The sequence below is a fragment of the Callithrix jacchus genome, chromosome 11 (genome assembly GCF_049354715.1).
Source record: "Callithrix jacchus isolate 240 chromosome 11, calJac240_pri, whole genome shotgun sequence".
NCBI lineage: Eukaryota > Metazoa > Chordata > Mammalia > Primates > Cebidae > Callithrix > Callithrix jacchus.
Window position 1 is genome coordinate 56,042,171 of NC_133512.1, and position 560,582 is coordinate 56,602,752.

The following is a 560,582-nucleotide window of genomic DNA, read 5'->3' on the forward strand; positions in this document are numbered from 1 at the left end:
GTCACATCTAGGTGCAGTGGGATTTAGTGGCATGTTAGAAGACAATATCTATTACGGTAATAGAGTGGGATGCAACAGGATTTGTACCATGTTGTTACCATCCCTGCTTGCTTTCAGATCACATGGACATCCTCTTGTATAGTCAAATATGATATAATTTTATAGAGATGGAGAATATACTAACATTTGGTGGTATAACACAGAAGATTAGTCTGAGTCTAGTACTTTTCAAAGCACTTCACATGTACTCACTCATGGACTCATCATAATAACTCTATAAGTATATGCTGTTATTAGACCCATTTTCCAAATGGGGACATTGAGGCACAGAAAACATCAATAACTTGCCCAATAGATACAGCTAATAATGAGCAGAGCTTATTGACAGACCTGCCAGGAAATCCGACCTCACTCTGTGTCTTTACCACTTGTATTAATCTGCCTCCAAAGTTCATTGTGCAAAAAAGAAAAAAAAAGTAAGTTTTCATGAATACCTTTTTACAGCATGAATTTTGTAAGCCGACCTCCACAGAATGTTCATATAACAAGGGATCTTGCTCATTATCTGGACCAAACTTTTAAAGGATCCTGTCCTTAATACCCAGTACCTCCTCAGGATTTCCCAGCTCTTCCCTTGTTGAGCAGCTCTGGAAACTCTGACATATTGAACCAAAATCTACCTCCCTCTGATTCTCACCTTTGATGGGGCAACACAAATCAATCTACACTGTCTTCCACAGTATGACAACCAACATCTTGTCAGTGAAATATCTCCACCATGGGTGAAATTTGATGAGAAAGGAGATAGCATATTCTAAAAATAACCCATAATTGAATAAAAGGTCATTTATTTGAGAACTTTTTTCCTCTCAAGTAACACAATACATTTCAAAAGAAGAAGGTGTGAGTTCAGGTGTCCATTATGTAGCCAGACAGATGGATATGTTTGTTATTTTACTGTTGCCATAGAAACAAGTGCTGTGTTTACCTCATCCAGTGAAGAAGAATTTCTTGGGTCTTTCCCAAAAGTTGTGAGATGTGCTTACACTGAATATGGTCCACATGTCCATCTAGACAAAATAAGTCCCCTTTCTACTGGGGAGGAGTGCTACATAGGGAGAAAGGGAACTCTACTTCAGCATTTCTTCCTATGAGCTCCCTCAATTTCTTGCTATTTGAGAGTCACAAATTCTCTTTAATATAACAATCTATTAATGTGCTCTACTTATGTTTGGAGATAATGCTAATTATCAAAGAAATTAGGCTTCTAGTTATATCCTCTAGGGAGGATTGGAAAAGGCCAAAGAGAAATAATTACAGAGATGTGGTTTAATATAAAGGTTTTATATCAAATCGGATTCAGCCATACTCTAGGCCATGAAAGTGGCTTTGTAAAGACGGTGCTGAATAAAATATAGCAAATCAGTGGGTTCACAAAGATCAATCTTTGGCCTTAGTTTTGTTGAAATCATATGTGTAGGCCCATTCATTTGCGCACCAGTAAAGCTGAACCTTAGCTTTAAATGACCTAATGTAAGACCTGAAACAGTGTGGCCTTGGAAAGGCTATCACATAAACTGTCAGGACACCCGAACTCCACCTCCATCTCTGCCAACAGGTTTTGTGACTTTGGTAAGCTCATAATATTTACTGAGCAACTGTTTGAGAACTTGAGCTGGGCATTTCACCTTATTCAATTTTCATAGCCACTTTGTAAGTTAGATAATACATTTACCTTGTACAGAGGAGAAAATTAAATCTGAGGGGCTAATTAACAATGCCCAAGGTCACTCAGCTGATAAATGGCAATGCTAGAATGTGATGACTCAAGCTTTTCTCTGCATTAAACTATTTCTACCACTTCACCTCCTGAGTTTTAGTGTACATCCTTGTAGCCATGAGGTTGACATGCTCTGCACGTTGTTTGCCACTTTGACATTCTTTGATTTCAGGGTAAATATTTCAATATAATGTCCTATTCTTTTTATAATGATTATCTGTTTCACTGACTGCTAACAGACCTTTTTCTTAATTTGTGTCATCTACATTGAAAATTCATCTCAATCATATTTACCAAATTATAAAATCTCTACTTAGATGGGCTTAACACACTGTATCGTCAGGATATAATTTCACATTTGTGGCATCTGTAAAATAAAGCAGAATACTGCAGAATTTAACTCCTACAATCCAAAATACAGATACCTTTGCTAGCAGTAGAAGTCACTGGCACCTTCCTTCCCCTCGATCCAGGAGATGTTCCCCTGCAAAGGGTGGTTCTCAAATTTATTTCCCAAAGGGTCAGGAAATGGTAGATCAGAAGCGCCTACAATATTTTACCAAACTCTTCTTCACTGTTGCTGTCACTTTTGACTTGGTGCCTACAAATAAAGTTACAACTGTATTTGTAGAAATGGACCCCAAAACAGCTGGCATGAAAAACCCATGAAGTGAAGTTGTCATTATTGTTTGAACATTTAAGAATTGATTATGAGCATGTGAATTATGTCAGCAAAAAGTCCTCAGTAATAAATAGGGTCATAGCTTGCCAAATGAGTTGAAAAAGTTTTGCCTGCGTATATCCAGAGCTTCCTTCCTGACAAAGGCTCTTAGAACACTCCCTACCCTTTGCAAGTTCTTGAGTGCATTTCTCTGGAGTTGACAAGTTGTCCAGTAGGTGGCGCAGCGTTAACACTCTGTTAGCGGCTTTTTGCCTTTTTCAGAAAGAATTTTCAACTTGTTTGAAAATCTCAGGATAGTCTTGCTTTTATACATAGTGTTTATACATATACTCAGAATATTTACTCCATTTGTAGAAATATATTTTGAAATTAAGTAATTTGCAAGCTTTTATATCTTGTTTTGGGTTGGTTTTCTAATGTTAGACTCATAATGCCTTCTTCAAATATTTAAATTATACACTTCCAATTATTTTTTATTTCTCAGATATGAGTAGAAGCAGATATAAATTGAAAATGTACCTCTAAGTACTACAGATGATTTTAGCAGACTTCTTGGAAGTGAAGATTTTAAGAATCAAGATTACTAGTGTTGGATTGCTAGAAGCTGGTATCACAATTGCACTCTTTGCAGCTGAACCATAGTAGTAGCTAAGTAAACAATAAGAAGTTCACAAATACAAATTATGTAGGCGTTTTGGACAAAAATATCAATGCCTTTCAGTTATCTGAATATATCAAGTAGATGTTTTGCCATCACATTCAGATATTATTCTTATCTGATACCCTTTAGCAATTGCCACAAAACTCTCTCTCTCTCTCTCTCTCTCTCTTGCTCGTATGTGTGCGTGTGTGTGTGTGTTTCACCCAAATGAAAGTAGTTGGTTACAGTCATTGTGAATTCTAAAAATACTAAAGCTGCCAACATTAACCAAATTGATAATTTTATCTTTTGTTTTTTTGAGACAGAGTTTTGCTCTTATTGCCCAGACTAGAGTACAATGGCACAATCTCAGCTCACTGAAACCTCCACCTCCTGTGTGCAAGCAATTCTCCTGCCTCAGCCTCCTGAGTAGCTGGGATTACAGGCAGTTGCCACCATGCCTGGCTAATTTTTAGTAGAGACAGAGTTTCACCACGTTGGCCAGGCTGGTCTCCAACTCCTGACCTCAGGTGATCCACCCACCTAAGCCTCTGAAAGTGCTGGGGTTACAGGTGTGAGCCACTGCATCAGCCTAAATTGACCATTTTCTTCACTAATTTTTCTTTATAGGGAAAACAAAACCATATACATAGAATATGTAGTAAATGCTGTCTAACCAAGTCATTATTTTTAGGAACAAAGCTGATTAAATATTATATTCTAAATAAAAGATTCTACCTCACATTTTGACATATTGTTGTAGTTAGCTAAAGTGCAACAAATGATGACCTCTGTCATTTATGTTCTGAAGCAAATTATTGCATATAATTATGTTGCCAGTCTGATCTCTTCAGAAGATGAGATTTTGAGTAATTGAAACTGAATTGTCTATTTGTGCTATTTAAAGCACTACTCTACCAGCAGCATGTGGTCATTTTGGATAAGTTAGCTCCTGGATAGCCCCTCTTGAATGTACTTATCATGGTAATATTGAAACTGCTCATGGTGTTTACATCTCAGTTAGGTTACAAAGACACACCGCTGCATTGGCTTTGCATTTTCCATTAACTTTATTTAATAAGGTCTTAGTCAAGCCCTAAGACCTAATAGAGGTTTATCTAGTCAGATGGTCTGAATGAATTTAAAATCAAGGTCTCAATTTTTTACTTTGATGGTTTCATTTTTGATACTCACCTTAACCACAAATCCTGACCTAAAATTATTCTCCTAGGAAACTTTCTATGAAAAATAATGATTCACTTCATCTCTTGGTCTCCAGGGTTATTGTCTTTATGTTATCTAACAACTTTCTAAGCTGAGTATCTTAAATAGTCTACAAATTCAGAATGCTCAGGAAACTGGAAAATTCAGTATTGAGAGGACCTCATTCTGCCTTTTCTATCAGATACCCCTTTCTCTCTCTCTACCTTCCCTGGTTGAGAAAGGGGAATAGACTTGATAACTAAGATAATAAATTGGAAAAATATGTTATTGCCCTTATTATAAAAAATGGTCTAAGAATACTTACTCATCATTCAGATTTTAAGATCCCATCTGAATAAAGAGTTCAGCAGCTAAAAAAGTAACTGGTAATTATACAACCCCCCCAACTGTAAACATGAAGACACAAAGTCACAAAAAGCTAAATGATCAACTACAAATCCCTCCTTGAATAATTGGCAGAAACTTAACAATTAGAAATTCTATATCATTTATTTTTGTCATATGCTTTAACTATATTTCCATTTTTCTTCCCAAAAAATCTGGAAATAACTTAAATCCAAGATAATGGCTTTTGTACTTGAAAACTTTTTATAATCACAGCATTACAATTCTCAGGGGAAAAAAACTGCACAAAAATCTAAATCTTAATAAAAGTCCCAGGAAATAAAATTTAAATTCACACACACACACACACACACACACACACACACACACACACTTCACATATTTCCTCTGGATTGAATTATTACAATTATTATCAATCACAATTACGTAAGACAATATAAATACATTATGAATTCTAATAATTCCTAAGTATCCAAAGTAAAGCTTGTTTTCTTTTTTTTACAAATGCTTCTCTTAATGAGATGGATGAAGTGCTTTGCTTGTTTTCTGTTTTTCTTTATTTTAACTAGTTCATGTATCCATGCTCGAAGATTATATTTTGCTAGAAATACACAAAGCTCACCCTCACTTCTATTCATAATTTTGTTTTTTCTGACCTCAGTGCTGAGAAAACATGTTTATATTAAAAAATAGGTGAAACTGAAGTTTTACTATAGCTATTTCTCTCGGTTCTATAAATTCCTCCCTAGTTATATCTCAAAAATCACATGATGATTGATTATTTAGAATTATGCCTAATCATTTTCCACCTTAACAACATATTTAGATCCTCCTATAATTTTGTTGAAAGTAGAGAACTGGAAACTACCAGACTTGCAAAAAGCTTTGTTAACTGGACATTAGAGTCATTCACTTTGCTAACAAAACACTAGTATTTGGAGCCAGGAGGTTCTCTATGCCCCCAAAAGATGCACTATCCAAGATGAGTGAGAGGTGGGTTTTTGTGTTTTGTTTGTTCTTTTGTAAAGTGGGAGAAGGGTGTTTATGAACAGGAATTAGAGAAAAGAGAGCTCTGTATACCTCATACAAGTTGTAAGGAAGATCAGTCTTAGGAAAGAGAATATACAGAGATTAAGAACCCAATAATTGATACTCAAAATTACTCATGTGCCCCCCGCTTAGAAAGCATTTCCATAGACATGGTTATGTGTATACCCATTTGAAAACCACTATCTTAGGGAAGTCTCAGGGAAGCAATGTTCTGGAGCATGAGGAATGTGGCCTTGAAATAAACATCTGTTCTCATGCTTAAACAATTTATGGAAATAAGCTCCTTTTTTAGGGGCAAACTCTCCCCTGTACAATGTTCTGAGGCCTTTGAAAAGATGACACACCTGGCAGCCCATGATACAGAAGTCAAGTGGATTCAGAAACAGACCATTACATTACTGGGACATTAAGTTATTGGGACCAATTACTTGCTTTGAGTACTCAGGTGTGACTTTCCAAATGTGAGGAAACATAATTGCATGGGATTAGCTATTGCTGTGATTGAGCTGGGAGCACCTGAATTCTAATTCAAACTCCACATTGTTAATCTGTGTGGACTTCTAGTAGATCACCCATGTCTCTGCTTTACTGTCCATAAAACAGATGAGCAAATAAGTATGGCCTGCTTCAAATTGTTTGTTAAAAGAGTATTAGTACAAATGTGGTTTTCATGGACAAAGCCACCTACAAAAATTACTCAAATGAAACAGTATGCTTCTACTTTTTAAGACACTGGAAATTTTAAGTAACAAAAAAGTAAATTTGTTAACATAATAACTGACATTCCAATTTGCTAGTACTTTTCACTTATTTGTTTATATACCCCAAAGTTTTCTGCATTCAGAAATTAGAAATCAATAAACTGCAGTGCTATCTATAGCACTATGTATAACATAAACTACAAAGGAGACTGTGATCTATAAATTAACACAATGTTTTCATATGACCCTAACTGCCAGCTAGAATATGCAGTCTTTAGCTTCGATCCAGATCTGCCAAGAGTAGAGTGCCCACAAATCAGATAACTAGTCCTGAGAGGTCTGTGCCATGAGTTCAAGGGTCTTTTTCTTGCTTTGTGAAATTTGCTAAAGTCAGGTGAGATAATTTCTATCTCCATTCCGCATTCTATCTTTCATCTCGGGGGGCTAGCAAACGTGCCTTCTGAGAGCTTGTCCCTTCATATACTTACATACCTCCTTTACCCGACTGTGGATGAGAATGAAAGCATACATAGCACTTTATGTTGAGGCTAGGAGTTCAAGACCAGCCTGGGCAACATGGCAAAACCCCACCTCTACCAAAAAAATACAAAAATTAGCCAAACACGGCCATGTGTGCCTGTCGTCCCAGCTACTCAGGAGGCTGAGTTAGGAGGATCGCTTGACCCAGGAAGGTCAAGTCTGCAGTGAGCTGTGATCCCACCACTGCACTCCACCCTGTCTCAAAAAAAAAAAAAAGTCATTCATGGGCCCAGCTTCAGGACAAATGTCGGGAAGCCACCGTTTCAGGCTCTGAGGTCAGCCTTGGTTTGACTTCCAGCTTCTGCCACTTAAAAACTGTGGCTTTAAATAAATTATTTAACCTTTATGTAAATCAGTTCCTCTTTGCAAAATGGGAATCATAATAATAGTATCTTTTTCATGGTTCTCTTTAAGATAAAAGGTAATCAGTCACACAAAAATAGTATGATGATATAAATTATCACTCAAACTGGTACACTTTTGTGAGTGAATAGGGATGTTATTAATAATTACATCAGGGTAACAGGTGTGAGCCAGTACTTTCCTGGGAAATACAGGATGTAGGGGTTTGCTCTATAATAAAATACCGGGCATGATAACTGGACCTTGTTAGAGTTAAGGAGCTATTAACATCTTATTAATAAAATATTAATATTGCCCATGGGATATAGTGAAAAAAATTTTCTTAGAATATGGCATTCTCTTTCATATTAGCATTTTCTGAATTTGTTAATTTGTAGCAGTATTTTTTGTTGTTATTGTTTTTTAGTAAGGGGAGAGAGTGTGCTCAAATGTATATGTTTAGGAGAGCTTCTTACCACTGTTTCACTTGTTTAGCCTCTACTCTAATCCCTAATTAGGCTTATTTGCTAGAGAAAAGCTCACTTTGTCCAAGAGAAGCTCAAGCATGTAGTGTAAGATTCCTTGCTTTTGCTCCAATCTCCACCCTTGTCAGATGATGAAAGAAGGGTGATATGAGGTCGATCCAGTGGTAATAGCAGTACTAACGTTTAACTTCAGGAAGTTGACAGCTATTTTTGTTTAGATTTTTAAAAATTTAATACTGTGTAAAAAATCCAGCAAAAATAACTGTTAATTCAGAAGTCCCATGAAGTAATCTTTATACTTCTTGCCAGCATAGGGTCTTTTTAAAACATGTTCTCAGGGTCCTGGCCAGCCTAGCTTCAGCTGCCCCAAAGATGGAGCTTCCATCATTTTTTGGCAAAACATCATCAAAGTCCAGCAGGCAAGTTCATTTGACCTGGATTTTTTAGCTCAATATAATCCCAATATGAGGAGATATCACAATAAGTTTCTGTTAAATGCAACTTCTCAACCAAATTCACCTTGCTTAAGTGAATTTAAATTCACTTTGTTTAAGCCTGTCCAACTAAAGGCAGAATTTACATTGGATAGCTTAAATTCTTTTAATATTTATTGCCCTTCAAAGTCTAAATTTAACAAAAATAGTACTCTACAGAGAGAGGGCAGGATTTTTAATCTATGGACACAAAAAACAACAGCATACCTGAAGGTCATATTTTATTCAAGAGCCAACTAGGTTCCTTTATTCCTGATAATAATATCAACCAGAATAGCATTTGTATAGGGCCTCTCTGTTTACAAAGTAGGCCAAGATACATATCGCATGAGTACCTTCTCCTTTCCATCCCACCAACTTGACATACAGCAGGCCCAACCTTATCCATGAAGCAGCCTAAAGAGAAAGTCAAGCAGCAGTACCGTACAGCATGTTTTCTGCCCTCTCTGCAGTCTGGGGAAAGTGTGGGACAGCTCCAGAAAAGATGAGTTCATATTCAGCCTGGGAAAGCTGCACAGTGGCCTTTCCTGCTGCTCAGCATGAAATGAGCCATGAGCAGCATGAAATCACTGACCACAGGTGTAGAGATTCTCAGTGACATAAATATCTTTGCTGTTGAGCAGTTGGAGGAAAGCTGTGGGAAGATTTCCCGCAAGCTCCTCCTGGCCAAATCTGCCTTTATAAAGAAATGATCATTTAGGTCACACTGTTGCCAAGAAGCTTGGTGAGTCCCATTCCAACTTCCAATTAAAAGATCTATGAAGAATTATAAAATCATATAGGTGAGTCTATATCTCAGGCCATTCGAAGGAGAAAAGCAAAATAACTAAAATCCTTTATGTATGAAAAAAACCTTCATAAACAAAATTTGCAAAGAAAAATAAAGGCAAAATTACATAGATAAGTTATTTAAAATACATCTAAGATGCTTTAAAATTATTTCAAAAATGACAAACTAATATGAAAATCTGCAAAGCAAATAGAAATCAAATACCAAAGCGAGAAAAAAAGTCTTAACAAAATATATAAAAAATGTTTAAATTTACTAACAATGAGACATGTATATTAATGTAATTAGTACATTTGCCTACCTACCGAAAGACTTTTTAAAAAATTGTAAAAACCCAGCCTTACCTATCATATGGAGACTCTATCCCCACCTGATTTTAATTTTTAACCCATCTTCCATTTTATTAATAGTATCAGAAAAAAAATTATTTTTCTTTTATTCATTAATTTTGGCATTATTTTGTTTAGTTTCTTATCAGTGTAAGCATTATATCATTGTTTTTGTTTTTGTTGTTTGAGTGTCTCTCTGTCGGCCAGGCTGGAGTGCAGTGGTGCAATATCAGCTCACTGCTACCTCTGCCTCCCAGGTTCAAGCAATTATCCTGCCTCAGCCTCCCCAGTAGCTAAGACTACAGGTGAGTGCCACCACACCAGGCTAATTTTTTGTAGTTTTGGTAGAGGCAGGGAGTTTCACTGTGTTAGCCAGGATGGTCTTGATCTCATGACCTCGTGATCCACCCCCGCTCAGCCTCTGAAGTGCTGAGATTACAGGTGTGATGCACTGCGCCCAGCCCTATAGTTGGGTTTTTAAAAAAAATTAGAAGTTGCTATCTTTTAATGGAAGAGTGTATTGCAACTATGTTTATTTGTCATAAATATCATGATTGGTCTTAAGTTAGGCTGTAAATTTTTCAATTTCTATTCTGCTTTTTTATTTTTTGTTTGTATGTTAAGCAGTTTATGTCTTGTTGAAATTTAAAAGATAGAAGTACTGTAGCAATTATTATCACATATAAGTATGCCCTAAGTACTAATTGAAATAATTACTGAGGTCAGTAACAGAAGAAAAAATAAATAATATTAAATATGAAAGCTTTAACAATTTAATACACTGATGTGTAGTTGTTATAATTTTGGTTTTAAAAAAATTGGGCCTGGAAAAAAATCTCACTTGGCAAAAAATCTTGGCCAAAAAGAACTAGTTACAGTATGACCCCCAACTGCATGATAACTGTACATTCTTGGGTGTGTGTGTGTGTGTGTGTCTGTATAGTCATAGGCCACACAATGACATTTAAGTCAAATATGGGCTGCATATACAACAATGGTCCCATAAGATTATAATGGAGCTGAAGAATTCTTATAATCTTGTGATGCCATTGCCATGCTCACATCATAGCATTACTTTCCATGCTTGTTGTGACACTAGTGTAAACAAACCTACTGCACTGACAGTTGTATAAAAGTGTAGCATATACAGGCCAGGTGTGGTGGCTCATGCCTGTTATCCCAGCACTTTGGGAGACTGAAGAGGGCAGATCACTTGTGGTCAGGAGTTTGAGGCAAGCCTGACCAACACAGTGAAGCCCTGTCTCTACTAAAAACACAAAAATTAGCCAGGTGCCATAGTGGGCATCCATAATCTCAGCTTCTCAGAAGGCTGAGGCACGAGAATCACTTGAACCTGTGAGGCATAAGTTGCACTGAGTTGACATAGTGCCACTGCACTCTAGCCTGGGCAACAGGGCAAGACCCTGTCTCAAAACAAAAACAAAACAAAAAGTGTAGTATATATAATTATGTATACTACATAATATTTGATAATAATAAATGAATGTTACTGGTTTATATATTACTATACCATATGTTTTATTGCTATTTTAGAATGTACTTCTTCTACTTATTAAAAAAAAAAATCAGTGAACTGCAAAACCATCTCAGAAAGGTCCTTCAGGAGGTATTCCAGAGACAACATTGTTATCACGAGAGATGACAGCTCCATGTGTCTTATTGTCCCTGAAGACTTTCTAGTGGGATAAGATATGAAGGTGGAAAACAGAGTAAGGATGATCTAAACCCTGTAGGCCTAGGTTAATGTGTGTGTCTGTGTCTTAGTTTTTAACAAAAAAAGGTTTTTAAAAAATTAAAAAATCTTATAAGGAAATAAATATTTTTGTACATTGTGTACAATTTGTGTTTTAAGCTGTGTCATTACAAAAGAGACAGAAAGTTCAAAAAATTTAAAAGCTCATAATCTTTAAAATTACAGTAAATATAAATTATTGAATAAAAAAGTATTTTCTCATAAATTTTGTGTTGGCTAAGTGTACAGTGTTTATAAATAGTCTACATCATGTACAGTAATGTCCTAGGCCTTCACATTCACTCACCACTCATTCACTGACTCACCCAGAGCAACTTCCAGTCCTGAAAGCTCCATTTATAAGTGCCCTATACAGGTACATGATTTTAAAAATCTTTTATACTGTATTTCTACTGTATCTTTTCTGTGCTGAGGTATGTTTAGATGCACAAATACTTGCCATCATGTTATAGTTGGTTACAGTATCCATTATAGTAACATACTGTATAGGTTTATAGCCAAGGAGCAATAAGCTATCCCATCCAGCCTAGATGTGTAGCAGGCTATACCACCTAGGTTTGTGTAAGTACACTGTATGACCTTTGCACAATGACAAAATCGCCTAAGGATGCATTTCTCAGAACTTCTTTTCATTGTTAAGCATATATCACTGTATATATTTATATTCATAGAAAAATAGAATGAGGTAAATATATCAAAATGGCAAAAAAGATTGTTACTTATTTATTAGTTCTTGGTGACTTTTTCTCTATGTATTTTTTTCTAATTTTCCAAATTTTATGTAATCAGCTTACTGTGTTTATATACAAAGAAAAAACAGCCACAAATGTGAATTTTAATGTAATACTTAGCAATGGGATTCTTAGAAAGTAAAAACATCAGAAATTTGTCTAATGCCTTATTGCAGACTGTAGGGATTATTTAGAAGTCTGGAGATCCAGTTTACTGTGTATAGCCACAGGCCAAACTCTTTAAGAAGGGTGAATAGTTCCAGCTATTCACTTCAATAGAGATGAAACAAATACTTATTCTTTAAAAGGAATAGGAAAAGATAGTGTTTATTAGCCATTTAAAATATATTGATTACCACTGGGCACTAAAGTTGTCTCCAATTTTGCTCTAAGTAAATACAAATAAACACACTGAGTTACATAAAGATCAAAATAGTTGGAACTTGTATCAATAAAGGTAAACATTTTATTGGATCTCAATTCAAACAAAATTTTATTACATGGTACCATGTATTTAAAATGTTGAGCATCAGCACAAAATAGTTTCAACTACAATTTTACCAAAAACAAAGTGCATGTATTCAAATAAACCAATGTATTTACCTGTATCCGTACAAAAATGTAGTATCCTAACCATTGACAGCTGTCTTCCTACTTAATATACCCATGCAACTGTTTCACAGGCACCAAAAAGTCACCAGGTCCAATACTGAATTACCTGCTTTTCAAGTCCTGGTGAATTAAATGGAGTTTTTGATTGCACATAACAAAAATTAATTCACAGTCACCTTGGTAACTAGTATTTTGTTGGAAGAATCCTAGGGCGGTATAGGGAAACTGAAGCAGCTACTCTCTATCTTCTCCCCACAATTCCCCCAAGGGAATGGGACTAGGCATTGAAAGCCTAGTAGGAAACCAGGAGATTTCTTACTTTCTTTTATATTCTCATCTCTGCTGCTGTATGCTCCTCTGCATCACTCCACTGCAAACATGCAATGTGTTTGGCAGAGGACAGCGGCCTCACAAATCCCTGCTTTGAAGTGGGTTCTCCAGTTCAGGAAATACAAAGGTGTGAACTGCCTCCTTCTTACTCTCTAGAATTGCATCAGACAGAGGCTTCTTTTACTTCCTGGAGCACACTATGCTCTCTCCATCACAGGCTTTGCCATAGAATATTCTGCCTTTCCCCATTCAGTACCATCTTTTACATAGGGAAAAATCAAGCCTTTCAGAGGCATTAGGTAACTTGCACAAGAACACACAATAAATATCAGAGCTGGGATATAACCCTAGGTCATGTATATCTGTTTCCAGGGACATATATCATCTAGAAAGGATTCTTTGGTTGTCATTGACAACTCTTAGGGAGAGTCACAGATTTCAGAGGAACACTTCTATATAGAACCATGCATTCATCAACCAGCAATGATTTAAGTTTCTCAGTGTTACTAGAACACTGGGCTGAACAATTGGTTACTAAACAGACATATAATACTAAATCCTAAAAGCTCCTGATTGAAATGGCAGAAACATGATAATCATACACCTACCCTAAATGCAACCAAGATTTTGAATACATAAAACATGATATATTTGCCAAACAAGTGATAAAGTCAATAAATATAGATAATCATAGGCTAAAAAATTCAAAGAAGCTTCAGAGGAGAGATGGGCCTTTGATTTAAGTGATTGGTATTTAATAAATCCTTGCCCCAGGGATTTAAGTGAACTTTATATATAGAAAGAATGAGAGTGAGAAGAAAATTGCCCAGATAGCTATTATAACATATCAACTTGTTATAACATCATGTACTGAATAAAGCATATAAGATCTCTGAGTTGAGATTCTTCTAAGAGCTAAGAAATACAAAATCTGGAAGGAGAATAGAGTGGAAATTCTTCATCTGAGACTCTTAGACTCTAGAGGAATCTGTTTCAGAATATAATACCATTGCATACATCAGTGTCACCTAAAGTTTGTTAAATACAGATTCTAGATCCTCCTCAGTTGTGTTCAACTAATATCTCAGGAGATTGGTCTCAGGAATCCACTGTTTAAACAATAATCTGAGCAGATTATTTTATTTTGACAACCTCTATTCCAGAGGATGCATGTACAAGCTCTAGGAGGTAGAGCACTCATGAAAAGATTCATGAAGTCTTGAGCATGTACAACTATTTGTCTAGAGAAAGGTCAATGACGTTCATCAGATGCACAAAAGGAGTCTGCAATCAAAACAAAGAAACAAACAAACGAAACCAGGTTAAGTATCACCAGAATATAGGAAAGAAGGCAAAGGTATTTTAAAGTTTGAGAAACAGAATGGTGTTAATATTAAGGGAATAAAAACTAGCCCAGGATAGAAGCACTAACCTGAGGGCAGATCTGAGCATGCAGTAATGTTAAAAAGATGATAATTCCAAAAACTAAGTGTTTACCATCTCCACTGAAGGTGGAAGAATATAATAAAACTATAGCAGAAGAAATTTAGACAGAAAATAAATACTTCTTCACACTAAAAATGCTGGGGATACCCCAGAGGGTAGGAATAAACTAGATAATCATCTGTCCATGAAGTCGGACACACTAAAAGATGCGTTATCCAGGTCTACCTGCTTTTTCAGCAGAACACATACTTATGCATTCTTGGCTAATTTTTTTATTGTAATAAACACAAAGGTCCCAATAAAGAAAGAGACTTTGTGATATTTAAGGTATTTTGAGTGTGTAGCTTTGTTAACAATTTAGGTTAGTCCCTTATTATATTTTCTATGTTCTTCATTAATTATCCTTTTTTTTTTTTTTTTTTTTTAGATGGGAGTTTCGCTCTTGTTACCCAGGCTGGAGTGCAATGGCGCGATCTCGGCTCACCGGAACCTCTGCCTCCTGGGTTCAGGCAATTCTCCTGCCTCAGCCTCCCGAGTAGCTGGGATTACAGGCACGCGCCACCATGCCCAGCTAATTTTTGTATTTTTAGTAGAGACGGGGTTTCACCATGTTGACCAGGATGGTCTTGATCTGTTGACCTCGTGGTCCACCCGCCTCGGCCTCCCAAAGTGCTGGGATTACAGGCTTGAGCCACCGCGCCCGGCCCTAATTATCCATTATTATAGCAAAGTGATCACTGCTACAATTTAGTGATTTCTTTTAAAATGCACATGCTGAACACATCATTTGGCTAATTTTCTACTAGAAAAAATATGATAAATATTTTATTTAATAATGCCCATTTTAAATAAAGTAAGTTTACATTTAAGAATGGGATACTATAAAATACATTTTCCTGGGACCTGACTAAAACACTACCATATCAACTAGTCAACTTCATTAATTTAGAAAGGAAAATACAAACCTATCAAATATGTTGTTCAACTTTTTGTAAGAGATTAAAATGTTGACTTTTCATCCAGATGGCTTATATATATGTGTGTATGTTTGTGTGTGTGTGTGTGTGTGTGTGTGTGTGTGTGTGTCTGTGTGTGTGTGTGCACCCATATAGTCAAAACAAGGATAGGAAGTTTATAAAATGTGTTTCAGGGAAAGAACTGTAACAAGCCAGTTAGGTAACTGACATAAAAATTATGTTTGTTAATTTTTTTAATAAAATTGCAAAAAAAGATTATATAAGAAGCTAATTACTAAGGGCTAACCTTAAACTAATAATAACCATAAAAATGTAAATTAAAGAGTTGAAAATGTATTCTATAGAACTAAACTAATAAAGGCATTATCTAATATAACATAGTGAAGAGAAAATGACATCAGGAGACTTCTATTTTCATTTCAGCCAAAAAAAGTCAAGAATAGTAAAAATAAGTTTCATGAGAAAACACAAAAATATTCAGAAGTTAATAAATATATAAAAGAAACAAAAAGATTTTATCTTGGGGGAAAAGAAAAAGATGATGCAGTTCACTATTCTCTATAATTCTTAGAGATTATATTCTTTATATAAAGTCAAAATAATTCAGAGTTTTCTACAAAGTCTCTGGTGTTTTTCCAAAATTAGTTAATAGGACACATTAACATTTCTTAAACAGAAATGAATGGCACTATGAGACAGATTTCTCTAAGCTGATTATTAGAGCACAAATGAAATTAATGGCTAAGGCCTAGTGACAAAGTATGCCGCTCACTTCCATGAAATAGTGTGTGTCTTTCTAGGGGCAAGAGACATTTAGCATAGAAAACAGCTATCAGGATTTATTTCACACTTTAAAAATGCTCTTATACTTGTTGCACATACGACTTAAAAACCAATGACTGGAAGCAAGAAAGAACTTCTGGACAGCTTCACCAGTTAAGTTACTCCTTTTCCTCAAAGACAGTAGCCAAATATTAACCTGAATGCATTCTGCACTAATATACACATACATACAGATAAAGGCATTAAATAAATAGATAAAATTATTCAATATGATACCAGTTAGGAAGACTGAGATTTGAGTGGAGGCAAAAACCTATTTCAAATATATTTTTAATTGAAAATTCTGTTTTTAACCAGAGAACTTTATATATTAGCATTAGCTGAGACAGTTCAGTTTTGTTTGGTAATTCCAAAGGTCCCACAATATGGCTCAGTCTGCATCTAACTTCATAATGTAGTCACAGACGTCATCACCTTGTCTCTTAAGCCAAAGTCCATAAAAAGCATACACAGCCCTTGGTAAATAAGTTATTTATTTCTGGTTTTCAATAAGAAATTATTTAAATTTTGACACTCTGTTGTAATTTTCTATATATCACAAGTGAAAACTACTGGACCAAGGGAGAGATGCCCTAAGATCTCTATAAAAACATTTTTTACTCATGCATTCAAAAACTGTGAGTTTATTCATAGAAGTAATAGTGTCATAAAAATCATTATTTGCGTATCCATTTTCAGTTCATAAGACTTTAGCATACTTAATGTCATGTAATCCTCATACTTACTGGTGAAAGTTATGCTAAAGTGCTAAAGAATAAAAAGCAAGACGGGCCCACGTACTTAAGAAATTGAAGCTTACATGGAGAAATATCCAGCTCGGTAAAATTATTTTACCAGGAAGAATGAAATTTGCTCTTTGGCTTGTCTAAGATACATTATCCCATAGATTTCAGTTGTGTAATTACCTAGGTCTCATATAAAGGATGTATTATTATTAGAGGAAATGTTGATGGTACTTGGAGAACCAGAGCATAAATGTATAAACTTATAAAACAAAAAACTGTAGGTCAGCAAGATTCAATAGTAGTGAGATTTACATTCATTTCTCTGTGTATTCAAGTAAAGAATTATGGAAGGATTATTAATAGCCATAAGACAATTTGTAAATAATGTTGAGAGGCAATATAGTTTACTGAGCTAGGAAGATTAGCATCACAGTTTAATTACTGACTAATATAATGATCTCAGGCAAGTTTTAAATTCTCTAAACCTTAGTTTTCTCATCTGAAAGATGAAGGTAAGAATCAATCCCTCTAATGAATTCTAAATAGATTGAACACTATATAAAACACCTAATATAACTCAATAAATGTTCTCTTTTGTATTTGAACTGTTCCATATGGAATTATCTATATATTTCTAAATACTGTAGGCTCTCTGGGCTTGGATTAGAATAAATATTTCTTGTAACAGCTGTATGCCTCTTCAGTAAAGTCTTGTGCTGCAATGATCTGACTGGAAAATGAAGGAGGAAGAGAAAAATATAATAAAACTCTAGTTTCAGAAGAATATTTGTCCTTAGTTCTACAATCACTGTTGTATATGAATTTAACAGCCCCTCATTATCACTATGAGAAATGAATATCCTTCCCAAGAATGGCCTCTTTTGATATTGTAATTATTAAAAGTGGAATTTTGTTGGAAAGGATGCTAACATAGTTGAGATAGTGTGTACTTACATTGATATCTTTATTTACAAGAATGACAATTATTTTTGAAGGAGTCAGGATTACTCCTTGAGCAATTCCGTGCACTTGTGACCAGAGAGACCACATCTTAAAAGGCAGCATGGTGTATAGGGAAATAAATGAGCTTTGGAGCAGGCGCTCCTACTTTACAAATCTCAGCTTATCCATTCACTCTCTGTGTGATTTGGCACATGCTTCTTAAACATACTCAGCTTTACTTTCTACTCTTTAAACTGGAGATAATATATACTTAAACGGCTATTGTAAATATTAGACTGTTATGCAATCATTGTCAAACACTTGATATATGGATACTAAATTATGTTTCTTAGCTTTATATTTAGCTATTGTGATACAGAAGTTTATGACATTGACAAAACTATTATAGTCATATTTCTACTTTAGATCATTCTTTTTATAGTGGCATTTTCAAAATGATGCTTTTGTTAGATAAAGGCATTGATCCTTTATTAACCAATGGTAGTCTAATTATTTTCTATTTTAAAATGCGAGATAGAAAGGTGGTCTCTAGACAAATAAGAGTGTCTATACAACTGCTAAACATTACAAAAGTAAAAGCAGGCGGCTACCAAACTTATGAGCAGTGGCATCCAGAGTTATTTCCCAAGTAAATAACATTTATTGCAGAAGAAAACTTAAAGTTTTACTTTTTAATGTACTAGGAAAGGAGGAAAAAAGCCTGTAAAACATTGATACTTAATGTTTTAGATCTACTTACCTGCTAACCTTCATGAGCTAAGAACCCCATCTATATATTTCCTTTGAATCAGAATAAATTCAGCCTTCAGAGTGCTACCCCACCTCAATCTGCCAGTACCTGTCTAAGCATCTAACAGTGTCACGTTTTTTTAAATCTTTTCTTCAGTCTCCTCCCCATTGGAACCTTATCACAATGCTTCATTAACACAGAAACCCATAGCAGTTTAGGGCTTCATCTCTCCTACTGGTCTTTGCATTTCAACACAGGTCAAAGGCTGATAATTACATTGAAAGTATGAAGCTTAATTTGTAAAAGATGTCAGTCTTCTGAAGGAAAGAGTTCTAGAACTTTTTGCAGAAATAAAATCATACTGGATAATTGGTGCTAAGCCATTTCGAGCATTTTAGTCAATACAGAAAAAATGAAAGTATCTATCAAACATGTTTTGGCTTATTCAAAACAAAAACCATATTAACTGAGTTCCATGAAAAAGGGAGCACAGTTAGTCCCTGCCTAATATTGTCAGTAGGTTCTTGATAACTGTGACTTTAAGCAAAATGACATTATTAAGCAAAATGAAACCATTATTACATATTTCAAATACAGCAATAAATGAAGTTGAACAAAACTACACTATTATTTTTCAATTTGTATTACTAATTTCATTGAATAAAACAATGATAAAATGAGAAAATTGGCATCACTTTTATCCTCTAAAACGTTAGTCCCCAGGTTATTTTTAGAGAATTATCATCTTTAATCCCTCAAATGTGTTTCTAGGTATTTTCCTACTTCATACTCTTCACAGTCCAGGAAGGCGAGTACTATCATCATCCTCATTTTGTGAAAGCTTGTAAAAGAAAAGTAGATAAGGTTGAACAGCTAATTTTTTTTGCTTTGGACATGAGGAATCAAGGCTATATGATGTAGATTTGTACTGAATTCCTGCAGAAGTCCTCTCGGGTCTTTCGGCAAAGGATCACCTCTGCCATTTGTATTATAAAGAATTGCATCCATAGGCCGCAATCTGTCCGCTCTTCCAAAACCTAACCAGATGGCCTGTTAGCAAGTCTGTTCTAATTTAAGGAACTATTCCAGTGTCTGATATAAAGTACTTTAATAATTTTGTTTCATGTATATCAGTCATTGACTGAGCTTTTGGCACACCATGAAGAGCAATTATGTAGCTTTCTCATTACTCTCCTTATCCATCTGTAAGGAGCCCCATCAATAAACTACATTTCCTGCTGGTTAAGGTCTTTTTTAACCTAATCTCCTGAACTCTACTCTCCTCTGCCTAAGGAAAAAAGAGATGCAGCAAACATCAGCACAAATAACAGGAGGACTTATAAAGTAGTGATAGAAGAGAGTAGAGAAGACTAAATAACTGGCAAGAGTTCCCTTCCTGTCTTCAGCACTGTTACACTCTTGGAGATAAACCTTTCAACACCAGATGCACTCTCCTTGAGGCTTGTGAAGACAGGCATTTTATTATAGAGGTTGCACTTGCCTTTAGACAGACTTCATCATCTTTAGCAGTGTCTCTCCCAAAATTGAAAAAGAGGAAACTTTTGAAGCAGTGAAAACTGATTTAGTTTACTACTACATTCTTTTACTCATGTCATATTGTTATGACAATTATTTCTTCATGGCTATCAAGAGCTAGTACTTTAGGGTATTTGATAGGGTTCATACTAGCAAAACACATATTCATCTTGCATTTTAAGTTGTTTTTTAAAATATCAGAAAAATGACATTTTAAACTTTGAGTATATGTTAATTACATTCATGATCATTGTTAATGTATTTATCCAGCATATATACTAAGCATTCTTCAGATCAATGAATGTAAAACAACCTTTTTGATAATTCACTGATGATGATTTCACCATGTTAAAATTTTAGCCACACATTGAATTTTGATTAAGATTTGGTTAACTCAGTCTTTGCGTTATTTCAAGTATTCTAAACTAGAGCATTTTTCTTTTGTTTGTTTCTAAGCTTCCATTACAAGTAGCATTCACAATTGAAATGGAAACTAGTATAAGGATGAATTAAAGAAATAAGGGGTAAGAGAATGTAAATATAATTGTAAGATCATATATATCCACATTCCCATGGAATTCTAAAATTCTTTTGAGGAATACACAAAAACAAATTCAAGTAAAAGAAATATTTTCCGTGTTAACTCTCTACATTGACAATTATTGATTTCTTCATCTTCCAATATGGCATGCAATTTTCTGCTCTATTTTGTAATATGTAAAGGTTATGTGATGGAGGGATACATTCTTAAAGTCATAGGGCATGGAAGATGGACATATGAGAAACCAAAGGTAATAATATAGTAACTCAAAACCCTGCCAATATGCAAAGACTTCAATAACAACCCAGTCCAGATCCTATTCAATTAATTTCCATTCCTCCATTGCCTAAATCAAATTCTTCTCCACAGTGGCACATTTAGCATTATGCATAGTCTCAGCATAGTGTTATGCTGAGAAATTCTTAATTAAATTACATTAATTCTAATGAATTCAAAATAAAGACATTAAAAAAGAATTTAACATCCTGTCTTTGGCCAAATAATGTTTTATAATTTAAATGTAATGTAAGCTATAATAATAATTTAACTTGTACATTTCATTATAACCTCTGTAGGGAGCCTTTTCCCCAGGCACCTCCAAGTAACTCACCGCAAAGGTTCTCAAATATTTGTTTACATGGGAATCATCTGGAAGGCTCATCAAAATGCTGATTGCTAGGCCTCACTACCAAAGTTTCTGGTCCAGTAGGTCTGGAGTGAGGCCCAAGAATTTGCATTTCTGACAAGCTCTCCACTGTGATACTTGTGCTGCTGGTCCAGTGACTGCACTTGGAGAATCAGTAGCTTAAAGGACCCTCCATCCTGCTAGAACTGGATTTTCCAAGAGTCAGCCATTTTGAAAGTTTGAAAATGAGCAATTTATATAAGATGTAATAAGGCTGGAGAATTGACAGGAAATGCTTTGATTGACATCTAATATTACTGCTTGTTTCCAGAGACTTGAAACTTCTTTTCGTGCATGGTACTCTCTCCTCAGTCAAAGGAGTTAACCACCAGCACCTGTGTGACTAATTGCCATCTGTGCTCTCTGAAACCTTGCTAATAGAAGAGCATGTCAAAGATCTCTAATGAATTTTAAAATGTACCACTTGTGGATGATCTGAGATTATTTTTATGTAAATGAAATTATAGACCTCCTGTCTAATATATTTATCAAAAAAATGGGAGTGTTATGATTGAGTGATATGGGATTAAAGTCAGATTAAAAGGTGGGAATAGTCACATAACCAATGTAGCTTGTAGCATGTAAAATGAAACAAACAAAAACTGGTCCACCTGCTGAGGTCCCAAATAATATATTAATGGTAGTTGAGAAGGGATTAGGCAGTCTGAAAGTTTTTATTTAAACATCGAATAAATCATAATTTATAAATAAAAAATTACAACTCTGGCACTGACTTTCTGTGATGGTCACTTAACTTCTCAAACATTTTGACTCTGAAAATAACATCTGCTTTCCCACTAAATCAAACCTACATAATGGAGCACAGAATTCTGCTCTGATGAAATGGGCCTTCATTGAGTTGAGAGCTTCTGCTGTTTATCTTTTATAATAATAGGTTTGGACTACTGTTTTGTCTTAGAAGCTTATATGAAGGGCCATCCCTAGACAACATTTTTAAGTGGGCAAAATTTATGTTGGTTTTGCTTTTTCCACAACCAGTCAGTTATTTGTTAAAGATGGCTGCTTACTTGTAATTTGTCATCTTTATTCAGAAATCCTAAACCAAATTGAAATTTTAGAATTATTACTCAAAAATCACAAAACTAAATATAAAATAATTTAAGCAATTAAATTTCAAGCATTATTTTTATAAGCTTGTAGCATTTATAGTATGGAAGTGATTAAAGCTTAAAACTGTACTAAACATTCTGGGACAACCTGCATATAGATAAACAATATTTAGATCTACCACTGAAATATAAATTTATGCTTTTTAATGAAAAGCATATAATATATATATTAACATATAAAAAGTTATATGTCATATATACACTTGTATAAATATATTTTATGTTTATTTTAGTATAATGATATGGAAATATTTTATAAACATAAATATATAATTCCCTGAAAACCTTCCATTTGCCTAGACATGTATTAGAAAGATGTAAAAATGGAGAAAATATGTTATTGGGTGAATATGAATTTCCACTAAAAACTTTAAAGCTACTTTTTATATATAAATACATCGTATAAAAAAAATAATTTGCTTTTGGTTTTTTTTCCTGGTAGACTTTCTGAAGGTCCTTTTTTTGAATATAAATATATTTTTTATTGTACTTTAGATTCTCAAGTACGTGTGCAGATCATGCAGAACTGTTGCATAGGTACATAGATGGCAAGGTGGTTTGCTACTGCCATCTGTCTGTCACCTATATCTGGCATTTCTCCCCATTATCCCTCCCCAACCTCCCTACCCCCCACTGTCCCTCCCCTAGTCCCTCCCAACAGAACTCAGCTTGTGATGCTCCCCTCCCTGTATCCATCTGTTCCTGTTGTTCAACACCCGCCTATGAGTGAGAACATGTGGTGTTTTATTTTCTGTTCTTCTGTCTGTTTGCTGAGAATGATGGTTTCCAGATTCATCCATGTCCCTACAAAGGACACGAACTCATCATTTCTGATGGCTGCATAGTATTCCATGGTGTATATGTGCCACGTTTTCCTTGTCCAGTCTATCATCAATGGGCATTTGGGTTGGTTCCAGGTCTTTGCTATTGTAAACAGTGCCACAATGAACATACATGTGCATGTGTCTTTATAATAGAACCATTTATAATCCTTTGGATATATAACCTGTAATGGGATTGCTGGGTCAAAGGAATTTCTATTTCTAGGTCCTTAAGGAATTGCCATACTATCTTCCACAATGTTTGAACTAATTTACATTCCCACCAACAGTGTAAAAGTGTTCCTATTTTCCACATCCTCTCCAGCATCTGTTGTCTCCAGATTTTTTAACAATTGCCATTCTAACTGGCATGAGATGATATCTCAATGTGGTTTTGATTTGCATTTCTCTAATGACCAGTGATGATGAGCATTTCTTCATATGTTTGTTGGCATCATATATCTCTTCTTTTGAAAAGTGTCTGTTCATGTCCTTCACCCCCTTTTGAATGGGTTTGTTTGTTTTCTTTTCTTGTAAATCTGTTTTACTTCGTTGTAGATTCTGGATATTAGCCCTTTGTCAGATGAGTAGATTGCAAAATAGGAATGTTTAAGTGACTTCTAAAATATTATTGTGAAAAAGAAACTATTATCATTTTTTGTTTCACTGAGTCTAGGAAAAGAAAAATCTTTAAGCCTCAAAATTTGGAATTAATGTTTTTGATCATAAGACCTTCCCAGTAAGAATAATTATAATTATGAAGTATTTTGTATGCATTAGACATTTTCTAAGTATGTTACAGGCATGGATTCCTTTAATTCTCCAAACAACCCAATAAGGTAAATATTTATGAGTCTTTTATTTTTAAAGATGAAGATACTGATGCTTAGAGGTTATATGACTTGTCCTAAAGACTTTAGTTCTGTAGTAGAAACCAATAAGGACACAACATTCACTTTATAGCACATTTTACTGTAAGTATCTTAAGATTCATTTTCTGGAAAAGGTTGTGGAGTATTATTAAGGACAAAGGAGTATAGATACAGATATTAATAAAAATTACACACATATACAACATGTACATTACTTTCATTTTTTATCTGTGAGAACAATTACATATGTGAGCCCTCTGTGGAAAGAGACCACGATCAATAAGTATGAAACAACTTGGAATTACTTTTGCTTACTTAGTACTAGAAAGCATTTTCTCCTCAAGTAGAAATTAAGCTAATAAATAAAATATATGAGATATAAGCATATTGTTACAATTTGAATATAACTTGGAAAAGAAAATTGGAAATGTATGTTTCAAAAAAACCAAATAGTAAATAAATTAACCAAAACATTTGAGGCATTTGGGGGTGGTGAGACTCTAGCCAACTTTTTATTTCTTTATATATTTTTCATTTTATTTAATGAGTAACCTTACTACCAGTATGATGAAACATATTTAAGGACAGAAGTAGGAAATGTAATTACACAGTGTTATAATCAGAGTCTTAGAATTATAAATACATTATCTATAAAGTATGAACACCCATTAGTGAAATTATTAGGTAGTAATATGCACATTTGTTAGATTTTGGATCTTAGAAAGTCAATGACTTCAAAAGGAAACTTACCAACTTACCTCATTATCAAAATATTAGATGTTAGAATTAGATATCAAATGAATAATAGCAAAATATTAGAAACTTCTTTATATTGACCTGAATTTTATTTCAGAAAAAATTCCTAGATTTAAAAAAGCAATCAAAGGTGATGTTTTGCTTATTGACTAGTACTTTTGAAGTCTAATAAGAACTTATTTGAAGCTTACAGAAATCAATAGAATATGAGTTCTTTTCTCAAAGAACTCTCAGACTAGGTAAAAACATGAGACATATACCTAAATAAAAGTCGGAATAAATCATTGATTCTTTCTGCAAGCAGCATTGAATATCTAGTAGATGACAGGATACAGTGGTGAATATGACACAGTCTCTGACCTCGATAACCACACAGTCCAGGAGAGGAACTAAATAAGAAAGGTGGCTATTACAAGAACAATGTATATATAGATTCATTCCTTTATCCCTAGTCTATTTCAAGGCTTTTATTAAGCAACTTCTGAGCTTCTACCAAAAAAAGGGGAGGGGACTGTGAGGGATAAAGAAGCATGTCAAAATCAAGTCCTTATGGAAAGGAATATACTATCTAGAATAAAGTAGTCAACTGTTTCTATTTGAAACTATTGGAGAGAAAATTCAAAGCAATTCTTCTAGGTTCTAAGTGGTAAGGAGGGAAACAAATTTGCAACATGATTAATCCGGGAACACATTCATGGATGAAGTGTTCTTGAGCATTTGTTTTAGCAAATAAATTTTAATTTACCATATTCTATTCTATTTCAAAGTGATCAGTATTGTGAAGCAACATTTTTAGTAATGGTGCTTCACAATTGCTTCAAATGCTAATTTAAAACATTAACTTTAATAATGTAGCAGAATCATCTCAATTTTCTTAACCCATTTTCAACAAACTGAAAAAAGCAGAAAGTAATAAGCCAATTAACAATAAATTGATTATGCTTCATTCCTTAATTTTTGCTTCCAAAAGGTTTGCCAGTGGCATAACAGAACATGACTTTAAAAAATCATTAACTTAAATATTGCTCTTTTTTCTTAATCATATATAGCTTCATACTAACATGAGAGGAACTGTACAAAACAAGACAGGATAATGCAATCGAAAGAAGCCTGGAGTACAGAGAGCATGCTGGGCTTTTCCTGACTGTGCCTAGAATTGGCTTTGTGACCTTGTGAAAACTACTCAGCTCTTTTTGACTCAGTTCACTTAGATTCAAAACAGGAAAATTTGAAGGAAATTGTAGAAAGAATTACCCAGCAACTCTGAAATACTTCACTTTTATAACACTTCTGACACCTAAAACTTTACATGAAAAGGACATGTTAGGTAGATGGATAGGTAGACAGGTAGGTATGTGAACACATTTACATGCAAGTACACTCAGCCCCAGTTCTGAAAGCCCTCGAAGGACCCAGAGAGCCAAAAATGAAGGAGATGAAGAAATGCTTCCTTTCCACACACAGTATCTAAAGCAAACAATCACATAGTATTCAATTCAACCAATGATAATAAATATTGAAAAGAAAAGATAAATAGTTTCAAATCTCCTACAAATTGACAAATGGGTATCAGCATTGAGATATTTAAAGTCATTTTCTTTATATCTTTGCTAGATTATCACCCAAAAAATTGAATACTCAATTTTTAAGTTGATAAGGCATCTGACTTTTTTATGATGTGAGTGATATGCCTCATGCTGTGTTTAAAAAAAAAATCCCTGCTCAGACACACATGCAAACATATACAAATTGTTTCATTTACATACTTATAATTATGGATGTTATCTTGGAACTATTGTGTTTTAAAAAATGGTGGAAAGAAGAACAGAATTCACTGAAGTTGAGAACATTCAGAAATTTATTGGTAGCTTTCTGATTTCTCCAAAATGATACTATAAAGCCAGAGCTTGGTCACATAACAAAAATTAGCATTTAAAATGTTATACCCCTTGAGATTTTGATAAAGAGAATTATTTAATTCTTAATGCAGATTTGAATTATTTAATAGATATGTAATGGAATAGAATAGTATTAATAGATACATAATAGATAAGGCAATATCTATGCATCTTCATATCATTGATTATACACAGTTCTGAATGGTTCCCAGAAATGAGTTATATGGATAGAAAAAGAATGCTTTGGAATTATGTGGCTACAAAAAGAATGGTTTAGAAAAACAGAATCTAGAATCTAAGATGAAAATTAAAGGGAACTTACAGCCCTGTAATCTTTACTTGTCAGCAGCAGATTCTTCCCCTAGCTTTCTGATTAGGGGATTTACATTCTTGGTACCTTTGTTTTTTTGTGGTAAAGGAAAAATGGGAAATATGAATGCACACACTTTGATACATGGTTTATTCCTTTGTATCTATAAAAATGAGGTTGTTCCCACTTGCCAGTAGGATCTAGAGAGTATAATATTTCTCATGCATAGAAGAGATAGCCAACTGCTACTATACCAGACTTATCTTCTTACCAAGTGCCTTTGTATCCAGTGACACCTGTGGCCTGGGTCACTGAACAAAGGTATAGTCCACCCAGGCTGATCCCAACTTTAGCCTTATTGGCAACAAATCAATAAATTGGAACTCTGAAGTTCTGTAACTTATAGTCCCCACAGCTATTTACTAAATTAGAGTTTAATGTGACAAATTGTTAAATTTTTTGAATAACATTAGATGTACCAGGTGAAGGGTTTGGACCTTTCACTGGCTGTGAAACAAAGGGCAGAAAATATGCCATCTACACAGGGAGCTAACTGAGAAATACCAAATGTTTTATAGCCATGGTTTCCTCATAAAAACCCTAACTTGCAGGAAGTCATGGTGACCTTTCTCGAATTGCACCTGTTTATTGCTAATGATCTCCAACAGCATTTAAAGTGGCCAATATAAAAAGTATAAATCTAAAAATACCCACCAAAATTTGGCCCTTGTTTCTTTAAATTCAATAGAACTCAAAGTACAAGGGTTCTCCAAAAAATTGGCCCCACTTTCAGGTAGGAAGAGTACCATGTACCATTTAAAATAAATAAATGAAAATCAGGCAATTCCTATAGAAGAAACTTGCATTTCTTGTCAGAATAATCATAGCTATAGTTAGCTCTCCAAGGTAAATAAACTAATTTTTGCAAAGTTGACATATTTCTCTTTTATATAGCTATACATGGAATTATTATTAATTAAGTAGGGTGGGAGAAATGCTGTCTTTGCCAGAAATAAAATACATTTTCTAAGTTTAGAAATATTTACGTATACAAATAAAAATAGCACAATAAGGAACAATGAGGACTACAAAAAATAGTCAACAATGCTTCTTCTGACGCAACCAATGGAAAATATTCCATTTACCCTCTTAATGATTAAATAATGATATAAGTGAAATGTAGGGAAAGCAGCTGGTAAAATGCCACATATGTTGCATTTTACACCTGTCAGGATAGTAAAAATTAACTAATTGAACTAAGTTCTCATACACCAGTAATCTCATTTGCCCCCATCAGGTTGAATGGCATTTACTTCCTCTTTGTGAACTCATATGGCAATTTTGATTCAGGGTCTATCTTCATTTCACTTTTTTCATTAATATCTACCAGCTATTTTTCATCTTTTTTCAAATATTCCATTATTTCTGCTTGAGAAACTGAAGATAATATTTGAAACTCTGATATTTTTCAACAAATGGGAAATCGTTGCTTTAATGATAACAGCAATTTATTCTATATTTATGAACACATTTTGAAAAATGTTTACATTTGAAGATAGATTGTATCAGTTTATTTTCATACTGCTATAAAGAACTTCCAAAACTGGGTAATTTATAAAGGAAAGAGGTTTAATTGACTCAATTCCACTTGGCTAGGGAGGCCTCAGGAAACTTATAATCATAGCCATAAGTGAAGGGGAAACATGGACCTTCTTAGCATGGTGGCAGGAGAGAGAAGAGTGAGCAAATGCAGAGGAACTGCCTTTTAACCATCAGATCTTGTGAGACTTACTAAGTATCATGAGAACAGCATAAGGAAAATCTCCCCCATGATTTAATCACCAACCAAATCCTTCCTTCAACCTGGGGATTACAATTCAAAATGAGATTTGGGTGGGGACACAGCCTAACGATATCACAGACCATATTGTAACATAACTGAATTTGAAAATGTCTTTCAAAGATATTTTGTTAATACTATCAATAATAATAAAGCTCAACATATTTATTGACTACTATGTGCTGAGGACTGTTAAACATTTTATATATATATTTATCTAATTCCTCAACTGTCCTATAATATAAAGACAGACTATCATTCACATCATTGTACAAATCAGTTAATTGAGGCTAAGAGTGGTTAAGTAACTTTCCTAGGGTCACCCTACTAACAAATGAGAGAGCCAGTATGTAAATTTTAAGAGTTGAATTCTAGAATCATTATTCTGAAACTATCATATTGATGCCTCATATCAGTTTTCATTTAAGTTATGTTAAGCTAACCAGATAATTATGGCATATATAGAATTCTAGATATATGACAAACAAATTTAGGGAATTCAAATTCACACAACAGAAAAAAAAAAGAGGAAAACACTGGTATGTATGAGTGAAGACTAAACATCTTTAAAGTCTGTAAAAGTTTGAAAGGGTTTCATAAGAGAACTAAAAAAATAGAAGATTATGTTCAGTAGTTAATAAGCATAATTCACTACTCAGCATGGCTTAAGCTTTTTTTTTTTTGAGACAGAGTTTTGCTCTTGTTACCCAGGCTGGAGTGCAATGGCGCGATCTCGGCTCACCACAACCTCCACCTCCTGGGTTCAGGCAATTCTCCTGCCTCAGCCTCCTCAGTAGCTGGGATTACAGGCACGCGCCACTGTGCCCAGCTAATTTTTTTGTATTTTTAGTAGAGACGGGGTTTCACCATGTTGACCAGAATGGTCTCCATCTCTTGAACTCGTGATCCACCCGCCTCGGCCTCCCAAAATGCTGGGATTACAGGCTTGAGCCACCACGCCCAGCCAATGTTTCATGTTTTTACATTAACTTATTTTATCCATCTGAAATTTGTTTAGCAGTAGGGACTGAAGAAGAACGCAATTTTTCCTCCAAGGCTTTGAAGTTATTCCAGTGCCATTTATTAAATAATCCATCTTGTCCCTAATAATATAAAATGTCACCTTTTCCCTATAATAATAAATTCCTAAGAGGAGTTGGACTTATTTCTGGATTTTCTGTTTAGTTACATTGAACTAATCCCTTTCAACATTCTCCTTGTGTCAATATTTTACTCAACGAGATTTCCTTATCTTGGATTGAAAATGTATCCTCATTACAATTGTGAGATAGAAAGAAACCCTAAGAGGTCGATGAGTCTCACTGTCTTCACAGTAACTTTACACAAGGAAGGTCAGTGTGTTTTGTTTCGTTTTTATTATTCCAGATCCCTAAACTTTTGATAGCTGGAATCAAAAGTTTTTGTTTTGTTTTTCTTTCTTTCCATATAGTTCATCTGCTCCTAGTTTTCAGCTATCTAATCTTTCAGGATTCTAAAAAGATGGAAGCACTGTTGTGAATTGTAATGTTATATTTAAAAGGTCTTTTGCAAAAATAGGCATAATTTATGGAAACAAATCATTGCTAGTTTATAATATAAGATTATTTAATCTTTACAACTATCTGAAGGAGCATTATTAACATCATCTAAATTTATAGGGTGGAAGTGTGTCTCAGAAATGCAAGTCATTAGTGCAAGGCCATATGGCTAGCAAATAAAAAAAAAAGATCTCAAATCAAACTCTGATCTTTTGATAGTAATCCAAAGTTCTTTCCACTACTTCAGATTTCCTGAGGTTATAAGCATTTTCAGTATTTGGGCTTTGTGCCTGGCACTGTGATAGGTATTGGGTAGTAAAAAAGTCTTCTGTTCTCACTCCCTATATTAAGATGGAGTTACTTCTGAAGTCCATAATAGACTAGGCAGAAGCAAAAATATTGACATCCTTCTTGCAACTTCATGACACCTGCTTCTTTTACCATGAGAGTAAAAAATGCCCAGGCACTTTATGCTCTCATGGTCCTAATGTGCAAAAAACCACCCAATGTCTTACCCAAGTTTGTCTTCCTTCAACTTACTCTCATGCTCTAAATCATAATTTCTTTTCACTTTCAAAACAATAAATTTACAGCTCTGCATCTTAGTCTCCTAAAACCCTGTGATAATTTAAGAGTGATACAATATCACCCTCTCTTCTAGGCCTTTTATACTGTATAGAGGACTTCTGATACTGTATTATTACTTTTTAATTATAAAAGAAATATATAGATCATTTTGGAAAATAAGTAGTATTATGGGAAAACTTCATCATCTTATATTTAGAGATAATTATATATATACATGTAACATACTTTTAGACTCTCCTGACTTGCACATATTTATTCTTTTAAGGGTTCTACTAGTCATAATGGTTCATAGCCTCCTTTTTTTTTAGTTTAGGATATGTTTACAACATCTTTTCATGATACTGAATTCTCTTCCAACATAGTTTTTAATTGCTGCATAGCAATCCACAATGTGTACATCTCCTTGTTATGAGGCATTATCCTGTTTTCATTGTTTGGTGTAATGATACTAGTCCCAGTTAGTATTGCTGAAGCAAAAATCTTTATCCATATATGAATATTTCCTTAGAATAAATTCTGAGCAGTGAATTCCTTAATCAATGTGAAAACAAAATTTTGAAGCTTTGTGAAATAACAGTCTAACAAAACAACTTCGTAGTGTGGCATTCGAGGCCATCCTAGTGGATGCACTATAGTTTATTGGATCACATCACAACAATCAACCAACTGTGCCACCTACTAGTTTGATATTATCATTAAAACCTTTTATATGTTTAACAGAGGGTGATGTTAAACATTTTACATTGTTTTGAGGAAATTTTTAAGGTAAGACTTGTAAAAGAAAGGATAGGACTCTGGGATATGGTCACGCTGATTTTGAATAATAATGAAAATTATGCACACACATTATTTCATGTATAAGTAAAAAGAAAATAAATTCAGTTATACTATGACTCAATGCTTTCTTATTTTTAAAACTTTTATTTTATGATTATTGAAGGAATTCTTTTAATCCATTTATACATAGATGTTTATAATGTATCAGTCTTGTGGGAACATTGAAATAGAAATAGGGATAAAAGCAAAATTGTTTAATCTACCCTAAAATTTCACATTCAGATTTTGACATTCTTCAAATTACTTTTTGACTAAAAATTGTCCATGTTCATATTTTGCTACTCAGCTTTGAAGTCTGATGCTCATTCTACAAATCTGAATGTGCATTGGTAAGAAAGGACAGACACCTTTATCATGACTGCTTTCTGGGAGAGAGTAATTATAAGATCCAACTCTACTTTAGAGATACTCAGTTGTGAAAAATGTGCAAATGGTGTATGTGCATATATTTCATTAGAATCAATCAGACAAGAGTGCAGCAAAGAAAACATATATGAGCAGATATATTTGAGAAACATAAACAACAATATAAGAGCTAAAGTAATACTATTCATAATAATCACAATGATATATTTTATTTGGGCCATTCATCATTACTAATCAGATGAGATTTTCCAAGTATGCATGCATTTTTGGTCAAAATAAAACAGTAGGTCCATGCTTTGACATACCTTTGTCAAAAACAAACCGAGTCGGGGATATAGTAACTGATGGTGCCTAAGAGTTCATCTCCCATAGGGTAATAACTTCATGCCATTTGCTTTAGAATGCCTACAAATTTTCTGCTTGTAAGTATTTTTTCCACACCCAAGAATTCATATGTTAGAAATATTTTGTCTTCCTTATAGGCATCCTTGAGAATGGCTTCAAAGAAAGTGATTTACAATGATAAGAATCATTAATTGATCAGTGTGATTCAATTTGTCAAAATGTATTTATCTAGAAGAAATGAAGAAAAAGGCTTATTCTACTGATATCAGAAACACTTGAAGATGTGTTTGTATCCAGAAGAAAAGCATGTTCATGTTTTTAGAAAGGACATAGATGTTGCTGGAATCCACATGGCCTTGTAATATAAATAAGTGAGTGGTACAATTTTAAGTTGCATAAGTATGATATTATTTCTTCCATTAGATTTCTAAAAGTATTTTCAAATAACCTAGATGTACTACTTATTTGTGTTGCTACCATTCTTAATGGCTCATAATGGCAAGTTATTGCCTCTGAATAATAGAACTTTTAGGATTATCTATTGGTCAACTGGTTGCATTCTTACAGAAAGAGAAAATAAAATTTATTGGAAAACTGAAGTAGCACTTTAAGAGTTACACATGAAATCAAGTTAATGTTTTCAATAAATAATTGTTTTGAGTGCATTAATACATACACAGACATGATGCTGAATAGAAGAAATTAAATAACTAAATTTGGTAGCAGCAAGAGTGATGTCAATTTCAGTGAGCTGCCATAATTCAGATTAGATTATTATATCAACATATTATTATATTGAAGGTTTTACTTGTTTCTGATAATTATATATGATATTGATAACAACCAATTATTTATTTTATAGTATTGAAGCACTAACCAGAATTCTCCAGCACAGATCCTCTTCATATTCAGGGCTCAGTAAAGTATTACAAAAGTATTATAGCTACAAGTGTTTAAAAGACTATAAATATGTGGCTAACCTCAAATTTAAAGGGGTCAATTATTACATATTATATAGTTTTTTTTCTTTTCTGCCATAGCATATAGTAACCAAAATTGACCATGTAAAAATAAATTATTTTCTATTTCTTTGATGGTAAGCTTACCTCTTAACGGAGCATAGGAGTTACATTCAGACTATGTTGGCACATAGACTAAAATTTCACCATCTTAGCTCACCTTGTCCTTTACTTTGTGCAGAGTGTAGTAACTGCTCTGAGGATGAATAAAATTACAGATAAGCAAAGTTCTAATTACTGCTTCAAACATAGAATGTTACCCACTATGTCTAGCCTGTGATTTGAGGGAAAATGCTGCTCTGCAAGTGTTTCTCTATCAGATCTCCAAAGTACATTGACCAGAAGATTTGAAGCATTCTTCATGGTTGTTCAATGTGGCAACTATGACTGAAAGAGTTTTGGAATACTATAGAATGAGAATGAAGGGCAAGGGACTTTAATTTCCTTCTGTATTCTGTGTGGGTGAAAACCATTCCATAATTATCCTTTGTTTTGAGTGTTTATGGATATCTTTTTTGTCTTTCCTGCTCTAAGCCCTATGTTAGCAAAAAAAGGGGGAAGAAAGGAGTAAGCCATTCTATTTCCTGTTTACCCTAGTGTAAGTCTATTTATTACTAAATAATACCAAGTGTAAGTCTATTTATTACTAAAGTGTAAGTCTACTTATTACTAAAGTCACAAAAGAAAATGGTAGCCACAAACTTCCAGAAAAGAGATGGCTCTCAGGATGTCAAAAAAGGGCATAAATTCCTCTAGGCTTATATTTAAATTGACTTTTACAAATAAGGAAAAGCTAATTTGCTACATTTTTTTCCTTTGTTGATAAATAGAGTGTATTAAAGCAAATCTGACCAGACCTGACAACTTCAAAATTAGACCTGAAGGAGCCTCAAGTACATCATAGAGGCTGAATAATAGGGCAAAGAAAAGGGCCTTAAACTGGAATATCTGGGTTCTAGTCCTTACTTTAGCACTTATTAATTAGATAATAATGGCAAATTCCTTGGTTTCCTTGTCTTATATCTAGCCTGTATAGATGGCAAACCACAAGCAATTTCCTTCCATTTTTTTGAGAAGGAGTCTCTATCTGTTGCCCAGGCTGGAATTTAGTGGTGCGATCTCAGCTCACTGCAACCTCTGCCTTCTGGGTTCAAGCTATTCTCCTGCCTCAGCCATCTGAGCAACTGGGATTACAGCCATGTGACACCACACCCAGCTAATTTTTTGTATTTTTAGTAGAAACAGGGTTTCACCATGTTGGCCAGGCTGGTCTAGAACTCCTGACCTCAAGTGATCCACTTGCCTTGGCCTCCCAAAGTGCTGAGATTACAGGCATGAGCCATTTGCTGTCCCTGTTAAGGGTTGTTGTGAAGTATAATTGAGATCCTGTATATGGAAGTCAACTGCAAAATACAACATGGTATGAGATTCAAAGATGCGTAATAATTCACTCACAAGGATACTAATCTTCACACAAATCCTGCTCAGAACGTTCTGGTCTCCATTGGTATGGGCTATCTACTCGTGCTATATAAGGAGACAGACTGACACAAACAAACACTCTAATAACTCTGCAGAAACATTAGGCCTTTAAAGTTCAAATTTCATCATAACATATAGTAACCAAGAAGATTTTCATCCCTCTCCTTACATAAAGGGTTAACAGTATATTTTCACTATGTGGAAGGTGGACGTAACTCCTTCCACATAGTGAAGTAGTTCCCTTTGTCTCACCACAACTGGAACTTACTAAACTTATAAACTTTTTTAGTAGGTGAGTATCACATAAACAAATAACCCAGTCAGCAAACTGGAACAGAGTAGATCTACAGGATGTCAATATCATCTTCATTGTTTCCAAGGCAAATGAAATCTCTTGTATTTTATCTTCAATGACTAAGACAGTAAGCTAGACTTGTGCGTAGAGGTCAACTACAATTTGAAAAGGACCTAGGTATCAAAATATATTAAAGATAAGAATATTTTAACACTCCACTGTCAATATTAGACATATCAAGACAGAAAATTAATAAGAATATCCAGGACTTGAACTCAGATCTGCACCAAGCAAACCTAATAGACATACACAGAACTCTCCACCCAAAATCCACAGAATATACATTCTTCTCAGCACCATATCATGCCTACTCTAAAATTGACCACATAGTTGGAAGTAAATCACTCCTCAGCAAATGCAAAAAAAAGGAAATGATAACAAACAGTCTGTTAGACCATAGTGCAATCAAATTAGAACTCAGGATTAAGAAACTAACTCAGAACTGCATAACTTCATAGAAACTAAACAACAGGCTCTTGAAAGTTGACTGGATAAACAATGAAATGAAGGTAGAAATAAAGATGTTCTTCAAAACCAACGAGAATGAAAACACAACATACCAAAATCTCTGGGACACATTTAAAGCAGTGTCTAGAGTAAAATTTATAGCAATAAATGCCCACATGAGAAGCAAGGGAAGATCTAAAATTGACACTCTATCATCAAGATTGAAAGAGCTAGAGGAGCAAGATCTAAAAAAACTCAAAAGCTAGCAGAAGACAAGAAATAACTAAGATCAGAGCAGACCTGAAGGAGATAGAGAAAAAAACCTTCAAAAAAATCAATAAATCCAGGAGCTGTGTTTTTTAAAAGATCGACAAAATAGAAAAACTACTAGCCAGATTAACAAAAAAGAAGAGAGAGAAGAATCAAATAGATGCCAATAAAAAACAATAAAGGGGATATCACCACTGATTTTACAGAAATACAAACTACCATCAGAGATTACTACAAACAACTCTATGCACATTAACTAGTAAACCTGGAAGAAATGGATAAATTCCTGGACATTTGCACCCTCCCAAGCCTAAACCAGGAAGAAGTCAAAACCCTGAATAGACCAATAACAAGGTCTGAACTTGAGGCAGCAATTAATAGCCTACCACTCAAAAAAAGCCCAGGTCCAGCTGGGTTGACAGCCAAATTCTACCAGCCATACAAAGAGGAGCTGGTTACACGCCTTTTGAAACTATTCCAAACAATCCAAAAAGAGGGAATTCTTCCCAAATTATTTTATGAGACTATCATCATCCTGATACCAAAACCCAGCAGAAACTCAACAAAAAAAGTAAACTTCAGACCAATATCCATGATGAACATAGATGCAAAAATCTTCAATAAATATACTGGCAAACCGATTGCAACAGCACATCTAAAAACTTATCCATCACCATCAAGTAGGCTTCATCCCAGGGATGCAAGGCTGGTTCAACATACACAAGTCTATAAACATAATCTACCACATAAACAGAACCAAAGACAAAAACCATATGATCATCTCAATAGATGCAGAGAAGGCCTTTGACAAAATTCAACAGCCCTTTATGCTAAAAACTCTCAAAAAACTAGGTATTAACAGATGTATCTCAAAATAATGAAAGCCATTTACAACAAACCCACAGCCAACATCATACTTAATGGGCAAAAACTGGAAGTATTCCCTTTGAAATCTGGCACTAGACAAGGATGCCTTCTCTCACCTCTCATATTCAATACAGTATTGGAAGTTCTAACCAGAGCAATCAGGCAAGAAAAAGAAATAAAGGGTATTCAATTAGGAAAGAAGGAAGTCAAATTGTCTCTATTTGCAGATGATATGATTGTATATTTAGAAGACCCCATCTTCTCAGGCCAAAATCTTCTGAAACTGATAAGCAACTTCAGCAAAGTCTCAGGATACAAAATCAATATGCAGAAATCACAAGCATTCCCATACACCAATAACAGACTAAAAGAGAACCAAATCAAGAGCAAACTCCCATTCACAATTGCTACAAAGAGAATAAAATACCTAGGAATACAATTAACAAAGGATATAAAGGACCTCTTCAAGGAGAACTACAAACCACTGTTCAAGGAAGTAAGAGATGACACAAAAACATTCCATGCTCATGGTTAAGAAGAATCAATATTGTGAAAATGGCCATACTGCCCAAAGTAATTTACAGATTCAATGCTATCTCTATCAAGCTACCTATGACCCTCTTCACGGAACTGGAAAAAAAAATACCTTATACTTCATATGAAACCAAAAGAGAGCCTGAATAGCCAAGACAATCCTAAGCAAAAAGACAAAGCTGGAGGCATCATGCTACCTGTCTTCAAACTATACAAGACTACAGTAATCAAAACAGCATGGTAATGGTACTAAAACAGAGACATAGACCAATGGAACAAAACAGAGGCCTCAGAGGCAATGCCACACATCTACAACCAACTGATCTTTGACAAACCTGGCAAAAACAAGCAATGGGGAAAGGATTCCCTGTTTAATAAATGGTGTTGGGGTAACTGGCTAGCCATATTCAGAAAACAGAAACTGGATCCCTTCCTGACACCTTACACTAATATTAACTCCAGATGGATTAAAGACTTAAACATAAGACCTAAGACCATAAAAACCCTAGAAGAAAACCTAGACAACACCATTTAGGACATAGGCATAGGCAAGGACTTCATGACTAAAACATCAAAAGCATTGGCAACAAAAGCCAAAATAGACAAATGGGATATAATTACACTCAAGAGCTCCTGCACAGCAAAAGAAACAATCATTAGAGTGAACAGGCAACCAATATAATGCGAAAAAATTTCACAATCTACCCATCTGAAAAAGGGCTAACATCCAGAATCTACAATGAACTAAAACAGATTTACAAGAAAAAAAAACAAACAAACCCATTCAAAAGTGGGTGAAGGACATGAACAGACACTTTTCAAAAGAAGACATTCATAAGGCCAACAAACATATAAAAAAATGCTCATCATCACTGGTCATTAGAGAAATGCAAATCAAAATCACATTGAGATACCATCTCATGCCAGTTAGAATAGCAATCATTAAAAAGCTGGAGACAACAGATGCTGGAGAGGATGGGAGAAATAGGAACACTTTTATACTGTTGGTGAAGTGTAAATTAGTTCAAACATTGTGGAAGACAGTATAGCAATTCCTCAAGAAATAGAAATTCCATTTGACGTAGCAATCCCACTACAGGGTATATATCCAAAGGTTCTATTATAAAAATACATGCACAGGTATGTTCATTGTGGCACTGTTTAAAATAGTAAAGACCTGAAACCAACCCAAATGTTCATCGATGACAGACTGGACAAGGAAAATGTGGCACATATACAGCATGCAATACTATGCAAACATAACAAATGATGAGTTCATGTCCTTTGTAGGGACATGGATGAATTTGGAAACCATCATTCTCAGCAAACTGACACAACAGAAAAAGAAACACCACATGTTCTCACTCATAGGTGGGTGTTGAACAATGAGAACACATGGACACAGAGAGGGGAGCATCATACAGTGGGGTCTGTTGGGGGGGACTAGGGGATGGACAGTGGGGGATAGGGAGGTTGGGGAGGGATAACAGGGGAGAAATGCCAGATATAAGTGACAGGGGGGATGGAGGCAGCAAACCACATTGCCATGTATGTACCTATGCAACAATCCTGCATGTTTTGCACATGTAGCCCAGAACCTAAAGTGCAATCAAATATACATATATATGTATATATATGTATATATGTACATATATGTACACACACACACATACATAAAATAAAGGAATAAAAAGATAAGAATATCATATAAACGATTAGAATGAAGTTTCTTTAGCTGTTATAAAAACTAGAGGATGTCAAATTTCAAGGGACCTTAGACATTAGCTAATAAAACTTTTTCATTTTATAGATGTGAAACTAGAGTGATATATTGATTAGCCTAAGATAATATGGCTACAGTTAGCTGTAAAAGCAGGACAAGAATATGGGTCAATATGACTTGAATATTATTTGCAATTCCAGCAATTATATACAGTCTTCACAGTTCCTTCTAATTTTAGTTATAAATGTTGTTTCACAGGTACTTAGGGCATTCCCTAAAATGCTTTCCCCATCTCCTCAGGATGCAGAGCAGGTTCTATGATATACTCAAAGGAAGCTTTCACTAGAGAAGGTAGAGAAGAGAGACAGGATCTCATTCTTTCTTTAATCCAAAAGTTCTTTGCTCATTTGCATTCAGGATATCTAGGACAACATGTCTTAATATGATGCTCCCAGGACATAGCACCACAGTTACTCCACCTTCTCTTATTAATATCTCTGTGACTCATTTTTTATCTGTAAAATGGGGTGACAAAAGTACCTACCCTATCTATTACGGTGAGAATTAAATGAGATGACATATGTAAAACATTTTGAACATTGCTGATACATAGTAAGTTTTACTAATATTAGCTCTTATTGTTACTATTGTTATGGCTATTACTACACCCTATCCTCAGTGTTGGTGAGATGCAGTTTTTAAGCTATTAAGGTTAGTAACAAGACACATGAAAAAAATCTGGCCAAATAGCCTCAATATAATAGTTGAGATTATTCAAAAAGACCAGTTTCAGAGCTGAATAATTTTAAGATTCTATTGGAGATTATTCCTTATAATTATAATGAGAAGAGGTGGTGTAAAGGATAGTATGTGTATAAATAGAACACTATTTTTTTAATGTTAAATTTGGTCATGAAAGAAAAAAGTTTACTAGGAATGTGTAAAAATGACCCCATAAATGTTTGACTCTCTCCTAATAATCTTATTGTACAAGAAGATAAAGATTATCATCTTCATTCTATAAGCTTTTAAAGGACTGCCTAATTCTACCTGCCTAATTCTGGACCTTCTCTCTGACTTATTAGGCAATCTAGAGGCTACTTTATGCCGAATGAGAAATGGAGCAGGCCCAGGTCACAATAAACTAAATATCTGTACATTTATTTGTAAAAAAAAAAAAATCTATATATTTCTTTGCAAGGAAAACAAATATCTATATGTTTATTTGTAAATAAAAACAAGTATCTACGTATGTATTTATAAATAAAAATAAGTATCTACATATTAAAGAATTATTGCATGTCAACTGTTTTATGGACCTAACCACCTTGAAGAACACGTTAATGCTACAAGAGAGGCATTACAATATCCATTTTTCAAATGAAAAAATTGAGTCTCAAAAAATTAACTTTCCAAAGGTCACACAGATTGTATAGACCATGGCAGGGATTCAGTGTTAGCTTACTCATTCCACGATGCGATCTGGAAAGTTAAACTGGTTTTATTGAAAAACCAACTTTCTAGAAAACATTATCTTTTATAATACATACAGAAACATTGAGAATAAAACGTGGAACTACAACTCAAATAAATGAAAATGTAAAAAGTGAAGCAATCACTTTTTAAACCAGCTATTCTATGAGAAACATGTGGTTCTATATTATAGTATATAGATCTACTAGAAATTATAAGGTTTCCTAGTAAATAAACATATATGTACTGCATTTAGTAGATTTTATTTGAAAGAGCTTTTTCATCTAAAACATTTATTACAGAAATAATCTTCCTTCAAAATAATTTTTTTCACATACTTTGTGGAACATTTGGGGCTACCAGTTGTCATTTGGGATTACTCGTGTGTACCCCAATTTCCTTTGAAGCCAGTACTATGTTAAGACCATGCTAGACGTGCACTGAGAAGCGAAGAAGTCAGGATTCCCATGGAGGCGAGGTTTCCAGGCTTTCTCAAGTGCAGAACAGTGTGAAGGCAACAGCTCTGTGTCTGTATTTGGGCAATGGACATGTATTAGAAGAATGTTAATAGTCAGTCCTGGACTTCATGAGGTCTCTGGTTTACCTTATTTTCTTTTGTTCCCTAACAAGCTTTACTGCCTTAATTAGATGCCAGTTCCTACATATGATAAGTATTGGTTGGAAGGAAAACAGTTATCATGTCAGTATTGCCACTTATCAAGGAAAAAATTTTTTGAATGCTATTTAGAACCATACAATTTTCCTTGGAATCATATGATCGCCGCATGTGTAAGGAGCAGATGCAGCCAAACTGCATGAAGCTCTTCAAGAACTGCTGAAGAGCATCTTCCACTCTGCCAGAGAAACTGCTTTTTAATTAGACTTTTCAGATTGGATGTAAAAGTCATAATAATTCATTTCATCAAAAATATAATTATCTTAAATATTTTAGGATCCCCAGCTGTATTTAATTAAGCAAGAGGGTATCCCCATGTTTATACTCTTCAAAAGGTTGCTGATTCCATGTAAACTTTACAAAAATCTCATCTTACTTATATTTCTAAGGCCCTGAATTACTTTTATTACAAACTGTGGTGCCATGAAATAAAAGAAAGGCTTTTTCAAAAAGAAGAAACCACCCTGAGGTATTGGGAAAATGAAAACATGAGCTCTAGCATCAGAAAGACTTGGGTTTGAATTTAGATACTACCTCTTGCTAAATGAAAGACCATGAGTAAGTCTCTTAATCTCTCTGGGATGCAGTTGAGTTGCTTCCCCCAAAAAATGGAGATGTCAGTTACCACACAGGGTTGCTGGCTAAAGTAAATAGCACGATGCCTGGTCACACTGGGTCTCCAAATGTTTTGAGGTCCTTTCTGTAATAATCACCAAGCATACTCTGCCAGACATGTAGTAAGAAGATTGAACATCATTCAGCCTACCTTTCACCCACTGCTTAAGAGGCTGTAGCTAATGGGAACTAAAAGGGACTTAGAATTGGCTCCTAAGGAGGAGCATTAAGCTTGGCTGGTTCTAAGTGAAAGATGTGTTCCAAGTGGAGGAAATTAAAATTGGGCAGATTTATGGTTGGATTTAACTGTGGAATCTGATAGTGACCTCCACCTCTCTACATTTACTCGTATGCCAATAGTCCATGCCTACCCAGAAAAGAAGATTCTTTCTTTTGCTAGGTCCAATCTGCTGTTAAGCCCATCCAATGAATTTTTATTTCAGATATAGGACTTTTTTATTCCTAGAATTTTCATTTGCTTTATTAAATTTTTAAAATCTCTCCTGAAATTCCCTGCCACCTCATCCACAATGGCTATCATTCACTACAGTTTCATCCATTGTATTCATCATTTTCTGTAATTATTTAATGTATGTTTAAATAATTATTTTAAAGTGTTGGTCTGCAATGTCCAACAACTGCATTGTCTATGAGTCTACTATATTTTTTCCCTCTTCAGAAGAAATTATATTTTCCCACTTTTTCACATACTGAGTAATTTTTTATTGTGGATGATCCTCACCTCTAAGCATACACAATGTGTTCAATAAATTATTGATGAAGTGATTATTATAAAAATCTATGTAAGCCTAGATTTAGATCTCTCAACAATGGGAGATTTGTCTTAAACTCTCCCAAATATTAATTGACTAATTTATATATTACTTTTTTTAAAGACTATAAAGTATTGAGTAGATATTAAATATTTATAATATATATGATATAAAAATAATTGAATAATGAATACCCATTACCCAGTTTTAAAAGATCTGTAGCAGTACCTGTGAATCCTTCTCAAATTTTATCCACCATCCACTCCTTCCCACTCAGAGATAATGATTATTTGTTATTCTAGAATTTGTACTGTGTTCATGATTTATTTTCTTACATGTTAGTGTCATACATATATGTATATACATATACATATGTCTATATATATATACATATATGTGTGTGTGTGTGTGTGTGTATATATATATATATATATATATAGAGAGAGAGAGAGAGAGAGAGAGAGAGAGAGAGAGACAGGTTTTTTCACTTTGCATGTTTTTACACTTCTCTTTCTGCTCTCAATTCAAGGTCATCTTCTCTATAAAGGTTTCCCTAATCCCTCAGGCTCCATTTCCTGACTAGCTCTGCTTCCAGGCTTGCTCTTCTCTAACCCATTCTCCAAACAGAATCTCACTCCTAAATAATTTTTGTTTCTTTGTTTTTGTAAAGACAGGGTCCTGCTCTGTTGTCCAGGCTGGATGGAGGGGCAGTAGTCCTATCATAGCTCACTGCAGCTTTGAACTCCTGGGCTCAAACAATCCTCCTGCCTTGGCTTCTCAAGTAGCTAGGACTACAGGCACATGCCACTACGCCTGGCTAATTTTTATAAACTTTTTTCTGCAGAGACAGCATCTCTTTATGTTGCCCAGGCTGGTCTTCAACTCCTGGCCTCAAGCAGTCCTCCCACTTTAGTAGCCTCCCAAAGTACTGGAATTACAAGTATGAGCCACCATGCCACACCCTAATTACCTCTCTTTAGAGACTCATCTCTTTTTGTCCAGGCTTATCAATGAAAAATTTGGGGGATATACATGTGTAAGCTGCAGTGTTATTTGTAGTTTTAAATGTTCTCCTCATTGGAACGGAATCATTTTCTGAGTGATTTAAAAAAAAAATGTTCTCAAGTAACCAAAACTCCTTTAGGAAAGCCTTGCTATTCACTGATGGGTGCCTACCTGGACCAGCAGATCAGATAGCAGTCTTCATGGGTGTGTCACAGAGAGACTTGGAGACTTTCTGACCTCCGGTAAAAGATGAATCCGACCTTAATATTAATGAGAGAACTTTACCCCATGGATACTGGATGGGTTCTAAGGAGCTCCTGATGTTACTCTGAGCCAGAAAAATGTGGAGTAGAGAAATGCCAGCCTACTCTGATTTTTAAAAATAGCTTTTAGGAGAAGGCATAATTTTAGATAATCAATGTAAATAATAATTGAGTAGCCACCACCCTATTCTGAGTTCCACTTTTATCAGTGAAATAATAAATAAATGCCCTTGCTGATGACAAAGAAGTTTATATAAAGAAAATCCCAAAAGTCTTTATTAAGAGTTGTTTGTTCTTTATAAAATATAGGTCACTCCAAATCATCTCTGAAAACTCCCTTCTAAATTAAAAAACTATTAAAAGACTTATAAATGTAATGCCCAACTAACTTTATTGGAAGGAAGCTTTAGGTCAAACAAATGATGTAAGTTCATTGTATTTTTATGTATTAAACCTAAAAATATTCATGTTTTGGGATTCAAATTAAATATTACTAATTTTACCATAGGAATTCTTCAGTTCTATATTTAGACTTTAATAATATAATATTGTCACACATACAATTTATTTGATTCTAAGTTCTTAGGGACACAGTCTACACATGCAACATTATTCCTGGAATAAATAAGATTTACTTGAGTGAATGATTTTACTGAGCAAATAAACTGGAAACTTCTGTATTTGGCAAAAAGTTAATCTCCACATATGTGAGTATTCTAAATGTTGCTTTGGCCAAAGATTTAGAAAGAAAATAAAGCCGGTTTCTGCTTTGAAATCAGTTGGTCTCTAGGGTATTAGATTAATTCTAAATTGGAAATTTTTTGCTAAGTTGTCTTAAAAGTTTTTTCATTTTGTTTTGTTTTGTCCTGTGTGCTAAAGGGTCTAAAAGGATTTCGGGCTTCTGTTTGTTTATATGATTTGACTTAGGAAGTCTATTAGTTCTTAAATGCCCTATTAGAATCTTTTCCTTTCCAGATTTCTATACTTGAATTTTAGAGTTGCCTGCAACTCTAGGAGAAGGCAGCTCCTTAAATTAGATTTTCAGTAGTGTAAGAGATAAGACTACACCATTTCCTGTGTAAAACTCAATATTCTGGAGGGAAATTTAAAGAAATTTAGATAAGAGAATTTTGCCTGGGAATCTTATAGGATCCCTTTCCCCCTGCTTTTATCTGAGCCAATATGGTACCATGGTGCCTTGTTCTATTCAAATTCAAGAGGAGAAAATATACACTACATCTCTCAATGGAAGAGTGTCCATATCTTTTTTTTTTTTTTTTTTTGAGACAGAGTTTCTCTCTTGTTACCCAGGCTGGAGTGCAATGGCACGATCTCAGCTCACCGCAACCGCCACCTCCTGGGTTCAGGCAATTCTCCTGCCTCAGCCTCCTGAGTAGCTGGGATTACAGGCGCGCGACACCATGCCCAGCCAATTTTTTGTATTTTTAGTAGAGACGGGGTTTCACCATGTTGACCAGGATGGTCTCTATCTCTTGACCTCGTGATCCACCTGCCTCGGCCTCCCAAAGTGCTGGGATTACAGGCTTGAGCCACCGCGCCTGGCCCGCATATCATCTTATAAGCAAATCACATGAGATGAGATAGAATAGCTAGGTAATTTAGTTTTAGTGAGGAAGTAGGAAAGAGAAACCCAACTTCTCAATTTTTAACACAGTGCTATAGAAATTACTCCTCAAAATCAGGGAAACATTACTGTAGGGCTAGATTACTGCATATACCTAGGGTCAATAGGTGGACAGTAAAATCTTACATACCAGGTACTAAATTCCAAATCTTCCACTTTCTCATCTGCAAACCTCCTTTCCTCTTAGGATTTTTGAGAGTTAATTTGGGTAATGAAAGTAAAGGCCTTAGGTACCATTCTAGGCACACAGCGATTATAACAAATAGATCACTACAAGGATTTGCCAGAAATCTTAGCTCTCTACCTATAATGCTTTGACTAATCTTCATGTCAAACAGGGTTAGGTCAAAGTAATTCAATGACCCTACCCACTAGACCGTTCAACTACTTTTTAAAGTCATAACTCTGCTTATTTATTGCTATATGAGTTCAATGTTAATAAAAGCAGAATTAGGATTACAGCTTAAATTCAATAAAATGTGTATAAAAGTAATTCTATTTAATGCTTTGATTAAATTTTTTTTTAATTTTTATTGCATTTTAGGTTTTGGGGTACATGTGCAGAACATGCAAGACAGTTGCATAGGTACACACATGGCAGTGTGTTTTGCTTCCTTTCTCCTCTTCAACCACATTTGGTATTACTCCCCAGGCTATCCCTCCCCAGCTCCCGCAACCCCCGCTGGCCCTCCCCTTTTCCACCCAATAGACCCCAGTGTTTAGTACTCCCCTCCCTGTGTCCATGTGTTCTCATTTTTCATCACCTGCCTATGAGTGAGAATATGTGATATTTCATTTTCTGTTCTTGTGTCAGTTTGCTGAGAATGATGTTCTCCAGATTCATCCATGTCCCTACAAACGACACGAACTCATCATTTCTGATTGCTGCATAATATTCCATGGTGTATATGTGCCACATTTTCCCAATCCAGTCTATCATCAATGGGCATTTGGGTTGGTTCCAGGTCTTCGCTATTGTAAACAGTGCTGCAATGAACATTCATGTGCATGTGTCCTTATAGTAGAACGATTTATAGTCCTTTGGATATATACCCAGTAATGGAATTGCTGGGTCAAATAAAATTTCTATTTCTAAGGCCTTGAGGAATCGCCACACTGTCTTCCACAATGGTTGAACTAATTTACACTCCCACCAAAAGTGTAAAAGTATTCCTTTTTCTCCACATCCTCTCCAGCATCTGTTGTCTCCAGTTTTTTTAATGATTGCCATTCTAAGTGGCGTGAGATGGTATCTCAATGTGGTTTGGATTTGCATCTCTCTAATGACCAGTGATGATGAGCATTTTTTCATATGATTGCTGACCTCATATATGTCTTCTTTTGTAAAGTGTCTGTTCATATCCTTTGCCCATTTTTGAAAGGGCTTGTTTGTTTCCTGTAAATCTGTTTGAGTTCTTTGTAAATTCTGGATATCAGCCCTTTGTCAGATGGGTAAACTGCAGAAATTTTTTCCCATTCCATTGGTTGCCGATTCACTCTAGTGACTGTTTCTTTTGCCGTACAGAAGCTGTGGAGTTTGATTAGGTCCCATTTGTCTATTTTGGCTTTTGTTGCCAATGTTTTTGGTGTTTTGTTCATGAAATCCTTGCCTACTCCTATGTCCCGGATGGTTTTGCCTAGATTTTCTTCTAGGGTTTTTATGGTGCCAGGTCTTATGTTTAAGTCTTTAATCCATCTGGAGTTAATTTTAGTGTAAGGTGTCAGGAAGGGGTCCAGTTTACGCTTTCTGCACATGGCTAGCCAGTTTTCCCAACACAATTTATTAAACAGGGAATCCTTTCCCCATTGCTTGTTTTTGTCAGGTTTATCAAAGATTGTATGGTTTGTTGTGTTGCCTCCAATGCCTCTGTTTTGTTCCATTGGTCTATATCTCTGTTTTGGGACCAGTACCATGCTGTTTTGATTACTGTAGCCTTGTAGTATCGTTTGAAATCCGGTAGCGTGATGCCCCCCGCTGTGTTCTTTTTGCTTAGAATTGACTTGGCTATGTGGGCTCTCTTTTGGTTCCATATGAAGTTCATGGTGGTTTTTTCCAGTTCTGTGAAGAAAGCCAATGGTAGCTTCATGGGGATAGTGTTGATTCTGTAAATTACATTGGGTAGTATAGCCATTTTCACGATATTAATTCTTCCTCAACATGAACATGGAATGTTTCTCCATCTTCTCTTATTTCATTGAGCAGTGGTTTGTAGTTTTCCTTGAAGAGGTCCCTTAGGTTCCTTGTGAGTTGTATTCCTAGGTATTTTACTCTTTTTGTAGCAATTGTGAACGGCAGTTCGTTCTTCATTTGCTTTCTTTAAGTCTGCTATTGGTGCAGAGGAATGCTTGTGATTTTTGCACATTGATTTTATATCCTGAGACTTTGCTGAAGTTGCTTATCAGTTTCAGGAGTTTTTGGGCTGAGGCAATGGGGTCTTCTAGGTATACTATCATGTCGTCTGCAAATACAGACAATTTGGCTTCCTCCTTTCCTATTTGAATACACTTTATTTCTTTTTCTTGGCTGATTGCTCTGGCTAGAACTTCCAGTACTATATTGAATAGGAGTGGTGAGAGAGGGCATCCTTGTCTAGTGCCGGATTTCAAAGGGAATGCTTCCAGTTGTTGCCCATTCAGTATGACATTGGCTGTTGGTTTGTCGTAAATAGCTTTTATTACTTTGAGATACGTTCCATCGATACCGAGTTTATTGAGGGTTTTTAGCATAAAGGGCTGTTGAATTTTGTCAAAAGCCTTCTCTGCATCAATTGAGATAATCATGTGGTTTTTGTTTTTGGTTCTGTTTATGTGGTGAATTACGTTGATAGACTTGCGTATGTTGAACCAGCCTTGCATCCCCAGGATGAATCCTACTTGATCATGATGGATAAGTTTTCTGATTTGCTGTTGCAATCAGCTTGCCAATATTTTATTGAAGATTTTTGCATCTATGTTCATCATGGATATTGGCCGGAAGTTTTCTTTTCTTGTTGGGTCTCTGCCGGGTTTTGGTATCAGGATGATGTTGGTGTCATATAATGTTTTGGGAAGGATTCCCTCTTTTTGGATTATTTGAAATAGTTTCAGAAGGAATGGTACCAGCTCCTCTTTGTGTGTCTGGTAGAATTCAGCTGTGAACCCATCTGGACCTGGGCTTTTCTTGTGTGGTAGGCTCTTAATTGCTGCCTCGACTTCTGACCTTGTTATTGGTCTATTCATAGTTTCAGCTTCCTCCTGGTTTAGGCTTGGGAGGATACAGGAGTCCAGGAATTTATCCATTTCTTCCAGGTTTGCTAGTTTATGTGCATAGAGTTGTTTGTAATATTCTCTGATAATGGTTTGAATTTCTGTGGAATGATTTCCCCTTTATCACTTTTTATTGCATCTATTTGGTTGTCCTCTATTTTCTTTTTTATCACTCTGGCTAGTGGTTTGTCTATTTTGTTGATCTTTTCAAAAAACCAGCTCTTGGATTTATTGATTTTTTGAAGGGTTTTTCATGTCTCTATCTCCTTCAGTTCTGCTCTGATCTTCATTATTTCTTGTCTTCTGCTAGGTTTTGAGTTTTTTTGATCTTGCTCCTCTAGCTCTTTCATTTTTGATGATAGAGTGTCAATTTTGGATCTCTCCATTCTCTTCATATGGGCACTTACTGCTATATATTTTCCTCTAGAGACTGCTTTAAACATGTCCCAGAGATTCTGGTATGTTGTGTCTTCATTCTCATTGGTTTCAAAGAACTTCGTTATTTTGGCCTTCATTTCATTGTTTATCCAGTCAACATTCAAGAGCCAGTTGTTCAGCTTCCATGAAGTTTTGTGGTTCTGGGTTGGTTTCTGAATTCTGAGTTCTAACTTGATTGCACTATGGTCTGAGAGACTGTTTGTTATGATTTCAGTTGTTTTGCATTTGCTGAGGAGTGCTTTACTTCCAATTATGTGGTCAATTTTAGAGTAGGTGTGATGTGGTGCTGAGAAGAATGTGTATTCTGTGGATTTGGGGTGGAGAGGTCTGTAGATGTCTATCAGGTTTGCTTGTTCCAGGTCTGAGTTCAAGCCCTGGATATCCATATTAATTTTCTGTCTGGTTGATCTGTCTAATATTGACAGTGGAGTGTTAAAGTCTCCCATTATTATTGTGTGGGAGTCTAAGTCTCTTTGTAAGTCATTAAGAAATTGCCTATGTATCTGGGTCCTCCTGTATTGGGTCCGTATATGTTTAGGATCATTAGCTCTTCTTGTTGTATCAATCCTTTTACCATTATGTAATGGCCTTCATTGTCTCTTTTGATCTTTGTTGCTTTAACGTCTATTTTATCAGAGATGAGAATTGCAACTCCTGCTTTCTTTTGCTCTCCATTTGCGGGGTAAATCTTCCTCCATCCCTTTCTTTTGAGCCTTTGTGTATCCTTCCATGTGAGATGGGTTTCCTGGATACAGCACACTGATGGGTTTTGGTTTTTTATCCAACTTGCCAGTCTGTGTCTTTTGATTGGTGCATTTAGTCCATTTACATTTAGGGTTAATATTGTTATGTGTGAATTTGATACTGCCATTTTGATGCTAGCTGGGTGTTTTGCTTGTTAGTTGATGCAGATTCTTCATTATGTTGATGCTCTTTAGCATTTAGTGTGATTTTGGAATGGCTGGTACTGGTTGTTCCTTTCTATGTGTAGTGTCTTTTTCAGGAGCTCTTGTAAAGCAGGCCTGGTGGTGACAAAATCTCTGAGTACTTGCTTGTTCACAAAGGATTTTATTTTTCCTTCACTTATGAAGCTCATTTTGGCTGGATATGAAATTTTGGGTTGAAAGTTCTTTTCTTTAAGGATGTTGAATATTGGCCCCCACTCTCTTCTGGCTTGTAGTGTTTCTGCCGAGAGATCTGCTGTGAGTCTGATGGGCTTCCCTTTGTGGGTCACCCGACCTTTCTCTCTGGCTGCCCTTAGTATTTTCTCCTGTATTTCAACCTTGTTGAATCTGACGATTATGTGCCTTGGGGTTGCTCTTCTTGCGGAATATCTTTGTGGTGTTCTCTGTATTTCCTGCATTTGATTGTTGGTCTGCCTTGCTAGGTGGGGAAATTTTCCTGGATAATATCCTGAAGAGTATTTTCCAGCTTGGATTCATTCTCTTCGTCACATTCTGGTACGCCTATCAAACGTAGGTTAGGTCTCTTCACATATTCCCACATTTCTTGGAGACTTTGTTCATTCCTTTTTGCGCTTTTTTCTCTAATCTTGGTTTCTCATTTTATTTCATTGAGTTGATCTTCGATTTCTGATATTCTTTCTTCTGGTTGGTCAATTCGGCTGTTGAAACTTGTGCATGCTTTGCAAAGTTCTCGTATTCTGTTTTTCAGCTCCTTCAATTCATTAATATTCCTCTCTATGTTATCCATTCTTGTTATCATTTCCTCGAATCTTTTTTCAAGGTTCTTAGTTTCTTTGCATTGATATAAAACATGTTCTTTTAGCTCACAAAAGTTTCTCATTATCCATCTTCTGAAGTCTAATTCCGTCATTTCATCACAGTCATTCTCCGTCCAGCTTTGTTCCCTTGCTGGTGAGGAGTTTTGGTCCTTTGTAGGAGGCGAGGTGTTCTGGTTTTGGGTGTTTTCTTCATTTTGTGCTGGTTTCTTCCCATCTTTGTGAATTTATCCACCTGTCGTCTGAGTAGTTGCTGAATTTTCGATTGGGTCTCTGAGTGGACGCCCAGATTGTTAATGATGAAGTATTTCTGTTACTTGGTTTTCCTTCTACCAATCTAGCCCTTTCTCTGTACGACTGCTGAGGTCCACTCCAGGCCCTGCTTGTCTGAGGTGCACCTATAGCGGCTGCAGAACAGTGAGGGGTGCTACCAGTTTCTTTTTCTGCTATCTTTGTCCCAGAATGATGCCTGCCAAATGTCAGTCTTCTGGATATAGAGGGGTCAGGGAGCTGCTTGAGGAGACAGTCTGTACTTTATAGGAGCTCAAGTGCTGAGCTGTGAGCTCTGTTGTTCATTCAGGCCTGTTAGGCTGCTACGTTTAATTCTGCTGCAGCAGAACAACAACAACAACAACAAAACCCTTTTTTTCTCAGATGCTCTGTCTCGGGGGGTCGGGGCTTTCTTTATGAGTGTCCGTTGCACTGTCCTGCCCAGCTAGGAGGCAGTCTAGTCACTATTTTCCTGCCAAGGCTCCACCCTGCTGGAGTGACATCTGCCCTGTTGCTGCAGGCTCTGCCCTGCTGCTGCAGTCTCCGCCCTGCTGCCACAGGTTACGCCCTGCGGCAGAGTCTCTCTGTTGTGGCAGGTTGCATTGGCAACAGCAGGCTGCATCAGCAATGGGAGTGTACCTCAGTAGGGGCGGATTGCCTCGGTAATGATGGACGCCCCTCCCCCACCAAGCTGCAACGTCCTGGGTTCAGCTGTGCCCGCAGTGAAACTCTCCAGCTGGAGCGTTTGGAATCGCCATTTTGTTTGTTCCACTGCGCTGGCCCAAACGCTGTTTCCCTGGAATCCTCTGGCCTGGCTCACTGTCCAAGTACCAGTCAATCACATGGATATGCCAACCTGCCCTCTCAAGTCTCAGATTGCTGGTTCACCAGGGCACCCGGACCCGTGCGCTTTGTGCGGAGCGCTGTGGAGCACCACTACACTGCAGCGCTGGCTGCCAGCTGCACCAGCCGCCAGCTGCACCAGCCAAAACCGCTGTGCTGGTGCCCCACGCCTCTTTTAATTACCTGGGAATTTCCCCATTCTGTGGGCAACAAAGATCCGTCTGGAAATGCAGCCCTGACTCACCCTCTGCGTATTCACCGAGAGCTTCAATCCTGGGTTGTTCTCACTGCGCCATCTTGAGTCGGTCCCCCCTCCTGATTGAATTTTGTTTAAAAAAAAATGTGGACTCTTTGTGAGTCCACATGCTCTCTGATAGCCACAGTTTCGAGAGTGTAGTATGGCCAACTGGAAAGTATATTACTTTTAGCTTTGATTCATTTTCTCCTTCTCTTGACTAAGCACATTGAGGGTTTCTTTGTTTTTGTTTTTGTTTTTTGTAAAATAATATGTACATTAGAATTATCTTATGCCAACATTTATGAAGTGTACACTTATATTTCTTTGGCTATATGCCAAATGGCAATATAGGTGTGAATTGTATTTAGTGTACATGCTTTCATAAGATCCTCTGAGTATGTCGTATGACATATAAAATGGTTCTGGAACTTGTAAGTTAATCAGAGATTTGAGGTTGCAGGAAATTGGGTATACTAATTCTTAAAATGAAAATTGAAGAAAGGTTGTCTTCTTCATCTTGGTCCATGTGAACAATTTTTTCTTTTTTTTAAGGCAGACTTCATCAGCTTGATTTTAGTTCTGCACAAACAATGGTGGAGAGAAAGCTTTCTTTGGTTTCTTGTGCTTTTCTTAGTCTTTCTTTCTTTCCTTGGAACCTGATTCAACATCAAAGCTGTCTTTAAACCATTACACTGAGAGCCCCTCATCATGGTGACTGTTCTTTTCAGTCTTGGCTCTTTATCCTCCCCACTTCTCAATGCCCTGACAGCTGCTTCTACCTTTGAAGTACTGCTCCTAAACTAATGTTTTCTCCATCAGGTATTAACTGACATATAACATTTGACTTCTCCCCAAAACTCCACTTCTTTTTAACCACTTTCTCACCTTATTAGTCCATTTACTCGTGTGTGTGTGTGTGTGTGTCTGTGTGTGTGTGTGTGTTTGTGTGTGTGTGTGTGTGTGTGTGTGAAGTATTCTGGGCCTCCTTATTACATTAAAGTTGCTTAATATTCACTGACCCTAAACTAATTTTAATTTGGACCTTTGGGACTTTATTCTTTCCTGATGTATTAGTCCATTCTCACACTGCTAATAAAGATATACCCAAGACAGGGTAATTTATAAAGAAAAAGATGTTTAATGGGCCCATCAGATTTCATGAGATTTATTCACTATTATGAGAACAGCATGAGAAAATCCCACCCTCATGATTCAGTTACCTTTTACTGGTTCCTTCCCACAACATGGAGGATTGTGGGAGCTACAATTCAAAATTTGGGTAGGGATACTGTAGCAAATCATATCACCTGATTGTTAGCCAAATTCCTGTAGGAGAAGTTCATGCATAGGAAAATAAGCTAGGAAGCTGAGAATCTCCTGGTCTTATGCCCCACAATGACCAAGTAAAGCCAAAAAAAAAAAACAGTCACAATCAACCACTATTTGATCAAATAATTCAACAAACAACTGAGTTATCTGGATATTTAATAGCAAGTTGTAACAGCAACAGAATCCTGTTTGTTTTCCTCAGGGTCATTAAGCAATATTCTTCTGTAGTGAGGAGATAGTTGCTTTTTGTTTGAAGGACATTAAGGAAATACAGTAAGTAACAGTAAACACTATCTCTGTGACTGCTCTTGAAGTCAGTGTGAGTTGGTTATGTAGCCTTAAGTGTGGAACTGAGAAACACACCTGCAGGAGAATATGGATAAGAAACTCAGAAATTGATCTTTAATAAAAAACAATTTCATGTCCTAAACTTATGAACCTCCCCCAAAAACCTAATCCTCCTTCAGTGCACCCTATCTCAGTGAATCCCATCTACGTCAGTCATATTATAAAAGCCAGAAAACTGGTGAAGCAGCATCATTGCCTGTAGTAAATGCCTGGGGTTTGTCACCTCATACCAAGGAAACTAAGGGCACAGACAGACACGGGGAGTGAACTTAGGGGTAGTAGTTTAATAGGCAAAAGAAAGAGCAAGAACAGCTCTCTCTCTCCTTTGAGAGAGAGGGACACCTGAGTGGGACTTCTGGCCTGTGGCACAGTGCACTGGATTTTATAGACAGGTTTGAGAAGGCAATGTCTGATTTACATAGGGCCCAAAAATTGGTTGGATCTGGTGTGATATTTACATAATGTGTGGGGAAGCTGGCTGACCCACCCTAATCTTATTATACAAATAGGGTCTTTGCCTGGCTGGCACCATGTTGCCTGCTCCTTCCTGTATGTACATGGAGCTGACAAAGAGAAGGGAAGATGGAGCTGCCACTTTGAACATTCCTAGGCCTTTTAACTCATGCAAACTTCTAGCTAAAATGGGATGGTAAGAAGAAGTGTGTACATGTGATTTTGTCTTCTATTTTGCACAGGAGAGTTAGGCCCTCTTCTTACCTCATTTTATAGACATGGCTTATCTACTTGTCTTTTGATTTAATCTTTATAATGGATTATAGTGGAGATAAGAAGTTTGGCAAAGTTCCCTGAAGGAAGGAGACAGGGGAGAAGACAGGAGAGAAAGACATAGTGAAATGCTCACAGAAGACCATCCAGCACGTACCTAATTCCCATTGCTGTGTACACACTTTCTAATTTTGGACCAGTTTTTTCTCCTCCCTGAGGCTTGGTTTCTTCATTTTCAAATGTGGTTTTCATATTAGATAATCTCTAATGTCTGACTGTCTGACTCAAACATCTTTCATGTCTAAACTTTCCTGAATCTATCACACTAATTCATATACTTCTAAATGTCCCAAATGAAAGTACAACTTTCATTTTTTTTATTTTCATATTTTTACAATCACCGTCATCAAATTCTTCCTGCTTTGACAAAAACAGATGCAACTGGATGTGCCAACTGATTCTTTGAAAAGGGAACTCAAACTATTTTTGGAGGGGAGTTCTGCAAAGAACATTGTGGTGACTAGGTTTTTGTAGGATTTTTCCCCCACTTGAATATATCTAATCTTATTTACACACCATTGAAAAAATGCTAGAATTGCGGGCCTTTTTCAGGTGTCCTTGATATTACTCAGAACTGGTACCTTCCTTGACACTGCTTTTTATTAAATAGTGTGGGTGGTGAGACTGTGTCAGAAGTAGCAGAGATAAATTTCCATAGGGACCCCACTGCTTATACTATAAAAGATCTTTCTGCAACAGCCTCTTCAGTGAGGAGGTGAGATACATGTGGAAATATTGCTGCACCACTAAGATTTCTACAAAAGTCTTGTATGGCTGCGTCTGCTTTAGAAGGAACTTAGAGATGTCAGTCACAATTATTACCAGAGTGAAGAGACAACACTAACTCAGTCTTCCTAAGAGAATACCAGGAAAGAGTAACTGGACAGATTTTATGTCATGTCATTCTTTTTTTTTTTTTTTTTTGGAGACAGTGTCTTGCTCTGTCCTCAGGCTAGAGTGCAGTGGCATGATCTCAGTTCATGGCAACCTCTTCCACCTCCCCAGTTCAAGAAATTCTCCCACCTCAGCCTCCTCCCAAGTAACTGAGACTACAGGTGTATGCAACCATGCCCAAATAATTTTGTATTTTTAGTAAAGACAAGGTTTCACCTGGATGTTCTCAATCTTTTGACCTCATGATTCACCCACTTTGGCCTCCCAAAGTGCTTGGATTACAGGAGTGAGCCACCACACCCAGCCTACGTCATTCTTATGGTATGAAGTTATTTTATTTCAGGAAACTTAAATTCTTTGTTGTGCTAAAGTGAAAACAATACAGTTTAGCCTAAGGGGGAAAAGGAGAGAAAGGAATAGCAGATGAGGGTATTGAACATTTTGAACATTTATCTCTCTTAGGTCTTAAAAACTTAACGAATCATGGTAGGCATATTTATGAGTACAATTTGAGTGTCTCCCCAAAATGGCAGACCGTAGGTTTTACATATGGTGGGAGACAGAAAAAGACATTGCTGAAGAGAGAAAATAATACATGGTTAAAGAATCCTACTGGCATTCTTTGAGCACCAAATATTGCTGAAGTTAGATGTTGAAACTATCTCATTGTGAGTTACTTTGCAGTCAGCGGTTTCCTTATTTGCAGCACAGAAATAACTAATTTTAGCTATACTTAAACAATATTACAATGATAGTTTTTTTAAGGAAGGCAATTGTGAAATGTAAGATAGAATTTGTTTTTCTCCGTTGTGGGAAATTTCCAAAGAACTCAAACAACAATAAGAATTAAAATGGGAAACTTGGGCAATTTTCTATAATATAGTGGAATGCTTTCTGCCTTTCTTTGTATATTGCTGGAAGCTGTTTTTATGGGTATATTACAACTATTCTTCACTGGTCACTGAGATTAATTTCCCATTATAGTTTTGTAATTACATTTGTGAAATACATTTTTTAACACCTAATCACCACCAGGGCACTCTTAAGAGATGTAATTAGAAAGCCCATCAGACATTCTGCATTCAAAGTATTGCTAATTAGTACTAATTCATTTTTTTTTGTTGCAACTTGCTGTTGGTATCATAAATGAAGACTTAATTACAGAGAATAGTTCTCACTGAAATGGCATTCCCATTGGTTTAAGAGCCTGCTTTTAATTTGAGGGTTGTTCCTTATTGGGGATTATTGTCAAACTTTTAAAAAAGTATATTCCAGTTATCTGAAGACCGATTGAAAGAAGAGCCAAGCAATTAAGGTGAAACAAGTATAATTTCCCTCCTCCCCCTACTATTTTCTTATTCTGTACTCCAAAGCTACACCACGCAGAACGTTACGATCAGCAACAGTGCCCAAAACATAGAATAAAAACAAGATAGTTCATTTCCGCTTTTTTTTTCAAAAGCAATTCATGTATATTGCAACAATTGGAAAATGTAGACAAGGAAATCAAATCAAATCAAATCAATCACTTTTTTAATCCCATCACCTGGAGAGGTTTTGTCACCTTGTCGTGGAAATTTGTGCAGTTTTCCTCTGTGTTGTGTGTGTGTGTGTGTGTTTCTAATTATTTGCTTTCTTCTTCCTCAGAAAAAGGATATATATTTCTAATTCGTTAACTTTCCCCTTAATGTTGTAACTTACTTAGGGCAATAGGGTGTGAGTAGTTGTGTCTTACCTCATCTGAGCAAAGTTTCACTCCCCTGGCAGGACCATCTTCTGCCCTGAGAACAACATATTTCAAATGAGTGCTGCTCCATCAGCCCTGGTCACAGAAAGAAAATCATGTGGAGCAGATCCATAGAGGGAGCTTCAGCTGCTCCACAGTTACCATGTAATTTGAGGAAAAAATCAGTTATTTAAAAAAAACTGAGATTTGGAGATTGCTACATAGCAAATTTAGTATTTTGCCTAGCCTAAGATTCAGTTTTCATGGCTGCAAAATTACAGTAACAATAATAGTATCTACATGCGAAGGCTACTGAAAGGATTAAAAAAGGTCATACAGGTATACTCATAGTGCTTGCTGCATATTATATTCTTTAAGCCTTTTTTCTATTCACATATAAATGTGTATTTACAAATATGAGATTATGTCATACATTCAGTTTGTAGTCACCTTTTAAAGTAATAACATACCACAAACATCTATCTAGGTAATTAAATATCCCAATACACAATTTTTAATGGTTGCAGAGTATTTTATTCATATAGGTATGCGAAAGTTTTAACAAATTTATTATTTGGGATTTAGACTATTTACAAATTCCACTACAGTAGGCAAAGTTATAATGGACATTTCTACAATCAAATCTGGACCAATTTATAATATCCAGAGGAAAAAAATCCTTAGTCAAAGGGTCTGGATGTTTTAAGAATTTTGGCATATAAAATTGTATACCACTTACAAACTTACACAGTTAATACAACAAACCTTAGCCAGAAGATAGTTATGTAATCTTATAGGGCAGATCGATTAAAGAGAAAAATCATTAATAACTTATTTTCAAACTTCATTATTTTTAATGTGCATGTTGATTTAAATACGTATGTTTCTAGAATCAGGGTGAAATATGGAAAGAAAATATATTTTGAAGAACTATTTTCAAGTTCTGTCTCTGCCACTTATTGACTGTGAGATCTTAATGAAGTTATTTAACGTCTGTGAACCTTTATTTCCTTACATATAAACTGGAGACTTAAATGCCTACTTGCATTTCATTTGAGGATAATGTAATGTGTATAAATTGTCTGGCTCCACTATGCATTCAGTTCCTTTTAGTTCCTTCCTTCTTTTCTCCCTAGTTATTCCCTATTCCCAACCCCTCCCCAAAAAAGGAGTCCATTTTAATATTTTAATTTGGCCAAAGACTACCATATATTCTTGTGTATCAGTCAACAGGGATAATGGATAGATTTTCTTGATAAACATTAGGTTTCATCTATATCTTTCCAAAGAGTATCAACGGTCTCTGAGAACAAAGACCAAGGGAAGAGCTCTGTTGCCTGTTACTCACCTGGCAGCAGTTAGTTCAAGTCCCAGAACCTGCACATTAGCAATGGCAGAGAAGCAGTGAACTTAAGTTAGAGTCAAGTGTTGCACTTGGAGAAGCTATTGCTAGTCAGGTTTCCTTTAGAGAAAGCCACAGATCCTACTCAGATTAATTTAGCCAACTCAGTTATTCCAGTTCAGATCATTGACTTTGCATAAATTTTTGTTTTGTTCTACACTGCTCCCTTTAGCTCCTATCACTGCATGCATACCACCACCAGAGAGAGGTGAGGAATACAAGATGTCATAGAAATATAAGTCAGCTATCTGAAAAATATGAATGGGATTACCTATGGGTCAAAATCACCTAGATGCCTCTAGACACATTCTAACTGAACTTCTCAGTTATTACCTCATTTGCATCCCCAAACAAAATCACATTAGTTAAGATTATTTGGTATTCCTGATTAAGTTTGTGAGGTTGATTAAACCTTGTTTTATGTGCTGTAATTTTTTGTATACTTAATTTTTAAAAAGTGAACTGATGATTTGATCATTATACCTCATAAATATGTAATATTACAATGTGTCACTTTTAAAAAGTGAACTGGCAAGGTGAGTCATATGCAAATTTCTCACAACAACTAAGCTTTCTAAGAGGGTGTTCAGTTCACCTGAAAAATTCAATTGCCACATTGAAATTGACTTTGACATTATCATTTTAGATAAAGTCCCTCAGATCAGACCACTGAATATTAGCTGTTAGGGTCATGGTGGGAAACAACTGCTATGATGAAACTATTGTATGTGATTGCTGACATTTAGAGATCCAGCTTGGTTGGCCATCCCTGATATCATTAATCTCACTTAATCGCTCTGTTTTTCAAGGGAATCTAGCTACTTTTATAGAACCTTTTGAACTACTTAGCCATGAAGAAAGGATAATTTCCAAGAGCACTCAAATTTCATGGAAATGGATTCTTAAATAATTTAATAGGAAGAAAAGGAAAGTTTATCGTGATTAAATTACATTTGATGGTGCTTTTCTTTATTAGTAAATATATGCTACTGAAATTAGAACTGCAGGAACAAGCTTGTCTTTTATAAGGTTTTAGATGAAATATCTTTCTATGAAATCCCATAAGTGGTGAGAGGATTGAGAGAGATGTATATTAACGAGGTGCCTGAAGGTAGCTCCCATTACAAGCCGTCTCTGCAATACAGAAAGACTCCGTAAGAGAAAGAACTGCATCTGGATTCAGTAAATATTTGATGAGTGAATTTATAAACACAAGTGCTCTGCTTCTTTCTACCCCACTTTCATTTCTGCAAACACAAACATACAAAGATAAATGTACAATGCAAAGCAAGATTATAGGGGAGAGGCAGAAAATTAAGAACCCCAGACTGCTTTATAGCTGGTGAGTATTTTTACAACAGGGCCTGTGGCTAACAGCCAGCAATTGTTCTAACTGGTGGATTTTTCAGTGGCAACAACTATTAAATACGTTGAATAACATCCCAAATGTCCTTTTATTTAACCTCATTTTATTTAGGCCTAAGCACATTCTTTCTTAAAATACTCTTGATATCAGAACCAAACAGAATTTCTAAAGGTGATTAACAGAAATTAAAGTAGGCAAGAGGATGAACTGTTGTTACGGTTACTTCTACCCCAACTAGACCCACCTTTAGAACTTCATGGCAGAATATTGAAGCCAACTAGGAAAAATCTTTGATGTGAGACAGAGTGGTAATTTAGAACATGAACTAGGATGGACTCTATGATAGAGTTTTGACTAGCGCTCTTCCACTAACTTTCAAACAGGTTTGAAATAAATCATTCAGTAGGGTTTTTTTTTTTAGCTCATCTATAGAGTGAGAAGTTTGGGATATGTGAAATCTAGGATACCTTCTAGTTCCATCATTTAATAAAATCAGGTGTACTTTTTCCTGAAAAAGGATTTTTTTCAACAGTGTGTGTAGAAGAACAAAATAACATTTTATATAAGAACTATATCTTAATAACAGCATTTTAAATTCCTATTGGTATTTATAGAATGGTTTCATATGTATGTGGCTTTGAATTCTACATATTTTTAAACGTGGCTTAAAAGGGTTTATAACTTGTGCCAACCAATTTAGTTCAACTCAGAAAGTCTCCTATGTAAGACATAATAGAAGGGTAATTCATCCATATTTGTGAAAGTGGACTTTCAAAATCAAGCACCAACATATTTAACCAATTATATATTTACCAGAGTTTCAATTAGCCAAACAAGTTGTAGCAAAGTCCTGCAATTCCTTTTGCAATATAATAAAGAAATGCTGATAAGTCTGTAACATTTGCCTTTTACTGCAGTCTCTTCTGCTAATCAAGAGACCAACATACTTTTCATTCAGGAAATCAATGGAAGTCAATTATTACCCAAACTTAGCCATCTATTCCTTGAGTTTTCATTACACATTAATATTGGCAAATACAATTAGAAATAACAGCTAATTTAAATGGATTTATTTAGAGGATCCATGGTTGCAGGACTTTGTAGAAACTTTTAATATCCTAACATATTCGTGAATTTACAGAGAAGAGCATATGGTATTGCACATTTCACAAACTCTGTTCTGTGAACTACTCATTCCTTTTTGTTATTAATGAGTGTTCACAGAGATAATATTTTATAAAACTAGTGTGGAAATGCTGTTTTAGTTTATTTTCTATTACAGTGTCAAATAGAGGCAATATTTATCCATATATTGCTGTCTTCTCTCTGTCTGCCAAATACCTGTTTAGCATTTTAGTGATGGCTTGTTAGAGCCTACCTTGGAGTAAAAAAGACCTTTAATTATGGTCCAGCTGTCTAATTTTATAAATTATGAAATGCATGACCAGAAAGACACAGTAACATGCTTAAGAGTCATGTGGTGAGTTTGAAGTTGTTCTGGGATTACAATATGGATCTCTTATTCCTTAGCCCATTATTTTTATCCATTATACCACACTAACTTTTCTTCTAATATTTGCCATAGTTCATCTTAACGAAGTTAAAAAGTTAAAAAGAAAGCTTGAACATACTAATTATACTCAGGTTCTCCAAAGAGAAGATTCTTCTGATAATTAAATTCTCATTTGTCCAAAACTGAGATTACTTTATTATTCATATCTGACAATCTATATGTAGTGACTTAGAACATGGACTTTGGAATTACTCCACTTAGGGTTTCTTCAATATGCTAGTAATTCCAGTATCTTCATGCAGATCCTTTAGACTGGATTATTTTTCTCTCAATCTCTCACATACTGAAGTTCAACTTTACCTTAAAAAAGCATTGAAACACATCTAACAAGTGCAGGATATATTTTTAATTAAATTGATTTGTACCAAACAGTTTCTATCCCCCATTATCATGGCTGTTATTAGAGTTCTAATACTAGAAAGTATGCATGAGGTTACAATGCCCTTTTCTTAAATTAGTTTTAATTAGACAAATCACATCTAATTATACATTAATAAGAACCATTTGAGTAATGGCACAATTCTGAACTGCACATAATTCTGAACAGTTTCTCTAAGATCTCCTTGTTTATTAATGTTGCCTAACTACTTAGATGTCATATATCTGTTTCAGTCAGTAAATATTCATGAGCACCTACTATGTGCAAGGCTTTGTGTTGAGTCTTGTATTAACTCTGTTACACAGGATTTGGTACTCAAATTTGAAGTAAAGTCTAATTATTTCTGAAAACTTCCACCAAACCAGTATATATCATTGCTTCATTTTAATTTCTTATATCACTGTTTTGTTTCCCATTAGCAAGTATTAAAGTCCCTTAAGGAGATGGGTCTTAGAGTAGAAATGCTGACAAAAATGTGACCAGCAATGTTTCAAAATTTGTCAAATAATTTATATCATTCCCACCAGGGTTAGGCTAGCATCTTGGAGTAGAAATATGCTTTCTAGTCATTTCCCCTTAATAGCTGGAAATATATATCCATGCTGGATCATTCTGCCATGAATTTCTGGACTGTGGGCTTTTGGTCTTTAAACTTCTAGGGAGTAATAATAAAAACATCATTTTTGTGCCTAAAAATAGCAGTGAAAATAACATATATGAGTTGATAAACAGATATAATAAAGATCAAGAGTGATTTGAGACTGGAAACTTTGAAAAGATATGAAGAACATGGCTATTAGATCTTCTTTCAATTTATACACTCAAAAAAACATGTATTGAACAAGTGTGATATGGAAAGCCCTGGGCTTGTTGTAGTCACGAATATTGTTAAGACAGAAATAGCTTGGTGGTTGGAGAGACCACTCTGAGGGCACAGGACTAGGAGTCAGAACACCTGATCTGTCCACTCAATAACTTCATGAGTGGAAACTAACCTAATCTCCTTGAGCTTTGAATTGCTCATCTATAAACTCAGTGTAAAAGGGGAATCTACTATATTTTGTCTTAAGAATGAAATCAAAGAACATGTATATAATAATCTAGCATGGTACTGAAAACACAGTAACTATTAAATGCTAATTAGATGCTATATACATATAATGTAAGATACAAAGTGGTTAAATTTATAAGAACTCAATGTGTGGCTAAGTTAGCATGACTGGCATAAAAATACATAGCTGTGTCACGTTATTGACACGAGTAAAAGAAAAAGTCTTATTTCTTTCAATATGACATCATTTTTACTCTGTTTCCCCTATCAACTGAATTCTTCCCCTTATTGCGTGTCATGCTGCTTACCAATAACACCTCTTCAATGCAGAAAGTGCCAAATGTTTTTACCAGCTAGACTTGGAGCCTGGATTTAGGTGGACATTTTAAACTCATGAAGAGGAGTAGAAAGGCACTCTGTTTTGCTTAATGTGGCAATATAAATTGGGTTTATGGCCACATTACGCCTTGGCAAATTAGTTCCTGTAATAATGAAGAGTAATTTCCAAATAGGTTGTATAATCAAGGAGCTGTCCAAACAGAATGCTTTGCTATGGCAACAAACTAGCCTATCTTGTGGTTTCACAAAATTCATTTATTTATTCACTTAGACTGCACCTACAGAAATATATTAAATAGAACTGTCTAGAAAGAAATGCCAAATTTTATATTTAAAAAAGATTCTAGGCCTTGGGTGACAACAGCTTATAGCTGTTTTGAGACAAGCCATGTTCCTGTTGACTACTCTTTGCCCATATTCCTCATCCTACTCCTTGTTCTCACAGTCAGGATATTGGTGAAAAGGTTCTTGAAAAATACTTCTCCGAAGCAGTAATCGCCTGTGAGATGCTCGTTATAGTAATGGGCTTTGTACCAAGGCTAAAGAATGTTGAAGACCTTAGAAATTCAACTTTTGCTTCACAAAGGGCAAAGAGAGAAAATTTTAAGTAAAAGGGTCGCTCGTTCTCATGACTTGCAGGCTTAATCAACTGGAGTGGTTTAGAAATTGCCAGCTTCATCCTTTTCAGGGGCATGATCTCATTCCTTTTCATCGTTGCATGTTATCCCATGGTATATATATACCACATTTTTTTATACAGTCTATCACTGACGGGCATTTGGGTTGGTTCCATGACTTTGCGATTATAAATAGTGCTGCAACAAACATACACGTGCATGTGTCTTTATAGTAGAATGATTTATATTCTTTTGGGCATATACCCAGTAATGGGATTGCGGGGTCAAATAGTATTTCTGGTTCTAGATCCTCGAAGAATCACCATACTGTCTTCTACAATGGTCAAACTAATTTACATTCTCACCAACAGTATAAAAGCATTCCTATTTCTTTACATCCTCACCAGAATCTATTGTTTCTTGACTTTTTAATAATCACTATTCCACCTGGCATGACATGGTATCTCATTGTGGTTTTTATTTACATTTCTCTAATGATCAGTGATATTGAGCTTTTTATCATGTTTACTGACTGTGTAAACATCTTCTTTTGAGAAGTATCTGTTCATACCCACTGTTCATATGTCCACTTTTTGGTGGGGTTATTTTATTCTTGTAAATTTGCTTGCATTTCTTGTTTTAGATATTAGACCTTTGTCAGGTAGGTAGATTGCAAAAATATTCTTTCATTCTATAGATTGCTGGTTCACTCTGACAATAGTTTCTTTTGCTATGCAGAAGAACTTTAATTAAATTAGGTCCCATTTGTCAATTTTGGCTTTTGTTGCAATTGCTTTTGGCATTTTTGTCATGAAGTCTTTGTCCATGCCTATGTCCTGAATGGTATTTTCTAGATTTTCTTCTAGGGTTTTTATGGTTTAGGGTTTTATATTTAAGTCTTTAATCCATCTTGAGTTAATTTTTTTTATAAGGTGTAAGGTAGAGGTCCAGTTTCAGTTTTCTGCATATGGCTAGCCAGTTTTACCAGCACCATTTATTGAGCAGGAAATCCTTTCCCCATTGCTTGTTTTTATCAGATTTCTTGAAGATCAGATGGTTGTAGATGTGTGGTATTATTTCTGAGTTCTCTGTTCTGTTCCATTGGTCTTTACGCCTGTTTTGGTACCAGTACCATGCTGTTTTGGTTACTGTAGCCTTGTAGTATAGTTTGAAGTCAGGTAGCATGATAAATGGCTCTTATTATTTTGAGATATGTTCAATCAATACCTAGTTGACTGAGAGCTTTTAACAAGAAGGAAAGTTGAATTTTATCAAAGGCGTTTTCTGCTTTTTTCTTTTTTCTTAGGATTGTCTTGGCTATACAGGCTTTTCTTTGATTCCACATAAAATTTAAAGTAGTCTTTTCTAATTCCATAAAAAATGTCAATGGTAGTTTGGTGGGAATAGTATTGAATCTATAAATTACTTTGAGCAGTATGGACATTTTCACAATATTTCCTATCCATGAGAATGGGATGGTTTTCTATTTGTTTGTGTAATCTCTTATTTCCTTGAGCAGTGATTTGTAGTTCTCCTTGAAGAGATCTTCGCATCCCTTGTTAGCTGTATTCCTGGGTATTTTATTCACTTTGAAGTGATTGTGAGTGGGAGTTCATTCGTGATTTGGCTCCCTGCTTGTCTATTGTTGGTGTAAAGGAATGCTTATAATTTTTGTGCATTGATTTTGTATCCTGAAACTTTGCTGAAGTTGCTTATCAGCTTAAGGAGTTTTGGGGCTGAGATGATGGGGTATTCTAAATATAAAATCATGTCGTCTGCAAACAGAGACAATTTGACTTCCTCTATTCCTATTTGAATGCCCTTTATTTATTTCTCTTGCCTGATTGCCCTGGCCAGAACTTTCAATACCATGTTGAACAGGAGTAGTGAGAGAGGGCATCCTTGTCTTGTGCTGGTTTTTAAAGGGAATGCTTTCAATTTTGTCCATTGATATGATATTGACTGTAGGTTTGTCAAAAATAGCTCTTATTATTTTTCAGATATGTTCAATCAATATCTAGTTTATTGAGAGTTTCTGACATGAAAGGATGTTGAATTTTATCAAAGGCCTTTTATACATCTATTGAGATCATCATGTGATTTTTGTGTTTGGTTCTGTTTATATGATGGTTTACATTTACTGATTTGTGTTTATTGAAACAGCCTTGCATCCCAGGGTAAAGCTGACTTGATTGTGGTGGATAAGTTTTTTGATGTCCTGCTGGATTCAGTTTGCCAGTATTTTATTGAGGATTTTCGCATTGAAGTTCTTTGGGGGTATTGGCCTGAAATTGTCTTTTTTTCTTATGTCTCTGCCTGGTTTTAGTATCAGGATGATACTAGCTTTACAAAATGAGTTAGGGAGGAGTCCCTCCTTTTTAATTGTTTAGAATAATTTCAGAAGAAATGGTACCAGCTCTTCTTTGTACCTCTAGTAGAATTCAGCTGTGAATCGACCTGGTCCTGGACTTTTTTTGATTGGTAGGCTATTAATTACTGCCTCAATTTCAGAACTTGTTAGTGGTCTATTCAGGGATTCGACTTCTTCCTGGTTTAGTCTTGGGAGGCCATATGTGTCCAGTAATTTATCCATTTCTTCTGTATTTTCTAGTTTATTTGTGTAGAGGTATTTATAGTATTCTCTGATGGTAGTTTGTATTTCTCTGTGGTCAGTGGTGATATCCCCTTTGTCATGTTTTATTGTGTCGACTTGATTCTTCTCTCTTTTCTTCTTTATTAGTCTAGCTAGTGGCCTATTTTGCTAATATTTTCAAAAAACCAGCTCCTGGTTTCACTGATGTTTTAGAGGCTTTTTCATGTTTCTATCTCCTTCAATTATGATCTGATCTTAGTTATGCCTTGTTTTCTGCTAGCTTTTGGATTAGTTTGCTTTTGCATTAGTTTGCTTTTGCCTCTATAGCTCTTTTAATTGTGATGTTAGAGTGTCCATTTGAGATCTTTCCAGTTTTGTGATAGAACCATTTAGTGCTATAAATTTCCCTCTTAATACTGCTTTAGGTGTGTCCCAGAGAGTTCTGGTACACTGTCTCTTTGCTCTCATTGGTTTCGAAGAACTTCTTAATTTCTGCCTTAGTTTCATTATTTACCCAGGAGTCATTCAGGAGCAGGATGTTCAATTTCCATGTAATTGTGTGGTTTTGAGTGAGTTTTCTAATCCTGAGTTCAATTGCATTGTGGTCTGAGAGACTATTTGTTATTATTTCAGTTCTTTTGCATTTGCTGAGAATGTTTTACTTCCAATTATGTGGTCAATTTTAGAATAAGTACAATGTGGCACTGAGAAAAATGTATATTCTGTTGATTTGGGTTGGAGAGTTCTATAGATGTCTATCAAGTCTACTTGATCCAGAGCTGAGGTCAAGTCCTGAATATCCTTGCTAATTTTCTGTCTCATTGATCTCTATAATATTGACAGTAGAGTGTTAAAGTCTCTATTCTTGTATGGGAGTCTAAGTCTCTTTATAGGTCTCTAAGAATTTGTTTTATGAAGCTGTATGCTCCTGTATTGGGTGCACATAATATTTAGAGTAGTTAGCTCTTGTTGAATTGTTCCCTTTACCATTATGTAACGCCCTCCTTTGTCTTTTTTGATCTTGTTGGTTTAAAGTCTGTTTTGTCAGAGACTAGGGTTCCAACCCCTGCTTTTTTTTTTTGCTTTCCATTTGCTTGGCAAGTTTTCCTCCATCCCTTTGTTTTGAACTTATGTGTCTTTGCACATGAGATGAGTCTCCTCAATATAGAACATCAGTGGGTCTTGACTCTTTATCTAATTTGTCAGTCTGTGTGTTCTAATTGGGCAATTTAGCCCAATTACATTTAAGGTTAGTATTCTTAAGTGTGAATCTGATCCTGTCATCATGATGCTATCTGGTTATTTTGCATACTAGCTGATGTAGTTTCTTCATAGTGTCATTGGACTTTATATTTTGTGTGTTTTTGCAGTGTCTCGTACCAGTTTTTTATTTCCATATTTAGTGCTTCAGGAGCTCTTGCAAGGCAGGCCTAGTGGTAACAAAATCCCTCAGCATTTGCTTGTCTAGAAAAGACTTTATTTCTCCTTCATTTATGAAGCTTAGTTTGGCTCGGTATGAAAGTCTGGGTTGATAATTCTTTTCTTTAAGAACATTTAATATTGGCCCCAGTGTCTTCTGGCTTATAGAGTTTCTGCTGAGAGGTCTGCTGTTAGTCTGATGGGCTTTTGTTTGTAGGGGACTGTGCCTTTCTCTCTGGCTGCCTTTAACATTTTTTCCTTCATTTTGACTTTGGAGAATCTGAAGATTATGTGTTTTGGGGTTGATCTTCTCATGGAGTATCTTAGTAGTGTTCTCTGTATTTCCTGAACTTGCATGTTGGCCTGTCTTGCTAGGCTGGGGAAGTTCTCCTGGATAAAGGATATATAAATTCTATAGGTAATGCAATGGATGTAGTGCAAGAAGCAATTACCACTTTGATGCAATCATAATCACTCACCCCTAGTTAAAATGTAGGGTTCACACAAATCCCACTGATGAAAATAAATATACGTATATTTCTTTTTTTTTTTTTTGAGACGAAGTTTTGCTTACTACCCAGGCTGGAGTGCAATGGTGTGATCTCAGCTCACTGTAACCTCTGCCTCCTGGGTTCAGGCAATTCTCCTGCCTCAATTTCCTGAGTAGCTGGGATTACAGGCGTGAGCCACCGCACCCGGTGAAATATATGTATATTTCAAATGTTTAACCCTTCTTATCTTTTATTGTCTCAAATTATCTATAGAGCCATGAAAAACTGTTTGATATTTGTGACTAAGCAGCCTGTTTGGATATTATGCTCTTGAATATGAATGGTGAGCTGTTGGATGACATACTCAATCATTGCTATGTAAGAAATTTGTTCTTACTAGTAACTTGGAGCTTAAAGAATCATTTATAGGAAAGAAAATTACCCATAGCTTTAATTAAGGCTACTTTTAGAATTGGCCTTAGATTACCTAAAGGGCATGACTATTAATCTTTCACAACTTATAGATTTTATTTCTTCACGTCCAGTGATGTGACTTCTTGGTAGATATCTTCATTGCAATTTTCAGCAGCTTTATTGATGACATATGTTAATTGACGCCGACATGGGTTGCTCTTGCTCTTTTGGAAATTTCTTTATTTCTGTCCTAACATGCAAAGGTAGTACCAGAATTTCTTAATAGGAAGAGCCTCAAGGATGACAATATAGTTGACAGGAAGAACATCAGAATCTGCACTACATTTGCTTCACAAGCATACTGTTCTTCCTTACATTTTTTTTAGGGTGTCTTGGGATGTTGATCCTCTTTAAGTCAATAGAAAGAAAAGTAAATGAAATGTCATAGCCAATATTAGAGATATATTAATTTAAGTCTTTGTTGCTTTTATATTTTTCTAGGACAAAGAAATCTTCAAAAACCAAAAATGAGGTTCATATTTACAAGCCGCTTCTTGGCACTATTTCTTTTTCTACATGTAAGTAAAACAAAATCATCCTAAGCCATGCTAATGAGGAATGCTGAATAAGGAAGAATGTTTTGAGTGTGACTGAATTAGCATTTGCAAGTGTAGGCATTGGTTTCCAGACCCAAAACTAATTTCCTCAAAACCATTATTTTATTTAATATTTTGTTAACAAATCTCCCCTCTGAACTGTCTCTAATTTAAATTAGTGTTTATGGTCTACCTAGAAATTTGAGCTTTGTTTACTAAACCTTAGCATTGAGACATCTCCATATTACCTTAGAAATTAACATAGACAGTAAATAATGTTCTCAGATAAAACATTTTTCATGTTGAAAAACTATATTTTGAATCATAGTTCCAAACCATGATTTAAATTATAGTTTCTGGGCTGTTCAACCCTTTTAAAACATCTGAACTCTTTCAGTCTGGCTAATGATTTCAAATGTATTTTTCATCAAAAACTGACTACAGAATCTTCAAGTCTTTATATACCACTATTATTCTATAACCCTTCTCCAACCTTTTAAATTATGTTTAGTTTATGTAATTCTATATTGTTTTATTCCTAAATATTTACCAAGTAACCAGAAATATAATCATCTTATAAAACACTATCAATGCCTATTATTTGTGTCAACTTTGCTAACCCACCATCACATCAACTTCAATAGCACATAAAAGGGAGATAAGTAAATTTTACATAAATTAATGTGGAACTGCCTTGCTCCTTATTCTTTCTATAGCATCAGATAATATTTGCCAATGAATTACAGCTGGCAGCAAAGATCACTCAATATCTCATATTGTCCTACTCACCCACACAAAGCTTGCATAGGGTTCCAGGATTTCCATTGTTTATTAATGTGTATTTATAGGCCTACAAGTCTGTCTAAACTGTTTGTCTTTATGTTATTCAAGAAAAAAAATATTACTAGTATTCCATAAATGTTCATTTAATTTGTAAGGTGATTTTCATTTTGTAAAATTATATATCAAATAAATGGTTTATGGGAATGACTGTTAATGCAACCCTTTTGCACCTACTTGGATAATGAATATAACTTGTCAGGCTATCTTATCATTTTATCCTATTAAATATTTCTTTATACAACTTACAGTATAATTTTCCAAAAGTAATCAGTATTTGGAAATGCAGGTTACTTTATGTCATTGGAAATATAAAAACACTAAACAAAAGCTACCATGGAAACTAATAGAATAATTTGGCTGTAAATGCCCAGGCCTTATGATGTCTTCTATAGATGTAAAAATATAGCTATATATTATTGATATTGTTATTTTTATAGCTCAAATGAAATCCTAAGTGATCTAGTATATTTGAATATTTTTGAATAATCATGTTTCATAAAGGAAATAATTATATTGAAGATGACAAATGAAAAACTAAAGAAACCACTAAATACTAACAAAATCATTTGAAGATTATTTAATTACTTTTTTTTACTACCAAGACTATAGATAATCTGTGGTGTGTTAAATAAACTAAAGCAGGTCATTTTTATTCAAAACTTTTACCTAATGTAATCTATAATTTAAATATTGAAAAATTTCACATCTTTGCATGAGTCATGTACAGAAACATTTTATGGTTTATGGGCATCTCTTGACCAGCAAGCATAACTGAACAGGGCACTTAAACAGCTTTGTTCTCTCTTTGCTGTGACAGAGAGACATTTGCTACTCTGCCTATATTTGGATTACATATTTGGATTTGGAAGATTCGTCCATAAAACAAAACTGATGTGTTCATTTTCTTCAAAACATTTGTTACGTTCACACTGACATTTCTCAGAGAAAAAATATATTTTTAAATAACAATGTTCTCAATTAATCCAAAATATTACTTTTTAGTCAATAGATTATTGTGAAAATACACTATCTATTAAACTCTATCAACTCGATTTCCATAGAGATTTTATAATATCAGTTTGGGTCACCACCTTCCATTAGTTTCTGTTAACCATAACCACCCACTCAATTCTTCTCCTTCCTTACCTACTGAGGTATACAGTAAGTTTAGAACAGTGGTGATATAGAGTGAGCTCTCAGAAAAAAATGCTAGTAATGATGCTGATGACAACAATTCCAACGACAATAATGAAGACATAAAAAATTAGGTTCTTCAGAGCAGGTGTTATTGTTATTTGTTTACTTAGCTACATTCACCTATTTGCTTTGAATTAACAATATATGCAGCTTTGTTGTTTGTATAATGTAACTAGAATCACATAGTACACCAGCCAGGCATCTGATCTTATCTGGAAGATTCAGGGCTAATACTTTTACAACATTGTACTTTGTCCTTTCTTATTTTGAAAAGTATGAGTAATTGAAAAGCAAAAATAATTATATATATATTATCAACATTAAGGATGGTGACATGAAAATCCCATTGGTTACATCAGTTTGTGGATTCTAGGTTTATATTCTTTTTAGAGCAGTTTTGCCTGTGGCAATCAATAGAAAGCTCTCCCTTCAGCACAGCAGCTTGGGTCTATACACTCAGTGGGCTTGAACTATTGCAGAGATGAACCATTTATCAAAGTTCCATGAAGAACAGCTCTATAACTGTCTCTGTACTTCTAGAAACTTCCTGTAACCCAAAAGCAACCTGACTGTCCTACATCACAGTAGGAATTGCATAAGCATATGACCATTTCAGATCAGATTGCTTTCCTCTGGACTCCATGATTAGTGTGGTTAAAGTCTAGAATGTAAGCTCCACGAGAGCAGGTGTCTTGCAAGTTTTGTTCATTGCTGAATTTCCAGAACCAGTGCCTGACATGTTAGAGGCACTCAAAGTATTTGTTGACTGAAATAAACAATGATGTTTCAGCTGCTGACTACTGCTGTTGGTGGCAGCTTGGTGGTCGTATGTGTGGCGCCATTTACTTGATCCTTTAGGAGTGACATCACATATACGGCAGCTAAACTGCTACATGGGACAACAATTATGAGGTTTGTTTATTTGTTCGTTTGTTGAAAAATCATGTAAGATGGTTTATATGCCAAACTTTGAACACTGATGTTTATTCAGAAAAACAATATGCCCTTAACATCTCATTTCTATCTGGATGTAATCATATAATCATAAATTTATTTAAACCCCCAAATATGTGGTATAGACATAACACTTATAATAAGTAAGATATGTTAAGTCTCTTCATTGCTTGGTAGTTTCATCTAATCACTACTGGTTTTATTTTGTCTCTGTATTGCTGAAAATAATACCACCTTCCCAGTAATTCTTATTTGTATAAAATTATCAGCAAAAGTTTAACATTTAATAAACTTTATAAAATTTGTATATGTGTTTTTTTAAGCAGTAGTAATTCCATTATTGGATTCATATATTACATATATATATAAGCATACATATACATATATTTATATGTTTATATCTATCTATCTATCTATCTATCTATCTATCTCTATCTATACAGTCAGTCCTCCAAATCCATGGACCGTACATCCATAGATTGAACCAATCTCAGATAGAAAACATTCAAGAAAAAATTGTACTAAAAACATACAGACTATTTTTCTTGTTATTATTCTCTAAACAATACAGTATAACAACTATTTACATCACATTTACATTGTACTAGGTATAAATAAACTAGGAAAAATTTAAATAAATTGGGAGGATGTACACAGGTTGTATGCAAATACCACACTATTTTATATGAAGGACCTAAGCATCCTCAGATTTTGGTATCCACAGGAGGTCCCAACCAATCCCCTGAGTATACCAAGGAATGACTGTATATATAAACAGAATGCCCCAATGGGTATGTTATTTTAGGAAGAAGGTCACTGAGACATTCATCTACTGCTGGGAAAATTCCATCTTCAATGCTCAAATGTGAACCAGACCAGGAACTGACGCAGATGACTACTGCTCATCTGACAACAGAGGTTCTTCTAATTTTTCATTCCTTCAGTGTTGAGACAATCTCTACTGAATCAGCTTTAAACAAGTTCACTAGAGTTTGTTTCAATATTGCAAGAATGATAAGATGGAAGCTACTTTCATCAGCATGAATTATAACTACTTGTATTCAAACTGTCATATTTCCACTGTCATTGATGTTAAAACTGCATTAAAGCAAATAAACATGTAATTTAAAATACAAGCGTAGTGTTTTCCACTTGATATCCTTGGACATACTATTTATCCATGGTCTCTATGAAAATCTCTTGGTTGAGTGTCAGTTGCATAAAAAGAGAATTCAGAATGTTACTTTTGGGAAGAAAGCCAGCTTTAAACAAAATATTTCCTAGTGTTTAACATATCTAATACAAGTGACAGAAAAGACTTTTATATGACATCATATTCCATCTAATTTGAAGATGGTGAGAAAAATGGCCCAGAAATTAATGATATATCGAATTATCATTCTCATATTAACTGAAGATTACTAGAGCCACAAAAGAAGAATCTTAAATAAACGTATAAGCTGAACCAATAATTAATACCTCTATTGTGAAGGAATCGTGATCCATCATTTTTCTGATGGTTACCTGATATTTAATTGAATTTTTAAACATATTCATACAAATGTTGGGTAATGAACTAAAAAAAGAAGCCTCAACATGGAATCCCCTGAAAATGCTCTTTTTTAAAAAGTTTCACAAACCACGTTCCAATTCTATTAGGAATATCTAAGAATTGTATGACTGATGATTCTTTATTGTTTATAATTTCTGGTATTGGAAATATATTTTATACTGTTACTCCATCTTGCCAGACTGTAACCTGTATAAAAGCAGGATCTATACTTATTTTATTGAGCACTGTATTCTCAGCATCTGGCACAATGTTGGGCTTATCAAATGTGATCAATATTTGCTGACTGATCTGAAGACTGGGGAGAAGTGTCATATATCAATAGAATTGTGTTAAGCTACATTTGTAAAGGATTTTCACAGTTTTAATCACTTTTGTGGCTTCATTACTTTCTCTTCTGACATAAATTTAAGACATTAAAATTAGACATAAACAAAATGTCTAAAGAATAGAATGAACTTTATTCACAATTGGTGTCCATTTGAAGTTATCACAGTAATGTTATAAAAATAATGAATATTCACCCTCTTCTCTTTGCAAGCTATTTCCACTGGGATGGCTTGCTATCATCTCCAAAACTAATCCAAAATAGGGCTTACTCACCAAGAGGAAGAAGTTCCCCCTAATAACAATTTCCTTTCCAAGCAGCTCTTGTTTCTTGGGAATTATTTTTTTCCCAAATATCTAGGATAAATATCTGGGCCATTTGACTATTACTGTTTTACATTCCTTGTATTCAAATATGCCTTTATGTTTTGATTATTTGAGAAGGTGCTAAGAGTGGCACTTTCTTGTTTCAGCATGGATGAATCTAGTCTAGCCAGGCCTTCAACTTCCTGGTTGCCCCTACCTCACCCTGCAATTTTAACCTGTGGACATCTGATGTCTGCTGCAAGAGTTTTACTAAAAATTCTCCTTTGACAACCTTCACTGATCAAAAATCTATAAAACATCTTTGTCATATTATATTATGTTACATTATCACGTTTTAACAATATTAGCTAAAATGTTTTGAACCTTTCATGTCACTGACACTTTGGGTTTATTTTCTTGTTCATCTTCACAATATCATAGATGATAAATATTATTCTTATTAATCTTCTTATTTTACATTTCCTAGGTTGAGGGAACAGACCTAGTGAGAGGTCGCTAACTTACTCAAAGTGACAAAACAAGTTTTAACTCTTTTTGTTATCTGAACATCAGATAATGCAGAGTCTTGAAAGCAAAGTCCTGACCTTCATACCTTCAAACATGCTCCCCTTCAGGCAAGATGGTTTCCTCACAATGACTCATGCATGTCATTTCCAACCTCCAGACTTCTGTGGGAAAGGTCCCTCCATCCCAAAAGCCTTCTGTCTCTCCTATGCCTATTTAGAAACTACATAATTTTAATCAAAGTTCAATTCAAATTCTACCTTGTATCTGTAGCCATCTTGACTGTTTTTGCTCTCTATTCCCTCCAAACTCTGAATTTGGATTGGATTGTGTGCTGGACAGCTTAGCAGTTAGTGATGTGCTGTCATGTCGGACATACACAATGGCATGCATGGAAAACAATGAAAATTCACCATGAAGATCCAGCAATATATATGTCAACTCAATAGAGATGAGTTTTGTTTAGAAACTGGCACATACAGAAGAGTACATAACAGCATTTCTGCCATCAATACAATTGGAGAAACTTCACTCTTAGAATTGAAGTAGATATTAAGCAGTATTCCTAACTTCAGAAAAAGGAAAGTCAGTGTAGGCTGATGTTTTTAGGTTTCTCAAAAAAAAAAAAAATCTCTATGTAGACCATGCATATTAAAAAGTCACAGATTCCTGAACCACTAAAAACACTGGCCATAGCCACAGAAGAAATTGAAATCTGTTTAAACACAAGTTAGAAAGGACAGTATGACAGAGTGATCTTTTCAAACACCCACAGACATATTACCTTTGAAAAACAGAGACTTGTGACGGTAATGATTAACTGAAACTGAAAAAAACTATTGTCAATCTGTACCCAAAATGCAAATGTACTGATAAAAATATCTAATAAATACACTGATTTTCATTAGGGAAAATAAATTGCCCTGTACAGGTCATCTGCTATTGAAACCAATTTAAGGAGATTATGGTCAATTATGAGGAACAGAAAACATATTTTGTTTATTCCATGGAATAAATGGTGTAAATTTCTGGCAGTGTACACAGCACCAATAAAATTTCACTAAAAGAAGCACATTTATTGAGCTATGTCTATTTTTTAATAACACGATTCATGATTCTTAAGGGTAAGTTAAAGTTGATTTAATATTTGTATTTTTTGGAAATCAGATTATTTGTTTTGTTTACTTCTAAACTTTAGAATCATGGTAAAATTAAAACAATTCTAGCTGATAAAGAGGTGTGTGAGTGTGTATGTGTTATGCATTTTCAATAGCAAATGGAAACATGCGAACATAAGACTTGCAGGTAGAATCTGTAAATGAAATGTAAATACATTTTTAGTTATATACATGAAAAAAAAAGTCTACATGGAGACCATGAATAAGTATTGCTTAGAGAAGGAAAAATAAATGTTTTCGAAAACTTTTTCGTTGTCTCATTTATTTGTGCTCACCCATTCCTCCTGTCTATAAGTAACTGATTTTTCTTTTTAATACAGAACCCAACCACAATTTTTCCTACCAATTCAAATCAAACCTTTTCAACAACAGAGCCGGAGCCATTTCTTTACGTCGTAGGACGAAAGAAGATGATGGATGCACAGTACAAATGCTATGAACGAATGAGGCAGTTACCCCCATACCAAGGAGAAGGTAAAAAGAAAGATATATATGAACATATGCTTGAAATGCCATTAAAGATGTTTTCTTTCATGGTTAAATATGTGTTGAATAATTTTAATTTAATATGCCAGCAGTTTTCACACTGTGGTATGTTTGTGTATTTCATGCAATGGATATGCCTGATTTCTTTGTTCAAGTTTATCTGACTACAGTTTGGCTAACATCTGCCCTCATGATAAAATTACTGCAATAACTCAGTATTCACTCCTGGTGAGCAGGAACAATACAGGACTGACGGAGGGAGGGACACGGAAACTGATAGGAAAGGGAATTGGAAAATAGTGGGCAGAGAACTTGCCTGAGGTGGAACCTATCAAACCCTGTCTTGCTTGGATTAATTAGGGAGTACCTTCCCTTTAACTGTCAATTGGTTGGCAACCCATACTATTCTTCCACCCTTTCTGGCCCCAGTTTCCAGGAGAATTAGAAAAAGATACCTCCTAGCCAGACATTGTTTGTCTACCACGTTTTCTAGAATGGCTCTTTGTGACTGCCCATATATTTTCTGGTCTAAACATATCCTATTAGCTGTAGAGGACCCATAGAAAAAGAAAAGGGGAGACGTGATGGGCAAACTCATTGTAACATCCCTTTAAATTCCCCTGCTTGTGCACTGAGGCATTTGGAAAGAGTCAGTAAGATCTTTTACAATCAAATATTTTCGTTTTTTTCAAGACAGAGTCTCACTCTTTCATCCAGGATGTTCCTCCAACTTTAGCCTACTGGGCAGTTGGGACTACAGGTGCATGATACCTTGCCTGGAAAATTTTTGTAATTTTTTGTAGAGATGGGGTTTTGCCATGTTGTCCATGCTGGTCTCCAACTCCTTGGCTCAAGTGAGCCTCCCAAAGTGCTAGGATTACAGGCCTGAGCCACTGTATCTGGCCTACAACCATGTACATTTTAAGACAACCCAACTTAGTAGGGAAAAAAATGGTTAATATACTGTTACTACACATTCTTTGCTTTCAAATAGTTCAAGTTTTAGTTTGTAGTTCTTATTTTTAGCATTTTTCTTTAAACAAAAACATCAAGTCAACCAAAAGGCAGATACATGTTATTCTTCTGTCTACAGTAGTCTCAGTATTTATCAAGAACTGAACAGGGATTAGATATAACTTTAACCAGAGGAGAAACCATTTCTTTGAAGCCAATGAGACAATAAAAACACAGAACTGATATTTTCTGTTTTCTGAGCATTTTCTTCATTTTTAAAATAATTTTTTTCAAACTTTATTGAAAGCCTGAATCCGATTGTTTTGAATATCTTTGTCGATGTAAATCTTCATGGTTTGGGGTAGTTTTTGTTTTTGCTTTTGAGAGACATGGTCTTGCAATCTTTGGGGTTATTTGCTTTTTTGATAGCTCAACTTTGGAACCTTTTACAAAATAGGAATAGAACCCTGTTTGTCAGTGAGATAATTTGGTCACAGATATGCTATGAATAAAGAATAAATAAAGTTTAGAAACTTTATTTCCAAAATAAATGACTTTGGCTTGTTTGAAATGTAGGTGGCTATGACTGGTGTAGTGAGTTCAACTACATGTAATATTGTCTTGGGATCAATCTCTTTTAGTTACATCCACATGGCTTCAATAATAATTTTCTTCTAAATGGCCAGGTCCATATTGCAATCGCACCTGGGATGGATGGCTGTGCTGGGATGACACACCGGCTGGAGTACTGTCCTATCAGCTCTGCCCAGATTATTTTCCAGATTTTGATCCATCAGGTAGACTGTTTATTTTCATTTTATGTTCTTGCTATAAAGCTTTTAGAGTTTTCATGGTTTTGAAAATAAAATCAGATACAAAATGTACCTACCTATTTATATTCCACATTTTGCAGGTTCTGAGGCATTTCCTTAATTGAAATACTACTTAGTTGTACACATATTACAAGCTGTCCTTTTTTTTAAGTGATATGCTGGTCAGTTGTACATATTGGTATTAAATTCTGGTTTATAAACATAGCTTTTCTAAAACTATGAATATTTTTATTTAAATATGAGTTTTTTTAAATCTTCAATTGTCTCACTGAAAAGGGGGTAGAAATCTTAATTACAAAGGAGACCCGGATGCTGAAACTAAATGGATTAGCTACGGGCACAACATAGAAGTCCCTGTTAATGGGTGAAATTTGTTCACGAGAGTAAAGTGAGCCTGAGCCTACAAGGGTTGTTTAAGTGGCTCTAGAATCCCAATTAAAGAAGACAAATGAGTCTACCCCTGAAAGAATGTTTGAAAGATGCTTTCTGTGCTTCCATCAAGAGTAAAAGATCAAATTTGTCCCTGAAAACAAAATTTTACTTCAGTAAGGCAAGATAATGAAAGTGGTATTGCAGAGGACCACTTTTAAAACCAGTGCAGGCCAGCCATTTCTGGGAACTCCCATTGTGATGGAAAAGTTGGGAAGTGAAGAAAGAAAGAGCCTTGTGCCAGGTCCTAAACCAGCTATATTCCTGGAATCTCTAACTAAATGCTATTTGATGATAATCCTTCAGTCCTTTATTGATTCTTCCCAATAAAGATGTTTCGTTAATCTTGATTTGACTACATTAGAAGTATCTTGATTGGCACAAAGAGCTGTTGTGCAATTGAGGCTACTAGACCAGTTCCAAAGTAGCAATAGGGCTCTTGCCAAAGTATACATAAATATTGACTACAAGGCAAGGTTTTGTTCAACAAATCAGAGATTTCCAGGCATCCATCCATCTTTTCAGCCTGGTTCTTATATAGAAACCTCTCAGCTGAGGGACAAATTCGCTTTAAAAGTATATATCTGAAAAATATACATATATTCCAAACTTAAATTATAAATAAATAAATACACACACACACACACACACACACACACACACAAACTTAAATTCTTCAGGATTTTATTATTGATCTAAAGCTTACATCTTAATGATGTACAAAACACATTAACGAAATGCCAGAGATTTCACTTTGGAAAAAGTCTTTGGTAAAAGATAGTGGAAGAGCAAAAGACTGTATTGAAATTCAAAATAGGCTGACATTCTAAGGAATATGCTGGAATGTAAAAAGCAAAATTTAACAAAGAAGCATTTATAGCCCCTCACTTAAAGCCAAACAAACAACGTTAATGGCACAAAGCCAAGATGGTCCAAATATGATTTTGGGACAGTGATTCTCAACCCAGACGTCCTTTCAAAAACTGAAAAAAAATGGTGAGCTTTAAAAAAATGCAGATGCGTGCACCCTCTCCAGATCAATAGAATTTGAATCTCAAAGGATAGGACATCAGAATTTGCAAGTAGTTACTCCATGTGACTCTAGAGTGAGAGAGGCATACCCTACTTTTCATGGGTCAGTCCAAACATAGAGTATTTTAGAGAGAAATAACAATTATCAAAGCATATGTGGAAAGTCTCCAGGCTGTGAATGAACAACAAGCTGTGAGGAGTGAGTAATGAGGAATGTTTGGTTTGTAAAAGGAAGACCCAGAGCAAACATAAAGATGCGTGAGGTGAAGGAGGACAAATTCTTGATAGTTGCAACAGTTAATGCCAAGAAATGCCTAGATCTAGACTTTAGTTAAACAAACAAACAAAAAATACCATTTCCTATAGCCTTGTTTATGAGTTGAATGACCTCCTTTAAGAGTAATATCTCTTTCTGCATATAATATATTTTCCCATACATGGCAATATAACTTCATTAAAACCAAATTACGTACATTTTATTTTAAAAAACTACTTTTTGCAATATAATAAATACGAAATGTGGCCACTTTAAAAAATTGCAAATGAGCTTAGAAGGTTTGTAATTGATGAATAGCATTAGCAAAATCATTGACAAATTTTCAACATCAATTTTTTGTGATTAGTGCTAACCCTTTTCCACATATTGTTAGTGTCCAATAGAGATACTTTAGAGTTTGTCAGCCAGGGCATGGTAGCTCATACCTGTAATCCCACATTTTGGGAGGCCGAGGCAGGTGGATCACAAGTTCAGGAGTTCAAGACCAGCCTGGCCAACATGGTGAAACCCTGTCTCTACTAAAAATACAAAAATTAGCTAAACATGGTGGCAAATGCCTGTAGCCCCAGATACTCAGGAGGCTGAGGCAGGAGAATTGCTTGAACTAAGGAGGTGGAGGCTGTGGTGAGCTGAGATCGTGCCACTGCACTCCAGCCTGGGGACTCAGCGAGACTCTGCCACAAAAAAAAACAAAACACTATGGCAATGTTTTTCAAATATTACCAAATGATTTTGACTTCCGTATCTTGTGCTAAAAAAGAAAATTGCAATCTATAAAAGCATTATCTATAGGTATAACAATACTTTGCCTTTGTCAACACAGAAAAATGCTTCAAAAACATTTTCCCTGAGAAATTATCAAAGATGTGAAAATTCCAAATACACTTGCAAAATCTCTCTGCACATTATGACAACCTAGGGTTGCTATTTGATCTTTCAGACAATAAACATATTGCATGGGTGCTTTGAAGAACTAAAGAATATCTGAATAACTCAGATTAAATTTGGCAAGTATATTCATTTTAATGTTTACTTGCTGATTATTTTTATGTTATTTAATTTAACCTAATTTTTTCTTTCAGTTAGAATTTAAATATCATCTTGTTGCCAACAACATTACCTAAAATTCTTTAGATCACTGGAATGAAATATAGATAACCTTGATCACTTATGAGATTTCCAGTTCCAAATTAGAATATTGTAGACCAGTATTGTAATACAAATGAGAAGACTTTTTTAGACAATTCAACTAAATTCTAATTTTATTTAAGTGCCATTTCAGTTGTTTGCTAACAATATACTAGTTTTACAATGCATTTATCCTACCGGTAATAATGTCTTGATAAATACTATCTCGCCATTCTGACCACTTTTTACTCCCAATATATATTGTTGTGATTTCCCAGTCTCATGCACTTTACCCAGAATCTCAGATATATACAAAGTTAATAATTAAGCAAAATACAGAACAAAGATGTTTTCTTACTTATGTTTAAGATAGAGCACTTGATGTAGGGTCTGGCATATAGTAAGTTATCAAAAGTTATTTTTAAAAATTGTAGTAGTTGTTATCATGGCCTAATATTTTAGTGTGAATTTCAGCAAAGATTTCATGAGTCATCCCCATGAGAACTTATTATTTCTATCAATTTTGGAACTTCACTTTGTACTGATACATATACATGCCTAAAAAATTAAAATTCAAAAAGTACCAAGGCTTTATCATACTGTAACCAGCACTGCATATATCACATAAAAATAATTGAAAAACTAATAAGCCTGATGGGAAGCAGCAGGCACCACAAAGCAAGCACTTGGAAAGGTTCTTTCTCAGGGTTCAAAGAAAGTCTTCTTGTCCTTTTCCTCCAGAAAACTTTTAGTCTAAGTAGAACTGTTAACCTCAGTGAGCAACCCCAGAATCACTGACCTGTGAGTTGGAAGGATGGTAAGATGCCAGGCTTTCCTCCTCTTTGCTAAGCATCGATTAAAAAAAAAAATGGGCCAAACCAGTGTAATCTTTTCTTTCTATGCCAAATCCAACTTCCAGGTGCCATTTCCATTATCTTATTTTCTCACGTACATCTGCATCTTAACAATAAGGGCTTGGCTGTTGTGTTCCCTTTGACCACTTAACACATTGCCACAGTAGTAAGAGGCTTAATTAGTGCTTAATAGCTCTACAATAGATTTGGAATCAAATAGACTCAGATTTGATTCCTGACCTCACTACCTGCTAGTTATGGAAGGAAAATTTACTTATATATAAAATGGGAAAACAGTATTCACTTCAAAGTGTCATCATTACGTTAAAGAAGATAATTCTGCTAATTGTTTAGCACAGTGCTTGGCCCCCATTTAATATGCCAATCCAGCTAAGAATTTCATTAACTAGCATCTATGAGGTACTTTAATAAGTAAATAGTGAAAACTAAAGCCTAGATTCCTATACCTTTTCTGTGGGATGAAGAGAGATTATTCAAATGAAATCTCTTGAGAGGCAGAAAAATGACCACTTGACATATCCCTTAGTTATGGACTTCTTTGTTCTATTTGATTTAACTATATGGGATTCGGAAGATTTGACCATTTGATCCAAAAACTACTGTTTTATACAGTTAATCTAATGAAAAAAAAAAACATTGCAAATAAATAAAGAAATGTATGGTCTTGTTCTTCTCCAGTGGTTTCCATCTATAATCAAAAGTTTAATGTCTTAAATAATTAAAAGGTATTTTTTCCATATGCTCGTTAGTCGCATAAATGTCGTCTTTTGAAAAGTGTCTGCTCATATCCTTTGCCCACTTTTTGATGGGCGGTTTGTTTTTCTCTTGTAAACTTGCTTTAGTTCTTTGTAGATTAGATTCGGGATATTAGTCCTTTGTCAGATGGGTAGCTTGAAAAAATTTTTTCCCTTTCTGTTGGTTGCCAGTTCACTCTAATGATTGTTTCTTTTGCTGTGCAGAACCTCTTAAGTGTAATTAAATCCCATTTGTCTATTTTGGCTTTTGTTGCCATTGTTTTTGGTGCTCATCATCACTGGTCATTAGAGAAATGAAAATCAAAACCACATTGAGATACCACCTTATGCCAGTTAGAACAGCAATCAGTAAAAAATCTGGAGACAACAGATGCTGGAGAGAATGTGGAGAAACAGGAATACTTTTACACTGTTGGTGGCCATGTAAATTACTTCAACCATTGTGGAAGACAGTATGGGAATTCCTCAAGGATCTAGAAATAGAAATACTATTTGATCCAGCAACCCTATTACTGGGTATATACCCAAAGGATTATAAATTGTTCTACTATAAAGATACATGCACATGTATGTTCATTGCGGCACTGTTTACAATAGCAAAGACCTGGAACCAACCCAAATGCCCATCCATGATAGACTGGATAAAGAAAATGTGGCACATGTATACCATGGAATACTATGCAGCCATAAAAAAGGATGAATTCATGTCCTTTGCAGGGACATGGATGAATCTGGAAACCATCATTCTCAGCAAACTGACACAAGAACAGAATACCAAACACCGCATGTTCTCACTTATAGGTGGGTGTTGAATAATGAGAACACATGGACACAGGGAGGGGACCATCACACACTGGGGTCTGTTGGGGGTTGGGGGGCTAGGGGAGGGATAGTGGTGGGTGGGGAGATTGGGGAGGGACAACATTGAGAGAAATACCTAATGTAGATGATGGGGGGATGGATGCAGCAAACCACCATTGCATGTGTATACCTACATAACAATCCTGCAAGATCTGCACATGTATCCCAAAATTTCAAGTATTATATATAATATATATTATATATATTATATGTATATAATTCTTAAAAATTATGAGGTAGAGTATAGGTAGCACTCATATTGGAGTCTGACCCATATCCATGTCTTTGGATCTAAATCATCCTGGTTCAATCTCAGTGGCTTTTCAAGCTCCTTGACTTCTCTCACTGTCTGTTTTGAATTTTTAAAATGAAGATAGGAATGCCTATTTTGCATGGCTTTGCTAAAGATAAAATGAGATGATGCATATTATACACTTTGTATAATACATGATTCGTGGTAGTCTCTATTGACATATTCACATTAAAGTTCTATAAAGTGATGAACATGTTGGAATGGCTTTTAAGCTTTAATATATTATTTTTCCTTCTTGGGATTTTGAGATATTAATGTAATAATTATTGTTTCATTAACAGAAAAGGCTACAAAATACTGTGATGAAAAAGGTGTTTGGTTTAAACATCCTGAAAACAATCGAACCTGGTCCAACTATACTATGTGCAATGCTTTCACTCCTGAGAAACTGCAGGTAGGTTCTATTTCACATTTCACAATTAGCTGAGAATGTCATTATTTGTTCAAAGAAATGAATGCATAACTGTAAAATATCGGCTACCAAGAAGTCAACGGATTTCGTGGAAGGAAATCATATGATAACTGGTAAATTTTAGGGAATCTCTAGAGTAGCATTAGCGAAAATGACATTTCACATCTTGGTTGGTACTCAGAATGAAGAGTCAATTGAAGTTCTGTGAGCATACAGAATCAGACCATTTATGGCAGGGGGATAAGTGTCCATAAAACAGATGAAAGGATTCCCAATGATGCCAGAAAGTAAACAACATTTCAATGGACTCTAGCATCCTCTATTCCTGGAAGAGTTTCAAAACTACAGATTTTTCCACAAGTCATAAGATAACATGCTTTCCTTGTTTTGGCCATGACCTTAGTTTTTACTATAAGGCATAGAAAGAACTCCTAAAGTGGAACATCTCTTCAGCCCATTGATAAAAATATGGCTGTTTAGATCATTTTCAGTGAAAGTTCATTCTTATTTGTTAGAATTTGCATTTTACTGGCTGTTAAATATTTTGTATATTATCTCTGCTTAGAAAAATTCATCTAAGAAAATGGGGGGTAGAGAACAGATACTCTTTCTTCCTCAGATGCATCAAAAATCTGAAAAGTTCACTAAGTCTACAACCAGCCTTCTCACCCTACAGATCTGGGAGTTGCAGTTGGTCAATGTTTAGTAGTGCAGGGTGTTTCTAAGCAACCCAGCTGACTCTAACATAAATCTACTATTTCCTTCAAAGATAGGCTTGTATACTAAATAATTATTCAGTTGAAAGGTAAGTGCTTTTATTTGTTATTCAGATGCTTTCAGGGTGCAGAAAAGTTTTCTTTTATTAAAAACAAAACAAATAACAAAAACAAATGAAATGAACAAATGGCTTAGAGACCAGTTGAATAGGAGGGACACCTTATCACAAGCACGGGCTAAGGGCACCACAGCCAGTTATCACTTTACAAATGGTTTAGTCACCCTGAGAATCAGACATGTGTCTACACCCTAATGGAGAGCTGTTAATAAAGTCTGATTAATAAGCTATGTCACAGACCAGGGAATTTTCCAAATGAGTAACGATTATGATGTTACAGAAAAAAATTATGATCATGTTAACTGAATGGTTGAAAATAGTGCAAGTCAAAATCATTCTTAGTGCTGTCATTGGCCTTCTAACACAAACTGGCCACATCTAAGAAGGAAATAATTTAAAAAAGAAATGCTCCTCCCTAGGCACCTAATATAATCATTAAAATGCTTTCCACAAATCTTCTATATAAATATGGTCACATTAAAATTTGAAGAAACCAACTTAGAATTCATTTTTAAAAAACCTCAACCTGGAGAATGACCCAAATATGGCAACTATTATGAGTTGTTGATTTAATCTTATACATTTGGACAACTGTATTTCAGAAGAACAAATGTTTTTCAAAGGAGTACTCTGGAAGCAATTGAAAATATGAATTAAGTTATATACATTTTTCTTAGAAATAAAGAGTGCAAATATTTTTTTAAAGACAGAAGAGGGGGTACAGATATATATCCAAATTAAAAACAGTATTTTAAGGGGAAGACTGTTCTACATAGCAAACTATTCAGAAATAAGAACTTTTAGAAAATGCCACTCCTGATATTGTCTACTAGTGAACTTAGAAAAATAGCCAGAGAATGAATTACTGGGAGAAAAGATAGGAAGTAAATGTGTATGTATTATGTGTGTATTTTTTTTTTAAGATTCCTAAATTCCTCCCAAGAAAGCTATCTGGATATTTTATCAGCTCCAATTATAAACCAACTATTCTAACTTTATTAACATTCCCTGTAAGGGTAAAAAGTGCTATTAGGAGAGTGGTATCAACAATGAAAATGCCAAAAAATATAAAATGCCTGGTCAAATGATGCAACAGGCACAACTTAGGAGAAGCTAATTAATCTATTTAAGAGTTTTAAGGCCTAGAAAAGGAATGTTCATTTTAGGACAGCAATAATGCACATAATCAACAAAGGGCTCTGAACAGTTTGAATGCATTTTAGCAGAATCAGTGACACTTCCTGAGGAAATTGACAAGAATCGAAATGTTCAAGGACATATAAATGCCACATTTATTCCAGGAAGTCAAAGAACTTCATAAAAGTTATTCAACTTATCTACACTACCTTTGCATTCATACCAAGACCCAACAAACTGTGGAAGGAACTTAAGACCAAAAGTCAACAGATTCAAGTACAGCTACACAATAATACAGAAATTATGCTTCACTAAGAAAAACAGCAAGTGAAAACAAAATCCCTAGTTGCTATAGATTCAAGTCTACTTCAGTTATAACTGATGAGATTGGCTAAATAATACAAAATGTAAAGGCTAGTGTCAAAATAGAATGAGAGTAAGAGAGAAAGAGAGAAGACCAAAAAACATAGAAACAGACAAAGAGAAACAGAGAGACAGAGAAGACAGAGAGAGATGGGTGACTGGATAAATCTCTCCTTTCTCTGGGATAAAATTATATTATAAGGAAAGGTAAGATTGTGATGATTAGGAAAAAGATGCTATGATATCATGCATCTTATGAAGACATTCTTCCAAGTCAACATAATGCTATAGAAGAATAAATAAAATTGGCCGGGCACGGTGGCTCAAGCCTGTAACCCAGCACTTTGGGAGGCCAAGGTGGGTGGATCACGAGGTCAAGAGATCGAGACCATCTTGGTCAACATGGTGAAACCCTGTCTCTACTAAAAATACAAAAAATTACTGGGCATGTGGTGCGTGCCTGTAATCCCAGCTAGTCAGGAGGCTGAGGCAGGAGAATTGCCTGAACTCAGGAGGCGGAGGTTGCGGTGAGCCGAGATCGTGCCATTGCACTCCAGCCTGGGTAACAAGAGCGAAACTCCATCTCAAAAAAAAGGAATAAATAAAATTAACCATGATTGTGTAAAAAAGAACTATCAAATGGCTGCCAAGGGGAAAGGTTTCAGCTTCAACCAACTAAATACTAATGATAACATTTTAAACAAAGCACAGAAACCCACCTCCATACTCTCTGCACCCTCTATACATACTGAGAGTCAGGACAGTTTGGAAAGTGGATTATTATTCTGCCAGTTCTGTGGTATAGAATTAGGCATCCACTGTATAAAAGATTCCAGAAGTTAAAACCTACCAGGATTGTTTATTGGGCTTAGGGATGATAATTTTTAATGCACTTAAAACTACTTCTGAAATATATTTTTGAATAATCTCAAGGAACTTTATATTATTATTGAAATTGACATGATAATTTTTAATGCATTTAAAACTACTTCATGCTTATCATCACTGGTCATTAGAGAAATGAAAATCAAAACCACATTGAGATACCACCTTATGCCAGTTAGAACAGCAATCATTAAAAAATCTGGAGACAACAGATGCTGGAGAGAATGTGGAGAAACAGGAATACTTTTACACTGTTGGTGGCCATGTAAATTACTTCAACCATTGTGGAAGACAGTATGGGAATTCCTCAAGGATCTAGAAATAGAAATACTATTTGATCCAGCAACCCTATTACTGGGTATATACCCAAAGGATTATAAATTGTTCTACTATAAAGATACATGCACATGTATGTTCATTGCGGCACTGTTTACAATAGCAAAGACCTGGAACCAACCCAAATGCCCATCCATGATAAACTGGATAAAGAAAATGTGGCACATGTATACCATGGAATACTATGCAGCCATAAAAAATGATGAATTCATGTTCTTTGCAGGGACATGGATGAATCTGGAAACCATCATTCTCAGCAAACTGACACAAGAACAGAAAACCAAACACCACATGTTCTCACTCATAAGTGGGTGTTGAACAATGAGAGCACATGGACACAGGGAGGGAAACATCACACACTGGGGCCTGTTGGGTGTTGGGGGGCCAGGGGAGGAAGAGCAGGGAGTGGGGGGATTGGGGAGGAATAGCATTAGGAGAAATACCTAATGTAGGTGATGGTGGGGATGGATGCAGCAAACTGTCCTGGCATGTGTATACCTATGTAACAATCCTGCAAGGTCTGCATATGTACCCCAGAACTTAAAGCATAATTTAAAAAAAGGAAAGAAAAAACTAATTCTGAAATATATTTTTGAATTTCAAGGTCATTATTCTTTGAAAATCACAATGTAACATGAATAAAGATAAACATAATTTCATTCTCTGAAATATTTGTTATAATTATAGTAGGTTTTTAAAAGGAGGAAAACATTTGATGATTTACACATATTTAGGAATAGAAACCATTTTCTCTCTGATAAATCATTCATTAATTTTTTTTGTTTTTTTACTTTTTGTTGTCCAGAATGCATTCGTCCTGTACTATTTGGCTATCGTGGGTCATTCTTTATCAATTTTCACCTTAGTGATTTCCCTGGGGATTTTCGTGTTTTTCAAGTAAGTACACTTACAGCATCTGCTCTTTATTTCCTCCTTCAAGTTACAGAAATAAATGGTGAATTTTACAAGGTGGAGGTGGGGAAAGGTCTTCAGCAAATTACAAGCAATATGCAATATTAGGACTCATGAAGTAGTAAGAAAAATGAAATGAATTTAAATATGCTTTTAACCCTTTTTTGGGGGAGAACAGGATAAATTTATATCATTTTCAAAATCACTATGCCTCAAGGCTTCCCAAAATAAGACAGTCCTGTGAACCTGTTGTAATATCGTTAAGGTTCTTTTTACTATGGGTAAGTTTCTGTTGAGGGTTGAGGAGAGGATACTCCACCTTCTTTTACCCTCACTCTAATTTTTAGAGACCATAGCCACAAATTGACATATACCCTGCCTAATTATTACTTGTTAGCATTTGTAAAACTAAGGAATAAGCAAGCACATCAGAGCATGTTTCTGCAAAACCTAATTTAAATAATGCTTGTCTTTAGGTTTTATGGTACACAATTATGCTAGAAAGCAAAATATGAAACAACACACAAGGAACAACTTGAATACTTTAAATTATCTTGTCATCTTAGGTGAATATAAAATAGGATCTTTACAGGTAATGGTACATTTAAGTTAGAAACTGTTATATGTGCTTTCATCACAACAAATCCTAGTGACAATAAAGCAGTCATAACATTGTCCTAAGCTGTTTTTCTGAAGTATATTCACAAACGTAGATTCAGAATAAGCCACATGTGTATTTTTTTCTAGACACACCACAGTTCAGTAAATATGTCAGAAACTGAAGTAAATTGGATAAAAATGAAATAATACATGTAAGGTGTATGGATTCATGTCTGACACATAAGTGACATATGTGTTTGATATCATTACTATTGTTATTATAGTTATTATTAGAAGCAGTGATAGTCATGGTAGTATTATAGAAATGATAAACAAAAGCCCTTTTGTAGACTCAGATGACAAACAATCATCCACACTTAAAAAAAAGTGATATGTGGTTAAATGTATAGTGATTCACATATAGAATGGGGGGGAGAATATGTATGTATTTATCACTACTAAACTATATACTTAAAATGGTAAAGATGGTAAATTATACATCTATACTTAATTTCGATTAAAAAAATTTTAAAAACACAGTAATAGAATCTTAATTTGATTTTTGTTAAAATATTGTCAGGATAATACTAAGGAAAGTTAAACCAAGGGGAGAATAACACCTGTAAATACATCCTTAGCACAAGTGCTATTTATTCTTTCTTCCTTCAACATTTTTCAATCTTTGTCTGTATCTTAGTCAAGATTCTTATATGGACTAAGTAATAGAATTGAATAGTAATTTTTCCACTAAATAGCAAATGATAGCATAAGCAAACAGACAATGAGCTCTTTCCATAAATGATTTAATGGGAGAAAGACTGATAAAGAAGGTAAACAGACATTAAGTATTAATTACTCAAATTAGAATAGAAGAGTACTTTCAGTGATAATGATCAGAATACAGTAATCACATAACATGATTAATCTTGGAATATCTTCATTTTTCAGTTGCACTTTATTAGGGCAAACAAATACATCATCATGGTTCTCAAACAACTTTTGTTTTAAAATATGCCACTAAAGTATATTTTTAAAGTTTTTTAAATATAATCATAAAAAATTGAAAGAAAAACTCCATGCAACTAATTGTAGTCAGGACTTTAAAGGTAATAATGTCAAAGGGATATGTTTTAGTTACTTATTTCTCCAGTCACTTGTATAAGTGAGGAGATGTCAGAGCCAAATCAGCGAAGAAATTAAGAATATTTTTCAATGATCATTTATATATCAAGCTATTGAAGATGGGTGTGGAAAAGTAAAGTAGAAAATTTCTCAACTCCAGTTAGTTCCAAAGCAAAATGATTCTGATCGAACCCTTGAGAGAGTGTGGGGGCAGATTGTCTAGAAATCACCCAACTTTGCCCTACTGTCTCTCAGTTCTAAGAGTCCGTGAAATAGCAACTTAAATCTGGAGAAGAAAAACAAGTCTTACTGATTTATCATCTGAGTCTAATAATGAGAAGAAATAAACTGAAATAGCTGGTTCTTCAGAGCTGACACAAGAGACACATACTGAGATGCCAAATACTTAAACGCAAAAAAGCTATATAAAATTTGTATACTTGTTTTCAATCGTATCTTAAACCTTACCCAAACTAAAAATATCAAGCACATCTGTTTTCTTAATGTTTAACTATGTCCTTGACACTTTCATCTTTTTTTATATTTGAATTCCAGAAACATTAAAAGTGATCGTGGAAGTAGAAAATAATACTGATCTATCACTGGAATTGTTTTGTGAATTAGCAAATTTGTTCCAGAATTTATTTTCAAATACTCCACATCACCTCTAAGATCTTTACTGCACATTACGATAAAAGGTTTCATAATTTATGCACTTAAATGGCATCATCTGTGTGCAACCTGAGCAAAAAATATCATCACTCCTTTGCTTAACTCTATATTCCCAGGTCTGAGTAATTTTGCCAACCCCAAACAATTTTATAAACCTTTCATGAAACCAGAGTGAAAAGTTACCCAGCTCCACTTTGAGAGCTGATGCCCCATTCATAATCATTCCACTGATAACTCACTGTAAAGCCCTCAGAACTCCTTAAAGGTGCTTTATAAAAAGGAGGAACCCTGCAGCTGTCCTCCTCAAAAAGCAGGCTAAAGAGGCCTGCAGAGCCATTTAAAGTCACTGATCACACAAGAGGCTTTGGAACTGCCAATACTTCACTAAAAATTTGGGCTATTACTCAGAATTAATTTATTAAAGCATGCCTTTAATCTTAATGTAATTTTATTCCGAGCATGCAGGGGGAAGGTAAAAGGCAAAGAGAGCCAAGTCAGCAAATTAAGAATATTTTTCAATGATCACTTCTATATTAAGCTCCTGACGATGGGTGTGTAAAAGTGCAGCACATGGTCAAAATAGAATATTTTTCAACTCCAGTTAGTCCCAAAGCAAAATGATTCTGACTGAACCCTCGAGAGAGTGTGGGGGCAGATTGTAAACTGCAACCTTAAATCAAACAGAAATCATGCTCCTTGTGCTGCTGGAAAATTAATGTAAAAATGTATACAAAGTCTTCATTTTAATAGAAGAAAATTGATCTTCTATACCTTCTTCCAAGAGAAAGAGAAAAGGTAGAAAAAAAATTCTCGGGTTTAATTCACAGAAAAGTCAGCATTAAAAATCTTAACTGTTCATAAGTTTAAATAATATTCAGGATGATATACAGGTCATTTCTGGTACATCAGTTAAAGATAGAAGACTGCACAATTAGGACAGTATTTAGTTTATAACATTTGCAGAAAAAATTGAAGTGATAATATGAAAAGGGATTAAATATAAAAATCAAATTAGTTCAGCAAGATCTCTCACTGCTAGATGCCGATAGTAAGTGTCAGCAAGAGAGCTAAAATGAAGATACTCTTAGGAAAGATTGGTTTAAGAAAGACACATAAGTAGGTATTATATGTGAGCTTTGTTCTTGACAATTTTCAGCAAATTTCAGATAAATTCACTTACCCATAAATTTTAATTACAATTTATCAATTTGCTTTTCTGTGGAATAATCCTAATACTTCAGCCTCTCACTGTATCATCTTATGAAAAGCATAACAGATCATTCATTAGCATTTATTTTGACTGACTGTTACCCATGCCTTTCTGATTGTTATTTTAAATAATCATTTTTCTTGCCTGAAAGTTGATAGAAATATAGGTTGGAAGACAGTCTCTTCATATTATTGTCTACAGTACATTACATTGGTCACATTCACAAAAAGGTAATCATGAAGGTCAACAAAGGTGGCTTCCAGTGGGGCATCCTGAAGGAAGACTGATTTCTCTACTACTTACTCAGTATTCTCTTTGTTCTATGTCATCTCTACATATTGGGTGGATATATGAATCTGTAACTTGTGTAGTATCCACCACCATTTTACATCTCTGGCTACCTTCCTATTGCTCCAAGAAAACCATGAAATCAATGGTATCAAAGATGGCCTCCTTTCTTCCAACTCACCAGTGGTAGGACAGACACCAAAGATAACTGTTGATCATACCACAGCATACTCTTCACCCACAGAACAGTAGTAATAGAAAAAGCAAGAATTTTAATCAAAAGATAATTTATTAAAGATAAGGATTTCATGCTAAATCAAAAGAATAAAGTCCTTGTCAAATAGGGAAGATATATAATATATTGTATTTTGAATTTTTCCAGGAGTTTTAATGTAATCCATTTCACATCACTTCCTCTCTTCCTCTCAGTTCTCATGCTCATCATGAATAACATGATCCATAGGTCAAGAAAACTTAATATTACACTAGAAGATATGATGGGCTTGTATCAATTACAGAAATGATTTCTAATTCATATTTTCTGATGCTCCAGTAACTTCACAACTTTTACTTGTTTTCTTTTTGCTACTTTCTTTGTTTGCTTTGAATGTGACTATAATTACACTGTCTTATATAGGAGAAAATACTGTTGTTCCTCACCTTCTGATATCAAACTGATTTACACAATCAGCAAAGCTCAAGACCAAAATTAAATGCTGTCTTATAAAACTGCAAGCTCCCAAAAAGCACACACTCACACACACATAGGGTACTAATAACTTTAAACAAATTCCTCAATTTGAAAGATTTACACCAGATAAGCTATAATCATGAAAATGACTTTTTGTTTTAACCTTAAAATATGACATCTTGAGATTCATACTCAAGTAAATCATTATCTCTTCCTCATATTTGAATGACACCTTGATTGGTAGATTATGTTGTAGAAGTAGATTATGTTGTCTCATCCTCCCACTATTGGAGACTTTATGGTACTTACGATTTCCCATCACTAAATAATAAGCAATGTTCTGTCCATCTAAATGCCTGTTTTTGTTTTTTTTTATCAAGGGAATAGAATATAGTTAGTGTCAAGTTGGTGCTATTTCTACCTAAGACATCTCAGATCTGACAGAAAACATTATCAGCTTCTCTCATGTTCATTTAAGTGACATAATATTGCTGAGGATTTTTAATGTTGAGTTCAGTTAATTCTCTCTAGCATCCCATACCTCTTCTTCAGAACAATTATCACAGTAAAAGCAAAAAAAAAAAAAAAAAGGCATAGTATAAAGGATCCCTGTCCTCTGTTATCTTCCTGATATCTACCAGGTGTGGATTGTAGTGAGTACACAATAATATATTTTGGATTCTTGAATGAATTTTGAAAAATTTGCAGTACCTTTGACTCACTTCAAAAAGATGACTGTAAATGTCTTCAAGTAAGTATAATAAAAATTTTAAAACTCAATGAGCAAAAATTATATTAAAACTTTCAAAAAACAGAAACTCATGTATTAGTCATACTTCTTTGGAGGCTAGCAACTTATCTAGTTTTAAACTATCATTTTCTCTATATTTCAATGAAAAAATATATATTATTATATATATACAGAATTCTTTATATATACTATATCTTTATATATTTATGTATACTGTATCTTTATATATACTGTACTTTATATATACTATATCCAGATACACTGTTTGTATGCCTATATACTGTAAAATATGTTTATTTTCAGCTAGTGTTGAACAATAGGATAATGTTACGTATTAGCTAGTTAATATGAAACTGAAGAATCTGGCAAATGTTCAGTACGATATGAAGTATAAAGAAGGAAATTATTTAGTATTTAATGTAATTCTTTGATGTACTGGAAAGTTGCTTAGTGATCATGGCTCAAAACAGGAAATTTTTCTGAATTATATTTTTAAATTCAAAAAATGACTATTAAGCTCAATGATGTGTCAAACAGTGTTCTAGGTATGTAAATTCCTTTAGCACTTGCATTTTAGTGGGAGAAAAGGAGAGAATAACAGGCAATAAATAAAATATATACTGTGTCAGAAGGTGGTAAGTGTTAAGAAGAAAAGTAAAGCAGGGACACAAGAGAGTAAGCTGGAGGTGGAGGAAATATATTTTATTCAGGGTTGTTTGGGTTTACACGGGAGAATGGAGTTAATGAAGTTATTTAAGCCAATGCACAACAGCAGAATATTGAACTCTCCCCAGTCAAAAGAAAACCAGGCATAAGAATAACATCGCTGTATGATATGTTCATTCATACTCTTTAGTTCTAGATAATGTCAATTATCACTGGTCTAAGCCAGGCTGAATTAAATAATGAATCCCATAATTAACTTCCAGTGAGAATTATAAATTGCTCTTGTGACTGTATGAAAGATGGCAGGTCACAGATTCAACTGTGCTGACTCTAGCAGTCACAAGATGGGAATTTATGCAGTATAAATGAGCATGATGTTTCACATAAATAATTTTTTGTTTAAATTTAAATTTGAAACCCACCTTTAATGTTATGATAAAACCAGTTGGGTTTGATTTATTTTGCAGACTTCTGTACTGCTGAATAGAGTAGTCCATAGAACTGTGTGTGTGAGAGAAAGCTCTTCTCTGAATCCTATCTTTATCAGAGCCTGCCTCGCAGATGTAAAGTCTACATCCTATCCCTGCTCAACAAGTTAAATTTTTAAAAATATTTATAAATGATTGCTTCCCAAAAAGTTGAAAACTGTACCTATAATAGTTAAAATATCCTCTAACAGCTGCCTTTATTACTTAAATTTGCTTTTTACCACAGATAATTAACAACTGTTTTTCCTTAGAACTGGAAATATAGGAATGCATTGTAAGTAAACCTAGGCTATTTTATATTTCATCTTTCCCCAGAATTTCCTTTATAAAATTCTTCATTTCTAACTTTATTCCATGAAGATTTTTTTAGGAATAGTGTGATGAGTCGTTGGTATCATTAACTGCATGTTTTAAGCTTTCACATGGTGAATGACCTTATACTAATATTTTTTGCATTGCCAAATATGGTAAATATAAGATTTTCATTTGTCTAGAATAATCACTGCAAATTTGTTATAGCCATGACATAGGCTCTCTCCATTGCATCAAAAAATGAAATAGGACATTCAAATTAATGTTTATTTATGTGAACATTCACACCAACACATATGTATAAGTTTACGAAATGGAGGAAAAAAATAATAAAAGCCCTACCAAATTGCTTAATACCCAAAAGTGGGGAATGACTCTGCCAAGAAGCAGCAGCATTTGGATAGCTCTCATTGGATCCAAATCACAATATGCCTCATAATGAAACTTCATTTGAGCCTATTAAGAATTCTCTGCCTGTGTCTGAGCTCCACCATCAGGAGGGTTGGAAAAGAGGAACTACAGTGATTATTCTAGTTGGAATATAAGATCTAAGAAAATGTTAAAAGAAATGGTGAAAGAGAAGAATGCCAGGAGACATGAAGCGGGTGTATGTAATGGCTCAAGGACGTAGATTCAGTACCTTGTCACAGGTAGCCTCTGTTCTGACTTCATACTCTGTGACCCCACTGGCCACATATTTTCTGCCTGGTTGCAACAATAAACAGTATGCTTTTCATCTGAAGCACACTCCAAACCCTAATAGTTTCTAATCTAAGAGTCCTTCTGTTAACTAATTTTACATTTGTTATAATTAAAAGTGATTTTATCACCTACTCTTTCAGTTGTTGTATGAAGTCACCCTGAGGACTGAACACTATGAGCTTCTATGATTGGAAAAGTGTTTTTAAAAATCAGGCAGAAAGTAATAATAAATCTGAAAGATGAGACCAGCCTTACTTTTTTCTATATGTTCTCTCATCTGTTTTTAAAGAAAATATGAAAAATATTACCAAAATGTTTTTTTCCAAGTACTCCAACATTTTGGCACTGGTTAATGCTTTATGTTACTTTTTCTTCCAGGAGCCTTGGCTGTCAAAGGGTAACCCTGCATAAGAACATGTTTCTTACTTACATTCTGAATTCTATGATTATCATCATCCATCTGGTTGAAGTAGTGCCCAATGGAGAGCTCGTGCGAAGGGACCCGGTAAGTACTAGTTTTGTTTTTATTTTTATTTTAAAGGATACAGTACCTGTAAATAGTTAACACAGTGTTCATGTTGGACTTAAGCAGTTGTTCACATGTGTAATCATATTTACTTCTACAGTGGAGTTTTGCATTTCATGAGGCATATCATTTCTATGTGGCTTTTTGAAGAAAATATTACATGCTCCAGTAAAGAACTGAAAATAATTGAATCATAAGCAAATAAGAATCATAAAAAACCATGCATTTCTAAGACTAACCAATTATATATACATATATATATATATACATATATATATATATATATATATACATATATATATATATATATATATATATAGAGAGAGAGAGAGAGAGAGAGAGAGAGAGAGAGCGCACTTCATGTTCTGGGGTATATGTGCAGAACATGCAGGATTGTTGCATAGGTACATACATGGCAATGTGGTTTGCTGCCTCCATCCCTTATCACCTATATCTGGCATTTCTCCCCATGTTTTCCCTACCCAACCTCCCTACCCCCACTGTCTCTCCCCTATTTCCCCCCAACAGACCCCAGTGTGTGGTGCTCCCCTCCCTGTGTTTATGTGTTCATATCCTTTGTGCACTTTTTGGTGGTGCTATGTTGAATCTATAAATTACTCTGGGCAGTATGGCCATTTTCACTATATTGATTCTTCCTAACTATGTTAGGAAGATTCTTTCCATCTGTTTGTGCAGAAATCATAAGCATTCCTATACACCAATAAGAGACTAAACAAGAGCCAAGTCAAGAATGAACTGCCATTCACAATTGCTACAAAGAGAATGAAATACCTAGGAATACAACTAACAAAGGATGTAAAGGACTAACCAATGATTTATTAACACCTATGACAAATTTATTGAGCACATCTTATGAACATAGATGAAACTAGGTTCAATAAGGCAGTGCTTCTCAGTGATCCTGGTGTGCCAAAAATAGTTACAGGTGTGCCTAAATATTGATCCCCTCTTCATTCTAATGCCAGGCTGGGCTTAGCCCAGTCATCCCCACTATCTGTAGCTATTCCCTTATGCTAATGAACCATATAAATATGATTATGTTTTGTGTCATTATGCTTTCAAAAAGGTTTATACTGACATAGGAAATGCAAAAGTTAGGGCAAGAGGACATACATCCCTGAAACTCATGTCTTCATGCACAACTACAACAAGCAAGTATGGTGTGTGTCCTCCTTCTACTTGAGTACTACAGAGAACATGAGAGTTAAATCATTACTGAGAACCATTCTGGATTTCTTCTACCAGAATTGTCCTGAGAGTTGTTCAGAGTAACCCATATTTGTTGTCAGTCTTCTCTCTCTATATCCAAGACAGTGTTTTTCACAGTGATTTCCAAACCTGGCTCTACTTCAGAATCAACAGGGGAGATTTCATAAATATGAAATAGCTACTGTCCACATGATGCTAGAGAGTCAGTAGATATGAGGCAGAGCTGAGGAATATTTCCTGGGTATTTCTTTGCTGCCAGGTTTGGAAATTATCAGCCAACTACTAGATGAAGCAATTTAACAGGTAGGGGAGGACAGAGGAGGAGCATCTTGAGGCTTTGCTTTTTCATTGATATCAGTCCCTGGTATTACAAACTAACAAAAACCAGAACTAAAAGGGATTTTAGAGGTTATTTATTCCTGATTCCTCATTTTACAGATCAGAAACTTGAAGATAAAAAGACAAAGTGATTTCCCTCAAATCATAAAACCGACTGGAGTGGGGATCAAGCACTGAAATTCAAGTCTCCTTACTCTCAGTTCATGTCCTTTCATTTACATTGTCAGATGTGTCTCTGTAAATCAGTGAGAGTTTAGCAACATCCAACTGGTTGATTAGGTTTCCAAATCTACCAGTTTAATTTTTAAAAAATCAAATCACTGTGGCACTGTGATACCAAGTAAACACTTACTTTACAGAAATTTTTATTTATCAATCCAGTGTTTTAATAATTTATAATTATAGCTTCTATTATTTAATAGTTATTTTGTCCTCAGTAAATATTTTCATCTCAAAAACTCCACAAGTGCTTCTCTGCTGTTTCCTTTGCAAACCTGCTTTCCTTAATTTTAACAAATCTTTTCCTTTTAATGGACTGTGCTTTAATTGAATGATTCAAAATAGTTTAATGATGTAACTGTGTATTCAATTAAATAAAAAATTGCCAATATTTGATCATTTTTATTCTGCAAAATTGATGAAGCCATATGTTTTATTCTAATGCAAATGTGTAGACAATGCACTAGGATACAGTAAAAGTGGGGACTATTTCCTCTCGAGGCCTGAATGGACAAGTAGATGGAAAGGTGTATGAACCCAAAGACAGAGAGTTAGTGTGGTAAAGGAGGCCCTACAGAAACTCAGGACTTCCATTTTAGGACACAGCCAGCGTGTGGCAACCGCACAAAAGGAAGTGGAGAAATAAATATCCCTTATTCACTCACTCTCATCTTCCAGTCTCTACTGATAGTCCCCATTAGCTGAGCTCAACCAGAAACCAGAGGGCAAGGAAGTCCTGCTGGAGATGTACAGATTTACTTCTGTGGGCCCAGGATAGAGGGAACAGGATAGAAAGCACATCCAGAAGCACGAATAGAAGCTATCTAGCTCAAAGTGAAGGGCCAAGGGATATTTTCATTTTTATTTCTCTGTTTAACTGTGTTATGCAACATCTGTAGATAGCCTCATCTTTCAAAACTGGCATTTGACAGTTCTGCCAACCCAATAACTAAAATGCGTGAAATCTGCCCAGAGCATGCATCCTGTGTGACAGTGGCATGGCATGGGAAAGCAGCTTAATTTGACTTCTAATGGCTCCACAGTGTTAATTTTTGTAGTATGAATATATGCAGAGAGACATTATAATCTATCTTTTAATACCATGGCATCTGTTATCAGATCTTCTAAAACTATGGCATCTGTTATCAGAGACAAAGTCCGGTCTTACCTGTGGAATAATGTGACTAAATGGGTTTACCCTGAGGAATGTTCCTTTTTAATGTCAATTGATCTAAAGAAAATTTATCTCATTTAATTTAATTTTTGCAATATCCTAGCAATGGGTGGAATTACTTCCATTTTTTAAAGCTGAGGAAACTGAGGCTTGATGAGAACAAGTGTTCTCTGTACCATGAATACTTAGAGATGAGATTCAAACCCAGACATATCTCACACAAGAGCCAACCTCTCTCTTCTTTACCACTTGATACTCTTGATTGTCTGTCTTTATTGCCTAAGAAAGATATCTTCTTAAAGAAATGAGCTCAACCATTCCAAAGTGATGACTGCCCATAACTGGACATGACCACTACAGTTAATGAGGGAAGCTGACCCCCACTGAGATGAAAACAGAGGTAGAAGCAATTAACTAAGAATCTCTCTGCAGAGAACAGTCACATTTTGGCTCTCTATTTTCCATGAAGAGTAGAAACCCTAGGAAAGTTATTCTCTGTAGGGAATAGGCCAAGAAATGAAGCTTCAGTTTTTGAATAACCAACCACATTAATCTTGGAGAATGCTTAGTCACATGATGAAGTATTATAAATTCTTGAATAGACTCTTTCCCCTCTTTTTGTGGGAGTCTCATGCCCATATCTCTATGTCTCCCACCTAAAAATGTAAAAGGGATTTCTTATCCACTCTGAGATCTTCTTCAACCTATCTTCCTGAAATAGTCAAAATTCAGGTTTTTTTCTGAGTTTGCTCCTAAATTATAGAAATCATGTAGCTTTTTGCAACAAATGGGAATAACAAAAACTGTTCTACTTACTTCCAAGCAGTTGTCCTGGAACCCAAAGAAGCATAAAGTTTTTTAAAACTCTCAAATATTGCAAGTGATTGCTCACAAGGTTGCTGTCAACTCTCGCCTTATGACTAACTACCTAGATTGCTGCACTTGACTTTTCCAGCAAATCTGTTATTCTATTAATTGCTCTTGTCAGTCCCATTCATTGTCATTGTTAGATGTTGCCATTTTCATAGGCTTTTTAGGGTCAGACATGCCAGGGACTCTGCCAGTCACAGCACAAAGGCTGTCCCCTACCTACCACTAAGTCAACCCACATATGCCTTGCAGCTCCTCTATTGCCTAGTAACCTTTAATAGACTCCGTAAGCAGGTTTCTAGGGACCTGGATCTGCCACTATGCACCTGATTTCCTAGGAGAATATAAGCGTGAGATTCAGGGAGCCAGAGAAATTAACAGGAAACTTTCTTCTGGGTATGGAGGAGTGAGATTGATTCACCCACACACATTAGGCAATCTTAAAGTAAGTTTGAAATAAAGAAAAGAAGCTTATCTTTATGGCATGACTAGCACCTGGTTCTTTCAATCAATATGTTTTTACCCTAACGGACTTGCTGTTTTTAGCTATGCAAGGGCAAACTTCCTAAGAACAAATGGTAAAACATTTTAAAGATAGAATTTCATCCAATCAATCAACTATTTATTGACCACCAAAAATGTAGCTTATAGCCCTCAGGCTGAAGTGAATTTACACTAGTTTGGAAAAAATATCTATGACATCCCCTTCACAATCCCTCACAATGAGACAAACCTCACATGGAAATAGCTTCATGAATCTTGCAACGACACATATGGGGTTTGGTCACATTTAAACATATTTCAAACTGTATTTTTTCCACAGAAAATAAAGAAACAAAAAATTTGGATATTTTTCTCTATATGCCTAAAAGAGCCCATTTCCCTCTGAAGTTAGACAAAATGAAAAGAAGCCACCAGTAGCAAGCCACTTACAATGGTAAAGGGGCAACATCATATGTGAGAACACACTGTGCCTTCTGCATATTTTCAAATGTCTGTTTCTTCCATAAAAGAAAATTTGGAAACACATGTTTTTCATCAAATACATATAAATAGCATAGGCTAAAATCAAATAACTACAATGACAAAGCTTAATTCATGTTTGTAAATTGTGAAGCATGCACTTCACCCAGAGGAAATAAACTAGGCTATTTGTTTTTAGCACTTTCTCTATTTTAACACAGTCATTGTTTTTCCAATGAGAGTTTTGTTAGATCTCTCGTATAACCCTCCATATACAACAAGCAGCATAGGGTTGCTCTCTCTAGAAATGGGAAAATCAGTTTAAGAAAGGGAAGGAAAGAATTCTCAAGGACTCATGTTTTATACATTATTCATCTTTGAAACTACTTATGTGGCATCACCAAGAGAGAGATATACGGTAAAATTTGTATTGTATTTCACCTTGAAAATGCATATTCTGTCACAAATGTATTCATAGAAGTCCAATTTCTTGAAGTCTTTCCCATCCAAAAGATTATCAGATTACAGTTTAAACTATAAATTCAGGTATCATGAAAGCAGTTGTCCCTATTGTAATAGATTTCAATATAGAGGGGAAAACAAGAATTAGAAAAGATTTTACTGCTATTTTCCAGACTCATCTTTTCTAAGAGTAGAATTCTTTCACTTTAAAGATACAGACAAAATAGTTTCCAAAGGCTGAGAATCATGTCATCAACAGTACTAAGTCATGTGAAGAATCATATATTTAAAATTGCTTGAAATAAATTATTTAAAATACTGAATTTTTTCTTGAAAAACTGACACTCCAGAATACATCAGATTAAGGTCCTCCCTAGCCAAGAAAAGTAGAGACAAGGGGGAAAAAAAGAAGAAAGAAGAAGAGGAGACAAAGAAAAGCAGCCAAAAAAGTTTTGAGGAAAGAGAAGTTATTGGACATTTTCAATCTACAAATATTTATTGAAATTGCAACTAACATGAGAATCACAACCACAGTCATAAATAAAGAAAAGCATATCTATCAGCATGTCATCTGTCAGTGATTTGGGCATATGTTTTCTTAAAAAAATAAGCCAGAATACATAATTTTTAAAGACAGTTTGTTCTTAAGCATACTAAAGACAGACAGGGGGTGGGTTTTTTGTTTTTGTTTTCATTTTGAACCAATTCTGGGTCACTGAATCAGTAATGATTTTCCTAACAAATGCCCATGGGAATATATTAAGAAGTTATTTTTTGAATAGGAAGGCGGCCTCATCCCAAATGTTGTCACACTGGTTCTATGAGGTTTTTTTATTATTATTTTGTTGAGGGTAAGAAAAAATATATATACAATGCCCTGTCCTCACTGTCAGTAGAGAATCCCTATGGGTTTGTGGTCCTTTTCCCCTTCAAGTAATTTCTTCCCTGGGTTGTTTTTGGAAAGTCATATTATCTCCTGAATGGCCAAGGGTGAGAATCTTATTCCTACCACATTTTTTTAAATTAAACTCAAAATAATTCATGACATAAATAAGGCTGAATACATCCTCAGTTTATTGAGTGATGTGAAAATTGCTCATTGTAATTTGTGTCAATTGAGCATTTCATTTCCATAATATCTAAAATGTTATTTTAGTTTTTTTGTTGTTCTATCTGCTCATTTGATGATCTTCATGTAGAAAGTCAGGAGGCAGAATTAAAAGCATTGTTCTTGCTGCATCTGAAGGAAGCTAGCAGGATACTTGTAATTTTTCAGAAATAAATTTTCTCTCTAATTTTTGTATCTGGGTCTGAAAGGCACAACACAGAAAGATTAGTTTTTACTGGAAACCTGAGTACTTTGCACCTCAGAAGCTGAAACAATTGAGTTGTATTTTCTATAGCCTCTTATGTAAGTAAAGTCAAATGAGTTCCAAATTCTGGAAGCAACATGAGTGTCTTCTAACCTTTGTTTTTTTCAGGATGATTGAGCCACCAGGCTATGTCAGAGCTTCTTTCTAGGTAGGCACAGGAAGATGAGCTTAGAATGGATGCTCAGAGCCAAAAGACTAGAGAAGATAAAATCCAGGATGAAAACTGGACTCCTGCCCAGCACAAGGGAGGCTGGTGCAAGAGAGAATATATAAATGTGAGGGAGGTAACCGAGATAGCAGAGTTTTTGAGATGAGAGGTCAATAGTAAATAAAACTAGAGTGGAACAATCTATTTCAGTAACTTACAGAAAAAATTAGATTGGGAATAAAAGTGTATGATGCATTTGAAAGGCAATGCAGAGAGAGTAATACCAAGATGTGGTAATGGAATGAAGTATCCTACCCTGGTTATTTATGCTACTTCACTTTACTTACATGTCAAAAACAATAAATGATCTTTTAACCAAGGTCACATGATGGAGAAAAGTACAGAATATCTCTTTATTCCTTTTTAAAGTTATTATTTTTAATTAGATGCTTTCTCATACGAATTTGAAGAAGAATCTCTTCCTAAAGTGGATATAAACATATACCCAATCTCCAGTTTCTTTCATTTGGTCAATCTTGGTGGTACCTCTACACATACACAAGTCTTCATCTCAAAATTTGCAGTTAGCTTTCCCCGCTTTGAGAAGGCTGTCATGAATTTAGTCCAAAACTTGTTATAGATTTGTTTTTATTCTCAGAACTTCCAATTGAGATGCTAGAGGTTTTGCACACTCCATTAGGGTATGTTGGATCATTGCTGGACAGTTGTGAAGTGACACACAATTTGTTATTTGTTGTGCTGGATTACTCCAAATTATATCATTGTTCTTGCTGAACTGCAGAATGGAAATCTTCGGTCTTCTACTTAACAGATTAATCTGTAATCTTGAGCAAGTTACTCAACCTCACTGTGCCTTGCTTTTCTAATGTGTAAAATGGAGAAAATAATAGTACATTTCTCATAAAGCTGTCTGTGAAAAATAAGCCAATATTCTAAAATCCACAAAACATCGTCTGGTATACAACTCTCAAAAATCAGCTGTCATTATTTGTATTATCATTGTTAACTTTATCATTAGGGCTTTAGCACTTGTCAATTACTAACTGTGGCACCTTGTTCATTTCTATGTGACACAGCACAGAAGGAGTGAAACATCAAGCATTAATAAAACACTGCTTAAATAAACTAAGTATAAAAGTAGATACATATGTAAAGACTTGTAAATCATAAATAACCTGAAGGGGTGTGGTCTGAAAATATACAGCTATATCAATGATGGCTTGAGAATCCCCAATGAAGAGTGATGTAAGACCCTCACTATACTGTATAGAGAAAAAAACCTGAGAGTAGTAAGTGGTTAACTTTTATTCCCCTACCATATTTCTTTGTTGTTGTTTTGTTTTGTTTTTTAATCAGAATTGTGTAGTGCCTACCCTTTCGTTTGCTCTGGCACTATTTTCTTAACACTTCCAAAGTGCTTCCTTTGCCAATTTCCAGATCATCTCCCAATGTATTTATCTCAGATGAGACTTTCTTTTTCTCTAGTGTTTAATTCTTTTACTAAACACACCAAATCACAACCACACAGTTCCACAAACTCAAACTCATTTTCTCTGAGGCTTTATCAGGAATCATCTCAAGATTGCAAAGCAGACTAACTTTTAATTGAAAATGTTATATCCTTAAATTCCTCTGGAGAAGAATTGCAGCACTTTCCTACAAAGCTGCTTACTGCTAAACTTTCTGATGAGGTTTCTACTTCATTCAGCTGGCTTTAAAGACTGTACAGGTTGACAGTTTTCCAGATGACATGAGGGTCTTTTTGTACCTTAGCTTATTAACTGAACTGACATTTTGACACAAAGGTCTATAATTCCTCCTCATGGGGTTTTAAAATATAAGTGAATCAAAGTCAGGATGTTTCTCATTGCACTGTGAGTTTACTGCAACAGGAGTTTACTGCAACAGGAGTTTACTATGACAGGAGTTGCGTAAATTCACTGCAACAAATACTGATGAGGCCCTCTCTGAACCCTAAATTCTTCCAAGACGTGGTCTGCATCAGCATTACCTGGGTGGTCGCATCAGCATTACCTTCAGTAAAAGATGCAGAATCTCATGTAGGTTTGTTACATGGACATCTTGCATGGAGTTGAGGTTTAGGGTGTGGGTCCTGTCACTCAGGTAGTGTGCATAGTACCCACTAGGTGGTTTTTCAACCCTCTCTCCCTCTTGCCTTGAGTAGTCCCCTGTCCCTGCTGTTTCCATGTTTATGTCCATGTGTGCTCAAGTTTAGCTCTCACTTATAAAAGAGAACATGTGACATTTGGTTTTCTGTTCTTGCATTAATTAAGATAATGGCTTCCAGCCACATTTCTGTTGCTGCAAAGGACATGATTTCATTCTATGTCTGCATGGTATTACGTGCTGTATATGTATCTTCTGTGTCTATATATAAAGGTAAATTTTAAAAAACTAAAAAATAAAATTAAAAGATTATGCTAAAATAAATAATTAAGAAAACAGAATCTCAAGCCCCACACCACACTTTCTGAATCACAATCTCAAATTCCTTCTCATGGACAAGGGCAGACTGGTGAAAAACAAAACTTAAGTCATGACGACTCCATGAAGTAGGACACTGTCCATCATTTTTCTGGGGAGGCGGAGTGGGAATTCTTTTCTCCGTAATTGCTCTTTTTCTGAGGAAATACAGTTTGGGGTGGAGGGGTGAAGAGAAGGGACTCTGAGTATATTTGATTCAGACAAAGCTTATTTTCTTTTAATTGAAATGATAAGGGAGCAGAAAAAGACATGCTTTTAAATAGGCCCCATGTAAAGATGGCCATTATAGAAAAAAATATTTCAATTGCATACATAAACAGGACTTCAATGGTGAGCATCCTTCTTAGTGTCACATGTAATTGAATTCAGTTGATAAATAAGCCTTGCATCTCTTCTTTATGAGAAAAAAGTGCTTATGGATTTTATACGTAATAAGTTCAAGGGCTTTGAAAAGTTCTGGATGATTTGCATGCAATGTAAATAATTTTAAAATATGAACTATTAGTTACAAAGTAAAAGCAAATATACTATCAAAATTTACCTACAATTTTTACAGGCAACTATGTTTTTAAATATTTTATTTGAGCATTATCTCAAGACCAGAAAGGCATTAACATGAACTACAAATCATAATGGCAGGAATTGTCACAGAAAAAAAATATTACAACTAAATAGATAAACTGGGGGGAAAAAGATTACTCCTGAAATATAGATGGATTGTTACTGAGCTTCTGAAAATTAAAAATCACTCTATTAATTATTAAAGTGTGGAATACATATCCCATAATATCTGAATTATATAAAATCTACTTTTTGAAGAAAACTGTTTTATTTAAAGTTTCCCATATGATTATCCTACTACCACAATTTTTTTTAAATTTTATTTTCTTTAGGTGTATATACTATATCCAGCATTTCTCCCCATGTAATCCCTCCTCACCCCCTAATTGTCCCTCCTCTACCCCCCCAACTGCCCTCACTGTGTGATGCTCCTCTTCCTGAGTCCATTTGTTATCATTGTTCAACACTCACCTGTGAACGAGAACATATGGAGTTTGGTTTTCTATTCTTGTTTCAGTTTGCTGGGAATGATGGCTTCCAGATTCATCCAAGTCCCTACAAAGGACACGAACTAATCTTTTTCTATGGCTGTATAGTATTCCATGGTGCCATATTTTCTTTGTCCAGTCTATCATTGATGGGCATTTGGGTTGGTTCCAGGTCTTTGTTATTGTACACAGGGCTGCAATGAACATATGTGTGCATGTGTCCTCATAGTAGAACGATTTATAGTTCTTTGGGTATATACCCAATAATGCAATTACTGGGTCAAATGAATTCCTATTTCTAGATCCTTGAGAAATTGCCACACTGTCTTCCACAATGGTTGAACTAATTTACACTCCTACCAACTGTGTAGAAGTGTTCCTATTTCTCCACATCCTCTCCAGCATCTGTTGTTTCCAGATTTTTTAATGATCACCATTCTAACTGGCATGAGATGGTGTCTCAATGTGGTTTTGATTTGCATTTATCTAATGACCAGTGATGATGACCATTTTTTCATATGTTTGTTAGCCTCATAAATGTCTTTTTTTGAAAACTGTTCATATCCTTCAACCACTTTTGAATGGGTTTTTTTTTTCTTGTATATCTGTTTTAGTTCTTTGTAGATTCTGGATATTAGCCCTTTGTCAGATGAGTAGATTGCAAAAATTTTTTCTAATTTTGTTGATTGCTGGTTCGCTCTTATGATGGTTTCTTTTGCTGTACAGAAGCTCTGAATTTAAATTAGAGTCTATCTTGGCTTTTGTTGCCACTGCTTTTGGTGTTTTAGGCATGAAGTCCTTGCCTATGCCTGTGTCCTAGATGGTTTTGCCTACGTTTTCTTCTAGTGTTTTTATAGTGTTAGGTTTTATGGTTAAATCTTTAATCCATCTGGAGTTAATTTTAGCATAAGGTGACAGGAAGGGGTCCAGTTTCTGTTTTCTGCACATTGCTAGTGAGTTTTCCCACCATTTATTAAACATGAAGTCCTTTCCCCATTGCTTGTTTTTGTCAGGTTTGTCAAAGATCAGATGGTTGTAGATGTGTGGTATTGCTTCTGGGGCCTCTGTTCTGTTCCACTGGTCTATGTCTCCATTTTGGTATCAGTACCATGCTGTTTTGATTACTGTAGCCTTGTAGTACAGTTTGAAGTCCAACAGTGTGATGCCTCTGGCTTTGTTCTTTTTGCTTAGGATTGTCTTGGCTATGAGGGCTCTCTTTTGATTACCTATGAAGTTTAAAGTGGTTTTTTTCCAGTTCTGTGAAGAAGGTCATCAGTAGCTTGATGGGGACAGTGTTGAATCTACAGATTACTTTGGGCAGTATGGCCATTTTCATGATATTGATTCTTCCTAACCATGAGCATGGAATATTTTTCCATCTGTTTGTGTCCTCTCTTATTTTGTTGAGCAATGGTTTGTAGTTCTCCTTGAAGAGGTCCTTTATATCCTTTGTGAGTTGTATTCCTAGGTATTTTATTCTCTTTGTAGCAATTGTGAATGGGAGTTCACTGTTGATTTGGCTCTCCTTTAGTCTGTTATTGGTATATAAAAATGCTTGTGATTTCTGCACACTGATTTTGTATCCTGAGACTTTGCTGAAGTTGCTTATCAGTTTGAGAATATTTTGGGCTGAGACGATGGGTTCTTCTAGATATATGATCATGTTGTCTGCAAATAGAGACAGTTTGACTTCCTCCTTTCCTACTTGAATACCCTTTATTTCTTTTTCTTGCCTGATTGCTCCGGCTAGAACTTCTAATACTATATCGAATAGGAGTGGTGAGAGAGGGCATCCTTGTCTAGTGCCTGAATTCAGAGGGAATTCTTCCAGCTTTTGCCCATTCAGTAGAATATTGGCTGTAGGTTTGTCATAAATGGCTTTTATCATTTTATGGTACATTCCATTGATAACTAGTTTATTGAGAGTTTTCAGCATGAAGGGCTGCTAAATTTTGTCAAAGGCCTTCTCTGCATCTATTGAGGTAATCATGTGCTTTTTGTCTTTGGTTCCATTTATGTGATGGATTACATTTATGGATTTGCATATGTTGAACCAGCCTTACATCACTGGGATGGAGCCTACTTGGTCATGATGGATAAGCTTCTTGATGTGCTGTTGCAATCTGTTTGCCAGTATTTTATTGAAGATTTTTGCATCGATGTTCATCATGGATATTGGCCTGAAGTTTTCTTTTTTAGTTGGGTCTCTGCCTGGTTTTGGTATCATCAAATGAGTTAGGGAAGATTCCTTCCTTTTGTATTGTTTGATACCATTTTAGAAAAAATAGAACCAGCTCCTCTTTGTACGTCTGGTAGAATTCAGTTGTGAACCCGTCTGGACCTGGACATTTTTTGGTTGGTCGGCTTCTCTACTTCAGCCCTTGTTATTGATCTATTCAGGGTTTCAACTCCCTCCTAGTTTAGTACAAATGTCCAGGAATTTATCCATTTCTTCCTGGTTTACTGGTTTATGTGCATAGAGCTATTTGTAATACTCTCTTTTGGTAGTTTGTATTTCTGTGGGATCAGTGGTGATGTCCCCTTTATCTTTTTTTATTGCATCTATTTGATTCTTCTCTCTTTTCTTTTTTATTAGTCTGGCTAATGGTCTATTTTGTTGATCTTTTCAAAAACCCAGCTCCTGGATTTATTGATTTTTTGAAGGGTTTTTTGTGTTTCTATCTCCTTCAGTTTGGCTCTGATCTTAGTTATTTCTTGCCTTCTGCTAGCTTTTCATTTTATTTTGTCTTCCTCCTCCAGCTCTTTCAATTTTGGTGATAGGGTGTCAATTTTAGATCTTTCATTGTTTCTCATGTGGGCATTTATTGCTATAAATTTCCCTCTGGACACTGCTTTAAAGGTGTCCCAGAGATTCTGGTAAGTTTTGTCTTCATTCTGATTGGTTTCGAAGAACATGTTTATTTCTGCCTTCATTTTATTGTTTATCCAGTCGACACTCAGAAGCAAGTTGTTCAGTTTCCAAGTGTTTGTATGGGTTTGAGTGTGTTTCTTAATCCTGAGTTCTAGTCTGATTGCGCTGTGGTCTGAAAGAATGTTTGTTATGATTTCTGTCCTTTTGCATTTGCTGAGGAGTGATTTGCTTCCAATGATGTGGTCAATTTTAGAGTAAGTGCAATGTGGTGCTGAGAAAATGTATATTCTGTGAATCTGGGGTGAAGCATTCTGTATACATCTATTAGGTCATATGGTTTTGCCTACGTTTCATTGAGTTGATCTTCAATCTCTGATATCCTTTCTGCTGCTTGATCAAGTCGGCTATTAAAACTTGTGTTTGCTTCATGTAGTTCTCATGCTATGTTTTTCAACTCCATAGAGTCATTTATGTTCTTCCCTAAGCTGGTATTCTAGTTAGCATTTTATCTAACCTTTTTACAAGGTTTTTGGTTTCTTTGCATTGAGTTAGAACATGTTCCTTTAGGTCAGAAAAGTTTGTTATTATCCACCTTCTGAAGCCTGTTTCTGTCAATTCATCACATTCTTTCTCAGTCACGTTGTGTTCCTGTGTTGTTTGAGTTGTGATCCCTTGAAAGAGAAGAGGCGTTCTGGTCTTTGATGATTTCATCTTTTTTGCACTTGTTTTTTCCCATCTTCATAGATTTACCTGTCTGTGGTGTCACGTGATGAGGTCATTTGTCTGCCTGTCGAGGTGCTACTGGGTTTCTAGGAACTCCTTCAGGTTACCCTACCACAATTTTCATGTAATGTTACAGAGTATATATTACAGTGGTTCATTATCTAAAATTGATTAAAAATAAAATGGTGATGGCTGAGTAGCTCCTGTCTGGCAAAACGTCTTGCAGATAAAAACTACAAACCATGAATGAAATACGAAAAGAAACTATCTGAAGACCTTGGAGAGTGACAAGACAAGGAGATGCTAGAAGGAAGTGACACTTTATAATGGAGATAGTTGTGCATAAAGTTTCCATGGTTTTATCCCTTTCCAGAACAGGTAAAACTCTGACAGGAAACTCTCAATTTTACTGACTTGAAGAGTAGAAGACAGAATTTAGGGCAACTACAGCTCCCCAAAAGTAAAGGAAGTAAATTTCAAAAAAAAAAAAATCAGAGGAGAGGGACCTCAGATTTAGTGTATATACTTATGCCTAGTCTTTCACTGACTCCATAACCATGTGAATGTGAAGGAGTCCATGAGCATGTAATACTTGTTCAATACAAATTTTTTAAGTGTATGAATGAAAAGATGACCTAATAGCCATACCTTTCATAGAACATCCAACAAGCTATAATACTCCATATCAAATTTATTTACTTTAAGAGATATGACAGAGAAAAACAGAATACCTCAGTTAGGTTTAGCAGACCTTCATTAATCTTTAAAGGAGTTTTCCCATTATCCCATTGTTTGACACTTGAAAGTTAACACTTGAGTAATGAACCACAGGAAACTTTGTTCCAGATGAAGTGTTCATTCATTCTGTAAAGTGAAAGGATAGATGGAAAAGGATGGCTTAAAGAATGTTACAAAATGGCCCAAATGGCCATTGAATATTCACATGGTCCTTGGAAAGTCTTTGCGTATACCAAAGGCACATAGGCATGCCCAGTCTGAAGACCACAGTGCAAAGGAAGACACCTGTTTGACCAAGGTTGTAGGGGATAAATGACAGGGCATACCAGACCATAGGTACTGCCATCTTCTAAAGCATTCAACCTGGAAACTTAGAAAAACTTGACAAAAATTTAAGATGCCCCCAGAGGAATTCACCCAGCATTGTAAGTTTTCTATTGATATCAGCAGCCTGACCCCTGCAGATATGTACTGATCTTTGCAGACTCTTTGTAAGAATTGTAGTGCTGTTAGGTATAAAGGTCCCTGGAACTTGTCAGATCATAGATAAGCAGCTCTTGTTTGAATACTTGATAAAATAATATTGAATTAAGAGTTAAAATATTTTCAATTGAACAATACTATAAACACTACCCAAAACCACATTCATTTTGATTTAATAAGCAACTGTTGCTCACTTTCTATGTAAATATTACGGATTTAAGTCCTGAGGGTGGAGATGGAGGAGGCAGCAGAGACATAAAGATGAATCAGGTAGAAACATATTTAACAAAAATTACATGTTCACTCAATATGTAATCTAGATATACATTAAATAAAATTTAATTTAAAAAGTTAACCTGGCAAATTTAACCAGCATAGACCACAAATCTTTATTATTCAGGCTCTTTAAAAATGTCTTTTCCTTTATGCAAAATATTTAGAAATTAACTTATTGATTCTTCTTCACTTGCTCAAGTAAACATCACTTCACACCCTTCTGAACTAAAGTGAACTGATGAGAAAATATTTTTTGAAGCTTCAGGGAAATGTAAATAATTATGTTTAATTTTTAGAGATCATGCTGAACATATAACAAAGTTTATTTCTGTTTTGAAACAAAACTTGGCAAAAATAAAATTTGCAGCTTTGATTCAGTGCAAAGTATTAGGAAGTTGGTACCTTTCAGACCATTTCAATGTAATTTTTAAATATTTTATTTATTAATATGCTTGCACAGTAGGGAATGTGGTTTTAGTTCTTTGCTATAAGTTTCCAAACATATTTATTTGGCCCCCTAATAACTAAACAGGGAAGATATTCTTGGGCTCTTCATTTTGCCTCAATTTTGTCCATGTGAATTTGAAAAGTAAATTAACAGTCAGGTACCTCTTTTACTATAAAGTAGCCTGTATTGCAGCCCCCCAAAAATAAAAAAGTTGGAAGAAGAGTAGAATGTGTTTGACTTTGGCAGAATCTGCTAATCCATTCCTTGCTAATTTTAACACAAACTGGGTAGATTATTTAATGTTAATAACACAAGCCCCACTAGTTTGATCCATTTGTTCTCCTCTGACTTAACTGAAAAGAGAATTTTTAACTCTCTTAAAGTTGGCTAGAAAAATTACCTTTTTTAGAAATCATTGTACATTGTAGCACTTATTTGTTTATATATCTGCCTCCCCACCAGAAGATAACTTCCTTGATCATAAGCATTGAACTTTATTTTTGCAGCCCTAGCCCAGGATTGGACACAAAAATACAAGTACAGTTACTGCATCAAACTTAGCCTCCATTCTGAAAAACCAAAAGATCTTAAGTATACATTTTAATCAAATCCTGGCAGAATATAAGAAACATATGGCTCTTATTTCTAATTCTCCTTTGCCAAATCTGTTTGACAGCAAAATAAAACTAAAACATCTCACGAAATTTTGCTTAGTGTGTTATTATATCTACCTATATAAAATCAACACAGAAGTTGAACATAATACTCCAATTTTACCAATGAGAGGGAGAAATTACAGTATTTCTTGTGAAAGCTATGAGTTTTTGTGCACACGAAATGTATCATGAGAATTAAGTATACGCTGACAATGAAATATGCACAGGCTTGGCCCTTGCCAAAGTTTTCTAGTAGAGAGCAGTTACTTTTGGCAGCACTTTCCAGGGTCTTCTCTTTGTGAACCTCTCAAGACAGTAAATTTCTTAGGAGTAGGGACTTTTTTTTTTTTTGACAACTGTGGATCTCCTAGCCTACTGCCTGCATCTAATATAAGCTTAATAAATATTTGATAAACCATATTCCAAATCTGTATTCTCTATGATCCCCAGCCACTTTTCTTTACTTTCTTTAATTCTTCTACTCTGTGGTTTCAAAGAGTGATAGGATAAAATGTGTAATCCCCTCCTGAGGTATTGGCATTTTAGTAAAGCAAACAGCTTTAAGCCAAATAGATGAAATGATATGGTAGGTCAGGCATTATGAAGATGATGGAATACATTCTGAAAGGCAAGATAGTATTCCTTAGCTCCCTGTTATACCTGATAATAGGCTTGTAGTACAAATGAAGCCAAGAACAGTTCATGGTAATTTCAATTGTTTAAAAGTAGGACATAGGCCATGATCATTGCTTTTCATTGTTTCTATAGATCAGCTCTGATTTCCTTTTTATTTCTTATACTGAAGTTCTTCCTCAACTCCCACCATAACAGAAAAATACCTTAAAACATTAATTACCTATTATAAGGTTGGTCTTTTCTAAATAAACAAACAAAAATTCCAAAGCAGTTTACACTTGGAGATATTCTTTGATCCTCTGTCAATGGTTCTTGAATATATTGCCCCACAAGATTTCCTATGTTATATAGATCAAGGGAATTTTCTTAAGTGTCCTTGAAAAATATAAATAGGAAACAAATTCACTACTGAACATCTATCTTCTATAAAGTTTAGAGGTTGACTTGATTTATCAGACTAAGAAAAACGTACATTCTATAATTCTGATTCCATTTTTAATCCAATTATTATAAACGCCCTTTGGATCATTTTGTGGAAAAGATAGATCAAATAGTGTACCCAATCAAAAAAACTGAAGGATCCCTTCCACTTGAAAGTTACATAATTGATTAATAAATTGTATGTGTTATTAAAACATGAACTGATAGTAAGTTTGCTGAATAGTGCTACAACTCATTAAAGCCAACTAGTATGGTTTTACTTCTTAGAATCGTTAGAAGTAAATTTTCTGTGCCACAAAAGAAATAGCACTCGAATATAAATTTTCTCAGCAAGGTAATTTACTTCTATAGAAGGGTGTGTCTCATGGATGGAGCAGTGGCAAGAGCAAAACTGAACAAGGGAGGGGAAGGGGTTCTTATCCCTTATGCAGGTAGCCCCGACTTCTGTGTAGTTCTCCTATTGGCTAGGGTTGTACCACACAGTCTAAGCTGATTCCGATTTGCTATTTTAAAGAGAGAAAAAGTATGACCCAAAGTGGCAGGGTGAGCAGTTTCGGCAGGAAAGATGGTTACAGAACAGATGACGAAAGGTGGTGACTCAGGTCAGAGCAGATGACCAGGGGTGACTCAGGGCAGAGCAGGTGACTAGGATGAGTCAAGACTCTAAATATGTGGGTTAGGAGCAGGATGCACAAGGGGGGTGTGCAGTTTTAATGAGAGGAATAGGTGTAGGTTATCAGGGGAACAGATATGAACTACTGATTGATATTCCAGGAAAGTTGTTTACTGAAACAAGGGGCAAGGAGATGAATTAAATGATGAAGTTAAACTTTAAAATAAAGAAGGATCACAGAAACTGAACATACTGGCATACTGATTCTCTAAAGAGAGACTTGGAACTCACTATATTCAACAGAACATGATGATTTACAGTGGCAATTATCTCTTTTTATATTAATGAAGAAAATAAAATAGAGCATAACTCACAAATTGTATCTATTTTGGCTTCAAGTATTTCTTGTTTTACTTGGGAGTGATGCATTTATATTATTTTAATACAGATTTTATCTTACAATTTGGGAAATCATACTACTTTAAACAAAATTACACTGGTGTGACTTATCCCTAGAAAGACAGCGGAACATTGGTTAGCTTATTTGAATGGATCTCAGAAGGACTTCCTTAATATCCCATGCTGCTAATCAAGAAACCATCTCAGAATGTTGGTAAGGACTAACCCTAGGCAAGAAGCCCCATCATTCTGTTTACTGCCTAGTTTACTCCACCCTTGATGGAAGGATTATAATTATTAAGTCAGGGGACATAAGAAAATATATTATTCATATTGATATTCCCAGAAGTAGATTAGGTGCTGGCTCCACAGTAGGTATACCATAAATATTTGTTCAATGCAACTGAATTACCTTGAATATCATGGGCACAGGATTCTTAACCAGGGGCCTAAATTAGAAATATCTAAAAATATTTTGAAAACAAAAACAGAGATGAGGTATGGTTATGTGTATTTCTTTAAAAATCATCAGGTGACACACAGGGGGTGGATTTCCAAGATGGCGCGGTAGGAACAACTCAGGATTGCAGCTCTCTAGCTGCATTTCCAGACAGATCTTTGTTGCCCACAGAACAGGGAAATTTCCAGGTGTAGGAGAGACATGGGACGCCAGCACAGCCCTCTCAGTTTGCACAACCGTTTCGGTTGGCACCGCAGCGCAGTGGCACCCCACACAAAATGTGCTGGTCTGGGTGCCCTGTTACACCGGCAATCTGAGATTTGGGAGGGCAGATTAGCATATCCATCTGATTAAACGGGACTCGGACAGAGAGCCAGACCAGTAGATACACAGAAAGCGACATCTGAGCCAGTGCAGTGGGTCACTGCACGGGAAATCACACAGATCCCAGTGCCCTTTCAGCAGGCGACTAAAACACCTGGGAGAGAGTCAACCATTCAACTTAAAAAAAAAGAGAGAGAGAAAGGGCTCTGAGGCAGGGAGCCAGGTGATCAGGCTTGGTGGGTCCCACCCCCACAGGGACAAACAAAATGGCGATTCGAAACACTCGAGGCGGAGAGTTTCACTGCAGGCATAGCTGAACCCAGGACAGTGCAGCTTGGTGGGGAAGGGGAGTCCGCCACTACCAAGACATTCCGCGCCTACTGAGGTACACTCCCATTGCTGAGGCAGCCTGCCGTTGCTGAGGCAACCCATAATAACAGAGAGACTCCGCCAACAGGACAGAGCCCACGACAGCAGGGCAGAGCCCACAGGCAACAGGGCAGAGCCCAAAGCAGCAGGGCAGAGCCCACGGCAACAGGGCAAACCCCACGGTAGCAGGGCGGAGCCTCGGCAGACAAATAGTGACTAGACTGCCTCCTAGCTGGGCAGGACAGTGCAACGGATACTTATAAAGAAAGCCCTAACTCCCTGAAACAGAGCATCTGAGGAATAAAAGGGGGATTTATAAGTTCTGCTGCAGCAGACTTAACGCACCTGCCTAACAGCCCTGAATGAACAATGGAGCTCACAGCTCAGCACTTGAGCTCCTATAAAGTACAGTACATATCCTTACACAGCTCCCTGACGCCTGTATATCCAAAGAGTCACCTCAAAAAGGACTGATCAGACTGACATATGGCAGGCATCATTCTGGGACAAAGATAGCAGAAGAAGAAACTGGTAGCATCCCTCACTGTTCCGCAGCTGCTACAGGTGTACCACAGACAAGCAGGGCCTGGAGTGGACCTCAGCAGTCGTACAGCAGAGGGGCCAGATTGTTAGAAGGAAAACTAAGTAACAGAAATACTTCATCATCAACAATCCGGGCGTCCACTCAGAGACCCAATCGAAAAGTCAGCAACTACTCAGACGACAGGTGGATAAATCCACAAAGAAGGGAAAACCAGCGCAAAAAGGAGGAAAGCAACAGAAACCAAAATACATTGCCTCCTACAAAGGACCAAAACTCCTCACCAGCAAGGGAACAAAGCTGGATGGAGAATGAGTGTGATGCAATAACGGAATCAGACTTCAGAAGGTGGATAATAAGAAACTTCCATGAGCTAAAAGAACATGTTCTAAATCAATGCAAAGAAACTAAGAACCTCAAAAAAAGATTCAAGGAAATGATAACAAGAATGGAAAACTTAGAGAGGAATGTGAATGAATTGAAGGAGCTGAAAAACACAACACGAGAACTTCGCGAAGCATGCACAAGTTTCAACAGCCGAATTGACCAAGCAGAAGAAAGAATATCAGATGACCAACTCAATGAAATAAAACGAGAAACCAAGATTAGAGAAAAAAGTACAAAAAGGAATGAACAAAGTCTCCAAGAAACGTGGGACTATGTGAAGAGACCTAACCTACGTTTGACAGGTGTACCTGAATGTGATGAAAAAAATGAAGCCAAGCTGGAAAATACTCTTCAGGATATTATCCAGGAAAATTTCCCCAACCTAGCAAGGCAGGCCAATATTCAAGTCCAGGAAATACAAAGAACACCACAAAGATATTCCGCAAGAAGAGCAACCCCAAGGAACATAATCATCAGATTCACCAGGGTTGAAATGAAGGAGAAAATACTAAGGGCAGGCAGAGAGAAAGGTCAGGTGACCCACAAAGGGAAGCCCATCAGACTCACAGCAGATCTCTCAGCAGAAACCCTACAAGCCAGAAGAGAGTGGGGGCCAATATTCAACATCCTTAAAGAAAAGAACTTTCAACCCAGAATTTCATATCCAGCCAAAATGAGCTTCATAAGTGAAGGAAAAATAAAATCTTTTGTGAACAAGCAAGTACTCAGAGATTTTGTCACTACCAGGCCTGCTTTACAAGAGCTCCTGAAAGAGGCACTACACATAGAAAAAAACAACCAGTACCAGCCATTCAAAAACATACCAAATGCTAAAGGGCATCAACAAAATGAAGAATCTGCATCAACTCACAGGCAAAACACCCAGCTAGCATCAAAATGGCAGTATCAAATTCACACATAACAATATTAACCCTAAATGTACATGGGCTAAATGCACCACTCAAAAGACACAGACTGGCAAATTGGATACAAAACCAAAAGCCATCAGTGTGCTGTATCCAGGAAACCCATCTCACATGCAAGGATACACAAAGGCTCAAAATAAAGGGATGGAGGAAGATTTACCAAGCAAACGCAGAGCAAAAAAAAGCAGGAGTTGTAATTCTCGTCTCTGATAAAATAGACATTAAAACAACAAAGATCAAAAGAGACAAAGAAGGACATTACATAATGGTAAAAGGATCAATACAACAAGAAGAGCTAACGATCCTAAACATATACGGACCCAATACAGGAGCACCCAGATATATAAGGCAAGTTCTTAATGACTTACAAAGGGACTTAGACTCCCACACAATAATAGTGGGAGACTTTAACACTCCACTGTCAATATTAGACAGATCAACCAGACAGAAAATTAACAAGGATATCTCCAGGGCTTGAACTCAAACCTGGAACAAGCAAACCTGATAGACATCTACAGAACTCTCCACCCCAAATCCACAGAATATATATTCTTCTCAGCACCACATCACAGCTACTCAAAAATTGACCACATAATTGGAAGTAAAGCACTCCTCAGCAAATGCAAAACAACTGAAATCATAACAGTCTCTCAGCCCATAGCACAATCAAGTTAGAACTCAGAATTCAGAAACCAACCCAGAACCGCACAGCTTCATGGAAACTGAACAACTGGCTCTTGAATGTTGACTGGGTAAACAATGAAATGAAGGCAGAAATAAAGTAGTTCTTCTAAATCAATGAGAATGAAGACACAACATCCCAGAATCTCTGGGACACATTTAAAGCAGTCTCTAGAGGAAAGTATATAGCAATAAGTGCCCACATGAGAAGAGTGGAGAGATCCAAAATTGACACCCTATCATCAAAATTGAAAGAGCTAGAGGAACAAGATCAAAAAAACTCAAAACCTCCCAAGCCTAAACCAGGAGGAAGCTGAAACTATGAATAGACCAATAACAAGGTCAGAAGTCGAGGCAGCAATTAAGAGCCCACTACTCAAAAAAAGCCCAGGTCCAGATGCATTCACAGCCGAATTCTACCAGACACACAAAGAGGAGCTGGTACCATTCCTTCTGAAATTATTCTAAATAATCCAAAAAGAGGGAATCCTTCCCAAATCATTTTATGAGACTAACATCATCCTGATACCAAAACCTGGCAGAGACTCAACAAGAAATGAAAACTTCAGGCCAATATCCATGATGAACATAGATGCAAAAATCTTCAATAAAATATTGGCAAGCCGATTGCAACAGCAAATCAAAAAACTTATCCATCATGATCAAGTAGGATTCATCCCGGGGATGCAAGGCTGGTTCAACATATGCAAGTCTATAAACGTAATTCACCACATAAACAGAACCAAAAACAAAAACCACATGATTATCTCAATTGACACAGAGAAGGCTTTTGACAAAATTCAACAGCCCTTTATGCTAAAAACCCTCAATAAACTCAGTATTGATGGAATGTATCTCAAAGTAATAAAAGCTATTTACAACAAACCAACAGCCAATATTATACTGAATGGGCAAAAACTGGAATCATTCCCTTTGAAATCCGGCACTAGACAAGGATGCCCTCTCTCACCGCTCCTATTCAATATAGCACTGGAAGTTCTAGCCAGAGCAATCAGGCAAGAAAAAGAAATAAAGGGTATTCAAATAGGAAAGGTGGAAGCCAAATTGTCTGTATTTGCTGACGACATGATAGTATACCTAGAAGACCCCATGGCCTCAGCCCAAAAACTCCTGAAACTGATAAGCAACTTCCGCAAAGTCTCAGGATATAAAATCAATGTGCAAAAATCACAAGCATTCCTATACACCAATAACAGACTTAAAGAGAGCCAAATCAAGAACGAACTGCCATTCACAATTGCTACAAAAAGAATAAAATATCTAGGATACAACTCACAAGGAATGTAAGGAACCTCTTCAAGGAAAACTACAAACCACTGCTCAACTAAATAAGAGAGGACACAAACAGATGGAGAAACATTCCATGTTCATGGTTAGGAAGAATCAATATCGTGAAAATGGCCATACTGCCCAAAGTAATTTACAGAATCAATGCTATCCCCATAAAGCTACCATTGACTTTCTTCATAGAATTGGAAAAAAACCACCATGAACTTCATATGGAACCAAAAGAGAGCCTGCATAGCCAAGTCAATTCTAAGCAAAAAGAACACAGTGGGAGGCATCACACTACCAGACTTCAAACGATACTACAAGGCTACAGTAATCAAAACAGCATGGTACTGGTACCAAAACAGAGACATAAACAAATGGAACAGAACAGAGGCATCGGAGGCAACACAACATATCTACAACCATACAATCTTTGATAAACCTGACAAAAACAAGCAATGGGGAAAGGATTCCCTGTTTAATAAATTGTGTTGGGAAAACTGGCTAGCCATGTGCAGAAAGCAGAAACTGGACCCCTTGCTGACACCTTACACTAAAATTAACTCCAGATGGATTAAAGACTTAAAAATAAGACCTGGCACCATAAAAACCCTAGAAGAAAATCTAGGCAAAACCATTCAGGACATAGGAGTAGGCAAGGACTTCATGAACAAAACACCAAAAGCATTGGCAACAAAAGCCAAAATAGACAAATGGGACCTAATCAAACTCCACAGCTTCTGCACGGCAAAAGAAACAGTCACTAGAGTGGATCGGCAACCAACAGAATGGGAAAAAATTTCTGCAGTTTACCCATCTGACAAAGGGCTGATATCCAGAATTTACGAAGAACTCAAACGGATTTACAGGAAAAAAACAAACAAGCCCATTCAAAAATGGGCAAAGGATATGAACAGACACTTTACAAAAGAGGACACACATGAGGCCAACAAACATATGAATAAATGCTCATCATCACCAGTCATTAGAGAGATGCAAATCAAAACCACACTGAGATACCATCTCATGCCAGTTAGAAAGGCAATCATTAAAAAACCTGGAGACAACAGATGCTGGAGAGGATGTGGAGAAATAGGAACACTTTTACACTGCTGGTGGGAGTGTAAATTAGTTCAACCATTGTGGAAGACAGTGTGGCGATTCCTCAAGGACCTAGAAATAGAAATTCCATTTGACCCAGCAATCCCATTACTGGGTATATATCCAAAGGACTATAAATCGTTCTACTATAATGACACATGCACACGAATGTTCATTGCAGCACTGTTTACAATAGCAAAGACCTGGAACCAACCCAAATGCCCATCGATGATAGACTGGACAGGGAAAATGTGGTACATATACACCATGGAATATTATGCAGCAATCAAAAATGATGAGTTCGTGTCCTTTGTAGGGACATGGATGAATCTGGAGAACATCATTCTCAGCAAACTGACACAAGAACAGAAAATGAAATACCACATATTCTCACTCATAGGCGGGTGAGGAAAAATGAGAACGCATGGACACAGGAAAGTGGGTACTACACACTGGGGTCTATTGGGGGGAGTATGGGAGGGACAGCGGGGGGGGAGCTGGGGGGGATAGCCTGGGGAGAAATACCAAATGTGGGTGAAGGGGAGGAAGGCAGCAAAACACACTGCCATGGGTGTACCTATGCAACTATCTTGCACGTTCTGCACATGTACCCCAAAACATAAAATGCAATTTAAATAAATAAATAAATAAATAAAAATCATCAGGTGACACTGATAAACCACCTTAGTTATAAACCACTAATCTAAGTGGTAAACTATTTTTGTGAAAAATTCCAATAGTCAGCTTGATTGCCTAAATATTTCTAATTATTTTTATGAGGTATTTATTTTAAAAAAGAATAGACTGGTGATTTTCAAAATTTGTTTGAGGTTTTGAGGCTTTAGCCTCCAAACAGTATCTTACGCCAAACCCAAATATTGTCAGTTCTCATTATTATTCATGAATTATACCTTTGCAAATTTGTCTTTTCACTATAAATTATTTGTAATCCCCAAATCAATACTCCTAGCAGTTTCACTATCATTCACAGACACTTTCAGAGTGGCCAGACATTGGAGTCACACTTTGTGCAGCTCCCAGATGAGGTAAACAAGGCAATGCTCTCTTTGTCTTCTTGTTTCAGTTTTCATACTACAAACAAATGTCCTTTTTGAGGTCTACTTAGTGCTACATTTTTATGCATTTTATTGGTGATTTTATTATTTTAAATAGCCCCAAGCATCATACTGAAGTGCCATTTGGTGTTCCTAAGTGCAAGAAAACTGTGATGTGGCTTACAGAGAAAATATGTATATCGAATAAGTTTTCTTCAGGTAGTGGTTATAGTGCTACTGGCTGAGAGTTCAGTGTGAATAAAGCAGCAACATATGTTAAATGAAGTGTCTAAACAAAACACATAAAACAAAGTTAGCTATTGATTGCTGGATTAAAACATTGTGACCAGAGGTTTATAGGAACCTAACCATGTGTTTCCCCTGGGAGCAATAGCTCAGGATTTGCTATTTCAGTTTTTGCAGCAACCTTATAGACTGTAAATACTGAAAATAACAATAATTAACTGTATATAAAACTTGAAGCCAAAAATTGCTCTAGATGACATAGGCATAAGACCATCATTTTTGTTCTCTTATCATCTCTTTCTTCCCAAGTGACAGCCCACAAAACATATACTTGTTTTCTGGATCCAGAAGGAGGAATTTTAATAATAGTCTTCCAAATGAATCCAGAGTAACAACTGAACTTCGCATTTTACCTATATATTTGGATGTTATGTAGATATAGAAAGTACTTGCTTAGAAAATGCAAAACTAATATTATATTAAATCAAATAATTCCAGTTAGGAAGGTAATCAGATGGGGTCGGGAGGAGGTTATCCAGTGCTTTTCTGAGCCAAATATAAATTACTTTTAGATTACCTGGTTTTTTTTTTTTGTTTTTTTTTTTTTTTTGAGATGGAGTTTAGCTCTTGTTACCCAGGCTGGAGTGCAATGGCGCGATCTCGGCTCACCGCGACCTCCGCCTCCTGGGTTCAGGCAATTCTCCTGCGTCAGCTTCCTGAATAGCTGGGATTACAGGCACGCGCCACCATGCCCAGCTAAATTTTTGTATTTTTAGTAGAGACGGGGTTTCACCATGTTGACCAGGATGGTCTTGATCTCTTGACCTCATGATCCACCCGCCTGGGCCTCCCAAAGTGCTGGAATTACAGGCGTGAGCCACAGTGCCCAGCCATACCTGGTGTTTTTAATTATCTGCACCACTATACCACTCTGGACAGAATCAGAGGTTTGTTCCACCTCTGACAATGCCATATCTACTTTCTGGGCCCAGGGGGCTTTTCCCTATGTTCAATAAAAGTAAAGGAAAGACAATAGAACATTTGTTGACTCAGCACATCAGATTCTGAGTAAATGAATTACTTCTCTTACGCATTAAATAAAATGCATGGTTTGGAAAAGGTTGCTACAGTACTGAAAGTCACTTCATGGCTATTTTACTTTTTAAAGAAAAGGCCTAAAATGTAGTCAAATTCGAAACAAAATAAGAAGCAATATAATGTAAAACAGAGCATTTGGTAAAATAATAATAATGCAAATAACCATTCCCTAATACCTAAGATCTTGAATGCTAAATTCTGTTGTCATTGCTGTGGTTGTTATTGCTGTTGAGAGATAAACATAGCTAAGTACCCTCAGGCAGACATCCTCAGCTGGAGATATTTTGCTCCCCAGGGGAGTTTGGGCAACATCTGGAGACATTTTTGATTGCAAGATTGTGTGGGAGATGCTACTAGCATCTAGTGGATAGAAATTAGTCATATTACGAAAATATACAAGGCAGCCCCCATAAGCACAACAAAAACCGATCTACTCCAAAATGCTAATGTACCAAGATGAAAAAACTCCTATTCTAGGAGTTACTAGTGAATAAAAGAATTCTATTTTGCAGTACAAGCAATGGTTACTTCTATACAGACAACAATATTAGTGACTCTCCCAGGAGTGTGGCTCCTACATCTGCACTGAGTTCTTAGCAAGGATGTCATCCTAATCTCTGTGCCTAGAGAGGGCTTGATCCCAATATACAAACCAAGGCTCCCACATGAAAACAAAAGCACAAACAGCAGCTAGGCTCAGCATACCTCCTGGGTTCAGACATGAAATTTACCACCTGACTCTCTCCTCTTTATTGCTAAAGGGACATCATTAACAGATCATTGAACTTCAGGAGCAACATTAAAAATATCTGGGTTATTTCTTCATTGACCATAGAGAAAGAGCCATAAATTCATGGATCAAATCCCTTGGTGCTGTCTAAGGTTATGAGTCTGACACATTGCAGGAAAATGAATCAACCTGTTTAAGTCCCCAGAATGTAACAAGAAAGAACATTTTGTGAACTAGTCTTCCATTGACTTAAATTTGGCTATTTACATGTAATACCAATAATTTGTGCATTCACTCTGATTTATGGATATAGCAGGTGGTACATGTTGACAGATGCTTGGGAAATTGCCTTGCAAACTAAATGCAGATACTTTGGCTTCTTTTCACATTTACACTGTGCTCACTGCCACATCTTCACCTGTGTCTTCTTCTGAATGTCTTCCTTTCTTTCTGACAGGTGGGCTGCAAGATTTTGCATTTCTTCCACCAGTATATGATGTCCTGCAACTATTTCTGGATGCTCTGTGAAGGGATCTATCTTCACACTCTCATTGTGGTGGCCGTGTTTACCGAGGAGCAACGCTTGCGGTGGTATTATCTCTTGGGCTGGGGTATGTATTTTCCACAGCTAAGTTTTGAGCCACTTTCATCTCTGTCTGCATGCTTTCAGTTTTCTTCTAGTCTTGGTCTCAGAGAATAGAGTCAGGGCCCAGGTAATTTAAGGAATAATGGAACACAGGTACTGGCAGGAGTTCAGTGTCCAAAAGACCTGGTAGAAACCCTTTACCAATACCAATCAAACCGTGCTGAACATGAGGGTCTGCACAGAGAAGGAAAGTATGACTATAAAAATGACTTCAGGAAACAAACCTAGCTAACGATGGACACAAAACGTGCCCTGATTAGGGAAGATCTGATTAAGCCTTCTATTGCTTTATTCATCACATGTTTGTAGAGCAAAGGGGAATTTCACATTTTGAATTCTGTATCTCCCCTACCCTGGCTTCATTTTCCTTCCTCAAGAACATATCCTCCTGTCAATCCATCAGCAGGACTCCTCCAGTGAAAGCTCAGGAAGTACAGTCCAGCTGAGAGGCAGATATAACCACATGGGTTTCCAAGTAGATCCTATGTGATGTCATATCACATGGCAATGGCTCTGGAAAACTTAGGGCTGAATTGTTTAAGCTCTGGTTGTTTCTGTACAAACTTAAGGGAGAGTGCTGAAGTCCTTCAGGGATGCTCTAGAATTGCTCACTTTCCCCCAGGGCTGCTGAAAGTCCAGCTTCCCATGGTGGAAGGGAAGCAAAGAGATTTTGAGGCAATGAAAGAAAAATGTTGCAATAAAAACCATGCTGCCTTATCAAATAAAGTTGCAGCCTCACCTTGAAACTTCCGTACTAGAGGAGAAACTCGTGGACCATCCCTCACTGACTACATAGCCAAATGCTTCCCTCACCACATCCACTGATGAGGTGACTGTGACTCTGAGAGCAGAGGCTGTGGATGGCCTTCAACTAAGCCTGTCCATTAATGGAGCAGGTTGGGGAGCCCCTACAAATACTGGTAGGAGAGATGTTGTAAGAAGAAAGGATAATTTAAGGGATTTTTTTAAAACATCACCTTTGTATTTAAAGCCCTGCTCAACAGGCATTGTCACCAATTTTACAGAAATGTGCCTGAGAAGTCATAGAAGTGGTTTAGAGTCTTTTCTGCAGTCTGTAAACTGCAGAAAGGGGCTGGTTTTATGCATATTGGTTTCCATAATACCCTAACATAACAGGAGCACATGGTTTTAACCAAATGCATTGCCCAAATGCAATGGGATAATCCTATAATAATGGGTCAGTGGGGCAGATAGGCAGGATGTCTCAAAATTGAATTGATAATGCTACAATTCTTTGGTTGCAAGCAACAGAGTAAGATGTTCTAACTTAAGCAAATATACAGAAGTTGTCAGAATCTAGATTATCTCATGGAAGCCAAGGGCAGAAATACAGCCAGGCAACTAAAAGGACTTTAGCCTGGGACCAGATAAACCATGAGCTCTCTCCCTCTGTCTTTATCTTTGCTTTTCCTCTGTATCTGTTTTTACCCTTCTCTTTGTTTACAAACCATAGACCACAGGGTCTCCACTCCCTCCAGTTTTCATAGTAAATGCATCCTGCCCCAGAGTTTCCTGAGTATACATGTTTCTGTTCCAGGCATTCACAAAAACTAAATGCCCATCTTTAAGTGCCAATTATGAATAGCAGGACAAGAGAATCTGTGATCCAACTGAAGGCTGGTAGCCTACCCTGGTTCAATCAACTGTGGCCAAGAAAATTGAGCGGGATATTGTAATATAGTGTGAACATGTCTAGGGATAGTGAACCCTCCAGCAAAAGACCGAGAAAGAGGTCTTTGTGAACTATACAGGCTGTCTAGGATATGCACCAGATCACCTCATTTGTATGGCTGCTCCCGTACCAGGAGAGCAGCAGCTCCACCCTGTATCCTTAGCCATCCAGTGAAGTTAGAAGTCAGACTATGACCATCCTGCTGATTCCACATCAGTTAACAGGTTCTCCTGCTCTGTTCTTTCCTCAAAACAGGCCAAACTTTAATCAAAATGGCCTTGTACTACTTTTTTTCTTTTAGCTCCAACCTTCTACAGAGACTAATCTTTCCTTTCCCTGGCCTCCTCATTCTTATGCACACCCTCTCTCAACAATTTCTAGACTTCCAAATCTGGTCATGCCAAGAATAGACTGGATACAATATAATAACTCCAATAGCAATCTGATCACTACAATCATTAACAATTGGTGCTGTACAAATACCTTCCAATCAAACACCTGAAAACAACATTCCACCCCAAACACACACACAAACACACACAAAATTTCTGCCAGATTTATTTCCTTTAAAATAATATCTATGGTATGTTTTTTACCAGTTTTGATTGTTCAAAACATCTATCTGCCACAATCAGAAAATTTCCCATGGGAAGAAAAGGCTGTAAATTAACTCTTGTCTGTGACATTCAGCAGAAACAAGGGCACCCTAGAAGGAACAGTTTATACTGCTTTTGGAATATACTGATGCATTATAAATTAGTTATAAAACTTTTTGGCATCATCGCAGACAGCTCAATGAAGGTATCTGCTTAAAACACATAAACAATTCAAAGGAAAAAAGGAACAAGCTGCTCAGCTGTATCAAAAACAAAGGCAATGACAATAAGTAAATTATTTATGTGACACCTTAAGCTTCTTTAATCAACAAATATTTAAAAATTCATTAGAATAATTCAAGTAGAATCCCAAAGAATCTTACACTTAGTAAGGAAAGCACAAAATGGGGAGCTGCAAATCAATGGGTGTATAGATTAAGTAATGCAAGACGAGAAATTTTAGGGATCTGCTGTACAACATCATGCCTATAGGTAACAATATTGTACTATGCACTTAAAAATATATTTAGAGGGCAGATATCATGTTAATTGTTCTTGCCACAATAATATAAAAATTTAAACTAAAAAAAGAATTAGAGGGATTTGCACTTCTGTAGATAGATTTTTGGAAAGAGTCAACCAAATAGTTTTAAAATATAATGTTTTAGCATGCTAAAGCTAAGTGTATCTTTCTATGCGCGCGCACGCACACACACACAAACCCCAAAATTCCACCAAACTTGTTACCACTGAAAAATGCGTTGCCAAATCTGAATGCTGAGAACAAAACTGACATATTTTAAAGCAAGGACTCCTTTCTTAGAACTTTAAGCAATGATTAGCTTTGGCTGGGAGAAAAATGGGTGAAATTACTACCAAGTAATTTCTCAAGAAAAAATAGTTTCACAGAAACTTTAAAAAGTTTAATGAAGCAAGAGAAAAAGTCTCTTCTGAATAATATTTTTATTGTCCTTTGAAAATTCTTTTCACATGAAGACAGTATGATAGGTTCTAAATTTTACAATGCCAGAAAAAAAGAAAAACCTATATATTTTTTTTTAATTCTTGAAAGTTAGACTGCAGAAAATTTGGCCCAAAAAAGCCAACTTGTATTATAGCACCTAATTTGTTTGTAGGTGATGTAAAGCCCGTCCATTTAATTCAGCTTTGAATAATGTTACCAACTCTAGGATTTAAAACCAATCTCAAAGAATTGAAATTCTCCCCAACAGAAAATCAAAGAATGGTTCTTTCAGTAGTTACTCCCTTCCAAGTATGCATGGCACCACTTATTAGTTGATTTCTCTCCAACTGAAGTATCTTTAAATAACTGAAGTTTAGTTCTCAGGAAAATCATTTATTTTGCAGCCCTCTCCATACTGTTCCTTTGCCTTGGCTTGCCGGTTTCCCCCTTGTTAGAAATCAAAGGAAGGAAATTCTCCCCATGGATTTCTACATTGAACAAATAGAATTTATCTAATCACCTTTAAAAGCATGAATCCTATGGAGACTGGATTATTCTGATCCTCATTGTCTTTGGTGGGAGCAATGGGTTGTTATGGATCTTGGAGCCCTGGAGAGAAGAGAAAGGAAAAAAAGAAAAAACAAACTACATAAAAGAAGGCATCATAGCTAGAGGAAGGCAAAGAGCCATGGGTGTCAAAAGGTATGGGGTCTACACTCTTCCACAGATGAAGTATAAAGCACTTTCCTTTCTATAAAATGATAAGGGGGATTCAGTTTTCCATATGCCTCTCTTGCTGTCTAATTTTAAATATGCATCTCAAAATAAATCCAGAGACGTTGTTTCCATTTCTGAGCCCATGTGGGAAAATGGTATGTTAGAACTGTTGTGAATAACATAATCATGTTTTGTGTAAACAAACTAAAAATTATTTCAGGCCAAACATTAAATCGATGGTCCTATTGAATATATGCTTCTTGTAGAATCTGAGGTTGTTCTTAAGTGAAAATTCAATATTTTGAGACCTCTTTTTGTATGTAACTCACAGAAAATAAAAGTGTGTTGATTTAATTCTTTCCTAGGGCACATTTCTTAATCTGATGACAATAACAAAATCTCTTCCTACAGATGTCTCAATCAAATCAAACGATATTCTATTGTTTATAGATACATATAAGTAAAAAGACAATTTTTTTCTTTTTTAATGAAAATTACAACTTTAGGTTACAGTTATAGAATGATAATTGATTGAAAAAATTATAATCTGGAAGGATGCATTCCAACAACTGTCTCCATTTTTCTGTTTATAAATTTAAAACCTTTTTCTTTTTTACTGGCATCTTGAGTTTAGTCAGGGAGGTACAGTAAGCTGCCTTCATAAAGGTTCTCTAGCCAGAACATATAGAAGGTAGGAAATGTACTGGCTTCTCTGAAGTATTCGTATTAAAAGGAAACAGAATCACCTCACGAGATATAAACAGAAAAACAAAAAAGCCTGGAAGAAAGAATGTGAACATCACCTATGGCTTTAGGAGCAATGGGACTATTACTTTCACACATGAGAGCCCAGTTCACCTACGATGAAAGGCTTTCAACCCTCAGTTAATAATCATCATTATAAACATAACAATGGTAATAACAGTCATAGTGTACCTACTACACTCAGCAATTTGTAAAAGGCTTTTAATTATCAGAAGGCTCTTAACCAATCTCTCTGAAAGCACATGATGTTCTAACTGCGAGCATTTTTTAACTGGCTTAACCAAAGATAATTTTTGTGAAAATATCAGGGGAACATCTTGACAGACACACTCAATTTGCCAGTACTTTTGCAAGTATGCTACCATTTTCCATGCAGTTTTACTTATAGGTTATGACCACGAAACCAAGTGTGATTTGTACTTTTCACATTTGTAGGCTTCCCACTGGTGCCAACCACTATCCATGCTATTACCAGGGCCCTGTACTTCAATGACAAGTAAGTATTTTATGGTGATGTTTAGGTTAACATATTCATAAATAAAATGCATTTGTTTATTAATGTGTTTCCCATCCCCCTTTTTCACAGCTGCTGGCTGAGTGCAGATACCCATTTGCTTTACATAATCCATGGCCCTGTAATGGCGGCACTTGTGGTGAGAATTGGTTTTTAATGCAATATTAATAGTGTTATCTCTTAGTTGATATTTGTATGTATTGTATGTTTTATAACTTCAAATGAAGCTCATTTGATGGCATTCTGTAGTAAGAAAAGCAATTTGATTTTAGAATCTTCAAAAAAATGCTTTTTACTTTTACACATAGAGGGGTTATCATGAGCTCATTTTCATTACACACTGTAACAGCAATGTAGCTCATATTTTAAGACTTTTATAACTAGATTCTCCTAGGTGAAGGTAAGAAGCCAAGGGGCTGCAAGAATTTTTAAAAGGTTGTGTTGATAAAGAAAGTGAAATATCCTAAAATGTGTAATTCCTGTACCTTTTTCCCTAGGTCCTAGAGAACAGAACCATCTTCTGTTTCATCTTTGGTACATGGGCCATCATCATAAATGCCCCAATCACACACTTAAAATATTTTAGGCATTTCACACACATTGCCATGCTGTTTTTAAAAGAAACCCTCTAACAGTAATATGTAAGGCTGTTTTACTCTTGGGGGCGAAAAAAAAAACCTAAACCCAAGTCTAGTAATCGCACTCAAAAAATCTCAGAACTAAGAAGAAGTTTGAGTTAGAATGAAAGGGGGACACAGAATGAGACTGTCTGATTCTGAATGCTACCTCCTTTATTTCTGCCCATGTTTGCTTTACTACATGTTGGCCAGGATCAGATAAAGAAAGTGAAATATCATATTTAATATTTAACCACATTTAATAATTTGACATTATCTTTCCCATTAACCTTAAATACAGTGTTTTCTTCAGATCACAGTGAGAAAAATGAAAGCAGCTTAAGTTGTAGACTACCATTCTGTTCCTGCATTGAGAAAGCATCAGTTAGTAACTGTTCAAGTAGGCTTATTACCCAGACTTTCTTCTATCTTTCCTGGCCTTTCTAATGGAAAACAACTTCACTAGCCCGTCCTCAAGAGAACCTACTGATATGGGTCTTGAACCTTTAAAGCACACCATAAGAGTTAAATTATTACCAAACGTCATATTATTTCTTGAAATTTTTGGGAAAAAATAATTTTTATTTCTATTCTAGGTAGAAAAATAATTCTACACATTTTTAAATTGTCGACTAAATTTTAAAAACAATTTTTGTTTCAAAGCTAACCTTTATAGCCAAAAATAGTTTGTGACCAAGAAGATGTCAATTTCCTATATTTTTAATTTATACTTAAAGATCTTTTCCCATTGTGTCTGCTAATCTGGTAGAGATCATGTTTCACACCAAAATAAAATTAGAAAAACTGTCCCTTCCTTTTTTTAGATAGTTAAATAAACTTGTCTTATTAACCAATTCATTTAAAATTGATCAAGTATTTTAATTTTATATTTGGTGTTATATAAATGGTTTATACCTAATATAAAATGTCTGTTCTGTATGAGCATTTTGACGCTCCTGAAAAAATAATTTTTAACATATTTGGTATGCAGAGCAATTTTCTCTGTAACATTTATTATTTCATCTAGTGTTTCTGCTTAGGAGAAGTTTGTTTGTGTTATGAACAGCTAGGATATTTGAAAAACTTGACATTTCAGAGCTCTAAAAGTCTTTGGTTCTGTAAACTTAAGGTCAAGAAACTCAAATATCCAAGCCAAGCTCAATTAGTGAGTTAGTAATAAATAGTGGTCTCACAGCCAAATTTCAGATTTTTACTAAGGACACTATAGTTCGTATTTACTTAGGATTCAGTAGACTTGCCTCCATAGCTTAGCTCTATCATCTACCAGCTCTGAAAATTTAGATAAATCAATTAACCAAAAAATGTCCCCTGATTTTTTTAAGGAAGAAGTTAGATTAAACAATCTTGCAGGTACTTTTGGAAGATAATCTTTAACTCTAGGTCACTGAACCTTAGTACTGCTCTATATCTTTATCTGTTAAGAATAACAAAAACAATAATAGCTGTCTATAAATTCATGGTTATAAAATATCTGCTAATAAAATAATAAATTAATTAAAAACTTTTGCAATTATTCTTATCTTTAAAATTCAAAACAAATATTTCTTGCCTTAATTGTATAGAAATTTTGAAGGAAATGTTGATTCTAAGATCCAAATTATAAATGTGTATCTGAGATGGTTGTGTATATACTTCACTGTGAATGACATAAATTAACAGAAAGTGATATATTTAGAATTCTTATTAATTTCATGACTAAAGGAAATGCACATTAGTATATTTTAAAACTAAAAAAAGATTTAGCAATTAACAAGGTGAATTATTTATACCTTGATAGATGACTTTTCTCATTTTGAAAGAGTTGCCCATGCAAATATGGACACTTGATTTATGACAGCGGCACTTTTGAGCAGAGGAAGGAGAGGGCCAATTAGATATACGTACAGAAAAAATATCAGACATGTGTTTAGGCAATACATGTGTGTGGGGAAAAAAGTAAATTCTGACTCCTTCCACAACCAGACACACAAAAAAATGTGTTTTTAGTGAACTGTAGGTTTAAATCTGAAAGACAAAAGACACATTAGGTGAGTATCTTCACGAGCTTCACAAATATTTCTAAAGCAGGATACAAAAAGCTCTTAACGAAGAGATTGATAAATCAACTACATTAAAATGAAGACAACATTTAAAGACTAAAAAGACAAACCTAGTGTTCAATAAGGTATCTGCAACATTCCAAATAAAGACTAATAAATTTATGAAAATGTGTTCAGCTCATGCGTCATCAGGAAAATGCAGATTAAATCAAGAATGAGGTAATACTACACCCCTCCACCACCTGCTCCCCCATAGAAAGGCTCATATTAAAAAGAGTATTCATACGAAGTGTTGGCAAGGGTGATGAGCAACTGGAACACTTTTACATACTGCTGGAGGAAACATAAAATTAAACCACCTTTCTGAAGCCCTAGAAATGCTGAGCAAATTGTGCTATCTCTGAGGTAGATTGTCATGTTCTATGCAGGTAACATTTGTCGCTCACACTAGATAAACAAGAATTTGAGGATAGTGGGCATTTTTAAGTGATACTTTTCTGTATGATTTGCTCAGAACATCATATATTTGCAGGTCAATTTCTTCTTTTTGCTCAACATTGTCCGGGTGCTTGTGACCAAAATGAGGGAAACCCATGAGGCGGAATCACACATGTACCTGAAGGCTGTGAAGGCCACCATGATCCTTGTGCCCCTGCTGGGAATCCAGTTTGTTGTCTTTCCCTGGAGACCTTCCAACCAGATGCTTGGGAAGATATATGATTACGTGATGCACTCTCTGGTTAATTTCCAGGTAAGGAAGCCAAAGGTGTATTTATTCAACTACTGTGCTTATTCAGCTAGCTGATCTTAACTCTAAAGCCCATGATCTTAAACGTCATAACATTTAAGCCTCCAATTCAACAAGATTTTGAAGGACACCAGTTTTTTGTTTTGTTTTGTTTTGTTTTTTGAGGCTCCTTCCTGCTGTTTATTTCCATGCCTGTTTTCTTGTCATTCCCAGGGCCCTCAGCTGGTCCCATCCAGGCATGTTTTTCCTGGTCATAGATATAGAAATTATCAGATCTTCCTTTATAAATAAATGCTGGCTTTGGGGTAATGAGGAGTTTGTACAAAGCTGCCCATGCCTCCTGCTCTGTCACCCTCCATTTGTCAGGTAAATGTCAGAAATCATTTATGATGGTCCAGTGCCTATAAAGGTAAGTTGTATCCAGACCTCTCCTCATGCAGGAGAGAATGCAGTGGGCTCTCAGAGGCTGTCCTGGACTGTCCAGTGTCTGCCACACTGGATAGGAGTGTGGAACTAGGAGCTCTAGTTCCATTCACCTTTCTCCAGATTAAAGCCCTACTGAAGGCATAATGTTGTATTTGGAGAGCAAGATAGGACGTGGGAGTCCTCGGCAGGAATAATTCTACCACAGGCTTTCAGGCCAGAGTTTTGCTGTCTCTATTACAAATTTCAAAAGAGTTTTATTTTCTATGTTAGGCTTAATGTGAGAAGGAGGTCAAAATTAATAGGGTTAGAAAGAAAGTTTAGGGATTGTTTGAATAGTTCAAGCTGTTCTTTTGGCCATAATCAAAACTTGGGCACAAGAAATCTTCCAAGCAGTGACCAGGACTTAGGCAGTTTCTTAGTCTATGACCTTATCTGAGAGATGAACTGAGCAGTGGGTACACTACTGCACTAGTTCACCATGACAACACAGGACGCAGACCCACAGCCACCCACTATGACACTTGTCCTTGCTGTGCTTGTAAAAGATTCCTCTACTGAATTCTACAAGGTCTCCATTTGTTTGTTTGTTTTTACTCCAGTCCTACAATTAGCAATTTCTCCAAGGAACTCTGGTTAGTTTTATTGTAAAATGGTATTTTTAAAAAAACAAATAAATTAAAAATAAAAAACAGAAAAAGATCTTCATTTTTAAATTTTCTAGGTATAGATTTTTTTCAAATTCACCATAATCAGCATATGCTGCTATAAATCTCCATGTTAAAGAGAGCAATATATTAATAAGATTTACTAGCACTGTCTTTTTACCCAAACAATGGAATCATAACAAGAAAAATATTATTTCTAATGAAATATTCTTGTACTGCAACACTGACTATGAATGGTAGACAATTCTTTTTCTCACTTTTTTTTCTCATCGAGTCTTGACTTACTATTGCAGTAGTGAAGCATTCCTCTCCAGGCAGTCTATTATATTGTTTACTAAGATAACATAATGCACACAAAAATAACTTCAACTGTATTTTTCCTTCCCTTTTTAGGGCTTATTTGTTGCGATGATCTACTGCTTCTGCAACAATGAGGTAAGCATGCATTTCATATAATACTATCACCTGTTTATGTAAAGGCAGCATTTTACAATTTCCAAAGGGCCTCCATACACATGTCATTTCATCTCACTTCTACAGTTGACTTTATAGAGTTTTGTGATTAGCAACATTATGTTTTTTTCCACTACTCCAAGCTGAATGTTATCTATGGACGTGTAGTACAATGGCAAATAGGATTCAGACGGGCAGTTAATTTCCTTGGGTTGCATCTTGAACAGATCCGTACCTTCAGCAGCAATAGTGAAAGCTATTCTGGATGCCATTAGAAAGAGAAGTCATATCCCTCTTCCCTTTGGAAGACCCAAGCCCTCACACTAGGAAGAGACCATCTCCAGTCAGTTTGTCCTGGTTCCTCACCTTCTTTTCTAATTGCTTGGTCCTACTGTCCTACTACTTATTCAGCGTTTTGAAAATCACCCTGAAGTTAAGATTCAAAAAGGATTCTCAAATAATCTACAATCTGAATATTTAGATCAGTAAAATCTACAGATCCATATGGCTGATCCATTCTGCTCTCAGGGTGTTTTTAGCCAGAGTACCTTTTCTTCCAGCCAAATCTTGCCTGGGAACCAAATCTATAAAACATAAAAGTGGAGCTTCTATACCCCACAGACGTCCTTCCTCTCTGAGTAAGCAAGTACTCAGAGATTTTATTACCACCAGGCCTGTTTTACAAGAACTTCTGAAAGAAGTATTACACATAGAAAGGAATAACCAGTATGAGCCTTTCTAAAAATATACCAAAAAGTAAAGAGCATCAACATAAAGAAGAATTTACATCAACGAATGGATAAAATAGCCAGTTAACATCAAATGGCAGTAACCCTAAATTTAAATCGACTAAATCCCCGAATCAAAAGATACAGCCAAAACCTAACGGTATATCCAAAGATACACAAAGACTCAAAACAAAGTGTTGGATAAAAATTTACCAACCAAATGGAGAGCAAAAATAAACAAACAAAAAGCAGGAGTTGCAATTCTCACATTTGATAAAATAGATTTCAAAGCAACAAAGATACAGTGGTAAAAGGATCAATGCAACAATAAGAGATCTTAATACCCAGATACATAAGACCCATAACGAGATTTAGACTCAATGAGACATAAAATTAATAAGGATATCCAGGACTTCAACTCAGATCCGGAACAAGTAAACTCAATAAATATTTATAGAGTTCTCCATTTTAAATACACAAAATATTGATCAGCCATTATTAATACCCATTTTTAGAATGAAGCAATATTCCTGTTCTCTCTCCCTCTTTTTCTTCCTCTTTCTTCCTCTTCTTCTCTCCTTTTTTTACTTTTCAACATCCTAGTTCCTCACCTCTACTCAATACATTCCTCTGAACACCTGATTCCCTGTAAAAAAAAAAAATCTTCCTCATTTTTCAGGGAAGAAATCTAAGCTCCAGAAAGATCATGTGACTTGCCCAATGTCACAAATGCAGTTATGGTTATAACCAGGTCTGGAACACAGATTTCCTGATTTTCAATTTAATTCAGTCCCAATTAACTTATCTATGTCTATAATCCCTTCCTGGTGCTATGTTAGTATACTTTTTCTAGGACCACACAACTTTTAATGCCAAAGCATTTTTGAACATTTTAAATCAATTCCTATTAAGAATAATTCCATACAAGGCAAATCCCATTTTGCCAAGACATCAATATATTACTTTCCTATTAGTAATTAGAAACATTTCTAACCATTGTCATTGATAATTTATTCTCCATTCTTTTTTACTAAGTTAAATAATAATTAGTGAGCACTTACAATATTTTGCTATACTGTGACTTGTTCATACCCGTTTCCAAGCCCAACATGACAAAGTTTTTATCGTTCCTATTCTCCATTTTCATTATTACATTGCATTCCTTCCTTTCTTCATCTATTCATCTACCAACTCATTCATTCAATAAAAATATATTGTGCATTTACTATTGCTAGGGGCTAGACTAAGGACCTAGAATAGAAATGAAAAGACATCCTTCCATTCCCAGCTGTTAGAGTGGCAATATTTTTTAGAATTTTAGTATTTTTTAGAATAATAAAAACTAATAAATGAGTAGGGCATAAGTCACCCCATGTTTATGTCAATTTCTGTGAATGTATATCCATGTCTTTTGGGTTGTTTCAGGTGGCATGCAAAATAAATTTTTTTGTCTAAAATTCTATCAAAATAGGGCTAAGAAATCACGCTCAGTGGGAATACCTGGAAAAACACAAGAGGATTGCATGCATTTGTAAAATACCACAATATTTATTGTGCCTTAACTATGATACTGTCACTGAAAGTGTCAGACATAGAAAGCAAACCCAGGGGTACCCTAGCAATTGAATATCTCAAGTTCATTTGAGTATATGTTATCTCTGATTTTGAAGAAACCATTTCCATTTTCATTAAGATCCTATTACAGGGGGAAGGTACAAGTGTGACATTTCTAATAAAGTAGAAATTGCGTATTGTGTCAAATGTAATATCACAGCCCCATGGATTTTAGGCATCTGGGTATCGGCTGGGTATTCTGTGGATGCATCACCTTACAACATTGAACACAGGCAGGGCACTCACACATGCCAGAAGTTATTTCCAGCTGCATCTAAGATAGGGCTGTGATGGAACTATGCCTGGCTGAATACTGAGTTTTAGCCGAAATCTATGGGGCTAATTCATTGTAATGATGAGATCACATCACATTGTATTATGTGCATAATTTTGATTATGATTGGTATGTTATCAATGAAATTATTTCATTTTGAATTTTGATTCATGACTGGTGTGTTATCAGTGAAATGATCATTATGAAAATAAATCAGAGAGAGAGTCAATGGGTAGACTAGAAGCAGAAGAGTAACTTGAAGAATTAAAGTAATAGGAATCAGGAGATGACCATGAGAGCATACTTATGTATCAAGAATTTTCTACAACAACACTTCCAAGTGAGTAGACATTGATTATCCAAATATATCAGTAAATTATTAGGTACCTAAGAGATTTCAAAAAGATGATTGCAGCTATAAAAATGCACAAATTATTTCCAAGAAGGAGCTTTGAAATGAAAGTACTAAAAGCACACTGGATTTTTTCCCTTTTCTTGTATCTTGCTATTGCCTGTACATTGTGGATAAAATAGTTTATAGATCAAAGTAGCATGATCAGAAGCATCTCAATTTAACTGGCACAAATTGGAGTGTGCAAAAGCTAAAATTTTGTTTATTTGCTGTAGCTTATCTTGCTTTCAAGAGATCATTCACTAGCCTCTAGTGGTTTACAGCAGTATCCTTATAGAAAATACTCAATTCAAAAGCCTTTGTCCAAAAGAGCAACTGCCTACCAAGTTATAATGCCAGCACCCACTGTTGAAGTTCACACTGTTTCTCCTTACTACTAAGCACTCAAGCGGTATTTTCACTCTGTGGCTTCCTTAATGAAGACACAACCCTATTCTGATTTATGAGTTCTTTTCTCCAAGCCACCTGAGGAGCCTTGAACTCCAGCTCCTTTCTTCACATCATACAGAGCCTGTGAATCCATCTTCAGTACTTGCCGTAGCTGTTGCTGCTCCACTGTTGGACATGGTGCCAGGGGCTAATGTGAACTTCTTTTCAGAGCTAGCTGTTTTCAGGACTGTGCTCTCAGAATCAAAAAGAAAGACTTGATATAATGGAGTGTTCCTAAGAAAGCAAATTATATCTTGTTTGATTTCTTCTCCTCATTTTCCCAGAAGCTCCCACAATGAAGGGGAAATGTAAGGCCATTTTTATGTCTGTCTTTCTCTCCTCTTCCTCTTAGGCTTGTTAGGGCTGTGCACTCATCACTTCCCCTTCATTTCTGTGAGGGTCTCCACCTATGTCATATCCTACATGTTCTCTACCCTGTAGCTTTTAGTAAAATACTATCTACAGACCAGTAAGATTTTCACAACATATGCAAAGAGAAGTTTTTCTGTTTAGAAATTCTCCCACTCAGTATAGCCTGATTTTTAATGTCTTCCTAGACTCATAAGAAAGCCAGCTTTGAGACCATGAGTCTCAAAGCTAAGCAATAATTTCTTCGTTCTAGACCAGTATTCTCAAACTTGAGAGTACATCAGAATCACCTGGAAGGTTTGTGAAAACAGGGATTGCTTGGTCCCAACAACAGAGTTTCCTGTTTAGTAGGTCTGGGGTGGGGTTTGAGAGTTTGCATTTCTAACCAAATGCCCAGGTGATACGGATGCTGATGACCATTTAAGAACCACTCTTCTAGACACAATCATATTTGCTTTTAAAGCAGTGGATGACCCTGACTTAATGAATTGGGGTGAAGCAGGAAATATTATTTAAGAAAATTAAGAAATAAAACCGTTGTTTTCAAAAAGTGTAACTTTATATAAATGGCACTTACGTATTGTTACATTTTAGAACAAGGAATCTTTCCTAAACATAAGAAAAGAGATAATCAATGAGAATCAGAAGGCCCTGATTTTATAATCAAGTACTCAATTACCTCAAATTATAGAGCATATAAATTCTGCAAGACAAAATCAGAGACCAGTAGAGATATTGCCACTATGTCCTCCAAAAGGCTGAAAATAATGTTGGCAAAAACTTTGTAAATAATATTCACAAGTATCCCTTAGCATCTAATTAATAGATGGTAGGGATCTGGCTTTCAGAGTCATATAAAACCATCTAAGGTGTGCAATTACTTTTTAACTTCCAAGTGTTTTTTTTTTTTAATCATGATTTTTAAATCTTAAACTCAGATTGCAGCAGGTCTGTTAGATTGTGATGACAGTGTGAAGGAGTAGGCTTTACAATCTTTGCATTCATTGAATCAGACCTCCTGAGGTAAACCCCACCTTCTATTATACTTCACTGCTTATAATGAACTCAGGAAAAGAAAGGTAAAAGACAAAAACATTCAAATTAAACCATGAAGACTCTAACCTGATTATGTTTTGTAGAAATGCAGGAACTGAGACCTAAATACACCAACTTTACAAAGCTCATTAATAGAGCCAGGTATAATAATTATGTCTTCAAACTGTGAGGCCAGGCTCTATCTTTTAAGTTGGCAATACATACATTTATATGATGAGGAAAAAACGTAAAGTGAATTGTGTTTGTTGCTTTTGTAGTGAGTGATGAACTTATAGAATTCAAACCTTTTTTGATCATACTTATCGCATTTACAAATGATAACATTTATTTTCAGGAGCAACAAAACTCTGTTGTTGTTGTTGTTGTTGTTGTTTCAGATTAAATGCCCTTATTCTTGTCATTAAAAAAAAGCATCAGGCTCAACCTGTGATATTGTATAAGATAATTGCCCTTATTAGTCTATAATTCTTAAAACATCTTTTATATGCTGCTAAGGGCCTATGTATAGTTATAGGTATAGTTTACAAATCAAAGCAAATTGCCATCCCCACACAAAAGGATGCGTTATAATTTTGGGTGCAATTACAGAAGGCCGTGAACCTTTCTGTAATAATAACTTCTAAAAATAAAAATAGAATTCAAACCCTCTGGCCTCATGCTGGGCTGGGTACTTTATTAATATAAATAGATGCTCATATGAGAATTATTTTAAAAGGACAGGTGAGGAATAACAGACCTCTTTTTCATGCTGGATGCTTTTGAAAACTAACTCTAAACTTATAACTAGCTGCTTAGATACTTCTAAATATCTGTGTAAGATTCAGCTATAAGGATAATCTTGGTATTTAAGAGATGGTGAATCTGTGGAAATTATCAGCTTCCTTTGACCAGAGACATTGCTTCTCCAAAAATGTGCTGAACTTGTGTATTTCCCAGTTTCTCAATGGGGCATCTGATGGTTCCTAGATTATAACCCTGGCATTTAAAGCTACAGTAATAGTACCACCCAAAAAAAGCCAGGCTCTCACTGGTTATAAGAGCTAAAGAAACCTTTTCTTAAAACTAGCAAACAACCTTCCCAGGGATAATTTAGGCAAGTCACTCAGTTCTTCCATTTGCAAATTCTTCTTCCAAGTACTGTGGTTTTCCCACATTCTAGCTGCATGATTTTGGACACATTGCATAACCTCAGCTCCCGCATCCATAAAGTGAAGATAGTAGTGCCCTTCTGGTAGGGCTGTTGTAAGCATTAAATAAGTTAATACAAATCACATACTTGTGATATGGTACATGGTAAACACTCAATAAATACCCAAAACTTGTTATTCTAGCCTTTGTTCCCTTGTGTGGCTTTTTTCAATACAACTTTCAGCTGCATGGCACATCTTACTCCTTAGCACTTAAAATTTTTGTCTTTGTCTCTTTTAAATTGCTTTAGACATAAAGTACTCTACATGCAAGCACTCATTACCTCCAAAACAAAATAAAACAAAACTCAGACTGTAGTGCCTCCATAATCTGAAAAGTCTAGTATTCCAAATTATCAGATTGCTAAATAATTCTGATTGCGATTTATCACCTCGAACCTTATGGTTGATCTGCTGTGTGAAGATAAACTTCTCCAGCTACAAGGTCTATACCCCCTTTACTTGCTTCCTTAGGAATCATTTGACTTTGTCGTTCCCTGAGTAAAATTTTTAAAAATATATGAAAAATACTAATAATTCTCAGAAGAAATTGTTACTCTACTAGATGAGAAAAAAAGCATATTTGCCACAGAAGCATTCAGCCTTATATTTTACATATAGTTATATAACATTAATTGGTTTTGCTGTCATTTTCTCTTTTTTCAGATTTGTACAAATGTAAACTAGATAAAATGGTTCTCCATGATCAAGTAGTTACATGACTTATTTCAAATTATATATTCCCCAGATTCTCTCTCATGTGTTTTGCTGTCATATGTTAGTTTGGCAGCAGAATGAACTAAGAACGTATTAATAAATCGATGCAAATATTTTTATGTAAGCTTGGCATACGTACTGAGAAACAGAAACTCAGAAATACAGAATAGAGATTATTGTAATGATCTCTTTTCTAGTTTTGTTCAGCTATAGAGAAATGCAAGAAATTTGGAGACAATAGGAAGGATGAACTTAACTACTAAATTGAATTGGGTTCCATAAAAAGCAGAGCTAGACAAGCAAATTCACTGTCTGTGGTACTATTTTCAGTTGTGGTTATTGTAGTTTTCATATTTAGAGCTTCCTGATGTTAGCACCTTCTCCACCTTTTATAATTTGTCATATTTATAAAACAAGTCTGGCAAGTTTGTTTACATTTTAAAGTCTTTCAAAAGAAAAAGATTGAAATCTTATTCTTAAAAAGTTTTCATGGCATTAACCAGAAGTGTACCTGGCACACCCCATCTCAAGTCATGTCAGACAAGGAAAAGTTAACAGACAAGGAAAAGCAATTATCATAAAATCCAGCACTGTGCTATGGTTTACATATATGTTTTTCATGTCCAGTAATGTATACACTTAAAAACTTCTGCCTTATCAGGGACGGTAGCATATAAAAAGTTTTGTCAACCTTTCTCCCTATTATGACATGTACACATTACCTGTGAAACCAAATCAACTTTTATTCATTGGTTACAAGAGCTAAAGAAACCTGTTCTTAAGCCAGGCGCGGTGGGTCATGCCTATAATCCCAGCACTTTGGGAGGCCGAGGTGGGCGGATCACAAGGTCAAGAGATCGAGACTATCCTGGTCAACATGGTGAAACCCCATCTCTACTAAAAATACAAAAATTAGCTGGGCGTGGTGGCACGCTCCTGTAGTCCCAGCTACTCGGGAGGCTGAGGCAGGAGAACTGCTTGAACCCTGGAGACTCAGAGCACCACTGCACTCCAGCCTGGCAAAAAGAAACATTTTCTTAAAACTAGCAAACAACCTTCCCAGGGGTAATTTGGGCAAGTAACTCAGTTTTTCCACTTGCAAATTCTTCTTCCAACTTGGTATATTCCGTGGCCACAGCATACACAGCTCAGCTCCTTAGATCAGCATTACAATTCCACTTTAACCTCTGATAAGCTCTAAGAATCATGTTCACACCCTTTGCATTGACCATTCTGACTATCATATGAAAATAAGGCTCCTTTTTCCCTTCCAGGTCCAAACTACCGTGAAGCGCCAATGGGCCCAATTCAAAATTCAGTGGAACCAGCGTTGGGGGAGCCGCCCCTCTAACCGCTCCTCTCGCACTGCTGCAGCAGCAGCTGCAGCTGCTGCCGCCGCCGCTGCTGCTGCTGCTGCCACGGAGGCCGACAACATCCCGGTTTTCATCTGCCATCAGGAGCCGAGGAATGTACCAGCCAACAGCCAAGGTGAGGAGAATGCTGAGATGATCCCTTTGAACATCATAGAGCAAGAGTCATCTGCTTGAATGTGAAGCAAACACAGTATCGTGATCACTGAGCCATCATTTCCTGGGAGAAAGACCATGCATCTAAAGTGATCTCCATCCTCCCAGGAACCGAACATATCATTTGTGAAGAATTATTCAGTGAATTTGTCCATAATAAACCTGAAGAAAGTTATTCTTGGTACTATTGCTTTGGGAGACAGTCTAGAAATGGAGTCTCCCACTGCAACTTGTGAACTCCATCGTTCATCCAGGACTGAGATGCAAATGTCACAGTAATGCAAGCAAAGTATCAAAGAAACACAATGAAATTGACCTAGTTCAGATACAGGGTGCTCCTTGTTGATATTGAGCCATTTATACCTTTCAAAAATTAAAATCACTCTCGATATTTTTCTTTTTAACTCTAGATTTTGAATTAGAGTATTTCTGTATTTGACTATGGATCTGATTTTTTTTTTTTTAATTTCAATCAATACTGATGTTACTGAGAAGTTTTACCATCCTTACAATGTAAACCACATGAACTATGTGACCGCCGCAAGACAAAGTAGCTATCTAATAGTCAGATGACTAAATATGTGAAGAAAAAGACCTGGCAGGAAGATGTATGCTTTGAATGCAAAAGAAATTTAGAGTCAATTTGCAGGAAACATTACATGCTCAGCTTGGTTTTGGATAATCCTGTCGATTGGGCAGGCCCTAACTGCTGTAAGGAATTGATCTTAATGTTGAATGTACTTTGGTTGCTGACATTTATAAACTGAGAGGTCACAAAGAATCCATCACTAAAAATTTTTACAAAACTGCCAAAACTATAATTCTTAGTGGAAAACAATATACTCTCTTTAAAGAGAGTTTTCCACTTTCCTAAACTCCAGGATTTATAAAGCAAATTACTTCAAGGTTTATAAAGCAGATTACCTCTTGCCCTTGGGTGCTATCTAGCAGTAAAAGACAAATTTGTTGAAAACTGGTAATTAAAAGACTCCATATAAGTCCATTAACTGCTTTCCACCCAGCTTCAAAGCTTAATAAGATCTCAGTCTTTTCCAGAAAGATTCAGGAGGGCGAATTAGAAATCAGTTTGTGGTTGACCTCTTGTTTTTTGTTATTAGCAAAACAGGAGGGGAAAAAATTGCTATAAATTTAACCATAAATCAATTCAATTTAAAAGTTTCTCATGAAAATCCAGTATTATAGTCCCATATCTCTCTTTACTTTCCAGTTTCAGATTTTTGAAAATCCCTGAAAAAATCAGTATCATTCTGGTACCTAAAATTAATCTGTGAATTTGCAACAGTAATAAGAGTTACCATTATTTAATTTGTATACTAAATGAGGCGATACATTGAAATCCTCCAAATCTCCAGTCTCATCTATGTTATATTTTGCCACTGCCTTTCAGAAATGATTTAGTTATGGAAAGACAATAAACTGATTTGTTATGGTTATATACTTAGTGCACCCAGAGAAAATTATATTTCTACAGAGAAAATGAATTTTGGATACTAAAGTAGTTTAAGTCTTCTTTACTGCATGTGGGGGGAATTGAAAAGAAGGTATTTTTCCAATCACAGTGTTATGTAGTATTGTTCTATTTTTGTTTACAAACATGGAAAACAGAGTATTTCTGGCAGCTCTGGTACAAATGTGATAATATATTGCTAAAATATTTTAGATGTTTTATGCTAATATAGTAGGGCCTAAAAAAATAGCTTATTATAGAATTGCACATAGTTCTGCCCAAATTATGTGAAATGCTTATGCTATATATATATATGTATAAATTAATACAGAGTATGTTAAAAGCAAAAAATGTATATTTGCATATTTTTCTAAAGAAATATATTATTCATCTTTCATTCATTCATCTTGTCTCCTGCTCATTCCATGCTGTTTTTCATTTCAGCCACGGGCTGCTAACATCCCATCTTGTTTGTACTTTAGGAGTGGGAAAGATAATCTAAAAGTATAGATTAGAAACCATGCACAAAATATCAAGGTTATTATCTTTATTAGTACAACCATCTTTAGTCTCAATGTGATTGTAAACTCAGTGACACTGTTCTCAGGTCCTTGATAACACAAAACCACACATCACTGTCAGTCAATATTGCATTAGTTTAGGAAGGACAGCAAAAAAATCAAGGGCAAGAATATCCTTTTATTGTTCTTGTTTTTTAATTCATTATTCTGGGACCAGATTTGATCTGTCCAATACCATGTCAGATCATTAGAAGTGTTACAATCATTGGCTGTTAATATAGTTTGGGAGAGAGACTAAGGCTAGATGATAGGCAACTAATTAACTATCATTAGAATGCATAAAGGCCACCATTGGAAAGATTTTAAGATCTGGAAAGCGTGAAATGGAAAAAATGAGCATTAAATGAGAACTTGGATGGACTAATAAAAGAGAACAGGAGCAATTTGTAGATTCTTCTCATTATGTGAGAACTTCCAAAACTGTGGCCTGAGATTTAGGAAACTTCTTCTGAAAGGACATATAAGGATTACATCTTTCCCTTACGTTCCAGAGGATTATAAAAAGAGATATTATTATCTTTGTAATCTTGGGGAACAAAAACAATTTCTCATCATATCATAAAACATGATTTCTCAAGAGATAAACCAGTACTCAGATGATCAGCTTCCCTTTTGCTTTGACTCCTATTTTTTGATCCAAAATAGGCCTTTAGGTGCAAATGAATATTACAGTTACTGCAGGGAAAAATGTTGAAGAAAACATCACAAAAATCCTATCATCCTTGAGCTACAATCATTCTCATTCATTCCTTCACTCATTAGACATTCATTAAATAGATGTTTCATAGCCTTCCATCCCGCTTTAAAACAAATATTTATCAATAGTAGTTATCAAGGCAAACCTTCTTTACAGTAGGGACTGCTTCTTCTTGGTGTAAGGGTAAAAATCAAAACCTGCTAAGTGAAGCATTACCCTCAAACCATAACCACTGATGGAAGAATGAAGTGATACATGTGGCTGGAGGTGGTAGCTGAGTGTGATCTTCCCTCCTCATTAACACCGGACATAAGAGCTTCAGTTGTAAGAAACATTCTCAGAACACGATCTCAGGACAAAGGCTCAAGGAGGACTCACTGCCTTGACTAGGTCTAAAATAGTGGTTCTTCCATGGGATAGATTACAATTTAACTAGTTATCACAGGAGTTAACATTTTTGGATTTAAAATGAAATTCTTTATGAAGAGGATAGATCAGAATCTATATTTAGAAGAGCAATCAGGTAAACTCAGAAGGAAATTCTATTTGCTATTTTGACAATAAACAAGATGACATTCCTAACTTACGCTTACTTTACGAAAGTTGATTTTACTGAACTAATAACTTGTATCAAGCAGGGGGTTACAGGAAACAATAACTGGAAACATACAGAAAAGGATGCTAATATGTTCATGTGTGGGCAAAGGAAAGTAGAGAAGCCACACTTGCAAATTAAGAAATAACTTTATTTCTGATGTTTTTTCTTTTGGACATGAAATTAACATTTGTTTAATATCTCTTAATAATATGAAGCATTGAAGGAAAGAAAACACAGTCACTGAAACTATAACCAACAAAGGGCAGGAAGATTTTCTAATATAATATCCTCCTTCATTCAGACTAGCAAAAATCTCTGAGAATTTTCAGAGATTTTCCATTATCTTAAGCATGGGCCAGCCAGTCTCTTAAGCCACTGATCAATGTCCATTTTCTGTTTACAGAAATTCAATGCCTTCTATCTAGCTTTCCCAGAAACCCTTCCACTGAGACACAAGCTGTGCCATCCCTCTTAACCTATTGACCAGCAATGTCACCTCATATCACTACAGTCTCTTTTGCTTAAGAGACTTGTTATTTTAATTTGGAGAATTTTGCCTCCAATAAAATCTCAGAGTTTTGGAAGTGAAGTGCCTAATAGAAATTCAATACAGCCAGTTGAGATGTCATTAATGAAAAAAAAAATTAGAAAAGATTGAGAAATCTGTCTCTATCCAAACCTGTCAGACTGGCTGATTAAAGCTAGCACACTGGTTTCTCATACAGAGACCATACAACTAAATATATAACCAGCTATAATCTCCTAAGATCTCTGCATAGCATAATCAGTGTCTAGTCTCTGTGCAGCAAGAAATTTCTCTGGATATAGTCTCTTCTTCATTGCACTTACACATTGCAGCTTCTGTATGCTCTCATCAGGAGAGGAATATTGTGAACTTAAAGCTATGGAGAGCATCCCTTTAATAGAGATGATTTAAGAAGAAAGAGAGAGATAAACACCAATCATTAAAACACTGTACTCAATATAATAGACCAATAGACATTAGCTCACCTACTCTTTATAACACTATGAGTCCTCTCTTTATGCTCATTTTAGTGATGAGAAAATTATGTGGAAGATAAATTGAATAAACTGTCTACCACAATCACACATAAGTGACTGAGCTAGGATTTAAATCAAGGCTGCCCAATGCCTCTGCTTTTTAAATTGCCATCTTGGTGGGTCCTACTATCCTAGGCAGCCTCTTAAGGTAAGGCTGTTCCTCTTTTTTAACTCTAAAAACTATCACATAGTAAATTCCCAGTGGTTAAGAGAAGAGAGATCATTCACAACATATATCTTCTTTTTTTTTTTTTTTTTCATTTTAGGTTTTGGGGTACATGTGCAGAGCATGCAATACAGTTGCATAGGTACACACATGGCAGTGTGTTTTGTTTGCTTTCTCCCCTTCACCCACATTTGGCATTTCTCCCCAGGCTATCCCTCCCCACCTCCCCCTCCCACTGGCCCTCCCCTTTTCCCCCCAATAGACCCCAGTGTTTAGTACTCCCCTCTCTGTGTCGATGTGTTCTCATTTTTCATCACCCGCCTATGAGTGAGAATATGCGGTGTTTCATTTTCTGTTCTTGTGTCAGTTTGCTGAGAATGATGTTCTCCAGATTCATCCATGTCCCTACAAACAACATGAACTCATCATTTCTGATTGCTGCATAATATTCCATGGTGTATATGTGCCACATTTTCCCAATCCAGTCTATCATCGATGGGCATTTGGGTTGATTCCAGGTCTTTGCTATTGTAAACAGTGCTGCAATGAACATTCGTGTGCATGTGTCATTATAGTAGAACGATTTATAGTCCTTTGGATATATACCCAGTAATGGGATTGCTGGGTCAAATGGAATTTCTATTTCTAAGGCCTTGAGGAATCGCCACACTGTCTTCCACAATGGTTGGACTGATTTACACTCCCACCAACAGTGTAAAACTGTTCCTTTTTCTCCACATCCTCTCCAGCATCTGTTGTCTCCAGATTTTTTAATGATCGCCATTCTAACTGGCGTGAGATGGTATCTCAATGTGGTTTTGATTTGCATCTCTCTGATGACCAGTGACGATGAGCATTTTTTCATATGATTGTTGGCCTCATATATGTCTTCCTTCGTAAAGTGTCTGTTCATATCCTTTGCCCACTTTTGAATGGGCTTGTTTGTTTTTTTCCTGTAAATCTGTTTGAGTTCTTTGTAAATTCTGGATATCAGCCCTTTGTCAGATGGGTAAACTGCAAACATTTTTTCCCATTCTGGTGGTTGCCGATTCACTCTAGTGACTGTTTCTTTTGCCGTGCAGAAGCTGTGCAGTTTCATTAGGTCCCATTTGTCTATTTTGGCTTTTGTTGCCAATGCTTTTGGTGTTTTGGTCATGAAGTCCTTGCCTACACCTATGTCCTGGATAGTTTTGCCTAGATTTCCTTCTAGGGTCTTTATGGTGCCAGGTCTTATGTTTAAGTCTTTAATCCATCTGGAGTTAATTTTAGTGTAAGGTGTCAGCAAGGGGTCCAGTTTCTGCTTTCTGCACATGGCTAGCCAGTTTTCCCAACACAATTTATTAAACAGGGAATCCTTTCCCCATTGCTTGTTTTTGTCAGGTTTATCAAAGATTATATAGTTGTAGATATGTTGTGTTGCCTCCGGTGCCTATGTGTTGTTTCCATTGGTCTATATCTCTGTTTTGGTACCAGTACCATGCTGTTTTCATTACTGTAGCCTTGTAGTATAGTTTGAAATCCGGTAGTGTGATGTCCCCCACTCTGTTCTTTTTGCTTAGAATTGATTTGGCTATGCAGGCTCTCTTCTGGTTCCATATGAAGTTCATGGTAGTTTTTTCCAGTTCTGTGAAGAAAGTCAATGGTAGCTTGATGGGGATAGCATTGATTCTGTAAATTACTTTGGGCAGTATAGCCATTTTCACAATATTGATTCTTCCTAACCATGAACATGGAATGTTTCTCCATCTGTTTGTGTCCTCTCTTATTTAGTTGAGCAGTGGTTTGTAGTTCTCCTTGAAGAGGTCTCTTACATTCCTTGTGAGTTGTATTCCAAGGTATTTTATTCTTTTTGTAGCAATTGTGAATGGCAGTTCGTTCTTGATTTGGCTTTCTTTAAGTTTGTTATTGGTGTAGACAAATGCTTGGGATTTTTGCACATTGATTTTATATCCTGAGACTTTGCTGAAGTTGTTTATCAGTTTCAGGAGTTTTTGGGCTGAGGCGATGGGGTCTTCTAGGTATACTATCATGTTGTCTGCAAATAGAGACAATTTGGCTTCCACCTTTCCTATTTGAATACCCTTTATTTCTTTTTCTTGCCTGATTGCTCTGGCTAGAACTTCCAGTACTATATTGAATAGGAGTGGTGAGAGAGGGCATCCTTGTCTAGTGCCGGATTACAAAGGGAATGCTTCCAGTTTTTGCCCATTCAGTATGATATTGGCTGTTGGTTTGTCATAAATAGCTTTTATTACTTTGAGATACATTCCATCGATACTGAGCTTATTGAGGGTTTTTAGCATAAAGGGCTGTTGAATTGTGTCAAATGCCTTCTCTGCGTCAATTGAGATAATCATGTGGTTTTTGTTTTTGGTTCTGTTTATGTGGTGAATTACGTTTATAGATTTGTGTATGTTGAACCAGCCTTGCATCCCCGGGATGAATCCTACTTGATCATGATGAATAAGTTTTTTGATTTGCTGTTGCAATCGGCTTGCCAATATTTTATTGAAGATTTTAGCATCTATGTTCATCATGGATATTGGCCGGAAGTTTTCTTTTCTTGTTGGGTCTCTGCCGGGATTTGGTATCAGGATGATATTAGTCTCATAAAATGATTTGGGAAGGATTCCCTCTTTTTGGATTATTTAGAATAGTTTTAGAAGGAATGGTACCAGCTCCTCTTTGTGTGTCTGGTAGAATTCGGCTGTGAACCCGTCTGGACCTGGGCTTTTTTTTGTGTGGTAGGCTCTTAATTGCTGCCTCGACTTCTGACCTTGTTATTGGTCTATTCATAGTTTCAGCTTCCTCCTGGTTTAGGCTTGGGAGGACACAGGAGTCCAGGAATTTATCCATTTCTTCCAGGTTTACTAGTTTATGTGCATAGAGTTGTTTGTAATATTCTCTGATGATGGTTTGAATTTCTGTGGAGTCTGTGGTGATTTCCCCTTTATCATTTTTTATTGCATCTATTTGGTTGTTCTCTCTTTAATTTTTAATCAATCTGGCTAGTGGTCTGTCTATTTTGTTGATCTTTTCAAAAAACGAGCTCTTGGATTTATTGATTTTTGAAGGGTTTTTCATGTCTCAATCTCCTTCAGTTCAGCTCTGATCTTAGTTATTTCTTGTCTTCTGCTGGGTTTTGAGTTTTTTTGATCTTGCTCCTCTAGCTCTTTCAATTTTGACGATAGGGTGTCAATTTTGGATCTCTCCATTCTCCTCATATGGGCACTTATTGCTATATACTTTCCTCTAGAGACTGCTTTAAATGTGTCCTAGAGATTCTGGCATGTTGTGTCTTCGTTCTCATTGGTTTCGAAGAACTTCTTTATTTCTGCCTTCATTTCATTGTTTACCCAGTCAACATTCAAGAGCCAGTTGTTCAGTTTCCATGAAGCTGTGCGGTTCTTGGTTGGTTTCTGAATTCTGAGTTCTAACTTGATTGCACTATGGTCTGAGAGGCTGTGTGTTATGATTTCAGTTGTTTTGCATTTGCTGAGCAGTGCTTTACTTCCAATTATGTGGTCAATTTTAGAGTAGGTGTGATGTGGTGCTGACAAGAATGTATATTCTGTGGATTTGGGGTGGAGAGTTCTGTAAATGTCTATCAGGTTTGCTTGCTCCAGGTCTGAGTTCAAGCCCTGGATATCCTTGTTGATTTTCTGTCTGGTTGATCTGTCTAATATTGACAGTGGAGTGTTAAAGTCTCCCACTATTATTGTGTGGGAGTCTAAGTCTCTTTGTAAGTCATTAAGAACTGGCCTTATGTATCTGGGTGCTCCTGTATTGGGTGCATATATGTTTAGGATCGTTAGCTCTTCTTGTTGTATCGATCCTTTTACCATTATGTAATGGCCTTTTTTGTTTCTTTTGATCTTTGTTGCTTTAAAGTCTATTTTATCAGAGATGAGAACTGCAACTCCTGCTTTTTTTTCTCTCCATTTGCTTGGTAAATCTTCCTCCATCCCTTTATTTTGAGTCTTTGTGTTTCCTTGCGTGTGAAATGGGTTTCCTGAATACAGCACACTGATGGGTTTTGGATTTTTATCCAATTTGCCAGTCTGTGTCTTTTGATTGGTACATTTAGTCCATTTACATTTAGGGTTAGTATTGTTATGTGTGAATTTGATACTGCCATTTTGATGCTAAGTGGCTGTTTTGCCCGTTAGTTGTTGTAGATTCTTCATTATGTTGATGCTCTTTAGCATTTAGTGTGAATTTGGAATGGCTGCTACTGGTTGATCCTTTCTATGTGTAGTGCCCCTTTTAGGAGCTCTTGTTAAGCAGGCCTGGTGGTGACAAAATCTCTGAGTACTTGCTTGTTCGCAAAGGATTTTATTTTTCCTTCACTTATGAAGCTCAGTTTGGCTGGATATGAAATTCTGGGTTGAAAGTTCTTTTCTTTAAGAATGTTAAATATTGGCCCCCACTCTCTTCTGGCTTGTAGTGTTTCTGCCGAGAGATCTGCTGTGAGTCTGATGGGCTTCCCTTTGTGGGTGACCCGATCTTTCTCTCTGGCTGCCCTTAGTATTTTCTCCTTCATTTCAACCTTGTTGAATCTGACGATTATGTGCCTTGGGGTTGCTCTTCTTGTGGAATATCTTTGTGGTGTTCTCTGAATTTCCTGCATTTGAGTGTTGACCTGTCTTGCTAGGTGGGGGAAATTTTCCTGGATGATGTCCTGAAGAGTATTTTCCAGCTTGGATTCATTCTCTTCGTCCCCTTCTGGTACACCTATCAAACGTAGGTTAGGTCTTTTCACATAGTCCCACATTTCTTGGAGACTTTGTTCATTCCTTTTTGCGCTTTTTTCTCTGATCTTGGTTTCTCGTTTTATTTCATTGAGTTGATCTTCGACTTCAGATATTCTTTCTTCTGCTTGGTCAGTTTGGCTATTGAAACTTGTGCATGCTTTGCGAAGTTCTCGTATTGTGTTTTTCAGCTCCTTTAATTCATTCATATTCTTCTCCAAGTTATCCATTCTTGTCATCATTTCCTCAAATCTTTTTTCATATCTTTTTTCAAGGTTCTTAGTTTCTTTGCATTGATTTAATACATGTTCTTTTAGCTCACAAAAGTTTCTCATTATCCATCTTCTGAAGTCTAATTCCGTCATTTCATCACAGTCACTCTCTGTCCAGCTTTGCTCCCTTGCTGGTGAGGAGTTTTGGTCCTTTCTAGGAGGCGAGGTGTTCTGGTTTCGGGTGTTTTCCTCCTTTTTGCACTGGTTTCTTCCCATCTTTGTGGATTTATCCACTTGTTGTCTGCGTAGTTGCTGACTTTCCGATTGGGTCTCTTAGTGGACATCCAGATTGTTGGCGATGAAGTATTTCTGTTACTTGGTTTTTATTCTACCAGTCTAGCCCCTTTGCTGTACGACTGCTGAGGTCCAATCCAGGCCCTGCTTGTCTGGGGTGTACCTATAGCAGCTGCAGAACAGCGAGGGATGCTACCAGTTTCTTTTTCTGCTATCTTTGTCACAGGATGATGCCTGCCAAATGTCAGTCTTTTGGATATAGAGGGGTCAGGGAGCTGCTTGAGGAGACAGTCTGTACTTTATAGGAGCTCAATTGCTGAGCTGTGAGCTCTGTTGTTCATTCAGGGCTGTTAGGCTGCTATGTTTGATTCTGCTGCAACAGAGATCATTAAAAAACCCCTTTTTTTCTCAAATGCTCTGTCTTGGGGGGTTGGCGCTTTGTTTTTGGATGTCTGTTGAGGTGTCCTGGCCAGCTAGGAGGCAGTCTAGTCACTATTTGACTGCCGAGGCTCCGCCCTGCTGTTGTGAGGTTCACCCTGTTGCTGCAGGCTCTTGCTCTTCTGCTGCGGTCTCCGCCACGGGCTACGCCCTGCAGTGGAGTCTCTCTGTTGTAGCAGGTTGCCTCGGCAACAGCAGGCTGCGTCAGCAGTGGGCGTGTATCTCAGTAGGGGTAGGTTGCCTCGGCAACTGCAGGCTGCGTCAGCAGTGGGCGTGTGCCTCAGTCAGGGTGGGTTGCCTCGATAATGGTGGATGCCCCTCCCCCACGGAGCGTCTCAGGGACCGTCTCCACCGCGAGTGTTTGGAATCGCTGTTTTGTCTGTCCCACTGCACTATCCCAAACGCTGTGTCCCTGAAACCCCTTGGCTGGCCCACTGCCCAAGTCCCTTTCAGTCTCAAGTTCAGCCCTCTCAAGTCTCAGGTTGCTGTTTCAACAGGGCACCCAGACAAGCACGCCCTGTGGGGATCGCAGGGTAAGACCGGCCACCGCCACCCCGGCTGCCGGCTTCTCCAGGCAGAGCCTCTGCCTGTTGTCCCGCATCTCCTTTATACTTGGGAATTTCCCCGTTCTGTGGGCAACAAAGATCAGTCTGAAAATGCAGCTCTGACTCACCTCTCCGCAGATTAACCAAGAGCTTCAATCTGGATTGTTCTCGAACATATATCTTTTTAGTCCAAAGGTAACTTAATTCATTGTCCATAGATTCCTTCAACCAAAAAGGGGCTTTAGATGGCATTTATTTTTCTGTAGTTGCAATGGTTTCTTTCCATAGTGGTGATTTCCATTTTTTGCCAGAGAGTTTTTCACACACAATGCTAGTTTGCAGCTTCTTCACTTTGAATGATGTCTTTGTGCAGATATTTGAGAGACAAAACATGTTTTGGAAAAATTCATGGTTTCTCAACAGAAACACCAGTCCTAATTTGAGACCTGTGAAAAAGCTACATATAGTAGTCAAGACTGCACTTAATACTGTTGCTGGCAGGATTTCCACTTCTTAGTTTCAAGAATTGGGATCTGAATAGGTAGGATGATGATTATGAATATTCATTCACCCGTTCAACTATGCATCAGATGATGAAAAAAAAAAGTAGAGACTCAAGAAAGTAGAGACACTGAGGAATGGGAGGGACAGCCAAGGTGACAAACTGGTTAGGGTGCTAATTCCTCTCTGGATAACAACCCAGGACAAACTACAGAAGCAGAGAAAACCCATGCATGACAAAAATTAGTAATTAATTTAAAAAGAAACAAGAAAAAAGGAAGCCAGTGGGACTATTGGTTATAAAAATGCAATACCTGAAGTAACACTATACTGAATAGTTGAAATAAATAACACATGATAATTTGGACACCATTGAAAAATTAAGTAGTGTGTTAAAAATTAGATTAGAAATCTCAGAGAAAATAAGAAAGAATAAAGATATAGAAAGCAGAAAAGGAAAACCAAGAGATATAGAAATGGAATTGCCCAAATCAATAATAGGAGTACCAGAAAAACACAAAAAAATGAAAATGGAGAAGGGGACATATTCACAGAAGTATGTTTTAAAACTCTCTGTGGTTAAAGACAAAATATCTCAGCTAACAATAACCCCAAAATTGTGAAATAAATGCCCCAAGCTAAAATTCTTGTTAATATTGATCAGGGCAAGAAGAAATCATGACCTGAGAGCTAGCTAAAGCTTCTGTCTTTTAGGAGAAAGACACAGATTTGGTAATTAAAAAAGCAATATGGGTAAGTTAATGAGTATGGGTCTTAAGATGTGTAAAGTAAATTTTCATATAACAATTATAATAAGGTGATCATAGTTGTCAATTAGAAACAGAAATTCTCTTATTGGAAAAAAAAAAATCAAAGCCCAACAGACAACAAGAGACACATAAGACACAAAGCACAACAGGCAATACAAGATGTACATAAGACAAAAAGAAAACAAAAGATTAAAAATCAATGGGAAAAGTTATGCTAGGAAAATATGAACCAAAATAAATTGGAAGTCCTCTCTTAGTATCTGACTAAACAGAATTTAAGACAAACAGCAGGGCACCGTAGCTCACGCCTGTAATCACAGCACTTGGGGAGGCTGAGGCAGGTGGATCACCTGAGGTCAGAAGTTCAAGACCAGCCTGACCAACATGGAGAAACCCCGTCTCTTCTAAAAATACAAAATTAGTCAGGCATGGTGGCACATGCCTGTAATCCCAAGTTACTTGGGAGGCTGAGGCAGGAGAATCGCTTGAACCCAGGAGGTGGAGGTTGCAGTGAGCCGAGATAGCACCCTTACACTCCAGCCTGGGCAACAAGAGCAAAACTCCATCTCAAACACACAAACAAACAAAAGACAAAAATCAAAAAGGGCAGGATCTTGATACATTCAGGCTGCTGTAACAACATACCTTAGACTGGGTAATTTAGACAGAAGTTTATTGCCCACAGTTCCAGAGGCTGGCATGTCTAAGACAAAGGCACCCGCAGATTTGGTGTCTGGTGAGGTCCTGTTCCTCACAGAAGGTGTCCTCTATTTACCTTTCCATGGTGGAAGAAGGGAGCTTCCTAAGGCCTATTTTATTTTACTTATTTATTGAGATGGAGTCTCACTTTGTCCCCCAGGCTGGAGTGCAGTGGCGCAATCTCGGCTCGCTGCAACCTCCACCTCCCGAGTTCAAGAGATTCTCCTGCCTCAGCCTCCTGAGTAGCTGGAATCTCGGGCCTCTTTTGTAAGAGCATTAATTCCACTCAAGTGGTAGGCACGCTCACGACTTCATCACTTTCCAAAAGGTCCCACCTCTTAATACTGAACTGAGGATTTTAACACATCTGTCTTAGAATATGCTAGATTAAGCAAATAAAATGTTAACAGTATGGTAAAATACTTGAAAAATACAACTATCAATCTCAAGCAATTAAAAACATACCAAACACTATGCTCAACAAACAGGAAACATGCATTTTAAAAATATAGACAGAATGTTTACCAAACAGCCATATTTAAGATCCTAAAGATAACATCCATTAATTTTAAAGAATTAACACCATACAAAAGATCTCTGACCATAATGCAAAAAAAAAATAGAAATTAATAGCAAAATTATAGCCTAAGTAATCTGATAATGGAAACAATGAGCACTTCCAAATAATCCTTGCTTTTTTTTTTTTTTTTTTTCGAGATGAAGTCTTGTTCCATCACCTAAGCTGGAGGGCAGTGGTTCAGTCTTGGCTCACTGCAACCCCCACCTCCCAGGTTCAAGCAATTATCCTGTCTCAGTTTCTGGAGTAGCTGGGACTACAGGTGCCTGCCACCACACCCAGCTAATTTTTGTATTTTTAGTAGAGACGAGGTTTCACCTTGTTGGTCAGACTAGTCTCAAACTCCTAACGTCAGGTTATCCACCCACCTTGGCCTCCCAAAGTGCTGGGATTACAGGCCACCTTGCCCAGCCAATAATCCTTGCTTTTAAAAAGACAGCAATAATTATAGAATGGTATCAATCTTATATCAGCATCATCATATTAGTTTTAATTACAGTTGTCCCTGGATGTCCACCTGGAGATTGGTTCTAGGACCCCTCCCCCATACCAAAGTCCAAGGATGCTAAAGTCCCTTATATAAAATAGATTGTATCTGCATACAACCTATATACATCCTTTCATATACCTTCAATTGTTTCTAGATTATTTATAATATCTAATACAATGTAAAGAATACATAAATTGTTATATATTTTTCATTTGTATATTTTCAATCACTGTATTGTCCATTTTATTGTTTTTTAAACATATTTTTGATCCATGGTTGGTTCAATTTGCAGGTGTGGAATCTGCAAATATGGAGGGCTAACTGTATTAATACTACTTTGATTAAGAAAGCATTACATCTCTACATTTATGGAACATGCCTAGAGCAATTCCTAGAAGGAAGATTAAACTTTAGATATCATTAAGAAGAAACCAGAAAATGAGCAACTGAGTAAAAGCAAAAACACAAGAAGGGCAATGTCATATGAGAAATTACCTTCATGTAACGATAACCTCCAAGTATATTTTCAGGGAAGCTAACCCAGAAAGACTCACAGACTAAAGATGCTCAAATCATGCAGTTCACTTAAGCAATTGAAAGCACTTAGTGAGAAGCTTTGGGAAGGTGATGAAAGATAGGTTAGCACACTTAGGATAGAGCATTAGCATGATAGTATAGCCATACTACCTGAATCATTGGGTACAGTTTCACATGTCTTCTCTAATCACATTTTTCCTGAGGAAGATGTGGATGTGAGAAACCAGAGTTGAGGTTTGAGCAATGAAATACAGGATATGAAAAGTGACTAGAGCCAATCAAGGAGCTGCAGGGGCAAGTACTTGTGGCTACTGTTGTAGCTTTCTAATTATCACAATTTGGTTTTTATAATTTCTGTGGTACCTTTATTATCCACTATTTTATTATACATATTGGAAATAAGAAGTCTCTTTTTTCTTTGATCAGTCTCACTGGAGATCTTTATTATTTTTTAATAATATTTTTCAGAGACCAAATTGACATTACTGTTAAACAAATTTATGTTGGAAACAACAAATATTTCTTAATAACTCTTCTTTTTTAGTTTTTATATGGGTTTTATCTGCATTTCTTGGGCAGAGGACACAAGAAGTAGGTAGAATAGGTGTCACTATGGGTAGAAGATTTAAGTCTATGTTAAGCACATATCTGCTCTATTCAATTCATTCTATGTCTAATATATCTCACAATTTACTAACTACTTGTTATTCATATTTCTTTTTCACTTTCCTCATTATATAGCAGAAGTAAATGATCTAAAATAACTCATCAAACACATATCGCAAAAGGACAAGTGTTTCAAACAGAAATCAATGAAATAAGGAATGAGAGACAGAGCAATAAAGAAGACCAACAAAACCAAAACTACCTAAATTAATTATATTAGTTAAAACTAACATGACACTGATATAACAGAGCCACCATTCTATAATTCTTAATATTCTGTAAAATGTAAGTTATTTAGAAATATTTGTTATTTCCAGCATAAGACTGTTTAACAGTAATGTCAATTTGGTCTCTGAAAAATATTATTAAAAAATAATTAAAGGTCTCCAGTGAGACTAATCAAAGAAAAAAGACTTCTTATTTCAAATATATATAATACAAGGGTGGATAAAATAGGTATCACAGAGATTATAAAAACATTACTATAATTATGACTTTTGCATATATATGTTCAGTATGCAAGCATACACTAATAAATCTGAAAATCTAGATGAAACAAATTTCTAAAGATATATATATATATTTATGTAGAAATGAACAAAATAGGCACAAGAAGAGAACTTGAGTAAAATACATAGTCAAAAACTATAGCCTGAGATCATTTGATGGTTAAATTCTATGAAATGTATTGAAGAAGTATTAATATTTATCTTAAAATAATTTTCAGATAAGATTTTCCAGAATATATAATGAAGGTGACACTACAAATCAGGGAAAAATAATGAGTTATTTAATAGATGATGTTGGAAAAACAGGCTCACAAAATGGAGAAAAATAAAACTGAATTCCAAAAAATCTCACATCAAAAGATAGATTCCTAGGAGATTAAAACTCTAATTGTAGCCGGGCACGGTGGCTCAAGCCTGTAATCCCAGCACTTTGGGAGGCCAAGGTCAAGAGATCAAGACCATCCTGGTCAACAAGGTGAAACCCCGTCTCTACTCAAAATACAAAAAATTAGCTGGGCGTGGTGGCGCATGCCTATAATCCCAGCTACTCAGGAGGCTGAGGCAGGAGAATTGCCTGAACCCAGGAGGCGGAGGTTGTGGTGAGCCGAGATTGTGCCATTGCACTCCAGCCTGGGTAACAAGAGCGAAACTCTGTCTCAAAACAAAAACAAACAAAAAAACTCTAATTGTAAATTATCAGTTTATACATTTTTAAAAAGAATATGTATGAAAATATTTTAGAGCAGGAAAAAATTTCTCAAATAGTGTAAATCAAAAGGCAAAAAGAAATGTTTCTTTACATTAAAATAAAAAATATTTGTTCAACAAGAAATACCGTCCCTTATTAAACAGGTATCTTGAATTGACAAATTATAGCATTAAAGAAAAATCTGACAATGAATTAATATACAGAACATAAAAAGAACTTCAGCAAATCAACAAGAAAGTATGGGTAAGGGATATGCACAGGCAGTTTACAGAAAAGGCAGTAGAGGTAATCCAAAGGTTAACAAGTGTATGAAGATAGGCACAGATTCATTAATTAGCAGACAAGTGCTTACTAAAATGATGCCCCTATTACACACAGGAACAGAGTATTTTTTGGGAGAACCACCAGAGTTTCTACCCAATCTTGTGAGAGAGGGGAACCTGAAAAGTAGGCATTATGTTTGTCTGACTCAAAAGTTGTCACAGGTGTTATGTACTTTAGGAACAAACAGGTATTCCTAACTGGGAGAAAGCAACCCTCCTCCAATTTATTGGAAGACTAGAAAGAATAGAAGAAAGTAATTCTGAAAGATCAGAAAGGAAACGAAGCAAAGTTTGAAACCTAGTGATTAGAAAAACACACATAGAAAGATAATCTTATCGGATTGGTGAGATAGCTAAGTGGTCATGGGGAGTAAAATTGGAGTATTTAATCAACAACAATAATAACAAAAAAAAACCCACCAGCCTACAAGGCAGTTAATAATAAGAAATAACATGTCTACCCTCTTAGTATATGTTTTGGAATGATTAAATCAAAGAAGGCAACTCATGTGCTTAAAAAGTGGATAAATCTCTACCCATTCTAGAACAGTGAGTGTGTTGATGTACTAATAAGCCACTTGCTACCTCTTTGTACACACCACTATCTAATTGACTGTCCCCTTACCCATGCTTTGGCAGATATGTATAGACCAGGTGACCTCGCTGGCGTCTATAGCAAAGATGCCATAGAACACTGGATGTTGACAGTCACCTGGGTTAATCAAATTATCTCTCTTGGGAATTTTAAATAAGAGACATAAAAACTATTAACCATATGGTGATGTACCTTAGAGATATAAGTCCACAAATAGTTGTGTGATTATTCTTTTTTATATATATACATACTCTAAGTTCTGGGATACATGTGCAGAACATGCAGTTTGTTACATAGGTATACACATGCCTTGGTGGTCTGCTGCACTCAACCTGTCATCTACATTAGGTATTTCTCCTAATGCTATCTTAAGAGACCTGGCTGTATTTCTCACAACAGAATTCTATAATGTTGCCCTGCATTCTCACAACTAATCCCTTTCTATCCTAAAATACTTTGAGTGGGTTTCTATCCTAACATCACAACTTGGCCTGGCTAGAGTAATTACCTTCTTAGACCATATATCTAAGCCCTGAACAAAACAAAGGTTCATTAATGCAACAGATACACTCTTCTTATTCCCATGAAAATACATAGCAATGTCAAAAATACATTTCCTTTCACAGAGGTTATAGGTAAGAAGCTGAGAATCATGAAAGCACAAATAGTTTTCATCTCTTTTTCCAAATGAAGATAGTAGCTTCACCAGTAAAGAAAGATAAAATAAAAATAATTCAACCTGAGTATATCTGTGAAAAATGGAATTTGATTTTCTGAATCTTATTGTAACAGTATGTTAAGTAACTGCTTGAGAAACTGTTTGCCCACCCTAAATGCTGAGAGGATTCCATTGGGCAGAAAACCTACTGGTAAAATAAAGATGTTTTCCAACTGAAACATGAGGCAGAAAGGGATAATGGTTTTCACATTTGCTCTAAAATCTTTTCTGGAGGATCCCATCAGACAGATAAAATAGAACTAGAGGAGAAGAATAGGATATGTTTCATGGAAAATTATCTAGGAAAAAAGTCAGAAATAATTTGTATGTCCTACAATCATTACATAACAGGGCAGCTTGGGAACACCACAGTGAATCAGAAATTTGAAAACAAATAGAAAAGTAATGTCATACAGATATTACAGAGTTACAGAGACAGCAGCAATAAATTTTTGTGATAGCTTTCATTTTTTTTAAGGACTCAACTTTGAAGGGGTAGAAGGCCAGAATGATATTTTATGAATGTATGGAAAAATCACTATTTTGCTTGTACAACCGAAAGTGGACTTGGGGAAAGGGAGAAAGAGCATCTAAAGTAATCAGTATGTTATTCAAAAAACTCTCTAAGCAGCATGCAGCACTTTATTAGAAAAATGCACAGCTAAACTCTTAATTCTACTAGTGGTTCATCAGGTAATTCAGATAATTTTGTCTTAGAAAACAACTAAAATTTTTTATTAAATATTAAAATCATTTTGTTAAAAGCATAAAAGTGAAAAGAAGAAAGAAAAGCCTAAGATCAAAAAGCTAAGAGAAAATAATAATAATAAGCCACTTGTACACTGAGGGTATTTGCCAATGTGAACCTTAATTTTGACCAAAAAGTAGAACAGACAAATAACAGACAAAAAAAATTTCTCCCATGTTAAGCTGGCATCCTCAAAAGGCTGCACCTCCAAGGTGAGGATGAATTAAAAAGAAACCATTCTTACAGAGTTATATAGCTCACTTCACTCCCTAGTGTAAGCTCTTGAACTTATTTCAAGTTCTCCAGAAATACTTATGCTATCAAGTGCTTGGCAAAAGCACATTTAAATACTCTATTGTTTTAAGTATAAGTTTTTTTAAACAGTCAGAAAAGAAAAATTTAAATATGCTTTCCAGCACACAAAGGTAATTCAGCACATAAGAAACTAGGCTACATGAGGACAACTGGTGAAAAAAAGGTATGAGAATATATCAACTATTTAAATTGCTATATCCAGACTATAAAACAACTTTGATGACTATGTTTAAACATATTAAAATGTTGAATATACATGCAAATGATAAAACAATTCTACAAAGTGCAATAAAATGTCAAAAGGATTGAATATAATTTCTACAATACAAAAATATAATATTTGAGAGACAGTTGATGAGATAGTTTTATTGGAGATAAGGCAGAGATACAGAGGACTCATGAACTGAAGGAAGAGTGACAAGAAATTATCCAGAGTTTACATATTAATAGAAGGAACAGGAAAACATGGTCCAATCAAAATATGTAATAAGTAAACTGACTTCAAAGATACAGAGATATATGAATTACCTGATAAATAAATCAAAGCAACTGTCACAAAGATGGTTAACGAGCTCAGGAAAATAAGGCATGAACAAAATAAAAATATCAACAAAGATATTTATTTTTAAAGTATCTTTTTTTATTTAAAAAAAACAGAAATGTTGGAGCTTAAAAATACAATAACTGAATTGAAAATTTTACTAAAGGGATTCAACAGGAGAACTGATTAAGCGGAAAAAATGAATTGGTTAATTCAGATACAGATTATTTGAAATTATCCAGTCAGGGAAACAAACAAACAAACAAAACAGAAAAAAAGGAAGAAAGCCTAAGGGACTTATGAGATACTACCAAGCAAACCAATATATGCATTGTGAAAGTTCTAGAAGAAGAAGAGAAAGAGAAAGGAACAGAAAGTTTAAAGAAAAAAGACTTATACAGCTTTTCAGGTGGTGCTGAGTTTCTTATACTGAGGGGATAAAATATAATTACTCTCCCAAATGGTATCAACGATGAACTAAATAGATATATACTTTTTTACTGTGTGTGAGAATTAGCATTTATCAAGCGTCTACTATGTACCAGTCATTGTATATACATTACTTCATTTAACATTTATAACAACCTATTAGTGGTTGTACAGGTATGGAAAAGTGGAAAAGTGAAGTCACACAGGTTGTGAGTGGTGGAGCCAAAATTCAAAGTCTGACTCTATAACCCATGCTCTTTACATACCAGTGTTTCTCAGTGAACACAGAGGACCATGAGCAGCCCAATAGCTGTTGTGCTTATTAAACATGCAGATTCTTGGACCCCATTCCAAGTCTCTGGAATTAGAATATCTAGGAATGGCGATAAAAACATGGATTTTTGAGAACTAGTTTGAGAAGCCATGTGACCAATATATACCATCGTGGTCTACTCTTTCTCTGAACTTGAGCATTTGATGTTTTTTAAATGAAATGATTCATTGTGAGGATATATTATTTATGAAAGCAGTATGATCTTCCTGCCAGGAGATGATTCAGTTATTGGGAATATGGGGCTTGTTTTTTATTGGAAAACCATCATTTCAAAAAAGACATAACACCTATTAACTAAATATCTCATCACAGGACTTTCTTTTACCATGTCAGCACTACAGACTGCTTTGCCAGATTGCTCTAATATGTGGCTGCAATGTCTGTTTTGCAGAAATTTCTTAAGCAAGTATGAGCCTATATATGGCATACTAAAAGCTTTTAAAGAAATATTTTGGCTTGACCATCCATCAGCAATCCTCATATGTGCCCTTACAATTGACAGAGACTATTTCCGACTTTGGGTCTATAAATAAGAAAACAAAGGTTAAAGCGAGTTTTAATTTCTGCATGTGATAGCAGTTACTAGCCTCATTATATTCAGTTATTCTCTCTGTCATGAGCACATGGGAAGATTTCTTAGCTTTCCTGCATGTAATGGGACTGTGCTTATTCTGACCAATGGCCTTAGTGTAGAAAATGATGTGTGTCACTTCTAGTTCCAGAGAGTGAAAAAAAATGTGCTTTATTCACTGCTCTCTCCACTGCAGCAACTATAGAAGTCACAGCAACATAAGATGGAAAAAAAGCCTCTGACAACCTGGCTTCCCTGTAGCAGAGCCCTCACCTAGCCAGCATCAGCCATATGGGACATGCAAGAAAATAAGAACTTTGTTTGTGTTAAATCCAAATTTTGTGGCTAATTTGTTACAACAATATAATCTAGCCTACTCATACTCATAACTGAGTTTTTTGAAGCAGCTTACAATAGAATGGAGACCTAATAGGGGACCATGGCCTGAAAGAGAACATAATTGAGACTTCAATTATGTTCCTAACTTGTTATCCAACCTTAGTCAAGCCACTCTACCTTTCTGAACATCACTTTCTAAATCTGTAAAATGAAGATTTTGGACTACATTTAATTCAACAAGTGTTGATGGAATGTTTGATATTGTAAGATGTGGGGCAGTGTGCTGGGCACTAGATATTGAATGATCATAATTCTTCCAAATCCACACCAAGAAACCTCAATTACCTGACCTCTAACATCACCCACAACCTATTGAGTGTGAATGAGGACCAGTGGCAAGTCCACACTTTGGATGATAATCATAAAACTGATGTGTGAATTATCTCACCTCTTGAGGGAGAAATCACAAGCACTTTCAGTCATTCTCATTGTTTCCTTTAAACTCCTTTTGTAAACTGGTTCTTCCATAGTGCCTGATAATTTCTGGGGAAGGCACCTTTGCATTCACAAGAACAATCTCATTTCTGGAATTAAAATGTTTAAGAGAGTGTAATAAGCACATAACTCCAAAATTCTTTCAACCTAAAACCTTCTCCATCCTTAGGCTTCAGCAGAGAAAACTACAGTGGAGGTATGGGAGATGGTGCCAATCAGCAGTACCCCCTGCCCCCTGCCATTCTAGCTGATGTTTCTGACTCCTCCAGATTTAGGCATAGGGATGGCAGGACAAGGAGAGAAAAAAGTAGTCTCACATTGTAGTTATATCTGTGATCTGCCTTTATTCATTCTGGATGTATAGGACCTACAGTTTCTGGCTGTTTCTAGTGCAGGGTCCTCAGACATGCTTGCCCAGAGGTTGCTACCCTCTGACCCTCTGACGGAGGCTTTATTTATGGGGGCAGGAAAGGGAAGACACTACTTTCTTATTAGCTGACTTTCTCTCAGCCTGGGACTCTACCATATACCCCCTCTGGTAAGGTCACCTCTTCATTCCAGACTGGCTCCCCTTCACTAAGTTCACATTTGATCCCTGGAGAGCATTCATCTTTGCCCCACTGAATGCAAGCCCAGAAACCCTCTCCCTGCCATTAAGCCAAGGCAGCTTCAACCTGTCTCAAAATTGCAGGCTCTGTGGTGGACATCTGACTTCTGTCTTCAGTCACACTTCTTTCAGCATATCAACTTCTCTCCTCTCAACGAGCCTCTTTTCAGCACTTCTACTCTAGTTTATGTTGAAGAGGAAGCCATCACCTGCCTTATGCCAATGGTGAAGAAAAGGAAGTTGGAGATCGCTGAATAATTACAACTCTCCAAAGAAATCCTTTCTCTTTAGGCCTCTTCATTCCTTTAAGTGCCTCAAAGTTCATGATGGAACAATATTTGAAAAACATATTTACAATCCCTTGGAACCTCCAGTGTGGGCTATACCTACATTCTGTCGGTATATAATACACCTAACATATTGTTCTTGGCCATTGTAGTCTCAGTTAAAAATGGGACACATTTTCATATTCTATTTATAATACTAACATTTATATATATATATATAGCATAACACTTACACATATAACATTTTGGCATTTTATTTATAAATTATATTCATATATGTATATGAATTTCACAAACTTCTTATTTGTAGGCAGGTTGATATAATGAAATGAACACAACTTCTATTATTGAATAGACTTTGGTTCAAATTTGCCTCTGCCATTAGTAACTGCATATCATATTCCCCATCTATTAAATGAAGCTAATGTCTAATTTTGCAGCATTTTGAGAATTAAATTAGTAATATGTAAATATAATAAAATTACTGACTCATGGTAAGAAATCAACAAATCAACTTCCTTTTTCCTTTCCAAGCTTCCAGCAGATATTCATTACCAATTTCCTAATGACATTAAGTCAGGAACTAAATAACAGAGGCTAGCCTCAAATACAGGCTTTCATACGCTAAATCTTCCTTCTTTTGCCAAATCAGCTTGTCTTTATGTGCCAAAGCTTGAAGTATACATAGATGCTTCAGAAAAACACTTCTCTTTACTGGCTGTTTCTAGTTTGTAAAATTTAATAGAAGTGGTGGAAGACATATTACTAAGCCCACTCAGACACTTCCCTGGTGGCTTAATGCATCATGTATCCCGAATAAGCCCATTTGTGTTCAGAATTTTGATTAGTTCGCAAATTCACAATAATTTGAAAATCAGTTAGGAATTAATTCACAGCTCTGGGGATGACTGTTGATGACTACATTTATAGAGATTGCTGTGCAGAGAGCCTAATTGATTGTTTGCCAAGTTCCAAGCACCATCATTAAAATTTATAAATTATTTTTTCACCCAGGTTATTCAAAGTCTTTGCAATGGCAACGGTTTTCATCCAACAAAGTAAGTGAGACATTGGTCTCCTAGCTTTAGTTATTTATACCAAGCATGTTTCCAGTTTTACATATTTGAAGGAATACAGATTGGGGTTTTGACAGACATGGAGAGTGTCATTTGGTTAGCCCTTTCAGAAAATACTGGCTATCCAGGTGTGTGATTAGCTGAAAACTGAGGGTGATTAACTCCTTCAGATTTCCTTCATTTTTTAAGCTGAGTGTACACTTTTCTCAGGGTGGCACCAGACAATGAGTAAATGTTACTAAATTTCTTCAACATAAAGTCTAGAGGCAAAACACGCGAGAGAAAACTTAAAGAGTAAAATCCGCGTATATTTTTAGCATTTTCCAATCTTTACAGTTGTCTCACCCATCCTTAATTCAACAACAATTTTTGTAACTCACTCATCTTTGTTGTTCCAAAGAATTTAACTTAATTTTCTTAACAGAAAAAACAACTGTCTTTTCACACTCTTATTAGCTTCATGTGATATTTAGTTAAATTATGTAATTACAAAAGCAAAAGTAATTAGTATCAAATGATTTTGGAACAAGTACTTGTTACACAGGTATACTTGCAATAGTGAGTCTTAAACTTTAGTGATTATCAATCATCTGGAGATTGTTAAAATGCAGACTCCTATTTAGCAGGTCTGAGGTTGGGTTGCTAACACCAGATGATCATGCAGGTGATGCCAATGCTGTTGGTCCTTGACCACACCATCTTTAGCAGCTTCTAGTCATGAGCATTCAGCATGCCCTGGGCACTCACTAGCATGTTTTAAAAAGGGAAAAAACAACATGGCTTCATCTGACAAATCAGGAGAGTTTGTTCAATAAGGATAAATGAGGTTTTACTTTGGTTATATGCTATGCTAAGCACTTTACTTATATCATATCATTTAATTTCCTAAAACATTATATCCACAAAGGTAATATTCTCATTTTATGGATCACAAAACTAACGCTTGGCCAGCTAACCTGCTCAATGCCACACAACCATTAAGTGACAAGAGCTCTCATTAGGAGAGAACAGCTATACATTTTTCGAGTTAAGATTTTTTAAATCAACAAAATAGAGGAAATCTTAATAAGAACTGTAGTCTAAAAAGACCAGCCCACATCTCACTTTTTAAAAATTATAGTTCAGGGAATGTTTCCCAAAAAGAATGTGAAGAAAATGAAAGACTAAACAAAGTATTCAAATTCTTAGACTTCTGAACAAAACCTGTGTGAGGTAAGTTTATACCATACCTCATTTTCTGAAGGAAAATTTTTTATTCTTATCAACAAAAACACCTTTTATGATTGAAATTTTGATTGATTTATTAATTCATAATGTTTATAGATTTTTGGGTGCTCATGAATCAAACCTTTATATCTTAGTCTTATAAGGAATACAGAATATTCTGGAGTGATGTCAACAAGATGGCCTACTAAAGGTGCCTAACATTCATCCCCCTACACAAAAAGGATCAAAACAATTAATAAAGAACCACATTGACTAGAGTATCTAAAGGAGAGGATTGAAGTACAACGGGAGTGTCAGACACTCTGGGGAGCAGAGACTCAGGATGCCCACACTGAAAGGGGAAAAAAACCCACTCTGCCTTTGCCACTCTGTCTTCCCAGTTGGGATCAGCTTGGAACCAGGAGAGACTCTCCCTGTGGGAAAAGAGTAAGCAGCAGACTTACAACTGTCCCCATTAAAGCTGCAGACACCTACAATCTTCGCTGTTCAAAAACCCTGTAGTCCTTGTAGGCCCTGAGACCAGCCTAGTAAGCCGTCTGGAGTTCACACGGATGCATTACTCTAAAAAAGATGTTCATGTTGTTCCCCTTCTCCTCTCTCCCATGATCCAAGCCACACTGTGAAACCAAAGCCACTTCTAAAGCAGTTTCTGCTCTAGGGGCCAGTAGCTATTGCATCTTTCCATCTCTGAGGCTGTTTTGGCACTACATGGCACATATACATGATAACACTATTCCCCAGCTAAGTAGCTACAGCTTCATACACACTGGTAATAATCTGCCTAGGAGGCACTCCATCTTCCCCATCCTAATGCCTGCAATACCCCAAACCCAGCTCCTCAGAGCCTAAGTCCAGCTAAACAGCCATAATTCTGGCACCCAAGTTCATGTAATGTCCTGCTCCCCAGAAAACTAACAGTTCTGCCCAGTATGGAGACTTTTGCCCAATCCAGCAAAGCAGCTCCCATGTACCACTGATGTGTGGAATAGTCTGGCACTCCTGTCTCCAGTGGGGAGCCCATTGCTGACCCAGCAGAGCACCCACTGCATACTCAGCACAAAGAATAGCCAGCATCCCTAACCCCAATGGAGAAGTTAGTCTTGACTCAGAAGAGCAGCTGCACAAACTCCTCCAGCCTAGGTCACTGAGGCAGTCACAGGCATCACTGACATTTAATACTGCAGAAAAAACTGCACAGAGCCTACACTACTTGTACACTGGGAACCAAAGACAATGCACCCTACCCAACCAACACCCTAGGACAAGGCTACAAGCAAAACATTTTCTCTATGAAAGCTACCGTATAAAATTGGAGAGGTGATTGTTCCACCAGATACACAGGTATTATCAATGCAGGGATATAAGAAACATGAAAAACAATGATACATGATTTCATCAAAGTAACATAGTAACTCTCTAATAACTGAACCCAAATAAATCAAAATTTATGAATTGCCTTTAAAGGAATTCAAAACAGTGAACTTAAAGAAACTCAGCAAGATACAAAAGGATATAGATAGACAATTTAACATATCAGAAAAACAATTTATTATCTGAATGAGACATTTAACAGAGATAAATATCACTTTAAAAAACAGAAATCTTGGGACTGAGGACCTCCACCAAAAAATTAAAAATACAGTTGGAAGCTTCAGCAGACTAGATCAAGCAGAACAAAGAATTCTTTAACTTAAAACCGCTTTTTGAAATAAGTCAGTGGAATAAAAAGAAAAGAGTATGACAAAGAAAGCCTACAAGACCTATAAGAAACTATTAAGCAAACAAAAATTCACATTATGAAATTTTCATAAAGAAAAGAGATAGAGAAAGGCACAGAAAGCTTATTTAACAAAATAATAGCTGGAAATGTCCCATGTCTTTAGAGAAATATGGATATCCAGATCTATGAACTAAAAAGATCCCAGTTATATTCAACCCAAATAGGTTCCCTCTGAGGCATATTATAATCAACTGTCAGAATCAAACACAACGAGAGTTCTCAAAGCATCAAAAGAAAGGGTCAACTCACAGGTAAGGGAATTCCCATTGGATTATTAGCAGATATCTCAGCAGAAATCTTGCGGGCCAAGAAAGAATGAATGAAATAATACATTAAAATTGCTAAAGGAAAAAACTTCCATCCTAGAATACTATTCCCAGAAGAGCTATCATTTTGAAATGAAAGAGGAAAAAAGTCTTTCCCAGACAAGCCGAAGCTGAGAGAATTCATCACCACTATGATAGCCCTGCAAGGAGTGCTTCACTTAGAAACAAAAAGATGTTAATTTCTTCCATGAAATCACACAAAAACGTAAAACTCACTGGTAGAGGTAAACTCATAATCAAATTCAGAATATGCTATTACTATAATGGTGGAATATAATCTTTCACATCTCTAGTATGAAAGTAAAAGTCAAAATGGTCTACAATAACCATAGTTAAAATTAGTTATTAAGGATTACACAGTATAAAAAGATGTAAATTAAAGTTGTTATTAGCTTAAAATAGTCATCTATTACTATAATATTTATCAATGTAAGCCTCAGAGGAATCATGAAAAAAATTGCAGCAGATACACAAATGAGAAAGCAATCAAAGCTTATCACTACAAAAATCCACAAAACCACAAAAGTAAACAAGAGAAGGGGAAAAAGAAAAAGGAGAAAAAATGTCTACCAAATAACTAGAAAACAACTAACAGAATGGCAGGAGTTAATATCCTTGAATGAAAATGGATTAAATTATTCAATTAGAATATATAGATTGGGTGAATTTAAAATTAAAAAACACCCAACTATATGCTGTCTATAAGAGATTCGGCTAATCTGAAAAAACGCATATAGACTTAAAGAAAGAGAAAATGATGTAACATGCAAATGGAAACCAAAATAGAACAGGACTAGCTATACATATATCAGATAAAATAGACTTTAAATCAAAAACAGTAAAAAGGGACAAAGATAGTTATTATATAATGATAAAGAGGTCAATTTAGCAAGAGGATATAATAATTATAAATATAAATGCACCCAAAACCAGAGCATCCAAATATATAAAATGAATATTACTAGATATAAAGAGAGATACAGTAATAGTAGAGAATTTCAACACCCCACTTTTAGCAATCAACAGATCATCCTGACAGAAAACCAACAAAGAAACATCAGATTTAAACTACATTCTAAATCAAATGAACCTAACAGACATTTAGAGAACATTCCACCCAACAGCTACAATTCTTCTCATCAGCACATGGAACTTTCTCCAGGATAGATCAAGTATTAGGCCACAAAATAAGTCTCAACATATTTTTTAAATGTAAATAATATTGAGCATTCTTTCTGACCACAATGGGATAAAACTAAAAATAAGTAACAAGAGGAACTTCTGAAACTGAATAAATACAAATAAATTAAAAAACATATTCCTGAATGACCAATAGGTCAATAAAGAAATTAAGGAGGATATCGAAAATTTCCAGAAATACATGAAAATGCAAACACAACACACCAAAAATCTATGGGATACAGCAAAAGTACTACAAAAGAGAATTTCATAGCAATAAATGCCTATATCAAAAAAGTAAAAAGATTCAAATAACCTAATGAAGCACCTCAGGATCTAGAAAAGCAAAATCCAACCAAACCCTAAATTAGTAGAAGGAAAGAAATAATAACTAATTAATTAGGAGAAGTAAAGAATTAATAATAAAGAACAGAGCAGAAATGAATGAAACTGAGACTAAAAATGCAGAAAATTAACAAAATGAAAAGTGACTTTTTTTTTTTTCGAGACAGAGTCTTGCTCTGTCTCCAGGCAAAAATTTGCTTTTTAAAAAAGATATACAAAATCAACAAAATTTTAGTTAAACTAAATTAACAAATGAAATGTTTTTTTAAAAAGAGATACAAAATCAACAAACTTTTAAACTAACTTTAAAAAGGAAATATTCAAATAAATAAAATAAGAAACTTAAAAGCAGACATTAAAACTGATATCACAGAAATACAAAGGATCATAAAAGACTGTTATAAACAACTAGACAGCAATATATTGGAAAACCTGGAAGAAATGAATAAACTTCTGGACACACACAACCTGCCACAATTAAATCATAAAGAATAGGAAAATCTGAACAGAACATTAACTAGTAACAAGACTGGATGTCTCCCGTCAGAGAAAAGCTCGATGGCTTCACTACTGAATTCTACCAAGCATTTAAAGAACTAGTACCAATCCTGTGCAAACCAATAGAAAAAATTAAGAGAGAATTCTTCCAAACCCATTCTATATGCTAGCATTATCATGATACCAAAACCCGACAAGAACCCAAGAACAGAAAAAAACTATACGTCGGAGGCTAAGGTGAGCCCGGGCGGCGGGCGGACAGGGAGGGGCCGGCGCTGGGTCAGGGGCTTTGGGCGCGCCCACTCCGCCGCCCTAGGACTGACGCAGCTAGCGCAGGTGCAGGGCGCAGCCTCCCTCAAGCCGCCGCCTCCTCCGGCGGTGCTTCCTCAGACGGCGGGCGCGGGGCGCGGGCGGCGCTGCCATGGGATCGCAGGGAAGCCCGGTGAAGAGCTAGGACTTACCTTTTCAAGTTCCTGCTGGTGGGCAAGGGCGAGATCCTGGAGAGCTTGCAGGACGGCGCGGCCGAGTCCCCGTATGCCTACAGCAACGGAATCGACTACAAGACCATCACCGTCCTGCTGGAAGGCCAGCGCGTGAAGCTGGCGCTCTGGGACACGTCCGGCCGGGGCTGGTTTTGCACCATCTTGAGGTCCTACTCCAGGGGCGCTCAGGGGATCCTCCTGGTGTTTGACGTCACCAACCTCTGGACCTTTGACAGCATCGACTGCTGCATCAAGGAGATCGACGAGCATGCGCCCAGAGTCCCCCGGATCTTGGTTGGAAAGAGGCTGCACCTGTCCTTCAAGCTGCGGAGTCCTAACGGAGCAGGCCGGCGCATTCGCAGAGAAGAAGTACATGACCTTTTTTGAGGTCAACCCCCTGTGCAACTTCAACGTCATCGAGTCCTTCACGGAGCTGTCCCGCATCGTGCTCAGGCGGCACGACATGGAGAAGATCTGGAGGCCCAATTGAGTGTTCAGCCTGCAGGGCCTCTGTTGCTGGGCCATCGCCTCGTGCACCTCGGGGCACCTCATCGACAAGCTTCCACTGCCCGTCCCATCAAGCCACCTCAAGTCCTTCTCAGTGGCCAACGGCATGAACGCCATCATGATGCACGGCCGCTCCTACTCCCTGGCCAGCGGGGACGGGGTGGTGGTAGCAAGGGCAACAGCCTTAAGAGGTCCAAGCCCATCCGCCAGCCCCAGAGCCCCTCCCGTCCCCGAAACTGCTCACGGAGAAACTGTAATATCTCCTAGCAGAGACGGGTGGGGCCGCCTGTGCAGATGCTGGGAGAGCTCGAGGTGGACGCTCCCGGCCAGAGGAAGGGCCAGTGCCGCCTGCATGAAAGACTGGCCACACAGCTGCCTCGGAAGCGCTGGGCTTTCCTCACACCTGAGCCGGTTGCAGGTAGGAGCATACACGGAGCATGCGCGGCAGGCGGAAGGAGAGTGCGCGCCTGCGCTGCTGGTGCTTCCAGGAATCTTGGTCTGAAACAAGCCAGGCCTCCCCAGCTGCCTGGGCTCCACTGGTAGGTAGGCTGGCTCGCTTTTCTTATTTATATAGAGAACACTTCACCCTTTTTGTAAATTTTTAAGGGGCCTTCAGGGAAGCCTGGGTGTGGCCCCGTGGTAGACTGGTGACTTCATGGCCACATCAGCCAGGTGGATGCACTTTGGACGCCTCAGGAGGGGATTTGTGGCAGCGATGGGAAGGAGTTGTCCTGTGAATCCACGCGCATGAATAGCGGGGCTGCTCAGAGGCCAGGGGAGCAGACAGGGCTGGTGCTACCTCTGGAAGCTTAGGTGACCTCTGCCCCGGCTCTCATGGGCCGCTCTGACCTCAGTGGTCACCGTGCTGGCAGTGGTTGGAGGGTGTGACCCTGTGGTCAGAGCCCAAGCAACACTCGGGAGAGGGGAGAAGTGAGGTGCGCCTGGGAGCCCACACTTTTGTTGCTCCCCAAATTCCTCCCGACATGGGGCTGAGAACCTGCTGTGATGTGACACCTTCAGGGATGTTTACCACTCAAAACTAAGAATAGCATCTCTCCCACACTGAAGAGGGCAGAGCTATCTGTAGACTTACGGATACTTGACGGGCTGCAGCTCACCTGCCTCCGGCGGCATCCGGCCCCCCATACCTGCGTGCAGCCTCCTGTTCTCGGCAGCTTCTGTCGCTGGTCCTGGTATCCCCACAGCTGCTGCTCTCCTGTGAGGTCGCATGGCATCGGGACCATCCTGACCTGCTCCTGCTTCTTAGGGAGGAGCCTGGAACTGCCTTGACCACATCCACGTGGGGGCCTCAGGTGGCTAGGCCCCTCCTCAAAGCCCCACCAGCCCGGCACTTGTGCTGAGCCCCAGGTACGCAGGGCAGGCCACCTCTCTCCTGAAGCCATTGGCTGCTCCTCTGTCCAGTGCCTCTGCTCACATCTGCTCCCAGCAGCCCCCGCCCGCAGCACTGGTGCTCACCTCTACCTCCTAGCCTCAGGCCACATGGCACAGCATTGCCAGCAGGCAGAAGGAGCCCTCCCAGGGCCAAGACCCCCCACAGCAGGGACTCCATGACACATGCTTCCCAAGGTGGCCCCATGGAGGGTGCCACTAGGCACCAGTGGACTTGAAGCCCCATGGCTGGTTCCCAGAGATAAGGGACGGGGCCTGTGTGAGCTGCCATGTAAGTAAGGGAACCCTGGCCAGGCAGCACTGCCACATCCCCCAAAGACCCTGGCTTCCTGATCCAGCTTCCCTGTCCTGGACCCACCTATCCTCTTGCTGCCAACAGGGCCCTTGTTTGGGATTATGAGCAAACCACACAGACTTTGAGAATATAGATGGTCCTGTATTCACTACCCTCACTGCTGTTAGACACTCATGCCATTTCCGGTTTTTTCCAAACCGTTCTTGCTTCTTTGTACAGTAAATGTAATTTGGCTGTGGGGGTTGCGGGGCGGGGTGGGGGGGGGGACTGTAGGTCAACATTTCTGATGATCATAGATGAAAAATTTATCAACAAAATACCAACATACAAATTCAGTAGCTCCTTAAAACGCTCATTTCACAATGATCAAGTGGGATTCATCCCAGGGATACAAGGATGTTTCAATAGTTTCAACATAGGGAAATCAATAAATATTACTTATCCCATTAACAGAATCAAAGACAAAACCCATATGATCATTTCAATAAGCACAGAAAAATCATTTGAAAAAATATTCCTTCATGATTAAAAACTCAACAAATGGAGCATAAAAGAAACACATTTCAACACAATAAAGGCTATCTTTAACAAACTCACAGCTAACATCATGAAATGGGAAAGGTTTCAGATCTTTTCCTCTAAGATCTGGAAGAAGATAAGGATGCCCACTTTCAACATTTTGATTTAACATAATATTGAAAGTCCTAGCCAGAGCAGCTAGTTAAAAGAAAGAAATAAAGGAAGTCTAAATTGGAAAGGAAGAAGTCAAATTTCTCCTCCTGCAGATTACATGATCTTATGTATAGAAAACCCTAAATACTACACACACACACCTGTTAGAACTAAAAAATTCAGTAAAGTTGCAGGATACAAAATCGGCTCACAAAATTCAATAGTATTTCTATATGCCAATAGCAAACTATCCGGGAAAAAATTCAGACAAGCAATTCTGTTTACAATATATATGAAAATAATAAAACACCTATGAATAAATTTAACCAAGGAGGGGAAAGATCACTACAATTAAAATTATAAAATATTGATGAACACAGTTGAAGACACAAAGAAATGGAAAGATATTCTACTTTCATGGATTAGAAGAATTAATACTGTTTAAATTTCCACACTACCCAAGGCAATCTACAGATGTGATAGAAACTCTTTCAAAATACCGATGGCATTCTTCACGGAAACAGAAAAAAACAATCCTAAAATTCTTATACAACCACAAAAGACCCCGAATAGCTAAAGTAATCTTGGGCAAAAAGAACAAATCTGAAGGCATCACTATCTGACTTCAAAATATACAACAAAGCTATGTAACCTAAACAGCATGGTAGTGGCATAAAAACAGATATACAGACCAATGGAACACAATAGAGAATACAGAAATAAACCCACACACAGCCAACTGATTTTCAACAAAGACACCAAGAACATATACTGGGGAAATAGTATATTCAATAAGTTGTGCTGGGAAAACTGAGTATTCATATGCGGGAGAATGAAACTAGAACACTCTAATCTTATTTAAAAAATCAACTCAAAATGGATTAAGACTTAAACATATGACCTAAAACTACAAAACTACTGGAAGAAAACATAGAATAAATGCTTCATGATACTGGTCTGGGTCAAAGATATTGTCAAAGTAGGTGGAGCTCCATAATAGAGTAGTGATCCTGATGGCATGGATTGATAAATTGATGATTTTTGTAAATGAAGAGTGATGCTTAGAGAAGGTCTGGTGAAAAACATTTCCATGTTTATAATTTAGTTGTACTTCTGGTCAGTGAGGAAAGTGTAATCCATGTGTAATTTCGCCTGTATTTTATTGCTGTGTGGATTACATTGGTTGCTTTTTGAAATATTCAAGTAGTGCATCCCTGGGATAAATGTCACTTAACCATTGTTTATAATTCATTTTATGTATTACTAAATTGTATTTTTAATATTTTAAAGGATTTTGTATCTAAATTCATGAGGAATATTTGGGACTACGAGTTTCACTCTCAGTAGTGATTTAGCTTCTTCCCACAAGTTTTAATATGTTGTATATTTACTTTCATTCAGTTCAGTTTACGTTTTAACTTCCTTGAGGCTTTCTCTTTGACCTATAGATTATTTAGAAGTGTGTTGCTTCGTTTCCAAGTGTTTGGAGATTTTTCTATTAGCTTTTTGCTATTGATTCCACTTTGGTTCCATTGCAGTAAATTCAGTGGCAAAAGAATAGCACAGAAAAAGCAATTTAGAGAAAAATCAGCATCCATTCAAAACATAAACACTCAGGGAAAGGCATAAAGGGGAACCTACTCATGTTGCTAAAGAGTACCTACAAAAACACGACAGCTAACATTGTAGTTAACAGTGGCAAACTGAATTATTTCCCTTCAAGACTGGGAACAAAGCAAGGATGTCTGGCTCTTAACACTCTTACTTGCTTTTATTCCAAGATTTATTATAAAGGTGTAGTAATCATGATGGTTTGGTAATACTATCATGATGGACATATAGACAAATGGAACATAGTTGAAAGTCTAGAAATAGAGCCACATATGTGTCAATTGACTGTCAACAAAATACAAAGATAATTTACTCAAGAAAGAATGTCTTCTCCAAAGGGTGCCAGAGTAATTGGATATCTGTATAAAAAAAGAAAAAGAAAAAAGCACTCTCCAAAAGCCCCCAAAACAAAATAATACATTCATAGCTTGCATCAGATACAAAAATTAGCTGAAAATGAATCATAAACCTAAATATAAAACCTAAAATTATAAAACTTCTTGAAAGGAATAATTCTTTCTGACTTGGATTAAAGATTTCTTAAACTCAACATCCAAAGCATGATCCATAAAAGCAACACTTATAAATTGAACTGCATAAAAACTAAGAACTTCTGCACTTTAACACAGGCATGCACTGCACTTTGAAAGACATTATTAAAAGAAAAAAGACGGGTGGACTGATCCAAGATGGCCCTTTAGGAGCAACTCAGGATTGCAGCTCCCAGTGAAAGCTCAGAGGGTGAGTGGACACCTCATTTCCAGACAGATCTTTATTGCCCACAGACCAGGACATTCCCAGGCAGAGGAGCCCCATGGGTCACCAGCATGGCTGTTTTTGCCGGCACAGCTGTTTCTGCCAGCGCAGCTATTTTGCCGGCGCCCAGGCATGGCAGCTCTCGTACAAAATACACTGGTCTGGTTGCCATTTTAAGCTGGCAATTGAAGTTCCGGGAAAGCAGATTTACCCATTCATCTGATTAAATGGGTCTGAAACAGGGAGCCAGGCTAGGATATTGCCAGGCAGCACCATAGTTTCAGCTGGCACAGTGGATTGCTGCACGGGAAATCACACAGATCCCGGCACCCTTCCAACAGGCGACTGGAACACCTGGGAGAGAGTCAACCATTCAACTTAAAAGAAAAAACGCTCTGAGGCAGGGAGCCTGGTGATCAGGTTCAGCAGATCCCACCCCCGCAAAAATAAGCAAAAAAACAGCAATTGGAAACGTTCGGGGTTAAGAGTTTCACAGCAAGCACAGCTGAACCCAGGACAGTGCAGCTCAGGGGAGGGGCATTCGCCATTACTGAGGCACTCCACCCCTACGGAGGTAGTCCACCATTGCTGAGGCAGCCTACCGTTGCTGAGGCAATCCACCATTGCTGAGCCAACCTGCCATAACAGAGAGAGTCCGCCATTACAGAGCTGGGCCACCATTGTTGACGCAATTCTAACCACACACATATAAACAGGACTACAGGGAAGTACACACAGCAGCAGGGCAGAGCCCACACCAGCTCAGCAAAGCCTCTGCAGGCAGACAGTGACTAGGCTGACTCATTGCTGGGCAGGGCAGCCCTGAAAAAAAAAAAGGCAGCAGTACAATGGATACTCATAAATAAAGCCCTAACTCCCCAGGACAGAGCACCTGGGGAAAAAAAGGCGGTTTGTGAGTTCTGCTGCAGCAGACTTAAACGTACCTGCCTAGAAGCTCTGAATGAACAATGGAGCTCACAGCTCAGCACTTGAGCTCCTGTAAAGAACACACTGCCTCCTCAAGCAGCTTCCTGACCCCCGTATATCCAAAGATTCACCTCACAAAGAACTGATCAGACTGACATTTGGTGGGCATGATTCTGGGACAAAGATAGCAGAAGAAGAAACTGGTAGCAACCCTTACTGTTCTTCAGCTGCTGCAGGTGATCCCCAGGCAAGCAGGGCCGGGAGTGGACCTCAGCAGTCCTACAGCAGAGGGGCCAGACTGTAAGAAGGAAAACTAAGAAACAGAAATAACTTCATCATCAACATTCCAGACATCCACTCAGAGACTCAATCTGAAAATCAGCAACTACACAGACGACAGGAGGATAAATCCACAAAGATGGGAAGAAACCAGCACAAAAAGGAGGAAAACACCCAAAACCAGAACACCTTTTCTCCTACAAGGGATCACAACTCCTCACCAGCAAGGGAACAAAGCAGGATGGAGAATGAGTGTGATGAAATGACAGAATCAGACTTCAGAAGGTGGGCAATGAGAAACTTCCGTGAACTAAAAGAACATGTTCTAACTCAATGCAAAGAAACTAGGAACCTTGAAAAAAAATTTGAGGAAATGATAATAAGAATGGACAACTTAGAGAGGAATATGAGTCAATTGATGGAGCAGAAAAACACAACATGAGAACTTCACGAAACATGCACAAGTTTCAGCAGCCGAATTGACCAAGCAGAAGAAAGGATATCAGAGGTCGAAGATCAACTCAATGAAATAAAACAAGAAGGCACGATTCGACAAAAAAGCACAAAAAGCAATGAAAAAGTCTCCAAGAAATGTGGGACTACATGAAGAGACCTAATCTATGTTTGATAGGTGTACCTGAATGTGATGAAGAGAATGAATCCAAGCTGGAAAACACTTTTCAGGATATTATCCAGGAAAACTTCCCTAACCTAGAAAGGCAGGCCAGTATTCAAGCCCAGGAAACAGAGAACACCACAAAGATATTCCTCAAGAAGAGTAACCCCAAGGCACATAATCCTCAGATTCACCAGGGTTGAAATGAAGGAGAAAATGCTAAGGGCAGCCAGAGAGAAAGGTCGGGTCACCCACAATGGGAAGGCCATCAGACTCACAGCAGATCTCTTGGCAGAAACCCTACAAGCCAGAAGAGAGTTGGGGCCAATATTCAACATCCTTAAAGAAAGAACTTTCAACCCAGAATTTTATATCCAGCCAAACTAAGCTTCATAAGTGAAAGAAAAATAAAATCCTTTGCGAACAAGCAAGTACTCAAAAATTTTGTTACCACCAGGCCTGCTTTACAAGAGCTCCTGAAAGAGGCACTACACATAGAAAGGAACAACCAGTACCAGCCACTCCAAAAACATAACAAATTCTAAAGGGCATCAACAAAATGAAGAATCTGCATCAACTCACAGGCAAAACACCCAGCTTGCATCAAAATGGCAGTATCAAATTCACACATAACAATATTAACCCTAAATGTAAATGGGCTTAATGCACCAGTTAAAAGACATGGACTGGCAAATTGGATAAAAAGCCAAAATCCATCAGTGTGTTGTATCCAGGAAACCCATCTCACATGCAAGGATACACAAAGGCTCAAAAGAAAGGGATGGAGGAAGATTTACCAAGCAAATGGAGAGCAAAAAAAAAAAAAAACAGGAGTTACAATTCTCATCTCTGATAAAATAGACTTTGAAGCAACAAAAATCGAAAGAGACAAAGAAGGATATTACATAATGGTGAAAGGATCAATACAACAAGAAGAGCTAATGATTCTAAATATATATGGACCCAATACAGGAGCACCCAGGTATATAAGGCAAGTTCTTAATGAGTTACAAGAGACTTAGACTCCCGCACAGTAATAGTGGGAGACTTTAACACTTCACTGTCAATATTAGACAGATCAATCAGACAGAAAATTAACAAGGATATCCAGGACTTGAATTCAGACCTGGAACAAGCAAACCTGATAGACATTTATAGAACTCTCCACCCCAAACCCACAGAATATACATTCTTCTCGGCTACACATCACACCTATTCTAAAATTGACCATATAATTGGAAGTAAATCACTTCTCAGCAAATGCAAAAGAATGGAAATCATAACAGAGAGTCTCTCAGACCACAGTCCAATCAAGTTAGAACTCAGAATTCAGAAACTAACTCAGAACCACACAGCTTCATGGAAACTGAACAACTGGCTCTTGAATGTTGATTGGATAAACAATGAAATGAAGGCAGAAATAAAGAAGTTCTTTGAAACCAATGAGAATGAAGACACAATATACCAGAATCTCTGGGACACATTTAAAGCAGTCTCTAGAGGAAAATATATAGCAATAAGAGCCCACATGAGAAAAGTGGAGAGGTCCAAAATTGACACCCTATCATCAAAATTGAAAGAGCTAGAGGAGCAAGATCAAAAAATCTCAAAACCTAGCAGAAGACAAGAAACAACTAAGATCAGAGCAGAACTGAAGGAGATAGAGACAAGAAAAACCCTTCAGATAATCAATAAATCCGGGAGCTAGTTTTTCGAAAAGATCAACAAAATAGACAGATCATTAGCCAGATTAATAAAAAAGAAAAGAGAGAATAACCAAATAGATGCAATAAAAAATGATAAAGGGGAAATCACCCCAGATTCCACAGAAATTCAAACCATCATCAGAGAATATTACAAATAACTCTATGCACATAAACTAGTAAACCTGGAAGAAATGGATAAATTCCTGGACACTTGCATCCTCCCAAACCTAAACCAGGAAGAAGTTGAAACCATGAATAGACCAATAACAAGATCTGAAGTTGAGGCAGCAATTAAGAGCCTACCACACAAAAAAAGCCCAGGTCCAGATGGGTTCACAGCCAAATTCTACCAGACACACAAAGAGGAACTGTTACCACTCCTTCTGAAACTATTCCAAATAATCCAGAAAGAGGGAATCCTTCCCAAATCATTTTATAAGACCAACATCATCCTGATACTAAAACCCGGCAGAGACTCAACAAGAAAAGAAAACTTCAGGCCAATATCCATGATGAACATAGATACAAAAATCTTCAATAAAATATTGGCAAGCCGATTGCAAAAGCACATCAAAAAGCTTATCCATCATGAACAAGTAGGCTTCATCCCAGGGATACAAGGCTGGTTCAACATATACAAGTCCATAAACGTAATTCACCACATAACCAAAAATCACATGATTACCTCAATCAATGTGGAGAAGGCCTTTGACAAAATTCAACAGCCCTTTATGCTAAAAACTCTCAATAAACTCAGTATTGATGGAACGTATCTCAAAATAATAAAAGCTATTTATGACAAACCAACAGCCAATATCATACTGAATGGGCAAAAACTGAGCATTCCCTTTTAAATCTGGCACTAGACAAGGATACCCTCTCTCACCACTCCTATTCAATATAGTACTGGAAGTTCTAGCCAGAGCAGTCAGGCAAGAAAAAAAAATACAGGGTATTCAAATAGGAAAGGAGGAAGTCAAATTGTCTCTATTTGCAGATGACATGATAGTATATCTAGAAGACCCCATCGTCTCAGCTCAAAATTTCGTGAAACTAATAAGCAACTTCAGCAAAGTCTCAGGATACAAAATCAATGTGCAAAAATCACAAGCATCTCTATACACCAATAACATACTTAAAGAGAGTCAAATCAAGAACAAACTACGATTCACAATTGCTACAAAGAGAATAAAATACCTAGGAATACAACTAACAAAGAATGTAAAGGACCTCTTCAAGGAGAACTACAAACCACTGCTCAACGAAATAAGAGAGGACACAAACAGATGGAGAAACATTCCATGTTCATGGTTAGGAAGAATCAGTATTGTGAAAATGGCCATACTGCCCAAAGTTATTTACAGATTCAGCATTATCTCCCCATCAAGCTACCAATGACCTTCTTCACAGAAGTGGAAAAAAACACCTTAAACTTCATATGGGACCAAAAGGGAGCCCACATAGCCAAGTCAATTCTAAATAAAAAGAACACAGTGGGAGGCATCACACTACCAGACTTCAAACTATACTACAAGGCTACAGTAATCAAAACAGCATGGTACTGGTACCAAAACAGAGATAGAGACCATTGGAACAGAACAGAGGCATCGGAGGCAACACAACATATCTACAACCATACAATCTTTGATAAACGTGACAAAAACAAGCAATGGGAAAAGGATTCCCTGTTTAATAAAAGGTGTTGGGAAAACTGGCTAGTTATGTGCAGAGAGCAGAACCTGGACCCCTTCCTGACACCTTACACCAAAATTAACTCCAGCTGGATTAAAGGCTTAAACATAAGACCTAACACCATAAAAACCCTAGAAGAAAATCTAGGCAAAACCATTTGGGACATAGGCGTAGGCAAGGACTTCATGACCAAAACACCAAAAGCATTGGCAACAAAAGCCAAAATAGACAAATGGGACCTAATCAAACTCCACAGCTTCTGCACAGCAAAAGAAACAGTCATTAGAGTGAATTGGCAACCAACAGAATGGGAAAAAATTTTGCAGTTTACCCATCTGACAAAGGGCTGATATCCAGAATTTACAAAGAACTCAAACAGATTTACAAGAAAAAAACAAACAAGCCCATTCAAAAATGGGCAAAGGATATGAACAGACAGTTTACAAAAGAAGACATACACGAGGCCAACAAACATATGAAAAAATGCTCATCATCACTGGTCATTAGAGAAATGCAAATCAAAACTACATTGAGATACCATCTCACGCCAGTTAGAATGGCGATCATTAAAAAATCTGGAGACAACAGATGCTGGAGAGGATGTGGAGAAATAGGAACACTTTTACACTGCTGGTGGGAGTGTAAATTAGTTCAACCATTGTGGAAGACAGTGTGGCGATTCCTCAAGGACCTAGAAACAGAAATTCCATTTGACCCAGCAATCCCATTACTGGGTATATATCCAAAGGACAATAAATCGTTCTACTATAAGGACCCATGCACACGAATGTTCATTGCAGCACTGTTTACAAGAGCAAAGACCTGGAATCAGCCCAAATGCCCATCAATGATAGACTTGACAGGGAAAATGTGGCACATATACACCATGGAATATTATGCAGCAATCAAAAACGATGAGTTTGTGTCGTTTGTAGGGACATGGATGAACCTGGAGACCATCATTCTCAGCAAACTGACACAAGAACAGAAAATGAAATACCGCATGTTCTCACTCATAGGCAAGAGTTGAACAATGAGAATACATGGACACAGGGAGGGGAGCACTTCACACTGGGGTCTATTGGGGGGAATAGGGGAGGGACAGTGGGGTGTGGGTAGTTGGGGAGAGATAGCATGGGGAGAAATGCCAGATATAGGTGAAGGGGAGGAAGGCAGCAAATCACACTGCCACGTGTGTACCTATGCAACTATCTTGCATGTTCTAAAATGCAACCAAAAAAAAGAAAAATACTTTAAAAAATTAGAATGTCAGGTTTTCTTAGAAATCATTCCCTTTCATAGAGGTAAACCAAAGGCTTTTTTTTTTAACCTAAATACTTCCTTTAAATTAAAATCATTTACCTGGATTGAATGTGAACTTTCTATTCTAATAATTTCTAATACTTGCATATTTTATAATTAGAATTTTATATTAACATACACTGTATAGTTTCACAATAACTATGTAATACATATCTTATAAACTCCATATTAAATAAAAGAAAATAGAAAAGATATCTGGATAAGGCCAAACATAAATAGTAATGCTAGCATTTTATGTATTGGAGTCTCAGGTCCATTAAACTTTCAGCTATTACATTTTTTCCCTTTCTAAAGTTGATATATTTACACAAATATTATTACTCTAGTTTTTCTTCAATATCTATGCTTGGTAGTAGAGAATACAATACGCACATAAATTTATTAGGGGTTCACATAGTTTTTGATTTTATATTTAGTTATATCTTAATATGTTAGTTCTCTTTGAACTATCATTTTTATCTATATTGTTATATTCATTATTATTTACTTTTATTAAATCTTTTGTATCCTTAAAAATAAAAGAAAAAAGACAAGTGATAAACTGAGAGAAAATGTTCGTAAATCACATATCTGATGAAGTAATTGCATATAAACAATTGCATCTAGACTATATAAAGAAAACCTTTGAAACTCAAACATTAGAGGACAAAAACCCAATTAAAAATGAGCAAAATAGTGAAATAAAATATTCAATATATATATATATAATTACTATTAATTACATATTGCCTGTTGGCACATTCATTAAATAAACTATACTATTCTTTTTTTAAAACAAAATGAGCAAAATAGACAATACATAGTTCAGCATAAGAAATATATTGACTACAGTAAGACCATGGAAGGATAACCAACATTGTTAGCTATTATTAAGGAATCTTAAATGCAGTTTATAGTTCATCAATTTTGCCTCAATAAAACTGCTGACAAAATACACTTAAATATTATTTTACACTTACTAAAATGTTAAGAAGTTCAATTTTAATCATGTGTTTAGGGGCCCTCCTCTCCACTAAGGCCATATAAGAATTACAGAGACTCCCAGTGTTTCTGGAAAATGGGTGCGAGACCTGGTCTTCCCAATTCCCATTGACTTTTGCTGCTACTGATCCTGCTGCAGGGTCTGGTCCTACCTCTGCTCTTGGGTCATAATTCTTGGGTTTACTTCAGAGACAACCTACTCCCTGTTACTTACAAATCAAAGGCTCAGACCCAGAGGCCCACATAGCATCTTAGGGCTTTGTGGCTACCCTTCACAATATTCCTTGCTTTTTTAGCCCTATCTGTAGACCTGCACAGAAGTGAGTTGTAAAAGGAAGCAGTACCCAGCAAACTCTATGTCAGTGACGAAGCACAAAATATTGAAGAGTCTCCTTGGAAAAGGGGGCCCACACTAAGAACACATTTATGTTATTCTGGCAGTGAGAAAAAAACACAAAGCCCCTTCTGAAACTTGTTCCACTCCCATACATCATCACACCCGGTATCATTGAGGCCTGCTTGACTCTAAAACTCAAGCAGAATCTTCAAACCCTATTGGGCCTAATATTTATTGACAGAATGTTTCTAAAATATCTCAGTCTGGTAAAGGTAACTATTGGTAAATAGCTGAGGGTTAGTAGAGTTTTTTGTTTTCTTTTTATTATTGACAGTGATTAAAACCTTATAGAACTGAGAGTCATCAATCTCAGAATCAATTCTCAATATTCAAACATTTCAATATACGCGAAGGAGATCAACTGTATCTGTCCTTTTTGGGGGTTAGTATTTTCACTAAATCTTGTTATTTGTGCTTCTTTAACTGTTTTCTGTTTTTCACAGAAGGTATGCTATTGAATCAAAACTGCTTTTGAATCAAAGCTTGTGGTGATTTGAGATTTTATCTTTATTCTGAAGCTGGCCAGTGGATATCTAGACAATTTGATGCTTCATGAAAGAAGTTCATGAGTTTAATGACAGGGACAATATAAAGAGAATCTGTAGCTTTAAATAATTTCAGTAAACCTTAATTGCAAAAAGTTTCATGAGGTATAATTCAGATTGCACACAAAAAATATAGCATAAAAAGTCTAGTATTTCTCAGTGACACCCTTAACCTGAAAATATTCTGAGTGGAGCATTAATTTTTGGATGAGAAAAGGCAAGTCTTTGGCTGTATAACCTTGATCCCAAAAAAAATTGTAATGTTTGGCTTAGGGTATATTTTTATTTGGAAGTATAATGGTTAATTTTATGTGTGAACTTGATTGGGCCATAGAGTGCCCAGGTATTTAGTCAAACACTATTCTAGGTGTGTCTGTGAGGTTACTTTTGGATGAAACTAGCATTGAAATCAGTAGACTGAGGAAGTAGATTGCCTTTCCTATTGTGGGTGGGTCTTATCCAGTTAGTTAAAGGTCTAAATCACACACACACACACACACACACACACAGAGACACCCTCCCTCCTCTTGGTTTTGTTCTTCTGGAGAATCCTAATACAATAAGTTTCCCTAGTTTGAAGGCACCTTCCTGGGCCCTACAGAAATATGAGTATTGGCTAGTTTCTCTGGTCTCATTTCTCCTACTGAGTTCAACAGCTTTAACATGTATGAAATATACCATTTCAGAAAAGATGGGTGATTGAAAATTCTTGCTTCGACCAGAGCTTTTCCTTCAGTGTCAGCTACAGTAAATATTCCCATTGGGAGTAAAACTAAAAACTTCACGTGAGTGAACATGTGTATGTCTGCTTAAACTGGTAGCATCATCCATTTCTGCTTTTGGCAGTGAGAAGTCTTTTGTCTAATGAGTTTACAAGTGAAAAATACAATCTTTATCATTGTTTAGAGTTTCTGAATTGACAAACCAAACAGGTCTAGTTGTGCTGCACCAGATGTGGGACATATTTTAAAACAGGTTTGCAGGTTTTGGGAGAAGAATGCTCTATGTTGCTTTCCTAACCATTCTAGGAAGATTCTTTGTACATTCATGGTTAGTGGATGTCTTGAATTGGTTAGAAGAAAAGAACTAAAGAACGAAAGTAAAGGAAAAGAGAGAAAGCACAGCAGTGCCTGAAAGTAGATCGTTTGTAAAGTCATCATGTGAGCATGAGAAATTCATTGAAAGCATAGAGTTAGTGTATCATGTCCTTTTTCAGAGATGCTATTTAGGATTTCCTTTGTGTCTCTCAGATTGTGAAACCTAAAGTGTTCAGAAGAGTGCATTTAAAGAAGTTCCATTATGGTAAATTCTAGGGCAGGGCTGTGATGAGGCTTTCTTCCCCCAATTTTAGTTTCTGTTTCAGTTAGTGCTCAGTTTACCCATATTATATAAGGCATGCATCTGAATTAAAGACCATACACTGCTAAGTAAGAGGTGCCTATTTCCCCTGTAGATCTCCCCTCGGTGACTTTTTTTTTCTGTAACTCAGGGCTCAGTACAAATCTAACTTGCTCAAAGATGACTGTTGTGATGGTTAATTTCATATGTCAATTTGACAGGGCCATGGGGTGTCCAGACATTTGGTCGGACATTATTCTGGGTGTTTCTATGAGGGTGTTTTTGGATGAGATTACCATTTAAATCAACAGACCGAGTAAAGCAGATTGATCTCCCTAGTAAGGGTGGGTCTCATTCAATCGGTTGAAGGCTTGAATAGGACAAATGGCTGAAAGTGAGAAAATTCTTCTACCTGACAACTTTTGAACTGGGACATCAGCTGTGCAGAATTTGGACTTTCCAGTTTCCATTACGCCATGAGTCAAATCCTTATTTTACACACACACACACACACACACACACACACTTCTCTGGAAAACTTTGAGTTATTCAACTGCTAACTCTATATAAAGTATCATTCTCCCTGCAGTCACCTAGTTTCTCTGTATTACATCACCTTGACTCATTTTATTTTTTCATAGTATTTATCATTACTGGTGAAATTTCATTTATTTTTATTCTTTTTTACTTTTTGTTTTGCTGAACTTGAATAAAAGTTTCCTGAGACCAGGGATTCTGTTCTTCTCAACCATTGCTGCATCCCCAGTGCTTAGTATTCAATAAATATATTTTGGATTAATTAGTGTGACATTTAAAAATAGATGTTTAATGAATTGATGACTCCCAAGCACTGTGCAAGGAAATTAGAATACATAAACATGAGGAAGGTGTAAATTTGGCTCTCTATGAAAACACACACACACATACACTTTTCTAACTAGAAAAAAAGTTTTTTGTGGTGCTTCTTAACTAATAGCCACAGGTTAGGTTCTTCCAATTATCTTTTCCCCAACAATGGATAAGGCTTTACATTTACCTAAGTACAAGTTCTCACCCACTTCTTTTTTGGGATGATTTTGCCATATTGCTAAGTGAGTCAATTATAGAAAGATCCACAGATGCTGGTTATACGGCATCATGGAAAGAGTTTTACTGTGTTTCCAACCATACTGCCATCACTGACCAACAAACTGAGCATGCCAGCCACAGAGATTCTCATTAACAACTAGGAAGTGGGGGAGTGTCTCTGATACATTGATATGCTGAAGGTCATCCTGATGAACATTTCAAATGGTGTGCCTTTCAGAACATCGAGTCTTAGGATATTAACTGATATCAAGTGAATAAAGTAATGTGTGGGTGCACACACTGGAAATGCTAGGTTAAAAGAAAACCAAACAAATTCATTTACTTCAAAACCAATGCACATTTACAAAGAGAATTGTATAGGGTGCAATATTTCTTAACCTTATTGACCAGTATGTGTTGAATTGTATCCCCCCCACCAAAGAAATATGTATTGAAGCCTAACTCCCAGTACCTCAGAATGTAATCTTATTTGGAAATGGCATCACCATAGATGTAGTTTGTTAAGATAAGGTTATATGGAGTAAGACAGGTTCTTAATTCAACCTGACTGGTGTCTTTGTAAGAAGAAACACACAGGACAGCCATGGGAAGAAGGAGGCAGAGATTGGAATGATATATCTTAAAGCAAAGGAGTATCAAAGATTGATAGAAGAGGACAGGCATGAAACAGATTGTCACTTAGAGCCCTCAGAAAGAACCACCACTGCCAATACCTTGATTTCAGACTTCTGGCCCCCAGAGCTGCTAGAGAATAAATTTCTGTTGTTTTGTCACCCAGTTTGTGGTAATTTGTTACACAGCTGCCCTAGGAAACTAATAAAATCATGGGTATATTTTGCTCTGGGAATATCTTGAGAGAACAGTCTTGGAAAACACTTTTCTAGGTGACTTTCTATGTTGAAATGTGATTCTGCAATCCCCACTATACTTGAATAAATGGTAGAGGGAGATTTAGGTGAAATAACCCTTTCTCCCGGCCTTTGTCAGAATCAACACTTTGAAGATTTTACTCTTGCAATAAGTACTTGTGTTTACTTGGCAGAGGACTTTTAGCTTTAGAAAGAGTCATGATTTATGAGAATCTCTTTCTTAAGATAACAACAAATCTCAGACAAAGAGCACAGTCTTCCCAGAGCACTGGGGCTGCCTCTCAGAGCCTGTTGGAGGAATGCTGAGTATGGTGATGGAAGGTCTGTCTCTGGAGTCAGACAGAGCATGGGTCCAAGGCCAGGGTTTCTGGCCTTAGATGAATCACAGGGCCTTACTACACTTTGTTTTTTGCAGGTGACAACAAGGGATAAAAATGGCAACAGCCCTAACATTAACAGCCTTACCAAATTACTTCATAAACTGTAAAGTTTAACTGTAAATTTAAGGCTTTCATTAGGTAAGAAATCACTTTTCCATTCTTCCTACCTTTTGTTGAACAAAGAGTTTGGTTGTACAGTTTTATATATCAAAATTCCACACATATGTGAAGTATTTTGGATTGAGTATAAAAATTAGCTCCAAGACCAAAGTATGCCAAATTGCAGGGTCTTTATTGCCGGCGACCACGGAGGACTCACATCTCTCCAACCCATGGCCCCGAAAGGAGGGTGCCAAGATCTTTTATACCCATAAAAATTACCTTGGGAGTGAAGGTGAGGGGTGGGGATGGGGGTGAGGGGCTTCAGACATTCCGAGGGCTAGTGGATTCTGCAAATCACCTTCTGGGGATTCCGGACATTCCGAAGGCCAGGGGACTATTTGACATTCTGATTGTTACTTAAGTGGTTCACAAAAGCCAAGATTAGCATTCATTTACACATTGTCTGGGTAGGGTGGCGATCACAGTCCTTAATTACTTATTCACATTTGGGTTATAGATAGCAGTTTCAACAGAAAGCTGAGGTATGGTTGAGGTCTGCAGTTTTACGGGGCTTTTTACCATGTCACATATGTATTCTCAAGGTAAAATGGCTTATATTGAGCCATGGATCTATTTATTAAGCATCTTCAATTAATAATAATTAAGAATCCTTGGCATTTCTGGCTTCTCTTTCCCCTAGCTCCAATTAAAATTAAGAGTAGATCTCGTTAGCCATATCTGGATGATATTTCCATGCTTGCAGTCAGAAGCGGGTATATGAGAAGGGTCTGTGTGATCCAGTCTACTGGAATGAGGAGGGATGGTTCACAAAAAGAAAATCAAAGTGCTGTCACTAAAAACAGGGAAAAGGATGCTTGGCTAGTAAAACTTACAAATACCTATCAAAAGTAGTCAGGACCCTTTGACTACATGCAACACCACCACCAACTGTAACTTATACAATGAAAGGAAAATTTTGGTTCACAAAATCAAACCACTTGGAAGGCACAAGAGCAGCTGGGCTTCAGAAACTGAGACACTGCCAGGACTGTCTCTCTCTCCAAGTCTGTGCTAGTCCTATATGCCAGGTTCATTCTCTCAGCCTGGACTCTACCATGCTGGAAATATGAGTATCTACAGCTCCTCATATCTCTAGATTCGGCTTCACCCATGAAACGGCACGAAGCTTGTACTCGCTGGATTCAGTTTTTTAAATCCTAGTAAAGGGTTATAATTGGCTCAGCTTGAAGTAGGTGCCATCCTTGAACTAATTTCCATGGCCAGGGAGACGACAACTTTGGATAAAACCATGAGAGCTCTGTTATGGCTGCAGCGGTGGAAAGAATGTTTCCCAGAAGATGAGAGATGCAATTCCCAAAAGAAGGCAAGGCAACCTGAACAGTATATGCCGAGAATAATTTGATTTGCATCACAGTACACTATATGGGTTTTTTTTTCTATTTTAGTCCCTATAAATATACAAACTGTACCTCTGAAAGCAGTATAGGATATAAATAGAGATAGATAGATAGATAGATAGATAGATAGATAGATAGATAGATAGGATAAGCAGATGGGATGGATGGATAGATAGATAGATAGGATAAGCAGATAGGATAGACAGATAATAGAAGATAGATGGATAGATAGGATAAACCAATAGATGATTGATAGATAGATAATAGAGAGATAGTAGATGATAGAATAGATAGATTAGATACATAGAAAGACAGAGAGGATAAATAGATTAGACAGACAGACAGAGAGACAGACAGATGGATGTCAATGTGACAACTGTATTTTAATAAAGAATTCTTACAAATTTTTTCAAGGCCTCTCCATTGTGTCCTGTCTGCAAGAGGCGTTATCCTCCAACACAAAGCTGTCTTGTAAAAAAAAAGTTTCATAAGAAGGTACAAACTTCAGTTCAATTCTGATCCCCATAAAGTACCTGGAATTGCCTGAAAGTAGATTTGGTTTCTACGTAACATGCCCTATTTTCTTTTTATCTCCAGCTGCCAAAAAGATTAGACAAATGCTTTTGTAGTATATCAGTAGTTGTCTGGTAAATGAAACCTGGTAGAGTTTTTTTTCCCTCCTCATGTATGTCCAATTTATTTTTTAAATATGTATGTATGTTGTACTAAAAATTGCTTCAAGTTACTTTTGGGAGCACAATACTAAGGTGTTTTATATATTTACAATGTCAGTCCAGAAAACCTTCATTTTCTGGATCCTACATCTGATTTCTCATGGTCCCAGTCCTATTACAACATAAGTTAGATCTTTCAGGATCAACTAACATCCCTGGTGAATAACAATGTCTGAAGTCAGACTTGCATTAAGTATTAGTTTACTGGGGAGGGACGTCCCAAAGCATCTTTCCTCCATGTATAAATTTAGGAATTTTATAATTCTGACTGAGTATCAAGTCAAGATGAGTCACTAAAAGGTGGAAAACCCTGTTTATATACATTGCAGTAAGCAACATGGAATATTTTTGTTTGATGTTTTCCCAGAAATACTTTCAAATGAGTGCCAGCAATAATCACTCAAAGTCACATTTTCCTATTTGCACCATACATGGAGAGAATAAAATAATTGTCATATGTGTCTTTTGTGTGAAAGGCATAAGAATCCATTACTTTCTACTAGTCTTTCCTAAGAGAATGCTTGGTGTTTATTTTTATTATACCTGATCTACCATTTGGTAATAAACATAGAATATTCTGAAAACTTTTAAGTGAAAAATAAGTCAATTCTTCAGTTACATGAAATAAATCAGTGTTGCTCTTTGGCAGGGCTGGACCTATGATTTATCTTTTTAAAAAAAGGAAAACCTTTCCTGTCAGATGCAACTAGACAACATTTGTTTAGTGTATTCTCTCTTTTATGGATAATTGTTGTACTAATTCAAGGTTGATAAATATCATGTTCAATAACCTAAAATGCACACTTTATAAATGTTTTAAGACCCTGCAATTTTTCATTGTTACATCACAGCTTCTTATTTGTTAACAATTCCAAAGGATTATTTCCTTAAATTGATATCATGCAATATAATGCAAAAGGGAGACAATCACACAAAATTCATTTTAAAACAGACAAAGGATCCAGAACTATCCCATGGAGAACATACAACCAGGAGGCAGCATTAGTGAGTCTGGGGCACATAGAATCTGCTGCAGACACACACACATACACACACCCCACACACACGTACCATGGTATAATCCTCACCATGTTGTCCAAGCTGCTCTTTAACTCCTGAGTTCAAGCCATCCACCCTCCTTTGACTCACAAAGTGCTAGGATTACAGGCACACACGGCCATGACAGCTTCTTGTTTATGGTAGTTCTTTTTGTGTTTACAAGATTATTTTTTAATGAATGGTTCTTTACATTTGGAAAAACATTTGATCTTCAGTGAACTGATCTTACCTGCCTTCCTGCCTTCCTCAGCTGCCTGGATAGTCAAGAAGAGTTTTGTTTTGATTGGGTTTTTTTTTTGTTGTTCTTTGACAAAACCAGTGAATTTTATTTGTTTTGGTATTTACTACTCCACATAGAGTGATGCCTTATTTTAAAAATTGCTATTAATATATACATTTGAATTAATAATACTTGAAGAGTATTTTTGTTGCTTTACATTTCTAAAGATTCTAAAATTATATCTACTTCTATAATTCAAATCATCAGGAATAATCGTTCTTATATAAGACATGCTTGAGAACATTTTTTCCCGAGAAACTAGAAAGCTACGTAATTTGCAAAGTACTTTGTTATTTTGATGCTGTGTTAAAGAAAGCAAAAGGTTAATTATAATGCCTCCTAATCCTCCTTTTAAAAAGCAATTTGTAGGAATTTGCTATGCAAATAGATTTAGGCTCTAAACAAGATTTCTAATAGGGTATCCTGAAAGATTTTGCCTTTTAAAAAGCACTTTTAAATTTTCATTCATGCAAAATTTTGGTCAGATTCAGATTGAAAAATACATCTTTAAAAGTAAAAATCAAAATGAGAATATTGAGGCTGGGCATGGTGGCTCACACCTGTATTCCTAACACTTTGGGATGGCTAGGCGAGCACAATGCTTGAGCTCAGGAGTTCAAGACCAGCCTGGGCAATGTGGCAAAACCCCATTTCTACTAAAAATACAAATATTAGCCAGGTGTGATGGCAGGCACCAGGTGTGATGGGAAGCTGAGGTGGGTGGATGGCTTGAGCCTAAGAGACAGAGGCTGCAGTGAGCCAAGATCCAGCATGAGTGACAGTGAGACTCTGCCAAAAAAAAAACATAAAAAAATAAAAAATTACATGATTAAAATTAATTTTAATTAAATTTAAATTAATTTGATTTAAATTAAATAATATGATAACTTTCTAAAAACCAAAGGTAATCCATTTGGTGAAATAACTTTTGAACTAGAAAGATAGGTCCAGGAAGAAGAAATACAACTAAAGTTATTAGTAGACAGAAAATTATATTCAAATCTCAAATGGGAAATTAATTTATTTAAATTACTAAGAAGCATACCCCAAGGAATTCCATCATAATCTTGGGAGGTTGTGGTTCCTTCTGTTATACTCTGGTGACCAGCTCACTACCTGAGAAGTGCAGGCAAAATGAAAGGAGTTCAGAGATAAATAGCAGACATGACCAATGGCCTTGAAAATCTAACCCACAGGGAAAGATACAGAAAAGGCTAATAGTCTGCTTAGAAAGACTGGCCAAGCTGAGCATAAAGTGAGGGGATAACATCACATGAAGAAGTAGCACCATAGTACGTGCAGTAGAACCATGGTAAGTGTGGTAGAACTATTTCGGAAGGGGTGTGTGGTGGAAAGGACCAAAATAAGCATGTAAAAATGGATAGAGAAACTAACAAGAACATGTTCAGGATGCTGATATGTGATGCTGGGTGAGCAACTTTAAACCTGGACCAGAAGAATCTTTAAGGGTTTAGCATTTGTGACTTCCTTCACAAGAAGTAGTGAAAGCTTTGCTGCATCCTACCACTCACTCAGCCCTCACAAAGGAAGATCTTCCTTTCCCCCAGAACCAACCCCTAAAAGTTGCTTTTAGCTCCAAGAGGCCATGCAGAGGAAAGGGCCTCTGTGTGTAATTTTTCCATCAGGATAAGCCATCTGTTCCTAGTTTGCATGAGTCTTGTATGTGTTGATGCACTCCTGGCAATTTGGACCAAGTAAGCTATGTTTCAAAAACCATGCTGTGCTTCAGATTTTTGTGTTTAATACCTTCAACCAAAAGCAAAGGTAAACAAAGCCATCATGACATTTTAGGGTGTATTTATTTCATATTGTGTTTAATTTACAAAAGTATTTAAAGTGAGTCCATTCTTTAAATACTTTTTAAAGGCCTGAAGTGTTAAAATATGTAAATATATAAGAAAATATAAACAACTCTGTGATTTTATAGTACAGAGAAAAGCATTCTAATAATAAACACTATAGAAATTTCTGAAGATAAAATATTAGCCCTTTTGTTTGACAATGTTGTTTAACTAGACTAGCCTCTCTGGCTTAGATTATGAATCTTTAAAATGTCTTATGAGTTAAAAGAGCAGCATCAAAACCTATTGCTTGGAATTTGGGGATGAACAGGAGAGAGAGAGGAACATTAGCAGAGAATAAGAGAAATCTATAAATCGAACCATCATACCCAGGTGACCGATATGACAAAAAAATTGTGGCATGCAAGATTACACCTAAAATATTTGTAGAAGAGAAAGTAAAATGGAGTTACTCCACAGATGGTCTGAGAGAACTTCAGATAGTTTTGAAAACAGCCAGTCATCTTCCAGCAGAGTTATTAAGTTACTTTTTCTGCTAGTATTAAAGCATGGAAGTATAGGATGTCTTGTCTGATGGTTATAACTATCTTTTCACACACACACACAGATACACACACATCCCTCCTTAAAATAAATCTCTCTCTATGTACACATCCTGTTGGTTTTGTTTCTCTGAAAAACCCTGACTAATACAATGAGCATATGGCAAATGGCAATTGACCATAACCCAACCACCTTACCTTTCACGTCAGGCTCAACGGTTAGTTCTACCAAGTCATAAAAAGGAAATCTTGTCTTCCTTCCTAGTTTCTTTTTGTTTCTAATTCCTTAGCCAGGATTGAGTGGGCTCTTGCTTTCTTATTTTCTGTGCCCCCACATAATTTTTCCAGTCCCTTTAAGCAGAGAAACAGCATACTTTTGTTTTGTTTTTTTAATTAAATGTTCCATTTTTAGATAATTGTGTATTAGTATGGAGTTGTAGGAAATAATGCAGAGAGATCATCTTTAGCCTTTATCTAGTTTTCCGCAATGGCAACATCTTGCCTAACTATAGTACCACAGCCATGAGATTGACATTGACAGTAAAGATACAGGACTTTTTCATCAGCACAGGGATTCCTCCTGTTGCTCTTTTACAGCCATACTCACTTCACTCTCACTTCCACCTCCTCCCTTTCTCCTGGCAATCACGAATTTGTTCTCATGTCTATAATTTTATCCTGTCAAAAATGTTATATAAATGGAATTATACAGATTATAACCTTGAAATTGGCTTTTTCACTTAGCATACTTATCTAGAGATTTATTTAAGTTGTTGCATGTATCTTAATAGTTTTCCTTGGTATGAATATACCACAGTTTTTTAACCATTTATTTGTTGAGGGGTATCTGAATTGCTTCCAGTTTTGGCTATCATGAATACAGCTGATATGAATGTTCATGTGCGGGTTTTCATGTGAAGATAAATTTTTATTTCTCTGGAATAAATGCTTAGGAGTGAAATTACTGGATCATATGGAAATCACATTTTTAGTTTTTTAAAAACTACAAAACTGTTTTCTAGAGTGATTGTACCACTTTACATTCCTGCCAGCAATTATTCAATTTCTCTGTCTTTTCCAGAATTTTGTGTTGCCACTATTTTTTATTTTAGCCATTCTGATAGTTATGTTGCAAATTTAATTTCCTTAATGGCTAATGGTTTTGACATCTTTTCATGTGCTTATTTCTATCTGTATATCCTTCCTGGTTAAATCTCTTGTGTTTTTTGCCCAACTTTTAATGGTTTTTTTTTAACTCTTGAGATTTGAGAAATCTTTATCTATTCTAGATATTAGTATTTTGCTAGATATATGGTTTGCAATTTTTCTTTCAGTTGAAGCTTGTTTTTCATCATCTTAACTGAGTCTTTTGTAGAATAAAGTTTTTCTTTTGAAGTACAGTTTATCATTTTTTAATGGACCCTGCTTTTGGTGTTAAATCTAAACACTCTTTGCCTAGCCCTAGATGTCAAAGTTTTTCTCCTATGTATTTTCCTAGTATTTTTATAGTTTTACATTTAAGTATTTGATTCATTGTGGGGGTTTTCTGTATGAAGTCTGATTTTTATATTCTGTTTTTTTTTTTTTTTTTTTTTGAGACGGAGTTTCGCTCTTGTTACCCAGGCTGGAGTGCAATGGCGCCATCTTGGCTCACCGCCACCTCCGCCTCCTGAGTTGAAGCAATTCTCCTGCCTCAGCCTCCTGAGTAGCTGGGATTACAGTCGCACACCACCGTGCCCAGCTAATTTTTTGTATTTTTAGTAGAGACGGGGTTTCACCATGTTGACCAGGATGGTCTCAATCTCTTGACCTCGTGATCCACCCACCTCGGTCTCCCAAAGTGCTGGGATTAAAGGCATGAGCCACTGCACCTTTGAATATAGATTTTTATATTCTTATCTTGTATCCTTGGACCATGCTGAACTTACTTTATTAGTTCTAAAAGTATTTTGTATATAGTCCTTGGAATTTTCATCCAGATATTCATGTTATCTGCGAATAGGGGCAGTTGGACTTCCTCCTTTCCTATATGTATGACTTTTGTTTCCACTTCGTTTATTTGTTCTTTCTTTTCTTGCTAGAAATTCCAGTGCTATATTGAATAAGAAGAGAGTGGACATCTTTGCCTCGTTCCTGATTTTAGAACGAAAGCATTCATTATAATGTTAGCAGTAGGTTCTTTGAAGATACTCTTTATCAAGTTGAGAAAGTTCTCCTTTATTACAGTTTTTCTGGGTTTTTGTCATGAATGTGTGCTGAATTTTGTTGAATGATTTTTCTATATTTCTTGACACAAATGTGGTTTCCTTCTTTAACCTGTTAAGATGGTGATTATTTTGATTTTCAACTAGTGAGCCAACCTTGCATTCCTGGAATAAACCCCCTGGTCATGGTATATAATTTTCATTGTATATGGCTGAAATCTATTTGCTAATATTTTTCTAAGAATTTTTGCATCAATATTTATGAGGAATATTGGTCTGTAGTTTTCTCTCTTTTTTAATGTTTTCATCTAATTTTGGTATAAGGATAATACTAGCTTCATAAAATGAAATAGGAAGCATTCTCTTTGCTTCCCTTTTCTGGGAGAGATTACATAGATTTGGTTTTATTTTTCCTCTTGACATTTTTTTTTTTAGATGAAGTCTCACTCTTTTGCCCAGGCTAGAATGGCATAATCTCGGCTCACTGCAACATCTGCCTCTTAGGTTCAAGCAATTCTACTGCCTCAGTCTCCCAAGTAGCTTGGATTACAGGCATATACCACCACACCCAGCTAATTTTTATATTTTTAGTAGAGATGGTTTTCACCAAGATGGCCAGGATAGTTGTAAACTTCTGGCCTCAGGTGATCCACCTCCCTTGGCCTCCCAAAAACCTGAGATAACTGGTGTGAGCCACCACTCTTGGCCCCTCTGGAAAATTTTAAGCTACAAATTTAAATTATTTAGTAACTATAGGACTACTCAAATTATCTGTTTCTTGCTGGGTGAGATGTGTTAGTTTCTGTTTTTTGAGGAATTGTTCATTTTATCTAAGCTTTCAAGTGTATCTAATCTTTCAAATGTATGTTTGTATGTATGTATGTAGAGTCATCTGTAGTATGCTCTTCTAACCCTTTCGTTGTCTTTAGGGTTTATACTGACATCCTCTGTTCCATTCATGATATTGGCAATTTGTGTCTGCTCTCTTTTTTTCTTTGTAATGCTATTGAGAAGAGGTAGAAATTTAAGTTTCCCTGCTGGATGCTGCCTCTCATCAGGAGAAAAGTAGAGAGAGTAGGGTGAGGTGAAGAGTGAGCAGGTATGATGATGAGGAGTGAGCTATGGCACTGTTCTGTGGGGATAAAAGTTCTGCCTGCCTATTCAGCTCTCTCTGACAACACCCTGATAAAAGCTGGGATAGGATAGGATGCCTCCTTATAGCTCGATGGTGGTAGAAGTCTAGGATCCTAATTTAGCCTTTGCTGGATAAGGGTGGGTCCACCATTTTATTTGGGATGTTTGGTCCATGGGGTAATTTTTTCTAAAAGATTTTCTTTTTGCTAGGCTTCTGTATTAGTCAGGTTTCTCTTAAAAGAACAGAACTAATGGGATATATATATATATATATATATAGAGAGAGAGAGAGAGAGAGAGAGAGACTTAATAACCCCCCATTTACACACACACACACACACACATATAAATATTAACTTACACAATCACAAGGTCCCACAATAGGCATCTGCAAGCTGAGGAGCAGGGAGAGCTCCTCAACAACACCACCAGATTTCTTATAATATCTTTGTGATAGACAAGGCTACCTACTGTTTGCTTTTCAGTGTGTATGGGCTGAATAAATGCCAGTTTTCTATCCTCTCAGCCAGCTTGGAGTCAACTCTGTACATTTGATTTGTGTTTGCAGTTAAACATGATTCTGACCTTCACATTCTTTTTGACAGTTCAGTAGCTATTTTTGATGCCTTTTCAATTACAAACAAAAACTGAAGCCCAAGCTTTGCCTTTTGGCTTTTGCTCACTGGATTGGCTTCCTTCTAATTTGAGGAGATCTAAACTATCAAGTGTTTTCTGTTTCCTCCCTGGGAAGTGGAAGACTTCACATGAGGAGAAATTATGAGTTGGTCCACTTCTCCCTCTTCTTCTCTTGAGGGCTGTTCTATTCATCACCTACCTGTAGCCACAACCCTGCCAAGAATCTAGTGTCTATTGAGCCCCTATAGCTGTATTCCCACTGGAATCTGCCCTTCTACGGGATTTTGGTTCTTCTTGCTCCCTGCTGTGAAATATCTCTATTTAGAATACCATTTCTTCATCTGGCCCATTACTGAGAAATAGATTAAGTAAATGTGTAAATATATGGATGGATGGTGGTTTGTTCTTGTGTCAACTTTTCTAGTTAAAAAATTTTCATCTGACAAATGGTCTTCCTCAGGCAGTCTTAATACAGAATGACTTACAAAGTGGCATGTTACTAGGAATTATGTTTATAAGCAAGTACCTTTAGGGTCCTCTTAATCATAGCATTTGGAACCTTTATATTTTATTCAAGCATAGTAGTTAAAGAGATAGGGACTTCATTCATCCTTCAAGACTCACCTGTGGCTTAGCCTTTTTGAAGGTCTTTGACCTTCTCCATTCTGTCCTCCATCCTCTTTGTTTCCACATCACCTAGTAAGTTATTCCATTATTGCTGTTATCATTCAGTATTTGTAATTGTTAGTTGACATGTCTACATCCCTTACTGAACTTTAAGAGAGGACCTATGTTGGTCAACTTTTTGTAACTGCAGTGTCTGTCACAGTAATTGCACATGGAGATACTCAATAGATACTTGCTACATGACTAAATAAATGAATGATGGATTGATCTAGGTTATGAAAGAAAACAGCCTTTACAGGTCTTTTACCTGTCTCTCTTTTAGCTTTGAGTGCATAGCAATTTTTGCCTTTAAGCTTATAAGAAATTATTACCACTTGGAAGAAGCAGAAAAACTATAACTCAGAGAGAAGAAATCTTGCATGAAAGCTTAAATGAGTGTAACTTGTCATATAATTGAAATTTAAACGTACACACTAGTTTTATAGAGAAGAACCTTCCATAAACCTTTCATGAGAATTAAATGTGAAGCTTACCAAGAGGAGCACTTAAAACTGTCAGTTTAGTTTATTAGAAAAATACTTGTTCACTTTATCCAAAAGCAAAATAATCATTATTGCTGCAAAAGTCTGAAATTGACTATGGCTTCATATCACCAAAATATGCTGGATTATACTTTTAAAGATTATATTATCTTGTAATGTTATATATTTTGAGTACAGCAAGTTTGTCAAGGAAATTTAAATATGAACATGATCTAAGGAATATTCTCCAAGTGTATTTGCCCTAATCTTTTGGACATTTTGTTGTAATGAAAATGGTCAACATACTTATTCTAATAGTTTATCATTACAAGTTTATTTAATAACATAAAAATTTACACATATTTATTTGCTCTAATTAGAGGCTATTAGAGAAGTGTGTCTATAGCCTGCTTCAAAGAAGCAGTGATTTCTTTATGAACTATTTATAGTTACAGGCTATTTGATTACAGGTATCTTGATTCATGGTCATAATTTGTTGGTTGTTATTTTCTTCAGAGGGAAACAGAGTTTTGGAGAAAGTTTAATATATATTTAATCATTAAACTCCCAGTAAGAACTGGGTTTTTGTAAGACTATAAATTTCAGCAAGAATAAGATTAAAGTTCAATCTTTAAGTTTCTTGACAAACTTGGACCATATTGTTCCTTTGTTTATGCTTTTATTTATATTTGAAATATATTATAAATCCAATCCAACATTTTCTCTACCTACAACATTCTTTCTTTACATCTTTTCCTTTCCACCAATCTCCTCTCTTAGTTAATGGTATAAACATCCGTCTAGTCTCCTGGCTGGAAATCTTGAGGCCATTTCCAACTCCTCAATTTCCTTAACCTTCCACAACCTATGAAATACTAATTCTAGTTGGTTCCACCCACAAAGTTCCTCTCATACTTGCTATTTCCTTTTAATCGACACTACCATTGGCTGATTACAAGTACTTAGTATCTCTTGCTTGAATTAATAAAATACTCTCTAACTCAAGTACATGTTTCTGATATTTACCCCTTTTCATCCATTATGCCATTATCCTTCTTTAATGTTGTGAAAGTCTTTGCATTGCATTTGAGTCTCTTGTATTGATCCTTCAGTGTAACCACAGCAGCCTACGGTTTCCCCAGTGTGCTATTTGTAGACGTGCTGTTTGGTTTATGCTAGAAATGGCCAAATGGATCTCAATACTTAGGCCCAAATCAGAAGCAGCTTTTGACAGTTCCCATGCAATTCCTACCCTTCTGAACTATGTGGCAGGAAAGAGTATGTGGTAAAAGAGAAGGAAGAATGTACTAGAACATGTTATACTCCTTTTCCCTTCATCAGCATCCCCATACATCGAATATCATTATTCTTTTTTCCAATACCCTCTAAATGTCCCTGCATGCCCTGTGTCCTGACCTGGGGCAGCATTGACTGGGAGGGTCTAGTTGAGAGCTGAAGAAAAGGAGAAAAGCTAAACTTCAGTATACATGCTACTTTTGAATGAACGCAGAGTCTGAAGCATTCCTTGAGGAACAGTAGAATCATGGGCTTGGTGTTGACCCAGCCCAATCATTCGTTTGTTCAATCCAACTTTATGCTCACCAGTTTCCCAAACTTAGGGACAGTGTGTATAAATCCATTTGCACTTTGGTTCTCTCCTATATGAAAAGGTGATGATAGATTTAAAACCACCCACTATTTTTCTGCTGATAGTACATTCCTTATCATATCAAAAAATAGAGCAGAAGAAGCACAAATGTGGAGAGAAGCTGTGCAAGTGTGATGTGGATATGCTTTTGAAGTACATGCCCGTTGCTCTCTTCTGCCCAAACTTTCTTTCTGGCTGTGTGAAGTAGAAGTAAGGCAAAGGTGGGAATGTAGGTCAGGGATTTTCTCACTGCTATAATGCACTTACTACTCACGTGCTCTGCAACGGCAAATGTAAGGAGACAGACAGCTCTCGATTGTTCCACAAGCTTCTGTTTCATGCATTCTACATAGCATGGTTCAGACTGGAGCCCTGATAGGTGACACAGATGGAAACAGTCCTCATTGAGAAGAGGTTGTGCACTGGACTCTAGACAGAAATGGAAGCATTTGGATCATAGAATTGGAGAGGTGAATAAGTTTCTCAGTTATTCAGAATTAGCACTGGAGTCTTACGCTGTAAAACATGCAGAACCCAGAAAAAAAGCCAACTGGCAATGGTAAAGCCTATGGGTCATGGAGAGGCCCCATCCTACCAGGGCAGCTGATTGCTCACACCAGTAAACTTGTTACTTGTTTAAAGGGAATTGTTAAAGAGGGAATATATTTTTCTAAAATGAGAAGCCATAGGCCATCAATATTAAGTGGCAAGTTGTGAGCCACTGAAAAGTCAATCTAGATACATGTTAATTAGAGTAAGAGCCAGAGAAGTAGCTAAATAGATAACTGGGAAAGGAAATTTAGTCTTGGTAGTACTTGATTGATCAAACTATGGATAAAGAGCTGTAAATCATGCAGAGGAATCTAGAACCATATGACAATGGAAATGGGCCTATAAATTATGACAATTTAATTTTTCTTTCCATAAATTAGCAATAATGCAAACACAGGTCAGGAGTGTTTTCATCCTTTACATCCTAGCATCTTCTTTGGAAGGATAATGTTAGTCTACCTAAACATTCCTCTTCAGCTCTGGTAAAATAATTCTGTTTAACTTTAGTCTCTATGTGTTTATTTCTACAGTCTTTATCACTGGTAAACCTTCAAAATAATAACCATATTTAGATTAAATACAAATTTGATTTAAGCTATGATAAAATTATTTAGAAATCACTCCAGGTGCTTGCTAGAGTATAAATGTGTACATCTGAATAGGATGTTGGAAGGAGATAATTTCAAGTCATTGTCCTTGTCTACACCATCAATGATAATGGATTTAGTAACATGTTCTGAATTATTTTCTCTATCTTCGGTTATTTTGTACTTTTTCAGTTTCTCCAAAAATAGAATGATGGGATTTTAGAATGGGCTATCTGGGACATGTGTACTTTCAGAGAAGTGTTTTCACATTCATAGAAGATTATCATTAAAATGCTGTAGTCAAGAGCAAGTAGAGCATAGACATAAGATTCCCTTTATAGGGAGCTAGGGTTGGGCTAGTCTGTGAGGGATTTTTAGGTGCCTGAAAGGAGGGACTCAATTACCTTGGAATGAAAATTTGTTAGCTCCTTAAGGATGAATTTTTTTCTCTGTAGCTATAGGAATATAATGCCACTGTTGACTAAAACTTGTAGAATGTGAGAAACAGTGCTGTGAAATTATTTCCTTAAAGAATAACATCTCTAACTGTGATGTTCTACACTCTAAAGTTAGAGTGTATCTACAAATTGAAGTTACGAATCCAAATGACAGTAGGTAAAACGGAGGATCTTTGAGTTGAGACAATATTTGAATTAAAAATGAAAAATTACCGGCAATTCCAGTCATTTTATAATATGTATTTTATTTTCTAATTTTTGAGGGAAAAGTGTAGCCCCTTATCAATCCAAAAAATACAAAAGAGTGTTTCAGTTTTGGAAAGTGCTGACTGCTGATGTATGAGCAGTTCACAGTTCTTCCTTGCTCTTGGCATAGAACATTCTGTAACATGAAATATTCTACTATCCTGAACTAACAACATCATATGACTGGGATGCATAATAGCCTTTATAGTCAAAATACCTCTATATGGACTACACCTGTGACTCCCTAAAGCCCGTGTTGAAGCCCCAATCGCTGGCTCAATAGTACTTGCAGCAATTCTACTAAAACTAGGTGGCTATGGCATAATACGAATTACTCCTATCCTCAACCCCCTGACAGAAAAAATAAGTTACCCCTTTCTCATCCTATCCTTATGAGGTATAGTTATAACAAGTTCCATCTGCCTACGACAAGCAGACCTAAAATCACTCATCGCCTACTCTTCCATTAGCCACATAGCACTTGTTATCCTAGCCATTCTTATCCAAACCCCTGAAACCTTACTGGCGCAATAATCCTAATAATTGCCCACGGGCTTACCTCATCTCTACTATTCTGCCTAGCAAACTCTAACTATGAACGAATTCACAGCTGAACTATAATATTCACACGAGGTCTTCAAGCACTATTCCCACTACTAGCACTATGATGACTGCTAGCTAACCTCGCCAATCTTGCCCTACCCCCGACTATTAATTTAATAGAACTGCTAACAATCTTAGCCTCCTTCTCCTGATCTAATTTTACTATCATATTTACAGGGTTCAACATACTAATTACAGCCTTGTATTCACTTCATATATTTACTTCAACACAACGAGGTCCATTAACATATAGTACTAGCAATGTAAAACCCCTATTTACACAAGAAAACACACTTATACTAATGCACATAGCACCAATTCTCCTACTCACCCTAAACCCTAAGGTAACCATAGGTTTTACACCCTGTAGCTATAGTTTAATAAAAACATTAGATTGTGAATCTAATAATAGAAGCCCACAACTTCTTAACTACTGAGAAAGCATGCAAGAACTGCTAATTCATGCCCCCAAGCTTAACAACTTGGCTTTCTCAACTTTTAAAGGATAGTAGTTATCCATTGGTCTTAGGAACCAAAAACATTGGTGCAACTCCATATAAAAATAAAAATACACTCTTCAATAGTTCTAATAACAATAATTCCACTACTGGCACCCATCATGATTACCCTAATTAACCCAAACAAAAACCTCCTATACCCTCACTATGTAAAGTTAGCTATCATTTATGCCTCTATCATCAGCATCCTATCCATAACAATATTTGTCTTTACAGGCCAAAAATCAATAATCTCAAACTGACATTGAATAACAATCCAAACTATTAAACTATCGCTAAACTTTAAAATAGACTTCTTCTCTATAATATTTACCCCCGTAGCACTATCTGTCACTTGATCAATCGTAGAGTTTTCAATATGATATATAAGCTCAGACCCCAACATCAACCAATTTCTCAAATACCTACTTATTTTCCTCGTAACAATACTAATTCTAATCACCGCTAATAATTTATTCCAACTTTTCATTGGATGAGAAGGAATAGGTATTATATCATTTCTACTAATTAGCTGATGACACGGCCGAACAGACGCTAACACAGCAGCCCTACAAGCAATCCTATATAACCGCATTGGAGACATCGGCTTTATTCTAGCAATAGCATATAAATCAGCAATAGCATGATTCTTTCTATACTCCAACTCATGAGATTTTCAACAAATATTCATTCTTGACTCCACTCCAAATTCTTTCCCCCTAATAAGACTTCTTTTAGCAGCAACAGGGAAATCTGCCCAATTCGGCCTACACCCATGACTTCCATCCACTATGGAAGGGCCCACACCAGTTTCAGCATTACTACATTCTAGCACAATAGTTGTTGCAGGGGTTTTCTTAATTATCCGTTTCCACCCCCTAATCGAAAACAATCTCCTCATCCAAACACTTATCCTATCAATAGGTGCAATCACCACTCTATTCACAGCAATCTGTGCTCTAACACAAAATGACCTAAAAAAAGATCATAGCCTTCTCAACCTCGAGCCAACTAGGCCTCATAATAGTAACAATCGGCATTAACCAGCCACACCTAGCCTTTCTTCACATCTGCACCTACGCCTTCTTCAAAGCCATGCTATTCCTATCTGCAGGGTCTATTATTCACAGTCTAAACAACAAACAAGATATCCACAAAATAGGAGGCTTATTTAAGACCCTGCCCTTCACATCCTACTCCCTTGTTATTGGCAGCTTTGCACTTATAGGTGTACCCTTCCTCACAGGCTTCTACTCAAAAGACCTGATCATCGAAACCGCCAACACGTCATATACCAACGCCTAGGCCCTAACAACTACTCTCGTAGCCACCTCCCTTACAGCTATATACAGTATCCACATTATCTTCTTTGCCCTAACAGGATACCCTCGCTTTACAACTCTTATCATAATTAATGAAAATAACCCCATGCTAATAAACCCAATCAATCGCCTAGCAGTGGGTAGCATTTTCACCGGGTTTCTTATTTCTAATTGTGTCCCTCCTACCTCACACCCCCCAAGTCACTATACCATGCCACCTTAAACTTACAGCCTTAGGCGTAACCATGCTAGGACTCCTTATAGCAATAGAACTTAGTTTGATAACTAACAATATAAAATTAAGCACCCCATTAAAAACCTTCTACTTCTCTAACATACTAGGCTTTTACTCAACCACTACACACCGACTCAACCCCCAATTCAAGCCTAACCACAAGCCAAAACCTTACCTCAGCCCTATTAGACCTGTTCTGACTAGAAAAATCCATACCAAAAATAACAACACAAACTCAAATTTCAATCTCCAAAACTTCATCTACTCAAAAAGGCCTAATTAAGCTTTACTTCTTAATTAGGTAGTAGAACTAATTCTACTGTTTGCTAGGCCCTGGAAATGTCAACAGTGGTAAAGTGAGGATGAGCTCTGGTGAGCTTAAGAGTGGCTTCACTAGAAAACTGAAGAAAGTATTCAGGTACATCATCATAGCTGACAGAGTGGTGTGCTTCCTGGGTACTAGAATGGGGTGCACATGGCTTGCCTTCTCTGGTGGTCGTCTAATGAGAGATTTGGGTTTTTTCTTACTGAGATGGCTCAGATGGCATCCTCTCTGGGTCAAGGATATAGTCCTTCTCTCTCTGAGGTTTGATGAATTTCCTTGCAGACCCCACGTACACATTCTGTCATCTGGAGTAATTTTAATACAGGATTGCATTTAAATTACTTGTTCTGGGGTCTGCATTACTTACTTTACTATAGTGTCACCCTCACATTCTCCCAGAGCCACATTCCCACTTTTCTGAATGCTGGAGGAAGTTCTGCACACCCAACAGGGAGAGTGAAGTCAATAGGTCAAGCAGAAATAAAGAAGATGGAATAGTCATTCTGGAAAGAGGTAGGGATTAAGTTCCCTTCAAGAAGTTAGGGAGAGATCATCTGAGCACTTCCTTTTCTTGATCATGGCAGAGGTCTGCCCTTAATCCATATCAAAAGCAGTTTCTCTTTCTCCTTCCCCAGACTACATATCAGCCATATCTGTTAGTGGAGAAAGATTTGGTCTGTCAATTCTGCTGAGCTTTTGAAATTTTGCCAGAACATTTAATCATAATCTCCTATTGACAGCTGAAAACCAATTAGAACCAACTATACAATCACCTATTTATTTTGATTAATTAATTAAAATTGCTGAAATTTAACTTGTCAATCTTTCCTCTGAAATTAGTGGGAAATATAAAGATACCTTCTTGCTGAAAAATAAGATATGATTCTAAAGATAAATTAATTTTTTAAAAAAGTGGTAGTGTCTCACAAGCTCAGAGTTTCCATTATAATGGTCCAGCTGCTTGGCAGTAGACCACATTAGTGCAGGAGAGACACATTTTTAGATTTCATATAAAAATGCCATCAAAATGCACACAGCAAAAAAAGCCCAATTGGAGTAAATGTGCAATTCATCAAGATACGAAGTGCCAGAGGAGATCTAAAATGCTTCTTTAAAGGTCTTTCTTCGTATATTTGTTTTTTTCTTTTAGTAAAGGTAGAATAGAAACTGTGGTTAACTGGAAGTGTCTATTCAAATATGCTTGCTTGTGATACAGAAAATATTTTTATTTTTAGTTTCAGACATATGCAGAACTGAAATGTGACGATAAATAGGGTAATGATTTAGACAGAAAATCTAAGATGTTTCATTTTAGTCATTACAAAAGATTACTGTTTTTATCTGGAATCTTAGTTAGGTGGCATCAGAAAACCACAAAGATAAGAAGACTGAATTAAAGACATTTTAGCCAGATATCTCAAGAACAATGGTCTTGATGAAACAATTAAAACTATGGCTTTTAGATTGAAAAATATTTCGCAAGTCAAATATTTGATAACTTCACTTTAGACATATGTGAGGTTTAACATATGATAGTAATATAAAGTTAAATATATAACTAAAGGGTAATCTGAAAATGTCCGCTTTCTTTTCTTTTCTTTTTTTTTTCTTTTTATTGCATTTTAAGTTTTGGGGTACATGTGCAGGACATGCAAGATAGTTGCATAGGTACACACGTGGCAGTGTGATTTGCTGTCTTCCTCCCCTTCATCCACATCTGGCATTTCTCCCCCTGCTATCCCTCCCCAGCTCCCCCCGCCACCGTCCCTCCCATATTCCCCCCAATAGACCCCAGTGTGTAGTGCTCCCCTCTCTGTATCCAGGTATTCTCACTGTTCATCACCTTCCTATGAGTTAGAACATGTGGTATTTCATTTTCTGTTCTTGTGTCAGTTTGCTGAGAATGATGTTCTCCAGATTCATCCATGTCCCTGCAAAGGACACGAACTCATCATTTTTGATTGCTGCATAATATTCCATGGTGTATATGTACCACATTTTCCCAGTCCAGTCTATCATTGATGGGCATTTGGGTTGGTTCCAGGTCTTTGCTATTGTAAACAGTGCTGCAATGAACATTCGTGTGCATGTGTCCTTATAGTAGAACGATTTATAGTCCTTTGGATATATACCCAGTAATAGGATTGCTGGGTCAAATGGAATTTCTATTTCTAGGTCCTTGAGGAATTGCCACACTGTCTTCCACAATGGTTGAACTAATTTACACTCCCACCAGCAGTGTAAAAGTGTTCCTATTTCTCCACATCCTCTCCAGCATCTGTTGTCTCCAGGTTTTTTAATGATTGCCATTCTAATTGGCATGAGATAGTATCTCAATGTAGTTTTGATTTGCATTTCTCTAATGACCAGTGATGATGAGCATTTTTTCATATGTTTGTTGGCCTCATGTATGTCTTCTTTTGTAAACTGTCTGTTCATATCCTTTGCCCATTTTTGAATGGGCTTGTTTGTTTTTTTCTTGTAAATCTGTTTGAGTTCTTTGTAAATTCTGGATATCAGCCCTTTGTCAGATGGGTAAGCTGCAAAAATTTTTCCCATTCCATTGGTTGCCGATTCACTCTAGTGACTGTTTCTTTTGCCGTGCAGAAGCTGTGGAGTTTGATTAGGTCCCATTTGTCTATTTTGGCTTTTGTTGCCAATGCTTTTGGTGTTTTGGTCATGAAGTCCTTGCCTATTCCTATGTCCTGAATGGTTTTGCCTAGATTTTCTTCTAGGGTTTTTATGGTGCCAGGTCTTATGTTTAAGTCTTTAATCCATCTGGAGTTAATTTTAGTGTAAGGTGTCAGGAAGGGGTCCAGTTTCTGCTTTCTGCACATGGCTAGCCAGTTTTCCCAACACAATTTATCAAACAGGTAATCCTTTCCCCATTGCTTGTTTTTGTCAGGTTTATCAAAGATTGTATGGTTGTAGATAGGCTGTGTTGCCTCCGATGCCTCTGTTCTGTTCCATTGGTCTATATCTCTGTTTTGGGACCAGTACCATGCTGTTTTGATTACTGTAGCCTTGTAGTATCATTTGAAGTCTGGTCGTGTGATGCCTCCTGCCGTGTTCTTTTTGCTTAGAATTGACTTGGCTATGCGGGCTCACTTTTGGTCCCATATGAAGTTTAAGGTGGTTTTTTACAGTTCTGTGAAGAAGGTCATTGGTAGCTTGATGGAGATAACATTGAGTCTGTAAATAACTTTGGGCAGTATGGCCATTTTTACGATATTGATTCTTCCTAACCATGAACATGGAATGTTTCTCCATCTGTTTGTGTCCTCTCTTATTTCGTTGAGCAGTGGTTGGTAGTTCTCCTTGAAGAGGTCCTTTACATTCCATGTTAGTTGTATTCCTAGGTATTTTATTCTCTTTGTAGCAATTGTGAATGGCAGTTCGTTCTTGATTTGGCTCTCTTTCAGTCTGTTATTGGTGTATAGGAATGCTTGTGATTTTTGCACATTGATTTTGTATCCTGAGACTTTGCTGAAGTTGATTATCAGTTTCAGGAGATTTTGGGCTGAGAGGATGGTGTCTTCTAGATATACAATCATGTCGTCTGCAAATAGAGACAATTTGACTTCCTCCTTTCCTATTTGAATATGCTTTATTTCTTCTTCTTGCCTGATTGCTCTGGCTAGAACTTCCAGTACTATATTGAATAGGAGTGGTGAGAGCTGGCATCCTTGTCCAGTGCCAGATTTTGAAGGGAATGCTTCCAGTTTATGCCCATTCTGTATGATATTGGCTGTAGGTTTGTAATAAATAGCTTTTATTATTTTAAGATACATTCCATCAATACCGAGTTTATTGAAGGTTTTTAGCATAAAGGGCTGTTGAATTTTGTCAAAAGCCTTCTCTGCATCAATTGAGATAATCATGTGGTTTTTGTTTTTGGTTTTGTTTATGTGGTTAATTACGTTTATAGACTTGCATATGTTGAACCAGCCTTGCATCCCCAGGATGAATCCTACTTGATCATGGTGGATAAGCTTTTGATGTGCTGTTGCACTCGGCTTGCCAGTATTTTATTGAAGATTTTTGTATCTATGTTCATCATGGATATTGGCCTGAAGTTTTCATTTCTTGTTGAGTCTCTGCCAGGTTTTGGTATCAGGATGATGTTGGTCTTATAAAATGATTTGGGAAGGATTCCCTCTTTTTGAATTATTTGGAATAGTTTCAGAAGGAATGGTAACAGTTCCTCTTTGTATGTCTGGTAGAATTTGGCTGTGAACCCATCTGGACTTGGGCTTTTTTTGTGTGGTAGACCCTTAATTGCTGCCTCAACTTCAGACCTTGTTATTGGTCTATTCATAGTTTCACATTCCTCCTGGCTTAGGCATGGGAGGACACAAGTGTCCAGGAATTTATCCATTTCTTCCAGGTTTACTAGTTTATGTGCATAGAGTTGTTTGTAATATTCTCTGATGATGGTTTGAATTTCTGTGGAATCTGTGGTAATTTCCCCTTTATCATTTTTTATTGCATCTATTTGGTTATTCTCTCTTTTCTTTTTTATCAATCTGGCTAGTGGTCTGTCTATTTTGTTAATCTTTTCCAAAAACCAGCTCTTGGATTTATTGATTATTTGAAAGGTTTTTCGTGTCTCTATCTCCTTCAGTTCTGCTCTCATCTTAGTTATTTCCTGTCTTCTGCCAGTTTTTGAGTTTTTTTGATCTTGCTCCTCTAGCTCTTTCAATTTTGATGATAGGGTGTCAATTTTGGATCTCTCCACTCTTCTCATGTGGGCAGTTATTGCTATATATTTTCCTCTAGAGACTGCTTTAAATGTGTCCCAGAGATTCTGGTATGTTGTGTACTCGTTCTCATTGGTTTCTAAGAACTTCTTTATTTCTGCCTTTATTTCATTGTTTATCCAGTCAACATTCAAGAGCCAGTTGTTCAGTTTCCATGAAGCTGAGTGGTTCTAAGTTAGTTTCTGAATTCTGAGTTCTAACTTGATTGCACTATGGTCTGAGAGACTGTTTGTTATTATGTCAGTTGTTTTGCATTTGCTGAGGAGTGATTTACTTCCAATTATGTTGTCAATTTTAGAGTAGGTGTGATGTGGTGCTGAGAAGAATGTATATTCTGTGGATTTGGGGTGGAGAGTTCTGTAAATGTGTATTAGTTTGCTTGTTCCAGGTCTGAGTTCAAGTCCTGATATCCTTGTTGATTTTCTGTCTGGTTGATCTGTCTAATATTGAAAGTGGAGTGTTAAAGACTCTCACTATTATTGTGTGGGAGTCTAAGTATCTTTATAAGTCATAAAGAACTTGCCTTATATATCTGGGTATTCCTGTATTGGGTCTATATATATTTAGGATCGTTAGCTCTTCTTGTTGTATCGATCCTTTTACCATTATGTAATGTCCTTCTTTGTCTCTTTTGATGTTTGTTGCTTTAAAGTCTATTTTATCAGACATGAGAATTGCAACTTCTGCTTTGTTTTTTGCTGTCCATTTGCTTGGTAAATCTTCCTCCATCCCTTTCTTTTGAGCCTTTGTGTATCCTTGCATGTGAGATGGGTTTCCTGGATACAGCACACTGATGGCTTTTGGCTTTTTATCCAATTTGCCAGTCTGTGTCTTTTGATTGGTGCATTTAGCCCATTTACATTTAGGATTGATATTGTTATGTGTGAATTTGATACTGCCATTTTGATGCTAGCTGGCTGTTTTGCCTGTGAGTTGATGCAGATTCTTCATTTTGTTGATGCCCTTTAGCATTTGGTATGTTTTTGGAATGGTTGGTACTGGTTGTTTTTTTCTATGTGTAGTGCCTCTTTCAGGAGCTCTTGTAAAGCAGGCCTTGTGGTGACAAAATCTCTGAGTACTTGCTTGTTCACAAAGGATTTCTTTTTTTCCTTCACTTATGAAGGTTGGTTTGGCTGGATATGAAATTCTGGGTTGAAAGTTCTTTTCTTTAAGGATGTTGAATATTGGCCCCCACTCTTATCTGGCTTGTAGGGTTTCTGCCAAGAGATCTGCTGTGAGTCTGTTGGGCTTCCCATTGTGGATGACCCAACCTTTCTCTCTGCCTGCCCTTAGCATTTTCTCCTTCATTTCAACCCTGGTGAATCTGAGGATTATGTGTCTTGGGGTTACTCTTCTTGAGCAATATCTTTGTGGTGTTCTTTGTATTTCCTGGACTTGAATAGTGGCCTGCCTTGCTAGGTTGGGGATATTTTTCTGGATAATATCCTGAAGAGTATTTTCCAGCTTGGCTTCATTCTTTTCGTCACATTCAGGTACACCTATCAAATGTAGATTAGGTCTCTTCACTTAGTCCCACATTTCCTGGAGACTTTGTTCATTCTCTTTTGCGCTTTTTTCTCTAATCTTGTCTTCCTGTTTTATTTCATTGAGTTGATCTTCAACCTCTGATATTCTTTCTTCTGCTTCGTCAATTTGGCTGTTGAGACTTGTGCATGCTTCACGAAGTTTGCCAAGTTTGCCAAAGAAACTTCACGAAGTTTCTTTGCATTAAGTTAGAACATGTTCTTTTAGTTCACGGAAGTTTCTCATTACCCACCTTGTGAAGTCTGATTCTGTCATTTCATCACACTCATTCTCTGTCCAGCTTTGTTCCCTTGCTGGTGAGGGATTGTGGTCCCTTGTAAGAGATGAGGTGTTCTGGTTTTGGGTGTTTTCCTCCTTTTTGCGCTGGTTCCTTTCCATCTTTGTGGATTTATCCACCTGTCATCTGAGTATTTGCTGACTTTTCAATTGGGTCTCTGAGTGGATGCCCAGATTGTTGATGATGAAGTATTTCTGTTTCTTAGTTTTCCTTCTAACAGTCTAGCCCCTCTGCTGTAAGACTGCTGAGGTCCACTCTAGGCCCTGCTTGCCTGGGGTACACCTGTAGCAGCTGCAGAACAGTGAGGGATGCTACCAGTTTCTTCTTCTGCTATCTTTGTCCCAGAATGATGCCCGCCAAATGTCAGTCTGGTCAGTCCTTTGTGAGGTGACTCTTTGGATATACAGGGGTCAGGGAGCTGCTTTAGGAGACAGTCTGTACTTTATAGGAGCTCAAGTGCTGAGCTGTGAGCTCCATTGTTCATTCAGGTCTGCTAGGCAGGTACGTTTAAGTCTGCTGCAGCAGAACTCATAAAGCCCCTTTTTTTCCTCATGTGCTTTGTCTCGGGGAGTTACAGCTTTATTTATGAGTATTCGTAGCACTGTCCTGCCCAGCAAGGAGGCTGTCTAGTCATTACCTGCCTGCTGAGGCTCTGCCCTGCTGCCAAGTTTAATTCCCATTAGTCCTGTTTATATGGGTGTGGTTAGAACTGCCATGGTGATGGTGGCCCACCTCTGTATTGGCGGACTCTCTCTGTTATGGTGGGTTGCCTCGGCAACGGCAGGCTGCATCAGCAATGGGAGAGTACCTCAGTAGGGGTGGAATGCCTCGGTAATGGCGGACCCCCCTTCCCTACTGAGCTGTACCGTCCTGGGTTCAGGTGTGCTTGCCGTGAAACTCTCAACCCGAGCATTTCCAATTGCTGTTTTGTTTGTTTTTGTGGGGGTTGGACCCGCCAAGCCTGATTACCTGGCTCCCTGCCTCAGAACCCTTTTGTTTTTTTTAAGTTGAATGGTGGACTCTCTCCCAGGTGTTTCAGTCACCTGCTGAAAGGGCACCAGGATCTGCATGTTTTCCTGTGCAGTGACCCACTGCGCTGGCTCAAACCTCACTGCCCGGGAATCTCCTGGCCTGGCTTACTGCTTAAGTCCAGTTTAATCAGATGAATGTGCTAATCTGCCTTCCCAAATCTCAAGTTGCCGGTTTAACAGGGCAACCCGACCTGTGTATTTTGTACAGAGTGCTGCTGCACTAAGGCACCGGCCAAAACAGCCACACCAGCTGAAACAGCTGCGCCAGCTGAAACAGCTGCGCCGGCGTCCCATGGGGCTCCTACACCTAGGAATCTCCTGGTCTATGGGCAATAAAGATCTGTCTGGAAATGTGGCATCCACTCACCCTCTGCACTTTCACTGAGAGCTGCAATCCTGAGTTGCTCCTATAGTGCCATCTCCCCCCTCAAAAATGTCCACTTTCAGTCAGTCTGTGGGTATATATTTGGTAGCCTTCATGTGTCTAACTGGAAAGCACCAGCTCCCAGCACACTTGTCCCCCAGGAGTGACTCACACCCTAGGCAGGTGGTGTTCCTCTCCCAGCATGGGTCATGCTGCCTTGTGTTCTGGTCGTTTGCCAAGCTATGTGAACATCCCCTGTGTTTGGCCACATCTCCATGGTGGATCCTTCTGGATATTGTCTTCAGAAGCAGCCCAAAGTATAATCACCTTCGATTGCTAAAATGGCAAAAGCCTCAAGTTTTGCCACAAAACAATGCTTTATCCCTTCAGTTCTCACTGTAACTGAGCTACGCTGTGGTTTATGTCAAGGTGATTGTCTTCTCCCAAATCTGAGCATAATTTTGTACCTGGATATAAGCATTACCTCTTGTGCTCTGAGTCTCACCAAGTTTCTTGTGAAAAAATTTTTTTTTCATTTTCTGCTTGAAAACCACCTCCTCTTAAAGACTTAAAACTTAGCTGGTTCAGGATCAGATGCCACCACAGTTTCCTTTCACAGCCCTCCTCTAATTTCCAGGTAGTAAATTAACTCCTGCAATTAGACTCCGATGTGTTGCCCCAGCAATAGCACCTCATCCTACACAGCCTAAAAGGACTGCATTTCCTTTAGGGCCAGCCAGAACCACTCATAGTGTGTCGAGAGAACTGTCTCTATTATAAAGACAGAAGAAGCCTTAAGCTCTGCAGAATTTACACATCTAAAATTGTTTCTGACAGACCTCAAGGCTTTCAGACTATCCCCTTCTCCCTTGACTCCAAACAACTCCTTCCAGGAACCTCAAACAGTAGGAGAGAAAAGTAAGAAAAGAGACAAATCAATCCATCATACATTTAAATGAGCATGACAAGGTAATCCTGAAACTTCTGTATGACAGAGAAGCTCAACACATGTGAAACTGCTGGAGCGCATGTAGTCAATATGGAAGTTAGATAAACTCATTTTTGTTTTATCCAGGTGCTCCTTCTGATTTAAAGTGATCAAAGTCGAAAAAGACACTGAAGTTTTATGTTCTCTAAAATTGATCCAGAGAAGCATGAGACCCAGAGGACAATCGAGATCCAGTTATTCTCCTCTACACTCCTTAGAATTTAGGAAATTTCACAAAATAACTTCATCCATCAAGTCTGTATTGACTAATAACATAGTTATAGGTTGATGGAATTTCTTTTACTTGTTGATTATTGAATCTGTCAGGAAATTCTAGAACTATATTGCATTCTTTTTCTTACCTAGAGACATTATATATGTCACGTATATATCACATCAGTGACAATGTCTTGTCACAACTAAAAGTTGAATGTATGGACAAAAGACTTAGTACTTTGAGCATTGCCTTGGAGGGAGTTCCTACTGACTGAAAACATTTTAAGGGACTCCCTAGGGAATTTTAAAGTAGAGGTCTTTTTTAAAGTAACAATATTTATTACTATAGTTTATTTGCTTCCCCGCCTTCACTCAAAAGCAAAAAAATGGAATGAAGGTGTAAGGATTCAAAAGTGAGTGGTTTGGAGGAAAGACTAAAATTTTATTGAGAGAAATCAGTTCTTTGATTAATTGAAAATTTACCTGCTTAGGAAGTGGAACTTCCTAGGGTTAGATTGCCTTTACAGAGAATAAAGGAAGTTTCAGACTTTGATGCACTCTTTGCAGATGTGCAGATGTAGTCAGGTTTATTGACTGATCTCTTATTAACAGTTTTAAGAAATACAATAGATCTATGACATGGTAGAGTTTAAAATGCACCATTTGGACAACTCAGAAGCAAGCCAAAGGATCAAAAAAAGTGGTTTGCTGAGGCACAAATTTGATACAAAATCACTGCAAGGATAAATGAGGAAAGGAGTTCCTTAGCTATATGGTAAGACTAGTACGCATTCACATTGGGTGAAAGAAGGGCACAATTAAATTGTTAGAACCCAGGGGATCAAAGGAGAGACCTCTCCTCCATTTCCAGAGCTGATGCTTGGAGTCCTGAGGTGGGGTTCCAGCCCCATAGTGCTTTGCTTTTTGAGGGAGAACATAGAGCAGGAGATGTGCAGTATGGCTGATGCTGATTCCTCTGGGGCCTATGCTGCAGAGTGTTTGGATCAGTTGATGCAGAACATCTAGCTGCTCTTCTGAACTTAGTGCAGCTAGGACTGGAAGTGCTGAGTGAAACTGGAAACTGAAGCTGGAGCTGGAGTTGTCATCTGCAACTAGGCAGATGCTGAGAGAATCTAGAACCCTGCCAATCACCAGCCAATAGTTCCCATTGACAAAACCATACTGGAATCCAGCTGGCAAGGAAACCTAGGATGTGAAGTTTCCAGAGCTTCAGACTCACCACCCCAGAGTGGAATACAGAAGAGAGCATTATCACTCTGTTCAAGAAACAGTTTGCCAGTAGTCCCATACATTAGCCCTACTCATGTCAGAAATGTTGGCCAGCTTGCCCAAAGTCACAGCTGGGAAGCAGAAGGGTTGGGACCCAGCTAGATATACAGAGATGGAATAACCCATTCTCTTCCTGTTATGTCAAGCTTCAAAATGAAAAAGAAGTTCCATCTTAAAAGTATTCTTATTAAAATAAACACCCATTTGACCACATTAAAAATGCAACATATCTCTGTGATGGCCCAAATGATGATTACTCATATATGTACTTTATTGTTGGGTGTGAATGAGGAGGAAAATTTTCGTGGATACCATGTAACCCATGCTATTGAAAGAATTATGAATCACTTATTTTTTTTTCAACTTGAAAAAGAAATGCATTTTATGAATGTAAGAGTAATCTGTGCTTATTATGAAAATTCAGGACAAAACCAAGGATTTAAAGAAGAAAATTAAAATCCCCAAATAGTCTAGTCCATCAATCAGGATAATCTACCTCTGTTAACTTTTGTTAACTATAATTGCATTTATAAAATGTTGTAAAATGAAAACAATCATGTTATTTATATTTTTGGAAGTTTAATCATTACTGAGGAAATTTTTCTATGGTCATAATTATAAAGCTAGAAAGAGCCTTATTTTAGATGTGGAAATTAACACATAGAATGTGACAGTATTGGGATGAGAACACTGGTGTCTGGTCTCCATATCCATGGTCCTTTCATCATACTGCAGCCCACTACACATTTACCTGTCATTGTTTCTTACAAAAAGAAAGCTTTGTTTTCAAGAAAATGGAAATGTTCTTTGTATGTTGTATTTTTAAAATAATACCCATTAAATTTTATTTTCCTTCTTTCCCCAAGTGATTCAGTTTTTTAAAGACAGAAAACAAGAGAGTTGGTTGGTTATCATAGACTCTAAATCAAATACACAGGACCCTTTAATTTCTCCAGCTTTAGAAATATACCTTCCCACATATTGTGGAAGGTACCCAGTGGAAGAAAATCGAATCATGGGGACGATTTATTAAAGATGAGGCTTTAGAGTGCAGTACCACCTTTGACCATTAGTAGGCACTCAAATATTTGCCAAGCTAAATAACACTTGTCATAAATATCTAACAGACTGAAATTACTGTTTGCAAAATGTTTTTCTGTTTGAGTGTATTATTAAGTTAAATGCATTCTTTAAAATCCTATAAACTAGTAATTAATGTAACTGAAGTTGAAAAATTTTGTGAAATCAAAAATTGCTTTTAGTTGTACCATTGTTCTGGAAGAACAATTTTCAAACATCTGAATTCTGTTTTCATGGTTCATAGTCCTAGTTTATTATGTTGTTTTTTTTCTCTTGTAGGTAAATAGCAATTCAAAGAAAAAGATAAAATACTTCCCTTTTTAGATTCTTACTAGTAAAGAAGGGAAACTATTCCAGATTTTTAAAAGGCTGAATCATTTGGCAACTTTGTAAATATTTAGGATTCAGTAAAACTCAATTTGAGTTTATATACTTACATTTCTAAGTTTTGACATTGCACCCCCCTTTTATTCTATTTTTGTAAGTTTATTTTCTTAATTGACATACAATTGTTGTACATATTTATGAGGTACAATGTGTTGTTGCCTGCATGTATGCAGTGTATAATGACCAAATAAGGTTGTTTAGTCTATCCATCACTTCATTTATCCTCTCTTTGCTGTGAGAACTTTCAGAACTCTCTCTTTCAGTTATTTATTCTAGTTACAACAATATTGTTAACCCTACTGTGTGTGCTACAGAACAGTAGATAGCAGAATTTATTTCTCCTAACTGTAATTTTATGCCTATTACATAATCTCCCCCCATCCCCTTCCCACTACCCTCCCCAGCCTTTGGTAACTACTGTTCTATTTCTGTAACACTATCCTTTTAAGATTCCACAAAGGAATGACATAATGTGATATGGTTTGGCTCTGTGTCCCCACCCAAATCTTATCTTCAATTGTACTCCCATAATTCCCACATATTGTGGAAGGTACCCAGTGGAAGAAAATCGAATCATGGGGATGATTTCCCCCATACTGTTCACATGGTAATAAATAAGTTTCACTAGATCTGATTATTTCATCAGGGGTTTCCACTTTTGCGACTTCCTTATTTTCTTTTTGCCTGCTGCCATCTATGTAAGACATGACTTGCTCCTTCTTCTCTTCCACCATGATTGTGAGGCTTCCCCAGCCATGTGGAACTGTAAATCCGTTATAAACCTCTTTCTTCTGTAAATTGCCCAGTCTCAGATATGTCTTTATCCACAGTGTGAAAATGGACTAATACAGTAAATTGGTACCAGTAGAGTGGAGTGTTGCTGAAAAGATACCTGAAAATGTGGAAGTGACTTTGTAACTGGGTAACAGGCAGAGATTGGAATAGTTTGGAGGGCTCAGAAGAATATAGGAAAATGTGGGAAAGTGTGGAACTCCCTATAGGCTTGTCGAATGGCTTTGCCCAAAATGCTGATAATGATCTGGACAATGAAATCCAGATCATTGTCTCAGATGGAGATCGGGAACTTGTTGGGAACTGGAGAAAAAGTGAATCTTATGTTTTAGCAAAGAGACTGGTGGCATTTTCCCCCTGCCCTAGAGATTTGTGGAACTTTGAATTTGAGAGAGTTGATTTAGGACATCTGGTGGAAGAAATTTCTAAGCAGCAAAGCATTCAAGAGGTGACTCAAGTGCTCTTAAAGGCATTCAGTTTTAATTGGGAAACAGCATTAAAGTTGAAAAAATTTGCAACCTGAAAATGCAATAGAAAAGAAAATCCCATTTTCTGAGGAGAAATTCAAGCCAGCTGCAGAAATTTCAATAAGTAATGAAGAGTCCAATGTTAATCCCCAAGACAATGGGGAAAATGTCTCCAGGGCATGGTCAGAGGTCTTCATGGCAGCCCCTCCCATCATAGGCCTGGATGCATAAGAGGAAAAAGTGGTTTCATGGGCCAGGCCTAGGGTCCCAAGCTGTGAGCAGCCTAGGGACTTGGTGTCCTGTGTCCCAGCTGCTTTAGCTGTGGCTAAAAAGGGCCAACATAGAGCTCAAACCATGGCTTCAGATGGTGCAAGCCCCAAGCTTTGGCAGCTTCCACATGGTATTGAGCCTGTGGGTACACAGAAGTTAAGAATTGAGGTTTGGGAACCTCTGCCTAGATTTCAGATGTATGGCAATGCCTGGATGCCCAGGCAGAAGTTTGCTGCAGGCATGGGGCTCTCATGGAGAACCTCTGTTAGAGTAGTACATTAGAAAACTGTGGGCTCAGAGCCCCTACACAATGTCCCTACCTAGTAGAGCTGTGAGAAGAGGGCCACAATCCCCCAGGCCCCAGAATGGTAGATCCACCAACAGCTCACATCATGCACCTGGAAAAGCTGCAGACACTCAACATCAGTTCATGAAAACAGCTGGGAGGGAGGTTATACTCCGGAGAACCACAGGGGCGGAGCTGCCCAAGATCATGGGAACCTATCTTGCATCAGCATGACCTGGAGTCAAAGAAAATCATCTTGGAGCTTTAAGATTTGACCATCCTACTGGATTTCAGACTTACATGGGCCCTGTGACTCCTTTGTTTTGTCCAATTTCTCCCATTTGGAATGGTTGTATTTACCCACTGTCTGCATTCCCATTGTATCTAGGAAATAATTAGCTTGCTTTTGATTTCACAGGCTCATAGGTGAGAGGGACTTGCCTTGTCTCAGATGAGACTTTGGACTGTGGGCTTTTGAGTTAATGCTGAAATGAGTTATGACCTTTGGGAGACTGTTGGGAAGTCATGATTGGTTTTGAAATATGAGGACATGAGATTTGGCAGAGGCCAGGGGTGTAATGATACGGTTTGGCTCTGTGCCCCCACCCAAATCTCATCTTGAATTATACTCCCATAATTCCTACATGTTGTGGGAGGGACCTGATGGCAGATATTTGAATCATGGAGGCGGTTTCCTGCATACTGTTCTAGTGGTAGTGAGTAAGCCTCACAAGATCTGATGGTGTTTTTTTAGGAGTTTCCACTTTTGTGTCTTCCTCATTCTCTTTTTGCCTGCGGCCATCCATATAAGGCATACTTGCTCCTCTTTGCCTTCCGCCATGATTGTGAGACTTCCACAGCCATATAGAAACTGTAAGTCCATTATAAATCTTTCTTTTATAAATTGCCTGGTCTCAGGTATGTCTTTATCAGCAGCATGAAAATGGAAAAATGCATCATATAATATTTGTTTTTCTGTACCTGGCTTATTCAACCTAACATAATGTCCTCTAGGTTCATCTATGTTGCTGCAAATGATAGGATTTTATTCTTCTTAAATGGCTGAATAGTATTCCATTGTGTATATAAACCACATTTTATTTACTCATTCATCTGTTGATGGACACTTAGTTTGATTCTCTATTTTGGCTATTGTGAATAGTGCTACAATCATAATGGGAGTGGACATATCTTGTTGTCTTTGGATAAATATAGGCATAACTTGGAGATATTGTGGGTGTAATTCCAGACCACCACAACAAGGCAAAGATTGCAATAAAGTTAATCCCCAAAAAAATGTTTTGGTTTCTCAGTGCATATGAAAGTTATGTTTATACTGTACTGTAGTCTATTAAATGTGTTATAGCATTATGTCTTAAAAAATGTACATATCTTAATTTAAAATACTTTATTGCTGGAAAATACTAATGATCATCCAAGCCTTCAGTCATAATCTTTTTGCTGGTGAAGTGTCTTGCCTTGATGTTGATGGTTGCTGACTAATCAGAATAGTGATTGCTGAAGGTTGGGATGGCTTTTATAGCATGTACATTTTTATGCACAATTTCTTAAAATAAGACAATGAAAGTGTGCCACATCAAATGACTCTTTTCACAGAAGATTTTTCTGTAGCAATGTGATGCTATTTGATAGCATTTTATTACAGTAGAACTTCTTCCACAATTGGTGTCAATCTTCTCAAATGCTGCTGACACTTTATCAACTTAGTTGATTTAAGTCTCTTGCTACCAGTTTAACAATGTCCAAAGCATCTTCCCCAGCATTATATTCCATCTCAATAAACCACTTTGCTCATTCATAAGAAGCAACTTCTCATCTGTTCAAATTTTATTGTGAGATTGCAGCAACTCAGTCATATTTTTAGTGACTTCATTTCTTCATGTCTAATTCTACTTCTCTTGCTATTTTCACCATCTCTGCAGTGACTTCCTCTGCTGAAGTCTTGAATACCTCAAAGTCATCCTGATATTTGAAATCAACTTCTTCTATACTCCTGTCAATGGTATTTTAACCTTCTCTCATGATTCATGAGTGTTTTAATGCCATCTAGAAATGGTAGAAAAACCTTTAAAAGGTTTAAAAATAAAAATGTTTTTAAAAAAACCTTTAAAAGGTTTTCAATTTACTTTGCCTAGCCATGAGAGAATCATTATCTGTGGCAGCCATAGCCTTATGAATCTTTTTTTCATTTATAAGGAAAATAGGTATATTTGACTAACAGTTCTACAGACTATAAAAAAAAAAAAAGGCATGGTGCCAGCATCTGTTTCTGGTGAGAGCCTCAATAAGCTTCCACTCATAGCAGAAGGCAAAAAGGGAGCAGGTGTATCACATGGTGAGAAAGGGCAAGAAAGGTGGGAGTGCCAGCCTTTTTAAACAAAAACAAATAGCATGTGAACTCATTACCATAGGAAGGGCACCAAGCCATTCATAGGAGATCTGTCCTCATTACCCAAAACTTCTCACCATGCCCCATGTTCATCCAACATTGAGGATTACTTTTCAACATGAGATTTGGAGGGAACAAGCAATCAAACTGTATTGTTCCACTCCTTGATCCCCAAAACTCATGCTCTTTTCATGTTGCAAGATACTATTGGACCTTCCCAATAGTACCCAGTCTTAACTTGTTCCAGCATTAACTAAGAAGTCCAAAGCCTCATTTGAGACTCAAGGTAAGTTCCTTCCACCTATGAGCCTGTAAAATCAAAAACATTTTACTTACTTCTGAAATAAAATGGTGGTATAGGCATTGGGTAAGCATTCTCATTCCAAAAAGGAGAAATCAGCCAAAAGAAAGTGGCAACAGGCCACATGCAAGTCTGAAACCCAGCAGGGTAGACATTACATGTTAAAGCTCCAGAATAATCTCCTTTGACTCCATGTCCTGAACCCAGGGCATACTGGTGCAAGAGGTGGGCTCCCAAGGCCTTGGGCACCTTTGCTTCTGTTTCTCTCACAGGTTGGAGTTGAGTGCTTGCAGCTTTTCCAGGTGCAGGGTGCTGGCAGTTTTATTATTCTGAAGTCTGTAGGGCAGTGGTCCAATTCATGCATCTCCACTAGGCAGTGCCTGGTGGGGACTCTGTGTAAGGTCTCCAACCCCACATTTCCCCTTAACACTACTAGTAGAGTCTCTCTACAGGGCCTCTTCCCCTGCAGCAGGCTTTTGTCTGGGTACCAAGGCTTTCCTATACATCCTCTGGGAATCTAGGTGGAAACTATCAAATCTCTTGACTCTTGCATTCTGTGTGCCTGCAGGCTTAACATCACATGGAAATCATCAAAGCTTATGGTTTGAGCCCACTCAAGTGGTGGCCTGAGCAGTAGTTGGGGCCCTTTGAACTGAGGCTGGAGCTGGAGCTGCTGGGACGCAGGAAAGCAGCCTCCTAAGGTAGTGTACAGCAGTGGCACCCCAGGCCTGGTCTCCAAAACTATTCTTTCCTATAGGTGCCTGGGCCTATGATGGGAGGAATGGCTTGAAAGACTTCTGAAATGCCTTTGTGGCCTTCATCCACCTTGTATTGGATATGAGCACTTGGCTCCCTTTTTGTCATGCAAATCTCTCTAGCAAGTAATTAATTGCTCCACAGCATTCTTAGTTTCCTCTCCTGAAAATGTTATTTCCTTCTCTACCACATGTATGGGCTGCAAATTGTCCAAACTTTTACTTTCTTTCTTTCCTCCTGTATCTGATCATAGGTTGTTGGAAGCAGCTATACCATATCTTGCCCACTTTACTGAAATTTCTAAATTTCTCCTGCCAGATACCCTAGTTCATCACTCTCAGGTTTGACCTTCCACAAAGCCCCAGGGAATGGACGCAATGCAGTCCAGTTCTTTGCTAAAGCATAACAAGGGACCTTTTCTCCAGTTTCCCCCAAATTTCTAATTATCATCTGAGACCTCATCAGCCTGGCCTTCACTGTCCATATCTTTATCTGTATTTTGGTCACAGCAATTTAACCAGTCTCTAACAAATTCCAAACTTTCCCTCATCTTCCTATCTTCTTCTGAGCCCTCCAAACTCTTCCAACCTCTGTATATTACCCAGTTCCAAAACTGTTTCCACATCTTTGGTATCTTTATAGCAATGCCCCATTCCTTAGTACAAGTTTTCATTGTTAGTCTGTTAGCATTGCTATAAAGGAATACCTGAGGCTGGGTAACTTATAAAGAAAAAAGCTTTGGTTGGCTCATGATTCTGCAGACTGTACAAGAAATTTGGTGCCAGCATCCACTTTTGGTGATGGCATCAGGAAGCTTACTCTTGTGGCAGAAGGCAACGGGGGTACAGGGTATCACATGGCAAGAGAGGGAATAAGAGGATGAAATGTAGTTCTTCAAGAGTAAGACTTCAAAGTCAAAATTACTCCTTGATTCAATGGGCTGCAGGCATGAAAATAACATTCTTTTTCTTGTACATCTCCATCAGAGCTCTTGGTTGACTAAGTGCATTGTCAATGTGCAGTAATGTTGTGGAAGGAATCTTTTTTTCTGAGCAGTAAGCCTCAACAATGGGCTTAAAATATTTAGTAAGCCAGGCTGTAAACAAATGTGCTATCACGCAGACTTTGTCTTTCCATATATAGAACACAGGCAGAGTAGAATTAGCATAATTCTTAAGGGCTCTAGTTTTTACAAATGGCAAATGATCATTGGCTTTAACTCAAAGTCACCTAATATCAGCCCCTAAAAAGAGAGTCAGCTTGTCCTTTGATGCTTTAAAGCCAAGCATTGACTTCTTTTAGCTATGAAAGTCCTGGATGGCATCTTCTTCCATTATAAAGCTGTTTTGTCTATATTGAAAATCTGTTAGTGTAGCCACCTTCATCAATTACCTTAGTCAGACCTTCCAGTTCACTTGCTGTAGCTTCTACATCAGCACTTGTACTTTTATATTATGGAGACAGCTTCTTTTCTTGAACTTCAATTAATGAACTTTTGCTAGCTTCAGATTTTTCTTCTGTAGCTTTTCATCTCTTTCAGTCTTCATAAAACTGAAGAGAATTAGGGCCTTGCGCTGGATTAGGATTTGGTTTAAGGGAATGTTGTGGCTGATTTGATCATCTATCCAAATCACAAACTTTCCCCTTATCAGCAATAAAGTTATTTTAATTTCTTATCATTTGTGTGTTTAGTAGATTAACATTTTTAATTTCCTTATAGAAATTTTCCTTTGCATTCACAACTTGGCTGCTTAGTACAAAAGGCCTACCTTTTGGCCTATCTCTGCTGTCAGCATGACTTCCTCACTGTAGCTTTTGATTTAAAGTGACAGACATAGGACTCTTCCTTTCAATTGAATACTCAGAGGATTATTAATCGGCCTAATTTCAACATTTTTGTATCTCAGGGAATAGAAACGCCCAAAGAGAGGAAGAGAGGTAGGGGAACAGCCGGTTTGTGGAGCAGTCAGAACATCCAACATTTATCCATTAAATTTGTTGTCTTTTATGGGTGCAGTTTGTGGCACCCCAGAACAACTACAATAGGAACATCAAAGATCACAGATTACCATAATAAATATAATAATGATGAAAATGTTTGATATAGTATGAGAATTACCAAAATGTGACAGACACATGAAGTAAGCACATGCTATTGGAGAAATGGATAGACTTGCTTGATGCAGGGTTAACACAAACTTTCAATTTGTAAAAAATGCAAATCTGTGAAGCACAATAAAGCAAAATGCAATAAAAGGAGGTTTTCCTGTATTATATGTGCCAGGCACTTTACTATGTATTTTTAAATATATTTTGGCTAATTTAATCCTATGACATGTTATTCTATTATTCCAATTTTACAGATGAGAAAACAGAGGCACAAGGAGGTTAAATAACTTGCCTAAGTTCACTTAGCATGTTAGAATCTGGAACTGAGTTGCTCAAGCACTATGCTTTATACAGTCTCCTCCAAGATGAAGCAGATTTTTTTTTAATGATCAGGAAAAGATATCACAGTACTGTGTCCAGAAACTAGAAGGGAATTTAGCTCTAGGAGAAGAACACTTGAAAAAAAAAAAGGACTAAAAACAAATAAATTCTAACTATGGAGTTCCAAGCAATCATTCTGAGGAAGAAGAAAGTCATCTAAATAAGCCAGGGTGCCTGAGTAAAGTATATTCTGCTCACCCCACTGTAAATAGTTCAAAAGATAAGAAGAGAGGTGCATAACCAGAATCACATACAAAAAAGTAGCAATGACCTTCCAGGAGGATAACGTGTAGCATGACCTGCAATATAAGGTGGCTTAGGACAACTCTAAGGATTTTTACATATGTGTTCTAAGAAGGAAAAAGGGTGAAAATATGTTACTGTTTGAAGCACATAGAATAATATTAATTAGGTTTAAAGGGAAAAAAGAATGTTATTTACAATTAGAAAGAAAAGAACAAATGCAGTTAAAATAAATGAGAGTCAGATATCAATGATACCTCACCGGGTAAAGAAACAACTAGAAATTTTACATGAATTCAAGCCTTTTTTGTGGTTATAAAGGAACTAGAAGTGAGAAGTAGCAAAAATTTCTGCACAGTTATATGAATGGAGAAGTGTCTGAAGTTTGGAATTAGGTGAATAACATTCTAATTGAGAGGAATTGGCTCTCACAACTATCTGGTGAGCTTAACATGGAATACTTGGCAGACTTCAAAAATGAAATATTAAAAAATAGTTTATAAGTACTTAAAAATCAGCACTAAAAGCCATTATGGTTTCAAGTGAGGGCAAGAATATCAAAATATTTCCACTTTTCATTTTGAGGGTGTTGTTAGTATTTTGTTTTCAACAAAGAATTTCACAAAATTTCATATTACTTTTCTGGTCAAACTGGAAAAGCATGGGGAAAATGATAAAAGGTGTATTATTCAAGGCATTGTGGCTTGAATACATCTGTTCAAAGAGGTATGATCACTGGAGTTGCCTTTTGCTGGGCCCAAGAGCTCTGAGTTGGTTCTATCCCACTTGTAAATGTATCCACTTGGATGATGACCTGTAAAAATACTTTATTACTTGAGCAGCAAAATGGGACATGCTGCAGATTCTAACAACAGAATATGGAACCAAAACATTCCAGACAGGTTACAACAAAGCCAAAAATAATAAAATAATATTTAGAAGAAAAATTATTAAAATATTGAGTTTACATTTAAAACAACCCATCATACACATGTTGATGGGGAAGGATTTTAATAGCACTGAATGAACAAGAGTTTTAGTTGATTACATGCCCAAAATGAGTTAACATTCTATATATGATTTGACTGTTGTCAGTAAATGCAGCTGCAGGCAGCATTAGTGTAGAAGGGAGACAGACAGGTTTCTGTATTCTCCCTGGTCAGAGGGCAGAACCTGAGTCAATGACTGTAGGCTCTATGAAGTGCAATTTCAGATCTAGGAACATCTCTGATATCAAAGCTATCTTCATAAGGAAACAAATTTCCTATCACTGGAAATTCTTAGGAAGTAGCTAAGAATGCTGTAGATATCCTACCCTCAGGATATACAGACCTGTGGATAATGTATATCCATAACCTTCCTAGTGGAAGCTGGTACTAGGTGATCTCTAAGCTTCCTACTAGCTTCAAAACTATTATATTTTACTCTGGAAGCTTCTCAGTCATGTTATCCCCTGCAGCTACATATTCTGAGACCCCTCCTGACAGGCCCCTGTGCTAACTCCCACACAGATTCTCTGGATCCTGGGTGAGCATTATGTTCCTAGACTTCAGGTTCACAAAAGACTGCTGACACCACCTGCCTATGCACCACTCCCCACCTCCCTGCCGCTCCACTATGGACCTCCTAAATCATGGCAGAGATCATTTCTTGTCTTTCTTCTGCATGATCAGTGTATCTATTTTTATGAAAATTATTTTTTTGCCTTCCTACACTATCTTACCAGGTGGACAGTTCTAGTGTGATACTGTCATTGCTAAATCTTCCTGATTCAAATGCCACAATTATATCATTTATACATTGTTCCTGAAGCTCAAAGAATAGCTCATAGCACTACCTGGTCAATCCCTGCCCACCCCATTCCTGCACAAAGTCTTCCATGCCATGATTAGTTTAATCAAATCATAATCTCTTCCCAAAGTTTCTCTTCATATTCTCCTAAAGATGAAATCTGAGAGCTGAAAGAGGAAAAAAACAGCAAAATGAAAAAAAAAATTGACACTTTTACAAGAAAAGACAAAGTTGATTTTAGCTTAAAAACAAAGAAACCATCAGAATGGTTTAATTATCTTCACAAAAGCCAAGTTCCTATCATCATGGTTAAATTCCAGCCAAACAAGATTTCAAATTGCCAATATATTGAAAACTCCTCTAATATGCTGAAAGTGATCAAGTGACTCATCTCTCCAAGATGGCTTAAAAAGTATTTAAACCAGCTTCCAACAAGTGAGCCTGAAAAACTAAAGTACTTACCAAGTATATCAAGCACTGCTAAATCTCAGTCCCTGGATGTGCATTAATTATAATTTCACTTAGAATTTTATTATTGACACACACTTAACTCTGAGGGACAAAACTGCAGTTAGTTTGCTTGCAACAAGCCTTGTCTCAAAGATTAATGACTCAGAAGAGGTAACTGATGGACCTCAGCTCAAACAGATTTTAAAATAACCATTATCTAAAGAAACAGATACCAGGTAGTACATTTGTTTAGTCAGTGATGATGGAGCAGGAGAAAATGCATGTGTGTGTGTGTGTGTGTGTGTGTGTGTCCTGTGTGTTTGTGTGTGTGTATCTGTACATATGAGCTTGGAGAGAAAAATGTTGGGTTTTTGAATTTATAAATTTACAAACTACAAATAATTCTTCTAAAAGAAATGAGAGTACTCTCCCAACAATCTTATTAATAAGATATTTATCAAGGCAGGGTTATTTACCTATTAATGCCTCTGTTGGTTTTCTGTGTATTTCTGTTTTCTTTGCATCTCACTAGCATCCAAATGTCATTTTTGCTCCTTCAACCCTCAAACAAGCTGAAAAGGAGTCTAAGAAACTGCTGAGCTAAGTGTGAACTAAAACATGCCCACTTGCAGATCACTTCTTCTTTTTTTTTGAGATGGAGTCTTACTCTGTCGCCAGGCTGGAGTACAGTGGCAAAATCTCAGCTCACTGCAACCTCCGCCTGGGTTCAAGCGATTCTTCCACCTCAGCCTCCCGAGTAGCTGGGACCACGGGCGTGTGCCACCACACCCGGCTAATTTTTGTATTTTTAGTAGAGACGGGGTTTCACCATGGCCAGGATGGTCTCGATATCTTGACCTCGTGATCCGCCCACCTCGGCCTCCCAAAGTGCTGAGATTACAGGCTTGAGCCACCGTGCCCGGCCTCAGATCACTTCTCTGTTACACAAAATATAAGGCTGGAGCTCAAGAAAGGGGCTGCAGTGAGGGTGACTGTAATAAGAGAGAATGGAATTGAGGGTGCAAAGCAGAAAAGGAGATTCCATTGTATGGGTAAAGGAGTGGAGTAGAAGGGACTCAGTGCTGGGCTCCCCTAAGTGTGGATGTTTCTAATGCCTGTGGGCTCCCTATCTTTCAGCAACTCCAAACTTAAGCCCCATGAACACAGGATGGGAGATCTTTATACCTTGCATGGGGAGAATGATAAAGGGAAAACTTTCCCCACAACTGAAGAAGAAGTGAACATAGAATTTCCTTAGGAGCTTGTGTGGCAGCACAAACAGTACCATTATCACACAATATTCTAAGCAGAAGAGTGTGGCTTAGGTGGTTTACCAAAGAATGCATGAAGAGGCTTTTAAGCATTCACCCGTACATGGAGTAGCCATTGATTCTTACTTCTCCAAAGCAGATCACATTACTCACTATTAGCAACAGGCTCTGCTATGAAATCTGTAGGCACTAAAAATTGGAGGAGTCCCACTTAGGACCAGCATACATTCTGCAGTATGCTAACTAACCCTTTGGGAAGGAGTGAAATACACAGCCACGGAATTGATACTGGGATGTAATTCTGGAAGACTAGTAACCTGAAGAAATGTGATGAGGTCTATCAGTGTCCATACCTGCATCACATGGCTGCTGGAAGCAGTGATCGGAAGAGCCCTGGACTCAAAATCTGGTTCTACCCCTTGCACTGTGATTTTAAAAAAATTGCCTAATGCTCTTGAGACCCAGTCACCTCCTCCACAAAACAAGGTTAATAATAATGACTACCATTTACTGAACTATATACAAAACACTGTTCTGTGAATGTTTTCATTCTTCTATTCTTACAGTAGCCCTAGGAAATAGATACTATTATTCCCATCTTGGAGAAAGGAAATGCTCTTTAAGATGATGGCACAGAAGGGTAACTGGAGACTAGGCAAGGAAACGAACTCCAGTAGAGCCCCAGCCATCAACTCATGTCAGGCTGACACAAAAACAAATAGGAGAGGAATGCTACATTAACTCTGTCTAGAAAAAGTAATATTTTCCTAAATTAATCAGACAAAAATATTTGCTTCAAGTGACTTCTAGGGTAATAGATAAATGCACAGGCTATGGAATCATGGTTGATTGCTGGATGAGTCAAATCCACTTCCTGCACTTACTAACACTGAATTACACAGAAATTAAATGGATTCTATAATTTTCTTATTTGTAGGTAGTAGGGATAATTATGCTAGCTACCATACAGATTTGTTAGAATTAAATGTATAGAGGTAAATCATTTAAGTCATGCTTGGTGAATGTTATACACTAAGTTTATTGTAACTAATTGTTCAGTGCTGGCTTGAGTGTTGCTGGAGACACACAAATGCAATGGATAGCCTCTTGCTCAGGAGACAAGCCAAGGTAGCATATCCAAGATAACATAGCATGAAGAGCTTGGAATGTGGTGTAAGTGGTAGACTGGGGAATGGATGCTGCTGGCAGGAAGTCATCACTGAGAAGATTCCTGGGTAAATGTGGATAGGGAAACGGGAGGCCATTAAAGAGGTGGTGACAGCAAAGGGCTGCCGAGAGGAGCCAGCAGACGGTGTCCATAAAGAGGGGACAGGTCAGGGGAGCAGGCTTGCTTTGCAGGTTGTCCGCAAAACAAAAGTAAGTTGCACACATATTCTTCTGAGAAAGGATAGATCTTTGAAAGTTCTCAGAAATTGTAGTTCTTAAAATTTGCTTTATAAGAAACATATAAAAACAAAAAAAGCTGTGACCTGTGCCTGTTTCAAAGTCATTTTTCCAACTGTCCCCTCCCCCAGTAATTCTGACTGATGAATTCAGTCATCCTGATGTATTCTGTTAGGAAAAGAATTATAATAGCCTTTTTAGTGTGTGTTGAGTTTTGCAAAAATTCCAGAATAACTTCAGCTTAATAACTCAATTTTTTCATTTTAAAAGCTAAACGAGATGTTCCTGAACACCACCTGTGCTGAGTTCAGCTGTGGCTTTATAATAGAAACAGGTGCCTCTACAAATGCTTCTGTATTTGCAAAGGCAATGTTGCACATTAACCAATTCAGTCAGATGTTTTAGCACTTCCTAGATTTGGGGGACTCTCAGCAAAGTAAAATTTTACAAGCTGATTCACATCCACTAACCATCTGGATGGCTAGCTTCCCTTACCAAATTGTGAACTGGTTTCTCTCTCCACTTGATTCAATTAACTGCTGAGAAAAACAAAGACCTAATCGCTGTACGATACATTACATTATTCTTGTAGTTCCACTTGTCTCACTGCTCATGACTCATGTATCAGTTAAAAATCTCCTGGGAGAATCTTTATTAATCAACTCAAGTCAGTGTGAAGGAGATGCAACATGCTTGCTGGCCTGTTCAAACACCAGTCACTCAGAGGCTCCTACAGAAAAGGTAATATTGCTCTGCGTCTAAGATTTATCTTGACGAATAGTAACAATTATTGAAGTGGACAAAAGATAAATAATTTTCTAAAAACTGAAACAAGGCCTTCTCATCAGTCTATTTGGAATAGCTATACTGTAGTTTTTTTTAATTAGGGGAAAGTTACAGGTGAACTTCTCTGGATCACTTTTATTCTGTGTGTATGTGAACAAGTAAGGGCAAGGCAATGGTTCCCAACCTTTAGTGTGCATCAGCACTTGTTGAAATCCCCATCACAGAGCTCCATCCCAAGTTTCTGACTCTGCGTGTCTGGGGGCAGGGTGGGGGGACCCAAGAATCTGCCTGACAAGTTCCCAGGTAATAAATGCTGAGGCTACTGGAAACCACATTTTGAGAACCAGGGGTCTAGGGCAGTCTAATACAGGCAAGTTTCAACTTATGCAGCTTGCAATTGTTAAAAAATAAATAAATAAAAAATAAAACACTTAAGGAATTGAGGTGAGTTGTGCTTCTTTTTAAACCACTAATATTTTAGCTTCAGATACCAATGTGTATCTCTTTTCAACAATCACTGAGTAATTCATCTTCTTTCAACAATACTGAAAAGTCAGTATTAAGTGTTTAATCCAGGACAGAGAACTTTGGAGTGTAAGGAGTATACTTGTGACAGTGCTGCTCAAAAGGAGCTCATCAATTGTTAAGGACAGTTTACGCAAAACTCCTAGTTCAAAGGGCCTGAGTACTTGCATTTCATCCATCTTAGCTAACCAAGATTCTGTGCCAGGTGCTGTCAAGGATGCACAACAGAACACACAGATGAAGTTCTGGGTCTCTCTTCTCTATAGATGCCCTTCTTCCCCTCAACTAATGGGCCAGCAGAAGTATTAGTTCATTTGGGTGCAGTTTAAAATTATAATTCGAGGGCCTGTATAAGTACAGCCAGGCCCACGCTGTCCATTTCTCAAAATGCCTGTCACTCGTTATCGAATAACATCTGCTGATTTACTTACGTTTCCTACTCATCCTGTCTCCACTTGAATGTCTTTCTCATAAGAGTCTTTCCTGACCCCTACCCCAGCATTTTCCTTCGGAATAGTCACCAATATGTCATGAAATGTTTGTCTTACATGTATTTATCCTGGTAGATTTCAGCTCCCTGAGGGCACACAGATTCTGTCCTATCCACTAGAGCATTTTTAACGCCGAGCCAGTGTCCTAAGCAGGAAGACACTCTGAGACAACATGATCCTGGAACTCACTAAGTCACTCGAATGACAAGCTGCACCAGAGTGTACCTTCCTGCAAGAGCGATGGCTTCTCCTCCCAGTCAAAGGAGTTACAATGTCCAAAGGTCTCAGTAGGTCCCTAGGTGGCAAGCTGTTCTCATGTTTGCTCTAGAAAACTGTCCCTACAGCACAATATCCTGGTCCTGTCTCGCCTCTCATGGTAACAATGGCAAGGGGATGGGGAGAAGTACCTTTTAAAAAAATTTTTACTGTCCCACATTTGTAAGTTTTCTGCCTCCTAAAGAAATCTTGATTTTACATTATATTCTGATGACTCCCACATTTACATCTACAGCTCTGACCTCTTCTCTGAACTCCACACTTGTGTGCAGCTACCACTCCTACACCTCTACTTACTTATCTCCAGGTATCTCAAACTTTCCTGTCCAAAATTGTTTTCTTGATTTTGTTCACATATCCAATCTTCCCAAAGACTTCTACTTCCTCCATAAAGTCTTTAAGCACACTCTTTTCTCAAATATCAATCATATTGATTCTACCTTCAAAATATGCCCAGCATCTGGCCACCCTTCACCATAGCCTGCAGTGCTACTGCAATCCTAATCACCATGATGCCTCACACGATTTACCAAATTAGCTTCTACCTTGTTTCTTTGCTTTGCTTGTTGTCCCTCTATAGCCCCTTCTCAAACACACAGAGTGGTTTTGGTAAAACCTAAGTCACAAATCAGGTCATCACTCGGTTCACAGCCCTTCAAATGCTTCCATCTGAAGGTGAAATCCAAAGTCCTTCCCTGTATGTGTTCCCTCCTGCCACATCCTTTCTGCTGTTACCCTCTCCTGCTTACTATGCCATCCACACTGCCCTCCTTGCTGTTCTCTGAATGGCAGCCTCCACCCTGGGGCCTTTCCACTTAACCATTCCCTCAGCCTGCAACACTCACTCAGATATCTGCCTGGCAAGCCTCTTCCCTTCCTCCCAAGGGAAGCCTTCTGCCACCATCCTTGTTAAAGTTGTACTACCATCGTGACCACCACCATTCCCTATTGATTTTTCTGCCCAGCATCTCTCCTTGAGAAGGTTAAGTTTCACAGAAAGGATATTATTTTGGTTGGGTGCTTAAAGGTGGGATTGTGATTAGGAAAGCAGGGATGACAGAAGTAAGGTAAGGCAGATAGCAGGTAGCTAGCAAAAATGGTCTCCCAGTGGTTACCTGATGGTGTCACTAAGCTTTAGTGTGTGTTCTTTCTAGTACTGAGCAGTGTCAAAATGGAACCCTTGACTATAACGTCCTTTCTTTTTGGGTGAAGATTAGCATACTTGCTCTTTGGTGTAGCTGAATTAAAATGCCCACATTATGGAAATGCCTTTTATTTAAAGCAGAAATCCTTTTGGTACTGATAGGCAGAAAGAAGAGACCAAGCAAGGATTGGGAAGGAAGGGAGTAAAACAAAAACTGCTGATCAAGAAAATCCCTTTCCTGAATGGAAAGGCTCAGCTCTGTGAAAAATACCTACAGGGCAAATCTGGAAATTCTCAGCAGGACCAAATCTTCTCAGTCTTGGGATCAAACAGAGATGTCTAAATTAACTTATAAAAATGTTTTTTATATTAACCATATCAATAAATTACCAAAATTCCAAAGGGATCCTTCTAAGTAAAGGAAAATATTTAGCTGTGGTTTTGTTTACAAGTTGAAGAAAATGATCTAGGTACACTTAGCAATATTCAAAAATGATGTGCCAAGCAAGAAAAGTATATCAAAGAGAATGAATTATTTTTCTCCATTCATTTTGAAACAGCTAATAGTTCTCTTTTATAAATCTGACACAGTTTTGTCCTTGTGAGAGCTGTGCAACTTAAACTTTTTCATGGCCTTTACAGGTCTGTGGATGATAGGAATTGAACAAATATTTTCCACAATAAGAAAAAATCTGTAGAAAGCTGCACCAGTCGTAACATTTACAAACATTACACCAGAGTATTAATAATTCTCTTGTCATTAATCATTGTTAGAAGCTAAATATCATTTTGTTAATCACAAATCAGAATAAAAATTACTCCAAAGAGAATATATATATATATATATTCTCTTTGGAGTAATATAGGCCATGAAAAAGTTTAAGTTTCCATATATATATATATATATATATATATGGAAATCTCCCCACCCTGTACTACTATGTGCTTTGAGCACAACTTATATTCATCAATTCATCTTCAGATCTAATTTTTTATTATGAAAGGTAACTATGCTTACAAAGCAAATTGAATTACAAGCCTTTTAATACTTTTCAGTGAGTAAAGAAAAAGCTATTTAATCTAACAAAGTTTCACTTTAGCACTCAACTAAATAGAAATTTCCAAAAGAAATTCTGTTTAAGGATATGATAAAATACCATATGGCCCTGGTTTCAAGAGAAATTCATTTCATAAGTTGTGTAAATGAGTTTATTAGTTAAAGTGAACTTGCAAGATCTCTGTTGGTTTTATAAACCAAAGCAAACTAGTTCATTTGAATTGCTATGTATCTCTCTAGCATTTTTAAATGCAAGATAATGTATTTGTAGTAAGAATCATTCTTTCTCAGGAAATTCTAATTTACCATGCTCTCATATCAACTTAAAATCTTGAATTCTAAAGGCTACTTTCCTATAAAATGTCAAAGTTAAGGAAAGTTTAGACTCAAAAAGAAGAAATTTTTGATAATATGGTTTTGGAACATGTATAATTCCATTTACATTCTCAGCTTTTCAATTCTATATATCTTAGTTCCACAAAATGTTGTATGGTCATAATTCAGTATTGCTATATATTTGAGAAATGTCTGGTAACTCTCATTTTTAGGTAATTTCATGACTCAAATCTGTTACTGTTTTGATGCTAGCTAGCATTTATTAAACTACTTTTTAATGCAAAAAAAAAACAAGCCTTTTTTCAAAAAGCATTAAAAAGATTTACCATTTTATTTTGAATATGGAGAAAGCAAAGTAAGGGTAGGTTAAAAGGCCTGTCAAATTGCATGGTCAAGTCTCTAACAAAATAAGTTAATTCTTTTGTATCAGTTCCTATTACCTTGGAAAACACTGGGCTCTACCAGGCAGGTAATTGCTGTTCATATTATCTAGGGCCAACTAAAGTAGAAAATAAAGGAAACTGACTATAAAATCCATGTAGAAAAGAAAAATAAGCAGCTCATCATCAATTGAAAAATAAAAAAAAAGATTGATTAGCTCTTTATGTGCCCAGCTAAATATGTCATTTAAACTCAAGGACCAATTTTATCTCATGTTTTTTTCTTCAAGTGGCTGCATATAGATAATGGCTACAGGCAGAATCTACTTCACAGGTACATAATCTAGTGTCACAAGTAGATCATAATGGCACCAAACTCATACCTTTTTACAAGAAGAAAGTTTTAAATTGACAGTAAATGAACTGTGAAGTGAGAGGATGAAAAGAACATACTCAGCATACAGATACACATAAACACATTCTGAGAGTGCTTCACATTACACTGTGCCGTTACAGACATCCATAGGGAATGATGGGCATAGAGTAGCAATTGTTTCTTTATCACCTCCATGCTTGATCACATGCCATCCTGTGCCACCTACTTTACCACGTTAGGTCTGAGAAGACTCACAAGACACAAGGCCTGTTTCTCATGTGATTCTTTAGGATTCTGTGAGCTGTTGCTCTTACAGGTCTTGCATGGCAATTATTGAGCCAACACTACACAAGCTTAGATGTTTTCCACTCCCCAGTCAGAAAGAATACATACAAAATTCCTTATCAGATAGTTAGTAAGAGTACATGGGACATGGATTTTCATATCACATATATTAGGAGAAGATCCTTGGCTTCAGGGCAAAGTTTAGAGGAACAGCACAGACTCACTAAGTAGATTCTAGAGTTCATCATCGGCTAGACTGAAATTATTTTACATTTCTGTTACAAAAGCAGATATTTAAGAAGAGTGAATATACGACCATACATTTATGCCTGACTAGCAGACAACTGTTTCCTGAGTCAGTCAACCTAGGTTTTGCAGTTCTAAAACAAAATCTGAATTTAAAGAGACCAAAACTTTCAACCAAAAAAAATCCCATATTTTTATAAAGAAAGATAAAAGAAAATCTCATAATTATGATTCTTTATGCTACTCAGGCATTGAAAAGGTACACTCAGTGAAATTGCTTTTCACCATTGGTTTCAGAATACAATTAAAATTAAAACATGCTAAAAACTGCACTATAGTTTTATATCTGCATGCCACACAAAAAAATCAAAATGTAGTCTCACATAGACTGATCATACTAGAGTATATTTATTAAATTTCATCATTTATGACTTTGTTATAACTAAATTAACCCTGACATAAACTTTGACATTTTAAAAACAGAAAACATACTGATTTTTCAACTATTTTACTTACATGTACTTTTAAATTCTCATGCAGTCCTCATAATTAGGAGATACTATACATTCACCCTCAGATTATGCTTATTAAGTACCAAGCTCAGAGGGTAGAAAAATGCCAACTGCATTCTCCATAAACTTCCCATAGATATATTAAGCCATTGTTCTTCTAATTATATACTCATGGTACATTCTGTAAAATGTCTATCTGTAGTCACATAACCATTGTTATGACAAGGCAACAGTATCATTTCAGATTACAACAAATGAGACCAAAAGTTGAAGAGACCACAGCATATAAAAGTCAAGAGAACATCACACACATTTCAATGTTTTCCACTTTCCAGTCAAATAAACCATGCACAAAGTCTTCTTAGCAGATAGTTATCAGAAGTGCATAAAAAACTGGCTTTCAGGTCATATATTTTGAGAGAGGATCAATGCCATTGAGGAAAAAGAGCTGTGTTCATTATCTTTTAGGTCTGTCTATATCATCTATAGCTGCTAGAAGTTTTTGTCTTGCTTTCTTATTGATATGGGATCCCAGGCAAACATTCACCAGATTGGTCAGCTGCTTTGTTGAATATTCCTGCTCAAAGAAGAAAGATCCAAATTTAGTACTCTAAAAGGAATGTATTTGATCAGTGCAACAAAAGAACAGGTGGATATTCATGTGCAGTGGATAGTTACTGAGCACTATAAACCAGTAAAAGCAGTGAAAATTACAGTTGGGACATGGAAAACAAATTGTTTACTGAACTGTAATAGGAGAGAATAAGCATACTATAGCACACATTTGAAACAGTAAACACTAGAATCTGTTTTAATACAGCAAAGTTATCTGACATGCATATGCTTATTACTTTGACGATCACAATTTATACTTCTTTCTGTGATAGTCTTCGTTATTGTGTTATCAAAATACACTAACATTTCAAATTTTTTAAATGCTACTGATGGAAGTATTTTTCTGGCACTCTATGTTTTACCAACACTTTAGTTAAAAACAAAATCTTCAACAACAGAACAACTCTTCTAAGATATAACAAATGAATAAGGTAACAAGGATCAGAAAGTCAGTGTTTTTTATTGTAATTGGGATCTGCAAATAAAATTAAGAGTATGAGTATCTTTTGCTATCCAAATATATCTGGTTCCTGAATTTCAGATACTGAATTGCTTGGATGAGAATAAACAGGGATTCATCATAAATTTCTGCTGATTGACTTGGTACTGGAGGTTGAAAAGCAAGAGTTCAGATAGGGAAAGACAGCTATGTACTAATTATCAAATAAGAAAGGAAAACCTGTCTTCATTGAAGGTAACCACTAAATAAAGATAGTACAATTTCAAAAAAGGAGAAAGAATTGATTTTAACAACCTAGCAAACTCCTCAGTTTGTATATCTCATCTCTGAGAGCACCTATCCCTACTTGGTAAGTAATCTCATTTAACCATTTAGCACTCAATAAGGATCCATCATCAGTGATCACTGGACTCATCATTGTGGGGAGTTTCCTTCAAAGACAAGAAAGAGTCCCTCCTGCTGCTGGGAAAATGTCACTGAATTACAAATATCAATCAGTTAAAGCTCTTTCAAAGTATGAAGCTAAAAAAAAAAAATCATTCCACTATATTAAAAGAGGAAATCCAAAAATGGGCATCATTTTTGCATCAAATAATGTATATTTAGAGCTGTGCCTTTTCTCCTCAGCTACTTTGTACTCCTTTCCCAAATCCTTTCCTCAGTACCAACCCAGAAGTGTTGACAGCTTACTTTACTAAATGGATTCTAGCAGCATTCAGCAGTCCATCTGCATCTAGGTTTAACATTTCAGTTCTCAAATGTCAGTGGGGCTAAACGTGGTGAAGGTTTTCTCAATCTGGTTTACTGGCCAAACTCATTTAAAATAACGCACATTCCTGCTTTGCTTCTAAAGATCCAAAACGGACTAAGAGTGGGGACGTTCACACAAAATTCAGGCCAACGTGAATGCTCTAGGCTAATGTTCACTTTATCTCTTTACAGTGTTGAAACCAGAAAGGATGAGCCTGAGCAGGTTTACACAAATACAAATAATGCTTTATTTTCTTAGCCAAATGAAATAAAACTTGATTTGGCTTTTACTCATGATGTTCATAGGTTAAGTAAATGCGAACCCTAGGTTATTAAAGCAATGAGGATTTGGTGATGATTTTAACACAAGCCATAAACAGAAAAACTTCCCATACCAAGCACACTGAGTTGAACTGTGTCAAAAATTTGGCATCCTACATAACAATAGTATTTTTCTTTATCTATAGAGTCATATAAAAGAAAAATAAATCTATATTAAAGGTAAAATCTAATGTAAGATGCAAGTTAAATTTAGCCATTTAAATATTAATGTCTCCAATCATCACTAAAACATGTCAGTGTGTAGGATGTTACCACTTCATTGTTGAGAAGTACCAGAAAGTTTGTATGAGAAGGTTTAAATTACATAATAGATTATGGCTTATGAATCATTTCATGGTTTCTGTATTTAATCTTAGTATTTATCAGCTTCAGTCTTTTCCTATATTACAGTTACAGGAAAAGTACAGGTAATGTTCTGACTTTGGCTGTATTTCTAGGTAATTACAGTAACAGTTCATAAAGGGCTGAAAGAGATTTGATAAGTCAAAGGGCACTGCTTAGATACAGTGTCCTTAATCCAAATATGGTAAAGAATGACCTAAATAATTTGTATTAAAAAAGCAAATGTTTCTTTCTATTTTACTGTCATGATTTTGAATTAAATAACATACCTGGCAAGAACAGCACAAAGAAAAAGGAATAAAAACTTAATTAACTGTTTTCCAGCTCTCACCCTGTGCTCTTTGATCCAGCGTTCCATGTCATTCTCAGTTAGGTAGTAGGCTTTGATATAAGTTTCCACAAATTCTTTATCAGGAATGGGTCTAATATCTGTTAGTTTTTCAAGTTTCATTAAAAACTGTTGAAAATCCAATTGCATCAAGGCACGACCCTCATTACTGCACTTCTTGACATTGGCATATCTAAGATGCAAAACAATAAAAAAATACATTATAGGATAATTAGAAACAAAAAACTGTCAGGTATTTGAAGTCTTCTCTAACCTATATTTGTACAGATTCCCCAGAAATAAGAGGATTATAGGAAATGGAGAAGATAAGCCTTGAGTCCGATAGACTGGGTTGTGTTTGTGCCGTCCTTTTACCTATGTGGGCCTCAGTTTTCTCATTTGCAAAGAGATCGAATGAGTTCAAGGCTCTTTGTTGTTCTACAGACGACAGGTTTCTATATTCAATTAACATAATTGTCTGTAAGAAAGTTAAGCTGGTATTCCAGTTGATCTGGCTGCCAAGAGTTATTTTATAAAACTAAGCTTTGAATACTCCAAAGTAATCTTAGTTTTATAAAACTGTTCAGTATTGTAAGTATTCAATGCAAAAGAAACAATTCTCCCATGAACACTTTGAAATGTGTAAGAATCAAGCATAGAAAGTACATACATATTTCATTTGACAAAAAGTTTAGAGTTATTCTAACATTCTATGCTACTGAAACACAGTGTGTTTCAAGGTAAACTAGTAATAAAATCAAATATACTAACCCTAACAGTATATCACTTTATTATTCACTAAGTCAGTGTTTCATTCCTTTAATCAATCATACGGAACATAGAAAATTTAACCGTAGGGAATGAGGTACTTATCCTAAGGAAAGTTGCAAGAAAATGAAAGCTTATTTTATTTAAAGTGACCAAGCTTTTTTAAAAACAAAGAGTATGTTATACAGAAACATTACATATATTATTCATATTTCTACTTTATTAAACAAATTTATTTAAAATACTCTTCATTCGTGATTGTTGACACAAAGCTGTTTTATAATTCATAGCACTGTTGGTTTCAATACAGAGTGGCACAACTGTTGTCAACTTGTCACTGTTACCTTACCATTTACTAATTCGTTCTTTTGTATAAAAAAATGAGAGCACAAGAAAAATCAGACAAATGATAGTGTTAAAATTCATTTGATGTGCAATTCTAGAGCACTGTGCAGGGTCTCTGAAATAGCTGTTTGCTTTTCAGGGATATTTCAGATGTATTACTGATTCTTATTTGTATCCTTGATGTTATGGGCAGAGTAATCGTGCTCTCTGAGTAAGTGGGAAAATTACTATTACTAGACCTATAACTTCAACACATGAAAGATTTATACACTTTACAATGATATGATGGTGATTACTATTAATGATGATATCAGTGTTATGAGGGCTGATTTTGCCATTAGAAACCAGGAGTACAAATGGGCATGGTGGCTCACACTTATAAGCCCAGCACTGGGAGGCTGAGGTGGACAGATGAACTTGAGAGCAGGAGTTCAAGAACAGCTTGGCCAACATGATGGAACCCCATCTCTACTAAAAATACAAAAAATTAGCAGGCATGGTGGCACACACCTGTATTCCCAGCTACTCAGGAGGCTGAGGCACAAGAATTGCTTAAGCCCAGGAGGCAGAGGCTGCAGCGAGCCCAGATCACACCACTGCACTCCAGTCTGGGCAACAGAGCAAGACTCCATCTCAAAAAAAAAAGAAAAAGAAAGAGAAATCAGGAGTAAATATGCCTTTAAAAACTATGTGAACTTACATAAGTTACCTAACCTCTTTACCCTGTTTCTGAGCCTAGGTTTTCTTATTGATGAAATAGAATCATATTACCTACCAAAGAAAATTTATTTCAGGTTTGATGATATAATCCTGTGAAATGTTTGGTTCACTAAATAACACATAGTTAATGCTCAAAAAATGTTAGGTATAACATCATCATCATCATAATTTTATTATTAGGGAATAATAATTATTAGTTTAACTTTCAGATAACCATTAGATTCTGTATTCCTCACTCATCTACTAGCTGCTTCTATGCCACCAGCAAGAAAAGAAAGCAGAGACAGAGACAGAAATGGTGGGGTCTAAGATTTCTTCTCTAATTTTATCTCAAACTTGTCTGCTGGTTACCATTATTTCTATTTATTCTCTCCAATCATTAGTGATACCATATGTTATTCATGTATTACAATTTGTCATCTAATAAACAAATAATGCTTTCATGAAAAACTTACCCTTCTACAATAGTTCTATTAGCCAATCGTATACAGTGTTCCCAAAGTATATTAGACACAGGCAAGGGTATTCGAACTCTCTTAGAAACTTCATTTAGCCTCCTGTTAAACTGCTCAAATTCCTAAGAAGATAAATAGTAGCCATTTGTGAATATCATTAAAATGCCACAATGCTTGCCCATAAAAACAGTTTAAATAAAAAAGATCTAGAAACTCAGACTCAAACCAAGATAATCAAAAAAGATAATCTGCACTTAGTGTGAGGGTCTTAAAAACATATATGCAATAGTTTTAATAGGTTATATTATAGTACAGAGTACACTACATTTTATTGCAAAAGAAGTAAGCGTCATTAACTGATTAAACAATGATAACGATGTTGAAATGTCTCAAAGTTTCCTATGGTTGTTGTATAGATTAATAGAGCTGAATGACCTAATTTGACTTTAAAAATATCTTCAAGAAACCCAGATTTAAAAACGTGGTTTGATATACTTTTAGTTCAGAACCATTTGTAATTTGTAGCTATACACCTCAGAGTGCAATCTAATAAATAATCATCTTTCCTAAACATTTTTTAAAAGTAAATCATTATATGGGTTGAGAATTCCTTATCTAAAATGCTTGGGGCCAGAAATATTTTTTGACTCTGGATTTTTTTCCTGTTTTGGAATATTTGCATTATACCTACTGGTTGAGCATCCCAAATCTGCAAATCCCAAATCAGAATTCTGAAATGCTTCAATGAGCAATTCCTCTGAGTGTCATGCTGGAGCTCAAGAAGTTTTAGCTTCTGGAGTATTTCAAATATTGGATTTTCAAATTTGGGATGCTCAACCTGAATACCAAATGATCAAAAAATCATATTCTAGCTGCAAATTTTTAGTACCAAAGAAAAAATAAAACATAAAATAAATTCTATTACTTACAGAAAAACTAAATACTTTTACCATCTAACTTTATGACATGATCGCACTAAATAGACAACTTCAATAATTAGATGGGAACAGCAGATGGCTTAGCCTTCAATTAATGTGTTTTTGGTCTCTTTGGACTATTATTATATAAATATACTCATTTACAGAAGTAAATGCTGTTGACTCTTCCCTGGCAGTGTATTTCAAATATAAGAAGGCTTAAAATGAGATTTTTTTCTTTATAGTTACCTGAATAGAGAAGCTACACAATATTTAACGAGACTGACATGTGTTCACCTTTTCTAATAACATACAGGAGAAAAAAAATCTAATCTGATCAGGACTCAGGCTATTAAATAATGATTGTGTTATCCTCTGCTCTTTTGCTATTTCCTAAATCACAATTTTTCTTGCTAATTTATTTTTAAAAATTCGTTGCCTTTAATTATTAAAAAGTAGATTGTCAATTCATGAAGTTTAACTTTGAAAATCAAAAATAAATAATTGCTTTTTATCTGTTGTTACATTTCATGGATCTAGAGAGTGATAGTATTTGTTACTATATTTACACATTCCTTAAACTGCTTTGGATTTCAAAAGTCATAATTCAATATTTTTCATCAATATTATATTTAAAAGATAAAGCTATATGTACAAAATGCTTTCTGTACAAAAACATTCTACTTATTGCTAAATTCAGTGTTCAAAAATGCTTGTAAAAAAGGAATCATACATTTTTCTTATGATTCTTTTGGGACAACATAAGCAGGCTGAGAAGACTTAGATGGTTAGACTTAGAAAAGTAATAGAAAGGACAAAAGATAATTAGCCTATATGCTTAAAGAAGGCCTTAAGCTACTAAAAATTGGACTCAGGTTAATAATCTGAATAACACAAGTTCTTTCTTATAACTGGAATGACGAATAACTGAAACATCATAGTATGTGTATTTGTTGAGCACGCAAGTCTTTTTTTTTTTTTCCACCCCTATAAGTACCATGGTTAGTATGTGCTATGGTCTGAATGTTGTGTTCTCCCGAAATTCATTATGTTGAAATCCTAATCCCAGGGTGACCGTGTTGGGAGGTGGGGCCTTTGAAAGGTGATTAGGTCCTGAGGGCAGAGCTCTAAGGGGATTAACATCCTTCTTAAAAAGCCCAGATAGCTGCCTTGCCTCTTTCACTATGTGAAGGTACAGCAAGGTGACATCTATGAGAAATTGGGCCTTCTCCAGATACCAAATCTGCCTGAGCTTTGATCTCAATCTTGAACTTCCCAACTTCCAGAACTGTGAGAAATAACTGCTGTTTATAAGCGACCTAGTCTGTGGAACTTTGTTGTAGTATCCCAAAGGACTAAGACAACATGTCATAAAAATTGATTCAATTTTTCAAAAACAGAATTGTTAAAAAGAAAGAATGTATTTATAAATTACATTCATCTTTTACATTCCAAATGAAAATCTGCAATTGAAATTTCCTGGTACTCTAGAAACCAAGTTCTTTTTTTAATTATTTTTCAAGGTCAGTGATCTCTGAATTCCAGAGTGGCAAATACAGAGCACCACTGGTGTCACTCCCTGCTAAGATCTCTATAGAAATTCCTAGCAATTGCTGACTGATATTGGCATGATTAGACCTGGAGTTTGGAGACAGCCTCAAAGTTTTCAACCTCCAGAAGAGGACCATAAATTGCAGGGAGTTGGGTGACTGAAGAACTCCATTACCATCTCCATTTTAAATCTACGGCTCTGTTTGCTGGTTCTCAGATGTCCTAGGCTCTTATTTGTTGACTTGATCTAAGCAGGTAAGAATGATGGTGTAAATGAGATTAAAGTAAGGAGTTTATGAAGGGACAATTTTCTTTTCATTGACAAAAATGAAAACAAATTTTTTTCTTAAAGTTGCTTTCATTTTCTCAGATGCTCTTTCCACAGCTTATTTCCTTTTTTTTTTCTTACTAAGTTTTATTGTATGCTGCTGCCAGTGTATATAAAACAATTACCCCTGTGAAATAGAAATTCATGAAAATTCGGAGAGGTAGATGTTAAGGACTGACAGAAATAGAAGTTTGTATATTATGGCACAAGTGTTACAGGGATAAGCTTTTGTACAGGCTTCAAATGGAGCTCTCTTGAATATTCACTGGATCATAAGAAGTGGTTTGGGAAACCTTTGAAAGATTCATTTTACTACAAAAAGGAACAGACTTTCTGGGGTCTGAATGGATTTGTACTTGAAGATACTCCAGTCAGCAGAGGATCATGTTGAGCATTCTGCAGACAGAATTGTTGCAAGTCTGCAGCTGCCTGGGAAACTTTTACGTGGTTGAGTCTGGCCTCCAGCTGGAGCTATTGAACCACTTTCTTCATAGCGGAGATGCTGGAGGAGCCAGACATGGTGTACTGGAGGGCCGGGCCGATTCGTGGGTCAGTAGGTCATGGGCCATGGGTTGACAGGTCCACAGCTTATTTCCTTACTTCCCTCAGGCCTCATCTCCAGTCTCACCTTACCAGGGTCCTTCTCTGAGCACCACAAATACATGGCATTTCTCTTCCACCCACATCCTGGCATTCTCTCTGACTCTTCACATGATCTTGTTTTTTTTCACAGTATTATTCATCATCTGACATTTTATCTCAGTTTATCTGTTTACTGCTATCTCTGCCCTGGAATGTAAATTCCTTGAGGGCACATAAGTTCCTGAATTTATAGCTATACTGCCAGGACTTCTATCAGTGTGTGACACATGTCAGGTGACCTACAGCTATCTATTCATGCATAAATGAAAAAAAAAAAGACCCAAAATTCTTTCCAGGAAACTTATGAACACAGGTCACTGACTGCAAAGGGGTGTTTGTATCACACACTTCAAAAGTAGTGTGATTTCTACTCAGAATAATCAGAGGCATAGTCTCTTGCTAATGAATATTACACTAAACTACAGAAATCATTTCTAATTAAACAGAAATATCTTCTTGTCACTATAGGGATAGCTACTGAGATTACATAATATGAAAGTCAGCCACAACATATAACAACTCAAAATGGGAAATTAGTGATCAAAGCCAAAAAAATTTATGACGTATTCTTAGATCTAATAGAAGACAAATTCAGAAAGTAAGTCTATTTCAATTTAGAAGCTTTAATGCCACAATGCTAGAAATGTGGTAGTAACTATAATCTTATATTTTAGAGCCACTGCAATAAAAGAACACTTCTCTTAGTAGACTGATCTTTAGCAAAAGTGTTTCCCAGAACACTTGCCTTTAACAGTGCATCTACATATATGTTGTGCTGTGACATAATTTCTTTTACATCCCATTTCACATTAGCCATTAGGAGCAGCATCTGTTCATAATCAATGGCTTTACCAGCTACAATCCAGTAAATTGGTTTGCGTAGTTCACTGGCAGTTGAGACTGTCTGAAATAAATTTCACAGAAATGAAAACAGTTATTTTCTAAAAGTATCATATTGATAAAAAATATTTGCCCATTTCCAGTATACATCATATCTGAAAATAAAACACTATATATTTGGAGATTTAAATTATGAAAATATTTTAAATATTTGAGTGAGGGAAAAGGCTTTACTCAAAACATAATTTGGAGACATTCAATAAACTTGAGGCCATTGACAATGTGACTGTAAAAGAACTAGAGCTTTTCATGGAACCTAGCAATTACTTCTCATATTCTTCCATTTCTCTCCATTTCCACTCTCACTGTATGATGTCAGGATTCCATTATCTCTCCGTTGCAATACTGTAGTAGCCTTCAAATGAGTTTATCTGTCTCTAGGACTGCCATCTACAATCTTTTCTTCACAATGCCACCAGAAAACTCTTTCTAAAACACACACCTGACCATGCCACTTACCTGTTTCAAACCCTCCAGGAGCCTCCATGCCCTCCAAATAAAGTCCAACTCCTGAAGTGGGGTGCTTTATATCGTAGTGGCCCCTGCTGATTGCCCCAGCCATCTTTTTCATCCCCAGCCCTCCTCCCTGCTCTAACACGCTGAGCTTTCCTCAGCTGCTGGCACGCACCATGCTCTTTCTCACCTTAAGGTCTTCACACATGCCATTCCCTTTGTCTGGGATCCATCCCTCATTCACTCTCTCTACCTTGCTGGTCCAGTTTAAACATTACTTCCTCTAGACAGCCTTTCTAGATGACCTTCTCCCACCCAGAGCCTCTCTCCTTCTCCAGTATGGGTTAAAAACATTGTTATGGCACTTTCCCCTTACCACAGCACTTATCATTCTTTATTTTAATAGGTTTTTTCTTTTTTGAGACGGAGTTTCACTCTTGTTACCCAGGCTGGAGTGCAATGGCACGATCTTGGCTCACTGCAACTTCCGCCTCCTGGATTCAGGCAATTCTCCTGCCTCAGCCTCCCAAGTAGCTGGGATTACAGGCAAGTGCCCCCATGCCCAGCTAATTTTTTGTATTTTTAGTAGAGATGGGGTTTCACCATGTTGACCAGGATGGTCTCGATCTCTTGACCTCGTGATCCACCTGCCTCGGCCTCCCAAAGTGCTGGAATTACAGGCTTGAGCCACCGCACCCGGCTATTTTAATAGTTTTAACTGGTGTTATCTCTCTCAATAGTCTAAAAGTTACATGAGCTGCTCAATAGTATGTATGTAATGCAGAAACTCATGACTGAATAAATGAATATTCTATCTGGCTCTCCTGGGCTTTGAAGACTAACTTCTAGTTTAAAAACAAACAAAAAATATAAATAATCTGTGACAGTCCTATCTTGCTCACAGTTGAAATAACATACAAGACCATCTCTGACCTGAGAATAAAACTGCTGAAGAAAGGGCTTTTTGACTGCAGGCATCACAGCATCCAGATGTGGCTGAAGGAACTCAAACTGTTCAGCCAAGAATACCCTAAAGGAAATAAATAACCCACTCTGTAAACAAACTGTGTAGGATTTAGAGCCTGTCATGTTTTTGTATAACTATTTTTTAACATTTCTGAGCAAAACTTTAACAATTAAAATTACTTTTCACTTAAGTGAATGACCCTGTACTACCACTTGACATGTTCATTTACAATCTACACAATAAATAATGCTGAGTTTATGACTGAATGGAAGTTGAGGTAAAAGAAGGGCAATTCAAAGGAGCCAAGCAAGTTATGATGAGTTGTAGAGTCGTGTACTTCAGCTGTAAGATGTGAGCCCAGAGTAGCAGGTTGAAAAAGAATACAAGGGTATTTTTTAAAGGATTTCTTTTAAAGATCTCACTCAGTTATATACAACGGACTCTTGAAAGCTCAGATTCAACACCTGACACTTTTCAGAAGTAACCCAAACATTCCTAACAGGCAGCAAACTAACTTGGCTGAGTATTACAAATGAACAACAAGTACTGGAGGCTGGATTCAGGGAATGGGAGTCATTGGGCTGGTGAAGGAGCCTGAACTACTGCCTGCAGATGCACTGCAACTAGGCACTGTCTTTTTTGCTTTTTGTTATTAATGCAAAAACTCTTAGGTTATATTGGCCTACATTTTATAGAAATGTAGAAGAAGTCATGTGCATTAATTGTATTAATAATTTTGGGGATTTATAAAGGCCAGGAAACATTCTTATTGATGTCAAGGGTCAACTACACTTAACACTAAACTGACACTGTAACTACAGCTTCTCTAGAATCATGAATCATTTTCTCTAGGGAAGTATGAAGCATAGTATAATGCTTTTTAGAGTTGTACTTAAAGCAAGGATCATGTTGTTAAAGACTGAAAATTAAAAGGTTTCCTTCTCTCCATTTCTATAACTGAAAACCAACCATGCAGTTTAAAAAATCAAGTGGTAATCTGTGTTAGAATATACTTCTCAGAAACATATAAGTGATATCTAGAAGTGGTAGATGTATGCAGCTAATTAGAAGTCTAATTAAACAATGCTTACTTTCATAAACTTTCTTAAATATTTAATGGCAATGCAACTGTTCTGAACAACTTACAAGGATTCCGTGGCTACCACTCTTTCTGCCAACCCATACAGTGTATCCCCAGATGTCAAAAGCACTAAGTGACTGAGGTGTGGACTTGGCACCTTCTCCTTTCTTTCTTCTGCTGCTGTGAGCGTGGCAGTAGGATCAGCTGAAACTTCCTGAAAATAGAATACACATACAACCTGGAATAGCAAATCTAACAGTAATAAACCACCTGATTTTGACAAAAATAGAACTACAATTAAAATACTCTTGGGGCATACATTAATTACATTTAGTTTCAGTTCTTTTTATCCTGCATTCATGTTTTGTAACCATTGGAACCTCCTTTTTTAATCCTAAGTGAGAATAAGCCTATATAATATCATCCAACTCTATATGCCACCATCTATGCATGACCTAAAGTCTGCCAACACAAGGACTCTTTATGAATTGACGGATGTTTCATAGAGACAATAGTGAGATGGGCCTCGAGAACTTGTTAATGAGAGAAATATGATTACCCCTTGAGAACCACACTGATAAAATCCAAAATTATGGTTTTATTAACCATCTCACACCCAAATTCTAATCAAGGTTACCTTGGTATATCATCTCAAAAAGGCAGGACTGGAATGAAGTTATAAACCGGAAAAGAGCCAACTGTACTATATATGTCTGGGGACAGACTACTGATAAGAAGGAAGACAGTCAATGTGAACAAAAGAAAGGGATACCCAGGAAGCAGGGGGTGCTGGACCCTTCAGCACCATCCAGGAGAGAACCACGGATTCAGGTACATAGCCATGTAGTCAACAGGAGTGACGCAGTCTAATTTGTGGTCAGGATAACTCATTAGACTTCAAATTTCTCAGTTTTACTTTCATCTGATGATATAGTCACTAGAAATCTTCTCATTACTAATTTACTTTTCTAGGTATTCTCATGCCAGGCAAGGAGCGCCTTGGATATGAGTTATGTACATTCTTGGACTTTATAAAAACATATCCTATAATATAAACAAACAGGTTGGCAAAGGAAGAGTTTCAAAGATACACTTACTCAACTTCTCCTCAGTAGATAGCAGGGGACTCAATTGTTTCTAAGCTCTTAGCAAAGAGTTAACAAAAACTTCAACTCACTGGCACACTGGCTATCTTTTTTTTTGGCAGGAGGGTGGAAGTATCTTGAGATCGTGGATAAAGATGCGCTAGGCTGGCTACTTGGAGTGGCTGACAGAGTAGCAGAAGACTGCCAGTTCGAGTTATCAATAACTCCAAATATTTCAATAAAGATACATTTCGGCGAATAAGTTTCCCTTTGTACAGCAAACATAAAGGAAGTCTGTTTTGAATACTGACATCATCATAACAGTTATTTGAATAGTTGCTGCATTACACCTTAGAGAAAGAGAGTTTTAATTATTCTTTTCTAGGGCACAAAGGAGAGAGGTAGAGGTAGTGACACCGCAGGAATCAACATTGCTGATGACGGTATAATCCAGAGTCACTTCACTGTGAAGGCCATTAATAACTTTTATAACCAAATATATTTCTAATAACAATGAGCTTGAATTACAAATGGACATCATACTTTTGGTTAAGTATAGAGTTTTGCAGTAATGACATGGCAACAAACTCCATTCGTTACATTTTGAAAAAGTTCCATAAGATAAATTTACAAAGAGAAAAAACAGAATAAAAGCGATGTAAGTTAAGCAATAGCTCATAGTACAAAAGTGCTGTTCTGTTTTTTAAAGTTAACCTGCATACAAGTTAACCCCTGCCCCCACTCAAAGTTTTAAAATGTTGATTGAATCATAGGATGACAGAGTTAGAAGAGATGCTAAACATTATATAATACAGCCCCAGCAGTATACGTACTACTTTCAGAATGGAAAACACTCCGTGATTATCTCTATTATGGAGTTTAAAGGTGAGAACAGTAGGCAGATAGCACAACTAAATGTTTAAATGCAAATAAAACAGCTTTAAAGGACACTCAAAATTTAGCACAAAAATTGGATATAAACAAATCTTAAAGTGTACAAAATATAAAGCTACATTACTTTTTAAAGCAACTTTATAGTAACAAATCTCCAATTATTTTCCATATGAATAAGTGAGACATCAAATGTATAAGTCTCTAGGAGTACAATTTAGTCCTATAAATTTAGCAAAATGCAAATAAAAATCACAAAATCTTTCAAGTTAGAAAATGGTTTAATTCTCTAGTTCTTTTTTTATTTCCTATCTTCTCCTAAAGACAGTATCTCTCTTCAATCTCTAGTTACTCAATTGGCATTTAAAAGTTAGTTTGGGAATAACTGTGCTTCCTCTAGGGAGAAGTAGGATCATGGAACCATGCAAGTTAATCAATGTCATATCTCCATTATTCATTTCCCTCTAAAAAGGAAATAACCCTACTCCATGGCGGGGAGTGGGGGAAGATAAGAATTCACAAAATTAAATACTGTTTGGCACCAATAGGTTGTCTATGCTCTTTAATTCTGGTAGTTACTGAAAGAACCAAGTAAGGAACCATAGAGTCATTCATGACTCCCCTTCTTCCTCACCTTCCACATCCAATCGGTAAAACATGCCTAAACAGACATCTCTCTTGTTTGTTCCTTCCTGATGTTATTTAAACAGGTTGCAGGCTCCTTAGCAGTCTTGACTGGACTATTCTAAAAGTCCACGAATAGAGCCCTGTCTTTAGCCTCTCCTATTTTTATGCCAGTTTCCACACAGTTAACTGGCTCAATTTTTCTACAAAAGTGATGTGAACTTTCTCAAATAGAGATGTGATCATAACACTCTCTGGTTTTAAAGCCTCAATCCATTCCTTCTAGGAAAAAACCTAAACCCATTGCCATTGATATTACCTGTTTATAACTGACTCTAGCCTAAAACACTTTTCCCCAAAATATCTTCCCCCCCGCTACTAGAAAATAAATTCCACATGAGTAGGGAGTTTTGTCTGGCTTCCCCACCTTCCCCTACAGTTGTATCCTTAATTTCTACAATAGTGCTTGGCACCATATATAGTGTTCAACAAACAGGTAAGAAATAAACATTTGTTGAATAAGGGTGGCCCACTCTCCTATTTCCTTTAGAGATCTGCTTCAGTGTTCCTTCCCAGAGGGATCTTCTCTAACTGCCTAAATAAAATTGCATCCTTTTTTCTCTGTCCTTCTCACCTAGTTCTTCATTGATCTCAACATAATCTGATGTTAAATTAGATCTTTATTCCTTAACTGCCTCCTCCATTCTGGGGACCATCAGTCTACCACAAAGTATCTAGGCATGCAATATGTTTTGTCAAATGAATTAGTAAGAAAGATAGCTATCCAACTATCTTGTATCCCATCCTGCAACCTAATCACATAGCTCCTAGTTTTCTGTCTGTTTCCAATACCTCTTAACAGTGCTCTCAATTTTCTTCTTAGTTCACACTGTAAACATCTATTTCAGAACAAGTCAAAGACTGATGAGGAGACCTAAAACTCTGAAACATGTAAAATGAATAAAGCAACTAGGAGAAGAAATGATTCACTTGGGCAAAATGGCTAGGCTAGTCAAAGTGGTCCAAAAGGGGTAGAAAAAGAAACAACAGAAAACAGTTCAAGAGAGAAGCATATTTGGCGACATCATAACAAAGCCTATTCTATCAGGCAGACTTAAGGCAAGAAGGGCTGCTTTGGGTGGTTATGAGTTCCCAAAAAACCACACTGGAGATGTTCCAGCAGAAGCTGACAGTTACTAGGGATGCAGGAACGCTGTACAGATTAAACAAGCACAGATAAGTTTCCTTCTGTGAGTAAAAACTTGGAAGATTATGCTTCAGTAGTATAACAAAACTCCTTCTACGCATCAAACACTTCTCCTTATAAAATATTTTGTAATTAAACTAAATCTGGTATGAACTTTCTGACAATATTGTACAATCTCAAACTCAAAATAGCTCAAGGATCCCATGAATACCACACACTTAACCACAGCAGTTACTTTTGAATTTCATTCTTTCTGATTAGTTATCATATACCCAACATATTTATAAAACTAAAAGTTTCTCTGAATTTAGGTACTAACTAGTTAATTAGGAATAGAACAGAGAGGTAACTCTAGAAGATAATGGAAGCAAGGAGAGGGTATATCTACAGCCTGAGAGAATACAGTTATCTCTCTTATGACAAGAGGAGCCAAAAGTACTTACCTAACTACCTCCTTAGTGCCTCCAACACAAATGCGTTGAGATCCCTTTTACTCAGGGAGCTCCTTCACAAGTGTTCTTTAGATCACTAGAATTGCTGCCCCCACTTCAAAAGGTTTTCATTAAAATATCTTCCTTTGTTCTCAGTTGTATGCATGGCATTTGAGGCATAAAATTTCTGATAATTATTTGCTTAAACACTAAAGTTCTGTGTTTATGTTTAGAAAAACACACTTGAAGAGAACAAGAGAGTCATGAAAATGTCAAGCTGACATAAATAAATGGTATGTGCTTACTGCGTACTTAAAAAGCTCCTAAACTAGGTGTTTCAGTTTACACGAGTACAATAAGTAAAGGATATAACCCTTTAAAGACTGAGAAATGAAACCTTAACCACCTTTATTCTCATGGTGAAAGTAATATTTTTTAGCCTTTCTTGCCACCAAGGTACTACTCCAAAGAGGGTTCATATTTATGAATTTTTCTGGACAAATTTAAAGTACTTTTTATTGTCAAAGAATTAAAGTTGGCTAAAGGGCCAGGCACAATGGCTAATGCCTGTAACCCTAGCACTTTGGGAGGCTGAGGTGGGAGGATAACCTGAGGTCAGGAGTTTGAGACCAGCCTGGCCAACATGGCGAACCCATCTCTACTGAAAATACAAAACTAGCCAGGCCTGGTAGTGGGCGCCTATAATTCCAGTTACTCGGAAGTCTGAGGCAAAAGAATCATTTGAACCCGGGAGATGGAAGTTGCAGTAAGCCAAGATTGTGCCACGCACTCCAGCCTGGGTGACAGAGCAAGACTCTGTCTCAAAAATAAATCAATAAATCAATCAAAATAAAAAAGTTGGCTAAAGGTCTTAAAGTAAAAAATTTAGTTAGCATTACCAAATGGGTAACTAAAATTCACATTTCTGTTGTCACTATCACATATACCAGCCTCCTTTCTTACTTTTCCTGTTAGACAACTTTTCTTAAACTTTTATTTTATGTGACAAACGCATTTTCTTAGTTTACATTGAATTTATATGATAAATTATTTTGGGTGGCCTTTTTAAGACCACAGTGATTCCATTTTGCCTTTTACAGCTTAAAGAAAAGTAAAACTTAGAATATCTATATGGAGAAAATAATATTATCAAAAAGTATTTATTAAGATTTTAACTGACATGCAAGAGAAATATAAGATATTACTTCAATCTAGTTGGTTTCAGATTGATTAAGCTATAAATTATTTTAATAGCCAAAGAATGTATTGAACAGTAAGAAATTACTGTACTGTCAATGTAAATGATTAATTTACAATTAATATACTGTCAATGTAAATGCAAATTAATGAAGTGAAGAAAATTAATACATACCAGCTTAAAAAATCCTATCAAGCAATGTGTAGTAAATGACAAATATATTTTCTAAAATAATAAACCAATGTTGATTGGTATGAGTAATAATTCATTATACACCATGTGGCAAAACCTGAAGCAGAAATTCACATCTTAAGGGTCAACTCTAGAACTGGAGTTTGATGATCACAAGACAGTAGCTAGCAGGGATGACACAGAAATGCCAGAGTAAATGACTCTAGTGGTAAAATTTGGCCCGTCGATCTTGGGGCTTACAGTCAGAAACAAGAAAAACTTCAGTTGTGGACTAAGATGTAGAGAGTAAGATCTCAAACTCAAGGTTATACTTAAGTACCAAATAAGAAGAATAAAAATGGAAACACAGAAAACTGCAAGTGGAGCTGAAAGCCAATGGATTTTACAAAACAAAGACTAAAAACAAAAAAAAAAAAAAAAAAGAAAAACAAAAACAAAAAGGCTGGATCAGATAAGGAGCCTTGACTCTAAAATTGAAGAAGATCAAGGATTAAACAAATATCAAAACCAAGAAAAACAAGTCCAGTTAAGCCAAGAAACAAGAAACTCAGGTACTGGAGTATGTTTATTTACTCTATGAACATTTACTGAAGCAATGCTATATGCCAACGTAAGTGACTATATTTTTTAAAAATGTGATCTTAAGAAAGAAGGATACCAGTTATTTCCTCTGCCCAAGCAGCACTCACCTGAGATATCAGCACATGCCTCTCTCACTTTATTGACACCTCTGTTTAAAATCCCCATCATATCACTCTGCTTCAGTTTCATCTGAGTACTCATGAGTATCTGACACTATATTATACATTTGTCTTTCTGCTCCAAAAAAATGAAAGTTCCAAGACAGGAAATATCTCTTCTGTGCACTGATGAATTCCCAGCCCTATAACAATGCCTCTCACATAACAATTGTTGCAATAAGTATTTCTTAAAAGAATTAATAATCCTGGTTTTATAAAAGCTTCAATAACAGAAGTATGCACATAATATAGAGCTTATGAAAAAGGAAGAAAATGATTGCTTGTGTTAGGTTCAAGGAATAAAGGAAAATTCAGAGAAGCCTGGGATTAAAGTAGATGCAGAGAAACGTCTGAACAACAAAAATTACTGGCTATAGTGACCAACCACAAGAAAAAAGTTTTTCTCATGTTAAATGCTTACATTAGCTGAAACACTGTAGGTCAACCCTGTGTTGCTGTCTAACCTATCTTCTTAAAACATGCATTTCATCCTGTGACAACCATCAAGAACCAGGCTCCCTACTACACAGCAAACTAAACCCAAACTCTCCTTGAATTTCAAAGCCATTTATAAAGTGTCTCAAACACTGTCTGCAACCTAACTCTGCAGCATAGACAAGTGTTCCAATCATAAGATCTGTCAAACTTTGGGCTGCACCCACCTCAAGACCCTTGCTCATCCTGTATACCTTAATTCAAAGACTTTTATCTTTCCCATTAATCCTATGCCTGATTTTTGAACTCTAGCACAAGTGTCACTTCTTCTTTTAGTCCTCCTCTACTATTAGTTTTTCACATAAGCCTTTCTCCTCTTTGAACTTGTGTTTGATGTATGCCCAATATCACATTCTTTCATGTATACTAGTTTCTCTCTGATCAGACTATAAGCAACCTCTGTTTTACTTCCTATATGCACTCATTTAATTCTGAGGACTCAGCTACTCAATATACATATAGATAAACATTTACATGAAGTTGATTGAAGAGCTAATTTCCATTTTATATACTCCAAAAGAATGGATTCCAATTTATTACTTACTAGATCAATAAGGCTTTCCTGTATTCTGTTTAGCGTTGTTCTTAGTCTACTACTACTAAGGCCGAGTCCTGTTGATTCCAACTGAAAAAGAAAAGGGCTTGTTACATCGTTCTAGAGATCATCTTGCAAATGTTACATCTTCAAATTAACCAAAGTGTATGATAAGTTTTCACTCAGATACTTAGCCTTCAGAGGGTTTCCATATTGCATTTACAAATTCTAACACATCAAGCAAAGAACTCAAATCTCAAAGGAACCAAAGAAACATTGACCTGTGTGCATTTACACGGCACACTAACATCTATCAATCTGAAGATTATCAGGAGCTAGTTCTCCAGAATTTCTTTCTCATGAGTCATTATTTTTAGTTGTAAAACTTGAGATTTTAGATAAAGATATTACACCCTGTTGTATGTAAGGTATGCTGTGCTGTGTTCATGTAGCAGCAGAACAATGTAAAGTTATTTATATTTTTGCTCATTTATTTTTCTTATACAAATTAGCAACAGCCTAAATCCTCATTCAAAAATCAATACAATTTTCTATTAGACTTGGTAAACATTTCACTGTATAGATAGAACTCTATTCATACAAAAAAGCCAAAGCATTTATAAAAACCTTCACACAAGAGCATAAATGAGAAGGGTAAGAATAAGACATGAAAAGTCAACTTCTTGTGTGATGATTCCATTGATGAAAATAAATTTAATTTAGAGGTAATCATACATACTTATAGGCATTTGAAAAAATGTTACAATGTTCTCTATGAGCCAATAAATTTAAAACATTATTAATAGTAAGCTATAAAATATATTTCATTAACAGTCATAGAAATTATGTATGAACACATGACTATACATGCATGTAAGCATAAATGAACATTTATTATTCCTCTTTCTCTACTATTTGAGATACAAGAATGAGAAATTATTTACATGTGTCAGAGAGTCTTAAGTGAAAATAGTGGTGTTGTAACACTGCAATAAAACATGAACTAATTTTATATGCCAATTTTATAATAATTAATACATTTTATTTTCTCTAGGTTTTATAAACAATCAATTTTTCTTCTATTTTCATTAAGGTATTATTTATATATAAATTACATTCAGTCTTTTTAAGTACAGTTGGATGAATTTAGTAGTTGCATACATTCTTGCAACCAGCACCATAATATAGAGAAGAGTTCCTTCCCCATTAAAAATGTCCTCATACCCTTTGCCTTTTTCCCCTTCCCACACCCTTAACCCATTACTTGCTTTCTCTCATTATAGTTTTTGCCTTTTCTAAAATTTCATATAAATGGAATAACATAGTATATAATCTTTTGTGTTTGATATGTTTTACTTAGAATGCTTTTGAGATTGATCCATGTTGAGTCTGGTGGTATTTTGCGGTGTTTTATTGCTTCATTGTATTTAGTAGTATGAATGCAGTACAATCTCTTTACTTATTCAATTAACATTTGGATTCCAGTTTTGAGCTATTTGAATAACGTCCCTATGAACATTCATGTGAAGGTCCTTGTCTAGACATATATTATTTTCACTTCTCTCAGGTAAATAACTAGAATTAGACTTTCTAATTAAGATACCAGATATGTTTTTAACCTTATAAGGTGCTTCCACATTGTTTTCTAAAGTAGCTGTACTGTTTTCATTTCTACACACAATGCACATGAATTCTAGTTGTTCCATGTTATGGACTAAATATTTGTGTTTTCCCTTAAGTTGAAGCCCTAACCCCCAATGTGATCATATTTGGAGATGGGGCTTTTGGGAGATAAAATCAGCTTTAGATGAGGTCATGAGGGTAGGTCCCTGGTACAATGGGATTAGTGCCATTTTAAGAAGAGACACTAGGGCCAGGCAGGGTGGCTAATGCCTGTAATCCCAGCACTTTGGGAGGCCGAGGTGGGTGGATCACAAGGTCAAGAAATTGAGACCATTCTGACAAACATGGTGAAACCCCATCTCTACTAAAAATACAAAAAATTAGCCGGGCATGGTGGCACATGCCTGTAATCACAGCTACTTGGGTGGCTGAGGCAGGAGAATCGCTTGAACCCAGGAGGCTGAGGTTGCAGTGAGCCAAGATTGTGCCATTGCACTCCAGCCTGGGCAACAAGAGCAAAACTCCCTCTCAAAAAAAAAAAAAAAAAAAGAAGAAGAAGAGACACTAGAGAGCTTACTGCTATCTACATGATCAAAGGAAAGGCCATGTGAAGACGCAGGCAGAAAACCACCACCTACAAGCCAGGAAGGGTGACCTTGCCAGAAAATGAATTGGCCACCACCTTGATCTTGGAATTTCTAGTCTCTAGAACTGTGATAAATAAATTTCTGTTCTTTAGCAGCCCAGTCTACAATATTTTGCTATGGAAGCTGGAGCACACTAAAAGATTCCACAAACTTGCCAGTTCTTAATACTGTCAGTCCTTCTAACTAGCCATTCTAGTGGTTGCGCAGAGGTATTGCAGTGTGCTCTTCTCAACACGTTCTCATGTGCAAATTAGCCATTCTCATATCTTGTTTTGCAATGCAGATACTGAAAAAATCTCTTCCCATTTTTCAAGTGGGTTTCTTATTGAGTTGTAAGAGTTGTTTATACTATGCCCTTTCTCAATCTGGTTTGCAAAAATTTCTCTTGGTCTGACTTGCCTTTTCATATTTTTGTTCCTTTAGCAAATGTTAACTACCAGGAAGCCCATTTTATCAATATTTTCTTTTATGCTTCATGCTTTTTGTATCTTTTCAAAGACACATATGCCTAACCCAAATGTCACAAAGATTTTTTCCTAGTTTTTCCAAGAAATTTCATAGTTTAAGAACTTCTTTAGGTCTTAATAAACAATGTTTGTTTATATTCTTGTGTATAGCATGACCAAGGGGTTAAGGCTTTTTCTTTTCATACCTGTATCTAAGTTTACTAGCAGTATTTGTTAAAAATAACTATTTTTTCTAATGAACTGCCTTACTGCCCTTTTCAAAAATCAACTGTCCATTTAAGTGTGTCTATTTCTGTTGCACTGATCTATATGTCTACTGTTAGGTCAGTACCATACTTTATGAATTACTGTAGCTTTGGAGTAAGTCTTTGTGAAATCAGGTATAAAAATCCTCTGTTTTTCAAAAATGTTTTGGCTATTATGAATCTTTTGCTTTTTCTATCAATTTCAAAATAAGCTTCTAAGTATCTTCAAAAAATACATTGCTACAGTTTTGAGTGGGATTGTACTGAATTTACACATTTGGAGAAGACTGCTGTCTTTACAATATTGAGTTTTCTAATAGATGTACGTGGTATATCTCATTATTTATTTACATAGTCTTTAATTCCCTTTCTAGGCTTTAATATATTCAGCGTAAAGTCTATAAATCATCTGTTAAATTTCTTAAAAAATTGATGTTATTTTAAGTAAAGCTTTTTAAATTTTTTCATTTTCAAATTGTTCATTATTATTGATTTCTGTATACTGACTTTATATTCTAGGAGTTTGCTAAATGTATTTATTACTTCTAGAGGCTTACTTGTGGAGTCCTTAGAATCTGCCGTATCATCTGCAATTGAGGACAACTTAACTTCTTTTCCAATCCATATGCTTTATATTTCTTAAGACAAATGCTAGGATCTCCAGCACTATTGTTTGGGGTTTTTTTTGTTTGTTTTTTTTTTGACACAAGGTCTTGCTCTGCTGCCCAGGCTGCAGTGCAATGGTGCAATCACAGCTCACTGCAGCCTCAACCTCCAGGGCTCAAGTGGTCTTCCTGCCTCAGCATTCCGAGTAACTGGGACTACAGGTACAAGCCACCACATCTGGTTAATTTTTGTATTTTTAGTAGAGACAGGGTTTCACCATATTGCCCAGGCTTGAGTTCTTCTAGGTTCAAGCAATCCTCCCACCTCAGCCTCTTTAAGTGCTAGGATTATAAATGTGAACCACCAAGCCCAGCCGATTTTTTATATTTAAAGTGTGTCTTTTTGTTTGTTTTATAGTGTGGGCTTTGTTTGTAATCCATTCTGACAGTCTCTGCCATTGGAGCTTTTAGTCCATTATCATCCATGTAATACTTAGCTGAGTTTCCACCTATTGTTATATTTTCTGTTTTCTCTCCTTGGTTCTTCCTTTCCTGCCTTTTGTAATTATATGAATATATTTTTAGATTTCTAATTTAATATTCCTGTTGGCTAAAGAGTTAAAGTTACTTGTATTATTTTTCATGGTCATTCTATGGATTACAATATTCATCACTGCTACACAGATATCTTGCTATACAGAAATCTTGCAACCTTATACATCCATACCCTCCCCACATACTTTGTGATAGTTTTTATATATAATACATCTACGTATATTATGAACTCCAGGAAGACTATGCTATGATTTCAGTGTTAAACAGCTCTATGGTTTATAAAGAAAGTAAGTGGATAAAGAAAAAAATTATCTTTTGAATTTCCGCAGGTAGACTACATACATTACTAATGCTCTTCACTCTTTTCTAAAGATGTAAGTTTTCTGGTGTTATCATTTCTCTTCAGTTTGAATAACTTCCTTGAGGAATTCTTATATGGCCCTTGTGATAAATTCTTTTTTTTGTTCTTTTTATCTAAAAGTATCTTAATTTCACTTTCATTCTCAAATGATGTTTTTACTGGATATAAAATTCTGAAAAGACAGTATTTCTTTTTCTTTTGTACCTTCAAGGTATTGTTTAACTCTCTTTTAGCCACCATAGCTTTTTAATGGGACGTCAGCTGTTAATCAGGTTATTGGTCCCTTTTTATACAATACGTCTACTATGGTTTTCAAAAGAATGTTTAACCATAGCATAACCTGCTGGACATTTCTTTATGCTTACTCTTCTTGCTGTTCATTTAGCATCTTGTATCAGTAAAATTTTGGACAAAGTTTCTTCAAATATTTTTTCTGACCCATTCTCTCTCTCTTCTTATCCATCTAATATTCCAATTACATGTATGTTTGAACATGTGATATAATCTAACATGTTTGTGAGGTTTTTTTGCTTTTAAACGTTTTTATGTTCTTCACTTTGAATAATTTTGATTTATTTTTCTTTAAGTTTACATATTCTCTCTTCTGTCATGTCCATTTGGCTAGTAAGTATATTGAATAAATTTTTTTGTTGTTTCCTGAAATTGCATTTTTCATTTTGGGGATTTCCCTTTGGTTTTTTATTATTGTCACTACTAGTACTTACTATTTCTCTGCCAAGATGTTCATGCATTTAAAATGTATTTTATTTTACTTCATTGAAGATGATTATAATAGCTCATTTAAAATCCTTATCCCTTGGTTCCAATATCTTAGAGTTAAACTAGATTGATTTGGTGCTGTGTCTGTTAGGTAAAGTTGGATTATATCACCAACTTTATTCTGGAGATTCTGGATACTGTCATTCTTCTCCCATAAATACCGTTTCCTTTGTTTTCAGTACATAAGTTTCTTGGCTAAGCTTTAACTATAAACTGCCTCTTGTGTAGCAGCTCTGGTCTCTGCTTATGTATTTTTTTTCTTTCACTGGGTGCGGTCAGTTTGATCATGGAATCACGTATCTCCCAGTCTGAGATACAGGTAGACTGAATTTGGAAATCCCCTCACTTGATTTTTTTTCTGCTGCGCTTCCTCCATTCTCTTCACTGTTCCAAGTTTTCTGGCTGCACTTTTCTGATTCTCCAGTCCATAAAGACTTCAGGTTTTCCCATCCTTGCCTCCCGTGGGCTGCATGGACTGCACTGAGCCCTGAGCTAAAAGCCATGGGAATAAAATTTATTTTCATAGCTCCCCTTTCTCCCATCTGCAGACTAGCATGAACGTCCAATCAGAGTCTGTTTGCTGCTTCCATTTACTCTCTAGTGTCTTCAAATAGTTGCCCTTTCCATAACATTCAGATTTTATAGTTGTTTTCTGCAGGAAATATTATCTAGAAAGGTCTTAGTCTGTCATACCTGGAATTAGAAGTTAATTCATTTCTTAAATATATAGATACCTATTTACAGACCTTCTACAAAGAAACAGTTTTCTTAATGAAAGGTAGCCTTAAATGAGGCTCACAAACTGTTGTCTAGTAAGAACCTTCAAAAGATTTACTGGGATGGCAAATAATTACAACAACAGTCCATACACCATGAGTGTCTACTATGTGTTTACTATTGTTTTAAGTAAGTTATAGAATGGTCTTTACAAAAAAGACTAAACCAGAAAGACCACAGAAAACATAACTTAAGAGGTAAACAGTGGAAAGCTGGGGACAAGGCAAGATAAAGCAATGCTATGAGTAACATATTATAATAGAATCCAATAGGTCAGATATAAAAATAAAGCATGAGGTGGTAGGTTATAAGCAGTTCAGTGAATATCAGTAGTTTCTGGAGGAATTAGTATCAATAGGAGCAGTCCTTTGGACTAATGTATATACTGTGTCCACAACCAATGATTTCTAGAAACCACAACCCCTTAGAAAAAGATGTTTATTTTTCTACAAGGAGCATCCATCCAAATTCTCTCACATAAGTCCCTTTCTTCTGACAGAGAAGCAGATACAATCATATAACCTGTTTTTCCAAGTCTACACATTACCTGATTTCCCTTCTCCTGCTAACACTAAGATTCAACAGCTTATGGGGCAATTCGGAATATTTATTTATATTTCTGAGTATGAAAACTTCCATGATTTCTATTGGACCTGAAAAGCTTATTCTCTTAGGAAATTAAAAGCTACTGCTTCAATATTATACACACACATGTGCTTATTTGTGCTACTTATTTATTTATAGATTTTCTTTTGTTTCAGTATAAATAGCTCTTAATGAGTCTTACAGAACTGAAAATGCTTTAATTATAAAATTTCAGATTAGTGTGTGCATAACAAACATTAAATCAAATATCCAATATATTTTACAATAAGCACCTAAATATACTTTGCTAAATTTCTAAGGTACTAATGAATGCCATTCTGAAAAAAATTTGTGTCAGTGTATAATCAGCTGGGAAATCACGCCCCAAACCATTCGGTTCCCAAAAGTTTCAGAAAGATCTTATTTTAACATATTTTATCAATAATGTGGTCTGTAACTGTTCTGTCCCATAGGATACTAGTCACATTACTATTTATACTTAAAGATAAATTAACTAAAATTAGATACAATTAAGAATTCCATACCTAAGTCAATTAGTCATAGATATTTCAAGTGCTCAACAGCCATGTGTGGCTAGTGGTTAGCATACCGGACAGTGCTAATACAGAATGTTTCCACTATTGTGAATTTTCTTAGACAGCACTGGTTTAGCGGCACAGCCCAAAAGACAAAGTAAGACTCACCTACAAGATGAAAACATTCTGACAATTAGCTAACACTCTACAGTCTGCCTCCGTTAATATTTATTTAGTGAGTTTCTAAATTCAGAGTGGTGAATTAATACATACTTTATAGCACATAAATTCTGCAGCAACATTTTGTCACTGGTCATACTAGCGTTCTTTATAAGAAATAGCTTTCAGAATTAAGAACCCAAGAAATTCAGGTCCTATATAAAATGATTATGCCTTTGACATATTTGTGATCACAGCGAGGTTATAACTATTTATATAATAAATGTAGTTATGCACTGAAATTTGCATTTTTTAAAAGATATGAAACATAAGTAATATTATTATATATTCATAGGACTCAATAGAATGTTTTTACATAGAAAACTGCCAAACATCTATGAAAACCACATAATTAATTGTAAAGTATTAAATTAGTTACCTGCCTAATATTGTGTTACTTTTTGTGAGTAGTAGAAAAAGATATATTCAATAAGAGCTTTAGAAACACAAAGAGGAGGTACAGAAAACATTAATTCTGTGGAAGACAGATGGCTGGGTCAGTTCAGATTTTTAATTATTTTAATAAATAATTTTCATTATCTTCTAAATGTATTAATGACTGCTAAGGTTGTTATCCAATATTTAAAATGTCTCATTTACTGTTTCATATTTTACATGGGGCAAGATTTAAATAAAGCAACCTGTACATTTTTCATTGCCGAATTATCTCAAGGTTAAAAACAGATGTTGTACTTTTTCTGCCAAAAATTTGAATGTGTTCATCATACCAAAGCTTAAAATTAATATATAAATAAGGTAATAAGGCAAACGGAAAGCTGATATCAATAATTTTGTATCTGATGCATAATCTGCAAAATAATGATTCTGTGTATCTTCTGCAGAGAGAATGAAAAACTTTAACATTTATAAAGTAAATTTTAAAAGAAAGATTTTTTTTTTCCCTCTAAAGGTGGACTTACTGAATCATTCCGACCAAAAAAGGTATATATTGCATACAAGTAATAATCAAATAGTTGAGACATGAAATGAATAACATCAAAGGCAATTGGCTTAAGAATGTTCATCATCTGCATATATTTCCCTGAAAAGAAAAAAAGAATCAAAAATTAAGTAAAATAAAATTAAAATGTTAGTCTATAATTACAAAAAGACAATAAAATTACTAAAATATTTTAATATAATGAAATATTGCACACCTTCACACTAGCCATGTCTCACACTCAGTAGTCACATGTGGCTAATGGCTACTGTATTGGACAGCATAGATAATGAACAGTTCTATCATCTTTGAAAGCTATATTGGAGAGTACTAACATAAATAATACAATGATATTTTCCTCTTACTACATTTTACTGTTTCCCAAATTTTTATGGAACTCTTATACTCTTCTACAAATGACACTGTACAAACAAACACCAGTTCTCTTTTCTAGGAGTTTCCATTTCAAATAATTTCTTGGAATATATGTAAGTTTAATAGAGTAAAATATAATATATTTAAGAAAATATTTATTTTTCATAAGCTTATACACACATAGCACAAGCAGAAAAGCAAGAGGAGAAATGATACATGCAAGGGACTGCCCATTCCCCTGAATACTAGCCCTGTGAAATCTTGTGTCAGAGGCCAAGAACATTTCTTTATCACTCTATCATTCAAAAGCTCAATATCCACAAAGTGCAAAGAACATATGTTTCTCATTCCTTTTTTTGGAAGATGCCAATATCTCATTCCTTTTCCTCTACATATACAATCAGATATAGTCACAGAAAGAAAGAAAAACAACATAAATCAAACTTCTGCATTTACAAACTTGTTAACGTATTTGAAGGATTCATTCGAGATGAGATGAATCAAATAACTACAAGTCCACAATCTGTTTCTTTTATATGGGAAGCAATAGGAAAAGAAGCATATCTAGTAAAAATGCTCTATACCTTCTTCTGCAGAGGATCTTAAAACAGGCCATGTGCGTAATTTCCAAATAAGCCAATAATTCAGGTGCTGTCTCTACTTCACGTAACTGCTATAATTTTAAATTGGTACGGTGACTCAAGCCTGTAATCCCAGCACTTTGGGAGGCCAAGGGGGGTGGATCACAAGGTCAAGAGATCAAGACCATCCTGGTCAACGTGGTGAAACCCTGTCTCTACTAAAAATACAAAAAAAAAATTAGCTGGGCATGGTGGTGCATGCCTGTAATCCCAGCTACTCAGGAGGCTGAGGCAGGAGAATTGCCTGAACCCAGGAGGTGGAGGTTGCGGTGAGCCGAGATCATGCCATTGCACTCCAGCCTGGGTAACAAGAGCGAAACTCTGTCTCAAAAACAAAAAAACAAACAAAACAAAACAAAAAAACACCATGACTCAAGAGAAAACACATTTACTGCAGTACAAGAAATGACAAATGTACTCTAATGGAAATGTCTACTATCAAAATAATTTCTTTAAGAACTCAGTACATCTTTCTTAATCTATATGGGAAATGATTTTAAGTAACAGATGGTCAAGAAGAGAAACACAAATACATATCAAAACAAAGTAAAAACCACTCAACTCAGATTATATTCTTATTCCTATTTAAAAATTCTTCTGTTTCAGAATCATCCTTTGCAATTATTTCACACAGTCAGACATATTTTTGAAAAATCCCATTTGAAAAATATTTGAAATATACTGATCCTAAAACACTCTGGATCATTATGCAGATATTTCCTCAGTTACAAAACATATAGTTACTTAAGCTCCAGCTTGTTAACATATAAAATAATGCAACACTGTGAAGAAAAAGTATTACATTACTCAGTTTAAAAAAAAGAAAAACAGAGATAAATAAGTAGAATGAGATAGAATGCAAATAAGTAGGCTGACATGCATCTAGAATACAAGGTCCTCTCCATTCCCCACAATATTAACCACTGTTTAAATATCTAATCCTGAGAAAGGATGTAAAAATGAATTATTCATAGGTAAAGACCTTTTAAATGTGTATTCAGAAGAAAAAAATACCTGTTCCTTACCACTTTGAAAGAAAATTAACACATAAGGATATTAATTTATTTATTCAACAAACACTTTTTGAAGCCTCACTATATACTTTGCCTTGTATTAAGGAATGAGGAATTACACAGAATCCTGGCTGTTGCACCTTAAAAGGCCATACATAGAAGAAAATAATCAATAAGCAGACCATCAGTATATTACAGAGAGAATAGTGAGGACTCTGTCTTTCCAGTTCAAGAGAACAGAACAGGCAGACAGTAGACATTTGGAGGCTTAAGGAGGCGTATACGCCTCCGCAGATCTTACTGAATTAAAAGAGAATCTTACAATGAATTAATTCCTTATCTATGAAGAGAAGAGGGTGAGAAGGCAAAGCTGGTAGGTTTGAGCCCAAGAAAATAAAAAATGTCAAAACATTTCTAGACTAGAGGTTGGTAAATTTTTCCTGTAAAGGACCCAAGGGTCGATAGTTTAGGCTTTGGTATCACACAGTCTGTGTGACAACTATTCGGCTCTGCTGTCTTCTGTTTCAACTGCTCAACTATGCCACTGTAGCACAACAGCAGCTACAGACAGGCGATATGCAAACAAATGAGCATGGGTGTGCCAATAAAACTTTATTTACAAAAACAGGCAGCCGGCAGCTCAAAACATCTGACATCTCTAGATGACAGACAGTAGATGGGATCAGGTTGATGGAAAAACAAAGAAGCCAATAATACCATAAGAGGGGCACAAAGGAGGTGGAAGCTATTCAGGAGGACAATAACTAATTAGAATCAAGCTGGAACAGCAGGAGTGAGAAACAGGACTGAAAAAGGATCCAACTATAAATTCACATATGGGACAAACTGTACCAGTCTCCACTCCCCCTCCACCACTATTCATCTCTACTCTCCAGCAGTTAGAGGTGTAGGATGCTAGAATTTACCCATAAAACAAAACAGAAAACCTTAGGATTCCTCTCCAACAGAAATGATAAACTTAAAAAAAAAAAAAAAAAAAGATGGGGGGGCAAAGGAACTTAAAAAATAATAAATTGAAAAGCTAAGGCTTCTACCTCATTCTGGGATTTGGAGAATCTGTCCCCATAAAGGCTGCCAGTAAATCCACCCCAAGCCCTTTCCTATTTTCATACAAAGTTCCCAATCAGATTTCTACTGAAGAGAACTAGCCAGCTCAAACATAGTCCTAATTACTCCCAAGAAACCCACAATGGCTATGTAAGTCTTCTATTTTAAATCTAAATAGATAATCAAAAACAACAGGAACATAAAGAAAACTCAGAGTTTGAAAATAAAAAGTTGATCCCAAAGGAAATAGAATAATTCAAGCTAAAAAAAGAAATATAATAATTATGTAGAACTCAGTAAAAAAAAGAATGTGCAAAAATGAGAGTTTAAAGTTAAATTAAGTCTCTTAAAAGGTATGACAAAAGACAATGCTATGGGAAACATTTGAGAAAACAGATATAAAGGACCAATTTGAGTAATGGAGGAAATTGTTTTAAAAAGGAAGAACAGAGAAAATAGAGGTAAAAATTATTAAAGAAATACTAGTGTCAGTAATAGCTGAGGAACACAGGAGCTTTCGGACCATAAGAGTCCACGAACTATCAAACACACTTAGAGAAAAAGAAACCAGACACATCAACATAAAATTCTGGATGAGGAAAAAAACATGAAAAGCTTTCAAAGGCAGAGAGGGAAATTCATCTGAGACAGAAGAAAATGCTCGAAGTTCCAGTTCTGAAGAAAATAATTTTTAATCTACAACTCTATTCACAGCTAAATTGTCATTCAAGTAAAAGAGAGAAAAAAAAAGACATTTTCAGACTGACATGAATTCAAAACATTTACTTCTCATCAGCCTTTTCTGGGAAATAACTAGAAGACAAAATGAAACAGACCAAGAAATTGCCTCCACACTGCCGGCAGTGCTTTTCATCACAAGCGCTTCCTTACTGCTGAATGTGTTGCTGTGAGATGTACTACCTTGATAAAAACTTGAATGCATGGTTCTGAAATGAGCCTGCCTAGTTTAAAAAATGTTATCAGTGGTTCAAGATGTAGTTCAGATTCACTCTATCCTTTACTCCCCCCTTTCAGAGTTCCTCACAGAGAGGGCAGAGCAAGAAGCAGACACACACAGCAGGCCTTGAAACACTGAAGAAGGTTATCTAATGCAGAATGGATGCCCAGGAAAGGCATCTCTTCCCAAATTACCAACTGTAAGAGTTTACTGTTCCTGCCTCCAAGGTATATTATATTATTTCTGATCTGTGACTAATTACCTTTGTTTAGGAGTGAGAGTTAATGTCCCTGATTTCTTCCACTTGCTGTGAAGCAGCAATGTCAAGACCCTATTGACTCTAGGATAAGACAGCCTGGGTTTTACCACTTATCAGATGTGTTATAATTTATCTCTCTGAGCTTCAGTTACTTGGTATGTAAAATGGATATTGTGAAGAATTCATAAGAAAATGCATGTGAAGTCTTTCCAAAGCATATGATATGTGTTTACCTAGCATCCGATACACACCTAGAAAATCTTAGCTATTGCTAATTAAGATAATTATGATGATGATGAATGCAATAGGAAGAGGTATGGGATGTTACATAAAGGGAACCTAACCTAATCTGGAGATGAGCACAAGCTTCACAGGGGAAGTACTGTTTTAAAATCTCTAATCCCAAATCTAGACCATAGGGAAGAGACACAGAGAGGGACTGGCAAAGAAACCAACCAAGTAGCAGCATGGACAAGAACTGGAAACAAGACAATGAGCAGTGGGCCTGCCTTAGCCAACTCATCAGTGGGAGACACAGTGAGAAGCGTGGTTAAGACAAGAAAGATGGCCCCGAGGGATTAACGATTTCAATAGTCAGCCAAGCCACACCTTCTGTGTAGAGGAAGGAATACACAAGTGCTAGAAACGTGGGGGAGAAATTTTTCCCATTGTGGATATGACAAAAGAGAAAATGAGTTTCTCCTGTAATGAAGATTTTAAAAATTAAGGTTTGTCAGTTCAACATCTATTGGCTTCCTACAAAAAACTGAAAAGGGCTTGGCCAGGTGCCACATATAGATGCTACAAAAATGATTTAAGACTCTTTTCTCATCTGTAGGAGTTTATAATCTCATGGGACACAAGCAGAAATAGATTCTGAGTTGGAAGCACATTCATTATTCTTATTCCAGTACACTAATTCGAGAAATCATCAATGAATATAAATAGCATATAAAGCCGTAACCGTACATAAGATAAACTGGAAAAGCTATATATGAGGCATAAAGAAAAGGAAATTTGGGTCAGCTCAAGCAATTCAGGAAAAGGTATTGAATAATAACATGAAGACTAGAGTAGAAAATTAACAAGTCCATTACCTAAATGCCTGGCTACCAGATTTTATTTTTTAAATATTACATCTCAGCCCCCCAAATCTCCAACATCATTTTCTTATGACACATACTGAAGGATGGTGCTTTTAGGATTATGCTCTCAAAAGATCAGCCTATACACACAGCTAGCAACTCAGAAAATATTTTTAAATGTTAAAAATATCAATTCATGTAAATAATATCTAAATATAATATGTTGTCTTCTCGTATTCAAATATAGAAAATTATAGTATTAGTACTTAGAAATATACATATATATTATATGATTATTATAATGAGTATAAACAGAAATACTAGAATGTAGCTTAAAGAGAATGACAAATTTTTTCCTTAAGCATTACATATGAAAATATTGTTTCTTAAAATACAACTTAATCATAAAACAAGGTTTCAAAATTTTAAAACAAATATGTATTGTGATACTTTGGTAAGACTACACTTATGACTTCATTGAACTTTATCCACATATCTGAAATAAGGATACTTTAAAAACAATTTACATTCAAAAAAACAAAAGAAGCTACCGTTTTAATTATCTGTTACGTAATCAGGAACTTTCCTGTTAAATACACATTGTTTTACATTTTAATTAGGAAAATAACAGAAAGGAACCAATGGTTCCGAAAGTGAGGTCCCCCAGACCAGCTGCATCAACATTACCTGGAAACTTGTTAAAGATGCCCATTTTCAGGTTATACCCTAGACCTATTGAATCAGATACTCTGGGGGTGGGGGACAGCAATCTGTGTTTTGTGTGTTTGCTTGTTTGTTTGAGACAAGAGTCTTGCCATGTCACCCAGGCTGAAGCGCAGTGGTGCAATCTCAGCTTGCTGCATCCTTGGCTTGCTGCAACCTCTGCCTCCTGGGTTGAAGCCATTCTAGTGCCTCAGCCTCCCAGCTGGGATTAAGGAGCACTCCACCATGTCTGGCTAATTTTTGTATTTTTAGTAGAGATACGGTATTGCCCTGTTGGCCAGGATGCTCTTGAACCCCTTATCGTCCTCTCATCTTCCCTTTTTCATTTCTAGCATTGTAACTGGTTAATCACACAAACCTAAAATTTGAGTGATCCCTCATCACTAATTTACCAATCCTGTCTTCCGTATTTCTAAAATCTATCAAATCTGTCGTCTTCTCTCTATTACAATAGCCACTGCCAAATACAGGCTTATGCCCTCAACATCCCTTGCCTGGGAGACTTCAACAGTCTGCCATCCAGTCTTCGACCTTCTCTGGTTTCCCCTTAGCCAACATCAATCTCTTATTCACACTTTTTTAAAAACAACGAATCTGCTGGGGTCTCTCCCCTGTTAGAAATCCCTTACAGAGCTTATGTCCAAGCTGTACAGGACAGGCTATGAGGCCCTCTGATACCCGGTTCTTGCCCATCTTTCTTGTCACATCTCCTCTGCTTCTGCCTCCAGCCCCCATGTTTCTTACATGCTAGCAAAGTAGACTACTGCGGTCTCTGAATACCCCATGTCTTGCACATGTTCTTTCTGTCTAAAATGCCTTTACCAATGTCTGTCTTCACCTATGAGAACCTATTCATCTTTCAAACTTAATTAGGAAGTCAGCTCCCACAGTGAGTCAGTCCTTTTACTTGCTACCCAAAAAGGAAAGTTAATCATCATTGTTTCCCTCTGCCTCTTTTCTATTTATGCTTACAACAATATACTGTAATTTTTTTTAAATTTTATATGTTATTTCCCATGTTGGGCTCCTTAAGTACAAAGACGATGTTTTCTTCATGACTGTATCTCCAACAGCTAGCCTGAAATAAAGTAGTGACTCAACAAAAACCTGTTGGACTAAAAATGATGAATGCAATATACATGGCAAAAAAAAGAACTGATTTCCTTAATGTTGAAATTAAAACCTATGATTTCCTTATTATATAAAAATGAGCAGTGGATATGAATAGTTCACAAGTAAATAGAAATGTCTTTTAAGCATATGAAAAGATGCTTCAATTCATTCATAATTAAATACATTTTTGAAAGAGATGCCATTTTTAAACTATCAGACTGGCAAGCACCCAAAGCTGGAGGATACACAGTGTTGCTGAGACTAAGAAAAGAACTATCCTCAAATACTGTTGATGAATGAGTAAACTAACAGAACTCTTTTTGTAAGCCTGTTAGCAACCTCACTGATAAACTGGAAGTATCCATCAAAACTGGAAATGTATACATTCTTTGATCCAGCTGGAGGACGTAGTTACAGGAATTTGTTCTATAGCTCTATCTGTATATGCACAAAGATATTTCTTCAAGGATACTTGCTGTGGCAGTTCGTAGTATAAAAGGACTCAACCTATATGTTTAAAAGTAGAACATGTGTAAATTGTGGCACTTATAATATTGAATCTATACAATAGGAAAAAAGAATGAAATAAATACATACTAAGATAGGTAATACCGTAAGATATTTTAAGTGTAACCTTAAGATACTTGAAGTAAAAAAACCAGATTAAAGACAGTATAGATCATATAATCCAATTTTTAAAACAAACAAAAACAACAAAAAATAGAGGAGAGAAGATATAATTTGAAATATATTTGTACTAACACTAACATTTCCAGAAGAAAACAGTAGAAACTGATTAGTTTTGTCTGAGGAAGGAGACTTGGAGCCCAAGGGCTCTGCTTATACCTTGGGGTATTTTAATTTTTAACCATAGACATGGAGCCCAAGGGCTCTGCTTATACCTTGGGGTATTTTAATTTTTAACCATTTTCATCCATGACTTTTCTATTTAAAATGCTCAATGATAAAGAGTATGCCAGCAAACTCAATTGCTGGGAAAATTCGTCAGTCTGCCATCTAGTATTTGATCTTCCCCCAATGAAAAGAATGTGCCAGTGAAGGAGTGGATCTCTTGCCTCCCATGTCTGTTTTCTCTCCACCACATAAGCTGATCTCAGGCACATTATACCTAAGTATCCCTTAGATGCACATATCCTAGTTTCATTTTAAATACGAATGGATGTGCTAGTGTATATGTTTTTCTAGCTACTAAAATAGTAATTATGTTGTTGTAGGCAGTTGTTATAAGCATGGACTTCGGTAACCTAGCTCCTGCTCCTCAGACCTGTCACACCTGCTCCAGTGAGAGCTGCTACCAGGAGAGAGAACTGTCAATACCAAGGCTATTTCACTGATGAGACAAATTTCCTAAAACTTTTCTTTCTCTATCTGCAAGAAATTACCAGGCCGACAGAATTTTCTCTTTATCTAATACAAGCAAGTGTTCTGATCAGTCCTCTGCACTAGTGCAAAGCCTCCCTGAGTCTTTATAATAAATTTAGGTACCACCTGGGGTAACAAAGCCCCATTAACACTTTTTTGTTTACTCTCTGCTAATTATTTGTCAAGTAAATACTACTTGAAAAGGACATTTTAAATATGGCTTTAATGTTCTAAGTGTGTTTCCCAACTACTCAATAATTAGTTCCTTCATCTTTTCAGGCACCAAAAATTAATCTGCTTATTTACACAACCATACTTCTCCCTTTGTAAGAAGAGGCATTACCTTTGCCAGTTTATAATCTTCAGGCACTTCTATGTGATAACAACAGGAGATGGAACAGTGCATTTACTAGTCAGAGACCCCTGATACAGTGGCTTCCTTAAATTTGTTTTGTATATATCTAAAAACTGAAGATAAAAACATCCCAGGGAGAGAGAAACTGATAGGAATAAAAATCTACTGGGGGAAACTGGGGTGATAATGGCAGCACCCAATCCCAGTCCTAAATGAGAAGATACAAAAGTTAAATTGTCATACTTGGCATTGTTTCCTAATTGCAAGTCTAACAAAAGACATGGTAGTGGAGAAAGCTGAAATTGCAATAGTCAAATTCTCTTCACAGAGTAAGGCTTTATTCAGGACTATGCCATACTTTAAAGGCTCCTGAATGTGGCTTTTGTCAGTTCCTATAAACGCACTGTTCAAAAGCAAGGCCCACTATGTTGATCATTAATCCTCATATAAGAATTTGTTGATACTATCATCTGAATTCAGCACCAGGAGCATATTTCTACCATTATTATAAAGGCCTCTATCTTTTTCTCAGGTAATGAGGATAGCAGAATACATTGTTTCTTCAATTTTTTTTTATGCCTACCAAGAAGTTAAGCATTGTATCTGATGTCTGCATTTAACATGATATGATAAAGCATGATGTGCTTTCCTCAACTTTGTCTCAGCCTTATATTTTATTTGATTTGATTATAATGAAAAGATGCCCTCAGAGTAAACAGCAACATGACTATCTCCAGCCCCATTTGAACTAGGTAAGATAAAAAATATAAAGAACTGCTTAGATGTGTTTGATTACATTATTTTTCCCAATTCCCTGTAGGAGCATTTTACATCCCTGCCCATTTCCCTTGACTTGGAGTGCTTCCTGCAGCAGAAGCATACTTCTCCCTCCCTTTGTCAAGCCTGACTTGCTTTGGCCATGTCAGAGGAAGTGAAGGGTGCCACATGGAAGCAGAAGCTTTAGCAGTCATCACATAGTTTGCTCTTGCTCTTCTGCCCATGTTCCAGATTGGTTGGTACTATTCTTTCAGCCTATATCTTAGAATAAGAGACACACAGAGCAGAGCTACAGATAATGAAAAGACAATGTGTAACACGAGTGGAAAATAAGACTTTGTGGTTGAAAGTCATTGATGCATCAAGAGTTCCTTGTGACTTCAACATAATCTAGCAAAAGCTGACTACATCTCAGGTAGTGTGTTCAGACACTGAAAACTGCTGGGTCTAGAAGGCTAAGGAGGATTACAAGGATTCTGAAAGGTCTGAATTTTTATCAGTGAGGACAAGATAAAGGAGTTGAGCCCATGAAGCCTGAAAAATTGATTGTGGGGTGGTCGGTATGAGAAAAGGAATGAAAGGATAACTACCACCACATATCTAAAAAGTGATCACATGGATGAATAGAAGAAAAAGAAAGCACAAGCTTATTCTTTTTGCTTCTAAGGGCAGAACTCAGACCAAAAGCTAGAAACAGGTTTTGGTTTACCTTAAGGAAGAGATTTCTACTAATGAGATCAGTCTAATAATACATGTTCTTCATGTTGAGTAGTCTTCCAAACCACTATGTTTCCAGTGACTGAAGTCATGAAACAGAAGCTACACGGCCACCACATATTAGAGACATTACAGAAAGACAACCAACTTCATGGGAACTTATACCAATGACCTCTCAGCACCCTTGCAATTCTGATTCTCTAAATTCTACAGAGGTATTTCTGACACTATGTTCAATCAGCTCTCTTGGAAGAAGAAGAAAAGCTAAGTCTCCTGGCAATAATTAGCTATGGAATAGCTTTTTAGAATATATCCTTTTTGCTGAGCATCATGAAAATGTATACTTTTCTTCTCAATTCAGTAACATTTTTTGCTCTTTCTAAAGAAAGTATGACTCCTAAAAAGCATTCTATATACATTTTATCCTATTCATCAATTAAATTTCAGAATTATCTTAAAGAATACAGACCATTTCAACAGAGCTAATATAATCAAACTAGGTATTAGGTAAATACTATTTCCATATATAGAATATATAGATTTTTATGGTAAACCACTAAAATTCCTGATTGGAATAATGAAAGTTAATATGAGAAGACATCTCTATAACTTATTTGTCAAATATATAGACTTATTTGTGAGATTGAAAGGGTAAAAGCATATAAGATGTTGAAATAATGACATTAAAAAAATCCACAGCATCCTCAAACCTGAATATTTAAAATGTCATTTCTTCATGTTGCTTGCCTTCTAAAAAAATCATCAATAAAGGTCTTATCTATAATAAGAACAACATTTCCTATAATCTGAACATTTGGCTTGTAAATCCCTTATGTCTAAAAATGCCAGAGTCACTATTCACTCTGCTTGACAGAAGATTGTAAAGACCTATTAAACAACTAAGTAGAAAAATATTGTATAAATGTGAAACTGGTACTATCTTATCTTACATGTACCTCTAACCTACCTAAAGAATTTTTCATTACATTTCAATTACTGAAGTATTTTAGAAAAATTGGAAGATACAAAGAATAAATAGGTAACTGAAAAAGAGAAACTGGCAATACTATTAGTATTATTGAATTTGGAACATTTAAAATGAGAAGCATTGACATATGATTACCTTAAGTCCCTTACTGCAGAAAGTACTAGAGTATACCAGACAATGAAAACCACAAGTAAAAGTCATTCACTAACAAACTAATTTAACTGTTACAATGTTTTTTTTCTTTTTTGGGGGAAAAAAAAAGTACAGCTACTTACCAACAAGTCTTATTACATTCAAGGTTGTATTTGTTAAAATAGGTGCATTCACTTTATTTAGACTGTAATCTGATTTCTTCCTGCTTTTTAGAGTTTCTCGAGAAACACTTTATACGGAAAAACAAAACAAAGTTGCTAGGGTTGTCAAGTAATAAACCAATAAGTTACTCAGATTAGGCCCTAACCTTCATAACTAATTATCTAATGAAAATCTTACTATGCATTAAGTAAAGATACAGAGAATAACTTCTTATCCTTATAAAATTTACATTCCATAAGACAAGTAAGTAAGCAAAAAACTAAAGTACCATAATGCATTTCTTCGATTATAAAACATTATCTATCAACCCCTAAAAAAGCTCCATCACTTTAAAAAACAGATTTTCCAGGATAATTATACATCTTAAGTGTAAATGTACTATGTTTCTTCATTTCAGAAACTTATAAACATTAAAAAAATACCATCCTAAGAATCTGAATTAAGTGTAGAATATTCATGGCAGTATTTGGGGCTAGGGGGCAGCATTAGGTTCAATAGAAAAATAGAAGTTATATGGTAAGCACAGAAAAAAGGGCCAACATAAAATACGGTCAGAGATAAGAAAGAACAGAGTGTGCTCAGAAAATTACAAGGAGTTTACTACATGCACATGTAGAACAAGTGGACAGAGGGGAAAATGACAAGAAAGGAGACAAGTAAAGACCAGATCCTTGAAAGCAATCAAACCTGAGGGACATGAACCTTATCTTGAATACAGTGGTGAGTCACTAAAAAGTAATGAGTAACATGACATGACTTAATTTGTATTTATGAAAAAAAAACCTGTAAATTTAGATCCAAGAGTTGTTTGGAAGTGGGCAAGCCTAGAGACAAGAGCCAAAGTAAGGGAGTTGATTTAATAATCTGGCAGAGATAATTTTGGCATAAACTAGAATGGTAGGGGTGAAATACAAGAAAAATTGTTCAAGAGACACAAATTAGAACTGAGAATAACTATCAATTTATTGGCTTCAGTTGCCAATTTGTTCAATTCAAACTTCTTAGGGGTAAAAAGTTTAGGGGCTGCAATAACCCTACCAAAAATTGAGACATATATACATGTACTGGCAGACACTATCTTACTTGTACATTTCAATTCAAATGGACCTTTCCTTTTGGCCAAAATATGCCCAAAATAAATCTTATAAAGAATTCCAACAAAATAGTTCTATTCAGTTCACAGTAGATCATACTGACACTTAATATCATACATATGCAAAAACCAATAGAACAAATTTTTTCAATTACAATACCTATAAATACACGAATTGCTCACTTTTGAAAACAGGATTATTTCAGTTGGGATTTCAAGTTAAACAAGTATCAAATAGATAGCCTGGGGTTAACCAGTAAGAGTATACTTACATCTATCATTAAGAAAAAAGTATATCTATGGTCACTAAAGGTTTGATAGTCATGAAATCAAGTTGTTTCAACATCTAAAAATCAGGCCCATTTAACTGGCAAAAGGTAAGAAAATATTCTGTTATAATTATCATAGTTTTGAAGAGGTCAGTTTATCATAAAACAAAACTCAACCACTAATGGGACACCTTGATATAAGGTTCAAATAGTGAACACAAATAACATAGGGAAAATAAGTGGCAACTTTCTGTGTTTACAAGATTGAAGCAAGAACTCCACATACAAAACAAAAGACCATTTTTTCTTTGCGGTTTTTTCTTTTATTAAATCTATGTAAAGAATAAATGGCCACCAAGGCAGCATTGATTTTATAAATCTAAAGGTTTCTTCCTCTGCAAAAATTGATCTCTGATTATGCCCAATATTTTCAACAAGATAATAAAGTAATTTTAACGGATTTTAAAAATGACTATCTAACTTTGTGATACCATAAAAAAAGGAATTAGAATCTTGCTACAAAAAACAATGTCAAACAAACTATATAACTCAAAGGAAAGCTACATTAAAAGTAGGTATTTAAAAACTTATAAATGACTAAATCAGTTTCTTTCTTGACATTAACACTCCAGTTTACAGTTAAATGAACTGATCTGTGAGATGCCACCAAAAGTTTTGCAAACTTTTCATATAACTATTTTATTTTTCCTGAAATTCAGTTATGAAATGTTAAGGGGAAAAACTTACATTTTTAGCCTTCCAGGAATTATTTTTGAATGATTGTCAGGTGACATTATAAGTACCAAAAAAAATTAAATTTTGTTTTTTTTCTTAACCTTCAAGGAAATCCTGTATGTTAAGATAACAAGATAAAATGCTAAATACCACACAATATATGAATAATCACCTTTTCACAGGAGCATCTCCTGTCTGCTCATCCACATAGTCTCGTTTGAGTTCCTCAGGAACATCACTGTCACTGTCATACTCTTGATAGGCACACTTTTCTTGTTCATCAGATTCATACTGAAGAACACACAGGGTATTAAAAAGTGAGTATAAAGAGCCTCTTTTTGTGGGGTGTCTCAACACAGTGAAAGTACTCAATTTTATAAGCAACAGCTAAATACAAGAGATTCTCAATTTAGCTTTAATATTGTCACCAAGAATCTCACTATTCTTCCATTATCTTCATCATTTCTACCTTAATCAGCACAAAATAAAAATATTGCACCTATATATGCTTGAAAATATGCAACAAACTCAAATTTCTATAAACAAAAACCTAACAAACATTCCACTTGGCCTAAAAAGAGAAGAGTATACATTTGCTTTTTTATTTTTTTACCTAAAATCTCTCAGAAGTTTCACCATACTTATTTCCAATTTTCCAATTTGCTAATAAAACTCTTGAAAAAGAGGTTCAGTATCCAATTCTGGCACTCTGGAAGTATTACTTCAGTTTAATAAATACGTGCAACAAACATGCTGATGTTCTATCTAATTCACTATAAGATTTAATTCTAATGGTAACTTAGAAAATTAAGCTTAGAATGCAAGGACCTACTGAGAATGAGGACAAAAATGGTAGATTTACTCTTGAGAGGAAGGGTCTCTTCCCAACATTTTCATCATCTTTATGGTACAATGGCCCAATGCCAGCATGGGAAGGACAGTGAAATTCAGGCACAATAAAGGAAGCAGTGACAGCACTTTCATTATGATCATCATCTATTAATGTTACAGATTAATATGCTTAAATAATGGCTAACATTAATATGATTAAATTATAGCTAATACTGAGTTTTTAACCAAGTATTATGCTAAGTGCTTTCATGAATTATCTCATTTAATCCTACAGACACTTCTATGAGGAAGTTTTATCTCCACATGACAGTTGAGGAAACCAGTATAATAACAACATGGCAAGAAGTTAGTCCCCTAATTCAACAACCATGTTTTGAGAGTCTATTAATAAAAAGCAGTATGAAAGGTCCTATTTAAATGTGGACCCTGATTCTCAAGGACATAAATTGCACCTGGAAAGATTAGATCACACATTAATAACTGCAAACAAGTCTTACAGGCAATCCTCTATACATATATGCAATGTGATCCTGATGCTATGCAGAAAGGTATTCTAAACAAGCTAGGATGTCCTGGTTACAAGAACAGAGCTTTGTGACCACACCATATCATATATACTCATTATCTGAGGATTTCATATTTGCAAATTTGCCTATTCACTAAAATTTATTTGTAACTCTAAAGTCAATACTCATGACATTTTGGGAGTTATTCATAAATATGTGCAGAACAGTGAAAACTTTTGAATCATCTAACATGCATGTTCCCAGCTGAGGACAAACAAGGTATGCTCTGTCTTCTTGCTTAGGCTCTCATACTATAAACAAGTTTCCTTTTCATGACCAATTTAGTACCAAATGTTTTATATTTTTGTGCTTTGTATTGGTGATATAACTATTTAGAATGCCCCTGCAAGTGTAGCACTGAAGTGCTGTCTAATGTTTCGAAGTACAAGAAGACTGTGATGTGCCTTACAAACAAACGTGTGTCTGGTAAGTGATAAGCTTCATTTAGGCATGAGTTACGGCGCTGTTGGCTATGCGTTCAGATCATGTACTGATGGGCTGATAAACATGCTGCAACCAGAGGCTCATAGGAACCTAATTGTATATTTGCTCTGGGAGTAATGTTTCAGTATTTGCTAATCCAGTATTCATGGCAACTTTATAGAACACACTGCTGCAAATAATAAGAATCAAATGTTATGTAAGTTTTAACTAATGAATCACTTTTATAGAGAGATATATTATTTTAAAATAATTGGGATGACTTTAAATTCCTCTTGGTTTAGTCAACTTCACAGAGGCAAAATGTCACAAAGAATCACTGAATCATAAAATATGGCTTACTATGAAACAATTTAAATTTCATGAATTTTATCTTCATCAAATAAAAAAGAAATTCTACTATAATAAAATTAAAGACAAATCCTTCAACATATTTTTGTCATATCTGAATAGTCACTTCGGCTTCATAAAATCGAAAATAAAAATCATATTGGGTCACTATGGAAATTAAGAAGAAACCATCAAACAAAATATTAAGTCAAGTAAAATACTGTGAAACCCCATGTAGGTAACTGTGAAGCAAGCATTCTTCTTACGGTAAATATTGGGAAACTGAGGGTCACAGAGTTAAAATAATTTGCTAAGGGCCACACAGCTGATAAATAATAAAGATGATATTCATTATCTGCCTTCGAATCCTTTCCACTAACTCACACTATGTCTAGTTAATATTGTTTCTGAGGTCCTCAAAGTGTTGTTAAAACGCTGTACTTCTAAATCTCAAAAAAATATCCCTGCCTGCCAACTAAGCAAGACATTATCACTTTCTCTTAGTTAAAGGGGCATGGAACAAAATAAAACAGGTACCCATTAAAGGGTTTCAAGAAAAAGGGCAGATGAAACCTATTCCCTCACTCATCTGTCTGTACAATAAATCACATAAGTATTCAGTGAAGAAACTATATTACTACTTGATTAGCAACATAATAAAAACATAATGTAATAAGAACATAAGCAAACAAATTTACTATTTAAGAGGACAAGGTCAACAATGCATATTATAGAGTCATTATCTATAAATGTAATATCATAGGTACATTAAGTACATAGGTAGGCAGAATGGTAGTAAATGGACACATAAATGTAGTAAATTGCCTTACTCATTGAGTAGAATGTTTTTAAATTAAGAAATCTCACTTATGTTTCACATACCCCATTAGAAGCCAAGACATCTTCTGTTTCTTCATCTTTGTGGTTAGCCTGAATTTCAAATGGATTCCCACCACTACAGTACTGCTCAAACAAGGTCACCGCTTTTGAAGAAGTTGAGACCGGCTGTTTACTAGGTGAAACTGATGGGGAACGAGACTGTTCCATGAATTTAAATTCCTAGATGTTAAAAAAAGGAGCCAGATAACTTTTAGCAACAATAAAATTCTAGTACATAAACAGAATCCATCAATATAAATGTAGAGTATTAGAAAAATAACATCTTGACCTTCAGGTAATTGACTTTTAAATCATGCAAGTTGCCTAAAAGCACATACTTGGAAATACATGACTAAAAGTTTTCCTAAAGAAAACTCAGTGAATGATACCACTTAAAACAGTATCATCTGCATCAAGCTACTTTTGGCTTCCCTTAAGAAACTGCACAGATCATTTTTTAAAATAGTTTAAGAAATTTGAATGATGTCTTCTAAAAATTTGAAAACAGCAGCAAAAATCCTAATCAATAAAATTATTTATGAAAATAATTGTTAAACACCTTGCTTTTTCATATGCTTGCATCACTTAAGATATTCTATACAAATACATCAGAAACAAAGTATAAAATATATATCTGTGTTACACTGATGTCTACAAACTTTTATTTACCTTTCTCTGTATATTAAGAAACAGACAACACAAACATATATGCCAAGGTCATATGATGTGTCTTCTATTTCTAGCAAAGCTAAAGAGTTGCAAGACCTAGTCTAAATTATGCAATAACCAGATAAGAAAACTGAGGCAGTCTGAAGGGATTCAATGCAAAGTTCAACATTACGTAGCTAATTAGAGGAAAAGCTGGAATAAGTTCTTAAGTTCCTTTGAATTACAAAAACCTTGATTTAATGATTTATCACAAGATTTAACAAACATTTTTCTTTTATCTAAAAGGAATAATCCCAAATTTAAATTTGTTCATATTCAATGATATTCTTAAAAGGCATCCTTAAAAGGCATCTTGAAAGGTACATTAGCTTGTAGTATTAAATAATATATGTGTTTATTTTCCTTTTACATTTCAACTATACATTTAATCATATACATCACAATGCCTAAAGATCATGCCATTATTTTTATAATTCTAAGCAAGGAGTTAATATACATCAATGAGATTAATTTTTAGAAAATCAAATCCCCAGGAATGCATATTAGGTGAACACTAAGTTATGAATAGTTTTCAAGGTAACCACTTTAAAGGAGATAATGTTTACCTAGATGGGAATGCTTCAACATGCCTTTTTTTAAAAACATGTCTTACAATTATACTAAGTGTAACAACATGACAACATACAATTTGATGGTTAAATAAGAAGTCAAATAAAATTATTTAACAGATATTCTAAAATTAATGTTAAACTTAGAATTCTAAATAATGTTAAGGAATTACCTTAAATCTTTTAGAATTCTTAAATCCTATGTTAATTTAATGTTAATTGTTATCTTGATAATACTAATTAACATGAGCATTAATTTTGCTGCCTTTAAAGCATTTATTAATCACCATGTTACAATACTTTTAATATTTCTATAATAGGACAACAATATAATACAACTAGATAAGAAGCTATTATACAATATGAGAATAAAGACACTCCCTATAAAAAAAACTTGTAATCATGTATTCTTTACATTTATCCAGAATAAGAAAATTGCCTTCTAGAAAGCCATTCCTTCCAAAGGCAAAAACTAAACACACCGTACTTGCTGAACAAGGATCTAGCTATATGTACTGCATTTTGACACTTGGTATTTGCAGAACACAATCTTTCAGATATGAATATTTATATTTATCTACAATGTGTTTCAACCAAGGGAAAAATCAAACAAATTAAAGACTTTTTCACAGATTGCTTATTCTTTAAGAATTCAAGGAATTGATTAACTAATACAAACTAGTTAAGAGTATTTTTTATAAATGCCTCTTTTATTTCTGAGGCATTTTCATTATAGGCAAATTTAAGAATTACAGCACAAATTAAGAACCTACTAGTCACTTTAAGAAATAGAAAAATTCTGTAAATATAAATAAGCATTTGCATTAAACTATACCAAAATACAGCTAATTAATTTTCTGCAAAATTTAAATACAGCAGTCAGCCCTTTCCTGAATTCAAAACAAACAAAAAAAGAGCATTTTGACTGTAACTCTTTTTAGGCAAAAGAGATTTCCTGAAGTATGTAAACTGAATTTTGTAAAAGAAGACAGATTTTTCATAACCATAAAAGGATCATTCCTATAAAAGATGCTGCCTACTAATGACTTCCAAGGAAGGAAGATAAGAAACTGTTTCTTAATTTATTTTATAAATGTTTTCATATTATTTGCAGATAATTTTTTCAAAAAGAAAAGGTAAAAAGATGACTAAAAGACGTATTTCTTTGTTCTTAAGAGACACTTACATGAAGTTGCAAGATGCTGAAATTTGACTTAACAGGACAAAGTTCCCAAGTCTCATTCTCTAGGAACATTCTCAGTTCATCAAGCCGTGTTCTTAAAAAAAGAAAATGAACACTCCAAAAAGTGAGAAGAAAAGTACACTGCACACAATCAACTTTGAGAACTCATTCGTATTAATGCAGTAAACTGAAATGTTTACTTTTATTAGTTAATATCTTATCATCCTTGAGAGAAAAACTCTCTCAAATGTTACTAAACTAAATGTTTGTACTATACTGCAAAAGTAATACATAGGAAATGACAATTTTATTAGTGGACTAAATTAAAAGCTTGTCACCAACTCACATACTTAAAATATCCCTAGCTGATTATGTATCGATGTTAAAACATAAAGACAAAATTTACAGAATATACGAGATCATCAATACTAACACATTACATTAAACAGCACAGCTCTAGTAAAGCCACAGATCTAGTGAACCATATCTAGTAAAGCCACAATAGCAAGATAATTATCGCTTTCTGAAAATGTTTAGCTAAGTGCCTATCCCTACACAGTATTTACAAATTAAATTAGCAGGTAAGACACCTATATACCTGACATTCCACTAATCACTTATTCCGTACTGATCTCTCATTTCTTTAATGCTATTGTTCTTACTGTCGATCCTGAGTAATCAACACATTATAAAGGCAGTCCCAGAAAAACAAACCCTTTTTTCTAGTTGACAAAAGGGCCAGTGCCTGCCCTATTCTTCCTCTTTCAACCACAAGTTGGTAGTACCGTGCTAAAAACAAAATCTAGATTTTTTTAAATCCACAGGTTCAAAATAGACAATAAATAGATGACTCTAAAAAACAGAAATTGCTCCAAATACTAGAGTTAACGGACAAGGACTTTAAGATAATTACTATAAGTTAAAAAAAAAAACAGAAAAAAAATGTATAAAATAGATAGAAAAGAGAAGTTCAAATAACTGCAATAAGAGAAACAAACAATAAGAGAATCAAATAGATATTTGAGAACTGAAAAATATACTTCCAATTAAAAACTGATTGGATTGTAAAATAGCAGTCTAGAGATGGCTGAAGACGACATTCATGAACTCAAAGACAGATCAACAGAAAATATCTAAATTGAAGCAAAAGTTGGAAAAAAGGGAAGAAACAGAAAAGATCGTAAAAGATATGTGAGATAGTAAAAACATTTATTATGCAGGCAATTGGATGGAGAGGACAGAGAATAGGCAAAAACAATATTTGAAGACATACCGGCCAAGAATTCCCAAAAGTGATTGTGTGCATAGCTCATACTACACACAAAAATTAACCTCAAGTGGGTCGCAGACCTAACTAAAAACTAAAACTACAAAACTTGACAACTCAATAATAAAAAACCCATAACCCAATTCAAAATGGATGAAAGCTTTGAACAGATAGTTCTGCAAAGAAGATACACAAAGGCCAACAAGCACCTTAAAAGATGCCAAACATTATCAGTCATCAGGGAAATGCAAACCCAAAACATGATAAGATACCACTTCATACAACTAGGCCAGCCATAATCAGAGACAAACAACAGGTGTTGACAAGGTTTCAGAGAAATTGGAACCCTCATACAGTATTGGTAGAAATGTAAAAATGTATCATGACTTTGGCAAAAAGTGTGACAGTTCCTCAAAATGTTAAACAGGAAGAGTTACCATAGGACTCAGTAATTCTACTCTATATTAGTTTCCTGTGGCTGCTGTAACAAATTACCACAAACAAGGTGACTTAAACAAGCAGAAATTTATTCTCTCACAGTTGTAGAGGTCAGAGCCTGAAAATCAGTATCAGTGGGTTGAAATCAAGATGTTAGCAGAGCTCCACTCTCTGGAGGCCCTAGGGGATAATGTGTTTCCTGTCTCTTCCAGACTGGTTTGTGGTATTTATTACACTGTAATTTAAAACAAATACAGTGATAATAGGTATAACCCAGACTGAAGAAGCGCAGTCAACGCTAGGCATAAAAAATGTATAGACAATAACATATAAAGCAAAAGTATATGACAAAACACCAAGAGGGTAGGAGAAGTAAACGTAGTTAAAGTTGGTTCCTGCATTATTCTGGAAGTATGCTACCTAGACTACGGTAGAACATAAATGCCTATTGAAGTGTTGGTGGTAACCATTATAATAATGTATTTTTTAAAAGCTAACAAAAATATATATAATATAAAAAGTAAAAATATATATTATTGATCCAAAACAAGCAAAAAGAGAACATTATTTAAAAATATTTAACATTTTATATATAAAACAGCAATATGATGGGTTTAAATCTATTAATAATTATGCCAGTAAATATATTAAATGTAAATGGAAAGACAGTTCTATCAAATCACAAAAATTGTCAGACTAGATTTAAAAAACAACATCAACAACAACAAAACAAGTCCAGACTTGATAAACTGTCGAAAAAGGGCACATTTTAAATATAAGAACACAATTAGAAAGAAAGTTAAAATTACACAAAAACACAATTTCTCAAAATCATAAGCTGGGATAGAATTTTTATCAAAATTATTTTTAACATCTATTAAAATGATAATTATGATTTTTTCTTCTATTCTATCAATTGATAAATTAAATTTCTTAATTTTTTTTTAATGTTTAGCCAACTCTGATCCTCCTGAAATAAATCCTACCTGTTCGTAGCATATTATCCTTTTCAGGTGTCACTGAATTTAATTTGCCGATATTTTGTTTAGAATTTTGCATCCATGTACTTTTTTTTGGAGATGGAGTCTCACTCTGTCACCCAGGCTAGAGTGCAGTGGCGCAATCTCGGCTCACTGCAACCTCTGCCTCCCACATTTAAGCAATTCTCCTGCCTCAGCCTCCTGAGTAGCTGGGATTACAAGTGACTGCCACCATGCCGGCTAATTTTTGTATTTTTAGTAGAGGCAGGGTTTCAACATCTTGGCCAGGCTGGTCTTGAACATCTGACCTCTTGATCCACCCACCTCGACCTCCCAAAATGCTGGGATTACAAGCATGAGCCACTGTGCCCGGCCTGCATCTATGTTCTTATGTGATAGTACCATGTCATTTCCCTTTCTTATTATGTCCCCTTGTTCTGTTTTGGGATCAGTGCTATGCTGGCCTCATAAAATAAATTATAAAACATTCCCTCTTTATTCTATGAAAGAGTTGTGTTGGTATTGTTCTCGCCTTAAATGTTTGGTAGAATTTACCAGCGACATCAGCAGGCCTGAAGATTTATGGAAATGTTTTGAAGCCCAAATATAATTTCTTCAAAAGACCCAGGACTATTCATATTTTCTATATTTTGTTTTGTAGGGTTATTAAGTTTGGCTTTATAAGGAATTTGTTTATTTCATCTAATTTGTTGTATTTTCTTCTAAAAACATAGGTGACTTTTCTCTTCTAACACCAGTCAATGCAACCTTAAGGTCCTTGAAAATATTTTATAAGCTTTGATTACTAAAGTAACTACAAAATAAAATGTACTTATTAAGCAGAATATTTTGACAATTATACATTGTAATTTTTATGTCACTATGGTTTAAATAAGAATATCTGTGCTTTTAGAAATTCTCCAACATTTAACAGAATAATGTTCTTTGGGTGTATATAAACTTAGCATATGGATTTTTTTTTAATGGGGAAAAATAAAACATACTTTTGAGAGGTAGGAACAAACAATAATAGAGGCTGTGTTCCCTCACATGTTCATACGGTTTTATCCTAGAAAAAGATAGTGGAATGCAAACTTTTAAACAACTACCACAACTAATATTAATACATGTCATAAGTAGATGTTCTGCCAAAAATAAACTGCTCCTATTTTTATCTTTTTATTATGCCTATAACTTCAAACCAATAGCTTAAACTGATTCAAAGTCAGAATAATTTTGTTCAAGAATTTCTTCATTCTCAAGAGTTCTATTTGGCAGGAGAGGACCATGAAACAAACCGTATGCACATTTAAACACTTCTATTAGCAAAATAAAAACACACCTCATCTATATTTCACCCTGTTTCATACAGTTTTTCAATATTTATGTAGTATAATTTGGCAAAGGGGATATTAATTTGGGATTCTGCAGGTTTAGATTCATCGCTGACTAAAGCAATGACTTTAGTCATTTCAATGTATGTACACTAGCATCATTTCTAAAGTTCCTGTCAAGTTTATTTTGTTTTGTAAAGAAACAAATATACCTTAGAACACATTGATGGTTTGCACCAACTTTACCAAATGACTTCCACTATAATATTCCTGATGGCAACTGTCAGAGAGAAAAATGACTACAGACAGGATAGAAACTAAACTACCTTAAACTTTTGTTTAAATACTAAGAAAAAAGAATAATACTGTGTAATAATTAAATCTTTCCTGTTTAACCTGCCCCAATTTTTATAATATAAAATACTGCAAGAAAACAGGTCACGATGTATAGAACTCCATTAAAATGAAAAGACCTTTTAATCTGGCCACTTCATTTTATAATTCATAGAATCACTGGCCAGAGAGGTTAAAAATTTGCCAGTATCAGACAGTTTGTAAGCAGCAAAAAATGAGACAAGAACCTAAGTCTACTATTACTCAATGCAGCTTTCCTTTAAATAACATAGCACAGCCACATCAATGAGAAATAGGTTTCACAAATGTTTCTAAAAGAAGTTATTTAAAATGTTGAGTGTTTGTGGAAAATTTAAGTCATTCATTTCTGTATTCTTTAATTTCATTAATGTGAACTCTGTGAAGAATTTCCATCGTGGTCAAAATCTCCATATCTAGTTGCTACAGATGACAGACACCTTTCGACAATAAGTAAAAACAGAATGCAGAATGGAAGCCACTAAATAGATCAGTGTTTCTATATTGTACACACATCCTAGACACTAGGAACACCAAAAGCTCTCCAGTTGTCATGTTGGATACAAAGCAATCTCTGGGAAGAGAGATATTTGGCATAATTCATACTACAGGGAAAGTAAGGCTTCTTGCTCCTTTGTGCTTGCTTTTTATTCCCTATCCATGATTAACCGGCCTCTCCCCCTGCTATACAGAAATGTTTAAGGAACCAGCCCTTTCTTTTAGTCAGGGTTTAAGTTTTAACAGAAAACAAAGTTATAAATAAAGGCAGTGTTAGGGCTTCCTGTTGGTCCCTTCCCACTGTTTCTCTGAGGTTTATTCAATTAATATTTTTTTCATTTTTAAACATTCTCAATTATGAAACTCAATTTACTTAATTGTCTGCAATTAACACAGACAACTCATAGTCAATATATTAATAATTAATTAATCAATGGTTTGGTGTTCAGTCATCTCTCTTTTGACGTGGCATATGTCACTGTGAGCAGATGTTGACTATGAACAAAAGAAGAAAAAGCAGAACTTCAAATTATGACTCTCTCTGGCACCAAATAACATGGATATCAAAACTTAAATTCAATTGTAAAAAGTAAAAGTTGAGAATAAAAATTAAGATATAATTCAACTCAAAGAACAAAATATATCTAAGGGATACAACGTAGGGTCTAGCTTATAACAAGAGAATTCTAATGTTAGCTTTCTCTTCCCTCAATTTACTGCTACTCTAAGCATATAATTACACTGCCATTATGAACATTCTTTCACCTTCTTCCACTCCCCAAAAACCATTCCTAGTCACCCTTTTAAATATTAGCTGTGATTGTTTTGCAAAGCAACGCAGTATACAAATTTGGCTTTGTAGCAAGATTCTGAATATCATATCCTCTCCTCTAGAAGACTTCTTATTTCTAAAAGATAGATGCTCTCAAGCACCCCCTCACCGAGCACTGCCTCTACTGATTTAACTTCCTCATACACACACCCATATGTATGCAGGCATGGAAGAGTGGCCAAATTCTTTCTGGGAACCTTGATCTAATAATCATGTTTTACTCATAAAGGAATCGGTTCAATGTTTTAAGCCCCTCAAAACAAAGAATACATTAAAATTTACAATGAATACATAATGAGAACATTTCATTATATTTTGGTTTAAAAAAACCCTTAACCATCTTTAAAAAGGTACAACACATTCAAATTCAAAAGTAATTGTTTAAAATCAATTAATGCTATAAGATTAAGTATTAGACAAAAGTATTATCATTACTCAAATAAGTCCATTCATATTTTATTAGAGTTCTTACCTATGGTAATTCTTGAAATAATTGACACTTTGTTTTCTAATAGACTCCTGTAAAACTTCAGACTTGCTACCACAAAATTCTTCTCCAACTTGCATCAACCTAGTTGGACAAAAAAAGTTTAAGTAAATTTCAGCAACATCTTTACAGAGGAAAAAGAAGTACAGGTTCTTTTCTTCAAAGGTTTAAAAAAAACTGCAAAAATTTGGATATGTGAAAAAATTCTAAAGATCACAAATCCATTAAGGTTTACAAACGTCTAGAGGACAGAAATATTTAACTATGCTAACATAAAAACATAGCAGCCATCAAATTATGAATGTATGATTATCTTCATTTCCATAAAGAAGTTACAGATGATAACTCACCAGTTCATTATTTCTTGATTATCATGGTTGAATGACTCACACTAAAGAATAAGACAAGATCTTAAACACTACCTGCTGATTATATCCAAAACAAAGATGAAATCATCATATTTGAATATAGACAAATCAGTTCCAAGCAAGTACGTTTTTACTTTTAGCTGAACATCCTGTAAGATAAAGAAAAAAAAACTCTAGCAGATCCAAAATACAGAAAATGAGGTATCAGAACCATTTTAATCTATAGTTCTAGATTAAAATGAGACAGAAATTATTCTTAATTTGACAAAGAGTATCTATTTAGGCCAACAGCCAAAATCCTTACAGGAGATATAACAGAGACAAACCCATTAATATCAGATACAAAATAGTAATGGTCACAGTCATCACTATAATTTAACAGTTATATAAATTTTTATCAAACATAAAAGACACAAACACACATACCCATAATATGTAAGATAAAAATTATATCTTCATACTGGATATGATAAAAATCATTATTCATGGTTTGATTGGTTAGAGCCCCCAAAATAATCAATTCAAAAGTAACTGAAAAATATATGGAATGACTGTATATATGTATAAGACAATGTATAAAAATTACATTTCATGTATACCTGCCATAGCACCTTAAAATCAAAAAGACATTACACTTTAAATAGAGATTAAAATATAATATTAGGAATAACCTTAATAAGAAATATCAAACCTATAAGAAAAAACTAGCAACTCTAATGAGATACAAAAATAAATTTGAAAAGAAATTGCAATAAATTGAGAGTCAGGGGACTTCATAAGTGACTAGTATAAAGATGTCAATTTTTTCAAATTAATATACAGTTTCCATTAAATTATAACCAAAATCACAACAAAAACTTTTCTAATTCTAAAATTCACCTGGTATAAGAGGCAATTACCACTTTTTTAAAAAGCTTTGAAAAGATGAAGTTATGCGTCATGTTGGAAAACTGGTACTACCTATATTAAAAACTATTTTTTAAAGCTAGCAATATAACAATAAAGAGAAATCAATAGACTAAAAAGAGTGTGTGCATACATATGAAAATAAATAAATAATCGCCTAATAAACCCCTCATAAAAACTGTTTTCTGAATATTCACTTTGTGTCAAGTATTATGCCAAGAACTTTACAAATTACATGTTATCTTTAATCTTACAACAGCCTGGATGAGCAGGCATTTATTATCCCCCTAGAAGAAACTTTGAGGGAAGACAGATCTGGAATCAAGGCTTAGTTTTGTTGTTCACTGAGCAGGTGAACTCCTAAGGAGTCAGGTAATTGTCTAAGTTCACAGGCTCAGTGAATAACAAAACTAAGCCTTGATTCCAGGTCTATCTTCTCTCAAAGTTTCTTGTTTTCACTGCGCCTTGCAACAAAGAGACATTATACACAAAGAGGAGGAGAAAGAATATGCAGTAAATGAAGAAAAGAAAAACCTGACTAGACTGGGTGGAGGGAAGGGGTGGAAATCCTCTCTTTACATTATATATCAAAAGAAATATAAAATGTATTAAATAAGCATTTTTGTATATTTTCAAAAGATTAAAAGTTAGATATTAGCAATTAATTCAACACAGCCAAAATATTTTCTAGGTCTCTTTTAAGTGTTCTAGGCAGTACTCTAGGTATTAGAGATAACAATCTAAAGTTTAGATGAGTATTTAAAATTACCAGATAAATATATAGAAGAGCTTTACCCGGGAAAGAATAAATATAGAAAAAAGAATTCACAAGAGGATAAAGATCAACAGTCTAACCTCGCAAAAATGTGAATCATCTGCATATTAAAAATAAGTGAAAATGAAAAAACAAATGATTACTAATTATCATAAGTCATTTAGAATCTATGAAAGAAATGAACAAAAAATAAGAGCAATTAATTCACAAAACAAACTACAATAATTAATCAATTTTTTTTTTGAGACGGAGTTTCGCTCTTGTTACCCAGGCTGGAGTGCAATGGCGCGATCTCGGCTCACCGCAACCTCCGCCTTCTGGGTTCAGGCAATTCTCCTGCCTCAGCCTCCTGAGTAGCTGGGATTACAGGTACGCGCCACCATGCCCAGCTAATTTTTTGTATCTTTAGTAGAGACGGGGTTTCACCATGTTGACCAGGATGGTCTTGATCTCTTGACCTCGTGATCCACCCGCCTCGGCCTCCCAAACTGCTGGGATTACAGGCTTGAGCCACCGCGCCCAGCCATAATTAATCAATTTTTAAGTGTTCAGCTTATCTAATTAAAATATAACGTGCCTCTCTCAAAAAAAAAAAAAGGAACACGCTTTTACACTGCAGGAGACACAACTAAAACACAATCTAAAAACATTTAAAATGAAGGGATGGTCAAAGAATTACCAGGCAGATATGAACAAAATAAATACAGGAATGCAAATAATAATATCAAGCAAATGACTTCATAGCAAAATGCCTTACGAAAAATTGAGTATTGTTTTAACTGATATAGGAAATTAAGTGGAGAAGAGAATGTGGTTTTTAGTATTTTCTAATCAATCAATATAGCGTCCAAATATAAAAAGCAAAAGCAGTTAGAAATGAAAGAAAACGTGACAAAACTACAATCCTTCTGCAAGATTAAAACTTCTCCTTCAGGAGAGTGCACAGATCAAGAAACAAAAACAAGTAAGGATATAGATTAGAATAATACAATTAACAAATGTTACTTATTATACATAATTCCATGTGTATTAACAAAGAGGAAATACCTGGTTATTTTTCAAATGCTCCAGGAAGAATTTAAAAAGTTGGTAGCATGCCCTTACCGTACTTATAATCGAACAGCAAAGTCCATTTAATCAAATCTATTTAAAAGCATCCAAATTAAGAATCCTAACCACAGAGTTAACATTGCTCCTCAGCAAACAGTACTGTTACTGATAATAAAATGATCATAAATTCTTCTTTCATTCTGAATGATGTCACTGGATTAAATACAGATTATGATGTCTCCGGTCAATAGTGTTTTGCTTCTGACCTAACCAAACTAAATATAAACTATCCAGAGTCAGAATGGATATTCTGTTGTTATTCTACCACCGTTAATTTCCTCACCATGATTATACTGTGTTGTGTGTTATTTGTCCCTATAGGGATCAAATCCCAGAAAGAGGTGAGTTTTGGGGAGCAACCCATCAAAGCCAGAAGGAAGGCATCTGAGGGTCAGGAAACTGGTTACATACAAGGTTGAGTGAATAGGTAAATATATTGAGGACAATAGAAACCATGCTTCTTGCTGATGGAGAAGGAAATTACAAATATGGAAAAGGTGGAATGAACCCTACAATAGTGGACTGAAATTGGATGTATATAAACATGAACTTACAGTTTAAATACACAGAGAGAAATAAAAATAAATATAGATGTAATGGGGTATGTACATATGTGTGCACATATTTCCTAGTCTATCCACTGAAAGTGCCTGAAACTCGTGACACCCCAATAGCAATGACAGCTAACTAAAGTCAGATCCTTGTTTCTACTGGTAAAAAAAACTAAGGCTCAGGCAAAAAGGTACTAAATGAGTCTGGAATAATTTCTGTTAGGAAGTAAGAAAATCCTCAAAGAATGAAGAAAAAATGTCAGCAAGATACAAAAGCTAGCTTGAAGAGTGTTCTAACTAATCAATTTGGGGCAATATGCCTATAAAATAAATTATAATAACAGACTATATAATGGATTACACATGTGTGTGTGCACGTGTCATGTATGTGTGTGCATATCCTCATATATGTTATATATTACTTCAACTTAATATAAATAAAGAGTTTCCTAGATTATGGTACCAACTAGTAAACGCTGAAGGAATAACTGTTAGAAAAATCATAATCTGACAATTATAAAAATAAAGAATAATCCAAGCAAGAAAAATAAATAAATGTTAAAACCAGTGAATGACAGTAGGATGCCAATAAATGTTAAGAAATGAGAATTTGAATTAGAAAATATGGTAACTTACTGGCAACCATCAGAGAAAAACAATAAATCAAGTAAGAAACATTGGCTAAACAGAAGCTAAAGCTAATGAGTGAAAGTTAGATAAGAAAGGGGATATTTATGGGAGTGCATCTTCCCCCAAATAATTTCTCTTCACAAAAAGCAAAACGATAACTTTACAGTGGAGGCATCTTACTTAAGTTAACATCACTAGTGATGAGACAAACTGGAAACAGGTACTACTGGATGGGCCTTACTTGTATGATATGTTTTTCAAAAATTTTTGACCTGAAACTAATTGTAAGAGCGCGCACACGTGCACGCACGCACACACACACACACACACACACACAAAATAACTCAAAGGAAGGGACATTCTGCCAAATAACTGTCCTGTAATCTCCAAAAATGTCAAGGTCATGAAAGTCAAAGAAGGGCTGAGAAAGCCTTCTAAACTAAATGTGGAAGGAGCATGACAACTAAATCTAACATGTGACCCCAGATTGGGTCCTTCTGCTATAAATGCTAAAGACATTTCTGAGACAAAGAAACACAGATAGGTCTCTCGGTGAAAGTTATATATGGGCATTCTTTAGAATGTTCTTACAATTTTTCTGTATGTTTCAAGCAAACAAAAAGATCTTATCTGCCCTTTTTGGTGCTTTCACTTCTTCATACAAATCCAGTCTTCCACATGTTACCAGTTCTTTCAACCTAAAAACATTAACATTTCAGGTCTGCTGGAGACAAACACTTTTCTCAACATTTGCTTATTTGAAAATGTCTAGTAGTATCATCATCATTTGGAAACTTAACAGAAAGCTCCAGCCCAGATCTACCAAGCCAGAAGCTCTGGGAGTCAGGACCAGCAATCTACATTTTATTAGTAACATGTCTACCAGGTGATTCTGATGCATGCTAAAGTTCACAAACCACTGCTTTAATATAGTTATTTTAAAGTCCTTGTCTAGTAGTTTCTACAACTAGACCATCTCTGGTCATGTTATAACTATTTCCTATCTTGACAATTGAACACATTTTCTTGATCTTCACATACCTTATATTTTTCAACTTATACCAAAACTCCATATAAACAAACAGTTAAGACAAATAAATGTTGACTCCCTGCTTCCCCACCTTAAAAAGAGTACTACCGGTAGTCTTCTGTCAGGCTGGTAGAGAAGGGAGCTGAGTCAATCTCATCTACAGCTGAAACAGAGCTGGGCTTTTTGCAGCTTTAGTTGGATTCAGTTCACCATTATCTTCAAATGTTTTGAGAGTGGATCAGACATTTCCTTACAGCAGGCTTTGATATCCAAGCAACGGAGACTCCAGAGATGTGTTTATGCCTTTTACAGCCTAGCCAGCAGCTTGACAAACTACAGGAGACATCTGATTTAGCTTTCTAGGTCACTGGGAGTACTCTTTGCTCTCCTGTCCCACTCTCAGCTTCCTGTGCTTTGGGAGATCTCTCTACCCTGTTGCCCTGTCTTCAACCTTCAGAGGGCCACTGCAGTCACTTGGTAAAGTTCCAGGATGTCTCAGAGGGATTTCTCTCCTACCCTGACCCAGCTTTCACCTTAGCACCTGTAAAGGACCCTGCACATCTCAGAGTGAATCCCTCCTGGCTCTGCCCTGTGTCCAGCCTTCAACAAACTATTCCCCAGCACTCTGTGCAGGACTATAGAAAAGACCTGACGTGTAGGTTCAGACTCACTTTATGCCTGGAGATCCTCAGGATTCTAATCCATCAATCCAGCCCTTACACATCCATTAAAAGCTTGTTAAATTCTTCAGCTGGCTTCTCCTTGCCTCCACCTATAGTGATTCTTTCTCCTCCCAACACTCTACCATAATAAAAGTGGCTGTGGAGGGGGTGCCAAGTGACCGTGAGAAAGCGACACGGGAATGCAGCTCCCAGCGAATGAGACGCAGAGGGCTAGAGGACTTCACGATTCCAAACGAGGTACCGGGTTCCTTTCGGTGGGACTGATAGAGCACTGAAAATAGCCCATAGAAGAAGCCACAGGGCGACAGCCACCCTGGGGGGCAAAACAAAAGGCGGGGAGCAAGGCGTCCCCACCCGAAATGTGCAGCCAGCTCGGAGGGTCCGGGGGGACTTCACCCCCTCAGTGATGTGATTCAGATCCTGTGCTTACCTCAACCCTCCTGCAACCCATGGTCCATGAGAGCCCTGCCAGACTGAGGGGCTCCATGGGTAGTCATGCAAATCTCAGCAGCGGCTCCCTCCAGGCGTGGTAAGTTGTCACAGGGACCTAAGCGGAAGTTTGGACTAACACCGGCGGGATGGGACGTCACACAGAGGAGGAAGAGTTGAAAGCAGGGAAACAGACCATAAGGCCTGGCAGGCCCCACCTCCACAAAACTCAAACTGAAGCCCTCGATAGAGAGCTTGGCAGCAAATACACCAGTTTGACCCCAATCAGGAAGATGGAGCTCTGGGAGAGAAGCCATTGGGAAGGCGGGGCCAATCTCACCGGCAAAAACTCCAGGAAGGACCACCCACCCAACAATCTGACCCAACCCGAGAGAGAGCCCAGCAACGCCCTCTACAGGCCAAAAAAAGATATAGCTCTGACCTCAACAGAAAAAATGTCCACTCAGAGACTGCTCCTAAAATCACCAACTTCAAAGATCAAAGGGAGATAAATCCATGAAGATTGGAAAAAACCAACGCAAAAAAGGATGAAACCATCAAAGAACAGAACGTCTCTTCTCCTCCCAGGGATCACAACTCCTCACCATCAAGGGAACAGAAAAGAGAATGAATTTGACAAATTGACAGAAGTAGGCTTCAGAAGGTGGATAATAACGAACTTCTCAGAGCTAAGAAACCATGTTCTAACCCAATGCAAAGAAACTAAGAACATTGAAAAAAGGTTAGACAAAATGCTAACTAGAATAACCAGCTGAGAGAAGAACATAAACAACTGGATGAAACTGAAAAACACAGCACGAGAACTTTGTGAGGCATACACAAGTTTCAGCAGCCGAATCAATCAAGCAGGAGAAAGGATATCAGAGATAGAAGATCAAATCAATGAAATAAAACAAGAAGGCAATATTAGAGAAAAAAGTGAAAAAAATGAACAAAGCTTCCAAGAACTATGGGATTATGTAAAAAGACCTAATCTATGCTTGATCAACATAACTGAATGTGATGGGGAGAATGAATCCAAGTTGGAAAACACTCTTCAAGATATTATCCAAGAGAACTTTCCCAATCTAACAAGGCAGGCCAACGTTCAAATCCAGGAAATAGAGAGAACACCACAAAGATATTCCTCAAGAACAGCAACCCCAAGGCACACAATTGTCAGATTCACCAGGGTTGAAATGAAGGAGAAAATCCTAAGGGCGGACAGAGAGAAAGGTTGAGTCACCCACAAAGGAAATACCATCAAACTCACAGAGGATCTCTTGGCAGAAATCCTACAAGCTAGAAGGCAGTGGGGGCCAATATTCAACATCCTTAAAGAAAAGAACTTTCAACCCAGAATTTCATACCCAGCCAAACTAAGCTTCATAAGTGAAGGAGAAATAAAATCCTTTAAGGACAAGCAATTGCTGAGAGATTTCATTGCTACAAGACCTACCTTAAAAGAGCTACTCAAGGAAATACTAAACAGGGAATGGAACAACCAGTACCAGCCACTACAAAAATGTACCAAATGGTAAAGAACAATGACACAATGAAAAACTATGTCAACTAACGGGCAAAACAACCAGCCAGTAACAAAATGGCAGGATCAACTTCAAACATAACAATATTAACGTTGAATGTAAATGGCCTAAACGCCCCAATGAAAAGACACAGACTGGCAAACTTGATAAAAAGTCAAGACCCATCAGTGTGCTGTATTCAGGAGACCCATCTCATTCAAAGACTCACACAGACTCAAAATAAAGGGATGGAAGAAGATTTACCAAGCAAATGGAGAGCAAAACAAAGCAGGGTTAGAAATCCTACTCTCTGATAAAACGGACTTTAAACCAACAAAGATCAAGAGACAAAGAAGGGCATTACATAATGGTAAAAGGATCAATGCAACCGGAAGAGCTAACTATCCTAAATATATATGCACCAAATGCAGGAGCACCCAGATATATAAAGCAAGTTCTTAACGACCTACAAAGAGACTTAGATTCCCACATAATAATAGTGGGAGACTTTAACACTCCACTGACAATATTAGACAGATCAACAAGACAGAAAGTCAACAAGGATATCCAGGAGTTGAACACAGATTTGGACTAAGCAGACCTAACAGCCCAAATCCACAGAATATACATTTTTCTCAGCATCACACTGCACTTACTCCAAAATTGGCCACACAGTTGGAAGTAAATCACTACTTAGCAAATGCAAAATAACGCAAATCATAACAAACAGTCTGTCAGACCACAGTGCAATCAAATTAGAACTCAGGATTAAGAAAAGCACTCAAAACCACACAATCACATGGAAACTGAACAACTTGCTCCTGAATGACGAATGGATAAACAATGAAATGAAGGCAGAAATAAAAATGTTCTTCAAAACCAAAGAGAATGAAGACACAACTTACCAGATCCTATGCGACACATTTAAAGCAGTGTCTACAGAGAAATTGATAGCAATAAATGCCCACATGAGAAACAAGGGAAGATCTAAAATTGACACCCTATCATTGAAATTGAAAGAGCTAGAAGAGCAAGATCAAAAAAAACTCAAAAGCAAGCAGAAGACAAGAAATAATTAAGATCAGAACAGAACTGAAGGAGATAGAGACATGAAAAACCCTTCAAAAAAATCAATAAACCCAGGAGGTTGTTTTTTGAAAAGATCAACAAAGTAGACTGCTAACTAGACTAATAAAAAAGAAAAAAGAGAAAAAATTGATCAGATGTGATAAAAAATGATAAAGGGGAGATTACCACCAATTCCTCGTAAATAGAAACTACCATCAGAGATTACAACAAACAACTATATGCACATAAACCAGTACATCTGGAAGAAGACTAACCCATGAAGAAGTTGAAACCCTGAATAGTCCAATAACAAGGTCTGAAGTTGAGGCAGCAATTAATGGCCTACCAACCAAAAGTAGTCCAGGTCCAGATGGGTTCACAGCTAAATTCTACCAGATATATAAAGAGGAGCTGGTACCATTCCTGTTGAAACTATTCCAAACAATAAAAAAAGAGGTAATGCTCCCTAACTCTTCTTATGAGACCAACATCATCCTGATACCAAAATCTGGCAGAGACACAACTAAAAAAGAAAACTACAGGCCAACATCCATGATGAACATTGATACAAAAATCTTCAATAAAATACTGGCAAACCAAATCCAATAGCACATCACAAAGCTTATCCATCATGATCAAATTGGCTTCATCCCAGGGATGCAAGGCTGGTTCAACATATGCAAACCCTAGAAGAAAACCTGGGTAACACCATTTAGGACATAGGCATATGCAAGGACTTCATGACTAAAACACCAAAAGCAATGCCAACAAAAGCCAATATAGACAAATGGGATCTAATTAAACTTAAGAGTTTCCGCACAGCGAAAGAAACAATCATCAAAGTAAACCAGCAACCAACAGAATGGGAAAAAATTTTTGCAATCTACCCATCAGACAAAGGGCTAATATCCAGAATCTACAAAGAACTAAAGCAGATTTACAATAAAAAAACAGACAAACCCATTCAAAGGTGTGTAAAGGATATGAACAGACACTTTTCAAAAGAAGACAAATATGTGGCCAACAAACATATGGAAAAAATGCTCATCATCACTGGTCATTAGAAAAATGCAAATCAAAACCACATTGAGATACCATCTCATGCCAGTTAGAATGGCAATAATTAAAAAATCTGGAGACAACAGATGCTGAAGAGGATGTGGAGAAAGAGGAACACTTTTACACTGTTGGTGGGAGTGTAAATTAGTTCAACCATTGTGGAAGACAGTGTGACGATTCCTCAAGGACCTAGAAATAGAAATTCCATCTGACCCAGCAATCCCATTACTGGGTATATACCCAAAGGATTATAAATCGTTCTATTATAAAGACACATGCATACATATGTTCATTGTGGCACTGTTTACAATAGCAAAGACCTGAAACCAACCCAAATGCCCATCAATGATAGGCTGGACAAAAGAAATATGGCACATCTACACCATGGAATACTATGCAGCCATAAAAAACGACGAGTTCGTGTCCTTTGTACGGGCATGGAAGAATCTGGAAACCATCATTCTCAGCAAATTGACACAAGAACAGAAAACCAAATACCACATGTTTTCACCCATAGGCAGGTGATGAACAATGAGAACACTTGGGCACAGGGAAGGGAACAACAGTCACAAGGCTAGGTGGGTGGGGGAGGGGAGGGGAGGGGAAGGACAGCGAAACAGGGCAGGGAGGATGGGGAGGGATAACACTGGGAGAAATGCCTGATGTAGGCATTGGGGCGGGGGCTCGGGGATGGAGACAGGAAATCACCATACCATATATGTGCCTATGCAACAATCCTGCAGGATGTACACATGGACCCCAGAGCCCAAATACAATTAAAAAAAAAGTGGCTGTGGGTCTCTTCTCTCCTAGGAAGGGATCAGCACTTCCCTGATTTAGTTCATTTGGGTTTCCTTGCCTCTTGATCTCTAATAATTTTTTTTATATATGTAAAAGCATCACTTTATAGGTATCTTGATTAGTCCTGAGGTTAGAGTAGGAGAGATGGTCTCTTGCAACTTTCTACATACTAACCAAATGTAGAAATTATTAAATCAATTCAAGTTTAGAGAATCAGCAATATAACAGTACAGGTTATACTGTTATAACCTGTAAACAGTCTGCTACAAAAATTTATAATTAGTATATACATATCAAAGCACTGACTCCTCTGTGGCATAGGAATAAATCTTGGAAGGAAAAAACTCCCTTTTGATTACAGGTAAATTTTCTGCCTTTATTCCAACTCTTACTTTTTGTATTGCTTTATATGAATCCATCCTTAGCCACCCATGCTTTGGAATTCAGGATTTCAGATGTTCAAAAGGTATACATATTACATATACATAACATCCCCACCGGGGTCTGGGTGATTTTGATTCCAAAATCAAACACAATATTCCTGCAATGTATGAATGCTCACCTTAATGGGGTAAGTAAAAACTATCAACAGCCTAATGATAATACTGGCTAGGTTCTGCTGCCAAATGAATTCAGTTCAGGTCAGCTTCTGCTGGCTAAATGTGTTACCAAAAGAACTTCTGTTTTTCAGGGCTTTTGCTTTCTTTACTGCAGTGAGCCTTGCAATTTCAATTTAATAACTATTCAGTGAGTTCCTAAAGTATGCAAAGTCTGTTCTAGACATAGTTGAGAATCGGGATTGGTAATACGAAAGGGACTGAAGAGTAAAAGAGGCTGAGGAGTGGTGGAAATTAAGATACGCTAAAACAAGTGTGTCCAATCTTTTGGCTTCTCTAGGCCACAATGGAAGAATTGCCTTGGGCCACATATAAAATATGCTAACACTAATAATTGCTGATGAGCTAAAAATAATAATAATAATAAATTTAAAAATCACAAGAACAATCTCACAGTGTTTTAAGAAAGTTTACAAATTTGTGTTGGACCACATTCAAAGCTGTCCTGGGCTGCATGTGGCCCATGGGTCATGGGTTGGACAAGCTTGCTCTAAAGCTCGAAACCTAAAACACAAGAACCTATACTTAAAAATATCATGACTTCCATTAAATTGGCCAAATGCTTAAATAAGAACAGCTTTACTAAACTTTATGTTTAATATATTTTCCTATACCAGGAATGCCATCAGGTTGCCAAACTGAATGGAAACTAACTCTATAAAGTGCCAAGTCAGTATTTCAAAGTACACTGAATTACTAGAAATGCTATCATAGGTTGTACAATTAAGGCCTATTGGGAGACTAAGTCAGAAACAAATCACATCTGACCCTGGCTGTATATTCAATAACTATAAGATTTTCCTTTCTTTTACACATAATACTCAGAAAAAAAGTCAGCCTAAATCCACAATTAATGATAAATTAAATATATATTTAATTTTAATGTTTAATATGGTTATGAGTTTGAGTCATATGACAAAATATATGTCAAAACCTTTTACAACCACCACATAAATTTTAAATACTAAAGTATGAAATCAAATAGCATATCCAATACATTATTAAAAATTAGAACACTAAATTATAAATATTAACTGATTCATGAAGAAATGTATGTTTCCAAAATACATTTTCCTATACAATTTTTTTCAAAACAAATCCTGTATATAAAGACACACACATACGTATATTTCTTGTGGCACTGTTTACAATAGCAAAGACCTGGAACCAACCCAAATGCCCATCAATGATAGACTGGACAAAGAAAATATGGCACATCTACACCATGGAATGCTATGCAGCCATAAAAAATGACAAGTTCATGTCCTTTGTAGAGACATGGATGAATCTAGAAACCATCTTTCTCAGCAAATTGACACAAGAACAGAAAACCAAACTCTGCATGTTTTCACTCATAGGTGGGTGATGAACAATGAGAACACTTGGGCACAGGGAAGGGAACAACACTCACAGGGCTAGGTGGAAAGGGGTGAGGGGAGGGGAGGGGAGTGACAGTGCAGGGGGAGGTGGGGAGGGATAACATTGGGAGAAATGCCTGATGTAGGTGACAGTGGAGGGGTGACTGGGATGGAGACAGCAAACCACCATGGCATGTATGTACCTAGGCAACAATCCTGCAGGATGCAGGAAGTACAAATGTACCCCAGAGCCCAAAGTATAATTAAAAAAAAAAAAAGTGGCAGTTTCCCCTGCATGTTCTTTCTCTCCTACTGCCATGAAAGAAAGCGTTTGCTTTTCCTTTGGCTTCTGCCATGATTGTCAATTTCCTGAGGCCTCCCCAGCCATGTGGAACTGCAAGTCAATTAAACCTCTTTCCTTTATAAATTTCCCAGTCTTAGGTAGTATCTTTATAGCAGTGTGAAAACAACTAATATAGTGAGACTGTGGAGAAATGGGAAAGCTTATATGTTGTTGGTGGGAATGTAAACTAGTTCAGCCACTATGGAAAGCTGTTTGGAGATTTCTCAAGAAAATTAAAATAGAACTACCATCTGACCCAGCAATCCCACTAGTACCATCTGACCCAGCAATCCCACTAGTGGGCATATATGCTAAGGAAAATAACTTATTCTGTCATAAAGACACATGCATCTGTATGTTCACTACAGCACTATGCACAATAGCAAGGACATGAAATCAACCTAAGTGCCCATCAACAGTGGATCAGATAAAGAACATGTAGTACATATATATCATAGAATACTGTGTAGCCATAAAAAAGAACAAAATTGTTCTTTCAGTACTTTGTAGGAACATGGATGGAGCTAGAGGCCATTATCCTAAGCGACCTGACCTAATGCAAGAACAGAAAACCAAGTACCACATGTTCTCACAAGTGGGAGCTCAACATTGAATACACATGACTGTAAAAATGGGAACAAGAGACACTAGGGATCACTAGATGCAGGAGGGAGGGAGGGAGGCATGGGCTGAAGAACCACATGTTGGGTACTATGCTTACTGCCTGGATGGCTGAAGCCTCAGTGTCAAGCAGTTTACTCATGCAACAAACCTTCACAAATACCTTTTATCTATAATAAAAGTTGAAATGTCAAAAAAAAAAAAAAAAGATGGTCAAGCTGGGCATGGTGGCTCATGCCTATAATCCCAGCACTTTGGGTGGCCAAGGCAGAAATGTCACTTGAGCCCAGGAGTTCAAGACCAGTCTGGGCAACACAGCAAGACCCCATTTCCACAAATAATAATTGAAGAAAATTAGGCATGGTGGTGCACATCTGTGGTCCCAGCTACTCGGGGCTGAGGCAGAAGAATCACCTGAGCCCAAGAGGTCAAGACTGCATTGAGCCATGACTCTGCCACCACACTCCAGCCTGGGTGACAAAGAGAGACCCTGTTTGAAAAAATAAATAAAGAGAAATAAAGAAAAAAAGATGGTCAAAATAAAGATCAGCTTCATTAGAAAAATCAAAAACACATTTTAAAAGACCATAACATGGCCAAAGCGTATACAGTCTTCCAAGGTTCAAAGAAGTTCAAAAGAGTGTTATTTTCAAAGGAATTACACTATGATCCAAGAAGTAACAAATTACAACAACTGAAAAACTTAATAAGATACTGCTATGGTCTGAATGTTTGTGTGTACCCAGAGTTCCTATACTGAAATTCTAACCTCCAAGGTGATAATATATTAGGAGGTGGGGCCTTTGTGAGGTGATTAAGTCATTAGGGTAGAGCCCTCATGAATGGTATTAGTGCCCCCTATAGAGGGGACCCCAGAGAGCTCCCTCACCCCATCTACTATGTGAGGACTGAGCAAGACAGTGTCTATGAACAAGGAAGCAGGCCCTCCCAACAATGCTGGAACCCTGATCTCTGACTTCCAGCCTCTAAAATTCTAAGAAATAAACTTCTGTTGTTTATAAACTATCCAGTTTGGGATATTTTGTTATAGGAGCCCAATGTTGACTAAAACCAGATATATTCAGGCAATAAGCATCTAAGATTCCCTCAAGGCACAAAGATCATTGACTGAGAAAAAAAAGTTCTCATTCTAAACTATATTCTGACCTAAGTATGCCACCTACTTAGTTACTCCTTTTTTAAAATTAACAGAATAAAAAATTCAGAAAACACAAATAAATAAAATAAAAATAAACAAAACATCTCACTAAAAAAGCATACATTTCTTTAGGATAGACCTCTAAAACAAAAGATATACTCAAGGCATATATGAATATTTCCAATGGAGATTTTCAATTAAAAGACTTTTTTTTACTGCTACTTACAGTTCAAATACAGTCACCAAATACATTACAGAAATTAAATAATAGCCTAATTCCAAACAGAAATATATGATTAAATCTGCAAAGAATACACAGATAAAAAATTTAAAACTGAATTTCTAAAACAACTTTGACATGACATTTCTATTGCTTATGTGAAAAAAATAATTAAAAAAAACCAAACCTGCCATATTCGTGTAAGTCCATGTTCTAATTTCTTTTTTATGTAGCCACGATCAAAATTAGTTTCTTCAGTACCTATCATGTTACTCCCTTCTGAAAATAAAAGACAACATATATTTTTAGATTTAATCCAATGTGTGTGTGTTTTCCAAATAATTTTTATTTGGCCTCTCATATATTGTAAGTCTACCTAAGATACATGAAATATGTTCAATATTTATACAATTAAACAATGGCAAAAATAGGTATCAGAATTAAACCCATTTGGTAAGATAACATAAACTTAGACCAGGAAATGCTAAATATACCTAAGACTACTCAGATCACATGTGACTGAGGCTGAGAGACTCCACCTGAGTCAGTGTGGTCCCAGAGACCAGGTTCTCAATGAGCATACTGCCTACTGCAAGACCATGTAAAAGGCCGTGAGAAGGGCATTACAGGACCAGTTAATCGAATTATCAATTAATATGCATACTAAGAGGACAGTCTACATGAACAGCTCAGGCAGTGAAGTGACAGTGCACACATTTTATATTTTTCATGATGAATAATAGTTTTATCCACTCCAGATAAACAATTTAACAATGTTTAGTTTAATAGGCAAGATCAATTATCTTCCTCCAAACAACTCTCCCACTAAAGACAACTGAAAAATACAGACACACATGTATATTAAAAAGATGAAGCTTTGGGTGAATAACCTGTGCAGAACACCTAAGTGAGTATGTTACCATCTTGTCTCAGGTTGGGAAGGTGTCCACTGATAACTAGTAAAAAACCCTTGGAAATACTAGCCCTCAGATACATAGATACATGACTACTTTGCCTCTGAGTACTCCTAGAACATAAGACTTATTATTATATGAATGGTATGGACCCAGCAGCCTAAGGCAATGTACCTGAACTATAGCTTTAGAGTTTTACCTTAGAACATTAATGTACTAGGTTACCAAACAGTATCAAATATTATCACTAAAGAGATATAGCTGATAAAATCTAGAGTCCTCTTCAGTTTTATGAAGTTCCATGAAGAGTAATGTTCAGTTTACTAATTTCTACAATTTTATTCCTGAATATGAAAGGATTAATTTCAGGTGAACAAATAACTTTTTACAGTCCTAGATACTATCAGCTCACTGCTTCAGCACTTGAATATCCATAAAATATACAGATTAGGGTCAAGAAATTTTAGCAAAGATGATTGAGTAATAAGGATCAAATTGAGTTTTAAGTTTGACTCAGTACTCCAGTGAATGTAAACTATTGGCCTAAAGCAAAAAGCAAGCTTTACCATAATGAATATGTAGATAACTGTCACCTAAATTCTTATATCTAAATTATGTGTTAATTCTATTCCAAACTTTTCCTTTAGTCTCTCCTTAATGCACTTGAAAAACAAATATGGCTTAACAGTTTCCAGGTATTGCACTGTTATTATATTATCTCTTGATCGATTTCCTTTCATGATATTCACCACCAGCAGTGTAAGTTCTTTACATGCTCTCCAAGCTTTACAATGACCCTGCAGGGTAGATGTGTTACTTCTCTAAAGGTTTTGTTTTGCTCTGCTTTGTGACTGACCATTTTTAGGAGCAAACTGAAATGTGGAAAAACTAAGCAGGGTCTTCAAGTTCTCACCTTTGGTAAATGAAAGTGAAAACTTGAAGCCAGGCCTCTCAGACTGTAGAGTCCATGGTCCAGGGGTATTACAGGGGTAAGAGTATAAGTTTGGGGTAAAAATAATCTGAACTGGAGTCCTGGCTGTGTGTCCACCCTTCTCTGCCTTCTCCTCTTCTCTTCCTTCCTTTACTCTCCCCAACAATACTTCTAAATAGATAAAAATCCATTCATGAAATTTTTCTCTTATTTTGTTTTCTAATTTTATGAGCTTCTTATAAGCCAAGAAAAAGATTAAACTTATGCTTCCTAAACCACCAAAATGTTTAATCAAACAGTGAGATTTGGGTGTGCTGTCCACTCACCCAACAACAGAAACCAAGCACCTCAGAAACTGGAAGTTACTAAAGTAACTTGATTAAATAGCAACAATAAATTGCATGTAATACAAAAAAATGTGCAATATAATTTATTTTGTCTGTATTAAAACGCTGATGAAATCACTTACTATTTTTATAAGTATTCTGAATATTCAATCTCAGCTACTGTTCAAGGATAATCATTTAAGTATATAACTATACAAATGAAGCAATTTAAACAGAATGACTAATAAATTATTTTTTCAAAGACTTGTTCTTTATTGTTTAGCGGACTGTACCATAGTCATTTAAAGTTACATTTTCCATTTAAAGATGAATATTTTAAAACATAATTTTTAAAATGAAATTCTAATCATTTTCAGGAAGGAAATTATCAATATAATTATTAATTCTTAGAACCTATCTTTATTACTGTAACTTGAAAACTGACCACAAAGATTAATAGTGACCATCTAGCATTAATTTCACAGTAAATTTAGACAGACTAACGTCTTATCTGGTTTGCAACTAATAATATTAACAACAAAAATTTATAAATTCAGTCCTAAAGCCATCACTTCTGGAAACTGATACTACGTGCCGCTTAAGAAGTCCTTTGGCCCAGTTATTCTCTAAAGGTAACAGAACATTTGAATAGCTGAATCACTTTCTTTGCTGAACATTTAGCCTATGGTCATTTTAATCCTTGAAATCCAAAGGCATTCCTGCCCCTTTCCTTTCTTCTTACTCCAGCAATGTGGGATATTTATAGTTCCATTTTTTAAATAAAATAAAAATATTTTCCTACCTGAAGCGGAAGCCGTATCCTCATTGCCATGCTTTTCATGCCATTCCATAGTCCTGTAATAGCTGAGCATAACTTCCCACAGTGCTTTGCACAGGTCTGCAAGGCATGGAATATAGCTGTCTGGTGTAACATGCTAAAGAAAATGAAAAGAGACAACTTTCAAATTATTATATTAGTTACAACAAAATGTTATTAATCAAATATATTCAAAAATGAGAGATAACTAAGAAAATTTCTTCAACTGACATATGTAAAGAGAAAATTCAATGGTGAGAAAAAAAATTTTAAGTAATTCCCATCTCAATTTGGCTTTCTCCTACACCTTAAGAACATCAGCCCATATGCTGTGAATTCAACTGTAGTCACGGAACCATAAAGGAATTACTGAATTAGCAATTGGTCTCATAAGTAGCAGTGCAAACATCCCCAAATACATTTTCTGAAAGACATGATCCTAAACATGCAAATACAGCTTTACCTGGCCTGGACCTCGGTCACAACTTGCAAAAAGGAGGTTGGATTTACAATTCTATCATTTCATTTGTGTAAATTAAGTAAACATCTTTGACAATTTCTAAGTTTTTTAATCTCTGCATTCTCCTCTTTCTTTCCCTTGGAATAGATATTCTATATCGGACAATAATGTTTTAAAGTAACTTCTAACATAAACAAGGCTATGGAACAATATATGATCTCAAATCTTCTCCCTAATGGAAATGCATGAATTTTGTTTCCCTTTGTAAAAACAATTTGCCATTGTGCTTTTTTGTTCTATTTAATTTTGCAGACTTCCCATTTGTCATAATGCAGCAATTACTCTATCATCTGGGATTTTCTAGCATTTCTTTAGTTCGTGATCAATCAACCACAACTTATTTATGCTGATAAAGTAATGAAGGGCGAAGACTGGTGTAAGTAGACTCCTCAAGATAAACAGCCAGTAGAAATAAGCTATAGCAAGTATTGCCATGGTGTGATTGATGATCATGATGTCACAGTTAGTAGCAGTCCTTGCTCCTTCAAAAGGCTTTTTCTTCCCATAATAATCTCTCCCTCTAAACTCATTCACCAAAACATTTATTTGGCAATTAATAAAAATACTAACTTACATGTAAGTATATCAAATCTTTGAAACTAAACTAGGAATTACTAAAATAAAGAAGTTAAGCTCTGGAGTCAGACTGTGGGGTTTATGCCAAGAATGCTAGAATGGCTTAATCTTACAAAATCCATTAATATAATTTGCTATATTAATAGGCCTAAGGAGAAAAATCAAATTATTATCTCAATAGATGCTGATTTTTTAAAAATTTTTTTCTCAAAGTGGGCTTTAAGAAACTTCAAAACCCACTCCCAACAAAAACATACGAGGAAATAAGAAGGAAAAGGTATTTACTTAACCTGAGAAAACTCTAGGGCATAACCACTGTAGTCACAAACAAAACAATGATGCCCACTATCTCAGCTACGTGTAACTGTTTACACTGCTATTTATGAGAACACTTGTTAATTCAATGATTTCTTTATGGTTCTATGACTACAATTTGATGTACAGCATATGGGCTACTATTTAACAATGATTCAGAAGTAGAAGCCAGCCAACACAATTAGATTACAGAAAACAGAAGCAAAAGAATTGGAAAAGAAGAAATAAAACTATATCTGCTAATGACATAAAAATATACCTGGAAATTCCTAGAAAACCAATAATAAAATGAATTCAAACAATAAAAGAATTCAGCAAGGTAGCAAGTTATAAAATGTACATGCCAAAACCAATAGCATTTGTATACAAATATCCATTTAGAAGATATACTGAATGAGAAACCCTCAATTTATAATAAAAACAAAAGAGAGAATTTTTAGGAATTTAACAAGAAATGATAGAAAACTATGAAGAAAACCATGAAACACTCCCAAAAGACATAAAAATAGATTTGAACAAATGGAAAGAAATCCCTTATTCTTGGTTAGGATATCTCAACATGTTAAGATGTCAATGTTCCTTAATTTATAAATTTACTGAGATACCAATGAAAAAAGTCCAGAAAAAGATCTGGCCTCATATAAAAATCTGGTATATGATAGAGATGGCATCTCACATCACTTAGATGAAGATAGTCTTTTCTTCACAAATAGTATTGGGAAAACTGTATAGTTAGCTGGAAAAATATAAAATTAGACGTATTCCGCAAGACCAAACTCCAAATAAATAAGAGATTTAAATGTCAAAAAAAAACTATACCAGAAGAAAACATAAGTCAATTTCTAACATATAGAAAAAGACTTCCTAATTACAACACAAAATTTACAAGTAATAAAAGTAAAATTTGATATTACTATATAAAAATAAAAACACAATTTGTATAACAAAAAAACACCATATGTAAAGTCAAAAGACACACGACAACACAATAAAGACCTGATATCCCACATTTATATAGAATTCTTAAAAGTTTGGGGGAAAAAAAGACTAAAAATCCTATCCAAAAAAAAAAATGAGAAAAAATGCACATTGAATACATTTCATAAACAGAGATATAAAAATGGCCCTTCAACCACAGCAAAGCATGTTCAACTTTACTTATAATAGGACAAATATAAATAAAAATTACAGTAAGATGCAAATTCTCACCAATCTCAATCTTAAAGTTGACCACTGACAAATATTCTCTCCTTAATCAAACTCCAGTCAGGTTCCTCTGAGCTATCTTCTTAACCATGGCCTAAAAATAACTTGAACGAAACACCTAACAGTTTCTTATGCCTCAAGCCACACCCCTAGGATGATTTCAGCCCCGCCTTAAAGTGCCTGCCTGAAAAAACTGAAGGCTGTCAAAAAAACCTAGGTAGTGTTTGTTCCAACATCTGAAGATAAGGCCCCTGTCCTTCAGTCTCTGTGAGAGGGTAGAAGCCTAACTGCCATAAACATCAATTAGCGAACACAAATGGGTTTACAGGGACCAACTTCCTTCTCACTTTTTCTAAATGTTAACTTTTCTGATTCCACTAACCCCCCGCTCAACCCTCCACGTCACCCCACTTCCCTCATTCTCTCTTTAAAAACTGCCCAGTCATCTTTGTATAAATCAAAGTTGAGTCAGTTCACACTGGACTCTTTTCCCTATTACAATAGTATCTTACTGATTAAAACCTGTCCTCAACACTTTAACTAGTATCCAGCTTTATCTTTGACATAATATATGCTCTGCTGGAAAGGCTGTGATTAAACAGGCACTCTCATACTTTGCTAATGCAAAATAGTGCAATCCCAAGGAGGGGAATTTGTCACGATCTAACAAAACCTACATGTGTATTTTCTCTTAAACCCAGCAATTCTGCTTCTAGAAATTTAAACTGAAGGTATACCTCAAATAATGTGAAAATACATATGCACAACATTATTTATTAAAGGATTATTTGTAATTGAAAAACACTGAAATATATTTAAATGTCCAAACATAGGAGATTCATAGAACTTTATTCATGCATACAAAAGAGAACTTTGCAGCTGTGAAAAACAATTTTGAGTAATTTCTCACATTTACTTTTATAATAGCTACCCTTACAATGAGCCAGTCTTAATGTTTTTCTTTGGTGATATGGTTTGGCTGTGTCTGTCCTCATCCAAATCTCACCTCGAATTGTAATAATCCCCATGTGTCAAGAGCGGGGCCAGGTAGAGATAATTGAATCACGGGAGTGGTTTTTCCCCCATACTGTTCTTGTGAGAGTAAGTAAGTCTCATGAGATCTGATGTTCTTATAAGTGGAGTTCCCTGACCAAGCCCTCTTGCCCACCACCATGTAAGATGGGACTTTGCTCCTCATTTGCCTACTGGCATGCTTGTAAAGCCTCCCCAGACATGTGGAACTGTGAGTCAATTAAACCTCTTTCCTTTATAAATGACCCAGTCTTGGGTATGACTTTAATAGCAGTGTCAGAACAGACTAATACACTTGGTTTCTTTTTAACACATAATTACACCTGACCTAACTATTATACCATACATATATGATGAAAGCCAATACCAATACACAGGATCAGGAAAAGGCTAAAAGCATTTTCCAAGGACAAAGCAAAGCAAAAATCCCAAAAAGTTCTGGGCTGTAACTCAGCAACCATAAACCCAAATAAGGTACTCCTCTACATGTCAATTTTTCTAATTTTTATTGGCCCAACTTTGCATAAATTAATATATTATGCAAATAAATTTAATCTAAGTATATCTCAACATTCCTTCTGGTAGATAAGAGAAAGGCAGTGTTAGTCATATTTTTTTCCCAAAGAAAAATTATGACTGTACAAATAATTGTGTTATAGTCCGCTAATTAATTTCCATTATACTTCTCACAGTTTAACAAACCAGAAAATTAAAACTTAGACCTACTATTTTCTATTCTCCAGCCAACAACTGTCCAGCTACACTATTTGCCTATTTATTTGAAAAAAAGGAGGTCCTTCGTTATGTTCTCTCTTGAGGGTTTGCTGAAATTTAACAGGTTTGGATAAGAATAATACAAACAGAGATGTTAATGTGAATCATTTTTTCAAAAAAAGTTAAAGTTACATAGTGAAATTATAGCAAGGCTTTCTTCTCATTGAACTGATTCAAGTGTAAATAATCCAGAGATCTAGCTAAACCACTGCATATACCTAAACGTCTCCCAAAGGAACTCAAATTGTATTATCTTCAAATATATTCACATGTACAAACGTAAGACTATGATATATGCAGCACTAGCAAACAGATGATTCTTGCCTAAGTTTATATTCTAAAATAGAAACAAATGTAAACATTTTATTAAATACATAACAACAAATAGTTTAAGAAGAAAAGGTGAGTTGGAATTGACTTTTTAAAAAACAATGTGTTTGATAAATTTAAGCCCAGCTATGTTAATCTCTGAAGGTTATACTGGCAATAAGTTAACAGTCATTTCATTTTAAAATTGGGCCCCTTTCCATTATGCCATGCAACCAACTGGTGTCAATTCTCACAGTGACAAATGCCTCTCCTGCGTTTAACATCATATAACTAAAATCATTTGCGACTAATATTTTCTAATTACTTGATAAAAATCACCTCCAAATTTCAGTCAGAGAATGTTATTCCAAAGACATGAATGAATCATAACGAAAGAGATTCAAAGAAGCCAGAGAATAATCAAATAATTACACAGGTAATCAAAAAATAAAAGGCTGGCTAACAAGAGGAACCTGAGTGTTCCACTCTAACATCAGTTCTTCACATCTGCAGAGCACAATGGAAAGAGACCTAAATAAAGAATTGAAATCCCTGGATTCCAGCTGGCATTAGTTCCACAGGTTACCAGTCACATGCCTTAGACAATAAACCACTCTGGTTCTCAGTTTCACCTTTCATAAACATGTTAGAGGTATCCGATCTTCCTGTTTCATCAGTGATTGAAGTCATTCATTTATTACTAAATACCTAATATTGAAATTCAGTTCAGGTTAAGGGGAGACTCATTTGGCATCATACTAGAAATATCATAGCAGAGAAGAACCATATTGTAATTCCAGATCTATGTTCACATCACATATGGAAAATAGCAATGAAAGTCTTGATTGAATCAATTTAGAGAATATTCACAAAGATACCCCCAAGAGCGAAATAACATTATCTTGAAATTTTTTAAGAATAGATAAGAAATCGAAATCACCAAATATTTCTCTGTGTTCTAAAGCTATTTTCCAATGCTACTCTTCAACTGAAAAGCCAGTAGCATCAATTTATTTAGCAAAGGTTGTGGAGTGAGGGGAAAAGATAAAATAGGCATATAATCTTTGGGAAATATCCCAAAAAACACACACAAAAAGGAAATTTTAAGCATCCTGATTTTTAAAAAATCCATAAACTCTATAACAGAGACAACATACATATCTAATAAATTTGGCGATCAAAAAGGGTAAAAAATAACCTACAAGGAAGGATTTGGAGAAGATGAACAAATCTAGATGTTCTGTGCAAGAAGCTCACAACATTTCCACTATGCTTCACAATTTAAACACCAGAATTCACTCCTTAATCCAATCTTGATTAACACTTTCACAAAATCTGCAAATCTGATTTCCCATCTCTTATCACTGTCAGTTCAGAGTAACACTTGGCACCTTTCATTTCTACTATTAACCATCTCAACCATCCTACCTGGTTAAAATAAAAATGATGGAATTAGCTAAATAAATAAAACCAGCAACATCTCAGTCTTGATTATAAAATGTAAGTTTAGGCCATTTTCAAAAAACAGTGTAAATCCAGAAATGAATATAAAAAGCAGCCTTTATAAGTTTGAAGCACACAATGAAAGAATGTCATCTTATGAAAGTTATTTAAATGCAAAGTAAAGCAGTAAATGCGGGGGGCGGGGGGGGGGGAGGAGGGAGCTGCTAGTTGGTCTTTTGCTTCTTATTCTATAATTTACTTTAATACCCATAAGAAATCTCTATCACCAAATCCCTACAAAAATTTCAAAGTAATGCTTTTTATTTCAGAACATCAACATGAAAAATCTTGTGGATGGTCATAATTAATTATTTTGTTCTTGTTCCACATTTTGATTTAGCACTCTAATCACATCCTAACAAACATAAAGGGAACAGATGTTTTGGCATCCTCACAGAGATCCAAAACTCCCAGTGCCTCCACCACCCAAAACACACACAGTGATAGATGGATTTCAAAAAACAACAAAGGGTTATCAATATCTTTAGATGAATGCTGTTGGCACTACAAGCTCATATCATCAGAAGCTGCTGGGGACAATCCTGCTGAGTGGCTTCTGAAAACATGCTGCTGGTCAAAACAGCACTAGGCCCACGGAGTTGAAATCATCTCTGGGAGTAACTCTGGACCTACAGAAGTGTTTGGGCCAGCACTTACAAGATGTCTCCAATATCTAAGTACTTCCGTGAGGGCCTAGCTGTATGAAATATGATTATCTTAAGATTCTAACCACTGGAAACCAGAGAGGTAGTATTGCATAATGAAAAGAGCACTGAACTAGATGAAACATGTTTGGGCTTGGAGCCCAACTTTGTGACTTACTTGATCATGACTCCTGCATAGCAATTCATGTATCTAAATTCCAAGAGGTAAAGCATATCTCCTAGAGTCCCTCTGAAGCTTTAAAAACAATGAGTCTCCATAAACGAAAATATGCATATGCTTTTAAGAAAACTGGATTCATTCATGGTTTAAAAAACAAATATAAATAGGTAGAAAAACATTCACTCTCAACTACCAGACATTTTATCATTAATGCTAAATATGTACATAGACATAAGACATGAAGTAAGTATGATATTAATAATCCCAACTTGGAATTAAGTAACTAGCACTAGTTAAATTGTGAAATAAAAAGTTCTTCTTTAGTTTGCAGGTTATTGTAATTGCTGTTAAATGGCTTTAATCAAATAGATAGTTCACTATTACAAAACAAGCAAAGCATGTATAATCAGAACATATAATTATCTTCAAAGTTTCAAGTGACAAGATGCTACTAATAACCTCCATGCTGTCTGAGATCACAAAAAAAAGGAAGTATTTAAATATAAAAACACTAGCAAATAAAGAATCAGGTTTTTGGCAGGTTTCAAAAATGGTTTCCTCTCGGGCAAAGTGGCCCAAAAATGGCTTCCTACTAGTAAGTTTATTATTTTCTTTCTGCTGGCAGCTGTGTGCCACCATATAAAGATAGGTTGGCTCTTTTTTTTTTTTTTTAATCTCCAATCCAATCCCCCTCCTGAAAAATATCACCCAGCAATCTAAATTACATTGATAATGTTAAGGGTTCTTAGATATGAAAATATAGAGGCCTTGCCAGACCTGGACCAGTTTCAAGGAACAGAACACCCCTCCACTTCCATTCTAACACTGGTTACCCAGATAAATGGTTACCCAAAGCATGTGCTCCATAGGCACTCATTATTCCCTGGATGCATTAGAAACAACCAAACCACGATACTGAAAAATCTGCTTAAACCAAGCCAGACAATCTACTGTTCCTTTCACTTGCCCTGTGCTTTCCTACTTTCATGCCATTGCTCATATTTCCTTTCCATTCCTGGACACACACTGTTCTTGTTGTGCCTGTTGAAATCTGAAACCCAATTTTTACCTCCCTTACAAATCTCAAAGAGATATTTTGACCCCATGGATACTTTATGCCATTTGGCCTTTTCTTACTCTACCTCTGAACATAATTACTGTGACCTTAACTAGATTATAAACTCTTTAAAGTCTTATTTGTTCTTGCTGATCTGAACTGATGACTGAGTAAGAAAACCTCAGTAATGACAAGGGAACTGGTTTACACTTAGCAAGTTACAGTGCTAAGTATATGAATTCTGTGTCTTCTACCAGAAACCATGAAACAGTAACAGCCTAGCTTATTAATTTACAAGTAGAATAAAATTTCAGACTCTTCACAATTTTTGATGATCCAGAGAGAAAATGGCAGGGAAAAAAAAAGGAAGAAATGAATAAACTTTCCTTACCTTTCTTTTGCTCATTAAGTTTTAATTTTAAAAATTATCAAAACCAACTTAAATCTAGAAATCAGTACATAAAATTATATACTACAAAATTAGCTAGGCAATCCATATATGTGATAAGAATAAATCTGACAGCTGAATTCTTAGTTCATTCTGAAACTGACCTGAGCAAACCAAGTAAATTATAATATTCTTAGAAGTGAAAACGTTTCTCTCTTCAACCAAATATTCAAATTTGTAGCCTTTAGCAAGAAAGGTCTACTCACCTATTCAACCACATCAAGCAAATTAACCTCAACAATCAATGAAATGTTTAATTTCCTTACCATCACAAATATGCCTGAGTGATATGCAACACAAATTCTTTTTGATATGCTACCTTCTGGCATCTGACGATTTTGGTATAAAATAAAAGATAATCAGCTTTCATGTGCTTAGGAAAAGGGATAAAAGCAGATGCTGCTGATCAAGAGTGTAAGCTGAAATATCATTTTTATAGAGCAATTTAGGAAACAAAAACCAAAACCCTTTAAAATGTAAAGCCTTTGAAAGGCAATGCAAAGTCATTTCTCATGATTTATCCTAAAGAAACAATTAAAGATATACACAAAGATTTAGCTTTAAGATTATTTACCACAGTGCTGTTCATAATGACAAACGTTGGAAATAACATAAATATCCAAGAACAGAAAACCAGTTAATTAATCCACAGAATCTCTTACACTGAAATACCATTTAGTCATTAAAAATTATGCAAGTAGCGTATTTACTGAAATGGAAAAATTGTTTGTAATGTAACAAGTGGGAAAAAAGTTACAAAAGTTTGTGCAGCCACTTTTAAAAGCTGTAAGGCTTATGTCCCAGCACCTTGGGAGGCCGAGGCAGGTGGATTACGAGGTCAAAGGATCAAGACCATCCTGGTCAACATGGTGAAACCTCGTCTCTACTAAAAACATAAAAAATTAGCTGGGCATGGTGGCGCGTGCCTGTAATCCCAGCTACTCAGGAGGCTGAGGCAGGAGAATTGCCTGAACCCAGGAGGCGGAAGTTGCGGTGAGCCGAGATCGCGCCATTGCACTCAAGCCTGGGTAACAAGGGCGAAACTCCATCTCAAAAAAAAAGAACCAGCTTTGCATGCAGACATATACAATTTTTACTTTCTTCTTTTTGCTTGTGTCTTTTCCTACAATTACTGTTTTAGTTATATAAAATATGCATATTTTTGAGAATGTATATTAATGATTGCTTAATTTTAGCCACTATTTATATAACTTACATTATGTCTAACCCTATACAGACTGTGAGTAGCATAAAGACATATAAATAACATACCAGTTTAAGAAGCCGGAAAACAGAAAAGGGATAAGGAGGCAGCAGTTAATCCTTAGAGAACCCAAAACAAAATGGGTTCTAAACATGAACATTAACTTTAGCATTAACTTCCTGCAGCTTATCCATAGTAAAGAGAATCATTGGCCAGGCGTGGTGGCTCAAGCCTGTAATCCCAGCACTTTGGGAGGCCAAGGCGGGTGGATCACGAGGTCAAGAGATCGAGACCATCCTGGTCAACATGGTGAAACCCCGTCTCTACTAAAAATATAAAAAAAATTAGCTGGGCATGGTGGTGTGTACCTGTAATCCCAGCTACTAGGGAGGCTGAGGCAGGAGAATTGCCTGAACCCAGGAGGCGTAGGTTGCGGTGAGCCGAGATCGCACCATTGCACTCCAGCCTGGGTAACAAGAGCGAAATTCCGTCTCAAAAAAAAAAAAAAGAGAATCATTACACTCTCACAGTATCCCAAGAGAAAATATTAATTCCTCACAAAAGAAAGTATTCTGAGAATTTAGGAACAGAAACATGTTTTCACTCAAAAGAATTTCTCTTTGGGGTTTTATGCTAATAATAAAATAAACTATATCTTCTACAGGGATCTTACTAAAGATATTTAAGAATGAAACTTTAAAAGTCTATAAGAATGGAACATTTGATCAGTATTATAGTTTGTCTTTCTATGATGTACTATTATAAAGCACCTGTACTAATATAAAGTACATGGCTCAGAGAAGGTGCTCAATGTTGATTTTCTTTCCCTCTGACTTAACCTAAACAGACTATAATTGTGTTAACACCACACTAGTTGGAGACAAATACGGCAATTTAATTACTCAGGAAATACCTCCAATGTGCCAGACACTATGAAAACACATAATGAAATGACTTCAAAAGTTTTTTCCAACAGAAACATTTTATTCTCCCCCAAATAATGTATATGTGTGTATGTATATACGTGTGTGTGTGTGTGTGTGTGTGTGCGCGCGCGCGTGTATGGAGAGAGGGGAGGGAGAGAGAGAGAGAGAGAGAGAATATTTTTCCATGGTATATATTTTTACTACATTATGAACTTCATAGTAAAAACAGAACTCAAAGCTCATTAAGATCATTTGGAAAGGAACACTTTTAAAAACAGTTGAGAAAACTTCAGGCAGCCTGGCCAACTCTATTATCCTAAAATTAATCAATAACACCCTAATTAGCATCTTGAAATAAGCTCCCCAGGAAAACCCATCAGTCTGCCAAAGTAACGTTATTTTTAAAAAGAAAAAAAAACCCTTATGAATACTTCATAAACTTTCAAATAAACCACAAAGGTTTCTCTACAAAAGTGCTAAATTAAAAGCTTCCAAATGTTGTCTATAAATCTCTCCGCAAATTGATGTAAACATGTAGAGTACATCAAAATGTAAATGCAATCACAAACAAGGCTTAATTTTTTTAAGTAAATAAAAGTACTAGTATGAGCCCTTTATACTGTCCCTTCCAGAAATAAAGTATGTTGAATATTCATTTGGAAATCTTTGCATTTCGAAATAATGTACCCACTTTAAAAAAACAGGAAGCGAAACAGCTGGTGTAAAAACAGTAAACCAATACATTCAAGAAAACCAGGGAAAACAGACTGAAAGATAACCTATAAAAACTATGCATGTAATTAAACAATTCAAAAAACATGGTTTAGTAAAGAAAAAAAAGTACATTCAACTGTAAAATGATTTCAAAAAGCTCGAAACCAACTAAATTTTTAAACTCAGAGCAATGGTGAATGGAAACAAATGGTAGAAATTTCACTGGGAAAGGATGCCTCTTGCTTGTAGAACTTTGATGTTCTCTATACCACAGTAAATAAAAATGGAACACTAATTTTGTACCAGATTTCTTTATAAAGTGATTTTTAAATAAATCTAGTTTAATTTCACTGTTGCTCATTTAGGCTGATATCTAAGAATTGTTTAAAATGATACTATGAATAAAGCAAGCAGATGATTATCTCTTTTCATTTCGACTCTCTTTCCATTTAAAGGAAGCACAATTATTCCCTGTTCACAGCAACTCAAGCTCCCTTTTACTCTGTACCATTCATCTTGATTTTCAATGTCATTTTTAAACTCTATTTAGGATTAAATATTCCTTCAAAATATTGCTATGGACAGAGAAAACAAACTGCCAAAATGCCTAGACTCTTTCTTCTCATTTCATGGCACAGTCAACATCCTGTACATCTTTTAAGGACTCTCCTGCTTCTTGCTTACCTGACGCTCCTCTGTCATATTTGCTCTCCCATGAATACATCTTCAATAATTATTATCAGTTACTTTTAATCAGAGGCTAAAATGATCACCCATTACCACATATTGAAAAATAAGAAGCTTACATTCTAATATAAGGTTCTTTCACGAATTATCTCTCTTGCCTGAGTTATGCCAGAGCCTTGATATTTCTTCTCCTCAGGAAAATATATTTAGATTTCCTTTCATCAGCTTCTTTATTCATCTCCTAAGGGTTCCCTCTATATTTCCTCTCCTTAGGTAACCACTATATTTTACAGAACTCAGTTACTAAAAGTTAATATCTTTTTATCAAACTAAGTAATAAATAAACAGAACTGGTAAGAAATAATTTCTTCCTAATCTTACCTGATTTAAACATCAAATATGATTCAATATTCTGAAATAAATTAACAGGTTACAAAGAGGTTTCTGCACTCACATCTGCCAGTAGCAGCACTGACTAGGACTCTTGGGGTTAACTTCTAGGAGGCCTGAGATGATTTCTAAACTTCTTTAATTTTTTATTGAGAACAGCCAAAGAAAATGAGTTACCTTAATATTGCATCGTAATCTTCACCTTATTATATTAACTTCTTTCTTAAAAATAAATTCCTCCATGAAGCCATCACTAATATTTGATATTACTCTCAACACGTCAAACCTACTTCAACTAATGTTTTAGCACAGCTTGAATAAAAACCAAAAATGTAAAACTGTGTTAGATGAATAATAATTTATGTGCCTGCTGTTGTGTTTTCTATGACCTCGCTTCAGAATATTGATAACTGGTTTCCTTAATTTAATTTTACATACATGTATCTCACCTACTATTATACATACACAGATTATTTTGTAATACAGTACCGTAAGTTCCTTGGGGATAATTTTAACAAGTATTTACCAAAGATGAAATTAAGGATAATCTATTTGTTATATGATAACTTAAATATACACAGCTACTTCAAAAGATTAATTTTACAGTCAGCTTTTTTTTTTTTGAGATAGTCTCACTCTGTCACCCAGGCTGTAGTGCAGTGGCGTGATCTCAGCTCATTGAAACCTCCACCTCCCGGTTCAAGTGATTCTCCTGCCTCAGCCTCCCCAGTAGTCAGGATTACAGGCATGCGCCACTATACCTATTTTTTTTTTTTTTTTTTTTGTTTGTTTGTTTTTTTAGTAGAGGCTGGGTTTTGCCATGTTGCCCAGGCTGGTCTTAACTCCCTGGCCTCCTCATGCTGGGATTACAGGCATGAGCCACTAGGCCTGGCCTACAGTCAGCTTTTTTTTAAAGTGAAAGAAACTCAGAAAAAACATAATGATATAGTAAACACCTTGAACACAAATTTTTGTTCATAAAAATATGTAAGCCAAGTATTATATTTCAGCTTTTTATTATGTAAATGTGCAGAGGGGCTTTCTCAAGAAACGCAAGCACAACCTATGTCTCTGACTTTTTAAAAACCATTTAAAAGTGGTCAATAAATGAAGGTATAAAATATACACATACAAACGTAAGTTTTAACCAAATTTAAAAAGATGAAAGGACAGAAATCTAATTTGTTTAAAATGTTTTGTTTAATTTTTAAGAGTTATTTTCTGCTTTAACAGAAAAAAATTGCTAACATAATAAATTGCTTTACCACCTATTAGTGATAGCAATATTAGAATAAAAATTAAGTAAAATTATTAGAATAAAAAAGGTGATTGGGTAATTTAAAATATATACTATCAAAGTAAGAACATATATAAAAAAATAAACAACACAATTCAAAATTATTAATATTTAACAAATAACTATACTTAAAACTGAACATTTAAAGACACATTAAGCAGTTACATCACACTTAAAAGTTTATAATCATAAAATCTGTAAAACATCCTCATGATTTATACAATTAGTTTAAAAATATATTTTTTGCCACATTAACATACATCCACTTTCGCTATTAACTTAATCTTTAATACATCACATATAATCACACCCTTCCAGAATACTTATTGTAGCTCAGGTCAGAAAATCTCTCTAGTACCCGACATGTAATCAGCACTTTTGACAAAGAAATTCATTAAAGGATGAAGATTACTTAAATTTACACTAATTCCTGGACACAATTACACAAAAGAATAGATATCTACTTACTTGAAGTGTACTTAATTTTACACTAATTCCTGGGCACACTTACAAAACAGAATAGATACCTACTTAACTAGAAGTGTTATAATTTCCTGAGTTGACTTTAGAGAAAACTCAAGGATGTCTCCAGTCAGAGAGAGTGCATTCTTAGACTAGAATGGAAGAGATCATGGTAAACAATGACCTCCACATCGTTAAATCAAGTGGTCAATCCTGTTATGTCACCATATTCAGACCCAGCACATCTGACATAAGTTCTATTCTTCTTGTAACACTTCCTTCTTCATGCTGTAGTGATACTACCATCTCCTAGTTTTCCTCCTACCCAGCTAGTTCCTCGTTTTAAGATTCTTCTAGTCTCACCCCTCTCTAATCCGTGAATGTCATGAGGCCCAGGACCCTCGTGTCTTCTTTATTTATACCCTTTCACCTTAATCTTCTTACCTGGTATCAGGGCTTTAAATACAAGTAGATACTGATGACTTCTAAATTTACAAACTCAGCCCTGATCACTCTAGGTGCTTCTATGCAAATGCCTCCTCAGCAAGTCCACTTGAATGTTTAACAGATATCAAAACAGAACTCATGATTTTTCACCAAGTCCTCTTCCTTCCCACTCTTCACCATAAAGCAAATGGCACTACCATTCTCCCAATTATTAATCATTCTCTTTCCTCACACTGTACATCAGCAGGACCTACTTCTAAAACAGAACCCAAGTCAGTCCACTTCTCACCTGTTGAATTACATTACCTAAAGACTTAAGTTTCTCTAAGAAGAAAAAGAAAAAGCCAGTTACAGATGCTGACAAAGGCAGCATTTATACACATGAAAAGTCTGGTTGAAAATCTGCACAGAAAACCAGCAATAATGGTTGCTTAGAAGCCTATTTGATGCAATCATAGAAAATAATTTGGAGCCTGAGAGAGAGGGGTAAAAGAAGCTATGAGATGGTAAAGAGTTGACTGAGAAGCAATCACACTCCAATTTCAGTAACCTTTACCATTTGTGTGACTAAGTCCTCCAATCTCTCTATGAGGAAAAGAACAACTTGGGAGAAAAAAAATTTTGGCAAAGATTTATTTTCATTTTAGTAGCATTTTCAACTAGCAGGTGCCAAGATAAAGAAAATATGAATTTAAAATCTAAAAGAGAGATATATGAACAGTAATTAAGTCACTACATACTGTACAGAGATCCTTATATTGCAGCTTTTGGAATTTTGTGTCTGTGTTTCCTGCACATAGTTCCACATAACCAAGAACAACTTGAAACACAGTGTTGTGAATGGCTTGGGTGAAGTGCATATGAAGTTGATCCATTGCTGTCTGTGGAAAGAAAAAACATACAATATAATTTCACATTATTAAAATAAATAAATCTCAACAGACTGAAAAAACCCAGGGAAACATCTTTTCAAATAATAGTTACAACACAAAGATTACTATTATTCTCAGATGTATAACTGTAGGTGTTATTATTTGCAAATAACCACATTATATCAGAGCACTCAAAATAAATGTGACTTGTGAACACTGCTCTGTTTTTCTGTACTTGTAACTGGTACTTATCTTACTCTTTCTTAAATATGTTGTACATAACCATATTTCTAATTACCCTCTGCATCATTCTGCATGCATTGGTTCTTTTATATCGTTCAGTGCACTTCTCAGTACTTTCTATCACTGCATCCACATACCCTGATTTATATTTCTTTGTAGCACTTGTTACTACCTGACACCACATTCATTTACAGGCATACCTCGAAAGCAAATTTTTTGGTTTCCCAGTGCATATAAAAGTTACATTTATACTGTACTGTAGTCTATTTAAAGTGTGTAATAGCATTATGTCTTAAAAAACAACATATAAACCTTAATTTGAAAAAACTGCTAAAAATGCTAATAATCATCTAGGCCTTTAGCAAGTCAATCTTTTTGCTGGTCAAGGGTCTTGCCTCGATGTTGATGGTTGCTGACTCATGAGGGCGTTGGTTGCTAAAGGCTGAAGTGGCTACGGCAATTTCTACAAAGACAATGATGAAGCTTGCTGCATTAGTTGACTCTTCTTTTCACAAACGACTTCTCTATAGCACGCAATGCTGTTTGATGGTATTTTATCCAAAGTAGAACTTCTTTCAAAACTAGACTCAATCGTCTCAGACCCTGCTACTGCTTTATCAACTAAGTTTATCTAATATCCCAAATTATTTCTTGTTACTTCATCAATGTTCATGGCATATTCACTAGTAGATTCCATCTCAAGAAACCACTGTCTTTGCTTATCCATAGAAGCAACTCTTAAATCCATTCAAATTTTATCTTAAGACTGTAGCAATTCAATCACATCTTCAGGCTCCACTTAAAATTCTACTTCTGCTGCTATTTCTACCACATCTGCAGTGATTTCTTCCACTGAAGTTTTGAACCCCTCAAAGCCATCATGAAGGCTGGAATCAACTTCTTCCAAACTCCTGCTAATGTTGGTATTTTGACCTCCTCTCATGAATCATCAATGTTCTTAATGGCATCTAGAATGGTGAATCCTTTATGGGAGGTTTTCAGTTGACTTTCCTGAGATCCCAGCAGAGGAATCACAAATGTTCTTAATAGCATCTGGTAAATCCAGAAGGTTTTCAATTTACTCTCCCCAGATGCATCAGAATAATCACTATCTATGGTAACTATAGGCTTAAAAAATGTATTTCTGAAGTAGTATGACTCAGAATTACTCCTTGATCCATGTGCTACAGAATGACAGTTATATTAGTAGGCACAAAAACAATATTCATCTTCTTGTACATCTCCATCAAAGTCATGGGAGACTGGGTACATTGTCAATGGACAGCAATCTTTTGAAAGGAACTTTTTTTTCTGAGCAGGAGGTCTCAGCGGTGGGTTTAACATATTTAGTAAACCATGCTGTAATAGATGTGCTGTCATCCAGGCTTTGTTACTCCACTTACAGAGCACAGGCAGAGTAGATTTAGTAATTCTTAAGTGCCCTAGGATTTTCAGAATCATAAATGAGCAATGGCTTCAACTTAAAGTCCCCACATGCATTAGCCCCTAACAAGAGAGTCAACCTGTACTTTCAAGCTTTGAAGCCAGGCACTTACTTATCCTCTGTACCTCTGAAAATCCTAGGTGGCATCTCCTTCCAATAGAAGGCTGTTTCATGTACACTGAAAATCTGTCCCTTATTATAGCCATCTTCACTAAGCTTAATCATTTCTAGCTTTTGATTTAAAGTGAGAGACCTGAAGCTACTATAGGTTTATTTATTGACCTAATTTCAATACTGTTATGTTTCAAAGAATAGAAAGGTTCAAAAAGAGGGAGAGAGAAGGAGGAATGGCCAGTTGGTGCAGTGGTCAGAACACACACATTTGTCAATTAAGCTCACCATTTTATATGAGCATGGCCCATGGACTACAAAACAATTACAACAGTAACCTCAAGCTCACTAAACATAGATCATCATCCCAGATATAATAATGAAGAAAAAGCTGGAAATACTGCGAGAATCATGAAAATCTGACAGAGACACAAAATAAGAACATGCTGTTGGAAAAATGGCACTGACAGACTTGCTTGATGTAGGGTTGCCACAAACCTTTAACTTGTAAATAACACAGTTTCTAAAAAGCACAATAAAGTGAAGTGAAATAAAAAGAGGTATGTCAGTATCCCTCACTAAAAAGTAAGATACATAAAACCCTATATCCAGACACCTGGAGCAATGCATGTAGGAAGTACCAAAAATATTTATGGAATTTAAGACTTAATGTTATGGGGGAAATGAGAAGTTATAATCCTATTTTCAAAGGTGTTTAAACATATCCCTCAAAATTGCTAATTTCTTTCTTCTTGGATTTTTTTTCTTGGCTATAGCTTAAGACATGAAAATCAAAGTACAATAAACAGTAAAATTTATTTATTCAGATTTCAAAATGTAGAGTTTAAATTGTTTGGTAAATTCTTAAACTTCCTTCTAAAAGAGGGGACCATTTAAGGAAAGAAAACATTTACATCTATAACATTAAATGTTGTAAAGGTAAACATATAATCCTATACAAACAAAAGATTCAATTAACTTTCAAAACCATGGCACCTGTTTCAAGTTTTTCAATGAAGCCCTTGAACGGTAAAAGTATGCAAAGCCATATATTATGTGAGAAGTTATGACATTTCAGGGATAATAGGAGCCTCTGAAATATCTAATAAATAAAATCGACCTGTGTTACAGATTAATGTACAAAATGTACAATGTTTACATATCATTTTGAGGCAGTCATGCTGGCCTACCTAACAACCCATGAAGCTGCAAATTAGGAAGTCTTGTTTCAGAACCAAAAGCTGAGATAAAAGAAACTACATATTGTCTCCTACTGAATTACCTTACAATATGCTTTTTGAAAAATCTGCATAAAATTGTGAAAATATTAACCCTAACAAGTGCTTCATAGTTGAAAATAAACTACTGTTTAATCACATTATATACACTCTTGAATCTAAGAGAACAACCATTTTATCATTGTTTATTCAGCATAAAAATGTACCCCGTTAAATAAAACTTTCTAAGGACATGAGAGTAATAACATTCAGACTTAATCAAGAAGGACAACAAATTCCTGATTAAAGAAAAATGCAAACATCCATTTGAAACAAACCTGTGTTTTTCCAAGAAGTCTATAAGCTTGTTGAACCTTGGTATAATGGTTAATGTCAAAATTCTTGCAGATTTTGGAAAGAGCTACGTCCAACTGTTCCTATGAAATTAAAAGCAGCAGCAAAAAATGGTTAAGAAATTATGTTTTCAAGGCAATGATAAGAAAACATTAACACTAATCTCTCACTTTTAGTTAATATTTAAATATATTTACTATCATACCAGATTTCAAAGTCAAAAACAAATTTAAATAAAGTTATAAATTATAATTGTAAATTTATTAGCAACTATAATCAAGTTTACCAGCATATTAACATGTGAGTTTCTATGTCCTAAAACCCGTCCCCAGTGTTTTACAGGAAACAAAATAATCATTTTGTAATGAATCTTACCCTTATTACTACTTAATGTTTCCTCAACCATCTGCTAAAATATCATATAAACTGAATTTGAGGGACTACTGGAAAACAATAGAACAATCTTTCTGTAATCAATGAAAAGGAATTCTCAACAAAACTATATTGAATTGAAAAGTATATGCCTCAAGGTTTAAGCTTTAATATCTAAATTACTACACTTTATAGATTTCTATTTCAATGATTTCACTTTTAAATAAGAGCTTTTAATTTAAATACAGAGTGATATCTATTAAGAGTGAAGAAATACTGAGCTCTCAAAAGAAAGCCTTCATTAAAATGTTCAGGGAAATGTTAACATAAGCCATTCAAAGCAGTTGTTTTTGTGACTATCAAACTGTCATTCTCACAATTATTTAATAGCAAATAATTGCATTTGTGGTCGAAAATTACTTTCACAAAAGGTAATTAGAAAGTCCAATCTCAACTTTTATAAATACTTTTATCAGGAAAACAATAAAATACTAGAAGAAACAAAATATATTTATTAAAATGAAAACCCTCCTTTGCAAAGACTGACAAGGAAAGAGATGAACTTTGAATATGTGTAAGAGGCAAAACATGTTTCATGCTCACAATTACGTATCTCTATCTTCCTAGTTTCTACATTTTTGATGAACTATATGAGTATCGTTATGAGGTTTAGGAATTTAGGGGGATTTTCATCAGTCAATAATCACTTATAAGTAAATTAACCCACTATACCAAATAATAAAGTAACTGATAATTGAAATATAATAGAAAGTATTTAAAAATAATAAAGTAACTGATAATTAAAATATAATAGAAAGTATTTTGATTAAGAACATACCTATGACTAATAATTTGGGAATTTTTCTGGAAATGGTAATACTGTCAAATATTATTTTGGGATCCCATAATTTACAAGTAAATTTTTACACGAACTTGACCATGGATAGATATTCCAAATGAAAATCAAGAGATACAGAAAACTAGAGACATTGGCAATAACATGAAAGCCAAAACACAATGTTGCATTTATGCTATTCAAAACCTTCTGAAAAGAAAAAGCCATTTAACTTAGGATATAATCCTTCTTACCTCAATCTGTTCCAAAGTATCTTGCAGCTTTGAATTCAGTTCACTATTTAAAAAAACAGAGTTAAATGTGTCTATCTTTAAAAGAGACAAATTGAGTTCTAATTAGATACACACTAACTGAATAATAAATCAATAAAATCAAAGATTAAGAGTATGAATAGTAAGACATGCTGCTGATTCTATATATAGACAATGCAATAAGAAAAAGAACTAGAAGGGAATAAATAAGAGTCACTGCCATCAGCAACAGGATTGTGTGAGTAGAATGTCTTCAAGAGTCTACAGATCAAACTGAAAAAACTGAAATTGAAAACTGACAACTCTTATGAGACAGACGTGCTGCCTACAGCACTGAGGAGACAGGTTGACAGCAATTTTTAAAGAGAAAAAGGATAGCCAGGTGTGGTGGCTCATGGCTATAATCCCAACACTTTGGGAGGCTGAGGCAGGCAAATCACTTTGAGCTCATGAGTTTGAGACCAACCTGGGTAACAGGGCAAAACCCAGTTTCCACAAAAAATGCAAAAAACAAAAAAAATTAGCCAGGCATTGGTGGCTCATGCCTGTAGTCCTAGCTACTCAGGAGGCTGAGGCTGGAGGATCACCTAAGCTCAGGAAGTGGAGGCTGCAGTGAGCTGAGATCACATCATTGCACTGCAGCCTGAGTGACAGAGTGAGACTCTGTCCCAAAAAATTAAGAAAAATAATAATAAAGAGAAAAATATAATTTCAAAGTAAAATTTCTAAAATAAAAATAATTTCTATATTATTAGGAATAAAGATTTAGAAAACAGTATTTATTTCCTACTTTTAAAAACCAAATACCTGGGAATAAGTCTAACAAAAAATATACAATAAAATACTGAGATAAAGTAGCCTTAAATACATGGAAGTATATGTTGTGTTAATATATTTTTGTTGTTGTTCAGAAATGGTTTCGCTCTACTACCCAGGCTGGAGTGCAGTGACATAAACATAGCTCACTGCAAGCCTTGACCTCCTATGCTAAACAGATCCTCCCATCTCAGCCTCCAGTAGCTGGGACTACAGGTATGTGCCACCACATTTGGCTAGTTTGTGTTTGTTTGTTTGTTTGTTTTAATTTTTGTAGAGATAGAGTCTTGCCTTGTTGCCCAGTCCGGTCTTGAGTTCCTGGGCTCAGGTGATCCTCCTACCTTAGCCACTCAAAGTGCTGAAATTACAAGTGTGAGCCTCTTCATCTGGCCAGTGTTAACATACTAAAATCTTCAATATAATTCTCAAGAAAATGATCTATTATATTAACACAAATTCTAACCACAATCACAGATAGCTTTGTGTGTGTGTGTGTGAAAATTAACAAGCTGCTTATAAAATTTAAGTAAAAATGTAAAGGGCTAAGAATAGTCAAGAAAATCTTGAAGAACAATGTGGAAAGACATATACTAAAATAGGTTAGGCTTATTACTGTAATAAGATAGCAGTGCTGACATGAGGATACATAAGCAGATCAACAGAACAGAATAAAAATAAAGGGTAAAAGTCTTCAGATCTATGACAAAGAGGATATTCAATTGGCTGATAAACACATAAATACTGTGTCTACATAAACAATGTTTGTGTGTTTAATAGCCAATTGGATATCTTCTTTCTCAGTGATCTGAAGACTTTTACCATTTATTTTTATTCTGTCTGAAACCTATAGGCCATTCAGGAAATGCAAATTAATACTATGAATACACCATAAAAAATGAATGACAAGAATGGCTAAAATATTTTAAGAATGAAAAATGACACCACCAAATGTTGGCAAGGTTGTTGAGCAAATGGAACTACCCCTTTGATGCCAGAGGAAAAGGAAACTGATATAACCTCTTGGAAAACCCTAGTATCTACTGAAACAACACACTCTCTACCTCCCAGCAGGTCTAGTCCTGGATATATACTGAACAGAAAAGCACATAGAATGCTTGCAGCATTTTTTTTTTTTGTCTCCCAGGCTGGATGCAGTGGCACGATCTCGACTCACTGCAACCTCCACCTCCCAGGTTCAAGCGATTCTCCTGACTCAGCCTCCTGAGTAGCTGGGAATACAGATGTACATAATCACACACAGCTAATGTATTGTACATTTGGTAGAGAGGTGGTTTCACTGTGTTAGCCAGGATGGTCTCCATCTCCTGGCCTTGTGATTCACCTACCTTGGCCTCCTCCCAAAGTGCCGGAATTCGCCCACCCTGGCCTCCCAAAGTGCCCCAAGTGCTTGGCCTTCCAAAGGCATGAGCCACCATGTCTGGGCTCAGCATTATTTTTAATAGGCAAAAACCTGAGACAACACAATTGCCTAAAATAATTAGATAAGTAAAGTGTGATATATTCACACAATAAAATCCTATAGCAATTAAAATGTATGTGAACCCCAAAAATGTGTTTGGCAAAAGAAGTTAGTAAAAATAGTTATATACTGTATGCTTCCATTTATTTAAAGTTCTAAACAAGCAAAACTAATGTCGGTGACAGAAGCCAGAACAGTGCTTACCTTTAGAAGAATGACCAGGATGAGACATGAGAGAAGTTTCTGGGCTGTTAGAAATACTCCGTTTCTAATTCTGGGTGGTAATTACATATCTATGTTTACTTTATAAAAATTTACTGAGTTATACTCATCCACTTAGGACACGTGATTGAATCTAGATTTTTCCCCCCTTAATTCTTACTAGGTCAGTAAAAAAAAATTAACAGGACTAACATTATTTGAATTACTATATCTCATTACTAAAAAGGATGTGATATCTAAAAAAATAAATGCAAGCAGAGAGAACATATTTTAACAAGAATAAAACCTTACTGTTTTTAAAATGGTACAAACACGTGAAAGATGTTTAGCACACCAAAATCAAACATTTTAAAAACTGCTATCTACTGGTTATAAACTTGACTCTCAAATTCCTAGAAGCCAAAGCAAAAGGGAGGGCCACAGTATATAATTCAGCATCTATAACGAAAGAACATATCAGTAGCTCAAAGGGGAAAAAGAAATCAAAACAAGGCCAGGTGCGGTGGCTCACGCCTATAATCCCAGCACTTTGGGAGGCCAAGGCAGGTAAATCACAAGGTGAAGAGATTGAGACCATCCTGGTCAACATGGTGAAACCCAATCTCTACTAAAAGTACAAAAATTAGCTGGGCGTGGTGGTGCGTGCCTATAGACCCAGCTACTCAGGAGGCTGAGGCAAAAGAATCACTTGAACCTGAGAGGTGGAGGTTGCAGTGAGCCGAGATCATGCCACTGCACTCCAGCCTGGCAGAACGAGACTTCGTCTCAAAAAACAAAAAAAGAAATCAAAACAAAAATATAAAAATTACTTTTGTTGGCATTGAGTTCTGAGAAAAAATTTTGCCAGGTCATGATCTCCAAAGGCAAAACACTCCTGACAATATCCTTATAATACATACAATAATAGGTTCCTTAAATTTGCTTCTTATAGAGTATTTCAATGCAAGATAAAGAGATAATACCAGGAGATAGATGTATAGACAGATATGCATAGCAATCTGTCAAAAAAGTAAAACCAATATAATACAAGTACACAGTTTTTGATGCTCTTAATAATAAGTGTCCAAACATCTAGAGGAAGTAGATCATGTTCTGCAAATAGTATGATAAGCCTACTTTGAACTGAAGTTGAGGACTGGAGAGTATATTCTCTAGTAAAAACTGAAAGTGAGCAAATCCATATCCTTTGACAATTAACAGTGTAGAGCTGATACCTTATTAGAAAAATTAAGATCTCTAACCAGGATTTGTGCCTGAAATATAGCCAAATCTTCAGACATAGATTAAGAGAATACTTGTAGGTAGGACTGAAATTTCCTTAAAAAAATTATTCTACGATAATTCCTGCCAAAAAAATTAATGAATGGATAAATAAGTGGATGAAGAATGAAAACTATTATCCCCAAAATAATTCCCCCAAAAGGATAGCTATGATAGTGCCTTAACACTTTCAAAGAGCTAAATAAATCCTCATCCAACCCCAAGAAAACCAAAACAAACAAATCAGTATCTTCTCTCCCTCAGAGCTGTTCCTTCTTCCATGTTCTTTGTCTCAATTCACAGCATCGCCACCTACTCAAACAATGCTGAAAATCTCAGAGTCATCTTGCATTCTTCTCTCTATATATGTAATTGGTAATAAAATCCTGATGATGCTACCATTTCATTTCCGTATTTCCCATATCTACCTGTGCTTATCTTTACTTAATTCTGTGTCCTAATTCAAGCAATTATCACCTTTTACTTAGGGAATATAAATCCTTCTATTACAAAGATACATGCACGTGTATGTTCATTGCAGCACTATTCACAAAAACATGTGATAGCAAAGAAATGGAGTCAACTCAAATGCCCATCAATGATAGACTAGATAAAGAAGATGTGGTACATATACACCATAGACTACCATGCAGCCATAAAAAGGAATGAGATCATGTCCTTTGCAGGGACATGGATGAAGCTGAAGCCATTATCCTCAGCAAACTAACACAAGAATAGAAAACCAAACACCACATGTTCTAACTCATAAGTGGGAGCTGCACAATGAGAACATGGAGACACAGGGAGGGAACAATATATGCTGGGGTCTATCAGGGGATGGGTGAGGAGAAGAGCATCAGGAAAAATAGCTAATGCATGCCAGACTTAATACCTAGGTGATGGGTTGATAGGTGCGGCAAACCACCATGGCATACATGTACCTATGTAACAGACCTGCACATCCTGCACATGTACCCCAGAACTTAAAATAAAAGAATGAAATAAACGGCCTCCTAACAAATCTGCACATGCAACACACTTACTTTAAATCATTCATCCATTTATTTGAAAAATACCATCAACCAAACATTGTATAACATCCTTCAAAAAGCTGTCAGAAATAGCTCTGAGCAGGGGTCTAACTTCACATTGGATTTGGTCAATATTCTACATGATTTGGCAGACGCAGTGTTGTCAAATGGTTTGTATGTGAGCGGCTTTAGGCAAGGCAAGCGCTCTCTAGTCCTGTGGGCTCTACCATTTACTGCAGTCTTACATCTGGCAGCCTCACATTTATGTTACTTGCCTGGTCCCTAAAGACATCTGAGTGTAGCTTTTTTTGTTGTTGTTGAGACAGAGTCTCGCTATGTCACCCAGGCTAGAGTGCAGTGGCCCGATATCAACTCACTGCAATTTCTGCCTCCCAGTGTGATATAGCTAGCCTAGAGTTAGAACCTGTACACTGCCATTTTATAAAGGACAAAACTGCTTCCATTCTCCTCACAATGACTGCTAACCTTGGCTTCTGTAAACTGCTAATTTACCTTGCAAAATGCAAAAAAAGGTAAAACTGCATACTTTCTCTTATCTGTAACTGCCAGAATTGCTGGCCTTTGATCACCAGTAATAGCCAGAGTAAGTACCCCCAGATAATTCCATTCTGGTGCCAAGTAACTCCTACCCAGACAATGTATAAGCAAATGGTTATCTTAAATTCTGTAAAAGTATCAAGCACATCCCCTAGCCCTTGGAATGTCCAGAGCCCTTCACCCTCCTCTCTACCCAGGAGGTGATTTACAGCCCACCGAAATATCTGAAGACTTTCATCTCATCTCTGCTCCTTACCCCCACTCCCAACGTAGTTTAATAAATATAAAAAAAGTCTTGTCTCTCTTCTTTCAAGGCCACAGATTAGAGAGACATGAGTCCTCCGCAACAAACCCTGCAATTTGGCATACTTTTGTCTTGGTGTTGACTTTCTGTGCTCGGTCTGACACAACACCAGGTTCAAGCAATTCTCCTACCAAACCACTCCTGAGTAGCTGGGATTACAGGTGCTCCCCACCACACCCAGCTAATTTTGCATTTTTAGTAGTGATGGGGTTTCACCATATTGGCCAGGCTGGTCTCGATCTCCTGACCTCAGGCGATCTGTCCGCCTACCCTCCCAGGGATTATAGGCGTTAGCCACCTTGAGTACAGCTCTTAAGTAGAGCAAAACAAAACAAAACAAAACAACAACAACAAAAAACCACACATTTATCTCCTGCTTTAAATCTTTTGGCATCTCCCTATTAAACTAGGGAGAAAAGCCCCAAATTAGTATGGCATGTAGATCTTTAACAATCGGACATGAAAAATTAATTTCCCATTCACTTTGCAATGCCTATATTTGAGACATATGTACTGTGCACAGCACCTAAAACAAACTCCAGACTTTCACACCCTCAGTTCTTGTACATAGTGTTAACAATAACTAGAATATCCCTTCTTCCTTTCTCACTCACAAACAACTATCTATCTTTTCAGGCTTAATTCAAATGCCATCTTCTCTGGGAAATCCTTTCCTGTTAAGTAACAACCTCCATAACCTTCATAATACTCTGTTTACAGCATCCTGTATTATAGTAAGGAATACCTGTGGCTATGTCTCCAAGGCACATGCCTTTAAGGCACTGTGGCTTATTCACCAGTGACTCCCCAGAACTAAATTTACTACCTAACTCAGACCAGGTAATGAATATTCTGAGTCAAATTTGCAATTCAAAGAAAAATGGCAAAATTTTGCCATATTTCCATCAGCCCCTATTCTATACCTTAATAAATAAAACTACAGAGACAGAAGGAAAGGGAAGAGAATGTTTTAGAAGAAAAAGAACCACACTGAACTCTGGGTCTGCAGGTGCCTTAGTAAGAAAAGAGAGACTAGTAAGAGTTAAAGACAATTCCAGTATCACATGGAGTTCAAAATTTCACCCAAGGCTGATCCTAGAGTAACAGATACAGAGAAGCAAGGATAAATGGGATAATGAGTAATTCAGAACTGGTAAACATATTCCTTTAGGGAATATTTTAAGTTTGGGGGAAAAATATATCTGAATTCATTCACAGGTGAGAGCAATGGTTTGTTCAGCTTTTCGATCAAAACAAATGGGGTTTAGTGTTAGTTTATGAAATTATAATAAACCTAGATGTTTTTATGGTTGTTATTAAAGGTAAAGGATTCTATATTCTATTTATTAAGATTTAATGCAAATGTGGTAAGATAAATAGTATGTAGAAAATTATAAACATAAAAATCTATAAATCAAAAATTGTTTTATTAAAAATACTTTCAAAATGTACAAATGCAATTTGACAACAATTTATTACTAATTAATAATATGTATATAAGTTATATGATTAAATAGTGGACATTAACTGTACAGCTTTTAAGGAAGCTCTTAGCCATCATTTAGAAACATGAATTCAAGCCATTTTGATCAATTAATCAAAGTATGTTAAAAGGATCCATTCATAAACATTTTGATAAATAAATGCAACATTATGGTCAAAAAAATTAGCAATTCTAAGATAGAAGGCTAAAAGCCTTTAAAAGCTATCTGCAAGCTGAATGGAATGAATCAATGAATTCTACAAAGCATTTTTACCATCACTACAGGAAATATTAAAAATAACAGCCATACAGAACGAATTAATAGTGTTCTTTAAACAGCTGATTTAGGACACACATACACTCGCAAGAATAAGTCCTAGAAAGTTTGCATATAAATCAAGATTTTGAGAAAATCTGACTGCACAAAAAGACGAGATGGCACAGCAATAATATCTTAACAATCTTTACCCGGTCTGTTACTAACAAACCAGATGATTTAAGTCACGTCCTTTAATATCTGTAGGCATCAGTTTCCTATATAAAGGCGGACTAGAGAGAAAGGGCTGCTTTCAGCACTAGTGTTTCATGATTCTATTACATGCTGAAAACAGTTACTCAATTGCCCAATTTGTACATGGTTCAGTAGAGTTCTAAAACTTTTAGAATTAGCTTAAGTAAATGTACGTCCAAGTTTATACTGTATATCCATGGCCTGAACACGGTACATTCCAGTCTTTTTAAAATCAGAGTCTATTCCAGTGGTTTTCAATCTACTTACAGGAAGCAGGGAATTTATCAGGAGACCTCAGAGAAAACCTGATTTTTAAACACTCTGAAGCTAAACCAACAACTTTTAAGTATTATGAAGTGCCTATATGATCCTTCAAATCAGACATGACCAGACTATAACAGAACTCCTAAGATACCTTTGGATCTAACTAGATCTCTGTCTTTACTTAACTTTACTTAACTCTGTCCCTAACCTTGGCTGAGTGAGGTGGCTCACGCTTGTAATCCCAATACTTTGGGAGGCTGAAGCGGGATCACCTGAGATCATGATGAAACCCCATCTCTACTAAAAATATAAAAAATTAGCTGGGCGTGGTGGCACACACCCATGGTCCAGCTACTCAGGAGGCTGAGGCAACAGAATCGCTTGAACCAGGGAGGCAGAGGTTACAATGAGCCATGATCGTATCACTACACTTCAGCCTGAGTGACAGAGCAAGACTCCGTCTCAAAAAAAAAAAAAATCCCTGACCTAATCTATCACCACAAAGCTCAGAGTCCATTACTAATATGCTAATATGTTCAAAACATCTCACTTTATTAACTGTAATTCTAGATCAGAGATCAGAACCCAAAGGCGAAATCCAGCTGGAAGCCTATGTTTCTAATTAAAGTTTTACTAGAACAGAACCACATCCCTTTGTTTACATTTAGTTTACAGCTACTTTCAGACTAAAAAGGCAGAGTTGAATGGTTGCAACAGAAACACTATGGTATGTAAAATCTAAAATATTTACTATCAGGCCCTTTAAAGACAGTCTGCCAAGCCCATGCTAGAGTTCAGCAGAAGACCTTTTAGTTGGTCAACTGATAAAAGTTAAAACACTGTATATGTGTATATGTGTCTGTATACATACAAACGTGTGTGTGTGTGTGTGTGTGTACATTATTTTTTTTTAATTAGTAAACTGTAAAAGTGGTTTACTCCAGGGATTAGGAAAGGGAAAGGTGAACGGGGCGGAAAGAAAAGCCTTTGCATTTTGTTTAAAACCCTCTTGTTTATTATGATTTTTGACATGTGCAACTATTATTTTACATTATTTAAAACAACACAACATGGCAGAAGGAGGCAGAGAAAAATAAGTTAAAAAAAAAGATAAAGGAGTGCAGGTGGTATCATCATAGCATGGCATCAAAAACTTGGTCCAAGCTGACCAAGCAACAAAGACTCAGGATCTAGACGATGGATCAAGCTAGAGGCCTGGGAACCTAGCAGAAACAATCACTGTTCAAATATTACTCAAGGCAGGGCTCCTTAAGGTCCCTGACCTTCGAGGAGGAAAGTAGGCACATCTTGCTATAAATAAATTAAATGCAATAGGGGAAGAAAAGTTTCCAGTATTGCTATATTTGTAAGCTGCATTCATTTACCATATGATGTAAAGACTTTCTACAACCTGCAAGTTTCACTCAACTACCAAGATCATATTCAGAGAAAAAAATGAAGGGATTCTTGAAAGATTATGAGACATTTAATACATCTGTTTATGTTAAAGTACAGTACTCAACAAACTAGCTCAGTAGTATGCAAACTTCTCAGTGCATAATGCTATTAGGCTTCCTCAAGTAGTTTCTTTCAAATGAAATCCAGTAATAAACAAGTTTTGACTTTTAAAAATTACTTTTTCTGAAACAAATTTAGACAAATTTCAAGTGAAAAAGAAATAGTACTTTATTCACAGATGCACTTTAGCATAAACACATTCTGATTCTTATTCTCAATAAATCCCACTAAATGACTCTCTGTCAATCAACTCAGGAAATGTCAAAAATGTAAAAATGTTCTCGGTCAGTTATAAAAGTGGACAAAACTGGGATTACTGTATCTTTTATTAAAGATGCTGAAACATGGCATATCTCAAGGAAGATACAAGGTGCAGAGAAGTGCCAGTTCTTTCATTTTTTCAACCAACTGGGTGCATCATTATGTGACAGTCATTCCTCAGTCTACGTGGAGATTGTTCTGAGACCCTCTTTAGACATCAAAATCCATGGATGCTCAAGTCCTTTATATAAAATGGCACAGCACTTGCATATAACCTATCCACATCCTCCTCTATACTTTAAATCATCTTGATTACTTACAATGTTTAATACAATGTATATGCATGTAAACAGTTACATTGCATTAATTTTTATTTGTATTACTGCACTGTTTTTTTGTTGTTGTTGTATTGTTATTTTTGTTGCTGTTTTTTTCTTTCCAAATACTTTCCATTTCTGGCTGGTTGAATCCAGAGATTCAGAAAACATGGATACAGAGGGCCTATTATACTTGGCCTTTCATGTATCAAACTACCTACTCATATGAGACTTACAAGATATAGTCAGTATCTCTTTATGCAGAAACAAATATGTAAATTCTGTTGTTTCTACTTTCAGAATCCTAAGAGTCAGCCCTAAGTTTTTCCATGTTAGTTACTCCAAGTAACTCTCCTTAGACCACAGGGTCTCTGCTTTCTACCAAAAACAAAAACCTTATTTCCAATAAAGGAGTGATGTGACTAGGAAAGAACAGCGGAACACACAATCTGCCAAAAATTAAGAAGTAGACAAGCAGGTACACTGTGCATATAAACTTGCTTAAAATATATATTTTTTTAAATCACACCAGGATTCAGAAATGTTCCACATCATGGGGTGATTCTCTTAAAAACCATTTCTAAAGGGAAAATATTTAGGATTTTCTAATCATCAACAAGAATTAGAATATATATAAATGTTTTAAAAAATGAGAATATATAAATTCAGTTGGAAGTTAATTACTGTTCTTATGATTACTAGAATGCAAAACGCTTGTTCACTCTAATTCACTCAGGTCCAAGCAAAGATTAAATCTTGCCTTTGGCTAAGTGCCACAAGCCCAAGTCAATTCAATACATTTTAAAAGAGTGGATGAATCTTCTATCAGTAGGCCCAACTAGAGAGCAACAGTGTACTAGGAAGACCAGAGGAAAAAGAGCAAAAGAAAGAAAAACACACAGAAAAAAAGAATTGTATCTAATTTATAGAGACAAAAATAAAAGAATGTTACAATAATAATGTCTTTTATCTTTGTGGACTCAACATGACCCACATATCAATTAACTCTACCCCTATATCTCACATTGTATCATCTACAAAAGAAATGAATAAACTTACTATGCTTTAGCATATAAACAAAAGATGAGAGGAGGACCTTTTGTTGTATCCTAGTTAGGAGGACATGGGTGCACAGAAGAGAAGAGCTGGGCCAACAGGAGTTGGGCTATCTCTGTCCACTTTTGGCTTCACCTTTAATCTCCTGAGCATGTCGCTATTAAGACTCCTCTAGCCCAACTCACTGTTATCTTTGAAACAGAGAAAATAAAATAAACATTCTTCCTTCCCCAACCAAAAAAGAGTAAAACAACAGGTGAAGGGAAAGAAGGAATGGCATTAGGCAGGTGAATGGTGGCTGGCAAAGGACACTGTGCTGGTATGGGGTGGAGAAGAAACGCTAGTGGAGGGGCTATCATCATCCACCAGACAGCTCCAACTGATCTCTGCTCTCTGAGTCACCCTGACACTGTCGCTAAATCACCAAGTTAAAAACATAATCTTATCTAACAGTTTTTCTAAGATATTTAAAGTAAAACCCCATTACAAAGAATTCCTTGGGATGGCTGAATGTATGTGTAATGTATTTTTACCTATTTGCAGAGAATTTTTCTTATTATCACATGCATGACTCACATATCTAAAAACAGTATGCTGCTTATACACTGTATTACCAAAAATAAAATAACTATTATTTTAAATATTTTCAGTTTCATCCTTTTTATCTCATCTGATAACTGTAGTCACGCCTCCTCCATGTATCACTGTATCCGTTAATTTAAAAAGTGCTTAGAAGCACTTTTATATCAATTTTTAAAAGTTCAAATAAGAATTTCTTTCAAAGACATTTTTTAGTTAACACTCATCATGTAAGACATTTACTTTAGCATAGCTAAAATAGATCTTTAATTATATGAAAGTTTCAACGCATCACCTGCTCCCTCAATTTCCTGCCAACAAATTCCACGCTCATTCTTTCCCATTATAATAGATAGTGACCTTTTCAAAGTCAATCTCTGCTATAATCCCTGCAAAGCCTTAGTATATTATTGTGCTATTTTATTTCGGCTTCTCTTTCCCAACAGTTTTCAAATATTGATGTTTCTCCTTCATAATTCCACATCTGTCCTCATCACAAAATTTCCCCACCTTACACTTGATAGTTCAACCAACTCCCATCATATCTGTCCCCAAAAGGTCAATTATGACCTCTCTGTTGCTGTAAATCCAATAGATACATATTTTTAGTCTTCATTTTGCTTGGTATCTCTGCGACAAAGATTTCATTCCTGGTGTAGACAGTTTCCTATTCATGACCCTCATATCCTGGCCTGCATTAAGTCCTCCTGAAGGAAGGTCTTGATCCCCAAAGGAGAGTTAGATCCAAATGTTTACACTGTATGCACAACTTCCTTCTCTTTAAAACCTAAATCTACTGGTACCTACTTTATGTTAAGTCCTTCTTGATAGATTATGCTCTTTATGAAACCAGGGATTATACTGATTACACTGTATGTGGCTTATCACCATACTGCCAATTTCAAAGCAAAGTACCTATCATAAACACTCTGGAAATACATAACTGTCTGAATTATTGTCACCCAGTAAATAAGCTGTTATCATATAACAGATTTATCACTGCAAAATGAACTAAATGGATGCTTTGGTTAAAATGGATTCATTTTTTTCAGGACCTAGAATGGCTCATTAGAAATTTTTGAATACATTCAACATACTAAAACTAATTCTCTATTTACTTAATCTAGTAAGTGTAAATGACATCATCAAGTTTCTAATAATGACAGTTAATCACTCTCAAAATGGACAAAACTAAAGTATCACTGGTACTACTCAATTAATATCCTAACCAAATAAAAAACGTGTAACTTCAAGCTGGGTGTATTGGCTCATGCCTGTAATACCAGTACTTTGGGAGACTGAGGCTGGCAGATCACTTCAGGTCAAGAGTTCTAGACCTATGTGGACAACATGGCAAAACCCTGTCTCTACTAAAAATACAAAAACTAGCCAGACATGGTGGTGGGCACCTGTAATCCCAGCCACTTGGGTGACTGAGGCAGGAAAAGCACTTGAACCCAGGAGTCAGAGGTTGCAGTGAGCTAAGATCATGCCACTGCACTCCAGCCTGGGCAACAGAGTAAGACTCCATGACAAACAAACAAACAAATGTACAACTTCAATCTGCATGTTTTAAAGAAAAAAAAAGGGACTTAAATAGCATCTCTGAGAGTAAACTATCTAGCCCTTCTTAGCCTATAACCAGCAAAGATCTATGATATGAGAGAATTTTTTTAAGTTAATTCAAACCTATATTAATGTTTTGCTCTACTATAATATTTTTACTTTTCAGGTACTAGCAAACAACACCTATAACAACAGTGAGTCATGCTCACTGAATGCCAGAATTTCCATATAGGAGAGACAAACGAGACGCAATCTGGGATAGGTATAAATTTAACTTGAAACTGGATTTGCTTGGCAAGCGCATTATTGTACTTAGATTGTACATTTATTTGTGATGGCTTTAGAGGAATATTGGAAACTACACCTAGGGAACAGAGCTTCTCCAAGGTACTATCACAAGTAATGCAAATTCTTCATTTTAAGCAAACCAAATGCTATTAATAAAGTTAGATATAACACCAAAATATGCAGTGGCTATTTTTCTATTGTACATTTAATAATAAAAGATGTAACACATTAAATACAAAATTACTTAAATATTATAAACATGATTATTACATAAATTAAAATTATACTTAAATTTTCCAAAAGACTTCTTATCATGATGACCCAAATGCTTGAACCACCTGGATCTTAAAAACAAGCGGCAGTAATATCCTCAATATTTATAAGCTGGGCAAAAGTTAAGGAAGAATTTCCAAGAGACGCAATGGAAATATGAACAGATAATTTATTCTTGTCTAAAATTCTATAAATAAGAATCAGAAAAAAAGCTCAACATCACTGGTCCTTAGAGAAATGCAAATCAAACCACAATGAGATACCATTTCACACCAGTTATATTGGCAATCATCAAAAAGTCAGGAAAGAACAGATGCTAGAGAGGATGTGGAGAAATAGGAACACTTTTACACTGTTGGTGGGGGTGTAAATTACTTCAATCATTGTGGAAGACAGTGTGGTGAATCCTCAAGGATCTAGAACCAGAAATATAATTTTGACCCAGCAATCTCATTACAGGGTATATACCCAAAGGATTAGAAATCATTCTACTATAAAGACACATGCACATATATATTTATTACAGCACTATTCACAATAGCAAAAACTTGGAACCAACCCAAATGCCCATCAATGATAGACTGGATAAAGAAATTGTGGCACATATACACCATGGAATATTATGCAGCCATAAAAAAGGATGAGTTCATGTCCTTTGCAGGGACATTGATGAAGCTGGAAACCATCAATCTCAGCAAACATAAGAACAGAAAACCAAACACTGCATGTTCTCACTAATAAGCAGGTTTTGAACAATGAGAACACATGGGCACAGGGAGGGGAACATTACACACCAGGGCCTTTCAGGGAGTAGGGGGCTAGGGGAGGTATAGCATTAGGAGAAATACCTAATGTAGATGACAGGTTGACGAATACAGCAAATCACCATGGCACATGTATACCTATGCAACAAACCTGCACATTCTGAACGTGTATCCTGGGACTGAAAGTATAATGATAAATAAATAGTGTTAAAAATAAATAAATAAAATAAACAAGAAAAACGGAAGCAATGGGATTGGAAAAAATATGAAAAATAAGTTTCAATGAGGCAACCAAAAAAAGCAGGAATGAAAACTATCTAATCTTTCACACCTTAAAACCTATTATTTATAATTTTATTGTACTGCCCGTATATAAACATGAATGTCAAACCAGAACTAGTACTTCATACTAGCTTTCAATGTTTATTAACATTGTTACACAACTGCTACATAAAAAGCTGACAATAGAATCTGCTTTAAAACTTTTATATGACCTTACCTTATACAACTGTAATGTTTAAAAGTGCTGGCAGCTTTCTGACATTCAAGGCACAATTGAATAGCTCCCGGATAGTCTTCCTCCTTTAAGATAACAACAACAGGAGTCATTAGACTAGAAAGATTTTTTCTTAAAGCCCCTGACAAAAACACATCTCTGTTCATATTCTAACCAAAAGTTACAGAATCAGAAACAATTAATTCCTCTTAGAATATCAATGATAGATAATTGACAAAATATAAGAGGCAACTATTTCCAGGCCTAAAATATATATATAGAAGAAATATTTAAAATATTGTATTCCCTCAAAGTAACAGCCTTCTGAGACCATGACTTATGGATAAATCTTACATTAAATCCTTAACTGTTTTGCAAGAAAGGTTTTCTTTAACTGTTAACATATCTTCTTACAGTAATGCCTATATAAAATGCTCCAAAATAGTATGCATTCTATTTGTAACTGATATTCAATTTACCACCAAAAAAAAAATAGTTCCAAAGAAGTAAATTTGGAAAAAAACAACATATTAATAACCTCAGAGTATTTTTATCACCTAACAGTAACTTAATGCCAAATGAATTTTTCATATGTTTCTGAAACCCTTGTTAGCAATAATAGTTGAGAAGTAATAAAATAATTATACAGAAAACCACAAAGCTTTTCACTATGCTCAATTCTAAATTGAGCAGATGCAATTCAAATCACTGGTGATGCTGATAAGGACAAAGTACCTACCCCAAGGAGTTCAGGTATTATGAGGAAACACACATATTACATTATGCTTTGGTGAACCTCATGACACAAGTAGACAGAAAATGCTACTTGTGCATCAAAGAGAAAACAGATGGCTCTCAGAAAAGCAATTAATACATGATACTGAATATAACTACAGTATGGCACTTTCCTTTAATTACTACTATTTGTTAGATAAAAGAGATGTTAATTTTTATTGTTGTTTGGATGCAATACAATCAAATAGTTAACATTCCAGTGTTATTTTAAGATAAATGTTTCCCCAAATACATTTGCTTTTCTAAGTGAAGTATATACCATGTCAATAGAAAAAGCCTCCAGAGCAAGTATCTTTATGTGTCTAAAAATACTCTTTATATCATATACCGATTTGAGAAAAACGCACTCCTGAATTTTGTCTGCTTTAATGTTTCCATACAATATCACTACGACTCCAAATTTCCAAAACTTGTTAACTTACCTCCAGCATTTCACTTAAGCGTACATCTGTTCTTTGCTGAAAAAACAAAAATCAAACGTAAATTCTGTTTCAATGACAAAATTCAGTTTTATTATTTTTTAAAATGATCCATATATACCAATGTTTTTATAGTTCTCAGAGATTTCAGAAGTCCAATCAGCAACTGACGTTTCCTTTGATTTGCAAGAAGGCCTAAACTAGCTTGAGTAAAACCTTCTTTTGCAATATTCAAGTGTCTGCAAAAGTGAACAATAAATAGTTAAATGTTTTTTTGTTATAATAATAATACTATCTGCACAGAACAATTAGGTAAGTAATGAAGCAGTGAAATGATTACTATTAAAACCAAGGATTTAAACTACTATTTCACAAATATACTCAATGGCCAGTCTAAACCAACATTACTCAGAACACCACGAGAAGACTGGTGCCAATTCACAACCTGCTAGTGGTCTGTAACAAAAAAGTACAGAAACTGAGAATAAGCACTTAAAACACTTAGTTGAAAAGCTGACTGAATAATTATTCTTTGTGACTCTAATAATTTTTTTAAAATCAACACTGTATTAAATGTCTTTCCTTCATTTCATTTTATTACTAATTTGTTTTTATTGCATTACTTAAAAATAACATCCTATAGCAGATTGGAAATTTTAGAAAAAAAAAAAAAATAGGTCCTTCACCACAAATAGTTTGAGAAGCACTAGTCTAAACAATACAAAAACAGTAATATTTTTAAACCCATAAGTAGATTTAGAGATATTTCCCACAAACCCTTTTAGTGTAGTCTTTAGATTATAACACATATTCACTTAATGAATATTCTAGAAACCACAGCCATAATTTTAAAAATCAATTATTAATTATAGATTCCATAGTTATTCTTGAAATATTATCCAGCTTAAAGAAGAAAATATCATCAAAAGCAATACCTTCTCCCATTTGTACAGATAACAGCAGCTAACTGAAGACCTGTCTGCAATGAGGTAACTCTTTCAAGTTCCTATGGAAAGATTAGGTACAGGTTATTATCAGAGGTATTTTATTTTTCTTTCTTATTTATATAGTACTCTTAACAAAAACTCTAGTCCATTTCAAAGAAAACCTACTTGAAAAACAAAGTAGCATGGAAAATACCTGAATTTGAAAACTGTTAGTATATTTTTCACAAAATTTTTAAAGTGACTACTTGCAAATGATTTTCACAATGACAGATGACAAAATATTTAGTCAGTATTGCTTGTAAGGAAATCTAGACCCAACTTGTTGTGGACAGGAAGAAACAAATACCAGTAATATATCTATTTAAATGTTTCTACCCAAGAGAACGTCACAAGGTAATTAAAGGATATGACAATATGATTTCTGTTTACTAAGATGCTTTGACAATGAAAGTCTTCATTTGAACACTGGTAGACATTTCAATGGATTTTGAACACTCCAATTTTCTAATGAAAACACAGATTCAGTTATACGGTTCCAATTTTATCATATTTTAAAGCCAGATTGTTATATTGCCAATGAGTGGTCAATACTGCTGAATCTGTTTGTCTGCTAATGAAAGCAATTTTCACTGGCTCTTCCAAAGTTTGAAAAAACCAAGAGATCACTTTAGAATCATATATAAAAACCCTTCACTTCTTCAGTTTGATAAATTACCCCAAATGAAAAAGAAAAACATACCTACATAGATACACACACACACACGCACACACACGCGTGCACACACACACACACAGTCAATATGTTGCCACAGAATTATAGACAAAAAAATAATTATAATATTTTGACAGTTCCAAATGTAAATCACTCAACCATTTTAAAATTCTGCTATAACAAATAACAAATATTATCCTACCTTTACATAAGCAGGCTGTTTTTCAAGGATTAAATCTGCTACTTTTTTAGATACCTATAAGAAGATGTAATCAAACAAAGGAAGTAAAAGAACAAGCCTCATGCTTTCTACGACATTTTATATTTGAATGTTTAAAAGAATATTCAATAGATCTCCCCAATAACTTCTAGAGCAGCTACTGGCATACTACGGCCATATACATTTCCCTGGGCTATGAAATTAGTATAAGAGGTATATAATAAAGCACATAGCACAGGTTCTGTCTGTAACAGAAACTCGATAAATGATCATTCTTGTTGTTAATAATATGAGTCTCATTATTTGATTTACCTAACATTAACCAAAAAGTGTAACCATCTTTAAGGGAATAGGATTTTATTGAAAAAGATGAAATTGCTAAGCAGATTTTTAATGAACTGAATTTACGGAGACAATATCTGGAAACAAAACTTGCTTGTACCCTTTAGATCCTTTATGCTGCATAAGAAGACAAGCAAGTAGTTTGGTCCTCTACTTCTGAAAAGCTGAAAACATGTTTTTTGGAATGCTATGAAGATATCTAAGGTTGTGCATAGCATTCTATGAATATTAATATATGCAAGTTAGAAATATAATGATTTTGAACACAAGGCTCTAATTCCACCATTTCAGGGTACCTGCCAACCTCACTAACAGATACAGCACATGCAGCATGAAGCAGAACACACAGACGGTATTTAGGGAGTGTTTATTCCAGAAACACAATTGGCTCCCCTTCCCCAGGCCAACTGAGAACAAAACATTGCACGCCCACTATACTAATGCATTAACCCTTTCACATTTTCTTAATCTGCCTCAAGCATCTTTGAAATTATGTAAATTAATTTTTAGATACACTCATCGTTTGTCTAGAAAGAGGGATTCCACTAAAGTTAAGAAAATCAAATGTTAAATGGCTTTTAGACTTCAATGAATGAAGAAATATCAATGTTAATCCTAAATATCGTTTTAAGAATTCCAAATGTTCCCCAGGATTGTCCAGTAATATAGAGTACTGATCCATGGCCTGTAAGGAACCAGGATACACAGCAGGAATTGAGTGGCAGGTGAGCAAGCGAAGTTTCATCTGTATTTACAGCCACTCCCCGTCACTTGCATTACAGCCTGAGTTGTTCCTCCCATCAGATCAGCAGTGGCATTAGATTCTCATAGGAGCACTAACCCTATCCCTACTGTAAACTGCGCATACAAGGAATCGAGGTTGTGCGATCCTTATGAGAATCTAATGCCTGATAATCTGTCACTGTCTCCCATCAGATGGGATGATCTAGTTGCAGGAAAACAAGCTAAGGGATCCCACTGATTCTACATTATGCTGAGTTGAATAATTATTTCATTAGATATTATAATGGAATAATAATAGAAATAAAGTACACAATAAATGAAATGCACTTGAATCATTCTGAAACCATCCCCATTCAACCCCCCAGCAGTCCATGGAAAAATGGTCTTCCACAAGACTGGTCCCTGGTGCCGAAAATTGGTAACTGCTGCTCTAGAGCTCAAATCCTTTTTCCTGCCCAAGACTGCCCTACACCAACACTGAGACTTCAGAGTGTAACAGAAAAGTATACCTTCCTTTGTTTGCTGGTTGTATTATTAAAAATCATATCTTAAATTCAAACAGATAAACTTATTCCTACTGGTCCTTTGGTTGAAAAAAATTAATAAGATCACATGGTACCATTAATTAAGCCCCCTACAGTAGAGTCTGAATTTCATAAAGTGGGTTTGGCCTAATATGAAGAAATTATACAATCACAGAAATCTTACAGCATTAAAGAAAATGCAAGCCTAACCTATCACTTTGTTGATAAACAAAAGGGAGTAACTGAGGTTAAATGATTTACCCAACTTCGTGGTTAAATAGTGACTACAACTCAGATTTTCTGAATCTCAGGGGACCTTTATTCTGAGAAAAGATTACTCCATTACAGGACCAGGCATAGTGGTTCTCGCCTGTAATACCAGTGCTTTGGGAGGCTGAGACAGGAGAACTGTTTGAGCCCCAGAGTTCAAGACCTGCCTGGGCAACATAGTGAGACGCCATCTCTACAAAATATTTTAAAAATAGCCAGACACGGCTGGGCGCGGTGGCTCAAGCCTGTAATCCCAGCACTTTGGGAGGCTGAGGCGGGTGGATCACGAGGTCAAGAGATCAAGACCATCCTGGTCAACATGGTGAAACCCCATCTCTACTAAAAATACAAAAAATTAGCTGGGTATGGTGGCGTGTGCCTGTAATCCCAGCTACTCGGGAGGCTGATGCAGGAGAATTGCCTGAACCCAGGAGGCGGAGGTTGCGGTGAGCCGAGATCACGCCATTGCACTCCAGCCTGGGTAACAAGAGCGAAACTCCATCTCAAAATAAATAGCCAGACACAGTGGCACATGCCTATAGTCCCAACTACTCAGGAGGCTAAGATGGGAGGATCATTGAGTCCAGGAGAGAGAGGCTGCAGTGAGCCATAACAGTGCCACCACACTCCAACCTGGGCAACACAGCAAGACACTGTCTCAAAAGCCAAAAAAGAATGCTCAGTTACAAAACTATGGGTAGGGAAATCATGTATGTATGACAAGGAGCCTAAAGGTACTTACTCATCTAAAACAAAGTTCAAAGTTCTTTGATCACATTTAGGATTACAGAGAGAAAATGTCAAGTTCTAGAAGCAAATCTATTAAGTAACATAAGGAAAACCATAGGCATTAAATTTTAATACAAATGCATCATTTGAATCAGTCATGTTAAATAACAAGATTTGTTTCTATGTTAATTATTAGTTAAAACCGAACATCTGCAAACATTATCCCTCTCTGTTGTGTTTCATCTGCAGTTTTGTCAGTAGAAAACATGGTTTTTTACTTACTGCAGCTTGCTGTTGTTTCAATTTGTCTCTGTACTCTTCTAATTCTTGCAAATTGAGAACAGGTGGAAGCTTCTACAGAAAAAAAAATCATGAATGAAGAAGAAAAAATAAATTGTTTAATTTGGTTTCATTTACCTGGATCCTTCTGACTAGTGAACTACAATCTATGCATACAAAACAGCATCACATCCCACTGTCCTCCATGCTGCCTGTCCTCCCAATCTCCCTCCTAGACTCCAACCACAAAAGCCTACACATCTTTAGCACAAAGCCCTCTGGTTCCATCCTTCATCCAGCCTTGTTACTTCCACTGCTGCTCTACCTTCTGGGGATGCAGGGGACCTTGGGGGACCATTGGGGACCTTGGACCCTAGGCCAGCAGACTGCTGCCATGACCTCTGACAGGAGGATGTGAGAAAGTCCCTAACCCCAACTCTACCATCCACAGATACATCCCTATTTCTTTATGATAGAGCTCAAAACAGATTTCTCCTCTGGAATATTACAAACCATAAGTACTACTGTGTGACAGTTGTTAGACAACATTCTGGATTACATCAGCTTTCAGAGAACAGTATTGGAAACAAACCAAAATATGCATACCATTGTGTATACGGGAAAACATTCTCAGTCAATTGACTGATGAAACATCAAACTGAGTTAGGAACTGACTAACTGTATGTAATGCATATAGCATTTGGTTGTATCTAAAACTAAATTTCACTGTTCTGGCTTTTGTTAAAATTCCTATAAACTTAAAATGTCAGTATTACAAACATGGCATAAGAACTTTTATCATGACTAAACAATTATGTAAATACACGTTTCATAATTAAAAGTCTGCACTTCCCTACACATAAACAATATATAAAATAGGATAGAAACAGCATACTAATGCATTGGTGCTAAAAATAAAAAACCAAAAATACAGAAATGTTTCCCTGACCAATATTTTACAGTTGTACAATTTCATTGTCAAACAATGCCGACAGTTGATTTAATCACAATGTGGTAATCACAGACCTATTTTGGTACCAAAAATATATAAATGCTTCAAAAAAGCACTCAAATCTCAAAAATTCAATCACTGAACAAAATAGGCCTTAGATATGTTTTAATAAAATTCTTTTTACCTCCAGCTCATATTTAACAATATCAAATGAATCCGCAGAAAAATACACTTGTTCAATACTATTAATAAGCTCTTGTTCAGCTTGAGGGTCACTTGGCTGTTCTCGAAGTTCCCTGAATTCTTCCTTTAAGAAAAAAAAAATCACAATTATAGTACTTGTAGCTTTTAAAATTCCATCTGCATGGAAATAAATGATCATTTGTCTTAACAGTCACATATGTACCTGGAACAATTCTGACCAAGGATGCAAACCAACAGAAACCAGAAAAGTTCACAGGAAATTAGGAAATAGCCAAACACTAACACTAACAAGAAAAAAACTAGCCAGTTTGAATATCCAGATTTTATTCTCAATTCCTTATCAACAAGGTTGATAAAAATTTAAATATTCAACAACAAAAAAGTGACTACCTAAACCTATCATACATACATATCACAGATATACACTTACTATTTAACAATATTCTAAAATCTGTCTCACTCACCAGATAATAAGGGAAGAACACCTCAATAACTTCTGGGTCACAATCAACTTTAGAGCCCTAAGCAGAAGATATAAACTCTGCTAAAAAAATCTCAGTACTCAGCTCTCCAGAAAAGGTTCATAAATTTAGTTCTGTAATGCTATGAGGCTTCCTTCAAAGTGGATTGCTGCTACAATTAATGATCTGATTATGAACATAAACTTCTGCATTTTATTAAATGCTTTATTTCTAATGATACAGAACAGAGCTTCTGTGGATTTGAAGAAGAGCCTGACAGACAAACCCCTACCCCCAATGTCAGCATCCTTATCCTATGCAATTTCACTGCATAACCAGATAAAGCTTCAGTTAACTAGTAAATTTTTGCAATTCTGATACCCACTCCCCTGCCACATTGGTTAATCAAGACATTATTATAGGCATACAACAAGTTAATCATTTGGTTTATAAATTAAAATTAACCTCAAATACATTTATATACACAAAAGGAACTATTATTTTAAATCATTTTACAGTAATTAAAATAACACAATGAAATACTAAGGAAATACACAAAAATTATCTGGTCAATTAAAGAACAGTATATTTTTCAAACAGACACATTCTAGATTATTTTATTGCAGGGCATATTTTTTATTTACAAAAAAAAAGCCTTGCTCAGTTATCTTTTAGAGGTTACCTTATATTTTGTATTTGTAAAATTAACTATAAAAGTATTCCCTATTAGTAAGTTCAAGGTAAAGAAAATTAGAACAAATCTAAAAGTCAAGAAAATAGTTGGCTGTTTAAATTTAAAATTCCAATAAACTTAAAAGAGAAGGCAAACTCATAAATATCAAACCTGAGTAATCAAAAATGCTGGAAAGGAAAATCCCTCTTCTTTATTAACTCATAAAATACACTGAGAAAAAAAGGTCAAAGATATAGCCATCGCTGAGTCAGCCTGCAATTAGCTACTATGAGTGCAATAAGAAATTCAAGGTCCTAACAGTGGGAGCTACCTCCCAGAAGGGGTTTATCTACAACATGTGAATCCATTTAGCACCCTGGACAGTGGTGCTGCCACACAGAATTTGTTAAAACTCACACTCGTGCAAGGGAAGGTTCCCAACTAGCCTATCAACAGGCAACCTCCATGTATTCAGCGGAAATATGAAAAAAGAGTAAGAAATGAGATGAAAGAGGAGGTCTGAACTTCCTGGCAATCTCTTTCCCTAAATGTCCACAGGCTTTTAAAATACCAGCTTCAAATGCTGTAAGTTGAGGGAGGGGAGGAAATGAGGCCCAAGTGACAACATGGCAACATTGCCTCCTGAGGAATTCTGCAGTAAAATGAGCAAATAAATGCAGGTGATACCATTCAAGAAAAAATGTTTGAAGATTATAAAAACTGCTAAGATTTTTTTCAACCAGATAGACAGCCAAGCCAGAAATTCTAATAGACTGCAATAATTAAGTATTTTCATCTGAAAAGCATAAATGTCAATGACATATAACACCATGCTGAGGTTCTCAATACAGTACCTAACTGATAAGAAGTTAAAGATACTTGGATTTTAGCTGCAATTCCACTATTAACCCTCGACAACTTAGTCTCTTCATGCCTAGTTTTTTTCACCTGTAAAGGACAAACATACATGCTTGCGCTCTCTCACGCTCTCGCTCGCGCTCTCTCTCTCTCTCTCTCACACACACACACACACACACACACACACACCCGCTTTCCTCTCAAAATGACTGTGAAACAAATATACAAAGTTATTAAGAATGCCAAAGAAAAAACATAAAGTATCTCACAAGTGTACACTTCCAAAACATGATGAATCTGTAAAAAGAATACAATGTGTATATGTATATCAAATGCTATTCTTTCCTAAAAAACTGAGCAATTCATATCACAGAGAGCATACAACCCCATATGATTTCAAAGAACTGACATGGAACACTTGACACTCTAAACTGTAAGAAACCTGGCCTAAGGAAAGGAATAAAACCTAGAAAAGCAGAAAAAAAAATGTAGCATACAAAATAGAATTAAACCCAAAACAAATGTCCCCATGTAACATTATTTCCCTATAAAATATCCTCTCCTTTAAAACAATTACACAGCTTCTATGTGAAAATATACATATGAACTGGAACTTATTCAAACCCCCTTCTGGAATCCCGATTCCTGTGTTCTTTTCAATCCCATTGCACCAGCAGCCTGTAAAGCTCTGCTTCTACCTAATCATTCTTTAAATGTTTCATCGCTCTTAGGACTGCCTGCTCAATCAGACTGTACACTTCATCAAAACTCAGACTTCTCTTCATTCCCCATCATGCTGCTCTACACTGCCAAGGCACACCGTAGATAATAATCACTAATTCTTATTTCTGATCAAACTAAAATTAATTTACAATTAATTCCCAAAAAATGAATATAAAACAAAAGGAAAAGACCATATGTTCTTGTTTTGATAGTCAAAATTTTCCACAAACTCTTAGTAAAACATTTCTTTCTTTTAATTAGAGATAACAACAAATGTGAACTGATTTAGGAAAATTTTATATACATAAATTAGAAAAATAAACAGAAGCAACCAGATTGCATATTCTCAACACGATTACTCGATAATTTAATAGAAACTGATTCCCTAGGGTGGGAGATACAAAAATACATAATTCTTCACCTAAAACAGAACCAGTGGCAAGCCAATAGACAAGTATGAGGCCAAATTTTACATAGTCAAAATGAACAAGAGGTTTCCTATAAAAAAAATTACAAGGCAAAATTTGGGGAACTGAATATCAAATGAAACTTCTTATACCATATTTAAACACATGATTTAAGAAAAAAGTTATAATAATATTAGATATTCAAGCTAAGTCTGGGATAAAGTATTTCAGCCTTAAAAATGCTTAAAATAATTTATTTTTACAATAAAATTTGTGTCACATATTAACAGTGACATTAAATGCTCTCTAAAACTTGAAAATCCAAAAATAATTTGTCAGCAACTACAGTCTATGAAATGTGCCACACGACTTACTGTCAATGGTAATCAACTAAGGAAAAAGTATATCAGTGTCACCCCAGAATGAAAGCTGGAGAAAAAAACTACAATTAAAGTAATGAACTGGAGTAACAGAAGAGGAAACAAAAGCATAAAAGGCAAAAATGAACAAATCAAATCTCTCTCCCATACTATCCTTACAAACTAACCTGCCTATTTTCAAACCTCTATAACCTTATCTTTCCCAAAAAACAATTCCATTTAAGAAATAGTTTTTAAAATTCCCACTATGTAAAAATTTCCCATACTAGGTCCTACAAGGAACAAAAATGAGTAAAATATAGCTCTTCCCTCAAACAGATGTTAAAGTAATAGGAGAGGTGGGATAAATTAGTAAGCAATGACAATGCATGGCAGAGCATAAGGGTGATGCAAACAGCATGAAGGCATTAGATGGTGAGTTCACATCTGATGGAAGAGGTGGCATTTGGAAAATAAGGAAGAATCGGTAAAATTTCAAATTTAGAAATTTGGGGAATAGGGTTACAAATATAAAGCAAAGCAAAAGCAAAAATATTGTATCAGGCAAGTGTACAACAGGTTAAAGCAATAAAGGGTGGCTTCTGCAGGACAGAAAAATGTCACAAGGGAGAGGCTGCATGTATGCCAAGAGACAATAAGATGCAACAACTGAGATTTGTTTGAATTCATTTTTAAAAATATATTAGAACCATATTTTCTTCACTAAAAATAAAGCATCTTAACACACATCACTGCCCTAGGTGCTATATCAAAAACAGGCATAAATATTCAATATTTTCTTAATGTAATAAACCAAGCAGGAGTCAATGTTTTAGAGGCATTTTTCCAGCAGTCACAACATGCTATAAGGTTGCATATAATACCACCTAGCCTATTTTTCTATATTGATCATGTCTGAGATAAAGCTACATGGGCATGCACATAAATGTACATCATAAATGTATGAAAAATGAAGAAAAAATCATATTAGAAATTTAGGTCAACATCTTTGATTTAGCCAAGCGACTTTTCCTCTCCACATAACAAAAAAAGGTTTTATGAGAATTTGGGATTCAGGTCTATAAAATTATTTGAGCCCTCAAATGTAAGGTATTGTAATACATTCCCAGTATATTTACGGTTTGTAAGGAACTATACTATAACTTTACAGGCAATTTGCCATTTAAGAGTTCATCACTCAAGGGAATTTATTCAAATTTAGAAGGGAAAAAAAGAGATTACTAATTTTGTATTTAACTACTACTTTTAAATTATTCAAAATACCACACTAATTAAAAACACTAACCCAAATTCAGGGCTCTTAATTCTATTCACTTTTATTAAAAAGTTAGTTATGAAAGCTTAACAGTTTTCCTTACCATTATTAAACTTAATATTCTCTGCAATTTTTGAAAAGTAATTTAACCTAATTTTTAAACCTATATGACAGTTTGGAATCTCATAACCTTCAGTACCAGGTTTTTATTCAAACAAAAGTATGAATGCAAATCTTCATTTCATAGGTCACATTTCAAAACTCTGCAAAAAAATGTACGTAATAAAAAATGAAATGCATACCAACTACCTTTCTGTACTTAATTCATTAGACCTGATTATATAGCTCAATGGCAGAATGCAATGTACATAAGTGTGTATTGAGAAGGGGGAGAAATTTTACAAGCAAGATTTGGGGTTTGCCACAGTTAATCTTATCAAAGACTTTTTTTTATTTTTACTGTTTGCACTTCTTCATTTATCAACATAAAAAAGCTATTCTGTTATAAGAAAAGAAAAACAGAAGCCGTAATCTTACCAAAGTTAACATCACTTTAGAGTTCAAATTGAAACCAAAAACAAAACAAAACAAAACCCAAAAACAATTAGTCACCAAAATCTAAAAAGAGCTAAAAGGAAGAACAAAACATAAAGTTTTCAATATTCAGTCAGTATTACAAAAGTCATAAATCACTGAACAGAAATGGATTTTATCTCTTTCCAAATGAAACAAGATTCAAAACTTATTTTAAGAACACAAATACCCTAAAACCATATACCACATAAGTTTATAATGAATTGCCAGATGTCTGATTTCCTTTGTGAGGAAATGGCACATTCTCCTAAAATCCCACAAGAACAACGATAATAATTCATCAAAGATAGCTGGTTCATCAGTTTCTGTGTGATTTAAATAAACTTATCTTTTAGAGCCTACCCTGTTTTTCTTCAGGCCTTTAGTGCCATCTAGTGGAATACTGTTGGAGTTACAATTTAAAAAGAGGTTTTGGCAAAATGATTTACAGAACACTTTTATAAAAGGTTATTGTATCACATTTTAATCCAGCTTTATAACACAATCAAGTGACTAAGATGATGTGTTTTAATGTGTGCCACATGCCTGTCCTTTCTGGGGCTAACACTGAAGAAAAGACACATCAAAAATCGAGATACAGAGAGAAAAATCCAGTGTGTACATCCTAACTGTTTTTGTTTTCAAACATCTCACCAGTTTCTCTAGAAATACTGTCTATTCTGAGAAAAGACAACATCACAGCACCTTCAATCCCAGTGCCTTTCAACCAGAACCTTCTTCCAACTTCCAAATCCAATAAAATCATCAGTCCTATTTAAATGTCCCTTCAATGTAACCCTTCTCCATTTCCTATACCTTATGTTCCTTTTTTCTTCTTAATCAGCATCCTGGTCCCCAACCTCCACTCAACAGCTCACCCCATAATACTGTAATCTTTCTTTAAAAAATTAATCACCAACTGTAAAAGATCCTGAATACACTTCTATCTAGTCTACTTCCTCTCCTAGCTTTGATACCACTGTGCACACCTTCACACAAACTCTATTGTGCCTCTACTCCTCTGCAATTATCTATTTTTGCTTGTCTCCCTTACTCAGGTTGAGTTAGGAACAGAGTCTTGTACCTCTTTGTAACTTCAATGATTAGTAACTGCCTGGTTCCATAAATGTTTGCCAAATGGACTGTATGAATGAACTTACATGATTTGTTATGAAAGAAGTGTAAAGAATGTCAAAGCATCTGAAGCCATGAGAAGCATAATTTTATTAATGGTTAAAAAGAACAAAACTAAATACTGTTAGCCATGAGCACCTAAGAAAAACTCATAAATGATTTTGCAGATCCATGGCTAGAGTCTCCCTTAGTATCACCTGCAGAAGACACCTGTCCTAAATGATACATAATCCTAAATGGAAAGTCTTTCTCACAATCACTAAAGTTTCCTAGTCATATACCTCAATACTAATCTTCTCTAATACAGATACCAATATGTTAATCTTCTTAAAAAAACACTGCTCAGAAAATTCTTTAGAATGTAGATTTCTTATATCATATTTCTCCTATAAAAATTATAACATAGAAGGTATAAAACATTAGAGCTAAAAGGACTCTAAAAAATCATCTAGTTCAATAGCATATTTTCACAAATGAGGCACAAATCATTAAAATGACTTTCTTTCAACAAGCTGAATGTTTAAACCTACGTCAATACTTAAACCTACATCTCTTGACTTACTCAAGCACACTGTCCAAATATTTTGGTAATAGTGTAAAACAAGCTCTGCAGTTAGCATGTGGTTTTAGGATTCTTTTAATGGATGTTATGAAGTCAAGTCAAATTGGTTTATCTAATTTCACAGAAGTACCAGAAACTCTAGAAAACATTCTGCTCAAATTCCTAGAATTTATATAAGTAGAAATGGTACAGAGTGGGCAGGTACTCAATAAATACTGTTGAATGGACAAAGTATAAAATAATTATTTCTTATATTTAAATAATTATATTCTCAAATGTTGACTGCAACAGACATTTATTTTGTCACCTCATCCTATGTTTTTCTTTCACAAAGAAAAAAGGTAAACCAATCCTGTAATAGTAAACACAGCTGAATCACATTACTATTTATGAATTAATTAAATCTAGGCCAAGGAAACTCTTATCATTAAAGAATACTATCAGGAGGCAATACTTCAGTAAAAATTCATAAAACTATATTAGTATCAATACTTTTTCAGGTTCATATTGTGCCATTGTGGAAGTACAATGGAAAGTATTAATAAAGGCTGGATGAAGATTTATAAGGTTCTGAATACTGGTATTTCTATTTTGAATCAGGGTTCAACAAATACCCTCAAACACAGTCCTAATAAGTTCTATAACAAATAACCTTTTGGCTCTGATTATTATCATATATTATAATAAATACTGGTTTTATTCTTAAATCTTGTAACCAAGTAAAACTCCTTTCATGTTTAAATGGATAAAATACTACCTAATTTCTTATATCTTTACATAAAAATCTCGCAAATTTGAAGTATAACAGAATCCACTGCAAAGAATGAAATTTTAGGTTTCATTCAACCTTATCCTACAAAAATTCTCAGTAAAACTTCAAAACGATTTTTTAGAACAGTTCCTCTATTTCCTGTTGCTCCATTCTTGAGATGATATTCTCACCTTGGCCAATGGTTCCCAAACCTGGCTCCACAATGGAATCACCAGGGAATCTCTAAATATTCCTGACATTTGTCTCCACCCAAAAATGGTGATTTAATTGGAATTGGCCATGGCCTGAGAACCACTAATTCTAAATGTGCAGCAAAGTTTGGGTACCACTGATCTTGGCACTGAGCTATTTAAGCTAAGATTTCTGAAATCTGTCTCAAAGTTTTCTTTGCTCTAGCAAGTTCTGAAAAGAACCTTAAATGTTTTCTACTTTTCTATACTATTTTATCCGCCCAAATTCCAAATTTCCAGTATACATATTACCAGTTGAATTGCATCTGCTCTTAAAATGGGGCATAAGGTCAGTTTGTCTATAAAATGCAGAAATTGTACCAGATGGCTTCTTACCACTTTGAATATATATAGTTCTCAAAAATAAATAAATGAATAAACGATACCATCTGGCTTATCAAGCACACCTATAGCCATTCAATTCTCCCTCACTACCCTCCTTTTTCTAGCAAGTTGAAGCATATAAAATTTGCCAATATTTGACCATTCTAAACTTAAACAGCCATAATTCATCCAAATATTTTTCTCCTACTTATCCTTTATACTAGAACCTTTTCATGTAACAGAACCCCAACTAACCTATTTCTTTCTTGAAAATACCACTGAATGTTTGACTCAAGATGGCGCTGTGAGAACAACCCAGGATTGGAGCTCGCGTTGAATCCACAAACGGTGAGTCAGAGCTGCATTTCCAGACTGATCTTTGTTGCCCACAGAACGGGGAAACTCCCAAGTATAAAAAGACACGGGACGCCAGGCAGTAGGTCTGCCTGGCGAAGCCAGCAGCCGGGGCGGTGGCGGCCGGCCCTACCCAGCAATCCCCACAGGGCGCGCTTGCCCGGGTGCCTTGTTGAACCGGCAACCTGAGACTTGAGAGGGCTGGACTTGAGACTGAACGAGACTTGGACAATAGCCCAGCCCAGGGGATTGCAGGGACAGATCGTTTGGGATACCCAGTGGGACGAACAAAACCGCGATTTCAAACTATCCCGAGCAGACGGTCCGAGATGCTCTGTGGGGGAGGGGCGTCCACCACTACCGAGGCAACCCGCCCCAACTGAGATACACGCCCACTGCTGACGCAGCCAGCCGTTGCCGAGGCAACCCGCCCCAACTGAGATACACGCCCACTGCTGACGCAGCCAACCGTTGCCGAGGCAACCCGCCACAACTGAGATACACGCCCACTGCTGACGCAGCCAGCCGTTGCCGAGGCAACCCGTCCCTACTGAGATACACGCCCACTGCTGACCCAGCCTGCCGTTGCTGAGGCAACATGCTACAACGAAGAGACTCCGCCTCAGGGCGTGGTGGAGACCACAGCAGAGCCTGCAGGAACAGGGCGAATCACACAACAGCAGGGCGGAGCCTCGGCAACCAAACAGTGGCTAGTCTGCCTTCTAACTGGGCAGGACACCTCATCGAACATCCAAAAATAAAGCCCAAACCCCTCAACACAGAGCATTTGAGAAAAAAAAGGGTTTTTTAATGAGCTCTATTGCAGCACAATAAAACATAGCAGCCTAACAGCCCTGAAGGAACAACAGAGAGCACAGCTCAGCAATTAAACCCCTATAAAGTACAAACTGTCTCCTCAAGCAGCTCCCTGACCCCTCTATATCCAAAAGACTGACATTAGGCAGGCATCATCCAGGGACAAAGATAGCAGAAAAAGAAACTGGTAGCATCCCTCGCTGTGCCACAGCTGCTAGAGGTGCACCCCAGACAAGCAGGGTCTGGAGCGGACCTCAGCAGTCATACAGCAAAGGGGCTAGACTGGTAGAAGGAAAACCAAGCAACAGAAATACTTCATCATCAACATTCTGGGTGTCCACTCAGAGACCCAATCGAAAAGTCAGCAACTACGCAGACGACCAGCGGACAAATCCACAAAGATGGGAAGAAACCAGCACAAAAAGGAGGAAAACACCCGAAACCAGAACACCTCGCCTCCTAGAAAGGACCAAAACTCCTCACCAGCAAGGGAACAAAGCTGGATGGAGAATGACTGTGACGAAATGACGGAATTAGACTTCAGAAGATGGATAATGAGAAACTTTTGTGAGCTAAAAGATCATGTATTAAATCAATGCAAAGAAACTAAGAACCTTGAAAAAAGATTTGAAAAAAGATTCGAGGAAATGATAACAAGAATGGATAACTTAGAGAGGAATATGAATGAATTAAAGGAGCTGAAAAACACAATACGAGAACTTCGCGAAGCAAACACTAGTTTCAATAGCCGAATTGACCAAGCAGAAGAAAGAATATCTGAAGTCGAAGACCAACTCAATGAAATAAAACGAGAAACCAAGATCAGAGAAAAAAGCGCAAAAAGGAATGAACAAAGTCTCCAAGAAATGTGGGACTATGTGAAGAGACCTAACCTACGTTTGATAGGTGTACCAGAAGGGGACGAAGAGAATGAATCCAAGCTGGAAAATACTCTTCAGGACATCATCCAGGAAAATTTCCCCCACCCAGCAAGACAGGCCAACACTCAATTGCAGGAAATACAGAGAACACCACAAAGATATTCCGCAAGAAGAGCAACCCCAAGGCACATAATCGTCAGATTCAACAGGGTTGAAATAAAGGAGAGAATACTAAGGGCAGCCAGAGAGAAAGGTCGGGTCACCCACAAAGGGAAGCCCATCAGACTCACAGCAGATCTCTCGGCAGAAACTCTACAAGCCAGAAGAGAGTGGGGGCCAATATTCAACATTCTTAAAGAAAAGAACTTTCAACCCAGAATTTCATATCCAGCCAAACTGAGCTTCAGAAATGAAGGAAAAATAAAATCCTTTGCGAACAAGCAAGTACTCAGAGATTTTGTCACCACCAGGCCTGCTTTACAAGAGCTCCTAAAAGAGGCACTACACATAGAAAGGATCAACCAGTACCAGCCATTCCAAAATCACACTGAATGCTAAAGAGCTTCAACATAATGAAGAATCTACAACAACTAACAGGCAAAACAGCCACTTAGCATCAAAATGGCAGTATCAAATTCACACATAACAATATTAACCCTAAATGTAAATGGACTAAATGCACCAATCAAAAGACACAGACTGGCAAATTGGATAAAAAGCCAAAACCCATCAGTGTGCTGTATCCAGAAAACCCATCTCACATGCAAGGATACACAAAGGCTCAAAATAAAGGGATGGAGGAAGATTTACCAAGCTAATGGAAAGCAAAAAAAAGCAGGAGTTGCAATTCTCATCTCTGATAAAATAGACTTTAAAGCAACAAAGATCAAAAGAGACAAAGAAGGCCATTACATAATGGTAAAAGGATCAATACAACAAGAAGAGCTAATGATCCTAAACATATATGGACCCAATGCAGGAGCACCCAGATACATAAGGCAAGTTCTTAATGACTTACAAAAGGACTTAGACTCCCACACAATAATAGTGGGAGACTTTAACACTCCACTGTCAATACTAGACAGATCAACCAGACAGAAAATCAACAAGGATATCCAGGGCTTGAACTCAGACCTGGAGCAAGCAAACCTGATAGACATTTACAGAACTCTCCACCCCAAATCCACAGAATACACATTCTTCTCAGTACCACATCACACCTACTCTAAAACTGACCACATAATTGGAAGTAAAGCACTGCTCAACAAATGCAAAACAACTAAAATCACAACAAACAGCCTCTCAGACCATAGTGCAATCAAGTTAGAACTCAGAATTCAGAAACCGACCCAGAACCGCACAGCTTCATGGAAACTGAACAACTGGCTCTTGAATGTTGACTGGGTAAACAACGAAATGAAGGCAGAAATAAAGAAGTTCTTCGAAACCAATGAGAACGAAGACACAACGTGCCAGAACCTCTGGGACACATTTAAAGCAGTCTCTAAAGTATATAGCAATAAGTGCCCATATGAGGAGAATGGAGAGATCCAAAATTGACACCCTATCGTCAAAATTGAAAGAGCTAGAGGAGCAAGATCAAAAAAAGTCAAAACCCAGCAGAAGACAAGAAATTACTAAGATCAGAGCTGAGCTGAAGGAGACTGAGACACGAAAAACCCTTCAAAAAATCAATAAATCCAAGAGCTGCTTTTTGAAAAGATCAGCAAAATAGACAGACCACTAGCCAGATTGATTAAAAATAAAAGAGAGAACAACCAAATAGATGCAATAAAAAATGATAAAGGGGAAATCACCACAGATTCCACAGAAATTCAAACCATCATCAGAGAATATTACAAACAACTATATGCGCATAAACTAGTAAACCTGGAAGAAATGGATAAATTCCTGGACTCCTGTGTCCTCCCAAGCCTAAACCAGGAGGAAGCTGAAACTATGAATAGACCAATAACAAGGTCTGAAGTCGAGGCAGCAATTAAGAGCCTACCACACAAAAAAAGCCCAGGTCCAGACGGGTTCACAGCCGAATTCTACCAGACACACAAGGAGGAGCTGGTACCATTCCTTCTAAAACTATTTCAAACAATCCAAAAAGAGGGAATCCTTCCCAAATCATTTTATGAGACTAACATCATCCTGATACCAAAACCCGGCAGAGACCCAACGAGAAAAGAAAACTTCAGGCCAATAGCCATGATGAACATAGATGTAAAAATCTTCAATAAAATATTGGCAAGCCGATTGCAACAGCAAATCAAAAAACTTATTCATCATGATCAAGTAGGATTCATCCCGGGGATGCAAGGCTGGTTCAACATACGCAAGTCTATCAACGTAATTCACCACATAAACAGAACCAAAAACAAAAACCACATGATTATCTCAATTGACGCAGAGAAGGCATTTGACAAAATTCAACAGCCCTTTATGCTAAAAACCCTCAATAAACTCGGTATCGATGGAACATATCTCAAAGTAATAAAAGCTATTTACAACAAACCAACAGCCAATATCATACTGAATGGGCAAAAACTGGAAGCATTCCCTCTGAAATCTGGCACTAGACAAGGATGCCCTCTCTCACCACTCCTATTCAATATAGTACTGGAAGTTCTAGCCAGAGCAATCAGGCAAGAAAAAGAAATAAAGGGTATTCAAATAGGAAAGGTGGAAGCCAAATTGTCTCTATTTGCAGACGACATGATAGTATACCTAGAAGACCCCATTGCCTCAGCCCAAAAACTCCTGAAACTGATAAGCAACTTCAGCAAAGTCTCAGGATATAAAATCAATGTGCAAAAATCACAAGCATTCGTCTACACCAACAACAGACTTAAAGAAAGCCAAATCAAGAGCGAACTGCCATTCGCAATTGCTACAAAAAGAATAAAATACCTTGGAATACAACTCACAAGGAACGTAAGAGACCTCTTCAAGGAGAACTACAAATCACTGCTCAACGAAATCAGAGAGGACACAAACAGATGGAGAAACATTCCATGTTCATGGTTAGGAAGAATTAACATCGTGAAAATGGCTATACTGCCCAAAGTAATTTACAGAATCAACGCTATCCCCATCAAGCTACCACTGAGTTTCTTCACAGAACTGGAAAAAACCACCATGAACTTCATATGGAACCAAAAGAGAGCCCGCATAGCCAAGTCAATTCTAAGCAAAAAGAACACAGCGGGGGGCATCACACTACCGGATTTCAAACTATACTACAAGGCTACAGTAATCAAAACAGCATGGTACTGGTACCAAAACAGAGATATAGACCAATGGAACAAAACAGAGGCACCGGAGGCAACACAACATACATACAACTATACAATCTTTGATAAACCTGACAAAAACAAGCAATGGGGAAAGGATTCCATGTTTAACAAATGGTGTTGGGAAAACTGGCTAGCCATGTGCAGAAAGCAGAAACTGGACCCCTTCCTGACCCCTTACACTAAAATTAACTCCAGATGGATTAAAGACTTAAACATAAGACCTGGCACCATAAAAACCCTAGAAGGAAATCTAGGCAAAACTATCCAGGACATAGGAGTAGGCAAGGACTTTATGAACAAAACACCAAAAGCATTGGCCACAAAAGCCAAAATAGACAAATGGGACCTAATCAAACTCCACAGCTTCTGCACGGCAAAAGAAACAGTCACTAGAGTGGATCGGCAACCAACAGAATGGGAAAAAATTTTCGCAGTCTACCCATCTGACAAAGGGCTGATATCCAGAATTTACAAAGAACTCAAACAGATTTACAGGAAAAAAACAAACAAGCCCATTCAAAAGTGGTCAAAGGATATGAACAGACACTTTACGAAAGAAGACATATATGAGGCCAACAATCATATGAAAAAATGCTCATCGTCACTGGTCATCAGAGAGATGCAAATCAAAACCACATTGAGATACCATCTCACGCCAGTTAGAATGGCGATCATTAAAAAATCTGGAGACAACAGATGCTGGAGAGGATGTGGAGAAAAAGGAACACTTTTACACTGTTGGTGGGAGTGTAAATTAGTTCAACCATTGTGGAAGACGGTGTGGCGATTCCTCAAGGCCTTAGAAATAGAAATTCCATTTGACCCAGCAATCCCATTACTGGGTATATATCCAAAAGACTATAAATCGTTCTACTATAAGGACACATGTACATGAATGTTAATTGCAGCACTGTTTACAATAGCAAAGACCTGGAATCAACCCAAATGCCCATTGATAATAGACTGGATTGGAAAAATGTGACACATATACACCATGGAATATTAAGCAGCAATCAGAAATGATGAGTTTGTGTCGTTTGTAGGGACATGGATGAATCTGGAGAACATCATCCTCAGCAAACTGACACAAGAACAGAAAATGAAACACCGCATAATCTCACTCATAGGTGGGTGATGAAAAATGAGAACACATGGACACAGAAAGGGGAGTACTAAACACTGGGGTCTATTGGGGGGAAAAGGGGAGTGCCAGTGGAAGGGGGAGGTGGGGAGGGATAGCCTGGGGAGAAATGCCAAATGTGGGTGAAGGGGAGAAGAAAAGCAAAGCACACTGCCATGTGTGTACCTACGCAACTGTCTTGCATGCTCTGCTCATGTACCCCAAAACCTAAAATCCAATTAAAAAAAAAAAAAAAAAAGAAAATGCCACTGAAATCTCAATTCTCTGTCCCAACCCGGAAAGACACTACGAAAAGAAAAGGAAAAAGAAAGGAGCCCATTCCTGAAGACCAGGGATATGTTTTTTAAAAATTGTACCTACACTTATGAATGAGGCAGAGCTATTAAATGAAGTTAATAAGTTTTCCATATGAGAATTTACAGGCCAGCTGCAGTGGCTTATGCCTGTAATCCCAGCACTTTGGGAGGCCAAGGCGGGCAGATCATGAAGTCAAGAGATTGAGACCATCCTGGCCAACAATGTGAAATCCCATCTCTACTAAAAAAGTTCAAAAATTAGGTGGGCAAGGTAGTGTGCACCTGTAGTCCTAGCTACTTGAGAGGCTGAGGCAGGAGAATCACTTGAACCGAGCAGGCAGAGGTTGCAGTGAGCCAAGATTGGGTCACTGCACTCTAGCCTAGCAACAGAGTGAGACTCCGTATCAAAAAAAAGAAAGAATTTACAGTGACTACTTAAATGGCATAAATTGCTAAGTGTAAAGAGTACTCCCCTAAGCAAAACTAATGGGTACCTTGTTTTTTAAACCTAGTAATATAATGGGAGAATTTTCTATGTAATATATATACATATACATACACACACACACATACATACATATATACATGTAATATACATATACACATATATATAGATATATAATATATATATATTAAAAACCCAAGCTTCCAAATAATTTCTAGAGGATAATAACATTTTTAAAAGGTAAGGGAGGGAGGATAGAAAATCCATACTGACTACTTCATGCAAAATAACTGCCAATTTCAGAGTTTATCTCATCACCCTATTTCCTTCTGTTTGAATGTAAGTAAGCTCTCTGACAACAGGGAACTTTTGTCTTTTCACTGCTATACTGCCAGTCCCTAGAAAGTTTTTTAAAAATGGTACCTACACTGAAGAGTGAAGCAGAGCTATTAAATGAAGTTAATAGATTTTCCATATAAGAATTTACAGGCTGGCTCCATACGTTCTGCACGGCAAAAGAAACAGTCACTAGAGTGAATTGGCAAGCAACAGAATGGGAAAAAATTTTTGCAGTTTACCCTTCAGACAAAGGGCTGATATCCAGAATTTACAAAGAACTCAAACAGATTTACAAGAAAAAAACAAACAAGCCCATTCAAAAATAGGCAAAGGATATGAACAGACACTTTACAAAAGAAGACATACATGAGGCCAACAAACATATGAAAAAATGCTCATCATCACTGGTCATTAGAGAGATGCAAATCAAAACCACACTGAGATACCATCTCATGCCAGTTAGAATGGCGATCATTAAAAAATCTGGAGACAACAGATGCTGGAGAGGATGTGGAGAAATAGGAACACTTTTACACTGCTGGTGGGAGTGTAAATTAGTTCAACCATTGTGGAAGACAGTGTGGCAATTCCTCAAGGACCTAGAAATAGAAATTCCATTTGACCCAGAAATCCCATTACTGGGTATATATCCACAGGACTATAAATCATTCTACTATAAGGACACATGCCCACGAATGTTCATTGCAGCACTGTTTACAATAGCAAAGACCTGGAACCAACCCAAATGCCCATCGATGATAGACTGGACAGGGAAAATGTGGCACATATATACCGTGGAATATTATGCAGCAGTCAAAATGATGAGTTCATGTCCTTTGTAGGGACATGGATGAATCTGGAGAACATCATTCTCAGCAAACTGACACAAGAAAAGAAAATGAAATACCACATATTCTCACTCATAGGCGGGTGAGGAAAAATGAGAACACATGGACACAGGGAAGGGGGTACTACACACTGGAGTCTATTGGGGGGAACAGGGAAAGGACAGCTGGTGGGGGAGCTGGGGAGGGATAGCCTGGGGAGAAATGCCAAATGTGGGTGAAAGGGAGGAAGGCAGCAAAACACCCTGCCATGTGTGTACCTATGCAACTATCTTGCACGTTCTGCACATGTACCCCAAAACCTAAAATGCAATTTAAAAATAAATAAATAAATAAATAAATAAAAAGAATTTACAGGCTGGGCACGTAGAAACTCAGTAAATTTGTTGAATATGCATAGGGAAAAGATCAGAAGGCAATGTTAACCTTTACAGTATTGGTGATCTTTGTGATTTTTTTTTTAGGTATCTTTTTAGTTTATAGTGCTTTCTGTTTACAGTATATATTAATTTTATATTAAAAGCAAAGATTATTTTAAAATAATCATTTCAATTAACATCTTCCATTTTGTTAAAATGCTTTTAATCTTAATTTTAAAAATATCTTAAGTGAAGATCTTTTTCAATGACATCAAATTTCAGGTCATCAAGAACTACCTACAACATTAATTTCAAAGCAATTATATAAAAATAAGTCATTAAAATATATGTGTATGATCTAGGCATAAAGTCACATCTAAATTGTAAAAAATATTCAACATTAAAGTTACATCAAGCTATGCTGTGTAGAGAATTTCTGAATGAGTCTTCTTAACTCTTAATCTCAGTACTGACTTCAATCTCATCCATATCAAACTCAGTTTACTGACTGGAGCTTTGCCAGTCTATGGACCCAGCAACTCTCATGTTCTCAGAACCACCCAGAAAGAAGGCAGCAGCTCCGCTCACCCCATCTTTTGTTATGCTATAGGAGAACACAGAAAGAACAAACAGGCAGAGGAAGCTTACAGGGATTTCTTAGTGTAAGGTTAAATGTAAGGCATTACAGCATTAATGCCTTTTTTACTATTAACTGTTTTATTATTTAACTAACTTGGTTTCTTAGCATGTGCTAAAGAGACCAGTGCTCTAGGCTTACTCTTCACCTGAACCATTTATATTTGCTGACCTTGTGATCCCAGACTGGCCACTCTACCCAAGGCCAGTTATCCTAAAAGTACAGACAGCACTGGTCACTGATAGAGCTAGGGGTGGAGAGTCAATACGAAGACTATGTAATGAAATTACCCTAAATTCACTACCAACCACTACTGGAAAAACATCAAGGCTCACGGTTGAAACCCAACAGAAAGTTCTTATTAAGACAGTCAGTATTTTTTAAAGAGGCTCACTCATCAATTTGACACTGATTCTACAATATGTAATACAATCTAATACAAGGCATGTTCATAATGTATACTAATATTTTTCTTAAGTCAAAGAAATAAAGAGAATTACTATCAATTAGGATTTATGGTTATCTCTTATTTCTCAACCTTTTCATAGTCAATAATCTTTAATAACACTGTATAAAACTATATGATACACTTTTTTTTTTTTTGAGACAAAGTTTTGCTCATTACCCAGGCTGGAGTGCAATGGCACGATCTCGGCTCACCACAACCTCCACCTCCTGGGTTCAGGCAATTCTCCTGCCTGAGCCTCCTGAGTAGCTGGGATTACAGGCACGCACCACTGTGCCCAGCTAATTTTTTGTATTTTTAGTAGAGACGGGGTTTCACCATGTTGACCAGGATGGTCTCGATCTCTTGACCTCGTGATCCACCCGCCTCAGCCTCCCAAAGTGCTGGGATTACAGGCTTGAGCCCCCGCGCCCGGCCCTGTGATACACTTTTTATAAAGTTTTTAACTGAACCATTTCATGCAAAAGGGTTGGTTACAATTTAACTGCATTTGGAGAATATATTTGGGTCTGACCCAAAATAAAAGCAATGCAGTAAATACAAAATTCACTTTAACAGGTCAGGCACCTGAAAGAGATAAGAAATCACCCTCCTAAGGAGCTGACACTGAGGTGTAAGGAGAGGCCTTAAACTACTGATCAAGTGAAGCAAGCCCTGTGTATTCAAATGCCAGATGCAGAAAACAAACAAACAGTATTTTCACATACAACCCTCAAATTAAAAAATACAAAAACAGACATTCAGAAGTGCCAGCTTAATTTGTGATGGAGTGGCTATTCACATGGGCAGCTTCAAGCAGCAACACTCCAGAGAAGCAGCAGGGATTTAACAATACTTAATAATTCCAAGGAGAATCCAGCTAGCTTTCAAATAACCTATATAAAATTTGTAAACTGAGAAGTTCACATGAATGTCAGAGGATTAAAATCTAAAATATCTACAATTTAGGAGATAAGTTATACAATTCAGTATAAACACTATGGTTTAGCTGCTTATTCAAAAACCTCTGCTTAACAACAACTATATAAGCATGGTTTTGGGCACAGAGTGTTAAGAGTATAAAAAGTCAGTAGTCAATTATTTCATTTTATTTCTACACATTACAGCAGATAAATCAATGTGTGTGTGTGTGTGTGTGTGTGTGTGTGTGTGTGTACACATATATATAACTGCTTTCAGGCTAAGAATTTAATAAATTCCCAATTTATCAAGTTTGCATTTTCTGCTTTACTATAATGAATCGTACATACTACATCCCAATGTGTAATGAAACAAGCCCTACACCCACTGTACAATAAAAATGTACCCAGGTTATCATAACAACCATCTGCCTGTGGGAAAGAAAAGCTTCTGTGAATCAATGACTATCCAGAGGCAATCATATTTTCTTAAGGAGGTAAAAAGTCACGTTCACACGTGTAGATCAATACCTTTCCAGGGACCCGGAGACTCTCTATGGCACCAAGATCACTGAGGCTTTCTTGAGGGCTTTTCAGACCCTTAAAAAATAATAAGATAAAGAGAATTTTAATCGTGCTGAAGAATTATCAGAGGATAGAATATACCTACTGAAATAGAAATGACCACTTTAAAAATAGAAATTTTCGTGCCTCAAAATACCGCTTTTGGTATTTTATAATAAAAGAGTATTATACAGCACCTTTACAACTAATGGTAGAAGTCTAACCTATCTATGGTTTAAAAACAGCCAAAAGAAACTTACATAACAAAAAGTGTTCTATAAAAGCACTTGCATATACAATAATAATTACTAAATTCACCTGGAAAAAAGTCCAAGCAATAGTATTATGATTCACAGATAGAATATACTAACCAACTAAGCTAATCAAATATTTTTGAATAATAAAAATTGCCTAGTTAACATATAAGTAATACCTTCATTTTACCTGAATCTTTCCCACCAACGTATCCAATTCATGCTGCATAAATTAAGACTGAAGTCTCACATCTCAGTCTCCTACCTTCTTTAGTTCTTTGGTTCCCTGCACTTCTATATTCACATCAACTGAGGGATTATGAAAGCTTATTTGTACCAGGGGAAATTATTAAAATAGAAACAAATTAGCAATTTAAATTTTCTTTAAAAGCCTCTCTTTAAAAATAGGCTATTCAAAGAAGACACTTAATGTCCCTGCAATATTATTTTTCAGGCAAAATTAGCTGTTATTAATTTGAACAGAGATTTATGATACAAATTGTCCTTTAGTTGCCCTATACTGGGGTCCTTAGTAACCAAAAATACATGGTATGCTTATGTTGACTATTTAAGACTTAGAGCAGAACTTGCTTATCTTTTAACTATGGACATGTATATTCTCTCTTCCCTGTTATAAAATACCATAAGTCATATCTATAATTTTTTTATTACAAAGTGTTTTGCCTCAACCCCAAATCTTCCATTACCCCAGAATATCTAACCTACCCACCCTCTCTCCCCTCGCCTCTCTCAGGCACACTTACCACTCTAAGAAATGAGAAAGTGATATACCACTTTCAGAATTATCTCCTCTACAAAGTCTTCCTAAATCCTTATGCTTCAAAGAACACAGTATTTCTCAGTATAACCCCTTGTTCATGTCCATCAACATCACCCAGGGAACTTGCTAAAAGTAAGATTCCTAGGCCCTAAAATAAACCTAAAAAATAAGTTTTTCTGGATTTGGACAATGAATGTGCATTTTCCAAGACAACACCTCAGCCAAAGTGGTAAAGTTTAAAATTTTAAATATATCTTTCTCTTCCAAACTTTAAGTCCCAAGGAAAGAGAAAAACGAAGTCCTATTTGCCTCTATAGCCCAGTGGCAAACCAAGTTCCAGAAACAGAGTAAACAACAAAGAAATGAGCAAATTATTAGACAGAAGTCATTGGTCCGGCTCCAATCTCCAGCAAATTAGCACATTGTTCTGACAGGAACATGCAATTGACTGCAAAAAAAAAAAAAAAAAAAAAAAAAAATGTATAGGAATGCTTTCTGGGAAAAAAAGGACTGATGAGGTTTAATATGCCTTTCAATGAGTAAGGAAGAAAAACAGTATGTTACTAGTCTTGGGTGATTTGTTCTTCCTTGTCTTGAATTCTCACAATAGTCATGAGGGAACAGCATCAAAAGCAGTAAAGAAAGCAAGTTCGAATTATCAAACTAAACTTCTATATATATTATATATTTTTACTCATGTGAAAGTAAAACTTTCCAATTAGATTCAAAATCATGACCACCCCTAAAATATATTTTTAAATTGTAATTGCCATGTCTTTTAAACTTATATAAACAAACATTTTTCAAAGTACACATGCTCTTTGACTTGCAATCGGGTTATGTTCCAATAAATTCATCATATGAGAACACAGAGAAACAGAGAAGAAAACAGACACTGAGACTGCCTCAGGGAGGAGGGTGGGAGGAGGGAGAGGATCAGGAAAATAACTAATGGATACTAGGCTTAATATCTGGGTGACAAAATAATCTGTACAATAAACCCCTGTGACACGACTTTACCTATGTAACAAACCTGGATATGTACCCTTGAACTTAAAATAAAAAAATTTTTAAACCCATCATAAGTAGAAAATGCATCTAATAATCTCAATTAAACTATCATAAACTCAAAAATTCATTAAGTGAAACCATAATAAATCAGGGACCATCTGTATAGATTTGCTTAACTAATCTAACAGAAATCCCCAAAGGAATATATCATGTTTAATTTCTCTTTCCCCAGAACAACACTGCAAAGAAACCAATGCCTGAAATGTAAATGTGATATATACCAACATCTAGAAAAAGTTCTTACCTCCATAATAGTCACCATGCAACAATTCAATACCAACACACATCAAATTTCTGCCAAATGTACAAAATAAAAGTAATACAAATTGAAAACCCAGTGTACGTGTTAGGAGGATGTAGAGTGAAGTATTATCGAAATGCGCTCTGGAGCAGACCACTTGAGTTTGTATCCTGACTTTCTCACTGTGGTTTTGAACAACCTGTCTATCCTCTCTGTGCATTGTATTCTATGATGATCATTCACAGGCTATTATAAGAAGTAAAAGAGATAAAGTATGTGAGAAGCCAAAAATACTGTCTCATATATCTCAAGTATTCTGTGTTCATTAACTGCAATTCTTAATATTTTTATTATGACAGAAATGTTTTCCTTTTATCAAAACAGAAATGAAGAATTACATAAATGTCTCAAAACACAACATATGACATTCAACTGTACTTTAGAATTATAGATTTTTAACACTTTATCAATTTTATAAATTTCTACTAACGAAGTCATTCTTACTTTATCTTTATCTCTCTAAACCATGAAGTTACAGTTATAAGTGTAGTTCTCTGCCTTTATTAAGTTAAAACTTTGATGCTAATCATTAACCACTATTTGATTTTCCTTCATATTTGATTTTGTTTGGATAATTCCCCAGTTTAGACATATAGAAAATTCAGCACAAATCAACACTTGCTGTTGCATTTTATTGGCCCAAATCAGATTAACACTTCAGACTACTTCGGTTATGTCTACATTAATCCTCATTTTCCATTTATGAAACCAGCAACTGTGACTTACCCAATTAAAGAAGCATCTGTAATGATTTGTGTTTCCTTCTCTCTTTGGCAAAACTCCAGAGTGTCTACACCCAGTCCCTAATTTCTCTCCTCCTGTTCTCTCCTGAACCCGCTCTATTCAGGCTTTCCACCCCACAACTTCATGAAAATTGCTGTATTCGGGGCACCAAGGACCTCCATGCTGCTCAATCCAAAAGCACATTTCTCATTCTCACTCTCAACCTTACTTGGCCAATCTGCAGCATTTAACACAGCTAATCACTCCTTACTCCTTTAAATTCTTTACTTGGCTTCAAGGCACTCTTCTTAGTTGTTCTCTTTATCCCACATTCATGCAACAAATATTTATTAAGCATCTGCTATATTCCAGGTGCCATTTGGGAAACTAAAGACTTCTTACCTCACACGCTGCTTGTTCTCATTCTGCTTTCCTGGATCCACCGCTACCCCCCTGACTTTTTAACACTGAATTCTCAACAGCTCCAACGTCAGATTCTTCGTATATCTACACTCATTCCACTGCTGACCTTAAACAGTCTATATACAATCTACATGCTTGTAACTCCCAGAGTTTTAGCTATACCCTGGATTCACCCCATAAATTCAGATTCATCTGGCCAACTGCCTACTTTATTTCTCCACTAGAATATTTAAGAGGCTTTCAAATTAACAAGTCTAAAAACCATGTACCTTCCCCCAATCTGTTCCTCCCTCAGTTTTAACCATCTGAGGAAATGGCAATTCCGTTCTTCCAATTCCTGGGGCCAAACTATTTTGAGTCATCCTTGATGCTTCTTTTTCCCTCACATCCCAAACCCAATCTGTCAGGAAATTCTGTCATCTCTACATTTACAGCACATTCATAATCTGATCTCTTTCAACACTTCTGCCACTAGGGCGGAAGGCCTACACCCACCCTCTCACCTGGATTACCACACTAGCCTCATCATTGGCCTCCCCATTTTTGCTCTTTTCCCTCCTTCAATCTATTCTTAAAACATGGGTCAGAATGATCTGTCTGAAGTGTTATGTCAGATTATACCATTCCTTTATTTGCCATTTCACTCAGAATAAACACCAAGGCCTTATTACCTATAAGGTACTACATGATCTAGCTTCCTGCCCTCAGAAATCTAACCTTATCCTGACCTCATCTCCCACTACCCTTCTTCTCACTCACTTCACCCACACTGGCCACTTGTTTGAGAAATTGCTCAAACAATTGAGCAATTTCTCAAACAAGCTCCTGCCTCAGGACTTCTGCATTTGCCTTTCCTTCCACTGGAAATGTTCCTTCCCAAATATCCACATCACAGGGTTCACTTCCTCACCCCCTTAAGGTATTTTTTTTACCTTCTCTAAGAGGCCTTCCATGACCATCCTATCTTAAAATGATAAGTGACCTAAAATCACCACCAATTCCCAGGACTTCCTAACCTCTTTTCCTCTAAAGCGTTTATCACCATGTCTGCCTTAACACTTGTCTATTTTTTTTTTTTTACTTAGAATAGTGCCTGGCACATAGTGCTCAATAAATATTTGTTGAATGGACTGAAAGAACAGAGGCCAGCATAATGGAGAAAGATGAACAGATCTCATCTAAATAAAGAGAGCTAACAAAGCCTTCCTTCTCTCCCATTATTTTGCAAACAAAGATCCCAGGACAGCTGAAATGCCCCAAAACTTAAATTTCACAGATCTTAATTTCCTATCTCTCTATATTAACTCAATATATATTATTAGCATATTCTATAGATTCAAAAAAAGAAATACTTTCTTATATACTTATTTTAATCATATTAAGTTTAACTCAATAATAAACCTTACTAATTCAAACCCTCAATGTAAACAAGCAAAATGCTATTTTCATACCTCATAAATTCAGGAACTGTACATCTGTATCAAATATGTGAAAGGCAAGCCATAAACATATATAATTAGGATAACTTTAAATATGTGTGCAAAACTCCTAATTTTACCTCACTTTGTACACAGTATAGTTTCAGCTTTCTGTATATTTTCTTTGATGTATTTTTTCCACTCCAATTAAACACAGGTTTAACCTGCTGAAATTCAATAAGCAACGAACTAAGGCTTCAGTGTTACCGTTTTCGGCACAATTGCATCACATTCAGGAGACATACACTTCCCATCACTACTAGTGGAAATTTTTTTCTCTCCTCCTCATTTTTACAAAATGAGGTCAAAAAACTAAACCAACCACAGCTACTGTACAATTATGACAATGTTAACTGAACTTGAGAAAGCATCAAACTTAGCTGATGCACAAAAGTCCAAATTCAGCATTCCAAAGGTAGTTTGGAGGTATTAATGGCATCATGTACAAAAGTGTATATTGATTTACAAATCCAACAAACAGGTACTGAAGTCAGCATGAACCTATCTACTGCTTGAATTACTGCAACAGCCTGCTTCCAGTTTTCCTACTTTCCCACCATCAACGCAGCCAATGTAGTGGTCTCTATATTCAAGCACTTCGTTGATAATGCCAGGAACTGTGTTAACGCCTTTACCTCTTTAACTTCATTATATCATATAAACACCACTATCAGGCTAACTCCGTAAGGTACACATTATTCCTATTTTAAAGATGTCAAAACGGATGCTTAAAACTGTTACGTAACTTGCTGAAAGTCATACAGCTACCACAAGAAACAGCAGGACCCAAACTCATTGTCAAGTAAGAAGTAGTAAGATGCATAACACCAGTACCCAACACATGTGAGGAATTGCCAAATGTTACTAGCCACTTACTTAAATATTTTTATTATTCACAGAACATTTTGATTATCTTTTCATAACATTAACAAAATCATCTGACATAAGTAAAATAATCGTGTAAGGATCATTTGTGTATTTTGCAAGAGAAATATACAATTCGTAACCTGTTCATGTATCGCTCAAATTCTGAATTCTCAAATAAGAATGTGGAATTTGAGTTCTTTTTGTAATAAACAAGAAAAATACTCACAAACCTTGCACTAAACGATTATCTTCCACATTCTCCAAACTTCTAAAAGCCGTGCAGATTTAAAACTATAATCTTAATCATCTTCCATATTAAAATAATAAAACAATGGCCAATTGTAGTGAAATATTAAAATTGAAACAAATAAAGGGAGCTAAAACAAAGTCATAATCGATACGTACATAAAAGAAAACTTCTGCACTTCTTAAAGGAAGCCGAGGCATTATTACGAAGTCCCTAACATTTATGAGATAGGTTACGAAATAGCCAAAGCTCTTATTCATGACTTTTAACTGGCAAAAAAAGAAAATATCAGCATTTTGCCATGACAAAAATAAATTTTTTAAGTAGAATTTCACAAAGAGTTTTCACATATATTAGCTTATTGATGAATCCTCATAACAGAACTGTGAAATAGAATGAACAAAAATAATTATTTTCACATCCAGAAACGTAACCTACAAAGTTTGGGGACTTGCCCAAAATCCAAAAGCTACCAATTCTGTCTTCAAATCACCCGTTTTCACTCTTTCCAGATCACCTCTACTGCACAGACCACACCACCCTACCCAGGCTATCAGCTCGCATATGACAGCCTGGATGCGGAAGACCTTGCAAGGAAGCTGGGGCTGTTCTGGAAAGATGGCAAAAAGAGGCGGAGGGGAGACAAAGATATCCTGATTCCTTCAATGACCTCTTTTAAAGGAATGTTTCTGGGAGGCGGGTACCCGCTGGAGCAGGGCTCCAATCCAGGCGGCCCAGGTGAGTTTTGCAGGGTGTGCCCACGCTTCCCAGTTCCCCTGACACCAACCATCACCCATAACTTAGGTCTCCGCTCGCCACTGGTTGAGGACAGAACATCTCGGCTCCTCTCACAGCCGAAATGAAGGAAGCCTTTGCTTCAGCCGCTGCGACTTACCTGTCGGGTCATGAGCGATTTGATTTTTTGCATGTCGAAATCCTTAGGAGGGTACCCTGCCTCAAAGAGCTAACAAATCACACCGAGCCACTCCACAGCTGGTCCTGACACAGGGAAGCCATAGTGGGTGGTCACGTGGAGGCGCTGACCAGGGTCAGCCTTTCTTTCCCTGAGCATGCTGGGAACTGTAGTCTTATGGCCCCCGGGGGCAAACAATAATGAACTAAAGAGGCCAGGCCAGGGACTACAACTCCCAGCAAGCAAAAGAGCGGGGGCTTCAGTTGAGCTGGTAAATCTTATTGCTCAGAGTGACCACAGGATCGCCGGTCCTACGAAGGCGCCTGCACTAGGTAGTTTCTCTTCGGGGAAACGGAAACCTAAGTCATAGGTGACCAGGCGTTGAGCGAAAGACCAAACCCAGAAGAGACAATGCATAAGCCAGACTGGCGCGATGTCCCTTAGGAGTGTGATGGAGGAAACCACACCTGGTCTAGAGGGGCGGGGTGGGAGAACGAGAAACTGACACGAAAGAGAAAAAATTCAAGAAAGGGCTTTCACTGAGAGGTGACCTGAGAATTCGAGACTACCTCGGGCTCGCTGGGTTTGGCCTGAGGAAAGCTGTGCTCTAGGTTGCCCAATAGGCGGCCCGCCAGGATTAGGACTGTTCTACCTCAGTCTTGGTATCCCCTGCAAGCTCTAAAATAAAAGGAGTTTTACGCCCGCCTATTGGGTGGAGGGGGACGGAGTTTCGTTCTTGTTGCCCAGGCTGGTGTGCAATGGCGCGATCTCGGCTCGCCGCAACCTCCACCTCCCGGGTTGAAGCGATTATTCTGCCTCAACCTCCCGAGTAGCTGGGATTACAGGCATGCGCCACCACGCCCGGTTAATGTTGTATTTTTAGTAGAGACAGGGTTTCTCCTTGTTGGTCAGGCTGGTCTCGAACTCCCAACCTTAAGTGATCAACCTGTCTTGGCTTTCCAAAGGGCTGGGATTACAGGGGTGAGCCACCGCTCCTGGCGCCGCCTGCCTATTATTTTACCTCGGTACTCTAAGACACATGAAGACGGGAAATAGGACAATACATTATTGTACACGTGTCACTTTAAAGCCCTCTTTTCAACTTTAGGCAGTTTAGTGAAATTGGGGAATGGAATAGGGGTGTCTTTGGGGGCACATTTTAAAAAGACTTTACAATTATGAGAATATTAGAAGAAGGAAAAAAAAAGTGACACTAAAACTAACAATAATAGCTAACACTTATCCAAAGCTGAGTACCTGTCTGCAACTGCTAATAGCTTTAGATGTATGATTTCATTTATCCACACAAGAATCCTGAGTTCCCATTTTAAAGATGACGAAGCAGGTATGGCGAAATTAAGGAACTTGCCTAAGATTACTGCAGATGTGCAAGCAGAAACTGCAAGACTGGTTATCAGATGTGTTACGGGTTTCATGTACTGTGTTGAAGAATGAGTTATAAAGCATAGTAACATTTTTTAAAGTTTATTTTCTTATATTGTTAACTTTTAAAAATATGACACAAACCCATAATTTCAAAAATATTTCTTAGAATTAAAAAATGTTTAAGTATGTCAACTTAATAGAAAGTGTTAGGTAAACAGTATTATGGGTGGTAGTCAGATATCGCAAAACTAATAAAGGTGATTTTCAAAGGACTGAAGTTTGGGGGACACTAACAGAGGTTATTTCTGATTCTGAAATTCTATTTTCTCACCCCTCAGGGCCTCGTTTTATTTTTATAAATGAGGTAATGTTTTATATAGGGTTTTGTAAGGATAAATGAGATGATGTAGGTGAATGAAATGTATAAATTGTAAAGCACTGTACAATTATGAGGTATTATTAGTTTTTATTCTGCCTAGTTCTCTACTCCAACAGAACCACCTTGTGCATACTTATATCACTGTGTTCAGCAATTTCTTTGAAATCATGTTTACCTATATGCTTCTCAGACTCTGTTATTTCTAACCCCTTAAAGAAATTCTGGTCACATTTAGGGCAAGTCTACTTTAGTTTATTTTTTACTTGCTCTAATCTTAATTTTCCGACTGTTCTTTGTATGTGAAAATCTTCAATATTTAGATGTCCCTGGAAGCATCAAAAGAAAAACTGCCATCCATGCATATAAAATAAAACTCAAATCAATAAACATTTCTTGATTCTTGAGCTCAAAGCAACACTATAGTAAGCACTTTAGATTAATAATGTATGGTTGTGGTCACAAGCAGTTTACAATTTAGTTTAAAAGCATACATTGGAGTGATCCAAGTTCGGTGTTCTCAAACCTGACTTCAGATCTACCTGAGGCATGTGCTGTTATTATAGTTGTTTTCTTTGGGGATGTTTGTTTGTCTGTTTGTTTGTTTAAGATCTTCAGTGATTGTGATAAGCCGTCCAGCTCTAGCATGTCAAATCCATTCTGTAAAGATGGGAAAAATTATCTATATAAAGGTTCGAGGCCACACATTTCATGAGAGCTTGATCTAGAACTAGAACCCAGATTCAGCCACAGAATTTTCTCCCTCACACACTCAAATACACAAAGTTAAAGATGATCCCCCAAAAAAGTTTTTTTAATTGAATGTGTTTATTTCTGTTGTCCAAATTCAGAAAAATGAGTGTTACCTATTTGACACTGAAAAAGCAAGAAAGTATTTAAACTTTGTTTTACTCCAATACTCTTACAGTTTAGTTTATTTTCTATAAACTGGAGAAAAAGACTGTAACTATAATAGTGAAAGCATGTAAAGTAAATCAACACTGGTATCTAAGTAAACTACATTTTCTAATTCAGCATAATTTAACACTATATGAAATAATTGAGCCTTATGTGATTCATTTTTACCTGTCTACACTCAAAACACAAAATAGTTAGCACCCTAAAAAACACTTTTTAAAAGTGGGGCATGTTATTTTCTTTCCAATTTTCAAAAAGATATTTATATATAAGATTTATTCAGGACTTTCATATTTGCCCAAGAGCTGTTGTTAGTGATAGGTCGAAGTAATGGAAAGTTTAGATGGTCTGCCAGCAAATCTTGAGGAAGGCTTGCTGGATACTAGTTCCTTGGAAAGGAGTGTTAACCACGTTTTTGCAGATTGGAACATCAGAGCCAAGAGTTAAATAAATTGATATGATTCAGGGCAATAGGATTAGCAGTAAAGTAGGATAAGGGAATATTTCTAATGGCCCAAACGGGAGGAATTTCTGGAAGCTTAAATAAAAGCTGAGATCCTGATTTGATTAGAAAGATAAAATGTCTTACCACTCCGTGAATACCAAAGCAGTGGAGAGATGCAGCCCCTCCAAGATTACATGACTACACTTCTTGAACAGGCCATAACAGTGGTGACCTACAGAGATGCCCAGGAAGAAAGACATTACTGCATAGTCCTTTAGCAGCCATATAAGACAGATCAAGGCTTCTGGGAGGCAGCTTTGTGGACTTTATAGAAGTGAACACTAGCACATGCATAGGCCTATGTGATAGGTTCCTCTAGCAGCTTACTCTTCCTGTAAACTGGAGAGAATTTAATTACAACAATAAGAAACACTTTCTTTCCCCAGTTTTTCTTATTCCCCACTGTTCTACATCTACATTGACCTTCGCATTTTACCACCTGTCCTTCTTGTTTCTGCCACTGCAAAACATGCATATGCTACTTGTGATTTAAAATGTGGGTGTTTGAAATTCATGCAGCGGACGTTAACTGTATGAAGCAATACCAGTCTACAATTTAAATAGACTATTAACTATATAGTGTGATTTGAGAGGTAATAAAAAGCCCTGCCCCCAACACACACACACACACACACACACACACACACCTGCACAAGAGTGTGTCCATATGCCATTGCAAATGCATGTGTACACATATACACACACACTCTATCCCAGTGACTCCTTGCATTGCTTGCAGTTTAATCACCATGGATATAGACTGTTTTAGGTTAATCAGTTTTCTCATTTTAAATGCAAATACGACTAAGATTGGTAAATAGTAACACTACAGGCCCTTTTTTTCTGGCTGGAATGGTAGAGCGGAACCTCCCAGTGGGTTACAGGTGTGATGTGATATGGATGGTAGGAAAATTCTCATAATGATAAAACACTTCAAACTATTTTTAAGAATCATGTAAAAATTAACAAGAGTTGAAGTTAAGCTTGAGCACTCTTTTTCTTAATTCCTGCATAAACGTGGTGTAATCAGAAGTTACTCCAGCAGGTAAGAGTTTATATCTATAGTTTACCACTAGAGGGCGCTTTCCCTAGATGTGCCGTATTATATTTTAATGTGTGCCTTGAAATAAAAAGATTACGAGTAAGGTTCATTTTGGCATTTATTTTTTTAATGTAGCATCTACTATCACCTTATGTCATAGAAGAGGGAATATTTTCAAATACAACAAAGAAATAAAAGTCTCAGCATAAAAAACTTTAATTGAGTATATTTAACACTAGGGGAACAACACAGTACATTGTCTTTATTTCTCTTTTTGTCAGGGACCCAACAAACTTCATCATAATGCAGCACTAGATTAAAAAACACTGGAGAGAGCTAATTTAATAAAGGCAATTGGAGATTAATATCAATCTAAAAGATGTTGGGGGTGTCTATGTGTTATCTGTAGAACTTCCATATTACTTTCCAAATTGTATTTTCTACAATCCAATATTAAAATTTATTTGTATTTATTACACATCAACTGAGAATCATAAGGTAAGGGCCAAGGAGCATATGGAGTTTTGTTTTCTGGGGGAACAACTTAACAAAAATACTAATTAAGCATTATGCTACATCCGCAAGATCCATGAATGAATAAAATTATTCTCTGTATTCGAGGAGCTCAAAGAGAAAATAACCATCCAATAAAATAAGTTAAGATTATGGAGATAAGTACTGCAATAGATGTATGTACAAGATTTAGAGACAGCAGAGAGAAAGTTGTAGTATTGTTATTATTTTGCAGGGGGGCGGGGAGCATGAGGAGCTCTTGCCATTTTTCTGAAGCATGGAGGGATCTTAAAGTGACTGATCTCTGAAGAAGACTTAGTTTTCCCAATAATCACTTACGTTCTTTGCTTATACAAGTCCTTCTAGAAGAGTTCAGAGCCTTAATGCAAAGAGTGTTTTCAAACTTGGATTCCAAAATTACTCCTTCCTTTTTTTTTTTAGATGGAGTTTTGCTCTTGTTACCCAGGCTGGAGTGCAATGGCGTGATCTCGGCTCACCACAACCTCCTCCTCCTGGGTTCAGGCAATTCTCCTGCCTCAGCCTCCTGAGTAGCTGGGATTACAGGCACATGCCAACATGCCCAGCTAGTTTTTTGTATTTTTAGTAGAGACAGGGTTTCACCACGTTGACCAGGATGGTCTCGATCTCTTGACCTCGTGATCCACCCACCTTGGCCTCCCAAAGTGCTGGGATTACAGGCGTGAGCTACCGTGCCCAGCCACTCATTCCTTTTTAACTTTTATGCTTGAAGTATATTCTTCCCCTCTTGTCATTGAACTTCTTCAGTGGGCCTTTACTGTTAAACTGGTGTATGCAAGGTTTGTACTTGATTTGATAATTTAATGCAGATTTGGTTACACCCTTAACATTTTATATAACAAAAGGCTCAGACCAGAGCCTTCTTGGAAATAGGCGTTAACTAATAACTTAGTAAATTAAGCAGACATGCTCAGACTATCTGCTGCCATGACAATGAAGTGGCCAGGTTGGAAAACTGTAGCCTGGACACTGCAGTAGAGGTAAGATCATTTCTAGATCATTGGTTCACTTCTTCTGTACATCAGCTGTGAAATATGGCCTCAGATATTATCGGTTGGCCTGAGCTTTTCATTATAATTATGTATGGTCCATGCTTCAGCCCCACTTGGAAACACACCTGTGATTTGCTTTTAAAAATAAGATGAATTCAAAGATTAAATGAAATCAGTCATTGTAATAGGAAACATTACACAGAAAAATACATCTTAAAAGATATTCTGGAGCTCTCTTTTGATTCGTTGGTATAATTTTTACATGTTAGTGACTTCCTGAAGATTTATAACTGTTTAGCAGATCCATGAACTACTTCAGTTTTCATATAATTTTTTAAACTTTAAAATAATAATGGCACAGTTTTGTATAATAGAAAACCAGCCTTTGTTTTTAAGGAAATTTTACAATATTCCTTTGTTATGAAAGCATGCTGTTTCTCAGTAAAGTCCCTCAAAAGGATATTTTCCTTCATGTGACTTTTAATAACTAAGTATAATTTATGAAATATATAGACAATTACTGATAGTTGCTAAGAAACTCTTCTGAAAGTCATAAGCCCGTATTCTTGCAAAACATATAACAGGTGTTCCCACTCCCTGTGTCCTTTGTATACACATTCATTCTGTATTCAAATCACAGAAGCAAGAGGCAAGATAGAGTCTGTTACCTCACTGCTAATTTCCCTAGCAAATAAACCAGCAGCTGCTGGTCCAAGTTACCACCAAGAACAGGGAACTGCATGCATGGGACAGGATGCTTTCATGGAGCCCTTCAATGACACATTTGGGGTCTTTCAGTGCAAATTATACCTTCTTCTCTTCGGTAAGGCCCTGTGTGACTTGTGTTTTAGCTGTTTGTTAGCTTTGTTTTTTTAATTGTGGATATAAGGTAAATATTTGCTTTAAGCTGTAGATGCATTCAGATAATTGAAGAGCAGATCAGAACCTTTGAACAATAACACACTGTTTCAGCAAAGAAGCCGGAACATTTAAGAGAAATGAGTTTCAATAAATAGATTGTTATTGTTTTCTTGGAATGACAAGTATTGTCATAGAACTCGTGAAAAGAGTTGAGATATTCTAAAAATCTAATGAATTTGTTTTTCTTAGGTTGACATATAGGTTCAATAGTCTTTAATGCATTTATTTCAGCAAATATTCTAATAGGTCATGAAATTGTGACTACTTAGAGTTAAACTCTAAATAATTTATGAAAATGGTTTTCTTTTTAATTAAAGATATTGTTGCAAACTGTTTACTGCTTCAAGTTATCAGTCTTATCTTATGAAATAAGGAAGAAGTGAGATTCCGAACTAACAAATTTCCCACACAAAAGGGAGAATGTGTTTAAAAACATTATTATTCCAAAATGCCTTTAGCTTTTCTCTTTGCCCAATAGCTAGTCCTATTAAAAATTTTCTTCTTTACCTTAATATTTTTCCCTCATTCTCCTCTTTATCCTTAGAGTTTAAGGGAGTCTCTTTCCAACATTCCCACTGCTTGTCCGTCAACATGATTTTCACCAGATGTTCCCTTTTCCATTCTTCCTGTTCATCAGTTTTAAAAGTCAAATCAATTTCTTGTTTATATTCAACAGAGAGGAGCTTTAAAAAGGCTATACTTTTTTAAATTTAAGAACAGCTTAGCAAAATAAGCAATTTAACTTTTAGGCTTCTTCAGTTATTTAGAGCCTTATTTTCACTCCTATTTTTTGTTAAAGTTTGCATTGTAAATGTTATTATTCAAATTTATACCTAATGTTGTGCCTATCCCACAGATTTGAAATGTGCAGTTTGTAAATGTTTTTAAGTCTTTGAGTTTCCCAGAGTTGACTGTTCCAGTTATTACAGTATTTATGTTATCAAATTTAAGTCTATAATAGATTTTTATTTTCTAAATTTTTTTGAAAAAGTAAATAATTATTGTAACTGTTTCTATCTTTGCACATTTTTCTTGTTTTTAAAAGTATCCTGGGTCATCATCCCACATATTTTTATATTTAAAACAGTAGGACTGATGTCATTTTATAAGCGTTGTTTTTGAAACTGCTTTAAGAAGAACTTAGAGACAATTTTGTTAAGGAATCAACTAAAATAAAACAAATGTACATTAGGAAAATAGCACGTTCATAAATAGCTAAAGCAGTTTTTATACCTTAAGACCTCTCTCTTCTACAAATTTTTCTTCATAGGTAGCATGTTGTAAAGGTGACAGGTGATTTGACAATCTTCTTGCTTTTAGGAATATTGAATTTTTGTTTCTTTCTTCTTTCTAAAAAAATTTAAAAATTTGAAGCCTAAAATGTGGAGTTTGTGCAGTTTATTCAAAATACATCACAATTTCTATTTTCTCTAAAGATGCAAGAGTTTATTTTCAGTCAACAATACTGGTGTTATGCTTGTTAATATCACCCATGATAATGGGGAAGTAAATGCCAGCTATTTTGAGCTACAGCAGAGGTCACTTTGTGAAATCTGATGTTTATATTCAATACAATGAAACTGGTCTAGGGAGCCCTTTGTTGCTGAAATACTGATAAATTCTACAGTAGGACTTCAAATGTGCCTTAACACTGGATACTCCTTTATAATGCTATTGTTATACAGTGTAAGAGGGCCTGTAAAGGAGATCACTGCTGTAATTTTGTCAGATTGTGATCAGTATTGTAAATGTGTCTCCAGATTCTTGTAACGCCTTATGTGCAAAAAGTCAAGATATTTTCTTTTTTTTTATTTAACAGAACTATAGTTTACAACAGTTTTTGTTACTTATACCCAGTAAGTATTAGTGAATTTAATAATAAAATTGAATTTGAATTTCCACGTAAGTCCAAATATTTGGAATATTAAAAATAAATTTAAATTTCATCAGTTTTTATATTATTTATTATTTTTGTGTTTGTATTTTTTCAAATAAAATGGAGACAGGGATCTCACTGTGTTGCCCAAACTGGTCTCGAACTCCTGGGCTCAAGCAATCTGTGCACCTCGGTCTCCCAAAATGCTGGGATTACATGAATGAGCTACTGCATCTGGACTTTCTATATTATTTATTTTCTTAAAGTTCATCTGTTTATGCAGAGGATGATTTTCCAAAATAATAGTTTTAGTCCTTTGGGTTTTGTCATACAACTGGAAAAGAGCACTTGAAAATTTCTCAAAATGAAGATAATGTTTCTAAAATTAGTAAACTGCTGTTTTTGACAGCATGAATTTATCACATCTGTAGTAGGAGACACATCAGCAAGAGAGTACGTGTTCCTAGAATGTGGAGGAAGTATTCAATTATCTGTTTACTTCCTAATTTCACTGCAAGTAAAGTTTGCATCATATTGATAGGTTCATGTCTTTCCTACAAAAGAAGAGATTTTAGACAGCTGAGATAAGATACTGTATAAAGAAAATTTCATTCCCTGCTGACATTTTTATAACTTGCTACCTATCATTTATCTGATAAAAAATGGTATAGGCAAGCTTAGAGAAGCAAATAGTTACTGTGACAACTGTGCTATTTCTCACTGTCATACAAACATTTGAAAAAGCATACGTATTTTTAAAAAACTTTTTATTTAATAAGAAAGCACTGAACCTATTCAGAGATATTGATGGCAATATATTATTTAAGGTATTATTACATGATGTAGTCTAAAGTAGCCCCCAAAACTAATTTTACCCCCTAAATAATAATCATAAATACTATTAAAAAATTCTTCTTCTACTAATGTAGTTTTATTTTTCTCAGAGCTTCAGTATTTTTACTGCATTTAATATTTTATTAAATAAAATTTTTCTCCCATAATTTTAGTCATGGACTCTCTAACCAGTCTTTTCATATTTAAGATTCAACATTTGAGTCAAGATACAAAAGTCACCAACATTTATATTCCTGCAGTATTGTCACCCCATAGTAATATAGTGCCTCCCAACCATTTCCAGAATAGTAAATAAATCTCAATCAATCTTTCAACTATAACTACAAAAGAACTCAATTACAAAAAAAAGCAAAGAAGGACTTTTGCAATGGCTTTCCCAAATGACAAGCACAAATTGGTCAGAATCGATTCAGACCTTCTCAGCCTAGTGTTGGTTTCTAGGCTGAGCTGTGAAATGTTCTACTCTTGGTAAAACTGGATTCCTCATAGGAGCAGGCCTACATCTTTGAGTTTTTCCAGGGAAGTCAAAAGGCAAACAGACCTTGTGACCGTTCCCTTTTTAATATTGATGGCCTTTCATGACATGACTTGGATGAAGCTTAAAGACTCCCTGATAGAAATGAAAAAGGGGAAGTGATCAAAGAGGATAAACATTTTGTATTTAAGAAATTTAAAATTGTAAAATACTTCTATTTATAATCTAATCTCCATCTCTTCTCACCTGCTTAAGGATTTTATTCCATTTTCACCCATCTCTATTCTGCCTCATCAACATTTCCCTTTGCAGTGGAACATTCCCAATAGCAACAAAACTCTCTTGATTTCACATTTTTGATCCTTCTTTCTGCTCCTCTTCACAGCAAAACTCCCCAAAAGTGTTGTCTGTACTCATTGTCTGAAGCTTCTTTTTTATTCTGTGTTTTTTCCTCTCACTGTTCAAAATATTCTACATTTAAATGTCTCTCACTCTCTCCCTGATACGTCAAATGTTCCTATGATGTAGGTATCATATTGCCCCTTTTAATAGGAGGATTTTGAAGGAAACAGCTTCCAGCAGCATGGTACCCTGAGCTAAGGAAGACTCTTCCCCCTGCAAATACACAGAAATACCAAATAAAATAAAATAGTATCTCATGGCTTAAGGTAACATGGGGAAATCTCCAGTTGCCAGAAACTAGGAAGAAACCTGAAGACACAGCAGTGAATGCATGGGCTGCACAATCCTCAGCACTGCCCAGGGCTATCCACTGGGCAGAGCTCCATACCCCAAGGCCCTCCAGGCCCCTCATTCTCTCTTAAGTTCACATTAATCAGGAATTTACAACATTGCCTCTTGGATGTCTAATGGGCATCTCAAAATGAGCATGCCCAAAACTGAATCTTCATCTTCCCCACAAGAAACTATTCTCCCTAGAGTCTTCCCCATGATTAATTTATTTGCTGCAATTCCATTCTTCTAGTTGGTCCAAGTCAAGAAGCTGGGTATCCTCTTTGTTTCTGACGCCGTTAAAGTGTCAGCAAATCCTTTTGTCACCAGCCTTTCCCCACAACATCTTTTACTAACTAACACCCTAGTCTCCAGCACAGTTGTCTCTTGCCCATTATATTGCAGTCACCTCCTAAGTGTTCTCTCTGTTCCTGCTCTAGCGCCTATTCCAGTGTATTCTCACAGCAGCTAGACTAGGTCTAATAAAACATGAGAAAAATCATAGCCCTTTTCTGTTCATGAAACTCCTATTGCATCCCCATCTTAGAGTAAAATTGCCAGAATCTTTCCCATGATCTTAAGGTCCTGCTAATCTGTCCCAGCCACCTCACTGACCTCATATCTTATCACGCTCCTCCTCCTCCACTGTGCTCCATCTGTACCTGCCTCTTGCTGTTCCTCAAATACACCAACCAGGTGCCTGTTCACAGTGGAAATAACTGGTCATGACTGATAATGATTTAATGCCACTCTCCTTGGGATATTTGCATTTGGCAAGCATCGGGCTAAAGGGAAGAACTTCCAATAATGGAATATTCAGTCATTTCAGAAGGCTTTAAGGGAAAACCTTAGGAGGAAATAACCCCTAGTGTTTCATAAATCACATAGTTTGACTAGTTTATGATATGACTGACATTAATATAGTCACAATTCCAAATTTTTTAATGGTTTCATTGGACTTTAGCAGCAGTAAACTTTCTTAGTTCTCCTTTTCCCATTATTCTGTAACAGCCATAGAAAATAACTTCTGCTTTTCCTTTGTATCTTGCCTTTAGAGAAGTCGTGCAATCAGCAGTCTTTGGGTGGAGTTTTTTAAATGCAGAAGGTTTGAGAGACAAATATTTACCTCTATATATAACCAGTACTAGAATAGTGAGTACCTAGAAGCCACTCTTCTTTGAAAAGGATTATCATCTGATCGGGTTCTCTCTGTAGTTGCCTCTTTAGATTGTGAAATGTGGCTCAAGATCTTCACAACTTTTCTTTCCTTTGCAACAGGTGCTTGCTCGGGGCTGAAGGTGACAGTGCCATCACACACTGTCCATGGCATCAGAGGTCAGGCCCTCTACCTACCCGTGCACTATGGCTTCCACACTCCAGCATCAGACATCCAGATCATATGGCTATTTGAGAGACCCCACACAATGCCCAAATACTTATTGGGCTCTGTGAATAAGTCTGTGGTTCCTGATTTGGAATACCAACACAAGTTCACAATGATGCCACCCAATGCATCTCTGCTTATCAACCCACTGCAGTTCCCTGATGAAGGCAATTACATCGTGAAGGTCAACATTCAGGGAAATGGAACTCTATCTGCCAGTCAGAAGATACAAGTCACTGTTGATGGTGAGTCCCCTGTGAGTGGATGTGGGCAGCAGTCTAGTATGGTAGTTAGCAAAAGCTTAGAAAGCCAAACTACCTGGGCTTTAGATCCTGGCTCCACAATTTTGCACAAATCAATTAATCCTCAAAGCCTCATTGTCTCATGTCACTAATGACATTATCTACCTCACAAGGCTTTCTGAAGATTAAATAAAATATCCATGTAAGAGATACACCTAGTGCCCAGCAATAGGTAATCAAGCACTCAGTATAACGTATTGTTTGTTTGCCTGGGAACTATCAAGTATAATGTTGCAAATTTGGTAAGATGGATAAAATCTTATTTTCTTAACAGTAGAATACACCCTGGGAAGATCTCTATTTTGTCATGAAGATTTTTGCTTCAGTACACTGTTTAGGAGAGGATGAGACTTGAGCAAGGATGATACTTAAGGACAATAGACATGCCTGGGAATGTCATCTGAGGAGGAGTGGGCTCAGCTAACTTTCAGACACTTATTTTCCTTATTGAATTATGTAAGTGACATATGTAAAATATACTATGTCCAAAACCCAACTTCTGATTTTTTCTCTCTACACCTGTTTATTTGACAGTATTCCCCATTTTAATAAATACAAATTCCATTCTATCAATTGCTTCAGCCAAAACCTTGTAGTCGCTGTTGACCTCCTATTTTTCTGACATCCCACATCCAGTCCACAAGAAAGCCTATTGGCTTTACCTTGAAAATACAGACAAAATCCAACCATTTACCACCTGTAGTACTGCCCCACTCAATACCACAATCAGCTGTGGCCTGAACTATCCTAATAGCTTTGCTACCAACTCTCCCTGCTTCTATTCCTGCCTCCTGCAGCTTAAAATCCTCCCATTGCTTCTATCTCACTCAGAGTAAAAGTCAAAGTATTAACAATCTGCAATGCCCCACATACACAGCACCTAGCTGAGCCCATTTTCCTATCTGTATCCCCCTCACTCACTTGTTTCTGGCCATGCTGGCCTCCATGCTTTTCCTGGAACAGGCCAAAACACGCTCACTCCTCAGGGCCTTTGTACTTGCTATTTATTCTACCTGGACAGATCTTCTCCAAGATACTAGCATGTACCCTTCCCTTATTTCCTTTAGGTCTCACCCCAATTGTAACTTTATCTGTGAAGCCTTTACTGACCACCCTATATAAAATACATTCTCACTTCCTCAAGCACAGAGAGAGAGAGACAGAGAGACAAAGAGAGAGAGTCACCCTCTATCTCCAATTCTGCTTCTCTCTTTTCATAGCATTTATTACTACCGGGCATATTATAGATTGTTATTTGTTTATTGTGTCTCTTCCCCAACTAGAATATGAGGTTCCTGGAAGCAGGGACTTTGTATTATTTGCTGCTATGTCCTCAGTGCTTAAAACCTTTGCTGACCATCAGTAAATTGACTGAATGGCCACAGAGGAGACTGGGGAGGCTTCAGGGGAGTAAAGACGCAGAATGTAGAAGTAGATGCCTAGAGAACAACCGTGGGGAAAAAAAAGAGCTATCTAAAGGGAATGTCCATGAAGTTTTCCTATATGGTGTTCTGTCTTCCTCCAAACTTTTCATACAATATTCTTTCTTGTTAATTGGTAGGAAAGTTGAATCTGCTCAGGAAAATGCAACAAAAAACTTAGTAAAAGTTTTAGTGACTGTGCCAAAATTCTTCTCAGAAGAAAAACTTCTACATCTCAGTTACACTGTTTGATGCAAATGCATGATCACAATACCAGTGACGATTCTAATGACTGGTTCTTCTCATCCAAGACTGTTGATGAGTTACCTATTTATCTCCTACCACCTACAATTAATTCTACACACAGGTACATTTGAAATATAAGCTTTTTCTGCATATTAAACATACACAATTTATTTTTGTTTTTAAATGATAATATCATGAACATAAAGCCTTCCCAAATCTTTTGTTCTTGCCAGGGAAGGTGAAGGATTAAATTAAATAGATGAGCCAGTTGATTACACCCTTCCTGAATGTGCTGGAGACTTCAGAACTACTCAGCTCCTGTATAAGTTACCTTTCACCTTCCTTTCTCTTACCTTTCACTTTCCTCTGTCTTCTCTGGGATGAAGAATTTCATCAGTTTGTGCCCTAATGCACATTTTCCAGTATACAAAAACATGAGCACAAGTCAAAATAAATTTACCTGAGGAAGATGCATCGACCCTAATTAAAAACTTGACAGGAAATTGAAGTCTAAACATTGGACACAATCATCTCTCACTTATGTATCATTCTACTCTCTCTGTGTCCTGTAGTCATACACAGAATGAGATTACTAAATACATCTCTCTTCAAAATGCAGGGGAGAAACATTGTCAGTTGTAAAGCCTTCTTCATTTTGCCACTGACTGCTGTGTAACTCTGGGCAAGCCACTGTTTTTATCAATTAAGTCAAAAACTTCAAAGATTAATGAAAATTGCCAGAAATAGTTGCAGATGCTTATATAATTCCGCCATGCTTATATAATCCATCAACTTTACAGTTAAAATTTAGAGAGAAAAATTTGCTCATTTTTGGAAATTTGTTTTGACAAATATTAAGAGCCAATTGTGTGGCAGACCATGAAATAAGACTATTTATCTATGACTTGACTTTCCAACAGGAATTTCTAGTGGATTTTTTTCTCTCTCTCTAATTTGATATAAGCCCAAGAATGTATTATTATCCTATTTTCAGATTGAGTCACTCTTGAAATGTAGCCGTTGGTTTGTTAAAGTGACTAACATAATGTTACAACACAAATGCAAAGCAATTAAAGCATATAATTACTTCATGACATACATAGAAAGAATACTTGTACGTATGTGATTTGCTAAAACTATCCCTCAGTTTCCCAAAAGTATAGTATATGTTAGCTGTATATTTTGCAGATGTTAGAAATTTAAGTTCACCACATCCATCCCAACCAGCTGCTGTTGGGACATTAGGACAAGTCAATAGAGGAGAATAACGACATAAATTTACATGTGAAGGTGTACCTTCATGGTGTTGGTGAAAGCCCAGTGAACAGCAAATAAGGGAGCTGGCATTCTCAGCCACATATAAAGTAAAGGCTTTATTAGACCATCCTTGAAGAGTAAGTTCTGGAATTTGATTTTCTCTGATTATAAATGATATTCTTATATTTTGTCATCTTGCATTTTTGCTAGCTTTTTATTCTCTTCTTTAATTATTACCTGAGCTGTCTACATTTATACTGTAAAATGCTGGAATCATTTCTCCAGGAGTTCATATTTGAAAGACTTCATAGGGTTTTATTATAATTCCATGAGTAGAAAAAATCATTTCTATCTCTCTTAATATTGCAGATCCTGTCACAAAGCCAGTGGTGCAGATTCATCCTCCCTCTGGGGCTGTGGAGTATGTGGGGAACATGACCCTGACATGCCAGGTAGAAGGGGGCACTCGGCTAGCTTACCAATGGCTAAAACATGGGAGACCTGTCCATACCAGCTCCACCTACTTCTTTTCTCCCCAAAACAATACCCTTCATATTGCTCCAGTGATGAAGGAAGACATTGGGAATTACAGCTGCCTGGTGAAGAATCCTGTCAGTGAGATGGAAAGTGATATCATTATGCCCATCATATATTGTAAGTTTATTTTTCTTAACTCATGAGTTGTTTTTTGTTTTCTGAGAATATCTCCAACGATAGTCACAGAGAATATAAGTACCAGATGTCATTTGGCTTTTACCATTATTGCAGTTCAGTAGTTCTAATCACACCTCCCAGGCACTGTCTTGTATGAAATATGTCTACTAAAACAACCCTATTTCTTGAAGATCAAGTTGAGTTACTGGCCAGGGGCTGTTCAGGTTGTATTTCGTGATTCGTGATTCCATTGTGTGACCTCATTTCCAGTGGAAAGCAAGGATCTTAATTTCAAGAACCCAGAACAATGCAGAGGCTGCAAAGAAAAAAAAACTGAAAGAATACCTTGAGAAGAACATTCTTCCTATCTAAATATTACCATTCCTAAATTTAACATACTTTTTTTTATAGTAAAATATTTTCTTTACATCAATTCTTTCTTCTAGCTATTTATCTTTGTCTTTCCATCCCTACCTGCCTATCTTTAAACCCTAGCCATAGATTTAAATGAAAAACTCCTGGGGAAAATTGCATAAGCAATTACAGGTACATGCAAACATTATTTTTGTAATATACTTTTGTTTTGCTATATAGTTCATCTTAATCTAACAAAATAAAAATAAGATATTTCTTTCAATATGTGCAAGTCGATGCACCAATCTCATTATTATCACAGAATATGCTGTGATACATAGTGTGGAAAACGTAAAAATGGGAGAGAAAATCATAATCAAAACTGCAAATGTTAAATATTATGCTTTAGGCTCCTAAACATTCTTTCCTTCACGATGTTGTTTGAAAGAATGAGAATACCCCAATTTGAGTAAGTTTATGCTTCACAGAATCTTTTGCTTACAGATTGAACTTTCTTCTTTATATTATTTTAAACATTATCTATGAAAATCTCACAGAGAAACATCTATCACATGCAAAGACTAATGACAGATAGTAGAAAGAAGAACATTTAGAAAATTTACAAATGTAAGTTCTGTTTACACATTATAAAGATGAATTATCTACATGGCTTAAGAAAGATTTTGACTCTTATTAATTGGTAATTGTGAACATTGCATTATTAATTTTTGTCTTCGCTATTTTTACACTCAAATGCAGAATCCTTCACTTGGTCAACATCTCATCTTATTGATATTCATTCATTTGCTTATTTATTCGTTTATGGACTCATTCATTTATAGATTATTTGATTTAAAAAATCAAACATCAGGGTCTTGTTTGTGCTAAGCAATTGCTACCTACCACATAACATTTACAAACACAACCCAGACTCATCAATTTATTAGTATTTCTTACTATCACTATTTTAGCCCTGTTTTTGTTTTGTTTGGTTTTGTTAAGAACTTAGTAAAGTTTCTTGAGCTTGACCAAAATGGAACAGATTATCTTTCTTCATATCCCTTTTAGATTCCAGTGTTACTTGATGACGCTGTAAAAAGGCTAAATTCTCATTATAAGATGACAGTTTCTTCATTATAATGCTTTGGCACTTTTTTCCTGACTATTAACAAAATCAACTATTCTGTTTTCTAAAAGCACTGTTTCCATTTTTTTATTCATGAAAGTGGGAACTATTTTTTGTTTTGGCAGAAAAAAGTATAATAAAATCTATTAAGACTGACTATATACTTATGAGGTTGTGATGTCATAATCTGGTTTTGGCCCTGGTGGAATACAATGTCAAGCCAATAACTCAGACAAATATGTACTTGCAGTTCATGATATGCCTTGAAGCTCCAGTTGTAAATAATAACCCGGTAACCACTGCATTTTGTGTGCAACATATGGCAATGCTGCAGGGGAGAACTCTAAGTGATAAAAATTAAAGGGGAAAAAAAAGGTCATTCACAGTAAATACTTACCATCTGCTCCCAAGTGGGGGCCGCAAACAGCATCATGATGTAAATTTAGGTACCGTTCCCACCCAGCCATAAATTGTTAAAGAGAACAGATGATATGTGATTTTACAAGTCATTTAGTAAACAGCCATCCCTGAGGCAAAGGGTTCATCTCTATTGAGAGCTCTCTGCCAAAGGCAAGAAAGTAAACTATAATCCGAAGTCAAAATGGAATTATCCTTCTGCTTTCATCCTCAGGATCAGAGGTTACTCTAGTTGAATCACTACAAATATCTCCAATTGGATTGCCCATTCACTTGAATTATGTACTAGCCTGCCCCTCCAAGTAGAGGGACGGTCAGCCTGGAGTGCTAATGATAAAGGAAACAACATCATAGTAGAGTCAGAAGAAAGTATGTTGTAAGCAATGTGTAAGGTCTGAGATGTTGTTAGATTTCTGTGCATGCGTGATAAAGAGAGAAAAAAAAAAGATGCATAGAAGAAAGACTTGAAAATCATCCACTGAAATGCAGATATTGGTTCTCTGATCAAGAAAATTACAAATGACTTTCTTTTCATCTTTGTGCTTCTCTGAGTTTTAGGATTTTCTGCAAAAAAAAAAAAAAACAACCACCCATTTCTTAAATAAACAGATAAACTATGTTACTTTTTAAGAAACATATCAGAAGCAAGGAACTGAAATGCTTCAGAGTGTTAGGCTCCAAGAGTTGGAAGAGATGCTTGAGGTGGGGGCAAGGAAGTTGATTCTGAAGAGCCAGATATAGCATATAAATAAAACAGATAGAAGAGAAAAAGTTATGCCAATCATGAAACCCAATAAATGAGGAAGTAACAAAATCAAACATGATTAAGAAAGATTAAGGAAGATAAGCTAAGATAATCAGATTACTTACTTTAAAGGTATTTTTATTTTAAACTAGAATGATCTTATTAAATTAGATAATTAACCTTATTTACCAGCTTTGGCTCTAAATGACTATGGGCCTCCTCTACAAATTAAACCCACCCTCTGAAATTGAAATTGAAGAATCACTGCTTGTGAGAATGCTCCATTATGCTGCAAGGTCCTAAGGCAACTCCAAATGAGGAGTTCCCAAAAAAGTTTTGAGTAATGTCAGCAAGCTTTAAAGGAAGTAACACTCATTTTTATGTGTGTTAAATTACTAGACAATTTGTTTTTGTAGCCACATTCTCTATACCCCAAAAACCAGCGGGGATGATGAAGACCTAAATTGAGTGGATGTATTTTTATGACCACATTTTTCTTCTTTATCAAGTCTGCCTTGCTCTACTCTCAGAAAGACTCTCAGACTTCAGTTGTTGTACATAGACTCAGTCTCTTGCTCTCCTAAACTATAGTAAATTCCTCCTGCTTGTTTCCTTCCATGTGAGCCATAACCATGCCCACTGCTTGGTGAGCTTTCCTTTGCTCTAATGTTCTATCAATGCTGTTAAGGTCCCTGCTGAACCACAGGGCCTGAGATAATAGCCATATATAGTATGTGGTCAACATATCAGATTTCCTCACTATGCCTGGAATCGTACCATGTACAGAGTAAAATCTCAATATTGATTTTCGTTAATTGAGCAAAAACAAATTTTTGTTCCCATTACACTACTTACTATTTAGTGGAATGCAGAATAAAAGAGTTCCATTTTACAGCACACTGTTCTAAATCTTATATCACAGTGGTTTCACCTGAGACTCTGTCATAGCCTGAAATATGAGAATGGGCTTCTTATACAGCAACAGGAAAGGGAGAGATAGTTCTTATTTTAATCCTGTACCTTCAGTTCCTGATTACTTTAAATTGAAAGTACTAACTTCTATGTTTCCTTCTGAAAGCTGGCTTACCTCATGCAGTCTGTTAATAGATACCTGTAAGTTTCCTTGACATTTTTCCATATGTTTTTACTCTAGAAAGAAAATATAGATAAGTTTATGTTCTTTAGCTAAAGATAATCTATTATTTTGTATATTCATTTTCAGTTATAGCTTATAAAATTTATCTCCTCAATGACAGCCTGGTCAGAAAATGTTGACATGATAGAGAACCACTCTGGGAATTTGCAAACTTTAGATTGGTTGGCTAATATCCAAAATGGTTTTACTAAGTTGGTGGAAGAGTAATTGCAGCTTTTGCCATTACTTTTAATGGCATGGCATGAATCATGATGTTTCAAAGGGTTTAGAGACAATTTTGACAATCAGTCCTCTAACCCACCTTTTTATGTTAAAAGTGAGGAAAATGAGACCCAAAAAGTGCAAATGACTTCTAAAGAATGCCTAGCTAATGATTGAAAACATTAGTTACCCTAATGTCTAGTTACTACGTTATATTATCCTACATGTTGAGAGATAAATACTTTATACTTTAAAAACAATCAGGACCTTTAAGATTAGGTCATTACTGAACAAACCATCCGTAGCCATATTTTGTAATATGTTTGTAAATTTTTTAATATGTTTGTAAATGTTTATAATCCTGGTTGTAAATTCCCTGAGAATATGAATTACGTCTCACAGTTCTTTCTGTCTCCCATATACTAAATATATTATCTCATACTTAGCATCTCTCAAATAAATATTTGATTCATTACTTGATTGGATAATTACAAAATTAATATTAATAAATAATTAGTAATTGATTATAGAACTAGTACTGTAGTTAGACAACAATAAACTGTTAAGATATAGAAAGTTTTACCAATCATAGTTTATTGTTTTTTAGAGTAGTAATATGAATGATTAAGTGCAAATATTTTAAAGCCCCAGCTCTGCTATTTAATAGCTATATGACCATGGGCAAATAAATTGTTTAAATATCTTTTTCCTCAACCTAAAATTAAAATAATAACATCTACCTCATGGTAATGATCCAATAAATGTTGGCAATGATCAGCTGAAAGAAGAGCATAAGCACACCTAAAATTTAAAGATTTTTAGACTGTAAACCAGGATTTAGACTGAATGATAAAACCTATCTAGGTGAAGAGTATTTTTTAAATTTTCTTTATTCTCTGAAGAAAGCAATGGGAATTGTGTCTTCACCTGCTGGTAACCTGACACTATAGAAATGATAAAATGCTACAGGAGTACTGCAGTGTGGAAAGAAACACCAGGAAATATTCATGATTAAGTAGTTTATTGATGATCAATGCATATTAGTTAATGATAAAGAAGATGTAATTTATTTTCCTAATGGAATCCTAAGCTTAGCTGGGGTGGGGATGGGAGGATTTTTTTAATTCTTTAACTGTTAAAATGCTGTGAAAATACCAAACACTCCTATGTCTATTTCCATAGTGTTCCATGTGAAACAATGTCTTTTATAAATATTTACATGGCCTGCCCTTCACTGAGAAGAAAAATAGATAACACCAAAAGTATGGTTGTTAAAGAGAAAATCGTGGTCATAATCAGTTATAAAAGTATTTTCAAGTACAATGACTATTTTAGAAATATTGAGTTTGCATGTGTAGAAGCTAAAAACGTTGATCTAATAGACACAGAAAGTAGAATAGTGGTTACTAGAGATGGGGAAGGGTGGGATGATGGAGGGGTAGCCAAAAGTTGGTTAACAGATTCAAAAATAGTTAATGGACAGCTAGATACAAGGAATAAGTTCTTGTGTCCTATAGCACTACAGGGTGACTGTAATTAATGGCAATTTATGGAGTATTTTCAAACAGCAACAACAGTAGACTGAATATTCCCCACAAAAAGAAATAATAAATGTTTGAGGTGATGAATGTACTAATTAGTCTAATTTAATCATTGCACCCTATATATTTATGGGCTACAGTGTGATGTTTTGATCACGTTTTGATACATCAAAACATCACACTATACTCCATAATTATGTACAGTTATCATGTGTCAATTAAAAATAATAATAAAACAAAATAAAGCAGCATATTAAAAATAAGCTAGTGACAAAAAAGAAAGATTGAGTTTGTCTACAAGATTGCAGATTGATCAGTACATTACTCAAAAGCTTGGCACTATTTCATATTAGTTCAAATCACTATTTCAAATCAAATCTCAATAATTTTCACTTTCATGGATATCAAAATAAAACATATTTAGGTCCTTATCATTTATTAGGAGTCTAAGCAAGGACCTGCATATCCAACTCTAAGGTGAAGACTTTCAAAAACAGTAAAGTATGACTAAGCTCTCCCAAACTCAAAAACTATGTTTTCATTAATTATGTTACTCATCTACTTCTTTTTTTATATTGGTGCAGATGGACCTTATGGACTTCAAGTGAATTCTGATAAAGGGCTAAAAGTAGGGGAAGTGTTTACTGTTGACCTTGGAGAGGCCATCCTGTTTGATTGTTCTGCTGATTCTTATCCCCCCAACACTTACTCCTGGATTCGGAGGACTGACAATACAACATATATTATTAAGCATGGGCCTCGCTTAGAAGTTGCATCTGAGAAAGTAGCCCAGAAGACAACTGACTATGTGTGCTGCGCTTACAACAACATAACCGGCAGGCAAGACGAAACTCGTTTTACAGTTATCATCACTTCTGTAGGTATGTGTGACATACAAGGAAGAGATTCTAATAAAACATAAATGCATGCTGGCCTTGCCCTTCTCCTATCTTATACCTATGTGGGAAACAAAATCATTGTGGGATTATTCATAGACTCTAAAAATCTCTATTTCCAAAGTTAACTAAGCTGTGGTTTCTATGACTCAAAGAAAGAAAACTCAAAACGAAATGGGGAAGAAATCCAATTCAATTGTGAAGGGCTATGAAGAAAAAGGGAATTTAGTAAATTACTTCTAAATGTGCACTCTTGCTTTTCTAGTTTTACAAACAGGAATATAAGAGAAACTAGCCCGTTTCAAACTTTCAAACTAGGCACTTTGAAAGGCCCAGTTTTACAAAGAGGAATATAAGAGAAGTCCTCATTTAGAGGGTTTATCTCCACCGTTGCATTAGGTCAGATGAGAATAAATCTCCATGAGTTGGGACTCTGGTTTTCTTATTTCTATTTGACTCTCCTTCTCACTGTCTTTCATGGGCTCCCCTTCCTCTTTCACCATTTAAACACCTGAAATCTATGGAAGTTCACAATGGGAGTCTCGACATCTTGGAAATTACAAAATTCTGTAAGTCTGTGAAACTTGGCTTTCTCTAGAAATCCAATTTTCAGAAATGTAATCAACCTGCAAAAGTTTAAGAATTATTGCCTAAAATATTGATGTCCACCAAATTCTTATCCCTCTACACCTTCTCTTCTCTCTCTACAGAATGATTGTAAATCTCCAGAATGATTCTCTGTGTGATTTCATTCATTCCCACGGCTTCATGTAACATTGGTATATCCCAAATCTATGTCTTTAAAGTGCTAAAAGCATACCCCCAGCTGCCTCTAGATGCTTCTGCTTGGAAGTACCAAAAGAAACATACAGGTTCGATATATCAAAACTGAACCATCTCCTTTCCCCCAAAATTGCTATTCTGTCTGTGTTGCCTGTTTAAGTGAATGGCCCTACTAACTACCAACGTAAGACAGAAAGCTAAATGTCATCTCAGACTCATTCCTCTTGCCTATTGCCTGGTCCCACACTCAGTCACCAAGTTGTATCCATTTTCTTCATTCCTATTTCTCAGATACATTTGCTTCTCTCCTTCTTCCTTCTTTTGTCGCTCTTTACTTATTTCTTTGTATTCTTTTCTCTTTCTCGCTCTCCCCTTCCCTTTCTCTCCCCACTCCTCCTTCTCCTTTTTCTTTTTCTCCTTCCTCTTCTATGACTTTTTCTAATACTACTAACAAGTCCTTCTCAGACTCTCCTTTGCACACAGAAAAAGACAAGTCAAATGCCACTTGGGCAAAATCTGGGGACAGGTTTGGACAGGGCATAGTGGTTAAGGTATCTATGACTGTTGGAAAAACAAATTCATAAAAGCTACTACTCATTAATATCTTTTCCATTGATGCCTTCTCTTTCTTCACCTTTGTAGCACTGTACCTAGAATAAGACCCATAACACAGAGAAACTCAATATGTTCTGTTGAATAAGTGATGCGACAATATAATTTCTTGTAATCCTTAGGCTGAATTTTTCAGTATGTTGCCCCTGGACCATCTGCATCAATAGTGACCTAGGGAGGTCGCTAAAAATGTAGCTTCATTAAGACACCTCAGAACTATTGGAGCAGGATCTTTCAGGTAGTGCCTGGGAATCTGAATATTCAGAGCACACAAGTGTGACAACCATTTATTTAGTACGTTTTATCTCCAGAGTGTTTTGAATTTGAATTAAAAACTGCTTAAAGAGAGACACCGCCTCCTCCAGCCTCTACCTATGCCTGGCTAGTATCCCCCACACTTGGGCTTGCCCCTTTCGCCTTTGGAGCTCCCCTTCCTCTGTCTCTGTAGAGGGAGCTTCTTCCTTTTGCCTTTTCCCTTCTTTCTTGCCTATTAAACTCTCTGCTCCTTAAAACTAAAAAAAAAAAAAACTGCTTAAAGAGTCATGAAGAATTCTAAGACTATCGTAAACCTACAGGTTGATGAAGAAATGTATAGTGAATGGGTTCCTCCTAGGGACTCCTTAAGGTCTTAAGAGAAAAAATCACCTGGGTGTGTTGGAATGTATATACTGTCATGGTGGGGGTTTTTCATATGAAGAAAATGGACTGTTTATTATGATAGCCACTAACCTCTTTGGCTTTTGAGCACTTAACACATTGTTATGCACCTGAGAAACTGAATTTTTTATTTTATTTCATCTTTATTAATTTTAATTTGAATGTAAATAGCCACGTATCTGGTGGTTACCATGTCAGACAACGCAGCTCTACAATTATTACCTGAATTGCTTCATTTGGGCAGTAGATAATAGTATATAAAATTTTCTCATAGACCCAAAAACCATATGTGCTTTAGTTTGTTATAAATTAGGCACCCATTCATTCATTTTTTTTTTAGCACTCATTATGGGCCAAACATTGGAGTAAGCACTAAGAATATCATATGAGAAAGATAATTCCTCCTAACAAGAATTCCTGCTCACAATCTAACATGAGTGACACACACATAAACAGCTGAGGTACATCCTTTGCTTTCTATTTTATTAATTTTTTATAGGCTTAACCAGCTTTTTACCCCAGTAGCAAACCAAGACGTAATTGTACAGTAAGCCACAGTAAGTACATAACATAGTTTAGTAGCAATCCAGGTGTCATCTGCAGCTTGTTTTTCATTCTCACTGCAAGTGAAAACATGGCTGTAATGTATAGAAGTACACTGCAGTAAGGCTTTCCCACTGCCTAAACTTTCTACATTAATATTTAACCAAGTTATTCTCATAATATCAGAAGCCCCCGATATTTGATTAAGATCTTATTACCAAGGTCTAAAGACAGCTACAGTCTTAACGTCAGATAATTGACTTTTGCAAAATCTAAAAAACCTGTTTGACCTGTACAAAGACCAAGCATTTGTTATTATAGTAAATAAGAAGAGCAGGTGCTTATTTTTCAGAGGGATTCAGAGCTGTCAATATTAGTGACCTCTTTGTGGTTTTCAGAGTGATTTTCCAACCCCCAAATGTCCGCAGAGCTTTAACTTAAACAGCAACAAAATGGCAACAAAAATGAATAGTATTGATGTGTTTTGTTAAATATTTGTTTTTCTAAGTTTCCAAGTCAGTGAACCTCTGCAGTAGAGATTAGGTAAACACCAACCTACAGTTATAAATGACCATCACTTGCAACTATCAATTGAGACTACTGACCATTCACTCTGATGAATAAACTCGAGATCCGTGAAGAATCTGAAATCATTTAGAAAGCTAAAATTCCTGCTTTTGAGATGTTTCCAGAACCAAACTCATATTTGATGTAGCCAGTGAAGTTGTAAGAAATAGATTAATCTCTTCTTAATGAGGCAAAACATTTGGCTAAACCTTTTGTTTTAGCAATAAAACATGGAAGCCAAAAGAAAAGGGAATCAAAGATGACTCCAGGGTCACAGATATGGAAGGAAAATGACAAGGTCAGGAAGTAATCAAGTTTTATTGGGGATTTTCAGTGGGGAGAGGGAGTCTGGAGAGAACAATTAGTTCTGTGTTATTTTGCTTTTCTAAGACTACAGCAAACGGTAACTTCCATCTCTGTTCACTATGATTCATATCTAATCTGAGATATTAATTGACCTTTTTATATCTCCATGGAAATATCCTAAAGAAAACAGAGACAATGGGCAAGTTCACACAGCTAGTAAGTGATTAAATAATATCTGAATTCAAAGCCCTTTTCTTTTTTTTGAGACGGAGTTTCACTCTTGTTGCTCAGGCTGAAATGCAGTGGCGCAATCTCAGCTCACTACAACCTCTGCCTCCTGGGTTCAAGCAATTTTCTTGCCTCAGCTTCCTGAGTAGCTGAGATTACAGGTGCACACTACCACGCCCGCCTAATTTTCTGTATTTTTAGTAGAGATGGGTTTTCACCATGTTAGCTAGGCTGGTCTCAAACTCCTGACCTCAGGTGATCTGCCTGCTTTGGCCTCTCAAGGAGCTGGGATTACAGGCATGAGCTACCGTGCCTGGCCCAAAGTCCTTGTTTTTAACCACTGTACAAATTATCCCCTTTGATATAACTGGGATGAAACCATATAGTCTTTCTAAAAGATATGTATAGGGTCACACATAGAATATAGCATGTATTTTCTCATCGCCTATCTAATTTAATGCTATGTGCATAGAGATACTCTATGTTTGTATATATGTATAATTTCATATTAATATAAAGTTAGAAAATATCTGTAACTGAAAATAATGTCTATGATATGTTTCAAGAAAAGAATAGCTATTAAAATAATAAATGAGCATTTGTGTTTTGAAAAACGACCTTATTACCTTAATTAAGAACTTCCTTGAATGCAAATGTCCCTATTTTAAAGTTCTAACTGAGCCTAAATTGCTATTGTGACATGCAATAGACAGATAGATAGATAGATAGATAGATAGATAGATAATAGATAAATAGATAGATAATGTTTATGGACGTGTAATAATCTGATCAGAATTCAAATGTTCACATTTCATGAAGGCATGCAATTGTATAAATAGAATTCCCTAAGGCCATGTGGGCATAGTTTGAGATTTAGCCATAATAGAAATGTTTTCAATTTGTATATGATAAAACTTCCATTTTTTACATTTATTTGTATTCCCCATATTAAAGAAGAGAACAGGAAAAAGACTCAAGGCAGGAAATGAATTCACTAATTTTTCTATCTAAAAATTTCTCAAGTCAAGACCTCTAGGAAATGTATTTCACTTTGGGCCATTGGAAATGACAAGTAAGATAGAACTACAAATCTGACACTCAGACCTGAGACCTAAGGTGATGTTTCCATGAGCATCCAGCACTGAATAACTGTCTGTCAGGTGGGCCTATGATGGAGTGTGGAAATGGTACACTCCTCAATGTGGCACCTTCATCTCCAGAGGGACGTGATTCAGCTGCCATAACCAGTGAACAGATTGGATAAGAGAGATCTCAAGACTTCATTTTGATCTAGTAATAGATACACAAACTGGAGCATATGGCTGTCCTGCTTTGAGTGCAGTCTCAAACAGCAGGGTTGCGATACCATGGATACCACACCTCTTGCCCATATTTGCACTTAACATGTTATTCCATTTTATTTGTTTGCCTAAGGAGGAGGCAAATAGTATTTTCACTATGGCTTTGGCACATGAGTCCATCATGTTTAAATAATGGAGAGAATGGCATGCTATGTGCTAAAGAATAGTATAAACTCTCTGAAAGAAAAAAGAAGGAAGCTCCTGCAAGTATCCAGAACTGCAGAAGCAATCTCTATACATTCTCTATGTCAATACAGTCAGAATTTCCTTGCCATCTTATTTTCAAGTTCAGGTTCTGGAAGTTCATCTTTGCAAAAACACTTGCTTAAAGCTGAGACCACAGCAACTGTGCCCCTTGATTTGATCCTTGACATATCTGGCACTTTTTGTATGTGTGAAAGGGAACAAATTTCAAATGCTGGACCTAGTAAATCTTGTGTTCTGGAACAGAAGAGCAGTGTTGAGAGCAGAGAGCCAGGATGCTCCAGAGAAGAGGCCTAACAGGCAAGATCATTTCTTCCAAGAAAAGGATTGTCGCTATTCCTCATTCTCCATGGGGAAGACTTTTGGCCTTTGCCACAGCCAAGGTTTTGGGCTGACAGATGCTGGTCACTACAGGAAAGCTCTCTGATGTAGGGCAAATGCAGGCCAAGGGAAGAGGCAAGAGGGCAATAAGGAAGGAGCCTAAAGAAATAAGGAAGTAGCCGGGCGCGGTGGCTCAAGCCTGTAATCCCAGCACTTTGGGAGACCGAGGCGGGTGGATCACGAGGTCAAGAGATAGAGACCATCCTGGTCAACATGGTGAAACCCCATCCCTACTAAAAATACAAAAAATTAGCTGGGCATAGTGGTGCGTGCCTGTAATCCCAGCTACTCAGGAGGCTGAGGCAGGAGAATTGCCTGAACCCAGGAGGCAGAGGTTGCGGTGAGCCGAGATCTGCCATTGCACTCCAGCCTGGGTAAGGAGAGCCAAACTCCGTCTTAAAAAAAAAAAAGAAAGAAGGAAGTAATGGAGGAGAGGAAAAGTGGTATCCTCTGTAGGAGAGAATGTGTGCAAATTAGGTCATTTTAGTAAATACATATCAAAAGGGACAAAGTTAAAAATGAAGGGGAAGGGAAGAAATGTATCTTATCTAGTCTAAGACATCTTATCATTGTATATTAAGCCTACTGCCCAACTGCAGAATCACAGAAGTGTGTGGCAAAGAGCTGATGCAGGCCAGAGTGAAGCTTCACTATTAGAATGAACTGCTTGGAAATAGTAATTATTAGCATATGCTCAAGTTTAAGAGGGAAAAAAACAGCTGAGATTACTCAAGCGATTTTCTGCAGTTTTGCTCATAGTAAAGCACATTGCAAAAAACTTAAATAGAATAAATTAGCATTGAATTCTCTTTTAAGGAGTCTTCAGGGGTTATAGAATTTTGGTCAAGGCAGTCTGGCTATTAAGAAATGAAAGATTTGAAGCACATGAAGTCTGATGTCAGAAAAAGTTAGAGGAAAAGCTTATATGTAAGAGCCTACCTGCTTATTGCAAAAACCAATCTTTGATCAGAGTAACAGAAAAAAAGTTGAAGTTGCAGTCAGAAGAAAACCTGTCTACTCTCAATTATAGGACTTACCGACTATGGCAAATATTTTAGTTTCTCTTGAGACTCTTTATCTGTACCTGTAAATGGTGTCATGAATTTTCTTTTGTAAATGGAAAATAAATGTACATTTTAATTTATGTATAATATTTAATATATATTTAATTGTGCATTATCCGAAAATTCCCTTAGCTACTTTTGATTTTATTGTCAGATCTAAAATGAAGAAATAGAGAATTCACTTGCTAAAAGTGGTGCCTAAATCATACAATATGTATTAAATCTTGCCACTCTATTATTTGGTATTTTTATAGTTTTACCACTATTAATTTTGATTAGAATTGCTTACTACCCAAAGTCTAAAAGACAAATAAAAATATATAACAAGGAAATAGAGAAGAAAAGAGAAATAAAATTCTGATTAATCTAAATTAAGACAAGAAATGAGAGAAAAAATAAATAAGAAGGTAGGAAATACATAAAAAGTAGTAAGATTGTAAATCCAAACTGAAATATATTACTAATCATACTAGGTCTTAGTGCACTAAATATTCCAACTAAAAAAAAATGTCAAGCTGGATACATACCTTATGTATGAAGATACTGAAAGGTTGAAATTAAATAGAAGAACAAATGAACCATACAAAAAAGAAAGCTAGTATAGCTATATAGCAGGACGTCTAATAAGGTTATTTCATTTCAACATCATTTCGTTATAATATTGATGAGAGAAAAATATCATCAATGTGCAGTTTGCACATTCTCCCCATACTTACATAAGTTTTCTCCAGGTTTTCCAGCTTCCTCCCACATCCCAAAGATGCGCACATTCAGTGAATTGTCCTATCTACATGGCCGCCATCTGAGTTAGTGAGGGTATGTATGTGATTGTGCCCTGCAATGGGATGGTACCTGGTCCGGTCTAGTTCTGGCCTTGTGTCCTGGGCTTCCAGGATAGGCTTCTAGCCAGCTGCAGGTCTGAACTAGAATAAGCAGGTTGGGAAATGAATGAATGAATGAATGCATACAATGATTGTCAAATAAAAATTTACAAAGTCTAGGATAATCATATAAGTGCATGACAATAAATGATGAGGTATGAAAGTGCTCAACAAGACTGGCAGATGTGTGATGTTAGTTTTGAACTGCATGATGCTAGAGGTGCTTTTTACAATTTTCACTTTGCAAACATTTATTCCTTGATTTCACCCATTACCACTACCACTGCCATCATTCACAGATTCACCAAAAATGGGGTAAATAACAATCTTGTTTTTATTAATCTTTATTAAATGTATGTATAGCTCACATTTATTTGATATTAGAATTTTTATTAATCATTATTAAATGTATGTATAGCTCACATTTATTTGATATTAGCGTTTGATATTAGAAGTGTTCGAGATCTTTATGTAGAACTCTGATAATTTTCTGGCCAGAAATATGTTGTAGAGATGCAGCTGTTGTTTGTATCAATTAGCCAGTGGTAAAATTGGTTTCATTATATGTTGTTTTGCTCAAAGTCACAGTTTCCAAGAATCATTCAATGATATTAAGTGAGGACTCACTGTACTGGTATAAGATAACTTATATAAAAATTAGATAATTTCTTTAAGACAGGAAGCATTAGGAAGTACACCTAATAATTAGCAAAAATTGGCAGAAAAATTCACAAAGTGGGAGATTTTAACATATTTATTTCAGTAGCTGATAAAACAGACAAAAATTCAGTAGGAATAGAGAAAACCCACCTCACCTACTTGAAATAACATAAATAATACATGCAGCCACTGCACAATACACCCTTTCATATGACTACTTTTATAGTCATTAAAAAAATCAACAAACTTCAAAGGATTGCCCTATACCAAGAATGAAATTAAACTAAAAGTCAGTGACAGAAACAACCCTAGAAAACTCCCAAACTTAAGAAAATTAAGCAACAGACTTTTAAATAACCCATAGGTCAAATAACAAATTGCAGTGAAAATTAGGAAATATTTTGGACTTAACGATAATGAAATTACTATGTTTTATAACTCAGAAAAGTGTTGCTTTATAATTACATTGCCTACACTTGAGGAAATGAGGGAAAAAATAATGGAAATTAAACTTAAAAGTGTATTCTGTGTGTTAATAAGTTGTGTTAAAATAATGTGTATGTGTGTGAGTGTGCAATATTTTGGAGACTGAGTTGCTAGCATGCCACGCATATAGTGTCCTATTTGCATAACTCAATGTAAACCTCTCTGGCTCCCCCAAGTCATAGATTATCAGAGCAAGAAGAGAACTTAAAGGCAAGTCACTCTTGTCTCCTCCTTATATTAATGGGAAAATAAAAACCCTGAGAGTCAAGGGGCTCACCTAAAGTTACACAGTTCTTTAGAGAGAACAATCCCACAAGAGCATAATATCTGAGAAAAGGCTAAGATCTCACAAAGAGACTACCCAAGTGCAAAGTGATTCCAAACTAAAAGGTGAACCTTCTAACAGTGGAAGAATATAAATTATTCTACAACTTATTATGAGGCAAAAATAATCTAATAAGCTTTGTGATGTTCTAGTCTACATATAGGATCAATAAATTGTGATTCTAGTTCATTTTAAGCTGCCTTGCATTTATTTCTTCTAGCCAAGGTTTGCAAGAGGTTAATTTAAAATCTGTTAAAAGACAGTAAGTCGGACACAGCTATTATAATCCCATAGAAGAACATTTTAAGAATGCAATTCTCTGAATGCATATCAGAAATCTATAAACTCCCCATCAGAAATGGTGGAGATTTTTGATAATTAAAAACAACCTTGTTTAACTCTTTAGGACTTAAGGGGAATATGTGAATGGTGTTGTATGGGGAAATTAGAAGAGGTAACCTGATTTTCATGATGTGTTTACTAGATTTTGGTAACTATAATCTAAACTACATTATTAAAAGACTCCTGCAAGATTAAGAAATGATAGTATTCTGGGTGGAAAAGCCAAGAGAGTTAATGTAGGCTCATACTGAGAGAAAGAAAATATTAAGTGTTCTCCCCTTATTTTGGCCATTGGAAACTCCAGCAGAGACTTTATGGCGAAAGATGATAAAGTGTGGGCTGGATATTTATTGTAGAGCTGTGTAGCCACCATCATCTTTACCACATCCAGATTTTCCAGGCTGTTCACCACTGCTGAGCAGAAGTGGCGTAACATGAGTTTCAATCCCACATTAATCTAGACAGACAGGCAACTGCCATGATTTATTTCCACTTGCATATCTGATTTACATGGTAATATGGAAGACATCTGTTACTCTCATTTGTTGGAGGTTAAAACTACTTCCTATTATATCAATTAACTATATGACTAAACATATTATAGCCTGAAGCTGGTGTTAACATAGCCACGATTAATAAGTTATGTTAAAATTCTATTAAAGGGAGGCATCATTAAGTGTTAAGAGTCTGGGGTAGCATCTGGACTCTACCACTTATAACCCAAGCGACCTTGGGCAAAATTCAGCTTCTTTATCTATTGGAAGGGATGATAAAATAATCTCTCCTTTATAGAATTGTTGTAAAGATTCAGTGAGTTAATATGTATCATGCACCCGTAGAACAGAGCCTGATATATTGTAAGCTCTCAGCAGATGTTATTAGCACATTTTAAATACTGGTATTAATAAAGGGAATGGCTTATAAAACAAAGTGCATTTTGGTCAAAAGGTGGGACTTTAAATATTTTTTGAAAAATCACACATACATCCTATTTTAAGAATTGAGGTTTCGTTTTTCTTTTTAATTTTTTTCATCATTTATGGTAAGAGACATTTCTTTATTGGCCAAAAATTAGTAAAGTGTGTTTGAAATAAACACCTCCCTCTCACACCTTTAATCACTTACCATCTCCCTAGAATATTCACATACTTGAATTATGCTAAAAAAGCAAATGGAAGAAAAATGAGAGAACAACTTAGCATTTAGGGTTGTAGAGACAATGAGATGAAACATCTAAGTTAAGGTGGCAAACATAACTGAGAAGTATGACATGAGATATTTGCTAGTATAACATAGCCTAGTTTTAACCTGGGCAGTGCACCACATTTCCAATCACAGACATCCCTAGGGAGTTGAGTGTGTGTTTTAAAATAAGTGCATTCCTTGGGGCCGGCTTTAGCTCAGCAGTTACTTTGACAATGCTTTCTGTGGTGGAAAAACAAAATAAGTGCATTCCTTTTTTTTTTTTTTTTTTTTTGGGAGGAAGGCAGGAAGGGAGGGAAGGAGGATGGTAGGAAGGAAGGGATAAAGGAAGGAAGGGAGGAAGGGGAGAGGGAGGGAGGGAGGGAGGGAGGGAGGGAGGGAGGGAGGGAGGGAGGGAGGGAGGGAAGGGAAGGAAAGAAATCAAGCAATGAGAGAGACATTGCGGACCTGGAGGTTTACAGTTGATTTCTTTTTTTTTGAGAGAAGGAAAGAAAAAAAATAATAATAAGTAAAGGAGAGGAAGAAAGAGGGAGAGTAAATGGAAATATTGCTTTATTCTGAAAAAAAGTGGGTATCAATAATGGCCAATCAATGTTTCATTTAAACTTATGGGTAGGTGTGATGTGGTATTGACAAGAATGTATATTTTGTGTATTTGAAGTGGAGAGCTCTATAAATATTTATTAAGTTTACTTGTTCCGGATCTGAGTTCGAGTCCTTGATATCCTTATTAATTTTCTGTCTCATTGAATCTAAGTCTCTATGTATCTGGGTGTTAGGATTGTTAGCTCTTGTTGCATTGATCCTTTTACCACTATATCTTTGTTGTTTTAAAATCTATTTTATCCGATACGAGAATTGCAACTCCTGCTTTTTATTTATTTATTATTTATTTTTGCTCTCCATTTGGTTGGTAAATCTTTCTCCCTTCCTTTGTTTTGAGTCTTTGTGTATCCTTGCATGTGAAACAGGTCTGGATGTAACATGCCGTTGGGTTTTGGCTGTGTCTTTTGATTGGGGGATTTAGTCGATTTAAATTTAGGGTTACTGCCATTTGATGTTGACTGGCTGTTTTATCCATTCGTTGGTGTAAATTCTTTATGTTGGTGCACTTTACTTTTTGGTGTATTTTTAGAAAGGCTAATACTGGTTGTTTCTTTCTGTGTGTAATGCTTCTTTCAGAAGCTCTTGTAAAGCAGGCCTGGTGGTAATAAAATCTCTGAGTTCTTGCTTGTTCATAAAAGATTTTATTTTTCCTTCAGAGTGAAGCTTAGTTTGGCTGGATATGAAATTCTGGGCTGAAGGTTCTGTTCTTTGAGGATGTTGAATATTGGCCCCCACTCTCTTCTGGCTTGTAGAGTGCATTCTTTCCATTGGTCCCCCTCTCTCTCTGTGTCTCTCTCTAATAATACATGTTTATGTGTTTTTTTCAATAGCATCTCCTTTAAAATAAGGCATTTAAAAAGTCAAGTTATATACTGTAGCAATTTATTACTAAAAATATATTTATCTTTTTACTTAGGACTGGAGAAGTTTGCACAAAAAGGAAAATCATTGTCACCTTTAGCAAGCATAACTGGAATATCACTATTTTTGATTATATCCATGTGTCTTATCTTCCTATGGAAAAAATATCAGCCCTACAAAGGTAGGTTAAAATTTCAAAAAAAAAATTTTTTTTGAAGCTGTATATATGTGTACTAAGAAATACCTTACCATTTTTCTTCTCTCTTGATTTTAGTTATAAAACAGAAACTAGAAGGCAGGTAATGCATCTGATTCTATGAAAACAGTTTTTTTCCTTACATGCTTTTTCCTCAATTATTATCCCTGACAAAAATACCTATTTTGTCTTTTCAGGCCAGAAACAGAATACAGGAAAGCTCAAACATTTTCAGGTAATGACCAGGCCGGAAAAGGCTATTATCAGTTTAAATGCATATTAATTAATATTGTTAATATTATTATATATTATTAATGTAATAGAATTAATATAAGCTAAAATTAATATAACATTAGCAGTCCGTTACCTTTGGGTCCGTGCCTTCACTTTACAAAATGTTATCCTTTGCATTGGTTTTATGTAAGTCACATAAGTTTGTAATATCAGCCTGGAAAGCACTCTTAACTCCATTTTACAGGCGAGAGGACTAATGAGCAAGGAGATGAAGTCACTTGCCCACAGTCAGTAAGATCAATGAAGTTAGTTCTGCTAATCCATTGATCCTATTATTATTATTTTGAAAATTCCAAAGAGTTCTATCACTTTGTTAATTCCTAAGGTAGGTTTCATGCTGGCAGCTCCATCCCAAAGAGAAGAGGAAAGGAAGGTCTGGCAGAGGCCAGGGTAGCTTCTTTGTCCCCATTGTAACCCTCATTACCATCAATATTGACTGTACTGAGTTAACAATAGAGTTTTTGCTCAGGCCACAGAGTCACAGGGAGCCAAGTTTCAGTTTTATATGTGCCACTCTCCCCTCACATCACCTTAGGAAAATTCTTTCTCTTGACCACAACTTCCTCTTCTCTATAATAAAGATAAAAACTTCCCACTAAAGGTTGCTATGAGAATTAAATAAAATGATATAGGTGGAGTGCTTGATATGAAGCTTGAATGTTTAATAAATGTGGGCCTTCTTCCTCTTTTCTAGCCCTTCCTGACTTATAAATGACAGAACTTCAGAGCTGGCAAGGGCCCCAGAGACCATCTAGTTCCTTCTAACCACCTCCACCCCCATCATTCTATAGATGATAGTTTATGTGGATTGATATTATAATGTATTGTACTTCTTCTATATGGGAAGCTACAGTTAGTTATTTATTCTTTTTAGTTCCGGTGGTGTCTGTTAGATCTAACAGGGTGCAGTTGATATTATGGGTGGATCAAGGGTGGCTGTGACCTTCAGGCTGAATGAAGTCCTGGTGACCATGAGTCTCTGGTAACTGAGAGTTACAATGGCCAAGCTTGACCATATGTGTGTATTTAAAGATATAACAGGCTATTCTTATGTCTGGCTTTAATAATTGTTCCAATTCAGTTTCGATTCTCAGCTTCAGAAAGAGTGATTTTAAACACTGCTTAATAGTAATATGACTATAGGGATTAGAAAATGTTACATTCATTTTGTACCTATATACCATTTAAAGCAGGCAATAAAGATAAGTTTTACAAAGGTTTTAAAAAACAACAACAGCAAATCAAGGCATTTGATTTTTAAGTAGTATTTGTTTTACATTTCAGGCCATGAAGATGCTCTGGATGACTTCGGAATATATGAATTTGTTGCTTTTCCAGATGCTTCTGGTGTTTCCAGGGTTGGTTTTCCTAGTGGCTGATTCTGCTTCACCAGAGGTGTAAGCAGCATTCGTTTAGCACTGGGCAGTGTGGTCAAGTGGCTACATTATTCATTACTGCATTAAGCAGTGTTGACTTACTCTATAATGTATGGCATTGCCAGATCTGGGGAGCTAAAGCATCTTTCTTTGCCTTTATAAGCAAAGCTAACACAAATAAGGAAGTTATGCTAATTCATAAATAGTCTTTACCTGGTAATCTCAGTGAAGAGAGAACTAACTAGGTTGAAAGTCAGGAGAACTGAATAAATAGGCTAGATGTTGGTGGCTCACATCTGTAATCCTAGGGCTTTGAGAGGCCAAGATGGAAGGATTGCTTAATCCCAGGAGTTTGAGATCACCCTGAGCAGAGACCCCATCCCAACAAATACTTAAAAATTAGCCAAGTGTAGTTGCGTATGCCTCTGGTCCCAGCTTTTTGGGAGACTGAAGCAGGAGGATCACCTGAGCCCAGGAGTTCAAAGCTACAGTGAGCTGTGATCACACCACCACACACCAGCCTGGGCAATAGAGCAAGACCCTGTCTCAAATAAATAAATTAATTAATTAAAGATAACCGAATAAACAGAGGATCAGGAGACCCTGATTTAAGTCATTCTGCATCACTTGGGTGACTGTAATCCATCACTTTACTGAACTCTCTCTGTTCCTCAGTTTCTCCTTTATTGCCCCTCATATCTTTTGACAACATTGCAAAGACAATTGATCACACCCTTGAGGATACCTCATGCTCTTCAGAAGGAAGTTGCCATATAGACCCAAAATATGCAGGTATACATCTTTATTATTGCCTTGAAGGTACATGAGATGTCAAGGGAGCTTTCATATAGTTGAAGTCATTTCAGTCTGGAAAACAAAAAAAAATATCTTTTAAAGCAATCAGTTTTGTTTAACAGACATGCAGAATGTTTCTCTGAGCTAATCAGCTTATTAACACTTTTATAGATTTGTATAGAACCAAGTTTTCCTCTGCTTTCTTATTCTGCTATGAGAGTCCATTTAAGGAAGGGCACCATAAAACATATTACTTGCTTCCAGACATTCTCATTTCCATTTGTTAAAAGGACTATTTGCCATTAGGGAATGGTGACTTCTCTTGTTCAGAGGATTCTATCAATGTATAAGGTTCATCCAGTAAGTTTCCTGGCCACAAACTTTATTTGAGAAATGTCATGTGAGTAATGGAGAGGGACTGATTGGATTTCATCCTCCCTAAGGGTGAGTCAGTAACAGTCACAGATGAAGAGGAGAACTGCCCTGCGAAGTCTTTGCAATACCCTATTCAATCTCAGGCAGGATTAGCTCACCCTTCATTTCCACAACCAAAAGACAACAACAAATATTTGATGGATCAGTTATTTCAAACAGCTTCTCACGATGGCAAAAAGCACACCTCTAAGGTGTGGCTTCAAATTGGAAAGGAGGAAACTGAAGAGCTAAGTCTTATAGCTGAATTTTTGAATAAGGAGTTTTAGTTTCTTTATTTAAAACAATACACACTTTTTATTCCTAGGAATTCAACAGAAAGGAGTGAGGTTTATGTAAGAAATTTTAAATCTTACCATGTGATTAATCACTACTCAATTTTGGAGTTTTACCGGAAGGACCTCAATTGGCTCAAAATACTGTAGTCATGAAGAACTCGAAGCAGAGAAATAGGGGTATTAATTATATAACAGAAGCCCTGCTTATTTCTGTTGGAAACAGAATAACTTGATTTGGAGCCATGCCCATCTTCATAGCTGAAAGCTCCTAAGGAAATCTGCTGAGGTTCTTAATTGGCCATCACAGGTGCTTTGGGGCAGAAGTGAGAAATCAAGACCAACAACTAAAGGAGGAGGATTAGGACAGGGACAAGAGGAGGAGGATCGCATGAGAAGCCAGAATGGCAGATATGTGGGAAGATAGAACCAAATGCGACGGCCTTTAAAAGAAAAGGAAAGGTGATCATAAAACCAAGATCTCAAAACTGAAGTTAAGAAGGGAAATAAATTATTAACTTTTTGAGTTTTCAAAAATCAAAATAAGCTAGGTGCCATGGTGCTAGGTGCACCTGTAGACCCAGCTGTTCAGGAAGCTGAGATAGGAGGATAACTTGAATCCAGGAGTTCAAGACCAACCTGAGTAACATGGCAAGGCCCTGTCACAAAAAAAGATAAGCAAAATAATCTCTTGGCATATTGTGTGGTATGTGCGCAAATGGATTACTTTTCTCTCTACCCATTGCACATTTCATTGTACATTTAGCACCTCTTTCATGAGTTAGACAGAAAGCAATTGCATTAAGTGAGCAAGTTTATTATTTAACAGCTCTGTATTAGGTTAGAGAAGTACGTTGGTGATCATCAATGGATTGCTTTTACCGTAGCCCCTGAATACCTCCATACCAAAAAATATCAAGAGCTGATCTCAAGGACAGGTTCTAAACCAAAATTTCCTTGACACAAAAATGACAGAGCAAATCACATCTCCTAAGGCTTCATATGAGAGCTTTGGCAAGTGGAATGGAAATTAGTGATTTCTAGAAAAACAAAAAGCTAAGATGTTCCAAGCAGGTCAAATTAGCCTGAGACAGTGAACTTTTCAGAGTTATCAAGAACAAAGAGCCCTCAAGATGGAGCTGTGTAAATATAAAGGACTGAAAGTAGACAGAAGTAGGATTAAAATAGGAAGCATTTGGGATGGGGAGGAAAACTAGACTTTGGCTAAATAATTGAGAAGGAGTGTTTACAGGAAGAAGAAAGTTATGAAGCATAAGGAATGGGAAGTAACAAAACACAAATGCCAGCTTCACTAAAAATACCTGTTGATTTTTACTAGCCATAAATACACTATTCTTTCCACATTCATCCAAGCATTTAGTTTTTTTCAGTTCCTTACTACATTTAAACCAAAGCATTTTCCTTTGAGTGTTTCATATTCCTTGGTACCGTCTTTACTTATTTGCAATATGATGCGTGATTTGGGCTGTATATTGTTCTTTCTTTTAAGCCACCCTTGCCCATATAATTGGCAAATAGTGTCAAAAAGCAAATAATTGAGGTATTGAAAAGATGATAATATATGCTCTCTGATTCTAAGATGTCCTGATATCTTCTCTTTTGCTATTCTTTTTCTTTCTATGATATTTCCTTTACAGTACTGCCAGCTTTCTTCTTAAATGAAGAAAAATGCCATAGCTTTGTCAAGCTATCCTTCTTCTGACCTTATAGCTATGCTGCTGCACAAATTGCCATAGGGTAAGTGCAGAAAAGTGTAGCAAGGAAGAAGTCAACCTTCTAGGGAAGATAAATAGTTCTAATTCTCTAATCATCACTACTGCCTGTTGTTTTCAACTATGCAGCATAGTGGAAAAACTATTTACTAGTCTTGAGCTAATTTTTTTTAATGTGTCACATTTTCTAGATGCCAAGTAGGTCTGTTCCAGCCTCTGATGGCGTATCAGGGCAAGATTTGCAGAGTACAATTTATGAAGTTATTCAGCACATCCCTGCCCAGCAGCAAGACCATCCAGAGTAAGTATAACTCTTCATTTGATGGTGCTATGGAGAGGCTAAGCATTTAGCCTCTGCTTTCCCCAGAATGGATTGAAAGGCACAGAAGAAAAATACAAAACAAGATATAATGCTTCTGTGCATTTGAACATACTTCCCCACCTGAAGATAATTTTGAGAAACAAAACCGGGAAACACACAGATATCTTCTAGGGTGATGCACTTGGGCTAGTGGACTAGATTCAGAACTCTAGAATCAACTGTCTCTTGTGTACATTTCTTTCTTACAATGTTTCCCCAAGGAATCCACATCTGGGTATGAAAGGAATGTTCAGGCCAATTTTGTAGCCATCTTATGATTACTTACTTAATGATTTTCCAGTAGCTATGGTAGTTTTAGAGCCATGATGATCTGTCACTAGAAATAGGACCAGTAAAATATAAGCCTGCAGAAGGTCCACCGCACAGTCAGTATCCAATGCCCATCCTCTTATTCAAAGTAGCCTATTCCCAAGTGAGTGGAACCCCAGTGAGGACTGGCCTCTTAGCCAGAGAGGACAAAACCTGTGCTAAGGACAAAGCTGAGAACCTATTTATCCAGTTAAGCTCAAGGCTACCACTAAGAAGTCTCCCTCTCCTTCCTGCCATGGAGAGACTAAGCCTACAATCTTTTGAAATAATAAAATGACCTTCTCTTTTTTTTGCGGGCTGTAGCTGCCTGAAGGCATAACTGCCACAGATCATCTTCCATCATTTCTTTGTCATTTATTGACTTTGAAAAGAACATCAATAACCACTTACAGAAACTTCCCCTCTGGCAAAAGAAACAGTTCCAGCAAAGTAATTCATGCACAATTCTGGGTAAATATCAAAAATAACAGCAAGGAGTACAAATGCATGGGAAATCATCTTATGGGGAAGAAACCTAGTTCCGGGGGGGACTGTGAGTCATTTAAGGACTAAATAAGTGGCAAGATACTTCAGAGAACCTCATCAGATAAAATTTACCTAGAGTCACATAAATTAGGAACAGACTCTGATGGAGGTAGGAACTTATAGTTTGAAAAAGAAAAGCATTGTATTATCAATCTAATAGAACACAAGAATAGGATATTATTACATAATATTTTAAGAATAAAAGCACTCTAAAATGATACCTAATTCTCTTTACTGTCTATAATAGAAAACTAGGGGAAATGTGTTTGTTGTTAAATATAAGGCATTGAAAGAATTTTGAGATTCAGTCTGCTTTCTAAGATTTAATCTAATTAAAATTTGTATCCTATTTAAATTCACTTCTCTATATATCCTTTCTTCTAACTATCGATTTTTCACATTAGAATGCAAACAGGCCAAATGACAACTTGGAGTTTATCTTTTAAGGTTCTCAAGAATGAAATAAATTTTAAGTCAAAATTGTGAATATGACAGCTACAATTTCAGAACACAAAATAAAGTGATTGGGTTGTTTTTCATGTCAAAAAATTGATTTTCAAAAAAACACCCTTTGAAACTAGATGACTTTTAGCACTAGCAAAATCTTTTGACTTTCTTAAGGATATAAAAGTTTATTTCAAAAATAAGATTTGAGATTAAAAACAAAGCAGAAATGCTCTTTATCAAGCATATGAAAAAAGTATTAAAACTACTGCTGTTAGCACATGCTCCTCCAAAAGGCAGTCACCCTCCAGACCCTGCTCATGCTGCCAGCACAATCTGAGTAACGTCTCCAACTCCCACAGGCTCTCTCTTCTCGCCTTCTTCTTTCCCATTTTCTCAGTCTTTTTTTGTGTTTGTTAGTTTCTCTATGTACGTCTTTGTCTTCCAGTGGCTCTCTCTTCCTTTACCTTCATTCTTTGAATCCCTCCTTTATCGAATCTAACGTTCTCTTTTCTTCTCTTTCTCTATAATTGTCTCCTTTATCCATAATATTATTCCTAAAATTTTCCTCCTCTGTCTGTCTTCCACATTTATATAAATGGGGAGTCAATATTTTTAAAGTATTATTTTATTTTAATTCAGATTTATGTCACCTATTCTAAATTGTTTAAATAAATAAGTGAAATGCTTCCTTTTTCTTTATCAGAAACTATTTTGTACTGATTTTACTTATAATTAATTCACAAACATTTCCAGGACATTTACTATGTGGTAGGGCAAGAGATTAAATAAGACTCAATCTTTTCAAGATTTCATAGTTCAGTAGGCTGCTGTTTACTTTTTTTAACTAAAGATTAGTGATTCTTAGCAAAATAAATATTTCTCAGTAGAATAAATGGCACCTATAGATGCAGAGAGCATTTTTCTTTTCTGATTACCTATGGTTTTATTGTCCTCTAGGTCCAATTAAATTCAAAGATCAGCTTCATGAATAATGCATTATTATAGGTGGTTGGTGAATCTCTCCCATCTCTATTTCCCAACATGAATGTGCCAGCTCTGTGGAAAGAATTCTAATTTCACTGCTTTCTTTTATTTGGCAGTTACTTCTGAGTAGGAAAGACAGCCAAACAATTTTCTTCTTTGGCTCTTAGACTGTTCTAACAGTGTTATTTTCTTTACTTCATATGTCTATTACCTAATTGGACTGCTGTTTAACCAATTGGTAAATTGGTCTGTGTTCATATTCTAGTACTCAGACCAATTATTTATTTATTGACCTTATGGCTGGATGTATTTCAATGATGTCTATTGACCTCATTAAATGCTCTTGCTAGGGTTTATATTGAACACAAGACTTATGTTAGTATGTTGAAAACAGGACATTCAAATTAAGTAAACCTTTAGTTTCAAAAAGAAATTATCTATAACATTTAATAATTGCTTACTCTCACATTTATTTGTTGATAAATGTAAATTTCTTGAGCTAGCTCAAGACATTCATCTAATTTGTAGCCCTGGAAGGGAATAAAATAACTTAAGGTTTGCTTACCTGCAGACCTGAAAAATCTATAGAGCTCTTTACATAGTTTGTTATCTCTTTACTAGGTGAACTTTCATGGGCTAACCAGTACATAGGAGTGAAACTCTGAGGAAACATTTTAAGGAAAAACAGTGGGAAAGTATTCATCCAGAATCAGTGAAGAAACCAAGACCAACACCTCTTACTCATTATTTCCTTACATGCAGAATAGAGGCAGTTATGCAAATTGAACTGCAGGTTCTTCAGCATATTTACAATGTCTTGTATAGCAGAAAAAAACATGTTGGGAAAATATTCCTCAGCAGACCGTCTTTCTCATGCTGATGGAATTAAGACAGTGACTGGGGTTTCCTCATTCCTTTTATATGAAATATCTCTACAAAGCTCAATTAGTTTACTTTATGCTTTCACTATCATCAACACAGAGACTAACCTGTCTCTCCTACAAACGTGGAAATTTTACACTGGTAAATTTTTCAGCAGACTTTGTTTTGTTACATTTTCATTAGTGTTAAGAATGCTAAATTTATGTTTGAATTTTATGCCCAAATTTCTATCTTGTTATATGTGCTACAAAATAATAAGGATGGTTGTCACAAAAACAAAAGTATGCCTTCTCTTTTTTTTCCAATCACCAGTGGTATTTTTGAGAAGACTTGTAAACACTTAAGGAAATGACTATTAAAGTCTTATTTTTATTTTTGTTCAAGAAAAGATGGATTCAAATAAATTATTCTGCTTTTGCTTTTTGTGCTTAATTATTTGTCTCATAGAGTAAAAATATCACATAAAAATCAGATTGTAGACTTTGGTTTTTTCTTTTTTTTTTTTTATTGCATTTTAGGTTTGGGGGTACATGTGCAGAGCATGCAATACAGTTGCATAGGTACACACATTGCAGTGTGTTTTGTTTGCTTTCTCCCCTTCACCCACATTTGGTATTTCTCCCCTGGCAATCCCTCCCCACCTCCCCCTCCCACTGACCCTCCCCTTTCCCCCCTATAGACCCCAGTGTTTAGTACTCCCCTCTCTGTGTCCATGTGTTCTCATTTTTCATCACCCGCCTATGAGTGAGAATATGCGGTGTTTCATTTTCTGTTCTTGTGTCAGTTTGCTGAGAATGATGTTCTCCAGATTCATCCATGTCCCTACAAATGACACAAACTCATCATTTCTGATTGCTGCATAATATTCCATGGTGTACATGTGCCACATTTTCCCAATCCAGTCTATCATCGATGGGCATTTGGGTTGATTCCAGGTCTTTGCTATTGTAAACAGTGCTGCAATGAACATTTGTGTGCATGTGTCCTTGTAGTAGAACGATTTATAGACCTTTGGATATATGCCCAGTAATGGGATTGCTGGGTCAAATGGAATTTCTATTTCTAAGGCCTTGAGGAATCGCCACACCGTCTTCCACAATGGTTGAACTAATTTACACTCCCACCAACAGTGTAAGAGTGTTCCTTTTTCTCCACATCGTCTCCAGCATCTGTTGTCTCCAGATTTTTTAATGATCGCCATTCTAACTGGCGTGAGATGTTATCTCAATGTGGTTTTGATTTGCATCTCTCTGATGACCAGTGAGGATGAGCATTTTTTCATATGATTGTTGGCCTCATATATGTCTTCTTTCGTAAAGTGTCTGTTCATATACTTTGACCACTTTTGAATGGGCTTGTTTGTTTTTTCCTGTAAATCTGTTTGAGTTCTTTGTAAATTCTGGATATCAGCCCTTTGTCAGATGGGTAAACTGCAAAAATTTTTTCCCATTCTGTTGGTTGCCGATTCACACTAGAGACTGTTTCTTTTGCTGTGCAGAAGCTGTGGAGTTTCATTAGGTCCCATTTGTCTATTTTGGCTTTTGTTGCCAATGCTTTTGGTGTTTTGTTCATGAAGTCCTTGCCTACTCCTATGTCCTGGATGGTTTTGCCTAGATTTCCTTCTAGGGTTTTTATGGTGCCGGGTCTTATGTTTAAGCCTTTAATCCATCTGGAGTTAATTTTGGTGTGTCAGGAAGGGGTCCAGTTTCTGCTTTCTACACATGGCTAGCCAGTTTTCCCAGCACCATTTGTTGAACAGGGGATCCTTTCCCCATTGCTTGTTCTTGTCAGGTTTGTCAAAGATTGTATGGTTGTAGCAATGTTGTGTTGCCTCTGATGCCTCTGTTCTGTTCCATTGATCTATATCTCTGTTTTGGTACCAGTACCATGCTGTTTTGATTACTGTAGCCTTGTAGTATAGTTTGAAATCCGGTAGTGTGATGCCCCCCGCTGTGTTCTTTTTGCTTAGAATTGACTTGGCTATGCGGGCTCCCTTTTGGTTCCATATGAAGTTCAAGGTGGTTTTTTCCAGTTCTGTGAAGAAAGTCAATGGTAGCTTGATGGGGATAGCGTTGATTTTGTAAATTACTTTGGGCAGTATAGCCATTTTCACGATGTTAATTCTTCCTAACCATGAACATGGAATGTTTCTCCATCTGTTTGTGTCCTCTCTGATTTCGTTGAGCGTGGTTTGTAGTTTTCCCTGAAGAGGTCCCTTACGTTCCTTGTGAGTTGTATTCCAAGGTATTTTATTTTTTTTGTAGCAATTGTGAATGGCAGTTCGTTCTTGATTTGCCTCTCTTTAAGTATGTTATTGGTGTAGAGGAAGGCTTGTGATTTTTGCACATTAATTTTATATCCTGAGACTTTGCTGAAGTTGCTTATCAGTTTCAGGAGTTTTTGGGCTGAGGCGATGGGGTCTTCTAGGTATACTATCATGTCGTCTGCAAATACAGACAATTTGGCTTCCACCTTTCCTATTTGAATACACTTTATTTCTTTTTCTTGCCTGATTGCTCTGGCTAGAACTTCCAGTACTATATTGAATAGGAGTGGTGACAGAGGGCATCCTTGTCTAGTGCCGGATTTCAAAGGGAATGCTTCCAGTTTTTGCCCATTCAGTATGATATTGGCTGTTGGTTTGTCATAAATAGCTTGTATTACTTTGAGATACGTTCCATCGATACCGAGTTTATTGAGGGTTTTTAGCATAAAGGGCTGTTGAATTTTGTAAAATGCCTTCTCTGCATCAATTGAGATAATCATGTGGTTTTTGTTTTTGGTTCTGTTTATGTGGTGAATTACGTTGATAGACTTGCATATGTTGAACCAGCCTTGCATCCCCGGGATGAATCCTACTTGATCATGATGAATAAGTTTTTTGATTTGCTGTTGCAATTGGCTTGCCAATATTTTATTGAAGATTTTTGCATCTATGTTCATCATGGATATTGGCCGGAAGTTTTCTTTTCTTGTTGGGTCTCTGCCGGGTTTTAGTATCAGGATGATATTGGTCTCGTAGAACGATTTGGGTAGGATTCCTTCTTTTTGTATTATTTGGAATAGTTTCAGAAGGAATGGTACCAGCTCCTCTTTGTGTGTCTGGTAGAATTCAGCTGTGAACCCATCTGGACCTGGGCTTTTTTTGTGTGGTAGGTTCTTAATTGCTGCCTCGACTTCTGCCCTTGTTATTGGTCTATTCATAGTTTCAGCTTCCTCCTGGTTTAGGCTTGGGAGGACACAGGAGTCCAGGAATTTATCCATTTCTTCCAGGTTTACTAGTTGATGTGCATAGAGTTGTTTGTAATATTCTCTGATGATGGTTTGAATTTCTGTGGAATCTGTGGTGATTTCCCCTTTATCATTTTTTATTGCATCTATTTGGTTGTTCTCTCTTTTCTTTTTAATCAATCTGGCTAGTGGTCTGTCTATTTTGCTGATCTTTTCAAAAAAACAGCTCTTGGATTTATTGATTTTTCGGAGGGTTTTTCGTGTCTCAATCTCCTTCAGTTCAGCTCTGATCTTAGTTATTTCTTGTCTTCTGCTGGGTTTTGAGTTTTTTTGATCTTGCTCCTCTAGCTCTTTCAATTTTGACGATAGGGTGTCAATTTTGGATCTCTCCATTTTCCTCATATGGGCACTTATTGCTATATACTTTCCTCTAGAGACTGCTTTAAATGTGTCCCAGAGATTCTGGCATGTTGTGTCTTCGTTCTCATTGGTTTCGAAGAACTTCTTTATTTCTGCCTTCATTTCGTTGTTTATCCAGTCAACATTCAGGAGCCAGTTGTTCAGTTTCCATGAAGGTGTGTGGTTCTGGGTTGGTTTCTGAATTCTGAGTTCTAACTTGATTGCACTATGGTCTGAGAGGCTGTTTGTTATGATTTCAGTTGTTTTGCATTTGCTGAGCAGTGCTTTACTTCCAATTATGTGGTCAATTTTAGAGTAGGTATGATGTGGTGCTAAGAAGAATGTATATTCTGTGGATTTGTGGTGGAGAGTTCTGTAAATCTCTATCAGGTTTGCTTGCTCCAGGTCTGAGTTCAAGCCCTGGATATCCTTGTAGATTTTCTGTCTGGTTGATCTGTCTAATATTGACAGTGGAGTGTTAAAGTCTCCCACTATTATTGTGTGGGAGTCTAAGTCTCTTTGTAAGTCGTTAAGAACTTGCCTTATGTATCTGGGTGCTCCTGTATTGGGTGCATATATGTTTAGGATCGTTAGCTCTTCTTGTTGTATCGATCCTTTTACCATTATGTAATGGCCTTCTTTGTCTCTTTTGATCTTTGTTGCTTTAAAGTCTATTTTATCACAGATGGGAATTGCAACTCCTGCTTTCTTTTGCTCTCCATTTGCTTGGTAAATCTTCCTCCATCCCTTTATTTTGAGCCTTTGTGTATCCTTGCATGTGAGATGGGTTTCCTGGATACAGCACACTGATGGGTTTTGGCTTTTTATCCAATTTGCCAGTCTGTGTCTTTTGATTGGTGCATTTAGTCCATTTACATTTAGGGTTAATATTGTTATGTGTGAATTTGATACTGCCATTTTGATGCTAGCTGGCTGTTTTGCCCGTTAGTTGTTGTAGATTCTTCATTATGTTGATGCTCTTTAGCATTTAGTGTGATTTTGGCATGGCTGGTACTGGTTGTTCCTTTCTATGTTTAGTGCCTCTTTCAGGAGCTCTTGTAAAGCAGGGCTGGTGGTGACAAAATCTCTGAGTACTTGCTTGTTCGCAAAGGATTTTATTTTTCCTTCACTTCTGAAGCTCAGTTTGGCTGGATATAAAATTCTGGGTTGAAAGTTCTTTTCTTTAAGGATGTTGAATATTGGCCCCCATTCTCTTCTGGCTTGTAGAGTTTCTGCCGAGAGATCTGCTGTGAGTCTGATGGGCTTCCCTTTGTGGGTGACCCGACCTTTCTCTCTGGCTGCCCTTAGTATTTTCTCCTTTATTTCAACCTTGTTGAATCTGACGATTATGTGCCTTGGGGTTGCTCTTCTTGGGGAATATCTCTGTGGTGTTCTCTGTATTTCCTGCAATAGAGTGTTGGCCTGTCTTGCTAGCTGGGGGAAATTTTCCTGGATAATGTCCTGCAGAGTATTTTCCAGCTTGGATTCATTCTCTTCATCACATTCTGGTACGCCTATCAAACGTAGGTTAGGTCTCTTCACATAGTCCCACATTTCTTGGAGACTTTGTTCATTCCTTTTTGCGCTTTTTTCTCTGATCTTGGTTTCTCGTTTTATTTCATTGAGTTGATTCTCGACTTCTGATATTCTTTCTTCTGCTTGGTCAATTCGGCTATTGAAACTTGTGCATGTTTTGCGAAGTTCTCGTATTGTGTTTTTCAGCTCCTTTAATTCATTCATATTCCTCTCTAAGGTATCCATTCTTGTTATCATTTCCTCAAATCTTTTTTCAAAGTTCTTAGTTTCTTTGCGTTGATTTAAAACATGTTCTTTTAGCTCACAAAAGTTTCTCATTATCCACCTTCTGAAGTCTAATTCCGTCATTTCGTCACAGTCATTCTCCGTCCAGCTTTGTTCCCTTGCTGGTGAGGAGTTTTGGTCCTTTCTAGGTGGCGAGGTGTTCTGGTTTCGGGTGTTTTCCTCCTTTTTGCACTGGTTTCTTCCCATCTTTGTGGATTTATCCACCTGTCGTCTGTGTAGTTGCTGACTTTTTGATTGGATCTCTGAGTGGACACCCAGATTGTTCATGATGGAGTATTTCTGTTACTTGGTTTTCCTTCTACCAGTCTAGCCCCTTCGCTGTACGACTGCTGAGGTCCACTCCAGGCCCTGCTTGTCTGGGGTGCACCTGTAGCAGCTGCAGAACAGTGAGGGATGCTACCAGTTTCTTTTTCTGCTGTCTTTGTCCCAGGATGATGTCTGCCAAATGTCAGTCTTATGAATATAGAGGGGTCAGGGAGTTGCTTGAGGAGACAGTCTGTAGGAGCTCAAGTGCTGAGCTGTGAGCTCTGTTGTTCATTCAGGGCTGCTAGGCTGCTATGTTTAGTTCTGCTGCAACCTAACTCGTAAGAAAACCCCTTTTTTTCCTCAGATGCTCTGTCTGGGGGGGGCTTGGGGCTTTCCTTGTGAGTGTTCGCGTCACTGTCCTGCCCAGCTAGGAGGCAGTCTAGTCACTTTTTGCCTGCCGAGGCTCCGCCCTGCTGGTGTGAGGTTCGCCCTTTTCCTGCAGGCTCCGCCCTTCTGCTGTGGTCTCCGCCCTGCTGCCACGGGCTACGCCCTGCGGAGGAGTCTCTCTGTTGTACCTGGTTGCCTTGGCAGTGGCAGGTTGCGTCAGCAACGGGCGTGTACCTCAGTAGGGGCTGATTGCCTCAGTAATGGCTGACGCCCCTCCCCCGCGGAGCTGAGCTTTAAAAAAAAGCCTATTCACCAGGAGCGTTTGGAATCGCCGTTTTGTTTGTTGCACTGCGCTCCCCCAAACGCTGAGTCCCTGGGATTTCCTGGGCTGGGTCACAGTTCAAGACCCGTTCAGTCTCAAGTTCAGCCCTCTCAGGTCTTACTTTGCTGGTTCAACAGGACACCCGTAACAGTGAGCTTTTGTATGGAGCGCTGTGGAGCGCCTCTGCGCTCCGGCGCGGGCCGGAGCCGCACCGGCTGCCGGCTACGCCAGCGGAGACCTCTGCCTGGCGTCCTACGTCTCTTTTATACCTGGGAATTTCCCCGTTCTGTGGGCAACTAAGATCCGTCTGGAAATGCTTCCCCGACTCACCCTCTCCGTGCGTCCAGCGAGAGCTTCAATCCTGGGTTGTTCTCACAGCACCATCTTGAGTCCTCCTCGACTTTGGTTTTTTCATCCTTATTTTTCAATGTGCAATAAAATCTAGATTTTAGGGAATTATTAAAATAAAGATCTTGCTCTCTCGTGGTCTACTATTTTAAATAGAAGAAAAGAAATCTTAAAAATAGAATTTCTTTTTTCAAAGTTTCAAGCAAACCACCGTAGGTACATTGTCCCTCCTGTATTTTCACAGAAGCACATGGTGAAAAAAAATTAAGACTTTAGTCCCATGACTCCTTTCTGGTCTTCTCTCTCTACTACCCTTATATATTTTCCTGTTGGAAAAGTTCATCCATTCTACCAAAAGTCTCTTCTTGCAGATTTAGTTTAAAAAAAAAACAAACAAACTACTGTATCTGATTAGAAAAGAAATTCATGCCCCTTGTAAAAATATGTGTGTACTTGGAAATGCATAAGACTCACCATAAAACAATTAAAATCACTTGTAATCCTACCCCTCCCAAATAACCTATTAGCATTTCCTCAGATTAGTTATGTATATATTTATTCATACCCCTTCCATTTCCAGAAAAGATTCATGGTACGTCATATAAATGCATAAAATCACAAGATAAAATATACCCAAAAAATAAAGTTGATAAGGAAAACAGGATGAAGGAACAATGAGAGGTAAAGCAAAGGCAGAAAGAGATTAAGAAGCAGTGTGATGAAGTCACCTTCATCAGTGGGTGTTGTTTCACACCGCCAAGATCATGTGCCATATACAGGAATATATCTAAGGAAGGGTTTCTAAGCTGAATGCAATTAGTAAGTAGCAGGGCCAGAAGAAAGTAAGTCAGCCATCAACTTCAGCTCCATTCATCTCTCCCCTCCTTTCTCAGTCTTGTGCCCCCTCCTTCCTTGGGGGGTGTTCTCCTTGCTGATACATCTCTTATTTGGAGGGCAGACACTAACTACAATGAACTGCAGCTACATTACTGTCTTCCCCTTCCTAAACCCAACCCTGAAACACTTAATCCACAAACAACCGTCAACAGCTCTGTCCTGGAAAGATAATAATACATTCACATGATTCACAAATCAAAACCCTATTTTTAAAAAAACCCATGCACTGAAGTAACTGTGTTTGATAGTTTTGGGTTTTGGTTTGGCTATTTTGTGTATACCTCCAGAGTTTCTCATCCCAAACCAAAGAAAATACAACCATATATTCTTATTTTTTCAAGCTCACTTTTCAATTACTTGTAATTCCTCTCATTTCTCTCTCTCTCACACACACACAAAAATACAGACTCCCTTAGCGCATGGTTCCACTCAAAGCAGTAAGGAATTGCTGTAAGCAGAAATGTGAAAGGATCTAGAATCCAATTAACTTTTCCTGTCATTGGTGTGTAACACCGGATGACTCACTGCTTTTTTAGTAAATGAGGATGAAAGTTTCATACATTAATCAAGATTTCCAAGGGAAGCGATGAACCAAAACCCAGATGTTCACCTAATTAACAAATTAATCTTTAAAAACCGGCCTAAAGGTTTTTCTTCATTACTAAACAGATCGTAGCTAGTGTTAGTTTTTAACTTTATATTACCACTTCTAACTTGGAATAGAATCAAATTTTTGACGCTTATTATGTTTAAAGAGTATATTCTACTGATAGACTTTTATGCAAAAAATTTAAAAACCTACTACTAAAATACAGTTTTCCTTGGATTTTTGATATGCACTTTCATGTTAACAAGAGAGTTTCAGTTAAACTGCAATATAGTCTCAGGCATCAAAGTCTATATGATCCTTCAGTTCCACTAGAGCACGTACATGAAAAGGTGTTCTCGGAATAATAACTTATCGTATGGGTGGTTATTTCCCTATATTTTACTTAAAATTTATTTTTTAAAAGTTCTTATTTGCTGCTTCTACATTGTTATATATAACCATGTTTAATCCTAAATCATTATTATATAGCCTTCTAAAGTTTGTGTTCAAGTACACATTAATACAGATGTTTTCGTTTCACAAAGAATTGGAAAACAAAACTATCTTTCTCACTGACACAGAAATCAGACACAGCACTTGAACTTAAGTGTTACTCTCCTTCCTTCTCATCTCCTAGATACACTGTTTATTGTGATTACCATATTAAGCTTGAAGTTTATTAAACTTTCACATCCATGACTTATTTTGATCTTCACAAGAACCCTGTGAGAGGGAACCAGAATGCCCGCTTTACAAATGGAGAAACCAAGACTCTGGGAATTGAAATTCCCAAAGTCACCAGACCAATGAATGGTAGAGCTGATTCTTGATCTACACTTCTGGCTCCAAGTCCAAGGACTATTCCAATGTTCCAGTAATTTCTCTGGGCATGGCATCCTGGAATGGAACAAACACAAATGTTTCTTGTCAGCCTTACCCTGGGAACTTCATTAATTTCAAGTATTATTGAGCCCCCAGCAGAGTTTATTTACTTGTTTGTTGATTCTTGACCAAGAATTTTCTCATTTGAATATGTTCCTAGGGAAGATGAAGCTCAATGCTTGCCGTTAATAGGGCATAAACTGGGAGACTGTTTTCACACTTGTGAAAATCCCCAGCAGAATCCCACCTTAGGTTTATGACAGAGGCTTTCTGAGCCTCTGAGTCTTTGGGGATCAGTCAATGAGCCTTATCCCATTCATCCCAGCACACACACCTTAGAACACAGACAATACACGGTTTTTGAATTGTACTGAGCTGAACTGCCTGTCCTCTTTCTATTTAATAAAAACACCATCTATGGGAGGCAAATAGATTACTGTATTTTCAATAACCAAGTTTCTTTGAATTTGTCTTCCAGAGGCACTTAAATAACTTTGGGAACTATTTTTCCTTTGCAGTTCACTGAGACTCTATCAAAATGCTTTGTCCTTCATAAACTAGAGAGTCGCAAGAGTGGGATTATATAAAACTTGATTCTCATTATATATAAAATAATTGATAGTTTCTGATTCACAGATCACAGATAACTAGACATTTTACAGAGGAGGAAACTGACTCAGACATTCAGGGCCTCAGTTTCCCCATCAAAACATGAAGATGCTGAACTAGGCAACCTCCACCCTGCTTTGATTTTCCCAACAGTGACATTCTCCAAATGGATTAGGACCTCTGTGATGCTCTCATTACACCTCTATCAAAACCTTTACTATGCTACTATATTTATACTGTGGACCAAGCACGTAAAGAGCTAATTATAATGCTGTGTTCTAAATGCAACAGTAGAAGTGCGTAAAAATGCAGAGACACCACAGAAGAAGGAGTGACTATTTCCTTTTGGCAACATTCAATATGCTTTCTTACAGCATATTTGGTTTTGGTGGGCAAAAGGAACTCACCAATTATAGAGGAAAGGGTATTCCAGCTGGTAACATTAAGTAAGATTTGTATTATATGAGGAACAGGTATGACAGGTATAGTCATGAAAAACAAGAAACATGTAAATGATCCAGGAGGGTAACCTTAGTAAAATTATAGAACATACCCAATGCTTGGGAAATTTAAATCTGGTTAGAAATTTCAGTTATAAAAATCTCTTGGTAACTCTATTTCTTGTGCCATAAGATAGAGAAGAACTAAATATGACTCAGTCTTTACCTTCTAAGAGCTTGTAATCTAGTCAAAGAAAGAGATACAATAAATTTAACAATAATACTAGTAGATAGTAACTGCAACATGGTACACTTGTTAAGAAAGAAGAACACAAAGCATACTGTGGAAGTTTAGACGAGGGCATCAAATTGAGTCCAAGAAATTCAAAGAAAGCTTCCTGGAGGAACCTCAAAGGACAAGGAGGAGTTAGCCAAGTGAAGAAATGTGAGGAAAGCATTTCAGGCAGAGAGAACTACTTCCTGAGCAAAGGCATAGAGGCAAGAAACAGCCTAGTCTATGTGAAGAACTGTAAGCAGTGTAGTAATAATAAGAGAATAAGAGAGGGGGCCAGGTGCGGTGGCTCACGCTTGTAATCCCAGCACGTTGGGAAGCAGGCAGATCACAAGGTCAGGAGTTCGAGACCAGCCTGGTCAATATGGTGAAACCGGTCTCTACTAAAAATACAAAAATTAGCTGGGCATGGTGGCGGACACCTGTAATCCCAGCTACTCAGGAGGCTGAGGCAGGAGAATCGCTTGAACCCAGGAGGCAGAAGTTGCAGTGAGCCGAGATCAGGCCACTATACTCCAGCTTGGGTGACAGAGACTCTGTTCCAAAAAAAAAAAGAGAGAGAGAGGGAATGGTCAGGCAAGTACTGAGAGAAAAAGACAGCATACTGTACTTCCCCATTCCACTCATCATGAGGGTAATCATTTGCTCAGTGAGTATCTTCCTTGCTAGACTGTAAGTTCTCAAAGCTAGGGAAGGCAGGGAAGAACATCTGCCTATATTTCCAATGACTATCATATCTCAGCAACCAAGAAATATTTGAGGATAAAATGAATGAACATGGATAAGGGTCGAATTATGCATGAATGTGAGTGTTCAGTTAAGAAACTTGGATGTGTTCTCTAAGTAATGAGACATTGGAGCAGATGAATAATCAGATTTCTGTTTTGGATGGATCACTCTACAGCAACTTAGAAATGGATTTTATAGGACAAGGATGAGACTAGATAAATAATTAGGGAAGATATTACTGTTACAAGATGAAGTGCTGGATGGACTATAGGGTAGAAGTCAAATATATATATATATATATATTAGAGATATATATATCTAATAATATATCTTATAGATATCTCTCTAATATATACAATATATAGATATATATATCTAATAATATATCTAATATATATATTAGAGATAAATATATAGAGAGATATATATATTAGAGATAAAACACAGTTATTGGATGTGGGACATCAAATACAGGGGGGAGTCATAAATAGTGCCTGTATTTCTGTCCTGAGAGCTTGAGGATGCCATTACAACAAGATGGGAAGTGCATGTGAAACAGGTTTAAAAGTGGGGAAATGATGAGTCAGGTAACCTTACTTACCTAATCATAGCTAAGTAAGGTTATGATTAGGATTCCAGACAGAAATGTCCTATAGACAGTTATATATCCAGGAGGGACATTCAAGGAGAAGTCTGGGTTTAAGAAACAAATTTGGACCATATATCATAATGCCTTTCACAGAGAATAATGAAAAACTTGGATTAAAATGGACCTAAAGAATAATTTATCTCAAATGACATGAAGTCCAAAGGTCAAGTAAATTCCCAGGATTAATTTAATGACTCAACAATGTCATCAAGAACCCAAGTTCTTTTCCATCTTCTACTCTGACCCCATGGTTACAGGATGGATATAGCAATTCCAGAAGTCACATAAACATACCAAACCATCCAGAAAATGGAAAAAGCCACTTTGGTTGTGTTACTTTCTTGGGTATGAGGAAACCTTTCCCAGCAGCCTCTACTAGAATTCCAGTAGAGTTTCCTTGGCCATACATGTTACATGCCCTTTTCTTACGGAATTATTGGCAAGAGGAGTGGGATTATCTTGATTGAAACAATACCCAGAATCGACTTCCCTGGATATGGTAGGGAAGGCAACACCTTCAGAAGCATGTGACTAGGTGGAAAAACAATGAACATCTTAATAAAATTGAGTTTTGTATGGAAATGAGAAACAGGTGAAAATGGATGCCAGAAGATGAGATAGAAAGCAAAGAAATGGGGAAACACCCACGGAAACAGCAACCTCAGAAGATGCCATCACCATTACGGAGATGCCAGGAAAGGTTAAGAAACAGCAGTTAAGGAAGCAACAGTAGAACTTGGAAACAACTTCAAAGAGAAAGAATGAACATGAATTTTATCGTTCTATGTTCGTAAATATCTTTTTTTTAAAAAAAAAAAAAAGCGCGGTAGCCCTATATACTCTGGTTTTAGATCAGAAAGACTCTTGTGTTTACAATGACTACCTAAAACCGTTTTCTTAGATAGTTCTATTTTAGTGAAATTTTAGTTTAATTAACATATATTTACTATATAATTCAATGAAATTTAATTTTTAACTTTATGATTTTGCATATTAAGAAATCTACCAACTGCAAATCCTGATTCTTAATTTTAAACAAACGCTTAGTAACAGAGGCTGACCTGCCAGGTAGTCATAATTAGATGCTAGAAGACAAACATATTTGCTTGATTTCATTCGTATCTAACAACTTCTGACCTTGACCCAGTTTCCCATGCCATGAAAGAAATTGCCCATCGTCTTCCCACTGTCCCAACACACACACTTAAAATACATCTATTTCGAACCTTCTTCTTTCAAAAGTGTCCCAGTTTAAACAATAGATTATATCATGACCATACATAGAAAGCTCCCATTTGCCTCCTTGTACATCTGGAATATTCCTGTTTACTCTTCAAGATTGTCCATGTGAGGGAAGGTGCTCTCTTTCTGGGTCCACAAGGGGGCATAGTTTTAAGGTCAAGAAATTCTCAGCACCATGCCCCTGCTCCCATCTCTCTCCATCCGGGAGATTTAACAGTTTATGTTTGAATTTCGAGGGCGCAGGAAGAAACTAAGAGTCTCTTACCCCAGCGGAAGTTTAAAGGAACTCCTTTCACTGGCCAGAGGAACTTGGGGAGGTGAGAGTTTCTCCCAGGATAAATTCCCCTACTCCTTCATCCACACTGGATTTCCAGCTCTCTGGAATCCCCTCCCACATGGTGGGAGCTCCCTTTCGCCTCTGGGATTTCCCCCCTGGAATCCCCTTCCATACTCTTCGTGGAAGTCTTTCTCCTCTTCTCTTTTCTCTACCTAAATAAAATCACCTTTCTGCCACACTTCTTGGGTCCGATATTTACTTTTACGTGTATACAGCGCACCTGCAGTGGTCCCATCCCTTGTTCTTTAAGAGGCTGGAGACAAGAACCCACAGCATTCTCTAGGGGGAGCTGTGTCTCACCAGCACCCAAGAAAAACCCCGTTACACATGCTGATTTCATATACACTGTGCAGCCTCCCCAGAAGTGCCCAAGACTCTTTCATGATCCTGTAATGCTGCCTACAAAACCCTGCTGGAGCCCTAGTCACACATCTACTTTCCCCTATTAGGTGGAAGATAAAACAATTTTAAATAAATGAGACATCATTTAGTAACTAGGCTACAAATATAGAAATGATATTAGAAAGTAGTCCTGTGAATGTAGTGTTGAAGTAAAACCAAACACTATCTGTGCCCAGTCCCAGTTGTCTAATCTGTAATATGAGAGGGGAGTACCAAATAAACTCTAGGATTCCTTTCAGTTCTGTGGCCTATGCTTTCATTAATTTACTATAAATAGCTATATCTTCTTGGCAGACAGATATTATAACGTCCAAATCTTTTCACTAAGCTGTTGCCTTTGCTTAAATAACTGAAGTGAGAGGTAGACATAAAAGAAAGTTTGTTTCCTCCTTTGAGAACTCAGCATGGCATCTCACTTGTACTCTTACTTAGCATTCTTATGCAGCCCCACTTAGTGTAAGCACTATCAAGTAATTACACACGGTGTGATAGTTGCCAAATACCTATAATGTCAATAAAATGTCCAAACTTTCTCCAGGAGTGTTTTTAGGTTTTCTTGTTTTCAAATGATCTGTTTAAAGAAAAGAAACAAGAAATCTAAATATCTATCAGCTGGGGCCAGTTAAATACTAGTAAAACTAATAGAGTTGCGACACTGTAGTATTAAAGAAAAATGAGATAAATCTAAATGTAAAAACATGGGGGAAAGTTCTGCATTTCTTATTAGTCAAAAACCAGTATGTCACAGGTCATTTTTTGGTATGATGAATGTGTGATACAATGATATGAATCAATCCTAATTTTATGTATTAGTGTGTGTATAGAAAATATTTAGTAATGATCTCTGGGAAGAAGAAAGAAGTAGAAGGTATAGAGGCTTAATTTTTTACTTTACAGATATTTCTGCAGCTTCATAGATTTTTTACAACAATAAAATAAAGCACAAGAAATGACATAAGGAGAACTTAACATTCTAATCACACATCTTAATTGAAATTAAATTCATGAAAAATTGTTCTGTAATTACTTAGGTATGTACTTATCACTTTCCTTTCATTTACTCTTATTTTCTGTCTTCCTTGGCTCTCTCTTCCTGGTTTTCCTTTTTTATTCTGATTTCATTTCTCCTTGTTGTATTCCATATTTTCCTCCCTTTAATTTCCTTTTCTCCTTTCTCCTAAACTGAATCTCTGAGAGGTGAAAATCTGGAAGTATAAACAGATGATTTTTGTGTTGGGTGGTGACTCCGATATGGTCCAGGGCTCTCCAAATACAGGAATCTGAACTGTGTCGTCTGACTACCTAAGAGGAACTGTGGCCAAGATGGAAGGACACCAAGATTCAGAGACCAACTGTAGAAATTTAAAACAAAATTCTATCACTAAAATCCAGAATTTACTTTTTCATAAAAATGTAAAACAATGTGGCTTTAATGCTGTAGCCATTTCACCTGCTGGACTGCAGAAGAAGGAAAAAGAGTGAATCCTGGAATAAAGGAACCTCCATAACTAAGAGAGGACTGGACTAATGTTACCATGGCAACTGCCAGGTTAGCAGAAGGGTTAGTGAAAGATATAAAGTATTTGGGGAGTCTTGCTTCTTATAGCTAAAAGTCTATGTCATTGGAGTGAATTGAAATTGAATTGAATTGAAACACATTGAATTGGAAAGCAAAAGACTAACCTGAGGCACAGGTTTTCCAATGAATCTCTTAATTAATTTATTGTTGCAATTTGGTGTGCAATATATGTCAAACTCTGCCAGATGCTTAAAATATATTCTCCCTTAACCTTCAGAATAATGTTACAATGCATTATCTCTACTGTGTAAATGAAGAAACTGATGTTCACAGACATTAGGAAACACCTCCAATGTCATCAACTGATAAGTGAATGTCTGCATCACTCTCCACTCTCTCCCATACAACTGCAGCAAAGGCTGCTTTGTGGAATCATACTGGAGGCTTCATGAAGCTGTGTGTTTACATAGAACGCTCCTACCTAAAGCCTGCAAGCTCTCTGGAGTTAAACAGTTGCAGAACATCAACTAATCAATTTGTTCAGTGTTCAGGTGGCTTCCACTTTGCACAAGAATGCTAGGAAAATAATTGTTTTTTCAGAATTAATAAGCTAGAATCAAAATGAATATGTCTCTCTCAATACATATTTAATGTATAAACATTTACATTTATTTATGTCTAGAAACATCTGCATATATATTTAAATATTATCAGGCAATGTTTCCATTGCAGTAAAACCAACTGCAAACTTCTTTTATCTGCAGAGAGAGAAAAAAGAGGTGATATTCTTTACATTTCTAGAATGGGGTACCTAGAATTTCAATTCCTATCTCTGATACTGTTCTGCTCCACAGCAGTGAGACATTTATTTATACAGAAACAAAAAAGGCCCAGATCAAGGAGGGTGTGTGTGTGTGTGTGTGTGTGTGTGTATTTTGGCTCTCAAAGGAGGTGTGTGTGTGTGTACTGTGGTTCTGAAAGGTTTCTGAAGCAATGGCTACTTGTTTTAACTAGAGTAAACCAGTTTTAAAAGGTAGACTCAGTTCTCATGTCTTCTGAATCTAATGCATTTTTATTGTGAGTGGCAAGCTGCAAACATTAGCATTTTAAATCTATCTTGGAAAAGGCACAAACATGAATGCTCCCATTGCTTCCCTCCCCTTCCTGTCTCCCTACTATAAATAGGTAATGACTGAACACATGTTCTAGGGTCATAGCTAAAGGAAGTTACAGAGGGAAAGCTAAGTTAAAACAGGTAGTCTTAATATAAGTTTCATCTATACCAGCAGAGGCCATTTGGTCTTCCAAGAAAAGTTGACTCCCTGCAAGCCTGCTTGCTTCTCAGTCATTGGACTCTTGAAATCTAGAAATGCTGGGTAAGAAGTCACCAAAGCAACTCCTAAGGACGGATGGTAAAAACAGTAGACAGTGGTGACATTCAAAACCATTCCTACCAGAACATATCAGCTTGATATTAAAGTCACCGTACAACTTAGCAAGTTAAGTATGTCACATAAATTCGTATCTGCAGTTTTACAGTGCTAAGTTTTATGATCGGCTCATGAGAGTTCTTTGCCTTTATGACTTATGACCTATACGTTTCCTTTTTGGAAAAAAAAAGGAAGTTTTAGAAGCAGAAGAATGAAAGGTGGCAAGGTTTAGTGTAAGACAACTGCTATTGTAAGGAATTTGCAAATGACATGGTAACGTACACTCCGCAGTCTAGAACAGGGGTTCCCAAACCCAGGGCCATGGACCAGCATGTTAGGAACTGGGCTGCACAGCAGGAGGTGAGCAGCAGGCCGGTGAGTAAAGCTTCATCTGTATTTACAGCTGCTCCCCATCACTCGTATTACCACCTGAGCTCTGCCTCCTGTCAGACCAGTGGCAGCATTAGCTTCTCATAGGAGCAGGAACGGTATTGTGAACTGTGCATGTGAGGGATCTAGCTTGCACACTCCTTATGAGAATCTAATGCCTAATGATCTTTCACTGTCTCTCACCACTCCCAGATGGACCATGCAATTTCAGGAAAACAAGCTCAGGGCTCCCACTGATTCTACATTATGAGTTGTATAATAATTTCATTATATATTACAATATAATAATAATAGAAATAAAGTGCAGAATAAATGTAATGCACTTAAATCATCCTGAAATTACTCCCTCTCTCTGGTTTGTGGACAAATTGTCTTGCATGAGACTGGTTCCTGGTGTCAAAAAGGTTGGGGACCACTGGCCTAGAGGACAAGATAATTCCAATAGGCTTACATAGTTACAGAATCACAAGTACAACAGACCATTAAGACTAAAAATGTAAGTTTAGAATGGGTGACCAAAGTGATTTACATATAATGTTAAAGACAGAAAGGACTGTTTTCTACAACTGTTTATCATTTACTGCTATGAAAGAGTGTGGCTGGGATGTCCATTCAAGATCCCTTCCGACAGAGAATCGCAAACATGGTTATATTCCTTAATCCTTTCGTGCCATCTATGGTCCCAATGTAGAAACTGTCTGTTTCAAACAGATTCTACATACTGTGATGTCTCCTAGTTTAAAATTAGCATATTTATCTCTCAGTTATATTCTGTCCTTTGGGTTTGACTAAATAAACTGGATATCTTTCTGAAGGGCAATTTGGCAATATGTATTATGAGATTTTAAAATGTTCAAACTCCTTAACTCAGTGATTCCCTAGCTATGAAATATTAAAAGAGAAAGATACATGTATAAGTATATTCATTACAGTATTATTTAAAAGTTCTTAATGTGCAAATAATTATAATACATCTATATGATGGCATACAATGCATTCATTTTTAAAAATGTGTCAAAAGAAAAATCACCTTCGGTTGCAATCTCTATAATTTTTCTCCTTATAGAAATGTTCCAAGTCTTTCATAAACTATCAAAACTCTCAAGAGATCTATAATGCTACAGCATGCAATATCACATCAAAAATAATACAACCCATAACCCACAAAACTAAACAGCTATGTGCCTAGCAAAGAGAATCTACAAATATGCTAGAAGAGAGTGTTAAATTTTGCATATACACCAGTCAAGATAACTGATATAAAATCTTTACTTTGCAGAGAAAACAGAAGTTACCAGATTGAAACTCCTTCATCTTTTTGAAATAAAACATACTTACCTCCCTGTGCTTCCATCCTGGTCTGCATCTCTCTGAGTACCAGAGAGGGGAATACTCTCTCCACCTCTGCTCTGGATTTTACCCTGTTACCCACTTCAAGAACTTTACATCATTCACTATCTCTTTTCTTCTCCATGTGTATTCAACCTTTTCTCTCAATTGAATGTTTTAGACCAGCTTTAAAACATACTCAAGTGAATGTTATTTAAAGTAAAAAATGAAAAGAATTTCTCACTCAAATCCATGTCCTCCACCTCCTCACTTCTAGCAACTGCAGTACTATTTCTATCACTCACTTCACAGTCATTCTTAATTTTTTTTTGTACTATTGCAATTTTCACACCTACTGCTCCTAAATACCTTTCACACCTACAATCCTAAATACGCTTCAGTCTGGCATACGACCCCATCACTCTAGCAAAACAGCCCTCTGTAAAGTCACTAATGACTTCCCTGTTGCTAAATTCATGGATTTTGTTTCAGTATTCATTGTACTGTCTCAGTAGTAGTCAACACTCTTGACCAATTCCTCCTTCCTGAAACACTCTCCACCCTTGGTCTCCTCTTTTCCACAGCTACTTCCCAGTTTCCTTTTTTGTTCATTCTCTTCTTCTGGGCCATTAAATACCTTGGCTCAGTTTTTGGCATCCCAAGACTATGGGAACCTATATGTTTAAGTGGTTTGACCTGATCCCATTGAAGGACCATGTTAACTTCTTTTCCCTGGTCCACAAGGGGCATGGTTCCAGAGGCAAGAACTTCCGAGTGCCATGCCTCCATCCACCTCCCCATCCGGAAACCTAGAGTTCTTTGTCTAACTTTCCCGGGAGCAGGCTGGGTAAAATTTCAGGCAAGCTTCCTTTGTTTAGAAAGCCCACTTAAACCTCCAAAGGAGAAGGCTTTAATTGCAGGCCAGGCAACCAAGCCAATATCAGAGTTGAAGATCACTCACTCCAGATGAAGTTTGGAAAATTCTCTCACTGGATGAGAACTTAAAAAGGGGAAGGAGTAACTCCGGGGTTAAATTCCCCCTACCCCCTTACCTATACTGATTTCTCTCCCTGGGATCCTGTCCCACGGCAGCCAGCGTGACAGCCTTCTCTCTTTCTCTCTCTTTGTCTGTGCAGACTCCATCTCGGGATCCCCTCCCATGACAGCATGGGAGCTCTCTTTCCTTCTCTCTCTTTCTCTTTCTCTCTCTCTCTCTCTCGCTCTCTCTCTGCCTAATAAATCACTTTCTACAAAGCTCTTTGGGTCCGATATTTACTTGAATGATATCACTGCACTGCGAGGGTCCTCCTCCTCATTCTTTGGTGAGTGAGAGCCCAAGAACCTCAGGGCACATCCCACTGGGGCAGGAGCCAAGCCTCCCCAATGTCTGGTGACCTCAGTTACACCGTCTCATTGCAAATTTCTCAGTGGTCTACACTCTTCTTCAAGATCTGTCACAGGAAAATTAAGCCTCTTTGAATATTGAAGCTAAAGTAAGCTACATATTCTGATTGCCAAGTCCTGATAACCACACTGATCCCCAACATATGCCCCAGGGAAAATAGTGACCATGGATTTCCTTTGCTCCACAGATCATGATTTGGCTGGGATGATGCAAGGAAGAAAAATAAAACAGACCATTTAATTTTCTAGTCATTTGTTTCTGTATATCTGTTCTCTCTCATATAAATGAAACATGCACAGATGCTTACATGAGAAAAAAAAGTTTAATACATAGCTAACCATGCACCTTTTCTGCTCAACATGTTCAGGATAAATCAGGAAGAATGAGGTAAGGTATGACTACTTAAAGCACTGAGGGGTGTGGCTCTTCAGGAGCCTCTGATGCTCACAGACTCTGTTCTTTGGAAGACATGAGTCAGATCTCCCAGGGGTCCCACTGAGCAGTGTACCCTGAATAAGGCAGAGTGTCAATATGAACATGGATTATTATAGGCTCCTGACTTAGCCAATCAAGTTCAAGCCCCAAAATGCTTTGATTTATGAGGAAGTTTGTATTTATAACAGAAAGAGAAATCATTCCCAAAAAAGTTCTTTTACAGGAAACTGGACACAATCCAGTTACTCAGAGAAAACAAAAGGGGCACACCAACTTTGAATGATTACTACACATATTAGTTACCTGAGAAATGAAAGCAAAAAGCTTCCTCCAGCTAAAATCTGCTCCCAGACACTGGAAGAAATCCACAGGTCTCAGGGTTATAGATGTGATAGCTGTTTTCCCCTCCCTGGCTAGATGTGAAGTCCTGTGACCCGTAATACCTCTTTCCTCATAAGATATGCCTGCAAACCACAGCTCTACATACCAAATTCATTCCTAACGTATGCCTGGTGGTTTCTAAAGGACTTTTTTACACATAACCTTGTCTTATGTGACTTTAATAGGATCCCTATCATCCTCATCTGAATAGATGGAGAAACTGAGTAAAAGAGAGATTAAATGACTTGGCCAACATCACAAAGCTAGTATTTACATTGACGAGTAAGGACTTTCCAGTATTTTTCATAGAGAGAGGAGGCAGGAAAATTTTGGGCAGAAGAGGTGAGTTTCTGGCAAGGGCTCCACCCTCAAGCCTGGAACCATGGTTCAAAGTGAGAACTTGCATTCCTGTTTTCCCACTTAAGTTGCCTTTTCCAAAACTACTCATGGCCTGTTCTACCCCCATCCTATGCCCATAAAATGCCCAGTCTCAGCCAGCAGGAGGAAGAGAAGCAGTTGGACATCAGAGACTATGGTGGGATGCCAGAGAGAAGTGGCTTGACTTCAGAGGGACAGCTTGATGGTGTAAGTTCAGAGAGGAGTCTGGCTGGGGATGGCCAGACTTTAGGGGAGGATCAGCTTCCCACCTGTCCACTTTTCGGCTCCCCTTCCCTCTAAGAGCCACTTTCATTGGCAACAAAATCCCCTGCATGTACTGTCTTCAAGTCATTTCTGCTACCTCATCCCTCCTGGACACCAGACAAGAACTCAGATGTGGATGCAAATGTCTGTCACACTGACCCTCCACTGAGCTATTAACACTTAAGCCATCTGTGGATGGCAGAACTAAAAGGGTACTGTAACACTTCCTCTGGGACTTCAGGGGTTTCAGACACCCCCACCTAGATGCTACTGTGGGGCCAGTGCGGAGTTCACTCTTGCTGGTGCCCAAAAGTCCTCACCATCCTTTCCAAGGCTCTTTGTCCAGACACGGCAGTAGCCGAGAGAGAAGCTGTTAACATCTGTGTGATGAGTTTCTCTCTGTGGTTGTTCAGTGTCTTCTCTTCAGTAGATGCTCTCTGGTGTACATAAGGCAAAAGAATCCACAAAGTGTGTAATCACTTCCAAAGATCCATCCATATGCCTCTACCTCAAATTTACTTGTTTCCAATATTACATTTTGCTCCCTCCATGCCTTCTCTTCTTAAGGTTTTATTTATATTCATGCTTCAGATTATTTCCCCCTCCATAAAAAACAATAGCCAACTACACTGCTTGTAACTCTGCCAGCTTTCTCTTCACCATTTGTTGTCAGGGTAACTGATGAGTGTGACTGTGATATGGCAACTGTCCATTATTACTTAGCACCAACATGTCAAACTGACCTATCTGGGAACCAAATTTTACTTTCTACTTCTTCTCTCAGGAATGATATTTCTGCCTAACTATTAGGGTCTCTTACATTCAGGGTAGAGAGAAACTCACTCAGAGAGTGTTGGTATGGTGAAGGTTGTTCATACCTCCAAGTTCTGACAAAAGGTGATAATCTGAAAGATTAGTAAGTGCTCAATTTAAGAAACATTGAGTAACCTCATCTTGCATTCCTACACAAAAAGTACTACTGCAATATATTCCACAATAGCAAAGCAAAATAAGTAAAATCATTCCAAGGAAACTAAACAGGAAGGTTTTCCAAGAACTGGGAAGTTGTTAAAACCAAGTGGGTATAGGATCAATGGACAGTGTATCAATGGCAGAGATACGAATGGCTAAAGCTTTCATAACCTGGATAATAGTCTGGGACATAATGGGACAAACTTAGGTAGGTTGGTTAAATATGCCAGAGCAACCCAGAAGTGGAGGAAAGTGGCAATTCTCCACATATCCAACAGTTTGTCTGATTATGTACAGGCTAAAGTCTGTGTCCACTCAGTCAATAGGTTACTCTCTGCATGAGTCCAACTTATACCCAAAAGTAAATTGTCAATCTATATTTTTATATTACCTATCCCTTTTATTTCTTCCAAACTGGAGTCAGAGGTCACTTATTTGGTCACAGGAATAAATAGGATCAGTGTCTTATGTTCCATCTGCCTGTGGGACTTCAAAAGAGACGGCTTTAATTCGAGATAAGTGGACCCAGCTGTTCATCCTCAGGAGTTTAGCTGCATTTGGGGTACTAAGGAATTGATAGGGCTGAAGATATGTTTTGGGTAATTGTTGCTGTGAAAGATGGGCCATTATCATTCTGTAAGCTTGTAGGCAGGCAAATCTAGGAATTATTTCCTTTAGTAGAGTTTAGAAACCTCAATTGCCTTTTCAGAGCTGGTAGGAAAAGCCTCAATCCAACTAGTAAAGGTGTCAAGGATACTAATAAATATTTAAACCATTTACATGGGAGCATCTGAGTACAGTCTATTTGCCACTCTTCACCTTCCCCTATGCTGAACAGGCCTTATTAGAGGAGGAGGTAAAGGTTGGTTATTTGGATTATTCCAGACACATAGTCACAGGCCTCAATTACCTGCTTTGCTGTTTTAAGTAAGCCTTTTTCTACAAAAAGCTGCGACATTAATTGAAACAGGGAATCTCTTCCCAAATAAGTAGAGTCATGCAAATGCTTAACTATTTTCCACTGATAGCATCTAGTATCAACAGTTTGTTGCCATTGGTACACCAGAGGATCTTCAACTGAACCCTGAACTTCAGCCCATTCTTCTTCCTTTTTAGTATATCTTGGTTCTGTTATTGTCATGGCTGAGGGCTCCTTTAATGCTGCTGCCTTAGCAGCTGCATCTGCAAAGATGCACTAAGGGAAGAGCCTTTTTTCTTGGCTCACTGCAACTTCCACCTCCCAAGCTTAAGCAATTCTTCATCTTCAGATTCCTGAGCAGCGGGACTACTAATTTTTTTGTATTATTATTAAGACAGGGTTTCACCATGTTGGCCAAGCTGGTCTCAAACTGTGACCTCAAGTAATCCACCTGCCTCAGCCTCTCAAAGTGCTGTGATTACAGGTGTGAGCCACAGCGCCAGGCCCAGAGTTTCTAAGTGATGTTTTATAGGGGTACCGTTAGCACTTTGGAGTCCCTATTCCTTCCAGATAGCAGCATGAGCATGAAGTACCCGAAAGGCATACTTAGAATCAGTGTAAATGTAAATTCTTAAGTCCTTTCCCAATTGCAGGGCTCTAGTAAGAGCTATTAATTCTGTAATATTGGGGTTCAGGGTGCTCTCAGCTCCCCTGAGAGGACATTTCTCCAGGTTCTTAGTCTCCTGCTCTCTCAAGAATGAGAGAAGGGACCACAGCACAGTATGCAGTAAATGCCGGACTCAGAGGTGTTTGTAGAAAGTGATTTATTTAGAAAGAGAGAGAAACAGGAGAAGGAGAGAGGTAGAAACTGTCACACTGAGTGAGAGAATCTAGAAAGATGGAATCCAGGAAAGGAAAGCAGCTTCCACCCTGAGTGGAAGGAAATAGAGAGAGAGACGGAGTTTAGGAGGGAAAGACAGGCTTCCATGAGAGAGTGTGGAAGGGGACTCCGGAAGGGAAATCCAGGAGAGAGAAAGACGGCTTCCATGGAGGGGGTGTTCGTGGAAGGGGACCCAAACATAGAGTCTGAAGGGTGCAGGAAAAGGGGACTTTCAGCCTGGGAGGAACCCCCACCTAAGACCCCAGACCTATGAAAGGAGTTCCTTAGAACTTCCACTGGAGTGATTGACTCTTAGTTTCTTCCTGCGCCCTCTAAATTTAAACCGTTAAATCTCCCAGATGGAGAGAGATGGGAGGGGAGCTGGTGCTGGGAACTTCTTGCCCTTAAAACTACACCCCCATGTGGACCCAGAAAGAGAACACCTTCCCTCAAATTCTGCCTTTTGAGCTGAAGTAGAAGCTGACAAGGCCTGAGATTCAATTACCTGGTGTTGACTGACAACAGCTTACCTAGCTTTCCTGTTTCCCTGGTGCATCAAGTTACTTCCATCTATAAATCGTTCACCTCAGGATTATCTAGAGGTTCATCCTTTAAATCTGGACAGCTGGAGTAAACTTGCTCCATAACTTGTATACTAGAACGATCTAGGGTGCCTGTGGGTTCAGGCAAATAGGTAGCTGGATTCAACATATGGCATACTTTAATTGTTATATCAGGACATTTAGCAACAAAGTCTGGTATTTATTCACAGGAGAGGAGAAGGAGCATTTCAATCTGCCTTGTGATTTCCAAAAGATACTACTCTTTGCAGCTGAGTTAACAAATTCCTTCCCAACAAGTGGTGGGGCCTTCAGGAGGAAACAAAAGTCCCTGAAGAGAAGCTTAAAGGATAAGTAAAATGGCATCCATGGGCTTGTCCATCCATTCCCATGACCATACAGTTTTGGGGTGACAGAGACCCATTATAATGGGTCAAAACAGCATGTGCAGTCCAGAAGGAAGTTAATGTTCTTACCTGCCACATCAAGGGTTACCCAAGGCTTCTCCAGAGATAATGGCTAGTTGTCTGATGGGAGCTGTGGCGGAAAGTCTTGGGCTCGTCACTTTTGGGCTTGCCTGGCTATTTCGGCCATCATTGGTTTGGGTGCCGATGGCTCACTTCAGAGCCCTGGGCAATCCCTCTTCCAATGGCCAGTTTGCTTACAAGATGCACACAGATTCATGCCCAAGGCACAGTGACTCTGACACCCACCTTTCAGCTTCCCTTTTTCAGGCCAAGAGCCAGGAGGACAACCCTTTGTGAGGAGGTAAGTTTAAGACTGCAGCCAAGAGCTGCCTGTGGGAGGTCCTTCTTGCTCTTTCTGCTTCCTCTGCTTTGTCCCTGTTATTAAAAACTAAAACTACCATACCCCAAAACTGTTTCATAGGAGTTTGAGGACCCACAGCTGCTTTTTATAGTTTCCTATGGATATCAGGGGCAGACTGGATTATAAAATGTATTCCCAAAAGGGTTTGTCCTTCCCTTGAGGCAGGATCAGTGTTAGTATATTTCCTAATTGCCTCAACTAAATGCCCTTGAAACAAAGCTGGATACTCATCCTTGTCCTGAGAAACTTCCTTAATCTTTTCATAGTTAATAGGCTTTTTCAGACATTTCTTCATCCCTTCCAACAAATAAGTGACCATATGATCTCCCCTCCCCAAGGAGTCACTGCCCCTTGATAGTTCCACTCTGGATCTTCATCTGGAACTGCTCTACCTCCTGCCTGATATATATTATGGTTTGGGTTGTGAGCCAATGCCTCATCTGCATGGGCCCTAGCTGTCCCCTAAATGCGTTCTCTTCCATGTATAAAACAGAGACAACAAAACATGCAGATCCTGCCAAGTTAAATATACATCAGAATTAATTTCTCAAACTCATCTATGAATCTTCCTAGGTCTTCAGAGAAATAACCACACTTCTCTTTACATAGAGCCAAATCAGACATAAAGAAGGGAACATATACTCTCATAGTGCCTTCTTCCCTACTTGTCACCTCTCTAAGTGGACAAAGATTTCCCTTTGGAGGTTGATAGGAAGCTCCACTATGCATAGTACTCACCAAGCTAAGCTCCTCAGGACCAAGGGGGCTTACATTAAAGGATCATCTAGTATGTCTATCTCTTTTTCTTCTTTTCCTCATGATTGATATTATCCAAATGACATAAGTGAGCCAAGCCATGGATCTTAGATAAACTACAACATGGACTTTGACAAGAATGTTGAATAAGGCAAAGGAAATGAAGAGGACATAGATGGAAACGACCAGAGCAAGCAGGCTCCAGGCAATAGTGGCATTGTGGATTGGTCAAGCAAAGCTGGTTTGCCTGAATGCAAGAAAGGAAAGAAGTGTTTTTGGTGTACAAAATGAAATGAAACGGCAAAGAGAAAAGTCCCCTGATTGCCGTCCTAGTGCTTCTCGATCATACCTAGTTGGCATAGCAGCAACAAAATATAACCACGTCTACCTAATCTTCTTGCTCATAGCTGTTGAATACCAAATCTCAATCAGCAATTTTAAAGACAGAGCCTTCAATGCTTTTTGTTCCCAATGTTTCACAAGCAGACACACAGAAGTCGAGAGAAACATAGGAAAAGAGTAAGTTAAAATCCCAAAGAGCAGTCAGCTAAAGTGTCCTGAAAATGACAGTGAAACACAGACAGCAACCAAAAAATTGATTCATGCAGCAAGGAGAACAAGGCAGACTAATACAAAGAGCAGGTGCCAAACCCGTTTTTAGCAGAGAGGGACTTTACTGAGACAGACCTCTAACCTCTTAGATCTAAGCCTCCTAAGTCGGGCCTCTAACCCAAGGTCAGACAAGGGTCTTTGCCTTCTCTTAAGAGGGGCCTCTAACCCACCCTGTCTTCAGAGGGACTTTAACTTTCGTAAGCTGGGCCTCTAACCCAATCCCATTCTTTACTCGGGTACTCCACCACTCACCCAAAGTCATCCAATCGGTGCTGCAGTCTGTTTCCTTTGGCTTGCGGTGGGTGGGGTTTCTTTGGTACGGGTCCTACATGGTTGCCAGAAATATGTTACAGAACAGGGGTCCCAATCCAGACCCAAAGAGAGGGTTCTTGGATCTCGTGCAAGAAAGAATTCAGGGCAAGTCCACAGTGCAAAGTAAAAGCAAGTTTATTAAGAAAGTACAGTGGTAAAAGGACAGCAACTCCATAGACAGAGTAGGACGTTCCCGAGAGAGGAGGAGCTCATCCACCCTCTAGGTACAATGCTTGTATATATGGGGAGATGTGTTTTGCTACAAGGGTTTGTGATAAGGAATTAATTTTCTTAATTAGTATATTTTGCAAGAATTAATATGATTATCTTTAAAGCAAAATTAGAAATGCCTTTGTTCTCCAGATATCGGGTTATCTGGACACTCCCAAGTCTGGGTCTGCTTAGTAAATATTACTAATTTGCGCCCCTAACCAGAAACTGTAATGTTTATTGGCGAGTTAAATGAGGAAGAGGAGACCAGCATAAGAAAATTAAATGACAATTTATTCAGCTCCCAGGCGAGGTTCTATGGTCCAAAAAAGGAGCCAAAGAAGTCTTGCTTCTCTCCTGAGGGCGTGGGGTTTTATAGGGAGTAGAGGTAGTTGATCAGCTGCGGGGGAAACAAAACGGAGGTAATTTCATTGGTTATGAAGGGACTGGGCACGGACGAGGTGAGCTGTGCCATTGGCAGCTAGGCTGGGCTACTGGCAGGTGGGCTGGTTGAGGGCGTAGGGGCAAGCTCCATAGAGCAGGTCTTGGAGGCTTTTTAAAAAAATTTCGGCGGGATGGAGTACCTAGAGAGTGCAGAACTGAGATTGGAATGCGGAAATGGGTGTGGGGAGCCCGCGTGGAGAGGCCAGGTGTTGAGTAATGCGCTCAGAATGATGAGGTAGTTTTCAGGTACTGAGAGGAATGGGTGTGTCCATTTGGCCGCCGGAGAGGCAACCGGTCTTACAGAAACATCTAGAGGCTAGGAATACCCCCCTTTCTGAGAATGCAGGCTAGCAAGTCTCAGCCTCAAATTCCTCACTGAAAATGGAGTTGCTCTGGTTCAAACACCTCTAACATCATCACGGTTGGTTTCTTCTGATGTCTCTCCCCTTGACTTGTAGATGGCCATCTTTTCTTTGTGTCTTCACATGGTTATTCCTCTATGTCTGTCTGTGTCCCAATCTCCTCTTCTTATTAGGACATGGTCAGATTAAATTAGGGCCACCCTAAAGACCTCCTTTAACTTAATTACCTCCTGAAAGACCTTATCTCCAAATACAGTTACATTGGGAAGTACTGAGGATTAGGACTTTAACATATGTAAAAGGAACTTAGATTGCACTGAGACATTTATGTTCTTTCTTCCTGCTATTTCCATTCTCTTTGTCCTGTAGGTAGGTTTTTGGGTCATTGGTTCTTTTTGTTTGTTATTTGTTTCCTTATTTCTTAAGTCTTATGACTTAAAAAATCTGTCTGGTAAGCAGTTTCTCAGCAGTGATTCAAATTTATAGATATTTTTTGTAATGTTATTTATTTAAAAATATTTTAGAACCTTCTAAACCCAAGAAAAAAGCATGTTCTAAAACAAAACTGAAACTCTCCACCCTTCAACTTCCTCCTGCTTTTCTGTACTGACACTCTGACACACCCACAGAAAGAGCACAGGGAGAACAGAGACTTCACAATTTCGTGCGTTAGTTTTTTAAAAAAAGGATGATTACAATCCTGTGTCACCTGGCCATCAGAAGAGGAATGAGATAGCAAAAGTTCATATGACTGTTTCAAGCTTGATGAAGTTTTCAGGAAAATCCTGGTAAGTAAACTGAATCATTAAACCTTTATTTGTTATGCCTTTGAGGGGACAGCTATTTTTTAAAAAACTTCAGCTGTACTTTTTAAATAAATATATGTTTGTACATAAACCATTACTTATAAAACTACTAAAGTAATTAGAAACATCAATGGATTAAATACATGTCAGTATATTTAACTGATAATAATTTTATAAGTCCTCTTCTAAAAAGAAACATACCAGTAAGTGTAATTAGGATGGAGAGAGGGTTTCTGATTGTGACAGGCAGGCTTTGCAAAAGAGAATGGAGTAATGATGCAAACAGGGTCAGGAGTTTAAGCACAGAAGATTCTAAAGGAACCTGTGATCTTATAAAATTACACGAAATTTTTTCTTTATAATGTAAGATGTTATTAAAAGCTTTACATTTCATCAAAGGTAATACTCTGCAGAGGCGAAATACTCTTCTATTAAAGTATTTCATCTACACACATTTTATACAGCAACCTGGTAGGAAACAAACAAAAAAAATGCAAAAGTTAGTTTCGTTCTTCAGGAAAACGAAACTAACTTCCTTGTGTGGCCTCCCTTTGCCAGACTATGGGAGGAGGGTGTGGGTGGCTTTCCTGGGCTACAGCCAAGATTCTGAAGTGTTTTTCCCCTACTTCAGTTCTAAGAATCCTGCAGAGCTCTCCAGGGCATGGATATCTGAGGTGTTGCTGAGGGCCTCTCAAAGATGGGGTGGGCACCTGTGCTTGTCCCTGAGAGTTTGCGGATTTGGTACCTCTTGCTGAACAGCAAAGAGAGAAAACTGGAGTGTTGAGGATGGCAACCTGCAGCCCCTTTGTCAGTAATTAATGTAGCTAAAAAATATTTGTGTTTACAATTGTTTCAAAACAGGAGACTGAGGGCCTCTAAAAAGGCAAGTGTTATATCAAGGCAGTCACAAAATTTGTCCACACTAATCATGATAATTTTGATTGTTACTTAGTTCCAACAGCATATATCCAGATACTCTTAAATTGCACTGGATAAAATGAAATAAAAAATCTGGACTCTGTTTTTTCCATCTTTAGGATTTCAAGAGAGAGAGTGGCTGGTTAAATGACTGAAAAAGGACTCTGGCTTAAAGAAGGTATTGCATCTCACCTGAGTGGATTGTGTCAGTGGAAAGCGGTAAGCCCCTTGCCAGAAGATCAGCTTCCCAGCAGAGGCTGCAGGTGAAAACAGCAGAGGTCTTAAGACCCTGGGGACTTGGAGTCAAAAGGGACCTCCTCTAGGGAATAATGCTTTGTGAGAAATGGCCTCATTCAGCCACTGTGAGTGACACAGCAGAAAGTTGGCAAGGTGTATTATGAAAGTAGGGTACCTACAAAAACTGCAGGAGAAAACACATTTATTAATTTTCTTTTCCTTTTAAAAAAAAACTTCCTTTTCATTCTTTGTGACCAGATGATAGAAGCTAGAGTTAGATCTGGCCTAAGGGTAGCCCAATAAAGAGATTTCCCCAGATTTCTATCTGGGCTTCCAGCCAAGTGAAGTAATTACCCTAAAAAAGTGAGGAAGTCCTTTGACTCACAGACATTGCTAGCTTGAGGGCTTTCAAATATTCATTACTTTTAACTACACTAAGGAAATATGTGATTCATTTAACAGATTTTTGTTAAGAATCTATTTTATGCTAGGCAATGCAGGATAATGAAGAAAATGTAAAGAAACTTGTCCTCATTAGAATGCATAGAATAATGGGTGGGACAGAAAATAAACAAAGTAAGTAGGCTAAAATATATAAAATATTTGCTTGTTGTAAGTCCTAAGTAGATAAAAAATAAAGCCAGAAGAGAGATAGGAAGTGTTGGGAGGTAGTATAAAGTTTTTAGTAGGCTGACCAAACAGTGTCTGGCTGAGAAGGTGACATTTGACTAAAGATCTCAAGAAAGTGAGTGAGCCCTGCTGGTATCCAAGGACATTCCAGGAAGAGAATGCAAGTGTAGTGGCTGCAAACAGGGACAGGTGCCTCCTGCAGGAAGCAATGAGGAGGTCAGGCGGCTGGGTCAGATTTGGGAGGGAAAAATAAAACACATAATATCAGAGGGTTAACAGAGTGCCAGATTGTGTGAGGCCTTGTCAGATGGAAAGCTACAAGCAGGGGTGGACACAATATTGGCATGATGTTATTTACATTTTAACAGGGTCACTCTGGCTGCCTTTTTTGAGAGGTTCCTGAAGGGATCAATAACAGCAAGAGGGAAGCTGGTGAGGGAGCTATTCCTATAATCCAGGAGAGAGATGAGGATGGCTTGAACCAGGTGGTAGTGGTGACAGGTGGTCAAATGCTGGGCATATTTTGAAGATACAGCCCATAGGATTGGCTCTACATTGAACTTGGAATGCTGGAACAGAGATAAAGTATACCTGCCACATATTTTTGGAGGTTTATTTATTATCTTAGAAGGATTTAGGTATACAAAGAAATACTACCTAGGAGAAGGGTATTCTTTTCACTATTCTTTCTGGTTTTCCGCATGTGTGAACAGTTTCATAGTAGAAAGTTAGAGGGAGAATCTGTTCCATAAACATTTCCTAAGCAGAAATCTGGTCTATTGCATTTTCATTGGTTGTGATATCATTGCTTTATGCAATACGTTCTCAACAAGTACATCCTCTGGCAACCTGAACAAGGAACAAGTCTGTTCTACCTCCAGCTCTGCTTCCTCATAGCTGCTTTCCGGAATGTGACTCTAGCAAATTCTCAAGAAAGGGGAACTAATCTAAGGGATCCACATCAAACAGCCTCATGAAGACTTATTTCATGTTTCTAATATAAAGATAGAAGTTTTCAGAAAAGTCCTAGTAAGTTTTTAATCATTAAAGTCTTGTTTAGTCAACTCTGGTTTAAAGGCTATCTTTAAAAATTAATTGAGAAAAGTAAAACTAAACTTTGAAAATGAATATACTTGCAAGTGCGCATAAGCTGTTTCTTATGACACCATTTTAAAAGGAATAGGAAAAGCACTGCTTTTATATAAGTATCACTAGATGTAACTTGTGCTGACTGCAGAATTTTTAAAAAACAAACCTTCCAGCAAGCATGGCAAGGGTGCAGCATATTTCTAGAGTTGGAAGGCTCTGGGAGTGAGGCTAGAAAACCTGGGTAGAGTGTGACCAGAAGATCAGGAATCCAAGCACATAAAACCATGTAGAAAATTGTAGCCATGTGCAGCTATGCCATCCTCTGTCCTATAAGTTACATTTAATTAAAGAATAAAGCCCTCCAAGGTTTAGCCTTCATTTCATGAAAGATTTTTGTTCACAACTAGCTTGTATAGAAACTGGGTAAAAAAAACCTAATTTGAACATGCACTTCAAGAAAATGAAACTAACTTTAACTTTGTGGTTTCAGTTATACCGAGCGTTAGAGCAGGGTGGGCCTGCTAATCTGCTGCTGGAATTCTGAGCATCCTTTCCTAGAGACACAGAAAGTGAATGAGTGAGCTCAGTGAAGTGAGTGAGCCCAGTGAGGCACAGCCTCCTAAAAAAGGGAGTGAACACCAGAGCTTGCCAAGACCAGGCCAGTTTGATTCTTCCTACTTAGTCTCTACAGAGAGAAAAATAATAGTCCTTAGGCAGTAGATCCTGAAATTTAGTGTCTGCAGGGAATTCATTCCAGGACCTGTGCAGATACCAAACCCCACACATACTCAAGTCCCTAATATAAAATGGCAAAGTATTTGCCTATAACCTATACACATCCTCCCATGTACTTTGAGTCATCTCTAGATTACTTATAATACCTAGTACAATGTAATATTACACAGTTGTTAAACTGTATTGTTTAGAGAATAGTGACAACGAAAACAAGTCTGTACATGTTCAGTATAGATGCAATTTTTTTCCAAATATTTTCAATCTGAAGTTGGTTGAATCCACAGATGTGGTATCCACTGATAGGTAAGGCCCAATGTACAAATAAAGAGAACTCTGGGTTTCAAAATTATCTCAGAGCAGAATGGAGATAAGTACAGGTCTTCTCCCCATCTCCAACCAGAGCAGCTACACCCGTGTTAAATACAGCAGTTTCACGTGCATTTCTTTTGGAAAAGTGGGACAAAAACAAGCAACAACTAAGACAACACTAGTTCTGGTCTGATTTTCCTATATTATAAGTGGGAAAACAGGCTCATTGAGAGGAGACAAAATTAATCATGACATCATTTTTCTGATCACAGTTCCTGCCCGTTTATACACAATATCTAGCTTCTTGCTAAACATGAATGCCATGTTTAAAACTATGCCAACAGCCTAGGTTGTAATGTTGAGGTCACAGAAAAAGCCAAAAAGTTATGTCAGAGCATTATTAAAACCTTTTTGCCCCAATCATTGTCACCTGAATTAAATAACAGCTCCAACTAAATATGGATCGTAAATTATATTAGATGCTTATAATTGACAGATGGCAAAATTAACATGAAAATAATATTAAATATATAATAGCTTCAAGTTGTTACATCTCTTCTCAGCTACCATCACAGGGGTGGGAAGTGGTGGAATTCTTGCTAAAAAATATTTTGACCTTTTTTTTTCTGAAATGAAGTCTCCTTCTCGTCCCCCAGGCTAGGGTGCAGTGGCATGATCTTGGCTCACTGCAGCCTCCACCTGCTGGGTTCAAACCATTCTTTTGCCTCAGCCTCCCAAGGAGCTAGGATTATAAGCACCTGTTACCACGCCTAGCTAATTTTTGCATTTTTAGTAGAGACAGGGTTTCACCTCAAACTCCTGACCTCAGGTGATCTGCCTCCCAAAGTGCTGGGATTACAGGCTTGAGCCACCACACTCAGCCAATATTTTGATGTTATGTGTTATCATACTAACATATGATGTGGTAACACAAGAAAGTGAAGAAAGCAGGTCAGTGGGTAGATGCGGTTTCAGTAGTTTGAAGAAACTCTCTTTGGATTGCTTCAGTTCTGATGGCTTAAACAGGAAGCAAGGTAATCATGGTGAGGAGGTGTTGTAGGTTTGATGAGAGAGGAGAGACAGTGAAATGATCATTTAGGAGAATAAGAGTCACTAAAGCAGAGAAATAGAGCATGGTAGCTGAGAGCATTAAGGTGAGATCAGTTAGGGTATAGAGTGCCATTGTCCAGCCATGTTCCAGTCAGAGTGTGGAGGACCATTGTCCAGTCATGTTCCAGTCATGGTGTGGAGGGCCATTGTCCAGCCATGTTCCAGTCATGGTGTGAAGGGTCATCATCCAGCACGCTGCAGTCAGGGTATGGAGGATCATTGTCTAGCCATGCTCTGACAAGCTGTTGGGGACTGAGTGGTGGATATAAGTAGCACTGTAGTTTAACTACATGGTTGTACCACAGAGGAGAAAATAAGTGATGATGATGAATATTCAAGACAATATTAAGCCAGTAAAAGAGGGAAAGTGAAACACGAATGAAGTGAGGCAGTAGTAGAATCCATGGATCGAAGGTGTTGGCGTTAAAGAAACATTTACTGGTGTTAGAGCACTAAAGGCAATGAGCCTGAGGGTCAGGAGATGGTGGGGACAGGAAAGCGTTTGAAACAGAGAGGACAGCGGGCTTGTAGTTCTCAGTAACTGCATTTGTTGGCTAGGGCTGCCATAATAAAGTAACAAAGAGTCACTTCAACAACAGAAATGTATTATCTCAGAATCCTGGAGACTAGAAGTCCAAGATCAAGGTGTTGGCAGGGTGGGTTCCTTCTGAGGGCTACAAGGGAGAATTTCTTCCATGCCTTTCACAATAGCATGCTGGCAATCTTTGGTGATTCTTGGCTTGTAGAAACATCACACTGATCTCTGCTTTTGTCTTCATACTGTTCTCCCTGTGTGTAAGCAAGCCTCTGTGCCCAAGTGTCCCCTTTTTACAAAAACATCATTCATATTGGATTAGGGTCCACTCTAATAATTTCACATCTACTAATTACATCTACAACAATCCTGTCTCCAAATAAAGTCACATTCTGAGGTTAGGAATTCAGAGCATGAATTTTGGGGTGATAGAATTCAATCCATAATAGTAATGATAATGTCAAGGATGTGACCATGGGAATAGAAATGGGTTGATATCAAGATAAAAGTCGATCGAGCGAGAGGCCAATGTATTGGAAGGATAAATGACGTCTCTACTGAGCTAGCAATAATTAGAACAAAAATAGTATCTGAGGACATGACTGTTGTCTTCCCTTCACCTTCCCACATTTTAATACAAAATATTAAAATGACTAAAAATGTATAAGGAGTAAGTATTCAGCAAATTTTCAAAGCATGAAATATCTTAAGACTAAGGTTTAAAATACTATAGTAGTTATATGTAATGACTTCAAAAAAGTTTTTATTAGAAATATGTTTATTAATTACTGCTTATACGATTGGTTTTACATAATGCTTGTAAGCAGGTGAGGCAGGGCCCCTCCCTCAGTCTTACCTGAGATGACACTTCAGGGGAAATGGGAAGATCAGGGATGACCCTACCAGGCTCCCAGGCTCCCTCTGCCCAGAGTACTCCATGGGAAGCCCAGTGAGTGACCTGGCTCTGGGTGCAGGAGTAGGAACTACCTGTGGCTGGAACAGCACCTTGTTATACCCCTTGGACCCACTAGAGGAGCTTTTGGCAGGTCCACCAAAAGGTGTAGCAATAGATAGACCAATTTCTTACTCTCTAATCTGTCACCCAGGCTTTCTCCCTCACTTGCCTCCCACATGACTCCAGCAGTTCCTTTAACTTCACCTGCCCAATGTTCTCACTCTCTTCCCTCTCACATATCCCAGGCCTAGACCCCTTCTTGTGCCTAATAAAAAGCACTACCACACTTTGTCAGCATAAACTTTTCTGAGTGTGTGTGTGTGTGTGTGACTTATTTTATTTTTTTATCTTCTTTAATGGATGATAAGTATCATGAAAGAACTTCACATCTGTTTTGATTATCACTGTTTTTCCTGAGTATCATGATGCCTGGTACTTAATAGGTACTCATTAAATATGTGCTGAATGAATGAACAGATGACACTATTTAAGATAAATAACACTTACCTCTAGTTACAATATATGGGCTAATTCTTGTGGGACCCCTAAGACCTACAAGTGACTTCTGTATCCACTACAGATGAACAGAATCAATCATCTAAAATATATTTATAGCATTCATTGTGCCAGTTGCTCATAGTTCTGCTAATCGGCTCAGGACTAGTTGTGACCCACAGACTGAAGCCAGAGTAAGAGAATTCAAGGCACTAAGGCAACCAGGAACAGTTTTATTAAGGCAAGTGGAAGCTGCTATACTCAGTGGTTGCATGCCTATAGATGGGGTAAATATTCTGGTGCAAATATGGTATTCACACCATAAGTGGGTAGTTCAAGTTTTCTCTGCGGCCAATCACAGAGCTGCAAGCTGAAGCCCCAGTTGAGCTTATTCTTTATGCATAACTTCAAGGTGAACTTTTCCAAGAAGCTCCAAGCACAGATGTTTAAAATTTGGAGTTTGGCTAGAGTTTGTGATTGGCTGTGCATTAATTTTTTTTAAACTTATAGCATTCATTAGGTTTAAGGAATTTAAAAATTACAAATCATTTAAAACAGCGGTCTCCAATCTTTCTGGAACTAGGACAGTTTCATGGAAGACAATGTTTCCACAGGGTAGTGGGGCATTACATTTTGTGTGTGCTTTATTTCTATTATTACTACATTATAACATATAATGAAATTATTATACAACTCCCCATAATGTAGACTAGCAGGAGCCCTGAGCTTGTTTTCCTGCAACTAGATGGTCTCATCTAGTGTGATGGGACATGGTGACTGATCATCAGGAATTAGATTCTGATAAGGAGTTTGCAGCTTAGATCCCTCAAATGCACAGTTCACAACAGGGTTTGCACTCCTATGAGAAACTAAATGCCGCCACTGATCTGACAGGATGTGGTGCCCAGGCAGTAATGCAAGCTATGGGGAGTGACTGTAAATACAGATGAAGGCAGCTTTGCCAGCTCACTCACGATTTACCTCCTGCTGTGCAGCCCAGTTTCTAATAGGCTAGGGACTGGTACTGGTCCATGTCATGGGGTTCGGGTACTCCTGGTTTAAAATGTTTGTATTTTCTCCCTTTATAGTTTATTCTAGTGTTTTTGTTTTATTTGATCCTTCATGTTTTTTGTCCATCCTTAAAAGAGTCTCACTTTCTGGTTTTTCTGCTTACTTAGACCAATTAATTTATTCATCTTTTAAATTCTGATTCAGTTTGTCTAAGTGGGGCCTGAGAATTTACATTTCTAGGCAGCTTCTAAGTGATGCTGCTGGTCTGGAGACCACACGTTGGGAACCACTGCTGTCGGTCTTGTCTGCACAATATATTCAGCAAGGCAAACTTTTAAACTAATGCCTGAGAACACCACCCTCACTCCCTCAACAACTAGCACAGTCTCAGATGTGGAACGCCAAGTGATTCTGATGTATAACTGAGGTTGAGAACCCCTGTTCTAGGAGTCGAAAATAGGCAGCTCTTGCCATTCATCAAAGTACATAATTGTAGGATCATCTTTGTTAGCCTCATATCAATAATTTAGGTGAAAAAGGCTCCAACAAAATTAAAAACTCATACTATTTTCCCTATCTAGTTTCAGTAGGCCCAGCTTGAACTACAGTTAGTCTCTTTGGGTACCATCTGAGAGCACAAGAATTAGCCAACCAAATCAATTACTTGACATTTTGCTACCAGGTTCCCCCACCCCTAGCCTTGTGGCCTAACAGCTTGAGTTCCAAAAGGAAACAGCTGATTATTTAATCAACTGCTTTGTTATTAAGCAACAAAGATAGCCATCTGTGGATCCCCGTTCCTCAACCCACCTCTACCTATTCAGTTTCATTATTTTAAAGTTTGTTTGCAGTATTCCTGTATGCTATGGGAACCAATTTCCATGTTACTTATGATTCTGGTTTTAAGTTACAAAAACCCAACTTTCACCATGTTAAGCTAAAAGGGATAATTATCATGAGGATAAAAGTTGTTTCACCTAGTTAGCAGCTACAGCTTATTTCGTAATTACAATTAGAGTCATCTAAGAAACAAGGATATGAATTAGGAAGGTAAAACAGCTAAAGTAAGTATCAAGCAGTTTTAAGAGTCAGCCCTGAGCAATATTATACATATCTATATATCTATATCTATATAGATATGTATCTTCTGTATGAGAATGTATACATAATTGACTATATAATTTCAATAATAAAGTATAATTCTAAAATACTTATTATATTACTTTTTCTAAGGAAGAAGTTGAAGCTTTGATATGAGTAAACAAGTAACTCTACCTGAAATGATTAAAGACTGGACCAAAGAGCATGTGAAAAAGTGGGTAACTGAAGACCTTAAGATTGATGAGAAATATGGGCAAATTCTTCTCAATGAAGAAGTGACAGGATTAGTCCTGCAGGAATTAACTGAGAAGGACCTTATAGAGATGGGGCTACCACGGGGTCCAGCACTTTTGATAAAACGTTCATATAACAAATTGAATAATACATCTGCTGAAAGTGACAATCATGATCCTGGACAATTAAGTCATTCAAAATCTTCCAAAACAGAACACCATAAAAAGCCAAAACAGACCAAAAAGAAAGAAAAAAATTCAATGTCATCCAGTATTGATTACGATCCCAGAGAGGTCAGAGATATCAAAGAACAAAAATCGATTCTTATGAAAGAAAATGTGTTAGATGAAGCAGAAAATGCCAAAGACAAGAAAAAGGATAAGCTAAAACCTGAACGATTGACTTGCATGCCATATCCTTTTGATCAGTTCCATGATGGCCAACGCTACATAGAACATTATACCCTACAACCTGAAACAGGATCACTCAATCTCATTGACCCAATACATGAGTTCAAAGCTCTCACTAACACAGAAAGAGCCACAGAAGAGGACATTAAGATGAAATTTAGCAACGAAGTCTTCCGATTTGCATCAGCTTGTATGAATTCACGCACCAATGGCACCATCCATTTTGGAGTCAAGGACAAACCCCATGGAGAAATTGTTGGTGTGAATATCACCAGTAAGGATGTCTTCATTGACCACTTCAATCTAATGATCAAAAAGTATTTCGAAGAAAGTGATATCAATGAAGCCAAGAAGTGTATTCGGGAGCCAAGGTTTGTGGAAGTCCTTTTGCAGAACAATACACCATCTGACAGGTTTGTCATTGAAATCGATATTATTCCAAAACACTCTGTATGTAAAGATATGTATTTCTGCATTCGGATGCAAAGTTATACAGATAAAAAATGGAAACAAAACAAAAATTCTTCACTGTTTGTAAGAGAAGGGGCTAGCTCTAGGGATATCCTGGCTGATCCCAACAAACGGGATGTAGATTTCAAAGCATTTTTACAAAATTTGGAGTCACTGGTAGCATCTAGGAAAGAGGCTGAAGAAGAGTACAGAATGAAGGCAAAGAAGAAGGAGAGTGAAGGACTAAAGCTGGTTAAACTTCTCACAGGAAACCGAGACTCACTAGATAATTCATACTACGACTGGTACATTCTTGTAATAAATAAATGCCATCCAAACCAAATCAAGCACTTAGATTTTTTAAAGGAAATTAAATGGTTTGCTGTGTTGGAGTTCGATCCTGAATCTCAGAGCAATGGAGTGGTCAAAGCTTACAGAGAAAGCCGAGTGGCAAACCTTCACTTTCCAAATCAGTATGAAGACAAGACAATGAACATGAGGGAGAAGATTTCTGCTCTCAATCTTTACCAGCAGCCCAGCTGGATTTTCTGCAATGGCAGATCAGATTTGAAAAGCGAGACATATAAACCTCTAGAAGCACATTTATGGCAGAGAGAAAGAGCTTCAGAAGTCAGGAAACTGATTTTGTTTCTCACAGATGAAAATATAATGACAAGAAGAAAATTTTTAGTAGTGTTTCTGTTACTCTTTACAGTGGAAAGCCCAGTAGATCCACTCATTGAAACTTTCTGGGCTTTCTATCAAGCTCTCAAAGGGATGGAAAATATGTTGTGTATCTCTGTAAGCTCACATATTTACCAACGATGGAAGGATCTACTACAAACAAGAATGAATATAGAAGATGAATTAACAAACCACAGTATTTCCACTTTAAATATAGAATTGGTAAATAGCAGTATCCTTAAACTAAAATCGGTGACTCAGTCATCAAGAAGGTTTTTGCCCGCCCATGGATCTTCTTCAGTCATCCTAAAGAAAAAGAAAGAGGATGCCTTGACTGCACTGGAAATCCTCTGTGAAAATGAGTGTAGAGACACAGACATTGAGAAAGACGAATCTAAATTCCTGGAGTTTAGGAAATCTAAAGAAGAACACTTTTATCGAGGTGGCAAAGTATCATGGTGGAACTTCTATTTTTCTTCTGAAAACTATCCTTCAGATTTTGTGAAAAGGGACAGTTATGAAAAGCTTAAAGATTTAATACAATGCCTGGCAGAGTCTCCTAAACCAATATTTGCAAAAATCATTAATCTTTATCATCATCCAGGCTGTGGGGGTACCACACTGGCTATGCATGTTCTCTGGGACTTAAAGGAAAAGTTCAGATGTGCTGTGTTAAAAAACAAAACAACTGATTTTGTAGAAATTGGAGAGCAAGTGACCAGTCTGGTCACCTATAAGGCAAAGAGCCATCAGGATTATATTCCTGTGCTCCTCCTTGTGGATGATTTTGAAGAACAAGAAAATGTCTACATTCTACAAAATGTGATCCATTCCGTTTTAGCAGAAAAGGATTTGCGATATGAAAATACATTGGTAATTATTTTAAACTGCATGAGATCCCAGAATCCAGATGAAAGTGCAAAATCGGCAGACAGTATTGCACTAAATTACCAACTTTCTTCCAAGGAACAAAGAGCTTTTGGGGCCAAACTGAAAGAAATTGAAAAGCAGCACAAGAATTGTGAAAACTTTTATTCCTTCATGATCATGAAAAGCAATTTTGATGAAACATATATAGAAAATGTAGTCAGGAATATCCTAAAAGGACAGGATGTTGACAGCAAGGAAGTACAACTCATTTCCTTCCTAGCTTTACTCAACTCTTATGTTACTGATTCTACAATTTCAGTTTCACAGTGTGAAATATTTTTGGGAATCATATACACTAGTACACCCTGGGAACCTGAAAGCCTAGAAGACAAGATGGGAACTTATTCTACCCTTCTAATAAAAACAGAAGTATCAGAATATGGGAGATACACAGGTGTGCGTATCATTCACCCTCTGATTGCTGTGTACTGTCTAAAAGAACTGGAAAGAAGCTATCACTTGGATAAATGTCAAATTGCATTGAAGATATTAGAAGAGAATTTATTCTATGATTCTGGAATAGGAAGAGACAAATTTCAACATGATGTTCAAACTCTTCTGGTTACAAGACAGCGCAGGGAGTATGGAGATGAAACAGACACTTTGTTTTCCCCATTAATGGAAGCTTTGCAGAATAAAGACATTGAAATGGTCTTGAGTGCAGGAAGTAGACGATTCCCACAAAATGCATTCATTTGTCAAGCCTTAGCAAGACATTTCTATATTAAAGAGAAGGACTTTAACACCGCTCTGGACTGGGCATGTCAGGCTAAAATGAAAGCACCTAAAAATTCCTATATTTCAGATACACTTGGTCAAGTCTACAAAAGTGAAATCAAATGGTGGTTGGATGAGAACAAAAACTGTAGGAACATTACTGTTAGCCAACTAACACATCTCCTAGAAGCTGCCGAAAAAGCCTCAAGAGCTTTCAAAGAATCCCAAAGGCAAACTGATAGTAAAAACTGTGAAACTGAGACCTGGTCACCACAGAAGTCCCAGAGACGATATGGCACGTATAATACCGCTTGTTTCTTGGGTGAAATAGAAGTTGGTCTTTACACTATTCAGATTCTTCAGCTCACTCCCTTTTTTCAAAAAGAAAATGAATTATCCGAAAACCACATGGTGCAATTTTTATCAGGAAAGTGGACCATTCCTCCTGATCCCAAAAATGAATATTATTTGGCTCTTAGCAAGTTCACATCTCACCTAAAACATTTACAATCGGATCTGAAACGGTGCTTTGACTTTTTTATTGATTATATGGTTCTTCTGAAAATGAGGTATGCCCAAAAAGAAATTGTGGAAGTCATGTTAAGCAAGAAAGTCAGTCGTTGTTTCAGGAAATACACAGAGCTTTTCTGCCATTTGGATTCAGATCAATTACAAAATAAAGGGAGTCAATTACTCCAGGAGGAGAATTGCAGGAAAAAGCTAGAAGCTCTGAGAGCAGATAGGTTTGCTGGACTCTTGGAATATCTTAATCCAAAATACAAAGATTCTGCAACCATCATGGAAAGTATAGTGAATGAATATGCCTTCCTGCTGCATCAAAACTCAAAAAAGTGCATGACAAATGAGAAACAAAATTCTATTTTGGCCAACATTATTCTCAGTTGTCTAAAGCCCAACTCCAAGTCCATTCAACCACTTAACACGCTAAAAAAACAACTCCGAGAGGTCTTGCAATTTGTCGGACTAAGTCATCAATATCCAAACCCTTATTTCTTGGCTTGCCTCCTGTTCTGGCCAGAAAATCAAGAGCTAGATCAGGATTCCAAACTCATAGAAAAGTATGTTTCATCCTTAAATAGATCCTTCAGGGGACAGTACAAGCACATGTGCAGGTCCAAGCAGGCAAGCACGCTTTTCTTTCTGGGCAAAAGGAAGGGCCTCAACAGTATTGTTCACAAGGCCGAAATAGAGCAGTACTTTGGTAAGGTACACAATACAAATTCCCTCTGGCAGAGTGGGGATGTGTGGAAAAAAAATGAAGTCAAAGACCTCCTGCGTCGTCTGATTGGTCAGGCTGAAGGCAAGCTAATCTCTATAGAATATGGAACAAAGGAAAAAATTAAAATACCAGTAATATCTGTTTATTCAGGTCCACTCAGAAGTGGTAGGAACATAGAAAGAGTGTCTTTCTACCTAGGATTTTCCATTGAAGGCCCTCTGGCATATGATATACAAGTAATTTAAGAAGATACATCACCTGTAGTTCAAATATGTTTATTTATATCTTTATGATTTTATTTCCTCTCTCTGTTCTCATGGCACTTTCATGACATTATGGGCTTACCTCTAATCACAGATTTTGCTTTTGCCTCCCTGAATGAATTATAAGCCTTTTTAAGATATGAAATGGGCCTACACGCAAAACTTGGCATACAGGCAAGTCAATTATTTAATGTTTTAAATATGCATTTTCAGACTCAAATAATTAATATGTTTCTTTGGTATCCATTAGTCACATTATAACTGATTATAGGTCAATAAAAGCTGTGTTAAATTCAATTGCTTTTACATGCTTTCTGAATTATTTCTTCACTGTGACAGCAAAGATTTAAATAAGATGAATGTAAAAGAGAAAGCGTATTGAACTCAAACCCACAGATCCACACCAGAGTTTCACTTAACTTGGTATCAATAAAAGCTTATGTGGAAGGTGAATATGTTGTTCCTCATCCTCCACATAACCCCCTGCCAACTCTCTCTCTCTCTCTCTCTCTCTCTCTCTCTCTCACACACACACACACACACACACACACACACACACTCCTTGTACCCCTTGCCCTTCTCCCAACTCATTGCTTCAGCGGAGAGAAGAGTTCAAAAATAATCATAAACTTGAACTCTCTCCATTCTCTTGTTCCCATTCACAGATGAATGTCTTCCTTTAGCCATTCTTTTCGCCTGTCAATACAGCCTTATCTCCACCTGTTCCTTAGATCTCATCTCCCCTGGCTTTTTTTCCCCCACTCATTACCCTCTTTGTTCCCTTTACTTCTCAACCTGTGCTATAAACATGCTGTTCTCTCTGCTGAGGTTGCCCTATGTCTATGTAACATTCTCTTTTCTTCTATGCTGATTTGTCGTTCACAACTGAGTTCCAGAGTCACCTCCACCGGGAATCTTCAATAACCACCATCATATATGCCTGATTAGTTGGCTTCCTCATGGTAACATGTTTTCTCAACATTGTAGTGCCAAGGAATGCCATCCCAGAAGCTCATTTCCAGACTCACAACAGAAAAGTGTCAAGCACCATTCCAAATCTTGGAATTTAAGAGCTACCCATTGCCTAAAAAGTGAAACATAGCCTAATATAGATCAAATTGAATATTGAAATAACGAATATGTTTATTTATCCACATCTTTATAGCTCTTGGTAATGTAACTTAGATGTTCCAAACTCCAAACACAATTCTTCTTGTCATCAAGAAGTCTATGCTCTATCGGGGTTCTTTTGGCCTGTATTTCTATGCATCTGGGCAATGCTCACATGGTCCAGAACATGTCCCTGTTTCTGAAAGCTGTGTCTGCTGCTGCTCCTCCTACAAACAGCTGCCTCCCTCTTCTGCAGTCCACTAGTCCATACAGTAACAGGATCTCCCAAGTGGTTGTATTCTCCAAAGTGTTCATAAGCCTGTGGACATAGTCCTGATCCTTATTTCTTTTAAACTTCCCTAAAACTGGACTATAACATTTAGCGAGACATAACTGAAGGCTTGACATAGAGGGAAAAAATTCCTGCTGACCATAACTGTCTTCCAAGTTAATAATTCTGGCCCCACTGTAACCAAGGGAGTATACTTAGCTACCAGAGGTTGTAGGTTCTTGGCCTCTCTAACCCTGAAGAATGGGGAAAGGGGCCCCAGAGGCATGATGAGTTTACCATTTAAATAAATAATGGACCCAGAGTTTTGCAGAAGAGTAATTTATTAGACAGAGAGAGAGAGAGAGAGAGAGGGGAGGGGAGGGGAGGGGAGGGGAGGGGAGGGGAGGGGAGGGGAGGGGAGGAGAGGAGAGAGAGAGAGAAAGAGAGAGAGAGAGAGAGAAAGAAAGAGAAAGACAGCTCCTAAGATGTTGCAGGTGGGGAACCCAGAGCGGGAAATCCGTTTAGATAGAAGCAACTGAAGTTTTTAACCCTTGAGTTATTCCCTCCCCATTCATGTTTTCATCCAATGAGAGGAGTTCTTTCAAACTTCCTCTGGAAGTTTGATCTTTGACTCTAATACCAGATTAGCTACTTGGTCTACAACCCTGAGTTACAGAGCCTTCTTCTCCCAGAGCTTTCCACAGGAATTTGGGACATAAAAGCCCCACTTGACTTTCCCTACCTGGCCCACACATGGGAAAACTAGACCAATAATTTTACATTTGAAACCCCTCTGATCTCCAAATGGAGGCATGGAGACGGGAAATTTCTGCATTTTAAACCCCTTCTCTAGTGGACCTGGGAAGAGACGTTTCTTTAACACAGTCCCTCATCACTACCAGGTATCTTGGAGGGCTTCTTCCTACCTAGCCCCCATTTCAACAGCCATGCTATAAAGTGATCTTTGCTCATTCTCCTGAATGAAACTACCCCTAAACATGAATGCATAACTCAGAGGATAGAATGCAAACCCTTTGCAGTCCCCAGAAAGAATTACATTCTTCCTGTTAACAAATATAATGTAATATGCAGAATGTCACCCCACCCTCAATGAGGACAAGATCTTACATTAGTAATGCAGAGAAGCATATGAACCCCACAAATCTGAGACAGGTCTGAGTTAATTTAGAAAGTTTATTTTGCCCACATTGATGATGTGCACCCATGGTACAGCCTCAGAAGGTCCTGATGACATGTTCCCAAGGTGCACAACTTGGTTTTATATATTTTAAGGAGACATGAGACATCAATCAATATATGTAAGATGTACCTTGGTTCCCTCCAGAAAGGAGGGAAGGACAACTCAAGCAGGGAGGAGGTTTCCATGTCACAGGTAGGTAAGAGACAAACAGTTTTATTCTTTTTTTTTTACTTGCATTTTAGGTTTTGGGGTACATGTGAAGAACATGCAAGATAGTTGCATAGGTACACATGTGGCAGTGTGATTTGCTGCCTTCCTCCCCTTCACCTGTATCTGGCATTTCTCCCCATGCTATCTCTCCCCAGCTCCCCAACCCCCACTGTCCCTCTCCTGTTCCCCCCAACAGACTCCAGTGTGTAATTCTCCCCTCCCTGTGTCTATGTGTTCTCATTGTTCAACACCCACCTATGAGTGAGAACATTCAGTGTTTCATTTTCTGTTCCTGTGTCAGATTGCTGAGAATGATGTTCTCCAGGTTCATACATGTCCCTACAAAGGACACAAACTCATCGTTTTTGATTGCTGCATAATATTCCATGGTGTATATGTGACACATTTTCCCTGTCCAGTCTATCATCGATGGGCATTTGGGCTGATTCCAGGTCTTTGCTCTTGTAAACAGTGCTGCAATGAACATTTGTGTGCATGTGTCCTTATAGTAGAATGATTTATAATCCTTTGAATATATACCCAGTAATGGGATTTCTGGGTCAAATGGAATTTCTATTTCTAGGTCCTTGAGGAATTGCCACACTGTCTTCCACAATGGTTGAACTCATTTACACTCCCACCAGCAGTGTAAAAGTGTTCCTATTTCTCCACATCCTCTGCAGCATCTGTTGTCTCCAGATTTTTTAATGATCGCCATTCTAACTGGCGTGAGATGGTATCTCAATGTAGTTTTGATTTGCATCTCTCTAATGACCAGTGATGATGAAAATTTTTTCATATGTTTGTTGGCCTCATGTATGTCTTCTTTTGTAAAGTGTCTGTTCATATCCTTCACCCACTTTTGAATGGGCTTGTTTGTTTTTTTCTTGTAAATCTGTTTTAGTTCCTTGTAGATTCTGGGTATCAGCCCTTTGTCAGATGGGTAAACTGCAAAAATTTTTTCCCATTCTGTTGGTTGCTGATTCACTCTAATGACTGTTTCTTTTGCCGTGCAGAAGCTGTGGAGTTTGATTAGGTCCCATTTGTCTATTTTGGCTTTTGTCATCAATGCTTTTGGTGTTTTGGTCATGAAGTCCTTGCCTACTCCTATGTCCTGGATGGTTTTGCCTAGATTTTCTTCTAGAGTTTTTATGGTGTTAGGTCTTATGTTTAAGTCTTTAATCCATCTGGAGTTAATTTTAGGGTAAGGTGTCAGGAAGGGGTCCAGTTTCTGTTTTCTGCACATGGCTAGCCAGTTTTCCCAACACCATCTATTAAACAGGGAATCCTTTCCCCATTGCTTGCTTTTGTCAGGTTTATCAAATATTGTATGGTTGTAGATATGTTGTCCTGCCTCTGATGCCTCTGTTTTGTTCCATTGGTCGATATCTCTGTTATGTTACCAGTACTATGCGGTTTTGATTACTGTAGCCTTGTAGTATAGTTTGAAGTCCGGTAGTGTGATGCCTCCCACTGTGTTCTTTTTACTTAGAATTGACTTGGCTATGCAGGCTCTCTTTTGGTTCCATATGAAGTTTAAGGTGGTTTTTTCCAGTTCTGTGAAGAAGGTCATTGGTAGCTTGATGGGGATAGCATTGAGTCTGTAAATTACTTTGGGCAGTATGGCCATTTTCATGATATTTATTCTTCCTAATCCATGAACATGGAACGTTTCTCCATCTGTTTGTGTCCTTTCTTATTTCATTGAGCAGTGGTTTGTATTTTTCCTTGAAGAGGTCCTTTATGTTTCTTGTTGGTCATATTCCTAGGTATTTTATTCTCTTTGTAGCAATTTTGAATGGCAGTGCATTCTTTTTTTTTTTCAAGAGCACTAAATCGTTTATTGATTACACATGATAATGGATGATACACAAGCTTCATTCCCATCTATAATTTTATCTGGTACCATTATTCAATTTAGATATATTGCATAGGATGTGCCAACAATCATCTTTATAACCAATAATTCCATGATTTTTGCTTGGGTAATTCCTTTTAATCGTGAACTTCAGGTCACAACAGTAACTATTAGTTCAACTACACCAAGGTTTCTGAAGACATTGGCTTCTCCACCCAAGCATGTTGTATATAAATTCCAAATAGAACCTGGCATCACCCTGAAGAAATTCTAACTTCACACTGTTGGGGAAATTTACCAAGATGGCTTCAGAGTAGACTAACTTTACACAGCACATTAAAAAAAAAAGACATTTATTCAGCGTCACGATCAGACTATTACATTTAGCAATCAACAGCATGGGTGCAAAAAAAAAAAAAAAGAAAAAGAAAAAATCTACATTAAAACCCTTTGTTGGAATGCTTTACACTTTCCACAGAACAGAAACTAAAATAACCTGTTGTACAATTAGTCACAAATACAGTCCTCGAGTTTTTCGCCCATACACATGAGTATTTGTCTAAATCATGTCTTCTTTGTAGCAGCTAGGCCCTGCCACCACTGTGCTTGGCTGAGTTCACAAATCTGTTGTAACCTGTAGCTTCCCTGTCACTTCTCTGGCTCTCCTCTCCTGCTAAGCTTTGTTTCCTAATTAAAATCTTCTGCCACTGCCATAGCTACTGCTGCTACTGGAACTGCCATAGCCACCTTGGTTTCGTGGTTTGGCAAAGTATTGGCCGCCACCACCATAGGGGCCAGAGCTTCTGCCTCCAAAGTTTCCTCCCTTCATGGGTCCAAAATTTGAAGACTGATTGTTGTAACTGCCAAAATCATTGTAGCTTCCACCACCTCCAAAATTGCCTCCATCATTACCAAATCCATTATAGCCATCCCCACTGCCACCATATCCACCACCACCATGGCTGCCACCAAAGCCACCACGAACACTGAAATTTCCTCCACGACCAAAGTTGTCATTCCCACCGAAACCACCTCCACGACCACCACCAAAGTTTCCAGAACCACTTAGACCTCTTTGGCTGGATGAAGCACCAGCCATCTCTTGCTTTGACAGGGCTTTCCTAACTTCACAGTTGTGGCCATTCACAGTCTGGTATTTCTGAATGACAGTCTTATCCACGGAGTCATGGTCATCAAAGGTTACAAAGGCAAAGCCCCTTTTCTTGCCACTGCCTCTGTCCGTCATGATTTCAATCACTTCAATTTTTCCATACTGTTCAAAATAATCTCTTAGGTGATGTTCTTCAGTGTCTTCTTTAATGCCACCAACGAATATTTTTTTCACAGTTAAGTGGGCACCTGGTCTTTGAGAATCTTCTCTTGAGACAGCTCTCTTTGGTTCCACAACTCTTCCATCCACTTTGTGTGGCCTTGCATTCATGGCTGCATCCACCTCCTCCACAGTTGCATAAGTGACGAACCCAAAGCCCCTGGAGCACTTGGTGTTTGGATCTCTCATGACCACACAGTCTGTGAGCGTTCCCCATTGCTCAAAATGGCTCCTGAGGCTCTCATCGGTTGTTTCAAAGCTCAACTCCAATGAAGAGCTTCCTCAGCTGTTCCGGCTCTTTAGGAGACTCTGACTTAGACATGATCGCGGGAAGAAGAGAGACTTTAACGATGCTGCTTCAGCGGCGTCCACGGGCAGAAAGAGCAGTGCATTCTTGATTTGGCTCTCTTTAAGTCTGTTATTGGTGTAGAGGAATGCTTGTGATTTCTGCACATTGATTTTGTATCCTGAGACTTTGCTGAAGTTGCTTATCAGTTTCAGGAGATTTTGGGCTGAGGCGATGGGGTCTTCTAGGTATACTATCATGTCATCTGCAAATAGAGACAATTTGGCTTTCTCCTTTCCTATTTGAATACCCTTTATTTCTTTTTCTTGTCTGATGCTGTGGCTAGAACTTCCAGTACTATATTGAATAGGAGTGGTGAGAGAGGCATCCTTGTCTAGTGCCAGATTTCAAAGGGAATGCTTCAGTTTTTGCCCATTCAGTTTGATATTGGCTGTTGGTTTGTCATAAATAGCTGTTATTATTTTGAGATACGTTCCATCAATACCGAGTTTATTGAGGGTTTTTAGCATAAAGTACTGTTGAATTTTGTCAAAGGCCTTCTCTGCATCAATTGAAATAATCATGTGGTTTTTGGTTTTGGTTCTGTTTATGTGGTGAATTACATTTATAGACTGTGTGTGTTGAACCAGCCTTGCATCCCCAGGATGAATCCTACTTGATCATGGTGGATAAGCTTTTTGATGTGCTGTTGCAATCGGCTTGCCAGTATTTTATTGAAGATTTTTGCATCTATGTTCATCATGGATATTGGCCTGAAGTTTTCTTTTCTTGTTGAGTCTCTGCCAGGTTTTGGTATCAGGATGATGTTGGCCTCATAAAAGGATTTGAGAAGGATTCCCTCTTTTTGGATTATTTGGAATAGTTTCAGAAGGAGTGGTAACAGTTCCTCTTTGTGTGTCTGGTAGAATTCGGCTGTGAACCCAACTGGACCTGGGCTTTTTTTGTGTGGTAGGCTCTTAATTGCTGCCTCAACTTCAGGTCTTGATATTGGTCTATTCATGGTTTCAACTTCTTCCTGGGCTTGGGAGGACATAAGTGTCCAGGAGTTTATCCATTTCTTCCAAGTTTACTAGTTTATGTGCAAAGTTGTTTGTAATCTCTGATGATGGTTTGAATTTCTGTGAGATCTGTGATGATTTCCCCTTTATCATTTTTTATTGCATCTATTTGGTTATTCTCTCTCTTTTTTTTTAATTAATCTAGCCAGTAGTCTGTCTATTTTGTTGATCTTTTAAAAAAACCAGCTCTTGTATTTATTGATTTTTTGAAGGGTTTTTCATGTCTCTATCTCCTTCAGTTCTGCTCTGATCTTAGTTATTTCTTGTCTTCTGTTAGGTTTTGAGTTTTTTTATCTTGCTCCTCTAGCTCATTCAATTTTGACAATAGGGTGTCAATTTTGGATCTCTCCACTCTTCTCATGTGGGCACTTATTGCTATATATTGTCCTCTGGAGACTGCTTTAAATGTGTCCCAGAGATTCTGGTATGTTGTGTCTTCATTCTTGTTGGTTTCAAAGAACTTCTTTATTTCTGCCTTCATTTTGTTGTTTATCCAGTCAACATTCAAGAGCCAGTTGTTCAGTTTCCATGAAGCTGTGCAGTTCTGAGTTAGTTTCTGAATTCTGAGTTCTAACTTGATTGCACTGTGGTCTGAGAGACTGTTTGTTATGATTTCCATTCTTTTGCATTTGCGGAGGAGTGATTTACTTCCAATTATGTGGTCAATTTTAGAGTAGGTGAGATGTGGTGCTCAGAAGAATGTATATTCTGTGGATTTGGGATGGAGAGTTCTGTAAATGTCAATCAGGTTTGCTTGTTCCAGGTCTGAGTTCAAGTCCTGGATATCCTTGTTAATTTTCTGTCTGGTTGATCTGTCTATTATTGACAGTGGAGTGTTAGAGTCTCCCACTATTATTGTGTGGGAGTCTAAGTCTCTTTGTAAGTCATTAAGAACTTGCCTTATGTATCTGGGTGCTCCTGTATTGGGTGCATATATATTTAGGATCATTAGCTCTTCTTGTTGCATCAATAAACTTTAGATCTTGACCAAATTTTGGGAGATCAGGGATTCTCTGGAGTGGGTACTCCCAGACATCAGCAAATTGTCCTGTTGGCTTGAGCCATAACGTTAGCTCACGCTGGTACCAAGCACTGACAGGTTTGTCAAGTCAGGGCATCTCTACTCAAAATCTCTTTATGGTTGCCAAAATGTGAGTCCCAAATATCTGAGACAGGTCTCAATTAATTTAGAAAGGTAGAAGATGCACACGTATGACACAGCCTCAGGAGGTCCTAATGATGTGTGCCTGAGGTGGCAGTGCATAGCTTGGTTTTATATATTTTAGGGAGACATGAGACATCAATCAATATATGTAAGATATACATTGGTACTGTCCAGAAAGGAGGAGCAAATCAAGCAGGGACAGGGCTTCCAAGTCACAGGTAAGTAACAGACAGTTGCATTCTTTTGAGTTTCTGATTACCCTTTCCAAAGAAGGCAATTGAATATGCATTTATCTCAGTGAGAAGAGGGATGATTTTGAATAGAATGAGAAGCACGTTTGCCCTAAGCTATTCCTAGCTTGACTTTTCCCTTTAACGTAGTGATTTCCAAGATTTATTTTTCTTTCACAAGTTCAAATCCTCATTTAAGAATAAAATATTTGCTCTATTCCTGTAGACTCAAAGAGCCCATTAAAATGCTTTACCAAATAAATGCAGTCTTACTTCAACAGTAAATTCATGTTCTACCTAAAGAAACACTTATAGCAGCATTAAATTCCAGTTTCTCCCATTTCATACCATATGTCTTTCAAAAATATTGGAATCTAATTTCTGCTCATAGAAGTCCATTAAAAAGTAAAAATAAAAACTAGAATCATCACACTACTCAACTTCAAATGATACTACAGGGCTACAGTAACCAAAACAGCATGGTATTGGTACAAGAACAGATAAGCAAACCCAGAAATAAGACCACAAACCTACAACCATCTGATCATCAACAAATCTGACAAAAATAAGCACTGGGGAAAGGATTCCCTATTTAATAAATGGTGCTGAGAGAACTGGTTTGCCATATGCAGAAAATTTAAAATTGACTCCTTCTTTATACAATATACAAAAATCAACTCAAGACAGATTAGAGACTTAAATGTAAAACTCAAAGCTATAAAAACCCCAGAAGAAAACTAAAGCAATATCATGTAATACATAGGCATCAGCAAAGATTTTATGATGAAGATGCCAAAAGCAATTGCAACAAAAGCAAAACTTGACAAATGAGATCTAATTAAACTAAAGAGCTTGTGTTCAGCAAAAGAGACAATCATCAGAGTAAACAGACAACCTACAGAATCGGAGAAAATTTTTGCAATCTATGCATTTGAGAAAGGTCTAATATCCATGTATAAGAAACTTAAACAAACTTACAATGTACACCAACTCAATTTTGATCCCCAGGCCTATCCACAAGTGTCTTTGTGCACTCTCAGGGCTTGGGACTGAATTCCCAAAGGTGGATCTCAGCAGGTATCTTTTCTACATATTCAACAAAGAGCTATTTGTTGAGTTTATCAATCTGTTAACCTAGGCAACTAAGCAACAAATTAGTCACATCCAGGTTACTAATATATTATTGTTGCAATTGGCTTATGAGAAACATTGGTCAAATCAATGCAAGTCCAAATTTTATAAAAATGGCAAACTTCTAAGTAATCAGGTGGGAAACTTCATGGGGGCCCATCCCAGGCTCTGCTCCCAGCTGGGGCAATGCCAGTGGCTTTCCTTGGGCCGATGTAGAGCCCATGGACCTCTATCTCAGAGCAGCCACCACTGGTAGTGCAGGACTGGACTTACTCTGTCCCAACAAATTAGTGCTAAAAGAAGGAAAATACCCCAAAAGGGTTGCAACAGGGATCTGGGACCCACTGCCTCTGGGAAGAGTAGGATTAGTCCTAGGGCAATTGAGCCTGTCCACTAAAGGAATTAATGTCCTAATTGGGGTAACTGATAGTGGTTATCAAGTTGAGATATTAGTTATTATGGAACATAAAAGTCTGCATATTCTTTCCCCTGGATCAAAGATAGCACAGTATTTCTGCCATACTGCATCTCCAATTCCCAAGGAAAACAATAGGGAAAAGGCAGTTTTGGAAGCAAGGGAACCACAAACCCATTATCACCTTAAAAATTGGAAATAAAAATTTTACTGGCTTATTGGACAGAGGGGCAGATAGTTCAATCATTAGTGATCACAACTGGCCAGAAACTTGGCCTTGGGTCACTCAGAAACAAAAACTTGTCAGCACTGGGGAGGCACACACACCCCTAACATGTGATTCAGAAGGAAAAAAGGCAGTTATACAAACTCTGATTATGCCCATCCCTGTTAAACTTTGAGGATGGGACCTATTAGCCCAATGGGGGTAGGGGGGTCACTCTGCATACCCCTTTCTAATAATGGCCGCTGTTATTATTCCCCACCTACCCCTGACATAGCTCTCTCAGGATCCTATCTGGGTAGAACAGTGGCCTCTAAGGGAGAGAAATTACAAAGAGCCCATGAATTAGTTGAGGAGCAATTAAAAGCTGGCCATATAGAACCATTTAACAGCACTTGGAATTCACCCATTTCTGTCCCTCTCAAAAAGTCTGGCAAATGGAGACTTTTACATGAGTTATAGATTATTAATGCTAATTTACAACCTATGGGGCTGCTTCAGCAGGAGCTCCCCTACCCCATGACAATTCCTCAAAATTGGCCTATTATCATTATTGATCTAAAAGGCTGTTTTTATCCTATTCCATTTGCAGAACAAGACAGAGAAAAGTTTGTATTTATAATACCACTATCAGTAATGAATGGCCAGCTTGTCAATTTCATTGGAAAGTGCCTTCTCAAGGAATGCTGAACAGTCCTACGATATGTCAGTATCATACAAATGAGGCTTTACTTCCCAGTAGAAAATTTCCTAATTGCAAGATTGTTCACTTTATGGATGATATATTACTGGCAAACCCAATGAAGCCAGTACTTTTAAGTTTACATGCCTCTGTCATAAAGAATACACAGTTAAGAGGTTTAATTATAGCCCTGAAAAAGTACAGATGTCTTCTCCTTGGAAATATCTTGGATACATACTAACTTTTTGGAGAGTAAGACCTCAAAAGGTTAAATTAAATACTAGCAACTTACACACCTTAAATGATTATCAGAAACTGCTAGGCAATATTAACTGATTTTGTCCTACCTTGGGCATATCTACTGATAAGTTGCAAAACCTGTTTTTTATCTTAAAAGGCAATGCTGGCCTGGATTCTCCCAAATATTTAACCCCTGCAGCAAAAAGGGAAATTGAGGAAAAAGAACAAACCATTTCTCACAGGCAACTAGCTCACATAGACCTGCACTATTCAGTTCAATTGTTTGTCTTTCCCACCAAACGCTCCCCTACAGGGTTAATAGGACAGATGACCCCAGGGCTACACTTCCTATAATGGGTTTTTTGCTCACATATTGGGACTAAAACACTGTCTCCCTATATCCAGTTAGTCAGTAAAGTTATCTATTCGGGCTGCAGATGATGCAATCAGTTACTAGTTTATGACCCTGATATCATCAGGATTCCTTTAAGTAAAAAGCAAATCAAAGCAGTATTGCTCCTCTCTTTAGATCTTCAGATAGCACTCTCTGATTTCACTAGCCATATAGAGCATGTCCTTCCTGTTGACAAGCTCCTTCAGTTCTTATCTTGTACTTCTGCGGTTTTGCCTACAAAAACAGTTCAATCCCCCATACCTAATGCTTTAACACTGTTTACTGCTGACTCAGGTAAACATGAAAAAGCAGTTGTTTGGTGAAGACCACATAATTTTCTCACTCATTCTGGATATACTACCACTCGGAGAGCTGAGTTTGGAGCTTTAATACTGGCCCCAGAAACTTTTCCTGCTCAGCCCCTTAGTCTTGCTAGTGACTCCACTTACTCGTCTATTTATTGCAGAACCTTGAAACAGCCCTCATTAAGTCTACTCTTGAACCCACTTTGTGTGCCCTTTTTCTCCAACTTCAGCAATTGCTAGATCAATGCATACATCCTATTTTTATTACACACATTTGGGCCCACAGCTCACTGCCTGACCCACTGGTTTATGGCAATGATCAAGCAGACCTACAGGTTAGGACATCACTGCTTGACCAAACCACCCAATCACATCAATTTTTTTCCACGAAAATTGGAGAAACTTATCTCAACAATTTCAACTTACCCAGAGACTAACTCAACAAATCCTGCAATGCCCAGATTGCCAGCTAACAGGCACATCCCCTCCTTCAACAGGTGTTAACCCTAGAGGACTAAAACCTAATTAGTTATGGCAAACAGATGTTATGCACATCCCTGAATTTGAAAAACTAAGATACGCACATGTACCTGTTGATACCAATTCTCATTTATTGCTTATGGTTTTCCTGGAGAGTCCAACCCGATATGTTATTAAACATCTTCTCTTAACTTTTCCGTTTATGGGGTTGCCCACAAAAATTAAACCTGATAATGGTCCAGCTTATGCCAGCTCACAATTTCAACACTTTTGTCACACATGGAGCAACCAATATTTTAGACGCATTCCATATAACCCCTAAGGACAGGCCATAGTAGAACGCGCCCACTCCACCCTTAAAAATATGTGCAGAAAACAAAGAAGGGGGAATATGAATAACACTACTAGCACATGTCTTATTTACCCTTAATTTTTAAAATTTAGATGACAAATTTCAATCAGCTATAGAAAAGCACTTTGCTAAAACCTCTCAAGACAAAACTGCAGTTTTAAGGAAAGCTGTAAATACTAATAAACGATGTGGTCAAAATGATTTGCTAACATGGGAAAGAGGATATGCTTGTATTCACTCCCCCTAAGGTCTTTGGATTCTAGCACGACACATCAAAGCTTACCATGGCATGGCTAGGACCCAACCCAATACCAGAAATGAAGGAGATGACCCTGCAGCCCTGAATGATGTGGCTTCCTTGGACAAAACAGGCCCTAGACATCACATGGGAAATGCTGAAGAAGACAACTCAGAAGGCTGAACAACTCCTGCTCTGGACACAGACACCATTCACTCCAGATAATTCATTCCTTACTATGATCTCTATTGTATATTGCAACTCACGTAGATATGGATCTTTTTTGTGCTCTTGCTTTGTCTGCAACCTGTACCTGCTCCACTCTATTGGGCTCATCTCTTGGATCCACCTTTCTTTTGCACTGTTACCTGGGCAGACACTCCCTTCCCAGCCTCTAATAACATAACTGCCTGAATAAGGGGAATAGATTTCCCCCCAGTGGGGTCCCTCATTTAATGGCACACATTAGATTAAGGTGCCAGGCAACACTATGTATTACTCCTCTGTCCTCCCACTGTGCATCAGTTATAAAAATTCTAACCCTTCCTGTGTACCTCCCAAACACAATTACGGCTACATCATGGCAAGGGAAATGTCCTAACAGTCTTAGTTGCAGGTAGCCTCAAACTGGGCAATGCAATCAATGCCACTTTCCCAAACATTCCTTCCTCTGCTAAAGAATAAAGCTGGGAAAGTAATGGATTCCACTTTAGCTGGGAGGTCTGTCACAGGGAACAAGCCTCTAGTCTCCAGTTAGGCAATTGAAACATCTTAGACTGGAGCCCCCACAGCCATTTGCAGGGCAATTTTACTGATGTCCACATCTATCATAGCATCAATGACAGTTTCATAGCCATGTCCTGTTCCCCTATAATTTGGGCCAGTAGGGGGCTGGGATAGCTCAGACCCCAAGTAGAGTCCAGGCCACCCCAAGACACTCCGGCACCTGAGACATCTTAGCACCCCCTTAACACCTGATATGGGACATATCTAATTTTAGTCACAATTATACTATGACATTTTTTCATAATCACACTGATCAATGCCGATTTGCACTACCCGTCCATATGTTTTCTTTATGGGAACCAATATTTCTATTTTATCCCAAAACTCCATGATTGTGACCCAAGTGCAGGGACAGGCTTGGTTTGCCTCTTGTATCTCTAATTACCATATCTCTAAATACCAATATTAAATATTACTAGTGTCATGACGTTGAGGAAACAATCTGAGGCTTTCCTACCAGTCAATTTAACACACAATTAGCAAGTTCCCTCTGCTCTTGCCACCTTAGAATGTGCCCTGTCCTAGGTCAGGCACAAAAGATTCATAGTTAGACTTATAGCCTTTATAATCTCAGCCATAATCATCCTAGCAACTGCTAGTGTGCCTGCAGCATCGATTACTGAATCAGTACAAACAGCTACTTTTGTAGATAATTTGTCTGGAAATGTGTCTAATGAGCTTCTCTTACAGCAGGATATAGACTGCAAGATTCTTGCACATCTGCAAGCCTTTGAGGCTGCCTTGAGACATTTAGGGGAGTGACAACATGCACTGGCATTCTGACAGCAATTTAACTGTGACCTTGGACTCACTCAATACATAGTTGGGATAAGGTGAAACAACACCTCTAGGGAATTTTCATGACATTTAACAGCAGGCATAAAGCAACTTAAAACTAAAATTCTAGCACCCCTAAGCACTGTAGGTCTACATGCCCAACAAACATCCATATGAAAGGGTGTGCAAGAACATGTCTCCTGAATTGACCCCACTCCTGGAGGTCAGTCCTTGATTGGAAAATAATGTTACTGGTTATACTCATGTTTGTCTTATGTCACTTACTAATTCTAGGAAGCCAGAATACAAGCAGTGACCACCACACCTGACAGACCTATTAATGCACACATCTGTTCTCTTCAATCAACAAAACCTGATACAAAAAATAGAAAAGGGAGAGGTGTAGGAGTTCAGTCAGAGTGGGGAGAATTTATAGGAAAAGAATGCAAATTTTCTTGGAAGGCCAGGAGGTTTTTGCAAAAGCCTTGGGGAAGAGGTTATGGCTGAAGGCAGACTAATCCTTTTTCCTTGAGCAAATAGCTATAGAGCAGATACAAGGGAATGTATGGGAGCTTGTTTACTCATGTGGTCCTAAGGCCAACCTTTGGACATCCGTGGACACGTGACTGCTCTCTACTCAGGGGGTCACCAAATTTAGTTACCCATAAAAGGTGTTTGCTTTAGGCCTATGTCATGAAATCTGTACTAAGTAAAGGCCCACAGGGCTGGCTGGTGGGGACCATGGCTGCTGACTCTTTACAGCACCCTCCTTGGTGTCTGTGAGTGGCCTGGTTCCTGGTTTTTCACTATATATCTGTGTCTGAATACATTTGTCGTCCATTGCTGGGTCGGAGTCTGTGGGTTGGACCTCACAGATTTTTGTTTAAGATGAGAGATGTGGATTCAGTTTTATTCTTCTACACTATGCCTTGTCAATTATCTCAGCACCATTTGTTGAATAGGGTGTCCTTTCCCCACTTTATGTTTTTGTTTGCTTTGCTGAAGATAAGTTGGCTGTAAGTATTTGGCTTTATTTATGGATTCTTTATTCTGTTCCATTGATCTATATGCCTAAAGTTACACCAGTACCATGCTGTTTTGGTGACTATGATCTTATAGTGTAATTTGAAACTGGGTAATGTGATGCTTCCAGATTTTTTCTTTTTGCTTAGTTTTTCTTTGGTTATAAAGGCTCTTTTTTGATTCCATGTGAATTTTAAGATTTTTTTTTTAGTTCTTTGAAGAATGATCATGGTATTTTTCTGGGAATTGCATTAAACTTGTACATTGCTTTCATTGTGGTCATTTTCACAGTATTGATTCTACCCATTCATGAACATGGAATGTATTTCCATTCGTTTGTGTCACCTCTGATTTCTTTCAGCAGTGTTTTGTAGTTTCCCTTGTAGAGGTCTTTCACCACTTTGGTTAGGTATGTTCCTAATTATTTGATTTGATTTGATTTGATTTATTTTAATTTTGCAGCTATTATAAAAGGAGTTGAATTCTTGATTTGATTTTTAGTTTATTCACTGCTGATGTGTAGCAGAGCTACTGATTTGTGTACATTTATTTTGTATCCTGAAACTTTGCTGAATTCATTTACTAGTTCTAGGAGCTTTTTGGAGGAGTCTTTGGGATTTTCTAGGTATGATTATATCATCAGCAAACGGTGACAATTTGACTTTCTTTTTACCAATTTGGATGCCCTTGATTTCTTTCTCTTGTCTGATTGCTCTGGCTAGGACTTCCAGTACTATGTTGAATAAAAGTGGTGAAAGTGCACATTTTTTTTTGGTTACAGTTCCCAGAAAGAATGCTTTCAACTTTTCCCCATTCAGTATAATGTTGATTGTGGATTTGCCACAGATGGCTTTTATTACCTTAATGTATATCCCTTTATGCCAATTTTGCTGAGAATTTTAATCATAAAGTCATGCTGGATTTTGTCAAATGCTTTTTCTGCATCTATTGAGATGATAATTTGTTTGTTGTTTTAAATTCTGTTTATGTGGTGTATCAGTTTTGTTGACTGGTGGATGTTAAACGATGCCTACATCCCTGATATGAAACCTATGTGATCATTGTGCATTATCTTTTTGATATGCTGATGGATTCAGTTTGTTGGTATTTTGTTGATGATTTTTGCTTTTATGTTCATCGGGGATATTGGTCTGTAGTTGTTTTTTTGTTTTTTTGTTTGTTTTTGTCCTTCTCTGGCTTTGGTATTAGGGTAATAGTGGCTTCACAGAATGATTTAGGGACAATTTCCCTTTTATCTATCCTGTGTAATAGTGATTGTTGTTTTTAATTGTTTATGTGGTGTATCAATAGGATTGGTATCAATTCTTCTTTGAATGTCTGGTAGAATTCAGATATGAATTTCGCTGTTTCTGGACTTTTTATTTGTTGGCAGTTTCTAAATTACCATTTCAATCTCCCTGCTTGTTATTGCCCTGTTCACAGTTCCTGTATCTTCCTGGTTTAATCTAGGAGGGTTGTATGTTTCCAGGAATTTATCCGTCTCCTCTATGTTTTCCAGTTTATGCTCATAATGGTGTTCATAGCAGCCTTGAATAATATTCTGTATTTCTGTGGTATCAGTAGTAATATCTCCCATTTCATTTCTAACTGAGCTTATTTGGATTTTCTCTCTTCTTGGTTAATCTCACTAATGGTCTTTCAATTTTATTTGTCTTTTCAAAGAACCAGCTTTTTGTTTTATTTATCTTTTGTATCTTCTTTTGTTTGTTGCTTTCAATTTCATTTAGGTCTGCTCTGATCTTTGTTATTTCCTCTGCTGGGTTTGGGTTTGAATTGTTCTTGTTTCTCCAGTTCTGAGGTATGACTTTAGATTGCCTATTTGTGCTCTTTCAAACTTTTTGATGTAAGCATTTACTGCTATGTACTTTCCTCTTAGCACTGCTTTTGCTATATTCCAGAGGTTTTGATAGATTATGTCATTACTGTCATTCAGTTCAAATAATTTTTTTATTTCCATCTTGATTTTGTTGTTGACCCAATAATCATTCAGGAGCAGATTATTTAATTTCCATGTATTTTCATGATTCTGAGGATTATTTTAGGAGTTAATTTCCAATTTTATTCCACTGTGGACTGACAGAATACTTGATATAATTTCAATTTTATTAAATTTACTGAGACTTGTTTTGTCTCTATTGTATAGTCTATCTTGGAGAATGTTCCATGTGCTAATGAATAGAATGTATATTCTGCAGTTGTTGAATAGAATGCTCTGTAAATATCTGTTAAATCCATTTGTTTTAGGGCATAGTTTAAGTACATTATTTATTTATTTTCTGTCTTGATGACCTGTTTAGTGCTGTCAGTGCAGTACTAAAGATTCCCACTATTATTGTGTTGCTGTCTATCTCATTTCTTAGGTCTAGTAGTAATTACTTTATAAATCTGGGAGCTCCAGTGTTAGGTGCACATCTATTTAAGATTGAGACATTTTTCTGTTGGACTAGTTCTTTTATCATTAGATAATGTTTCTCTTTGTCTTTTTAAACTACTGTTGCTTTAAGTTTGTTTTTGGTATAAGAATAGCTACTTCTGCTTGCTTTTGGTGTCCATTTGTGTGGAATATCTTTTTGCATACCCCATTACCTTAAGTTTATGTAAGTCTTAATGTGTTGGATGAGTCTCCTGAAGACAACGGAAACTTGATTGGTGAATTCTTATTTATTCTGCCATTCTGTATCTTTTCAGTGGAGCATTTAGGCCACTCATATTCAGTGTTAGTATTGAATGCTATTTGTTGCGTGAATATCTTGGGAATTTTTTCATTGTCTTACTGTCACATAGGCCCTGTGAAATTTATGCTTTAAAGGGATTCTATTTTAGTGTACTTTAAGGATTTGTTTCAAGATTTAGAGCTCCTATTAGCAGTTCTTGTAGTGCCATTTCGGTAGTGAGAAATTCTCTTAGCATTTGTTTTGAAAAGACTGTATCTTTCCATCATTTCTGAAGCTTAATTTTGCTGGGTACAAAATTCTTAGCTAATAATTGTTTTGTTTAAGGATGCTAAAAATAGGATCCCAATTCCTTCTAGCTTGTAGGGTTTCTGCTGAGAAATCTACTGTTACTTTGATAGCTTTCCTTTATAGATTATCAGATGTTTCTGCCTCACACCTCTTAAGATTCTTTCCTTATCTCAACCTGATGACTATATGCCTTGGTGATTACCTTTTTGCAATGATTTCCCAGGTGTTATTTGAGCTTTTTGTTCTTAGATGCCTTGGTCTCTAGCAAGGCCAGGAAAGATTTCCTCAATTATTCCCTCAAAAATGTTTTCCAGACTTTTAGATTACTCTTCTTCCTCAGGAACACCAGTATTTTTAGGTTTCAATGCTTAATGTAGTACCAATCTTCTAGGAGGCTTTGTTCATTTTTTTTAAATTCTTTTTTCTCTGCTTTGATGGATTAGATTAATTTGAAAGCCTGGTCCTTGAACTTTGAATTTCTTTCTTCTGCTTGTTTGAATCTATTGCTGAGACTTTCTAGTGCATTTTTCTTTCTTTTTTAAAAAAAATTTTTTATTACACTCTACGTTCTCGGATACATGTGCAGAACATGCAGGTTTGTTCTATAGGTATACACATGCCACAGTGGTTTGCTGCACCTATCAACCCACCATCTCCATTAGCTATTTCTCCTAATGCTATTCCTCTCCTAGCCTCCCATCTCCCAACAGGACCCAGTGTGTGATGTTCCCCTCCCTGTGTTCATGTGTTCTCATTGTTCAACCTCCCATTTATAAGTGAAAACATGTGACGTTTGGTTTTCTGTTCCTGTGTTAGTTTGCTGAGAATGATGGTTTCCAGCTTCATCCATTTCTGTGCAAAGGACATGAACTCATTCTTTTTTATGGCTGCATAGTATTCCATGGTGTATATGTACCACATTTTCTTTATCCAGTCTAGGCATTTGGGTTGGTTCCAAGTCTTTGCTATTGTGAATAGTGCCACAATAAACATATGTGTGCATGTATCTTTATAGTAGAATGATTTATAATCCTTTGGGTATTTCCCAGTAATGGGATTGCTGAGTCAAATGGTATTTCTGGTTCTAGATCTTTAAGGAAGCCCCACACTATCTTCAACAATGGTTGAACTACTTTTCACTCTCACCAACAGTATACAAGCATTTCTGTTTCTCCACATCCTCTCCAGCATCTGTTGTTTCTTAACTTTTTAACTACCACCATTCTCACTGGCATGAGATGGTATCTCATTGTGGTTTTGATTTGCATTTCTCTAATGACCAGTGATGATTAGCTTTTTCTCATGTTTGTTGGCTGCATAAATGTCTTCTTTTGAGAAATGTCTGTTCATATCTTTCCCCTACTTTTTGATGGAATGGCTTGTTTTTTTCTTGTAAATTTGTTTAAGTTCCTTGGAGATTCTGAATATTAGCCCTTTGTCAGATGGAGAGATTGCAAAAATTTTCTCACATTCTGTAGGTTGCCTGTTCACTCTGATGATAGTTGCTTTTGCTCTGCAGAAGTTCTTCAGTTTAATTCTATCCCATTTTTAAATGTTGGCTTTTGTTGCCATTGCTTTTGGTGTTTTAGTCATGAAGTCTTTGCTCATGCCTGTGTCCTGAATGGTATTGCCTAGGTTTTCCTCCATGGTTTTTATTATTTTAGATCTTAAATTTAAGTTCTGTTTCATTGTTCTATATATCTTTTTTGGTACCACTACCATGCTGTTTTGTTTACTGTAGACTTGTAGAATAGTTTGAAGTCAGGTATCGTCATGCATCCAGCTTTGTTCCTTTTGCTTAGGATTGTCTTAGCTATACAAGCTTTTCTTTGGTTCCATATAAAATTTAAAGTAGTTCTTTCTAATTCTGTGAAGAAAGTCAGTGGTAGCTTAATGAGGATAGCATTGAATCTACACATTACTTTGGGCAGTATGGCCATTTTCACAATATTGATTCCTCCTATCCATGAGCAGGGAATGTTTTTCCATTCGTTTCTCTTATTTCCTTGAGCAGTGACTTGTAGTTCTCCTTCACATCCCTTGTAAGTTTTATTCCTAGGTATTTTATTCTCTTTGTAGCAGTTGTGAATGGTAGTTCACTCATGATTATTCTCTCTTTCTATTATTGGCATATAGAAATCCTTATAATTTTTGCACATTGATTTTGTATTGAGACTTTGATGAAGTTGCTTATTACCTTAAGGAGATTTGGGGCTGAGGTGATGGGGTTTTCTAGAAATACAATTATGTCATCTACAAACAGAGATAATTTGACTTTCTCTCTTCCTATTTGAAAGCCTTTATTTCTTTATCTTGCCTGATTTCCCTGGCCAGAAGATCCCATACTACGCTGAATAAAAGTTGTGACAGAGGGCATCCTTGTCTTGTGCCAGTGTTCAAAGAGAATGCTTCCAGCTTTTGTCCAGTTAGTATGATATTGGCTGTTAGTTTGTCATAAACAGCTCTTATTATTTTGTGATATATTCCACCAATACCTAGTTTATTGAGAAATTTTAGCATGAGGGGCTGTTGAATTTTATCAAAAGCCTTTTCTGTATCTATTGAGATAATCATGTGGTTTTTGTCATTGGTTCTGTTCATGTGATGGAAGTGGCTCACATCTGTAATCTCAATGTTTGAGAAGGGTGAGGCAGTAGGATTGCTTGAGGCTGTGAGTTTGAGAGCAGCATGGGCAATATAGTGAGAGCCCTTCTCTAAAAAATTTCAAAAATTAGCTGTCAGTGCTGGCATACACTTATGGCCCTAGCTACTTCAGAGACTGCAGTGAGATGATAACTTGAGCCCAGAAGTTCAAGTTTGCAGGGAGCTATGATTGCACCACTGCACTCCAACTTGGGTGATAGAGCTAGACCCTGTCTCTAAAACAATACATACATATATAGGAAAAGAAGAAGAAAGTAGACAAAATCTTGAAAACTACCAGATTTCAAGACTTATTATATAGCTGTATTGATCAAGGCCGTGTGGTATTGGCAGAGGAATAGACACAATGGGATGAATGGAGACTCCATAATTAAACCACACATTAGGCTAAATTGATTTTTGACAAAGATGTGAAACCAAGTCAATGGGAAAGAATAACCTTTTCACCAAATGGTATGAAGCAATTAAATATCCATGGGCCAAACAATGAAATGCAACCTGAATCTCACATCTTATTCAAAATGTAACTCTAAGAGAATCACAGTCTTATTTACTATTTATTTAGAGACAGTGTCTGGCTCTGCTGCCCAGGCTTGAGTGTAGTGTCATGACCTCAGCTCATTGCAACCTCTGCCTCCGGGACTCAAGCAATTTTCCCACCTCAGCCTGCTGGGTAGCTGGGACTACAGGCACATGCCACTGTGCCCAGTTAATTTTTCGTTTTTTTTTTTTTTTTTTGTAGAGACAGGGTTTTGCCATGTTGCCCATGCTGGTCTCAAACTCTTGAGCTCAAGCAACCCACCTACCTCAGCCTCCTAAAGTGCTGAGATTACAGGTGTGAACCACCATGCTTGGCCTCACAAACTTAATTATAGAATGTTTAAATTATATAATTTGGAGGAGGAGGAGTAAGATGGCTGAATAGAGCCCTCCAGCAATCATCCCCCTGCAAAAACAGCAAATTGAACCACTGTTCATATAAAAATCCACCTTCATAAGAACATGAAATCAGATGAGTGATCTTAGTACCTGGTTTTAACATACTGATAAGGAAGAGGCACTGAAGAAGGTAGGAAGGACAGTCTTACATTGCCTACACCACACCTCCCTGAACCCCACCAGCACAATGTGGGGGGATAATCCCTGTGCTTGAAGGAGACAAAGCAAAGTAAGTGTGAAACTTGCATTTGAACTCAGTGCCATTCTGTTACAGCAGAACACAACACCAAGTAGAATTCTGCCAGTGTCCATGAAGGAAGCATTTAGACTAGCTCTGAGTCAGAGAGGGATCCTCTGCCTCAATGGGAGAAAGCTGAGTTTCGGCCAGCTTCACCATAAGCCAACTAAAGTGACTTGGTTTGACTTGTAGTCTAGAGAGCCAAGAATAAATCTAGTCCTTGAAGGATTCACCACCTCCTGACTAAGTGGCTGTGGGCCATGAATAAACATCAGTGGCAGCCAGGCAGTGGTGGTCATGGGCCTTGGGCAAGCACCAAAACTGTGCTGGTCTGGGAGACCATGGGCTTCAGGTACAACCCAGAGCAGTGCCAGCTTGGGTGGCCATAGGAGTGCCCATGTCACCCTTTCAACAATTCCAGAAGGCCCAGAGCAGAGAGAGACTCCTGATCAAGGGAAAGAGAGGGAAGAGAGCAAGAGACTTTGCCTAAGAACCCAGGGAATTCCCCTTTATCTTCCCCAACTCCACCAAGATTGTTTCTAGTTTGCAAGAGCTGCAGTGTTTCTGGGCTTAGAGCACTCCCTAGTGTTGAAATGAGTGCAGTAACCATAGGCTTAGGTAGCGATACTCAATCCCTTTCGAAATCATGAAAAGCCTCTCAAGAAAGACTGGTAGGAACACGACAAGACTGTGAAGACCAGAACTCTTCAATGTTCAGACATCAACAAACAACCACAAGCATCAGAAACATCCAGGAAAATGTGACCTCATTGAAAAGACTAAATAAGGCACCAGTGATCAATCTTGGTGTGACAGAGATATGTTGCCTCAGCCAGGGAATTCAAAATAGTTGTCTTGAGAAAAAACAATGAACTTCAAGACAACACAGAGAAGGAATTCAGAATTTCCTATTAGAGAAATTTAACAAAAATTGAAGTAATTTAAAATTCAAACAGAAATTCTGAAGCAAAAAAAATTAATTGACAAACTAAAAAATGCATCGGAATATCTCAGTAGAAGAATTTATCAAGCAGAAGAAAGAATTGGTGAACTCCAAGGCAGGCTATATGAAAATATACCCCCAGAGAAGAAAAAAAGAATGAAGGACACCAACGATATCTGGAAAATAACCTCAGAAGGGCACATCTAAGAGTTATTGGCCTTAAAGAGCATGTAGAGAAAAAGATTGGGCTAGAAAATGTATTCAAAAAAACAAAGAATTTGCAAACCTTTGCGAAAAAATGTGAATATCCAGGTACAAGAATGTGGGGGGCACACAGTAACATATTCAAGCTTATGTACAAGGCATTTGAGGTGGGGGCAAAAATACTAAGGCACTCTGTGTATATTATTTTTGCATGAGAATGAAACTCCTTGACCCTGAAAACAGGACAGGGAGTGGAGTGTGTGGTGTGATAAGGAACGCTGAAAACAGCCTCCTGAGAACACAGTTGGAGTATGTACAAGGTCACAGGTGCCTCAGCAACCCACCTCAAGTGGCCATCTAGTGGATGTTTGTAGTTAATACAAGCCCTTTCAATAAATGCTTGGCAGACGGATGCTGGGACGGACTCTCTCAGAAGAGCTACCCACCAGCCCCACTCAGCTGGAATTGTCTGAGTACTTCCTTGTCAGCAGTCGCTGCAAGTTATAAGCTCTGCAAGTGGTGCCCCCGACATGACCATCTTGAAGTTACGCATGAAGGAAGACAGCTCATCAATTTTCGGGGAATCCCGGTAAGGGACAGTCCGGACTCCCATCAGGAGGACACATAAAATATCAGGGGTTGGGTTGTCATGGGTCAAGAAATAACCAAAGAGCGGAAGGTATTTTTAAAAACAGTGCAACAGCTACTTAAGGCTGTCCAGTGCACTGTAGAGCCTGGAGCTCTACACAACCTTATGTTCTTAATTCGGCAGAAATGCCCTTGGTTTCCTGATCAAGGAACCTTAGAGTTAGAGTTACAGGAGCAGGTAGGTCGCTGCCTAAAAACAGGATTTGAGCAAGGTTATTTTACTAACATTACTATTTTGACCACCTGGGCGCTGGTAGCTCTGCATTGTATCCTCTTTATCTGCCAAATTGCTGTGAGTCAGACCACCCATCTTCTCCACCTGAAGGGAATTCAGGAGATTTAAAGGAGAAGGAAAAGCAGGAACCAGAACAACAGGGAGAGATTTCTCTCCCCACTTCATTCCCTTCTATGGGAAATAAGGAAGAGATTTTTTTCTAGTGAGGATAAGGACACACCGAATCCTTTTCCTCCCCCAATAGAAAAGCTATTGCCCTCTTTTTCTCCACCCTTAAAGGGACCTGCATTCTTTGGTTCCATTGAAGCAACAGTGGTTATTGAATAAGACTCCCCACCCCCGGTCAGTGAACATCTATATAATCAGTGTCCGCATTTCCTTGACAAACTTCCCTGCTGGAGGGGTGCCTCCAGGAGGGAAGGAAAATGGCTGATTATGATTGTCTTCCTAATATGTAAGTCCTCATTTCCTTCTTCCAGTATCAACCTTCTTGACCTGGTCTTTTTTCTGTTTCCCTGGAGTATAAGGGAAAACTGCATGCTGCCTCCTGGGTTTTATCCCAGAGTGCTCTGGCTTTCTTGCTGCCCACAGAGGCCTGGGGCAGGAGAGTTGTTAAGATGCAATGGAGTGCCCATTTGGTCACTGACAGTCTGAGCAGTTTGCCCCTTTCTGGATTAATGGTGATGGAGGGAAGCCAAGAGGCACAGACTGGGTGCCCAGGTGACTGTAGGTAGCTCTAGCTCTGTCCTAAGGATCCTCCTCACCATGGTCATGCGCCTTAGTAACTGCCCAGAAAGTGGCCTGCTGCTTGCTGTGCTGCTGCTTTTCCTACTTCTGCCCTTCCCTGCAGAAGTCTCAGCTGACAAGCAATTCCTGGTCTTCCCTGCCCCCTCGGGAAGAAACAGACCATGTGTACCCCAACCTCAAATGCCTTGTACATAAACTTGAATATGTTGTCATGCACCCCCACACACAAGAAGATCAAAAACACACAACAGATTCAACCCAAATAAAACTACCTCAAGGCTTAAGCTAATTAAACTCTGGAAAGTCAAGAATAGAGAAAGGATCCTAAAAGCAAGAGGAAAGAAGTAACATGCAAATAAGCTCTGATATATCTGGCAGCAGAGTTCTCAATGGAAATCTTATGGATCAAGAGGGAATGGGTTGACATATTCAAAATGCTAAAGGAAAAAAAGTTTTAAACTAGAATACTGTATCCAAATAAATATAAATTTTTCTACATAAACAAAAACAAAAGGATTTCATCATCACCAGACCTGTCTTACAAGAAATGCTAAAGGAAGTTATTCAATCTGAAAGAAAAGCATGCTAATGTGCTATAATAAATCATCTGAAGATATAAAACTCACTGGTAAAATTAAATACACAGAGTAAATGCAGAATACTGTAATTATAGTGGATAAGCTACTCATATCTTTCGTACAAAGACTAAAAGACAAACCTATCTAAAGTAACAGTAACTACAATTTGCTAGCAAATAGACGATATAAAAAGATGTAAACAGAGACAACAAAATGTCAAAACGTAGAGGGGATAAAGTGTAGGGTTTAAAATATTTCTCTTTGCCTTTTTTTTCTTTTTTGTGAACAAAGTTGTCATCAGTTAAATATAATTGGTTATAAGATGTTATTTGCAAGCCTCATAGCAAGCACAAAGAGAACACCTTCTTAGATAAACAGAACATAAAAAGCAAGAAATTACAACATACTACCAGGGAAAACCATTTATATACAAAGGAAGACAGGAAGAAAAAAGGAGGGGACTAAAAGGGCAGTAGTAAGTCCTTACTTATCAATAATAACATTGAGTACAAATGGACTAAACTGACCAATTAAAAGATGGAGAGGCCCAATGAATTAAAAACAAAACCCACTGTAAGATGCCTACAACAAATTCACTTCACCTATAAAGACGCACATTGACTGAAAATGAGGGGATGGATAAAAAGATATTCCATATGACTGTAAACCAAAAAAAGAACAGGAGTAGCTATACTCATATCAGATAAAATACATTTCAAGACAAAAACTGTAAAAGAAATGAAGCAGGTAATGACATAATGACAAAGGGGTTACTTCAGCAAGAAGATATAACAAGCAAATATTAGGGCTAGAGAAAGAGACACAGAGAGAAAGAGACAGAGACAGAAACAGAGAGACTTCTATACAATAATAGCATTGCAGAACATTTTATCAAATGACTGCAGAATATACATTTTTCTCCTTATTGCATGAAACATTTTCAAGGATGAACCAAAATGCATCTCAAAAAATTTGAAATAGTGTCAGGTATTTTTACTGATGACAGTGGAAAAAAACCAAAAATCAATAACGAAAGGAACTTTAAAAACTATATAAATACATGGAAATTAAATAATATGTTCCATAATGACTGTTCAGCAAACAAATTAAGCAGAATAATTAAAAATTTCTTGAAACAAATGAAAATGGAACACAGCAAAACCAGTGATAAAAGGGAAGTTTATAGCAATAAAGGCCTACATCAAAAAGTACAAAGACTCAAATAAACCACCTAATAATGCACGTTAAAGAACTAGAAATATAAGAGAAACCAAACCCAAAATTAGTAGAAGGAAAGAAATTATAAAGAGCAGAGCAGAAATAAATAAAAGCAAGGTTAAAAATACAAAAGATCAATGAAATGAAAAGGTGGTTTTTATAAAAATAAACAAAATCAACAAATCTTTAGCCAGACTAACTAAAAAGAAAAAAAAGAGAAGACCCAAATCAATAAAATCAGAGATGAAAAAGAGAGATTACAACTGATACCACAGAAATTCACAGGATCATTAGACTATTGTGAGCAACTACATGTTAATAAATTGGAAAGCCCAGAAAAAAATGGTTAAAGTTGGAGACACATAAAACCTACCAAGATTGAACCATGAAGAAGTACAAAACCTGAGTAGACTAAAAATGGCAATGAGATAGAAGCCATAGTAATTTTTTTAAAAAAAATTCATCGTCAGATAAGAGCTCAGAATCTGATGGTTTCACTGCTAAATTCTACCAAATATTTAAAGAAGAGCTCCCATAAACTATTTAAAGAAACAGGAAAAGGGAATACTTCTCATTCTATGAGGCCAGCATTATCCTGAAACCAAAACTAACAAAGACACACATACACACACACACACAGAAAACTACAGGTCAATGTATCTGATGAACATAGATGCAATAATTCTCAGAAAAAATACTAGTAAACCAAATTCAATAACACATTAAAAAATTCATTCATCATGATCAAGTGGGATTTATCCCAGGGATGCAAGGATGCTTTGACATGCAAATCAATAAACGTAATATACCATATCAACAGAATGAAAGACAAAACCATATTATCATTTTCACAAAAAACTATTATAACTGATAAATTCAGTAAAGTTGCAGGATATGAAATCAACATAGAAAAATCAGTAGCATTTCTATATGCCAAAAGCAAACACTTTGAAAAAGAATCCAAGAAAGCAATCCCATTTATAACAGCTACAAATAAAATACAATAACTAGGAATGAATTTAACCAAAGAATTAGAATGTCTGTACAACAAAAAGTAGGAAACATTGATAAACAAAATCAAAGAGTACAGGAAAGGAAAAAAGGAAAGATATTCCATCTTTATACATTGGAACAATGAATACTGTTAAAATGTCCATGCTATACAAAGTTATCCTCAGATTCAATGCATACACTATCAAAATGCCAATGACATTCTCTACAGAAATAGAAAAAAAACATCCTAAAACTTTTTAAAAATTATACTTTAAGTTCTGGGGTGCATGTACAGATCGTGCAGGTTTGTTACATAGGTATACATGTGCCGTGATGGTTTTCTGCCTCTATCCCCCCGTCATCTACATTAGGTATTTCTCCTGATGTTATTCCTCCCCAATGGCCCCACCCCCAGCTATCCCTCTCCTAATCTCCCCACACCCCAACAGGCCCTGGTGTGTGATGTTCCCTCCTCGTGTCCATGTGTTCTCATTGTTCAACACCCACCTATGAGTGAGAACATGCAGTGTTTGTTTTCTGTTCTTGTGTCAGTTTGCTGAGATTCATCCATGCCCAAATTCATCATTTCTTATGGCTGCATAGTATTGCATGTTGTATATGTGACACATTTTCCTTGTCCAGTCTATCATCGATGAGCATTTGGGTTGGTTTCAGGTCTTTCCTATTGTAAACAGTGCTGCAATGAACATATGTGTACATGTGTCTTTACAATAGAATGATTTATAACCCTTTGGGTATATACCCAGTAATGGGATTGCTGGATCAAATGGAATTTCTTTTTGTAGGTCCTTGAGGAAGCGCCACACTGTCTTCCACAATGGTTGAACTAGTTTACACTCCCACCAACAGTGTAAAAGTGTTCCTATTTCTCCACATCCTCCAGCATCTGTTGTTTAATTTAATGATTGCCATTCTAACTGGTGTGAGGGGGTATCTCAATGTGGTTTTGATTTGCATTTCTCTAATGACCAGTGTACATGAACTTTTTTCATATGTTTGTTGCCTGCATAAATATCTTCTTTTGAGAATTGTCTGTTCATATCCTTCACCCACTTCTTGATGGGGCTGTTTGTTTTTTTCTTGTAAATTTGTTCAAGTTCTTTGTATTCTGGGTGTTAGCCCTTTGTCAGATGGATAGATTGCAAAATTTTTTCCCATTCTGTTGGCTACTGGTTCACTTTAATGATAGTTTCTTTTGCTCTGTGGAAGCTCTTAAGTTTAATTAGATCCCATTTGTCTATTTTGACAATTGTCACCATTGCTTTTGGTGCTTTAGTCATGAAGTCCTTGCCTATATCCTGAATGGTATTACCTAGGTTTTCTTCTAGGGTTTTTATGGTGTTAGGTCTTATGTTTAAATTGTTAATCCATCTTGAGTTAATTTTTGTATAAGGTGTAAGAAAGGGATCCAGTTTCAGCTTTCTGCATATTGCTAGCCAGTTTCCCCAACACCATTTCTTAAAGAATTCCTTCCCCACTGCATGCTTTTGTCAGGTTTGTCAAATATCAGATTGTTGTGGATGTGTGGCATTACTTCTGAGGCCTCTGATCTGTTCCATTGGTCTATATGTCTATTTTGGTAGCAGTACCATGCTGTTTTGATTACTGTAGCCTTGTAGTATAGTTTGAAGTCAAGTAGCATGATGCCTCCAGCTTTGTTTTTTGTTTGTTTGTTTGTTTGTTTGTTTGTTTCCCTTAGGATTGTCCTGGCTATTCAAGCTCGTTTTTTGGTTCCATATGAAGTTTAAGGCGGTTTTTTCCAATTTTGTGAAGAAAGTCAATGGGAGTTTGATGGGAATAGCATTGAATCTATAAATTACTTTGGGCAGTATGGCCATTTTCACGATATCAATTCTTCCTAACCATGAGCATGGAATAGGTTTCCATCTGTTTGTGTCCTCTTATTTCCTTGAGCAGTGGTTTGTAGTTCTCCTTAAAGAGGTCCTTCATGTACCTTGTTAGTTGTATTCCTAGGTTTTTTTTTTCTCTTTTTAGTAGTTGTGAATGGGAGTTCACTCATGGTTGGACTCTCTGTTTATCTGTTATTAGTGTATAGGAATGCTTTTGATTTTTGCAGATTAATTTTGTATCCTGAGACTTTGCTGAAGGTGCTTATCATCTTTATTTTTATTTATTTTTTATTGCATTTTAGGTTTGGGGGTACATGTGAAGAACATGCAAGATTGTTACATAGGTATACACATGGCAGTGTGATGTGCTGCCTTCCTCCCCATCACCTATATCTGGAATTTCTCCCCATGCTATCTCTCCCCAACTCCCCACCCCCTGCTGTCCCTCCCCATTTCCCCCTGACAGACCCCAGTGTGTGATGCTCCCTTCCCTGTGTCCATGTGTTCTCACTGTTCAACACCCACCTATGAGTGAGAACATGCAGTGTTTGATTTTCTGTTCTTGTGTCAGTTTGCTGAGAATGATGGTTTCCAGATTCATCCATGTCCCTACAAAGGACATGAACTCATCATTTTTGATAGCTGCATAGTATTCCATGGTGTATATGTGACACATTTTCCCTGTCCAGTCTATCATCAATGGGCATTTGGGTTGGTTCCAGGTCTTTGCTATTGTAAACAGTGCTGCAATGAACATTCGTGTGCATATGTCCTTATAGTAGAATGATTTATAATCCTCTGGATATATACCCAGTAATGGGATTGCTGGGTCAAATGGTACTTCTAGTTCTAGATCCTTGAGGAATCACCACAGTATCTTCCACAATGGTTGAACTAATTTACACTCCCACCAACAATGTAAAAGTGTTCCTATTTCTCCACAACCTCTCCAGCATCTGTTGTCTCCAGATTTTTTAATGATTGCCATTCTAACTGGTGTGAGATGGTATCTCATGTAATTTTGATTTGCATTTCTCTAATGACCAGTGATGATGAGCATTTTTTCATGTATTTGTTGGTCTCATATATGTCTTCTTTTGTAAAGTGTCTGTTCATGGTCTTTGCCCACTTTGAATGGGTTTGTCTGTTTTTTTATTGTAAATCTGTTTAAGTTCTTTGTAGATTCTGGATATCAGCCCTTTGTCAGATGGGTAAACTGCAAAAATTTTTTCCCATTTTGTTGGTTGCTGGTTCACTCTAATGACTGTTTCTTTTGCCGTGCAGAAGCTGTGGAGTTTGATTAGGTCCCATTTGTCTATTTTGGCTTTTGTTGCCAATGCTTTTGGTGTTTTAGTCATGAAGTTCTTGCCTATGCCTATGTCCTGAATGGTTTTGCCTAGGTTTTCTTCTAGGGTTTTTATGGTGTTAGGTCTTATGTTTAAGTCTTTAATCCATCTGGAGTTAATTTTAGTGTAAGGTGTCAGGAAGGGGTCCAGTTTCTGCTTTCTGCACATGGCTAGCCAGTTTTCCCAACACCATTTATTAAACAGGGACTCCTTTCCCCATTGCTTGTTTTTGTCAGGTTTGTCAAAGATCATATGGTTGTAGATGTGTGGTGTTGCCTCTGAGGCCTCTGTTCTGTTCCATTGGTCTAAAGCTCTGTTGTGGTACCAGTACCGTGCTGTTTTGATTACTGTAGCCTTGTAGTATAGTTTGAAGTCCAGTAGTGTGATGCCTCCTGCTGTTTTTTTTCCCTTTTTTTTTTTTTTTTTTTTTTTTTGCTTAGAATTGACTTGGCTATGCAGGCTCTCTTTTTGTTCCATATGAAGTTTAAGGTGGTTTTTCCCAGTTCTGTGAAGAAGGTCATTGGTAGCTTTATGGGGATAGCGTTGAATCTGTATATTACTTTGGGCAGTACGGCCATTTTCACGATATTGATTCTTCCTAACCATGAACGTGGAATGTTTCTCCATCTGTTTGTGCCCTCTCTTATTTCGTCGAGCAGTGGTTTGTAGTTCTCCTTGGAGAGGTCCTTTACATCCTTTGTTAGTTGTATTCCCAGGTATTTTATTCTCTTTGCAGCAGTTGTGAATGGCAGTTTGTTCTTGAGTGGCTCTCTTTAAGGCTGTTATTGGTGTATAGGAATGCTTGTAATTTTTGCACATTGATTTTGTATCCTGAGACTTTGCTGAAGTTCCTTATCAGGTTCAGGAGATTTTGGGCTGAGACGATGGGGTCTTCTACATATAAAATCATGTCCTCTGCAAATAGAGACAATTTGACTACCTGTTTTCCTAATTGAATACACTTTATTTATTTTGCTTGCCTGATTTCCCTGGCCAGAACTTCCAATACTATGTTGAATGGGAGTGGTGAGAGAGGACATCCTTGTCTATTGCCAGATTTAAAAGGGAATGCTTCCAATTTTTGCCTATTCAGTATGATATTGGCTGTGGGTTTGTCATAAATAGCTCTTATTATTTTGAAATACATTCTGTTAATACCTAGTTTATTGAGAGCTTTTAGCATAAAGGCTACTGAATTTTATCAAAGGCCTTCTCTGCATCTATTGAGATAATGGTGTGGTTTTGGTCTTTGGTTCTGTTTATGTGATGGATTAAGTTTATAAATTTGCGTATTTTGGACCAGCCTCGCATCCCAGGGATGAAGCCAACTTGATTGTGGTGGATAAGCTGTTTGATGTGCTGTTGGATTCAGTTTGCCAGTATTTTATATTGAGGATTTTTGAATCAATGTTCATCATAGTTATTGGACTGAAATTTTCTTTTTTAGTTGTATCTCTGCCAGGTTTTGGTATCAGGATGATGTTGGTCTCATAAGAAGAGTTAGGGAGTATTCCTCTTTTTGTATTATTTGGAATAGTTTCAGAAGGAATCGTACCAGCTTTCCTTGTACCTCTCGTAGAAAGGAGGTACCTTGTGAACCCATCTGGTCCTGGATGTATTTTGGTTGGTAGACTATTAATTACTTCCTCAATTTCAGACCTTGTTATTGATCTATTCAGGGATTCAACTTCTTCCTGGCTTAGTCTTGGGAGGGTTATGGCATCCAGGAATTTATCTATTTCTTCTAAATTTACTGGTTTATGTGCATAGCAGTGTTTGTAGTAATCTCTGATGGTGGTGTGTATTTCTGTGGGATCGGTGGTCACATCCGTTTATCATTTTTTATTGCATTTATTTGATTCTTCTTTCTTTTCTTTTTTATTAGTCTGGCTAGCAGTCTATCTATTCTGTTGATCTTTTGTAAAAAACAGCTCCTGGATTTATTGATTTTTTGAAGGGTTTTTTTGTGTCTCTATCTCCTTCAGTTCTGCTCTGATCTTTGTTATTTCTTGTCTTCTGTTAGCTTTTGAATTTGTTTGATCTTGCTCTTCCAGTTCTTTTAAATATGATGTTAGGGTGTTGATTTTAGATCTTTTCTCTCTTCTCCTGTGGGTGTTTAGTGCTATAAATTTCCCTCTAGACACTGCTTTAAATGTGTCCCAGAGATTCTGGTACATTGTGTCTTCATTCTCATTGGTTTTGAAGAACATCTTTATTTCTGCCTTCGTTTAATTATTTATCCAGTACTCATTCGGGAGCAGGTTGTTCAGTTCCCATATAGTTGTGCGGTTTTGAGTGAGTTTTTTTTTTTTTAATGAGTTTTTAAATCTAATTTAATTGCACTGTGGTCTGAGATACTGTCATCATTTTTGTTCTATTGCATTTGCTGAGGAGTTATTTACTTCCAATTATGTTGTCGATTTTAGAGTAAGTGTGATGTGGTGCTGAGAAGAATGTGTATTCTGTGGATTTGGGGTGGAGAGTTCTGTAGTGTCTATTAGGTCTGCTTGGTCCAGATCTGAGTTCAAGTCCTAGATATGCTTGTTAATTTTCTGTCTCATTGATCTGTCTAATATTGACAGTGGAGTGTTAAAGTATCTCACTATTATTGTGTGGGAGTCTACATCTCTGTAGGTTATTAGGAACTTGCTTTATATATCTGGGGGCTCCTGTATTGGGTACAAATATATTTAGGATAGTTAGCTCTTCTTGTTGCATTCATCCATTTACCATTATGTAATGCCCTTCTTTGTCTTTTTTGATCTTTATTGGTTTAAAGTCTGTTTTATCAGAGGCTAGGATTGCACCCTCTGGTTTTTCGTGCTCTCCATTTGCTTGGCAAATCTTCCTCCATTCCTTTATTTTGAGCCTATGTGTGTCTTTGCATGTGAGATGGGTTTTCTGAATACAGCACATGGATGGATCTTGACTCTCTATCCAATTTGTCAGTCTGTGTCTTTTGATTGGGGCATTTAGCCCATTTATATTTAAGATTAATATTGTTATGTGTAAATTTGATCCTACTATTTTGACACTAGCTGATTGTCTTGCCTATTAGTTGATGCAGTTTCTTCATAGTGTCAATGGTCTTTACAATTTAGTATGTTTTTGCAGTGGCTGGTACAGGTTGTTACTTTCCATGTTTACTGCTTCCTTCAGGAGCTCTTGTAAGGCAAGCCTGGTGGTGACAAAATCTCTCAGCAGTTGCTTGTCCACAAATGATTTTATTTCTTCTTCATTTATGAAGATTAGTTTGTCTGGTATGAAATTCTGTGTTGAAAATTCTTTTCTGTAAGGATGTTGGATATTGGCCCCCACTTTCTTCTGGCTTTTAGGGTTTCTGCCAAGAGATCTGCTGTGAGTCTGATGGTCTTCCCTTTGTGGGTAACCCGACCTTTTACTCTGGCTGCCCTTAGCATTTTTTCCTTTCAACCCTTATAGATCTGATGAGTATGTGCCTTGGGGTTGCTCTTCTCAAGGAATATCTTTGTGGCATTCTCTATATTTCCTGAATTTGAATGTTGACCTGTCTTGCTGTGTTGGGGAAGTTCTGGATAATACTCTGAAAAGTATTTTCCAACTTGGTTTCATTCTCCCCCTCACATTCAGGTACACCGATCAAACATAGATTTAGTCTTTTTACATAATCCCATATTTATCGGAGGCTTTGTTCATTTCTTTTCACTCTTTCTTCTCTAATCTTGCCTTTATTTCATTGAGTTGATCTTCAATCTCTGATATCCTTTCTTCTTGATTGATTCGGCTATTACAACTTATATATGAAGTGCTCATGCTGAAGTTTTCAGCTCCACCAAGTTGGTTCTTTTCTGTGCTGGTTATTCTAGTTAACATTTTGTCTAACTTTTTCTAAGGTTCTTGGTTTTCTTGCATTGGGTTAGAGCATGCTCCTTTAGCTCAAAGAAATTTGTTACTACTTACCTTCTGAAGGCTGCTTCTGTCAATTCATCAAACTCATTCTCCATCCAGTTTTGTTCCCTTGCTGGTGAGGAGTTGTAATCCCTTGGAGGAGAAAAGGCATTCTGGTTTTTGATGATTTCAGCCTTTTTGCACTGGTTTCTTCCCATCTTCGTGGATTTATCTGCCTTTGGTCTTTGAAGTTGATGACTTTCTGATGGGGTCTCTGAGTGGACATCCTTTCTGTTGATGTTGAAGCTATTTCTTTCTATTTTTCAGTTTTCCTTCTAACAGTCAGGTCCCTCTGCTGCAGGTCAGCTGGAGTTTGCTGGAGGTACACTCCAGACCCTGCTTGCCTGGGAATCACCCATGGGACTGCAGAACAGCAAAGACTGCAGCCTCTGGTAGCTTTGTCCCAGAAGGGTACCCACCAGATGTCAGCCAGAGATCTCCTGTATGAGGTATCTCCCAGTCAGGATAAATGGGGGTGAGGGAGCCACTTGAGGAGGCAGTCTGTCCCTTACCAGAGCTCAAGTGCTGTGCTGGGAGATCTGTTGCTTCCTTCAGAGCTACTGGGCAGCAACATTTAAGTCTGCTGAGGTGGAATCCACAACCACCCCTTTTCCCATGTGCTCTGTCCCAGGAAGGTGGGGGCTTTATTTATAAGTCCCTGACAAGCTGCTGTCTTTTTTTGGAGATGCCCTGTCCAGTAAGAAGGGAGCCTAGTCACAGGCTGCCTGCAGAGGCTTTGCTGACCTGCTGTGGGCTCTGCCCAGTTGCTATGTAAACTTCCCAGTGTCTTTGTTTACACAGACAAGGTTAAAACTGCCTACCGGAGCCTCAGTAATGGTGAATGCCCCTTCCCCCACTGAGCTCAAATGTCCCAGGTCAAGCTCAGACTGCTCTGCTGGCTGTAAGAATTTCAAGCCAGTGGATTTTAGCTTACTGGTCTTCATGAAGGTGGGACTCGCCAAGCCAGATCACTTGGCTCCCTGGATCAGCCCCATTTTATTCAGAGGAATGAGCAGTTCTGTCTCACTGGCATCCTAGGTGATATTGGGGTATGAGAAAAAATGAGAAAAAAAAACCTGCTGTGGCTAAAACAGCCACCCAGTTTTGTGTGGAAACCTGGGGCACTGGTGTTGCAGGCACCAAAGGGAATCTCCTGGTCTTTGGGTTGTGAAGATCATGGGATAAGCATAGTATCTGAGCCAGAATGTTGGAGTGTCTGGAAAAGTCCCTAATGGCTTCCCTTGGTTAAAGAGAGGGAGTTCTCCGGCCCTTTGTACTTCCTGGGTGGGGCATGCCCTTCTTGGGTTACACCCACTGCCTAACCAGTCCCAGTGAGATTAACCTGGTACCTCAATTGGAAACCTGGAAATCACTCACCTTCTGGCTCACTCTTGCTGGGAACTACAGACCAGAGCTATTCCTATCTGGCCATCTTGGCAGAAGTCCTAACTATCGTAAAACTTATGTGGAACCACAAAAGATGTAGAATAGCCAAAGCAATCCTGAGCAACAAGAGAAATGCTGGAGGCATCACATTACCTAACTTAAAATACTACAAAGCTGTAGTAACTAAAAAAAAACAGCATATACTGGCATGAAAACAGACCCCTAGACCACAATGAACAGAATAGAGAACCCAAAAATTGATCCATGCATTTGTAATTGACTCTTTTTTTTTTTTTTTTTTTTTTTTTTTTTTTTGAGACAGAGTCTTACTCTATCACCAGGTGCCAGGCTGGAGTGCAGTGGCACATTCTCGGCTCACTGCAACCTCTGCCTCCTGGGTTCAAGCAATTCTCCTGCCTCAGCCTCCCAAGTAGCTGGGACTACAGGGGCGCACCACCATGCCCAGCTAATTTTTGTATTTTTAGTAGAGACAAAGTTTCACCATGTTGACCAGGATGGTCTCGATTTCTTGACTTTATGATCCACCCACCTTGGCCTCCCAAAGTGCTGGGATTACAGGTGTGAGTCGCGGTGCCCAGCCAATTGACTCATTTTTTTTTTAAAGACACCAAGTACATACATTAGGGAAAGGACAGTCTCTCCAATAAATGGTGCTGGAAAAATTGGATATCCATATGCAGAAGAAGGAAACTATATCTCTGTTCTCACCATATACAATAATCAAATCAAAATGGAGTAAGGATGTAAATGTCAGACCTGAAACTATGAAATCATTACAAAAAAAACATTGAGAAACTGCTCCAGGACATTGATCCGAGCAGAAATTTCTCAAGACCTCAAAAGCACAGGCAACCAAAGTAAAAATGGACAATTGGATCACATTAAGCTAAAAAGTTTTATGCAGCAAGGAAATAATCAACAAAGTGAAAAGACCACCTACAGAATGGGAAAAAGTATTTGCAGATTATTCAACTGACAAGTGATTAATATCCACAATATATAAGGAACTCAAATAATAAAACAACAAATAATCTGATTTTAAAATGGGAAAAGATCTAAACAGACATTTCTCAAAATAAGAGATGCAAATGGCCAAGAAATATATGAAAAAATGCTCAACATTACTAAACATCAGATAAATGCAAATCACAACCAAATTATGACATTGTCTCACCCCAGTTAAAAGAACATTAGCACTTCTCCCCATTTTATGCCTCCCCAACCTCCCCACACCCCTGCTGTCCCTCCCTTCCCCTCTCCCAACAGACCCCAGCGTGTGATGCTCCCCTCCCTGTGTCTATGTGTTCTCATTGTTCAACACCTGCCTATGAGTGGGAACAGGAGGTGTGTGATTTTCTGTTCCTGTGTCAGTTTGCTGAGAATGATGGTTTTCATCCATGTCCATGCAAAGGACACGAACTCATCATTTCTTATGGCTGTATAGTATTCCATGGTGTATATGTGCCACATTTTCCTTGTCCAGTCTATCATTGATGGGCATTTGGGTTGGTTCCAGGTCTTTCCTATCGTAAACAGTGCTGCAATAAACATATGTGTGCATGTGTCTTTATAGTATAATGATTTATAACCCTTTGGGTATATACCCAGTAATGAGATTGCTGGGTCAAATGGAATTTCTTTTTCTAGGTCCTTGAGGAAGTACCACACTGTCTTTCACAATGGTTGAACTAGTTTACACTCTCACCAACAGTGTAAAAGTGTTCCTATTTCTTCACATCCTCTCCAGCATCTGTTGTCTCCAGATATTTTAATGATTGCCATTCTAACTGGTGTGAGGGGGTATCTCAATGTGGTTTTTAATAATCAGTGTTGATGAGCATTTTTTTGTATGTTTGTTGGTCTCATGTATGTCTCCTTTTGAAAAGTGTCTATCCATATCCTTCTCTCACTTTTGAATGGGTTTGTTTGTTTTTTCTTGTAAATCTGTTTTAGCTCTTTGTAGATTCTAGATATTAGCCCTTTATCGGATAGGTAGATTGGAAAAAAAATTTTCCCATTCTGTTGGTTGCTGGTTCACTCTAATGACTTTCTTTTGCTGTACAGAAGCTCTGGAGTTTAACTAGGTCCCATTTATCTATTTTGGCTTTTGTTGTCAATGCTTTTGGTGTTTTAGCCATGAAGTGCTTGCCTATGCCTATGTCCTGAATGGTTTTGCCTAGGTTTTCTTCTAGGGTTTTTATGGTGTTAGGTCTTATTTTTAAGTCTTTAATCCATCTGGAGTTAATTTTAGTGTAAGGTGTCAGGAAGGGGTCCAGTTTCTGCTTTCTGCACACTGCTAGCCAGTTTTCCCAACACTATTTATTAAACAGGGAATCCTTTCCCCATTGCTTGTTTTTGCCAGGTTTGTCAAAGATCAGATGGCTGTAGATGTGTGACGTTGCCTCCAAGACCTCTGTTCTGTTCCATTAGTCTATATCTCTGTTTTGGTACCAGTACCATGCTGTTTTGATTTCTTTTATGTGTTAGCTCTTTGTATGTCTTCTTTTAGGAAATGTCTGTTCATATCTTTTGCCTAGCCTGTAATAGGGTTGGTTTTGGCTTTTTTTTTTTTTTCTTGTTGAATTGTTTGAGTGAGTTCCTTGTAAATTCTGGATATTAGTCTTATCAGAGGCATAATTTGCAAATATTTTCTTCAATTCTTTAGGTGGTCTGTTTACTCTGTTATTTCTTTGCAAACTATTTTTAATTTAAATAAGTCCCTTATGTCTATTTTTGTTTTTCCTGAAGTTACTCTTGGGATCTAAAAAAACTTATTTGCCTAGGCTAATAGAGTAGACCTACGTTTTCTCATAGGATTTTTATAGTTTCAGATCTTACATTTAAGTCTTTAGAACATTTTTCCTAGGTTTTCCCATAGAATTTTTATAGTTTCAGGTCTTGCATTTAAGTCTTTAGAACATTTTGAGTTAATTTTTATATATATTGAGAGATAGTGGTCCAGTTTCATTACTCTGTTTATGGCTAGCCAATTTTCCCAGCAACACTTATTTAATGGGGTGTCCTTTCCCCATTATTTTTGTTGACTTTGTCAAAGATCAACTGGCTGTAGGTATGTGGCTTTATATCTGTTTTCTCCATTCTGTTCTGTTGATCTATATTTTTAGATAGATAAAATAACATCAACACCAGTATGATGTTATTTTCATTTACATAGTATAATTTTAAGTCAGGCAGTATTATGCTTCTGACTTTATTCTTTTTGTTGTTGTTGTTCTTTTTTTTTTTTTTTTACTTTATTCTTTTTGCTTAGAATTGCTTTGGTTATTTGGTGTTCTTATTGGTTCTATATGAATTTGGGATTGTTTTATCTAATTCTGTAAAAATTAGACACTGGTAATTTGAATCTGTACATTGCTTTGGGCAGTATGGTCATTTTAATGATACTGATTCTTCCAATCCATGAGCATAAGAAGTTTTCCATTTGTCCATGTAATATTCAACTTCTTCTATCAGTGTTTTATAGTTCTCCTTGTAGAGACATTTCACCTCCTTGGTTATATGTATTCCTAGGTATTTTATTTTCTTGTGGCTTTCATAAATGGGATTGAGCTATTGATATCATTTTCAGCTTCAATGTTATTGGTGTATAGAAATGTTACTAATTTTTGTACTTTATTTTGTATCCTAACGCTTGACTAAATTTTTAATCAACTCTAGGAGTTTTTTGGAGGAGTCTATAGCGTTTTAGGGTGCATGATCATTTCATCAGTAAACAGATCATTTGATTCCCTCTTTTCTAATTTGGATGCCTTTTATTTCTTTATCTTGTCTGATTGCTCTGGTCAGACAAGACAAAGAAATAAATTTCCCCAGTTCTTAGGGGAAATGCTTTTATTCAACTTTTCTCCATTCATTATAAGGTTGGCTATGGGTTTCCTATGGATGTCTTATTATTTTTGATATATGTTCCTTTGATGCCTAGTTTGTTGAGGGTTTTTATTATTAAGGGATGTTGGATTTTATCAAATAGATGGCTTTTTGGCATCTATTGAGATGACCATATGGTTTCAGTTTTTAGTTCTGTGTATGTGATGAATCACATTTATTGATTTGTGGATGTTGAACTGTCTTTGCATCCCTGGAATAAAAACCACTTGAATTATTACTTCTCTTAATGTGCTGTGGGAGTCAGTTTGCTAGTATTTTGAGGAGGATTTTTGCATCTATGTTCATCAGGGATACTGGCTTGTAGTTTCTTTTTTTTTTTTTTTTTCTTTTTATGTATTGTCCTTGCCTGATTTTGGTATCAAGGTAAAACTGATTTTGTAGAATGAGTTAGGAAGGACTCTTTTCTCCTCAGCTTTTTGGAATAGTTTCAGTAAGATTGGTTCCAGCTCTTCCTTGTAAATCTGGTAAAAATTGGTTATAAATCCATCTGGTCCTGAGCTTTTTTAGTTGTTGTTGTAAGTTTTTTTTTAATTATTGCTTTAATTCCATTACTCATTATTGGTCTGTTCAAGATTCCTATTTTTTCCCGATTCAATCTTGGGGTATTGTATGTTTCCAGGAATTTATCCATTTCCTTTAAGTTTTCTAGCTTCTGCACACAGAGGTGTTCATCAGAGTGTCTGATAATCCATTTTTTTTCTGTTGTATTGGTTGTAATCCCCCCTTACTAATTTATGCTTTTGCTTGTTTGAATCTTCTTTTGCTTTTTCTTGGTTAATTCAGCTAGTGGTCTGTCAATTTTGTTTATTCTTTCAAATAATCAAATTTTTGTTTCATTGATCCGTTATACTGTGGATTTTTTACTTTCAAGCATATTTAGTTCTGCTGTGATCATTGTTATTTTGTTTCTTCTACTAGCTTTGGGTTTAAATTGTTCTTGTTTTTCTTGTTCCTTGAGGTTTGATGTTAGGTTGTTAATAAGAGATCTTTCTCTCTTGTTGATGTGGTCGTTTACACCATAAACTTCCGTGTTAACACTACTTTTGCTGTATCCAGAGGTTTACGTATGTTGGGTCTCCATTTTCAATTGTTTTGAAAAAATGTTTCTATTCATGCCTTAATTTTGTTGTTTTCTCAAGGATATTTCAGGAGCAAATTGTTTAGCTTCCATTATTATTTGTGTAGTTTTATAGTTCTTCTTTGTGTTGATTTCTAATATTATTTCACTATGGTCCAAGAAGATACTTGATATAATTTTTTAAAATTTATTGATTTCTTTATTGATTAATTTTTATTTTACTTTAAGTTCTGGGATACATGTGCAGAACATACACCTATGTTACATAGGTATACGTGGGCCATGGTTGTTTACTGCACCTATAAACCCATAACCTAGGCTTTAAGCCCTCCATGTATTCGCTATTTGTTCTGTGTTCTCCCTCCCCTCACCCCTCTCCAACAGGCTCCAGTGTGTGTTTTCCCCTCCCTGTGTCCATGTATTCTCATTGTTCAGCTCCCATTTATGAACATGCGGTGTTTGGTTTTCTGTTCTTGTGTTAGTTTGCTGATAATAATGGCTTCCAGCTTCATCCATGTCCGAGCAGAGGACATAATCTTATTTTTTTTTTATGGTTGCATAGAATTCCATGGTGTATATGTTCCACATTTTCTTTATCCAGTCTATCATCGATAGGCATTTGTGTGGGATCTTTGCTATTGTGAAGTGCCACAATAAACATATGTGTGCCTGTATCTTTATAATAGAATGATTTGTATTTATTTGGGTATATACCCAGTAATGAGATTACTGGGTTGAATGATATTTCTTGTTCCAGATCCTTGAGGAATCGCCATACTGTCTTCCACAATGGTTGAACTAATTTACATTCCCAACAACAATGTAAAAGCATTCCTATTTCTCCACAGCCTCACCAGTATATATTGTTTCTTGATTTTTTAAATAATCGCCATTTTGACTGGCATGTGATGGTATCTCATTGTAGTTTTGATTTACATTTCCCTAATGACCAATAATATTAAGCTTTTTAAATATGTTTGTTGTCCACATAAATATCTTCTTTTGGGAAGTATCTGTTCATGCTCTTTGCCCACTTTTTGATGGGGTTGTTTGTTTTTTTCTTGTAAATTTGTTTAGGTTCCTTGTAAATTCCGGATATTAGAACTTTGTCAGATGGGTAAATTGCAAAATTTTTCTCCTATGCCGTAGGTTGCCTGTTCACTCTGATGATAGTTCCTTTTTCTGTGCAGAAGTTCTTTAGTTTAATTAAATCCCATTTGTCAATTTTAGCTTTTGTTTCAATTGCTTTTGGCAGTTTCATCATAAAATCTTTGCCTGTGTCTATGTCCTAAACAATATCGCCTAGGTTTTCTTCTAGGGTTTGGGTTTTACATTTAAATCTTTAATCAATCTTGAGTTAATTTTCATATAAGGTGCAAGGAAGGGGTCCAGTTTCAGTTTTCTATATATGGATAACCAGTTCTCCTAGCACTGTTTATTAAATAAAAAATCCTTTCCCCAGTGCTTGTTTTTGTCAGGTTTCTGGAATATCGGATGGTTGTAGATTTGTGGTCTTATTCTGAGGTCTCTATTCTGTCCCATTCATCTATATGTCTGTTTTAGTACCAGTACCATGCTATTTTGGTTACTGTAGACTTGTAGTATAGTTTGAAGTCAGATAGTGTAATTTCTCCAGCTTTGTTCTTTTTGCTTACGATTGTCTTCACTATACAGGCTATTTTTTGGTTCCATATGAATTTTACAGTAGTTTTTCCTATTTCTGTGAAGAATGTCAATGTTAGTTTGATGGAAATAGCATTGAATCTATAAATTACTTTGGGCAGTATGGTCATTTTCATGATATTTATTTTCTCTATCCATAAGCATGGAATGTTTTTTCATTTGTTTGTGTCCTCTTATTTTCTTGAGCAGTGGTTTGTCATTATCCTTGAAGAGGTCCTTCATGTCCCTTATTGGGTGTGTTCATAGGTATTTTATTCTCTTTGTAGCAATTGTGAATGAGAGTCCATCTGTGATTTGACTCTCTGCTTGTCTACTGTTGGAATATAGGAATGCTTGTGGTTTTTGCACATTGATTTTGTATCCTGAGACTTTGCTGAAGTTGCTTATCAGCTTAAGGAATAGTTGGGCTGAGATTATGGGTTTTTCTAAATATAGGATCATGTCATCTGCAAACAGAGACAATTTGGCTTCCTCTCTTTCTATTTTAATACACTTTATTTCTTTCTCTTTCCTGATTGCCCTGGCCAGAACTTCAAATACTATGTTTAATAGGAGTGGTAAGAGAGGGAATCCTTGTCTTGTGCTGGTTTTCAAAGGGAATGCTTCCAGTTTTTGTTCATTCAGTATGATATTGGCTGTGGGTTTGTCATAAATAGCTCTTATTATTTGAGATATGTTCCATCAATACCTAGTTTATTGAGAGTTTTTAACATAAAGGGATATAGAATTTCATCAAAGGCCTTTTCTGCATCAATTGAGAAAATCATATGGTTTTTGTCTTTGGTTGTGTTTATGTGATGGATTACATTTATTTATTTGCATATGTTGAGCCAGTCTTGCTTCCCAGGGATGAAGCCAACTTGATCGTGGTGGATAAGCTTTTTGATGTGCAGCTGGATTTGATTCACTAGTATTTTATTGAGGATTTTTGCATCAATGTTCATCAAGGACATTGGCCTAAAGTTTTCTTTCTTTGTTGTGTCTCAGCTGGGTTTTGGTATCAGGATGATGCTGGCCTTATAAAATGAGTTAGGGAGGAGTCCCTCCTTTTAAGTTGTTTGGAATAGTTTCAGAAGGAATGGTACTAGCTCCTCTTTTACCTCTGGTAGAATTCAGCTGTGAGTTTGTCTGGTCCTGGATGTTTTTTGTTTTTTGTTTGTTGTTGTTGTTGTTAATAGGCTATTTATTATTTCCTTAGTTTCAGAACTTGTTATCAGTCTATTCAAGAATCCAACTTCTTTCTGGGTTAGTCTTGGAAGGGTGTGTGTGTCTGGTAATTTATCCATTTCTTCTAAATCTTCTAGTTTATTTGTGTAGAGGTGGTTATAGTATTCTCTGATAGTAATTTGTATTTCTGTGGGGTCAGTGGTGATATCCCCTGTATCATTTTTATTGTGTCTATTTGATTCTTTCTTCTTTTCTTCTTAATTAGTCCAGCTAGAGGTCTATCTATCTTTACTAATTTTTTCAAAGAAAACCAGCTCCTAGATTCACTGATTTTTTTGAAGGGTTTTTCATGTCTGTTTCCTTTGGTTCCTCTCTTATCTTATTTATTTCTTGTCTTCTGCTAGCTTTTGAATTTTTTTTTTGCTCTTGCTTCTCTAGTTCTTTTAATTGTGATCTGAGGGTGTCAATGTGAGATCTTTCTAGCTTTCTGATGCAGGCATTTAGTGCTATAAATTTCCTTCTTAACACTGCTTTAGCAGTGTCCAAAAGATTCTGGTGTATTGTCTGTTTGCTCTTATTTGTTTTAAAGCACTTCTTAATTTCTGCCTAAATTTCATAATTCACTCTAGAGTCATCCAGAGGCAGGTTGTTTAACTTCCATGTAGTTGTATGGTTTTGAGTGAGCTTTTTAATCTTGAGTTTGGATTGCACTGTGTTCTGAGATATTGCTTGTTATTATTTCAGGTTTTTTGCATTTTCTGAGGAGTGTTTTACTTCAAATTATGTGGTCAACTTTAGAGTAAGTGCCATGTGGCACTGAGAAGAATGTATATTCTGTTGTTTTTGGGTGGAGAGTTCTGCAGATATCCATCAGGTCCACTTGATACAGAGCTGAGTTCAAGTCCTGAATATTCTTTTTAATTTTCTGTCTTGTTGATCATCTAGTATTGAGAGTGAGGTGTTAAAGTTTCCCACTATTATTGTATGGAAATCTAACTCTCTTTGTAGGTCTCTAAGAAGTTATTTTATGAATCTGGGTGCTCTTGTATTGGGTACATATATATTTAAAATAGTTAGCTCTTCTTGTTGAATTGATCCCTTTACCATTATGTAATGCCTTTCTTTGGCTTTTTAAAAATTTGTATTGGTTAAAGTCTCTTCTGTTAGAAACTAGAATTGTAACTTCTGCTTCTTTCTTCTTTCTATTTGCTTGGTAAATTTTCCTCCATCCTTTGAATATTAGTGGTTTAATTTTTCAATTAAAAGATATAGACTGACTGAATGGATTTTTTGGGTTAGGGGAGGATAGCAGGGGGTGGGGGATTGGGAAGGGATAACATTAAGAGAAATACCTAATGTAGATGATGAGGTGATGGATGCAGCAAATCACCACCATGGCATGTGTATACCTATGTAACAAAACTGCATGATCTGCACATGTACCCCAGAGCTTAAAGTATAATTTTTTAATGAAAAAATAAATAATAACCACTAAACCAAACCATATGCTCTCTATAAGAAAATCACTTCATCTGTAAAGGCACTCATAGACTGAAAGTAAATGGGTGGAATAAGATATTCCACACAAACAGAAACCAAAAACCAAAAGTATGCAGGAATGGGTATGTTTATATGACAAAATAGACATTAAGTCAAAAAGGCATAAGAAGACACAAAGGTAATTATATAGTGATAAAGAAATCAACATACCAAAAGGATATAACAATTGTAAATATACATGTATCCAATACCGGAGCACCCAAAAATATGAAGCAGATATTATTAGAGATTAAAAAGAAAGGCCCAGTACAATAATAGGGCTTCATCATCCTTTTTAGCACTAGATGGATCATTGATGGAGAATCAACACAGGAACATAGGACTTAAACTGTAGTATAGAACATATTAACCTAACAGACATTTACAGAACATTTCACCCAATAGCTGCATAATACACATACTTCTCATCAACCCATGGAACATTCTTCAGGATTGACTATATTTCAGGCCACAAAATTAGTCTCAACAAATTTTTTAAAATATCAAAATCATATAAAATATTTTCTCAGACCACAATGGAATAAAATAAGAGATCAATAACAAGAGGATCTTTTAGAACTATACAATTATATGGAAATTAAATAACTTGCTTCTAAACAAATGTGTCAATTAAGAAATTTAAAAATAAATTTAAAAGTTCTCAAAACAAATGAAAATAGATACACAACATACCAAAACCTTTGAGATATAGCAAAGGTAGTGGTAAGAAGGAAGTTTATGGCAATAAGTATTTCCATCAAAAAAGTAGGAATATTTTAAATAAACAACAATGCACCTCAAGGAAACAGAAATACAAGAATAAAACAAACCCCAAATTAGTAGAAGGATATAAATAATAAAGGTCAGAATAGAACTAAACAAAATAAAGACTTAAAAAAATTTTAAGATCAACAAAACAGAAGTTTTGTTTTTTGAAAAGATACACAAAATTGAAATTCCCCTGATAGTCTAAGAAAAAAATAGAAAAACAACAAACAAACAAAATTGGAAACAAAAAAGGAGATATTAAAACTGATACCACAGAAACTCAAAAAAATCATTGAAGACAATTATGAACAACTGTATGTCAAACAATTAGAAAATTGAGATAAAATAGATAAATTCCTGGATATCTATAACCCACCAAGATTGAACCAGGAAGAACAGAAAACATGAACAGACCAATAATGAGTGGGATACCTGTAACCTACCAAGATTGAACCAGGAAGAATAGATAACCTGAACAGACCAATAACAAGTAATAAGATCAAATCAGTAACATAATCCTCTCATAAAAGAGAATTTCAGAATCAGATGGCTTTATTGCTGAATTCTACCAAACTCATAAAAAAAACTAGCATCAATTCTTCTCAAACTATTCTAAAAAAAAAAAGAAGAAGAAGAAGAGAAGGGAATTCACCCTATCTCATCCTATGAGGCCAGTATTACCCTGACATCAAAACTAGACAAGGATGCAACAAAAAAAAGAAAACTACAGGGGAATATCCATGATGAACATAGATGCAAAAATCTGCAACAAAATCAATCCAATGGTACATTAAAAAGATGATATACAGTGATCAAATGAGAGTTATCCTAGGGATGCAAGTATGGTTCAACATACACAAATCAATAGATGTAATGTATCAGATAAACAGAAAGAAGGGCAAAAGCCATATGAGCATCTCAATAGATGCATAAAAAGCATTTGAGAAATTCAATATCCCCTCGTGATAAAAATTTTCAACATATTAGGAATGAAAGGAATATATCATCACACACAAAAAAAATACAACTCAGCCAAATGTGACAAACCAACAGTTAATATCATACTGAATGGGAAAAAGGTGAATGTTTTTCCTGTAACAACTGGGGCACGACAAAAATGCCCACTTTACCTCTCTTATTCAAAATAATGCTGGAAGTCCTATCCAGAGCACTTAGGTGAGAGAAAGAAACAAGGGGTATTCAAATTAGAAAAGAGAAAGTTAAATTGTCCCTTTTTGCAGATGACATAATCTTATATGTAGAAAAACCCAAAGGCTTTATAAAAAAAAGTGTTAGAACTGATAAAGTCAGTAAAGTTGCAGAATACAAAATCAACATACAAAAATCAATAATATTTCTATACACCAATAATGAACTAGCTGAAAGAGAAATCAAGAAATCAATCCTATTTGCAGTGGCTACACAAAAAGAAAATGCTCTCTAAATAAATTTAACAAAGAAAGTGAAATACCTCTATGATGAAAACTATAAAATACTGATAAAATAAATTGAAAGAGAAATAAACAAATGGAAAGACATCCCCTGTTCATGGATTGAAAAAATTAATATTGTTATAATGACCATACTACCTAAAGCAATCTACAGATAGAATGCAATCCCTATAAAAATACTACTTACATTCTTCACAGAAATAGAAAAAAAAATTCTAAGGTTTGTAGGAACTACAAAATACCCAGAAAAATCAAAGCAATACTAAGCATGAAAAACAACACTAGAGACATCACACCACCTGACCTCAAAACATATTAAAAAGCTATAGTAACTCAAACAACATGGTATTTTGTATAAAAACGGACATACAGACCAATGAAACAGAACAGGAAACCCTGTAAATAACAGCCAACATGTTATTTCCAGCCAACATGTTTTTGACAAAGGCACTAAGAACACATACCTTAATGGAAGGGCAATCTTTTCAGTAAGTGACACTAGGAAAACTGGGTATCCATATACAGAAGAATGAAACTATGCCCCCATTTCTCACCATATATGAAAATCAATTCAAGACTTAAATGTAATATTCAAAAATATAAAACTCTAGAGGAAAACATAGGGGAAACACTTCAGGACAGTCGTCTAGGCAAATATTTTTTGAGTAAGACTTCAAAAGCACAGTCAACCAAAAAAATAGATAAATTGGACTATATCAAAAGAAAATAGTTCTGCAAATAATAATAATAATCAAATAGAGTGAAAAGATAACTTAAAGTGGGAGAAAATATTTGCAAACTATTTATCCAACAGGAGTCTAATATCCAGAAAATAAAAGGAACTAAAGAAATTCAATAACCAAAAAAATCTGATTAATAAATAGGCAAAGGATCTAAATAGACATTTTGCAAAAGAAGATTTGCAGATGCCCAATAAGTATAAGAAAAATACTCAACATCACTAATTATCAGGTTAATGTAAATTGAAACCACAAGGAGGCAGTATCTCATCCATTTAGGATGGCTCTTATCAAAAAGACAAAAAAATAACAAATGCTGGTGAGGATATGGAGAAAAGAGAATCCTTATACACTGTTGCTGGTCATGTAAATTAGTAGAGCCATTATGGAAAATAGTATGGTGTTTTCTAAAAAAAAACTAAAAATACTATTACCATATAATCCAGCAATTCCATGACTGTGTATTTACCAAAGGAGAGAAATAAGTAAATGGAAGAAATAGCTACACCCTCATGTTCATTGAAATACTATCCACAATAGCCAAGATGTGGAGATGAACCTAAATGTCCATCAATAGATGAATAGATCAAGTTAATGTGATATATATACACATAATGAAATACTATTCAGTCATAAAAAGTAATAAATCCTGTTATTCATGGCAATGTGGATGACCCTAGAGGACATTATGATAAATGAAGTAAGTCAGGCATGGAAAGATAAACACTACATATTCTCAGTCATATGTGGAAGTTTTAAAAAGTTGAGCTAATAGAAATAGAGAGTAGACCTGTGGTTGTTACAGGCTGGAAAGGGGAGGGTGGAGGGGAGGATAGGAAGAGAGTTAATAAATACAAAATTACAGCTAGATCAGAGGAATAAGTTCCAGTGTTCTATAGTACTGATGGGCAAATATGGTTAACTGTAATATAACTTGCTGTATATTTTCAAAAAGCTAGAAGAGAGGATTTTGAAACTTTCTAAAACAAAGAAATGATAAATATTTCTAATGTGATGAGTATGCTAATTACCCTAATTTGATCATTACACTTTGTTTACATGTATTGAGATATCACTCTGTATGCCATAAATATGTACAATTATTACATGTCAACTAAAAATAAAAGGGAGAAAAATGATCTCCATTTGAGGAGAATCAAATAAATTATTAGGTTAAAAAATTGTATTCTGAAAGAAAAAATCTATATCCAGAATTCTGTATTTAGAATTCTATATCCAGTTTTAAAAATTACTCAAAAATGCATCAAAAAAGATACATTTTCTGGCAAATGAAATCTAAAATAATCCATATCCAGCAGACTCAAAACCAAAAAGAAAAAAAGGCTAAAAGAATTCTTCAGTCTAAAAAGAAATAACGCCCAACGGAAATTTTGATTTACAGAAAGATACAGAGAGCAACAAAAATAATTTTTAAAATAGAAAATGTAAGAGAATTTAAAAATATTTTTGAAAGAAAATTATCTTTTCTAACAAATATAATGACTAAATACTATAGGGTTTATAACATGTAGAAGCAAAACATAAAACAATAGTGCCAGGAGAAAATTCTCCATGGGTATCTTGTGTTTCTGAAGCTGTTTGAGAAGAGACACTGACTTTCTTTGATCCAGAATATCTTTTTAAGATTATTTTTACAGTGAACAGTTTTGGAAATAGTCTCTCCCTCAGGAGGCTCGCTATCCATTATAAAAGATTCAGATTTCCTACATTTGGGATTGCTCTTCTAGCATGCAACCTACAGCATGTGCAAGGGTCACCTGGTCTTTTTCATGTTGCCCTGAGTAGGAACTGGAGTCTTAAGTCTTTTGCTAACACCCATGAAATTACAGCAAGCCAACTTGTTAGCTTGCAAGTAGTGTAAAATTTCAGACCCTCCACAGTTCTTGACATACAGCAAGAGTCCTACTGAAACACAAGCTATGGTTGTTGCTCAAGCCATCTGAACATTTGTGTCAAAGGTTAGCAGGTAAGAGAGGAGTTATAGCAACAGCTAGTGACCCTGACATCAGGAAAGGTGAAGTTGCTGTTACACTGTGATAGCAGAGAAGAATGTTTTGCATGTAAGTGATACCTTGGGCGAATCAGTACTCTCTTGCCAATTTTGACAGCAGATGAACAATTTTAGCAGTCATGGCCTGAGAAGTGCATGATAAACAAGGATTCAAAACCCTCAAGTTTTAAGGTTTTATAACACCAAGTTAGCCACTAAGACCAGAAGACATGCTAGATGAGGGTGAGCAAATCTAGAATAGAGAGCAGAGAGGGAAGAGTATGAGTATCAGTTTCAATCCTAAGAATGCCTACACTCTTACATAAGGTTTTACTTTGTCCCATTATCTTTCTTCATATTGGTTTCTAAAAGAGGTCTTCCAGAATCCTGGAAGATCTGCTCCTACAAATGAAGAAATAAATCCAAGCAGCTCAAGAAGTGGGCTGTAGTGAATATTGTGATGTACCACTGAAATCCCCTTGTGGGATCCAAGAACTTATTTTCCCAGAAGAAATAACTTATTTCAGCTGAAGAGAGTCCATATCTAATAATTTATATGTAATATAAAGGCTAAGTCCCCCTCATCTCTCCTCTACGAACATTTAGTAACCATCTTGGCTACAGTTTCCCATATGGTCAACTGAGGCTTTGTTGAGACTAAATTGCAGCCCAGTTTCTCCCTCTACTCAATCTTACTTTCACTTCTTCCCTTCCACACGTGTTGATCCCGATCACCCTCCTTAATAAACTCCCTTCTATCAGAATCTCAAAGTCTGCTTCCTGGAAGGCTGAACCTGCACAGTAGACCAATAGGACAGATTCAGCAGCCCAGAAACTGAGCTTCACAAATATATGAATTCTTGATTTATGAGAAAGATGGAATAGCGGAAAAGATTTTCCAATAAGTCATGAAAGGTAAATTTGTTATTCGTATGAAAAAAGTGAAACTGAACTCTATATCACACTCCCAAACAAAAAATCATTTCCAGGTGAATTAAAGATCTAAATGAAAAAGTTAAAATGTTAAAGATTTTAGAAGGATCATCATGAATCTGGGATACATAAGGGTTTCTTAAGCACCTCACAAAAAGCACTAACGAGGAATATTTGTTATTTAAAATTAGGAATGTCTATACATTAAAAGATATCATATAAGAATACAGAGACAAGCCACAGAGAAGATATGAACAACATATAACCAACAACAGTCCAGGAGCCAGATTATATAAAGAACACCTACAAATAAATGAGGATGAGGAAGATAAGCCAATTTTTTAAATTGATCAACTTGGCCAACAAAGACTTGAAACAGTTATTAACCCCATTAGCTAAAAATAAAATACTAATTAAAACTCTAATGAAATATAATTAATTAGACTGGCAAAAATAATTTATGTAACTTTAACTTTTATTTTAGATCAGGAGGTTCATGTGCAGGTTTTTTACATGGGTATACTGCCTGACCCTGAGGTTTGGGGTGCAAATGATCCTGTTACCCAAGTAGTGAGCATAGTACCCAATAGGTAGTTTTTTAGCCCTTGTTCCACTCCCTGCTACCCCCACCCCCACAGACCCCAGTGTCTATTGTTCCTCTATGTCCATGTGTACCCAATATTTAGCCCTCACTTATAAGTGAGAATATGCACTATTTAATTTTCTATTCTTATTTTAAATGATGGCCTCTATTCTCTTTAAATGATGGCCTCCAACTGCATCCATATTGCTGCAAAGTACACGATTTCACTGTTTTTATGGCTGTGTAGTATTTTATGGTCCATAGGTACCACATTTTCTTTATTCAGTCCACCACTGATGGGCACCTAGGTTGATTCTATGTTTTTGCTATTGTGAATAGTGGTGCAATGAACATACACGTGTATGTGTCACTTTTATAGAATGACTTATTTTCCTTTGAGTATATAACCAGTAATGCGATTGCTGAGTCAAACAATAGTTCTGCTTTAAGGTCTTTGAAAAATCTCCAAACTATTTTCCATAGAGGTTGAACTAATTTACATCCCACCAACAGTGTTTAAGTGTTCCCTTTTCTCTACAGCCTCACCAATATCTGTTCTTTTTTGACTTTTTAGTAATAGACATTCTGACTAGTGTGAGATAGTGTCTCATTGTGGTTTTGATTTGCATTTCTCTGATGATTAGTAATGTTGAGCATTTTCTCATATGTTTGTTGTATGTCTTCTTTTGAGAAGTGTCTGTTCATGTCCTTTGTAGATTGGCAAAATAGTTTTAAGCTGGTGATATTTAGTGTTGGTGCAGATATACAGCATTGAGAAGGTGATATTTAGCATTGGTGCAGATATACACCTCCCACTTTGATGATGGCAGTGTAAATTGGTACAACCACTCTAGAAAACAGAATGGTAGTATTGAATAAGTTTGAAAATAAATATACTTTATCAGTCAGCAATTTCTTTTCCAACAATATAACCCAGAGCAGGGTTTATCAAGATCAGCACTATTGACTTTATAGGTGTGTTAATTCTTTGTCATGGGTGGTTATCCTGTGTGTTGTAGGATGTTTAGCAGGAATCCAGCTTCTTCCTACTAGATGCCAGTAGCACTTGCCAATTGTTAAAATAAAAAAAAGTCCCAAAACATTGACCAATGTCTCCTAGGAAGCAAAATCTCCCAGGAACCAGTCTCCTAGTAGTATCATTTCTAATTGCCAAAATCACAAAGCAATCCAAATGCTAATCAAAAGTAAATTAAGTTATTATAGTGTAGAACAAGCGAACTGTAGTTACTATATAGCAATTAAATTTTTAAAATTAGATTAATTAACAATATAGGCCTTACAAACATTATATTGGGCGAAAAAAAAACCTGTGTTTTTACACAAAAGTATATGCTTTATGATTCCATATATATTATATATATTTAAGAAAAGATACAAAACTGTATGTTTTAGGGATCTTTACATGGCTGGGACGTCATGAAAAGTAGGGAAATGACTACTATAAAGGTAAATCTTCCTCCAGGGGCAGGCGCAGTTTGGGAAAAACAGGACATTCAGATTGTCTTGGTGTCAAAATGTTCTACTCTTGATTGGCTAGTAGTTAGATGAGTACTATCTTTATAACTATTTTTAAACTATATATACAAGTGTAATAATACTCTTTCCAGTATGTATATTTTGAAATTTTACAAAAAATGTTTACATAGAAATCCTATCTTGACTCATTTCTCAAAATAGCATATCCATGCCTTTCCTCACCTTTACAGCCCTTTACTGAAAAGTTCCTTCAATAACGTTGAAATTCACTGCCTGACTTCCTTCTTTTCATTCTCTTTTGAACACACTTTAATCTATAACTACTATTGCTCCATTGGAAATATTGCTATAAGATTGCTTCTCAGCAACATTTAACACAAATGATCACTTCCTCCTTCCTGAAATATTTTCTCCACTTGGCTATCAAGAGACCTGACTTTCGATTTTCTCCCAGCCTCACTGACTGCTCATCCTTAGACTGCTTTGCTTGTAAGCTTAATAATTTTTTGCAAAATTTATAGACAGTGATATAGTGACATGCACAATTCTTATGTGTCCAATATGAAAAATGTATATAATCATATGCCCTGTATACCATATTAACATAGACATTTCCATCACCCCTAAGAGCTCCCAAGTCCATCACCTTTTAATGTTAGTGTCCCAGAGTTCAAGTCTTGGGACCTCTTCTCTTTTCTGTCTTACACTCATTTACTCAATGATGCCATCCTGGCTCTTGGTTTTTTTTAAATATTATCTATATGCCTATGACTTCAACACTTATATCTCTATCCTGGACATTTCCTCTTATTTTATTCTCAACATGTCCTCTTATATGTCTAACAGGCATTGCAAATCTCAAACATATTTAAACTGGGTTCCTCAGCTTCCCTCCAAACCTGCTCTTTCTGTAGTTTTCTCCAAATCAATTACTGACAACTCTACTGTTCCAGTCTGTCAAGCCATAGATTCACCTCTAACTTCCCTCCTTTTCTCACCCCCTGCATCTAACTTGAATACAGATTCCTTTGGCTCTTTCCTCTATATGTATCCAGAATCTAATTGCATCTTCTGACCTTCATTGCTCCCAACCTGGGCCAAGTCTCCATTTCCTGTCACCTGGATTGCTGCCTTCTTGCTTCCAACCTGGCTCCTCTTTTTGTCTATTCTCAGTATAACTAGAAGGATTCTATGAAAGCCTAAGTCAGATCGTGTCACTCTTCTGTTCAAAACCCACCAATGGCTTTACAACTCACTCAGAGTAAATCCAACCTCCTAATGGAGTCACCCAAGGCCCTTCAGGGTCTGGCTCCCATTACTTTGACCTCTTCTCCTTCTAATCTAGCTCTCTCTGCTCCATATACCCAGACCACTGTTCTTCATTCACACCTAGCCAGCTACCTTCTCAGGGTCTTTCCATTTGCAGAGACTTCTATCTGAAACGCCCCTCCCTATGAGACCTAGGTGACCATCTCCCTGATTTGTAGTCTTTACCAGACCATCATCTTCTCAGTAAAACCCTCCCTCACTTCCCCATTGAAAACTGTCATTCCCTCCCAATATAGTCATTTGTTTTTCTCAATTGTCTTTCTCATCTTCTAACATATTACATATTTTTGTTGACTTTGCTTTTTTAGATTACTTTTTCCTACTAGAATGTGGGCTCCATGAGGGTTTAGATTTTCTTTTTTGGTTGGGGGGCAGGTATTGTCCTATGAACTAACAGCAGTTGGCAGAAAATCCAATAAATATTTGCTGAATGCTGTTGAATCTTAAGTGATGAAAAAGAAAAACTTAAAATACTAGGGAATAAGTTTAACAAGAAGGCATAAGACCAATAAGATATTTTATATATACAAAATTCACAACTTCTAAAAATTGTAACATTTGTTGAAGAACAAAATATAAGATCTGAAATATGTAAAAAAAATACTATATTCTTGGATGTTAAGATGTAATACCATTAAAACTTCAATTATTTTAGTTGGTACATTTATATAAAAAAGAAAATATCCCCCCAAAACAGTGTCAAAACAGGATAGTGTGGGAGAATTTGTTTTAATAGATATCAAAATATACTTTTAAGACATTTTAATCAAATCAATATTATATTGGTAAGGGAATAAACAAATAGATCACTGAGAATAGAGATTTATAAAATAGATTCTGGAATATATGAAATTTTTAATATGAGACAAAGGCATCAGCTCAATTCATAGGAAAACAATGAATTGTTTACTGAGTGATGCTAGCACAGGTGGTCATTCATTTAAAATTAAATTAGATTGTATCTCTATCTCATACCATATATAAAATAAATGTCAAAGTAATTAATGGTGGAATAAAACCTATAATACTTAAAGTGCAAACTAAGTGTAAGAAGAACCTACTCAAATAAAACAATAAGGTGGAAGCTATGAAAGAAAATATGCATATATTCATATAAAAATAAAATGTTGATTGATTCATTCATTTGATCAAGATTATTGAGTTTCTATCTCTGTGTTAGTTCTAGACATTAAATCAGTTACAATTTAAATCAGGATGCTGAGCAAAGGCCTTACTGAAAAGATAAATGATCCAAAGCAAGATTTGAAGGAGGTGAGGGAGCAGGCCATGTGGAATTCACCAAGCAGAGAAGAAAGTGCAAAGGCCCTGAAATGGGAATAGGCTTAGCATGTTTGAAGAATAAAAATAAGGCCAGTGTGTCAAGAGCAGAATAACCAAGTGGGAAAGTGAAATGGCATAATGTTGGAGACTAGCCAGAGGCTAATCTTAGTAACTTTTTATAAGCCATGATGACACTGGATTTTACTCTGGGTAAGATGGGAACCAATGTACCTCTTAGGTTGCTTTTATCAAAAAGTTAATATATTAGCAAAGCTTTATTGAAATTAGCAATTTTTTTTGTCCTAAACCTTTATTTTGAGACTGGACTTGTAGGGAGGGAGTGACAGCTAAGGAAGGCACAGGGAGATCAGTTATAGGCTATGTGACTCTCCAGGCTAGAGCTGATAGTGGCCTTCATCAGGATGAAAGCAACAGAGATGGCAAAAAGTGTCAGATTCTGGCATTTTTTGAAGTATAGTCATCATATTTGCTGGTAGATTAGATATGGATTGGGAGAGAACAAGAGCAGTGAATATTAATTTGAAGAGTTTCAGCCTAACTTAATGGAAGGATGGAGCTGCCAATAACTGAGATGGGGGATACTGTCAATGAAGGCAATGTAGGGGGAAGATCGGGAATTCCAATGTAGGTCTGAAATGCATATTAGACATCTAAGTGAAGATGCTGAGTTTTAGACTGAGATTTAGAAAATCAACTTTAGACTTTCAGCTTTCATATTTATTCCCTCTTAAAAGCAATCTACCTGGAAAACTACCTGACCCATTCATTCTAATGCTCATATAGTTAGTCTTTTTCTTCCTCCCTTTTACAAATATCCTTTCCACTTTACAATGATCAGAGGATTGAATTGCCAGAGCAAACCACTCCAGAGATCTTTTCTCTTTACCAAGATAAGTGGCAACAACCTGGATGGAGGTAGCTGCATCAGTCTGGGGTCCAGAGTGGGGATAAAGTACAGCAGAGCACTCAGCTAATACAAGATGCCATGCTAGGTGAGAAATAATTAGGCCTTGCTGTTTTAAGTCACTGAAATTTGGGAGTTGTTTGTTACTGCAGCACAAATTGTCTATCCTGACTGACACAGAAAAATGCTTCTACCCATTCCGATCTTTATTATACTATGTTGCCCCCGGTGTAAAAACCTCGGAAGCACCAAACAAAGAGGCAATTAGAAATACTGTTTGTTCCTTTAGTAATTGGCCAATACGCTGTAACCCAAAGTTCTTTTTTATTTTTACTTTTTTGTTCCTCCTATCCTCTCCTAAGATAGATTTCCTTAATGGCCACAGTATTTTGCAACTCCTGTTATTAAGAGGTGGGGTCTACTTTTCTAAGTTCTTTTCTCTCTTATACATATTTCTTTTAAGATAGAGATACAAGGTGATAGGAGCAGAATATTTTGGCCCATGTTGGGTTGTTGTGAATAGAAATATATTGGGCTGTGGGAAGATAGGAGAGAGAACATTCATTTAGTGACCTTATCTCTTCAGTTTCTCGCTTATTATCAAGCAATCCTTTGTGAGGAAGAGTCCCATAAGAGCAATGCAAGAAGAGTAAAAGGAAATAAGGCCAAAAGGGCCTTTTCACATATTTAATTATAATAAACTCTTATTAGCCAGTCTCAAAATCCTAAAACATGCCCTTATCTGGAAAAAAAAGAGTCTTTGAACAACTGAAGCAAGACAAGTTAGTGATGCTGATTCATTTTAAAGAAGTTGAAATGAATTGTTCTGAGAAACAGCTTTTTGGAACTATCTAATTTTTTTAATGAACTGAATAAAATTTAAGGATGAAAATTTATGGCTATCTTTCAGATTCAACGTATGCTCTTTGGTACAAACTTAGAGTGTGCCTCTCACTACCTATGTTGGCATTTAAGATATTTCCCTGTGCCTCAGCTATAAAATAGGTTCGAGTAGCTACCTATTAGCTTGCTATAAGAAATAGATCAGTTAACGTTTTCAGAGTTTTGAAAGCACAATAAATGCTATTTTTATTAAATAATAAATACATTATTAAAACATTACATTAAATACTTAAAGCACATTTATCAAATTATGAGTTATTTATAACAATTACATAACCATAATAATAACAAATATGTAAGATTGTATAAGATGATCTGGTATCACCTTATAACATGTTTGTTTTCACTTCCCATTAGATTATAGTCTAATATATTTACAGCCAATATACTCTTATTTTTTATTAAATGGATAGATAGGTGGTTTGATTACAATGCCTATTAAAATTATTGAAGTTATTTCTAATTTTTACATGATTCTTAAACTGGAGTTCAATACACATTCAAACACACACACACACACACACACGCTTGCAGTCACACTTTCTTACCAAAGAAATTCCATGTCCTTGCCTACTCCTTGTTTCACAAAAGGAATTTAATTTGGGTACATAATATATTGTGTTATTTCAAATTAAGTGATGAAAACACCATTACAGTCCTATGACTTTATATAATGAATAATTTATATTAGAGCTACATCACATTAATTTCATCTTAACATATTTTATTAGTCTATTTTACAAGATATATTTTTATTTCTCATAGGATTTCATAATCTATTTTGATATGTATTAACACATTTATTTGAAATAAAAATATTCACTTTTTTAACAGAAAGTTTAATCTGGCTGATAAATCTGACAAAGAGGACTAACTATGCAAATTAAATTTCAAGTTACCTATTTGAATGAATCAAATTAGATAAATCTGTAGTTCTAAGATTTTGATCTTTACATTAAATTAAAAATTGTATCAAAAATTACTTTCTTACCAAAGCTGTGCTGAAATTAAAAAGACATTTATTTTCCCAAAACTTTCTGATCATATTCAGTTAAACAAGGTGACTCTAAATAAAAGAGCAATAGGTGTAATCAACATTTTTTTCCATTAAACCCTTTTTTAGTATATTTCCGAGAAACTGAGAAAGTGTCTACACTGTCTGTATAACAAAATATTTTGCAAGTCATTTCCAGATCTTTGTTATCAATATAATTGAAGGTAGACCTAATTGAATTGTCGGCTGACAGATATTAACACAATTTTAATGATAATTACATTAATTTTTAACAATATAACTCATGAGTTATATTGTTAATAATAAATAATTAACATAGTTTAGCAAAATAATTCCAACCTCATCCACTTAAGTATGTGAACAAATAATTGACATAGTTTAGCAAAATAATTCCAACCCCATTCACTTATGTATATGAACAAGATGTCTTAGCAGCTTTAGCTACACCAATAACAAGCAGAAATAGAATTTATATTGAACTTTCATGACTGTCCAGACTACAAGCATACCTTGTTTTACCACACTTTTCTTTGTGCACTTTGCAGGTATTGTATATTTTACAAATTGAAGGTTTGTGGCAACCTTGCATCAAGTAAATCTATTGGCACTATTTTTCCAGCAGCACGTGTTCACTGAGTCTCTGCGTTGTATTTTGGTAATTCTTGCAATACTTCAAACTCTTTCGTTATTCTTATGTCTTTTATGGTGAGCTGTGATCTTTGACGTTATAGTTGTAATTGTTTTGGGATGCCACATGACAGCAAACTTAATTAATATACATTGTGTGTGTTCTGACTGCTTCACAAAGTGCTATTCCCCCACCTCTCTCCCTCTCCTTGGGATTTCCTATTCCCCGAGACACAACAGTATTAAAATAAGGTCAATTTATAACCCTAAAATGGCCTCTAAGCGTTCAAGTGAAAGGAAGACACCCATCTCTCACTTTCAAAAGAGCTAGAAATGATTAATCTTAGTGAGGAAAACATGTCAAAAGGCCTCTTGCTCCAGTTAGCCAAGTTGTAAATGCAACGGAAAAGTTCTTGAAGGAAATTAAAAGTGCAACAGCACTTCACAATGAATAATAAGAAACTGAAACAGCCTTCTTGCTGATAGGGAAAAAATTTGAGGGGTCTAGACAGAAGATGAAACCAGCCACGTTATTCCCTTAAGCTAAATCCTAATCCAGAGCAAGGGCCTATGAAGCCCTTCAATTCAATTCTGCAAAGGCTGAGGCAGTTGCAGGAGTGTTCATGAGGTTTAAGGAAACAAGCCATCTCCATAACATACAAGTGCAAGGTGAAGCAGCAAATGCTGCTGTAGAAGCTGCAGCAAGCGAACTGGAAGATCTTCCGAAGATAACTGATGAAGGTGGCCACACCAAACAACAGGTTTTCATTGTAGATGAAACAACCTTTTCAAAGTCAATCCCTGACTTCAAAGCTTCAAAAGACAGGCTGACTCTCGTTAGGTTTTGATGCAGCTAGTGACTTGAAGTCGAAGCTAATGCTCATTTACCATTTCAAAAACCCTAGAGCCCTTAAGAATTGTACTGTATCTGCTCTGTCTGGGCTTTATAAATTGAACAGCAAAGCCTGAATGACTGCACATCTGTTTATAGCATGGTTTACTGAATAATTTTAAGTCTACTGTTGAAACCTACAAGATTTCTTTCAAAATGTTACTGCTCATTGACAATGCACCTAGCCACCCAAGGGCTCTGATGGAGATATACAAGGAGGTTAATGCTGTTTTCATTCCTAACACAACAGTCAGTCTGCAGCCCACAGATCAAGGAGTAATTTTGACTTTCAAGTCATGTTATTTAAGAAATATATTTTATAGGGCTATAGCAGTCACAGATAGTGATTCCTCTGATGGAGCTGGGTAAAGTGAGTTGAAACCTTCTGGAAAGGATTCACCATTCTAGATGCCGCTAAGAAAGAACATTTGTAATACATGAGAGGAAGTTGAACCATCAGCATTAACAGGAATTTGGAAGAAGTTGATTCCAACCTTCATAGATGACTGAGAGGCTCAAAACTTCAGTGAAAGAAGTAACTGCAGATGGGGTGGAAATAGCAAAAGAATTAGAAGTGGAGCCTGAAGATGTGACTGAATTGCTGCAATCTTGTGATGAAACAGTTGCGTTGCTTCTTATGGATGAGCCAAAAAAAGTGGTTTCTTGAGATAGAATCAACTCCTGGTGAAGACGCTGTGAACATTGTTGAAATAACAAAGGATTTAGAATATTATTGTACATAAAATTCATTGATGAAACAGCAGCAGGTTTAAAAGGATTGACCCAAATTTTGTAAGAAGTTCTACGGTGAGTAAAATGTTACCAAATAGCATTGCATGACAGAGAAATTTTTATGAAAGGAATAGTCAATGGATGTAGCAAATTTCATTGTCCTATTTTAATAAATTGCTATAGCCACCCCAACCGTCAACAGCCACCATCCTAAACAGTAAGTGGCCATCAACATCAAGGCAAGACTCTCCACCAGTAAAATGATTACAATTCACTGAAGAAGATTCAGATGGTTGTTGGCCTTGTTTAGCAGTAAAGTATTTGAATTAACATTTATACATTGGTTTTTAAACAGAACACTATTGTCTAAACCTGCAATATCTTTGAGGTATGCCTGTAACTGAAAAAAAAAAGCTCAAATATATTTCATCAAAATACTTTTTAATATTTAAAGTTTTAATATTTATGCTTAATAACTACTTATCAAAATAATTATTGTCTTGCTTTGACCAATTTTATATTACTAACAATAGTGCTAATAACTTAGTACAGAATAAAATGTTTCACCTTTCAGCCTTTTAATCACAGAGAAAAATATATTTTTTAAAATTTTGATTTATAGTATATTGTGGAGAACTATGAAGGTGATTGAGAAAATACTTTCATACATTAAAAGAATGCATTGGGATAAAACTTTATGGAGTGAAATAGAAATGTGAGTATAAGGAAAAAAAGGAACAATGTAAAATTTGACTATTCCAATAGAGCATCTTCATGTTTCTTTATACTGATAGTGGTGCTGCTTCAATCTTTGAACCATTGTGTTTTAAAATTTAATATTTTAATAAACCCCAAATCACATTATTTACTACTATTGAAATTTAAAATAACAATTTATAATGTTATCTTGAAAATGTTCAAGGAGGCCAGGGACAGAGGCTCACACCTATAATCTCAGCACTTTGGGAGGCTGAAGCAGGAGGATCACTGGAGGCTGGGAGTTCAAGACCAGCCTGGGCAACATAGCAAGACCCCATTCCCATAATAAAATGTTTTCAAAAATTAGCTGGGTGTGATGGCGTGCAGCTGTAGTCCTAGCTACTTGGGAGGCTCAGCTGGGAGGATCACTTGAACCCAAGAGTTCGAGGTTGCAGTGAGTTATGATCACACCACTACACTCCAACCTGGGCAACATAGTAAGACCCTGTCCCTAAAATAAAATGTTCAAGGAATTACATAGTTTTTCAAGATTATTTTGGGGGATGTGTAAGCAAAAGAGTAACTTTACAGAAATTCTCACATATGTATCCTTGAAGAAATGTAAAAGAACATCATTCTAACAGTACTTAAAGAAGGAAAACTTGGGGGGAATATTCAATGTCCATCAACAGAAGAGTAAGTAGGAAAATATACATATATAAAGGAAATACTACTACAGAGGTAGTAAAATGATCAGCCAGAAGTACATGAATCAACATGAATAATGTCAAAAATATAATATTAGTAGAGTAGACATAATATTTGTATAAATATTTTAACAAAAAATTTAAAACTACTGAAATAAACAGTTTAACTAGAAAATACAGAATAAAGCCTTAAAATATGTGTGGAATTAATAACCATCAAACTCATGAGAAAGATTAACTCTGGAGACAGAGGGAAATAGAAATGAGAAAAAATAAACATTCTTCAACTAAATCTGTAATGTTTTCTTATTTTAAAAAATCTGAAGCATTATAGCAGAAAGTTAGGTATTAAAACTCCATAAAGCTAAGGTGTGGGAACATAGGTCATCATATACTCATTTGTATATTTGAACTATTTCATAATAAAAATAGTATGAGATAAAATACAAAAGAAAAGCAGTAATGTAATATATCCTAAAATGACAGAAGAAATAATTTTAAAAATAAATTCAACAGATTACAGAAAAAATACCAAAAGAAAATAATGAATTAAAAACACAAAATAAGGTGGTGGAATACATCAATGATTAGATCCGAATTTAAATAGGGGTCCTCCCACAATGGCAGTAACACATAGAATCCATTAGATGGCAGTGTTACTTTATATTTATCCTCATTTCTCAGCATGGTGGGTTCAAGACTCAATGGCGTCCAGTGAATTCGATTTCAGGCTCAATTCCATGCCCGTTTAGGTATGACTCAAACGTCTAATAATGAGGAAAAAATAACAATTACAGGGAACATTTTTAATGTACAAACAAATATAAATTATCACACATAGTTTTAAAAATCTTCTGCCTATTTTCCATTAATTATTTTTAAACTTGCTAAAGCAATTTTGTATATTTTATTGGCCCTTCAAGAGGCAGGTAAGACAAAAAGTACCTATTGCTCTGGATAAAAAATGAAAAGCTCTCTAAATTGTCTCTATACACATTTGCAATAAAGTATGTTGCTCTTAGAAATACAGCCCTGTGATGTAAGCAAAACATGGAATTAAAGGGGATCTTGAAAAACCATCTATTCTAACCCCCAACATCTTGAAAACTGACAAATGGGGAACTCGTCTATTTTTAAAGACTTCAAGGAAGGAAATAATCGGTCAGAAAGTTCTTCTTCCCATCTAACCTAAATCCCTCCTGATGAAGTGTAATCCCATTTCCTGTAGTGTCGGCCTTTCCAGTGAGGTTGAAGGACATCTGCTGCCCACTATTCTCATCTAGAGAGTAACCCTTCACACCCCAGAATACGTGTATATTAGGCTGTTATGAACTGTGAAATGGATCTCAACAAGGCAGGTAGCTATGAGCAACTGTCAGTAAATTGCTAATAGCCCAAATGTTATCATTAAGAGACTATCTCACAAAAGCCTGTTGTAAAGAGATTCAACCTTGAAATAAAGAAATGTGGAGTTATGACCTTGAAGTAAAGACAGATGGGTTCTTACTTCAAGTAGCATTTTCGGTTACCTTACTGGGTTCCGTTCAATAGAATCATGATTAAACACCTACTATGAGCAAGGTGCTTTCATCAGTTCTTTTTCTTCCCCCTCTTAGGTAGGATTTCACTCTGTCACCCAGGTTGGAGTGAGGTGACACAGTCATGGCCCACTGCAGCCTCAACCTCTTGGACTTAAGCCAACCTCCTGCCTCAGCTTCTGGAGTATCTGGGACCACAAGCATGCACCACCACACCCAGCTTTTTTGTTTTTTGTTTTGGTACAGACCGGGTTACATCATGTTGCCCAGGCTGATCTCAAACTCCTGGGTTCAAGCAATCCTTCCACCCCAGCCTCCCAAAGTGCTGGGATAACAGGGGTGAAGCTGGTCAATTAATTCTTTAAAATCCTCACAAAAGGCCTGCAAGTTAGGAGTTGTTATTATCATTGTTGCTATTATGAGTCTAACTATTTTCCTAATAAGGAATCTAAGGCTCAGGAAAGTTAATTAATTTGCCCAAAGCAACAGCTGGTAGGAGACAGAGCTGGTTTTCATTCTTGCCTGACTCCAAGGCTGTGCAGGTACAGTGCACCACTGTTCTTCAGTTCTTCTGGCTTTAAAATGATGAGCTAAAATATATGTGTATATAGGTGGGGGGGGATGAGTTTCCTCCTCCAAGTCATTGTTCCTCCTTTAACATAAATGAGATTAACTGAACGTTAACATTGTGTGTGATGATATGTGATGATCAGTTATTCTGGTTCTAGCCTGTGGACAGAAGTACTCAGATATAAGAAGTAATACCTGAAAGTAAAGATCAGTATAAACTAAAATGTTACCAAGGGAAGTTGTGGAATCAACTACTCTGTCTTTAAAAATAAGAAATATTCACTGCCTTCTCAAGGTGCAGAGATCAAATCTATGGTCCATAGACTAGAGGGATCATTCTGCCAAGTCCTGACCAATCCAGAACATTCACAATTAGATTCTCTTTGCTTCTGCATTTCAGAGGCCTGCAGTCTCCCTTCCTATATTTCCCTCCTCTCCTTCCCCTCCCCATTCTTCCTTTCCTTCCTCTCCCTTCCCCCCTTTCCTTTCTTCCTTCTGCTTTTTCTTCTTTCTTCCTTTTCTTCCTTCCTTTACTTTTCTTTTTCTTCATTTCCTTATGCCTTCTTTTCTTTCTTTTTTCTTTTTCTTTTTTTTTTTTTTTTTTAAGATAGGGTCTCACTCTGTCACCTAGGCTAGAGTACAGTGGTGGGATCCCATCTGCAGCCTCCACCTCCTTAGCTCAGATGATCCTCCAATCTCAGCTTCCGAAGGAGTAGCTGGGACTACAGGCACAAGCCACTCTTTTCTTTTTCTAATTACAAAACGACCACACATCCATTGAGAAGACAATCAAACAATACAAGTATATAAAAAGCAAAAGAAATGAAAGTTCTCACCAACTCCCCACACCCTCTCTCCATGTGGTAACCACTGATAAAAGTTTAATGTGTATTCTTTGGGTCATTTTCTATTCATTCACAAAGAAAAAGGAAGTAGAGAAGCAGAGAAAATGAAGTTATTTCAAAACAGATAATATTGTGCATTCTGTTCTGAGCCTGCTTCTTTCACATAAGACTGTCCTGTAGACATCTAATATTTATGTTTTTTTAACAGCTGCACAGTGTTTATTAGTATAGATGTGCCGTAGTTTGTTAACTGCTCCCATCAGTAGACATTTATTTAGCAGTGTCTAGTTTGCTCCTGTTCGATGACATACTACAGTGAAATTTTTGTCATAGAAACTATTATTATTTTCATGAAACAGACAAATAGAAGCAATGACTAGAAAGTATACAAAGGCTTCAGGATCTTCATTTAAGAATACTTTTCACTCCTTTTATCAATGTTTTGTGAAATTTTCACTTTTTCTCAAGGGGAAAAAGTGGCATTTATGAGGTTAGTTTCTTGGCTTTGTGATGGGGAAATCTAAAATTAACTTACACTGATGGTCACAGAACTTAAGTATACCTACAAGTCAATGAGTTTTTCTAAATGCAATAGAAGATATTTCTATCACCTCAGAAAGTTCCCATATTCTCTTTCAATAAATCCCAGCTTCGATGAATACTCTCCTGCACATATTTTTATGGACCTATTTTCTGTTACTTTGGCTACGTTTATAGGAGTAGAAATGCTGAATGATAAGGTTGTTCTATGTTTAACTTTATAAGAAATTACCCAATAAAGGGAATTCAGATAGGAAAACAGAAAGTTAAATTGTCTCTATTTGCAGACAACATGATTGTATATTTAGAAGACCCCATAATCTCAGCCCAAAATCTCCTTAAGCTGATATGAAAGCAAAAAAGAGCCTGCATAGCCAAAACAATCCTAAGCACAAAGAACAAATCTGGAGGCATCATGCTACCTGACTTCAAACTATACTACAAGGCTACAGTAAACAAAATAGCATGGTAGTGATACCAAAACGATATATAGACCAATACAGCAGAACAGAGGCCTCAGAAATAACACCACACACCTACAACCATCTGATCTTTGACAAACCTGACAAAAACAAGCAATGGGGAAAGGATTCCCCATTTAATAAATGGTGTTGGGAAAACTGGCTAGCCATGTGCAGAAAGCTGAAACTGGATCCCTTCCTTACACCTTATACAAAAATTAACTCAAGATTGATTAGAGATTTAAACATAAGATTTAAAACCATAAAAACTCTAGAAGAAAACCTAAGCAATGCCATTCAGGACGTAGGCATGTGCAAAGACTTCATGACTAAAACACCAAAAGCAATGGTAACAAAAGCCAAAATTGACCAATGGGATCTAATTAAACTAAAGAACTTCTGCACAACAAAAGAAACTATCATTAGAGTGAACAGGAAACCTATAGAGTGGATAAATTTTTTGCAGTCTACCCATTTGACAAAGGGCTAATATCCAGACTCTACAAAGAACTTAGAGTTACAGGAAGAAAACAAACCACCCCATCAAAAAGTGGGTGAAGGATATGAACAGACACTTCTCAAAAGGAGACTTTTTGCAGGTAACAAACAAATGAAAAAAGTTCATCATCACTGGTCATTAGAGAAATGCAAATCAAAACCACAATGAGATACCATCTAACAAAGTCAGGAGACAACAGATGCTGGAGAGGATGTGGAGAAACAGGAATGCTTTTACACTGTTGGTGGGAGTGTAAATTAATGCAACCATTGTGGAAGACAGTGTGGCAATTCTTCAAGGGTGTAGAACTAGAAATACCATTAGACCCAGCAATCCCATTACTGGGTATACATCCAAAGGATTATAAATCATTCCGTTATAAAGACACATGCACACGTATGTTTATTGTGGCACTGTTGACAATAGCAAAGACTTGGAACCAACCCAAATGCCCATCAATGATAGACTAGATAAAAAAAAATGTGGCACATATACACCATGGAATACTATGCAGCCATAAAAAAGGATGAGTTCATATCCTTTGTAGGAACATGAATGAAGCTCTAAACCATCATTCTCAGCAAACTGACACAAGAACAGAAAATCAAACACCACATGTTCTCACTCATAGGTGGGTGTTGAACAATGAGAACACACGGACACAGAGAGGAAACATCACACACCGGGCCTGTTGGGAGGTGGAGGGCTAGGGGAGGGATAGCATTAGGAGAAATACCTAATGTAGATGATGGGGTGATGCATGCAGCCAACCACCATGGCACATGTATACCTATGTAACAAACCTGCACATTCTGCACATGTACCACAGAACTTAAAGTATAATAATACAAGAAATTACCTAACAGTACCATTTTATATACTTATCAGCACTGTATGAAATTTCTAGGTGTTCCACAATCTCACCAACATTTGGTATAAAATGATACTATAGTTTTAATTTTTATGTCCCTGATTCCCTGATTAATGATGTTTGAACATTTATTCTTGTACATATCTTTTAGGAAGTATCCGTCTAAGTATTTTGTCTATCACAGTCTTATTTGTTTTTCCAATTGCTGACTTGTAGGAGTTATTTATGTATTCTCTATATAAATCCTTTGTAGGATATGGATATTATAAATATTTTTTCACAGTCTATGTCCTACTGTTTTTAGTTTATGGGTCCAATATTGTCCTATGTTTTCTTCTAGTAACTTTCAAGTTTTAGGTTTTAGGTTCAGATCTGTAATAGTCCGTCTGATTAATTTCTGTGTATTATGTGAGGTAGAAGCTGAGAATCACTTTTTCTATATGTTTATCTAATTTTTCCTGTACTGTCATAAAGATGCAACTTACCCTTATTTTCTTGTATTATTATTTTAATGTTTATAGCAGGGGTCTTCAATCCCCAGGCCACAGATGGGTACTGGCCCATGGCCTGTCAGATCCTGGGCCACACAGCAGAAGGTGTGCAGTGAGCCAGCAAACATTATCACCTGAGCTCTGCCTCCTGTTGGATCAGCAGTGGTATTACATGCTCATTGGTGTGCTAAACCTATTGTGAACTGTGCATGCAAGGGATCTAGGTTGTATGCCCCTTATGAGAATTGAATGCCTGATGATCTGAGGTGGAAGAGTTTCATCCTGAAACCACCCCTCCCCCAATTGTTTCATGGTCTTCTACAAGATTGGTCCCTGGCGCTAAAAAGGCTGGGGACTGCTGTCTATTGGCTCTACAGTTTTATTTTATTCCTGATATTAGGAATTTCTGCTTCTATTTGTTTTCTTGATTAGCTTTGCTAGGAGTTTATAAATTTTATTACTGTTTCCAAAGAACCTGTGGCTTTTGTTAATTTTCTTTATGCTTTTCTATTGCATTGATTTCTACATTTTTACATTTATTTTATTTTATTTTATAGTCTCTCTTTTGTTGCCCAGGCTGGAGTGCAGTGGAGCGATCTCAGCTCACTGCAACCTCTGCCTCCCAGGTTCAAGTGATTCTCACTGGGATTACAGGCGCCTGCCACCATGCTCAGCTAATTTTTTTTAGTGGAGACGGGTTTTCACCATCTTGGTCAGGCTGGTCTTGAACTCCTGACCTTGCAATTCACCCACGTTTACCTCCCAAAGTGCTGGGATTACAAGTGTGATCCCCTGCGCCCAGCCTACATTTATTATTTCTATTATTTACATATTAAGGTTTAACTGAGTTTAATTTGTTCTTTTTGTAGTAGCTTAAAGTGAAAATTTACATAATTGATTTTACACCTTTCTTCCCCCCCCCCCCCAAGGGCCTCAGACATAGATGGTTGTTTGACATTTTACACCTTTCTTTAACTAAAATATCAGCATTTCTTTTTTGTTTTGTTTTTTGAGACAGGGTCTGGCTCTGTTGCTCAGGCTAGAGTGCAGTGGTACAATCTCGACTCGTTGCAACCTCCACTTCTCTGGGCTCAAGCAATTCTTCTGCCTCAGCCTCCTGAGCAGCTGGGATTACAGGTGTGTGCCAACATGCCCAGCTAATTTTTGTATTTTTAGTAAAGAGAGGGTTTCGCCATGTTGGCCAGGCTGGTCTCAAACTCCTGACCTCAAGTGATCTGCCCACCTCAACCTCCCAAAGTGCTGGGATTACAAGCATGAGGTACCTCACCCAGCCTTTGATATAAGCATTTCAAAGTGTATTTCTTCTAAGAACTGATTTACCTGCATTCCACAAATTTTAATATGTTATATGTTCATTATCATTCATTTTGAAAGTTTCTCATTTTTCTTGTGATTTCTTCTTTAACCTATAGTTCATTTAGCAATCTTCAAGAGATCTTATTGTAATTAATTTCTAATTTAACTCCACTGTGGTAAGAAAATATCTTTGTAAAATGCCAATCCTTTGAAATATGGGTCTTATTTTATGGCCCAGCATATGGTCTATCTTTATGAATGGTCTCTATGGACTTGAAAATAATATATCTTCTGACATTACTGGTTACAGCATTCTGCGAATGTGAGTTACGTCAAGATGGTTTTTAGTATCAAAATATTCTATATTATTAATTTTTCATCTAGTTATTCTTTCAATTATTGAGAGAGTGATGTTAGGTCTTCATAATTGTGGATTTGTTTAGTCCTCTCTTTAGTTCTGTCTGTTTTTGCTCCTTACATGTTGAAGTTATTTTATTAACTGCATGCACATTTGTGATTATTGTCTTTGTGATGAATTGATCTTTTATCATTATGAAATGCCTTTAAGTTCTACTACTGTTCCTTTGCTTGAAGTCTGCGTTTGTCTAGGGTAAATACAGTCACACCATGTTTCTCCTGCTCACAGTTTGAATCACATATATTTTTACTTTTATTTCCAACCTCTCTGTATCTTCATATGTAAGGTGCATATCTGATAGACTGTTTATAGTGGAATCTTGCTTTTTTATACTATTTGGCAATATTTGTATTTTAGTTAGTGTTTAATCCATTTATGTTTAGTGTAAGTACGGATATAGTTGTAATTAGGTTTACCATTTTGTAATTTATTCTCTATTTACCCCATCATTTTCCTTTGTTTCTTCTTTCCTACATTATTTTTGCTTAAACACATTTTTGTAGTATTTGGTTTTGTTTTCCTATGGATTTAACAATACATTTCTGTATTTTTAAAATAATTGCTCTAGGTGTTATGACATGCATTATTGAACTTACCACAACCTACTTAGAGCAAATGTTTGACCCCCTTATGTAAAATGTTAACACCCAGAAACAGTAAAATTCCATTAATTCCCAGTCACATGTTATATATCAACTTATATTATAATGTCACAATGCAATGTTTTAAATGTTGCTTTAAACAATGAGCTACTTAAAAAAGAAAGAAGAAAAAATACTTTATATTTACCCACTTTTGAAAAAACATTTTTGGTGTTATTTCTTCTGTTGATCTGAGTTTGTACTTAGTATTCTTTCCTTCAGTCTGAAAATTTTCCTTTAATATACCTTTAGCAGGTCAGCCTTTATCTTCATTTTTGAAGGATATTTTAGCTGGATATAGAATTCTAGATGGACAAGTTTTATCATTCAGCACTTTAAAGATGTTGTTACATTGTATCTGTTGAAAAGTAGGTGATTAATTATATCATTGATTTCTGTATGCGATATCTTTTTCCTCTGACAACTTTGGCTAAACTGTGCCTAGACGTTTGTTTTGTTTTGTTTTGTTGTACATGCCTAGCTTGGAGTTTGCTGAGCTGCGTGGATTTATAACTTGATTTTTTTCCCATTATTCATTTATTATTTTTATTTTTTTTTTTCTTTTCCCTGTTTTCTTTTCCTGGGAAGACAATTGCATGTATATTGGATTATTTGATACTTTCCCACAGGACCTTGAAGCTCTCTCCACACAATTTTTTACATAATTTTTCTTCTGTTTTTTAGACTGGATAGTTTCTATTGATATCTTCTAATTCCCTAATCTTTTCCTTTACTCTTAAATTCATCCAGTAAATGTTATTTCAAACATTGTGTATTTTAGCTTTAGATTTTATATTTAGTTTTTTTCTATAGTTTCCATTTTTTTGCTGAAATACTCTATCTGTCCACTTACATGACTATCTTATTCTTTAATTCCCTAAACAACATGTAATAGATACTTTAAAGTCTTTGTAACATCTGGGTCATCTTAGGTCATTTACTGTATGGTGACATTTCCCCATTTCTTCATATGTCTAGTAATTTTTTATTATATACTGGACATCATAAAGTATACATTTTAAACTCTAGTTTCTGTTTTTTCCTCTCAACAGTACAGAATTTTGTGGTACATGGCATTTAAATTACTGGCAGCTCACCATGAACTTTTAGAGACTTGATTTTATGCTTTGATGGGTCTGTTTCCATTTTGTTATTAGTCCTAAAGCAAATCTCTGGAATCGAATTTCTAGTCTTTATAACTAAAGCATGACTTTTCTAGATTTTAAGTGGAAATCTTAAAAAACTACCAAGTCTCTCAAACTTGGCAGGACTTAAACTCCAAATTCTGTCTTGGTGCAGTGAACAAGAGCTTAAAAGTCTCTGTTCTGTTCTGTCAGTCTCTCAGCTACAGTTTTTCACTGGTCACTTTCAAGTTTCCCCTGCACATGTGCAGTTCAGGGTCACCAAGGATTAGAGAGAACACTCTGAGAAGATTTGGAGCCTAACTACACACTCTGTGATCTTTCTTTCTGGGATTTTTACCCCTCAATTTGCAGATGTTGTGATAGATCCAAACACTATCCACTGACTCCTCAGGACAATAAGATTGTAGCTTCCTGCTTAAGTTCTAGCTGTCCTGCACCGAGTAGACTGTAGAGCACCTTTGGGAAAATCAATAAATACATTGATTTTTATCTAATGTGGTTCCTTATTCCAAGGATCAAATTCTCTCTAGTTTTTGGCTGCTTTGTTGTCTCTCCAGTATGTTTAAATTGTTGTCTTTTAATATTTTGTCCAGAGTTCATCATTGTTATCTATAGGAAGGGCAGTCTGATACAAACTACTACAACATAATCAGAACCAGAATATATGCAGGCAACTTTTACATTCTATTTCACTGAAGTAAAAAGTTTTTCATCTGTAGCATAAATTACAGCAAGTTTGAGATTTTAGATGGATCTCTTATTTTTGAATCATAAGTTTCTACTTCTGATCATTCTTGCTTGACTAAAAGGTAGATGCTCCAAAGAGAGATCTCAATAGATTTCTCAAAGGAAATGCCATGTCTGTTTTTGTTTAATTTAGTATTTGTAATATAAAGAGGCTTAGGATCTCAGCCTGCTAAAAGTTTTCAACCTGAAAGATGTGAGTTTATTATTGTCTATGTGGCCTCCCAGTTTTGCAGATAATCCCTTGAAAACCTCCCTGTGGCTGTTTATATTAATAAGAGAAAACTCTGTTTTAGTTCATTCCATTGGGTATAATGTACAAATTAAGGGAAGGAGAGCCAGGTATAAGAATCTAGTGAGTTGGGGAACGTGGTGTGTTTATTTTGTAGGATGTGGTTTAGAGATTCCTGGTTGGAATGGCCCATACCGTAAGAGTTCCGGGTGGGTGCCATGCCACACAGGAAACAATTGTAGCTTGCCCCTGGGAGTAAGCCAGAGTGCTAACAAATTCAGTGTGCATTGTAATGCTTCATCAACATGCCTTCTGCTGGGCCTGCCCTCTCTGCTGGGTCACTGACCTTTATAAGTGCACAGTCATGGCCACTGCCTGACAGGCATGAAAAGGAGACAGACAATGGATGAGAAGGAGACATGCACAGAGGGGGAAAATGCACTCATTCAAGGGATTTACTGGTCAGGGATGTCATGTCCTATGTCCAATTCCGGAATGCATGTGGTGGTGTTTAAGCCATGCATACTGAGCTACATGAATATAAGGAATGATTATCAACATATGAACACAAAAATATCCCTGAGAATCATGATCAATTTCGTGGCAGCGCAGAACAATGTAGACAGTTGTTTTGTGCTATAAAATTTTTCACCAATTTATAAAAGCTTTAGATCATTAAAATTGATTATAGTATCATACAGCCTGATTTCAAAGGCATTCCAGACTCCAGAGGCAGCATCAGATAGTGGCCTGCAAGTCAGGGAGAAAACATTGAATTTAGGTCCTGAATTTGTCCAAAAGGAGTTGTGCAACCTTTGGTCATTTTTTGCAAACAATCAGGCTCCCATTTCTTCATCTGTATATGAGTAGGTGCCATCTTAGTACAATGATACTGTTTCCCTGATGTTTTAGGACTCCGTGTTTGTTACTATTCCTTTGCATCCTCAGATGATTTGTATAGCTTCTTTTGCAGGAAGTTTAGAAAACATGTTAACACAGTGATTTTCAAAATGAACTTCTGGAACCCTATGTATTTCCTCAGTTCGATAAGACATACTGTTATTATTTTACATATTAGAATGCCATGTAGACTTTTCTTTCTTTTTATTTCACTTTTTAAAGGAGTCTATTCCAAGTTAAAAAAAAAAAGCATTTGAAAACCAATTCTGGAGGATATTCCTTTTACCACTGATGACGTATGATTCTTGGAATGAAAAGAGAATGCATAAATTTGTATCTTTCATTGATAAGCATTTTTTGAAGTCTCTTAACAGTGATAATAAATTAAATGTCTCTCCTATTGATTCTTGATCAAAATATTATTCTTATACTATGTATAGCAGATGCATCTGGAAAGGGACATGTGTTCTGAGAAACCCACTCTAGAATGGAAGCAGTGTTCCAGTGTCTTGCATAAGCATCCTTTACCACTACAGAGATTGTCATGTGGAGGACTGTCCACATCATACCAGGACTGTCCGCATTTCATGATTTCTAATGGTCTCATGTGCTTACACAGCCCAAGAGCATCTCAAAAATGGCATCTTGCCTGCCATTCCACCTCAAAGTGCCTAACAACCCATCCTGCTTTTTGAAAAACCTCTGATGATGGTTCAGGAAATGTAATCAAATTTTACCGTTAACCAAACTCAAACATAATGACATGCCTAAATATGTAGAAAGAATAAGCATATGATGCATTTCAAAGCCAAATAAATGTGATTTCTATTATTGATCATTGAAAAGTAATCTTTCTCACCACTGCCTTCTATAAATACAAGGTAATGTGTGTGAGCAACATACAAGTGAGTTCCTAAATCCCACTGTATATCTAATATTTATAGTAACTTTCACTTGAATACCTACTCCCATATGTGCTAGTAATTATTTTTCCATTTTGAAAGAGTAAAGAAATTATTCTCATTTTGCAAAAGTAAATAAATTTAGTCCTGGAGAGGATAAACATTACAGTTCATTTTAATGCATAAATGTCCTTCCCTGCTAAACAGACCAAGCATCTCTATGGGAGAAGAATGGCATCTGATTAAGTGTCAAGGTAAAAAGTCCAGTTCATCTTCTGGAAGAAGAGGATGATATGTCCTTGTTTATCCCTAAACCTCCTGGGTTGGAATAATGATTACTGGGATTTCATGAGAACCTAAAAGAGCAATCATGTTTAGTGTATTCACTACCAAAACTCAAAGTTTCTGGACTGCCCTCTAGAAGCCTTTATTCTGTTGTATACAAACTCATGATCATTCATACAGCCTAAAATATCACATAATCATTTGCTGAACACTTTGCAGTTAGGCTTTTTAGACATATTTTTAGTTTGTTCTTGATTTCCCTGTTTTTGTTTTTTAGCTTTTTTCTTGGTGGGGAAGAGGGTGAGACACATTTATATTTAATAGAGATGATTGTTCAACAGAATTTTGAAGGAAGTGAGTGTACCCACCCCACCCACTTCATCAGGAGATGCTTCCTCTGTGAGGTGGGATTTGAGTCATATTAATTTGTCCCAGACCACACCAAAATTAAGCTGTTCACATCCGAAACATTCCATGAATTCAGTTGCGAGGAGGAATTTGTTCAGCCATGTTATGGATTCATATTTCTCTCCTCTCCCAAGAAGTTCTGGGTGTCCTTATAAGGGAGAACGCCTCTGTTTCCCACAGTGTGGAGAGCGAAATAAATACTCTCTCACAGTCAATGCAGAGGTAACGTTTTTTTTAATGGATTAAAAAAAAAAAAAAAAGCGGTTCTGAGAGTCCATCACTGTTTCAGCATCCCCATTCAGAGAGGGGGCTTTTGTCTCTCTCTCAGTGGGAGCTGCCATTTTAATGGGGCCTCCAGCAGGGCCTAGTTTGATGATGTGAAGTAGGCCTGGAAGAATCGTGGAAATTTTTTTTTAATTTAGATTTTGGTTAATTTAACCATACTGGCTTTCAAATGAACTGAAATGTAAAAGTGAATCCATGGCAAATGTCCCTCAGAAGCTGCTACCAGATAATTTCAGCGATTTCTCATTTCTGAAGCTCTCTCATGTGAAAACCAATCCCTTGAAGTTCTAATAGGCATTACTAGCTGCCTACCCCCCACTCCCAATCTATTTGCAAAGATGAAAATCAGGAGTAGAATTCATTCTTAAAAATATGCATACGCGTCCACAAACACAAATGTGCACTCCAAAATGCTAAATGAAAACATCGCTTTTAGCTGATTGGTGATGCCAAGCCAGGATTGGGATGGCTTTGTGGTAATTCTGGGGTTTCCCTTTTGCCTGAGTCATGAACACCAAGGTACATGGAATGCTCCTCCACCCGAGAGCCTTGGGAGTGCTAAAGCTACTCCTCAAACCCTCGCCCCAGAGCGGGATTCCAAAACCCTCCCGCAGCACACTTTCTAGATAAAACTGTTGATCTCAGTAATGAGGCCACAGCCTGCAGAGCCAAACTGGCCCGCAGGCCGCTTGCTGCACGCCTGGCGCCGGACCTGCTTTGTCCCCTCCCGCCCCGCAGCCCCCGCGGCCACACAGTGGCTGTGCCTGGCAGCTGCGTGCCCAGATGCCAACCGCTGGAATGTGTTTTATGTTCCGCGTCTCTGCCTGGCTGGCCTCAGGGGAAGGCTCTTCCCTGGCCTCTGCGGCTCTGGCGCTGGGCTGCAGCAGCTGGGGAACTGATGTGCAATCATTTTACACATGAGCTAGCTGTTCACCCTTCCAGGAACTGTTTGCCTGCACTAATTCTGCACAAAATGCACACACTGAGCCCCTTTGTAGGGCTGAAGGATGACAGTCTCTTTGGCCTAGATTGGTTTAGTAAATGACTGACTGTGTGGGCCTGAGTACCTGGGTATTCTTTGTGTGTGTGTGTGTGTGTGTGTGTGTGTGTGTGTGTGTGTGTGTGTGTGTGTGTGTGTGTTTTGACTTAGATAAAGGCGCTCACTCTTTGCAGAAATAAATGAATTAATGAATTTTTAAAAAGAGGATAGAACTAATGCATTTTCTCAAAAAGCAAACATCAGGGAATGTACAGTTTGTTACAATATATCTATACATTATTCCAATTGGGGGGAATTTAATGGAGATATCCCCCAGTCGGCCAATTGCCAAACAAGAAAGCACTCTAAATTGAGTTGAAAGTGGGGGTAGGGGGACAGAAAAATCGCCCCCGTAAAATAATTACAAATTCAGTTTTGTGTTTCCCAGTAATTAGGCTGTCTGAGGATGCGACTGGGAGTGAAAAAATCCAAGTCAGCCTTAGAGCTGCACTTCTCAAAAGTGACTCCAAAGGCTTTGAGGTGGTCAGTGATTTGTGTTTATTTCCGGCAATGTTTTAATTAATCATATTTAATAAAATTTGATATACTCCATTGGTGGCTAAGCAAAATATTAATTATGATTTAGTTTGTTGACTTACCACTCTCAAGAGCTTAGATGATGATTTTTTAAAAATCATTGTACCTCTCTGTGCCTCTTCTATGCTTCAGAAGTGATAATGGCAGGTTCAAGAGTCTAGGAAACGTTTGAGCCTGGGATGAAAAGTCAGATACTGAAGACCTAGTTTTGCACATAATGCATTTTTAGAGAAGACACATAAAAATGGACATCTGGCCAGGCATAATGGATTATGCCTGTAATCTTAACACTTTGAGAGGCCAAGACAGGAGGACTGCTTGAGAACAGGAATTTGAGAGCAGCCTGGGCAGCATTGCAAGACCCCATCTCTAAAACAGAAGAAAGAGAGAGAGAAATAATGTACATCCACTTATATAGTACAATCTCAACAGCAGATATGCTCTATCCTTAAAAAACATTTTGGATTATGAATATATTGCCTTCTTGTTAAACGAAGAGAAAACAATATAGAAATGTTTAAAATTAAAAGTGAAAATTACCCCCATTCCCACTTGCCCAGAATAATCACTTACAAATCCAATGAGTATCTTTCCACTCTTTTTAAACACACAAACACACATACATGTATAAGATATATGTGTGTATATAATAGAATGCATACGTTTGTATACATACAATATACATTTAATATAGCTATAGAAAGAGGATTTCTTCTATTTAATGGGATCTTGTTAAACATATCATTCTATAACTTCTTTTTACTCAGAAATATATAGCATGAATAGCCTTTAATACCAGTATTATATTTTTTTAGTGGCTCCATAATATTCCAGAATATCAGTGTATGATATTTTTTATTTAGTTTTCCCCATATTTTATTTAGTTTTTCCCATACTTATGGTCACTTAAGTTATCCTAAATTCATCAGGGCTAGTGGTAATGCTGCCATAAACATCCTTGCACATGCATCATAAATTTTAAATATATGTTTAAATGCAGCTGCTTTTTTTTTTTTTTTTGCCTCTGTGGAAACTGGAACTGTCAACTGAGAAGGGAAAAGCAGCAAGAAATGAAGTATAAGTGTTACATAAAGAATACAGGTGCAAGTTGCAGAGCAGTGAGTTAGAGTAGGGTTATAGAAACAGAAAGCAGACTCATTAAAAGTTGCATTTTGATGTGTAATACATAGTTTTTTCAAATTCACAGTGATTCTATGTTCTCACAATATCTTCTTTCAGATAACACACCTGTAGGTATGTTCAACTCTGTCTCCAACTTTATTAACTGAATTGAGCATGGAGTTTTTCGGTATTTTTTACTTTTGATTTCTTTGATTTGTTTAAATAGTCACACCCATATACATGAAAATATTTGACCATGATGCATTCATTGACTGGGTAACTTTGTAACTTTGAAATGTTGATGAGAAGCACAGGAGCAGTCATGCCTTCTCTGTAGCTAAAAAGACTGCAGTAGTTGCTACAACCTGTAGCTATATTTGGCTCTGTTTCTCAAGCACTGTATTTTTCCTTCAGTTTGATGTCCTTTCTATTTTGCTTTCTTTTTTTTTTTTTTTTTTTTTTTAGTTTTTGCCTTTTTTTTTTTTTTAATTTTTTATTGGATTATAGGTTTTGGGGTACATGAGCAGAGCATGCAAGACAGTTGCGTAGGTACACACATGGCAGTGTGCTTTGCTTTTCTTCTCCCCTTCACCCACATTTGGCATTTCTCCCCAGGCTATCCCTCCCCACCTCCCCCTCCCACTGGCCCTCCCCCTTTCCCCCCAATAGACCCCAGTGTTTAGTACTCCCCTTTCTGTGTCCATGTGTTCTCATTTTTCATCACCCACCTATGGCTTTCTTTTATTGTATATTCTTTTTGAAAGTCACCTCACATTCTTACTGACTGGGTCTAGAGTCATTCCTTTACCCATTCACTTATTGATGCACATTGATAAACTTACTGAAATACTTCAAGTAGAGCTCATTAACCTTCATTATAAGAGGGAAAAAATCACGCTATACCATCTGGGGCCAAGAAACCCTTTTTATTTTTTAAAATATTTTAAATCATTTTGCAAATTATTGATAGAAATAAGAATAAGGGATAGTTAAAAAAAAAGTTAGAATTTTTTTTGAGACGGAGTTTCGCTCTCGTTACCCAGGCTGGAGTGCAATGGCGCGATCTCGGCTCACCGCAACCTCCACCTCCTGGGTTCAGACAATTCTCCTGCCTCAATTCTCCTGAGTAGCTGGGATTATAGGCACGCGCCACCGTGCCCAGCTAATTTTTTGTATCTTTAGTAGAAACGGGGTTTCACCATGTTGACCAGGATAGTCTCGATATCTTGACCTCGTGATCCACCTGCCTCGGCCTCCCAAGGTGCTGGGATTACAGGCTTGAGCCACCGCGCCCGGCCAAAAGTTAGAAATTTTAATAAGAATTTATGCATAGCAAATTTAAATTTTCATTCCATATTTTCCTGCTCTTGTAGGTATCTATATCCAAAATGGACAATGTATTTAAAATTCAACTAACTGCCATACCTATCACACAGGAGCCTGCAGCATATCCATAATGTAAGTATTGATTCCCAATTTCAAATAACTCCTTAATAGGTTTTAGCATATTCATGGTTCTTCTCTGTTTGATCTTATCAAAATGTGAGACATTTGAAATTTTTAACAAATCGGAATTGTGGTGGCCTTGTCACAAGATTCTTGGGGTATTGCTTTGACAACCAGAAATCTCTGTGGCCAGTGATGCCTTTGCCCAAGTTTTGCATGGGCCCACTGTGCCCACTCAGCCTGGCAGACTGCACTCGGCTCATGCTACCAGCCTGGAGCCCATGCCTGCCAAGGCTGAGCAGAGCAGTGAGGGGTGTGTGGGTAAGCAAGTGTGATGTCTGGCCACTGCTCACAGCCAGGCATGCAGGCTGCAGTGAGGCAGGCAGCTCCAGGAGTCAGCCCCTGCAAGGCTGCAGCTGGACAGGCATACTGCAAGCAGCTTCCACAGCTGGCACCGAGGAATGCATTGGTGCCCAGAAGCTTGGTGACACCAGGAATTGCTGAGCCCCAAAGAGGGCGTCACAGCCTTGGCTTGGGGAGCTCCTAGGTCTATGCTCCCCAAAGGGTCACATTTCTTTTCTCCTTCTCTCTGCTCTCCTTCTTGTCACCCACAATGTGGCAAGCAATGGGCATGTTTCAGCCCTGTTTGTGTTACAGCTCTTTTAACCCTGACATTTGGCAGGTCCCAAGTTCTTGTCCTGCAGATAGGAAGAATGAGGTACGTGGACAAAAGAGGGGTGAACAAGGCAAAGTAGGAGCTTCACTGAGTGATAAAACAGCTCAGAGGAGACCCACAGTGGGTAGCTCCTGTCCGCAGCCAGGGTGTCCCAATGAGTGTTCAGCTCTCAGCAGAGAGGAGACCCTGGGGTCGGTAGCTCCTCTCTGCAGCTGGTCATCCTCTCATCATTTTTGAGTCTGGTGGAATCTGGGGTTTTTATGGGTTTCTGAGGAGAGAAAATATGCGCTGATCGGTCCATAGGTAGCCATGGGTGGGCCCAGAAAAAGCACTATAAGCTCCCACCTTGGTCTGTGAGACTGGTAGGCCAGCCCCCAGGCTTCAGGCCTTCCCTGGCTTGAAGGCGAGGCTTCACTGGGGGCCTGCCCCTTTCTGCCCAGGAGGCTGTCTGCTTCCTACTGCTGTTTATAGTGCCCAGGCTGTTCATGCGAGGGTCACCTGCAGGCCAGTGCAGAGCTGCCCTCAGCAACCCCCTTGGACTCTCTCCTATGCTTCTTGGTGCCCGAAGTCCAGAGGGGACCAAGGCAGCAGGGGGCTGGCAGGTCAGCACTGCCCAGAGCCTGCGCACACCCAACCAGGCTGCCACAGTGCCTGGGCTTGGCCTCAACTTTGCTCCAAAATCAAAGTGGCTGCTGGGAATGGGGAGAGGCCAGGCAGCAGGAGCCTGTGGGGAAGAGGAGCTTCCTGGGCCCCTGAAAGCACAGAGATGCCAGCCATGGCTTGGACAGCTGCAGCGGCACCTGGAAGAGTGGGGCTCCTGCCTGCTCCCAGCCCCCAAAGGTACAGGAATGCCTGGGTGCACAACCCCAGCTGCACCTCCCTAGAGGCATCATGGCAGTGCTGCTCCAGACAGGCCACCATTGCCATCAGCACAAAGACTGCCATCTTCTTTGCTCCATAGTGCCAACAACTTTTATTTCTGGATTTATGAACACCAGTTACAATAATCAATCCAATTTTTTAAATTTCTATATCTTATACTTTCTTCTAATTACCTTTGTAAACACACCTGCCTTGAGAATTCATTTGCTAGTAAAACACATGGAACAAATTTTGAAACAATAAAAGATACTCTTAACATCTTTTCAGCAAAATAGAATGGTTTAAGTTCTTATCACAAAATATTTGCTGTTGAGTGACTAACTGGTTGAGAATGCCATATTTTATTTATTTATTTAGAAATGAATTGCTCATTCACTGATTCTTAAGTTTGGGAGAGAAAATTATACCCAGAATATTGTCATATGAGGACTCACACCTGAGATTTCACTTCTCTGACCAATTCACTATCATCATTAGAGCCTAGGAAGCTGCTGTCTATCTCTTTGCATTCATCTTCTGTTTCATTGAATAATGCTTTCCTCTATCAACTTCCTTTTATTTGCCATTATGGGAGGAAAAGGGAAAACTTTAAATCCTCAAAAGACTGCAAAAATGCATCTCCATACTTCTCTTATTCCTTACTTTTAAGTAATGCAATACTTTGCATAACACAAAAAGAAAACTAAAATTTGATGCGTCCACGATGATTTGTTTATTTCCTTCCAGGAGATATTATTATTCTTCCATTTTATTATTATTTTCATCTTTTTAGAAAAGCATAGTTGAGAATAATTTAATAGCAATGCTAAAGGCATTTCTAGCAAGTTGAAATAGCGAAATGGAAAAAAATGATTGTGAAGATTTCTACCATCCTATCTTGTAATTACCATGTAGTTCCATTGGACCCTGTATAAAGCTTTATATAGGCAAAACCCTGTCTCTACAAAATATTTTTTAAAAGTTAGCCAGGCTTGGTGGCACACACTTGCAGTCCCAGCTACTTGAGGTGCTGAGGCAGGAGATGCGCTTGAGCCCTAGAGGCAGAGGTTGCAGTGAGCTAAGATGGCCCACTGCACTCCAGCCTGGGCAACAGATTGAGACTCTCTTTCAAAAAAGAAAAATAAGTAAATTTTTCTTCCATTTGGAAGTTTTTTGGAAGAATAAAAGACATCAAATATCTTTACAAATAGTTATAAATAAAAACTCAAAAATAGAATTAGATGCAACAGGTCCTGATGATATACTGAGGGTTAAGGTAGGAGGTATTGTATGGATCGCATCATAGTCTCCTTTCCAGGTCACACAGATTCAAGGTGAGGCAGCTGACTAATGAGGCAGGTGCTGAATCAATGCTTCACTTCAGACTCTTAAAGAATGAACACTAGCTAAAGATGGAAACAGTGGTATTAACAATAGGTGTTCAGAAATAATTTCAAAATTTCATGTTGCATTTAATCATCTGTACCTCAATATCCATTTAACACAAGAGAAACTGCTGTGAAAGTTAAATAGCTTACCTAAGATCAATTAAATGAAATATCCTGATCCTCAAAGCTTAGGGACATTGCATGGATTCATTCAATAAACATTTACTGATTATCTACAATATGAAAGAGACTGTTACTTGATAGCAAATGTAGATAACTTTTAAAAATGGATTAAATCAAAGTGAAAGTATTCCAAGTATGCACTACTTGAGAACAATGTGGGTTTTCCAAACCTTAGGTCTCTAACTTTAAAAATGGCCTTTAGAAAGTTACTCACTCACCAAAATTGTTAATTGGGCACAAATTTCACTTTCCTTGCTGATTTTACCCTTACCACCTCTTCTTTCGTCCTTACACAGTAGAAGATATAAATATACTCATATGTGTTTTCCCCCCTTCATTGCTAGACTTAGAAATTGCTTTGTTCCATAAAGATTTCAGGGGGCATACAATAAATGCATTTAATATAGCAATGTAAATCAAACTAAAACAAAAAAAGAAAATCTGATAAAGATTTGTGCAGAAACCTAACTTAAACCAACATAAGCAAAATAATAATAATCTAATGATAGGTGTAATAATATAATATAATAATATAATTTGGAGCAATCACATGACACATCAGAAATGGCAGAGATGCAGGTCAGCCTTAAGGACCACTGTAACCAGGGCTCTAAGTAACACCAGCATCTTGCTACAGTCTCTGTTTTGCTCTGCTTGTCAGTTTCATTCTTGTTCACCCAGACGGATTCTCTCCACGTGGCAGGAAACACAGCTACTCACAGCAACTGGATTTTTATATCCCATCGCTTAAGCTCAACTCTCTGGGTTTCTATCTGCCTATTCTAGGAAAGGCTCTAACTGTCCTAGCTTGAGTCAGTCAGTCACCAATCTCTGATGCAAATATTAACACCTGTAGCCACAGTCAAAGCCAGAAAAAAAGAGACTGTAATTGATCTATTATGTACCTGCCTACGTAGTCAAGCACTTATCAGTGTACCAATTAAATATAGCCAAGGAGCAGGATCATGTTATACAAAATGGCCACTCCCACAAAAGCCACTCAAGGAGGGATTTACCAAATAAAGTGATTGTACCAGGAACACAATTTCAAAGCTATCTACTGTGATAAAGTAGGATAAATTAATGGTAACAATTCAATTAAATCCAGGAGTTAAGATGGGGTGCTTGCTTCACACACACAACATTTCACCAATTCAACCTGCTATTCAAAGTGGGGATAGGGAAGAAAATTCATACAGAGAAGAAGTCACCTCTGTGCTACCTTCACCTCCTGCATGGTGGTTATGACAGCAACACTGTTGAAGGCAGAACTTCAGGACAGGCCTTCAGTGGGGCTCACATAAAACTGAGAAAAGTCAGTAATACCCACATCACTCTAGAGTCAATAGATGAGCTGGCTCTGCAAATAGATGAGCTGAATGTCTCTAACTCATACTGGCCCCAAGCACTGTAAATCAGTCACTCAGCCTTGTGAGGCCAGCAGAGGACTGGGATCCTTGCCCAGGTCCCATCAGCTTTCCCCAGGAAGAACTCTGTATAGTCACATTTGAAGCCCAAAGAAAGATCCAGGAACCTCCTTTAGCACCTCTGTCACTCAGCCTTGCCTATGGCTATCTCTAGACTATGATAGATATATATTTATTTTATTTTATTTATGTATTTATTTTGGTAATTGCTTCTAAAACATAAGGATAATAAACCCACATTTGGTCAAAATCCAAACAACCAGAAAGTTCAGATAATCAGAATTTCTCTTATTGATTGTCTAAAAATGATTGACATCACAAATTAATCTTAAATTAATTTGAAATTATCTAAGTGATATATTTTAAGAACATATTAAATATTATGTGTAATTTTATATATTACACTTACTTTTATATTGATTAATCTATGTTATTTCTTCATGTATGTTGCACATATTTACATAATACATGTAACATATATGAAGAAATAACAGATTAATCTTTCTATCTATGCTTTTAACTTTTAGGTTCAGGGTTACATGTGCGGGTTTGTTATATAGATGAACTAGTATCATAAGAGTTTGTTGTATAGATTATTTTGTTATCCCAGTACTAAGCCTAATACCCAATATTTATTTTTTCTCTCCTTCCTCCCACCCTCTACCCTCCACCCTCAGGTAGGCCCCAGTGTCTGTTGTTCCTCCTTTTGTGTCCGTGCATTCTCATTATTTAGCTCCCACTCATAAGTGAAAATGTGTGGTATTTGCTTTTCTGATCCTTCATTCGTTTGCTAAGGATAATGGCCTCCAGCTCCATCCATGTTCCTGCAAAGGACATGATCTAAGTCTTTTTTTACGGCTGCAAATTATTCCGTGGTGTATATGTACCATATTATCATTATTCAGCCTACCACTGATGGGCATTTAGGTTGATTCCATGACTTTGCTATCACAAATAGTGCTGCAATGAGCAATACATGCATGTGTCTTTATGACAGAGCAATTTATATTCTTTTGGGTATATACCCAGTAATGGGATTGCTGGGTTGAATGGTAGTTCTATTTTTAGCTTTGAGGGATTGCGTCACTGCTTTCCACAGTTGTTGAACTAAGTTACATTCCCATCAAAGGTGTATGTGTTCCCTTTCCTCTGCAACCTTGCTAGCATCTGTTATTTTTTGACTTTTTAGTAATAGCCATTCTGACTGGTGTGAGATGGTATCTCATTGTGGTTTTGATTTGCATTTCTCTAATGATCAGTGCTATTGAGCTTTTTTCATATGCTTGTTGGCTACATGTCTGTCTTCTTTTGAAAAGTGTCTGTTCATATTCTTTGCCCATTTTTTAATGTTTTTCTTTCTTATAAATTTGCTTAAGTTCCTTAGAGATGCTGGATATTAGACTTTTGTCAGATCATACTTTGCAAAAATTTCCTCCCCTCCATTCTGTAGGTTGTCTGTTTATTTTGTTGATAGCTCCTTTTACTCTGCAGAAGCTTTTTAGTTCTTTCAGATCCTTCTTATCAATTTTGGCTTTTGTTAACGATTGTTCTTGGCATCTTTGTCATGAAATCTTTGCCCATTCCAATGTCCAGAATGGTGTTGCCTATGTTGTCTTCCAGGGATTTTACAGTTTTGGGTTTTACATTCAGTCTTTAGCATACTTTGAGTTGGGGTTCAGTTTCCAGTTTCAATCTTCTGGTTATGGCTAACCAGTTATCCCACCACCATTTTTTGAATAGTGAATCTTTTCCCCATTGCTTGTTTTTGTCAGCTCTGTCAAAGATCAGGTGGTTGTAGGTGTGTGGCCTTATTTCTGGGCTCTCTATTCTGTTCCATTGGTCCATATGTCTGCTTTTTATCAGTACCATGTTCTTTTGGTCACTGTAGCCCTGTAGTATAGTTTGAGGTTGGGTAGCGTGATGCCTCCTGCTTTTTGCATATTGCTTAGAATTTCCTTGACTGGGCTCTTTTTTGGTTCCATATGAATTTTAGATATTTTTTTCTAGTTCTGTGAAGACTATCATTGGTAGCCTGATATGAATAGCATTGAATCTGTAAATTGCTTTGGGTAGTATGATTATTTTAATAATATTGATTCTTCCTATCCATGAGCATGGAATATTCTTCCATTTATTTGTTTCATCTCTGATTTCTTTGAACAGTGTTTTATAATTCTCATTGTAGTGATTTTTCAGCTCCTACTTAGCTGTATTCCTAGGTATTTTATTCTTTTTGTGGCAGTTGTGAATGGGAAAGCATTCCTGATTTGACTCTTGGTTTGTCTGTTGTTGATATATAAGAATGCTAGTGATTTCTATAAATGATTCTGCATCCTGAGACCTTGCTGAAGTTGTTTATCAGCTGAAGGAGCTTTTAGACTGCAACTCTGGGATTTTCTAGATATAAAGTCATGTCATTGGCAAACAAGGATAGTTTGACTTCCTCTCTTCCTATTTGGAAGCACTTTATTTCTTTCTCTTGCCTGATTGCCCCAAGACTTCTAATGCTTTGTTAAAGAGGAGTGGTAAAACAGGGCATCCTTCTCTTCTGCCCTCTGCAAAGTGAATACTTCCTTCTTTTGCTCATTCAGTATGATATTGGCTAAGGGTTTGTGATAGATGGCTTTTATTATTTTGAGGTATGTTCTTTCAATACCTAGTTTATTGAGAGTTTTTAAAATGAGTTTTTTTACTTTTGTTGAAAGCCTTTTCTGCATCTATTGAGATGACCATGTGGTTTTTTTTCTTTATTTCTGTTTATATGATGAATCATGTTTACTAATTTTCATATGTTGAATCAACCTTGCATCCCAGGGATAAAGACTATTTGATCATGATGGGTTGACTTTTTTATGTGCTGCTGGATTCAGTTTGCAAGTAGTTTCTTGAGGATGTTTGCACCAGTGTTCATAAAGGATATTGGCCTGAAGTTGTTGTTGTTGTGTCTCTACCAGGTTTTGCAGTGTCAGTACAGGGATGGGGCACTGGTGGGGCTGGCAGGCTTCATGTCCATCAATGCTCCAATCACAATGGTAGGAAGATGGTGTGTTAGGATTCTCTAGAGGGACAGAACTAATGAAATACATACATATATGTGTGTGTGTGTGTGTGTGCATGTGCATGTGTGTGTGTATGGAATACATACATATATATGTGTGTGTGTGTATACATATACATATATATATATATATGTATTCCTTTAGTCCTGTCCCTCTAGAGAATCCTAACACACCACCTTCCTACCATATATATGTATACACATACACATACACACACACACACACACACACACATAGAGAGAGAGGGAGAGAAGTGTTTATTAGATATTAACTCACATGATCATAAGATCCCACAATAGGCTGTCTGCAGGCTGAGAAGCAAGGAGAGCCAGTCTGAATGCCAAATCTGAAGAGCTTGGAGTTCGATGTTCAAGGGCAGGAAGCATCCAATATGGGAGAAAGATGCAGCCTGGGAGGCTAAGCCAGTCTCTTTTTTCACATTTTTCTGCTTGCTTATATTCTAGCCACACTGGGAGCTGATTAGATGGTGCCACCCAGATTAAAGGTGGGTCTGCCTTTCCCAGCTCACTGACTCAAATGTTAATCTCCTTTGGCAACACCCACACAGATGCACTCAGAATCAATACTTTGTATCCTTCAATCCAATCAAGTTGACACTCAGTATTAACCATCCCAGGTGGGTCAAATGGGGAGAGGGGACACTTACACTGGCAGCAGTGACACAGCAGGGTGTACATGCACATGTACTGCAAGAGAAGGGAAAGCAAGGTCCGCTGAGGTATGCATGTACTGGCGAAGCAATGGGGGTGGGTGGCTGTGGGTGAACGTGTTCAGGCAAAGCAGTATGGGGAAGGCTGCAGTTGGGGTCAGGCACAGGTGGGCTGGTGTGTGTTCAGTGGGCACAGCTCTGCTGGAGCATTCTCCTGGCCATGGGTGGTCCTCCAGTGCAAGAGCTATGACACAGGCCCCCAGCAGGTGCCTGGGGGCTCCAGTGCAAGCAGACACAGCCAAGCATCTGGGCCCTGGAGAGGCCAGCAGGCCAAGGGGTGCTCAGATTGGACTGGCCCCATCTCATGGGCAAGACCACCCTGCAGAGTTCAGGTCCAACAGTTATCCTAAGGGCTAAAGTCTCCTATGGGATCCAGTGGAATCGAGAGGTATGGGCATCCCTGGCTGTGCTCCACTACAGACACTCCCACACCAAACCCTCTGGGCTCTGCACTGGCTGGAGTTCTGCCCCTACCATTTCTCTAAGCAGCTCTCCCTGCCAAAACAAGGGTCTGTGGTGATCAAGGGGTCTCCTCCTGTGGGATTCCAGAGGGCTGTGGCAAGAGCGGGTTGCTCCTTTCCTGTTCACCTCACCCCTTCGGCAGGAATCATTGGTGGCCAGGGATGAGAGCCAATGCGCTGTAGCCAGTGCAGCATTTCCAGCTTCCTCCCCCTTCAGCCCAGCATTTGTGTCTTTCCACTGTCCACTTGTGATGCCTTCCCTCTGAAGATCTGCTAGGAGTGTGCCAGTCTTCCCAATGTTCTGGTCTCTTGGTGGGAGATGTTCCTCCTGGCTGCATCTAGTTGGCCATCTTGGAGCAGGAACGAGCCTTTCTTTAGGCCTAACATATGTTTTTACTGCACGTTCACTTATTATAAATCTCAGTTCTCTGATAGACTCTTTGAGAACAGAAACTATGTTTATCTTCCTGATTCCTTTAGGGTAAGCTTCTAGCAAAGTGCCTGGCACATAGTACAGTATAGGTGCTCAATACATATTAATATTAGTTTAATAGATAATTCCTTTGTAAAACCAAACATAGAATTAGTGTGTAACCAAATGTGGTCAAAGTCCGTGGACATACACAATAATCTTTTAATCCATTTTAATTAATTTATACTTTGTTTGAATTTTTACTAAAGAGTGTATTAATTATGTTTATATATAAATATAATTTGCACCAGAAATATTTTTAAAGCCTTTTACTATTCTCTGTGTTATAATAGTAGTTAAAAAGTGAGAGTGCAATAAATCCTTGGTTATATTAGGCACTGCTTTAAAATGTGCTTTGCTAGATGTATTAAGGTACAGGTGACTATTCAGAAAACTTGATCATTAGAAACAATTTCTAATAATAAAGCAAAAGAGATAATGCTTCTTTGCAATATAAAAAGATATACTCTCTGCCTTTTCACTCCAGATTTGTAATGATATACAGAGTCTCTCCCCTTCGGGTAGGTCCTCTTTCATAAAGAACTCTTCTTTGTATGCCACCTTGCTGCACCTAAAGGGCCGGGCACATCTTAAATAAAAATTTAAGAGGCGGGAGGAATTGCATGATAAATGTACAAACCAAACCCCAGTGAGCCTAGATTTGTTACAGTCTCTCCATCTCCTCCACCCCAGGTAAAATGTTGTGGTTCTTGCAGACAAGCTGCCTCACCTCAACTCCCTTTGTTCTTAAGCCTCCCGTATCTATCCCCCCTTCCTTTATCTACCCACGCCCATGTAGACACACGCACTTGCACAACTTCTGATTCCCTGAAATATCAGAAACTGTTCTGCTTTGTAAGCAGCTCTGTAATACCTGATTCCAGCCTCATGAATAGAACTAATAGCTAAATGTCCTAAATCTTTCTACCCGGAGCCAGATCCTTTTCTAGAGACTCAGTCCCTGAAACCTCCTCCAAGATACAATCCCCACCAATTCCAGCTTTAGAATTGCCCTATGAAAAGGACATTACCCCTCTCATTATGGAATTGTGGTTAGAAGGTTTTCAACCTATATATTTCCTTAGATTTTCTTACCTAAATTACAGGGAAGAAATAATTTCTTTTCTTGAAAGCTCCTGAGTGATAGGAGAGACACATTTTATATTAGGAGATTAATCAATTTTCATTTAAGAATCAATTAGCCCATAACAACTAACATTTCTTAAAAGCTTACTATGTACTGAATGGTGTATAGAAATTGTTGTATATAACCCTATGTATTACTATTATTCCTATTTAGCACATTACTATTTAACAAACCTTGGCATAAGGTGATTAAGTAACTTGCCCAAGGTTACACAACTGGGAGTTGGCAAAGTTGGGATTCAAACCCAGACCTTTGGACTCTAGAGTCCATGACTTTAACCACATCCAAAAGAATGAATGAAAAGGACATTTAGCCACACTGTCCCATACTTGGAGTCTCTCTTCTAAGACAACCTGGATTGCCCTCCCACACTCCAGGAAGATCACCTCAACTCAGCAAAGAAGTCTTTTGTGATGGAGTGTACATTCCCATGTTGCTCATCCGAGGTCTGGAACCCAAAGGTAAAACTGGCCTATCACATTGTTTTCTGCATTGGACAGAAGTGGAATCTAACAGATGACTGTCTGCACATACTTGAAAGCAAATACCATATACTTCCAGGAAACATCCAAAAATCTTACAATGTTTAGTTGTTTTAGTCTGTGTACGAGTCTAAATACAAAGTATTATATTTCAGTGAGCCTCTTGCTCTAGGAGGTACCTAATCTCTAATGCCCACTCTTCCCAGCATAAACAATCCTGATACTATCCTAATAGCATTCCTAGTATAAAAGTCAGTGGGGCCTGTGGGAGCCTACAATAGGCAGGTAACCAGGTCCCAAAGGCCCAGGCATGAGTGTCCCTTATTCATGCGGGAATTACTCATGGGAATCTATCTCTTACTCTTCTCTGCTGCACTAAAACCTGATTATTCTTCCCTTTCCCTGTTGCCCTTTTCCCACCCTTTCTTTCTTTTTTTTCTTGCAATCTAAAGGTCAAATTATTATGAGGTTTTGTAGTTTTGTCATAGAAAAATGATTTAAATTTGCTTCAAGAGCTGGCTAATTGTTTTCATAAAGTAACTTAATCCACATCCTTTTTGGATTCTAAATTAGAAAATAAATTATAAGCCATTTTCAGATTAAAGGCAAAATCTAAGCTACCAGGACTGTCACCCATAGAGACTTGTGTGCTGCCACTGGGTTTAGTGGAGAAAGCTCAGAGCTGGAAGTTGAAATGCTGGTTCTTCTGCCTGCCAGTAAATGACACTAACCTCTCTAAGCCTCAGTTTCCTATTAGTAAAATGAGCATAAAAGCCACATCACAGAGTGATGTCAAAGATTAAATGGGACTGAAAAAACAAATCTCTTTAAGTACTTCTATCAGAGTGCTCATGTGTGAGCACCATGGGAGAAGGCGGTGTTAATATTTATGTGTTCTACATCCTTTAAAAAATTATCAAATTTGGAGAATAGTTAAACTACATATTATACAAGATTTAGTAGCCTTTCAAAAGTTTCAAGGATTTTGTTTAATGTATAAGAAAATTTTGTTTTTATATAATCTCATTTTAGGATTTCATTTTACGTGAAATGTGGTAGTCTTATGCAAAGCAACTAGTAACAATTTTGTATTTTTTTTGTAATTATATTAGGTTTTTGTATTTTCTAATTTGTTAATAGAGGGGAATAGAAGTACATTCTTTTGATTGCTGAAGAAGAGAATTTTTTTCAATAAAATTCTTAAGAAAATCGTCAACTTCCATTTTTCTAGAATATCCATTTTTATGGAATGATTCTAGTGCTTAGTCAAGCCATAAAGGAATATTTTACTGAATTTGAGCCTGAACTGCTTTAGGAAGCTAGTCTGCAATCTCAAGTCTCAATCAAGAGATCATTTGATCTTAGAGCTGCTTGTGTGTGATTATTTTCAACCTAATAGAATTCTCTTCTACTTAGAAATTAAATTATCTATTTAATTGTTTATGTTTTAATCCATATTCACCATCATTCCTCCCAATTTCCTAGCTCCCCTAAAACTCTCTTATCCCCCCACATCCCCACCAAACCATAAAATGGACTGTAGTAATTTGTGAACATGAAGATGCCTAGAGTTTACTTTTCCACCCTACATGGTTACCAGTGTTTGACATTCCACTATTAGCCTTTTTTTGATTTGTAAGATTCAAAGTTCCATGAGTGCAGAGACAATATCAGCTTCTAATGCTACCGTACATATAAGGAATACTTAGCACAGTGCTTCACACACAGTAGGTGTTCAGCAAGTTTGCTGAATGAAGGGACAACTTTTAGACTTCTTGCATTTAATCGCACAGAAAAAATACAGTCTGCAGATCCATCACATGTACCTTAACTGACTCAAAGTATTTATATGCCACCATGTACCACAACCGTGCTATCTCTTTCCCATAATGCACTTAGAAGCTACAATGAAATTTGTTTTTCTGATACTTTTC

General features: G+C 36.6%; 4 protein-coding genes and 3 pseudogenes across 8 annotated transcripts; 5 read left to right on the plus strand and 2 right to left on the minus strand.

Annotated features, from left to right (window-relative positions):
* Positions 1-69,751: 69,751 nt before the first annotated feature.
* Positions 69,752-146,352, plus strand: CALCR (calcitonin receptor). Its single transcript, XM_017975726.4, has 12 exons — positions 69,752-69,824; positions 77,063-77,216; positions 78,869-78,979; positions 84,967-85,079; positions 89,459-89,550; positions 97,446-97,572; positions 125,900-126,053; positions 131,259-131,319; positions 131,410-131,476; positions 134,547-134,765; positions 136,247-136,288; positions 144,367-146,352. The coding sequence occupies exons 1-12, from the start codon at positions 69,774-69,776 to the stop codon at positions 144,637-144,639; spliced, it is 1,464 nt and encodes a 487-aa protein (XP_017831215.1). The 5' UTR covers positions 69,752-69,773; the 3' UTR covers positions 144,640-146,352.
* A 27,690-nt stretch (positions 146,353-174,042) lies between these two features.
* Positions 174,043-174,877, plus strand: LOC100414539 (ras-related protein Rab-40C pseudogene; annotated as a pseudogene).
* A 31,346-nt stretch (positions 174,878-206,223) lies between these two features.
* LOC144578233 (NADH-ubiquinone oxidoreductase chain 4-like) lies at positions 206,224-207,107 on the plus strand (annotated as a pseudogene).
* Positions 207,108-240,204: 33,097 nt separating this feature from the next.
* VPS50 (VPS50 subunit of EARP/GARPII complex) lies at positions 240,205-381,349 on the minus strand. The gene is made up of 28 exons (XM_002751602.7): positions 381,215-381,349; positions 374,142-374,210; positions 354,456-354,578; positions 353,323-353,394; positions 350,414-350,467; positions 349,488-349,558; positions 348,674-348,791; positions 348,556-348,591; positions 347,342-347,424; positions 332,274-332,316; positions 330,797-330,895; positions 327,312-327,452; positions 311,865-311,997; positions 309,079-309,170; positions 294,060-294,154; positions 293,623-293,721; positions 287,433-287,523; positions 284,973-285,149; positions 282,074-282,192; positions 279,765-279,871; positions 268,015-268,136; positions 259,704-259,784; positions 252,362-252,510; positions 251,182-251,278; positions 249,641-249,799; positions 245,458-245,579; positions 243,173-243,362; positions 240,205-240,909 (listed from the first exon to the last, which is right to left on the minus strand). The coding sequence occupies exons 1-28, from the start codon at positions 381,245-381,247 to the stop codon at positions 240,790-240,792; spliced, it is 2,895 nt and encodes a 964-aa protein (XP_002751648.2). The 5' UTR covers positions 381,248-381,349; the 3' UTR covers positions 240,205-240,789.
* LOC108592873 (guanine nucleotide-binding protein G(I)/G(S)/G(O) subunit gamma-5 pseudogene) lies at positions 248,426-248,892 on the minus strand (annotated as a pseudogene).
* A 6,375-nt stretch (positions 381,350-387,724) lies between the features above and the next one.
* HEPACAM2 (HEPACAM family member 2) lies at positions 387,725-424,680 on the plus strand. 2 transcript variants are annotated; one of them, XM_002807040.7, is made up of 10 exons: positions 387,725-387,826; positions 393,141-393,491; positions 396,842-397,126; positions 403,251-403,547; positions 415,688-415,813; positions 415,907-415,931; positions 416,026-416,063; positions 417,407-417,480; positions 420,925-421,034; positions 424,002-424,680. In XM_002807040.7, the coding sequence occupies exons 1-10, from the start codon at positions 387,748-387,750 to the stop codon at positions 424,003-424,005; spliced, it is 1,389 nt and encodes a 462-aa protein (XP_002807086.3). In that variant the 5' UTR covers positions 387,725-387,747; the 3' UTR covers positions 424,006-424,680. The 2 variants fall into 2 exon arrangements, with proteins under 2 accessions (XP_002807086.3, XP_009000692.1); XM_009002444.5 differs by lacking the exons at positions 387,725-387,826; positions 415,907-415,931 and having other exon boundaries at positions 393,042-393,491.
* Positions 424,681-453,089: 28,409 nt separating this feature from the next.
* On the plus strand, positions 453,090-467,626 carry SAMD9L (sterile alpha motif domain containing 9 like). Of its 4 annotated transcripts, none has more exons than XM_002751641.7 (3): positions 453,090-453,258; positions 454,314-454,457; positions 462,534-467,626. In XM_002751641.7, the coding sequence occupies exon 3, from the start codon at positions 462,554-462,556 to the stop codon at positions 467,309-467,311; it is 4,758 nt and encodes a 1,585-aa protein (XP_002751687.3). In that variant the 5' UTR covers positions 453,090-453,258; positions 454,314-454,457; positions 462,534-462,553; the 3' UTR covers positions 467,312-467,626. The 4 variants fall into 4 exon arrangements, with proteins under 4 accessions (XP_002751687.3, XP_078198211.1, XP_078198212.1 ...); XM_078342085.1 differs by having other exon boundaries at positions 454,314-454,413; XM_078342086.1 differs by having other exon boundaries at positions 454,314-454,413; positions 462,538-467,626.
* Positions 467,627-560,582: the final 92,956 nt, after the last annotated feature.

Bases quoted from the DNA above. Each gene is read 5' to 3' on its own strand.
- HEPACAM2 (XM_002807040.7), top strand. From the start codon at position 387,748: ATGGGACAGGATGCTTTCATGGAGCCCTTCAATGACACATTTGGGGTC. The intron at 387,827-393,140 runs GTAAGGCCCTGT...CCTTTGCAACAG, and splicing joins ATTATACCTTCTTCTCTTCG to GTGCTTGCTCGGGGCTGAAG. The intron at 415,932-416,025 runs GTAATGCATCTG...TTGTCTTTTCAG, and splicing joins AAACAGAAACTAGAAGGCAG to GCCAGAAACAGAATACAGGA.
- SAMD9L (XM_002751641.7), top strand. From the start codon at position 462,554: ATGAGTAAACAAGTAACTCTACCTGAAATGATTAAAGACTGGACCAAA.
- VPS50 (XM_002751602.7), bottom strand. From the start codon at position 381,247: ATGCAAAAAATCAAATCGCTCATGACCCGACAG. The intron at 354,579-374,141 runs GTATTGATCTAC...TTTTTCTTAAAG, and splicing joins GTCTCCGGGTCCCTGGAAAG to GAAGAATTCAGGGAACTTCG. The intron at 243,363-245,457 runs GTAAGTTTTTCA...TTTGCATCTTAG, and splicing joins AATAGAACTATTGTAGAAGG to ATATGCCAATGTCAAGAAGT.
- CALCR (XM_017975726.4), top strand. From the start codon at position 69,774: ATGAGGTTCATATTTACAAGCCGCTTCTTGGCACTATTTCTTTTTCTA. The intron at 77,217-78,868 runs GTAAAAAGAAAG...CTAAATGGCCAG, and splicing joins ACCCCCATACCAAGGAGAAG to GTCCATATTGCAATCGCACC. The intron at 131,320-131,409 runs GTAAGTATTTTA...CCTTTTTCACAG, and splicing joins GCCCTGTACTTCAATGACAA to CTGCTGGCTGAGTGCAGATA.